At 42.8% G+C, this 576716-nt stretch overlaps 16 protein-coding genes, 3 non-coding genes and 3 pseudogenes across 42 annotated transcripts; 9 read left to right on the forward strand and 13 right to left on the reverse strand.

Moving 5' to 3' along the window:
* Nucleotides 1–550: 550 nt before the first annotated feature.
* On the reverse strand, nt 551–7152 carry LOC102273748 (ecto-ADP-ribosyltransferase 5). 9 transcript variants are annotated; one of them, XM_070383800.1, is made up of 6 exons: nt 6907–7152; nt 6580–6613; nt 5969–6224; nt 4289–5012; nt 3665–3697; nt 551–3579 (listed from the first exon to the last, which is right to left on the reverse strand). In XM_070383800.1, the coding sequence occupies exons 1-6, from the start codon at nt 6980–6982 to the stop codon at nt 3473–3475; spliced, it is 1230 nt and encodes a 409-aa protein (XP_070239901.1). In that variant the 5' UTR covers nt 6983–7152; the 3' UTR covers nt 551–3472. The 9 variants fall into 9 exon arrangements, with proteins under 9 accessions (XP_070239901.1, XP_070239903.1, XP_070239902.1 ...); XM_070383802.1 differs by having other exon boundaries at nt 5969–6128; nt 6907–7150; XM_070383801.1 differs by having other exon boundaries at nt 6799–7150.
* Nucleotides 7153–11585: 4433 nt separating this feature from the next.
* LOC102274037 (ecto-ADP-ribosyltransferase 5) lies at nt 11586–14287 on the reverse strand. The gene is made up of 4 exons (XM_070383167.1): nt 14088–14287; nt 12392–13115; nt 11777–11809; nt 11586–11692 (listed from the first exon to the last, which is right to left on the reverse strand). Exons 1-4 carry the CDS (start codon nt 14151–14153, stop codon nt 11586–11588), a joined length of 930 nt encoding a protein of 309 aa, XP_070239268.1. The 5' UTR covers nt 14154–14287.
* Nucleotides 14288–17310: 3023 nt separating this feature from the next.
* Nucleotides 17311–31163, forward strand: ART1 (ADP-ribosyltransferase 1). Of its 2 annotated transcripts, XM_070383821.1 has the most exons (5): nt 17311–17360; nt 24319–24430; nt 24890–25667; nt 26589–26630; nt 28093–31163. In XM_070383821.1, exons 2-5 carry the CDS (start codon nt 24368–24370, stop codon nt 28188–28190), a joined length of 981 nt encoding a protein of 326 aa, XP_070239922.1. In that variant the 5' UTR covers nt 17311–17360; nt 24319–24367; the 3' UTR covers nt 28191–31163. The 2 variants fall into 2 exon arrangements, with proteins under 2 accessions (XP_070239922.1, XP_070239923.1); XM_070383822.1 differs by lacking the exon at nt 17311–17360 and having other exon boundaries at nt 17367–24430.
* On the reverse strand, nt 29479–34526 carry CHRNA10 (cholinergic receptor nicotinic alpha 10 subunit). The gene is made up of 5 exons (XM_070383825.1): nt 34377–34526; nt 33286–33431; nt 32580–32734; nt 31413–31945; nt 29479–29974 (listed from the first exon to the last, which is right to left on the reverse strand). Exons 1-5 carry the CDS (start codon nt 34456–34458, stop codon nt 29517–29519), a joined length of 1374 nt encoding a protein of 457 aa, XP_070239926.1. The 5' UTR covers nt 34459–34526; the 3' UTR covers nt 29479–29516.
* A 7506-nt stretch (nt 34527–42032) lies between these two features.
* On the reverse strand, nt 42033–128795 carry NUP98 (nucleoporin 98 and 96 precursor). 3 transcript variants are annotated; one of them, XM_070383811.1, is made up of 33 exons: nt 128590–128795; nt 115686–115780; nt 115248–115349; nt 114958–115134; nt 113368–113507; nt 111731–111838; nt 110565–110745; nt 109092–109252; nt 108807–108944; nt 107111–107249; nt 100200–100292; nt 93817–93957; nt 88829–88962; nt 87031–87218; nt 79127–79243; nt 77662–77960; nt 75244–75357; nt 74067–74205; nt 67630–67807; nt 66684–66848; nt 61823–62005; nt 60959–61115; nt 59180–59609; nt 58348–58577; nt 56749–57015; nt 53232–53389; nt 52293–52436; nt 51165–51307; nt 47792–48013; nt 45515–45756; nt 44902–45056; nt 43508–43619; nt 42033–43398 (listed from the first exon to the last, which is right to left on the reverse strand). In XM_070383811.1, the coding sequence occupies exons 2-33, from the start codon at nt 115759–115761 to the stop codon at nt 43181–43183; spliced, it is 5451 nt and encodes a 1816-aa protein (XP_070239912.1). In that variant the 5' UTR covers nt 115762–115780; nt 128590–128795; the 3' UTR covers nt 42033–43180. The 3 variants fall into 3 exon arrangements, with proteins under 3 accessions (XP_070239912.1, XP_070239914.1, XP_005886702.2); XM_070383813.1 differs by having other exon boundaries at nt 107186–107249; nt 128590–128794; XM_005886640.3 differs by having other exon boundaries at nt 107162–107249; nt 128590–128792.
* A 255-nt stretch (nt 128796–129050) lies between these two features.
* PGAP2 (post-GPI attachment to proteins 2) lies at nt 129051–150459 on the forward strand. 10 transcript variants are annotated; one of them, XM_070383818.1, is made up of 8 exons: nt 129051–129177; nt 136677–136697; nt 139605–139779; nt 143777–143945; nt 145965–146073; nt 148401–148495; nt 149115–149223; nt 149441–150459. In XM_070383818.1, the coding sequence occupies exons 1-8, from the start codon at nt 129084–129086 to the stop codon at nt 149569–149571; spliced, it is 903 nt and encodes a 300-aa protein (XP_070239919.1). In that variant the 5' UTR covers nt 129051–129083; the 3' UTR covers nt 149572–150459. The 10 variants fall into 10 exon arrangements, with proteins under 10 accessions (XP_070239919.1, XP_070239918.1, XP_070239916.1 ...); XM_070383817.1 differs by having other exon boundaries at nt 129052–129177; nt 148401–148507; XM_070383815.1 differs by lacking the exon at nt 145965–146073 and adding an exon at nt 148005–148257 and having other exon boundaries at nt 129054–129177.
* Nucleotides 150460–151127: 668 nt separating this feature from the next.
* On the reverse strand, nt 151128–164727 carry RHOG (ras homolog family member G). Its single transcript, XM_070383824.1, has 2 exons — nt 164578–164727; nt 151128–152337 (listed from the first exon to the last, which is right to left on the reverse strand). Exon 2 carries the CDS (start codon nt 152275–152277, stop codon nt 151702–151704), a length of 576 nt encoding a protein of 191 aa, XP_070239925.1. The 5' UTR covers nt 152278–152337; nt 164578–164727; the 3' UTR covers nt 151128–151701.
* A 10804-nt stretch (nt 164728–175531) lies between these two features.
* STIM1 (stromal interaction molecule 1) lies at nt 175532–380476 on the forward strand. Of its 4 annotated transcripts, XM_070383828.1 has the most exons (13): nt 175907–176738; nt 290485–290615; nt 318395–318509; nt 340184–340295; nt 343652–343767; nt 360925–361102; nt 365378–365555; nt 369664–369831; nt 370340–370440; nt 370734–370969; nt 372135–372227; nt 374035–374101; nt 378555–380476. In XM_070383828.1, exons 1-13 carry the CDS (start codon nt 176606–176608, stop codon nt 379069–379071), a joined length of 2145 nt encoding a protein of 714 aa, XP_070239929.1. In that variant the 5' UTR covers nt 175907–176605; the 3' UTR covers nt 379072–380476. The 4 variants fall into 4 exon arrangements, with proteins under 4 accessions (XP_070239927.1, XP_070239929.1, XP_005886709.1 ...); XM_070383826.1 differs by lacking the exon at nt 372135–372227 and having other exon boundaries at nt 175532–176738; nt 374035–374440; XM_005886647.2 differs by lacking the exon at nt 372135–372227 and having other exon boundaries at nt 175916–176738.
* A 1989-nt stretch (nt 380477–382465) lies between these two features.
* On the forward strand, nt 382466–423012 carry RRM1 (ribonucleotide reductase catalytic subunit M1). The gene is made up of 19 exons (XM_005886649.3): nt 382466–382786; nt 390312–390400; nt 394531–394708; nt 395816–395916; nt 397706–397765; nt 398627–398666; nt 398912–399074; nt 403463–403604; nt 405865–405948; nt 407099–407260; nt 407624–407703; nt 410292–410493; nt 413101–413250; nt 413457–413678; nt 415400–415476; nt 418209–418344; nt 419203–419298; nt 420648–420836; nt 422396–423012. The coding sequence occupies exons 1-19, from the start codon at nt 382768–382770 to the stop codon at nt 422579–422581; spliced, it is 2376 nt and encodes a 791-aa protein (XP_005886711.2). The 5' UTR covers nt 382466–382767; the 3' UTR covers nt 422582–423012.
* Nucleotides 407716–410283, forward strand: LOC138990996 (transcriptional enhancer factor TEF-4 pseudogene; annotated as a pseudogene).
* A 4076-nt stretch (nt 423013–427088) lies between the features above and the next one.
* On the reverse strand, nt 427089–428108 carry LOC102274896 (olfactory receptor 52E8). The gene is given in 1 exon segment (XM_005886655.2): nt 427089–428108. A coding segment is annotated over 1 exon segment (1020 nt).
* A 16450-nt stretch (nt 428109–444558) lies between these two features.
* Nucleotides 444559–445563, reverse strand: LOC102275166 (olfactory receptor 52K1). The gene has a single exon (XM_005886656.2). The coding sequence runs from the start codon at nt 445561–445563 to the stop codon at nt 444559–444561; it is 1005 nt and encodes a 334-aa protein (XP_005886718.2).
* Nucleotides 445564–446189: 626 nt separating this feature from the next.
* Nucleotides 446190–446262, reverse strand: TRNAG-CCC (transfer RNA glycine (anticodon CCC)). Its single transcript has one exon. It is a non-coding gene; the product is annotated as a tRNA-Gly (tRNA).
* A 47532-nt stretch (nt 446263–493794) lies between these two features.
* Nucleotides 493795–494379, forward strand: LOC102272895 (RNA polymerase II subunit A C-terminal domain phosphatase SSU72 like protein 3-like). The gene has a single exon (XM_070383168.1). The coding sequence runs from the start codon at nt 493795–493797 to the stop codon at nt 494377–494379; it is 585 nt and encodes a 194-aa protein (XP_070239269.1).
* A 5221-nt stretch (nt 494380–499600) lies between these two features.
* On the forward strand, nt 499601–500185 carry LOC102273178 (RNA polymerase II subunit A C-terminal domain phosphatase SSU72 like protein 3). Its single transcript, XR_001351272.2, has one exon. It is a non-coding gene; the product is annotated as an RNA polymerase II subunit A C-terminal domain phosphatase SSU72 like protein 3 (transcript).
* Nucleotides 500186–506663: 6478 nt separating this feature from the next.
* On the reverse strand, nt 506664–507233 carry LOC102281325 (RNA polymerase II subunit A C-terminal domain phosphatase SSU72 like protein 5). Its single transcript, XR_001352007.1, has one exon. It is a non-coding gene; the product is annotated as an RNA polymerase II subunit A C-terminal domain phosphatase SSU72 like protein 5 (transcript).
* Nucleotides 507234–511808: 4575 nt separating this feature from the next.
* LOC102273223 (olfactory receptor 52B4) lies at nt 511809–521590 on the forward strand. The gene is made up of 2 exons (XM_005911235.2): nt 511809–512729; nt 521510–521590. Exons 1-2 carry the CDS (start codon nt 511809–511811, stop codon nt 521588–521590), a joined length of 1002 nt encoding a protein of 333 aa, XP_005911297.2.
* Nucleotides 521591–543814: 22224 nt separating this feature from the next.
* On the forward strand, nt 543815–544870 carry LOC102272940 (olfactory receptor 52B4-like; annotated as a pseudogene).
* A 10263-nt stretch (nt 544871–555133) lies between these two features.
* Nucleotides 555134–555718, reverse strand: LOC102283854 (RNA polymerase II subunit A C-terminal domain phosphatase SSU72 like protein 3). The gene has a single exon (XM_005911460.2). It carries the CDS (start codon nt 555716–555718, stop codon nt 555134–555136), a length of 585 nt encoding a protein of 194 aa, XP_005911522.2.
* A 5947-nt stretch (nt 555719–561665) lies between these two features.
* Nucleotides 561666–562250, reverse strand: LOC138990945 (RNA polymerase II subunit A C-terminal domain phosphatase SSU72 like protein 3-like). The gene has a single exon (XM_070383169.1). The coding sequence runs from the start codon at nt 562248–562250 to the stop codon at nt 561666–561668; it is 585 nt and encodes a 194-aa protein (XP_070239270.1).
* A 5851-nt stretch (nt 562251–568101) lies between these two features.
* On the reverse strand, nt 568102–568684 carry LOC138990946 (RNA polymerase II subunit A C-terminal domain phosphatase SSU72 like protein 3-like; annotated as a pseudogene).
* A 5209-nt stretch (nt 568685–573893) lies between these two features.
* LOC102284127 (RNA polymerase II subunit A C-terminal domain phosphatase SSU72 like protein 3-like) lies at nt 573894–574478 on the reverse strand. The gene has a single exon (XM_070383171.1). The coding sequence runs from the start codon at nt 574476–574478 to the stop codon at nt 573894–573896; it is 585 nt and encodes a 194-aa protein (XP_070239272.1).
* Nucleotides 574479–576716: the final 2238 nt, after the last annotated feature.

The raw sequence follows: 576716 nt of genomic DNA on the forward strand, positions 1-576716 counted from the left end.
TCCGACTCTTAGCAACCCCATGGACTGCGGCCACCAGCAGCAGTGGAGAAACAGACATAGTGAATAGATTTATAGACCTGGGGAGAGGGGAGGAGAAGGTGAGATGTATGGAAAGAGTAACATGGAAACTTATATTACCGTATGTAAAATAGCCAACGGGAATTTGCTGTATGACTCAGGAAACTCAAACAGGGGCTCGGTATCAACCTAGAGGGGTGGGATGCGGAAGGGGATGGGAGGGAGGTTCAAAACGGGCGGGGATATATGTACACCTATGACTGAATCATGTTGAGGGTAGACAGAAAACAACAAAATTCTGTAAAGCAATTATCCTTCAATAAAGAATACATTAATTTAAAAAAAAACACCCCTCAAAAAAGATCCTGCCAGTCACAACTAAGACCTGGTGTAGCCAAATAAATGAATGAATTAATAAAATTTATTAATAAATTTTAATAAAGTTAATAAAATCAATAAGTTAGTAAAGTTAATAAAATAAAATGAGTTAATAAAATTTTCTTTAAGAAAGTAAAAGATAAAACAAAAAAAATAGGCTGTACAGACAACTGTGTACATCTATATTTAATATTATATACTGGTAGTGCATCAAAAAAGGTCTTAAATGGTACCATTAGCACAAGAGCAGCAGGCAGGGGTAAAAGTGAGAAGAGGGACGTGGAGGAAGAGGAAGCAAAGGGGGACTTGGGCTCTGTGATTCATTCATACACAATAAGCACACATTTCTTGGAAATAAAATGAAATGAAAGCACCAAAGTGGAAACACTCTGTTCCAATCTTCACCCAAACCAGGGACGCCTTCTTGGAGCCACTTCAGGTCCTCAGCATGCCCACCACCAGGGTGTAGGTAGCTTCCATGGGGAAGCACCACCCTCTGGACTCACCCCTATCCAGCCCCTCTACCCTCACAACCTGGAGGTCCCTAAGTGAAATCATCTTAGGGTCCCAGTCCCTAGTGGCTGAGATGGTAAAGAGTCTGCCTGCAGTCTGGGAGACCTGGGTTTGATCCCTGGGTGGAAAAGATCCCATGGAGGAGGAAATGGCAACCCACTGCAGTATTCTTGCTTGGAAAACCTAATGGATGGAGGAGCCTGGCAGGCTACAATCTGTGGCATCGCAAAGAGTTGGAAATGACTGAGCGACTTCAATTTCAGTTACCTGCAGGCATGAGGGAGAGTGGAGGACCCTCTGGATCCAGTAGAAATTTCCACCTCTATGACTCATGACCCCTTCCCTGTCTGGTCCATAAGACATTCCTTCTTGGTATCTCTGAACCACACCACCCTGCTGATTCATCCACCCTGATGCAGCCTGCTCACCTGGCCCACAACCCAGTGCCAGTCCCTCACTTCCTCCAGTTCTCCTGCCTCAGGGTCCCCCGGCATACCACCCCCTGGGGTTGTGTTGAGGGTGGAAATGGACCAGAGCAGACTCACCTTCAGAGAGAACACCCCCTCACTACTCCCACCCCAAGACCTGGGAAACAGACTGACAGCGCTGACCAAGGCGGTGTCTCAACTGCAAAGTGAGGTAGCAGGTACGCAGCAGGCTCTGGGGGAGGCAGGGCCACACTGGCCGCCAAATGAGCCAGCATCCTCAATCGCTCCATCACCCAAGTGCACAACAGCTTCGAGAACCTGGGACCCCCATTCCTGAGACCCCGGAGCAATGCCAGGGTTGGTGGAGTCCCAGGGGTCCTCAGAAACTGGGTTTCTGGACACTAGAGGGGAGGGGCTCAGGCTCCAGCTTCTGGGGAATCTGGACCCTCCTCCCCAGCTCACATGTTACTGTACTGGGAGCAAGAATCAGTGGGGGCTGGGGACCTGCCCCAGGAGGCAGATCTCGATGCCCAACAGGGTCTTCCAGGGGACTGATGCAGGGGGAGGGTCCCTTTTTCTGTTGCTGACTAGAGCAGCCTAGAGAGCTGAGGGCAGGGGTCACTTCATAGGCGCCACTGCTGTTTTTCTTGCCTCAATAAAGTCTCTGCTCTGGAGCACAAATGTCTCCAGTTCAGTTCAGTTCAGTTGCTTAATTATGTCCTACTCTTTGTGACCCCATGAATTGCAGCACGCCAGGCCTCCCTGCCCATCATCAACTCCTAGAGTCTACACAAAACCATGTTCATCGAGTTGGTGATGCCATCCAGCCATCTCATCCTCTGCTGTCCCGTTCTCCTCCTGCCCCCAATCCCTCCCAGCATTAGGGCCTTTTCCAATGAGTCAACTCTTCACATGAGGTGGCCAAAGTATTGGAGTTTCAGCTCAACATCAGTCCTTCCAAAGAACACCCAGGACTGATCTCCTTTAGCATGGACCGGTTGGATCTTCTTGCTGTCCAAGGGACTCTCAAGAGTCTTCTCCAACACCACAATTCAAAAGCATCAATTCTTCGGCGCTCAGCTTTCTTCACAGTCCAACTCTCACATCCATACATGACCCCTGGAAAAACCATAGCCTTGACTAGACGAACCTTTGTTGGCAAAGCAATGCCTCTGTTTTTTAATATGCTATCTAGGTTGGTCATAACTTTCCTTCCAAGGAGTAAATGTCTCTTAATTTTATGGCTGCAATCACCATCTGCAGTGATTTTGGAGCCCCTCAAAAAAAGTCTGACACTGTTTCCCCATCTATTTCCCATGAAGTGATGGGACCGGATACCATGCTCTTAGTTTTCTGAATGTTGAGCTTGAAGCCAACTTTTAACTCTCCTCCTTCACTTTCATTCAGAGTGTGTTAATCTCTGTCTCATGGTGTTTTGAGATTGCCAATCCCGAAAATGAACCCTGGTGGGAGAGGACACACAGAAATGGCTTGCTCTGGGGACCCGATGTCCTGGGCTTAGGCTCCTACTTTGAGCTCCTTCAGAAGTTTGATTGAACTGAGACAGGGGTGTGGGGGTGGGGGCAGGGGTCCTAGTTTGAAAACAACCTCTCTGACTTCTTTCCTTGGATCTGCATTTCTTGCCAGACAAATGGCTGAGGAAGCCATCTGTCCCCCTTCCTGCCTTCTGGGCTGTTGTGAGGAACCTCTAGGTCTATTAAAGCATCTGGGGTTGCAGGCTATGGTGTGTGACAAGGGTCTGCACCTGGACCATGTCTAAAAGTGATCAAGAAGTCATTCATTTGAGTCCCTGAGTCCCATAAAACCAAAGCAGGGCAGAGAGTCCAGTCTCATGAAACGAACCAGTCATGAAATTTGATGTCACCATACTGCAGCACTATTTAATGGAGTAGCCATCAAAGCACTGCCCTTGCTTGTTCCCAGGAGTCCCCACCACAGAGCCGGGCTCCCTCCACCCTACCATGGGCTCAAATCCCCCAATATCCTGGTTGGAGACATGCCTGCTAGGTCTGGGTCTGAAACCACCTTCTTGCTTCTCCAAGCTCTTTGAAGCTTCCCTTCTTCTTTTGGAGGTCACATGTTCCCAGGACTCCTAAGTAGCAGGCACTGAATGTTCAGAGCCCAGCTCCTAAGAGCTGGAACCCCCAAGAGGCCAAGAGCAGGGTCTTCCAGGACAGCAGAGAGAAGGCCCCCTTGGAGAGTGAGTCTCCCTGCCCTCCTACTGCAGAGAGAAGAAAAGGCAGTGAATGGTCAGCAGGGCCATGGGGGAGTCAAAGAGCCGAGGGAGGGACCCGATGGTGACTCACTTGGCACAAACTCACAGCTTGGCCTCTTCTTCTCTGCAAAAGACACCACAGTGAGGCCTCCAGGTAGACAGACCCTCACACTCCAGACTTCCCTTCCCTCCAGGCCCTGGTACAACTATTCCCAATTCAATCCATCTTCCCCTTCTCCCAAATACACTTCTGACTTCCCTTCCTCCTCCTTCTTCCAGTAAGTCTTCCCTTTTTGCCTTTCCATCGCTGCCCCACCCTGGCCCAGTCACTCTGTCCTGCCTCAGCACTGGGGAATAGCACACGTGCGTCCCATCAACCCACTACGCCCACGGCCTCCTGGGATCTGAAGCAGCCCTCCTGCCACTTTCCTCTGCTTATTGCCCTCCTTAACCAGGTTCTTTTGGTCTATTAGACTGTGTAGCAGAAGGAAAATTTTGAGAACATTTGGAGAATCTTCTAAGAATATTCACACATGCAGAAAGCACTTATCTGACTGCCACTGAGCTGGCAGAACCTGAGTCACAAAGAAAAATATCTCCAACTAGCTTCTGGCCCTCAACTTCCTCATTAATGACGTGGGTCTCTTGAAGGCCCTGGGGACTGAAATCAACTGGGGACCTCCTGGCAGTCCTGCTTCCCTCATGCATGGCTCACCACCCAGATAGGCGCAGTTAAAGTGGCTGCACATCTGATCACTGCTGGAGAGAGTCATCAGGCTTTTGTTTCCATCCTTGGAGAAGTTGCTCACCACGAAGACTTCATATGGGGGGATCAGCACCTCACGCTCCTCAGGAAAGACAGACAGGGCCTGGATGGGGGCTCCAGAGCAAGTCCTTAGAGAGAAGAAGGTGGCACTACCAAATCCGCGGGCCACTGCCTCATCCAGTGAGCTGGAGGCAAACTGGCCCAAGCGGATAGAGTCCCCCACACTCTTGGGTACAAAGTGAATCCTGCGCACGCCACGGAACACCTCTTGCCTGGGTTCCCTGCTGCAGCCCCCACCACCCCGCAGCAGCTGCAGGGCCCGGGTCAGGTAGAAATGCAGGGCCTTGAAAGGGAAGTGCTTCATGTAGGACTCCCAGGAGCCACCGCCAGTCCGCACAGCCTGGTTTAGCTCCCGGTACAAAGTGTTGGATGAGTTGGTGTAGACCATGATGGCAATTCCATGCTGGCTTCTGAAGCCAGGAGGCAGAGTGAGCCCTGCACGTTTTTGTTCCCAGGCCTTCTGGGCTGTCTCCCAGGACTCCCGCAACCGAGTATGGTTGGCCATCTCCTTCTCTAACAGAAGCACTGCTTTCTCCTCCATCTCCTCCGAGCAGCCCACATAGGCATCATCAAATGTGTCTGGAGCCAGGCTCAAGTACTGGATGGTAACACCCTGGACATATGGAGGTAAGGAAGAAAGGGGCCACACAGAAAAGTGTATAAGTTCAGGGTACTGGACTAAGGTCCTAGACACAGATTATTTCAGAAACCCAGAATCTCTTTTCTATGCTCAAATATCTGAAGTCTGATATTTGGCAAGACCTCAAGGGTTTAAATAACAGGCAATGAAGTCAGAGAGACATTGGTTCAAATCTTGAATTCACCACCTACTGCCTGTAAGATCTTGGCCAAGTCTCTGGGCTCCAGGTCCTGCACTTATAAAGTCAGTATACTTCCAACCTCACAGGGTTATTGTCAGGACTGCATATAGATCTTAACTAACTAAAAGGGGTCATCTATCATTAGAGAGGTTCCTGCACTTGGTGGAATGTGGCGCTGGGTGACTTCCAAGCACCATTCTGGCTTTAAGACTGTGTGCCCATGACATACAAATATGCCCTCAATCTCCAATGACCTGGCCCCATGCCCAGCCTGACTCTTTCCCTCTCCCACACAGGTATGTAGACACTAGGGCCCTGTCAGCTCTGAGACTCAGTCCTCCTGCTCTAGAAGCCTGCATCCTCCTGGGCTGGGAGTGGGGAGGAGGTCAAGCCCTGGTCTGGGAGGGGCTGCAGGAGGGTAGTACACTTAAGTAACCCTAAGGAGAGTGTGCAGGCTGGGCCCCGGGTGGGAGATGGGAAGTGAGAGGAGGAAGCTGGAGGCTGTCCCGAGGGAGGAGGGTATGAAGGCAAGAGGGTCACAAGAGGAACTGTGGAGTGGAGGTGGGGTTCTGGGACATGGAGTGGGAACTTTGGGCTCCCTGAGGGTGTGGAGGTTACTGAGAGGAAGCGGATTCAGAGGATGACATCCTAGAGAAGCGTCCCTGGGAGGGATCTTTGAGGAGTCAGGTCCCGGGTCCCACCCCCCCAAGTATTCCCTTTGCTGCAGCAGAAGGCTCTCCCCAGTTACCTGCCCAGGGTCATAACGGCGGACACCACTGCCGAGGGTGTAGAAGCTGAGGCAGCTGAGGCTTATCAGCAGAGTGGCTTGTATCATTCTTGCTGGATTCTTGGAGGGTGAGATCCAGATGAAGGTGGGACCAGCGATGGTCTTTCTTGGCTTCAGTGGGCTGGGGGACAGAGACTTGGAGCCTTTTTTCTCTGATGTGAGGGATCCCTGGTCCAGGACTTGGCCCGGCAGTGCACGGGCTGGTCCAAGGGCACGTCTAAGTGAGTGGACTCAGCTTGGATCATATCATCCCCCACTTCCACCCCAGCACAACCATAGCCTGTGTTCCCCGCCTCCTGATTCTTGGGGTTCTCAGAGCCATCTGCCCAGGAATGATAAAGTAGAAGGGTAATAATGGCTCTGCTGGAGTGGGGAGGGGACAGGGGTCAGGGACCCACCTGGAGGCAGCAGAGGCTTATTAGAAGGAAGAGTCAATTCTGATTCCACGATGGAACTGTTTCTTTGACTTGCTTTTTGTTGCTTCAGTTTTTATAATCATACATACAGTCCTGCCTCAGAGAACCCTGCCCCTCTGCCTGACTGTTAAACTAAAATACCTCTGTTCAACTCACAGGAAGAGAAGCTGACCTTTCCACCAGTGAATGGCTGCAAAAAAAGGAGAGATTAACACACTTTTTCTACAGGCTGGGCATTTCCTGCAAGATGTTTTGTAAGACTAACAGCCCTTTTTACTTAACTTCCTCACCACCTCCCCCTCTCTATTCTGCCATTTTACCTTGTTCTTCACCTCCCCCACCCCGCTCTTTTATAAAAGAACCTGGCATACGGACCCCATAAGTAGTTAATTTGAGACATTAGTCTGCCATCTTCTCAGTCAACCGACTTTCCAATAAAGTCATATTCCTTGCCTCAACACTTCATTTCTCAGAGTTATTGACCTGTCAGGCGGCAAGCAGAGCGAGCTTGGACTTGATAACAGGTCGAGAGAGGGAAGGAGAACTGAAGCTTCTGCATGGCAGGGGCTGAAGTCTGCACAGACGCTGCGCTGTGCTGTGAACCGGGAGTCCCGAGGGTCAGCCAAGTCCGAGGCTAACTATAGCATCAAAACAGTAACCTGATACCCATACCTCTCTTCCCCAAAAACAGTCAGCGGGGTGGGGGGAATCGGGCTGAAAGCTGTAACTTTCCTTCCCAGGGACTGCGAGGTCTATCTCCAGGATGCTTTTCTCCCTGCAAACCAGAGCTAGAGGAGGAGAATTGTGAGATGTGGTCTGTCCCTTGGGTGGGCCCTTTCGGCCATGGTTGGAACTCCAAGGCACTAGGCCAAGGGAACCCAGAGGGCTCTGCCTGCTGAGAGGTCACCACTTGTGCACTGTTGTTGTTGTCCTTGAGTCACTAAGTCTTTGTGACCCCGTGCACTGCAGCATGCCAGGCCTCCCAGTCCCTCACTATCTCCCAGAGTTTGCCTAAGTTCATGTTCATTGAATCGGTGATACCATCCAACCATCTCATCCTCTGTTGCCCTCTTTTCCTTCTGCCTTCAATCTTCCCCAGGATCAGGGTCTTTTCCAATGAGTTGGCTGTTCACATCAGGTGGCCAAAGTACTGGAGCGTCAGCTTCAGCATCAGTCTTTCCAATGAGTATTCAGGGTTGATTTCCTTTTGGATTGACTAGTTTGATCTCCTTGCTGTCCAAGGGACTCTGAAGAGTCTTCTCCAACACCACAGTTCAAAAACATCAATTCTTTGGCCATCTGCCTTCTTTACGGTCCAACTCTCACATCCATACATAACTACTGGAAAGACCATAGCTTTAATTATACGGACTTTTGTCGGCAAAGTGATGTCTTTGCTTCTTAATATACTGTCTAGGTTTCTCATGGGCTTTCCTGGTGGCTCAGAAAGTAAAGAATCTGCCCCCACTGTGGAAGAATTTGGGTAGGGTAGATCCCCTGGAGAAAGGAATGGCAACCTACCTCAGTATTCTTACCTGGAAAATTCCATGCACAGAGGAGCCTGGTGAGCTACAGTCTGTGGAGTCGCAAACAGCTGGACATGACCGAGAGACTCACACACACACACACACGCTAGGTTTGTCATAGCTTTCCATCCAAGAATCAATTGTCTTCTAATTTCATGCCTGCAGTCATCATCTGCAGTGATTTTAGACCCAAGAAGAGAAAATCTGTTGCTGCTTCCACCTTTTCCCCTTCTATTTGCCATGAAGTGGTGGGACTGGATGCCATGATATTAGTTTTTTTTAATATTGAGTTTTTAAGGTGACCTTTTCACTCTCCTCTTTCACCCTCATCAAGGGGCTCTATAGTTCCTCTTCACTTTCTGCCATTAACGTGGTATCATCTGCATATCTGAGGTTGTTGGTATTTCTCCTGGTAATCTTGATTCCAGCTTGTAAATCATCCGACCCAGCATTTCACATGATGTACTCTGCACAGAGGTTAAATAAACAGGGTGACAATATACAGCCTTGTTGTACTCCTTTCTCAGTTTTGAACCAGTCAGTTGTTTCATATAGTTTATTCCACTTATTTATTTGTATACAATTTGCATACGGCCAACAGTTGGGTGACATGTTGTCCAACATCTGAATGGCCCCCACCCACCTCCTTTCTGTTTATACCCCTTCCCTCCAGTAAGCTTCCCTTTCCTCCAGATGCAGAGCTCTCTCTCACATCCTCAGGGGCCAGGCTTGTCCCTCTCCAGACCCTCTGTCCCCTGACCTCTCAGACTCAGGCAACCCCATGTTTATAAACATTAGCCTTTCCCCTCACCTCCTTGGGCTTGCCTATAAATACACTAGCTCTGAGTTTTGGATACCTCGCAGGAGGTAATGAGAGAAGGGGCCAGCTGAGGAATCGGTCAGCAGCTCTGGGAGGAGCTTTCTGGTAGCGTGAGCCTCTGGGGGTGGCAGGATTCCTCCTTCAGAGTGGCCAAGGACTTGTGGATGCAGAAGCTAGTATTTAATAGATGTACTTGCTACTTGCTGTGTCTGAGGTGTGCGTAGAAGGTTAGATTCACCCCAGGGCCTTGTCCTGGTCTGGTTCTTTAATTCAGACCCATCTTCTTTCCCCTATCCCCTCAGGTTTGCCAGACAAAGAATTTCCTTCATCTAGAATCCTGCTTCCTGTAACCAAAAAGGAAGACAAGCTGTGTCCAGGGTTGAGAGAGGGAAATGAAAAGAGGGGCATCCCAAGGAGTTCCCTGGTGGCCTAGGGGTTATGATTTAGGCATTCACTTCAGTGGCCCAAGTTTAATCCCTGGTCAGGGAGCTGAGATCCCACAAACCAAAGAGCATAAACAAAAAGGAAGAGAGGCAGTCCAAAAGACCAGACTGCTTGTCAAAGACCACAGAAGATCAAGACAAGTTCTTTTGTTCCCTCCCAATGAGACTGGCCCCCCTAAGCTCTCTAAGATTAGAAATCAGGAGTCACTCTCCCGTTCTCCGTTACTGTGAAAACAGCATCTCACCTACGTATCCTGATGCCTCTCCCCCTAGGGGGTCCTGAGCACTGACAGTTGCTGGAACAGAAGGTACTATACTATACTGTCTGGACAAATAGGCCTGCAGGGACACAACACGGGGCCAGACCTGTTGGCATCAGGGTTTTCTCCTCTCTCCATCCTCTGGCTTTGGGGAATTGCTTCACTTATCCCGAGACCTGGCACCCCAAGAAAGACCCCAAGAGATGGAGTCAAATCTAGTCATCAAACAATGGTCTGGAGTGAAGTGGAAAGTCCTCCAAGATCACATGGCCAGTCAATGCTGGAGTTGGGACCCAGACTATCTAGTTTGGGATTTCTCCTTGCTCCTCAGGTGAGTCTCCATGCTCATCTGAAAGGATCGATGAGATACTCCCTGAGGCCAGGGATGCTGAATGTAGGACCAAACCCAGTGGGAAGGCACTTGTTCCAGCTTGAATCCTTGATTTGTCTCTGGATTCAGGGATTCCCTTTTTCATGGGAAGAGCTCTGGCCCAAAGAACCCTGAGCAGAGGCTAGTATTCCTGAGCCTAGGGGATATATCCAGAAATAGATGGGAGAGCGTCACATTTCTGAGCAGCTGTGTGGGAGAGGCACAACGGTTGTGGGGTTTGACAGTATAAAAGAGAAATCTGCCCTCCTCCTCCCCCGGTGACTGTCACTGGAGACCAACACCAGCTTCCCCACCACAGAGAAAGTCTAGGTAAGGGGCACACGACCCTCCTCCTGGGTACTTGGCAAGAAAAGCTGTTTCTGAAACAGGAAATATGGGCTGTTAGTGATGGAGTCATAGCAATCATTAGGAAAAGTTTCAGGAAACCTTTTCTCTTTGTCTGTTCAGGCTGCTATAACAAAAATACAACAAAGCAGGTAACTTATCAACAACAAACATTAATTTTTAACAGTTCTGGAGGCTGGAGGCTGAAAGTTTGAGATCTGGGTGCCACCCTGGTAAGATGAAGGCTTTTCCAGGTTCATAGCCAGCACCTTCCCCTGGGTCCTCACAGGTTGGAAGCTGCTAGGGAGCTCTGTGGGGTCTTTTATTACAAGAACAAAATTCCAGTCATTAGGGCTCATGAACTAATGAACCAATGATTTCCCCATGACTCACCTTCTAATACCATCACATCAGGCATTAGGGTTCCAGCATTTGAATTTTGGGGAGACACATTCAGACCTTTGCACATTGGATGGAGAACTTTGGGATACTTAGGGAGGTTTGAGGCCATTGGGTAATTTGGGGGTTTTTAGGAAGGGACATTACATTGCCTACAAAGGTCCATCTAGTCGAGGCTATGGTTTTTCCAGTGCTCATGTATGGATGTGAGAGTTGGACTGTGAAGAAAGCTGAGCACCGAAGAATTGATGCTTTTGAACTGTGGTGTTGGAGAAGACTCTTGAGAGTCCCTTGGACTGCAAGGAGATCCAACCAGTCCATTCTAAAGGAGATCAGTCCTGGGTGTTCTTTGGAAGGAATGATGTTGAAGCTGAAACTCCAGTACTTTGGCCACCTCATGTTTAGAGTTGACTCATTGGAAAAGACTCTGATGCTGGGAGGGATTGGGGACAGGAGGAGAAGGGGACAACAGAGGATGAGATGGCTGGATGCCATCACCGACTCGATGGACGTGAGTTTGAGTGAATTCCGGGAGATGGTGATGGACAGGGAGGTCTGACATGCTACAATTCATGGGGTCACAAAGAGTCGGACATGACTGAGCGACTGAACTGAACTGAACTGAACTGAGGAAGGGATTTGGAGCTACATCCCCAGTACGGAATGTTCATCACAGGCCTGGATGAGGGGAAACCAACAAGAGAAGTGCCCTGAGCAGGATGACAGGAACGACAGAAGGGTAGCATCTGAGAGAGGGAAAGGGGTTGCCAGTGCCTCCACTTCCTGGCCTTCCAGGCCCTTCCCAACACTCTGATCCCCACACCAAACATGAAATTTGATGTCATCACAGTGCAGCATCCCCCGACATCCTGGTTGGAGACATAGCTGCTAGGTCTGGGTCTGAAACCACCTTCTTGCTTCTCCAGGCTCTTCAAAGCCTCCCTTCTTCATATGGAGGTCACATGGTCCCAGGACTCCTAAGTGGCGGGTCCTGAACTTTCAGATCCTTGTTTCTAAGAGCCAGAATCCCCAAGAGGCCAAGAGCAGGGTCTGCCAGGAAAGCAGAGAGAAGACCCCCTTGGAGAGTGAGTCTGCCTGCCCTCCTGCTAGAGAAAGAAGAAAAGGCAGTGAATGGTCAGCAGGGCCAGGGGAGTCAAAGCAAGGGAAAGAGGGGCAGGAGGGTGACTCACTTGGCACAGACTCACATCTCGGCCTCTTCCTCCCTGAAACAGACAGCACAGTGAGGCCTCCATGTAGACAAACCCTCACATCCCAAACTTCCCTTCCCACCAAGCCCTGGCAAAGCCACGTCCCATCTCAATCCAGCTTTCCCTTCTCCCAAATATACTTCTGACTACCATTCCTCCTCCTTCTCCCAAGAAATCTTCCCCGTTTGCCGTTCCATCCCTGCCCCACCCTGGCCCCAATCCCTGGGTCCCTTCCTCAGCACTGGGGAATAGCATCCGTGTGTCCTGTCAGCCCCACTACACCCAGAGCCTCCTGAAGCCGCACTCCTGCCACTTTCCTCTGCTTAGCATCCTCCTTAACTAGGTATTTTGGTCTATTAGACTGTATAGCAGAAGAACATTTTGAGGACATTTAAAGAATCATCTGAGAATATTCACACATGCAGTAAACCCCATGGGGCCTTGTCTGAGTGGCTGAACCTGAGACAAAGAAAATAACTTCAGCTAATTTCTGGCCTTCAACTTCCCCATTAGTCACATGGGTCTCCTGAAAGGCCCTAGACATTTAAGTCAACCAGGGGTCTCCTGCCAGTCTTGCTTCCCTCATGCATGGCTCACCATCCAGATAGGCACAGTTAAAGTGGCTGCAGATGTGATTGGTGCTGGAGAGAGTCACCAGGCTGTGGGTTTCGTTCTGGAAGAAATCAGTAACCACGAAGACTTCATGTGGGGGGATCAGCACCTCATGCTGCTCTGGAAAGACAGATAGGTCCTGGATCGGGGCCCCAAAGCAAGTCCTTAGGGAGAAGAAGGTGGTATTACCAAAACTGCGGGCCACTGCCTCATTCAGGGAGCTGGAGGCAAACTGGCCAAAGCGGATAGAGTCCCACAGCCTCTTAGGTTCAAAGCGAATTGTGCGCACGCCTCGGAATACCATCTGCCCGGGTTCCCTGCTGCAGACCCCACTGCCCTGCAGCAGCTGCAGGGCCCGGGTCAGGTAGAAATGCAGGGCCTTGAAGTGGAACTGGTTCATGTAGGACTCCCAGGAGCCACCGCCTGTCTGCACAGCCTCGTTCAGCTTCTGGTGCAAAGTGTTGGATGAGTTGGTATAGAGCACAATGGCGATTCCATGCTCGGTTTTGAAGCCCGTAGGCAGGCTGAGCCCTGGACTTTTTTGCTCCCAGTACTTCCTAGCTGTCTCCCAGGCATCCCACAGCCAGGTATGGTGGACCATCTCCCTCTGTAGCAGATGGACTGCCACCTCCTCCATCTCTTCCAAGCAGCCCACATAGGAATCATCAAAGGTGTCTGGAGCCAGATCCAGGTCCTTGGAGGTAATATCCTGGGCATATGGAGAAAAGAAAGAGAGGAGCCACACAGGAAAACATGTAAATTCAGGGTACTGAACAGAGGTCCTGTGGGCAGTTCAGTTCAGAAACACAGAATCTCATTTCTATGCTCAAATATCTAGAGTGTGAACTTTGTCAAGAGCTCAAAAACTTAAATAATAGGCACTGAAGTCAGACAGATGTGGGTTCAGTTCTGAATTCTCCAGCTACTGACTGTGAGATCTTGGGCAAGTCTCAACTTTTCTGGGCTTCAGTTTCTCCCCCTATACACTGAGGATACTTCCTGACTTCACAGGGTTATTGTCAGGACCGCGTATAGATCCTCTCTATGTACTAAGAGGGTCGTTTATTATTAGAGAGGTTCCTGCACTTCGGATGTGGGGCTGGATGACCTCCAAGCACATTTCTGGCTCTGAGACTTACTGTGCGGATGACATACAAATATACACTCAATCTCCAATGACCTGACCCCATGCCCAGACTGACTCTTTCCCTCTCCCACACAGGTGTGTAGATACCACACCATGTCCCTGTCAGCACTGAGACTCAGTCCTCTCCTGCTCTAGAAGCCTGCATTCTCCAACCTGGGTGGGAGTGGGGAGGAGGTCAAGCCCTAGTCTGGGAGGGGCTGCAGGAGGGTTGTACACAGGTAACCCTAAGGAGAGTGTGCAGGCTGGGCCCCGGGTGGGAGATGGGAAGTGAGAGGAGGAAGCTGGAGGCTGTCCCGAGGGAGGCGGGTATGAAGGCAGGAGGGTCAGAGGAGGACCAGTGGGTGGAGGTGGGGTTCTGGGAGATGGAATGGGAACTTGTGGCTCCCTGCAGGGGTGGAGGTTCCTGAGAAGAGGATTCAGAGGATGGCATCCTAGAGAAGCATCCCTGGGAGGGATCTTTGAGGAGTCAGGCCCTGGGTTTCCCCCACTCCACAAGTGTTCCCTTTGCTGCAGCAGAAGGCTCTCCCCAGTTACCTGCCCATGGCTGCCCAGGGTGTGGAGGCTGAGGCAGCTGAGGGTGATCAGCAGAGCCGCCAGCATTATCCTCAGAGACACTTGGAGAGTGAGATCCAGTTGAGGGTGGGACCAGCAATGGTGGATTCTCAGGTTTGCTGGGATGGTGACAGAGACTTGGAGCCTTTCTTCTCTGTGTGAAGGGTCCCTGGCCCAGGACTTGGCCGGGCAGGGCGTGGGCAGGTCCAAGAGCGCTGAGTGAGTGGGTGTGGTTGGATTATAACATCCCCCACCTCCACCCAGCACAACATTGGTCTCTGTTCACTGCCGCCTGGTTCCTGGAGTGCTTAGAGCCATCTGCACAGGAATGATAAAGGCAGGGGTGGGGGTTGAGGAGGGGAGGTGATTTGGCTCTACTTAGAGTCAGGCGGGGCCTGGAGTCAGAGGCCCAACTGGAGGCGGCCCAGGCCTGTTAGAAGGAAGCTGCTGCTGCTGCTGCTAAGTTGCTTCAGTCGTGTCCGACTCTTCGGCCCCATAGACGGCAGCCCAGCAGGCTTCCCCATCCTTGGGGTTCTCCAGGCAAGAACCCTGGAGTGGGTTGCCATTTCCTTCTCCAATGCATGAAAGTGAAAAGTGAAAGTGAAGTTGCTCAGGCATGTCCAACTCTTCACAGCCCCATGGACTGCAGCCTACCAGGCTCCTCCGTCCATGGGATTTTCTAGGCAAAAGTACTGGAGTGGGGTGCCATTGCCTTCTCCTAGTCAGCTCTAACTCTAGGATGGAACTGTTTCTTTGACTTGCTTTTTGTTGCTTCAGATTTTATAATTATACACGAAATCCTGCCTCAGAGAACCCTGCTTCTCAGCCTGACTATTAAACTAAAGTACCTCTGTTCAGCTCACAGGAAAATAATCTAACTCCCATGCCAGTGAATGGCTGCAAAAAAGAAGAGATTAACATATCTTCTCCATAGGCTAGGCATTTCCTCCGAGATGTTTTGTAAAACTCAGGGCGCTTTTTACTTTACTTCTGCCCAGCCTCTCCCTCTCTGTTTTGCCTTTTTACTTTATTCCTCACCTCGCTTTCTCTGCCGTTAAAAAAAAAAATAACCTGGCAATACAAATCCCTATAAGATAGTTGAGACATTCGTCTGCCATTTTCCTGGTCAGCTGCCTTTCCACATAAAGTCGTATTCCTTGTCTCAGCACTTCCTTTCTCAATTTATTGAGCTGTTGTGTGGCTAGCAGAGCGACCTTGGATTTGGTAGCAGGCCAAAAACAAGAAGGAGCGCTGACAGTTCTGGGTGGCAGGCCCTGGGGTCTGCTCAGGAGCTGCACTATCTCCTGTCCCCTGTGTCCCGCTGATCTACAGTGTCCATGGCTAACTACAGCCCCCCACCCAGGCAGTGACCCGACACCTCCCTTCCCTGACAGCAGACACCCAGTGGGAGCAGGGGCCAGAGCTATAACTCCCCTTGCCTTGGACTGCGAGGCCTTTCTCCAGGACCTTCTTTGTCTCCTAGCAAGACCAAGGCTACACACAGCAAGAGAACTGTGAGAAGTGTTTTTCCCTCAGGCAATCTGTGACTGCCATGGCCCAGCCTCCACACCAGAAGTCTGAGAGGACCAAGAAAGTTATACCTGCTGAGAGTTCACCTCTTGTGTGCTCCTTTATTTGCATACAATTTGCATACGGCCAACTCCTTGGGTCACGTGTACTCCTGCATTTGAGGGGCCCCCACCCTTCCCCTTTCTCTTTAAGCCCCTTCCCTTCAGTAAGCCTTGCCCAGATGCAGAGCTCTCTCTCACATCCTCAGGGGCCAACCTCGGCCCTCCACAGACCCTCAGTCCCCTGACTCTCAGACTCAGGTGACCTATGTTTATAAACACTAGCCTTTCCCCTCACCTCCCTGGGCTTGCCTATAAATACCCTAGCTCTGGGTTTTGGATGCTCCCATCAGTCAGCAGCTCGGGGAAGAGCTTTCTGGCAGCATGAGCTTCTGGGGTGGCAGGATTCCTCTTTCAGAGTGTCCAAGGACCTGGGGGTCCAGAATCCAGGATTTAAGAGATGTGCCTGCCGCCTGCTGTGTCTGAGAAGGGTGAAGAAAGTTAAACACACCCCGGGGACTTGTCCTGCTCTGGCTCATTAATTTAGCCCTATCTTTGTTCCCCCACCCACTTAGGTTGCTAGACAAGTAAAAAATTTCACCTAGAATCCCATTTCCTCCAGAAATTCTTCCTGTAGATCAAAAAGGAAGACAAACTGTGTCCAGGCTTATGGAAGGGTGGGGAGGGAGGTGAAAAGAGGCATATCCCAGGGAGTTCCCTGGTGCCACAGTGGTCAGGATTTCAGGCTTTCACTGCTGTGGCCCAGGTTCAGTCCCTGGTCAGGGAACTGAAATCCCACAAACCATGAAGCATGACCAAACGAAGAAGAAGAGACGTGGTCCCGAAACCGGACTGCTCCTCAGGCAAACACAACAAATCCAGACAAGTTCTTCATCCCCTTCTAATTTAGACTGGCTTCCCCAAAGCACTCCAAGATCAGAAAATCAGGAGTCACTCTGCTGTTCTCCATTACTGTGAAAAAACAGCAACTCATCTACATATCCTGCCTGCCTCTCCCCCTAGAGGGTCCTGAGAATTGGCAATTGCTGGAACAGAAGATACTATACTGTCTGGATAGCTAGGCCTGCAGGGACACAACACGGGACCAGATCTGGTATCAGTTTCCTCCTCTCTCCATTCTCTGGTTTTGTGGAATTGCTTCACTTATCCTGAGACCTGGCACCCCAAAAAAGACCCCAAGAGATGGACTCAAATCTAGTCATTGAACAGTGGTCTAGAGTGAAGTGGAAAGTCCTCCAAGATCACATGACCAAGAGCACTGCAGCTGGGACTCAGACTCTCTACTCAGAAATCTCTCCTTACTCCTCAAGTGAGTCTCCATCACCTGAAAGGATCAATGAGGAGATATTCCCTGAGGCCAGGGATGCTGAATGCAGGAGCAAACCCAATTAGGAGACAGTTGTTCCAGCCTGGATCTTTGATTTCTCTCTGGGTTCAGGGATTCGCTTTTTTCATGGGAAGAGCTCTTGCCCAGAACACCCTGGGCAGAGGCTAGTATTCCTGAGCCTAGAAGAGATGTCCAGAAATAGATGGGAGAGTGTCACATTTCTGAGCAGCTGTGTGGGAAAGGTACAAGGGGTGGTATAAAAGAGAAACCTGCCCTCCTCCTCCCTGGAGGCTGTCACTGGAGACCAACACCAGCTTCCAAGCCCCGGAGAAAGTCTAGGTAAGGGGCATACGACCCTCCTCCTGGGCACTGGGCACAGAAAGCTGTTTCTGAAAGGCAAAATTTGGGGTGTTATTGGCAGAGTTATAGCAATCATTAAGAAAAGGTTCAAGAAACCTTTTATCTTTGTCTGTTCAGACTGCTATAACAAAAATACCACAGACTGGGTATCTTATCAACAACAAATATATATATATATATATATATATATATATATATATATATATATAAAAGTTCTGGAGGCTGAAAGTCTGAGATCAGGGTGCTAGCCTGGTCAGATGACAGCTCTATTCCTGGTCATAGCCAGCACTTCCCCACTGGGCCCTCACAAGTTGAAAAAGCTAGCGAGCTCTGTGGGGTGTCTTTTATAGGAACAGCAATCCCAAATCATGAGGGCTCATGAATTATGAACTAATGATCTCCCAAAGGCCCCACCTTCTAATACCATCACATCAGGCATTAGGATTCCAGCCTATGAATTTTGGGGAGACACAAACATGCAGACCATTGCATATTTGACAAAGAGGTCTGAGATACTAGGGAGGCTGAGGCCATTGGGAAACTTGGGGACTTCTAGGGAGGGATTTGGAGTCCCAGTCCCAGTAGGGCTTCCCAGGTGGTACTGGTGGTAAAAATCCCTCTGCCAATGCAGGAAACCCAGAATCGTGGGTTAAATCCCTGCATTGGGAACATCCCCTGGGGTAGAAAATGGCCACCTGCTCCAGTATTCTTGCCTGGAAAATTTCATGGACAGAGAAGCCTGACAGGCTATAGTCTATGAGGTTGCAAAGAGTTGGACAGGACTGAGCAACTGAGCACAGGCTTAGGTCACAGCTTTAATGCTTTTGGCCCAAAAACCATTTTGAAACTTCTAGGGAGTTCACACAAAACAAGCTTAAAGTAAACTAGAAAATATCCCCATTAGGGGATGTTCATCATGGGCCTGGATGAGGGGAAACCAACAAGAGAGGTGCCCTGAGCAGTATGACAGGAAGGACAGAAGGGCAGCAGCTGGGAGAGGAAAAGGGGTTGCCAGTGCCTCCACTTCCTGACCTCCCAGGCCCTCCCCACCACTCTGGCTCCCACACCATTGCCCCCAAACCGGTCACTAAGCCATCAATCCACCTGCTCTGCGGGGGTCTCCATTATTAGTGACACCCAGAAAGCCTCTCAGACTTTCAACAAACATTCCAGGAGGCCTCATGTGTGCCTGGCCTTGAGCTGAGCCCTGGGGACACAGAGTGGGTCATATCCAGTCCTACCCTCAAGGAACTCACAGGCCAGGAGGGGAGGCAGACTCGGAAGGCAGCACAGTATGACTAGCACAGTGACAGAGGAAAGCGCAGGGGATTCAGGAGGCCAGAGGAGTCAGAGGGCTTCCTGGAGGAGGTGGCCCCTGAGCTACTCCTGGAAGAGTGGGTAGCAGGAGAAGGGCAGCCCCAGCACGTGGAGGGAAGCAGCAGTGCCTCATCTGGGACTTCGTGCTGTGCCATCCATGTGAAGCAAGGGTGGAAGGGCACGAGGCTGAAGAGGCTGGGGAGGGTCAGGTCACAGAAGGCTTCAAATGCCAGCACTCTGTCCTGAGGGTAAGAGGGAAGTTTTGTTTTATATTGCCTTCTTTTTTCTTTCATGTCTGTATTTTGAGATATTTCTCCCAGCAGGTTTGGCACAAAGGGTTCTGAAGCAGGTGAGGAACATCATCAGCTGTGCTTCAGACTCATTGTTCTCCCTGCTCCAGGGGAGTGTGGAGTTGCAGGGGCGACAGTGGAGGCAGGAGACCAGGCAGGAGGCAGGAGCTGACTGGAGCCTTGGTGGGGGAGGTGGTGATGGGGAAAGGGAAGGACCATCGAAGATTAACTCATACTCTGCACAGCACTCCTTGGTAACCAATCTAGTGTTCGATGAGTGAATGGAAAGCCAAGTAATCGTCTTGGGTGACTGAATTAATAACAAGGATGGCAGATTACATGACACTTTTCTGATGGAAAATTCAGAGGAACTACCTTGAGCTGGATGAAACCCAAAGAGAAATTCATCACAAGGATCCCGGGGTATTTCTCGGTACCCAAAGGCCAGAAGTGAAGAGTCTCTGGAAACCCAAGGAAGTGCCTCACTCTGCCTGCACTTTGGCTTCAAGCCACTCTCTTTGCTCCTCAGCCCGCCCTTCTTCTTTCCCCAGGGACCTCATCTCTCCCTGACTTCAGTACACCTGTGATTCTCAAATGTCTCTTGTTGTCCATTCTGCTCCCTCTCAGACATTGGCCCCTGCAGACAAACTGAACTGTCTTAGGACAAACTGAACTATGTGATCATTTATTCAGTACATTTTTTAATTGATCATCTACTATATGTTGAGATGAGCAAGATAAGATTTCAAAGTGTAGTCTGCTTTCCTCTGTATTTCCAACTTACAGCATGGGAACCTGAGTGTGAGCCTTGATTTCCCCATTTCATCTCCTAAATCTCATCAGATACCATGTCCAGTAAATTCTACATAGAGAGGTAGGGTCCACTCTCACTACCAATACCTTAGGCCACATGATTCAGTGTCCTCAGTCTGACTTCATAATTCTCCTTCCCTATTCTAAGCCTCTGAAATCTTTTATTTCTGTGTTTCTGCAGGATAGAGACAGGGCAATGGAGAGGCAGTGAGATATACAGTTGGCTTCATGTTTTTGCTGCATGACCATTTTTCTGTGGGCCACAAAATCTCAGTGGCATGCAAACATTTATTCTCATGCTCCTGGGTCTTCAGGTTGAATGTAGATGGGCTAAAGTGAGCTTGGATGGGCAGCTCTGCCTCAGGCTGCCAGCCTGCCTCAGCTGGGCGCCTCTTTGTTGTGGGCTGAGCCCACATCTGCTCCTCTGGGGTCCAGGCTGGAGGAACAGTTCTGGGCTATGTTCTGATGGTCTCTGACCCAAAAAGAAGGCCTTCTCTCTGGTTTGGGTTCCCTCCAAAGCAGACCTAGAGGCAAGGACTTGGGTGTAGTGATCTTATTTGTAAGGCGGTCTCAGGAAGTACAAATAAAGGAGTGGCAAAGTGAGACAGAGAAGAGAGACAAATGCCCCTGCAAAAAGTGTGTGACCACTGCGGTCAACTATGTCTCTCTGGGGACCCTCTGTGGACTAGGGAATCTGACGTTCCACCCTCACTGGGTGAGAGTTGTTCTGGGAACATTAAATCTCCTGCACTTTGGGGCTTCCCTGAGCAAGTTCCCCAGGTGATGCAGAAAGGCTTGGACACAGGAATATATGGAGCACTAGGTCCATGGGGTCGCTAAAAGTCAGACACAACTGAGCGACTTCACTTTCACTTTTCACTCTCATGCATTGGAGAAGGAAATGGCAACCCACTCCAGTGTTCTTGCCTGGAGAATCCCAGGGACGGGGGAGCCTGGTGGGCTGCCGTCTACGGGGTGGCACAGAGTTGGACACGACTGAAGTGACTTAGTAGTAGTAGTAGTAGTAGGGGTGAGAAGCTGTCAGATGCTTGAGAATTATTCATTGCTCCTGTGTTTCAACCTGAAGGTGAGCTGAGGCGATACCATGAATCAGCAGTGGCAGGTATACTCTTTTATACTGCATCCATCTATTATTAAGAATATCAAATCCCAGGAAGGACTCTGAGTTTCTCACTTAGGTTATGTGTCCAAACGTTAACCAATCGCAATGACCAGGGCATTAGAGTACCGGTTTGGGGGTCTAATGTTCCCCTCATGAGGGTACAGAGTTAGGAAAGTCCCGGTAAACCCATGGACTGGATTTTCCATAAGAAGAGGCTCTATTATAGAAGTTCAGGTTTCTTTGGGGGATTCCAAAAGACCACAAGAGTTCAAGTAGCTTTTTGCTGCTATATACTCTGCCCATTCACATTCTATCCTGGAACTAGGGAGCAGTATTTCATGCTTTAGTCCCCATTGTGATGCCATTTTCAATTCTATCTACTCCGTTTCTCCTCTAGACAGCTCATCATTTAAACCCACTTCTGGTGCAAATGTGTCTTCATCAGGCTCTTTGGCTTCTTGTAACATACATCACATGCTACTTGAAATTCCCCATTCCAGTTCTGTCTCCATCTTAAAAGAGTTTAAAGAAGCAGGGATATGGGTTTTGTTTTTGTTTCGTGATCACAGTTTTATCCTCAGCTCCTGGCACATTACAGGATGCTCAAGAATTTTCTGTTGAGAGGCTTCCTTGGTGACTCAGTGGTAAAGGATCCACCTGCCAATGCAGAAGACATGGGTCTGATCCCTGATCTGGGAAGACCCCGGATCCCTGATCATATGGTGCACAAGGCAACTAAGCCCGTGCACCACAACCACTGAACCTGTGCTCTGGAGGCTGGGCACGGCAACTACTGCAGCCCCAGTGCCCTAGAGCCAGTGCTCCACAGCAAGAAAAGACGCTGCCGTGAGAAGCCTGAAAACCGTAACTAGAGAGTAACCCCTGCTCGCCGCGAGGAGAGAAGAGCCCGTGTAGCAACGAAGACCCAGCACAGCCAAATACAAACTAATTAATTAAATTATTATTTTGTTGAATGAATGAATAAGCGGGTTTTGAGGGAGGGAAGATAAGGAGTTCAGTTTGGAACATGTTAAATTTGATAAAAACCTGCTGTTAACTCCCTTGCCCAGAGAGGCTCACACCTCAATTTAAACTGTGAATTGGCAGTGATAAGATCTTAGATTGGGAAACATAAAATTATACTCACAGAACATTTCCATGTCCTAGGGTCATTGATCTATCAAAACTTAGGTCCCACCAAGAGGGGATTAGGGAGCAGGGATGCTTAACCTAAGCAAGACTAGGGAGGGTGTACATCCACCCTGAGAGTTGTGTAAGGTCTGTGTGAAGGCACACAGATCCATCTTCTGAGAACTTTCAGTTTTCATCAGATCTCCACAGATAAAAAACCACTAACTATATTATGGTTTGGATAAAAGAGGGAAAACAGAAATACCTAAGAATCTGCTGATATGCACCTAGAGTATCTCTGCCAGGATGACAGGAAATGGGAACACTGGTACCTCTGGGGAGAGGGGATGGGGTTGAGGAATCAGAGACAAGGACATTTCACTGCATGCCTTGTGGACTATAAATTATGAAAAATGAAAATGTACTACTTTTTGAAACTTAAAACGTAATAATATTAAAAAATAAAGCTATGGGGGTTCCCTGGCAGTCCAGTGCTTAGGACTCTGCAGTTTCACTGCTGAGGGCCCGGGATTCCATCCCAAGTTGGGGAATTTACCTCTTGGCTCACTAGCAGGATGAATCATAATGTTATTTACTTTTTTTGCCACATTTCACAGCCTGTGTGTTTGTGCGACCCCAAGGACTGCAGCATGCCAGGCTACACCTCAGGTGTACCCCTCCCCCCCAAAATAACATTATGATTCACCCTGCTAGTGAGCCAAGAGGTAAATTAGAAATTAGATACCATTTGTGCCCACCAGTTAAATGGAAATTAAGGGATTCATAATGGCCAGTGTTGGCAAAGACTTGGAGAAAAGGGCACTTTTGTCCACTGTTGGTGGGAGGTGAAGAGGGACATTTTGGATGGCAATTTGGCAGTGGCTATCTAAAGGAACACTATTCAGATCCTTTAAATATCACCTTGATATCTTTCCTTTAAAAACATGCAGACAAGTAGATAAGGATTTATATACGTAACTGATCACTGCGGTATCACGTGCAATATCAAAGACTGAGGAAAAAACACTAAGTGCCCGTCAATAAGGAAATGGTTAAATAAATTGTGGATTAACTCTACTATGAAATTCCATGCTGCCATTATAACGAACAAGGTAGATACGCATGTATGACATGGAAGGAAGTGTATGGTACATTATTTCCTGGGAAAATGTTGCAGAACGTGTATGTGTAAGCATGTTTCCTTTTTCTTTTTGAAAAAAGTGACAGTAAGAAAACCAAAAATAGGCTGCACACAGAAAACTATGTGTGTATATATACTTAAATATTATATTATTGTATGTACATCAAAAAAGGTCGTGAAGGGTCCCATTACCAGGAAAACAGCAGGCCTGGGTAATAGTGCAAAGGGGACATGGAGGGAGAAGAAGAAATGGGGGCCTTGGGCATTGTGATTCATTCATATACAATGAGCATGCATTACTTGGTAATAAACAGAAATAAAGAAGCACCACCAACCTGGAAACTGTTCCAATCTTGACCCAAAGCTGGAACCCCTTCCTGGAGCCCTGCTCTGAGCCTGTCCCTGGGGTCCTGCTGTGGCCTCACCAGCTGACCACTCCTGGATCTGCCCTGTTTCAGCCTCAGGTCCCCATGAGGGGAAGCCCGGACCTCTCACTTTGGAAGTCAAGCTCCTTCAGGACTGACCCCAAGCTTTCCAACATTCCCACCCTGCACCTGCTGCACTAGAAAAAGTGTCTTTCACTCTTTACATCGTGAGAGTTCCTACCTATAGTACCTTTCCTGTTCCCATTCCTGCTGCCCCTAACATTTTTCCCTCTCCAGACTCCAGTCTTTTCTCTCCCACCTCCATTGACTGAAGCCTTATTCTCCTCTTTATCCCGTAAGATCCTAGTCACATGTTCCTCCTCCAGGAAGTTTCCCATGTTCCTTCCAGCAAGAAGGGCTCTCTCTCTCTTCTGAGCCTCCATTTCTATGCTGTGACCCTGTGCCAAGCAGTGTAAGTGACCCAGACCAGGTATCAATTCATGTTTTTTGTTTGTTTGTTTATGTATTTAGGCCACGCTGGTCTTACTTGTGGCACACAGGGTCCTCCACCTTCACTGTGGCACGTGGAATCTTTTTAGTTGCAGCACGTGAACTCTCAGTTGCAGAGGTGGGATCTAGTTCCCTGACCAGGGATCAAACCAGGGCCCCCTACATTGGGAGAGTGGAGTCTTAGCCACTGGACCACCAGGAAGTTCCAATTTGTCCTTATTGAACTGTGCAGATTCTCTTTTTCCAGGTGAGGAAACTGAGGCCCAGAGAGTGATTTGAGCAGGGTCATCTCCAACATGCAGAGCCCTGCCATGATGTCTCTGTTGCTCGTGTCCATGGGCCTCATGGAAGCACTTCAGGTACGGTCATCCTCTGCTGTCCCCATCCCCCAGGTGCTGGCTTCTGAACTCTGCCGGGTGCTTCCTTTGGGGATGGCTCAGTCTAAGAGGATAGCCCTGGAGCCCAGTCTCAGGGCATCCGTTGCTGGTAGTTCCCAATCCCCTTCCCCTCCAGGGCTTCCCTTGTGGCTCAGCTGGTAAACAATCTGCCTACAATGTGGGAGACCTGGGTTTGAAAGATCTCCTGGAGAAGGGAAAGGCTACCCGCTCCAGGATTGTGGCCTGGAGAAGTCCATGGACTGTATACTCCATGGGGTCGCAAAGAGCTGGACACGACTGAGAGACTTTCACTTCACTTCCCCTCCAAGTGTGTTTGGGGCCCTTCATCTCACTCAGCTTAGTGGAGGGGGGAGCTGGATAACAGGGCTCCTGTTCTCCTGGGGCCTAACCTCTCAATCCTTGCTGCTCCCCCTCTCGCAGGCCCAGAGCCACCCCGTCATACGACGAGACCTCCTCTCTCGAGAAATGCCCCTAGACATGGCCCTGGCCTCCTTTGATGACCAGTATGCTGGCTGTGCCACAGCCATGGCAGCGGCTCTCCCGGAACTCAACCGCACAGAGTTCCAGGCCAACAAAGTGTACGCTGATGGCTGGGCACAGGCAAGCAGCCAGTGGCGGGAGCGCCAGGCCTGGGGGCCCGAGTGGGGCGTCAGCCCTACCCGTCTGCTCGCCCCCCTGGGCTTCCGAGAAGAGCACGGGGTGGCCCTCTTGGCTTACACGGCCAACAGCCCCTTGCACAAAGAATTCAATGCGGCCGTGCGTGAGGCGGGTCGCTCCCGGGCTCACTACCTCCAGCACTTCTCCTTCAAGACACTCCACTTCCTGCTGACCGAAGCCCTGCAGCTGCTGAGCAGCGGCCAGCGTCCACCCCAGTGCCACCAGGTGTTCCGAGGGGTGCAGGGCCTGCGCTTCCGGCCGGCCGGGCCTGGGGCCACTGTCAGGCTGGGGGGCTTTGCCTCCGCATCCCTGCAGGATGCTGCGGCCCAGCACTTTGGGGAAGACACCTTCTTTGGCATCTGGACTTGCCTTGGGGCCCCAATCAAGGGCTACTCCTTCTTCCCTGGGGAGGAGGAAGTGCTGATCCCTCCCTTTGAGACCTTCCAGGTGATCAACGCCAGCAGGCCAGCCCAGGGCCCCTCCCGCATCTACCTCCGGGCCGTGGGCAAGCGCAGCACATACAACTGCGAGTACATCAAAGGTGAGCAGGGCACATGTCAGCCAGCAGCTGTGCTCAAGCTGGACTTCCCCGTCCCATTTTCAGGGGACACGTACACAGTCTAAGCCAGAGCTGGGCACTTGCCTGCTGAGAGGGTTTTCTGACCAGTACAGGTGTTTTTGGCCATCTGAGGGCCAAACAGCCTTGATCAGGCTTCTCTCCCAGATGGAAGCTGTTGCCAGAAATGAGTGTGGGCCCCTACCATGTTTTCTGAGAGGAGTGTGTTTTTTGACTGAGCAGAAACCCTGGGCTGTGCGTGTACTGGGTCAAGGTGACAGTGAGGTGGTGAGACAGCATTTGGGTGCCATCCCGCTAAGTTCCAGTTTGGGTTCTGGCAGTTTGGGTTCTTGGGTGCTTTCCTCTCCACCATCACAGGACCAGGCAGAGGAGTAATCGTGAGGATGGGCACAGGTCCTTAGTCACTGAAGGGCTGTGGGCTGCTGGTCCTGGTTGAGGGATGCCAGGCAGGCTGTTGGCTGGATCCACCGAGCACATCTCAAGTGGGAGTAGGTCCACTGTGGCTTCAGATCCCACCGTGGACAGCATCATGAGCGTGCATGTTTGACGGAAGGTGATGAAGACTGGCAAAGAACATAAACTAGCCCCTCCTTGGCTGGGACAAGACAGGGGAGAAGGAGCGGTGGGTGCGGCATAGAGGTAAAGTTACAGGCCAAGGGAGGAGAAGGAGAGCCCAGATCACCCTGGCTTTGAGGGCTGGGGCCTTCCTGGCCCTGCTGCTCGTGGGTCTAGTCAAACCCAGGCAAGGGTGGTCCCACTGTAAGGAAGCAGAATTAGGGGAAAAGGCATCAGTTTCTCTGAGAGCTAGTCAGGGAGGTACTCTGGGGTCCCTTTCTGTCCTGAGATCTATTGAGCCTTTGATTCTTTGCTGTTTCTTTCCTGCAGACAAGCAATGCAAGTCTGAGCGCTGCCGTCTGGGTAACTCAGGTAAGGGCTGCAGGCATCGGCAGGACTCTGTTCGGAGATGAGCTGACTGCTCTGGGTCTGGGCCCCTTTCCTGGGTGAACATCCCCCTTAAATGAAAAACAACCGTCTTTTATTAAAATAAAAATTAGACTTTCTTAAGCAGACACCTGTGGGGGTTGCTAACCTTTCCCACAGGGTGTATATGTGGGATACTTGGGGTGTATACGTGGCGAGCTGACACACCTGCTCCCCTCCACCCGGGCCTGGGGCAGGCCCCTCCTTCACAGGAGGTCACTGATCAGACCCCAGGGAGCTCCAGGCTGCACTGAGGTGACAGTGGGAAGGGCCACTCCACAAAGCTCTCCCCAGGCCTTCTCCTCCTTCCGCGGGGGAGCCCTCTGTCTATAACTGTGCTCAGAACTCCCTCAGACCACCTCCCAAGGTCAAGGTCAGGTCATGGGTGCTGGAGACCTGGGCTTTAACCCAGGCTCTGCCCCAACTCTGTGACCAATTTTTCCTCTCTGAACCTCAGTTTCCCTATCTGTAGCATAAGCATATTGGACTAGATGGTCCCCAGATTCTCTGTGGCCATGAGTCTTCTCTTCTCTTGAACACTTGCTGGCCCAGGGTTTGCCTGAGGCATCACCTCTCCAGCTGGGAACAGGCCATTCTCAGGGAAGAAATCACAGCTGCTCCTCACCCTGGGGTCCTGCCTCCTCCCTCAAGGCTTTTAGAACAGTGGGCAGGAAGGAGCCTCAGCCTCCACTTTGCTCCCACCCTTCTCCATGGCACAATACCACTCAGGGTTCCGGGCACATGAGTCCTCACCGTGACCCGATGGTGCAGATAGTGTCATCACCCCTGTTCCACGGATGAGACAGACACAGAGAGGTGAAGCAACCGGCCCCACACACAGACCTAGCAAGGGAAGGGGCCCAGACAGCCTGGCCCTGGAGCCCAACTCTGAACCACCACACCAGGGGGGCCCCCACCTCACGTTATTCTTACTGCGCAATAATCAACTGGAAGGAGGTGGGACAGGAAATACTGCCCTCATTACATAACAAAGTGAGGCCCAGAGACAGAAGTGACTTGCTCCAGATGACAGAGTCATCTGTGGCAGAGTCAAGACCAGCCAAGTCTCAGCTTCCAACCTGGCTTGAGTTCTGATAATGCCATTTCAGGCACTGGGAAAGTTTAGGATTCCCCCTCCCCAGCCCCGACTCTCCTCCACCAGTGCCTCTCCCACCAGAGTCTGGGCAGAGGAGCAAAGATCAGCTTCACCAGAGCTCACTCAGATCTCTACCCCACTTCATCTCACCCTGCAGTGCTTCAGTGGTGTCAACAGGAGGCTGGGGCATAAACTTAATGACCTCTGGAAAGGGAAGTGGGACTCTCCTTGTCTCTTCATCTCTGTCTACCTTTCTCCCTAAATTCTTCCTCACTTTGTCCCTGAATCTCTCTGCCTCTGTTTTCCCTGCAGCCGTGGGTCAGAGCCCCCTTTCTGCAGTCTGGTCCCTTCTACTGCTGCTCTGGTTCCTTGTTGGCGAAGTCTTTCCAGAGAGTCCAGGCTTCCTCTAATCCGTCAGCTGCTGAATGGCTCTGCCTGTAGCCTCTGCCCAACATGAGGATGTCAGCCACATGTGTGCTCTGAGTGTGGCCACCATCTGGGGTAACTCCATCTGCAGGAAACTCTGGGACCTTCTCTGGCAGCTGCCAGGCCTGAGAGCAGGAAGGAGAAAATGTGGGGACTAAGCCTCTCCCAGGGGTCTAGGAGTCAGACACTGAAGAGAGGTGGGGGGACTGCAGGACAGGTAATCACTCACCTGGAGATAGATTATAGTAGTTCGGAGGCCTGGTGATTGGGGAGAAAGTACTTGGCTGTGGTATTCACTGCTGTTACTCAAATGCCTCCCATGTGCACCTGGACAGCTCCTCTTCGCTCTTCCAGGAAGCCTTCTCTGACCTCTCCTCCTTGCTAGGTTAGGGGCCCTGCCTCTGGTCTCCCATCTGAGGGCAGGGACTGCGTCCAAGGTACGCAGGTGGTACCAGAACACACGTGGAAGTCAGAAAGGAACAAACACCTTGTGAGTGGCTGGTCCCTGTCCTGCCCCTACCTTGGGCACTGTCAAGCTCTCTGGACGTCACTGTGTGATGCTCACACAGTGAGAACGCAGAAGGATTGGACCTAAATCCAGAGAGGAGAGAGCAGGGAAACAGCAGAGAGACCTTTAGGGATCTCAGTCAAATGCTAATCATTTTCTTATCAGCAAAGATGTAATTTCCACTCTGATTCATGGGTCCTCAGGTCCCTAAGAGGCTGGATTCCCAACTTGCAGCACCAAGAGCCTAAGGGTAAGACAGGACACGGAGGAGATGCAAGGCACACATTACTTTATTATGAGCTGGAGCTTTGGGGCCAAGTCCTTATGTGGCCTCCTGCTGTGGAAAGTGGACCAGGAACCCTGAATCCCCAGTCACCTTCTCTGAGCCCCTAGACAGGGTCAGGCTAGACAGAGTCTCTCTAACAGCAGCCACAGGGGAAGGAAGAGAAGACAGGAAATGGGGCAGGGCTGTCATGCCTGCACGCTCCCCACTGAAAGTGCCTAAACTCAGCACGGAAGTTCAGTTCTGTCCCTCCCAAACTGTACTTCGATCTTGACCCTTCTCAGAGTTCCTCCTCTGCAGGAATCAGGGGTGCAGCAAGCTCTGATTTCCCTTAGAGTTTAGAGTCTGGAGGAGACGATGAATATTCTTGGTCCATGAAGTGAGTAGTGCTGAAGAGAGGATGTCCCAGGCTCCTAGGCCCAGTGGAGAGACGCTGGGTGGCCTGAGGGTCGACCACCACCTGGCCTGGCTGATCCAAACCCATCTGGAGGTGCTGTGGCTGCAGCAGACCCCCGGAACTCACAGGGCCTGCACCAGCACCAGAAGGCTCATGACCAGAGCCATGGAGAAGAAGATGCCCAGGAAGAAACGGTCCATGACCCGGGCCAGGCGCTTCCAGTCCTCATGGCGGCGCTGGGCAGCCCGGTGGCTGTGGAAGGCGTTGGCGATGGTGGCCACGTGACGCAGTAGGGCTTCCTGACGGCACAGACACCGGGGCTCACGGCAGGGACCTGCTGGGGGGCCAGTACCTCTGTCAGGAGGCTGGGGACTGGGGGATGACTCAGGTGGTCTAGACTGCCCACAGGGCTCCCCTCGTTCCCGCACACACAGGCCCCGTGCCAGGCGTCCTAGCAGGAGGGCCCGAGCCCAGGCTGGCACTGGGCGGGCACTGGGACCACAGTAATGCAGGTTCATGATAAGGATGGTAAGCGCCGTGGAGAAGGTGACCATGGTCATGGTGGCCATGTAGTACTTTCCTGCAAAAGAGAGAAATGGAACTGAGGCCCAAAACAAGAGCTCAGGGGGCCAGAGCTCCCCAGCTGCCTGAACACAAGGAGGAATGAGCGCATCCCCCATCAGGCTCTCAGGACCCTCGAAGCAAAATGGAAGAAAGTGGGAAGGAGGTAAGGGCCAACATCTCCCCTCCCACATCCCCACATCTGGTTCTCAGAAGCTTCCTGCTCCCTGGTTGATACGCTCCCTGGACTCACCCACAGTCCCCTGAAAGTCACACTCTTAAATAGAACAACCATGCCCTGGGCAAGTTACAATAGAACCTTCCTGGTGGATTCCCAGGTGGCGCTAGTGGTAAAGAACCCCCTGCCAATGCTGGAGACATAAGAGACTCCAGTTCGATCCTAGGTTGGGAAGATTTCCAGGAGGATGGCATGGCAACCCACTCCAGTATTCTTGCCTGGAGAATCCCATGGAGAGAGGAGTCCGGCAGGCTACAGTCACACAGAGTCGGACACGACTGAAGCGACTTAGCACGCATGCACACAGGTCTGTGGTGCTGCTCCCCTGAGTTAATAAATGGGTGTTCTTTGGGAGGAATGATGTAAAGCTGAAACTCCAGTACTTTGGCCACCTCATGCAGAGTTGACTCATTGGAAAAGACTGATGCTGGGAGGGATTGGGGGCAGGAGGAAAAGGGGACGACAGAGGATAAGATGGCTGGATGGCATCACCGACTCAATGGACGTGTTTGAGTGAACTCCGGGAGATGGTGATGGACAGGGAGGCCTGGCATGCTGCAATTCATGGGGTCACAAAGAGTCGGACACGACTGAGCAACTAAACTGAACTCAACTGAAGTGTTCCAGAGAATGTCTGGCATGCAGTGAGTACTTAAAAGGTTTCACCTATTATTCTAATACTGGTAAATGTCGATCATCCTCCAACAAGTCCTTGAATAAAGACCAACTCCTGGACTTCCCAGGTGGCACAAGTGGGTAAGAATCCACCCGCCAGTGCAGAGGACAGGGGGGTTCCATCCCTGGTCCAGGAAGATTCCACAGGCTGCCGAGCAGCTAAGCCCGTGCACCGCAACTACTGAAATCTGCGTGCTCACAGAGGGCGGCCCCCACTCTCCACAACTAGAGAAAGCCCTCATGCGCCAGTGGAGACCCAGCACAGACATAAATAAATACAATTAAAAAACCAAAAGAGACCAACTCCTTCCTCCACCCCTACAAGTGTGGGGAGGGCTGTTTTCCCAGGAAGGGGCCTATCTCTTCCCCCTCCATTTCAGAACAAGGCCGGGCCCCAAGATGCTCAGCGGGGTGCCTCGGTTGACCCAGGCCAGTCCGGCTATGGCCCCTGCACCTGCGGAGGGCCACATGCGCCAGCCCCCGGGGTGGGGGGCAACCTCCCCGCCAGTGTCTCTCTGGCCACCCTGGGGCCCTCGGAGCCCACCGATGAGCGGCACGCTCTCTGCCGGTGGCATGCTCTCGGCCAGGATCAGCTGGAAGACGGTGAGCGCCAGCAGCACAGTGACGCCCAGCGACACCTTCTCGCCCGAGTCCGCGGGCAGGTGGAAGGCGAGCGGCGCCAGCAGCGAGATGAGCACGCAGGGCAGCAGCAGGTTGCACACGTAGGCGGCGGCGCGGCGGCGCAGCAGCAGAGTGAAGGTCACGTCCGGGTAGGGCTCGGAGCAGCAGCCGTAGGTGAGCACGCGCCTCCGGGCTGGCATGCCCAGCACGCGCCACTCCACATTCTCCACGAAGTCCGCCAGGCTGGCGGCGGCGCCGCGCGGCCGAACGTCCAGCTGGTGCCCACCGTGTGTCCACGAGCCGAAGGTCAGGCCGCAGCGCTGCGCGTCGAACGGGAAGGCCGACACGTCCACGCGGCAGGAGCTGCGCGTGATGGCCGGCGCGTCCCAGCGCACGGCGCCGTCGTGCCGCAGGACCACGTTGGTGCTGGCCGAGGCCGGGGCCTGCGCGTCCGCCCTGTGGGCAGGGGTTGGGGGTGGGGGCTCCCTGAGGCGCCGCAGCGTTGGATGTCGGGGCTGACCCTTGGAGGGGGTGCGACTCCAACCCTCTGGGGGACTCAGAGGGCCCTCTGTGTCTTTGGAGGCCTAATGGGGCCAGGGCCTGCAGGGCCCAGAACGAGACAGGTCTAGTCCTAAAGGGGACGCGGGATGCACGGTAACTTTTCTTGGGTGCCATCTGCAAAGTGCCTGGAGCGGCCCTGGGGAAAATGTACGGACTCAAGCCCAGAAGGGTGAAATGTGACATAAAGAGGTACCTGTGCCCCAGAACCCTGGCTGCGAGGGATATAGAACTAGTCCTGAACCACACAGAGGGTTCCTGGGAGACATTCAGCCTGGGTTGGCTTGGGGGTGCTATCAAGGGACTGTGAGGTCCCCCCAGTAGGTCGTTGCCATGAGCTGTGGTGTCAGGAAGCCCTCCTGCACCACACAGCCACCACTGCCGACACGTTCCTGGCCATTTAGAAGGCTCCCAGGGCAAAGCTTACTGGGCACCCTAGAGTCAGGTTTGGTGTGGGGGATGGGGAGATAAGTGCATCCCCAGAGCCAAGGGCATCTCTTGGGTGGAGGGGAGGGACCCAGGCAGGCAGTACTTGTTATAGAGTACGATGTCCGGCCTCCACACGAGACTGCTGGGGATGCGGATGGCATCCAGACCACCATAGGTGTCAGGGTCCCATCGTAGGTAGGCGTCTGTCCACTCCTGTCGGATCCACAGGTACAGGGTCAGCACCTGATTCCGCTCATCCTAATTGGGGGCAGAGAGCAGGCATAGATGTGGACACACGTCTGTGCATGCCCTGCCCTGTGTGTGCACACTCAACTGCAGAGCTCTGGTCAGCACCCCCAGACCTGACTTGCCGACACAGTCCAGTCCCCACACAGTCTTGCTGTGTGACCTTGACAGGCCCTTCTCCCTTGGGCCTGAGTTTCCTCTGCAGTGACATGGGTGGTAATCTCTGCTAGTCAGAAACTTGAGTGTGCAAGTATTGGGCACATTGTGGATACCCAATGGTTAATAGCCAACACGTGGTAGCTGTTATATTAATGTTTCTAGGAAAGAATTGTTTGGAGAGTAATCCTAGTCTCCCATTCCCCATTCCTTTTTTTTTTTTAACCTCACCACGCAGCATGTGGGATGTTAGTTTTCTGACCAGAGACAGAATCCATGCTCTGCTGCAGTGCAAGCTTAGAGTTTTAACCACTGCACCACTAGGGAAGTTCCTCGTCCCCCATTCCTTTCCCATTCCTTCCTCCTCCAACCATTCCAGCACACTCTGTGGTTGTACAGCAACGCACCATATCGATGATCTGGGACAGTGTCACCTCCAGGGTTACATTCAGGGCCTGGTCTGTGTCTGCCACAGGTCTCAGGGCACTTGTGTAGTTGGCAAAGAGGTCTCGGAACAGCTTGTGTGCCAGCCTGCCCTCGGCTCCCAAGCACTCTAGAGGACCAGTAAGAAGGGGTGTCCACGGAGGCCCCGGAGCAGGGGCCTCGGCTCACACCCTCTACTCTCCACAAGACTGAGGCCCTGTCAGTGCCTTTGCTGTCTCACAGCTGTCTAACTCCCTGTTCTGTCTCTAGTTCTTCCCTGCCTGCCTCCGGGACAGATGCAATGAGGCTGTAGTGTGAATAGTTACTGTCTTCTGAAGCAAGGCGGATGGGTTTCTGCTCCACCTGCCCCTTCCTAAGTACCTGGATTCTGCCTGCCCCACCACAGATGCTGGATTAGACCACAGAGTCCCAGGTGCCACATAGCATGGGGGATGTTAGTTCCCGACCAGGGATCCAACCCATGGCCCCTGCATTGGAAGCGCTATCTTAACCACTGGACCACCAGGGAAGCTCCTGAGATATCACGCTTTTAAAGAGACACATTCAGCTAGATCAGTAGCTGCTTGAAAGAAAGTGGAAGTGTTAGTTGCTCAGCTGTGTCCAACTCTTTGTGACCCTGTGAACTTTTTAGCCTGCCAGGCTCCTCTGTCCATGGGATTCTCCAGGCAAGAATACTGGAGTGGGTTGCCATTCCCTTCTCCAGGGCATCTATCTTCCCAACCCAGGGATGGTACCTGGGTCTCCTGCATTGTGGGCAGATTGTTTACTGTCTGAGCCATGGCTCCCCAGGCCTGTTAGATAAAGCTCCAACTCACCCTTCATGATCTGGTCCACCTGGCTTTTCCCGCCCTATCCCTGGGAGCGCCCCCAACTGCTCCCACCCCAGCTAGGCAAGCCCCATCTTGCCCTCTTCAGCTCCCACTCTTCCAAATTCGCCAAATGGAGCTTTTTCCCAGCACAGGAATGAAGAGAGAGCATGTGGAGAGAGATTTGGGGAGGAGGGGAAGAACAGCAATGCCCAGAGAAGCCAGGACTGGTCTACTGAGCTTCATACCTGGAAGGAGTGGGAGCAGGAGCAGAAGGCCCAGGCTGGAGACAGAGAGGCCGAGGCTGAGGTGGTGGCTCCCAGGCCCCATGGCCTTGCCACAGCCAGACGAGGGGCAGATCTCTGGGAGTGAGCCTCCTGGCTTGACCTGTGGCAGTGCCAGGCCCTGCTGGCAAGCGTGGTGTGGACAGTCCCTGGAAGTCAGAAGGAAGACTGGGATCTCTGTTGGGCACAGTTAACCTCCAGGTAGCCCTGCAGCCCTTCCAGCTACCTCACCCTCTATTTGTACCGGCCCTGGAATTTAAGTACTTAGGCCTTGGCATCTACTGTTTCTCCTTCTCTGCTGGTCTTTGCCTCTCCTGGCCTCTGGCCTGTTCTCTGTCCCCTAAACCGTCTACGTCTTGCTCTCCGTCCCTCTGCCTCCCTGATCCTGGTCTTCCTCTTTCCACTTTCTCTCCTTTTCTCCTACCTCTGTTTCAGCTCCCTGGACTTCCTTAAGGCCTTCCCCTCACGACTCTAGGTGAGCCTGGTGCATTCTCAGCAGTACGGGGGGCCGGGACTCTGTCCCTCCAAGGCACAGGACAGCAGGCCCGGCCCCCTTTTCCTTTTATTAGCTTAATTACAGAGTTGGGACACCTGTGTCCATGGGAACAGAGCAACTGAAACTGACACCTCAGGTCACTGGGACCTGAATTATTCAAATTCTGTAAGGTAGCACTCAGGCATAGTTCAGGCCCAACTTGGGGGATTGGAGATTCCAGGGTCAGAATCTGCAGGAGACTGGGGCTTAGAGGTGTGAAGGGACAGGGCCTGTGGATGGCAACTGTCCCTACAGCTCTGTCATCTTTGCTGAGTTCTTTTTTTTAAAAAAATATTTACTTATTTATCTGACTGCACCCAAGTCTTAGTTGAGGCATGCAAGATCTTTCTTAGTTGGGGCATGTCAAATCTAATTTTCTGGCCAGGGATCAAATCTCATGGACAGAGGAGACTGGTGGGCTACAGTCCATGAGGTCACAAAGTCAGGCACCACTGAGTGACTTTAAAAATAACACAGAAGTATGTGTAATATGATTTAAGAAATGAGGATTGAAAAATGAAAGAGCAAGTGGATTATCAAGAATGAGCAGGTAGATTTCTCTCCCCATTCTTTCTAGTTTCTCTTTCTGAGACTCCAAATAAATATATACTTAATTAATTTAATTTTTATTAATTTATTAAAATTAATATATTAGACACAGATGAAGAGGCAATTAATGAATTCAGAGACAGATGAAGAAATTACCAAAATACAACACAGGGAGACAAAAAGAAAATGAGTTTAGGAAACAGGAAAGAATCTGAAAGAATGTGTTAAATATATATTTAATTGGAGTCTCAGAAACTAGAAAGCATGGGGAGACCCAGCACTAAAGAAATGAGAGATGAGAAAGAGAGGAATCAAAATCAGGAAACAAACAGAAAACAAATAAAGTGTTAAAGTCGGCTTCTCTGATAGCTCAATTGGTTAAGAATCTACCTGCAATGCAGGAGACCCCAGTTTGATTCCTGGAAAAGATCCTGGGAGAAGGGATAGGCTACCCACTCTAGTATTTCTGGGCTTCCCTTGTGGCTCTGCTGGTAAAGAATCTTCCTGCAATGCAGGAGACCTGGGTTCGATCCCTGGGTTGGGAAGATCCCCTGGAGAAGGGAAAGGCTGGCTACCCACTCCAGTATTCTGGCCTAGAGAATTCTGTGGGGTCCATGGGGTCACAAAGAGTTGGACACGACTGAGCGACTTTCACTTCACAAACTTAAAGTCAACTTACCAGTATTTACATTAAAGTAAATGGTCTAAATACACTAATTAAAAGGCAGGGGTTGTAACACTATTAAGAGAATGAAAAGACAAGCTAGAGATTGGAAGAAAATATTTACAAATCACATAGTCAACAAAGGACTTGTATCCAGAACCTATAAAAATTTCTCAAAACTGAACAATAAGAGGGTTCAGGATGGGGAACACATGAGAAATAAAGGAATAAAAAATTAAAAAAAAAAAAAAAAAAACCTGAACAATAATAAACCATATCAAATTTTAAAATGAGCAAAAAATTTAAAAACAACACAAGAACACACACAAAAGAAAAAAAACTGGGCAAAGGAATTTGGACATTTAAACGAAGAAAAGATAAGAACTGCCAATAAACACATGAAAAGTGGTGAACATAATTATATATTAGAGACATTCAAATTAAAATATCAGTGAGATACTCCATATTTATTAGAATGGCTAAAATAATATTAACCATGCCAATTGCTGGAGAGGTTGTGAAGCTACTGCAACCTTCATATATGGGTTGTGAGAATGCAAAAATGGCGCAGCCACACTGGAAAATGGTCTGGCAGTTTTTTGGAATGTTATGCATATGCTTAGCCATATGACCCAGGAATCCAATGCCTAGAGAAGTAGCAACTTTTATGGTCACACAAAGTTCATGCATGAATGTTTATAGCAGCTCTATTCATAACTGCCAAACCTATAAACAAAATGTTCTTCAGTGAGTGAGTGGATAAAAAACTGGTAAAGCCAAACAATGGAATATTTAGTATTCATTGCTAAGAAGAAATGAGCTATTAAGCTATGAAAAGACATGGAGGAACCTTAAATGCATGTTAATAAGTCAAAGACGCCAGTTTGAAAGAGCTACATCCTATATGATTCCAAGTATATGACGTTCTGAAAAAGGCAAAACTATGAAGATAGTAGGAAGTTCAGTAGTTGGCAGGAGTTTCAGGAGACTATGGGAGAAGACTCAACAGAAAGCAGAATTTTTAGGGCAGTGAAAAGACTCTCTATACTCTCTGTATGGTAAACACTCTCTATACCATAATGATGGATACATGTCTTTATACATTTGTCTAAACCCATAGAACTGACAACACTAAGCATCATCACATGTAAAGTAAACTATGCACTTTGACTAATGAAGATGTATCAGTGTAGGTTCATCAAACGCAACAAAATGCTACTGGGGGAAACTATGCATGTGCTGGGGCAAGGGGTTTGTGGGAAATCTCTGTGCTTTCCACTCAGTTTTGCTGTGACTCCAAAACTGCTCTAAAAAAACTAAAATCCTAATAAAGTTTTTTTAAAAAAGGGATGAAGTACTGATATATGCTATCAGATGGGGATTCCCTGGTGGCTCAGTGGTAAAGAATCCACCTGCCAGTGAAGGAGACTCAGGTTTGATCCCTGGGTTGGGAAGATCCCCTGGAGAAGGAAATGGCAACCCACTCCAGTTTTCTTTCTCGTCTGGGAAATACCATGGACAGAGGAGCCTGGTGCGCTACAGTCCATAGGGTCACAAAAGAGTTGGACATGACATAGAGACTAAACAACAACAACATAGTACAGATAAACTCTGAAAACACTATACTAAGTGAAAGAAATTGGTAACAAAAAATCAGATACTGTATGACTCCATTTACATTACATTGTATAAAAACAAAACTACAGTGAAGAACAGGTTGCCAGGAATAAGGGATAGGAAGAGGGTCACTGTAAAGAGATAGGAAAAGGGAGATTTTGGGGGTAATGAAACATTTTGTATCCTGATTGTGGGGTGGTTAGTTATACAAATCTGTATGTGTTAAAATTAACAACTGCACACCAAGTGAATTTTCTTATATAATTTAGAAAATAGTTTGTACATAATTAATAAAATCCAGGGTTATTGTACTTGCCAAAGGGGAAAGACAATGAGAGTTCCCTGGGGGTCCAGTGTTTAGGACTCCTTCCTTCCCATGGAAGGGGCACGGGTGATGGCACCCCACTCCAGTGCTCTTGCCTGGAAAACCCCACGGACAGAGGAGCCTGGTAGGCTGTGGTCCATGGGGTCACTAAGGGTCACACATGACTGAGCGACTTCACTTTCACTTTTCACTTTTATGCATTGAAGAAGGAAATGGCAACCCACTCCAGTGTTCTTGCCTGAAGAATCCCAGGGACGGGGGAGCCTGGTGGGCTGCCGTCTATGGGGTCACACAGAGTCGGACACGACTGAAGCGACTCAGCAGCAGCAGCAGCAGGGCCAAAACAAACAAAACAAAAACAAAGGTGGACAATGTGACACAAGAGTGAGTGGTAGATGGTGTAGGGTTGGATGTGGGGTGAAAGATGCATTTTTCTTTCTGTACCATTTTCAGTGGCAGTTATGCAACCATTTGGGGGCACAAGGTTGTCTTACACTCAAATTACACTTAAAAATAACATTTTGCAGCACAATACCTTTAGAGCAAAATAAAGGCTAAATTCAAGAGTGCTTCAAAACACTTGGAAATAGCACCTGCATAAATTGACTGAATCAGTTATAGAAAAATTGGTATGTTTACCTGAAAAAAAAAGTTGAAATATTTCTTATATATAGTGTTTTGGGGTGAAAATGTTAGTTTGAAAAAATAATTATAAAAATTGGTAATTTTTAAAAAGGCATTATGAAGAAAAGAAAACACACCTGAACAATAAGTGATTTAAGCCTATATTTTGAAAATACTGGGCTTTCCTGATAGCTCAGTTGGTAAAGAATCCACCTGCAATGCAGGAACACCTGGTTCGATTCCTGGGTCGGGAAGATCCCCTGGAGAAGGGATAGGCTACCCTATCCAGTATTCTTGGGCTTACCTTGTGGCTCAGCTGTAAAGAATGCGCCTGCAATGTGGGAGACCTGGGTTTGATCCCTGGGTTGGCAAGACACCCTGGAGAAGGAAAAGGCAACCCACTCCAGTATTCTGGCCTGGAGAATTCCATTCCTGTATAGTCCATGGGTTCACAAAGAGTCAGACACGACTAAGCCACTTTCACTTTTGAAAATACTGAATCGTATATAAAAAGATAAGGACTGTACCATAATGAATTTTGGCATGATTATTAGGTGGAAGCTTGATGGAAACTTTATAAAGGATAAATGAGGCTGACAACAACTGAATCAACAATCTTAACATCACTAAAAGTGGGACAGCGAGACAAGTGTCTTCCCAAGTGATGAAAAACAGCACCACTAATGAGAAGGACCATGAGTCTAATCAAGTCTCTAGATCTAACCAGTGGTACGTAGCAAGTAAGGCAGGTAGAGGCACAGTCAGTCTAATCTAGAAGCCCCTGCCCTCTATACTAAAGGACGAACATCTCAGGTACTGCATCAAATAAAGGGCATTTTAAAAAGAGAGAGAATTTATCAACCAAATGTGGGCCCTGTTTAGATCCTGATTCAATCAAATCAACTGTAATAAAATTTTACTTCTGAGACAACTGGGGAAATTTGGAAATGAGGATATTAGTTAATATTCAGGAATTATTCTTGTGTTAGGTATGACAATGGTATTATATTTATAAAAATTTATGGTAGGAATGCTTTTGTATTGATGAAATGATGACCTCCCTTAGAAATCCCATTGGGGTGGGTAGGAATAAGAATTGGGGTAAAGATTAAGATTAAATTAAGACATCATTTTACTTTTGTATGGATGAAAATTTTTACAGTAAGATTTTTAAAAAACCCTTAGGAAAGCAGGAGAAATGAATTTTTAAAGCACAAGTTAATATATTACAATGTAGAACTCTGGCAGAACTCCAGTAAAACCATTAGGTCTGAGAACTGGTTCTTTAAGAGACAACAAATTAAAACTCTGAAATTTTCTAGAAATACAAAGTAACAAAATAAGTCAGAGTAAAGCTCCTAAAAAAGATGTTGGCTCTGATGATGCCTGCATTTAATCTCCAGGCTTCTGTTAACATTATTTTGGCATTATTCCAGCATTGTGCGGAGGAAATACTTATTCTGCACAGTGTATGAGTTTGTGGATTCCACAGCTCTGTTGGGTGTTGAGACAACTAATTCTTTTTATATTTTTGAGAAATTTAAAATTTTAAACATATATTTCAATGTAGTTTGAAATATAGGAGACTGTTCATCTTTAAAAATTTTTTTTATCTGTGCTGGGTCTCTGATGCTGCAGCAAGCTGGGCTACTCTCTAGCTGTGGTGCATGGGCTTTTCACTGTGGTAGCTTGTCTTGTGGAGCACGGGCTCTAGGGCACTCAGGTTTTGGTAGTCACAGCTCTGGGGCTCCAGCACACAGGCTCAATAGTTGGGGCACATACACTTAGTTGCTCTGTGGCATGTGGGATCTTCCCAGATCAGGGAATGAACCTGTGTCTCCTGCACTGGCAGGCAGATTCTTTACCACTGAGTCACCAGGGAAGCACTGTTCATCTTTTATCATGTGCTTTGAACTGCGAGTCTATTCTCTGTGATGCAATATAGCTGCAGTGATAAATATTTGATTTAGAGATTTTTTTTTTTTTAAAGGGAAAAACCTGTCCTGCGGATGGTGACTGCAGCCATGAAATTAAAAGACGCTTGCTCCTTGGAAGGAAAGTTATGACCAACCTAGACAACATTATTAAAAAGTAGACACATTACTTTGCCAACAAAGGTCCATCTAGTCAAGGCTATGGTTTTTCCAGTGGTCATGTATGGATGTGAGAGTTGGACGGTGAAGAAAGCTGAGCGCTGAAGAATTGATGCTTTTGAACTGTGGTGTTGGAGAAGACCCTTGAAGAGTCCCTTGGACTGCAAGGAGATCCAACCGGTCCATCCTAAAGGAGATCAGTCCTGGGTGTTCTTTGGAAGGACTGATGCTAAAGCTGAAACTCCAATACTTTGGCCACCTGATGCAGAGAGCTGATGAGAGAGGAGAAGGGGATGACAGAGGATGAGATGGTTGGATGGCATCACTGACTCAATGGACATGGATTTGGGTGGACTCCAGGAGTTGGTGATGGACAGGGAGGCCTGGCGTGCTGCAGTTCATGGGGTTGCAAAGAGCTGGACATGACTGAGTTACTGAACTGAACTGAAGAGGAAATACTGCCCATATTCACAGTTCTTAACACTTCTAAAGACTAACCACTTTTACAGCATTGACTTTTCACAGAACACCTCTGGTGAGGAAACAGAACAAATTCTTAGAAGGGCAGCAGTGCTCCATGACTCACTTGCACAGGTTCACAGTCAGTGACAGAGGGAGATTCCCAGCTGAGTAACCCTTGTCCTCAGGGGCCCAAATGAAAGGGAAGCCCTGGCTACCAGGAAGATCTGCTCAGCTTTCTCATCTCCTCAGCATCCCAGAAATCTTTGGCCTAATCCTAACTGGAAATTGCTCAATAACAGAACCAACCCACCAACCTACTTACTACTCATCAGCCTCATTTGGTCCCTCTCAAGAACAGCCCTGTTAAACAGCATATCAGGGATCATCATCTCCTTTACACAATGGAAACTGAAAGGTGAAGTGCCAAGGTTTAAAAAACCCCAGAGAAGAAGAGCAAAGAGACTTTGAATACTAAATATATTCCACTGGGCAATTTGAAACCCTGCCCCATCCCCCATTGGGAGTCCAAACACATATAAATAAATAAATGTACAGCAGTCAGGATTCATCAATCTCAACCCCCTCACCCCCAAATTGACTCTTATAAACCTAGCCTTTGATCTAGTCTGCAACTATTCTCTCATTAACCCATGGCCAGTCTCCCCCTTTAGACTGCAAATTAAACAAGGCCGTCATAAAGCTCCTTGGGACAACAAGGCTCAAAAACACAAAAGAAAGCCAATACCAAGTATGCTATAAACATTTCATTTTATTTTTTTAAGAAAGTAGCTTCAGAAAAAGAGGAAAATAATCTAGATCGTTTATATATATATATATATATATATATACTTTTAATAAAAACCTTTACATAATTTTCATGCATAAAGACCCAGGCGTGGCCATGCTGTCCATGATAGCCCGCACACCAGCAGTCTCCGGTGGTTACCTGGGGCTCCCCAGAGCTGGCTACAGTGTAGAGAAGACCCTCTGCCTGTCCCTGCCTCAGTGAGGGCTTTACCTTCTGCAACTGTAGATGGAGGGTGGGAAATGCTTTGGGCTAGAATGGGAGGGAAAGGGAGGGCTACCCGATCTACCATGTTTCATTGAAACTCATCAGGGAAATTCAGGCAGGAGGCCTTGCCAGATGACTGAAAACCAGGCACCAAAATGAGTTCTGGGAGTTTCCCAGAGACCAGGAGTCTGAGACCAAGGGCTCCTGCACAGGGAAGTTGTGGTGTTCACGGGAACATTCAAGGCAGGAAGAACAATCAAGCCTTGAAGCCCCATGGCTCCATAGCAGGCACTCACTCTACCTTAAATGAGTCAGAAAGACCCTGTTCTGCTTCCTCAGTTCAATCCTCTCCTGATTCCAAAAGTCATGCAAATCATCAATCTACTCCAGAGACAGAGTCTCTTCCTTCTGTGGATAGTTCACTTGTTAAGGAAGGTCCTAGGTCAACACATTTGTCCCAGCCCCTGCCCCACTCCTTCTAAAGAGCCTGGGGATGAAAGGGCAGGAGTAGGAGCAGGGTAGCGGTTGGCACTGACAGTCACAAGATTCAGAATGGCTGAAGGAGGAAAAGCATTCCCTGGTTCTTTGGGGAATTCTGCCAAAGGTGCTTTATTGACCATTTCTAAAAAGGAAAAAAAAAAGAATGGCTCTTGAGGATGGTAAAGAGAGACTTGGCTCCTTTTTTGGGGGGTTCCAAAAGCCCTTATGCTACGTTTAGTATTAAGAAAGCCCTGAACAACTGGAGGTTGCTGCTTGGGCAGCAGGAAGGGAGGGGAGATTCCATGGCCAAGCCAGAGAACGGCAAACAGGGCAATCAACTTGATGCAGGAGCCCTCTGTGTGGTGAGTGTGAACAAGCATGTGAGTGTGGTGGGAGGAGCCCAGGGCTCACTGGCTCCCGACAGTCAGTTCCCGCAGGTAGGACTGTGTGAGGCTGCGCAGTTCCTCCAAGGCATAGTCCTCAGGCATGGGGAGCCGGCCAATGTGGGGAGCCAACAGGCGCAAAGGGACTCGCTGAGGGTCTGGCGTTGAGTCGGAGGTTGTATCAGAGGCATGCTGAAGGCTCAGTACCACCCGCAGCAGGTTGGCTACACGTTTGGCCATGTCTGGAGAAAAGAGCAGAGTGAGCACCAAACGAAGGGGTGAGGCAGGGGTATAATAATCACAAAGACAGGCAGTGAGCAGGCAGGCAGGGAGAGAAGGCGAGAGGCTGACCTGACTGAGCCAGGCGGTCCTTGGCATTGTAACACTGGATTTGCTCTATCCTGTTGCACAGTGAGGTCACTTTGGTGTGCAACTGCTCGAGTTCATAACCTGAGCAATCCACCTACAAAGAAGCAGGGAAACCAGTTAGGCCAAAGGAACTCCCATCACTCCAATCCTATCCACAGACTGGCTATGCAACCCTCTGAAATGAGAGTGAGGTGAGGGAGGGGAAAACCCAAGAAGCTGGCCAGCAATGTCATGTTCCCACCGTCTAGCCTAGTTGCTGAAGACAAGACAGGATCTTAGCAATACACAACAGGAAAGCAATACAGTGTATAGGGCCTAGGACTGGGCAAGTTGTGAAATCACCATTCATGAACCATGTAATTAGCAAGCTTCAACATAGCACCAAAAATCTATATAAATCTGGGTCAGAGACATGGTATTGACTTAAGAGCACAACAATGAGACGTGGAGCCCAAACTAGCACTTAACTTAGGTCTTCTGACTCCAACTAAGAATTAGCACTTGATAATTAATGTAGATATCAACAGCAACTGTGATTTTGTTATCAACAGAAATCACTTCCTTTCCTATCACATTACAGTTGTTTAGTTGCTAAGTCGTGCCTGACTTCTCTGACCCCATGGACTGTAGCCCACCAGGCTCCTCTATCCACGGGATTTCCCAGGCAAGAATACTGGAGTGGGTTGCCATTTCCTCCTCTAGGGGATCTTCCCAAACCAGGGATCAAACTCACGTCTCCTGCACTGGTGGGCATACCATGGGCTTCCCTGGTATTACAGCTGTTGGTAATCTTTAAATATTTCAAAATTACAGTGCTAGAGCTTCTTATTTAGGATGTTAATAAAGCACTTATTACATAGCACAAGTTTTTAATACTTTGATAATTCTATCTTAATATAATTGCTTTCTTTTGTAATCCTATATATTTATATCTTAGGCATTTAAAAACATTAGAGATCCATCCATAGGTGTCACCAGAATGCCCCCATAACACTTTCAATTTAAAACATGCCAAATATTATGTGAAAGAATTATCTACACTAAATCTCTGATCTTTACTGGATCTCTCAACCCAAAGCTTCTCACTTAAAACTAGTGGAAAAGAGTCGACAAGGGGAGGGGACTGACTAAGGACAAGTCTTAGGCATGTCCACTACACACTACTTAACAATAAGCCACAAAAAAATGTTTCAAGTTTTGATAGAGCTGTCATAATAGCTACATCAAATCTGTTTCATCAAAACATCTCTCCTGCACTGACAGTGCTATCTCTGTCAGTGAGTTTTTCAAGTTCTTGCTCAAGCCTTTGGCTGTCTCTATGGCTTTATGGGCCAGGGAAAAAGAAAACCAGGCCATGGTTTAAGGAGCTCAGGTACCTGCTGTATATGACGGAGCATTTCAATGACCCTAATGTAGTCCAGGTAAACAAGCCCAGATGTTTCCCAGTCCTGGATTAGGCCACTGCGCTCCAGAGGTGCCAGGTCTTCCAAGAACCCCTTCAGGTAGTCATAGTTCTCATTAATAATGGCATCTGAAGAAACAAAATATTGACCAAAAGTGTACAGAGGAAGGAGATGGCAGAAATCCAAGACAGGATGAAAAGGAAAATTATGTTGGGTCAGACTTGAGAATTACAGTAGATATTTCAAAATTCTCTTAAAGAAACTGTAAAGAATTCCTGGTTTCAGTTTCCCAAATAGCGATCTCTGGTGTTGCTGAATGAAACTCCCTAAACAATGAGCTTAACGCAATTAGTGCCCATCAAGAATATTCCTGGCAGATAGGAATATAACAGATATTGCTGTTGACCTCTGCCCCTCACCCTCACTAAGCATCTTCTGCACAGGGAGCTTTTACAAAGTGTGATCTGATTCAAGTCTGCCATGCTCTGTACTGATCACTGTCCCTGGCCTGACTCATCATGGGCTCAGAGGTTTGAAGAATTGGGGGTGATCCCAGGAGACACAGACCCTGGTCTGAAGCACTCACCAGAAGCTAAGTGCCGGATGACGAGCTTGTGGCACCTGTTCCAGTGTCCTGCTTTAAATAAGTAGAGGGCCTCCAAGTGCTTGTCGGATTCCATGTGTGCTCGCACTGCTTTGGCCTCATGAATCCATTCAGCGGGCACACAAAGCTTCTCGGTCAGGAAAGTCTCCTTAGCCCAAGATTCAGGGGTCTCCAACAGCTGGCAGTGCCGGGTAAGCAGCTCTCGAACAGCCTTCTCCCGCGTGCTATAGGAGGAAACGTCAGCTGGGATAAATCTCATCCTTACTGACGGAGAAGGCTGCCTCAGATGGCTCAAAGTGGCCCCTGAGGCAGTCTCCTAAACTGCAGGTCCTGACCCATAGAGGATCACCTCAAGCTTCACTTAAGGTGACATACCAGCATTAATTTTTAAAATGAAATAGAACAGAAGCACATTGTATTTTCATGGTCAAAACAGTCTGAGGATGAATACTCTTGGGAAGGTTGTCCACTGCCCCCAAAAGGCTTTGTCCTCACTGGCTCATTTCTCTTTTCTAACTATACTGGAATATCGTTGATGTTGCACAATGTTTGCTATACAATGGTGTACAGCAACATATGTTCATTCTTTAATTTTTCTCATATAGGTCATCACAGAATATTGAGCAGAGCTCACTGTACTATAGAGCAGGTCCTTGTTGCTTATCCATCTTATATACAGTACAGAGTGTGTGTGGGTTCATCCCAGCAGGCTCATTTCTTTGTTTCCTTTCTAGAACAGGAGATGAAGGATGAGATAGGGGAATTCTGGACCCACCGAGCAGTCCTCTGCAGTCCATTCTCAACCTCCTCTCTGCCCTTTCTCTCACATGGTCAGTATAAGTAAACAAAGTTGACAGTTTTACAACATAAGGTCCTTTCTAGGTCCTGTTTTTTCCCTTATAGCCATCAGGCTTCCTAATTCATTTTCTCTTTACTCCTAGACTTAGGCTAAACTCACTCTTTCTGCTCTTAAGTCCACTTAAAGAGATTTCTTCTTCTGGCCAAAGGATCTCTCATTTGAATTTCAGATCAAAGCTATTCTCATCTTAGATTCTTTTGTCAACGCCTAGGCTTTTTAAGAATTCCCAGTCTCAGGACATCTGCCTCCTTTTCCTCTCCTCTTTAGGAAGCAGGATCTGCTTTCCCACAGCCAGTCATCAATCATCCCATCAGCCAGCCTTCTACCATGCGAAATTCTCCAAGAGTGTATTTAAATAAACGCAGAGGGAAATTCTGGGGTCATTTTGCCTCCTGGTAAGGAGGAAGAGGAAAGAGAAATTCCTTAAAGGGAAGGTTGTGCTGGATGCTTTATATTTTTACTCTTTTAATTTCATAGTCACCTTTGAACAGAGATTAGCAATATTATGATTTTACAGATTAAAAAACTGAGGCCTAGAGACTATCTTGACTCTAAGTCAAAAATGAGTAAGTTTTACCCTAGGTCAAAGTGAGTACATGCTGAAGCCAGAATTTAGAAAGACCAGACTACAAAACAACTTTCCATGCCCTACGGAATGACAGATAGTACAGTACAATGATTAAGAGCACAGATTCTGGGTATCTTGAATTGAAAGCCTCACTCTGCCATTTACTAGCTATGTGATCTTGAACAAAAGTTATCTAATCTCTGTATGCCTTGAGCTGCTCATCTATAAACAGACAATAAGAATGTCTATCTCATAGGTTCATTATCACCATTAAACAAGTTAATATATTTAAAGTACTTACAACAGAATAGAAAGATATATAAAAACATTATATAAATTATATAACAAAGCATTGTGTTAAGTGTTTTTGTTCTTAGTAATATGCCATGCCGCTACCAATAACAAAAAACCTCCGGCTTTATACAGTTCACAGCAGGGAGTAAAGGTGTTTCTCTGGTTTTCATTCAGGACAGAGAACCAAAACATTATGCATCTGGGCAAGATTGTATTGGTAAATAGGTAAACACAACACTATCAAACTTGAGGAATGGATGGCAAGGGAAGAGAGAAAGCCAGTGGACAGAGACAAAGAAGGGGTACTCCTTGCCAACCTTTACGGATCCACTGAAGCAACACAGCCAGCATTACTTCTGCATAATTCTAAACATACCACATTCAAGGAATTTGTGCCTAAGTTAATGGGATTTTTCCACCCAGGTATATCCTTCCTTTCCACTTATTTCCCATACCGATTTAATAGGTGTTTAGACTGATTCCTTTGTTGCCCTGTAGGGCTAGAGGCACCCAGTGCATCTGATGGCTTCTCACTCACCTTGAGTTGTCAATGTGCAGGAGGACAAAGATGGCCCACTCCCAAAGGCCCTCACTCTCCAGTTGGCCAGCATAACTGACCTGCAGCACACCCTCACACTGCTCTGAGAGATGGGTATAGTTAAGAGCCCGCAGCACCTCCCACAAGTGCCAGCTTAGGCGATAGTCCAAAGGATCCGCAGTTACGCTTCGAGGCTCCAGCAGCTGGTTGAGGTCATAATGTCTGCAAAGGAGAATGTGCTGAGTTACCAAACCCAGTCAGCAGACCACCTGCACTGGATAGGTTAACTCTTTCAGCCACAGCTTAGAAAACAATAAAGGCAAGTACCCTAGAGCAGAAGCATCATAAGCCTTACAGTCTTCCTCCTCTAGGTTTAGCCAGATTACAGATCCTACCAAAAACCAAGGAACTTCCCTTCTCAGGCTCTTCTAACAAGTCTGATGGTATTTCTTTGGTCTATTTTTACCATTCTGGTACAGGAAGTCTTCACAACTTTCACCCTTTCATTATTATAGTGTCTTTTCCTTAACCATTAAAAAAAATTTAAGTTTCCTTAGTATCTTTCACATTGTTCTACTATCTGAAGTTGCTGAAGTGCTACTTCACCTGTTTATCTGAACACCTGACTAGTCTTAATGATGGTTATGTCCTTCCTTTTGCTTTACAGTTGGTATTATTCTTTATACAGAAATCCAAGTACCCAAGGTTTGAAAGTCTCCCTAAGGCTTTTGCTTTTTCTTCTGCAAGGGGCCCAAGGATCTCAATGATTCTGGACCAGTTTGTGTGTGATGTTCTTAACTTCCAAATCCCAGACCGTAAGAACAGTAAGAATGAAGATCCCATACCCACAAGCTTTAAAGATCTAGGCGTTGGTTTACCAACCAGAGTGTTTCCATTTCACCTAAGATCCCAGACATCTCACAAGTACCTACACCTTGCCAAGTAATGAGTAGTTTTTCTTGCCCAGTACTGTCAAACTGAACTTTGTGTGATAATGGAAATGTTCTATAATCTGCTTTGACCAATAAGATAGCCACTAGCCATGTGTGGCTATTAAACACTTGAAATATGGCTAGTGCGAATGAGTAATTAAACTAAGATTAGGATTTTCTATCTCAGTCTGGCTTTGGTTTCTGGCATATTGAGATATATGCTTTTTTTCTTCCTCTTTTTTCTTGTTTGACAGTAAAAGAGGTGACATACAATAACTATACATATTTAGAATATACAGTTTTCGCAAGTTCAAACACATATATACACCTGTGAAACTACCACCAAGATCAAGATAACAAGCTAACCTATCACCTCCAAAAGGTTCCAGAAGCCCCTCTGTGATTCCTCTCTCCTACCTATCCCTACACCTACTCTTCCCACTCAACAACTGATTCCTCTATCATTATAGATTAGTTTGCATTTTACAGTATTATATAAATTGAAATCAAACAGTAGGTATAGTTTGGGGAATTTTTTTTTTTTTTGTCTCTTCAAAACTAAGTAAAAGTACTTTATAATTCGCCATTGCTGCTGTGTGTTATCAACAGTTACTGGTGAGGTAGTCTTCCATTGTAGAGACGTGCCACAATTGGCTTATCCAATCACCTACTGATGGAAATTTGGGCTGTTTCCTGTTTTGAACCTTTACAAATAAAACTGCTATCAACACATACACAGACATATATTTTCATTGCCCTCAGGTAAATACTTAGAGGAGTATAATGACTGAATCACATGTATGTAGGTGTATGTTAAACTTTTTTTTAGCTACCAAACTCTTTCCCCAAGTGCCAGTATTATTTATATTTTCCCCCAGCAGTGTTGAGAATTTCAACTGCTCCACATCCATGATGACATTTGGTAAAGGTCTTTTAAAAATTCTAACCATTCTAACTGATGGGTAGTGGCATCCCACGACAGCTTTAATTTGCATGTCCCTGATGTCTACCAATGTTAAACAACTTTTCATGGGCTTGACATGTAGATCTTCTTTGGTGAAGCATCTTTGAAATATTTTCCCATTTTTAAACTGGATTGTTCTCTTATTATTGAGTTCAAAGAGTTCTTTACATGTTCTGGATAAAAGTTCTTTATCAGATATATGAATTGAAAATATATTTTCCCAATCTGTAGCTTGTCTTTTCAATCTCTTACAGACATTAAAAAAGAATAAGGACAAGTTACAAATAACTTTATGCGAATAAATCTGGTGACTTTGGTGAAACAGAAAAATTCCTTAGGAAAAACAAATGAACAAAACTGACTCAAGAAAAAAACTATTACAACATAAAAAAGAACTATTAGATACCCCCATTAAAGTGGCAGGGTGTGGGGGGCAGCAGCAAAAGATTTCAACAGACATTTCAGGAAGATATGTAGATGGTAAATAAACACATGAAAAAACACTTGCCATCATTAGGTATTAGGGGGAATGCAAATTAAAACACAGTTTTAGTTATGTGTATTTTACAACAAGAGACTATTATTCTAAAATTAGTATAGTTAATTTAAAAGAAAGTATTTAAAGATCTGAAGTGAGATGTGAGCTACTACTGACTAGAGAAAACTGCTCAGTGTTTCTGATGTAAGGTAAAAAGACAGCTCTGAGATAGTTTAAATTATTTGATTAGATATAACAACATGTTAATATATTAGTTTCTTATTAAGCACACAAAAAAAGAGACTCCAGTATATGACCACTAAAATGATGAAGTTTTAAAAGCCAATAATAACAAATTTTGAGGAGGATTTGGAGCAATTATAGATCTTGATGGGACTTTAAGCACAAGTGGTCATAGCAGCTTTATTCTTAGTATATCCTAAGACAAAAAAAATTGTTCACTAACAAATGAATAAAAATTAAATTTCTGATATACATATTAATATGGATAAATCTCAGAATCACCATGTTGGGTAAAAAAAAAAAAAAGGCACAAAAGATAACATACAGAATTATAAAAAATTCTGTAATAGCAAAGTAATCTACAATAATGAAAAGTCAGTAGTTGTCTGGGGTGTGGACTGACTGCAAAGGGACATGAGGGAACTTTTGGAGGGTAATGTAAATGCTATCAGATAGTGATGGTAGTTATATTACATTAAAAAATATGAAACCACACACTTTATTATCAATATATATAAATTGTATCTCATTGAAGTTGATTAAAATAATTTTGTTTTTAAAATTTTTATTAAAATATAATTGATTTAAAATGTAAATTTTTAGATTTCTAATTCTAGTTCCCATGCTCTTTGAACTCCATTAGTTTTATTTTGTGATTAATATAATCTTATGGCAATTTGACCACATATAAAAGGGAAAGAACTCCCTAAGGTTCATGGAACCCTCAAAAGTGATTATAACACATGACTGATTTACCTGTCACTGTAGAGTTTTAGAAGGTGAAAGCAGACATCTTGAAGAGGTCTCTGTGAGTCTTGCTCCTCCTCTACCACATATCCAGAGCCCTCCAGGTATGAGGGAAGTGGACAGCAGGCGTATCTGTCACTATCAGAGGTATTCTGAAGTTAAGAATTTGATAAAACAATACATCAGCTCCAAGTATGTTTCACTAGATGATGATATGTTTCAGTTACTCAGATGTGTATTAAGAATGGTGTGACATCCGCTAAAGGACTGTTTCAAGGATTTTAAACTTCATTACACTCGGGTTTTTTTAGTGTTCTTTTTTCCCTGACAAATAATTCTGGCAAATGATATCAATGACAATACAAATTAACAGTAAGAAAAGAACCAAATAATGGCATTAAAAACATTAAGAATACTTTAACCTCCAAATACACAAGGAATATGAAATATTAATATAATGATATTTAGAGGCAAATTTCAGACGTGCTAATTTGGGGCTATACTAAACACAAGGTCAGGCTGTAGCTCAGGGAATTCCTGAAGGAATAAAACAGCATTAGGAATGAAGAAAAACCCTCTGATGATGGTGCAGGAAAACAGCAGTAAGAAAATAAATTACGGGATTCCCTGACGGTCCAGTGGTTAAGAATCTGTCTTGCAAGGCAGAAGACACTGGTTCGATCCCTGGTCTAGGAAGATCCCACATGGCAAGAGGCAGCTGAGCCCGTGTGTCACAACTATTGAAGCTCACATGCCCTAGAGCCTGTGTTCCTCAAGAGAAGCCACCGCCATGAGAAGCCCACACACTGCAACTAAAGAGTAGCCTTCACTCGCCCAACTAGAGAAAGCCTGAGGGAAGCAACAAAGACCCAGCGTAGCAGAAAATAATACAATCACTTAAAAAAAAAAGAGTAAACTGTGGAAACTCACTGTATTAAGCAAAACATAAGCAGATATTTGAAGAAATTTCCCATCATTTCCTGTGTCCATTTCAATTTTACAGTAATTTCAAAAAAGTAGTTAGAAAAAAGTATTGTGAAATATGATTTGATTGTTTTTTTTTTCCTCTGGAGTACTTTTCTAGTAAAATCAGAACTCCTACCAGAACTTGTGCTTGGTTCTACTGGATACATGTACCTGAAATGCTTCTTCATACATGCTGAGCGCCTTGGAAATGGAAGCTGTTGGTGGAAGCAAATACCAAAGATGGACAGCCAGGGAGCGTTTCCAATCCAACTGGGAGCACACATTGATTTGCTTCTGCTCTGAGAGCTGCCACACCTGCAGGAGGCAAAATCACCACCACAGCTCTACATTATATATTACCTTGTTATTGCCCAGGCTTGCATGCTGCTCACTTATTTAAGTTGCATTTAAAATGATTTAAATAGCAGTGTTAATGGCCCAGATATAAACTACACAGTTCCTTGGTGGCAGGTGACTGGGTGGGCTAAATAGGAGGCACTTAGACAATAAGTGCACTGAGAAGTGATGAGAACCACTCACTGCCCACAGTGGTCAACTTTTTAAGACGTGAATAAATTCTGATCAGTGACTATGTTTTTGGAAATTGATGGCAAGTAAAACAGGTAGGCAGGAAGAAAACTGGCTTAAAGTCATTATGATACATCATACATAAAATGAAAGAGAAGTGGCTATTAAAAAAAGAGAGGCCAAACAACATGAAAAAGTGTCCATATTCAGTAAGTTCCCAAGAAAAGTTGCAGAACTATGTATAATTCTATTTGAATATATACAGGTATAAATGTGCATGCTTTATATGTCAGAATATACTTAAAATATGTCTAGAAAGACAGATAATGAATTATGTTATCACTATTATAGGGGTTATGGCAAATTTTAACATTTTAATTTCTATACAACCAGTATTTTCTTCCCCCACAATGTACATACTGTACCTTTCTAATTTGAAAATATTTCTGCTCAAAGTTAAATACAAGTTGCTTAGTTACAGGTAACAATGCACAACTTAAAAGATAGCTCTTTGCCTTAACTTCAAGTAATCCTGAATCTATGAAAAAATTTACGTGAGTTCACAAGAAAAGAAGAAAATACCGGTTTTCCAGCCAAGAGGGCAAAGATGCGCAGTCTCTCCTCCTGGATGAAGCAGTCAGCCTGGAGTTGATGCCAATCCACCAGCTGCATAGTAAGCAGCTCACGAACTGATTGGCTGCCAACCAACTGGGATAAAAGAAGAGCAAGACGATGATCACCTACAAGAGAAACAGAAGTTCTTTGGTGATACTGAGAATTTACAGACTTGGAAAAATACGTAGGGGCATTATCTTATTTCTTCTGGCCCCCAGAAACACCTCTGACTGCTTTTGGCAGTAGTGCTGAAAGACTGAGTAGAAAATTTTTGACTAGGGTAGAAAATCTTCAAAGTAGCTTAACCTAATTACATACAGACTGTACAGTACACAGAGAATTAGACCATAAACTAAGAGAATAATTCTTTGTTTCATCCCTAACTGACCTCCTTAAAGTCAATGATCCTTTTCCTTATCCTTTTGTTTTTGGATATGGGTCAGTGCTTACATGACTAAAGTACGATGTCCTGCCCGGAAACTAAGGCTCTCATCACAAAGCGTTTCCTTAACACACTAAAGACACTTGGAGGAAAGAAATCATGCATCAGGAACACATCTGGAAATATGTTAATAGGTCAAGCCGTCTCCCTGCTTACCTGTATACAAGTAACCAAAACATGACTGGGCTATGATTCATGCAGTAAATGTTGCAGCCCATTTGACCATGAGCTGCTAGTATTCTAAATGAATCACAATAAAGGAATAAAGGTTATTTCTGTGTATCTACTGGACAAGTTCTGATAAGAAACTGGTATATCATATCTTGACTCAATCATTAAGGTCATTTTTCTTGGCTCTGATAACCAATTTAGCTTCCACCAATCCTTGACTTTTCACATAAGACTTTCCTGAATGACAAGAACATGTGCTTGAACAAATGGAAGGAGTCTAGAAAACTTCAAGTTGATTTTAGTGTATGGTGTGATGTGACGATCTAAATTCATCTTTTACAAGTGAACATTCAACTATTCCAGCATTATCTGTTGAAAAGATTGTCCTTTTCACATTTAAACTATCTTGGCACTTTTTTGTCAAAAATCAACTGACTGTAAGCACAACAGTTTTATATTTGGATTCTCATTTCTGTTCCATTGATGTGAATGTTCATCCTTATGCTGATTCCACATTGCTGTGACTGCTGTCCCCAATCTTAGGGTGAAATCATCCTATCTTTTCAACATTAAGTATGATGTTAGATGCAGTTTTTTTGGTATATTTGCTTTGATACCAGGACAATAATGTTGCCATAGGTGAGGTGAAAAGTGCTCCCTCCTATTTTCTGGAACAGTTGTAGAAAATTGGTATTCTTTCTTTCTTCTTGCAGCAATGTACGGCTTGCAGGGTCTTAGTTCCCTGACCAAGGACTGAACCCGGGCCCTCGGCAGTGGAGTCCTAACCACTGGACTGCCAGGGAATCCCTTCGTATTATTTCTTCTTTTAAAAGCTTAAGTGTATTCACCAGGTAAGACATCTGGGCCTGAGCTTTTCTAAGTGAAAATTGCAAATTACTAATTCAACTTCTTACAGATCTATTTAGATTTTCTACTTTTTCTTGAATTTTGATAATTATACCTTCCTAGGAATTTTCAATTTCATCCAAATTGTTGCATTTGTTGACATAGAATTGCTTATAGTATTTCCTTTTCTGCAGTAGCGATGGTCACTCTTTCATTCCTATTTTTGGCAATGTTATCTTTCCTCTTTTTTTCACTGTCAGTGTAGTTAAAGATTTATAAACTTTCTTGATCTTTTCAAAAAACTAACTTTGGTTTTATCAATTCCTCTACTGTTTCTATTATCATTCCTCTAATGTTTTCATTATCACTGAATTCTGTTCTAATCTTTAATATTTCCTCCTTCTACCTTTGGGTTTAGTTTTCTCTTCTTTTGCTAATTCCTCAACATAGAAGCTTAGATTATAATTTGAGGAGTCTCTTCTTGTTGAGTAGGTACCAAGTAATGCTTCTTACTGACAGTGTTTTAAGTATACTATATTCTTGACTTTGTTTAGTTAGTTCTCTATCAATTATTGAAAGTGGAGGTAGGAAGAGAAGCAAAAGTTTTTAATAAACTAAAACATAGTGCCTTGCCAAAAGCTTAATCTTAGGGTAAGAAAAAAAGGGGAGGAAAAGTAGAGTTTGTGAATGAATAAATCTAAGGACCTGACTTCCGGCAATCCTCTTCCACTCACATCTATGTGTATCTCTTAAATGGTTCATAACCTTTATAACTTTATAGAAGGTCAATCCTGAAGACAAGTTTTCATTGTATAAATGTATGAAGATTACCTAAGGCACAAATTGAAAATAAACCCAGTTGATGGCTCCAATTAGTTGGCTTCAGTAAACAAGGTTTCAGTAAAGTTTGATCAAGGATCTAATTATATACATATTAAACTGAACTATGTCATCCTTTTGGAGAAGGCAATGGCACCCCACTCCAGTACTCTTGCCTGGAAAATCCTATGGATGGAGGAGCCTGGTAGGCTGCAGTCCGTGGGGTCGCTAAGAGTCAGACACGACTGAGCGATTTCACTTTGACTTTTCACTTTCATGCACTGGAGAAGGAAATGGCAACCCACTCCAGTGTTCTTGCCTGGAGAATCCCAGGGATAGGGGAGCCTGGTTGGCTGCTGTCTATGGGGTCGCACAGAGTCGAACACAACTGAAGCGACTTAGCAGCAGGAGCAGCAGCATGTCATCCTTTAATCCTATCAAGATTTTTATCTAGACACTTAGTAACTACTTGCTGAATGCCTCTCACTAATGAATGTGGAACTAAAAATACATACACATATATATATGAGAAGTCCAAAAATTAAACTTCAATATGTTTATTTGAATGAAATAAGTGAATCAGTGCAAAACATATATGTTTAAGAAGTTCAGTAGGGGGACCTAAATGTCAAAAGAAATCTGCTAACATGGCACATTTTATGTATGAAAGAAATTAAGAAGTATTTGACTATAATATCTATATAACATTTGTGATGTATTACATGAAAAAAAATGAAAAAAATGTATATATATAAAAAACAGGATACTATCTTTTAAAATAATACATGCATTGTTGCTCTGTATGCACATATTTGTATATACTTTATATATATTACAAAGTAAACATTTTAAATACAAACTGCACATTGAAATGTTTGCAGTGAATAGTAGTAAAGGATTTAGGTGATTTTGGTTTACTGCTCTGTGCTTATCTGCATTTTCTACTTTTACTGCAAATGCATGTGTGGCATATAAAATTAAAATAACTTTAATTAAAATTTAAGATTTAAGGTTATAAAAGGAAAACCAGAAGGCACAGTCCCTACCTATTTTGGAGAAACCAGAAATCTTGCTGCGAAGTTTATGCTTAATATTCAGGTTAGAAGATAAGGGCAAACCCACAATTAAGAAAAGGGCAAACCCACAATTAAGGGTAGGGACAGTGAATAGGAAGTAGGCAGAAGTGCAAAGGACTGTATGTCCTACCTGACTGCTGGGCCAGGGAGCAGGCCTCACTGATCCTCTTGCCCGTGAGGTAGCTGAAGACAGCCTCCATAGGGTTGTCTTTTCGGGTCAAGGAGACTTCTTCCTCAATTTGAGGTGAGGCAGTACTGGACAGCCAGCGAGAAAAAGCTCTCCTTCGCTCCAGAATCTGAATGTATTCACTGGGCTCATCCAGCTGGCTATCAAGCTCCTTTAGGTGGCCCCACAGAGCTTCGCATAACGTCCACGTTAGGCTCCAGTGCTTCACAACTAAGAAACGGACAGGAAAACAATGCGATGACACAAAGTCATACAGTAACTACAGAGAGGGGATCACTTTAATTGTGGCATTAAAAATTACATCAGTTAATGAATACCCCCAACAATGACTCGAGTTGCTTTCTCTGTCTGCATCTCACTCAGCTGTGTCTTACAAGCTCCAGAGGTGTGTGGTGTAACTGCCTGCTTACTCCATGTTTCCATGGCACTTACAAATGTAACTCTACGCTCCTTTAAACAGACTCCTCTAGCCTAATTATGGCTAATATTGTCTCAAATGATAAAGAAAAATCCTCTGATTTGATCAAATTTTGTTCACAAATGCTTTATTAAGAAAATAGATAGTGCTCTAAGAACTTGTGAAGGATTATTCTCTGCTACAGCCTAACAATTTAGTGAGTTTAAATGATACTGTTCAATGTCCTTAAGAGCAAACCAACTCTATCTACACAATATAACTACGATAGCTACCATTCATTTTACAGATGAGGAAACTGAGGTATGGAACTTTAAGTGACTTGCTCAAAATTACAGGCCAAGATGTAACAGAGCCAGGATTCAAATTCAAGTAATCGGAGTCCAGTTCTTAGTCACTATGCTATACTGCCCATGGTGAGGGAGAACAAAAAGGGAGCACTGTTTACCACTTTATGCTATTCACCAAATACGCACTGGGATGACAACTCACATGTTTGAAGAGATGAGACGACTGAAGCAAACACAAAGAAATGAACATAAGCAAGTTCCAAAATGTGTGGTATAGAACATTCTAAAATAGTGCCCATTTTGCAATAAAAGTGATATGAACTGATGTGTGAAACATGTAATTTTTCTACATGTTAAACTTTTCTAATTTTCCTTGAAATTAAGTGCCCAAATTAGAAAAGCCCTTAATCGAAGTATGGGTTCAGAAAAACACGGTCACAATCGTTATAGAAAGGTAATAGTGAGAGAGGACAGGAAGAGAAGTCATAATCAACAAAGTTGGTGGGAAGAACAAGTGGGACTTGAATTAGACATGGAAGAATGAGTAGGACTTAGATAGGAACTCTATGTTCTCTGGGTGGGGTAAGAGATCTAATTTCATAAATTCACGAGAGGAACTGGCTACAGTTCCTCTGAACAGTGGTGTAAAAGTGATGATAAAAAATGATAGGATTTCTCCCTGTTTGAGATTCTGTTCATCACAACTCAACTACAGATTAAGTCCAAGCTCAGGCATCCATCCACTACACTGGCATGAGGAAATACATCCTGCTATGAACGTATGCTGCTACTCCTGTTCCTGGGACATCAAAGGTTAGAAGCACAGTCCATACTCACTTTGTGGTTCCAATAAATCTCTCGATGCTTCCTTAATCCAATCTGCATAGTCATGAATGACAGCAACTCCCGGATTGGGGACAATAAGAGGACACAGCTCATCCACGTGAACAGTGCTATGTTTTAATTTAAGCTCCAGAGATGTCTGGTATAATTGCAGGTCTTTGTCCAGCTTCTTTTGCCTCAAACTAAGTTTTTCCAAATGAACTTTGAATGGAGACTCAGTTAGGCTACAAGGGCAAATTAACAAATAAGACAGAAAATAAAGACAGGTGGTAGAATGTTCCTACAATAAAATCTTTCTTTTTATCTAATTACAAAATTGGATACAAACATTCTGTGATTTTTAAAAAATTCTGTTTCCTAATATCAAACTATAAAGGATTATCCATCGTTTATACATTTACCTTATTAGGTCAAAGATACACAGAAGGTGCTTTATTGAGAATATACCTTATATATGAAGAAATTACAAATATCTTAAGTGAGAAAATGGAAAAATGACTAATGCAATAAAAAGGATGAAAACTCAAGGAATGCTATAGCAATTAGCTTTGGGTCTGTTATCTTTTCTAACTGAAGTTTAACCATTAGGTAAGAATTAATATACTCTTCATACCTTGATGATACAAATGGAGTTATTAATGGCAAGTTATTAAATAGTTATCATTAGGTAAGTATTACATAATTTTTAATTATGCCAATAAAACTGTGCTAAGGATATATCTAGAAAATCACAAAGTGGAGCCCTGACCTTGTGTCTCCTGGTGATGAAAAGCTTTTGTTCACCTACCACATTGCCTTTCTCAGAAAACAAGGAAATGTGACTCACGATTTAACAGCTACTGGATTAGGCAGGAATCCATATTCCATACAGTCAGCAATCTGATGATTTTCCAGTTCCAGAGAACCACTCAGCTGTTCTCCACTATTAGCAAGCGTCCAGTTGGGGCCCCAACCAACCCGAAATGATCGTCCCATAAATAGGGCCATGTCCATCAGGAGCTTCCCCTTTCCATAGGTGACAGACTTTTTAAGAGGGACTAGGCCTGGTTGTCTGCGGGTACCCACTGTTTTCAACTGAAACTCAGGGGCTGGGCTGGGCACCGTAAACACAGAAGTCAAGGGTGGAGGAACAGACCAAGGGGATGTGGGCGGTATATTCATCAACGATGATGTTCTGGGAGTACGACATTCTTGTAAAGAGGCACTTGGTGAAAGGAAAGTCCCACTTGTAAATTTTGATTGTAGTAACCCACTTACTAAAATAAGGAGGAAAAAAAGACTATTAGAAAATACAGCCTATTGATTCTTAAACAATCACAACCAGCAAGGCTGAAATTATAGTTTTATTAAACTATCAATAATTAAATCAGATATAGATGACTAAGAGCAGGTTATATCAGACTGCAGAAATAACTTTCACATGGGAAATCAAGGCAGGAATTCTATTGATGATGTCAACAACAATAACAACACTATTGCTATTATTTAAAAAATCTATCTAGCACTTATCTGAAGTAGACTCTATATAATCCATTTGTATACACTGTTTCATTTCATCCTTCAATAACTTTAAATAACATTGCAGTCCTCATTTTATAGATGAGAAAACTAGGCTCAGTTAAATGACTTGTCCACATCTACAAAGCTACCAAGTGGCAGTACTGACAGATAAACCCAGGTAAATCTGACACCAATGTTCATGCCCTTATCAAAATGCAAATGTTTCCTCTTTAGTCAATATAAAAAGTTGATAAGATCAAAACTCAAAATTCCTACCACTTCCAGTGCTCAATGCCAGAATTAAGAAACCAAACCCACTGAGATATCTTGTAATTGCATATATGCCTTTCAGAAGGATAGTTTTTGTTACTTTTGCCTGTTTTTCAGTTTTATCTACTTCCTGTTTAAAGCAAGGAATCGTTGATTGAAGTATAAGATTTTCGTGTAGTGTTCATTATGGAAAAGCTTATAAATGTTTAACTGATGCTTCATTAAAGCATTTTTTAAAGGAAAGTTAATAAGAGTACTCAAAAGAATTGAAAAATAAACAGTTTTTAAGGTAACATAAACAAATCCCTTCCTGGTAGGTCCTCTGGCTTTCAAAATGTTTTGAAATTATACCTACTTAACTCTTTTATTGATATCAATACTCTAGCTCCAATCCCACATAATTATAAGTCCACTAGAAGAGATAAGAAAAGCTTTAAAATAAAACAGGAAATTGCTTTCCTGGAAATTTGGCAAATTTCAGGGGAGAGCAGAAATCTGAAAAGTTTCATACATGATAGGAAGCAACATTTGTCCCTAGAAAACAATAAGGATAGTGTTAGAATTGCACAAAAAGTACAGTACAGAACAACTTGTTGATTCTTCTAAGGTCTGATAAAAATTAGGAGAACTGACCTTACTATCTAAGCCACATTCATAAGCAAATAAAAACAAACCCCTAAACAAAACACAAATGTTTTTTTTTCCCATACAACTTTTGCATCTGCACCAGTGATCATAGTTTGGAGTTGTTTGCTACAGAAGTTGACTCAGCTTTGAAGAAATGTGAAAAGCCAGACTTTACAGCTTTCTTGTAAAAGAGCATCTTTTACAGTACCTAATGAACGAGGTTTTGATGAGTGAGTTGCTGAGATGGGGAGCCTGGGAGAACATATTTCTTGAGAAGTATCTGCTTTAGAAGGAAGGTGACTGATGCGCTGATCCAGGACCGTATCTACATCTTCTTCATCAGCAAGCAATGATGCTTTCATGATCTAAAAAAGCAATATCTACAGAATGAATGTGCTCCCCCAAATCCAAAGGCCATAAAAGAAAAACGCAGCTTACAACAACCAATTAAAAAGCTCTGCCTCAGGTCATGTCCAGAGCTAGTACAACATTTGTGTGACTAACTCTGTTATACTGTATGTGCCTGAAGGACAGAAGTTATATAAAACTTCTCTGCTTTGTATATAGTTTCACCAGAGGCTGGCACACAGCAGCAGCTTACATATTTGCTGAATGAATTAATTTTAAAGTTAAATATAAGCCAAAGGCTAAATTCATATAATGACAAGAGGCATAGGCAAGGAGAAATTGAGACAGCTTAAAGAAACTTGTAAGTATAATTAAAAAAAAAACACAAAACACTTCTGTGGAGCACTTTCCAGAGCCTCAAAACCTCTCGGTAAATGAAGTTATTATAGAGAAAAATCAGTGCTCACAGATGTTAAACGCCTTGCCTAAAGTCACACAGTAATAGTTACAAAACTGGGCCTAGAATCTAGGTCTTCTGAATCTCAATATAGCCTTCCTTCCAATGGCAAAATGATGCCTGAACATGGGCCATTTTCCTGTTTTTTTCTCATTCCAGGGACTGTTCAATGCCGTTAAGGGACTAATGAAAGAAAAGGCCTGGTATTAAGAAAGGAAGATGAATACTAGTTTAGATTCTTATAATAAGGGTGGGTTAGGACTTCACCTGTAACACATGTGGATTAATTCCCAGTGAAGATGCAATGTGTGTTGAGGCGGACACAGGTTCCTGATCCTCAGGCACGCTCTCTTCTAACATGGAATCCAGAACTGGCTCCTGGGTGATATCTACCATGTCACTGTCCAGTTCCACAACCCTCCCTAACTGCTCCACCTCTGGGCTCTGGCTCTGTAGACAGCAGAAAGATCAGGGAAGGATCATTAAATGACACCAGATAGACATAGAGTTTCTAGACGATATTTACTTTATTCAAAATATGATATAACAACATTAGATTCTGCCCATTCTATTATAATGTGAGGTAATATATTTGCTAGAGTATTGAAGAACAATTTCCCCAAAACTCCTCTATTATTACTTGGGATCCAAATGCAGATTCATGGAATTACCCTTTCATAATATTATGGTCTGGACCCTGGACCTAAGCCAGCACCCATACTGAAAAAATAGTCAACCTCAGACTATGATTATGCCTTACTTGATTTAGTTAGCAACTATAATTTTCTGATTTATACAGAGTTACCATGACCTCACAGTGCCTTGCAGCCAGAAGCCATGGGGAAGACAGAATAAAAGACACAAATACCAAAGTCTCTAGTACCTTTTCATTTTCTTAAAAGCATTTAGAAATAAATTTCTAGTTATCACAAACATAATTTTGGGCCTGGAATTTATTTTTTGGGAGACTAAATCCTAAGGTTAGCTCCACCTGTGCAGTATCACATGGAATAGTGTATCAGATGAAGAATGTGTTTCCCAAAAGAAAAAAACAAAGTACTACGAGGGACAATTTTAATCTGGGAATAGTTCTTTTAGGTTTAAATATGTTTAAATGTGTCAAGAGTTAGATTTACAATTATTAGGGAGTTTTAAAGATATAGTCATGATTAACAGTCTATGGTTTGAAAAGGTAAACATTCAGAAAGCTGAAACATACTATAAAATTGGCTCAGTGCAAATTCACATTAAATATGTCCTAAACTCACACATGATCTGGTAAAATGTTAACAAATGGCTATGCTAATTTATGAAACATTCTCAAAGCTAAAAGTTGTTCTACCTATTTTTCTTTCATAATATATCATCTGTAGATTACTAACCTTCCACAATTTCTGGTTTGTCTTTCATGAGTGGCCTGTTTCACAGTAGACTTCCAATGGATCCAATTATACAATAAGTGGTTAAAAAAAAGTTTCATGATTTCTTTGAACCAAGAAATGACCATTAGTGTAACTTTTTAAACTTTATTTTCAATGGTATATTATCTATTACTCCCCTGAATTCCTTTAACAAATATCCTTACTAGAAGAATGACTACTGCCATCTATAACTGTAGAAATGTTGAGGTGTTGGATATGTAGTGAATTGTTACTTATGTTGTGAACAATCCCTAAAGACTGCTCTAACAAAACTGGAGGCTAAATGGTTAAAAAAACAAAAGTGATATATATATATATATATATATATATATATTTTAAACCTATTGGGGAGGCTACAGGCAAGCTACTTTGATGCTTTAAAATTCTAAAAAAAAAAAAAAAAATTAAAAGCCCTGGTGGTGATCCTACCATTATAATTACAGGAATTGGAAGAACATTCCAATGCCGCCCCTGGTATGTTCATTTTTAACAAATTCACTTTTAAGAAAAGTTGTAACCCTCCCCATCCTTTGTCAAAATGTCAGGATACTCTTTTCTATTTGGCTCCCATAATACCTTGTCTATACCTATTTTATACAATGTATGTTATAATTTCATGTATATACTATTTTGCCCCACCAGATTGTAAACACCTGAAAGCAGATATAGCCTACTATTTTCTATATCTAACACTAACGACATTGCTAAATTCAGAACATTTAGTTATTTAATGCAGTGCCTGCCACACAGGAGAAAAGGCTAGTAACTATGAAAGGATAAGGAGCAAGTATAGATGAGAGGAAAGGGAGGAGGAGGAGAATTTCAATTTACTATACTATTCAACAAAGGACTAATGGTAACAAAAAGAGGTGCTCATTTAGAACACTTTTAGAAGCAAACTGGTAGGATTTTATCAAAGTCTGGAGACTGAGGGACTCAAGACTATCTTTAAGAATGCTATTGCAATCAAGGTTTTATTTGCTTCATCCTCATGCACTGACTTCAAAACTAATATCATCTAGTAAGTGGATGGGGGAAGTGAATCACTATTAAACTATGAGGACCTGGTAAACTCCTAGAACCCTCATGTGTGAATTTTATGTATATCTAAGTAATTGCAATAAACTACCCCAAAAGACGTTATTTTCTGAGAAATCTTTGGAGATCAGGTGCTTCTTCAGAGCCAGCCCTAGAAAGAAAAGCAGACTAATAAAAAACTGGTGATACAGAAGAAACTGAGTAAGGTAAGAAGAGTGTGGGGGGTGAGGAGTTGAGAAGCCCATTACAAATACTAAGTAAACAGACAGTATCTGTAAAGTGACTTTCTTTAGATATATGGAAGGTGAGGTTTCAGGACTGAAACCTTTAAAGTTTTTAGAAACTTCCACTCTTCAACAGGCTAAATTTAGATAGCTGCCACTTCATTTCTTTTTTTTAAAGTAAATACAAGATAAAACAGAATTTTCTTCTAAATTCTAATCCTTTTTTTTCCCTTTAAACAGTTTCACCTGCTTTTTTAGGAACAAAGCAGGATTTAAGAATGAACTGCAAAGAGGGGACTGAGGAAATTATATAATAGATGGTAGGATACATGTAATCATTAAACAAAACTATGTATCTTCCTAATGCCTTAGGGAACCACCCAACCCTTGCCCCAAGTCAAGAGAAAAACAGCTAGAACAGACCTAAGCAACACAGTATTACAGAAATCAATCTCTTCAGGGAGCCGGGTGATAGTGTGAAGACAGTCATCTTGTTGCTGGGATGAGAAGACTGCTGTTTCCAGTTTATTCAGATGGCTCAGGTTATTTTCCTCATGCCAAGTAAAATGTAGCTTCTGTTGCTAATAACTTAAAAACTGCGCAGCCACTGGCATTTCTCCTAACATCATGCAGGTCACTAGGCATTAGGACAAAAAAGTTCTCCAGAGCTCCCTGTTTCTCCTCTAACACATTAGCCCAAATATCTAAAAAAGTCTACCCACTTCTCCCTTCTCCATCCAAAAGGAGGACCATCCACTTCCTCAATCAAATGAGACTATCTGAAAAAAACACCTATTCACGATATTCTCTTTGCCCATTTTGATCCTTGCTGCTGCTGCTGCTGCTAAGTCGCTTCAGTCGTATCCGACTCTGTGCGACCCCATAGACGGCAGCCAACCGGGCTCCCCCGTCCTTGGGATTTTCCAGGCAAGAGTACTGGAGTGGGGTGCCATTGCCTTCTCCGATTTTGATCCTTACCACCTCCCTTAGTCCTAGAACCTTGTTCTCCTGAAATTTTCTGGTGCTCAGTTTTTAAGACTCTTACCTACTGCAGTGCCATCACAAGATTTTATAGTTATTTACTATTTGTATTCTGGAAATTAAAGAGCCTAAAAATCACTGATGGCCAACACTGTATAAATTTGATCTGTCTACAAGATGAAGCTTTTCTTTTTCAACTGTATCTTTAGGACCCTACATATTACTTTTATTGCGAGAAAAGAAAGTTATCTGATTCTTATCCTAAGAAATACATACACTGTACGATTAAAAACCATGTTGGAAAGGGAGATTATACAAAGCATATGATTCAGACAAAATGAATGTAGGTAACTGGAAAATTGAGTTCATTTACAGCTTTTTAGTTCGGAAGAGATGTATTCTAAATAGAGGGATATTCTAAATGCTATAATTACAAACATAAAAGTCAACATATTTCCCATTTCCCACTGATATCATATTCTCCCCCTCCCCAATACACGCAAACATGAACACATATACACAAAAATCTCAAGAAAGTTGCCTCCCAAGAAATTATTTAATCAATCATAAAAATCGCACATTTCAGCAGCCGTTAAGAATTGTAGCATGGAAAATTTCAAAGATCCTGCTTTTAGCAGCTGAGAGGTAGAGGATGCATTACAAAGAAATTTTGTATCAAATTCTCTTCTTTGAAGGAATATGGCAGCAGAGAAAAAAAAATGTTATAACTTGATTGAATAATAAACAACATCCAAATGAAAGTAAAACTCTTTTATGAGTCAGCAAAGACACTACCTGATATTTAAATTACAAACCTTTCCTTACAAGAACAAAAGGTTTATACTGGCTTAACAATACCAAAAGAGTATGATACAATTGCAATAAATAAAGCAGCCCCTACTCTCCCCAAGCCAAGTAATTCACTTATATTGTAAAGCTTATGTATTTTCATAAAGATTATGTATTGTTAAAATACAAATATTAAGAGATTACCTGAAGTATAAGCAAACAACTTGAGAAAAATGGAGTTAAAAATCCTTGCAGAAAGCTAATTGAACTTTTAAAAAACCATGGAGGTAACAAGATTAAACTGCACTGCACATTAGGTAGTCAACAAAAGTAGGATTTACTTTGCATTAACCCACACAAGCAAAATACTATCTTAAGTTGATCACTGAGCACAGAATTCAGCAAGTCCAAATGAAAAGAGAGGGAGGTGTTTAAGAATGACAATCGGTAGAAGGAATGATCCAAACAGCAAGAGAATTCTTTAAATCTCTGAAGTAAACATCAGATGCCAGTACCACCTCATGCCCTCCCCCTTGTACTTCTCTTAACGTGACTGCCAATACATTTGTACTCTTCAAAGTTCGAGCGGTCATAGAACAGCTTTGTACTAGCTGAATGACTTGCTTTCAACTTCTGTATCATGGACTCCATTCAAATTCATTGTCCCGTCTCTACCTGGGGTGGAGGTGCTGGTTTGCCATTAAGAGCCATCTGGAATGGGGTGGCCTGGCCTGCAGGAGGTAAAGGGGCAGTCTTCAACTTCTTTGTACTAGTTTTGGATGGCCGTTCCTCCTCCTCTTCATCAGAATCCTGAAGACCATACTTAGAAAAATGAGAGACCTAAGGAGGAGAAGAATCCAACAAAATCAATTTCAAAACTCTTATATTCAGAAAGGCGGCAATCTTGCAGAATTAGCTTTAAAAAAATAATAACGGAGAGGGAGATCAAAGTATTTAAAGCACAGTGAAATGTCACCTAACCACATTTTATTGTTTCTCTAAGATTTAGATGGTGTTTGGTAGGTGTTAATTGCTCATATAATCAACTTTACATTAATGCAGAAAAAAATATCCAAAAGAGCCATTACTATTTTTACATATATATACCACCGCCCAGTTGTTCTCAACCTACACAAAGGCCTTCAACAAGCTAAATAATCCAACTGGTCTAGAAGAGAAAGAATCCACTGGACTAAAAGTAAGGAATGGACCAAGTCAACCTCTACACCCCAGAAATCTTTAAAAGAACAATTATTTGGGAAGAACTGATTTATCAAGAGACAAAAATTTTGCCTGATATCCCCAAATTAGAAAAACCACACCAAAGAAGTGCATCTAAGTGGTCATAAGATAGGATGTAGAATTTGAATCATGTGCTCATGAAGTTTATAATAGCTCCGTATTGCTCTGGGGTTTAATGTGATGTCTAATTTGAAGTAAATTACAGTGTATCTTTACATCAATCTTTACATCTTTTTCCTACTCTGTAAAAGCAATTTAAGAAAAGATTTCTTCTAACCCTAACTTTTTTGTCAGTTTATCAGAACTATGTAACTTATATACTATACAGCGTTTATAATTTCTAACTACAGTTTATGAGAACAAGGTTGAGCAACTATACCTTAAACACCCAAGAACCCGTTTCAGGACGGTACTCTTTGAACTGAGCTCCCTGTTTCCTTGAAACTGCTTCCAATCTTCCTTCGTAGTTGATATCAGCAAGTCGATCCGGGCTCTTTATTAAACAACGAGATGTTTTATCTGTTGGCCAAACTCCATCCAATGTAACCTCAGCCTTTCTGTAATGTACAATCAAGTAAAATGTAAATGTTTCATATTTATGACCAGAAAGCCAAGTAACATCTATATATACAGCAAAAAAGGTACCTGTGTTACTTTGGAATTATTCTGCAGATGTTTCATAAACCTGAGTCTTGGCTCCAAAGGTAGTTAGCGTTAAGAGTAAGGAATTACCCCCATATCAACTAGCTAAATATCTGGTTCAAGAGCATCAAACTCCAGTTATTTCAAACTACCATGGCACATCAATTATTTACAATTTAATTTTAATAACTCTTAAGCCATGCATCCTTGACCAAGTCTAGTGCAAAGACCTAAATCTCAGTGAAGGTCTTATACTACTACTGTACTTTGTAAAAACAACAGTAATAATAGCAACTAACTACCATTAACGACAAAAGCTTGCAGAATGAGGTATCAGGAGCATCACAGTATTAACATTAACCATTAAATGAGTGTGAATTGATAATAATAATGGTAATATATTCCTTCTAATAGCAACATCTAAGATAAAGGACTGTGCCCTTATTCATTCAGTATGCCTTGGATCTAGTACAGTGATTACCACATAAAAACAGATGAGTTTTAACATTATTTTCTATTGAGGTAAGAAGGTATAATAAAAGTTAACACTATTCTACTGCTCCTATGAATCTGACACTCTAGATGCCTCAAATCATGTGACTCTCAGTATTTTTCTTTCTGCAGCTGGCTTAAATCACTGAGCATAATGTCCTAAAGGTTCATCCATTCTACAGCATGTCAAAGTTTCCTTCCTTTTTAAAACTAAGTAATATTCCATGGTGTGCATATACATTTTGTTTATTCATGGACACTTGGGTTTCTTCTATCTCTTGACTATTATGAATAGTGCTGCTGTGAATATGGGTATGTACATTTTTCAAGACTCTGTTTTCAATTGCTTTGGATATATACCCAGAAGTGGAAATGCTGGGTCACTCCTAATTTCTGAGGAACCATATACTCTTTCACAACAGCTGCACCACATTTTATATTCTCACCAAAATACACAAAGGTTCCAGTTTCTCCATACTCCTGCAAAAACGTTATTTTTCTTTTAAATTAACCTCCTAATGGGTTATTATCAATGTTGGGCATCTTTTCATATGCTTGTTGGCCATTTGTCTATCATATTGTGAACCCAAATCCTCTGACCATTTTTAACTGCTTTTTTTTTTAATGGTTTTTTAAATAGTTCTTCATATTCTGGATATTAACCCTTACACTAGACATGGTTTGCTGACTTTTCATTCTGTTGATTGGGTTCTTTGATGTATAGAAGTTTTAAATTTTGATGTGAAAGTGAAAGTGAAGTCACTCAGTCGTGTCCGACTCTTTGTGACCCCATGGACTATAGCCTACCACACTCCTCCATCCATGGGATTATCCAGGCAAGAGTACTGGAGTGGATTGCCATTTCCTTCTCCAGAGGATTTTCCCGACCCAGGCATCGAACCCGGGTCTCCCGCATTGTAGGCAGACGCTTTACCATCTGAGCTACCAGGGAAGCCCTAAAAATTCTGATGTAGTCTAGTTTATTTTCACTATTTGCTGCCTATGCATTTAGTATCATACCCAGGAAATTCTTGTCAAATATAGTGTGAAACATATTATACCTTTTTTTTAAAATAGTTTTAAGCCTTATGCTTTAGGTTTTTGATCAATTTTGAATTAATTTTTATTTATAGCATAACGTAAGGGTCCAACTTCATTCTTCTGTTACGTAGATCCAGTTTTCCCAAAACCATTTGTTGAAGAAACTGTTCTTTCCCCATTGCATGGTCTTGACAACTCTGTCAACATTTAACCATCTATGTGAGGTCTCCAGTGTGGGCTCCCTAATATGCAGGGGCTCTCTGTTCTGTTCCATATATATACGTCTGTCTTTATGCCAGTAACACACTGTTTCAGTTACTGTACCTTTGTTTTCAAGTCACAAAGTCTGATTCCCCCAGCTTTGTTGTTTTTTAAGGTTAATTTGACTGTTCATGGTACCCTTGAGATTCTTTATGTTTTAGGATCATTTTTCCTATTTCTGCAAAAGATGCAGCTGGGATTTTGATAGGAATTGCATTAAGTCAGTAGGCTGCTTTGGGTAGCATGGATAACTTAACAATTTTAGGTTCTCCAATCCATGAACATGGGATATCTTTTCATTTATTTGCCTTCTTTAATTTCTCTTAACAATGTTTTGTAGTTTTCAGTGTACAAGTTTTTCGCCTCTTTGGTTAAGTTTATTCCTAAAGTATTTTATTCTTTGTGATGCCATTATAAACAAAAATGTTTTCATAACTACCTTTTCAGATTGTCAATGTACAGAAACTAAACTGATTTTTATTGTGTTGATTTTGCATCTTGCTACCTTGTTAAATTTGTTCATTAGCTATAAGTTTTTTGGTGTGGAATTTTTAGGCTTTCTACATATAAGATCACATCATCTGTAAAGAGAGAAAACATAACATCTTTCTTTCCAATTTGAATATCTTTAATCTTTATCTTGTTTAACTGCTTTGGTTAAGACTTACAGTATTATGTTGAATGCTGGTGGCAAAAGCAAACATTACTGTCTTATTCCTCATCTTACAGGAAAAGCTCTCAGTCTTTAACTACAGAAGATCCCCTGGAGAAGGAAATGGCAATCCACTTTGAGAGAATTCCATGGACAGAGAAGCCTGGTGGGCTACAACCCATGGGCTGGAACACAACTGAGTGACTAACACTTTCTCTTCTTTTTATGATGTTCACTGAGGAAAGAAGAGAAACAAAAGGCAAAGAAGGGAAAGATATACCCAAGTGAATGCAGAGTTCCAGAGAACAGTGATGAGATGAGGACTTCTTCAGTGAACGATGCAAAGAAATAGAGGAAAACAACAGAATGGGAAAGACTAGAGATCTCTTCAAGAAAATTAGAGATACCAAGGGAACATTTCATGCAAGGATGAGCACAATAAAAGAAACAGCAAGGACCTAAAAGAACAGAAGAGATTAAGAAGAGGTGGCAAGAACACAAAGAAGAACTCTACAAAAGATCTTAGTGATTCAGATAACTAAGATGGTGGAGTCATTAACCTAGAGCCAGACATCCTGGAGTGTGAAGTCAAGTGGGTGGCAGGAAGCATTACTACGAACAAAGCTAGTGGAGGTGATGGAATTCTAGCTGAGCTTTTAAAATTCTAAAAGATGATGCTGTTAAAAGTGCTACACTCAATATGTCAGCAAATTTGGAAAACTCAGCAGTGGCCCAGGATTGGAAGATCAGTTTTTATTCCAATCACAAAGATAAGCAATGCCAAAGAATGTTCATACTACCATACAATTGTGCTCATTTTACACGCTAGCAAGGTTATGCTCAAAATTCTTCAAGCTAGGCTTCAGCAGCACGTGATCTGAGAACTTTCAGATGTACAAGCTGGATTTAGAAAAGGCAGAGGATCCAGCGATCAAATTGCCAACATCCACTGAAAAAGCAACAGAGTTCCAGAAAAACATCTACTTCTGCATCACTGACCACGCTAAAGCCTTTGACTGTGTGGATCACTACAAACTGGAAAATTCTTAAGAGATGGGAATACCAGACCACCTTATCTGCCACCTGAGAAACCTATATGCAGATCAAGAAGCAACAGTTAGAACTGGACAGGGACTAACAGATTGGTTCAAACTTGGAAAAAGAGTATGTTAAGGTTGTATACTGTCCCCCTGCTTATTTAACTTATATGTAGAGTAAGTACATCATGAGAAATGCTCTGCTAGATGAATTTCAAGCTGGACTCAAGACTGCTGGGAGAAACATCAACAACCTCCAATATACAGATGATACCACTCTAATGGCAGAAAACAAAGAGGAACTAAAGAGCCTCTTGATGAAGGTGAAAGAGAAGAGTGAAAATGCGGGCTTAAAACTCAACATTCAAAAAACTAAGATCATGGCATCCAGTCCTAGCACTTTATGGCAAACAGATGGGGAAAAAGTGGAAATAGTGGCAGATTTTATTTTGTTTGGCTCCAAAGACACTGTGGACGGTGACTGCAGCCACAAAATTAAAAGACACTTGCTCCTTGGAAGAAAAGCTATGACAAACCTAGGCAGTGTATTAAAAAGCAGAGCCATCACTTTGCTGACAAAGGTCCATATAGTCAAAGCTATGGCTTTTCCAGGAGTCATCATGTATGGATGTGAGAGTTGGACCTAAAGAAGGCTGAGAGCTGAAGAACTGATGCTTTTGAATTGTGGTGTTGGAGAAGTCTCTTGAGATGCTTGGACAGCAAGGAGATCAAACTAATCAATACTAAAGGAAATCAATCCCAAATATTCATTGGAAGGACTGAAGCTCCAATACTTTGGCCACCTGATGTGAAGAGTGGATTCACTGGAAAAATAACCTGATGCTGGAAAAGACTGAAGGCAGGAGGAGAAGGAAGCGACAGAGGATGATAAAGTTGGATGGCATCACCCGACTCAATGTAAAGGACAGGGAAGCCTGACGTGCTACAATGAGGTCGCAAAGAGTAGGACATGACTTAGCGACTGAACAATAATAAATGATGTTCACTGTGGGTTTCTCTAACATGGCTTTTATTATGCTTAGTAGTTTCCTTCTAACTCTATTTTCTATCATGAAAAGTGTTAAATCTTGTCTAGTGCTTTTTCTGCATCATCAACAGTGATGATCATGTGCTTTTCTTCTTTTGTCCTGTCAATGTGATGCATTACATTCATCAATTTTTATATGTTAAGCCATCTGTGCATTTCAGAAACAAATCCTATTTGGTCATGGTGTGTAATTCAGTTGATGCACCACTGAATTCTGTTTGATAGTTATTTTGTTGAGGGTATTTACATTAATATATATTAAACATACTGGTCTGTAGTCTTCTTTTCTTACAGCACCTTTATTTAGCTTTGGACTCAGGGAAATGTTTCCCTCACAGAATTAGTTAGAAATGCTCCCTCCTCTATTCTGGGGAAGAGTTTGAGGAAAACTGGTATAAATTCTTCTTTAAATGTTTGGTAAACTTCACCAGTGAAGCCATCTGGTCCAGGGCTTTGGTAGAGCTGGAGAAGCAGGGGATATTGATTACTAATTCAATTTCCTTATTAGTTCCAGGGTTCTTCAGATCTTCTGTTTCTTCCTGGTTCAATCTCAGTGGGTTGTGAACATAAAGGATTTTAACTATGGCTCTCTGACCTGGCCTGCATTAGAAGCTAGTATCTCACACTAAAAATACAGAAAAAGAGTTAAGCACAATCACAGCAGAAACAAGGGGGAAAAAAATACTATTACGGGACTTTTCTGGTGGCACACTGGAAAAGAATCCACCGGCCAATGCAGGGGACATGAGTTCGATTCCTGGTTCAAGAAGATTCTACATGTCATAGAATAACTAGAGCCCTCACGCCACAACTACTGAGCCCACATGCCACAATTACTGAAGCCTGTGTGCTCCAGGGCTCACAAGCCACAACTACTGAAGTTCACGTGCCTAGAGCCTGTGTTCTGCAACACAGAAGCCACCACAATGAGAAGTCGATGCACTGCAGTGAAGAGCAGCCCTCAGTCACTGCAAGAAAAGAAAGCCTGCGCACAGCAATGAAGACCCAGTGCAACCAAAAATAAAATAATTAAAAAAAGAAGAAAATTACTACTAAAAATATTTTCCAAAAGGTTTTGGAAACAATTGGATCTGATAATATTAGGGAAAGGAGTCAAAAAAGTAAAAGTGTAGCATGTCTTTATCACTTACACTTTTTATTGTTTTGGCTTCGCTGGGTCTCTGCTGCTGCACACAGGTTTTCTCTAGCTGTGGCGAGCGGGAGCTACTCTCTAGTTGCTGTGTGCAGGCCTCTCACTGTGGTCCCTTCTCTTGTTGTGGAGTATGAGCTCTGGATGCACGGGCTTCAGTAATTGTGGCTTGTGGGCTCTAGAGCGCAGGCTCAGTAGTTGTGGCACATGGGCTTAGTTGCCCAGCACCATGAGGGATCTTAGTTTCCGGACCAGGGATCAAACCTGTGTTCCTGCATTAGCATGCAGATTCTTAACCTCTGGACCACCAGGGAAGTCCCATATCACTTATGTTTTTAAGTGAAAGCACAGAAATAATAATCACATACAATAATCACATAGTAAATCTAAGAGACAAGTTGCAGGAAAATGTACATAATATGATATACCTGTGTTAACAGAAAAAAATTGTGATTTAGCTGATTAGTTGTTAAATATGTAAATAAATTCATACCTATTTAGTCCTTCACCCACAGGTGGTTTTTGGTTATCATCTAAGTAGACAATCACTTCTTTCCTTCGGATATGTACAATGTCATCTAAATTTAGATTTGTCAAATTCACATCTCCTTCAAAATAGATCGAACCATAACCTATAAATCAGAGCAAAGAGTTAGAAACTCGTCCTACCCACTTTATACTTCCAGTGAAGGAGCAAGCAGCTTTAAACATTAATCAATATTTTAAATCACCCAGCAATTCCTTGAATGAGTTATTTCATCTGTAATATTAGAAGGTGACATCAAATACACTGTTACCTGGCTTAACATGCATTTTTACAGTACTTATGTTATCCTCAAAGAAGCCTTTTAAAATCTCTTCCCAAGTATCTGTATGCGTGCGTGCATGCGTGTTAAGTTGCTCTAGTGTGTCTGACTCTGTGCGACCCTATGGACTGTAGCCTGCCAGGCTCCTCTGTCCATGGGATTCTCCAGGTAAGAATACTGGAGTGGGTTGCTATGTCCTCCCTCCAGGGAATCTTCCCAACCCAGGGATCAAACCTGCCTCTCTGAGAACTCCTGCACTGCGGGACAGGTTCTTTACCACTAGTACCACCTGGGAAGCCCTAAGTATCTGTATGGCTCCTATATAAGCAACCCTTGGCACCTAGCCTATAGTATGAATTAAAATACTTGAGCTCTTCTTTTAATACAATACAGCAAGATGAGATCTTTCTTCCCCAAGAAAATTTTATCTGTAGTAACTTAATAATATGAAACAACCTAATTATTACCCATCTCATTAATTTTGTCACTTAGTATTTGCTGTTTATAGTATTTTAATTGTAGAAAATTGCAATGAGCCAAATACTTGCCAAAGAGTATTAAAAAGTTTGTCTTTTTGTTACTTGTTAATCAAAGTGTTCATTCAGGCCAAGGTGGTCCAAATGTAGGTAAAAAACAGATTTAGCTATCAAGCACTTCCTTCACTTAAATACAAAGACAAGGTGCAGATTTCTGGCTTATACACTGCGGCTGCTAAGTTGCTTCAGTCGTGTGCGACTCTGCGACCCCATGGACTGCAGCCTACCAGGCTTCTCCATCCATGGGATTTTCCAGGCAAGAGTACTGGAGTGGGTGGCCATTGTCTTCTCTGGTTTATGCACTACTAACTCCTAAATTCAGACTCACCTTTACGACCAATAGTGAAGTCAGAGACAATGCACTCTCCTTTCTCATTGGTAATTTTAGCAAGGTCATCCATGGATGGAATAGTATAGTAGCCAACCTTAGTGAGAATGATGCCTATGACAAAAGAAACCAAAAGTACAGTACTGGTTGTGACTGACATCGGTTAGAGGAATTTTCAGCAATATTCATTTCACTTTTTCATTGTAAAAAAAATTTTAGAGTGGATAATTTAAAAAATTACCTGATACAATCAGTAAATAAATTACTATATAAAAAGAAAATATACAGGAATAAAGCATTTTTCCAAACTGGTTTTCTTTTCTGCTCACCCCTGACCCCAGCTGATTTTTTAAGAAACACCATTCCTAAGAGAAACCAAGTATTTAAAAGAAACCAAGGATTTAAAAAACCTTACTTACATGGTTAGGTAAGTTTGGAGAACATACATATGACAGTATATTACACATTCTTAAAACTCACGGAAATCAAGATGAAAAATCCTGCGTGAGAAAGTCACGCAGACAAATGGAAACTTTAAGTACTAACTAGGTAGATAGCAGAAGAAATCAAAGAAAATACAACATGAGTGTGCTTGCTCTAATCACTCCTGTTCCATTAACAGGCAGAGATCAGGCTAACCTGCTTCTGAGAAAGGCCCATACATGAGTTTAAGGCCCATATAAGATTAAATTAGTCTCCAGCAATGCCCACTCAATATGCTTAAGGTTTAGAGGGTTGTTAGAGTGTTCTTGAGACTGGAATTCTAAATTGGGAGGCAACAAAGAAGGTCAGTGAAAAACTAGAAACAATTTTAAAAAATCTTGACTGAGTATTTAAGATGTAGTATCATAATGAACTCATGTAGGTGTCTAAATACAAACACAGATAACACAGGACTCTTAATGTTAAAGAATAAAGTTGTTTCTTTAGTGTTCCATGTGACCAGAAGATATATACAAAGACAATAAAATAATTAGACATAGAAGTTTACAGACACATTAATATACACTGCAAAATAACCCCAAAAGTTCACTAAGAGAATGGAGAAACTAAATTTGTCGTAATTATATAATGCAATGCTACATGGTAATAAAAAGAACCAAATGCTGATAAATATACATCATGGATAAAATCTCATAAGAAAATGCATCTGCCAATGCAGGGGACACAGGTTTGATCCCTGGTCTGGGAAGATCCCACATGCTTCAGGGCAACTAAGCCTGTGCACCACAGCTACTGTGTGCCACAACTACTGAAGCCAGCATGCCGCAGAGCCTGTGCTCTCCAACAAGAGAAGCACCACAATGAGAAGCCTGTGCAGCCACCACAACCAGAGAGTACCCCGAGCTTGCTGCAACTAGAGAAAGCCCATGTGCAACAAGAAGACCCAGTGCAGCCAAAAATAAGTAAATAATTAAATGTTTTAAAAAACACATTAAAAAAAAAAACAACAGGAAAGGGAATTCCCTGGCAGTCCAGTGGTTAGGACTCTGTGCTGTCACTGCTGAGGGTAGGATTAGATCCCTGCTTGGGGAACTAAGATCCTACAAGTCATGTGTCATGGCCAAAACATAAAAAAAAAAAAAAAAAAAAACTAGGAAGAACTAATCTATGTGACAGAAACCAGACTATGGTTGATTTCTGGAGATGGAAACACAAAGGAACTTTCCAGGGTTAAAGAAATATTCTCTCTTGAGTGTATGTGTTTGTATATATGAGTATACATACACACATATATATGTCTAAATTTTTTGAAATGAACACTTAAGACCTATATACTTCACTACATGTAAACTGTATCTCAGTGAAAAGGGGAAGGGGAAATGTAAAAATATTGTCAAAACCCAAATGAGGTAAGTCAGCAGAGAAAAAAGGAACTTTAAGCATCCCATCAAGATACTTCAATCCAATTTATGCTATGTCACAGACTAGTTGGCATAAACTAGTCAGTTCATTGTTGGGGACAAAAAAGAAAAACACAGAACTGAAGTGATAATAACCAAACAACCATTAACGTTTGAATGCCTACTCTAGTCTGGCATTATGGTCTGTATACTTTAACTCAAATCTCAAAAATCGTGCAAGTAACTACTGCTATAATTTTAATTAAAAAATGAATAGGCAATATATGTGAATTTATGAAGTTAGAAAAGTTATAAGGACAGTCCCTCTTGCTACCAAACTTGGAGTATTTAAAACATAACAGGATAATTAACGAAATGAATTTTGACTACTCCAAAAGTACAAAACGATGTGAATTCCAAATCAACCACAGCATTAGTGACAAATGTTCATATGTTAACTTTCATAAAAATGCAATAAAAAATATTTAGAAGTTCAGATAGCTAACTTCTATTACGATGAAAATATGTGATCAATAAGAGGTCTCAAATGACTGGTAAGAGATCTGAATCTGACCTGCTGGATGTATATGGTAAGTATTATTTTCAATTTCTTCTCGGTCATCCTGCAGTGACTCCTCATGAAAAGAGGTCTCTTCACTGCTTCCTTCCAGTCCATTTCGCAAGGCAGCACGCATGTTTAATGCAACGATAGTATCATCTACACTGTTGCTGCTGTTATGTTTATTTCCAGCACTTTCTGGGGTTTGAGGAATGGGTTTGGCAATAGGGTTAGTATAAAAACGTGACACAAGAGAATCATCTTCTCCATCCTGCTGATGATTCTCATCCACTGGTTTGCTCAGAAAACTGAATCTGAAAAGGGAGAAAGTAAACAAATACTGTTTTAGCCCCTTGTAGTAAAACAGCATCAATCAATCATTACTAGGCCTTCATTAAGTATCTGACACTGTTCTATGTAATTCCATGTATTAAAAATTCACTTAATACTTACGGTAATCCTATAAAATAGGCTGCTATCATTCTCTGTATTTTCTGAGTCAGAAAACTCAAGACACAGAAAAATAACGTGTCAAGGTCACAAAGCTGTAAGTGCTAGAGTTAGCACTGTAACCCATGAAGACTGAATGTAGATTCCCTGCCTTTAACTGATCTATTTTAATGAATGAATGAATCTGAGTGTCAAAATTTTTAAAGAGGGGAGGGAGTCTACTATGTGGGGGTCAAATAATCAGTAGTGAATTTCATAATATAAAACTGAAAAAATTAAATTTAATACTATAATCAATAGAGTATTAGAAAATGCTTCATTATTGAAAAATCAAACTAAATTTCATCCAAAGAGGAAAAAATAGGAGTGCAAAGGCATATATATAAGGATTTTTCACTGAAGCGTTATTTTGAATACAGGAACACCAAAATAATCTAAATATCCTCTAAAAGAGAACTGACTGAATTATCTTACATTCATGATAATGGTTATAGAGTCACTTAAAAAGAGGCAGGTTAGCCATATCATGTTGATAGTAAATGGTTACAGAATACCATTTCATGCATAATCACTATAATATTTAAGAATATACTCAATAAATAAATTTCTAAACCATTAGAAAATATGCTGACTTATTAAGGATTAGTGTATACACTTGTACTTTCTCCTTTATATATTTCTATACTGCTTTGAGGTGGGTGTTGGTTACAGCTGTACATCACTTTAATAACTATCACAAACAAAATCTTATTTAAGAGGGATAAGGGGAGTCACATGCATATTATTAACCTTCTCCAAAACAACATACATGGATACCAAAAAAGTTTTGCAAAACTGAATCAGAAAAAAAATAATTGTAGTGTCTATGGTACTCAAGAGGTAAATACATGACATAACTTCTAGTGCTCACATGCCATTGTACTTCCAACTTCGTAAAATTTGTTGAATGAATAACTACTAAGCTCAGAACCTCTTCTAAATGAGAAGAAGGCTCTCGACCAGAAATAACCCAAAAGAGCATTCAGCTTACCTCTCTCCATTTTCTGGATAATCAGATGGTGAAGCTAGATCTTCTGAATCACGATTAACAGGAGAGAATAGACTGCTATTGTTAAGGTTTTTCAAAACCAACTTCTTAATGCTCTTCCTATAAACAGAGATAAAAAAAAAAGAACTCAGGCATACAAAATTACACTAAAGACTATCTTAAAACCTCAAGTGGGAAAGGGAACAAGATTATTCAACTCATGTGCACCTAAAACTGACCTAACATGTTCAGTTCACCAACTCAGCTCATAAATAAATAACTAGAACATAAGGTCTCAGATATATTACACTCTGGTATTTAGAAGAATAAGCTAATAAAGCACATCAAAATCAAGTAAGAAATATGCTTCAAAATACTCCTTTGCTGAACTCCGTAAGAATCTGTCTAGACACTAGTTTACTCCCCACACTGTCATGCATTTCAATTATTTTTCTACATGCCTTTTTTCTCTTTAAAAAAATTAAAAAAATTTTTTTAGCAGTCAGGATTTATGACTGCTCCTGTATAGAACTTGGCATGTTGTGTTGAAAGACTGTTGTTTGACTCTTTTGCAATCCCATGGACTGTAGCCCACCAGGCTCCTCTGTCCATGGGATTTCCCAGGCAAGAATACAGGAGTGGGTTGCCATTTCCTTCTCCAGGGGATCTTCCTGACCCAGGGAGCAAACGCATGTCTCCTGTTGGCAGGTGGATTCTTTACCACTGAACTGCCAGGGAAGCCACTGAAGGAAGACATGTTTAAATGAGAACGTTTTCTTTAAAAAAAAAAAGACAAGAAAGAGGGGTAAAAACCTCTGCTGTCCAATGATGTAAATGACCATGAATATCTAAAACATTCAAGTTTGTGTACAACAAGTTTTACTTAAAGCAAGAACCTCTATAGTATACCAGCTTTAAGTAGAAAAACATATAAAATGATCTTAATCAACCTCCACTTAAAAAGTCCACTGAATTAACTAATACACTTCATTCCCTCTTTTTAAAGAAAAAAACCAACCATTGGGAATTCCCTGGGGGTCCAGTGATTACACTGTGCTTCCAGTGCATGGATTCAATCTCTGGTTGAGGAACTAGCTCCAGCAATGCTATGTGCTATGGCCAAAAAAAACCCAACAAAAACCCACACACTGTGGTGTCTGTTCCTTACTTATGTATGCTAGGTATACTCCTCATTGTAATGGTGCTATTAAATAAATATTAAGTACGCCAATGAAAGAGGCAATTGACAACAAAAAATTATTACTTTCATGAAAAATAAAACTTGCCCTTCTACTGATGGTAGACTAAGATAATGAGGACTAATTCTCCTAGGGAGGATCAACAGAAAACTCAGAACTCGTTCCAGGTATGAAGAGCCAACAAGATGGTAAAAAATGACAGTACTAGTAATTTAAGGGGACAGTGGCACAGGGAGGTGTCCTGTACTTGGGGTTGCTTTTCTCCTGGAGACTTTTCTGATTCCAAGGGCAAGGCTAAGAGGCTGATAGTGAACTTGACAGTCTTGTGGGACTAGAAAGGCAGAGACTAGAATCTAGAGCCACACAAGGTGTGAAGCTCAGCTTTGACTCATCTCAGTAAGCACCTGTCATTAAAAAAAACTCAAGATCAATATCAGCATCCTTGAACTCATTACTGTCAGTTTTCTTCAAAAAAGATAAATAGCCAATAAGCACATAAGTTATGCAACATCACAAAGGGGATGCAAATTACAAGGATGAGGTACCACTTCACCCCCACCAGGATGACTGTTGTAAGCTGATAGACAAACCAGAAAACAAGTGCTGACAAGGGTACGGAGAAAATGAAAACAATGTGCATTGCTGGAGGTAATGTAAAATGCTGCAGCTGCTGTGGGAAACAGTTTGGCAGGGTTAAGTACAGGGACTTCCCTGGTGGTCCAGTGGTTAAGAATCTGCTTTGCAATGCAAGGGACATGGGTTCAATCACCAGTCGGGGAAGATGCCACATGCCACAGAGCAATTAAGCCTGTGCACCACAACTACTAAAGCCCGAAAACACTAGAGCCTATGGTCTGCAACAAGAGAAGCCACCGCATTAAGAAGCCTGAGTACCACAACTAGAGGGTGGCCCCCATCTCCCCAACTAGAGAAACCCTGCTCACAGCAATGAAGACTCAGTACAGCCAATAAATAAATAAATTATATTAAAAGGGGGGGGGGGTTAAGTACAGAATTAATGTACGACCGAACAATTTCAGTCCTAGGTATATACCCAAAAGAACTGAAACCAGGGACTCTTTACTCGTACATCAACATTCACAGGAGCACTATTCACACAGCTAAAAGGTGGAAACAACCCAAATGTCCATCAATAGATGGAATGGATAAACACAATGTGGGATAATCATATGATGGAATATTGTTCAGCCTTAAAAAAAGAATGAAGTTCTGATACATGCTACAACTTAAGAAAAAAGTAAAGAATCTTTAAAACATTATGCCAAGTAAAATAATCCAAACACAAAAGAATAAATTCTGCATGATTCCCTGCACATGTAGTATCTAAAATAGGCAAATTCTTACAGATAGCAAGTAATATAGAGGTTAAAAGGGACTGGAGGAAGAATAAAATAGAGAATTATTGCATGGCAGAAAGTTCTGGAAATACCAGTGGTGGTAGTTATACAATATTATTAATATACTTAACATCACTGAATTGTACTTGACAGAACACATGTTTTACCATTTAAACCATTTTCATGTATATCTTACCACAGTAAAAATTAATAAGTAAAACAATAAAAAAGATCAGAAAAATCTCCATGTTAAGAATTTATACTCTTGAATAACCCAAGACTCAAAAAACTCTGTGAAAATCAGAAAGCATTTATCATATAATCATTATCTAAATGTTAAGAGTACTTCATATCAAAACTTATAGAGTATAAATACAGCTGAACTATTAATAAAAGGGAAACTTACATCTCTAAAGCATGTATTTGGAAAGGAGCAAAATTAAAAATAAAAAGTGAGCATTGATTTAAACAAAGGACAGAAAACATATACCAATAAAAGGGGGGGATTAAAAATAAAATTAAACATTAGTGAAAATATGATAATTAAAATTAATGAAAAAGGAACACAGACTAGAGAGCATCAGTAATGCCAGAAGGTTAGTTCTTTGAAACAATGGGAAACTGGCAGATCCCTAACCACACTGCTACAATGAGAAGGCACAAACCACCACCATGTCACGGAATGAACAGAGACATTCCTACAGATTCCACTAAAATAAAAAAGACGGTAAGGGTATTTTTAAACAACTTTATGCCAATAAGTTTGCAATTTTAATGAGCTGAAATGAATATTATAAGAACATAACTCATCAAAAGTGACACAAAAAATGAAAAAGCTTAAGTTCTATAACTTTAAAGTCAACAATTAAAATGAAACAGCTTACTGCAAACAGTATCTTCACCAGTATCCAACATTTAATGGGGGAGAGGAGAAGCCTATCTTACACCAAGCCTCCCAGAAAAGAGGAAATGATCCAATTTGTTTGTGAGGTCAGCATAACTTTTATACCAAAACTGGGTAAGAAAACTTTAAGAAAGGAGCACACCCAAGCCAATCTAAATCAGAAACACCGAAGGCAAAAAACAAAACAAAAAAATCCTGGACAAAATTTTACACAGTGAATCCTACAAGCAAGTTACTGAACACTGTCAGGAACTTTGGAAAGGAATTAGGAGCCAACATGAAAGGGTTCCTGTTGGCCAAAGAAAAAACAACCTCATCAGCACAGAAAATAACAGCTGCAACGGATAGAAACGCAACAAACAGGGGTGAGGGAGGTGGGGAGAGTGAAGAAGATGGTTTAATTAAATGCTTCACAAGAAGAACACATGACTAGAAGGCAAGGAACTTAAATATGGAACATAAAAACAGTGCCAGGCAAATGTGAGAGGATGATGGGGGCTAGCTTAGTAAATAATAAACAGAATACCATTCGGTCAGGTCATGTTTCAAACACTGACAAGAAAGCTGGAAAATAAAATTCTGTTTGAAAATAATATGTGTATTTAAAACCATAAACATATCAAAACACTCCCCCTGCCTGACAGTTCTCCCAATCCGTCTTCAGTTTAAACAACACATCCTCAGACAAGCTTTCCTTCACTATTCTCTACTGGTCTCTCTCACAGTGGCAAGCTCTACTTCCTTCTGTAACCTGTCTCACTTGGGATTATTCTTTGTCAGCATCTCTTCCCCCACAGACTGTGACAGAGGAATGTGTCTGGTTCACAGCTGGATCCCCAGAGCCCATCACACTTGCATGTAGTAGTTTGTGATAAATGTCTGCTGAATAAAGGAATGAACAGAGGTATTAAAGAATATTTCTAATTCTGTCATTCAGAATAAAAAATATTAATGGCTTGTTCTACAGAAACTTTTCTCTGACTATGACGTAAAGGCAAGACACGACACCAGTAAGGTTCTCACACTTGTCAAGCTATCAAATTCATCTTGCAGAGCAAACCAAGTTCAGTTCTAGTGCTGGCCATCAGAATTCTCTGCCATCTACATTTTTCACAGAACTAGAACAAAAAATTTCACAATTCATACGGAAACACAAAAGACCCCAAATAGCCAAAGCAGTCTTAAGAAAGAAGAATGGAGCTGGAGGAATCAACCTTCCTGACTACAGATTATACTACAAAGCTACAGTCATCAAGACAATATGGTGCTGGCACAAAAACAGAAACATAGACCAATGGAACAAGATAGAAAGCCCAGAAATAAACCCATGCATCTATGGGTACCTTATTTTTGACAAAGGAGGCAAGAATAAACAATTGGGCAAAGAGAGCCTCTTTAATAAGTAGTACTGGGAAAACTGGACAGCTACATGTAAAATAATGAAATTAGAACACTTCTTAACACCATACACAAAGATAAACTCAAAATGGATTAAAGACCTGAAGTAAGATCAGAAACTATAAAACTCTTAGAGGAAAACATAGGCGGAACACTCAATGACTTAAATCAAAGCAAGATCCTCTATGACCCACCTCCTAGAGTAAATAAAAAATAAAATAAATAAAATAAAGCAAATAGATGGGGAAACAGTGGAAAGAGTGGCAGACTTTATTTTTTTGAGCTCCAAAATCACTGCAGATGGTGACTGCAGCCATGAAATTAAAAGACACTTACTCCTTGGAAGGAAAATTATGACCAAACTAGACAGCATTATTAAAAAGCAGAGACATTACTTTGCCAACAAAGGTCCGTCTAGTCAAGGCTACGGTTTTTCCAGCAGTCATGTATGGATGTGAGAGTTGGACTGTGAAGAAAGCTGAGAACCAAAGAATTGATACTTTTGAACTGTGGTGTTGGAGAAGACTCTTGAGAGTCCCTTGGACTGCAAGGAGATCCAACCAGTCCATTCTGAAGGAGATCAGCCCTGGGATTTCTTTGGAAGGAATGATGCTGAAGCTGAAAATCCAATACTTTGGCCACCTGATGCAAAGAACCGATAACTCATTGGAAAAGACCTTGATTCTGGGAAAGACTGAAGGCGGGAGGAGAAGGGGATGACAGAGGATGAGATGGTTGGATGGTATCACTGACGTGATGGACATGAGTTTGAGAAGGCTCCGGAAGTTGGTGATGGACAGAGTGAGACATGACTGAGCAAATGAACCAAACTGAACTGAAACAGTGAAGACAGTAGTAGATGTGCTTACAGAAGTAACGGAAGGTCAGTTCTTAGAGGCCCTTATATGCCACTATAAGCAACTTGGCTTTTATATGTTGAAGTATGAACCACTACTGAGTTTTGGACAGAAGACTGACGTGGTCTGACTTACACTTTAAAAGAATCACTATTAACTGTATTTCAGAACAGAATGCAAAGAAACAAGGATAAAAGCAGAAAGATTAGTTAGGAGAATATTGTAATATTCAATCAAGAGATGATGGTGCCCTGGATTAAGGTAATTAGTGGCAGTGAATATGGTATGAATTGGTCAGATACTTGATAATTTTTAAGGGTAGAACAAAGATGTGCTAAAGGCTTAGATATTAGGTGTATGATAAAAGTCAATGATGATTCCAAAAACTTTGGCCTGAGCAACTAGAGTGACAAAAATGCAATTAGATGCAACAGGAAAGGCTTTGGGTGGAACAGCTTTGAAGGAGATGATCAGGAGTTTGTTCAATTTTGGACACATTAATTTGGATATAAATGTAAGTGGAGATGTTGAGTATGGCTGGGTATTGGATATAAGACTCCCCAAAGTTTGGGAGATGTCCAGGCTGGAGATAAATGTTTGAGAATTAGACTATAGATATTAAATCACTTTGGAAGTGAATAAAGATAATGAGATCAAGAGTTGAGCCTAGGAATCAGGAAGAAGAGGGAAGAACCAGCAAGGGAGACAGGAGGAGCAACTAGTTAAGTAGGAGTAAAACTAGAAACATGACTGCAGCCGTGAAATTAAAAGACTCTTGCTCCTTGGAAGAAAAGCTATGACAAACCTAGACAGCATATTAAAAAGCAGAGACATTACTTTCCAGACAAAAGTCCGTATAGTCAAAGTTATGGTTTTTCCAATAGTTATGTACAGATGTGAAAGCTGTACCATAAAGAAGGCTGAGCACAGAAAAATTGATGCTTTCGAACCGTGGTGTTGGAAAAGACTTCAGAGAGTCCCCTGGACTGCAAGGAGATCAGTCCTGAATATTCACTGCAGGACTGATACTGAAGCTGAAGCTCCAATACTTTGACCACCTGAAGCAAAAAGCCAACTCATTGGAAAAGACCCTGATGCTGGGAAAGACAAAAGGCAGGAGGAGAAGGATATGACTGAGGAGGAGATGGTTGGATGGCATCATCGACTCAATGGACAGGAGTTTGAGCAAGTTCTGGGAGATGGTAAAGAACAGGGAAGCCTAGTGTGCTGCAGTCCATGGGGTCACAAAGGGTAGGACACGACTGAGCAACTGAACAACAACAACAAAACTAGAGAAGTAAATCAAGGAGACGTGATGGGTGAACCGTGTACGTCTGAAATGTCTGCCTTTCCACTCCAATTCCTTCTATTTGTTTATCATACTTGTAGATTACAAGACCTGGTGATACTGCCCTGAAAGTTGCTGATCTGATGACTGGACTAAATAAGGTGAACCTAAGCCCTTTTTATCTACTCTATACCAAACAATGTGTTAAATGCTGGGGACATAAACAGGAAATAATCCAATGATATTCTAAGAAATGTATAAAATTGAGCTTTCTGTTTCTTCTTAAGTAGCAGTCCACTATACTCTTATGAGGACAAAAAGGAGTGATAATTTTTCATACTCTATTAACACTCATAGACAAAGAACTACAAGAGATGAACTCTCATTTTACCCCCAAAGCCTTAAAAAAAAAAAAAAAGCTTTATGATTAGAAAAGTACTTGGTGTTTGAAAAAAGCCTGTGTGTCTGTGTGTGCATATATGTGTGTACATTACTTCTAGAAAAATAAACTTTGAAATGAAATGCTCTAAAATTACATCTCCAAATGGTAACTATTGTTAATACTTTGGTATGCATTTTTCTTGTTTTTACCCCTGTGTATATATACCAAAACTCTAATAAGGCATGTGTGTATACTTTATAATTTTCAATATTTACCAACTCTTCTATATACTTTCCTGTGTTCTGTTTAATTATTATTATTTAATATCTGTATTATGAGAATTCAAACAAATGTGTGTGTGCGTATGTGTATATATTATACATATATATAAAATACAGAAAGAGAGAGGTTTTTTCTTAACTAGTTTGGCCAATTTGAGTTGTGAAAAAATAGTATATTCTTGAATGGAGAGAGTAGCATGGAAACATATACACTATCATATGTAAAACAGATAAACTCACTTGGGCATGAATGCTCCATTGGCTAAGGATGGTTCATCGTCATCCAGTCCATCAAAAAGATGTGACTTGGCTGTGCCTGTTGTTTGTAAAGCCTTTGGTCGGACTCTGGTGGCAGGGCGGGGTGTCAGTTTATAATGAGTAGGTGTAGTGAGAGCCTTCTGGGCTGCTGGATTTGTTGGTTTCAATCTCTGAAAAACAAAAAAAAATCAAGGATAGCTCTAGTTTAACTCAAGTATGGTACTGGCCCTAAAAACCAGAAGACTAGCTTTCACATCTCATCTCTGCCATTCACCAGCTAGATACCTTTTGGAGTCTCAGCTCCCAGAACACAAGGATTTCTCACCCAACTTTGTATGAATGTGGGCCTGCTAATTAAACTGCCTTTATTTCTCTACAACTGATGTTCATTCATCTCACCAGCCCCATTTCAAATGGGTTTGTCTGACTTGTTTCAAAACATAATTGAGACATTCCATTTGAAGTGCTTCACAAATCAAAATGTCTTAACAGAACATATTAATATACCTTGTGCATTTCTCTTCATCTTACAAAAGAGAAAAGCCTGCAATTGTTTTGCTTTCTAAAACAAAGATGACAATATTTATGTTCATTTTAAGAAAATATAACATCAAAATTCTAAGCTTATTTTATTGTTTTTTATTATTTATTTAATTAAATAAAAATCAAGAAAAACTGAGACACAGCCATAAACAACTTTTATGCAATATAAATCACTGAAAAATATATAGACATTAACTTAAAGAAACCCTGTGCCTCCTAATGCCTCTCTTTATCTCTTGGCAAGCATAAATCTACTGTCTCTATGGATCTGTGTATTCTAGACATTTTTTATAAATGGAATCATTGTCTTTATGTTTCGCTTAACTTAGCATTGTTTTCAAGATTCATTCACACTGTAGCATATATTGTTAGTTCATTCCATTTTATGGCTGAAATGATATTCCATCATACAGATATACAACACTGTGTTTATCCATTCATCAGCTGATGTACTCTATTACTGCATATACTAAAGTAAAGCTGGGTAAATTTAATAATGTACAAGTCTGATCGTCCTCACTAGATAGCAAGCTCTTAGAGAAAATATTCTTGTTTATTTTCATTAGGTACCCTCAGTGCTCAACACAATGACTAGTCAGACATAAATGACTAAATAATAACTGTATACTGAGCAACTTATTTTAATTCTCAACACTGAATAGAATTACTATTGCTATTTTACAGATAAAATTCAGAGAGGCAAAAAGAGATCCCCAACATCTCACAGACTGTAAGTGGTAAAATAAGGATTAAATGGACCAAAGACTACTTTTAACGCTACACCACAGTGAGCAGATCATTTCTAAAGCCTACGAGACTAAGACAATGCTATGTAGAAATCAGGAGAAAAAAATTTTGATTTGCCATTTAAGACATTAAAAAAAAAGAAAGACATTATGATGCTAGAGAAATCAGCCTCCAAGAACCTTAGTTTGCTCAACTGTAAGCGTATAATATCTGATTTATTTCAGGGCTCAGCCTTAAAAAGTTTCAGCCTTCATCTCAGTCTAACACTCATTTTCACCGTCATGCTGCCTTCCAGATACAAAAATAATTTAGCTTTTTTGTACCCCTGGCCTACTGAAAAGCATAAATAACATGTCTTAAAAACTTAATTACAAAACCAACACAAGATTGTAAAGCAATTGTCCTCCAATCAAAATTAAGTTAAAAAAAAAAATACACCTAAGTTTTCCTACTCTGAGAACTAATTTTATTGAAACTTCCTTAAATTTACCTCTTCTTTCTTCTTAGGGTCTGACATGGGATTCCGGAAGAGAGGAGAGTCTCCGAAAGGTGAGTATGTCAGACTATTGATGTGCTGTTGGAGAACAGCCTGCTGGGCAGCGGAAGCGTTTGGATCTGTCAAAGCTTTGTAAAAAAGGAAAGAAAAGGCAAGACACGTCAGTCCAAGGATCCAGTGCCTTAAATCAAGAGAACTCAAGGCTCCCTTCAAAATGTTCAGACTCGCTCAGTAGCATTACTGGTAGAGAGCAGAGGAGCAAACTGTGAAGAAAATTAAACAATCTAAAAGATCAAAGATATGGGGAGCATTTCACAAGAGACAACACACATAAAATTTTACTGAAGTATTCATTATTGCTAATAATCAAAAAAATGTAAACCACAACAACCTTGAAGACATTTTATATCCACTTCATTATCAATGGCTCAGCTGTATAAAAAGGGATACAGTATGACTTTCAGAAACACTGCAAACTGGTTTAATTGGTCTAAAAGAAACAATGACAGTACACAGAGCAAGTACTGTTTTTATATTTTTTAACCTAATAATTTCAATCATGGAAATTTAACCCAAAGACTGAATTAAACTAGAAAGAAAATAAAGAAATGTTTGCAAGTGTTCACTGAACATTATCTGCAATAGTCAAGACTTGGAAACAATCTATGTCCGACATTAACACTTGCAAAAATCATGATTCATCAACATGATGGATTAACTAGATATTAAAAATGGCAATGTGGAAATAAGGTATCTTTGATTCAATAAGTAAAAAATTCCAGAATAAAAAATATTAAGTACACTGAGAACAAAGAGGAAGAAAGGTAGCAAACAAAAGTGAAAATGGCTGTATTTCATCCTTACGAGAGACAGGAACAATGATCTACAATCGTACACAGTAAAAAGAAACCAGCAACAAGTAGTCCCACAACTATGTGCACTGCACCTTGACTGATCAAGGAACTTCTTTGCAAGATAAATATTTCAAAACCAAATACTGATAAAAAATAAAATCACAGTGATTTCACTTTTAGAAATAAAATACTTTTTTCTTTATAAACATTTAAAATAAGGCTAAACCCCAAATATGATAAAGTAATTAATATAAAGGGGGTACCATAAACAAAGATTTTGAAAAATTTAAAACGGGGGAGAAAGACAAGAGTAGCACCAACAACAAACCTAGAACAGAAAATTAAAGTAAAATTAATGAAAACGAGGTAGATCCACCTTAGTCAAATTGAGCTTTCTTAAAACTGCATGTATTCACTCAATACTAAAACACTGTATGTTGATGTATAAAGATAGAGTACAAATTTGCTCAGGAGTGCAAAACCCAGGAGAGATGTCAGTTTGAAGATCATAAATTGTCTGTGCTCAGAAAGTTCCTAAATCTAATTTCAGACTACTGCTGAGAAAAATATATAGGAAGTAGCTTTTGATACACAGGGCTGCACAATAACATGATGTTTTTCTGTGGACTATACGAGACTGAAGAAAGCCTGAATACTTTTATTTATTAAAGAACTCTAATATTCACTAATCAGTTTGTCACCTGACAATCAATTATGTATTAAAATTAAAAAAAAGCCACTGATCAGGACCAGCATTTAATAAGTATAGGTCACCTTTACTGGGCATGCTCAAATAAAAACTTCCTCAACTAATCCAAACATAATTAGGAATGTGTGCAAGGATATCTTTATTTCTGTATGTTTAAATATAAAATCCACTCTATGTTAACTAGATTATTTCAAATACAGAAAAGAGCTGATTGCTGCTGCTAAGTCGCTTCAGTCATGTCCGACTCTGAGCGACCCCAGAGATAGCAGCCCACCAGGCTCCCCAGTCCCTGGGATTCTCCAGGCAAGAACACTGGAGTAGGTTGCCATTTCCTTCTCCAGTGCATGAAAGTGAAAAGTGAAAGTGAAGTCGCTCAGTCGTGTCTGACTCTTTAGCAACCCCGTGGATTGCAGCTCACCAGGCTCCTCCATCCATGGGATTTTCCAGGCAAGAGTACTGGAGTGGGGTAAAGAGCTGATTAGTTAGCAAGAATAAGAGAATAAGCAAACATAAGCATTAGTGAAGCCACATTGATTGGTGTTAATAGTCAGTTCTGGTCATAAAAGTTGAAAACATGCTGAAAAACCACATCATGATCAAATGATTAAAGAGATAGAAGGATTAAAAATCAAGTTTTCTGAGAACAGAAGAAATTGATACTTTAATTGAAAGAAAGGCAATAGGGTTACCACAAAGAAACTGTAGGAGACTGATCTTGCTTGGGTTTAGGAGGTGAAAGTAGAACCCCTCTAGGCTCCTCTGTCCATGGGATTTCCATTTCCCACTCTAAAAGTAGAACCACTGAGTTGAAACTCTAAAAAGGCAGGTTTTGGTTTCTAAACAACCTGAACAATGTACTGGCCTGACATGTAAAGAAGCCACCACAGCTGAGGCTTTTAAGTAAGAGACTCCAACAAGCTCTAAAGCACCTTTCATATCCTGTGATGCAAAAGATATGCATTCTAAATCAATATACCTACATTTAAATGGGCCGTAACACTACTATATGGAACTACAATATCAAATTCATGTCAGGAACTTTTAACTGGCTTTGGGAAATGATGGATTATTAAAAAACCAATCAAAAGCTATCAAAGTAAAAATAGCAGGTTATGATATTTGTGCTACCACTTACTGAAATAAAAACTAAGGAAAAGAAATAAAACTTAAATATCTTTTAATGATAAAACTGACTTTAATTTTTCACACAGAAATTAAGAGTTCTAATTAACCTCTAGTACCTTCACAGACCTAATTAAAATCTATGGTTAAAACAAAGTAAGTTATCTACATAACACATAATGACAAAGAACAGGAAGGTGTAAATGAACAGATGAGAAAACATAACAAATGTCTAAGGAAAGAAGTGGAGACAGTGATAAAGAAAAAGAAAGTAAACTGTATCTTGGATAATAGTCAAAATGGGGACTTTCTGCCTTAATCCCAGAAAGCCTAGTGATTTAAGACTACTACATTTGAGAAAGTGAGACTGTGAAAAAATAATCAATACAAAGTATATATACAAAACAACTACTCTATCCTGTCATCTTCCTAATCAGAGTTTTAATGAAAAATTGCATCTAAGAACAGGATGCTTAAAAGAAGGAACTTTCAGAGAATGAGGAAAACAATAAAAATCCAAAAAGATGATTCAGAAGACAATAAAAAACCTTGTAGAAAGTAGAAACAAGAGTTAAAAAAAAATCAAACATTAGGACAGAAAAGGTCTGTGAATTCTCTGGCAGTCCAGTGGTTAGGACTCGGCACCCTCACTACTGGGGCCCATGTGTGAAACCTGGTTGGGGAACTAAGATGCCACAAGACTCACAGTGTGGCCAAAAAAAAAAAAAGGAAAAGGTATAAGCAAATCACAAAAATTTCAGAAGAGACAATCCTAAACGTTTGTGGGGGTGGGGGAACAAGTTTCAGAAAGGCATGAAACTTACCAATAACGGTTAACGCAAGAAATACAGTCAAAATTCTGAGGGTGAATTACTTTCACACCAGTTTCATAATAAGTGTATGGAACAAATGAAGATGTTTTCAGAACTGTAAGCAGTCAAAGTTTATCTTTCATATAACTTTAACTTGAAGATACATTCCAGAAAATTTAGGAAATAAAGAGAAAAAACCTATATCCAAGACATATCAGTTTCCAGTGAGCAGACGTGAAGGGAATATCCCAGAGCAATGCTGAAGGCCTAGGTAGTAAACAGAGTTCATATTGCTACAGAACAGAGAGATTAAAGAATGAGGTTAAAGAATTCTGGTACCACCCTTAAGAATTTGGACTAATGTAAGGTGATATGGGTGAGTAACGCAAGGAAAAAAAAAAATTAGAAGTTCCAGGAGAAAGAAATAGCTGTATGAGAACAACTTATGTGGCTAAGAAGCAATGTTTTCATAGTTATAATAAAATGCTGTGTTCCTTTACAACTTTTATTCTTTCCCCAAAGAAAAGAAGACAGGAAGTATTAGGAGAAAGTACTTTATTAATACAAAAATATACTTGATCATGGAGACTCAAGAAATACTATCTCCTAGTTGACAGAGTAAGAAAAGTATGTAAGGACATAGCTTAAATTTGCAAAGGCTTCTCAAAATGTGAAACATGAGGATTATACCTCTCCTTCATCCATCTCAGTTACTCCATATCTGCCAGGTGATATCAGTTTCTTATTTTTGGTAAAATATAATTTTCTTTAAAATAAGGTATTTAAGGGACTTCCCTAATGGTCTAGTGGTTAAGACTCTGAGGTTCCAATGCAAGGGATGCATAAGATCCCACATGCTACATCCCTTAGTCAGGGAACTAAGATCCCACATGCTACACTGTGTGGCCAAGAAAATAAAAAAATAAAGAAACAAAAGGAAATGAACAATTAAAAAAAAAAACAAACAAGATCTGTAACTCACAAAGTAAGTTAATTTTAAGTTAGAAATAATAATAAAGTGGCAGGCAGACATCACAAAAACTGGGAAGGGATATTCAAATGAATGAAATATGAAAAACTTTAATAGATAAAACTTCAGGAACTCAGTACACATAGATATACTGGGAGAAGTGAATAAAGAACAGAGGTGGATCAGTGAGTTACATTCTCATCTATCATTAACAAGTTAAATATATGTAGACTTAAGCAAAATACAGCAATATAAACACATCACTTACAGATATGAACTTATTTATACACCAGATCAATTAAAAGCTGCAACAAAAGTGGTTTCTTTGGGGGCGTAAGACTAGAAGTGAGGAAGCGGGCAAAACCAGGATCTACTGTTAAGTCCTTCCACATTACATGATTGTTTAATGACTTGTATGTACGTACAGCTTAAGGAAGGACGGAATAGGGTAGCATGGAAATTCAAGTCAGCAAGTTAAGTATTAGCAAAAACCTTCTAAAGTGACTGACACTTACCTACTGGGGCCTGGGGGGCTCCAAAGCCCAAAGTGGCTGTCGTTGTATTAAATCCAGGGGCCCCAAAGGCTCCTGTACCAAGGGGCCCTCCGAGCTTAGGTTGGTTGTTCCCAAACAAAGATGCCTGTCCAGCACCAAGAGCTATGGAGACAAGAGGAAAGAAAAAGCGCCACAGAGGATCCTTTGAATGTAATGTCAGAGGTCAGTTACTTAAAAATATAATACATTTGGAAACTTCATAATAACCACTCATTTCAACAAAAAAAGCTAATACAGTAAATGCTACCTATATGCCAGGCACTGTTCTGAGATAGATATGTCAGAGGCAAAATACTTAACCTCTCTGTGCTTCAGCTTCCTCAACTATAACATGAGATAATATATAACTTAGGTATTTATCCTAAGATTAAAATAATACACATATATTAAGCATTTAGGAATCTGGTAGAGACTAACATCCATTAAATATTAGCTACTATCATATCATTTAACCTTTACAAATCTGAAATAGGAACTATTATCCCCATTTTCCAGAAGAGAAAATGGAAGGTTTAATAAATTAGTTCAAAGTCACAAATGTAGTAAGTGGTAAAACCAGAGTTCAAACCTCAATGCATCTGACAATCAGCCAGGGCTCTTAACTGCTACTGTATAGTAAAAACAGATTTGTAAAGAATTTTTAAAATTGTCATTCCTCCTTAAATTTCAGCATCTGCAAATCAAAACATTCAACTGAACCAATTAAAGCCTAATGAATCGTGTTTATGAACTGTGTTGTTGGTAATGATTTTAAAGTGTAAAATGGGGAGAATTCAGTTTTTTAATAAGCTATTGGCATAAATTAAAGGTACTTTTCCACTAGCCTGCCACTCTCAAAAAAGTTATAGTTATTGGCAATTTGGAAGATCTGAAGTTCCTTTCAACATATCAATGCTTCCTGACAGAGATATGGTTTACCAGGAAAATCACTTCAAACATATTTACTTGGGATATCAAAAATATCAAATGGAAACAGCTGTGAGATGCAACCAGAAAAAAGGACAGGCAGTTTTACACAGAGAAGCATACAATGTAAATTAATGAGGGTGACTCCAACATGAACAAAACATTCCCTAACTGTTCAACCTCATTAATAATGTTAAGAAGATAACAATACAGCAATGGGATTATTTCATCTTTAAAAACCCAGTTTTGAAACAGGGAATAAGACTTAACCCATTAGAAATTGGTGAAAATCCGAAGAAAAACTAAAAATATATTATTCCTTCAAAGGACACAGCTTACAGCAAACATTTCAGGATTCTTTTTTCCCCCCCAGGTAACAAACACCTCCTTACCCCTAAATAAAAGCTTAGATAAAACCTGAATATATAAAATGGGTAAAAATTTCTGTTCTGGATGGGTGTGTATTTGCATTAGCCCTGAAGGAAGAATCATGAAACAGTCTAAAAATCACTGTATTTCAGTAAAGCCTACAAAATAATAATAATGCATAATTAAAGGACTTACACAAGTTGAGGGATACTCTGATGGGATAATGTCAATTTATGAAATGTGTCATATTCATGATTTGTTGTAGGAATTATAAGGAAGATATACTGGGGGCACCATGGTAACAGTGTTCTTAAAAACTCCAAGTATGCTCAAGGAATAAGTAAAAATATATTCCTTTGAGACCTTCTACTGAATATCAGAATGTAATTATATATATCAGAATGTCAGAACATATTAGCTTTGGGTAGATTATTTTGTATATCTTAGTCTAACAACCTTTACTAAATCCCACATAGCAGGAGAGTGGGTTTGATTCCTGGGTCGGGAAGATCCCCTGGAGAAGGTAATGGCAACCCACTCCACTATTCTTGCCTGGAGAATTCTATGGATAGAGGAGCCTGGTAGGCTACACTCCATGGGTCGCAAAGAGTCGGACACAACTGAACGACTAAAACACACACACCCCCTTAAACTTATCACTACTTCATGGAAAATATTAAACACTAAAACCCCTTAGTAATATTACTAAGCAATTACCAAGAAAATGGCATACTACTGATACCCCTGTGAAACAGTTACTATCCCTGTGAAACAAGAAACTGACCCACCATAATTTAATGAGTGTTCCTTAATCTGAGCACACTGGGAGAAAAAAAAAATTCATGTCAAAGAATACTATAACATTTTATACTGATTGGTCACTTAAATCTAAGTGTACAAAAAATTTATGTATTTGGACATTTAAGGTTTCTACAGCCTACTGGTCATGAAGTACCCAAAGGCCTAAGTTACATGAAAATGTACTTCTGTTGAGGCATGAGTTTGAATCTCTATCACTCAAAGCAAGAAGCTATATAAGAATACCCATTTAGCTAGCTGAGTTCAGTTGCTCAGTCATGTCCAACTCTTTGCAACCCCATGAACTGCAGCACGCCAGGCTTCCCTGTCCATCACCAACTCCTGGTGTTTGCTCAAACTTATGCCCATAAAGTCCGTGATGCCATCCAACCATCTCATGCTCTGTCACCCCCTTCTCCTCCTGCCTTCAATCTTTCTCAGCATCAGGGTCTTTTCCAAGCAGTCAGTTCTTCGCATCAGGTGGCCAAAGTATTGGATTTTCAGCTTCGGCATCAGTCCTTCCAATGAATATTCAGGACTGATTTCCTTTAGGATGGGCTGATTGGATCTCCTTGCGGTCCAAGGGACTCTCAAGAGTCTTCTTCAATACCACAGTTCAAAAGCATCAATTCTTTGGTGCTCACCTTCCTTAACAGTCCAACTCTCACATCCATACATGACCACTGGAAAAACCACAGCTTTGACTAGACAGACCTTTTTCAGCAAAGTAATATCTCTGTTTTTTAATACGCTGTCTAGGTTGGTCATAGCTTTTCTTCCAAGGAGCAAGCGTCTTTTAATTTCATGGCTGCAGTCACCATCTGCAGTGATCTTGGAGCCATCAAAAATAAAGTCTCTCGCTGTTTCCATTGTTTCCCCATCTATTAGCCATGAAGTGATGGGACAGGATGCCACAATCTTAGTTTTTTAAATGTTGAGTTTTAAAGCAACTGTTTCACTCTCCTCTTTCATCAAGAGGCTCTTTAGTTCTTCTTCACTTTCTGCCATAAGGGTGGTGTCATCTGTATATCTGATTGATATTTCTCCTGGTAAGCTTTGATTCCAGCTTGCACTTCATCCAGCCCAGCATTTCGCATGATGTACTCAGCATATAAGTTAAATAAGCAGGGTGACAATATACAACCTTGACGTACTCCTTTCCCAATTTGGAACCAGTCTGTTGTTCCATGTCCAGTTCTAACTGTTGTTTCCTGACCTGTATACAGGCTTCTCGGGAGGCAGGTAAGGTGGTCTGGTATTCCCATCTAAGAATTTTCCACAATTTATTGTGATCCACACAGTCAAAGGCTTAATGTTTCCTTCAAACATGGGAAATGTTGGTAAAGAACATTTCCAACTGCTGATATGATAGCTGATAGCTCAGTTGTTAAAGAATCTGCCTGTAATGCAGGAGACCCCAGTTTGATTCCTGTGTCGGGAAGATCCGCTGGAGAAGGGACAGGCTACCCACTCCAGTATTCTGGCCTGGAGAATTACGTGGACTATATACAGTCCATGGGGTTGCAAAGAGTCAGACACAACTGAGTAACTTTCACTTTCCCTAAAACATAGTCCAAAGCTACAATGTTATTCTAATTGTGATATCATGCAATGCAGAATTCACTAATGAGGCTACGCATACCTAATAGTGTCTAGACACATTCCTCTCAAAGACAAAAGCCTGCTTTAGCAGATGTAACCATCAAAGAATTTCAACAGTGTGTACTCAGTGATCACAACTCTCGTTTCCCTACATCATCTATTGGTGCTGTGATTAGGGGTGTAAAGTTCTTTATTGATTGTATTTGGTTTTTAGTTTCTATGGGCAAGGCATCAATTAGGACTATATAACAGCAATGAAAATAAGATTCACTGTCTGTGAGGCTCAACTGTTCAAGGAAAACCAAATATATTCAAACAAAGAAAAAGACTGAGACATTACATTACTGTGGAACAGAAGACAACAGCATCAAGAAAAGACTTATAGACCACTTTATAATCTTGTACTACAGAATACAGTACTGCAAATCATAGTCTGCAAGACCCAGAAACCAAAGTGGAGAGAATGACAACTTTTGACCACATAAAAATAAAACTGGTACATTAAGATACCATAAACAAAATTAAACAATAAAGACAGAGTGGAAATATCTGGTAACAGACATTGGAGTAGCACCTTACCCAAGCTTAGGTTTACAGTTCATAAATTAAGAGTCAAAACTACCTTGAAAAAGCCCAAACCAAAGCTAACCTTTCCTCTGGGATTAGACAAGAACACTGATGTCAGAAGTTATATTCTGCTTAAGTTTAAGGAACACATTGTACAAAAACCCACAGATTTTCAGTTTTCATTTCTTGCAAAATATATGTTGTGGAATTTGAAGCTCAAAAGCTCAAAAAGTTTTCCATACAACCAAAAAGATTTAATATCCACAATATATAAAACATTATCAACAATAAACAAAGATCAAATATAAATAGAGAACTGAAAGATGCAAACAGCCAGTAAACATACACAAAGGTATCCCTCACTGGTAATCAGCACAGTGCAAATTAGAACCACCTTTCACTATTATTCACACAAAGATGAAGAAAACAAACAACATGGAAAGTGTATGAAAAAGGGAGCATTTTTATAAAATATGAGCAAAAATGCAAACTGGCATTCTTTGTGGAAGGCAAATTAAGATTAGCAAGACTGACCAAAATTCAAAAATGTGTGTATCTTCTGACAATTCCCAATTCAATCCTAGAGTAACACTTCCATACACAAAATTATATAACACAGATCTTCACTACCTCACTGCTAATAAAATCAAATAATTCAAATGACCATCAATAGGAGAAAAGTCAAACAAATTATGGCACATGTAACTACTCATGTGTTGTGTGTGTGTGTGTGTGTGTGTGTGTGTGTGTATGTATACAATGGAACACTTAATACTTATTTTTAAAGAAATGAGTTAGATCTACGTATACCAACCCAAAGAAAAAATATATGCCCAAAATGTCATGGGAAATGAAAAAAAAAAAAAAAAAAACAAACAAAGAATACAGAATAAGGAAGCTGCTTGCAGTTTGAAACATTTTGACCACAGCACATAATATGAAACACACTGAGACCCAACACACACACATATATAAAACTAAAAGTTAAATCAGTATTTAACCTTGCAATATACAATGATTTTTAAATTCTAGTTCATTTTAAAGAATGCTGGTTGCAATCAACTACATTAATATTATATCACCTGATATATCTCAGCCTTTGGTTTAAAAAACACTGGTATAGGACATGGCTTCCTTTCAAGAGTATCACAAAAATTCTCTATATCAAACACATACAGCATACAAACATACATGTGTGTATACACATATATGAAAAGTGTATATAAAGAAGTCTGACAATATACATGCCAAACTTTCAATAGCTGTTACTTCACTACTGAAAAGTGTAGGCTTTTCATGTTACTTCTGTTACTGACTTTTTAAGACCTTATATCTTTTATTTTAAAAAGAAAACAAAGGGAAACAGTTCAGAGAGTACAAAATGAGGTTCTATTAAAAAGGAGATGACAGATAACTGAACAATAGAAGCAGAGACCACAGAAATACATGATTTGCAACTAAGTGACTCACCTATGGTCAGATGAATTGGGGAAGTAGACAAAACTATATGCTTAAATTACCCTGTAAGCACTTACTCATTTTATGACCATCACCCTCTCCAACTGTTTAAAACAGCTGGGCAGGTAGAAGGAACAACGTCTTCAAAAGCATTGAAAAACAATTATCAATGGCAGGAATGGAGACAAAGGCTTGACATTTTAGCTCTATAACACAGTGAGAAGAATGGAAAAGCATGCACAGACCTTGCAAAACCTCAATCTGTATGTTAATTATTTCAGCATGTGCTCTTACTGCTGCATTATTATTAGGGTAATAAAGCTTACTTAACTAACAGTTCAGGGTCTCAGGGACTTGTCATCATACTGACAGGTCTCACATTAAGTACTGAAAATCCCAGGGAGACCAGGACTATCAGAGAACATTTTGTAGAAAAGGAATGAATATTCAGCTTCTAAGATAAATGAGCCAGTGTTTTAAAGCCCGGTAAATAAAGCATATGGGAATGTTTTATAAATCCGTTTGTGAAAATGAAAATCTATAGGCCTCTTATTTTCATACATATGATGAAACGAAGGCTTAAGTTCCAGCAGGTGGAAAGCCAAGTTGTGTCACTTGCTGAGTCTCCTGGTACAATCCCTTACCTGTTCCAAATCCTGCGCCAAGCCCAGTCCCCAGAGTGCCAGGTCCTGGTTTACTTCCAAAAATACTATTCCCACTGGTATTTGTGCCGAATCCTAGGAGGACACAAGAGTGAGCAGACTGTACTTTAACACAATTCTCAATTTCCTGTACAAGGGAATTTAAAACAAAGCAGTCTGACCGTAAGTTTTACATCCTTTCATTTTTTGGCATTTAGAAATCTTAAATGGCAGGCTAATTTAACTTAAAAATTGTTTTTGATAACCATAAATAGACCCCAGTCTTCCTATTTACTTAATTACATTTTAGACTTAATTCAGTATAGGATAATACCCAATATTAAAGCAAAGTGATTGTGCTTGAGCTTGGGGAACATTCCCTTTGTAAGACTCAAAGCCTCCATTGTTCTTTTTAAATTTAGTTAATTTATTTGGCTGCCTCAGGTCTCAGTTGTAGCTTGGCATGTGGGATTCTTAGTTCCCTGACCACAGATCAAACCCACATCCCTGGACCACGAGAAAAGTCCTCTCAAAGCCTCCATTCTCTGCTTCATGCTTAATTAATAGAAGAAGAAAAATAATTCCCTCAAATTTTCACTGAAAAATAAGACAGTCAACCAAGACACTTCACTGAACCTAAAGATTCTCGCTAAGTGAAGATTACCTATAAAAATCTCTACAGCAGGCTCTGTTTTGAACAGATGGACCTTGTATGGATAGTAATGTGTGGCTGTAATCACACATTGAGAAGCTTTAATGGTGTCAAATTCAATCAGCTTATAGGAGCACGCAAGGACTCAGCTAGCTAACAGTTACAAAGAGATAATGAATAGTATCTATGAATAACTTTGAGTTGAATTATTTCATTATCAGAGGTGATGGAGAGCTGAACCAAACCATCCTTTCACTGAGACCCCACTGTTTAAAGAAAATCCTGTGATTCCCTTCTAAAATCCACAGGTCTCCCCACAAAGACATGTACATATCACACCTCTGCTGCTATTATTTCTCTTTTGTTCACATATGTCCACAACTTCTGTGCTCCTTTTGGAGCTAAACATCAACAAAACAGCTAATGAACATACCATTAATTTCTTTTGATAAGAGGGAAAAACTAACCACTGGCCATCAAGATCTGCTTATGAAACATTTGAAGTCTTTTATAAAGGTATCATGGAGGTGAACAAGTTTAAAACACATTAGAATAAAGTGTTTTGGAATATATATCAGTGTCACCAACTAAGAATATTTTACTGTGTCATGCCAGTTTTGAATTTACATCTAAATTAAAAATGCAAAGAAAAAAAGTTTAAACTTTTTTTTAAAGTTTAATTTAATTTAAAACTTTAAAAGTTTTTAAAAAAACTTTTAATTTAAAAGTTTTTTAAAAACGTATTTCTAATGTCATTTAAAAATCCAAGCAAGTAATCTGACATACTTCCAATATATTTAATTCATGCGTTCATTAAATCTTTTCAATTGTCTTAATAGCTATGCCACAAAAATGGAGTACTGCCTGCTCAAGCACAATCAATTTTCTTTAAAGAAAAACAAAACAAAAAAACCAGAATATGTACTGGAGATGTTCTTTGTTTTCCTGAGTTAAAATTTTACCAAAAAAGATCTTCCAGTCCTATAAACAGCAGAAAACAAGATACTTGTGAACTACCTCAAACCCACAGGAGGGAAATAAGTCCCAACTTACACTGTTTATACCACACATTTCCACAGATTCTCACTGACAAAGGTTTATCAACTCAGTTATTTCAAAACAACTTTAAGTTAAAATTAAGAACAATTAATCAACAATCAGTTAATTTACAACAGAAGAGCCAAGAATACACAATGGAGAAAGGACAGTTTCTTCAACCAATGGCACTGGGAAAACTGGACAACCACACATAAGAGAATAAAACTGGACCATTATCTTACACCATAAACAAAATGGATTAAAGACCTGAACACAAGATCTAAAATCATAAAACTCCTAAAAGGAAGCATAGGGGGTAAATTCCTCTATATCTGCCTTGATCATGATTTTTGGATCTGACACTAAAAGCAAAGGCAACAAAAGAAAAATAAATAAGCGGGACTATAACTAAAAAGCTTCTGCACAGCAAAGGAAACTACAACAAAATGAAAAGGCAATCTACTGAATGGGAGAAAATATTTGCACATCATATATATGATAAGTGGCTAAAATTCAAAACTACATAAAGAATTCACACAACTTAATGGCAAAAAATCCAATTAAAAAAATGCAATGAGGACAGGAACAGACGTCTTTCTAAATACTACATACAGATGACCAACAGGTACATGAAAAGATGCTTAACATAGCTAATCACCAGTGAAATGCAAATCAAAGCCAATGACATCACCTCACCATTGTCAAAACGACTACTACCTAAAAAGACAACAAATAATAAGTGCTGGTGAGGAGAAGGAAATGGCAACCCACTCCAGTGTTCTTGCCTGGAGAATCCCAGGGACGGGGGAGCCTGGTGGGCTGCTGTCTATGGGGTCGCACAGAGTCAGACATGACTGAAGCGACTTAGCAGCAGCAGCAGTATTTAACTCTCAACCTCGTCACACTTTAATATACTGACTGAAAGTGGAAGTTCTCTGTGTTGGGATTACTCAAGGACCTTGTTCGTTCTTTGGTATTTTTTTATAGTTTTAAATATTTTTAATAACAACTTTATTGAGATGTAATTCACACACCAAAAAATTAATCCATTTAAAATGTACAGTTTAGTATATTTTTAGTTTTTAGTATATCCACAAAGATGTGCAAAATCACCATGATCGATTTTAGAACATTTTTGTTCTAAATTGGGGGTGGGGGGTGCTATCTGACCCAGTACAGTACTCATTAGCAGCTGCTCTTCATATCCCTTTAACACCCCCACTAACCCCAGGGCAAGCAGCAATCTATGTTGTGTCTCTATGGATTTGCCTATTCTGAACATTTTATATAAATGAAATCATACAATAAAAAAAAATAAGTGCTGGTGAGACTCTGGAGAAAAGGGGGACCCTTCCTACAATGTTGGTGGGAATGTATGGTGCAGCCATGATGGAAAACAGTATAGTATGGAAGGTTCTCAAAAAATTAAAAAATAGAACTACCATACAATTCACCAATTCCACTCCTGGGTATATACCCAAAGAAAACGAAAACACTAATTTGAAAACAAATATGTACCTCAATATTCACAGCAGCATTATTTACTATAGCCAAGATATGGAAGCAACCTAAGTGCATATCAGTGGATGAATGGGTAAAGAAAACATGGTATATATGTGTAACAAAATATTGTTTAGCCACAAAATACAAAGAAAACTTTGCATCTGTGTAAAATGGGGAGACCTTATGGGCATAATGCTATGTGAATTAAGCAAGGCAAAGAAAATCAAATATAAATAAGTGACACAAGACAAAGACAAGTGTTCTCACTTATTTGTGGAATCTTAAAAAACAAAATCACCACCAACAAAAATAAGCTCACCAATACAGAGAACAGATCAGTGGTTGCCAGAGGCAGAGGGTGGGTGACAGGCAAAATTGGTGACGGAGAGTCAAAAGGGGCAAACTTAGAGCTATAAAATAACTCCTGGGATTTTAAGGCATAGCATGCTGACTATAGTTAAAAATACTGCACTGCATATCTGAAAATTGCTAACAGAATAGGTATATATGGTTTTTCCAGTAGTCATGTATGGATGTGAGAGTTGGACTATAAACAAAGCTGAGCGCTGAAGAATTGATGCTTTTGAACTGTGGTGTTGGAGAAGACTCTTGAGAGTCCCTTGGACTACAGGGAGATTAAACCATCCTAAAGGAGCCCTGAATTTCCTAAAGGAAATCAGTCCTAAATATTCATTGAAAGGACTGATGCTGAAGCTGAAACTCCAATACTTTGGCCACCTGATGTGAAGAAGTGACTCACTGGAAAAGACCCTGATGCTGGGAAAGATTGAGGGCAGGAGGAGAAGGGAATGACAGAGGATGAGATGGCTGGATGGCATCACCGACTCGATGCACATGAGTCTGAGTAAACTCTGGGAGTTGGTGATGGACAGGGAGGCCTGGTGCACTGCAGTTCATGGGGGTGCAAAGAGTCGGACACGACTGAGCGACTGAACTGAAGAGAGTAGGAGATCTTAGAATTTTCATCATGAGAAAAAATTTCTATGGATGACAGACGTTACTTAGACTTACTGTGGTAAACATTTCACAATATATACAAATATTTGACTATTACATTAAACATCTGAAATGTAATGTCTATGTATCAATTTTTTTAAAAGCTTAAAAAAAATCAGATGTTTATGTACAAATAACTCAAACCTTACCCATGTAGCATGAATAACCAATAATTTACTCAAAGCTCCAGGAGTTGATGGACAGGGAGGCCTGACATGCTGCGGTTCATGGGGTCGCAAAGAGTTGGACACAACTGAGAGACTGAACTGAATTGAACACTCAAAAGATCAATACTCAAAAGATCTTCAACCTAACTTGCTCACCAGTGCTAACATCCTGCCTGTAATTTCTCTCCTTAAACTATTCCTTTCATTCAGAAACTGACACTGTCATATACTCAGTCTTAAACTAGTCCTTGTTAGGAATAATTACTAAGAAAAGGAACAGATGACTCTAAAGAATGACTTAAGGGTGTGGCAACATCAATTGTAGCAAGTATTCCAACCTTTTAAACTCTGGATTTATCATTACCATAATGAAACACAATCCCATACTGGGTAACATGCAACGAACAATGATATAACAATGCAACAAATCTTTGTGCAACCTTATTCCAATTCCAGATTTGTTATATGACTTATTTCCAAATCAGAAGAATATCTCTGCCCACAACATCAAATTGACAGCTTCCCAAGACAAGAGGAATACAAAGAAAGTCTCACTTAGATCTGGATCCCTCTACGGTGGTAATGGAATGATTAAGTTCACCCAAGAGTAAAACAAAACCTGTCACCCTGCAATCTGTATTTCTTGGGAGTCTTTCCTCTCAGGGCTTATTCATTAATAAACTCTTAGTGGGCACCTACTCTATGCCAGGCACTAGGTCAGCATTAAGGATTAAAAAAAAAAAAAGGACAATTCAGCACATAAGTTAGTGAGGCACATCAAATAAAGATGAGAGTTTTCATTTCCAAATTAAGTAGTCTACACAAATACCTTGTCAGATAGAAAATATATTTAATTCAGAACATCAAGTGTGCTACCAAAAAAACATTCATTTTCAAAGGGAGCAAAATTACCTCTTAAGGGGGAGAAAAAAATTATAGATAAAATAGTTTATGCAGTTGGGGTGGGAAGGAGGTTCAAGAGGGAGGGCTACAACTGATTCAAGTTGTTGTATGGCAGAAACCAACATAATATTGTAAAGCAATTATCATCAATTAAAAATGGTTTATGGTCTTCCAAAGAGCCACAGTACATAAACAAATAACACAGAATATACGAGGTACTAAAATTTCATGAGGTGAGCATGAAAAAGGTCTACAAAGGATCCCTGGGGAAAAAGGTCTACAAAGGATCCCTGGGGAAAAGGGAGTGACAGTGATTTAAAAAGGCTGAAAAACACTGATTTAACCCTTAAGTTATCTTTCTCATCTTATTTCATAGATAAGAAACAAATACACAAAACTGATATCCATGCTAACCAAGTCCACTGTCTCAAGACCATTCTTTCATAGAGTACAGACAAAAAGGTAGAATGTCTATACGTAGAATGATAAGCATTACTAGGAGTGAATGAACAACTTCACTCTTCACACTTCACTTTATAACAATGAAAGGGGTTATAAAAATCAAATCAAGTATTAATACATTAATTTAAGAACTGGTACCTGACAAAGATTTATCTATCCCCTTCACATAGCTCCTTTCTATGAAAACATATACCATTCCAATAGATAGTTAATGCAGCCTCTTTTTCCAATACAAGATCATTTAAAAAACTCACTGAAAAAATTTAACTGCTGACTTAAGGCAAATAACGATATGCTTGTACTCATCTCCCACTAGATATCCAGAGCCTAATGTTATGTCTGGTACATGAAATACTTTAAAGAAGTATTTCAATCACTATTTCCTTTGGTAATGAAATGAACTTTCCGTGACTGATTTAACTCAAAATATGGTGAAACTGTTTGAAAACTTACTTAGATAGTTACAGTTAAAATAATAAAGTTTCTATTAAACAAATTAAAAAATTTCCAGCATATCTCTGAAGAGCAGTTTAAAGTTTGTTTTTCTGTCATTCAATCTTACCTGCTATTGTCCAATTTTTTTTCCCATGAATATGTATTCAAAATAAAACATTTTTGCCAACTATAGGAAAATTACTGAACAATCCCTCAAATCAGAAAGGCTTCAACTTTCAATAAGAATCCTCAAATCTCAAAAAAACAACAAAACACAAAACAATAAAAAGTTTAAAAAGGATCATCAAATCTCATCTGTTCACTACCTTCCTGTGTGAAAGAACTTGGTCTAAAACAATGTGTTATCTCAACCAAATGTGTTTCACTTTTTGTTTCTCAATTATTGATGAGGTAATCCAACGAAAATGTTTTCTTATTTTGAAAATAATCTACCTCCATCAGAGAACCAACATTCTGCAAGATACCTCTACTGCATCCATTAAATATTCCATTTTATCCAAAGCAGGGAGTCAAAGAATATAAGTTAAGGCAATTTATATCTCTTCCAGGCATCTTAACCCAAGTCCTTGAGTTTAAGCTTTTCCCTCTGGTAATCTCCTATCAAGTCAGAGCTTACCTGCAAATTTTAAAATATTCCCAATAATATGAATCAGGAGAATGATGTGTGGTATAGTCAGTGTAACTTTAAGAGAGTCAAACCTGCTTTTTATATGTACCAAAATTGGAAGTGTTTGTATTGGTTCCTAAAGTCAGGGTTGGTTTGTTACCAAAGAGCCCGCCACTGGTTGTACCAAATGAAGGAGCACTGGTTGTGCTGGTTCCAAACGTAGTAAGCTTGTTATTTCCAAACAGGGTCTAAAAAGAACACAACACAGGAAAATTTTAAGTAGTATGTAATACGTACTCTAAACAGTAAATAGATAATCAGGTATACTGGACTGGGTCTGTGGTAAGGGAGAGAAGATGTCATAATTTTTATGAAAAAGGTATGAAGAAGGATGAATAATGGCTCTCAGAAAAATATCTAATCTGAGCAAGATTAACAAACAGAACGCTCCTAGCCTGAGAAGTTAATGATAACACCTCACCAAACGTAGTATTTCAGTGAGACAAAGAAAAAAAAAAAGTAACAAGGCAATCAAATTATTTTTTACCTGGTAACAAAAATGTTATCATGTACTGAATATGCCAGCAGAAAGTTACAGTAAAAAATTTAAACAAGCTAAAACATGGATGAACCTTGAAAACATTATGCTAAGTAAAAGAAATCAGTCACCAAAGATGTGATTCCATTTACAGGAAATACACAGAATAGGTAAATACACACACAGCTGATCTGAACTGACTGGGACGAGAAGTGACTATTAATGGGGATGACATTTCTTTTTAGGGTGACAAATATGTTCTAAAATTGATTATGGTGATAGTCGCACAATCTGTGAATAAGCTAGAAACCAAAGAATTTTAAACTTCAAAAGGGTGAATTGTACGGCAAGTGGATTACACCCCAATAAAGTTGTTAAAAAAAATAAGAACTTTCTGAAGCATTTTTTAAAGATAATTTTCTCAATTTCTCACCTTAAATAAGATATAACAGATTTCAATCTCCATGAAAACCACCACATGATTTGGTGTTTTGTTTTTTTTTTTTAAACTAGAGTCCAAAGCTTGTTGTAATGGACACATAATATAGACACCTAGTTTCTTTAAAAGGTATTTACTATTGTTTTTTAAGTCAAGTGTACTCCTAAATAGTAATGTCTTCCTTAAATGATGTAAAAAGAAAAAAAAATTGTTAAGCCTCCAGCAGCATGAAAACTTTAAGAATAAAATTTTAGTAACTTGATCAACACCAAAAATATATAATTAACAAATATGATACCAACTTATCACCCAAAACAGAAGGTAGAAACAGGATTTTTTTCTTTTTTTTTTTAGAAACAGGAATTTAAAATTATCTGATTTTAAGGGCAAAAGCCTCTCAACTTAGACTCCACAATTTAACCAATGGGAGTGGTTAGTTCAGAAGAAACAAAGAAGTTTCAATAAGAACCTAGTTTCTGAAAATAAACCAATTATAAAGTTACCTATTTTGGGGTACTAAATAGCTTTCGGTTATTATCAGTATCAAGTCATACAATATTACTTCCCCAAAATACTCGAAAGACAGATTTTGCTTTTCTTAAATTCAGCATTCTTTTTTTTTTTTGGTGGGGTTTTTTTTTTGTTTTTTGGCTGTGCCATGTGGTTTATGGGATTTTAGTTCTACAACAAGGGACTGCCTCCCCAGGCAGTGAAACCAAGTCTTAACCACTGGAGCACCAGGAAATTCCCAAAAGACAAATTTTTCTTAGAAATTCCTTTAGCAGCTTTATATACATCTTCAGATTACAGCGAACTGTAAAAACCTACCGAACCAACAGCACCAAATCCAGTACTGGTCTGCCCAAAGAGACTAGCTCCTGTTCCAAATGCTGTCCCAGTGCTGGTGTTTGTAGCTGTCCCAAAAAGACCTCCTGGCTGTGAGGCTTGAGTTACTCCAAATAGACCCTGAAAAAGGTGATCTAGATTACAAGATATCCTAAAATAGTCAGTTGTCTTTAGAATATTAATAATAGTTGCCATTTTTCCAAGTTTATATGACAGATATATAGAAGCCTCATTACTTAGCTCTACAAACAAGACCTGTTTCCTTACCATGGTGTTGGTGCTTGGCTGTCCTAGTGTGCTGGTATTACCAAAGGAAAAACCAGTGGTCTGGGTGGTTGTGGGCTGGGCAAATGGTTTGCTGAAGAGACTGGTAGTTTGATTCTGCTGGCCAAAGAGACCACCAGGATTTGTTCCAAATCCAGTTGTACCTTTCAAGAAAAAATAAATGGGAAGGTTGGGGGGCTGGGCAGAATGCCAAGCCTCACAGTATCTAGTTTCTGCAATAGTTTGCTATTGATTACATACCTAAATTACCCTAAATTCATTTACTACTCAAACTGGATAACCACTTCATTTTTCATCCTCCTTCACCTAATTCCAGATTTGGTTCAGACTAATTCCTACAATAATACTCTGATCTTAAGAACCCAGTCTGGGCTAAGTAATCTTCCTTTGTGAGCTGACAGCTTTTTGTCTCTTTTACAAAGATAACACACTTATCTTTGGGTACTTTAACCTTGTTGGAGTAAGTTTTTCTTCAAAACAGGGGCTGTCTCTTTATAGCAATGTATCCAACATAGGATACAACACAATAGTAGCATTTAATGAATATGTGGCTAATTTAAATCAAAGAACACCAAAACTGAAAAGAATACAAACGCCACTTAAATATGTATTCATTTATATATGTATCTCTATAGAAGAATATCTGCTTGTTTTTAAACAGAAGCAAACTGGTGACTAGAGGTAAAAAAAGGATGTTTGGTGATGTATTTTTTGAATTTTATATCATATATATGTATTACTTTCACAAAAGTAATACTTTTATAAAGTAATTTAGTAACGATCCTAGACTTCCCTCTTTCATATCCCACATCAAATCAATCCATAAATAAATCTCCTCAGCTCTACATTCAAACTTGTTTCAGAATCTGGCATTTTTACCAATCACTACAGCACCCTTCTCTTCAAGTCACCATCACCTTTCATGTGGATAGGGCAACAGCTTTTCTAACTGACTTGTTTCCACCCTTGCCCCCATTCAACATGCTTAATACAGCAGTTTCAGAATGATCCTTTATTCATAATCTTGTGCTTTACCTGAATCCTCTAATGGCTTCCAGACTCAATAATTCAAATCTTGACAATGGCCTACAAAGCCCTATGAAGTTCCTTACATCCTCCAGTACCTCCCCTTGTTCTCTCCTATTTGGCACAATGATTTTTAGACTTCTAGTTTCCTCTGGCTGGAATTCCCCCAGAACTCTGTATAGCTTTATCTTTCATCTTCTTCAGACAGGTCACTGATCAAACTTCACCTATCAGTGAAGCCCGTCTTAACCATATACACTTAATACTATTATTTCTCCCCACCCATACAGACATATCAGATATTTCCTATTCTTCAGGACCCCTGAATCATTTTTCTCCATAGCACTTAGACACAAAAATGACAATTATGTATTACTTTTAGTGGTTCATCTCTCCTCAAAAGGGCCCAATATGATGTCAAGTGCTTACTAGTTCCAAAGGCTGTTTTGTTCTGACCATATGCAAAGCCTGAATTCGTTGTGGAAGAGCTGAAGAGTCCTGTTGCACTGGAGGTGGCTGGAGAAGACCCAAACAAGCCAGTCGTGGTACCTGCTCCCACCTGATTCTGTGGGCCTTTCCGGTTGGCCTGATAATCCTCTAAACGAAGCTCCTAGAGTAAGGGAAAACATTTTCCAAATCTATTCACAGTCAAAAAAATTATTTAGGAGACTAAAGATTCGAATTTAGTATTCAGTTTCTATGTTCAAATAGGAACCATGATTTAAAAAACAGAAAACTATGGAATAGTTAACTTATTATAATTATAGAAAAATATTTTCAGTAGCATATAATGGACATTAAAATCCACACCATAATTACCATGAAAACTACAGGCCAAACAACCAACCACATCTTCATTTAAACTTTCTTTTATAGACAATAATACTTTCATTTAGACAATAATCCTATCTACTTACAGCCCAAATGTGAAGATTAGCTGATTAAAAGATGGAGGATACTGAGAAATTCAGAAAACTTAGGAAAAGTAGCAACAAAGTTTAAGAGTTCTGTCTCACAAGTAAGTGTGTTTCTGTATACTCCAAAGAAGCAAGCACAATTTGGGATGCAGAAGACAATCAGAGATGACAGTTAAAATGTACAACAAACAATTACAAAGCCATAATGAACAGCCTCATGCAAAATGGATAAACTTCACAATCTTGACAGACACACTTAAGAGCACACAAGATTTATATAAAGTTCAAAAATGGGCAAAACATGGGCAGTCAGGATAGTGGTAACCTCTGGGAGGGGAGGACTGTGACTTCTGGCAGGGCCAAAGGGGACATTAGGGATGCTGGTAATGATTTGTGTCTTGATTTGGAGCCTGATTACATGGACGTATTCACTCAGTAAAACGTACTATGCTAAAGAATGCTATCAATCAGAGTAGACTATTAGTAAACTATACTGGTACATACAAGCTGAATATCATCCTTGTCTAAAATAACCGATAAATAATATATTAATTAAAAAAAACTGGTTGATGTTAGTTTTTTACATAAATCCTAAAACATAATCAGAAACATTTAAAAAAGCTGCTCCCTAATAGAATCAAAAGGTTAGGGTGATACTCTGTAATGCATTTTACTGACCTCTAGTGACTTGCTTTCATATTCTTTCATAGCAGTAATACACTGGTGCTTGGTACTGATGTTAGTGCTAACTCCAGCTTTAACCATAGTATCAGTACCAGTTGGAGGCTGCAAAGGAAGATAAAAGTAAATCTGTAAGTCTAAAGCAAATGTTTAAGTTCAAGCTTTATAACCCTACTCTCCCAGACACAATTCTTCAACTATTGAACTCTATAACCAGTCCCCTACGTCTTTTACTGAACAAGACAGTTTTAACAGCACTTGATTAAATACTCTGCATTTCTAATCTCACCTTTTATTAAGGTTATTGCATAAGTCAATCCCAGTAACTGCTATCCAAAATTCAGAGAAAAAAAACAACAAAAAAAACCCCAGAGATTAATCCCATAACCAAGCCATCCACTTATCTACTAAAATATACTTAATAATATATGCATATGGAAAGCTTTATCCAATTTACCCAATATATACGTTTAACCTCTATTTCTGAGTTCTAATTCCTATTCTGCTCTGAAGTGTCTGCTTTATGACTATCGTTGGATTTAAGAAATATGGAAGCCTGGTTTTTCCTCCTATAAGCTTATGAGGCAAAGGTACTAGTAACTAAAGATTCCTACTTATAATGACATTTTCTCAATTACTGTACTTTCCAAGAGACAACAGACAATATTTTTCACTATCACTTACATTTAACTTTAAATTCAAGACTCTAACTTCGGCAATATGAATTCACTACTTTGCCTAAGAAATTCTTTATTTTCTGGAGTAAATTTTAACAAATTTTTCCAATCCCTATTTTTGCCAGAGATTTCCATTAGGCTAACTGCAGTGCCAGCCTATCCTAAGTATCTCCCAAGCAATCACATCAAGTGGTATCTTACATCAAGTGGTAGTCCATAGATTTTCATAAACAAAATCTTTCATTCTCTCTATCCAAATTCTCTCAAAAAAGCTGAAGAAAACACTAAACTCTATTGCCTCAATCTGCCATTTCAGCAACAAAAATTTTATTTCTAATTGGCACATAGAATACTGAGATATACCATATAGCTCCTTAAAGAGTCCTTACTTTCAGTGATTTTTACAGTTTGCCCCATCATTCTTTATTTCTATAAAGAATTTTTGACCATTCAAAGGTCAATTATGAACTCTGTAAATACAAGCTGAACCTTGTACTAGTTTTTTCCCTTTTTGGCCATGGCATGATTTGCAGAATCTCAGTTCCCTGACCAGGGACTGAACCCAGGCCATGATAGTGAAAACCTGGAATCCTAACCACTAAGCCATCAGGGAACTCCTGATACTAGCTACTTTAATCAACCTTATAAATACAAATTTAACTAGTTTGATTATAATTCAAATATAAACTATAATCTAGATTTATGTTTCATGACTTTCCCTGTCTTGTTATTTAGTTGTTAAGTCATACCGGACTCTTTTGGGACCCCACAGACGGTAGCCCGCCAGGCTCCTCTGTCCATGGGATTTACAACTATTACCAGATACTGTTCTTAACACATTTCAGGAAGAGTGAGACTAACCTATGCTTAACTGGAAAGAGAGGAAATTTTATAATTCATCCTGCAAAAAAATATACAGGAGACAAAAATACTCCACAAAGACTGGAAAATACTTACGTTAAACTTAATAGTAGTCCCAGTAGGAGCAGCTGTAAAACTACTTGGCCCAAAGAGAGAGCCAGATGTGCTACCAAAAGGATTAGAGGTGGTGTTTGTAGTTCCAAAAAGTCCCCCACTGCTGGTACTTGTTCCAAAATCTATAAATTAGAAAGAAAAATGGGACGGTAACAGTAAAGAATTTAAGAATCTGTAAGCTATCTTGGAATTGGGCTGTGGCATTAGAGCAGCATTACTTTCAAATCTCTCAAGCAAGTACTTTCAAATGGATATTGTGCGCGCACGTACACACACACACAGAGTTAAGTTCTAGGCTCAAAACTCGGAAGTAAAACAAAATCTGAATCTTTTAGTCAGCTAAGTGTCCATAAAGTCCTTCTTGGGCATACTCACACAACAAACTGAAAGAAACAGTATTCTGTTTTATCAAATATTTTATCTCATTTCTCTTGGTAAGACCATATGCTGAATGAACTTGTCTTCCTGACAATGTCTTATCACAACATTGAAACATACAAATGGTCCAATTAGGGTAATCAAACATATGTTAATACAAAATTTCACCCAGAAAAATAATTTAGAAAAATCAGTAGGCATGTTGATCATTTACAGAAGTAAATCTACTTTTCCCTAAAGCTGAGTTTTAAACAAATTATGTAACAGAGAATGTAACTGCTATCTAAGGAATATATTTTTCTAAATATAAAATATGACTTCTTTGTACCAGAAATAGCAGTAAGCAATACAAAGTTATCTGCCAATACAATAAATCCTAACACCAAGTTAAGAGGAATGTTGATTTCTCACAAGCAGTCAACTATTTCTTTTCTTAAAACATGTCCTAAAACACAGTTTAAAGTAAACAGCCACATCTCTTTTGAATGAGTATTTTAGAACGCATTTTATACCATCATGGTTAAATATTTCAACATTCCCTCAAACAACTTTCCCTTTATAAAATAATGATAGCTGATTAACTTACTCATTCTGCCATACTAGTGGCAGAATGGCATCAACTCACAGGGCACACCTGTGCAACTAGCAACGTTTTTGCCTCAAAGAATTGTGTGAAGTATCCCTGGGACGCATTTAGACTTAAAGAGAAAGAAGCCACCAATTAAACAAATTGGCCATGGCTAAGGAATGGAGACATAACTATGTCACACCCAGTACTTATCATTTCTGCATTAGTCTCTTCAAACCAGAAGTGAAACAAAGGAAGAAGGTGTCCCTGATATGTATTATGGTTGACTACACACATTTTCCTTGAAATTCTTCCTTCTTGATACCTATGAAGTACTCTGACCTGGCCTTTCATCTTATTCTCTGGCCATTCTGTATCAGGTGCCTCTTCCTCTGCATATTCCTTAAACACTAGTCCTCCTCAGACTTCCATTCAGAGAGATGTACATAACCCCTTCCCTTCCAGCCTATTAAACTTTTCAATACATTTTGAAGTTTTCCTCTCCATGTTTTTGCTGTCTGGTGAGAAAAGGGGGGTGGATGAACACAGGGAAAAGGGGAAGACAGAACACATTCAATAAGAAAATCAAACTGTTAGAGGCAGAAGTCCAAAGATTTACTACTTACTCCCAAAGCCCGTTGGCTTATTTTGTGCAAAGGCATTGTTTTGGGATGAGAAGAGGCTGGTTCCTGTGCTTGCAGTTCCAAACAAGCTATTTGATGTTCCTGTTGATGTGCCAAACCCAAAGCCAGTGCTTGTGGAGGTAGCTGGCTGGCTAAATGAATTGGTACCAAATAAGCCTCCTGGAGAGAGAGAGGGGGGGAAAAAAAAAAAAGAGTTACACAGATTGGAGTCACTAAATGAAATCCTATACCAGCTATGAATAAACCAATTGTATTCCAAATAAAATCCTTACCTGGTTTGGTCTGTGAATTTCCAAACAGGCCTCCAGTATTGTTGCTAGAACCAAACGCAGATGTTCCAAATGCCCCTCCACTAGTAGTGCCAAATCCAGTATCTGATGAGGCAAATTCCAGAATCAAAATAAAATCTAAACCAGGTCAATGTTTAAAAAAGTATTTCCTGGTCTGAAAATTAGTAACAAAGTATAACTTTCTGATAAAATAGCCAATTAATAACAGTAAGTACATTCTACTAAGGATCAGAAAACCAAGAAAACTCAGAATGTATTTCTATGTTTTAGAAAATTTTAACAAGATTTTATCCTGGTTATTTTTCAAGTTATTATAAAGATCAAAGTATAAATTAATTCCTACCTAAAACTATTGGAGTGGATTTGTTCTTAAAACAGCTTAAGATTTCTCTCCCTCATTTGTTATTTTTTAAAACTTACTCTGCCCAAATGTTGAAGTTGTGCCAAAGCCACCAGTGCCACCCCCAAAGGGCGTTCCAAATGACTTATTAAACATCTTCAAAATCTTCAGAAAGCTGGAAAGAAGAAAAAATTATCACTTTTTAAAGACCATAAAATGCAGTGGAATTTTTTTCAGAAAATGTATTATTCTACAAATTTAATTAGGCCCATTCAAACTGTAACACAATGTTCACCCTTGTTCAATATCCTAAAATTCTATATGATAAAACAGACTTTGTAAAACTGAGCTAAATTCAATCAGTACCATAATGTGAAAGTAAACCTTGTATCACACCCACAACCATCCCTTTAAAACAATGTTTTTTGACCTTTTTAAAAATTAAGCCCCCCTTTAATAAAGACTTCAGGTCTACTGTGCCCTATTTTGGTATGCCCCATGTAGGAAGTTAGGCAGAATACTCCTTAAAAATTACAATGACATTCTGTTATCCCAAACAGAGAAGCTAAATTTTTTGTCAGGCTTTATTTTCAATAGTTTGCACTGTAAAAAGTTTTTCCCTGTATTTTTTGGTATATAAATGCTGTAGTATTGTTCTTCAAACTATGTACACCCCCTCCTCCCATCTCTAAACCTGAGATTCTGGTATCCTGACATTCTTTTTGAGATTACTTCTTAACACTATTCTCTATGGTTCCCTGCTTACCTATCTTCTCCTACTTTTGGGAATATTATAGAAAACTTTTGGTCAAAACCTCCATTTCACATGAATGAGCCCCCTAAAATATCCAAACTATGTACATAGTCACTTAATGCATTGGTCAAAGTCAAAGTTTTTTCCCCCCTAGATTTGAATGAAAACAAGGTAAAGGTATAGTTTTACAAAAAAGTAAACACTTCCTGCCCCGTCCCGGTCAACAAATTTTCCTTAAATTTAAAATATCTGCTACCACTTACCTGCCAGCAGACAAGAAAATAAGGAGTAAAAGTCAAAGTGAAAGTCACTCAGCCGTGTTCCACTCTGTGAGACCCCATGGACAGTTCATGGAATTCTCCAGGCCAGAATACCAGAGTGGGAAGCCTTTCCCTTCACCAGGGGAACTTCCCAACCCAGGGATCAAACCCAGGTCTCCCACATTGCAGGCTGATTCTTTACCAGCTAAGCCACAAGGGAAGCCTTAAGTAAACTACTTTTAATATTAAAACTCAGAAAATAGACAATCATGCTTGTTTAGATTGTGATAGGTACTATGGCCTTTCTATTATTTACACATAACGAAGCACTTTTTTTCTCCTAGTAAAATCATATGCTTCATTCATATAATAGAATTAAATGTAACATGCTGGGGTGTGCCCACAATGTTCCAGAGTCCCATTAGCACTAACACCCGCAACACTGCGTGCAACACTGGAAAAGACGAAATAAATACAGAAAGCAATGTTCTGCCCCCCTCCATATTTCCCTAGAAAAAAATTTCCAACACTTAGCTCTTTATTCGAACATCCAGGAATTTAATAACTTCTTCAGTTAAACAGAGCTCACTGAAACCAGTAGTTCAAGAGGGCCACATCAGAATTAGATGCAAGTTTTTCTAACTACACCCCCCTATACCCCATTCCAGAAGTCAGAAACCAAAATGTCCAGGATTAGGATGGAGGCATTTGTATTTTGAAAGCCTCCTCAAATGATTCTAATGCATTTCCTTGGAACTGGGGGCTGTATTTCAGGCATTCCATCATTTCTGAGTCAGCAGTAAGATGTAGTTGAATTTTCCTGCCTTTTCAATCTACCAGGTGTCACAAAGTGATGAACTGGATCTTTACCGTTATCAACTGGTGACTCCCCTTTCAGGGGAAATAATTCTTGGAAGTACTAAACAGTTCATTCAGAACTGACAGTTGTGCTGGGGTCAGATGTCTGGACCAACTTATTTTGATTGTTCTCTCTCTTATACTGCAGTCTTGGGTCACAGGCCCTACAGATAGAGGAAATTCACTTTCCTTTATCTGCTGACTAAAATTTTTCATCCATCACCAACAAGGCAAAAACTGAGTTGTAATACCATTATCATGCTAAATCTTCCATTCATTTTCTTATTCAACCCTATAAACAGCAATCTATTCGTGTAAGTCTGACATCCTCCACAGAGTAGACATGTCAGGACTCAAATCCTCATATAGAAGATTTCTGTCAGTTCGGCACTAGTGCCTCTGTGGCACTAGGTTCTCCAGACCAAATCCACAACTTCTAATGATCAAAATTTGATTTCTAATAGTCTTATCCTAACATACAAACCTAGCATCACACATATACTCCACAAAGGAATTTTAAGGAGTAATAAAATATCCTGAGAAATATCTCACAGTTTATAATCTCTTATAGGTTATCTCAACAACCCTAAAAGGGGGGGTTATGCCTCACCACCTGTATTTTACAAATGAGGGAACAGGATCAGGTATTCAACAAGTTTCCCCAAGGTCAAAAAAGGGATAAGCAGTAGCACTCCAGTTTAACCTCCGACTTCCCATGGACACCCTCAATCCTAGGATGGAAGATACTAAGCAACAAGCAAGAACATGTGCAGTATATTAAGAAAATTCATCTGTTCCAGACTCAAGAAAAAGGCCAACACAGTTTAGACTCTTGGAAAAAAAAGCTTCTCACTCAAGCTCAGCCTGTCTTTATGGTTCTGGCAAGGATGAGCTTGGCTTACTCTCAAGTCTGATCATACTGGGATTCTAAGTGTTTTTTAAAAAATTATCCCCATGGAAGCAAACCAAGATTTTACAAACAGCTTCATTATTTTTATCATGATTGCTAGAAATTAAAGAATAGCTAATATATTAAACCCTTTGCACTTCAAATAAACCAATTTCCTGACTCTGCTATGAAATGTCAGTGACTCAATAAAAAATGCCCCCTCACCCCCCGAACCCTTGCTCCTACCAAATAACCTCCTAATTCATTCTTCAAAACCTAGCTGAGGGACTTTCCTGGTGGCCCAGTGGCTAAGACACTGTGCTCCCAATGCAGGGAGTCTAGGTCTGATCCCTGGTCAGGGAACTAGATCCCACATGCTGCCCTCGCACCACAACTAGAGAAGCCTGCACGCCACAATGAAGACCCATTGCAGCCTAGATAAATAAATAAAATAAAAATGTTAAAAAACAACAACAACAACACCACCTAGCTCAAATGTCATCTCTTCTATAAGCTCTTCCTAACTCCTGTTAGTCACTCCTTTGGGATTCCTTAGTACAGAGTATGATTTATTTACACATATCTATCTTGACTCTCTCTACCATTAACCCTATGATAGCACCAATTACACAGATCTCCCTTGAGGACTGAAGGATTTGTTGTCCCAGCTGCTGAGACGTACTACCAAAAGACAGCTTTCAGCTGTCAGTCCTCTTCAGAACTGCCTCTAATGCAAAAAGTTGCCTCACCAAGGGTCAGATCCTCTTCAGAGGACCTTTGTCAGCAAAGTGATATCTCTGCTCTTTAACACGCTCTCAAGGTCTGTCATAGCTCTTCAGGGGACAGACCATATCTAAAAGCCAGACATCTTTGTTCCAGCTTAGGATAACTCTGAAGGGTGATTTCAGCTTCATAGCCTGCATGGATTGGCTGAGGCCTTCATTAAGATACTATCACAACTCAGTTTCTCCCTCAGCCCATTCTACTTCCTTCTCTTCTTTCCCATAAGCGGTGATCCCAAGTGCGCTCTCCAATAAAACTCATGCAGGATTATCTCCAATTCAGAGTCTGCTTCCCAAAGACGCCAACCTCTCAACCTCCCCCAACACAACCTGCAACACACAATGAACTCCAGGATAGGAACAGTACCGTTTGTTTACTACCCCAGAACCCAACAAGCAGTCTGAAACAGTTGTACTCATTTTCTAAATTAATGGCAATCACCACAAATGTGCTTTTAAAACTCAGTCTGAATGATCAAGTTACTTTAGAAGTAATTTCTAACTTAAAAATAAAATTATGCTAGATTAATTCTCACAACAAAACAAAGCTGTGAAAGGAAAGATTTTTGGCAGAATTTTTCATCTAATGAGGTTGCTAAAAGGAAGAGATCACAAAATGGCTGGACACAACCAGCAGACACTTCTTTGGCCTGTGTGTGTGTGTGTGTATATATATATATATATATATGTATGTGTGTGTGTGTATAGTATAGTATACACACACATATGTATTTTAAAATGTTTATGTATATGTATATATTATCTTGAACTAGCTGATAATGTTTAAAGTAGGGATATATTATCACCATCATGTGGCAGTGGATGAGAGGGGAGTTTGGGAGAGAATGGATACCTGTGTATGTATGGCTGTTCACCCTTTGTCCTTCACCTGAAACTATTACAACACTGTTAATCGGCTATACCCAATACACAATGTTTTTGGTGTTAAAAAAAATTAAAATTAAAATATTGCAAAAACAAGAATGGGTTATCTGTGTACCTCTCATATCAGTTTCCCTCATATGATAAACACATAATAAATGTACTTGTCAGTTTATTATGTAATGATGTCATCAACCTTAAATTACTCAACTAAAGTAGTGAATCAGGGCACTCAGCTAAAAATAAGGCATCATCAAAACATTCGAACAAAGTTACCCTAAAAGAATTATTTCAAGTAAAAGATGTTCAACAAAAGAAAGGAAGTTGCAAAAAGATACAACTGGCAGATTCTTTATGTAAAATAGAAAAGATAACACAGTTATTTATGGATACATATATACATAGTAAAAGTAAAAGAAAAAGACTAGTAAAACACATGAAGGTGGTTACCTCTGGAGAGAGGAAGGGGAATAAGACATGGGGCAGAGAATTCAGAGGATCCAAACTTCTCGGTAATGTCTACTTCCTCTATTATCAATAACAAATGATCTAGAGGATGCAGATATTTACATTAACTCTATTTCCATTTAAAAAATCTATTCAAAAAAGAAAAAGAAGTAATCCAAGTGAGTGAAAGGTGTGGAACTTCTAAATTCATTCACATTTAAAGGCAAAGCACACATTCAAATCTTTATCCTTTCAAATATATTAACCTGAGCCAAACTGAAATCCTTCTAGAATAAATACTAGCTAAAGTTTGACTTCTTACTGTGTCCCAAGCACTGTTCTGTTTTTTTTTTTAATGAATTATCTCTTATAAACATCCCCCAAAGTCCAATGAAATAGGTGTTTTTATCCCTATTTTACAAATGGTGAAACTGAGACAAATAACTTGCATTACCCCAAATCACAAAGCTATTATTAACTCCAGAAGCTATGCTCTGAGAGTCTATACAGTCTAGACTGCCTTAAGAAAGAACACTGACAACTAAGGGGAATTGACTTTGCGTTCATTACAAATAGGGAACCTGTGAGACCAAAACTTGGCAGTATTGATCCAGCACCATTAGAAGAAAGAGACACTTCTCTGGCAAATATGGGAGATCTAGTCACCAGGAAGGTAATCTCTCTTGTGGATCAACAATTTATAAGATATTGCCATGATCTCAATGAACTTTCCTACAAAGATGAACCACTTCCTTTAAGGATGAACTGACTTATTTTCATTGCAATTTTTCTCTCTTTGGTATATAAGACATATTTACAAAGAATAAATAAAAATGCAATAGTACTATATGGAAAGAAGCAATGTCCTTAAATTTACTCTGTTCTCTATGTTCAATCTTCTAAGTAATAATTCAGACTGTCAGATACAAGAGGTAGCCTTAATAACAGATAACAGTAGTCCAGTATTCCCCACTGTCCCAACTAAAGCTCAATTAACTGATGTCCAATTTTTGTGAGCTTTGTGAACTCTGGGTTCGACAACAAAACTCAGTTATCTTCCAGAAAAATGATGGACAGACCCTGAAACATGGTAACACCCAGTCAACTGCCAACTTTAAGTGCTATCTGAATGACTAAGCAAGTTTGCTGCTCTCTGACAACAGAAAATTACACAAATGGGAAGTAATTTTTTCTTTCCGCTTCACTGAGTTCCTTTGTATCCAACTCAGTAAAGAGCAAAAACACTATTTGTTAGATGAATGGACTAGTACAGTACTTTAGTTTACAAAGTACTTTTTCATACAGTCTCTCATCTTCACAGAAGTACTAAAAAAGACAGAAATTATCATCCACAGAAAACTGAATTGAATGACTGCTAATTTTTGCCTTGGGTGGGAGAGGAGGGATGGGAGTTGGTAAGAGCTTCAGGTAAAACAGATTGGCTTATTCTTAATCACCTAATAACATATCCCAGCAAAACCACTCACTATTCTCTTGTTTTAGTCTCCTTGTAACTGATCCCCAGATCAAGCCATACCCTTTGCTGCTGTTGTTTTTAGTCACTCAGTCGTGTTGGACTCTTCTGTGACCCCATGGACTGTAGCCCATCAGGCTCCTCTGTCCAGGGGATTTCCCAGGCAAGAATACTGGCGTGGCTTGCCATTTCCTTCTCCATACCTTTTGTTATAACATTTTCTAACAACTATGTCCCCTTCTCTTTCTAAAAATTGCTACTCAAGCCTCACCTGCCTCAACATGACAGTCCCAGATTACACCCTTCAGACTCCTATCAGTATAAAAATACTTCCCCTTCCCCTTCCCAACCCTGATTACATAAACTAATGCCTCCCAGCTGTTTTTAGTTATGCAATATATTTGCTGTCATACCTGCTGCTTGAGTGTGTAAGCTGTTTGCTGCCCTAGTCAAAAGTATTGTGATTTCCCTCAATTTCTCCCATTAGTGTGCAAAACTAATTTAAAATAATCCAGAGTACCTAATAAAGCTCCTTCTTCATAGTGCTGAGTAGCATTTTTCATCCCCTTAACAACTCATTTTACAAACTGAAGTAGTGAAGAGTACATTAGTCTTAGAGACAAATCTGTATTTAAAACTCTCTGCCATTTAGTATGCTTGCAATTAATTCTCTGTGAATCTAAAATTAAGTCAAAATAAAAAGGTAAAGAAGGAATAAAAAACTGCTGCTACTTGCTACTCTGTAATTGTAGTTATGATATTCAACCTCAGATCTCAATTTCTATACCTGAATGGTAGGGCTTATACAGCCTACGCCAAAGGATTATTAGAACAAAGATGCCTCAAACTAGAGCTCCTCAAGAGCAGATTTCAGTCTAGTTTTACAATATTTTAAATTATAAAATCAATCACTCAAACTTTGATTGATCAGTGCCAAGCCAGAACTCCATACATAATATGACTTATTTCCCAATACTGTTGGTGTCACCTACTGACCATTTAAAACAACTGTGAAGCACCACAGCAAAAATTAAAACAATTACCTCCCCAAACAATATACTGAGGGCACTCCGATTATTCATTCACTTCTGCTCATCTCACATTTGCAGCCTCATTTCTAACTACTCACGTTAGTATATAAATTTTATTTATTTATTTACGTTTGGCCATGCTGGGTCTTTGTTGCTGCCCAAGAGTTCTCTCTAGCTGCAGTGTACAGGGGCTACTCTTCTCATTGCAGTGGTTTCTCTTGTTGCAGAGCTGCAGAGCATGGGCTCTACAGTATATGGGCTCAGCGGCTGTGGCTAAGGGCTTAGCTGCTACAAAGCATGTGGAATCTTCCTGAACCAAGGATCGAATCTAGTGTCCCCTGCACTGGCAGGTGGATTCTTAACCACTGGATCACCAGGGAAATCCTCAAGTCTTTTTAATTTACAAAATCATTTGCCTATTTCTTAAGCTTATTCCATCTAGCAAGAAGGTTATGTGTGCAGATACTAGTAATCTTTGTGTAAAAGAAGTACATGGAAGTAGTCTAAACAAAGGTGTGAAGTGATGAGTGATTCTGATACACACTCATGAAGGATGAATTGTTTTCTTCCTGAACAGGCTAATTCAGGCAATTATATTCCCCTTGATCAGAAGTGCCTTTCATAAAACAGAGAGCACAAAAGCTGTTCTGGTGAAGTAAAGAGGGATGGGGACACAACAGAACCTCATCAGTGAACACTTTCAAAGAAACTTATGGCTGTATGAACCAAGTGTGAAAAATCACTGTCTTAGATTAGTGGTTCTCAAGGCTCCTAGAAGTCCCCAAAACCTTCTTCAGGGGGCCCATGAAGTAAAAGCTATTTTTATAATAATCCTAAGACATTATTTGTCTTTTTGAAAAAACTGTGCTGGGATGTCCGTAGTGGTCCAGTGGTTAAGACTCTGTGCTGATAATGCAGGGGGTGCACATTTGATCCCTGGACAGGGAACTAAAATCCCACATGCCCCACAGACAAAAGATTAAAAAATATATATATTAAAAAACAAAAACTGTACTGACCTCTGCATCTAATGGTATATAAAACTGCTAGAACTGAACATAAAACACTGGCCCCAAACTGTAGAGTCACTGGATTCTTCACTGCCACTCACTTACAGCACATAAAACATAAAAACCTATGTTCGCTTGAATGTCCTTGCTGCTAAGTCGCTGCAGTCGTGTCCGACTCTGTGTGACCCCATAGACGGCAGCCCACCAGGCTCCCCCTTCCCTGGGATTCTCGAGGCAAGAACATTGGAGTGGGTTGCCATTTCCTTCTCCTGAATGTCCTTGATAGAGCAGTAAATTATTGACTGTATTAACTCAACATTTCAGGCCACATCTTTTCAATAATGTGTGCAATTATTCTGGGGGATGAAGTGGGAAATACTCAAAAGCACTTCTACATGTTGAACTATAAGGGCTGCCCCAATGAAAAACAGTTGGGTGATTACTTGTGAATACAAAGTGGAACCAACAGATTTTTCTTCATGGAACAACATTTTCATTTCAAAGAATAAATGACAAACTATGTTTACTTAAGATTTGAAGCAAAAACGGGAATCTTGAAAACCTGTGTACACCACTACGAGCTTGTTAGCCTCCCAATTTTTAAAAGACTTATCTGATGAAATGTGTGGCAATATGAACAACCGTAAATCTGTCAACATTTGGAATAGCTCCATGACTCAGTGAATCGATGATTCCCTTGTTGTCGTTTAGTCCCTCAGTCATGTCTGACTCTTTTGCAATTCCATGGACTGTAGCCTGCTAGTCTCCTGTCCCTGAGATTTTCCAGGTAAGGATACTGGAGTGGGTTGCCATTTCCTTCTCCAGGGGACATTGCTGACCCAGGGATTGAAACCGCATCTCCTGCATTGGCAGGCAGAATCTTTACCACTGAGCCACCTGGGAAGCCCAGTGATTCCTAATTCCATCATTCCAATATATGATGTCATAATATCACGCTCGGGTAAACACCCATTCGAAGTGCAAGACAGACCAATGAATTTTAATGTAAACATTGTACACATGTTCAGGTTTGAGTGTAGTGTCAAAGGAGAAATCTACAATTATGTGAAAAGGTTATTAAAGCACTTTTTCCAGGACTTCCCTGACGGTCCAATGGTTAAGACTCCACACTCCCACTGTAGGGGGCACAGGTTTGATCCCTGGTCAGGGAGCTAAGATCCCACATGCCACCCAGTGCAGCCAATAAATAAATAAAATAATAAATCATTCCTCCCTTTTCCAATTACTATGGACCTGTATGAGGCTGGATTTTCGTCACATACTTCAACTAAAATAACATACCAACCATCTGAATGCATAAAATCTGCAAATTCAGTGGTCTTCTGTTAAGCCAGACATTAAAAAGATTTGCAAAAATGCAAAACAATGCCACTTTTATCACAAAATTTTTTAGTAACTTTTCATAAAGTTATTTATATTAGCAAAATAATTTATTATTTAAATCAATAAATCTTTTCAAAATTGGTCTGTTTCCAGTACAGTAAATACTAAGCCACATAAACAAAAGCTGTTTGGAGTCTGCAATGATTCTTAAAAATATAAAGAAGTCCCAAGACCTCAAACTTGAACTGTTAGGGCCCCCTTCTAATCGTCTGACTCCAGTTTCACATCTTCCAACTCACCCTACTACCTCCCAGCTTCACTCTTAGGACCAGATATAGCATCCCATTTAATTGTATCAATTCAAGTACAAGCTCTTTTGGCTTCTTCCACAAAAAATGAAATAAATATTGCTCTATTTACCCAATGACCTATCCCCTTTCAAACAGGACTCTAATTTCTCCTATTCCAGAGAAAGGGAGGCTACCACAGACATGAAAAGAGAAACTAAAGGAAGCAACTCTAGTATTCTTTTTAGCTTCCCATCCCAGATTTTGACAATTTAAGGGTTTTCAAGGATATCTCAACCAAATACAACTTATTAGCTGACTCCACAAACATAGACAAAGTATGATAAAGGTAAGATTTTTTACTGAAATATTGGGAACGTTCTCTGTAGAGCAGCAGTCTCACTGAGGGGCAGTTTTGCCTCCTAAGTAACATTTGACAACGTTTGAAGACATTCTTGATTGTTAAATCTTGGGGAGGGGGTGTTATGAGTATCTAATGGGTAAAATACAATACATAAATGAAAAATACTTAGGTTCAATTCTAAACACACAGAATGTGCCAAATTCTCAAGAAACGTTGTTTATATACTTTGTCTCTAATACCTATTGTTAAATCTCTCAATTTCTTATTCCCTTAAGCTTTGAACAGATTGCATAATTACAGATGTGATATTTACTGGAAATTAAACATCAGTATTACTACCCCTTCCTAAGGTTGCTGCTGCTGCTGCTAAGTCGCTTCAGTCGTGTCCAACTCTGTGCGACCCCACAGACTGCAGCCCACCAGGCTCCCCCATCCCTGGGATTCTCCAGGCAAGAACACTGGAGTGGGTTGCCATTTCCTTCTCCAATGCGTGAAAGTGAAAAGTGAAAGTGAAGTTGCTTAGTGTGTCTGACTCTTAGCGACCCCATGGACAGCAGCCTACCAGGCTCCTCCGTCCATAGGATTTTCCAGGCAAGAGTACTGGAGTGGGGTGCCATTGCCTTCTCCATTCCTAAGGTTACTTGCTACTGTAAAAATATCACAAGGAAGTAACATTTCCAAGCTATGACTTCAGTTCCCTAAAAGTTGTGCTTGTTATTAGCTGTCTAGGAGCAAGTGGACATGAATAGTCAGATATCAAAGTACAACGTAACACACAAACGGTATGGGTCCTCTTATCTGGGCCTGGTATTTCAGGAGTACACAAATACCTAGCCTCTTTATACACTATTTTTAGGCTTAACTCCTCCAATTTGTTTATCCATTCAGACAAGCACACTTACTGAGGGCCTACTATGTGAAAAGCAAACTGAATACAAGACAAAAAATTTTTTACCAGTCTAATAAAAAGACACAGCTGAAATACAAAATGACTGGTGTCATAAACAGAAGTATCAAATAAGTGTTATAGAAGGCTGCAGGGGAAAGAATGCCGGGAGAGGCTTCCCAGAAGAGAAAATGGCACAGAAAACACACCCTGTGTTCACCCCTTAGTATTAAGACTACAGTTTTCTCCTGCTCTTAGATACTACATTTCTCAATTTTTGCTCCGTCATCAAAACAAGAGGAAAGTTGACGAGTCAAAAAATAAATTTACCAAAAGTATTTCCCAGAACCTCCTTCCTGTCCAACTTCTGGTTTGTTTTCTATATATCTAAACTTCTTCAACAAGTTCCAAACACACCATCTGTCTAACAAGTGTTTCTTTCTGAATTTATAAGACTATCACAGGGAATGATCATTGCTCTCTTCTTTCTTCCCTAGCTTCTTCTCCCAAAATAGTTTAATTTTCTCACCTTATTCTGTTTTCAAATTCCGTAAGAGAGGAGTTATGAGTCCCAAGATACAAGAAGTACCAAATGACTGCTGTGTATCTTTCTAAGTTTTGTCTATATTTCCTGTTTTCTATTTCAACTCTACTGTAGCTCACTAACTGGACCCTTTCTTCTGAATCCTCAGCAGCTGACACAAATAAAAATTTCAGACCTAGATCAGGGAACTAGCCACTAATATGTAGCCTTATCAATTCATTCCCAATACATGATACCCCTGATGTTCTTCAACTTTTAAGTTTAGTTCTCATGGTCTAGTCTAGGGTTCCACTAACGAAGCGTTTGCCTTAAGGTGAACTGGGCGGGTAGCAACCAAATCGGAAACGATACTGAAAACTAGGTTTCTGCTTCCAACTACTCAATGTCACAATCTTAACCCCTCCACTTTTCTAAAGGGAATTCTCAGTAATGGGGGGCTAGAACGCCCAGGGAGGGCAGTATAGTAGAAAAATTTCTGGCACTTTCTAGTACTGTTTCTTCTCTGGGCCTCAGCTTCTCCACCTGTGAAACTTGCACGTGATATAGGGTAGGAGAATTGACTTAATTTCCAAGGTCCTTATGGCTAAAATAAGTAATCCAGAAACCTCACCCTGTTTCTCGTCTAACTTTATGTGGGACACGTGGGAGAACAAAAAGTAAGGTTTCACTCCATTAAATGACCTTAATTCTCAGATACAGTTGTAATAAGCTCACAAACTCCCGACCCACTCACCCTCCCCTGGGGTTGCAAATTTCCCCTTGGAGAAGCCAAAGCAAATAAAGCCCAATCCCGCACGATGATCAGTGAAGTGCTGAGGAAACCGTCCCTCAGGGTCTCAAGGCGCTGCCCCCGCCAAGGGCCTGCCCACCTAATCACTGACGGGCAAATGAATGAGTACAACCTGCTAGAGAAACGCTCACTAAAGGGAGGCTTCAACGCGAGACCCCCAGGCCCAGAACCCACAGAGAACGACCCCTCCTCAGAGCTAGAAGGGCCAGGCCTCTGGGCCCGCAGGTTGCGGGCCCCGCCCCCTCCCTCAGGGCAGAAGGTGCGCGCTAGGGCGCGAGGCTCGGGCGCGGAGAGGGCCTGGGACGCCCCGCGCACCCGCCCTCCCAGAGTGGAGGAGGAGCCTGCCGGACTCCGGCCTTCACCACCCCGGCTCCCGACTTACCCCGGTGCGGTGGGGGAGGGGAAGTGTCAGGAGTGAGGGCCTAGGCCGGACCACCACCCGCCGCTCAGAGAGCAGCGCGCGGCCGCCACGAAACCGTCGCCGCCGCCGCCGCCACCACCGACCGCCGCTCCGGGCGCAGCGCGTAGAGGGCCCGACTGCGTCACACGCCGCCCTCCGTCAGAGGCTCGCTGCTAGCGCTCCGCCCTCGCAGTCTGCGCATTGGCAGACGCCGCCGCCACTCTACATCCGCCCTGTTATTCATTGGACCACGGGTCTTTTGAAACCGAACGTGAGGGCTGTCTTTGGGAGACTAGGAGAGGGGAAGAGGCGGGACCGAAGGAATTAGGGGGAGAAAAGGGGAAGGGCGGTAAGGAGGGACATGGAGTGCTGCCCCTCGTCGCTGCGGTTGGCTGGGAGGGGGTAGTGACGTCACATAGGGCCCCTAGAAGTGGGCTGGTGACTGGCTACATCGGGCGGGGGGTGGGATAAGGGTGATGACGCTATGCCGAGGCTCCGCCCTTCTCTGGAGCAGAGACACCGAGACTGCTGAGACTCGGGCCAATCAGAGTGAAGCTCCAGGATGGCATGGTAACTCACTCTTCTACCCTTCCTTTGCCTCAGTCCGCGGGTGGTCATGGGAAAGTTCTCCTGTCGTCCGGCCGTCATTTCCTGCCCAGACCACGTGCGGAGCTGGAGAGCCCGCCTAGGTCTATCTGCGTAGCTCGCCTGCAGCTGCTCCAAGGCCCCCAAACCTGGCCTTCTTGTCTCCTGATACATGCCAGCCCAACTTAACCTCTCCCTCTCTGAATCCATAGCATAGACATTGGGAGTGTTAGTGATGCCCTAAGGGAGTGGCTCAGCTTAGGGTTTGGTACAAATTACAATTCTTGGGACTTTTTTCCCACCTGCACTTTAGGAACCCCTAAAGTTCTAATTGAAATGATCCCGCCTCCCCTGGGATACCTTTGTGATCAGCCTTTCCAGCGAGTTGGGGTGATGCTTGGGCAGGCCTCTGTTACAGCTTTGTTTCTTTGTATTCTGTTACTTACTGTCTTATCTTCAGGGCGGGGCTCTTGGAGGTTAGAGCTTCTTTTTCAAATTGGTGTTCCTTTGCCTTGTATTCCCTGGTGGCTCAGAGGATAAGGCATCGGCCTGCCATGCGGGAGACTAGGGTTTGATCCAGGGGTTTGATCCCTGGGTTGGGAAGATCCCCTGGAGAAGGAAATGGCAACCCACTCCAGTATTCTTGCCTGGAGAATCCCATGGATAGAGGAGCCTGGAGGGCTACAGTCCACGGGTTCGCAAAGAGTCGGACACGACTGAGCGGGTTCACTTTTCCTTTTCCCCCAGGGTCTAGCCTGGGGGAGCAGGAGACAGATTATCTCAAAGGGGTGAGTTGAACATGTTCTAGAAACTAGATCTAGTGACTAAGTGGAAAGTGAAAGTGAAAGTTGCTCAGTCTGACTCTTTGCGACCCCATGGACTATACAATCCATAGAATTCTCCAGGCCAGAATGTTGGAGTGGGTAGCCTTTCCCCTCTCCAAGGGATTTTCCCAACCCAGGGATCGAACCCAGGTCTCCCGCATTGCAGGCGGACTCTAGCAGCTGAGCCACAAGGGAAGCCCGAAGTGACTAAGGGTTCCACACAAAATAGCAGGTACTGTGCTCAGAAAGCAGAACCTATTAGGATAACCACTCCACCGCCCCCTCCTCCTGGGACATTAATACAAGATTGAAATGAGCCAAAACATGGATAAAGCTAAATTGTGGGTTTTCAGTGGTGGCAAGGGATTAGAGATACTTAAAAAGTGGAGTAGTTGTGAAGATAAGATAATGGGTGGGAGAAACCTAGTACATTGTAGTTGTTCAGTAGATGCTTGAAGGAAGAAAAAAGTAAATATATGGATGATCAAATAGTAAAGCTAAATTTCTGACTCCAGACACCTTCCCCTAACTCCTCCATCAAAGTATTACTCCTTTCCCTCCACCCTCCCTTGCCTGTGCTCAGCATCAGAAAGTCATTAAGTCTCCCTGGAGGGTTACAGCAACTTCCTCACTGCCCTCCTGAATCTTTGATTTCTCACTTTCCAATCCTCAAACCCAACTCTGTTTAAGCCTTTTCTTTACTTACTTATTTTGATCACCCTGAGGCCAGGTGCACATTAAATGTTTGATGCAGAAATGAGTGAATTACTTTCTTAAGTAAAAGTATGGGATTTTTGAGTCAGAGAACCCTGCCTTTAAATCTGAGCCCAACCATGTATTAGCTGTATGAACTTGGGGAAATTTCTTAACTCTTCTGAACCTCAGTTTTCTTGTCTGTAAAATGGGGATAATATCAGTACTTGCCTTACAGAGTTGTGAGAATTAAATGAAATAAGGCATATGGTACCAGGTACACTGGTACCCTCAATAAATAGTAGGTATTATTTGTATTCTTTAAAAAGGTTAAGAAACTCCCATTCTAAGACATGGACTCAGACACAGACAAGAAGCTCAGAAATGTGCCTTATATGAGTGAGTATTTCAGTCCAGAGTATTAGCAGGTGTGTAGGAGCTGAGCCTCTTAAGTAGTGTATACTTACTGGAAGACTGGAGGAGGAGACATTGGACAAGAAGTGCTCCAGAAGGAATTTCCTATCACCATGGTGATTTCTAAGTAGAAGAACCTCTTGTTACATACTCTGGTAGGCATGTGGCCCACAGGCTCATCATTCCCAGGGACTTCTGCCCCAGGAAGGACTTCTTTGTGGGCCAAGGCTTCCTGGGTCCACATACTCTTACTCTGCCTAATTCTGATAACACCCCTTTTGATTGTCATCACCTTCCTTCTTCCCCTGTAAAGCCAAGGAGTTTGGTGCATGTTCACCAAAGTTTGCTGAGCCAGGTTTTGTCCTGAGTATCAGGAGCTCAGAGATGTCCCTTGCTCAACACTGCACTAACCAAGAGAGACAAAGCTAAGTAAAATCCATTCTATCCTAGGAGCTCCCAGTCTCTCTTACACACGTCCTGAGAACTCACTCTATGCAGCAATCCAGGGAGAAGACAGACCACTAAGGACTAAAGAATCATAAAAGAGCAAGAGACTTTCTTCCAGTGAGATGATTCTCCATTTCTTATACGGTACATTGGAAAGAGCAGTGGAGTTAGATTCAAACAGATGTAAGTTCAGATCCTAGATCTGCCACTTTTTAGATCTTACACAAATTATTTAATTATCCTATACCCTGGTTTCCTTGTCTATAAAGTGGGCACAATATCAATATGATCATAGAATTTGCAAAAGATTTGGCCCCTGTGTGGCACATAGTAAGCATACAGTAAATACTGATTTCCTTTTTCTTTTCCTATAACTTGATAAGGAAGGGTGATGTTTATAAATGGCATATAACTAGATTTATCAATATATAAATCTTTTGTGAATATCTTTGACTTTTAACTAGAGCATTTAATCAATTGCGTTTAATGAATTTACTGGTATATTTATGATTTTATCTAACATTTTAGACTTTCTCTTTCCTCCAGATGTTCTGTTTCTGTTTCTCTTCTTTTTAAAATATACTTTAAAAAATTCTGTTTCTTTGGTAAGAATAACTGCCATTTACTGAGGCCCAGCTCTTTGCCAGATTTTTAAAATTGAGATATAATTTTCATAATATAGCATTCACCCATTTGAAGTGTACAATTCAGAGGTTTTTATTATATTTGCAAGGTTGTGAAACCACCACCACTATATAATTCCAAAACATCTTAATAATCCCAAAAAGAAACCCCAGACCCATTAGCAGTAATGTCCCAGCTCCCTTTCCTCCCAGCTTCTGGCAATTTACTAATCTACTTTCTGTCTCAATGGATTTACCTATTCTGGACATTTCATGTAAATGGAATCATAAAATACATGGCCTTTGTGTCTGACTTCTTTTCACTTAGCATAATGTTTTCAAGGTTCATCCAAGTTGTAGCATGCACCAGTACTTCATTCCTTTTTATAAGTAGGATAATATTCCATTTTATGAATAAACCATATTTTGTTTATGCATTCATGAGTTGTTTCCACCATAAATAATGATTATTCCACTATAAATAATACTGCTATGGACATTCTTGGACAAGTTTCTTGTGGACATGTGTTTTTAATTCTCTTATGTTTATACCTAGGAGTAAATTTGCTATAGGGTCATATAGTAACTCTATGTTTAACTTAAGGAGCTGCTGAACTATTTTCCAAGTGGCTGTACCATTTTACATTCCTGCCAGTGATGTATGAGGGTTTTAATCTCTCCACATCTTTGCCAATACTTGTAATTTTCTTTTCTCTTCCTTCTTTTTTTTTTTTTTTTTAATTATAGCAATGCTAGAGGGTGTGAAATGGCATCTCACTGTGGGGTTTTCTTAATACATTTCCCTAATGACTAATGATATTGACCATCATTTCATGTGCTTATTGGCTATTTAAATCTCCTTTCTTGCAGTCTTGGATTATTTCATTTTTCTTCCTGCATTGGTTTGGAAATTAAATTATTTTTCTATTATTTTAGTAATAGCCTTAGAAGTTACCACATGCATTTCTAACTTACTAAGGTATGATGCTAATCAATACCTTTTTAGGAAGGGTAGACTTTGCTGAGACAAGGAAAAGGTGAATTCCAGGCCAGATGAACAGGGAGGACAGAGATGTAGGACCGGAAAAGAGCCCAGTGTATCCACGGGTGCAAACTGGGACTTCATCTTAGAAGTGATAGGAGCCAAAAAATGTTCTGCAGAACAATGAAGATGTAATTGCTATCTGAGGCAGAGTGGAGCTAGAGCAAAGATGGGTCAGCATAGGGTGAGTAGTTTAAAGCCATCCAAGAAAGATGTCTCTGCCCTGAAAAAATTTCTAAGAACAAAGAACACTCCTCTTCAACCCAGGAAGACTTTCCTGAGGCTGCCTAGGAGGCAGGGCAGAGTTTGGCCTGATGTGGCCAGATGCTTTCACACTGCCTCTGTCTCTGCCACTTCACTTATCTCCAAGCCATGCTCCCTCTGCCTCCACCCTCTATCACCAGCAGTCATTCTTCAGCTGCCTTTCTTGCAGTTCCTAAATCTCTTCTTGATATATCTAAATTCTACCCATCCTTCAAAATCCAATTCAATTACATCAATCCAGCAAACGTTTTCTGGGCTCCTACTGTATGCCTGTCCCAAACTGAGCTGAGAGATTCAGAAATAAATGAAATAGGTGGAGGTTCTGTCCTTAAATGAGTTCTGAACTATTGCTCATTTGATGATGGAGGAAGGAATATGGAGGGAATAGGCAGGAAGATGGAGGGAATAGGCAGCAAGTTATTTTGCTTAATTGTGGTCAGAGCCCTAAAAAAGGTGCAATGGAAAGCCATGAGAGATTGCCTGTGGAGTGGGCAGATCATGGGGATAGGGAGAGATAAGGAGAAAGTTAAGCAGAGTTCCATGTAAGAGGTGAGTATAGTTAAAATATGTGGTTGCTGGAACAGAGGATGACCAGATTGTGAAAGATGTTCAATACTGCACTAAGGAGTTTGCCCTAGATCCTAAAGGGCATGTGTATGTGCTTGCTAAGTCACTTCAGTGTGTCCAACTCTTTGTGACCCTATAGACTATAGCCCACCAGGCTTCTCTGTCCATGGGATTCTCCGGGAAAGAATACTGGAGTGGGTTGCCATGCCCTCCTCCAGGGGATCTTCCAGACCCAGGGATTGAACTTGCATCTCTTATGTCTCCTGCTTTGGTAGGCAGGTTCTATACTACCAGCACCACCTGGGAAGCCCCCAAAGCAATGAGGATTTACTAATTTGCTGCAGGGGCCAGATGTGATCAGTTCTGTGTCATTAAAAGAGCCAATGTGACTGTAAAGGGGAAGATGATGGAGAGGTAGGAGGGTAGTGAAGGAGATCTCCTACAGGGAGCATTCCTTGACAACTACATCCCACATTCACTTCCCCTGTTCTGCTCCACCGCCCACTCCACCTCTGTACCACCCCATGCTTCTGGAACAACCCTGAAAACAAATTCTCAGACAGCTTGGACTATCTGGTATGCATATGTGCAAAGGGGATTGGAGCGGTGATCATGGCTAAGGTCTTAAAGATGGTGGTGGTGTTTCAGGCACAGGTCTCCTTGGGGTATGTCTAGGTACCAGGCAAACCAACTGGGAGGTCAGGAGACACTGGAAAGCTTCAACAAAAGCAGCAGCTATTTGGACAATGGATAAACGCCAGTTCAGCAAACATCGAGTGCCTCCTGAATAAGGGTGAGACTAGAAGCTTAGATGCTTGTTCAACTTCTTTCTCTGTAAAATGGCTTTCATCAAACTTAGCTCACCAGATTATTAAGAATATCGACTAAGAGAATGCATATGAAATCCCTGGCACATAGTAAGAACTTATCTTTTTCTTCCACTTTTCCGCATATAAATCAAGTAGGAGTCAGTCTTTCAAACTGACAGTGGAGGAAACAGATTCAGAGAGGATCAGTGACTGCTGAGGTCAGACAATTCAGAAAAGGCTCAATCAGGACAAGTTCCTGCTGTAGCTGACACATCTAGCTGTAGTTAACGTGGTATATTAAGTACCTTCCACATACCTGGCATGTATGTTATCTAATTCTTACAACCCTATAATGTGGATATTCCTAAAACCATTTTAGAGATGAGGAAACTGAGACTCCAGACTGTATGATGGGGAATCGTCCAAATCACCAGATAATTAAATGCCAGTTAGAGTGCCTCAAGTTTCAGGCATTAGAGGTAGTCTAGAGGCAGGGAGAAAGGACCCAGCCCCAGGGAATAGAACTTAGAGTCAAAGGAACAGATAAGGGGTTAAGATAGGAAGCAAGGGCCAGGAGCAGGCACGTGTGGGTTGGAGCTAGACAAAGAGGATGACAGGAAGCCCCAAGGAAGAAAACCTAAATTGTTTTCAAAACTAAATAGGAGTGGTTCTTTCACTAAAGTTTTACTAATTGCTCACTTGCCCTGGGACCTTAAAGGACAGTGTTGGGGAGAATTCAAGTCAAGAAAAGTAGTTTTTAATAAGACACCTTCCTTGTAGATTTGAAGCCCCCAGTAGTAAGCAGGATACCTCTGGGTCCCCCACCATTGCTCAGCTCAGGGCCTGCCACAGAGAGGGCCTAGGCTGAGTAAATGAACAAGAGTGAATGCACGCAAAAGGGCTCTGGCAAGTTAATCAAACCTGGGCCTCTGTTTCCCCTTCTACAAAGTGATGATGAGAGCTACCTTGTGGAATTAACAGTATATAGTGATTAAGGGAATGCCCTTAGGTGCTAGACCCAATCCTGGTTCTGACACTTGCTAGCTGTGTGATTAGGTAACTTGGCTTCTGTTTTCCATTGGTGAAATGGAGATATTAATAGTATCTACCACATAGGGCTTTTATGAGGATTAAATGGGATAACACATAAAATGTAGAAGAGTGCCTGGGACACACGAGGTGCTCAAAATGTGTGGATTTAAATGGGAACGATGTGATGGAAACAGTGTCTACCTCAGGCATCCTGCACCTGCTGCATGTGCTCAGACAACCCCACATTTTAACTAGAGGAGGGATTACTGGCCTCTTCATCCTTTTTCCCTATTGAGGTAGAACGGTCTTTATAAAGGTAGCCACAAGTCCCCTTCAGGGATCCGTCAGGATGGGGAAGGAAGCCCGCGTGGAGGCTGGTTTCTGGGGATCAGCCCTGACGGTGAAGAGAGACCCGGGACTGGGCGAAGGAAGGAGATCAGCTCTCTTGTCTTATGACAGATGTGACCAGGCGCCCTCTCCTGATCAAGGGCAGGAATAGCTCTGGCCCAGAGTTTCGGGGGTGGGCCCCACGGGATCTCACTCCTTATTATGTGCTCTTCCCTTTGCTGAAATGCCCCGACTGGGTTCTGGGGAGTAAAGTTTAGGGGAGGGGCACCGAGGCTGGGGCCAAACTGGTTTAGTGTTTTAAAAGGACGAAGCTGGATAGCTGGATAATTCGTCTAGATTGGGGTGGGGGTGGATAGACACCGGGGTCAGGAAATGAGAGAATTCGGGGCCTTCCTGAATTAACTGTATGTTCTTTCAACAGGTAATGGAACGCTGCTGAGAGGTAAGGTGACAAGGTGGCTTATCCAGCGTGGCAAACCCAGTTGTCCGGGGCTCTTCCGGCTGCCCCCACGCAGCCGGAATTAGTGGGGCAGACCAGGGCTGGATCGGCATGGCATGAGGGGACGCCAGATTAAGGGGGACAGCTCTGGGTCCTGGGCCGCAGAAGCAGGGAGGGGCCAGCAGAGCAATTGGGCTCAGTTTCCTTGCCAAGTTCCGCCTCGAGCGCGCCGGCCCCGCCCCCGCCGTTCCCGCTCCGCCCCGCCCCCTGCCGCTCGCCCCCCGGGCCGGGCCTGGGTTTCCCCCCGGTGCTCCCGGCTCCCGGCCTGCGCCGGCGCGGCCTCTTCGCCGCCGCAGCCTGGGTGAGTATGGGGATGGGTATTCGGGGCTGCCTGCAGCCCCACTTGGAGGAGCTCCGTCACGCGGTCTGGCCTCCGCAGGGCCGGGCCCCAGGCTGTGGGGGTCCCGCGACCTGCCCAGGAACCGCTGCTCTCCTCTCCTCGCTGGCTGAGCTGACCCCTTTTCCCTCTGCTCCCCGACACGTGCCCGATGTGCCGGAGTGAGCTCTCCCGGCTTCACTCCGCAGCGACTCCTGGTCCAGATTATACCAGGAGGGAGGTGCGGGGGTGCTTTGCAACCACAGAGATGAGTTTCAAATCCCAGCTCTGCCAGTCATTAGCCTATGACCTTGAGCGAGTGTTAACCTCCTTGAGCCTCACTTTCCTCTTCTGTAAAATGGAAATATACAGGCTATAGTGCCTACCTCGTAGAGTTGTATTGTGAGGATTGAAAGAAACAATGTATATCTAGTTCTGAACAGGGTGCCTAGTACTCATCCAACAAGTGTGGATTTTGGACTGGAGCCTGAAAAGATGTTTGAGGATCTCTGGAAATAAACTAGGGATACTCCTGAGAAAGCAGTTTTCAGTGGAGTGGTACCTGTGTAGAAAGAAGTTAGAGTTGACTGGGGCTGAACAGCTGCCCTTCAGATAGGGAGCTCTCTGTCCTGAGGCCTGGGAGAGTAGAATGACCCAGTTGGTATGGACTTATTAGTAATCCAGATCACACAATCCCATGTTGTATAACTGTGAAAACAGGCCCAGAGTGGTTAGGTGACTTGCCCAAGGTCACACAGCTAAAAGGGAAGTTAGGTATACCTCCAAGAAATGGAACAGACTATTCCTGAAACCTTATCATCCCCTGTCTTAGGCACTGCCTATTCATTCCCTGAGGATCTGCTCTTCAGTTTGGGGGTCCCAGTGATTCCTGAGTGATCCAGAGCAGCTGGCTTCAGGAAGGGATGTTGGAAAGGGGCACTAGTACCATTACAACCACAGAATTTGGATTTGAGCTGGGTGGGGAAGGTCTTTGGGGATGATCCGAACAATGTCAGAATGTGCTTAATTTGGGAGGGCCACCAGAGCCACTTCCACCACTCTCTGGGAAGCGTCTAGCCCCCGGAAGTACTGGAGCTTGAGCAGTTGCGGCAGGCTGCCTGACAGAGCCTGGCAGAGAGGTGGGTGGAGGAAGATGGATGAGAGGCATATCCACCTGGCATTTTCCAGATTCCAGGAGGAGGCTGGCCTCCAGGAGGTCAGAGTTCTTCCTGAGGGCGGGGCCAGGCAGAGCTGGGGCTTGGTCTCCAGGCCAGGCCCTGGAGTCCAGAAGGGCGGGCTCTTTGCGGGCTCTTTGTGTATCTGAGTCAGCCATAGTTTGGCAACAGGATGCCTAAGTTCTGAGGACGGCTTTCCCTCAGGTTCAGCATGTCCTTTTGAGAAAGGACCTTCCTCTCTCTGTGTCTTGGTTTCTCCGTCTTTAAAATGGGAACAGGGCTAACTCATCTATATAGGATTTGTTTTTTTAGCTTTTTTCCTCCTAGGGACAGTTTCCCCTTCTCTTTCCCCTCCTAACCTGACCCTTCTGCCCAGAGCTCTGGCCCAGGGAGGAGGGGGTCAAGGAAGGCCAGAGTGCAGTGTGTGATGTTGAGTGCCATGTCTCCTCACTGCTGGCTCTTCCTTCTATTTGCTGTGTGACCCCAAGCCAGTCCAGTCCCTGAGTCCTGCCAGTCTCTTGGCCTCAGTGTCCTCTTCAGTGCCCTGGGGTTGGGGCTGGACTAGGATTGCTGGTGTATACTTGGCTGGTAGTATAAGGCCTGACCCTAGATATCCTCATCTCATTGGAGGGGGGCAAATCTCAGACCTTACCTAGTTCCTGGAGGAGAGTGGACAGGCCCCTGGGGACTGGGAAGCCTCCAGAAGCTGACCAGGCAGCTCTCTTCAGCAAACAGCAAGCCTAGGCTAGCACCAGGCCTGATGCTGCAAAGCCTTTCAGTCTCAAAACACGTGAGGCAGCGGGTGGGGACAGGCAGGGGGTTGGCATTCTGCTGGCTTCCATGGAGTCCTTGCCACTGTGGACTGCGGTGCAAGCACACAGAGCACACAGAGCCTGGGAAGGGACTGAAGGTGCAGAAGGGTCCTGAGCCGATGGATGAAGCTGAGAGAGCCGATGGGAGGCCCTGAAACATGGAGGCTCCAAGGTCTGGGGGAGGAGATGGGCCATTCTGACCACTGGGAGGTTTTAGGATTGTTCCTGAAACAAGAGAGACTAGTTCAACCAGCTCCTGTCAAGCCAGGCATAGGGATGAGAAGTTTTCCTGACTTACTCAAGCTTCATCTTAGCATAGATTGGGTTCATTCTTTCCTCTGAAATGGAGGGTGAATGTTCTCATGGGAGTCTGAGTCCATCTTCCTCGTCCTGGGCAGTAGCTGTCCAAGCTTAGGGGCTCGGTGGCTTCCTTCTCAGATTCCCCCCACCCCACAGCTAAACTGAGGACTGAGCACAAGGGCTGGCTTCCCCACTGAGTACCAGCCTCACTACCTTGGGCCCTGACAGCACACCACTCCATCCCCAGGTCTGACAAGATGTACCAGGTTCCACTGCCGCTGGACCGGGATGGGACCCTGGTCCGGCTCCGCTTCACCCTGGTGGCCCTGGTCACGGTCTGCTGTCCACTTGTCGCCTTCCTCTTCTGCGTCCTCTGGTCCCTGCTCTTCCACTTCAAGGAGACTACGGCCACACACTGTGGGGTAGGGTTTGTTGGGGGGGGAGGCATTGATACCTTGTATTCAGGCCTAATCAGATCTGTTTTGAATCCTGAATCTCTTGTAAAAGAATTAGCCATCACACATTACTGGGCTGCTGGGGGTGCCTGCAAATGGAGGTCCCAAGGACTAGTCTCCCTCCACCTTTCATGGAGGTCACTGGGGGACAGGGTCCCTAAAGTTGGGTAGCTCCAGAACCCAGAACCCAATCCTTACTTCACAGAGGGGCAGATTCAGCAGCCCCAGGGTTTTCTGGAGGGTAGAGAATAAGACTGGGCTAGAGGGCACTTGGGGCTTCTTAGTGTGGCTCTGTTGTGGGCTGTGCTTGTCTCCATGGGAATGTGATTATGTAAGTGTGTGTGTTAACTGTGAGGGACATGACTATAATGGCTTTGATTGGGGTCTGTGTGTGAGAGAGACTATCTGTGCCTGTCTGACTGGGGACCTGATTATATGTATGTACATGTGTTTTCTGGGGTAGGTCCCATGACCTCTGAGGTTCCCTAGGTGTCCATACACCCTCTTGGATAGGGATATGGGATGTTGGGCTAGAAAGAAAGTTGTGAGTTCTTTCTCTGTAGATTATTGGAATAAATGGGGTAAGACCTCTGCGAACCTTTATTATCTTCCTAGTTCATCCGCTGACTCTGGGTTACTTGAGACTCAGGGACAGCCTCACTTTCCCCATGTCTAAAACAGGGTTGAGAATTCCTGTTCTCCTCCTTCTCAGGGTTAGTGTAGAACTCCAGGTAGAGGAGATGGGAAGATGGTTTGGGAAATATGAAGCGTGAGGAGCAGAAGGAGGAAGAGGAAAAGGAGACTGTCAAGTTGGAAGACAGGGCAGGAGAGAAAGTTAGCCAAGAGTCTCTAAGTGGGAAAGACTACATGAACCCTTGGACCAGCCTCACAGAGAGCTCAGAAGGCCCCCAAATAGCTGAGCTTCCCACCTTCGTATAAAGAGCATCTGCTCGAGAATATGGGGTACAACCACGACTGGGATCTGACTGGCAGGTGTGGGGGCCCACTTTATTTATTTATTATATACAAATAAAGGAAATCAAGAATATCCTTCTTCTTGATTTGTCAGTGGGTGGATATGGGCCTTGAGTTGCAGCCAGTATGGTGAGACTTAGAACTAGGAGCCATCAGAAAGAACAGGACTGGAAGAAAAAGGGATGACCAGTTGATCTGAAGCGGATGATCAGAAAGGATTCATCCAACAGCCTCTCCTGACCTGGTTCTCACTTTAGATAATGCATCCAGTATTCTTTTACCCTGGCCAACTCCTCTTCATCTTGCAAAACCCTTCTCAGGTGTCTTTTCTTTCCGATAGGCTTCTCTAGCCTCCATGGGGCAAGCTTAATCACTCCTTCCTCTGAGTGCTCGTAGAACTGGTGTTCTCTCATACAGTTCTGTCACACTGCATGTGTGTCTCTCTTTCCTACTAGGCTGGGAGCTCCTTGAAGGTGGGCATTGTGTCTGAATCAGAAAGTATTTGTTGAATAAATGGATAGGACACCCACCTTCCACCCCAACACACAGCAGCCCATTGTCCTGGGAAAAGGAAGGCATGATATAATGTAGTCATAGTCCATACAGAAAATTATAATATTTGTATGGCATATGGAGTTAGACGGAATAGGGTGTTTGCTCTGGCCCTTGTAGCAGGCTCCAAGGGATAATGGGATCAATAACCTCAGCATACTTATAACCCATTCTCAGCATACTCCTTGGGGAGCTAAGGCTGGAAGGGTACTTGGCCTCTCTTGGGCAGGACTAGGCCTAGGGACCCCAGGGGTATTTTGTCCCTACTCCTTGGGAGTACTGTGATGGATCCACGTGGAGATTTTCATGTATGATCTGGATTTCTCACCCAGATACTAAAGAAGTATCTTTAGTCTGTAATTAGATGATTTTGCCCCTGCTTGCATGTCCCCAGTGATGGGGGGTGGGGGGCTTCTCTCCTTTCCAGGCAGTCGATTCCAAGGAGACTTAGTAACTAACAATTAGCAAGCTCTTTCTTACAGTGAGCACACCCTCTCTTTCTGGTGGGTATCTGTCCTAGCTCTGGCTCTGCTTTAAGACCTTTGGAGCTGCTTTTTCCACCTGGCTTCCAGACAGCCCTGCAGAGATGGGAAGGCAGTAATGCAGGGGCCCTTGAGTTTTTTCTTCTTAGGTAGCATGGTTCCAAATCCGTCAGGCAATCCTTATAAGACATATGCCCCTGGGCTTGGCCCAGTTAATCACTATTGTCTTGAGGACCTGATCTAGGCATAGCACTTCCTATGGCCTGGGCAGTTCAGCCCAAAACAGGACTGTTCTATTCCTGTTACTGGCTGTTAGACCTCTGTGAACGCAGCCTGTGCTGCCACGAGGTGTTTCTGCACAGGTGCAGGCTGGACACTGATACCGCATGTTCAGCCCCCTCCAGATCTCTTTTGGACCCTGAATCTATTGTTTAAGATTAGCTAGCTCTCTGATGGGCCCAGCAGACATATTCAGTTCTGCTCAAACACAAAGGGGCTAAATCCTATTCTGCTTTCTCCCTTTCCCTTCCCAGAAACCTGCTTACATCCCTGGACCCAACCCTCAGAAAAGTCCCCACCCCCATCTCTGGCAAAGGGATCTGCTGTGGGCTGACCTTGGCCGCTATCACTTCTTACCTTTGCAGAGTGTTCTGGGATTTATGACACGGCCTTGTTGGTCCTGGGAAGGCTGTGTGCCTCAGCAGGCGTGGAGATCTGGGCACTGTGGGCGGGAGGCAGGCCCTAGGGAACTGGGGGTGGGACCCTGAAGTCTTAGAGCAGTCTCAGTCTGGCTAGAGCCCTCAACCCAAGCCCCGGATCCTTCAGCACCCAGTGTGAGTGTTGCTTTGTGCGCCTACCCCCACCCCAATTTCCCGAAACTGAGCTGGACTAGTGTGGACTGGGGTTCCCTTAATGGAGGGAGGTCTGATTCCCATGGGGAGATTTGGTTCTAGGCCTTTTAATCCAAAGCCATCTCCATCTGCCCCCCAGAAGGAAGCCCAGCTTGAAGGGTCATGTAGTCAAGGGGAGTTGGGGAGGGCATTCTCTGTCCAGGGGAAGAAGGGAGCAGAAAAATCCCACCCCCTCGGTCTAGGTCTCTGTTTCCTGGGTCTGGCCCAGCATGGCAGGCTCAAGCTGAGCAGAGAAGAATCCCATGACCCCCAGATTCCTGAAAACCTGGAATTGGGTGACATGGTCTTCTCAGAGAGGAAGAAGATAGAACTCTGGGCCACCGGAGAGACCCTTGTATCTTGGGGGTCAGGGTACTGCTGGCCTGAGGCTTAGATCATTCTGAGCCTGGGGGTGGGATGGCTGATAGCCTGTGGTCCCATTGAATAGGTTCTGGGCCCTCCCATTGTTCCTAGTTGAACTTGGGTGAAGAGCAGGAATGTGGTCAGACAGGGTCAGTAGGAGAGCTTGGGCCACTCTGAGCCAAGGGTCCTTTGTCTGGGTTACTTGGCCTGAAGAAGGCCTTGGCTTGGAGACTTAAGCTGTCAGGTGGCAAGAGGCCTTAGTCCTAATGTTTAATCCTTGCATAGTTCTGGGCCTTGGTCTTCCCTTCTGTGATATGGGACTAATAACCCTTCCATCCTCTGACCCTTTTCCTGAGTGGTTATGAGGGTCATGGGAATGAGGCAGGCCATCAGAACTCCCATGTCCAGGCCACTGGGAACCTTGATTCTCCAGACTCTTCCAGAGGTGAACCTACAAGAGCAGTGTGCCAAGGGGACTCCTATGAGCTGACCGTGCCTCTCTCTGCTGTCCTGGCCCTTTCACCTTGTACCTCCTCTTCCGCATTTTCTTTTTCCTTTATGCCCTTCCTACTCTTTCTACTCTGCCTCTTCCCTGTCCTCTGAGGAGCTAGCTCTAGAAAATGCCCCACTTTCCCAGGCCCAGGTATCCCCACCAGGCCCCAGGTTGTGTCCCTTGCCCTGCCTGAGCACCACTCCCTACAGGATGTTCTCCGCGGCCTCCCAGCCCTTGGACCCCGATGGGACCGTGTTCCAGCTCCGCTTCAAAGCCATGGTCTCATGGGTCATCACTTTCCCTGTGTTCGGCTTCTTCTTCTGCATCATCTGGTCTCTGGTGTTCCACTTTGAGTACACAGTGGCCACTGACTGTGGGGTGAGTGCCAGGCTCCCCAGCGCCTGGGTCAGGGCCAGTTCAAGAGATGGCAATAACGGTAGAATGTCAGAGTCAGAGAGAAGGCAGAGGGTGAGAGGGGAGGGGGATAAAAGGATGGTTGTGGCGGGGGAAGTCAGGGGGTGTGTTTTGAGGAGAGAGAGCCAGGGAAAGTAGAGTCACAGTCCTCCAAGACTAGAAGAGGATTGTAGAGGGTGCAAGGTGGCAGAAGGGGAGGAGGGGGAAAGGAAGAGAGAGGGAATAGGCAGGAGAGATCTCGAGAGGGAGAAGAGGTCTGAAGAAAGACCAGACTGGAAAGGAAGCCAGAACTATGGGCTAAGATGAGGCCAGGAGTGAGGAGAAGTAACGAGTGGCTTTAGCCCTAACAAGAGGTCTGACCTGAGAAGACCCCAGCCCTACCTTGTGTTCTTCTAGCTTGGTTTCTCCTCTGGCAGTCTCAGGCCCCACAGCCTGTATCCTCAGAGCTCTGCCAGATGGAAACCTAAAAGGAGCCCCTGCTTCTAAGAGCAGTCCACCAAGGCTTTTCTGAGGGCCCAGGGGGACGCAGGTTCTGTATCAGAGGCATGGAGTTGAACATGGACTTGCCCTTAGCATCTTATTCCTGCAAGAGACAGACTTAGGCACAGATGTTCCCAGCACTGTGAAATGAGATTCCTTTTTGTGATAAAAGGAGCACAGAGATGGTGGGTTCAGAAGAAGCTCTTCACCCAGCTCCAAAATCAGAGACTTCCTTCCTGGAGTGAGGGTTGGGGTGGGGGAAGGGGAGTAAGGGTCCGGGGTCGGGGGAGGGGAGTGAGGGTCCAGTGTGGGTGGTGTGGGTGGGAATTGTTGCTGTGGGGGTGAAGAAGGATTTTCATGAGTGCCAGGTTGACAACTTTTGATTTTATCCAGGGGACAATGGGGAGCTTTGGAAAGATTTTAAGCAAGAAAGGGACATGATCAGATTTGAGGTTTAGAAGACCATTCTGGCTCCTGCGTGCAGAACAGATTTAAGGGCAGCAGGGCAAGAGCAGGGTGCAGGGGTTTAGTTCATGGTACAGGAGGTTCCGGAGCTGAGATGGGGACTATGAGGTTAGAGAAGAGGGGATGGAGTTCAGAGAGGAGTAGCAGGTAGTTCTGATAGGAATGGGAGCTGTGCACATATAGTGGTTAGTACTCTGCATTGTCATAGGAATTTTTATCCAGTTGGCAAGGGATGGGGAAGAGGATGGGTGGTAGGAAATAAAGAAAAGTCATCCATAAAAGTCAGGGGACTTCTATCCAAGGGCAAAAGAATGAATCTCTAATGGTGAAACATGACATGCTATGATAAGGAAGTTTTTGGACCCTCTCCCTTTACACCATGTGAATTTCTGATCTGTTGCCCTGCCATAGATCCACTGAGTCATGTCCTCCAGGCCAAAGGGTTCCTACTCTTGGGGAAAGGAATTATGCTCCTGTCTCTCAGTACCCTTAGCTCTGGGCTTTTTGGGGAGGGGGATTTGGGTACTGTGTACCTGGGCTCTGATAGCTTCTCTGTTGCTTGTTGCTGGCATAGTTGGTGAGTGGGGAATGTTAATACTTGGGATGGCAGGGGTGAATATGAGTACCTATACCTGATTGTGTGTGTGTGTGTGTGTGTGTGTGTGTGTGTGTGTGTATGAGAGAGAGAGAGAGAGAGAGAGAGAGAGAGTTTGAGTGAGTTGATGAGGGAGGCAGTTCTTACTCTTTGAATGCTGTGCCCACCCCTAACCTGAGAGGAGTTTGCGAGGATGGGACGAGTAGCCACAGGGCCCTAATTCTCTAATCCTCCTGAGGCATTCCCCCAAACTCTGTATCATCTCTGCCCTTTACCTATTTCCCAGCATCAGTCAGGACTCTGGGCCCTTGAGTGCTCTGGGCTCTCCCAGCCAAGCCTTAGATGTTGGTACAGTTCTCCTTAAAGTAGCTGAGGTTGGGGCAGGTGTTTTCAGAATGAATATTCTAGGAAGTGAAGACAACACTCCCACTAACCCTACACAGGGGACCTACCCAGAGAAGCAGGAAAGTCAAGTGAAGAGGCTTGGAGGTCTCAGCAGTGTCCAGTCCAGATATGACTCCCACCTGTCACTCAGAAGCCAGCCTTCCCATGGTCAGTAGCCACATGCTGCTGCTGCTAAGTCGCTTCAGTCGTGTCCGACTCTATGTAACCCTGTAGTTGGCAGCCAACCAGGCTCCCCCGTCCCTGGGATTCTCCAGGCATGAACACTGGAGTGGGTTGCCATTTCCTTCTCCAATGCATGAAAGTGAAAAGTGAAAGTCAAGTCGCTCAGTTGTGTCCTACTCTTCGTGACCCCATGGACTGCAGCCTACCAGGCTCCTCTGCCCATGGGATTTTCCAGGCAAGAGTACTGGAGTGGGGTGCCATTGCCTTCTCTGCAGTAGCCACATAGATCACACATTTTTTGGCAGGCTTTTCAGGAAAGTTTGTCTTCTGAAAGCCATTGCTTATACTCACTGCAGATGCCTTGCCTACATTATATTTAGTATTCACCATCACCCTGCAAGGCAGGTGATATCCCTATTTTGCCAGTGAGGAAAAGCTCAGAGAGGTAAAGTGACTTGCTCAAGGTCACCCAGCTTAGAAAGGCAGAGCTGGGATGCACACCCATTGCCTCCAAGCTGCCTCATCACTGAATATCTGAGACTGATCTTGAGTTTTGGTATCTCAAGTTGTACCTTGAGAGCATCACCCTCTCTGAAAGCTCTGCATTCAGCTGCCTCTGACAGTGCTGGGGGGAATCCATCTCCTTTTCTGTGAAGGCTTGAGAAGGCTCTGGCTGGTCCCACCCCAGGCCCTCCCCGGCCCCGTGAGCTGCTTCCATCTTTGCCTGCCTTCCCAGCCACTCTGAGATCCATTCAGCATCCCCACTGGCAGACAGGAAGGGATCTTCCAGAACTCCATCTCTGAAGACTGGTCCTGCTATCATCACAGCAGGGTCATTCCCTCTCTGGGTTTCTGGGCTCTGGTACTGCTCTGGCTCTTGTTGAAGGTCTAAAAGAGTCCACAGAAAGTGTGGGCAACAGACTGGTAACTTCCATAGTTATGGAGCCCTTTAGAAATGCAGATTTTCCGATTCCAGAGCTTCTGCATTCTCACACAATCTCAGATGAGTTGTATGCATATTAAAGTTTGAGGCATTAGAGTCAAAGAGACTCTTTAGGCATTGGAGTCTAAAAGTCTAAGAGATCTAGAGTCTAGAGTCTAAGAGATCCTCCTCCCATTCAAGGTCTTCCTGTTCCCATCAAAACCACTGTTTACCTACCCTGCATTCTCTCACTCTCATATAAACAACACACCAGTCCTTGCAGTTGTGTGATATTATCTCCTCCTTCCTCAGCTTCAAAGAATGACATTCCATTTCCTTAAGAAATGAGGAATTCCAGGCTTTGAGAAAAATGGATGAGAGATATACATAAGAACAGGGTCATTTTCTTAGACTACACCAGGTTAGAAACACCCACTTTCTTCAACATGATCAGAATGGGGGTATTCTTCTGGCCCAGCTCCCTTGGGATCTCCCAGCACCTTCTATTGCCTTGCTACCCCTGACCAGAAGAACAAGTGAACTGAAAGCAGTCAGGAAAGGCTCGGTTGGGAAGTGAATCCAGCTCTGTCCCAAGGAGGCTTAGATGTTTCCATCCTTGGGACTGAATCTGGGATGCTGGGCTCATGGACCCTCCCACAGTTCCTTATCCAAGTCACAGTCCTGTGCTGTAGGCTCAGAGAACATCTGAACCTGGCTGTAGCTTTCGCAGCCATCTGTAGGGAGATGGAGACTGTCCCACTCTGCACCTGCATGAACCCCAGGTTGGCTGGGGAGTCAGAACCAGGCACAGGAGGGTCTGGGACTTGGAAGGGGAGGTCTCCCTGGAGAGCTGTGAGGCTTTGAAGGAGGACTTCCTGGAGGGAAGGGACTGGAGCAGAACCTTCTGAGTGTCAAGGTGTTTATTGGAAGAGAAAGATCTCAAGGTGGGCGGGGCATCAGGGGGTCAGCGCCCAGATGGGTCACAACTCTCTAGGTGCCCAATTACCTGCCGTCGGTGAGCTCGGCCATCGGCGGAGAGGTGCCCCAGCGCTACGTGTGGCGCTTCTGCATCGGTCTGCACTCGGCGCCCCGCTTCTTGGTGGCCTTCGCCTACTGGAACCACTACCTCAGCTGCACCTCCCCTTGTGCCGGCTACCGCCCGCTTTGCCGCCTCAACTTCGGCCTCAATGTCGTGGAGAACGTCGCGCTGCTAGTGCTCACCTACGTCTCCTCTTCTGAGGACTTCAGTGGGTGTCCAGACAAGGGAAGAAGGAGCGGGGAAGGGTTCGGGGAAGGGATGTCCTTGCCTTCTCCCTGCCCGGGACCTCCCGACGTGGGGCTTTGGGTGCTCCCTGCAGGGCGTGCTCCCATCCCTCCTCTCTCCCTCCAGCCATCCATGAAAATGCTTTCATTGTGTTCATCGCCTCATCCCTCAGTCACATGCTCCTCACCTGCATCCTCTGGCGGCTGACCAAGAAGCACACAGTAAGTCAAGAGGTACGGTCTACCCCTAGTGGGGCTCCAGGCGGCACAGAGGACAGTCAAAGACTCTCGTCCTCAGGATGTGGGTAACGGTGAGGTGGAAACTGGAATTCTGTGGCAAACTGGGGCTAGGGCTGGACTTGGGGACGGGGAGGGTGATGGGTCAGAAACTGGGGTGGTTTGGGTAATATGAGGACCTGGAGAACATTTCTAGAAGAGATGGAGGCTCCATATGGGAGTAGAGGGAGGGGCAGCACCTAGGCTGCAGCAGGTTAAGAGCACTGAGTCCTGGTTTGTGGTCTGTAATCATTCCAGTCTTACCCCCACCACCCCTCCCCCCTCCACTTCTCTTCTCCCCACAGTATCTGGAGGTGTTGGGTTGGTAGATAACTCCAGGTAACTTACTCTGTCCCCCTGAAATGGGAGGGACCCACTGCCTCATTGGCCTCATTACACCCCCAAATGCAGGGCTATGAAATGCCCATCATTTCTGCTGCCCATGCCTGTGTCCCCTTCCATGACTAAGGATGGTTAAGACTCAGCCCAGGAGTTGGGGCCAAGAGGGGAGACTGTCCATACACATCTAACAAGCTGCAGAATGATCACAGACCTCATCCCCTAGGACCGCAAGTCCTACAACTGGAAACAGCGGCTCTTCATCATCAACTTCGTCTCCTTCTTCACGGCTCTGGCTGTCTACTTTCGGCACAACATGTATTGTGAGGCTGGAGGTGAGACCAGGCGAGGATTCCTAGGTGCTCACAGTGGCCCTGGGATGGCTGTGATGCTTCCTGTGTCATGTGTGATAGGGCAATGGTCTTGGGGGCTGCCTGCCATTGTGTTCCAGACTCTGTGTAGTGATGCTGCGGTGGTGGTAGTCTAGCAAGAGGCCGCTGGAGGGTAGAGAAGGAAGCTGATCAGGCCCTGTTCCTTGTGTCCTTGTCACAGTATACACCATCTTTGCCATCCTGGAGTACACGGTCGTCCTGACAAACATGGCGTTCCACATGACAGCGTGGTGGGACTTCGGGAACAAGGAGCTGCTCATTACCTCCCAGCCTGAGGAAAAACGGTTCTAAACCCTTCTCTCCTCCTGCTGGGGAGGAGGCCCACTGCCCAGAAACTAGGAACAAGATACCACTCTGGCCTCCCCTCACCCTCTGTGTCCTCTCTGAGCCCTACTGAAGCTAGGGGAGAGGGGAAGGAGGGAGGAAGGGCCCAGGACAAGGTTTCACCCAGCCCTGCTGGGTTCTTCTTTCCCCCATTCCACGTGTAGGCACAGAGGCCTTTAAGCAGCACCACTTGTACCTGAGAAGCCCCAAGAAGCTGAGCTGGCAGGAGAGCTCCACCATCTGGTGCTAAAAAAAGTCCTGAGGTTCATAACCACCATCCGGTTCTTGGCCTTTACATAGCCACCTCTCGCTGAGGTCAGGGACCACTGAGCAGCGGCTGCTACCAGAAAACCACAGCCATTTCTCCCCATGGGGTCATTCACTTGACTCATGTGCTAATCATCTGCTCTGCACATTCAGGCCTGTGACCACAGGCTCTTGCTAAGGTTGCCCAGGTGTCCTAGTCCTGACTTCACCTCTGATTTGGTGTGTGCCCTTCCCTAGCTGTGCCTCCATATGTCCGTGTGGATGAAGCGGGGGCGCAGCGGGGGAGGGGGGCTGTATGATTTGCGAGGGCTGTGCCATTCTGCTTCTCCCTGTGGAGGTGGTCTGTACCTAAAGGATGACCTCCAGAAAAAGCCCTGACACAACATGTATTTCCCTTCCCTTCTGAAATTGCTGACTTAAGACTCTTCCTCTTTGGCAAAGGTGCCAGGTAGCAGGCTCAGAGGCACAGATTCCTGCCCCGAAACGGGCTCTCTGGTGTTCCCCCCCATTCTCCCTCCTGCCTTAGGCCCTGTGCTCTTTGGGTTGTACATTTTATTTCAAAGGGAAATAAATTTTTTTTGTCAACAATCTGGGCTAGGCTTACCTGTTTGGAGCCTCATCTCTTTGTTTCATGGAACTGAGGTGGGGAATAGGCTCCAGGACAGAGGGAATAGTCTATGACCAGTATGCCCCACCCCGACCAAACACACACTTAGGCCTTGGACTCTCCCACAGTCTAAGCCGATTTTGATGAGGAGGAGTGACTTTTTCTGCAGTGACTCCAGGCTTGGAAGCTCTGATACCTGGGAGAGCCTTCAGTTCAGTTCAGTTCAGTTGCTCAGTCGTGTCCGTTGAGGCAAAGGCCTGAGTGCTAGCCCCAACTCTGTCAGTAAAGATTTGTCCCCCTGGGGGTATAAGAAGACAGTTCTCAGGGCATGACTGTGAGAGCACCTACCTGCAGGCTGATGACTCAGCCTCTCCCTTTCTGAGCCTTAGATAAGGAAGTTTTTCCTCTTGCTTTGCATCCCAGACTACTGCAGAATCTGTGGCTGGGCCCCAGGACAAGACTGGGGCCCCTCCAAGGGAGCCCAGAGCTTTGTTAGGGAAATTGGGGGGTGGGGGGACCACAATGAAGTCTATTGTCCCCTGTCCCCTCTTGTAGGAAACAAAAGGCTCCCAGTCTCTGGGGAGTCCTAGCCCATGCTTGGTCCCTGCCCAACCCCCAATGCCCAGCACACAGGGAGGAGCCAGGGCCATTGGAGACAGGAGGTTTTATTGATGCTGATGGGGGTAGGAGGGGCCCCCAGGAGCCCGGAGGGTGTGGGGGTGGGGCTGAGTCAGTCAGCGGATGCTAAGGCTTAGGCACATGAGGGTAGGTTAGGGCACATTCATCTTCTTAGGATTCTGTGGCTCCTTCTCTGGGGCAGGGAGAGCACATCATGAGGGCGGAGCAATCGAAGAGCAGCGAGGGAGAGGTTAGGGATGGCAGAGCGCTCCTAACCTGAGAGAAGGCACCACAATAGGCAGCAACATCTGGTCAGTAGGGGGAAATGGGGAGGGGGCACCTGGTTGGCTTCTTGGGGAGGGGCCCGTCCTCAGCCTGGGTGAGCTCTCAAGAATACCTGGTGTTCCCAAGCAGAGTAGGGCAGGGCCCAAAGCCCCTCTCCCTGTGGGCCTCCTTCAGAAGAAAAAGGCACTCGGGGAGCCCCCTTGGCAAGGGGTGCCAGAATTAGTCCTTAAGGCACAGCTGGGGGCAGACAAGGCGCCAAGGCACAAAGGCACAACTGGTTGGGGGGGGGGCAGGGGCAGCCTCCAAGCTGAGTGCCAGGGTCACAAGAGGACACAGGACCGCCCACGCTTGACAGGCGTGGGGTTGAGCACAGCCCGGACAGCCTCGGCAAACACTTCCTTGACGCCGTCCTGCTGCAGGGCCGAGCACTCGAGGTAGCGCACAGCGTGGATCTGCTTGGCCAGCGCCTGGCCCTGCTGCGGCGTGATGGGCGCCTGGCCCTGCTCCTTCAGGCGCCGCAGGGTGTCAGGCTGGGCTCTCAGGTCCTTCTTGGTGCCCACCAGGAGGATGGGCACATCAGGGCAGTGGTGGCACACTTCTGGATGCCACTTGTGCCGCACATTCTCATAGGAGGGCGGGCTGGCAATGGAGAAACAGATGACAAACACGTTGGTCTGAGGGTAGGAGAGTGTGCGGAGGCGGTCGTACTCCTCCTGGCCCGCTGTGTCCCACAGGTTCAGGTTCACCGTGCGCCCGTCCACTGCACTCTGGGCGCTGTAATTGTCGAACACTGTGGGGATGTACTCCTTGGGGAAGGCGTTGGTCGTGTAGCAGATGAGCAGGCATGTCTTGCCCACGGCTCCATCGCCCACTACCACACACTTGATGCTCTGCATCGTGGGTGCAGCTGGAGGCTGTGCCTCCTTCCCGTTCTGGGTCCCTCTGGATGCAGTGACCTGTGGACAGACGAGAGGGATACTCTCGGTTAGGGAGTCCTGAGAAGAAAGGATGGGGGCATACAGAGGGGAACCAGCTCCAGTTCTATTAACCTGACACCATCCTGCAATCCCATCAAGACAGACCACAGACAGACAGACATAAAATGGGAGACAGGTCCTGAGACCAAGCAAGGATGCTCAAGAATAAGGAGGCTGGCACTAATGTGTAATATATTATGTGAAGCATGTAAGTTCTGATGGCAGACTAAGGTCAAAATCTAGTTCTGTTATCTCCTAGCTTTATGACCCTGGACAAATTACTTAACCTCTCTATGTCTCATTTTCCTAATCTGTAAAATGGGGATGAAATAATACCTACTTCATTGGGTTGTTGTGAGGATTATATACATTAACATGTGTAAAGCATTTAGTACAGGCTCTGGTCATAATACAGAGAAGGCGATGGTACCCCACTCTAGTACTCTTGCCTGGAAAATCCCATGGATAGAGGAGCCTGGTGGGCTGCAGTCCATGGGGTCACTAGAGTCAGATACGACTGAGCAACTTCACTTTCACTTTTCACTTTCACGCATTGGAGAAGGAAATGGCAACCCACTCCAATGTTCTTGCCTGGAGAATCCCAGGGACGGGGTAGCCTGGTGGGCTGCCATCTATGGGGTCACACAGAGTCGGACACGACTAAAGTGACTTAGCAGCAGCAGCAGCTGGTCATAATAAGCATTCAATAAGTATTAGCTACTTTTGGCCATAGGACTGGAAAAGGTCAGTTTTCATTCCAATCCCAAAGAAAGGCAATGCCAAAGAATGCTCAAACTACTGCACAATTGCACTCATCTCACATGCTAGTTAAGTAATGCTCAAAATTCTCTAAGCCAGGCTTTAGCAATACGTGAACCGTGAACTTTCTGATGTTCAAGCTGGTTTTAGAAAAGGCAGAGGAACCAGAGATCAAATTGCCAACATCTGCTGGATCATGGAAAAAGCAAGAGAGTTCCAGAAAAACATCTATTTCTGCTTTATTGACTGTGCCAAAGCCTTTGACTGTGTAGATCACAATAAACTGTGGAAAATTCTGAAAAAGATGGGAATACCAGACCACCTGATCTGCCTCTTGAGAAATCTGTATGCAGGTCAGGAAGCAACAGTTAGAACTGGACATGGAACAACAGACTGGTTCCAAAGAGGAAAAGGAGGAGTACATCAAGGCTGTATATTGTCACCCTGCTTATTTATCTATGCAGAGTACATCATGAGAAACACTGAACTGGAAGAAACACAAACTGGAATCAAGATTGCCGGGAGAAATATCAATAACCTCAGATATGCAGATGACACCACCCTTATGGCAGAAGGTGAAGAGGAACTCAAAAGCCTCTTGATGAAAGTGAAAGTGGAGAGTGAAAAAGTTGGCTTAAAGCTCAACATTCAGAAAACGAAGATCATGGCATCCAGTCCCACCACTTCATGGGAAATAGATGGGGAAACAGTGGAAACAGTGTCAGACTTTATTTTTTTGGGCTCCAAAATCACTGCAGATGGTGATTGTAGCCATGAAATTAAAAGATGCTTACTCCTTGGAAGGAAAGTTATGACCAACCTAGATAGCATATTCAAAAGCAGAGACATTACTTTGCCAACAAAGGTCCGTCTAGTCAAGGCTTTGGTTTTTCCAGTGGTCATGTATGGATGTGAGAGTTGGACTGTGAAGAAGGCTGAGCACCAAAGAATTGATGCTCTTGAACTGTGGTATTGGAGAAGACTCTTGAGAGTCCCTTGGACTGCAAGGAGATCCAACTAGTCCATTCTGGAGGAGATCAGCCCTGGGATTTCTTTGGAGGGAATGATGCTGAAGCTGAAACTCCAGTACTTTGCCACCTCACGCGAAGAGCTGACTCATTGGAAAAGACTCTGATGCTGGGAGGGATTGGGGGCAGGAGGAGAAGGGGACGCCAGAGGATGAGATGGCTGGATGGCATCACTGACTCGATGGACTTGAGTTTGAGTGAACTCCGTGACTTTGTGATGGACAGGGAGGCCTGGCGTGCTGCGATTCATGGGGTCGCAAAGAGTCGGACACGACTGAGCAACTGAACTGAACTGAACTGATTTTTCCTCCAGGAAGTACTGACACCAAAGGACGGTGCAGATGTGTAGGGATCTACTAGACCCTCTATCAGATATGCACCCCTCCCACTGGTATACTGGAGACCGCTTCTGGCACAGGTTACTCTGAGATGCAGCCATGGGTGGAGCCTCCCATCTCAGGACCCACCAGCCCCAGAGCACTGACACTTCAATTCCAAACATGACATCTTGGCTACTGACTGCAAACCGAAACGTGTTATGAGAAGCCTGTTGAGTAAGGGGCACAATTCTCTAGGCAGCTGCCAATCTCAAACTAGGGTGCCCTGGGAATGGTGAAAAGGAGGGAGAGCTTACACCATCATTCGTGGAAGCAGGGGAACCCTATCTGGACACACAGAGCCAGGCTGGTGACTCAGTGCAGGGGAACACTGGAGATAGAGCCAAGGCTGGGATTTGGTCTGGAATCTGGGTGTGTAATGATGAGCGAGGCAGAGGCCGGGGGTCCCAGACGTCTGCATCTTCTCTCAAGGAGGGTTAAAGCCCAGCCAAGAGGGATGAACAGAAGAATAAGACAAAAATTTGATTTTCCCCTTTAATCTATCCCTTTCCTGAGATCATGGCCTGTGCCTCTGAAGAATCTGAGCGGCTTCTGGACTTTTGGGCAGAGAACAGTGTCATTAAGTACTATCACTGAGAAGATATGCTGGTATCAGACTGGTCAAGGATTCTAATCACAGCTCCACTAACTAGTCAAATATGATTCTCAGGCAACATATTTAAGTTTCCTAAGCCTCAAATTTTCTCATCTGTAAGATGGGGATAGAGCTGGTGAGACTATAAAATAAGCTAACATGTAGAGAGTGTTTGGCATGAGGCATGGCACACAGGAAGTGGCAAATAAGTCAGCTGCTGTAATTATCTGTGGGGTAAGTTTGAGAGGAGTCCCCGTTCCAACCATCACCTGGTCACCTCTGCAGCTCACAGGCCCTTGAGGTGAGGAACTGCTCTTCCGAATTCTGGAACAGAACAGAGCTTCCGGAAACCCTGTGATTATTTATACTGCTGTGGCAAGGGTAGTCCTCTAATTGACTACTTCCTCTCAGCCACGGGGGACTTTTTCTGGCTAGTATGTGACTTCCTTTCCCTGCAGCTCTCTCACAACCAGGTCCCTGCTCCCTGGGAGGGGACAGCTCTGTGTATGACAGTATGACACACCCAGTTCTCTTAGCTATCTCCTGCTCCACCCAAGCGCTATCATCCCTGGCCCATCTTCTCCATTTCACTTTATACACAGCAAAACTGTACCCTGGTCTGCCAACACTTATCCTCCAACCTGTCCTCTCAACTATTGGTCCCAAAGCCTCAAAAATCAAATTTGGAGGGACCAGGGGGAATCTACCACTGGAAAGTAGAAAAGGAATCCTGGTGGTGTGGAACCTGCATAGAATCCAGGGCTTGGTCCCTCCCAGCTCCCCCTCCCAGGCCCCAGCTTCCCCTGGGACCAGCTGGGAGGGAAGTGAGTTCATTCTATGAGGCTGCCTCTCTGGTTTACAGTAAAAATATTTCCATCTTATTTGCATGAATAAATGTGTGTTCAACCTCAGAAGAGCAGATAGAGGCCTCAAGGGTATGGGTCCAGAAAGAAGACAAGGACCCTCTAGGGCACTTGAGGATTTGGGACTGAAAGTCAAGAGAACTCAGCCAAGTCCTAGCCCCAGGGCTGCTTTGCTGCCAACTCACTGCAACCAAGCAAGAGGCACTTACCCTCTCTGGGCCTCAGTTTCCCAATCTGTGAAATGGAGAGAAAAAAGCCTGTGCAAGGATACTAAGTGGATGAGATGAGACACTAAGAAGCCTGGGGGCAGAGGACAAGATGGTGGAGATAGGAAAGGCCCCTGGGAGCACAGGGTCGGGGTGGGAAGGTTGAGTCAGTCAGCAAACGCCTAAGACCTTGGCACCTGAGCTCAAATCAGGGCATGTTCATGTTCTCAGGATTCTGTGGCTTCTTCCTTGGGGGAAGAGACAGCATCTTGGGGAGGCAGTGTTGGTGCCATTCCTCATGTCCACTGGAAAGTTGAGGAGAACCCAGCATCTTGAAGAGCAGATGCTCTCTAGGCCTGTAAATCTTTAGCTGCACACAAAGCAGGGGAGTGGCCATGGCTGTGTGACCAGGAACTCCCCCCCGCAAGCCCAGCACTGGGCTGGCCTAGGCAGGAAGGCAAGGAGGGGACTCTGGCTGACAGTCACAAGGCCAGAGAGACCAGAAGTACAGCTGGCTCCAGGCAGCTTTCTAGGGAGGGGTTATCAACCAGCAATCAGTAAATCAGCCCTCAAAGGAGCGAGGAGGGAGCAGGAAGCTTCCGGGCTGGTGAGGGAACAGGGACTGACACCGGAAAAGAATCACGAGGGAGGTAGTGTCCAGAAACAGGCAGGGCAGAGGCAATACAACATAGGGCCAAGGGCACCAGATCCCTGACTCTGACCTTCTGGGATCACCTGCTGACTCTACCCCTTGATTAAAAGCCCTCCACGGTACAACCCTTTACAGACCACATGGTATTACATTTTTTCATCCTTCTAACAACTCATTGGTACTATTCATACTTGCAGATGAGGAAACAAACCCAGAGCAGTTAAAATAACTCAACATCACACAGCTAGTCAGCACAGGACCCTCCCCCCCTTTTTTTAAACACAGACTCCAATTTTGCAATCCAAAGGCCTATGCTTTCCTCAGTGTGTCACACAGCCTCCAAGTTACCCTTACCAGCTGACTTTGTGACCTTAAGCCTGTAACTCACTTCCCTTCCTGGAACCTTAGTTTCTTCATTTGTATGACAGGCGTGATAAAACTCACCCTCCCTGTCTCAAAGGGCAGCAGGGAAGATCCTGGGCACAGGGATGAACATGCTTTATAAACCTGGACGTGGGCTGCACATAGAAGGTGGCAAAGGCAAAGCCTTTCCTACCGACAGGCTGGAATCATTGAGTATACAGGTGCTTGAGAGGTGGCAGCAGCCCAATTCTCCCCATTCAGGGACAGTTCAGACCCTTATCCTCTCTCCCAGGACAACTCTTTTCTCTGAACACCTATGGCCTGAACTGGGTCAAATAAGTTCCCATAGCTCATTTAAGGAGGGCGCATGCTCAAAAGGTAGGATCTAGCCTGTACCATGCAGGATAAAGAACAGTCAATGCTGTAGGAGGCCAGACAAGGACAATGGCCTGCCTGGGGCTGGGGGATCGACTGTAACTTATTCACTAGGTCACTTAAAAAAAAAAAAAAAAGAACTTTTGTTTAGTATGTAAATAAACATTTGCAGATTAGTATAGTCTTAGCCATATTATAATGACTTGTTCTGGCTTTCTATTCTCAGCTTAATTCAGATCATGCCTGGTCCCTCATCTTGGCTTTCAGAGTTATTCATAATCTGGCAAAGGTTTTGGAGTCAGATAAAGAATCTGCTTGCAACGCAGGAGACACAGGAGACTCGGGTTCGATCCCTGGGTCAAGATCCCCTAGAGAAGTTAATGGCAACTGCTCCAGTATTCTTGCCTGGAGAATCACATGGACAGAGGGGCCTGGCAGGCTGCAGTCCAAGGGGTCACAAAGAGTTGGACACAACTGAGTGACTGAGCACTCTACACATTCCACAGAGCTGGGTTTAAATCCTAGTTCTGCCATGATGAGCTAACCCTAATAGTATCAACCCTATAAGGCTGTTATATAGATGAAGTGCGTTGATACACAATGTGTATGTACTAAGCAGGTACTTTGAAATGGGAGTTCCCTGGTCCAGAGGGGTCTTCACTGTCCTATGTAAACAGGCCAGGATCATTCTGGCCTCTGAACTTTTCCTCCTGTTCTTCTCTCTGCTGCCACTCCTTCTCCCCTCTCAAATCTTACTGACTCAAGACCTGGCTTAAGTCTCATGGTCCCAAGAGACTACTGAATTCTCCTTTCTTTGAACTTCCACAGTATGGCCACCCTTGTAACCCTCCTTTGGCTCTGAGTCACGATCCTTCTGCAGTAGTCACATACAAGTTCCTTAGCTTGTGGATGCCCCCCTGACCAATACTGAAGCTTGACCTCCTCGACTCCCCCACCAAAAAGCTGAGTACAGGCTTCTGATCTGCATGCTTCTGTTTCAGTTACTGAGATCTGCATAAACAGGTCAGAAGCCCAGAACTGGACTGACACCTCCATAGTCCAAATTGCAGTGCTGAATCTTACTGGACAGGAGTAGCAGCCAAAAGCTTTGACTGGGATAGGCAAGAATCTTTCCTCCCAGTACCAGTTTGACCTGGCTCCCGCAGGGAGCACAGTCCAAGGGGCTCATCCTATCTGAGCATAGTCCCCAGAGCCTAGCCTGTACCCAGTGGGGCCTGGTCTTGGGGTGTGGCCCAGGCAGGCCCAGAATGGGGGAGGGAAAGGAAGCAGCATATTGCCTGATTGCCAGATCTCTGTGGCAGTTGTAGCAGGGGAAGTGTCCCAACTGGGAGTGGGGGAGGGGAGGAATAGGCCCTAAGAGCTGGGGGAGTATGAAGGCAGTGGGAACTTACTGGAGCCTTTTAATCTTCCTCCCTGACACGGGAGATCCCCTCCTGCAGTCCTCCCTGAAACTCATCCTAACTATACATCACTCGGGGTATTCTGATCCTAGGCTCTGGCCACATCACCCAGATCCTCTCCACAAGCAGCCTCCACATTCTCTTCCGTAGAACACATCAAGTAGCCATATTCACTGTCCTGGTGAGAATCCAGCATTTCTCCATTTCCACCCTTCAGTCTACCACTCAGCAGCTCAGAAGACTCCAACTGCCTCAAAGGATCCCCTAATTTGTCCTCCAGAGCCAAGCACCACTGCCACCTCCTCCAGGAAAGTTTTTTTGTAAACCACCCAAGTCACCAATGACTTATTCCATCCAAGGTCTGGGTCCTGATTTTCTCACAGGTGCAGTCTATCTCAGTCACGTGGAAGCTTATCTGAATCTCTTGTCACTAGACTGGGAAGGCCTAGAGGGTAAGGTCCTGGCCATGTCTTTCTGGGCTAAGCATGGCATGCAGTGGCTGTCAGTAAATAGCTGAACGAACTCAATCTGTCCTTCATGTCTTTGCACATGGGAGTTCCTCTTTCTGGAATTCTGCTCCCCTTCCACTGTCACCCCACTCCACAGCCTCCCAGTCCTTCAGGGCCCAGCTCCATTCCCCAGCTTCTCAAGGACAGCATCCCTTCTGCCCCACCTCCCCCAGTACTGTTATTTAGGTTCATTGTGCTGAACTAACATGAGCTTCATGAGGAGGGAAATCTGTCCTGCCTACTTCCACAAGCCCAGCAGAGGGCTGAGCAAAAGCTGCAGACTGACTGACACCTCCTCTCTCATCAATTCAGACTTTGATTCTGGGAAGAAGGAAGGGCCTCCAGGCCCAGGAGACACCAGACAAGGGTAACTAATTTCCTCCCCTTGAGTATGATTTAGGGTAACTGAGGGAGTGCCCTGTCCCTCAGCTGGAAGAGTGAGAGGGGTTGGAGCAGGCATAGCTCTAGTCCAGTGGTGATAAGGAAGATGGGTAGGAAAAGTGGTACTGATGAGGCTAAGGACTGGAATATCTGAAGACCAGGGCTGGTCAAAGATGAGGTCAGGGTCATGGTCATGGTCAGTGTTAGAAACAGCTTCAGAAGTTCTGCCAGTCTGTCTGTTTGTTTGAAGGGGGGAGTAGGAGAGGCATGGTACGAAGAGGCTCAAAGGGGCTGCAGCTGGGCTAGCAGGAGGAAGCTGGGGGAGACATGAGGTCAGCATGGGGCTGGGACCAAGCCAAGGGCTGAGTCTTGCTTTTTCTTCCCCTTCTCCCATCAGCAGGGACAGAACCCAAGACAGCCTAGGTTCCCAGCCTTAAAAAAAAAAAAATCACGCTGGAGAATTCTCCACCTCTTTCCATTCTCCACCCTTTAGCCCCCGTGGAGGATCCTGCAGACAGAGTAGGAGATGGAGGGAGTTGAGTCTACCCACTAGGGATTGGGGAGGAGGAGGGTACAAGACAGATATAGCTGGGAGGGGTGTGGGAGGCTGGGGCCCTTTCACTCAGTCCCAGCTCCTCTCCTTCTCCTGGTGTCCGAGCACCTGGGGTGCTCCACATACAGCCAGCCCCAGGGCCAGCGCAGCAGGCTGGGGCAGCTAAGGAGGCTGCCCTCCTCCCCCACCAGGCAGCACAGAGGAAGGCTGAACACTTGCTTCCTCCTCCTTCCTCCTCCCCACTAACAGCAGCTCAGCAGTCCTGGGGCCCCACGGAAGGCCCGTGAAGTGGCACTTCCTTTGCCTCTGCTCATTTCACACGAGGCTGTACAGAAGTGCCATCCTCCCAATCCTGCCTCCCCACCTGAAAATACCCAGAGACCCAGGGCTGCCCAGACACTTCAACACCGCCCCAGACCTGAGGGGGTTTCCACAAGGGAAAAAAACATCAGGGAGGAAACTCCGGCATCTATTTTCCACTGTCAGTGGGGCAGAGCTGGAGCCGGGCATCGGGTACTCCCCCATGTTGCTGTCCCCTGGCAAAGTCCCTGACTCTCTGGCCTCTTCTCTTGTGCTTTGGGGAAAGGGGCCACACACCCAGACAGCTACTTAGACCTGTTCAAGGTGGGGTCCAGAGTTGGGGGCCCCGCTCTGAGGAGCCTCTTGAGGGAAGGAGAGTCAGAGCTATCAGTATTCCGTATGCTCTTTGGAGCTATTGATAGGCAATTCCTTACTTCTGAAGCTGAGCCACAAGACAGAAAGCTGACAAGAGTTAGTTACAGGATTGTGAGCAAATCCAGGACAAGGACCTGGGTTTCCTGACCTCTAGCCTGGGAATGGGCCCACTGCTCTGACCTCATTCAGGATGACCCTACCATAGTTTATCCCTTCAGGAAATGGGCCAAAGGGGCCAGGTTGACATCTGAGCCTGTTTTGCTTCCAGGCCCTCATGCCTAGCCAGTGCTGGGGCATCCGTGATTCAGAACTGACATTACTGGACAGACAGCCACTCTCCCAGCTGAGGAGAGCCTCCTCTAGGCTCGAGCTCCGGGGGAGATGCCCTACCCCCATGACATGAGGACAAAAGAGGAAGCTGGACCCTGGACAGGAAAACCAATCTGTTCTGGGGAGGCGGCCCAGGCTTTGTCTTTGGTTTCCCTCTTCATAGAACCCTATGAGCCTCACCACTCACAGGTATACACTGTGTATGCAGGAGGGGTCTTTAGTCTGGGCCCCCATCTTCTTTTCAGTTGCTCAGCTACCTGCATTCTAATATCTTCCCAACTGTCTCACTACAGCCACAACCTCTCAAATCTTCCTGCTCATGACCCCCTAAAAATTTACACCAGCCACTTCATCTGCCGTAACATCTTGCCAGAAACAACTCTCCGTATCTTAGATTCTCAACCAGGATCTTGACCTGAGTCACTTCTCTTCATGTAAAGACCCTGACCATAGTTTTTTTAGCCAAGACCTCAATGGTAGCCTCCTATAGCAGGTACATATTCCTCACCCCCACCCTCTGCAAAATATTTTCCCACTTAGATTCCTCCCACCTTGGTTATATTTTTCCGGTGGTGGCTTTCATGCAATTAGCTCAAACTTTCAGTGGGGCCAGGTCTTGTCTGGGAGAACCCCTGTTTCATCCATCCTATCTTTACTCTTAGAATTCTGTTGGTTGCTCATTTATCTAAAATAAGTACTGGTTTGGTAGGTGGGAAGTCAGGACTCCTGGGTGGTTTTTTAACTGAGCCCTGATGCTGGGAAATTCCTTGCATATATGTCCTCCCCTGAGCTGGGATTTTTATGCAGGTCCTTGGGACTTCCTGCTGGGGCCAAACCTCTATACCTCCCAGAATGTCAGTAGGACAGACAGGAGTGCGGAGGAAGAAACAATCATGGGAACAGACAACTGTGAGAAGGGAAGGAGACATAATGGGGTACAGGAATGGTCCTTAAACCTAGCTGTGCTTGGGAATCCCACAAAAGTAGCACTTGCTGTCCTCCACTTCTCTTCTAGTGGAGAGAAATGAATAGAGTAGACCTGAGAAGGCAGAGGGAAGCATGATCTCTCAGCATGCATCCCAAAGGCTCTAGAATGGGGACAGCAAGGCTTACAAAGAGCCAGGCCGGATTTCAGTTAGACTCGGAAGAAATTCCCGACAGAGAGGGAACAGGCTCTTAGGTGAGAGGGAGAATATTAAGGATGCCTGAGGAAGAGGGGTAAGCAGAACTCTAGAGAGTTTCCTGGTCACCAAGGCGTTGATGCCGCCCAGGGCACGTGGGAATCTGGCCTGGGCAGCCCTGAAAGCAGCAGGAAAGAGCAGGCAGACACCTTTGCCTCATACCCCTCTTTTTTTCCTGAACTGGAACTAAGACATTTAAGATTGAAGTTAAACCAGCCATAGTCTTCCCTCTTGAACCCTGTACTTTCCTTCCGTCACACCTAGCTGACCTGGTTCCCTTCTCCCCACCAGGCGGTGCTGGAACCAGTGAGCAATGCAGTCAGGGACCTTTAGGCTGTCCCCCAGGCTCCAGGCCTGGCCTCTTGACTAAGCACCTAAGGGTCTGGGAGATTTTGATTTCCCACGGCCTCTCTCACCAGTCCTATTCAATATTGTGTCACTCTACCCTGATACTCCGAATGCTACAGACTGCTTCCTCCTACCTAACCACAACCTCACCCACTGCAGGTTCCCTTCATTCTGCTGGCTTCCCCTGCTCTGGGCCCTCTCAAGGCTGAGAGCAGTTATTTTGTCTCCAAAAGATAAAGATATGTACGTGTAGACACTTGCACGCACATACACATCTACAGAGGTTTTCCAAACCCTTCATCACTTTTATCAAGGGGAGGCTGCAGCCCGCCTCTCTGAATTAGGGTGGTCTGAAAGGTTCCCCAAAGCTGGAGATTCTTTACTGAAACGGAAGGAGAAGACAGGGATCCATCAAAGTGAGGGCAGACGGAAGAATCAAGAGGGTGGATATGTGTGCAGAGCCAGAAGCTGGGCAAAGAAGGCAGCAGGGAGGCCACAGGGAGAGGACAAGGATGGACAGAGAAGCAGGGCAGGGGAGAGGTCAGGGGCCAGGCATGACTGTGTGTTTGGGGGAAAAGCAACTGGAGAGGATGCGAGAAGAGGGTGACAAAGGCTTTGAGAGTAGAGTCTGAAGAAGGAATGGAGGAAGACAGAATGAGAACTTGTAGAGTTCAGGGACTAACAATGGGGGAGAGGGAAGACTAGGAGATGGCTCATCATTTTCCAAGGCGAGAGTCTTTGTGGCCTCCCAGAAGCCCTATTCTCTCCATCTCCTACAAACAGTCCTGCTCTCAGTGAGGCCCTCTCGCTAAGGATGATCAGCACCTCCGAGTAAGAGCCCTTCCACTTCTGTAATAGGGGAAGACCTGGTTCCTTTCCTTCCTCCGTCTACCCCGCCAATGAGCAGTGCCAGGCAACGGCCAGCTAGGCATAGCCGATGTTTGCTCACTACAATACTTGTTTCTCCGTTCCAGGGATGGAGAGGTTATGCTTCAGACAGAGACACACAGAAGCACTGGGGTCGGCCGGGGGTCCCCCACCCTCCTGAGCACAGAGGACCCTTGGGCTGCAGTCTGGACCGGCGTCGATCTTCCAAGGAAGGAGCTCCTTCTCCGCAGCCCAGGGCTTCAGAGGCAATAGACAGCCTCTCCCTCTACCTCACAAGTGTCACAACTGCCAAAGCAGTTCTCTAGCCCAGGGGCCCCTTCCCCTCAACACACTTCAGAACAGCCCTCCCGCAACTCCTGGGGGCACCCCATCTCTGAGTCCCATCTCCCAGCTCTGAGCTCTTCCCCTCAGAGACTTTTCTCTCGGAGCGGGAGCCCCTCCGACCTCAGGAGTCCCTCGCGGCTCCCGGGGGCCGGTACCGCCGCCATCGGTACAGGAACCCCCACCCTCCCGGAGCCGTCGCCGGCTCGCAGTGGCCCGTGCCCGTCCCCGCCCCGCCCGGCCGGCCGCGCCCGCCCAACTTGGAGCGAGCCGAGCACCTCCCGCCGCGGCCTCCCGAAGCCAAACTTCCCGGGCCTGCGCTCGCGTCCAGTCCCGGGCCGGCCGGGCTCCCTTTCCCCGGACCCTCAGCCCGCCGGCCGGTGCCGGGCCTCACCTGGTGCCCTCCCCGCTGCGGGGGAGCCGGGGGCGGCGGCAGCTGCTCGGGGCTTGAGAAGGAAGTGAGAGCGGGAGGCCGGAGGAAGTGGGGGGGGCGGGCCCGCCGGCGGGGCGGGGCGGGGCGCGGGAGCGGGCCGGGCCGGGGCGGGGCCCTACCAGGAAGTCAGCGGGCCGGTCCCCCCCACCCCCGGTCGCCCCCAGCCGGTTGGCCCCCGGTGCTGGGCTCCCTCACCCCAGCCCTTTACCTCTGAGGCCTTTTAGGTCAGGGCGTCTAAGGTCAGTCCTCCCAGCCTCCTTCTTGCCACCCTCACCCCAGCAGAGGCCCTAGCCTAGGCGCTTGGGTTTTGTACCCCTTCATCGTATCTCGCCCCCACCCACCCCTGCGAGAAGATGCTGAGAACGGGCGCCCCTAGGCCTGGTGCCTTCAGTCAAGCCCCGGGATCGAGCGATGGCCCAGGCTGGGATTTGGCTAGAATGGGTCCGGCTGGGACAGTCCCCACCCCTGCCCCGAGCCCCGGGGGAGCGCGGGGTGGCGGTGATTCAGCAGTGGGAAGGCCCCAGACCCCTGGGAAGGGTGCGGAGACTGGGGGAAGGGGAGCTGGCGTCAGCACCCGGGGAAAGACAAGATCAGCAGAGGCGCAGGCGGAGCCGCGGGCCCCAAAAACAGGATGTCGTGTCGTTGTTCCGCACCCGGCGGCTCCGCGCGCCTGGGCTCCGGGGAAGAGGCGGGGCGGGGCCAGGACGTGGGGCTCCCCTCGCCCCCTCTTCTCGCTGGGGCGCGCAACTGCTTGGGACAGAAGGACCGCACCCAGCCCTGAATCCTGCCGGGGCCCTGGGGACGGGCGGGTGGGCGGACTCGTGGGCGCCCTCTGGTGCTTCTGCTCTTAGGTCTTGCGCGTGGAGCTCTGACTTGAGAAAATATTCTTCGTCCAACACAAACTTTCTGAGTGCCTACCACGTGGAGGGCTGCGTGCTAGGTGCTATAGAGGAAAACAGAGACGTTAACGAAAGGCTCCTTGTCTCCAAGAGGCTTTCCAGAGAAAGAGGAAGAACAACTCCTAGAATAAACTGTTCAACTTTTCTGAGCCTCCATTTTATCTTTGGCGATATAGAATGACATCCCCGTCATCCTGTAGTTGTGAAGATGAGAATGGATGTAAAAGGCCTGCTGCCAGTGGCTGGCTCACAGTAAACACTCAACAAATACTTCTTTTTCTCTTTTTAAAAATCATATTAATGTAAGAATGAGTTCCCAAAACACAACGTGCCTGCCCACATCTTGGGGTCTTTGTGCATTCTATTATTTCCGCCTAACTTCTGTATTGACTGCCAGGCGAAATAGACTCAGCCTTTCACAATCTGTCCTTAATGGACCACTGCCTCCAACAAGACACACACACACACACACACACACACCTCTGCCTTGCACTTGGTAGTCTCTCCCAGTGCTGTCTAATCGAAATGTGAGCCACATATGTAACTTAAAATTTTCTAGTGCTGACATTTTTTTAAAAAGTAAAAAGAAGGAATTCCCTGGCAGTTCAGTAGTTAGGACTCCACCCTTCCATTGCAGGGGGCACCTGTTCAGTCCCTGGTCAGGGAATTAAGACCCCATCAGCTGTAAGTCCTTCCCCCAATTTAATTAAAAAGAAACAAGTAAATTTTAATTTTACTAATATATTTTTCTTAGCCCAACATATGCAAAATATTGTCATTCAACTTCAACATGTAATCAGTATAAAATTATTGATTATGAAAATGAATAGGCTATTTTATATTCTTTTTTTGTGCTAAGTCTTTGAAATCTAGTGTATGTTTTACACTCAGAGTACATCTGAATTTTAGCTAGACACATTTCAAATGCTTGATGGTACATGTAGCTAGTGGGTATGGGAACAGAGATGTTAAAACCTCCATCAGATTCAGGCTGGTAAATGACTGAGTGGATGAATTCATTCTCCATGATTTTTCTGCTCAAGCATCCTCAGAACCTCCAGGCAGAATTTGGGTCTCTCTCCTCCCTCCTCTGGAGAAGGCAATGGCAACCCACTCCAGTACTCTTGCCTGGAAAATCCCATGGATGGAGGAGCCTGGTGGGCTGCAGTCCATGGGGTCGCTAAGAGTCGGACACAACTGGGCAACTTCACTTTCACTTTTCACTTTCATGCATTGGAGAAGGAAATGGCAACCCACTCCAGTGTTCTTGCCTGGAGAATCCCAGGGACTGTGGGGCCTGGTGGGCTGCCGTCTACGGGGTCGCAAAGAGCTGGACACGACTGAAGCAACTTAGCAGCAGCAGCAGCAGCAGCCTCCCTCCCCACAACACTTGAGACATACTCCTCTCTGTAGAGGAGAAGAAACCAGGAAAGACAAGGGGAAAATCTGATTTCCTTCCATATTCTAATGGGAGCCCATGGTTGGTGCTTGGCATCTGATGATGAAGGAAGCATTGTGAGTTCCCATTAAAGACAGGGTTTAGTGGAGGACCACATACTAAAATGGCTTTCATGAAGCCATTAAAAATTGTGTCCTAGAACAAAGGTGTTTGAACTGTGTTTCTAAAGTTCTCTTCCCAGAATTTGAGTGTGGGAAAATAGTGGGGCTCTGGCCTTCCTTCCCTTCAACTAGAATTGGTTTGCTTTTGTCTAACTTACATACTAGTGTTCTGAATAAAAGTCTCATTAAAAAAAAAAAGTTTTCTGCAAAAATATTCGAAAGTCAATTTTAGAAGCATAGCGGTAAAGATAGGTGCAGGAGGCCAAAAGCCTGGATTGGCAGCCTGGGATGACTGCATTTCCTAAGGCATTGGTCTTGTTCATGCCTGGTCCTGGTTCAGCTTGCTTAGGTGGGAGAAGCTGACTTGGCCTTGAGAATGTCATGATCTAATGGGATCCAGGACTGCTATATATCAAGCTAATCGCAAACAAGGAAAGGGCCCTGGGCTAGGCTTCAGAAGAACTGAAGCCTAGTCTTGGCTCAGTCAGACTGGCTTGTGAGACTTCAGACATGGTCTTGCCTTACTCTGGGTCCCAGAATCCTCCACTGGGAAGCAAGGAGTTGAACCAAGATGATACCTTTGAGCTGTGACCTTCTATGATACATTCTTCAAAATAATCATTAAGTAATTAAGGTTTATGCATGTAACATATTGCTCATACTTCTTTAATACCATTTAGGTCATCTTGCTTTGTGCTCCAGTTAATTGTATCTGTGTCTAATGTCTGCCTTCTCCACTAAATATACATCCTTTGAGTTTGTGTCTGATTCATCTCAGTGTCCACCCACTGGGCCTGGCACAGACAGGCCTGAGCACACATTTGCCTTCAGTATATTGTGGAACAAAATTGCCTTAATAACCCATAACTAATATGTGTGGACGCGTCAGAGGCCAGGTGAGTTGAGGCTACTTTTATGGCATGGGTTTAGGAAGGGCCAATAAGGCCAAAGGAGAGGGAGACAGGTAGACAGGTGGAGTGTCTGCAAAGGCTTCTTGGAGGAAGAAGATAATGAGACAAAGAGGGTAGGAAGAGGGCACAACCCCAGATGGGCTGTTTCTTTCATTTGCTTTCCCTGAATGGGTGAATCCTTGGTAGACAGTGTACATTTGTGTTCACAAGCAGCTGAGAGAAAAGGTCACTGAACTAGGACATTTAGAAGTGAGACAATATATGAAAGGACTTGGTGAGGTTGGATAGAGGTCAGAGACAGGTTCTGGAGGGAAACGGTCCTGGATTCAAATCCTTGTTGTACCACTTACCTTGTGGCTTTTGACAAGTCACATGACCTCTCTTATTCATTCCTTAAACACATATTTATCGAAAACCTCTGGGCCAGGTATAGTGTCACATGCCAGTGATGCAGTGGTGAAAACAAAAAGACAAGCCCCTATCCTGATGTAACTAGCGAGGAAGATAAATCTTAAACAGGTAATGATTCAAAAGTACAGAGTGCTGTAAGAGTATATGACAGAGCCGTTTAGTTTCATTTTAAAATCGGAATGACAATACTGTGTACTTTGTGGGATTATGAGGATTCAGTGAAATGAGCAAGCCAAGAGTCTAGCAGATTGCCCAGGGTACAATGAATAAACATTACTTAATTTCTCCATTCACTCATGTTGTTTTCAAGTTATTCCCCCTGATAATTTTTCCTTCTTTCTCAAGGTCAAATGCTAAAGCTGATTCAGTTCCCCTAAAAGCGCAAGATGGAGACAGAGAGGAGGAGAAAGGCCCTCACTGGTCTCACCCCTGCCCTGATGTTTTCCAAATGGGTCTTTCCAGCCTGGTCCTCACTGAGTTCCAGCTTCTATAACCCACCAGTGGCACATAGGATCTTCTGCTCAGTCCTAGTCCCAGCCTCTTCAAGCTAACCCTAAATCTGAAAGTCTTAGTTGCTCAGTTGTGTCCAACCCTTTGTGACACCGTGGACTGTAGCCCACCAGGCTCCTCTGTTCATGGGATTCTTCAGCAAGAATACTCGAGTGGGTAGTCATTTCCTTCTCTAAGGGATCTTCCTGACTCAGGGATCGAACTTAGGTCTCCTGCTTTGTAGGCTCATACTTTACAGTCTGAGACAACATATCTGAGCTCTTTTTCTCTGATGTGGCTCCAGGGACTCAATTGTCTTGATTCCCTGGTCTTCCCTTTCTCAACCTGCCTGAGTAGAAATGGGAGTCTCCCCCTCCTCACTCTTCTTATTGCTACCCCCAAAGACAAACACGTCTCATTTCACGAAATGAGAACATGATGGACAGAACAGGAGATAGCAGAAAGAACAAACGGGAAGTGGCAAATGAAACAAATGTCTGGAGTTGCATCCTCTGATCCATTGTATCCTCCGATCCATTGTTCTTGATTCCCTCTAAGGAAATAACTGGATGGGGGGAGGGGGAACTAAGCACATGCCCAATCCCTTCAGGAGTGTCCTTCCTCTCAGATAGGCAGTACAATAGTTGTCCTGTTTGCCTCCAGGACATCTTTGCATCTTTGAGATTCTCCAAACCAGGTGGTACCCAGGTCTTCTGGCGTACTCCCCTCTGGGAAATTCTTTCTTCTTCAGCCCTGGTATTTTCCAGGAGTGGCTCAGCTTGCCCAGAGTCATGCAGCAGAGCCAGGATGTGAATCTAGTCAGTGTGACTCCAGACACCCTCCTCTTCCCTCAGTGCTTGTACACAGCTTGTCTGACTGCTGTAGGCAGTTACTTGTGTAATTCTGTGTTCCTTCACCTGCCCCATATCGATTTCTCTCAAGACATTATCAACAAGTTCTAATTACTCTTCATCTATATATTTCCCCTAAAAACTGAGCTCTTTGGGGGTATGAACTGGGTTGTTACAAACAGGGGCTCAGTAGATGTTAAATGAATGAATGAACATTGGCATTAAGAGTCTAGCAGGGCTTCTGCAAAGGGAGATGATTCTCTTTGTGAAGCTGGCCTGGAAAAAATTGTTAGAAGCCGAGATTTCTGTCCTCATTCCCTACTCAGCCAGACTTTGGGCAGCTTCTTAGTGATAGCTGTACTTGCCATTTTTGGACACCAGGGAGCAGCACTGATAGATAATACAGTCTAAACTCACAGATTGCTAAATTTTTCTGAGCAGATTTCGGACTCTTTAGCACACTTCTTCTGAAGATTCTCACTTTCCAGATGAAAGCTATTGGTAATCAGAAACCCTCTGGTGTAGAGAAAGGACAGCTAAGCTACTATAAAGAACACACATCATTCATTCATTCACTTTTATCAAGTACGAGTTCTGTACTGAGTATGGTCCTAGCCTGAGAGTATACAATGGTAAATGAAATGAAGTCCTTGATGAGCTCAGAAGCTAATGGGGAAGACAGATACTTACTAGATAATCATAATTTAGCTATTTAAGTACCCTAAGGTATAGCAGAAGACAGGAGAGACAAGGTAAGTCAAAGAGGGAGTCAAAGGAAGGAAGGTGACTTTTAAGCTGACTTTATTATTTTTTTGAGCTTTTGGTTCATGCTATACTGTCATCAGTGGTCAAGGCATGGCTGATTTATATTACTTGAACTGAGAATTGAAGGATGGGGAGGAAATCCCAAAGGAGAAAGAGAACATGACACAATTCATCTTAGGTTCAGTTTCTTCATCTGTAGAATAAGTGTAGTCTCTGACTTACCTAGCAGAGGTCTTGTGAGGGAGAGATAAGATAATAGATGTGAAAGCTCTTGCAAATAGTGGAATAGAGGCATAAAAATTGTTAATTAGTTTGATTTAGCCAACATCTGCCGAATGTAGAGTGATGCAAGGGAGATAATCTTGGTATATGGTAAAGGCTTGGTATATAGGTTTTAAGAAAACACTGAGGGGACTTCCCTGATGGTCCAGTGGTTAAGAATCTGCCTTCCAATACAGGGGACTTGTATTTGATCCCCGGCTGGGAAACTAAGCCTGTGTGCTGCAACTACAGAAGCCTTCATACACCTTAACTAGAGAAAATCCACATGTGGCAGCGAAGACCCAGTACAGCCAAAAAACCCAACATTAAAAAAAAAAAAAGACACCAAGATGAAAAAACAAAGCAAAACCAATCTCTTGGTTTCCTCCTGAGACTCACAATGTGGTGAGGGGCTCTTACGGAGGCTACACTTAGATGAGAACACAATGTAAGGTCAATTGAGGTGAGAGTCACAGCTTCTGATCCAGAAAGATCCATGAGGTCTCAGGTTTTTCCTACCTTGCTGTGCTGTGCTTAGTTGCTCAGTCGTGTCCAACTCTTCGCAATCCCATGGACTATAGCCCGCCAGGCTTCTCTGTCTGTGGGGATTCTCCAAGCAAGAATACTGGAGTGGGTTGCCATTCCCTCCTCTAGGAGGTCTTCCCAACCCAGGGATTGAACCCAGGTCTCCTGCATTGCTGGTGGATTCTTTACCAGTTGAGCTACCAGGGAAGTCCTTTCCTACCTTATAGAATATTAAAGCTGAACTGGATCAATAACCGGGTACCTACCCATCCTATAGTTGGGGAGACTGAGATCCAGAGGGAAACTAGCTTTTCTGATGTCACATCATGATCTGGGAGTCAGAGATGAGACAAGAATGTTTCTCCTGTTGTCCAGGCCATGGTTTTTGCTTTCAGACACCATTTATTTTTAATTGTGGTAAAATACACATAATACGAAATTTACATTTTAAGTGTGTTAAGTACATTCATATTGTTTGGCAACCAATTTCCAGAGCTCTTTTCATCTTGCAAAATGGAAACTATATCTTAAACAACAATTCCCTATCGTCCCTTCCCCTCAGCCCTAGTGACCACTATCCTACTTTCTGTGTCTATGAATTTCACTACTCTGCTGCTGCTGCTAAGTCGCTTCAGTCGTGTCCGACTCTGTGTGACCCCAGAGACGGCAGCCCACAAGGCCCCCCCAGTCCCTGGGATTCTCCAGGCAAGAACACTGGAGTGGGTTGCCATTTCCTTCTCCAATGCATGAAAGTGAAAAGTGAAAGTGAAGTCGCTCAGTCGTGTCCGACTCTTCGAGACCCCATGGACTGCAGCCTACCAGGCTCCTCCGCCATGGGATTTTCCAGGCAAGAGTACTGGAGTGGGGTGCCATCTCCTTCTTCATTCACTACTCTAGGAAACTTATATCGCTGGTGGTAAAGAACCTGCCTGCCAATGCAGGAGATGTAAGAGATGCAGGTTCAAGCCCTGGGTCAGGAAAAAAGATCTCCTTGAGGAGGCATGGCAACCCACTCCAGTATTCTTGTCTGGAAAATCCCATGAACAGAGGAACCTGGTGGGCTACAGACCATGAAGTCTCAAAGAGTCAGACACGCCTGAAGCAACTCAGCATGAGGCACGAGGAACATATATATTTAAATATATATATATTTATATATATTAAAATATATAAAAATATATATTATATAAGTGGAATCATATAGTATTTGTCCTTCTGTGACTAGCTTATTTCACTTAGCATAATGTCCTTAAGGTTCATTCATGTTGTAGCATATAGAATTTTCTTCCTTTTTAAAGCTGAATAATAGTCCGTTGCATATATACACATATATATAGTCATCCATTTATGGACATTTACTTGTGTTGCTCCCACCTTTCAGCTATTGTGAATATTACTGCTATGAAAACGAGTGTACAAATATCTCTTTGGGACCCTGCTTTCAATTTCTTTTGGCATATGCCCAGAAGTGGAATTGCTGCAGCATATGGTAATTCTATTTTTAGTTCCCAGACACCATTTTAGCCTCACAGGAAATGCAACAGGCTCCGAGAGTCTCAAGGTCTTGGTGTGAATTGGTAATAGACTCTTGCTTCCTGCCTCCAAGACCCCAGCTCTTTGTACCAAATGGGTTTTGCATCCATACCCCCAGAGAAATTACATGGTAGCTAAGAGAAATGATGCACTTGAATTTAAAAGAGCTGTATTAAGCTTGATTTACTTTCCTCTTTTGTGTTCTTTTACACAAATGAGTGCGCAGGCAGGTGGACTGGGTCAGGGAGAAATTATAAACTTATAGTCTGAGATCAATTTAGGCTACAGTTGCGCTTTATGTGGCCTATAAAGGGTTTCATACCTTTAAAGGGCTGAATCATTTTTTTGTCTTTAAAAATTTTTTTAATTTAATTTTTATATTGGTGTATAACTGACTTACAATGTTGTGTTCATTTCAGGTGTACAGCAAATATACACTTTGTTCAGTTGTACATATACATATATCCGTTCTTTTAGAGATTCTTTTCCCATAAAGGTTATTACAGAATATTTTTTTATAAATTTTAAAAATAATTTAAAAAATTTATTTTTGACTGTGCTGGGTCTTCGTTACTGTGCAGGCTTTTTTCTAGTTGTAGAGAGTGGGGGCTACTCTCTAGTTGCAGTACGCAGGCTTCTCATTGCAGTGGCTTCTCTTGTTGCTGAGCCTGGGCTCTAGGGCGGGCTCAGTAATTGCAATTTTGGGCTCTAGAGCATGTGTATTTGTGACTCAGTCGTGTCTGACTCTTTGTGATCCCATGGACTGTAGCCTGCCAGGCTCCTCTGTCCATGGGCTTCTCCAGGCAGGAATACTGGAGTGAGTTGCCATTTCCTACTCCAGAGAATGTTCCCCACCCAGGGATCCAACTTGAATCTCCTGCATTGACGGGCAGATTCTTTACCATTGAGCCGGTTGTTATAGAATGTTGAATAGAGTTCCCTGTGCTATACAGTAGGTCCTTGTTGATAAAGGGGCTATATCATTTAAAAGTCCAGACTTCCATCTTCTCTTAAAGATGATCCAGCAATACTGAGTCCACCTTCCTGCCTGCCCCCAGGGTGCCCCAGCCCCTACCACTCCCTATTGCTCTCATCTACTTCTGTCAATAAGATTAGCTATTTTCCCACTTTGCTGTTTGAGTTTAAGGCTATGAGTTTATCAGGGGCTTATCTTCTGTTAGGGCCAGTTTTCCAACATACAGTTGTTAATAAATATTTGTACAATCAAATGAATTAACTTATGTCAACCAGCTTTTGTGAGCACTTACTACATATAGGGCCTGTGACTGGATGGCCATTTCCCAGAGATGAATAAAGCACAGGCCCTAACGTCTGAAAAGTCATAATCCAGTGGGGTGGTGGAAGACAGATATGTATATGGTCCAATTCTGGACTTGAGGTGGTTGAGTAGAAGTTTCTGAGGAGAAGATCTTAAACTGTATCTTTCAAAAAATATATATTTATTCATTTATTTGCCTGTGCTGGGTCTTGGATGCAGCACGTGGGATATCCCATCTTTGTCGAAGCATGCAGGATCTTTAAATTGCAGAATGTGGAATCTAGTTCCCTCACCAGGGATTACTCCCCTGCCTTGGGAGTGCAGAGACTCAGCCGCTGGACCACCAGGGAAGTCCCTTGAATTGTATCTGGAAGAATGAGAAGTCAGCCTTGTGAGGGAGTTGATGGGGGGGCCCTGGAGGGGAAGAGAGTGTTTTAGGTAGAAGCCACAGTAGCTACGAGGGCTGGGAGGGGCTGAGATTCCATGTGCTTGAGGAACTTAAGACCAGTGTTACCGAAGTTTAATAAGAGAGTGGGGAGAGTGGTAGTAGATGACGTCGGAGGTGTATTTTTATATTAACAGCCTAACTCTTAAGCCCGGCAGCTGTTGGGCAAATCCGTGTTCCCGATCTTCAGAGGGCTTGCTCAGAACAGGTAGCTGGCTTAGCACGGTCAGGGTAGGGCCGGGGCCTAATCCCTTCTCCTGCCGCCGGTGCCAAGGACAGGGCAGGGCACAGAGCAGGTTTCAGTAAAGATCTGCTGACAGCACACTTGAGAAGAGAACAGGAAGTGCAGGCTCTGTTGAGGGAGGCCCAGACGCTTCTCCCTCTTTATAGGGGCACTCGTTCTCAAGTCGCTACCACCCTCAAGCCACACACAGAGCTGGGAGAATGAGATGCAGGGAGGAACCTACACAGGCCCTACCCGCAGAAACCTCAGAGGGGAGGGGGTAGGGGGACGGGTAGGAAAACGGGCTGAGAGAGTTAAGGGAGGGCATCCTACTTAGCTTGGATGGCGGGGGGAGTGGGGGGAAGCAGGTCAGGAAGGCAGATATGGGGCCCTTTGGCCATTTAGGAATGTGTGGGGCCATTTTACCTATACAGGTTTGGACGCTTCGCTTTGTTTTCTGGCATCATTCCTTCTGAAAACACTAGCAGGCCCCAATGAGTTTCCCCCCGGGGCGGGTCCTCGCTCTAATTCCTCAGCCCTCTGCAAAGGGGCAGGGCCTCCCAGCGAGCTCCGATCCGGGCCGCATAACCTAGCTTTGCCCACCAGGGGCCGCTGCACAGGGGTGACTAAGCGCGCGGGTTCCTAAGCTGCAGAGAGGCGGAAGCCGATTGGCTGCGGGGCGCGGCGAGAGGGGCGGAGCCTGGGATGCCGGCCGGGAGTAGGGGGCTGGGAACGCGCCCCCGGCTGAACCGGGCCGGGTCGTTGTGGCCTCGGGCAGTACCCGGCGGCAGTCGTAGTGTCCAGGCCCTCTGCCCTGCCCGGCTCTAGAGCTGAGGCGAGTGGATCGGCACCGAGGCCCGGAGATCCGGGCTACTGTCATCATCGTCGCCGCCGCCGCAGGCCTGGGTTACCTGAGCGACTTGCGTGTCAGGGCCAGCCAGCCCGTCCGTTTGCGGGCGGTTAGCACGGGAGAGACTCTAGTGGGCCAAAGGGAGGCTTGGGACCCGACCCTTGGCTGGGGAGAGGGATCCTAGAGGAGACTAGCGCTGGCCGGGAGAGCCCTCCGGGGTCTGTGGGCGCCGGACGGCTGCCTACAACAGGTTATTCCGGGATAAGCCCGGCGCTGGGGCGGGCCCGGGCTTCGCTGGGGGCCGGGCGGCGCTGGGCGGGCCTGCGGGAGAGCACGCCCCCGCCCGCCCCGGGCCCGCCCCGCGCCTCCCGCCGCACGCCCGCGAGCCTCTATCCCGGGCCTGGCCCGTGCGCGTCCGCCTGCTGAACCTGGGCACCGCCGGCCGGGGCACGGGACTGGGCGGGATCGCTGACCTCGGCCTTGGAGGCCTGGGATCCCCGAGCCACCCGCTCCCGCGGGGGCCTCGAAGTCGCACGCCCTCCCCGAACCTGCGCTGCTCGCGGATTCCCGGCGGGGCGAAGCCAGGTGCCCCCTTCTTCTCCTCCTTTTTCTCCCTCCCCCACTCCGGTGCCCGCGGGAGGTCCCGCCCGCTCACCCACTCCCCAAGGGGTGTAGCCGGCTGCGGAGCGGACAGCGGCTCCGCGGCCACCTTGTCCAAACTCTCCGGAAGCGGCTCGAGCTGACAGGGCACTCAGGCCGTCGCAGCTCCAGCGGACCCACAGTTGGGCCGGAGACGCCGGCCTTCCTCCCGCTCCCAAACTTGGAGCACTTGACCTTTGGCTGTCGGAGGAGGCAGACGCGCGGGTGGCTGGACAGCTGCGGCACCTCGAGGGCATCTTGCCTGGGGTTCCAGGACCGGGCTCCCGACTTTGCCTCTGAGATCCTGAGGTGTCTCCATCAGGCGCATGTTGACTGAGACCTGGAGTCATGGATGTGTGCGCTCGTCTTGCCCTGTGGCTCCTTTGGGGGCTCCTCCTGCATCACGGCCAGAGCCTCAGCCAAAGCCACAGCGAGAAGGCGACCGGCTCGGGCGCCAATTCTGAGGAGTCCACTGCAGCAGGTAAGGCCTTGCCACGGGCAAGAACTGAGTTGCCCAAGTGGGGAATTTTGAACAGTCGGTTCTACACTTGTGATTGATGGAGGACCCACTCATGACACTGCCAGTTTTTAGGAGTCCAGGGAGTTCTTTCCGTTCAGGAGCTATTGCTGATGTCTTTTGAACAACTTTCTTCATCCCTTCTCAGGATGTCTTTTGTTGGCAGAGAAAGACGGTTTGCTTCTGGCGCACCTTGGCCTTTCAGATCAGCGAGTCAAGACCCTGTCTCAGGACTACTTGTCTGGAATAATGGCCCGGGCAGATGATAAGTCTATTGCTCTTGGCCAGTTTCAGCACTTGGCAGCACAGGGGAGGTTGAGGCTACTTGGACTGGGCAGGGAAAGTCAGGACTGAGCCAGCTTTATTACTCTGTAAGTTAGTGTTGAGGCGTGCCTTGCTGTTCCAGTGAGTGTGGGAACCCTATTTCCTCCCTGCCCTTAGGTAATCTGCTGTCTCCTAGCTGTGCCCATTTGAAATATCAAAGCAGTTCCTTAGATGGAATGCTGTTTATCACTAGGGAGTTAAATGGACTTTTCTTGACATAGGCATGATATAATTCCTGGGACCACTTGTTGACTTACTCTGTTTCTTCTGACTGATGATGGTAGGAGTTCCACAATATTTTTGATCTGTGCTGCTTTTTCCTGTGTACTCATCGAGCCTTGTCAAAAAAGTAGGAGCCCTGGTGCTCTGTTGCAGGAAAAAAAAAAAAGCACCTTTAAAATTCAGTTGTTTTATACAAGGCTTAGAAGGAATCCAGTTTTTTACCCTCATGTCTCTCAGGCTGTCACTGGGATCTGCCCAAAGCAGTGGGCTGCAGAGTAAGGAGAATTTATAGCTGGATTCTTTTCTACGGATGGGCAAGCTCAGGTGAGGGGTAGCCTCAGTGAATACCCATTGATACAAGGAGGAAAAGGAAGTGTCATGGTGGCCAGGAAGTTTCATGGATGGATTCTGGGGCTGGCTTTGGTGGTAGACCCTTTCTTAGGTAATCCCCCTTTAAGTTCCTTGACTGGGCTGGGTGTGATTATAGGTACCTCAAGGGTTAACTTACAAATGAGGCCAGAAGTTGCCTTATGTATAAGCATGGCACCTAGGATGTAGCTTTGAAGATAGGACCTCCTTGCATATTGATCCTGTTTCTCCACACATTGTCTCCTTGGCCCCTGAAACTAACTGAAAGCTTGGTTCTCACTGGGCTGTGAAGGGGAAGACTAGTAGGCCGATGTAGGTCAAACTGTGAAGAAGACTTGAGGAGCATTTCTGCTGTCCCAGTGACATCCCTGTTTGTAACTAATAATATGTTCCTTTTTCACCCTAAAATATGAGTGCCTGATGTAAAATGAATATATATATATATATATTTTTTTTTTTTTTTGGTCAGCGAGGAATAGTTCTATATTTTAGACACGTGCTAAAAGGGATGAAGTTTTGAATTTAGGCACTAGCTAGCTGTCAGGAAGATTTGTGTGTTTGTGTATGCCATAGGTAAGAGGCATTCCTCATCTCTCATAACTACCCCCTGAATGAAGCTTATGGAGACAGCCCTCTACACAATGTATTTTAGAGGCCTGGTTATGTTGATTATACTAAAGCTTCTCTTTTGGTTTTTTTCTTCCTCTCAGTTCAGAAATTACTTTCTGTTGTCACAGTAATATTGAACCCCAGGCAGGAAATCTTAGAGACCCAGGTGCTGGGAATGGCTATGGTTTGTGGTAAACTGGAGGCCCCAGCACTGTTGTCCTGGTAGGTTGTCCCTTTGCGCCTGTCTGGGGCTTTGTCTCCGACTCAGATAGGAACTTGTTTTTGCAGAGAGGTAGTCTGGGCTCGTGGATTCGGTTTGGTGAGGAGGTTTTTACACAGCCTTTCGATTCCCTCTGTATCCTCAGAACTCAGGAGTTTTACTTAGCCTTAAAACAGCCACTTTTCTAAGTCAGAGTCAACATATCTAGTCAATTAGTAGGTTTTCTAAAGTTTGTATGTTACAACCACACAGCTATTTTTCCCCATGAAAGTCTTGCAAATGCTCAATTAGAATGTGGGGCAGGTGGTATTATCCCTGTTTTTATTGTTGAAGAAACTGGGTCCTATGCTCAGTTTTCTAATCTTAGGACCTAGCCTTCTTCCAACTTCGCAGGCCCTGCCCTGTTAAAGGAGCACTAAGCAAGGGCAAGAGAATGTTAGTTTCCTCCTGGTGAGTTAGTGGGCCCTAGTGAAAGATCCAATAAAAGGGCTGTATTTTTCTCCTCTGGAGGGTCTTCTGCAGGGGCCAGAAAATTGCATTTTTTGTCTTGTTGGATGTATATGCCTATCATAAAGGTCTAGCTCTCTAGGGAAGGCAGTGCTCTGCTAGGAGAACTTACTGAGCTGTAGAGAAGCCATTCCTGTCACCTCTGGCTCTTTGGTGCCTGTATACCCAGCTGTGCTAAATTACTTTTTCAGTAAAGATCTGTGCTTGATGGTGGTGCTGCTCTGGGGCTGGCACTTGTGAAACTGGCCTGAAATTGATGCCTGGAACCTCTCTTAGTCTCTGGACCCCGTTGTCTCTAGAAACTCAAAATGTTCCTGCAGAATGTGTGTGAGGGGTCCCACATGAGTCTGGGGTTGTGACTGCCAGTGTTGGTTGAGGGCCTCTACTCAGAAACTGTGGTTTGACTCAGCAGAGCTAGAACAGGGCCTTGGAGGAAAGGCATCTAGGCAGTCTACAGAGTGCAGGTTGGCTTCTCAATCAACTGCTAATGGAGTGGGAGGCCAGAGTCCTGCCTGCCCACCCAGCTAGCTGCTGCTGCCTCCAAGGCTATAAATGGCCTGGCCATCTTGGTGGCTATGCTAATTTTAGCTGAGGGTAGCTCCCGGAACTGGATTAGGGCCAACAGCAGGTGGGTGGGGCTTGGCTGAGACTAATACTGGGAGATGGGCAGAGGGTCACTCTAATCCTAGGGCAGCTAGGACATCATCTGCACCTATACCTCAGCTTTGACAGTCATCCTTAACTAGGTTAATTTATTTAGCAAACATTGGACAGTGCCAGTTCATGTGCTCTTTATTCAGCAAATATTTGAGTGTCTGCTCTGGGCCAGGCTCTGTGTTTGGTGTTGGGAGTTTATTTATTTAAATATTTGTTTGTTTGCTTATTTATTTATCTGACTGCGCTGGGCCTTAGTTGCGGCACACAGCGGGATCTTTGATCTTTGTTGGGGCATGTACCATCTTTAGTTGCTGTATTCGAGCTCTTAGTTGCAGTATGCAAACTCTTAGTTGTGCCATGTAGGATCTAGATCCCTGACCAGGAGTGGAACCCTGGTCTCCTGCATTGGGAGTCTTAGCCACCGGACCACCAGGGAAGTCCCGGTGTTGGGATGAACAAAACGGACATGTTCTCTGGCCTCGTGGAGTTTAGAGTCTAGTGGGAAGATAGAAAATAAATAAATAAATGTAGTATCTTGTGGTAGGTACTGTGGAAGAAAACATGGAGTGCTGTGGCACAGAACGAGAGGAGGAAAGAGAGCTAGCTAAAATAGGAACCTAGTGCCTGGTAAGACATCAATAACATCACTAACATCAACAGTAATAGCAATGGACATTTTTTAGTGCTTACTGTGTGGCAGGCACTATTCCAAATATTTCTTTTAATTCTTAAAACCATTGTGTGTGCTTGGTATTATCTCTGTTTTATAAGTAAGGAAATGAAATCATAAAGAGGTCAAGTAACTTGTCCAAGGTTGTGCAGATAGTAGGGAATAGAGCCAGAGTTTGAACTCTGGCAGTCTGACTCTTCTCCCCACCTCCACCTCAGCCACTGGGTTATACACTCTTTCAAAACTTTGTGATAAAGGCTATAGTAGAGGTATAATATATACATACAGAAGGTGGGAAGCCCAGAGGAGCAAGTGACTAACCCTGCCTGGGAGAACTGGGGGAGGCTTCTCAGTTTCCTCCATAATTTTTCTCAGATCTTGGGGAGATAAAAAGTGGTTGCTTAACTCAAAAGTTTAGAGGTGGAAACATCAGTTAGTTCAACTTATTTTTTACATGTGAGGAAACTGATGTCCAGAGGGGCATCACACAGAAATTCCACAGTGGGTTATTAGTAGAACTAGACAAAGACCTTTGAGTCAGGGACCCAGGCTTAATCAGTTATTCAAACCACAAGTCCAATTGGAAGGAACCTAGGGCTACAAAGAAGTCTAGTTTGGGAGTGGGGGTGGGGATATGTATTTAGAGAATATTAAATACAACATAATACACAAGTTTAATGAAGCAAGCAGGGAAGACAGTGTAGGCTAAGGATTAAAAGAGCTCTGTGTGGGCTGAGCTAGGTTAAGGTGGCTGGGGAGGGCTTCCTGGAAGGAGGGGTTGGGCGGAGGCAAAAGAGAACTTGGTGGGGAGTAGCCTGACTTGGGGATTGCTGGAGGAAAGGGGGTATTGTAGACGTCTGGAGCACCAGTGTGAGCGCACGGGGTCTCTTTGGCGGCTGAACAATAACTGGGCAGAGTTGCTTCATAGTTGGCCAACTACCTCACATGAAAGCCAGTAGACAGGAAGACTGCAGTCACGTGTGATCTGTGGCAGTTCTGATAACTACTATAATTTTGAAGTAATGATGATTGTGTATAATATTTGGAGATGTCTTCACCAATGGTAATGTGGCATGGGAATGTCTGTAATTTCTGTTGGTGACAAAATCATAGGTGGTACTAATAATATTGTGGTTGGTTTTAATATATAATTGAAGGAAATGCTAACTTTCGGTAAGAGAATGCTGAAAATAAGATATAATTTCTTTCCCATTCAAATTCACAAGCCCTCCTGAATTCTTCTCATGGGCGCCTTAGGAATGTGGAGCCTTCATGCTAAGAACTCCTGTTCTCTGACAAGGAGGAGATGAGGTCTTACGGGGAGGGTTTCCTAGGTCTCCAAAGGACTTGTCTTTGAGCCCCAGGGGCCCTTCATTTCCTGTATTTCAAAGCCTTCATTTCCATACTGTATCTCAGGACTGAGATACAGTCCTGAGTGATTTCATGGGCATACTGTGGTATACTACCCTTTGTGAGAAATGATTCTCCAGGATACCCTGTAGCTCTGGCTGTCACACTTTTTGGGAGAGAGAAAGATACCAAACTGGGTCTCCAACAGAGCTTTCTTTATTTGTTACTGCTAATTAAAAAAAAAAAAAATACAATCTATGAAGATATACAACTAAATATAAAGAATAATGCATTGAATACCCATGTGCTACACCACAGTTTAAGAAGTCAACTAATAATAATACAGAGCTTTCTTTATTACCCCTGGATACTACATATAAAGTTCTAATGTAACACATGGCACATTGTACAGATGTTTGCTCTCTTGCAAGTATAAGCTCTTTGTGGAAGAAGGGAGGAGGGGTTGTACTTTGTCTATATCTGTTTTTATTGGGCCCAACCTAAAACCTCTATTAAAATTTGTTAGAAAAGCTGGAATCAGGGCCTGTTTGAATGGATTGCATTTTCTCTCTTCCTTTCAAAGCTTTTCGTATATCTTGGTACCCATTCTGGGCTTTTCCTCAACACTTGGAGGTGTTGCTCACCCAGAGCACTCTGTATTTTCACAGAAGCTCAGATCTGTTTTCCCTTTTCAATGTACTGTTTTATGTTATCCTTAACTTTGGAAGTAGGTAGAGCTGTTTTTATTATTATGCTTGTTTTTTTTTTTTGGCTGCACCACACAGCAGGCAGGATCTTAGTTCCCTGACCAGGAAGTGTACCCATGCTCCCTGCAGTGAAAGCATGGAGTCCTACCACTGGACCATCAGGGAATTCCCATTAAGCCTATTTTAAAGGTGAAGGATTTATAGCTGAGAAAATTGTGTTGTTGGTCACATAGCGAAAAAGTGGCAGGCTCAGAACCCTAACTCTGGGGATCAGTGTATCCAGCCCTTGTTTTTATCAAAACGCTTTATCTGTCAATATATCCTTAACCAGTCTGGCTTGCAGAGCTTAACCTCAATGATCTGGCCATACTGTGCTTAGTCGCTCAGTTGTGTTTGACTCTTTGTGACCTCATGGACTATTGCCTGTCAGGCTCCTCTGTCTGTGGGGATTCTCCAGGCAAGAATACTAGAGTGGGTTGCCATGCCCTCCTCCAGGGGATTGAACCCAGGTTTCCTGCATTGCAGGCAGATTCTTTATCATCTGAGCCACCAGGGAAGCACCAGTCTGGCCATAGCTGTGTTAACAAAGGTGTTTGAATAGTCTAGTCACCTATCACAAAGTGCTGCTCTGGAGGATGGTGGAGTCTATAATCTTATCAATCATGCTGCCCTGTTGGAGTTTTCTGTGTATGTGCCCCGCCTGCTTGATATAAACTCCTCAAGGGTTAGGACAAAAAACTTCTAACAAAAGGCTGCTGCTGCTGCTGCTAAGTCGCTCAGTCATGTCCAATTCTTAGCGACCCCATGGACTGCAGCCCACCAGGCTCCTCCGTCCATGGGATTTTCCAGGTAAGAGTACTCGAGTGGAGTGCCATTGCCTTCTCCGTTAGCAAAAGGCTAGGCGTGTGGTATACTTTACATATTGTAGAGGTTGTAAAACTGAACTGGAGGGGATTTATTGTCTGGTTCTGTTTCTACTGTAGGTTACTAGGCACTTGCTTAGAAATTGAAAAAATTTTCCTTTGAAAGGGTTAGATAAAGTTGAAGAAATAAACTTTACTTCTTTAGAAAGTTCATTGCTTTAGAATTTCTCACTTTTTGGGAATTCCTTGATGGTTCAGTGGTTAGGACTCAGCACTTTCACTGGTGGGGTCTGGGTTCAGTCCCTAGTTCTGATCTCTGGTCAGGGAGCTAAGATCCCTCAAGCTGTGTGGTGAGGCAAAACAAACAAACAAAAAGAATTTCTCATTTTTTGCTTTTGTTAAAAAAGTCATTCAGATCAGTTTGAGTGTAACAGCCTCACTTCACTTGGAAGAAGTTTGTCAAGGATTTTAAAGAAACCAGACTTTTATTGTTGCAGCCCTTACCAAGAGAATGCAGTTAAAAGTAGCTGGAAACTGTCTAATTGCAGAAAGGACTTATGTGTAATGGGGAGAAGAAAGTTGGGAATTGAGTGGGTGGGCCTGGGTAGAAGCCTAGATGAGATGATTAACTTTGGTTGTCAGAAGGATCTAAATTGGCCATGGTCAACAGACATAAATACCTGGATCTAGGGACGCTTCAGAATTCCAGCCCTGTGGGCCTTGTAGACGGAGAAGGCAATGGCACCCCACTCCAGTAACTCTTGCCTGGAAAATCCCATGGATGGAGGAGCCTGGTGGGCTGCAGTCCATGGGGTCGCTAAGAGTCAGACATGACTGAGCGACTTCACTTTCACTTTTCCTTTCATGCATTGGAGAAGGAAATGGCAACCCACTCCAGTGTTCTTGCCTGGAGAATCCCAAGGACAGGAGAGCCTGGTGGGCTGCCATCTCTGGGGTCGCACAGAGTCGGACATGACTGAAGCGACTTAGCAGCAGCAGCAGCAGCACCTCAGGTTTATGAGCCTGAAAAGTCTTGGTCAGAACCTGAGTGTTTTATGGTTGTTGTTGTTCAATCGCTTAAGTCGTGTCCGACTCTTTGCGACCCTGTGGACTGCAGCACATCAGGCTTCCTTGTCCTTCAGTATCTCCCAGAGTTTGCTCAGATTCGTGCGCATTGATGCTATCTAACCATCTCATCCTCTGCTGCCCCCTTCTTCTTTTGCTTTTAGTCTTTTCCAGCATCAGGGTCTTTTCCGATGAGTTGGCTCTTTGCATTAGGTGGCCAGAGTGTTGGAGCTTCAGCTCCTTTTGGTGGCACCTTTCTAATGAAAGTTACTTCTCTGAACCTGCTGCAATTCATATTTTACTTCAGGTGTACCCTCTAGACTTATATGGACTCTGGGTGTGGACAAATTAGACCCTTAACTCAAGGCTTACTCTAGGCCACAGGAACGCTGTTGATAATGTCTGGGTGCTAGTATTTCATTTCCGGCCTATACCCCCTTCCTTTTACCGGTTGTAACCACTTCCCTAGCCCCACCTGCAGACTTGAAATGGCTGACCAGATTGGTCTAGTCCCTACCTGTGTTGATGCATAACAAATTATCCTCAAATGTAGAGGCTTAAAATAGTCAACATTTATTATATTCAGTTTCTGTGGGTTGGGAATCTGGGTGCTGCTTAGCTGGGTGCCTCTGGCTCAAGGTCTCTCATGAGGCAGTAGTCAAGTTGTTGGGCTAGGGCTAAAGGCTCACTGGGGGGGCGAGTATTTGCTTTCAAGCTCATTTATGTTGTTGGTAGGCCTTGGGCCCTTGCCACATGGGCCTTGGCACTGGGCTGCCTCATGATGTGATAGTTAGCTTTCCCTAGGACAAGTAATGTAAGAGGGAGTGCCCTCTGTGGAAGCTGTAGTCTTTTCATCACCTAATCTTGCAATTAATGGGCCACAACTTCTGCCATATTCTATATGTTAGAAGCAAGTCAGTAAGTCTAGCATGAACTCCAGGTGAAAGTGAAAGTGAAAGTTTAGCCACTCAGTCGTTTGGGACTCCTTGTGACCCCATAGACTGCAGCCTACCAGGCTCCTCTGTACATAGGATTTTCCAGGCAAGAGTACTGGAGTGGGTTGCCATTTCCTTCTCCAGAGGATCTTCCCAACCCAGGGATTGAACCCAGGTCTCCCACATTGTAGGCAGACAGTTTACCTGAGCCACCAGGGAAATCCCTTGCTAAAAGAAGCCCTCACTTAAGCTTAAATGCGCCCTTCTACTCCCAAGGGATTATACAGTAGCATGAAGAGGGTAGGGATCCCTGGGGGCCATCATAGAGGATGCCTGTGACATCATTCTAGGGCTGTGATCTTGGGAACAGTGGCTTCTGGGTGCTGAGTCCTCTGAACTTTTCTCTGACTTCCTTTGCCTACTCCTTAGAGTCTTGTGGAGTCTTTCTACTCCCTTTGGTGGTATGTCTGGTTCATGTATGACTTCATTGCTTTGACATGTAGAGTTGACATGGCCCTTCTGTCTGTATTCCTCCCTTGTTTTAAACCCAGTTCTAAACTAGATTTTTATTCTAGGTTCTAGTCATGTGTCCCAACTCCTTGTCTGGTATGTTCATTTCTGGAGTTCATTGTATAGCCACTGACCTTGGAGCTTTCACTGCCCCAGTTTGGCTTTGGAGAGCTAGACATATTAGTGCCATTGAACTGGGACTTACACCTTGACAGCTGGAAAACTTACTCTGACCTTTTGCGTTGTTGGTGTTGGGTGCCAGGACTTCACATCCTAGTATGTCAGAGTTGGCAGGGGTTTTAAGTCCCATTGCTCCTAAACTCTTTAATTGAGATATGACAGGAACAGATTTGCCCAAGGTCTCAGTTGGGTCTATAATCTGATTTTGTCTAATTATCATTCACATGCTGTTCCCACTCTGTGGTGGAGACTCTTTACCCTAATGCAGCCGGTTTGGGTTGTTAGGAGGTCTGAGACCCATACAGAGGAGGAGCAGAAAGCAGTTCACAGTACTGTATAGTGTTCACAGAAATTGCACTGGGCAGATTGGGGCTATGTCAAGTCAGTGCTGCTTCTGAGGAGCTTTCCCTGCCTGGCTAGGGAGCTTTTATGTGAGGCACAGAAAAAGAAGCTCAGTAATGTCTGTGGCATATGGTGACTAATACCTGCATTCTACACTCCATTGGCAATCTCAGTTCAAAGCAAGGAGAGAGCTGTTTGTTGGGATGTACAGAGCAGACTTCCTGAAGGAGGTGGGTCAGAGCGCTGTACTAAGATTGTCATCGTTGTTTGGCTCAGCTTGTCACATTATATATAGATTTGGGGCCTCCACAGGCAGGGTAAATGTATCTAAAGCCCTGTGAAGTGCCAAGGGGGTGCTTTCTGAGCACTGAGAATTTGACAGAAGCCATGCCTCTTTTGGCACAACTTGCTAAGGCAGGTGAGACTTGGATAGGGATAGCTGTGGTCCTGTCGTGTTGATCAGAGCGCAGCAGATTTATGTCAATGAGAGGCCTGCAAGGAAAAACCTGAAATGAGTCAACAGTGCTGTACTTGCGCTTTCTGCTGGGGAGTTTGGACTGGAGATGGTGCAGGCTTTAAAATCCCTCTGCTACTGCTACTGCTGCTAAGTTGCGTCAGTCGTGTCTGACTCTGTGCGACCCCATAGATGGCAGCCCAACAGGCTCCTCTGTCCCTGGGATTCTCCAGGCAAGAATACTGGAGTGGGTTGCCATTTCCTTCTCTAATACATGAAAGTGAAAAGTGAAAGTGAAGTTGCTCAGTCGTTTCCAACTCTTAGCGACCCCATGGACTGTAGCCTACCAGGCTCTTCTGTCCATGGGATTCTCCAGGCAAGAGTACTGGAGTGGGGTGCCATTGCCTTCTCCCTAAAATCCCTCTAGGGGTGGTATTTTCCTTCTGGGCCCAGACCGCTTTGCCCACTTCGTCTTCCTCTGTTCCCCTCTTTACATTTTGGCCTAGTGAGGCTTTTTCCTTTGTCGTGGTCTGCAGAACACACTTTATCCTGCTTCTCTTTTGCCTTTATTTACAGATACCATTTTACTGCCTCCCAGAATGTCCTCCTCTCTCCTGCCTAACCTCTCAGTCCTCTGTGAAGTGTTCCCTGCCATTAATGCTAGCCACAAGTTCCCTCTCATCTCTGGACTCCAGTAGCACTTGCTATCTACAACACTCTGTGCACTTCTCACCCTGCTTATGCCACTTAAAACAAGAGATAGCCTGATGTGGAATCAAGAGCACTGGGCGTGACTTGAGTTCTTACTGACATCACAACCCAAACTTCAGTCTCCTCCCTTGAAAACAGGATTAAAATGTGTATGAAGTGGTTGTATAGCTTTTAAAGCCTTTTTTGTTTGTTTGTTTTTTGCATATTTTCCTCTCTTAGGGTAAGAGCCATGTCTGTTTTTTTTTAACCATAGCACCCATCCTTAGTATCTATCACAGCATGGATCAGAGGGTATGTGCCCAGTAGATATCTGTTGAATAAATGGATGAATAATAATGAGTTGATCTTGGGACCGAATAGTCATCTAGGGAGAGTGCCAGGTAAATTGTTATCAGTTCCTAGGAAAAACTTTGACAAGAGTGCTTTGAGGTAAGGGGTAGAGTTCACGTAGGGGCTTTCTGAGAAGCTCTGTAGTCATTCAGTGTTTTTCTACTGCCTGCTGCTGCTGCTAAGTCGCTTCAGTGGTGTCCAACTCTGTGCGACCCCAGAGACGGCAGCCCACCAGGCTCTGCCGTCCCTGGGGTTCTCCAGGCAAGAACACTGGAGTGGGTTGCCATTGCCTTCTCCAATGCATTAAAGTGAAAAGTGAAAGTGAAGTCGCTCAGTCGTGTCCGACTCTTAGCGACCCCATGGTACTTCATCCCTATTTACTGAGTATCTCCTGAAGCTGCACTTGGAGATAGTTATCAGTCATGCTGACAACTCAGCGGGTGGGTCCACCCTTGACTCTGGCTGGCAGTTTCTATTTGCCGCAGCACTGGCTGCCCTGAGACAGTGGCTGTCGTAGGAGTGGAGCAAGGCTGAGCTCCTGGAGGCCTGATATGAGACCTGAGGCAGGGCTTCCTTGGGCCCTGCTGCTCTCTGTCCTCGGTTCCATGGACGCCGTGGTTTACCACAGAGCAAGCATGAGACAGCTGAATGAACAGAACTACTCTTCTTAGCCTGTCCTGTGGGATGGAGAAGGGAGCCTTCTTTCATACTGGGCTTGTTGTGCAGTAGGGAGGTAGGATAGTCCAGTGAAGATCACTGGTGTTGTAAATGTTGTCTCTGATTCTGAGAACTCCCTGGGCCTCAGAGAACTCCAGCCTGAGCAGACATCACACCAGCTTTCCTTCAAGACACTGGGGAGGGGCCTCTAGGGAGAATTGGTAAAGGAACAAAGGCCTAAGAGAGCCAGCTGTGCTGTCAGCATGGCCCAACCCAGACGAACCTGTCCCTTTCTCCATGAGCCAGGTTTACAGAGCTCCTGGCTGCCTTGTATTGAGTTCTGGCCGAGGTAATGACCAGAAATCTCACTGGCTGGCAGGCCTGAGGCAGGCAGGCAGGCTTCCAAATCTCATATGCCTCTGATTTTCTCCAGTGAGATTCAGTAGCTCTGCTCCTGATTGGCCTCTCTGGGTTATCTCAGGGCTCTCACGAAGCTCTCAGAACTCTCATCACCACTGTGTATGTTAAAACAAGTGTGCTAGTGTTTTCCAAGTTCCCAGAGCCAGCGTCTAGAATGCAGGGACCAGGGGAGCTGGGCGCACTTCAGGTATACACATACACAAGTTAGAAAGCAGCTTGTGTCCGTGTGTGTACCTGGGCACCCAGACATCAGGTCTTATTTCAAGAAACCTTTGCTGACGAGGGCAAAGTTCACTGGAGCTCATATTGCATATCACTAAAGAGATAAGTGTGTAAGACAACTCAGATAACTTCAATGATAAGAATGGCGTGATAGCTACCATTTATTGAGCACCTGTTGTAGGCACTGCGGTAGGTACTTTACATCTGTGCAACAGCCGTTAAAGGTGGGCATTTTTCTCATTGTGTAGATGGGGAAACTAACTCTGAGAATTTAAGTAATTTTCCCAAGATGACCAAGCCAGGATTTGAATTTTAGGTTTATCTGACCCAAAGGCCAGTGCTGTTTCTGTTTTTGTTTAATAACTGTAGAAGGGAAGGAGACACTTATATGAATTTTAGTAGAGATGTGCATTTGGATTAAAAAGTATACAGCTTATCAGACCATTAGTGACATTAGTTTGTTCTGTCACCTAAGTGGTCTGGAATAAACTGGGATTAGAATTTGTAGGAGATGGGAGAGGAAGTGAGAAAGTGTATTGACTTATACATTCTGCATGGGAGCCTCACATTGATGAAAAGTGTAGCTACAGAGTGCTATGTATTCAGTCTCTAGCCTCCAGAAGTAGCATTATGGTTGAGCTCTTGTGGATATAAGCTTTGGGATAGGGTCTGTATATATATATATAGCATTCTTCACCTCTTCAGTTAACGTTTAACACGTGTGTTATACCCTGCCTGGGAAAAGGATTGAGTAAAATAGGGAAGTTAGATGTGTACCATTGTTTTTCTTTATCCTAATAAGAGCTCCTCTTTATTGAGCACATACTCTATACCAGGACTGGGTTAAATACTTTCACATACATTATCTTGTTTAATCCTCACAATGCATCTCCCATTTTATAGCTTATCATGTAAGGCAATCTAGGTTCAGTGTCCTATGGTCCTGTTCGAAAATGGGATCACTTCCACCTGGAGAGGTCAGGGTTGCGTATGGAGGAGGAAGTGGAGGGTCTTCAGGTACTCCAGGTAGAAATAGAAGGTTTCCTCTGGCTGGGAAGCATTCCACCCAGAGGAAGTGTCATGAATAAAGGCATGGAGTGGGACAAAGTGAAGAGCCTTGGGGACATTAGCACAGGTTGGCTGGAGAGAAGCACTTATGATGGAGAGTACTATAAAATAAGGCAAAGAAAAGAAAAAAAAAGACTGAGGAATGATAATGGAGAACCTCAATGTCAGGCTAAAGAGTTCAGACTTGACTTTGTAGGCTTTGCAGGTGTTGAGTAGGGGAGAGACATGACATGAATTTTGCTTTAGGAAGATTAATCTCATGGACTACACACAAGGCATTGATGGGATGAGGTTGGAGGCAGGAAGTCTGCACAGGAGGCTTTGCAGTTGTTCAAGAGCAGGGATCAGGGTCTGCATTGTGGAGGTAGACTCAGTAGGACTTAGAGTTTAAGTGTAGGGAGGGAAGAAAAGAGTCAAAACCATGTTTTGAGTGTGGGGAGAAGGCAATGTCACCCCACTCCAGTACTCTTGCCTGGAAAATCCCATGGACAGAGGAGCCTGGTGGGCTGCAGTCCATGGGGTCGCTAAGAGTTGGACATGACTGAGCGACTTCACTTTCACTTTTCACTTTCATGCATTGGAGAAGGAAATGGCAACCCACTCCAGTGTTCTTGCCTGGAGAATCCCAGGGACGGGGGAGCCTGGTGGGCTGCCATCTATGGGGTCGCACAGAGTTGGACACGACTGAAGCGACGCAGCAGCAGCAGCAGCAGCAATGAGGTCCCTGGTGGTGCCAGTAATAGAAAATGGCAGTCTGAAGGAGGGCCAGTGCTAGGGTGTGATGACTAGGGGGCTGGTTGACTTCATTTGAAGTGATAGGCGAGGGCTACACTTCACTGTACTCTAGGAACCAAAGAATTCTCTTCTCTTTGTGCTTGTTTCACTTCACTCCATTTTTGAATGAGTTTTCTGATGCCCAAAGAAGTCAAGGGATTTGTCTAAGGTCACACAGGAACTACTTGGTGGATTCCAAGTCTGAGAATCCAGATCTCTTGCTTTTACCTGTTAAGCTTCCTAACAAAGCTGGGCCTTTACTGCAGGAAAATCAGAGACTCTTGCAGATAGGAAAACCTGGGTTTAGTTCCAGGCTTTGCCATTTTCCATTTGTGAGACCTTGAACAGGTTGCTTTTTCTCTGAGCCTTAGTTTCCAAATTTGCAGTAAAGAGAGTATTAATCTCTACCTCATACAGACAATGGAAGATAAGGCACTTTGTAAAACCCTCAAGGGCTGTGTAGGATTTTGACTTGGTTTGGAGCCATATGTATAGTGAGTATTTTGGCCCAGTGAGAGCAGACTTTAAATTCGCAGTTTTTTGTGGAAGGTCTTTCATTTTAGGCTTCCTAGGCAACTAACTTACCTTCATTCGGGGGCTTTCAGATCTGGGAACATGCTAAGTTTTCCACAGTCACACATCTCTAATTTTCTAGTGTGAAATGAAGTTGCAGAAGGAACATTAAGTGATTTATACCCTTCCAGGTGTTCTTGGCTTGAGAGAAGGTGATTATTATCACTTTCCCCCAGGCTCTTCTACCAGCCTTCAGTTTCTACCAACCTTCAAGGTCTGTGGGGGCAGAGTGCTAGTTGAATTTAGGCTATGTTTTGAGGGGAAGCTCCTGTTAGACTAGAGTAAGCCCTGGCTTGGGACAGAGGTGCCCGGGTGCAGCTGTTGGTCAAAGCTAGTGCCTGGAGTCCTCTTGTGGTCATCTTTTTGGTTAGCATACATGTTCCTCAGTCCTCTTGAGATGGGGAGGAGGCTGCTTGGGTATCATCAGGTCTGGTCTGTGGTTGTGTCCACTCATTGTCATAAGAGCAGGCCTGAAACTGGCCATCTTGTCTGATGTTTTGTCACACACCCTCTCAAGGTTTTCTGATTAATAAAATACCTATTTACTGTTTTGTAGCTTCTGTCTTAAAGCATTTTTTCCCCACTGTTTTTCTTGAACCTTTTTTTCATTTTCTTCCCTCTTTCTAGATTAGTCCTCTTGAATCTTCATGGCTTTCTTTATGAAAAACCTAGTTTACTAAAAAAAGAACACTAGACTAGGAATTTGCTTGGGCTGTGATACTGTTGATCTTTCTGGGCCTCAGTTTCCCCATGCCTGGTATTTGGGGGAGTAACAGAACCGATCTCACAAGGTCAATGCATGCAGAGTTTATGAGATAATGTGACAAGTGTCTTATACAAATGTGTGTAATTTATTATTATTAGTTTTCCTCTTCTGAATTATCTGATCATGTATCCAGTTCTCTGGTTTTTCCCCTCTTTTTACTACCTTATGTTTCCTAGGTTCTCGCTTTTCCTTATAACCTTGCTTTTTGACTCTTAATGACAATCAGACAAGTATGGCCACCCTTGCACAGTTGTAAGGCAGAGGGCTGAGCCTTAGGGAAAGTGACGTCTGTTGGTTTTTGAGTATAACATCTTGTCATTAACTTGAACAAGACTCTTTATCCCTCTGTGCCTTAGTTTTCACATTTGCCCCCTGTGTACCATGCAGCTTGATTCTTGTGAGCTTTAAGTCATTTTCATTTTGGAGAATCCCCCTTTAAAATACAAGCGTTACTGGATTGAGGGTACCCTTGACGTGAGAATCTGGGGTGGAGGATAGAGCCTTCCAGAGGGCAGTTCTTAGTTTACTAATGCGAGAAAGGTGTCAAGGCCTCAGGCATATTTGATGCTGCCTGTCTTATAGCCCACACCCGGCTTCTCTGCCTGAGCTGAGCTTGTGCCTGTACTTTCAGCCAGAAGTCAGAGCTAGGCGAGGCTTGATTCCCCCAGGAATTCAGTGATAAAAATTAGGGCACTTGAGCAGATCTAATTGGCTGAACTGAGTGAAGGTCAGAGGCTTTCCCTGGGGGCTCCTTTTAATCTCCTGTAGTTATAGACTTTTCAGGTTGGGCTAATTAAAATGTTGGCAGCTGGACTCAATACTTTCCTTGCGTTAGGTCCTGCTCCAGCCTCCTGGAGTACCAAAAGTTGGCATGGGGTTGTCTTTCCTGGGGAACTGAGGAGTGGGTTTCCATGTCTTCATCTAATGAAAGGCATGATAATGTAATAATATTTGTGCAGAATGGGCTCCCACACATTTCATGGTGGAGAGAGATGTAGGCTGAGACCTGGATCCAGGTATGCCTGGATTTGCTGCTCTCCAGACTTCCAAAGTGCTCTTTCAGGTCAACTGTCTGTTCTGTTAGCCCCCAGTGGGCTTTGGTCTGTTAGCTGGCAAGTAATTCCCATTGCACTGGGGTTGTCTTCCCTTTCGTGCATTCCTGTTCTAACCAGAAAAAGGATATGGATAAGTCCTGCCATGTGCCAGGTCAGGGCTGGTGTTTCACACAGCTGTCTCTTGAGATATGGCCATATCTTTTCATAATGCCCATTTTATAGATGAGAAAATACTCATAAAAGGGAAATAATTTGTTTGGTTGTCATTACAGCCTGTAAGCAGCTGAACCAGAATTCAAACCCATGTCTCTCTCAAAGCCTCTAGTTACCTTCCTACTGCTGCTGCTAAGTCGCTTCAGTCGTGTCCAACTCTGTGCGACCCCATAGACGGCAGCCCACCAGGCTCCCCCATCCCTGGGATTCTGCAGGCAGAAGTCAGAGCTAGGCGAGGCCTGATTCCCCCAGGAATTCAGTGATTAAAAATTAGGGCACTTGAGCAGATCTAATTGGCTGAACTGAGTGAAGGTCAGAGGCTTCACTGAAGAAGCCTTTTGAAGACTTTTGAAGAAGCCAACACTGGAGTTGGTTGCCATTTCCTTCTCCAAGACATGAAAGTGAGAAGTGAAAGTGAAGTCGCTCAGTCATGTCCGACTCTTAGCGACTCCATGGACTGCAGCCCACCAGGCTCCTCCATCCATGGGATTTTCCAGGCAAGAGTACTGGAGTGGGGTGCCATTGCCTTCTCCGTACCTTCCTAAGGCAGCACAATTTCATATCCTTTCTTTTAAAAATTAATTAATTAATTAATTAGGCTGCGATGGAGCGTCATTGTGTCATGTGGGATCTTTCCTTGTGGCGCAGGGGCTTAGTTGTGGTGGGCAGGCTTAGTTGCTCCGTGGCTGTGGGATCTCAGTTTCCCAACCAGGGATCAAACCCATGTCCCCAGCATTGCAAGGCAGACTCTTAACCACTAGACTACCAGGGGGGGTCCCTCCTATCTTTCTAAATAGCACATTTCTTGCCTCTGGAAAGTCTTATCCAGTTCCTACAGCCAGAATTATTTTCTTTCCAGAGCACTCTGCCCTTCACTCTATTCTGGCTGATACCCAGTGAGGCATGGATATACTTCTCTCACTTGACTGCTCCCACTCCTGCAAGGTATGGTACTCAGGATGTGTTCACCAAAAGCCCAAAGGAAGTTGTATTGTTGAAGTTTCAGTCATTCTGACAGACTGGTAAAGGGGAGGCTTGGGGCATAGTCTTGGCTCATTCCCACATAAAGTCAGGTCTCTCTCTTCTTGATTTGCCCCAGTGTGCTGTGTTATTCTGGAGACAGTAGGGCCTTCTAGGCAAGATGCTTTTTGGGTTCCCAAGGAGCAGGCCTCTCTAACTTCAGGTCCCTTTCTTTGGTATCTGGCTTTACAGTTTCCTTCTTATAGTCTCCCTGTGATTAATAAAAGTTAGAGCAGTGTTCCCTGGAGTACAGTGGTGTGATCGCCCTTGGCCTGGCTGTGGTTGCTGGAATATTCCTGCTGACTGCGGATACTTGGGTTTGTTTTGCAAAGAGCAGGCTAAGTTATTAACCCTGTATTTGGGTCTTATGGTTTCTGCAGCCTTTGCCTACTGGTCTGCCTCATTTCATAGGATAAAGACTTTCTTAAAGAAGGCAAGCCTGTGAAGGCATTTGGTTGAATTATCTTTCTCTTGACTTGAAACACATTATAAAAGTACTTTTGTGCCTTTTTCTGTGCATGTAGTGTATATGTTTAGTGTTTAACATCAAACGTTTGTTCTTTCAGGAATAAATGGCAAATTAGAACATAACAAAGTATAAACACCTTTAACAGGAAAAAGTAATAAAAATATTAATGATAATCAAAATAAATTCCAAAATAAATAGGCTCAAACACAGCATTCTTTATTCTGTTTAGATACAATGGGAAATTTGAAATAGCATAATCAAACAGAATGATGTAGATAGTGATATGACACCATTTTATTGCTCCAGTATTAAGAACAGATATGAGATGTCCTTAGGCCAAGGGGAGAAGAATGCGTTCTGGGACTAGAGAGAACTGTTCCAGGATTAGGGTTAGTTCCACTACTTATTTGTGTCTAAGGACACAAGTAACTAGTCAATACTTTCTGCGTGTCTGTTTCCATGTTAAATGAAAGCAATACCTACCTTGTTTAATTTTATGAGGATTAAATAAGACCATGTAGGTAAAGTGTTTTGTAAACCCTCAAGTACTGTTGTAGTCATACTCAGTGGGTGCCTGGGTGCGTGCTTAGTCATTTCAGTCGTGTCTGATTCTTTGCAACCCTATGGACTGTAGCCCACCAGGCTCCTCTGTCCATGGGATTCTCTGGGCGAGAATACTGAAGTGGGTTGCCATTCCCTCCTCCGGGGGAATCTTCCTGACCCAGGCATGGAACTTGCTTCTCTTATGTCTCCTGCACTGGGGGCAGATTCTTTACCATTAGCGCCACCTGGGAAGACGTGTACTCAGTGGGTGACTGGAGCCAATTTGCTAGCACTGCCAGAAAGCTTTTGGTTTAAGATACGGCTTCCCAGGTGGCTCAGACGATAAGGAATCTGCCTGCAATGCGAGAGAACTGGGTTCGATCCCTGAGTTGGGAAGATACCCCGGAGGAGGGCATGGCAACCCACTCCAGTATTCTTGCGTGGAGAATCCCCATGGACAGAGGAACCTGGTGGGCTACAGTCCCTGGGGTCCCAAAGAGTCAGACATGACTGAGTGACTAAGCACAGCACATGGCTTAAACCTGTGACATAGGCGGGAAGAAGGGTGCTGAGTTGATGAATAAGTCATTGAATTCTGTTTGGGCAGCACCTAAGAGGAATTCCTGTGAGGTGAGGGAAACGGCCACGTTCATCCCTTCATCCTGTATCTGTTGAGTCCTGCCTGGTGGAGGAGAAAGAAATACAGACGTGTCCCTATTAAATGTCTGGTATGCTAAATACAGAGGATTCTTGGCTTAGGAATGAAAGCACCATAAAAACAGGAGTTTTTGTCTGTTTTATACCCTGCTGTGTTTTTACTCAAGAGTAGTGCTTGGCACATAGTAGGCTGTCAATAAATATTTGTGGAAAGAAAGGCTGAGTTTTGGAATCAGACAGACTGGGTTCATATGTGGGCTGTGCCCTTCACCAGCCCCTTCCCTGAGCAAATTGCTTAATCTCTCTGATGCTGAGTTTCCTCATTTATAATATGGGACTAGGATTAGCTCTCATAGAGGATTTTTGGGGGGATTTTCTTTTTTTTTTAATTTTTATTTTATTTTATTTTATAACTTTACAATAAAAAGTTTTAAAACTTTTGTACAAGTCCTTTTAAGTGCTCAGTGGAAGGTAGTTCCTTTTGATTTCCCTTCCTGGTTTGCAAAGTATAATGGAAGCAGCAAGGATACAGCAGATCTGCTCGGGGAGCCTGGCTAATGACTTCACAGGTTTGACCTGACCGTGTCTTTCTAATGTGTGAGATTAGAGTTTTTGGTATTATTTCCCCACAAATGGAAGTCATTGGGATTGAGCAGCAGTGTTGAAATGAATATGCTTTGCTTCTGTGTTTCCCATGGTCTTGGTGGGAGGGCTGGCTCTTGTCTTTCAAGGCAAGGTAACGTTGCACTTCTGGTTTGTGCAGAGGCTGTTTCCAGAAAGAGTAGTTTACCCTGGAGAGTCTGGACTCACCTGATTTGGATTAGGCTCACCCCCCCCCCCGCTGCGTGCGCATGTGCCGCAAGACACACACACACACACACACACACACACACACCCGCACCCAACCCCGCCCCCCTTCAGTTATTGTTAGTTATAGCCTTTGAAAGGTGCCCTCGGCTTGACTTCTGTTCCGGATCAGTTATAAATTCTCACAGAACTTGGAGCAGAGTGTGTTTGCATGAGTTAATCAGGTATTTACGAGTTGACCTTTGCTAGTAAAAACCTAATTTTCCCTTATGCCTGAGTGACTCCAGTAGGCTGATGGCCTCGTTCTGAGACATTCCTGAAACTGCTGGACGCTGCCGCAGGTTTCCCTGCCCTTATCATACCAGTGGGGTCTATTTGCCCTTCAGCAAGAGTGGTCAGCACCTCTCCCTTTTAGCCTGTGACACTGGACATATCACTGTCCTTTTCTTTTATAAACATTTAGACTTCAGAGCTTTCTCTTCTGGTTTAATTTCTTGGAGGATGAGTAAGCAGGGAGGAATTGTCTGGCCATCAAACAACTGACTTGAAGCCACTTGGCAAGAAGTGGGTGAAGAACATGTTTCCGGACAGGGGTAGTCAGGCATTGGGTAAGTTAGGGCTAGTTTGGGGGTTAAGTGGACCTGCCTTCTAGAATAGAGTTTGTAGGTGCTTTGGCTGTGTCCTCAGTGCCCTCCTTGGGGACCTGAGCATTGCCACAAGGGAGATCTCACATGTGGACTTAAGGAAAGAAGATGGAGGGAAGAAAAGGAACTTTGCTGAGATGTTGCTTTATGCTAGGTGCTTTAGAACAGTTATTTCCTTTAATTTTTACAACAACCTGGTGAAGTTTACAGGTGAAGTCCCTAGAATTTCAGCAGTTTTCCCAAGGTCACAGAGCTGGTGAATGATAATGGTAATAGTTACCATTTGTTGTATGTTAAGATGCCACATACCAAGTTTCTTTTTTTAAGTACTTTATATTTAGCACTCACCACCATCCTATAAAAGGTTATTATTACTTCTGCATTACAAATGAGGAAACTGGGAATTAGAGAACTTTGGTTACTTGATGAAGATCACTCATCTAGCAATAGCGGTACAGGGACTTGAATCCAAAATTCTGTGATTATGGAGAATTCCTGGTGGTCCATTGGTTAGGAGTCTGTGCTCTAGTTGTCAAGGGCCCTGGTTCAGTCCTTGATCAGGGAACTAAGATCCCATAAGTGGTGTGACTGAAAAACAACCCCGTCCCCACCACCAAGAATTCTGTGATTATAAAGCTTGTTCTTTGATATCCATGTCACTGCAGCTAGAAGAGTAGGATTCAAATACAGAGTCACGAGAGCAAGGTTCATGTCTTATTCCATCTCTGCATCCTTATAATCTATGATGCGCCTATCATATTATTAACTGATCATATTATCAGCACTCAGTAAATGTTTGCCATGAAATCCAGCTCTGCTCTCCCCCATTGCCCCCAGTTGCTGACTACATTCTGCCCCAGCATCTTGGCCTGACTGTCTTCTCTCCAGTCTGGCCTTACCTTCCCTGCCCGTTGTGGCCGCCCTGACCTCCCAGCACACAGCGTCTGAACCACCTCTGTTGCTCTCTCACTTCTTCACCCCTCTTTCCCTGGCTCTTGATTTTTGCTGCCACCATTTGTTCTCCACAAATGGAGAACAAATGATTCTCCAGCCCCCTTCAATCCTGTCTGTCCTTTTCTCTGACTAATCCCAGAGACTGGTCCTATCCAAACTATAATCTTCTAAGTCTGTGCCATATCATTTGGTGCCTAATTAACTATACTGTTTCACCTTCTAATTGTTTCATGGACATTAATCTTCTCTCCAGCTAGCTTGTGATAATCACATTATAATGACCCGTCAGATTAATTGGTGCTTCACACTTTTCAAAGCACTTTCTTATTTAAGACTTGGTTTTTTTTTTTTGATTGTCATGTCAGTACCAAACCTGTGAAATTTGATGAAAGGAATTTGTTATTTCCAGATTATAGCAGGAAAAATAAATGCAAAGAAGGCAGATGACTTCCCAAGGTCACATAACTAATTAGGGGCAGAACTGAGACTAGGTCTTTGGTCTGCTGATTTCCAGCTTGGTGTGCTGTGCCTTCCACGTTTCTCCCTGGCATTTCTCCTTCTACCTTCAAGGGCCATCCAAGGAAGAATATCTATGTTTAGGTTTTTAGAAGGCTTGGTTGGTGACCTCGGGAATGGTGGAGTGGGCTAGATAGCGATCTCAGGTACTTCTTGCTAGTGTCAGTACCCTGGGTTGCTACTGCCTAAGAGAGATTCTGTCCCAGAGCTACTAGGATTAATGTTAAACTGGAAAGCATTTATTTATTTTGAGTGGCCAGAGCATTTTCTCATGGACAACCAGGAAATAGTTGGGGTGGGATATGTGATGCTGGCCAGTTTTGTGTCCTGCAATGGCATGAACTTTGGAAGCATGCAGACCAGAGTTTAAAATCTGGCTTTGCCATTGTTTATTAGCCTTGTGACCCCAGGCAAAACATTAATCTGTATGAGCCTTGAAAGTGAAGTCACTCAGTCATGTCTGACTCTTTGCGACCCCATGGACTGTAGCCTACGAGGCTCCTCCATCCATGGGATTTCCCAGGCATGACTACTGGAGTGGGTTGCCATTTCCTTCTCTAGGGGATCAAGCAGATGCTTTTACCATCTGAGCCACGAGGGAAGCTTTGTATGAGCCTTAGGGCTGTTGTGAGAATGTAATTAAAGGCCACATAGTGGTCCTTAAGAAAAGAAGTATTTGTTGGTGGCTTTTATTGTCAATATAACTATAAATATAAAGCCTGAGGAGCCTGGGGAAGATGTGCCCGTGACCCTTGCAGGTTACTCCTCATGGCTTGAGTTCCAGGCTTCAGAGATGATATGCCTGTTCTGCTGTAGCCTTTTGGCTGACAGGGCTGAGCTTGAATGCTGAGCCCAAAGTCTCCAGTGCCTCCTGAGGGCAATAAAAACAGCTTGTGGTTAGCTAGGGGATGGCTTAAGGGTCAGACTTTGGGAGTTAAATCTTTATTGCTTTTCTGAAAGACTTGGGCGTTAGAATGGTTGCTTTGGAAAAGTTGAGAACCTACTTGTTATTGAGAGATTTTTGTTATTTCTGAAACCAGATTTTGTTCCAAAATTGTTTGTTAAATACTTCTCTGTTCTTCTTGAACTCCTGTCCCTACCCCAAAGGAAAGAAACCAAATTCATATTGTTGAGTGATGCCTGTGTCTTTGGTCTCCCTGGCCACCTGGCTTCTAGCTCCTTTCTCAGAGATAGCACAGCTCCAAACTGCTGCTTCGAGAGAGGCCATTCAGCCCCTTGCCCCCTGCTCCACCCATGCCTGATTTGTACTGTAGGAGAAACAGAATAGGTACCCACGGACCTTATTCATAAGCAAGTTTGCTTTCTCTTGGCTTCGCTAATAGCTCAGTTGGTAAAGAATCCGCCTGCAATGCAGGAGACCCTGGTTTGATTCCTGGATCAGGAAGATCTGCTTTCTCCTTGGGGACTTCCGACGGCTTGACACAGGGAATGACTAGAAAATGAGAACAAGGGAACATAACTCATTGCTAAAATGGCAGGTTTGGATGACTGTAGGATGGGAGGCAAGCTTCCTGGAAGGGCAGGAAGGAGCAGTGGGGTATAGAAACAGTGGCTTCTGAGTTTTTCCTTTTAGAATATGATGCCATGAGCCATTTATTTTTTTCTTAAAATTGATGTGAAATTCACATAACATAAAATTAACCATTTGCATACACAATTCAGTGGTATTTAGTGCATTCACAGTGTTTTATAACCGCCGTGTCTATCTGGTTCCAAACCATGTTCATAACCCTGCAGGAAACCCACACCCATGAAGTAGTTGCTCCCGTTCCTCCCTCTCCCCTCCCCTTGCAGCCACCAATCTGTGTTCTGTCTCCATGGATTTACCCCTCTTCTGGACATTTTGTATAAATGCAGTCATATTTCTGACTTTTTGTGTTTGGCTTCTTTTACTGTAGTGTAATATTTTGGAAGTTTATCCATGTTGTAGCATGCAGAATGAAGCAGTGCTTCATCCCTTTCTATGCGTAGCTAATATTCCATTGTATGTATATACCACAATTTATTTACTCATCTGTTACTAGGCATTTGGGCTATTTCCACCTTTTGACTGTTGTAAGTAGTGCTGCTAAGAACATGTGTGTACATGTACCTGTTTGAGTACCTATTTTCAATTCTTTTGGGTATATGCTAGGAGTAGAATTGCTGGGTCATGTGGTAATTCTATGTTTAAGTTTTTGAGGAGCCGCCAAACTATTTTCCACTGTGGCTGAACCACTTTATACCCCCACCAGCAATATACAGGGGTCCAATTTCTCTTCATTCTCACCAACGTTTGTTGTTTCCTGGTTTCTTTTTTTTTTTGATTTTTTATTATCGTCCTAGTGGGTATGAAATGGTATCTCATTATGGTTTTGATTTGTGTTTCCCCAATGACTAATGATTTTGAACATCTTTTCCTATACTTGTATATTTGGTATATCACTTAGGGAGAAATTTTTGTCCGTTTTAAAGATGGGTTTTGTCTTTTTGTTATTGAATTGTGTAATGGTTAACTTTATGTGTGAACTTGATTAGGCTAAGGGATACCTAGATAACTGATAAAACATTATTTCTGGGTGTATCTGTGAGGGTATCTTTGGCATCTGTGAGCATTTGAATCAGTAGACTGATTAAAGAAGATCACCCTTGGGACGTCCCTGGTCATTCAGTGGCTAAGACTCTATGCTCCCAAATGTAGGGGGCATGGGTTTGATCCCTGGTCAGGGAACTAGATCCCACATGCCAAAACTAAGACCTGGCACAGACAAATAAATAAATATATGTTAAAAAAAAGAAAAAGATCACCCTTAGCAGTGCTGATGGGCATAATCTAGTCCATGGAGGGTCTGAATAGAACAAAGAGAGGAGGAAGCTGAGTTTATTCTTGCTATTTGAGCTGATATGTCCATTTTCTCCTGTACACATATGACGGAGCTCCTGGCTTTTGGACTCAGACTGGGGCTTATGCCGTCACTGCTCGCACTCCCTCAACCCCCTCCCATTCTCAGGCCTTTTGACTTGGTCTGAATTATACCACCAGCTTTCTCGTTCTCAAGATTACCGATGGCGGAGCGTGGGAATTTTTGACTTCCATGATTGTGTGAGCCATTTCCCATAATAAATCTCTTATATATGCATCTACATATATGCTTATCCTATTGGTTCTGTTTCTCTGGAGAACTCTAACATAAAATTTGCAGTGTTTTTTATATATTTTGGATACTAGATCTTTTATAAAAACATTATTTTGGGGCAAACCTTCCTTGACCTAAAAATCACTCACTAATAATAGACACAGAAAACAAACATATAATTACCAAAGGGGAAAGATGGGGAGAAAGGTAAATTGGGAATTTGGGGTTAACAGATACATACTACTATACATAAAATAGATAAATAACAAGGATTTACTGTATAGCATAGGGAACTATGTTCGACATCTTTTAATAACCTATTATGGAGAAGAATATGAAAAAGATATATATATATATATCAATTTGCTATATACCTGAAACATTGTAAATCACCACAACTTAAGAAAAAAATTACTCACTGATCTTTCAACATTCGTAGATCTTTCATGTCTTTTCAGCCTATGCTTATGTTTTTCCTTTTGTCTGGAATATCCCTCCCTCCTTCTCTGGTGACTGAAATGATAATTGTTCTTCTAGCTTCAGGTCAAATGTCACCTCCCCTGTGAAGCTCTCCCAGGCCCTTTTGCTTCTTCCAGTAGTTAGATGCCTTCTTCTGTGAAAATTGCTAATAATGTGCACTTTTTCATTGTCTGCTTCAAACCACTAGATTGTATTTTGAGAGTCAGGGATTGTATTCTGATTCCTTTCTGTCCTTATCACCTAGCATATGCCTGGCATATAGTGAAGGTTAATAAATACTGAATGAAATGAGCATTGACTGGAATTTGAGTGTATACTAGGCTTACTTAGCAGAAATGGTGTAGAGGGGATCAATTGGGGCTGCATGAGAATTATTCATTCATATAATACATATTAAGGCATTACTGTGTGCCAGGAACTCTGCTAGGCACTTATAGTCAAATAGGAAGATAGGCAATAAATGAGTAGACATGTAATATAATTTCAGGTAGTAATAACTTCTAGAAAACAAAATAAAGCAGTGCAAAGGCTTACAGTGATGAGGGTACTATTTTAGGTAGAATGGTCATAGAAAGCCTCTAATAACATGGCTCTTTAAGTCAATTCACTGGGGCCTGGACCAAAAATCAGAGGATCTGGGTTCTTCTTTTGTCTCTGTACCTTTGTGACCTAGCACAATTACTTACATTTCAAGGTTGGAGTTTCCTTGTGTATAAAATGTGGGCAGGAATCCCTGTCTTGGGACTAGGGGGAGTATTGTAAAGATTCAGTGATCTAATGGACGTTGAAAGTTAATGGACACTTTAAGTGGTGATAGCCTGATGCTTGGCTCTTCGTTTCTTGAGTCAGGAGAATGAGTGAGTGATGTGGGAGCCAGCCAGGTGTTTTCAGCACCTTGAAGACCAGGGGACTGGCTTACAGTAGAAACTGCTTTGTCACCTTATTCAGAACACTGGGTGATGAAGCCCTCATTCAGGGGCTGAGTTGTTGTTGTTCAGTCGCTCAGTCGTGCCTGACTCTTTGCAGCCCCATGAACTGCAGCACGCCAGGCTTCCCTGTCCTTCAGCATCTTCCAGAGCTTGCTCAAACTCATGTCCACTGAGTTGGTGATGCCATCCAACCATCTTGTTCTCTGTCATCTCCTTCTCCTCCTGCCTTCAATCTTGCACAGTATCGGGGTCTTTCCCAATGAGTCAGTTCTTCGAATCAGCTGGCCAAAGTATTGGAGCTTCAGCCTCAGCATCAGTTTTTCCAATGAATATTCAGGACTTGTTTCCTTTAAGTTGGACTGGTTTGATCTCCTCAAAGTCCAAGGGACTTCTCCAACACCACAATTCTCACCACACTGAGAGTGAAACCCATACTCCAAGTGGGGCTCTATGTAAGTTGGCAAAATGCTGGAGAGGGTGTGGAGAGAATGGAACTCTTCTACATTGTTGGTGAGAATGTACCTTGGTACAGCCTCTGTGGAGAACAGTATGAAGGTTCCTTAAAAAACTAAAAATAGAGCTATTATATGACCTTGCAGTCCCACTCCTGGACAAAAACATGGTCTGAAAGGATACATGCCCCCCCACTATGTTCACTGCAGCACTGTTTACAATGGCCAAGACATGGAAACAACCTAAATGTCCATCAGCAGATGAATGGATAAAGAAGATGTGGTGCATACATACAATGGAGTATCACTCAGCCATTAAAAAGAATGAAATAATGCCATTTGCAACAACATGGATGGACATAGAGATTGTCATACTGAGTGAAGTAAGTCAGACAGAGAGGGAAAAATATTGTATGACATCCCATACCTGTGGAATCAAGAAGAAATGATATAAGTGAACTTATTTACAAAACACAAACAGACTCACAGACTTAGAGAATGAAATTATGGTTGCAGTGGGGTATAGGGGGAAGAGATAGGAAGTTTGGGATCAACAGTACACATTGCTATATTTAAAATGGATAGTATACAAGGACCTACTGTATAGCACATGGAACTCTGCTCAGTGTTATGTGCCAACCTGGATGGGAGGGGAGTTGGGGAAAAGTGGATATGTGTATATGTATGGCTGAGTTCCTTTGCTGTATACCTGAACTATCACAACATTGTTAATGGGCTATACGCCTATACAAAATAAAAAGTCGTTAAAAAAATAAAAAAGAGAATAGCCTAGAAAATTTGAAGACTGGTTAGCTCAGCCCCCAGGAAGAAAAATGTCATTACTCTCCAGTGCCGTGCTTGTGTTCTGTCTTTTTCTTTTACTCTTGCTCTTGCTCTGTCTCATTTTGACCTTATTTCCTGCTATGTCTGAATCCAACAGAAGGGAGTTATAGTGATCAGCGGGTTTCCCAGGTGGCACTAGTGGTAAAGAAGACACCTGTCAATGCAGGAGATGTAAGAGACACAGGTTTGATCCCTGGGTCGGGAAGATCCCCTGGAGGAGAGCACGGCAACCCACTCCAGTATTCTTACCTGGAGAATTCCATGGACAGAGGAGACTGGCGGGCTATAGTCCATAGGGTTGCAAAAAGTCAGACGCAACGGCAAAGACTTAGCATGCATGCACACACAGTGATCAGCAGTCCTCCAGAAACATTTAGATTGAACTGCTTGCTTTGAGTTCAGCTTTTTGCTGTACTGTGGGCCACAGAAGAGACTGAAACATGGTCTCTATTATTGTTTTGGGGGAGTGGACAAATCAGAAAATTTCTTAACTAGTTGGAGAGCAACTGAATATAAAACATAAAAGGAGAGAATAGTGTGGACTGGAGTAATTTAAGAAGACCTTCTGAAGGAGATGGTGCTTGAATAGGCCTTCAGTATAGAATGAATAGATTTAGATTAATGGTTCTTTTTCATGCTTCTTTAATGAAGTGTTCTCCCACCCCCATATCCTGATGTGACTTTTCTTTTGATGTCCCTGAGCTGTTTTTTGGACTTCGTTTGTGCCATTAACACATCTTATTATAAGCATTGGGGTGTATTGCAGCCGTTAAAAAGACAGACTTTGGAGTCAGACTTTGTGGATTTAAATCATGCTCTATTTACTAGCTGTGTGACTTTAGGCAAGTTATTTAACTCTTAAAAGCCTTGATTTTCCCATCTGTAAAGTGGGAATGATACTTACATAAGGTCGTTTTGATGATTAAAAGAGATAATCTCTGCATAGGTCTTGGTGCAGTGTCTGATCCCTTGTAAACATCTATTAAATGTTAGCTGTAATTGTTCTAATTATTTTATTCTAGATCAGCACTGTTCAGTAGAACTTTCTGTAATGATTGGAATGTTCTATATCTTTACTGTCCAATATAGTAACCACCAGCTAAGATGGTAGCCACTGGGCTTCTGCAGGTATGCTGACCATGGAAAGTCCTGACAGTGAGGAAGGCAGAGGAGTGAGTTAAAGTGTTTTAAAAGGTAATTTCGCCCATCTCTAGTTGAGCACAGAATTACCATATGAACCGGCAATTCCACTTATGGGTATATACTCTTGAGAACTGAAAACATGTGTATATAAAAACTTTTACACAAATGTTCATAGTAGCATTATTCATAATAGCTAAAAAGTGGAGACAACCCAGGTGTTCATCAACTAATGAATAAACAAAATGTGATGTATCCATATAATTGAATATTATTCAACTATAAAGTAGAATGACTTACTGATACATGCTACAATGTGGATGAATCCTGAAAACATTATGCTTGGTGAAAAGGTCACATATTATATGATCCATCTAAATGAAATGCCCAAGATAGGTATATATATATCTATATCTGTATGCATTTAGAGAGAGAGAAAGAAACCAGATTAGAGTGGTTGCCATGGGCTAAAGGGTAGGCAAAATGGGGAGTGACTGCTAGTGGATATGGGGTTTCTTTTGAGGGTGATAAAGATGTTCTGAAGTTAGATTGTGATAATGGCTGCATGACTTTTGTGAGTATGCCGAAAACCACTGAATTATGTACTTTAAGTGGATGAATTGTATCTAAATAAAAACAAAGATAATTTGGGTGTACTAAAAACTGTTGGTTTTAACACAGTTGTAAGAAGTTATAATTTATTTTCTTTTCTGATTGAAAGTTTCCCCCCAGGACCTCAGCCCACCAAGGTGAGGACTTAGGGGTCTGTTCCCAGTTTGAGATGTGAGCCTGAACAGGATCTTAGGCATGGGCTCACCAGTGGGTGGGTGGAGGGTACAGCATAGTCCTGCTTTGGTTCAAGGGGACTTTGCCTGCCTTTGGCTGGGATGGGCATGGATGAGTCACCCCCTATAGCGTGAGGGATGTGGGATGTGAAGAATGAGCTGTCATCTCCTTTCTGATGACATCCTGAGTGTCACACAGTGGTAGGCCAAATATAGGTGCCGAACCGTTTGGCCTGAATTCTTTATGGAGAATTCCCTGGGAACCAGCTGAGGACATGGAGAAAGAGAGAATCTCAGCCTGTGGGAAAGGTGAAACCAGGTGAGAAATGCCAGTGATAGATACACTTTTCACCTGTTCACAGATGAGCCGCTGAAAGCTCAAGGGAAGTTGATTTTCTTTTTCTTCACATGGTAAACAGCTATTGGTGGATTACCCTGTGGCTGGTCCATGGGTCTTGTGCTCAAGGAGTTCCCAAACACACCCAGGAGATGAAACAAACAGCTCGGATGTCAAGAAGCATCCAGGGGTTCAGACAGGATTGTGCACAGCCAAAAGAGGGAGAAATGGCTGTGAGGTTGGTGATAAGAGAGGAAGTCTGAATCTAGGGCCCCAGGAGGGTAGCATGTTCTGGGTGGGGACTGCAGGGAGAGTAAAGCAGATACATTCTTGTCCTTACACTTCCTGTCCTGTTTGTTACACTTCCTGCTCATTTTCACGTTACAACAAATAGGCCTTTGTGCTCCTAATCTGTGCTGGGCAAAACTGGAGACACTGGCGTTATGAGAGCTGAGCCCTGTCTCTCAAACTGCTTAATGTGTTGGAGGAGACAGACCTGGAGACAGTTAACTCTAACGGCATGGATCAGGGTGTGTAATAGACAGGGGTGGACTTGGTGTGTAAGGCTGCAGGCTGATTGACTCTGACTTGGGGTTAGGTAGAGAAAGAAAGTGAAAGAAAGTGAAGTCGCTCAGTCGTGTCCGACTCTTTGCGACCCCATAGACTGTAGCCTACCAGGCTTCTCTGTCCATGGGATTTTCCAGGCAATAGTACTGGAGTGGATTGCCATTTCCGTAAGGCTACCCTTAAATATGCCCTGAGACAGGCCTTGGTGGAGAAGCCTCTTACGATCATTGCCAAAAGATGAAGCAGAGATATAGAATGCTTCTCTTTTTTGGGGTGTAGGTTGCTTTGGAGGTCTTTCATTTGCTCTCAGATTTGACAAAAGAATAGAGGATCTGTGTTTGGGAATAGCTCTCTCTCTCCCTGCCACCCCTTCAGGCAGTGCTGAGCTGACTGCAGAAGGCCCTTGTCTGTCCTGCACTTGTTTCATTGCTGTTTTGGAAAGATGAAGCTTGAGATGTGCCAGAGCTATGCCAGTTGCTATGGGGCCGGAAACAGGTGAGGCTTCTAGCCCTGTTGAGTTAAGGAGTAAGGGGTTTGTCGTCTTCAGCCAACTTAAGGCCTGCCTTTGCAATGAAACTGGATAAGTAGTCCACACAGCTTGTTTTTCATTTGGGGCTATTTTCAGCCCTGGAGCCCAGCAAGGTGGAATGATTGAGATGCTTTTGTGGGGTTCAGGCTTTTGCTAGATCCTATTTGCCAGGGTATGGGCCCAGCCATTTCCCAGGAGATCAGCTTTTCTAAACAAGCAGTGCTAAAAGGAAGGAGGCTTTCCTTCCTTCTCAATGGGGAGCATAGGAAATGCGACGGTGGGTGTTCAGTTTAATATTCCAACCCAGGTTCTACATGGAGATGTAGTGTAGTTTGGAACGTTGCCATATGGTGTCTCAAGCTGTTTTGAGGAACTCTTCTGGACCCTTCTTGTATTTTTGTGGTCACTTCGATGGCCTGGCTCTGCTATGGGAGGGGCTCTGTACACGTGTAGGCCTGCTGCTGGCCAGGGACTTGATCTCTTCTGTGTCTGCATGTCTCTAAGGCTAGCTGAGCAGATGGCTTGGCCTTGCTGTATTGGCAAGCGACCCATCAGTGGTCTGTGTCCAGTAATCTTCTCGGGAGTTCCCTGTTTAGTGAGTGCTTACTGGGTCCAGGCAGCTATCGTGGGTACCATGCTAGATGCTGATGTTCCATCAAAGAAGCCTCAGATAAGATCACCGTCTTACTCTTGAGGCTTAACACAGTACTCAACACTTAAATAAATACTTGTGGTTTAATAGATGTTGGGTTTTCTTCTTTTTTTTTTTTTTTTTTTAAATAGGAACTCAGAAGGGGTATGAGAAGGGAGCTAACAGTTGAGTGCCTACTGTATTCAGGTACTGTGTTAAAGTGCATTCAGACGTTTACTTTTTTCCTTAACTTTTTATTTTGTAATGGAGTTTAGCTGATTAACAATGTTGTAATAGTGTCAGGTGAACAGAGAAGGGACTCAGCCATATGTATACATTTCAATTTCCCCCCCAAACTCCCCTCCCATCCAGGCTGCCATATAACACTGAGCAGAGTTCCACGTGCTATACAGTAGGTCCTTGTTGGTTATCCATTTTAAATATTGCAGGTGGGTACATGTCCCTCCCAAACTCCCTAACTACCCTTTCCCTCATCCTTCCCTCTCCCTACTCCCCAGCAACAATGTTTGTTCTCTAAGCACAATTTATTTATTTATTTTTTAACTGAAGTATAATTGCTTTACAGAATTTTGTTGTTTTCTGTCAAATGTCAAGACATTTACTTTTTTAAAAACAATCTTCCGAGATGATTATTGTTGTCAGTATCTTACAGATGAACAAGTGAGGGGTTAAATTACTAGGCTAAGCTAACTTTCCTTAGCCTCATCTAGCCTCTTTCTTGAGGATCTGGCCTCTTATCCTGGCAGATGCCTAATAGCATACGGGTGCCTTGTTTTTAGTATTGTGTCTGTGAGTAGGGCTAGTCTGAGCCTTTTCTAGGTGAACATCCGTATCCTGGGCTGGATGTTGCTGATATAGATAAAGATAATAGAAAGTGTATAATCTTGAGGAATGACCATCTAATGGGAGAGATAGGTAGATAGATATTATAGGGTGGTAGGTGTTAAAGGAGTCATAAAAGTACAGAGGGACCCTTTTACTTTGTGAGGGATGCTGTGAGCAGGGACTTTTACTCTGAGGCCTTCTGTACCTGTTTTTTGTTTGTTTTTACCTATAGCTCCTCATAGAAATCTCCCTTACCACCTGTTCAGTTCAGTTCAGTTCGGTCGCTCAGTTGTGTCCAACTCCTTGTGACCCCATGGACTGCAGCACGCCAGGCCTCCCTGTCCATCACCACCTCCCGGAGTTTACACAAACTCATGTCCATTGAGTTGGTAATGCCATCCAACTGTCTCATCCTCTGTTGTCCCCTTCTCCTCCTGCCCCTAATCCCTCCCAGCCTTAGGGTCTTTTCAAATGAGTCAGTTCTTTGCATCAGGTAGCCAAAGTATTGGAGTTTCAGCTTCAACATCAATCCTTCCAGTGAACACTCAGGACTGATCTCCTTTGGGATGGACTGGTTGGATCTCTTTACAGTCTAAGGGATTCTCAAAAGTCTTCTCCAACACCACAGTTCAAAAGCATCAATTCTTCAGTGCTCAGCTTTCTTTATAGTCCGACTCTCACATCCATACATGACTACTGGAAAAACCATATCTTTGACTAGATGGACCTTTGTTGGCAAAATAATATCTCTGCTTTTTAATATGCTATCTAGGTTGGTCATAACTTTCCTTCCAAGGAGTAAGCGTCTTTTAATTTCATGGCTGCAATCACCATCTGCAGTGATTTTGGAGCCGAAAAAATAAAGTCTGCCACTGTTTCCACTGTTTCTCCATCTATTTGCCAAGAAGTGATGGGACTGGATGCCATGATCTTTGTTTTCTGAATGTTGAGCTTTAAGCCAATTTTTTCACTCTCCTCTTCCACTTTAATTAACAGGCTTAACTTGAGTTTTTCACTTTCTGCCATAAGGGTGGTGTCATCTGCATATCTGAGGTTATTGATATTTCTCCTGGCAATCTTGATTCCAGCTTGTGCTTCATCCAGCCCAGCATTTCTCATTATGTGCTCTGCCTATAAGTTAAATAAGCAGGGTGACAATATACAGCCTTGACGTACTCCTTTTCCTATTTGGAACCAGTCTGTTGTTCCATGTCCTGCATACATGTTGCTTCCTCACATACATACAGATTTCTCAAGACCGCATGTTTTACCAATTTCGCGAGTTTTACCTTGTCGTCAAGACTTCATCCTTGAGACTAGGTGCAGGACTTCATCCTTGAGACTAGGTGCAGGTGCTTTTTTTTTTTTTTTTTTAACCTTGTTGCTTCTCAATATCTGACCTGGGCTGTGTCAGTTAATTGTCTCCAGACCTCAGTTGCATATCTGTAAAGTGAGACTAATGATAGCTGGGTATATTACAGTCTGAAAGCAGGGGCCAGTCCAGGTGGTGATATTTGGAGGTCTGCCTACTTCCCAATTCTGTGATCTTATCCTTCTAGTCCTAATATAGGACTGGGCATCCAGCAGGCTTTAAATTCAGTTTGTCACAGAGACTGCTGAGAGTGTTTTGCTGCTGCTGCTGCTGCTAAGTCACTTCAGTCCTGTCTGACTCTGTGCGACCCCATAGACGGCAGCCCACCAGGCTTCCCCGTCCCTGGGATTCTCCAGGCAAGAACACTGGAGTGGGTTGCCATTTCCTCCTCCAATGCATGAAAGTGAAAAGTGAAAGTGAAGTCTCAATTGTGTCCGACTCTAGCGACCCCATGGACTGCAGCCTACCAGGCTCCTCCGTCCATGGAATTTTCTAGGCAAAAGTACTGGAGTGGGGTGCCATTGCCTTCTCCGAGAGTGTTTTATAGCACCTCAAAAGCCTAAGACTTTTCTCCATCACCCCTGTTAGACCCAGCAGTACTGACAGAAGCTCTTGGTTTCTCTTTGGACTGAGTCAGACTTTCTAGCCTGACAGTTAAGATTTGACTTAGATTTTAAGCTCAAGGGGATACTGTATTTAAATATGTTTTCTCATGTAGTTTCCTTCATTATCATCTTGATCAACATAGGTGATGGTTTCTTTATTATGCTTTCGAAAGTCATGGCTTAGGCACTGGGGATTGGGACCCCACCCTTAGGACTTTCATCTCTCCAGGCTTTGGGTTGGAAGTCTAAAGCTCCATGAAATACTCTGTGCACAATACCCACTTGAGCTCTAAACTTGTATTAATATAATAAAATACTCGACTTTGTTAAGATGTGGGGAGGGGGTCTCAAGGGACCTAGGGGGAGGTTACAGGAACTCTGAGTGATAGTTAAGTCCATCACTAATCAAACAAAAGTTAATGATAATATTGATAATAAAAACAATACTGTTAATATTATGATAAAAAACAAATGTATGTGTTAGATATAATTCTGCATTTACCTTATTCTCACAATAGTCAGTGAAGTAGATATTGTTATTCTCATTTTATAAATGATGAATCTAAGATCATATATCTAGTAATTGGTGTAATTGGGTTGTTGTTTAGTTGCTAAGTCCTGTCTGACTCTTTTGTGATCCCATGGACCGTAGCCTGCCAGGCTACTCTGTCCATGAGATTTCTCAGGCAAGAATACTGGGATGGGTTGCCATTTCCTTCTCCAGGGGATCTTCTCAACTCGGGATTGAACCTGCGTCTCTTGCATTGGCAGGAGGATTCTTTACCACTGAGCCACCAGGGAAGCCTGGTGGAAGTGGGACTCAACCTAAGTAGAAAGTTCATGTTCTAATTCCAAAGTCTATGTTGCTGTTTCCCCAGTGATCTGGAAAAATGCTTATATGCTGTGGGCCAGGCTGCCTCTTTGGGAGGAAAGAGATGTGGTTACAGGCTATCTCTTCCTTAGCGCCTGGGTTATTTATTTTCAATGCCCACTGAGTGGCAGGCACTGTTTAGATACCAGGGGCACTAATTTTATAAATTCATAGTTTTATTCAATAAAAAGGTGGTATAGCATAAAGTTAAGAGCATTGAACTAGATCCAGAATCCTGGCTCCACTTCTTAATAGCTTTGTGACCTTGGACAAGTTATTCAATCTCTTTTAAATGGATTAGTATGCTTAAAGCTCTTCAAACAGTGCCTAGCACAGAGTAAGTGGTCAATATATGTTAGCTGTTATTATTATTTCTAAATTGAGGGCTAATAAACGTATCAAGCTTTTGGAATACAGTGGTAAACACGATAATCTCAGTCCTGTCCTTAAAGAATTTGTAGTCTAGTGAGGAAGACAGATTTTTAAACAAATGCTTAGAAATATGCTGAGTGCTCCGAAGAAGTGTAAGGTGTGGTGGGTTCCTGTACAGAGGGGCCTAATACCAATTGGGGACTCAGGATTCTGAGTCATGAGTAGGGGAACAGCACAAGCTGTGGGGCCTGACTGCCTGCATTCAAATCCTGGCTCTGCCATTCTTTAACTGTGCTACTTTGGGCAAGTTACTTAATTAGCTTGTGCCTTTTATCTGAATAATGAGGAAAACAATAGTATCTATCTCACAAGGTGTTATGAAGATTGGTAAGTGATATTTGCAAAGTGCTTATGGCAGGGCCTGGCATATAAGTACTCTGTGTATATGTTAAATAGATACATTTATGGGCTTTCCCGGAGAAGGCAATGGCACCCCACTCCAGTACTCTTGCCTGGAAAATCCCATGGATGGAGGAGCCTGGTGGGCTGCAGTCCATGGGGTCGCTAAGAGTTGGACATGACTGAGTGACTTCACTTTCACTTTTCACTTTCATGCATTGGAGAAGGAAATGGCAACCCACTCCAGTGTTCCTGCCTGGAGAATCCCAGGGACGGGGGAGCCTGGTGGGCTGCCATCTATGGGGTCGCACAGAGTCGGACACGACTGAAGCAACTTAGCAGCAGCAGCAGCAGCATGGGCTTTCCTGCTGGCTCAGACAGTAAAGAATCTACCTGCAATGAGGGAGACTTGGGTTCCATCCCTGGGTTGGGAGGATCCCCTGGAGAAGAGAACATCTACCCACTCCAGTATTCTGGCCTGGATAATTCCAAGGGATCACAAAGAGTTGGACATGACTGAGACTTTCATACAGGTGGTGCTAGTGGTAAAAATCTGCCTGCCAATATAGGAGATGTAAGATGAGGGTTCCATTCCTGGGTTGGGAAGATCCCCTGGAGGAGGGCATGGCAACCCACTCCAGTATTCTTGCCTGGAGAATCCCAAGGACAGAGAAGCCTGGCGGGCTACAGTTCATGGGGTTACAAAGAGTTGGATATGACTGACGCAACTTAGCACATACATGCACACATACATTTATGCTTTTTATAGCATAAATCTTGGCATTCCTTTCTAAAAACCCCTTTATTAACTTGTCCTACCTTGTAGGTCAAAGTCCAAGTTCTTTACTATGGTATATAATAGGATGGTGATATTTTCCTGGAATAGTCCTTGTTTACAGCTCTTTTTCTGGTTCTCTTTTCTTTCAGAAGTGAACCTGTTTAGATCATAAATTATGTGGCCACCCTATATGAGGCTTTCCATGATCTGACCCCTTCGTATTGCTCTAGTCTCATCTTTTGACATTGCTTTGCTAACACCTTATCAAAGTGTTTCTGTGAGTTACTTGTTATTCCTGAAAGGCGTTCTTTTTTTTTTTTTTCCCTTTTCTTCAGTTCTGAGCCTTTGCATATGCTATTCTCTCCATCTGGAATGATCTATTTCTTTCACCTCCAATTTTCTTGCACTCCACTGCCCTCCTGGTATACCTACTCATTCTTCAAGGTACACTTCAATTATCTTCCCTGTGAAGACTTGGCCTTGCATTCCTGTCTTGGTTGTTGTTTTCTCTTCTGTACCAATACTGTAATTAGTATAGCTCTCCATTATGATTCTAATCACCATTGGGCTGCAGATGTTTACTTTTATTTCCTTCTACCAGATTTTGAGTTGCTAGAGGGCAGGGACCAATTTCTTTATTTATTTAATTTGAAAGAACATTTCAATATTCTTTGTTTCATTTAAAAAATGAAGTTATTGCATACATACAATAAAATGAATGAAATGCTTGATGAATTTGTACATATGTGTATACCCATGTAACTACCGGCCAGATCAAGATACAGATACACTTCTGCAGCTTCAGAGTTTAACATAGAGGCTGGCAAACATTGTCTGTAAAGTAGCAGATAATAAATATTTCAGGCTTGATGGGCCATACGGTTTTTGTTGAAGTGGCAGGTTGTTGGAGGAAAGCAGTCACAGACAACATGCAAATAATCATGCATGGCTGTGTTCCAGTAAAATTTTATCTTCAAAAACAGGTGTTCGGCCGGGTTTGGCCTGAGGGCCACAGTTTGCTTATTTCTTATCTAGCACAAGTACCCATGGATAAAATAGAAACTCAGTAAATGTCTGTTGAATTATAGATAAAGACCTTGATCTCCAAAACCCTTTTCTTGATTTTCCAGTAGTGGACCAGTTTGTATCTCCAGAGTAGGGCTGTGCTTTGAGAGGTATTTCTTGAGGCCGGTAGCCTTTTCACAAGTTGTTCATATTCATCAGGGATTAAAAATGTCATCCCTTCCAGCACAATTTTGGTGGCCTGTGGTCTATGGAAATTGGAGATCCATGAAACAGTAAAGAGTTTATTTGTGTGAATCCCTCATAGTTCCTTGAAGCTGTGAACTATGTCTTATTTGTTTTGCCTTTAGGGCCCAGCTAGCATAAGGTCTTAGACAGGGATGCTTATTAAATATTTGTTTTTAAACTAATGAATGAATTTAAGTTGCTTTCAGTATGTCAGTAGCCTAATGGAAATGGTATGCTTGCATACAATTTAAGCGTCTGCTTTTTGTTTCAGTGGTGCCAGTGCTGCGTGGCAACAGTAGTTTCCTCATGCGTATTGGTACTTTGAGTGGCAGTTGATGGCATCATAGGACATAAACCTGCCCAGTGAGTGAATGACCTTGGACACAAGTACAGAGCCAAAATAAGCAGCTGGCAGCAGGGCTCCGTGCTGGAAGGCCTGCGTGTTTACTTTCACTTTCTTGCTCATTTAGCATCAAGGCCAGGATGGAGAGATGTGTGGTTTCACAATATTGTTATGAAGTTCTGATAATTGTATATGGTTGGTTAAAGTCTGAACCAGCATTTTGAAGAGAAAATAGTGATAATAAATACAGCTGAGAATGTTGAATTATTTCTCAATAAATGTGCTTTGTTTATATAGACAGAGTCATTCAAAACATGAGCTATGAAAGGAAAATGAAGTGTTGATAAAAAGAATGGGTCCTATTACTTCTGAGTCAAGAATAGGCATCTAAACCCTGTCACTAACACTAAACTTTTTCCCCTAATGGTTGGCCTCCATCACAGTATGTTTAACCCATTGTTTTCATTTGGGACTTGTAGTTTAAAGACCTAGATCCAAAGTTCAAGGTAAATTTTCAGTAATCTCTAGGACACTTTCCCATTACCTGCCCTCCCCCCAGCCCCCAAACACACACACACACTAAAGCTGGTCAGGCACACAGAGGTTGCCCACCGAGTGGCCCTTATTTCCCACTGCCTCTCATGTCTTAACAGAATTTATGTGTATTTTGTGAGGATTGGAAGGGATTGGCGTGAAGATTAGGGTGGGGTGGGGGTTGAGGAACTTTACTGTCAAGAAAAAAAGGCAAATTCTCTCCCTAGTGGTCCTAGAAATAATGATCACATGTATGATAAGAGTATAAAGGATTCCAGTCTCTTATTTTCTTTTATCCTCATTGCTATCATTGCTAGTCCTGTTTGCACAAGGGTAAGATGAGGCTCAGAGGGTTCCTTCTCTAAGGTGTCGCACTGCTGTTAAGGCAGCAGAGCCAAGATGTGAAACCAGGCTGTCTTACCCAGGTATCCGTGTTCCTTATAATGCAGGAGTGGTTTTGAAACGGTTTCAAGGGGTCATAGGGTTTCTCAGAGGTGCCTCAGGAATCACCTGAGGGAGAGGTGAGTCATGGAAAGAGCTCTGGACTTTTCTTACATATCACAACTGTAACTCCCCTGCACTCAGCTTATTTTTTAACTTAAAAAAAAAGCATTTTTTATTATGGAAAATTTTGAACGTATCTAAAACTAGAGAGGCAGTATAATGAACCCCAATGTGTCTGTTACTCTCCATATACAATTACATACTCATGGCTTATCTTACCACTCTTGTTTCATTTTATCCTCCCACCCCCTTGGATTATTTTGAAGTAAATTCAAGACATATCATTTCATTCACAAACATTTTCGTGAAAAAATAAGCAAAATATTGGGTTAGCCCAATATCATTGTTATGCTTAAAACTATAATAATAATCACTAATATCATCAACTGGTGTTTAAATTTTTCATGACTCAAAATTAAAAAAAAAAAATTAGTTTATTCATATTAGTATCCAAAGAAGTTCTACACATTGATTGATCTAAATCTTGAGTCTCATCTAATCCATAGCCTTCCCCCTCTTTCTTTTCTTTTCCTTACAACTTTATATTAAAGAAACTGAATCATTTGTCCTGAAGAGTTTCCCAGTTTCTGGATTTTGCTGATTATCTCTCTTGTTGTTATTCAGTCAGTAAGTTGTGTCCGAATCTTTGCAACCTCATGAACTGCAGCACTCCAGGCGTTCCTGTCCTTCACTGTCTTCCAGAGCTTGCTCAAACTTGTGTCCATTGAGTCAGTGATGCCATCCAACCATCATCCTCTGTTGCCCCCTTCTCCTCTTGCCCTTAGTCTTTCCCAGCATCAGGGTGTTTTCCAGTGAGTTGACTGTTTGCATCAGGTGGCCAAAGTATTGGAGCTTCAGCTTCAGCATTAGTCCCTCCAGTGAATATTCAGGGTTGATTTCCTTCAGGATTGACTGGTTTGATCTCCTTGCTGTTCAAGGGACTCCTGAGAGTCTTTTCCAGCATCACAATTTGAAAGCATTAATTCTTTGGTGCTCAGCCTTCTTTATGGCATTTAGCATGTCCCTAAGTCCTCTATACTGCCTATAAATTTAGTATTTAAATCTTAAGGCTTGATCAGATTCAGAATCAATAATTTCCTTCCTTCTTTCTTTCCTTTTTTTGAAAATATGTTTATTTTCAAATATCTGATTTTCTATTTGTAATGTTAAGATTGAGGAAGAGTTCACTTGATCTATTCATTAAAATATTTCCCATCAGCTTTTTGTCAGTGATTTTAGGAGCCATTGATGTTTACCTTACCAGCAGAGACATTACTTTACCAACAAAGGTCCGTCTAGTCAAGGCTATAGTTTTCCAGTGGTCATGTATGGGTGTGAGAGTTGGACTGTGAAGAAAGCTGAGCGCTGAAGAATTGATGCTTTTGAACTGTGGTATTGGAGAAGACTCTTGAGAGTCCCTTGGACTGCAAGGAGAGCCAACCAGTCCATCCTAAAGGAGATCAGTCCTGGGTGTTCATTGGAAGGACTGATACTGAAGCTGAAACTCCAATACTTTGGCCACCTCATGCAGAGTTGACTCATTGGAAAAGACCGTGATGCTGGGAGGGACTTGGGGCAGGAGGAGAAGGGGACGACAGAGGATGAGATGGCTGGATGGCATCACCGACTCGATGGACATAAGTTTGGGTAAACTTCGGGAGTTGGTGATGGACAGGAAGGCCTGGTGTGCTGCGATTCATGGGGTCACAAAGAGTCGGACATGACTGACCCACTGAACTGAACTGATGTTTACTGCCTAGATCCATTACTTCATTAGAGGCCTAATTAGATGTAGCTATTGAAACTTCTAATTGGGTTTGATTTGAATTGCATTTGAAAAATGCATTGTTTGAAACAATGTTTAAACTTTGTTTGAAAATAGTTTGAAGACTATCTGTTTGTAGTTGTTCTCTAAAAGCACCAGTTAGGACATGAACCAGGAACTATGAAATGAGGACAGTGACTGTAACTAATTTGTAAGACTTTTTAAACTTCTTCACTTCCTCATGTGTGTTGTTTGTGTCCTATAGTCTTTCCCAACCCAACAGTTAAACCTTTAACAACAAAAAGGGTCCATACATTTTAACTGTTGAAGATTGAGATAAATGGAGTGAGTTTAAACCCAGACCCTGGCTTGGGGTAGGAAGCCTTAAGGGGCAGAGTCAGAGTTCTACCTTAATGAGCAAAAAGTGAAAGTGAAAGTTGCTCATTCGTGTCCAACTCTTTGCAACCCCATGGACTGTAGACCCCCAGGCTCCTCTGTCTATGGGATTCTCCAGGCAAGAATACTGGAGTGGGTTGCTATTCCCTTCTCCAGGGGATCTTCCAGACCCAGGATTGAACGTGGGTCTCCTGCATTGCAGGCAGATTCTTTACCATCTGAGTCACCAGGAGAAAGAAGCAGTTAAGTTTCTGGGGCCTGTGAAGCCTGAGGAACTTGCAAAATGGCCTTGGGTGCATCTAAGATGAAATACTCCTAGCTGAGAATGGGAAGACTGAACCCTTTATCCTTAGCTCTTTATTCCACAGCACGAGGGGACTCCCTCATCTGTCCAGAGGGCCTGGCTGGCCAGGCCTCAGTTGTGTCACATCTGACATATTTCAGAGCCAGAGTCCTGGTAGCTGTGTTTAGGACTGACTCTTAGGAATTCTAAACTGATAACCTCAGGACAGCCTGAGGGCTCCCTATTTTGGCTCTGTTCTAAGGAAGCCCAAGGGCAAAGAACCTCTTAGCAAAAACTATGGCTGATCCTTAGCTGGCAATACCTTGTCACTCTGGCTAAGAGAAGAGCTTCTGTGAAGCACTTGGTGTTCTCTAGCCTTTGCAGAGGTCACCAGCAGACAAGGCAGGGGAGTAAGGCCTTAATTAGCTAGGGACTGCTGGAGCAAAGCCATTTGGCAGTGTCTTACCTCAGCTCCTCAGTGGGACTGGCTCCTTCCCCTAGTGACAGTGCAAATGTACTCTCCTTTTTTAGTTTTTGATCTCTAAGAGATCACTCTTCTTCTGTGAGCTTCAAGACATTTGTGTGCAGTGTGGTTCAAAGCTGATTAAAAGTCGGATAGGTGGTATGACAAAAATTCCTTCCATCTGTGCAGGGCTTTTAAACCAGTGAAGTACATTTTATTTCATTTGTTCCAGACCAATAGTTCTGTGCTTTGCAGATGAGAAAATTGAAGCCCAGAAAGGAGAAGTAACAAAGATTATAGCTAATTAGATTCTGGATTCCCAGACTAGTGTTCTTTCTACTGATATATGTAGGACAAGGAGAAAGGAGGAGGATGGTAAATGAAATTGAGTGACTTTTATTGATGTGTGTGAGGCACCCTATAAGGTGCTTGGCTTAGTTTTCTCAGAAAGTTTTATGGTGAAAAATGTTACCACTCTGAATCCCAGAGTGGTTAAGTCACAGTTAAGATCATACAGCTAAGAAGGAGTGTGCCTGGATTCAGATCTGTTTGACCTTGAAGTTTGTGTCTATCATTAAACTATATTCCTTGACAGTTGTTTATTCTAAAGGCATTACTGAGCTGCAAATGCAGTGCTGGGTATGAGAGATATAAGGAAGCTTCCGTTTTGCCAATCTCTGCCTTCATGGAACTCAATTTGGTGATGCTCACTGCTCTGATAGAGGGGATGGGGACAAAGGGGTAGATAGAAGGGTGGGGGCAGTGGGCACCGGAGGCCCCCTCATTTTTGGTGGGAGAGGAAGTTGTCAGGGAAGGCTTCCCGGAGAAGTTGGTACCTTAGTCGCGTGATGAAGGACATGAACCCTGGGGTTGGTCTGCCTGGGTCCCATCACTTGCTAGTAATACTTTCGGTAAGTTACTTAACCTCTCTGAGCTTACTTCCTGATCTCTAAGTTGGAGATAATCATATTATCCACCTCAATGGGCTGTTGTGATGATTAAGATGTGATAATCCATGTCAAACATTTAACAGATTGCCTGCCTGCAATGCAGGAGACCTAGGTTCGATCCCTGGGTTGGGAAGATCCCCTGGAGAAGGGAACAGCTACCCTCTCCAGTATTCTGGCCTGGAGAATATAGTCACAAAGAGTCGGACAGGACTGAGCGACTTTCACTTGCACTTTCTGACACACAATAAACTGTCATTAATTGTCAGCCGTTATAATTATCATTGTCTAACGTGTGTTTTTTCCATCATCAACTTGTGGGGACAAATGAAACCAGGCTATCTTAGGACCTCTTATTGTCAATGAAGTGGGCTTTATTTAGGTGATTTCAAAGATTTCTTTCAGGTCTAAAATTCTGTCAAAGTAAAAACTGCCTGGTTTGTTTCCTGGAGGGCAACTGGCAAGTAACTTTGTATCTGGCAACAACCTGACTTAGTTTGTACTCCCTAAAGCCATCTCTGGTTGGCCCCTGTAAGTGCTGTATGCCTGAAAAGACCCCTCTTTTCTCTGCTCTCTCTTCATTGGATAGTCTGGAAGCTGGCCTCCTGTAGAAACTGGTCTTTCCCCCTAGAGCTGATGTCCTTCATCTCTAGACCAGCCAAGGTACCAACTTCTCTGGGAAGCCTTACCTAACAGCTTCCCCTGCCACAATGATTAGGGTCCCCTGAGCTCCCATTACCCTCATCCTTCTCTCTATCCCTGTTTTCCTATTCCCTCCGTCATAGTAGTGAACATCACCAAGTTATAATTTCCATGAAAGCAGAGATTGCTAAAGCTTATGCTTCCTTGTATCCCTTGTACCTAACATTTCACCTGAAGCTCAATAAAGATTTTTTAGAATAAACAACTGTCAAGAAATATAGTGTAATGATGGAAAGACACAGACTTTAAAGTCAAACAGACTTAGATCTGAATCTAGGCTAACCTTCTCACAAATTTTCTGTGATGGAGGAAGTAATGCAGTTTTAGTAGTCCAAGTGGTCTCGGGATTCTCTCCTACTGTAGGATCTTGTCTACTTTGGGTACCAGTGGAATAACAGGACCTTTATATATTTTACAGTGTACTCTTTTAAAATAAGTGTTCTTTAGAGCGTCATTGTCATATGAAAAGACAGTAAGTATTAGTCTCTAAAAGACCTTTGAGGTCAAGTTTGGAAAAGCTGGGAGTCTGTAATATGGTAAGAAAAGATATGCAGAGTTTTGTACATTAAAAAAAAAATTGAAGTGTAAATAATTCTACATTAAAAAAAAGAAACTCAATTTCATTTCCTTTATTTATTTAATTTTTGGTTGTGCTGGATCTTTGTTGCTGCGTGCAGGCTTTCTCTAGTTGTGGAGAGCGGGGGCTACTCTCTAGTTGCAGCGCACAGGCTTCTCACTGTGGGGGCTTCTCTTGTGGAGCACAGGCTCTAGGCGCACAGGCTTCGGTAGTTTAGTTGCTCTTCTGCATGTGAAATCTTCCTGGACCAGGCATTGAACCCATGTCCCCTGCACTGGCAGATGGATTCTTATCCACTGTACCACCAGGGAAGTCCTAATTCTACATGTTTTGATCATGGAATCGCTGCTCTCCCCACCCCCAAATAAAACCAACAACCCATCTTTGATAGTTCATAAAATGCCAGTGTTCCATGAGACACAAGAGGTAAAATGAGCACAAAGTGGCCCCCTAATCTTCTGTTAGTTGGGCTTGAAGAAGTAGAATGGTAAACTGTCCTTTGACTGGCAGAGTACCTCCAGGACTCCCCTTCTTTTCATAGACTGAGGGATTGTTACAGAAAGCTAGAGATCTTGGTTAATCCACAAGTCCCTGGTTAAGTCCCCGACTCAATGGTAGGAGATTTAGCTAGTAAAGCCTCTGTAGTTGGCCTTGCTTACTGCTTCTAGAGGAGGAGATCAGTGCTCTGCTCTGAGGGAATAATATTGAGTTCAGTCAGAGAACTATCTGTTTGCTCTCTTGTTAATTACAGCTGGTTGAGAAGTGGTTTGGGTAAGCAGGGGTTGCATTCAATATTTCAGTCTTATGGAGTTCTGGGTTCCAGTCTCACTTTGCTTTAAGTGCGGTACTTCTCCCTTCTCAACCTTGGTTTCCTTATTTAAAGATGCAGAAGTTGTGTTAGATTGATTACATTCAATAAGTATTTATTAAACATTTACTGCAATCCAGTCATTGTTCTAGGGTGATGGGAATGTAGTGATTGGAAAGCAGACCCTGCCTCAGGAACTTAATCTAGTAGAGATGATTACATTATGTGAGTATGGAAGTGTGTGTTATAGATTAAGATTTTAATAGTTGAGGGAAGGCAGACATTTGTATGAGTCACTGTAGTCTAGCAGGCTTCCTGGAGATGGTGTGACTTAGTCTCCAAAACTGTAAAGTTTTTGTATTACAGAAGTTCAGGGAGGCATTTGGATGTGCACGTGACCTGAGTGCAGGTAGGAGTGAATAAATAGCCAGTGCTCAGGAGAAGGTGATATTCTGTACTACTCTTAGCCGTGGCATCTACCATGGGCACTCTGCTGAGGGGGCTTGTTTCTGGGGCAGTTGAAGATAGCACTGCCAGAGAGAACTTGCAGCTAAGGATTGAGGGACGGGCTGAGCAGAAGCAGATTGTTATTGTGGGTAGGAGGAAAGGATCATAACTGATGAAGTCAGAAGTTAAAAGCATAGGGAACCAGGGAGTTGAAGAGCGTGAAATGGGTTAGGGTAACAATTCATATCTCAGGCTATGAATGACAGAAGACTTGAAACCTAAAAATGTTTACATATAATTTCTTTCCATGTGCCAAGCACTGTTAGCATTTTTAATGCTAAGCTTATTTAATATTTAATTCTTTTTTCATTATTTAATTCTTAGTAGTATGTCTAATCCTTATATTCAATACCAGCTCTAAGAGGGTAGGTACTATAGTTTTCCTATTTTAAAGGTGAGAAAACTGAGACCTGGAGAATTTAAATAATTTGCTCAAACTCATATGGTTGATAAATGATGAAGTTAAGATTCATGCTTGGGTGATATTTTTTCCAGTCTGCTCTTTTAAAAATTATTTAAAATTTTTATTGATTATTTATTTGGCTGCGTCGGTCTTAGTTGTGGCCCATGGGATCTAATCTTTGTTGTGGTCTGTGGGATCTTTAGTTGCAGCATGTGAACTCTCAGCTGCGGCATGTGAACGCTTAGTTGAGGCATGTGGGATGTAGTTTCCTGACCAGGGATCAGACCTGGGCCCCCTGCATTGGGAGCAAGGAGTCATAGTCACTGGACCACCAAGGAAGTCCCCAGAGTCCTTGCTCTTAATTCACCATGTTACACAGTTTTAGGCCATCATATATCATACAGTGAGAAGCCACCATATATTTCTGGCTAGTGAGGCAACTTTTTGTAGGTAATGTCAGTTCAGTTCAGTCACTCAGTCGTGTCCGACTCTTTGTGACCCCATGAATCACAGCACGCCAGGCCTCCCTGTCCATCACCAACTCCCGGAGTTCACTCAAACTCATGTCCATCGAGTTGGTGATGCCATTCAGCCATCTCATCCTCTGTCATCCCCTTCTCCTCCTGCCCCTCAATCTGTCCTTGCATCCGAGTCTTTTCCAATGAGTCAACCCTTTGCATGAGGTGGCCAAAGTACTGGAGTTTCAGCTTTAGCATCAGTCCTTCCAATGAACAACCAGGACTGATCTCCTTTAGGATGGACTGGTTGGATCTCCTTGAAGTCCAAGGGACTCTCAAGAGTCTTCTCCAACACCACAGTTCAAAAGCATCAGTTCTTCGGTGCTCAGCTTTCTTCACAGTCCAACTCTCACATCCATACACGACCACTGGAGAAACCATAGCCTTGACTAGATGGACCTTTGTTGGCCAAGTAATGTCTCAACTTTTGAATATACTATCTAGGTTGGTCATAACTTTCCTTCCAAGGAGTAAGTGTCTTTTAATTTCATGGCTGCAATCACCATCTGCAGTGATTTTGGAGCCCAGAAAAATAAAGTCTGCCACTGTTTCCACTGTTTCCCCATCTATTTCCCAAGAAATGATGGGACCAGATGCCATGATCTTCGTTTTCTGAATGTTGAGCTTTAAGCCAACTTTTTCACTCTCCTCTTTCACTTTCATCAAGAGGCTTTTTAGTTCCTTTTCACTTTTTGCCATAAGGGTGGTATCATTTGCATATCTGAGGTTTTTTATATTTCTTCTGGCAATCTTGATTCCAGCTTGTGGTTCTTCCAGCCCAGCGTTTCTCATTATGTACTCTGCCGCTGCCGCCAAGTCGCTTCAGTCGTGTCTGACTCTGTGCGACCCCACGGACTGCAGCCTACCAGGCTTCTCTGTCCATGGGATTCTCCAGGCAAGAACACTGGAGTGGGTTGCCATTTCCTTCTCCAATGCATGAAAGTGGAAAGTGAAAGTGAAGTCACTCAGTCGTGTCTGACTCTTAGGGACCCCATGGACTGCAGGCTACCAGACTCCTCCATCCATGGGATTTTCCAGGCAAGAGTACTGGAGTGGGGTGCCATTGCCTTCTCCCTATGTACTCTGCATATAAGTTAAATAAGCAGGGTGATAATATACAGCCTTGACGTACTCCTTTTCCTATTTGGAACCAGTCTGTTGTTCCATGTCCAGTTCTAACTGTTGCTTCCTGACCTGCATATCGGTTTCTCAAGAGGCAGGTCAGGTGGTCTGGTATTCCCATCTCTTTCAGAATTTTCCACAGTTTATTGTGATCCACACAGTCAAAGGCTTTGGCATAGTCAATAAAGCAGAAATAGATGTTTTTCTGGAACTCTTTTGCTTTTAGTGCAGGGCAATTTCCTAAGGAAGAATGGAATTGAAGGCAAGAAAACTTGTCGCATTTGTTGTAATAATCATCTCAGTTGCTTTTGAAGGTGTAGAAAGATGGTATTTCACAAATTACTTTCTGAGATGGATCTGGTAGTTCCCAGTGCTACCTCTAATTTCAACCCATTTTAGAAATCATTTTCCAAATAATTTTAATCTGTAGGAATCTCTCCTCTCCCCTGCCTATTCCAGGAAGAGGGGCCCCAGGAATCAGATCAGGAATGCCTCTTCTGGAGTCAAGAGTTCAAGTAGCATCTGGAAGCATTTGCAAGAGGGGAAGTTGAACCTATTAAGACTTCCTGTTGACATCAGAGTTTGCTCTCCTGATAAGGGGTGGGGTGGGGTAGAGAATCCTCTGTTATAATTGATAGTGAACCTGATTGCTCATCTTTTTTTTTTTTTTTAAGATTTTAATTTATTTATTTGGCTCTTCTGGGTCTTCATTGCTGTGCAGGCTTTCTCTAGTTGCAGCGAGTGAGGGCTATCTCTAGTTACGATGCGTGGGCTTCTCATTGCCGTGGCTTCTCTTGTGCACCTTCTCTAGGCACACAGGCTTTGGTAGTTGTAGCTCTCGGACTCTAGAGCACAGTCTCTGTACTTGTGGCGCACGGGTTTAGTTGCTCCAGGACATGTGGGATCTTGCCTGACCAGGGATCAAACCAATGTTGAGCCACCAGGGAAGCCCCCTGATTGCTCATCTTGAGAGACTGGGCAGGTATGCTGAGGTACAGAGATGTGACGTGATCCTTGTCTTTGAGCCATCCACAAATTACTGAGAAGAAAATAGCACATAAGAAAGTACAATTAATATAGTGTCACAAGTGCTGTAATAGAGGGACATAGAAAAACTTACTAAGAGAGAAAGGAAGGAGGGTCTAAATGCTTGGCAAAGAAGGAGTTAGCATAGGCTTCAGAGAGATTCAATCTGGGTCTTTAAGAATGACCAGAATTATGCCAGACAGAGAGGGTCCTGGAATGCATTCTGTGCATTGTAAATATGTAAGTGCATTCATATTCAAGGAATGGGGAGTTGTTCATCATGCTGGACTGCTTGGGAGGAAATCTGAATAGAAGACCTTAAATCCTATTGGAGTTGAGCTTTCCTGTAGATATTTAAGATGGAGAATGTCATGGTCAGAGTGGTGTTTTAAAACATCTCTGACGCCTATGCTTAGGAGGATTAGAATAGATTGATTAAACCAGAGGCAGGGAAACCAGCCAGAAGACTGTTGCAGTAGCAAATGATGAGGTTGGAACCAAGGCAGTGGTCATGGGTGTTGATTTGAATTGTGTGACTAAAGGAAGAAATGTTAGATGTCTGGGTATTGTGTGATCAGTCGCTTCAGTCATGTCTGGCTCTTTGTGACCCAATGGACTGTACCCCATCAGGCTCCTCTGTCCATGGAATTCTCCAGACAAAAATAGTGGGGTGGGTTGCCATGCCCTCCTCCAGGGGATATTCCTGAACCAGGGATTGAACCTGTTTCTCTTATATCTCCTGCATTGGCAGGTGGGTACTTTACCACTAGTGCCACCTGGGAAGCACTGTGATGCTATTAACACATGAAATACAGGCTGGAGAGCTGGTTTAGGGGAGTTAATGAAAAAGCTGGCTTAAAACTCAACATTCAAAAAACTAAGATCATGGCATCCAGTGTCATCACCTCATGGCAAATAGGTGGGGAAACAATGGAAATAGTGACAGACTTTCTTTTCTTGGGCTCCAGAATCACTGCATATGGTGACTGCAGCCATGAAATTAAAAGACACTTTCCTTGGAAGAAAAGCTATGACAAACATAGACAGCATATTAAAAAGTGGAGACATTACTTGCGGACAAAGGTCCATCTAGTCAAAGCTGTGGTTTTCCAGTAGTCATGATGAATGTGAGAGTTGGACCATAAAGAAAGCTGAGTGCCAAAGAATTGATGCTTTTGAACTGTGATGTTGGAGAAGACTCTTGAGAGTCCCTTGGACTATGAGGAGATCAAACCAGTCAATCCTAAAGGAAATCAACCCTGAATATTCATTGGAAGGACTGATGCTGAAGCTGAAACTCCAATACTTTGGCCACCTGATATGAAGAACTGACTCCTTGGAAAAGGCCTTGATGCTGGGAAAGACTGAAGGCAGGAGAAGAAGGGGACAACAGAGGATGAGATGGTTGGATGGCATCACTGACTTGATGGACATGAGTTTGAGCAAGGCTCGGGAGTTGGTGAAGGACAGGGAAGCCTGGTGTGCTGCAGTCCATGGGGTTGCAAAGAGTTGGACACAATTGAGCGACTCAACTGAACCGAACTGAATGTTCATTTTGAGAAGCTCATGGGTGACATTCAGGAGAATTCCCTGGTGGCTCAGATGATAAAGAATCTGCCTGCAGTGCAGGAGACCCATGTTCGATCCCTCAGTCGGGAAGATCTCTGGGTCGGGAAGATCCTCTGGAGAAGGAAATGGCAACCCACTCCAGTATTTTTACCTGGAGAATTCCATGGACAGAGGATCCTGGCAGGCTATAGTCCATGGGGTCACAAAGAGTCAGACAGGACTGAGTGACTATCACTCACTCACTTGGGAAAGATAGGAGTTTTGGAGTTCCTGAGAAGGGTAGGATTGATCGTAGATATAGAAAGGGTAACTTCTAAGTGAGAATGGAAACCAGAGGAACAGATGAAATTGCTTGAGTAAAACCCAAAAAAATGGGAATGAAAGGAGGCTGCGAGTAGGCCTCAGAGGAACTCTAATATGTGTAGCCAGAAAAGTTGGGACAGGCATCTGAGGAGGAGCAGAGAGGTAGGAGAAAGTATCATCTGGGAAGCCAGGAATGAGAAGAATTTGTAGAAGGAGGTGAGTGTTTACTGGAGCTGAGAACAAGTAGGGTGAGCCCTGAAACGGGGTTGCTGGGTCATTGGTAACTGGGTGAGGGCAGTTTCAGTGAAGGAGCAGAGCCAGAAGCTAGATGGCTATGGCTCAGGGAGTGAATGTGAGGTGAGGATCTAGAGGCAGCAAGCACAGACTTCTCTTTTGAGAAATGTAATGGTAAGAGAAAGGAAGAAAGAGGGTAATATTTTGAAGAGGATCCAGGGGAGACAGGCTCAAAGGTTTTGTTTTTTTTCAGAGTTGGGGAGTGGAATGGGGACCTGAGCTGATATAGGTTGCGGGACAAGACATAGAGGAAGGTGGTCAAGTAAAGGTGCTATGGCTCTCTGAATGCTCCATATTATTGTGGGATCCCTAAACTGTGGCGCTTTGCTGAAGCCTGCAGTCACTAGAAGGGTAGACAAGAGAGACCTTGACATTCATAACAATTAATGACAGCACCATGTATTGAGTAACCTCTGTATGCAAGGCGTTTTTCTAGATGCATCTAAACAGTAGATGCAGTTCTAACACTCACCACAACTCCCAGAAATTAAGGATTGTTGCCAGTTTTCAGAGGCAGAAACAGAGAAGTTGAGCATACAATTAGTGGTGGAGCCAAAGTTTCAGCCCAGGTTTGTGAAACTGCAGGATGTGTTTTTTTTACTCCACAGTGCTGTCTTCCATTAATAACTCAATGCTGAGACTCTAAGGACGGCTGGAAGGGAGAGTAGGGATGGATGGGCCGGAGGGACAAAGGTAGGGTTCAGAAAGAAAGTGAAAGTAAAAGTCGCTCAGTCATGTCCAACTCTTTGTGACTCCATGGACTATACAGTCCATGGAATTCTCTAGGCCAGAATACCGGAGTGGGTAGCCTTTCCCTTCTCCAAGGGATCTTCAGTCTTATGGAGTTCCAACCCAGGAATCGAACTGGGGTCTCCTGCATTGCAGGTGGATTCTTTACCAACTGAGCTATCAGGGAAGCCAGGGTTCAGAAGTTGATTCTAACTTGGAGGGAACACGACTTAATCTCTGAATGAAGAAGAAAGATCTTGGTCTGGCCTTGCCCTGCCTTCTTTCTGCTTAGCCAGTGGCTTCAGTGACTGCAGGCTTTCACTCTCTTTTTCTCCATCTTTCTGTAACTTCCTACCAGAGCCTCTGAGGTTCCAGGTGCTGCCTGTTATTGATGGTTTATAGAGAAAAAAAAATATACCACTTCTAAGCCCAAGGGGCTTATCCTTTCCAACAAACTACCTGAGAGGAATTAATGAGCTGTAGGACGGCACTCTCTTTGGCACAGGGCAGTCTTCTTCCTGAAGTACTTCTATTTGAAATGAATAATTTTGGATTGGTGGGAAGATCAAAACAGTGATAATTAGAAGACTTGGTTTCCAGCCTAAGTGATTGCCCAGGTTACCTTGGGCAAGTTGCCTCCTCCACATTTGTTTACTTGACATAAGGTAGGGACTGTTTTACTCAGCCCTGTATCCCGCATACCTGGCATATGGCCTGACTGAAGAGGTGTCCTGAGTGAGTTTATTGTGAAGTAAGTTAATTTGCTCCTTTGTTGAATGAGGGAATTGGACCTTTTAATTTCTAAAAGTCATTCAATTTTAAGTGTATAGTTCTATGAAGATTGATATGCTTTAATTATAAATTAATAAGTACAGTCATTTATTTAGCATTTGCTTTTTGCCCAGGCACCGTGTGAGGTGCTTTACATATTTATTTGATTTAGATGATTTTTTAAATTTAAAACTTCTGTTTGGTCCTTTAGAAATATTATGGACCCTTGGGCAGTAAGCTCATGAGGACGGTATCTGTGCTTGTTTACTGCTCTAACTCTAGTGCTAAGCGCAGTGCTGAGCATGTGATGAGTACTCAGCGAGTATTTGTTGAACAAATGAATGAATGGATGTCATATTATTACAACAGTTCTGTAACATAGCTAATATTAGCCCTGTCTTACAGATAAGAAAATTGAGGTTCACAAGTCACAGAACTAGTAGGTGGCTAAGATGGAGGATGGAGGATTCAAACCCAATTCTGTCTAACTCTAAAGTTGGTGCCTTTACCACTTAACACCACAATGCCTCCACTTATCTTCTATTTTATTTGAAAATTCAAAAGGAAGGAAGGGAATTGAGGGCTTGGGGGTGGGGTTAGAGGTTGGGCACTGAAGTTTTAAGTATTCATGGTAAGAGTTGACAAGTATTTCAAGCACCTTAAGAAAACAAAGGGGCTATAATAGCAGTTACTATTCACTGGGTAATTCATTTATTGAGTAATGAGTAAATGGCAATTAAAAACCACTTAAACAATTTTAATTATCATCTGTTAACTGATGATTATCAAATTTGTGTGTCTAGCTCAGATGTTTTCTCTGAACTTTAGCCTTGCATATCCAATCCCTTAATTGACATTCTGGATGTCTAACTGGCATTTTAATTTAACAGGTTCACACTTAACATTCACTCTTGTCAGCAGATCCTATTGGTTCTACTTTTAAAGTACATCAACAGATACTTTTCAGGGCCTCTGCTCCTACCACCCTGACCCAAGCTACCATTGTCTCTTGCCTGGAGAAATAATAGCCTCTTGATTAGTTTCCTGCTTCTGCCCTTGCCTGCCTACAGTTCAGAGCAGCCAGAGCAATCCTTTCGAACGTAAATCCAGTCATATAGATCAGCATCTTTTAGAGGTTTCCCGTATCTCGTGGAGAACAAGCCAGAGTCCTTAGAGTGACCAGGCTCCAGTTACCTGGCTTATCCCCCTCTCCACCTGCTTGCCCTGCCCCATTGGCTTCTGCACTCTGTTTTGAGCAAGGCAGGTATGCTTGTGCCTCCTTGGCATTTGTTCTCCCCTCTTTCCCCTCTGCGTTGCCTATTATCTCATTTCCTTCAGATTCTTTGGTCAAATGTCATATTCTCAACGAGGCTTTCTTCAGTCATTCTATTAAAAAATAGCAAACCCTCCCCTATAGCACACCTTAATCTCTATTCTCATTAATTTTTCTCTATAGCATTTATCATTTTCTAAACATGTTTGTTTGCCAGGCCCTTTACTTTGCCCCCTGCTCCCTGTCAGTTCCATAAGAACAGTCATTTTTGTTCATTGCTGAATCCTCAGTGACTGGCACATGACATATGCTTAGTAAATACTTGTTAAATGAAATATTCTGGGCCAGGTACACAGGCAGATGCTTTATATATATTTGTTTAATTTTCTTCACAACCCTGCAAAATATTCCCATTTTACAAATGAGGAAGGTTATGTGCCTAGGATTTCATGGCTAGAAAGTTGAAAGCCTAGATCTGTTCCACTTAAAACATTGCCAAATTCAAATAAAATATTTTAGGAGGATGGAGTCTAAATATTATTTCTTTGCTTCTGAATGGAGTGTTTAAACCATAGGCCTAGAAACCAGAAGAAAGGCAAGGACCGAATGCCCAAATTGGGCATTGTTCATTCACTCACGTGGAAGCACACGGATACTTGTGATGCTGCTGCAGTTAGAAGCCTAAAACACCTGGAGAAGAGCCTTTGTGTGAGGTCTTCCTGTGCACTGCTTTGACACACTTTTGGCTTTGTGTATGCAGAAAATCAGAGGAGTTTTATGATAATTTGGAAAATTTTCTCCCCCACTCCCTGGGAAAGACCTTCTTTCCCTATTTTGGAATAGCATTAAGGTTATTTTGGGCTTATTGCTTCATATCACTTTTCTTTCCTGAGGTTTAATGTCATCCAGAGTCAGAGTGCAAACCATCTTCAGGGTATCCTGTAGTGTGACTTTCTTTGTGGTGTTGTGACTGAGAAGGCCTAGATCAGAGCTGTTCCCAAAGTAAGCTGAGACTGTAGTCAGAGCTGTCTCCAGGGTCAAATGTCTCTGGGTTCACATGCCATCCTAAAAGAGGTACATCATTCTTTCAGAAAGGAGGGTGAAGGAGAATGGGACCAGGAGCCAACCCCCCAGCTGACTGGGATATAGTGTATCTCTCTCCTAAGTCTCAGGTACCAGTAACTTTCCTCCCAAATTTTAAAAAATTATGGTAAAATACACATAAGATTTACTATCTTAATCATGAAATGCATAGTTCAGAGGTATTAAATACATTCATAATGTTGTGCGATTACTACCATCACCATCCCTATAAGCTCTTTTCTTCTTGTAAAACAAAAACTTTGTACCCATTTAGACAGTAACTCCCCATTCCTGTTTCTCTCTAGGCCTGCAGCCACCATTCTGCTTCCCGTCTCTGATTTTGACAATGTACTCAGACCTACATATCAGTAACTTTGGAGTGAAACCTAGTGAAGCTCTGGGCTTATAGGAGGCCCAGACAGAGGGAGCAGAAGTGGATTCTTCAGGGTAAAGTTCTTCTTAGTAATATGACAGAAGTAGAAGAAGAGGAGGTAGAGAAACGTCATCCTGTGGTATGATATGAGCAGTGATGTATCCAGAGAACAGTGAAGAGCAAAGTGTGGCTCAGAGTGGCCCCCAGGGTAAAATGAACTGGGAGCAGAGCTGTTCCCAGGAAGTAATGAAAATAGGATGAGAACTTTCCCCAGGGTAGGGTAAGCAAAGAGGGGAAGGGTATGGGGGTGGCAATACCATTACCAGGGTGAGAGAAAGAGAAGAGCATGAAGCAGCAGCTCCAGTAGCAAGGGGAGCAGAGTGAGAGGAAAGGACTTTATGCAGCGTGTTTAGATTAGGGGAGGGAGCAAGCAGATGCCAGGTTGTAGAGAGCTTTGTGTGTCATATTCAGGATTTGAAACTGTTCCTGGGGCAAAGCAGAGCCACTGAAAAGTTTTAAGTAAGAGATAGAGTAAAATTTGCTTCTGGTCAATATGCCCTGTGTTCAGGTCAGGTCAGGAAAGGCTAGAAGAGAGGATGGCAGCCATGGGACTCCAGGCAAGTGTGGGTAGAGCCTGACCTCAGTGAAACCACAGAGGGTTTTCTGGACCTCATCCAAAACTAAGAACTTCAGTGGCTGCACAGCATTGGGAATATACTGGAATATACTATATGCCACTGAACTGTTCACTTAAAAATGGTTACTGTTACAAAACTAAGAACCTCATCCTGCCTCAGTCTTTGTAGGTCTGGGCCTGACATTCTATGACTGATTTTTTTTTTTTTTTTCCTGTAAGGGTTTGTCGTGTTGGTGGTGGTCCTGGGGAGTCCAGGTTGGAACTAGGCATAGCAGGAGGGGTGTGTGTCCAATCCATGATCTCTTTCCCTTTTGATTTATTTTTGGCTGGGCTGTCTTCACTGCTGCTGTGTGGGCTTTTCTCTGGTTGCGGCGACTGGGGGCTGCTCTTCCTCGTGGTGTGAGGTCTTCTTGCAGCTGCTTCTCTTGTTGTGGAGCACAGGCCCTAGGCTCACAGGCTTCAGTAGTTTCAGTGTGTGGGCTCAATAGTCTTGGTTTCTGGGCTCTTAACACTTGTGGCACCAGGCTTAGTTGCTCCTCAGCATGTGGGATCTTCCTGGATCAGGGATTGAACCCACGTCTCCTGTAGTGGCAGGCAGATTCTTTACTGCTGAGCCGCTGAGGAAGCCCCATGTTCTCTTTTTGTCCATCCTTCCTACTGGCTGCCACAGTCATCTTTTTTTTTTTTAACTTTAAAAACAAATTTACTTACCTATTTGACTGCGCTGGGTATTTGTTGTGTCATGCAAAGTCTTCGTTGCAGCCTGTGGGCTCTAGTTCCCTCACCAGAGATCGAACCCAGGCCCCCTGCATTGGGAGCACAGAGTCTTAGCCACCAAACCACTAGAAAAATTCCCATAGTAACAAGTTAATCTAACCCCTGCCTTTCTCTGCTAAGAAATCTCTGTTGCGTTCCCATTCTCTGCATATTATAAAATCCAACCTTTGATGGAATCTGGTTTCATGACATTCCATGATATGACTCCTGTGTATTTTCTTGTAAATATCTTGCTTGTTTTTATTCATGCTTTACTCATTCATCTTGCTTGAATATCTTCCTGCCGTTTCTATCTGGTAAACTCATCCTTCTATACTATTCTCCAGCATTACCACTTTTTTGAACCCTTCTCTGTTCTCCCATCATAGACAGACAGTCCCCTCCAATGTTATTCTTCCGTTAAGTTGTCTATTTCTGTTAATTATCTCACTGCTTTGTCATTGCTTTATATGTGATTGCCACATAGATTGGGAGTTTTTCAAAGACAGGTGCCATACAGGTTTTTTTTCTGTGCTCCTGTGACAGTACTGCCCAGAGACAGCTCTCACTGTTTCTTTCTTTTTTTTTTAAAAGAAGTGTTTATTTGTAGACCATAGAACTTGTTGGCCTTGCCTTGCTACTTAGCCCTAATTTCTCCTTCCCAGGTGATCGCCTGAGTTCTCTTGTGTACTTTCAATGCGTTTATTGAGATGAAAGTCACATAACATAAAATTAATCATTTTAAATTGAGCGATTCAGTGCCATTTGGTGCTTTTACAGTGTTGTATACAACCGCCACCTCTGTCTAGTTCCGAAACAGTTCCATTACTCCACAGTAAAACATCTCACCAGTCAGCAGTTCTCCTCATTTCTCCCTCCCCCTGCAGCCATCAGTCTGCATTTTTGTCTTGATGGGTTTACCTATTTTGGATGTTTATATAGAGTCGTACAATATGTGGCCTTTTACTTTTGGCTTCTTTGCGTGCATGTGCGCTCAGTCAGTCACTCAATCGTGTCTGACTCTTTGTGACCTCATGGATTGTAGCCCACCAGGCTCCTCTGTCCATGAGATTTCCCAGGCAAGAATACTGGAGTGGGTTGCCATTTCCTTTTCCAGGGGATCTTCCTGATCCAGGGACCTAACCACGTCTCTTGCATCACCTGCACTGGCAGGTGGATTCTTTACCACTGCGCCACCTAGGAAGCCCCCTGGCTTCTTTAACTTAGCATAAAATTTTGTAGCTTGGGTCAGCATGTCATTCTTTTTTTTTCTTTTTCAAGTTTTTTGTTATTGTTGTGGTAAAATATATAGCATTCAATTAGCAATTTTAACCATTTTTAAGTGTATAACTCTGTGGCAATAATTACATTCACACTGTTGTGCAACCATCACTATCTATTTGCAAAACTTTTTCATCATCCCAGACAGAAACTCTTTACCCATTAAGCAATAACTCCCCATTTTCCCCTCCTCCTAGATATTGTTAGATCCTAATCTACTTTCTGTCTCCATGAATTTGTCTATTCCAGATATTTCATATAAATGGAATCATACAATTATATCCTTTTGTGTCTGGCTTTATTTCCTTAAGAATAATGTCTATAAGGTTCTTCCATGTTGTAGTATGTACCAGAACAATTTGTTCCTTTATATGGCTGGAAAATGCCCCAACTTGTCTATCCATCCATCTGGTGCTGGACGCTTTGGTTGTTTCCACTTTTTGGCTATTGTGAATAGTGCTGCTGTGGACATGTCTGTACATGTACTTGTATGAGTACCAGTTTTCAACTCTTCTGGCTATATACCTTGGAGTAGAATTTTGGGGTTATATGGTAATATATGTTTAGCTTATAAGAGACTGCCAAAACTGTTTTCCATAGCAACTGCACCATTTCACATTCCTATCAGCAAATATAAGGATTCCATTTCTTTATATCTTTGCCAACACTTGCTATTTTTCGGTTTGTTTGTTTTAATTACAGCTATCTTAGTGAGTGTGAAGTGACATTTTATTGTAGTTTTCATTTGCATTTCTCTAATGCTAATGATGTTGAACATCTTGTCATGTACTTGTTGGCTGTGTATATGTCTTCTTTGGAGCAGTGTCTGTCCAGGTCCTTTATTTGTTTAAAATTAGGTTGTCTGTCTTTTTGTGATTGAATTGTTAGAATTTTTTATATATTCTGGATACTAGACCCTTATCAAATATATGGTTTGTAAATATTCCTTCCCCTTCTGTAGATTGATTTTTCATTTTCTTAATAATGTTCTTTGATGCACAGTCGTTTTTAATTTTTATGGAGTCATATTTATCTATTTTTTCTTTTGTTGCTCATGCTTTTTATATTATATCTAAGAATCCAATGCCACATCTAAGGCAGTGAAGATTATTCCTGTTTTCTTCTAAGAGTTTTATGGATTTAGCTCTTGGGTTGTTGATCCACTTTGAATTAATTTTTGCATATAGTGTAAGCCTAATGTACTTTTAAACTCTGAATGTATGCTGTTGGGGTTTTTCTAGTCAGTAATGATTTTTGGATCTTCAGATTCCAATAGTTACAGAAGTTGTATTAGTTGCTGTTAGCTGAATTGCAGCTTCTCTTATCATAGGTATAACTTAGGAGTCATTTCTTCCTCCTTAGATAAGGTCTGTCTACTGATGTGCATTTGATAGTTGTAGGGCTACTTTGAGAGTTAAGGCTACTGACTTTGTGTTGCCAGTCAGTTGAGTGACACACCCTTATGTGCGGACAGTGGGATGCTGTGCTTTGAGCTTGTCTGTATCTCAGGCTATGTGGAAAGCAGCAGGGTGAGGCCTTACTGAAACAGAGCAAAGTTGGCAGGGGTCAGGGGAACAATGCTGTCAGGTGGCAAGTCTGTACTGAGCCTGGTCAGGTTCCCAGCCTTGTGTATGACTTGCTGAGAACTATGCAAAGCAGTAATGGGGAGTAAAAAGGTATAATTTGGAGACAGAAGCCTTGATTTCAAATTTGATGACTGCAGGTCATCTTCTCTCTGGGCCTAAGTGTCTTCAAGGTGAATGCTGACCTCACAAAGTGGTTTTGTTTTTGGAGATGGCTCAGATGGTAAAGTGTCTGTCTATAAGGTGGGAGACACAGTTTGATCCCTGGGTCGGGAAGGTCCCCTGGAGAAGGAAATGGCAATCCACTCCAGTACTATTGCCTGGAAAATCCCATGGACAGAGGAGCTTGGTAGGTTACAGTCCATGGGGTCGCAAAGAGTCGGACACGACTGAGCGACTTCACTTTCAAAGTTATCAATGGAAACTGTAAAATCCCATGTAATTTTGGGAATGTAATGTGGAATTAAGGAGGAGACTAAGCCTACTGGTAACATTTTTTTTGTTTTTCTTTTTTTAAAAATTCTTTCCCCAACTATTGATTTATAGTAAAGGTTTGAGGTTTATTGACCAAATCGAGGTTTTTCAATATTTTTTTGCAAATAATTTTAAATTTGTTGTGACTCTTTTGCAAGTGACAGAAATACAATTCATGCTGACTTATAAGAGGGACTTAAGACTGAAGTGACTAAAAAGCCATTTACTTTTAGACACAGCAAGATCCAGGGACTTGAATGATGTCATTTGGACCTAATCTCTCTCCTCTTGGCTTTGCTTTTCTTTGTTTTGGTCTTAGGCAGGCTCCACCCATGTAGTGGCAAAGATAGTTGGGTATGTAATCTACCAGCTAAGCAACCACTTTTGGAAAGATAATACCTGTTTCCTGATGGTGCTGGCAGTCCTAGGTGTGATTTTGGCTTGAGTCATTTGCCCACCCTGAAGTATTACTGTGGTTGGAAGAATGCTGGACTTTCATTAGCCAACAGGTATATTATACTCATGGAACCCAGGGATCAGGGTCAGCTCCTCTGGAGTCATGTGGACTGAGAGCAGGGGAGGGATGGTTCCCTCAGGGAAGATCAAGGTACATGTACTTACAGAGGGTTTGGAGGTGGGGAGATAATTAAATCAGCAAAATTCACAGATATCTGCTTCATAATTGAGCCATTAAAGTTTTTTGTTTTTTTTTTTAAAGCATGCTTTTAATGTTTAAAACTCAACAAAGCAGAGCTACTCTGCTTGAAGAAGTCGATCATATCAAGATACCTTAGCGGGAGGAGGGATCTGCAGAGCATAATTTGAAAACTGCTAGACAATTTGTCCAACAAATACTTGTTTGAGATGTGATATTTTCTGAATCCTTTCTTCCTATCTTTCCGGCTTTTTGTAGAAGAGATTGTATTTTCCTTCAAATCTGGTAGAGTATAGACTTCCCTGGTGGTTCAATGGTAAAGAATATGCCTGCCAATGCAGGAGATATGAGTTCCATCCCTGATCCAGGAAGATCCCACGTTCTGTTTGGCAACTAAGCCTATGGGCCAGAACTCTTGAGCCCACACTCTCTAGAGCCTGAGTGCTACAACAAGAGAAGCCCGTGCACTGAAACTAGAGTGTAGCTCGCGCTCGCCACTGCTAGAGAAAGCCCACATACAGCAGTGAAGACCCGGAGCAACCAAAAAAAAAATTAAAATTAAAAAGAAAATCTGAGAGAGTGAGGTTAGTAGCAGAGCCAGTCACTGCTGGGGGTTGAAGATGCCAAGAACCTTGCTTAACCTGGACACCAAACTGTACTTTTTTGTTTTTTTAAGCCATGAGCCTTTCAAATGTGAATAGGGACTCCTAGAAAACAGGAGGAAGTGGCTTCACAATGTATTGGTTAATGTGAGTGATGAAATATATTTCTATCCTCAGCATTTTGCAAGGGCTCAGGGTGCTAGAATGTACGGTGCCATGAGCTGGCTTCTGTGTTGTATACTGAGTGAGGGGGAAAGCAGCCCTCATCCACCAGCCAGGTCATCAGGCAGCCAACAACTGACTTTTTTTAATGTGCTAAAATTCATATAACATAAAATTTGCCACTCTAAAGTGTACAATTCAGTGGTTTTAAACAATTTTGTGCAGCATCTGACTATGTAATTCCAGAACACTTTCATCATCCCTATTAAACAGTCACTCCTTATTCTGTAGTCCCTGGCAACCACTAATCTACTTCCCTTCTCTGTGGATTTGCCTGTTCTAGACATTTCATGTAAATGGAATCACGTCTAGCTTCACTTAATGTAATGTTAGCATATATTTACCTAATTATTTTCTTTTTAGAAGTAGAATTATCCCACAGACCTATCATCAAACGTATAATTGGGATGGACATACTCAACTGTTGGAGTAGCACCCACATCAGATCCTTGACCTGTCAAATAAGAGCTAAGTGGAGAAGGCCAAGTGGAAGCTTTTGAAACTGTTGCTTTCTCCTCTGGCCAAGATGGTGAATCAAAAGCAATATTACATTCTGTGACGGTTGATGGAGATTAGTGCTGCCATTAAGGATCTTAAGAATACAGGGGTGTTGGTCTCTCTTATGTCTACATTTAATTACTTAGTCTGCCCTCTTTGCAAAACTGGATGGATTCTGGAGACCCTCCACTTTAGTAATTTTCATTTAGTATCCTCAATTATGACTGCTGGATAGATACGGTATCTTTGCTAGAGCAGATTAATTTGGTATGTGGGTATTGATTTGGTGAATGTGTTCTTTTCTATCTCAGTTGGAAAAAAGACCAAAAACCATTTGTATTCATGTGGTACAGATATCATTACACCTTCATAGTTTTGCTGGAGGCTATGTAAACCTTTCCAGACTTTTAATTTTCTCACAATATAGTCAAAAGAGACTTGGACCATTTGGCCATCTCATAGAACATCACTTTCATCTGTTACTTTGACAACATCATGCTAATCACACAGCATGCATAAGAGGAGATTAGCACACAGAGGCCTTGGTAAGATACAGGTCCTCCACTGTGGGTAAGTGGGTACTGCCACATTCTTTGCCAAAGTCAGTGTATTTGTTTTTTTTTTTAATTTTATTTTATTTTTAAACTTTACAATATTGTATTAGTTTTGCCAAATATCGAAATGAATCCGCCACAGGTATACATGTGTTCCCCATCCTGAACCCTCCTCCCTCCTCCCTCCTCCCTCCCCATACCCTCCCTCTGGGTCGTCCCAGTGCACCAGCCCCAAGCATCCAGTATCGTGCATCGAACCTGGACTGGCGACTCGTTTCGTACATGATATTATACATGTTTCAATGCCATTCTCCCAAATCTCCCCACCCTCTCCCTCTCCCACAGAGTCCATAAGACTGATCTATACATCAGTGTCTCTTTTGCTGTCTTGTACACAGGGTTAGTGTTACCATCTTTCTAAATTCCATATATATGCATTAGTATACTGTATTGGTGTTTTTCTTTCTGGCTTACTTCACTCTGTATAATAGGTTCCAGTTTCATCCACCTCATTAGAACTGATTCAAATGAATTCTTTTTAATGGCTGAGTAATACTCCATTGTGTATATGTACCACTGCTTTCTTATCCATTTGTCTGCTGATGGACATCTAGGTTGCTTCCATGTCCTGGCTATTATAAACAGTGCTGCGATGAACATTGGGGTACACGTGTCTCTTTCCCTTCTGGTTTCCTCAGTGTGTATGCCCAGCAGTGGAATTGCTGGATCATAAGGCAGTTCTATTTCCAGTTTTTTAAGGAATCTCCACACTGTGCTCCATAGTGGCTGTACTAGTTTGCATTCCCACCAACAGTATAAGAGGGTTCCCTTTTCTCCACACCCTCTCCAGCATTTATTGCTTGTAGACTTTTGGATGGCAGCCATTCTGACTGGCGTGAAATGGTACCTCATAGTGGTTTTGATTTGCATTTCTCTGATAATGAGTGATGTTGAGCATCTTTTCATGTGTTTGTTAGCCATCTATATGTCTTCTTTGGAGAAATGTCTAGTTCTTTGGCCCATTTTTTGATTGGGTCATTTATTTTTCTGGAGTTGAGCTGTAGGAGTTGCTTGTATATTTTTGAGATTAGTTGTTTTTAAATATGTCCACAGATTGTTTAATACTCCTCCCATCAAGAGGTGGAACCTAATTTTTCTCCTTTAACTCAGCTAGACCTAAGTAACTCAATTCTAACAAATAGAATAAAGTGAAAGTGATGGTGTATGAACAACAAAAGAACAACAGAAAGAGTCCAAAATGCAGTACCTGGGTGCAATCTCAAAAACAACAGAATGATCTCTGTTCTTTCCCAAGGCAAGCCATTAAATATCACAGTAATCCAAGTCTGTGCCCCAACCAGTAATGCTGAAGAAGCTGAACGGTTCTATGAAGACCTACAAGACCTTTTAGAACTAGCACCCAAAAAAGATGTCCTTTTCATCACAGGGGACTGGAATGCAAAAGCAGGAAGTCAAGAGATACCTGGAGTAACAGGCAAATTTGGCCTTGGAGAACAAAATGAAGCAGGGCAAAGGCTAACAGAGTTTTGCCAAGAGAACTCACTGGTCATAGCAAAAACCCTCTTCCAACAACACAAGAGAAGACTCTACACATGAATTTCACCAGATGATCAATACTGAAATCAGATTGATTATATTCTTTGCAATCGAAGATGGAGAAGTTCTGTACAGTCAGCAAAAATAAGACCTGGAGCTAACTGTGGCTCAGATCATGAATTGCTGCTGCTGCTAAGTCTGTTCAGTCATGTCTGACTCCGTGCGACCCGATAGATGGCAGCCCACCAGGCTCCCCAGTCCCTGGGATTCTCCAGGCAAGAATACTGGAGTAGGTTGCCATTTCCTTCTCCAATGCATCAAAGTGAAAACTGAAAGTGAAGTTGCTCAGTTATGTCTGACTCTTAGCGACCCCATGGACTGCAGCCTGCTAGGTTCCTCTGTCCATGGGATTTTCCAGGCAAGAGTACTGGAGTCGGATGCCATTGCCTTCTCCTTAGTTTAAAGCAGAGATGCTCAAAGTATGGTCCCCTGATCATGAACTCCTTATTGCCAAATTCAGACTTAAGTTGAAGAAAGTAGGGAAAACCAGTAGCCCATTCAGGTATAACCTAAATCAAATCCCTTACGATTATACAATGGATGTGACAAATAGATTCAAGGGATTAGATCTGATAGAGTGCCTGAAGAACTGTGGATGGAGGTTCTTGACGTTGTACAGGAGGCAGTGATCAAGACCATCCCCAAGAAAAAGAAATACAAAAAGGCAAAATGGTTGTCTGACGAGGCCTTACAAGTAGCTGAGAAAAGAAGAGATGCTAAAGGCAAAGGAGAAAAGGAAAGATATACCCATTTGAATGCAGAGTTCCAAAGAATAGCAAGGAGAGATAAGAAAGCCTTCCTCAGTGATCAATGCAAAGAAATAGAGGAAAACAATAGAATGGGCAGACTAGAGATCTCTTCAAGAAAATTAGAGATACTAAGGGAACATTTCATGCAAAGATGGGCTCAATAAAGGACAGAAATGATATGGGCCTAACAGGAACAGAAGATATTAGGAGGAGGTGGCAAGGATACACAGAAGAACTATACAAAAAAGATTTTAATGATCCAGATAACCATGATGGTGTGATCACTCACCTAGAGCCAGACATCCTGGAATGCGAAGTCAAGTGGCCTTAGGAAGCATCACTATGAACAAAGCTAGTGGAGGTGATGGAATTCCAGTTGAGCTATTTCAAATCCTAAAAGATGATGCTGTAAAAGTGCTGCACTCAATATGCCAGCAAATTTGGAAACTCAGCAGTGGCCACAGGACTGGAAAAGGTCAGTTTTCATTCCAATCCCTAAGAAAGGCAATGCCAAAGAATGTTCAAATTACCGCACAGTTGCACTCATCTCACATGCTAGCAAAGTAATGCTCAAAATTCTCCAAGCCAGGCTTCAGTAGTACGTGAACCGATACATTCAGACGTTCAAGCTGGATTTAGAAAAGGCAGAGGAACCAGAGATCAAATTGCCAACATCCACTGGATCATTGAAAAAGCAAGAGAATACCAGAAAAACATCTTCTTCTGCTTTATTGATTACACCAAAGCCTTTGACTGTGTAGATCATCACAAACTGTGGAAAATTCTGAAATAGATGGGAATACCAGACCACCTGACCTGCTTCCTGAGAAATCTGTATGCAGGTCAAGAAGCAACAGTTAGAACTGGACACAGAACAACAGACTAGTTCCAAATTGGGAAAGAAGTACGTTAAGGCTGTATATTGTCACCCTGCTTATTTAACTTATATGCAGAGTACATCATGCAAAATGCCGGGCTGGATGAAGCACAAGCTGGAATCAAGATTGCCAGAAGAAATATCAATAACCTCAGATATGCAGATGACACCACCCTTATGGCAGAAAGTGAAGAAGAACTGAAGAGCCTCTTGTTGAAAGTTGAAGAGGAGAGTGAAAAAGCTGCCTTAAAACTTAACATTCAAAAAATGAAGATCATGGCATCTGGTCCCATCACTTCATGGCAAATAGATGGGGAAACAGTGGAAGCAGTGAGAGACTTTATTTTTTGGCACTCCAAAATCACTGCAGATGATGACTGTAGCAAAAGACGCTTGCTCCTTGTAAGAAAAGTTATGACCAACCTAGACGGCATATTAAAAAGCAGAGATATTACTTTGCCGACAAAGGTCCATCTATTCACAGCTATGGTTTGTTCCAGTGGTTATGTATGGATGTGAGAGTTGGACCATAAAGGAAGCTGAGCGCTGAAGAATTGATGCTTTTGAACTATGGTGTTGGAGAAGACTCTTGTCAGAGTCTCTTGGACTGCAAGGAGATCCAACCATTCCATCCTAAAGGATTTCCTAAAGGAAATCAGTCCTGAATATTAATTGGAAGGACTGATGCTGAAGCTGAAAATCCAATATTTTGGCCAGTTGATGTGAAGAACTGACTCATTGGAATAGACCCTGATGCTGGGAAAGATTGAAGGCAGGAGAAGAAGGGGATGACAGAGGATGAGATGGTTGGGTGGCAGAGGATGAGATGTTTGGATGGCATCGCTAACTCGATGGACATGAGTTTGAGCAAGCTCCGGGAGTTGGTGATGGACAGGAAAGCCTGGTGTGCTGAGTCCATGGGGTTATAAAGAGTTGGACGTGACTGAACAACTGAACTGCATGGACCTGATGTTGTATGACTTCAATGACTAGGTCATAAAAGGTACTACCGTTTGTTTGTCTCAGTGTCTCTTGGATCACTCACTCTGGTAGAAGCCCACTCATATATTGTGAGCACACTGAAGCAGGCTATGGAACTGCCCACTTGGAGAAGAACTGAGGCTTCCTGACCACACCCAGCACTGACTTGCTAAGAGTGTGTGTGAGCCATCTTTTTTTTTTCTTTTAATTTTTTTTGGAGTATAGTTGATTTGCAATGTTGTGTTAATTTCTGCTGTTCAGCAAAGTGAATCAGTTATACGTATACCCCCCTTCTTTTAAGATTCTTTCCCTATATAGGTCATTATAGAGTATTGAGTAGAGTTCCCTGTGGTATACAGTAGTTCCGTAAATGTTATCTAGTAGTGTGTATATGTCAGTCCTAATCTCCCAATATTTCGCTCACTCCCACTTATCCCCTGGTAAGCATAAGTTTGTTTTCTACATCTGTGATTCTATTTCTGTTTTGTAAATAAGTTTATTTGTACCATTTTTTTTAGATGCCATATATAAACAATATCATATATTGTCTTTCACTTCACTTAGTATGATAATCCCTAGGTCCTTCCACATTGCTGCAAATGGCATTATTTCATTCTTTTTTTATGGCTAATATTCCACCATATATATGTATTGTATATCTTCTTTATCCATTCCTCTGTTGATGAACATTTAGGTTGCTTCCATGTCTTGGCTATTGTAAACAGTGCTGCAGTAAGTTTTGGGGTACATATATCCTTTAGGATTATGGTTTTCTCTGGATATTTGCCCAGGAGTGAGATTGCTGGATTATATGTAGTTCTATTTTTTTTTTAAAGGAACCTCCATACTTTACTTCATAGCAGTTGTACCAATTTACATTCCCACTAACAGTGTAGGAGGATTCCTTTTGCTCCACACCCTCTCCAGCATTTGTTTGTAGACTTTTGATGATGACCATTCTGACCAGTGTGAGGTAATACCTCACTGTAGTTTTGAGTTGCATTTTTCTTATATTTAGTGGTGTTGAGCATCTTTTCATGTGCTTTTTGGCCATCTATATGTCTTCTTTGGAAAAATATTAATTTTGGTTAGCCCATTTTTTGATTGGGTTGTTTTTTTGACAGAGCTGTATGGGCTGTTTGTATATTTTGGAGATTAATCCCTTGTGGGTTGCATCATTTGCAAATATTTTCTCCCATTCTGTGGGTTGTCTTTTCATTTTGTTTATAGTTTCCTTTGCTGTGCAGTAGCTTTTAACTAGGTTCCATTTGTTTATTTTGTTTTTCATAAACAAAATATTTATGTTTATTTTTGTTTTGTATTTCCATTACTGTGGAAGGTGGATCCAAAATGATATTGCTGCTATTTATGTCAAAGAGTGTTGTTCCTATGTTTTCTTCTGAGAGTTTTATAGTGTTCAGCCTTACATTTAGGCCTTTGATTCATTTTGAATTTGTTTTTGTGTATGTTGTTAGAGAGTGTTCTAATTTCTTTCTTTCTTTTTTTAACGTGTAGCTGTCCAGTTTTCCTAGCACCACTTATTGAAGAGACTTTTTCTCCATTGTATATTCTTGCTTCATTTGTAATGGATTAGTTGACCGTAGGTGTGTAGGTTTATCTCTGGGCTTTCTATCTTGTTCCATTGATCTGTATTTCTCTTTTTGTGCCAGTACCATTACTGTTTTGATTACTGTAGCTTTGTAGTATAGTCTGAAGTCAGGGTGTCTGATTCCTCCAACTGTGTTTTTCTTTCTCAGGATTGCTTTGGCTATTTGGGGGTCTTTTGTGCTCCCATATTAATTTTAGAATTTTTTTGTTCTAGTTCTATGAAAAATGCCATTGGTAATTTGATAGGGATTGCATTGAATCTGTAGATTGCTTTGAGTAGTATAGTCATTTTAATAGTATTGATTCTTCCAACTCAAGAATATAGTATATCCTTCCATCTGTTTGTGTCATCTCCAGTTTCTTTCATTAGCTTCTTAGAATTTTGAGAATAGAGGTCTTTTGTCTCCTTAGGTAGGTTTATTCTTAGATATTTTATTCTTTTTGCTGGGATGATAAATGGGATTGTTTCCTTGATTTCTCTTTCTGATCTTTCATTCTTAGTGTATCGGAATGCAAGAGATTTCTGTGTGTTAATTCTGTATCCTGCAACTTTTCTGAATTCATTGATTTGGATTTCTTTTATTTCCTCTTCTTTGATTGCTGTGGTTAGGACATCCAAAACTATGTTGAAAAAAAGAGATGACAGTGGACATCCTTGCCTTGTTCCTGATCTCAGAGGTATTGCTTTCAGTTTTTCACTGCTGAGAATAATGTTAGCTGTGAGTTAAACATATTTGGCATTTTATTATGTTGAGGTAAGTTCCCTCTAGTCCCACTTTCTGGAAAGCTTTGATTATAAATGGGTGTTGAATTTTGTCAAAAGCTTTTTCTGCATCTATTGAGATGATCATATGGTTTTTATTCTTCAGTTTGTTAATGTGGTGGTGTATCATATAGATTGATTTGCGAATATTGAAGAATTGTTACATTCCTGGCTGAATCCTACTTGATCACAGTGGATGATCCTTTTAATGTACAGTTGGATTTGGTTTGTTAGTATATTGTTGAATATTTTTACATCTGTGTTCATCAGTAATATTGACCTGTAATTTTCCTTTGTTTGTGGAGTGAGCCATCTTGGAAGCAGATCCTCCAGCTGCAGTCAAGTCTTTTTTTTTTAATTAAATTAATTAGTTATTATTATTTGGGGGGCTGTGCTGGGACTTTGCTGCTGCATGGGCTTTTCCCTAGTTGCAGCAAGCAGGGACCACTCTTTAGTTGTGGTGCATGGGCTTCTCACTGTGGTAGTTTCTCTTGTGCAGCACGGGCCCTAGGGCATGACCACTTTAGTAGTTGCGACATATGGGCTCAGTAGTTGTGGCTCCCGAGCTCTAAAGCAAAGGCTCAGTAGTTGCTCAATGGCATGTAGGATCTTCCTGGATCAGGGAATGAACCTCTGTCTCTTGCATTGGCAGGCAGATTCTTTACCAATAAGCCACCAGGAAAGTCCCCCAATCAGGCCTTCAGTGGCTATAGTCCTTTATGAATCTTTGTGTGAGACCTGAGCCAGAACCACCCAGTTAAGTCACTCTGTCTGTCCCTGACTCTCAGAAATAGTGTGAGTAATAAATGTTTACTGTTTTAAGCAACTTAATTTTAGGGTATTTGTTATATAACAGGAGACAGTAATACACAGTCCCACAAGCTATGCGTGAGAGTTCTAGTTGACATCCTTTTCAACACCTAGGATTTCCCTATTTTTGTCATTTTAGCCATTCTGGTTAGTGTGTAGTATTCTCATATTGTGGTTTTAATTTGTGTTTCCCCAATGATTAATGAAGTAGAGCATCTTTTCTTTTATGTATATCTATCTACATCTGTGGTGCTTCCCAGGTGGCATAGTGGTAAAGAATCCACCTGCCAGTGCAGGAGACGTGTGTTTGATCTCTGGGTCAGGATGATCCCCTGGAGTAGACAGTGGCAACCCACTCCAGTATTCTTGCCTGGAAAATTCCATGGGCGGAGGAGCCTGGCGGGCTACAGTCCATGGGGTCAGAGAGAGTCAGACATTACTGAGTGCCTGAGCACGCACGTATGCATATACATATGTGTATGTATTTGATGTGTTTTTGATGCTATAGTAAATGGAACTACTAAATTTTAAAGGTCTTTTTCTGAAAATGAAATAAATAATTTTAAGGAAATCTCCTAGCACTCAGCACTTTCCTCTTTGTTGTATCTTTGCTACAATAGCTTCCTTATAGATGATTCTGTGTGTGGAGTGTTGTTTCTTTAATCTCACCTAGAATCCCTTTAAATTAACAGTTATATCAGATGCCTTATCAATGGTTATACTTATTTTCAAAAAAACTTTATGTATAATTTTTAAAATAAAACTTTGTTTTATAAAAGAATTCTTGTACTATAGAGGTTATTTTTTCTTGTGTATTTTTCCTTTAGTGGCTCTTCAAAGGCAGTTCCTTTTGAATTTCACCGTTTAACAGAAGGTAGCAGATATGTTTAATTGGAACATGAAGGAAAACTTATATTTACTGGATAGCAATCTCCCGTGCTCCATAGTTTGTAATTTTGTTTTTAATCTTAAGAAATGTTTGTTCAAATTACATTTGCTTACAAATGAAATTTAAAAAAGATTGCTTTTCACATCCTATTTAATCCCATTTTTCACTGCAGCAAGAAGGAAATAGTGTTTCACCAGTGATCTGTGCCTTGCATTTTTCACAAGTAAGTGGAAAGCCTATATAGAAACTTCTTAACTGAATTCAGTATCTCTAGATTTTAAACATCACAGAATATTTATAGAGGTTTATCTTTAAATTTAATTTTTAAATGTATTTTTAATCATGATAGCTTTATTTCATCTTTATTTAATACAAGGATTGGCAAACTGCACTTGCTTCTATAAATAAAGCCATATTCACTTGTATATTATCTATGACTACTTTTGTACTATAATGGCAGAGTTATTTAGTCACAATAGAATAGAGGAGATATGGCCTGTGAGCCTAATATTTTTACTGTCTGGCCCTTTATAGAAAATGTTTGCTGACCCCTTGATTTAGTGTAGTATATTAAGGCACAGTATACACTAAGGATGTAGTTCATTGTTAATAATAAATGTAAATCCATCTTTTCAGAGATTAAAAAATAATAATTTTGAATCTTTTTGGCAAACTTATTATTTGAACCAATTAGAAGGTGATGGCACCCCACTCCAATACTCTTGCCTGGAGAATCCCATGGAGCCTGGTAGGCTGCAGTCCACGGGGTCGCGAAGAGTCGGGTACGACTGAGCGAATTCACTTTCACTTTTCACTTTCCTACATTGGAGAAGGAAATGGCAACCCACTCCAATGTTCTTGCCTAGAGAATCCCAGGGACGGAGGAGCCTGGTGGGCTTCCGTCTATGGGGTCGCACAGAGTTGGACACGACTGAAGTGACTTAGCAACAGCAGCAGCAGCAGATTGTTTTTACCCTGTAGCTGATAGAGAGCTTAAATTATGACTAGAAAGGTCAGCTCTGTCACTTTCTTGTTATTTATTTTTGTGTGTAATTTTAATATTGTCTTCAACTCATGGGGATTATTTTTTATTTTTGTTTATTTATTTGCAAGAATCCTTTAAAATCATTTATCTGTGTGATGGAGGTTGGTTTAGTGGGGAAAAAATAGAAACCATAATTCATAAGTTTATTTAGTCAGACATGTATTAACTTCCCTATGTCATGGTATCCTGAGAGCACACGAGTGAGTGCAGACAGACACTCTTCTCCCTCAAACACTGTGGAACTCCCACTCTATTCTCAGGACATCTTATATGTAATAAATGCTATAGAAACATTTGACAGACTCAGAGAGGGCATCATTGTTCGTCTGTATACTTAATATTAGTAAAGCATAATTCTTATATTTTAAGGATAAAAACAGGTTAAAATAAGAGTTTTAACGTTTCTTTCTGTACTTTTGTTGGAAAGTCTTGAGCATCCCACTTTGGAGATAACTCTCTTAATATGTATTGTCTGTGTAAATTCTTTCTGAATGTAGGCATAATTCCTGAATATAAATAAAAGGTTGTATGTAGCAACCTTTATAAGATTTTCCATTGAGAAGATAAGATTTTCCATTGAGAAGAATTGAGCTTGAAGTCCAGCAAAGACTATCTTGTGTGAATAATACTATCAGCAGCTATGGTTAGAGAATCCGCAGGCCAAACAAAGCCTCGCTTAGATGCTTCATCTGTTCTTGTCCTGTGTGGATAACCATCTCTCTTCCAGTAAGAGTTTGTATCTAAGTAAATCAAGAATGGGACCGTAGAGTGGAGGTTATAGGTCTGTGTCTTCCTGCCATTCTGTAACCCACCAGAAGCACTGCAGTGAGCAAGAAGCCACCTAACAGGCTTCATTAAGTGGGGATTTACTTTGGGGAGTTGACAAAAAGATGGAGTCACACTACCTTGTTCAAATTCTGGACTCCTTGTTTTATTAGTTGTGTATTCTTAAGCATGCTTATTTTAAACTCTCTGTGTCACAGTTTTCTCTTATGTTATATAGGAGAATGGTATCCAATGTATATGGTTGTTATGAAAAATTAGTTAATCCATATAAAGTGCTTAGGATAGTATCTGCACATATGAAGTGCTCAGTGAATGTTTGTTAGTATTTCACTTTTTGAAGGTTCAGATTTTGTCGGTATACTGAGAATATTTACCTCTTCAAGCAGACTCTTTTGACTAAGTTCATGAGGCTAATATATAAAAACCTCAAGAATGCCTGTGGTATGGTCTGTTGGTATGACCAGTGCGTTTTTACTGTTGGGTGGCAACATGGAACACCAAATCCTCACCATAAAGCTTATGCTGAACATGGACTCTAGATTAGGGGCTTTAGTTAGATGAATCCAGTGTTTTGTGTATAATGCCAAGATAGCTAAAATGAATGTTTATTACCTTTTCCTGTATTTAAGAATTTCTCCACTTAAAACGTTAGACATTTACTTTCAGCCTCTTTTGTAGCTCGCCATGGGGACTTCCCTGGTGGCTTAGACGGTAAAGTGTCTGCCTACAATGTGGGAGACCCAGGTTCGATCCCTGGGTCTGGAAGATCCTTTGGAGAAGGAAATGGCAACCCACTCCAGTGCTCTTGCCTGGAAAATCTAGAGTAGATGGAGGAGCCTGGTAGTCTACAATCCATGGGGTCGCAAAGAGTCGGTCACGACTGAGCGATTAAACTTTCAACTTTCATAGGTTCTTTTGGTCTGATCCGCTCACCATGGACTTTGACTCTGAAGAGCTGGTATGTAGGGAAGCAGGGACTGTGGTGGTGTGGTATGTGTAGCAGGATTGAGATTCTGGAGCAGCAGTGGAGTGGTGTTTCAGGCTGGATCATAGTGGCCAGGGACAGTGGACGTTGGCAGTGGAGGCAGAGGTGTCCTGACCAGACTAGTTCTGCTTCCTGATTTTAGGCATTATTCTTGGCATCCATTCCTGGGTTTTCCACTTCTCCAGCTGAGTGAGCTGTTCTTAAAATGTTTTTATTTTTATTTTTTTTTCCTGCTTAGACTATGCAGAATTAGTTTCAGTTGTTGAATTTACCAGCTAAGTTGTTCCTGCAACTAAGGACTCTGGCTGATACTGATCCAAGTTGATGCATTCATCTCATACCTGATGCATTCATATCATAGTAGGGATGGAAAGCAACTGGAATGTTTGAACTTCATTGGCTCCCTCTCTTTTTTTTTGTTTTTCCTCTCTTTTTCACAGTGTTAGGGTCACTATTCCCAGGGTGTGTGGTTGTGCCTGGTATATAAGAGGTGCTCAGTAAAACTGTGGAATGAATGAGTGTTGGGTTCATTCTGCCAGTGAACCTATTTGTATGTTGGCTGGTATGTGTATTTGTGACTCTGCTTTTTCTCAGCTTCCACAGCTGTCCAAAGCTCCCTGATGAAGTACAGATTTTTTCTTTAGGTGTATTAATACATATGTAACCCTACATAATGGAGAAGGCGATGGCACCCCACTCCAGTACTCTTGCCTAGAAAATCCCATGGACGGAGGGGCCTGGTGGGCTGCAGTCCATGGGGTCGCTAGGAGTCGGACATGACTGAGCAACTTCACTTTATTTTTTCACTTTCATGCATTGGAGAAAGAACTGGCAACCCACTCCAGCGTTCTTGCCTGGAGAATCCCAGGGGCGGGGGAGCCCGGTGGGCTGCCGTCTGTGGGGTCACACAGAGTCGGACACGACTGAAGCGACTTAGCAGCAGCAGCAACCCTATATAACAGTTTCATTTTACTGGCTTGGGAGCTGTTTTGTCTTTTAAACTCATTTGGCTTATCTGTGCTCTGTGCACTTTTTAGTTTAGCCTTGGGATGCATGATTATCTGTGATTGTGTGTTGCATGTATGTATGTGTGTATAGCATACACAAAGTGCTGACAAGGACTTAAATTCTTTCCTGGCATTCTGGAAGCCATCATTTCTTGACTCTTTCTCATGAGATTTTTTGTGGAATAAAGAAAAGACCATATGCCCACAGACAGTTCTGTACATGTGTGTATTTAAATCTAATAACTTGATGACTTTAAGTAGGTAAGTTTCCTACAGATGTCCTGCTTTTCCCCTGATGGTGGTGTGAGATTGGGAAAGGCAAAAAATACAGGTCCCTTAACTCCCCTATCTGTCCTCTCTTTTTTTTCCTCTGTTCCAGGTCTTCTCTTGAAGAAACTGTAAGGGAACTGACAGTTTGCACCCACATTCTGGTTGTTTGTTTATATTCACTGAGCCCCTCCCTGGGGGCCATAGGATGAGGCCCTTCTGACGCTGGACTTGAGAGGTTGAGGTGGCCTGTTCTCGGTTCCTAAGGGTCCTTGCCTGTCTTCCTGGTGGAGTGGCTGAGGCTGGTTGCAGAGGGCAGTATACTGGAGATCGTTCTCTCTGCATCTCTAGAACACAGTGTTGTAGACTTTGTGTTCTCACAAATCAGGGCTGGGACTTTGTGATGAAGATTTGTGAGCAAGCTCATCAAGAGGCAGGATCATCTGGCCCTCCCTTCTTGAGTTTCAGATGTATTCAAAAGAAACAAGCCTAGAGGGTAGTGACTTGTCCAAGGTGATGCAGTCAGGGCTCAAGTGAGCATCTAAATATATTCTCAAGGGCAAACCAAAGTCCTGTGAACACTGAGCCCCATCTTAGGTTTCCTGTAACATAAAGCTAGCAGGGTTAGGGAGGGTGAAGGATTTATTCTGCAGTTTCCTTCCCTGAATCGTATGAATTCAACACCTTAGTTGAAGGTGTTGACCTAAGTCAACACCTTAGTTCTTATTGCTCTAGTTTGCTCCACACTTCACTGCAGAGTGGACCCCATTTTGCAGTCTTTGGTCTGGAACACACCCCAGTCCTAAGTTGCCTGTCTTGGTCCATAGGTTACCAAGTTTATAGACAACAATCCTGTGCCTCTGTAGACATGTGACCAGGCGATTAATAGAGCTCAAGTTCTGGGAGAGTCTCAGCTCTTCCCCTACCTCCCCACTCCCAACAGCCTGCCTGCTTGAATTTCCTCAGTGCTCAGACAGCTCGAGAGAGAATGGAAACAGGGCAATACGCCCATCCCCTTTTAGGAGGTAAGGCAGGCCCAATTCTTTATGAGTAACCTCTGGCCTTATGGGTCTCTGTGCTATATTAGGTTAAGTGAAAGTGCTCAGTACTTAGGAGGAAATAATAGTCTTCTGCCCTAGGTGGGACTGTTTTTTTTTAAGTAAACCTATGTTGAACCCTCACTATATGAAATACACTGAACTAGGTCCTTTGAATGTGTTATTTCAACCTTCTCTACAACCTTGTGAGATAGGCATTATTTTTTTTTCCAAATATTGATCTGTTTATTTGGCTGCATTGGGTCTTAGTTGTGACACGTGGGATCTCTTGTTGCAATGCATGGACTCTCTAGTTGTGGCCTGAGTGCTTAGGAGCTGTGGCGCTAGCTTAGTTGCTCCATGGCATGTGGGATCTTGGTTCCCCAATCAGGGATCAAACCTGCATCCCCTGCATTGCAAGGCAGATTCTTAACCACTAGACCACTAGAGAAGTCCCTATTATTGTTATTTTATAGAAGAGATTACTAAAACTCCTCTATAAAATTGACTAACCTACTGTCACACAGCTAAACAACTTGAATCTAGGCGTTCTGATCTTGTTTTTCTTAAATGACAGTAAAGTTTACAACTTTCTTTAGTAAATTATCCTTGGGGGCACCTGTGTTATTGAATGAGTCCATTTGGCTCAGAGAAATGGGGTGAACCTGAAGGGAGGGGGAGAAGCCCTGTCAGTCTGTGGGCATCAGAGGGAACTCAGTGGTTGGCTATAGCAGGATGGTACCTAGCATAGGCCTGTGTGCCCTTAGTGAACTCAAGTCAGATAGTGGGTGTCCTGTAGGCTAATAAACCATATTCCTTAGTATGGCATTTAAGGCACTCCAAGGCGGGGTTTCTGATTTATAACTCCTACTTTAAAAACATTGTTTATGTTTTAACAATGTTTGCCTGCACGGGCTTTTCTCTACTAGTGGCGACTGAGAGCTACTCTCTAGTTGTGGTGTTCTTGCCTCTCATCGTGGTGGCTTCTCTTGGAGCACGGGCTCTGGGGCGCACAGGCTTCAGCTCTTGTGGCATGTGGCCTCAGTAGTTGTGGCTCCGGGGTTCTAGAGCACAGGCTTGGTAGTTGTGGCACGTGGGCTTAGTTGCTGCTTGGCATGTGGGATCCTCCTGTATCAGGGATCAAATGTGAGCCTCCTGCATTGGCAAGGGGATTCTTTATTTACCACTGAGCTACCAGGGAAGTCCCATAACTCCTACTTTATCTCTTCTTACTGCTTCTTTGAAACAAACTGTACTTTGTCCTGCTGCTGCTGCTGTTGTTGCTGCTGCTGCTAAGCCGCTTTAGTTGTGCCCGACTCTTCATGACCCCATGGACTGCAGCCTACCAGGCTACTCTGTCCATGGGATTACTTTATCCTATTGTTTTTCAAATCTGCTGTCATTTTCCATGTATTTTTGGCTGTATTAAGATACGAGTCAAAAAGTAACCTTTGACAGCTTAGGGCTGTGTAGCCAGTTTTGAATCCCCAGTCCCTCCAGAGTCATTTTGTACTGGAGCGCTCTCATTCCTTCATTCGTGTGTTCAGTCATTCTAACACTGGGCTTTCCCTCTGTGCCAGGTACTGCACTAGGCCCTGGGAATCAGCATAATGAACAAGACAGATGTGGTTCCTGCTCTGCTAGAGCTTACACTGTAGCAGAGAAGGCAAAAATGAAGCCGATAATCACAGTGAAGTCTGATGACTTATGCAGTGGAAAATAAGGGACGTGATGAGAGGGTACACGTTGCAGGAGAACTTAATATTGTTTAGGGTGTTGGAAAAGACCTCAACACTACCCTACTAGTTGACATTTAAATACAGACCTGAAAATTGAGAAAAAATACCTAAGTAATGGGGCTCAGAAAGGCAAATTCTAGGCCACAGGTAGAATATATGCAGAGACTCAGAGGCCAGTGATAGGGATAAGGCCACATCCACGTTGGTTCATTCATTAAGCAACCATTTACAGCTGGTGGCTTATGTCATGCACTGTGCTAGTGTGTGAGGACATATAAAACAATCAGACATGGTCTCTACCTATCCTGGAGACACTCAGGAGTGGTGGCATTACTCCTTGGTAACTAGGGTGCTAAGGTCATCCTAGGTCTTGGACTCAGTCTCCTGGGTCTCATGGGACAAGACTTAACACTTTTAGTGGCACTGCCTGCCCTTGAGTATTTGTCCCACCTGTCGAGCAAAGAGGATGTAGACCTCAGCTGCAAACTTGTAGCATTTGCTTTCATCCCTGGCTTCACACTTGCCAGATCCTTGGTTAATCTGTGTTCATCTACAGATTCGAGGTTGATGGAGGTCGAGAAATTGGCTTTTACCCCTGCAGGAGCATAGAAGAGGCTTTCTGGCTAAGATGGAGTTACAATGGTTGTCAGGGTTCTGTGCCCCTGGTGCCTTGTATTTATTAGTTGACTTGATTGTGTGGTTTCAGGCCCATCCATTGTCTTGAATGCATCTTTGGTAGTGTTTTACACTGATATTCTGAGCTGTGGCTCCGCTTATAGGCAGAAGTCTCAGTGGCTAGTTGCCTTGGATTGTGCGTTGCCTAACTTCAGGGTGTACTGTTTATATAGACTGCGTTGTGAATGGGTCACGCCTCCCTAATTGTGTAGCAGTGCTTTGTTGTGTCTAGATAAGGGGAAGAGAAGTTATTTAAACTCTGACTGTGTGCCTCAAGCTAGTGGTTTATATTATTTACTTCATTTGATAATCTCAGTAATTCTCTGAGGTAAATGCATTGTTCTTCTTGTTTACAGATGAGAAGACTGAAGGTTCGGTGAAGCTAGTGAGTGGTGCCTTGGAATTAGAGCTTGGGTCTGACTGAAGTCCGTGCTTCTTTCCCACTCCCAGCTGTTTCCCAGCATGGTCATAGACTTCAGGTCTTGCGTGTCATCTTATTTCCATGGCTTTCTTGGCCTTGTCTGATTTGACTTATCTGCCTGGCCGCCCTGTGTCAGTAACCTCAGGATCCTTAGCCTGGCTGAGGCTCAGGAATGTGTCCTGCTTCAGAGATGCTCTAGAGTCATTTTTTTCCCATCTAAAATTTATTTTTGTGTTTAGCAGGAGGCAACGATATAACTGTAGCTAGTCATTTTAAAGGATAAGTCAGCTCTGGATTTGTTGGGCTGCTTTTCTCACTCCAGCTCCCATAATGTTCTCAGTAGGACAGAGGCTGGGGATGGCTCACTGAAGATGAGCTGGGGTGAAAAAGACATTAGATCTGAGCTTGGGTGATGAGATGCAATTCCTTCATCCTTTCTGAGTTGCATGGCTGCTAGGGTTGTTTGGCTCTTTGTAAATTAGAATTTAATGTCCCTTTGCCAGGGACCCATGGTTCTTGTTTTCTCTTTTAGGAGAGGACATGCCTCTTCACTTGGGGTGTCTGGAGCTGCTGACCTTAGAGTGGGAAGGGCTTTTCCTTCCTGGAGTTGTCAGGGGTGTGTGTGGTGTGGGAGAAGGCTGTGTCAGGCAGAGTCTGGGGGAAGGCAGGAGGGGAGTGGGGGGTGTGTATTCACTGCCTCACTTGCTTTTCAGTACTCTTTCCTTCCTTCCTTTCTCTTGGCAGCTCTGCAGTCCTGTTTGAGAAGTAGGATCTAAGTAACAGAAGGCCTCTGGACCCACCTAGCTTGTGCTTCAACTCCCCCAGACTGCTTGCAGGTCCTGAATTCTGTTCCCTCTGTCCTTTCCATCCCTAGAAAAGAGGGACGATGTCCGTTGTGTCTTCTCTGCTCCATGTTTACCTCCTCATCGTTTCAAGGCTCAGTGTATCGATATATAAAATATATATTTAATTTTGAATACACTGGGTCTTTGTTGTGGCATGTGGGCTTCTCCAGCTGTTGCACGGCTGTCTGGTTGTGGTGTGCAGGCTTAGTTGCTCCACAGCGTGTGGAATCTTAGGGCCCTGACCAGGGATCAAACCAGCATCCCCTGCATTGAAAGGCAGATTCTTGACCACTGGACCACCAGGGGAGTCCCTTAAGACTCAGTTTAGATGTTACCTCTTCAGTGACTTGCCTGTAAGTGCTTCTCTCTGTGGAGGTAGGCACCCCTACTTTTGTGCCCCCACGGCACTCTGTACAGGCCTCTGTTGTACCATGTTCCTCACTGCTTCCCTGTCCACATCTTGAGCCTCTTTAGAGCAAGCGTCTGAGTTGGTTTCATCTCTCTTTAGCAGGCACAGGGCCAGAGGGAGACTAGAATATCAAGAAATTTGAACTGAACTGCATTGATGCCTGAATTAGATGGTTGTACAACTATCTTGTGTACCTCCATAAACTAAAAAAGGATTCTCTTGCATAATTCACTGTATTGTGTTATCTTCTAAGCCCCATAGTCTTTCAAACATGCACCGCAGTAGCTGATTTCCAGAGAGAACAGTGTCGTGCTCTATAGATGTTATCTTTGTCTGCTTTGCCCTTCACCTTACAGTGTTCTTCTAGGCCCCTGGGCCTGATCCAGGGAATGAATAGGGAGGAAATGCCAGAAATGAGCCACTCTTGGCATCCTGAATCCTTGATTTGCAGGTTTGGTCTTGTGGGGCAGTGCAAGGTGAGAAAATGGAAATGAACCTGTTCCCTGTAATAGTGGCTGAACTGCCCACCATCACTGTTGCTGCAGCAGCCACAGCCCTGAGGCACTCACTCCCCTTACTGTCTTCTGGGTCTGAGACAATCAGTTCTTCTACATTAGCTCACTTGGCTCACCCTGAGATTTCTCACAGGACTGAGAGCCTGAAACAAGTCCTATTACACTTGTTTTTCTACCATCGTCAGGCCACAGACTGAGAGTGTTTATTCCTATCCCTTCATTTTATAGGGGATGAAATTGAAGTTCACAGTGACATGGGAACTAGCTCATGGTCATGTGACTAGTAAGTGTCAGTTGAGGCTAGACACCGGTCATCCAGCTCCCTGCAGAGCGTTCTCTTCCCTGTGCCTCGTTGCCTCTAATATCAGTTTCCTCTTTCTATTTGTAATTCCTGTAGATTGTGAACTTGGTGGGGGTGAGGGAGCCAGGAAACTTGATATCTTTTCCTTCTGTCACTCCCTCCTCCTGCACAGGCTGGGCAGAGAAGACATTCAGGGAAGATGTGGTGAAGTACTGAACAGAAACCTAAATTGGCCCAGGAAGACCTCATGGGCTAAGCCAGAGGAGACTAAAGAAAGAAGATCCCTCCCAGTTTCACTGGAATATCTTTGGTTTTGGTGATGATTCCTGTGGTTTGGCTTTCCTAGTGTTAAACGCACCCTTGGCTGGAGCATGGAAGAGGTGTGGTTTGTAACCCTGGTGTTTTATCTGGTGAAAGCCAGATCTGTAATGAAACTTTTGGGAAAATACCACGTCTCAGCCCGCTGAGGATGCCTTCAGGTTTTCAGGACCCTCCCTTGCTCTCCAGTAGCAATCACAGGACATAGAGATGAGGTGCAGCCTTGCTGGCTCCATTACAAGTAGATAACATTGCTTGAGTGCTTACTGTGATTTAGGAAACTGTTTTAGGTATTTCAAAATTCTTTTAATCCTCACAATCCTCTATGAGAAGTTACTACAATTTTTTCAAGCCTTTCAAATTGACTTTATTGAGATATAGTTTACATAGAGTAAAATGCTCTCATTTTAAGTGTTCAGTTTGAGTTTTGATAAATATATACAGCTCTAAAAATATATATACCTCCCCTGCAATCGAGGTACAGAATGCTTCCATCAGTGGGTACTATTATTGTCTTCATTCTACAAGGAGGAATCTGAGATACAGAGACTTAAAGGATTTGTTCAAGGTCTCATGGCTTGTGATAGAACCAGGATTTGAACCTAGGCTGTTTGACTCCAGAGCCCATGTTCTTAACTGCTGTGCTATTCTGCCTTCCATCTCTTCTTTCGTGGTCCAGCCATTGCCTGCCTTGCCCTGGTGCATTAAGTAATTAAGTGCATTAAGGAGTAAGATGACATAGGCTTAAAGTCTAAGCCCTAAAGGGGTCTGGAGGAGCACAAAGCCCAGAGGTAGGCAGTGGGGAGGGATGAGACAGCTATAAGTACCCTTAGAATCTCAAGACCAGAGTAGGCAGAACTACTATGCCCAGCCTTTGCCTCTCCAGGCCTATGAAGAGTGGGGTGGACTAGCGAGCCTGCTAACAAGGGTATAATATAGTGTCTGAAAAAGGGCCTGGCTCCAAGGCTCACAGAACAAGATATAGAAATATAGATGATAAGACACAGTAGTCTCACGTGCTCTGAGACTGCTGTCTGTGGTAGGCTACAGCGAGAGGCACTGGGCACTGTAAGGGCACCATGGACAGGCCAGAGCATATGTAAAGGAGGTGAGGTGGAGAGGGGCCTTGAAATCTAGTGCTTTGAAGAGTTGAAGGAGCCAGGTTTGGAATTCCTGGAGAAAAAGTAATCATTGTCTTCCTGTCCTTGAAAGGCTGTTCTTTGGAAGAGGAAAAAAAAATCTTATTTTTCTGTGTGGCTTCAGAAGGCATAACCAGAGCCTTTTGGGTGGACCAGTGTAGCATATTTTGGAAAAATTAAAGTGCAGTGAATATGAAATACCTCATCAGCTTGTCATTTGCTTGAAATACAAATAAGGTCAAATGTCTTTCCAATATTAAGATTAATCTCTTGAATGACTGAACTTATCAGGAAATTTAGTATGTTTCTCTTGGGGCTTTTTGTCCCTACTCTTTCTCTTTGTCAAACTATTCAAGAAATCTAAGGGTTCAGGCTTAGTTCCAGATAGAGGACTAGAGAATTGTATTGTTCTGGTTGTGGGCCCCATATTTTAGCTTCTGCTGATGATAACACAGTGTGGCTTTTAAAAACGGACTTTGCACGGAATGTTGTTTCCTTATTTAGTATAGCTGCGGGGACTTGGTTCTGCCTAATGACAGTGGTTCTTTGAGGAAGGATGATAGTTCTCCTTAAGTGTCATTTGGCCTAGGCTCTGCGGTGCTTGACCCCTCCAAGTCATGTCCATATGTACTCATCCACTGGAGAAGGGAGGCCGTTCAGTCTCTGGTTGGCTGGGTCTTGAAGTGTTTCATAGCCAGCCTTCTTCCATGATCATTTGGGTTATGGTATTGAGTTTGGAACACCCATTCGGACGTTCTCTTTCCTCAGGAGTGAGTACTTACTGTAGGCTGTTACTGCCTCTTTCTTCCTTTAACTTGACTTAAAATCTCAGTCAGTCTGAGAAATTCTAATAGTATTGAACCTCAAAGGAAAGGTGGTCAAGGTTTCAGTCTTTGTTCCTGGGGGACTTTGAACCCTGTGTATATTCATTTTCATTTTCCCCAGTTTTGCCTACCAAAGGGTATTGGGGATGGTCTTTGCCAAGTCACAGATCCTGTTGCATCCTTTTCCTTAAAGGTGAAATGTGCCTACTTGCCTTATATTTATTTAGTTAATGGGGGCTAAAAAAGCCCCTCAGGAACAGTGATGTGCCCCAAGATGACTTGATGTTTCTAAGACAGAGAGGGGCTGATAACTTTTAAAATGGCCATTTTCCTCTAACTAAAGTAGTTTGAATTGTTGTTTAATCTGGTCCTTAATACACAAGGAAGATTTTTTTGAAGTACTGTAACTCCTGGTCGTTGGAGTGGGCCACACAGAGATAGCGCTTTGACATTACAGCTGTTAAAAAGAGACTAGCTACCTAGGGCCACTGTGAGGAAATGCTGAATTCCTTAATATGATAAGACCACCATCCAGAATAAGTAAGGTTAGCATTAGAAGATGTAAGAAGGGGCAGCTGGACCATGTCATCTGAGCCTCAATCTTGAAACCGTTTCCTCCATGGAGCGACTCTTACTAAACATCTGTGCTGTTAATACCACCGTACTCGCTTCAGGAAGGTACCTCTTTCCTTTTATGTTTAGGTCCAAGTTGAGTATAGGAACTTTTTTTTTTTACACTATCATGTAACTGGGCCTCCCTGGTGGCTCAGACAGTAAAGCGTCTGCCTGCAATGCAGGAGACCTGGGTTCAATTCCTGGGTTGGGAAGATCCCCTGGAGAAGGAAATGGCAATCCACTCCAGCACTCTTGCCTGGAAAATCCCATGGATGGAGGAACCTGATAGGCTAATGTAACTGAGTCCTACACAAAATTTAGACAACAATTTTTTATAGACTCAGACATGGCAATAGGACTCTAAACATAATTATTGAAACTAGAGAGGCTGGCTTATAAAATGCTGTTTGATATCTGAGGCTCTCAGAAGATCAGTAGTGCCATGACAGTTATCTGGTCATGGGATGGAAGAAAGATGACAAATGGATGTGGGTTAGGATGCATTTCATCTGAAAAGCACTTCTAGCTCTGAGATTCTATGAGTCTTCTAGGCTTTTCCATCCTGCAAATTCTAGAACTGACTTTGGGCAGTGATTTCTGGAAATCTTACGGGCCCAACAGGGGGTCAGTAAAGTGGGTGATATGATACAGTTGAGGCTACCACTGACCTCACTTCCCCGTTTTTCCCCTCAGCTGCTCTCTCCTTAAGCCAGAGAAATGCAGATATGAAATAGAGCCTCTTGTGTTTTGTATGGGGCTTCCCTGGTGGCTCAGTGGTAAAGAATCTGCCTGCAATGCAGGAGCCACAGGAGACACAGGTTTGATCCCTGGATTGGGAAGACCCCCTGAAGTAGGAAATGGCAATCTACTCCAATATTCTTGCTTATAAAGTTCCATGGGCAGAGGAGCCTGGTGGGCTACAGTGAATGGGGCTGCAAAGAGTCAGACACAACTGAGCGACTGAGCCGCTGTGTTATGTATGTTTTACACAGTTAAGAAAACCCACAGCCTTGTATTTTGTCCATGATGTTGCTCTGTCTTCTCATTTGACAACTTAAACAGCTTGTGAAATGGGCAAGAAAGTGCTCATTAAACTCTTTTTCAGTTCGGTTCAGTTGCTCAGTCGTGTCCAACTCTTTGCTATCCCATGGACTGCAGCATGCCAGGCCTCCCTGTCCATCACCAACTCCCGGAGTCTACCCAAGCTCATGTCCGTTGAGTCGGTGATGCCATCCAACCATCTCATCCTCTGTCGTCCCCTTCTCCTCCTGCCCTCAATCTTTCCCAGCATCAGGGTCTTTTCAAATGAGTCAGTTCTTTGCATGAGGTGGCCAAAGTATTGGAGTTTCAGCTTCAACATCAGTCCTTCCAGTGAACACTCATGACTAATCGCCTTTAGGATGGACTGGTTGGATCTCCTTGCACTCCACGGGACTCTCAAGAGTCTTCTCCAACGCCACAGTTCAAAAGCGTCAATTCTTTGGTGCTCAGCTTTCTTTATAGTCCAACTCTCACATCCATACATGACTACTGGAAAAACCATAGCCTTGACTAGACAGACCTTTGTTGGCAAAGTAATGTCTCTGCTTTTTAATATGCTGTCTAGGTTGGTCATAACTTTTCTTCCAAAGAGAAAGCATCTTTTAATTTCATGGCTGCAATCACCATCTGCAGTGATTTTGGAGCCCCCCAAAATAAAGCTACTCTTTCCACTGTTTCCGCATTTATTTGCCATGAAGTGATGGGACCGGATGCCATGATCTTCGTTTTCTGAATGCTGAGTTTTAAGCCAACTTTTTCACTCTCTTTCACTTTTATCAAGAGGCTTTTTAGTTCTTCTTCACTTTCTGCCATAAGGGTGGTGTCATCTGCATATCTGAGGTTATTGATATTTCTCTGGGCAATCTTGATTCCAGCTTGTGCTTCCTCCAGCCCAGCGTTTCTCATGATGTACTCCACATATAAGTTAAATAAGCAGGGTGACAATATACAGCCTTGACGGACTCCTTTCCTGATTTGGAACCAGTGTGTTGTTCCATGTCCACTTCTAACTGTTGCTTCCTGACCTGCATATAGGTTTCTCAAGAGGCAGGTCAGGTGGTCTGGGATTCCCATCTCTTTCAGAATTTTCCACAGTTTCTTGTGATCCACACAGTCAAAGGCTTTGGCATAGTCAATAAAGCAGAAATAGATGTTTTTCTGGAACTCTCTTGCTTTTTCCATGATCCAGCGGATGTTGGCAATTTGATCTCTGGTTCCTCTGCCTTTTCTAAAACCAGCTTCAACATCTGGAAGTTCATGGTTCACGTATTGCTGAAGCCTGGCTTGGAGAATTTTGAGATTACTTTGCTAGCATGTGAGATGAGTGCAATTGTGGGGTAGTTTGAGCATTCATGGCATTGCCTTTCTTTGGGATTGGAATGAAAACTGACCTTTCCCAATCCCTTGGCCACCACTGAGTTTTCCACATTTGCTGGCATATTGAGTGCAGCACTTTCACAGCATCATCTTTTAGGATTTGAAATAGCTCAACTGGAATTCCATCACCTCCACTACCTTTGTTCATAGTGATGCTTCCTAAAGTCCACTTGACTTCACATTCTAGGATGTCTGGCTCTAGGTCAGTGATCACACCATCATGATTATCTGGGTTGTGAAGATCTTTTTTGTAAACTCTTTTTTTAAAACTCTTTTTTAACCTCTTTTAGAGGTGAAGAAATTGAGGTCCAGAGAAGTTAAGCAACTTGCTTGTTTGAATTACATGCTGCTGCTGCTGCTGCTGCTAAGTCGCTTCAGTCGTGTCCGACTCTCTGCAACCCCATAGACGGCAGGCCATCAGGCTCCCCCGTCCCTGGGATTCTCCAGGCAACAACACTGGAGTGGGTTGCCATTTCCTTCTCCAGTGCATGAAAGTGAAAAGTGAAAGTGAAGTCGCTCAGTCATGTCCGACTCTTAGCGACCCCATGGACTGCAGCCTACCAGGCTCCTCCGTCCATGGGACTTTCCAGGCAAGAGTACTGGAGTGGGGTGCCATTGCCTTCTCTGGAATTACATGCTAGACAACTGTTATCCTTAGTACTTTTAATACATATTGTTGAATAAGTGAATGAAGCAGAACTGGAGTCTACATTCTGTTTCCTTGGCCAGTATTTTGCTACTGTGTTATTCTGAGCCCTCTGGGTCCTTTCTGTGAGCAACTTTAGGACTGGCTGGGTTCTGCTGGCCTTTCCTTTGGGATTCCCTCATTCCATAGCTGAATCTGTGTGCACTCGTTGTAGAGCATCATCCCAATTGTGTTCCCTACAAAGTGAGAAGGGAAAAACACTCCACCCACTGTGATTCTTTTTTTGTTACTTGTTTTCTGGGATCTTCATGTTATTGCTGACAAGAGTGACTCATAGACTTCACTATGTTATTTTCTTGGTTAAGGGAACTTTTTTCTTAGCTCTAGAAGAAATTAATTAATACTTATGTGTGATTAAGGCACAGGTGTTCAGCAGCTTTACCCAGAACACAAGAATCCTCTCTTCTAGCTAAGGCCAGACAGATTGCTTTGGTTTGGTAAAATTTTGTAGCCACTGTGTGCTTAGCTATGTGTCAGGTATTATATAGGGGAAGTCCTTGGGGTAAGAGGCTCAGAGTTCAGCTGGAGAGATAAAGCACATCTATAAACAAGAAAATAATGTGAGGCAGTTTTTAATAAAATACAAAAATCAAATTGTATACCTACAAATATTTAAACATGGAAAATAAGTCCTAGGGGCTTAGAAGGTATAGTGTGTAGAAAGAGTGTGTGCTTTAGTATTATGGGCCATTGACAAGTTAACCCTCTGAACTATTAATACTTTTTTCTTTGATATGGGCATAGTAATAGCAGTCTTATAAGGTTGTGAAGATCAAATGATGTTTAATGAGTCTAAAGTACCTGCATAATGTCTGATATATGGTAGTATAAAACCAGTGGTAATTCCCTCCTCCCCTTTTCCAGGAGGCTTCCTAGAGGAGCTAAGCCTGAAAGGTTGATTTGGATTTGGGGGCAGGAAAGAGTGGAAGAAGGGTGATGGGAAAAGGAGTCATGGGAATGGTCAGGTCCCGTGAATCTATCAGTCTGGTGGGGGTGGAGGGCACGTGAAAGAAGCAATGAGGAGTAAAGCTAAAGAAACTGAAGTTTAGGCTTTATTTAAAGGACATGTTGTCATGGGAAGGGAAGGTTTTTTTGTTTTTTGGAGCTCTGTATACTGGTGTGTATATATGTATGGAAAAGCCCTTTTTATAGTCTGCAGTGTAGTATAGTAGCTAGGAGTTTGGGTCTGGAGCCAGATTACCTGTCTCTAAATGCTACCACTTAGTTTGCTTCTCTGTGCCTTAGTTTCTTGATCTGAAAACTGGAGGTGATAATAATGATATCTTGTAAGGTTGTTGTGATGAATGAGATAAAAAGTAAAGAGTGCTAGAATAGTAATTGTCACTTAGTACTACATACATGTTAGCTGCTGTAATTATTGTTGTTTGTTGTTTTTCTGGTTGCTAAGTTGTATCCGACTCTTTGCAACCCCATGAACCGTAGTAGCCGGCCAGTCTCCTCTGTCCATGGGATTTCTCGGGCAAGAATACTGGAGTTGGTTACCATTTCCTTCTCCAGTAATTATTGTAACTATTGTTTAAATGAAAGAAGACTTTTTGAAAATAGTACTCCCTTTGATACACTGATCAACTTTGATAATTAAAAAAAAGGCTGATCTATTAACTGAGGGATTGGCATCTGTACTTTGAAGACCTCTGTTCTAGTTAATGAAGAGTCATCAGTGTGGTGAACCTGCAAAAGTGGTGATAAGCAAGATCTGATTGGGAGGTGCAGTCTGAAGGAGAGAGAGGAGAATTGGCAGTGGGCTTGGAATGTGGAGCTTGGGCTTGGGTTTTAGGGTGTGTCCACATGAAATCATCTAGGATAATAGATTTGTTGCATTTGGAGGCAATTCTTGGTAGAGTTAGGCAGTAGAAGTGTAGGCCTTGGGCAGCCTTGTCAAAGAACTTGAGTTCTGGTGAGGGAAAGGCACAGTACCCACAGTAAACAGTGTTGCCTTAGAAAAAATACGACTGCACATTTTTATGAGTAAGTAAATGTCCGAATAAAATAGGATGATGGAGGACTGTAGGAAACTGGAAGGTGTCCCCAGAGGACATAGTAGGTGGATTGGGCTTGAAGGTTGGTTAGGATATGATTACTGCAGACTTCAGGGAGGTGAGAATGGATATAGAATATGATCAAGTTAGGAGCCAAACTTGGACCCAGTTTCTCTATTCCAGAGCATCGCTCCTTAACTAGCCACTTGTTTCCAGACTGTGTGTGGCGGTCTCATCATGTGAACTGCAAAAGTAGCTCCCATTTTCCGAGAAGTGTGGTCTGTGGTGCTCAGGTGGCACCTTGCTAGCTTCTTTGCAGATTTTCAAGTCCCACAAGGGCCAGGCTGAACTGGCATTCTGTGGGGCTGGAGTGGGATATGGAAAAGGTGTAGTTACTCTCTTCCATTTGGATAGGGCTTCAGGAAAGGATCTGAGGACCTGTTCCTCCCTGCCCCGCCCCATGCTTTTTTCCAGCACTGCCTGTGCTGTGTGCCTAGGCGGGGCCTTGCTGGAACATGGGTTTGGTGATGGGGCAGTAGGGTGGCAGGGACTACCAAATTTGGAGCTTCCCTTGAATGAACTGTGGTTTGGTATGAGTTGTTTGCTTTGCTCTGTGTTTATGAAGCATTAAAAGGACTTTTGTTTTCATCTTTGGCTTGCTCAAGGTTAAATCACTAAAGGTTGCATTTGAATGGAACAATTTTTCATATTGGCTGGCTTTAAGTTTTAAGTCTTAAGACCATTAATGGTGGTATCCACCAGCAGAGCTCTTTGTGAGATAAGGTGGCTCTGGTTTCTGTGGGAGGCTGTATGCAAGGCAGGAAGAAGTGTGTGAGGGCAAGATAGAGAAGCCTCTTGCAGAGTCTCAAGCTTATGCTCAGAGCTTTGGGTCTGTTTGCGTGCAGGGTTGAGCTTGGGCCATTACAGAGTTTGATGAGCTTTACCTGAAGGAGATGCCCCAGAGGGGTAATATAGTTTTTGAAGCATCCAGGGCTATAGCGTATTCCTTTTATCCCAAGGCAACACCTCTACTAGGAATCTAGGCCACGCTGCACGGCTTAGCAGAGTCCTAACCACTGGAAATCCAGGGAATTCCCAACCTAGGACTCTCTAGTTTGCCCTTAGAGACCTCTCCAGTCCTGTCTGTGCAGGACTCAAGCATCCAGCATTCCAGTATCCAGATGTTCCATATTCTCTAAGGCCAAGTCAATGGCCAATCATTCTTCTCTGGGAAGCCTTTCCTTGCCCCTTAAAGGAGAATTTCTCATCTTGCTTCCACAGAAACTTGGTATTTCCCTTGATTGTAGCCCTTTTTTTATATCCTGATTGCCTGCTGTCTCCACTAGAAGGTAAGGTTTTGTTCTTGTTTTTCTGGTAAATCTATTGATTTTTTTTTTTATAAAAAAAGATTATTTACTGCTGAACATAGCTCTTTCCAAAAGGAACCTCAGGCCAACTCAAGTTTCTAAAAAAATTTTCTGAAATAGATGAAAAAATTTATCAAGAACAAACATACCTTTCCTTCATGCTTCCTTTCTGTGTAACTCACATAGTTATATTACTAAGACTTGAAGAACACAAATTATCACTTGTATGTATAAAACTCACATAGGCGTTAGAAGCAAATGAGTTAGTGAAAAGATGGCTTTGTCTACAACAATGGAGCATAAACTAAAACTTAGGCTTTTTGAAGGCAGAAGTTGTTGTTTTGTGTATATGTGTGTGTCTAGCACCTGAGTTGTATACAAGGTAAACATCAATAATGAGGAATAAATCAATGAATGATTTAAGATTTTTTGGTGGATTTTTAGTTCTTTTCCTTATTAAAAGCTCAAGACCTTAACTGCATTGATTTTGTGATTGGGCCTCAGGCTGGGGTTAAATTTGATGTCTCCTGTGCAGACTTAAGAATCATTTGAAATGTTCTCCCCTAATAGGGTGTTTCTCCCTGGCCTTTCCTTTTTGCAGCATTTCTCTCTTTTCTTTAATTGCCATTAAACATCTGCATTCTGAGGATGAACTGATGGAGGAGACTGTTTCCCTGAGGACATGGTGTCTAATAGCAGTCAAGGCTTTGTGGTTGAATAACTCACTGATTGAATCACTGACTTTGAGGCATCAAGGGAGGGAGCGGGTATATGTAAGGAGAGTTCAAGAACTCTATGTGCACGTAGAGTGAGTGGTGGAGGGAATGGAGTGGTAGGAGTGATGGTAAGATGAAAAGAGAGTGTTCAGAGAAATCTAGAGTTTTAAACTCTTCCTCAGTACCATGTTTTGGGTTTTCCTGATCAGAGTCAGAGTAGGTTAGTAGAAAGAGCAGAAGTCAAGAGACTTGACTTTCTTCTGCCACTAGCTCATATCTAGGACAAATTGCTGCTACTCTATTGTTCTCATTTTTATTTGTCAAGTGTAATTGGGAATCTCTGCCCTGCCTAATTCCCTTGACTGTAATGAGGATTGGTGAGATGTTGGATGAGAAAGCTCTGCAGAACAGAGGTGCCATTATCAAAGCAGGAGATAAGTATAATGTCTGTGGTCACCGTTCAAATCTTTTCTCACCAGAGTCTTGTCTCTGGAGGAACCAACTGTTGTAGCCCAGTTCTTGATGTTCAGGTTTCTCTGACCTTTCTGTGCTCTCCAGCCTCTTGATAGTCATTCTTCATTACAGTTGTCCCAGCAAGGCCCTCCATTGCCTCTGGCCTCCCTCTGTCAGAGCCCTAACCGAGGTGCCTTGGCATTGCCTATTTGGAAGTGGCTGTTAAGAGTATAGGCTCTAAATAGGGAACCCTCCTACACTGTTGGTGGGAATGTACATTGGTGCAGCCACTATGAAAACAGTATGGAGGTTCCTAAAAAAACTAAAAATAGAGTTGCCATATGATCCAGCAATCTCACTCCTGGGAATATATCCAGACAAAACTATACTTCAAAAAGATACATGCACCTCTATGTTCATAGCAGCACTATACACAATAGTCAAGACATGAAAACAACCTAATTGTCCATCAAAAGATCAATGGATGAAGAAGATGTGGTGCATATATACAATGGAATATTACCCAGCCATAAAAGGAATGAAATAATGCCATTTACAGCAACATGGATGGGCCTAGAGATTATTATACTAAGTGAAGTCAGTCAGAAAAAGATAAATATCATATGATATCACTTATATGTGGAATATAAAGTAGGATATAAATGAACTTATTTACAAAACAGACTAACTGATGTAGAGAACCATATGTGGTTGCCAAGGGAGGGTTGGGAGAGAGATGGCTTGAAAGTTTGGGGTTAGCAGATACAAACTATTATGTACAGAATGGATGAACAATGAGGTTCTTCTGTATAGCACAGGGAACTAGTATATTCAATATCCTGGGATAAATCATCATTGAAAAGAATATGTAAAAGAATATATGTATAACTGAATCACATTGCTGTAAAGTAGAAATGAACACAACACTGTAAATCAACTATACTCGATAAATTTAAAAAAAGAAGAGTATGAGGTGTAGAGTCAAGCTGCCTGGGTTTGAATCCTTACTTTTACAACTTACTTGCTGTGTGCTCTTAAGCAAGTTACTCAGTCTCTCTGTGCCTTGTTTTCCTATCTGTACATGAGGAAAATAATAGTAATGATGTCGGAATTCCATGGCAGTCCAGTGGTTGAGACTCAGTGCTTTCACCACTGTGGCCAGGTTTAATCCTTCGTAGGGGAATGACGATCCTGCAAGCCATGCAGCATGACCAAAAACAGAAAAACAAAAACAAAACCGTAACCACTTCACTAAGTTCCTGTGTAAATTAAATGCAGCAGTATACGTGGAGAGCTTAGAATAGCACTTGCCATATTAGTAAGCATTCAAAATTGTTATGTGTTGTTACAATAATTACTTAACTCTCAATCTCTGATTGGAATGCCAGTAGGCCAGGAGCATATCCATTTCCTCATTGTATCCCATAGGATTGGAGCAGCAGACATTTGCTAAGAATTTCTGGAAGGAGAGTTTAAGTGTGAATACTGGATTCCCTGGTGGCTAGGCGGTAAACAATCCACCTGCAATGCAGGAGATGTGGGTTGGGTCAGGAAGATCCCCTCGAGTGGGAAATGGCAACACGTTTCAGAATTCCTGCCTGGGAAATCCCATGGACAGGGAAGCCTGGTGGGCTACAGTCCATGGGGTTGCAAAGAGTTGGACACAACTGAGCAACTAAACAACAACAATTTGATTTGCCATATATAATACTAACTTTGTGACTGTGACCAAGAGACTTGTCTTCTCTGAGCCCTAGTTTCCTCATCTGTTAAATGGCAATCATGGTCCTTGTCATGCAGGGCTGATGTGAAGATTGAATATATATGAACTGCTAGGAATTGTATAAATATAATTCCCTCCATACCCATGAGCTGTGTAGAATGGGGGCCCAGGAATCTGCCAATTACTATTGTACCCCTTAGTGGCCTAGTGAGCCGAGGATTGCTCCTGCAGTGATGTTTTCTGGATATTTTGACTTAGGACAGAAGAAAGAACCATTACCTTGGGATTTCCCTTAGTGTTTCCGGCCTTTTCTGTCTGTTTTCCCTGATTGTTCTCCTTTGGATTCTAAGTTCCTAGAATAGCCATAATATTTTTCTACCTCTTAGTTTCCCAAAGTCTTAAGCAACCAGACCACTTTTGTTTTGGCTCCTCTAAGCTTACTCTGTTTGGCCCTTGTCATTCTTCATTAGCTATTAGTATATCCTGCTTATTTTCAGTTTCCTGACACGTTGTATTTTTTTTCAAGGCCAAAATAGCACCCAAATCATCTGAGGCAGAGCCCTTTATCTTGCTCACTCTAACTAGTGAGCATAGTGGCCTGTGAGGTAGAAGACCCGAGTTCCAGTGCTGGCTGTGACACAAGTCTAGCTGTGTGACCTTGGGCAAGGCTCTTTCCCTCTCTGGGGCTCAGATACTTCATCGTTAAAGTGAAGGATTTGAACCAAGTAAGTGGTTTCTAAGGATCTTTGAATTCTATGGTGTGAGTTTGGTCAAGTCATTTTTCTTTTGGGGGGTAGTCTTAGCTTCCTCATCTGTAAAACTAAGTGGGTTAGCCTGAGTAATTTATAGTCAGTTCTAGGCCTTAGTCTTTCCTTTTTTTTTTTCTGCCTGTATTACTTTCTGGAGCATTTCTGTGACAGTTAGCAGCTGTGGACAGGAAACGCTTGAACACTTCTAACTTGGCAAAGATTGCTACTCCCTCTGAACCTCATCCCAGCCCATTTCCTGTGTTTACAGCGTTTGGGTTTTTTGCTTAGTGACAGGCCTGACAGGTCATACTCCAGTTCTGTCTCCATAGCCTGGTGCAGGGTAGACCCAAGTGAGTACTAATTTGGAAGTTGAGAGACAGGATTTCAGTCTCCACTCAGCTGTGTGACCTTAGGCAAATAACCTTGCCTCTTAGGGTTCAATATCTTCATCTGTAAAACCAAAGAATTTAACTAGTGAGTCTTTCTGGCTCTGATATTATAGGGTATGGATATTTGCCTCCTTTTTTTAATTCCCCCTGAAGCACCCTTTGTTTAGCCTGTTTTTTCCACATACTCCACCCTGGAAGGGACCCTGGGGAGCTCCCTTCAGATTTTCCATGTGAGATAAAATAAGAGTAAGAAAGAAAGTCAAACCAGCATCTCAGGCCCAAACTGGCAGCAAAAAGGAGTTGAGGTGGAAGGCTGGTGTGACTGAATTGCCTAACAAACCAGCTGTATGGTGGGTAACCAAGTGGGCACCAATATGTATTTATTCTTATTAAGATTCTGTAGATAGATAATATCCCAGTTCCACCCCTACTTTCACCATTTATGTGACTTGAGTAGATCATGTAGTGTATCTGGGCTTCAGCTTCCTCATCTTTTATTGGGAATGATAAAGGTACCAATTCACAGAATAATAAAAGAGACACCATGTGTAGAAGTCACAGCATAGTTCCTGTCTTGTTCATCCTCCCTTTCTCCCTTAGGTAGTTATAATGTCCTTAATTCTGTTCTTGTGGAAATAGTGGTAGGACTCTCAAGTCCCACTCCAGAGGAGCTAACAGGCCACCTGGGATATAATTCAATTATGAGCAGAAGAAACCTTATGAGGTGGTGCCTGGCCCAGACTGGGCTCAGTGCTCTGACCTGGAGTGGTTCAAGAAGCTTTCCTGGTGGAGATGGACTTTCCCTGGGCCTTGAAGGGCTAGCAAGCCTTAAACATGAATAGCTGGGGGGAGAGTAGGGGTAGCTACCCACCTGTATCCTCTGTCAAGCTGGCATGTTGGATAGGTCAGTTTCACATACATCTCTTCCTTCTCCCTTCAGCTAGGTAGTTATTATTCAAGAGATTTAAGTTTTTAAGAGAAAAAAAATTTTAAGGCAGTAAGAAGACATAACATTTATCTAGACCAAACTAGTTTTACTTCAATCAGTGGGCAAGGTAAAGTTTGCTTGCATAATTTTAAACACTTAGAACATTATGGTTTTTATGCCACATTTTACAGATGAAGAAACAGTGCCTCAAAAGGTTGAACAACTTTTTCAGGTCAATGTTAACAAGTTACAATGACAAGTCAAAGGAGTTCTTCATGATAATTGAGTATAGTCAAAGCTGGGTTAGGAGATATGTATAATTTAGCAGTTCTCAGTTCTGTTTATTCACCCAAGTTTTCAGTAATCTGTAATAGTGCTTAATTTTCTGAGATGGCTATCTTATTCCTGGCTTGCACCCTATATTCACCTCTTGCTTTTAGTAGAAATTTCCAATTCTCTAAATCTCCAGTTCTACTGTTGACTTAAATTCTACCACCTTACCTAAACTTAGAACCCTTAATTCTTTTCCCAAATATTGATCAAGCACGTACTATATGCTATATATACCTAGAGATAGATGCAAATACTGGTTTATGTTTGGATCTTTTAGTGTAGTAATTAGACAGTTAGACAAAAACCACTTGGTAGTAATCAAACGCTTACTATGTGCCATGCTTTATTGGAAGTATACGTTAGATGTAGTAACTCACTTAATTTGCCCAACTTTATGAGGTAGGTACATATTATTTTCTACTTGTTTTAAGATAATGAAATGAGATGACTTCCCTGGTGGTCCAGTGGTTAGGACTCTGTGCTTCCACTGCAGGGTCCTGGGTTTGATCCCTTGTTGGGGAACTCTGTAGGATTTCCACAAGCTGTGCAGTGCAACAACAACAACAAAAAACAACAATGAAAGTGAAATGAGGCATCAAGAGGTTGTCATTGGTCTAAGTGTGATAGAGGGCAGCACAGGGGTTACGAGAACACAAGAGGGGCTCTAGTATAACCCGAGGAGATTCAGTGCAGAGACCTGTTAGAGGAACTGGAAAAAGCCTGAATAGAATCTTGAAACTTGAGTAGGAGTTAGTCAGGTGAAGAATGGGGCAAGGATATTGCAGGCAGAGGGTACATCATGTACAGAGCTGCAATGTGAGTCTGCTTTTTTATTTTATTTATGTAATTGAAAATGGTTTAGTGTGGTGGGAGCGTGGGGTGTGTGTGAGTGAGTGGTGAGGGATAAGGCTAGAGAACTTGGTTAGGGACTGCCTCTTGAGGAGCCTTGTGTGATTTGTTTTTTTATATTCATTATATGAGCCATAGGTTTTCACTGGTTTCCAGTCTTGGAGATTTGAAGCCCTGTAAAGGTCCTTGAGGAGTGTCTTGTGAATCCATGTTATTTCCACAGTCATTTTTCAGTTGGGGGTTACTAAAAGTACAACTATTATTTATGCAGCTTTTTTGAATTACTCATTAAAAAAAAGCTAGGAATCACAGTTGTAGGAACTTGGGAGCATTACAAAGAATTTTTTTAATTAAAATTTTTGTTGAGATAATTATGGATTTATTTGTGATTTTAAGAAATAATATAGGAAGATCACTGGGAAACTTTGTGCAACTTCCCCCACAGTAGCATTTTGATAAACTGTAGTATATCACAACCAGAATATTGACATTAGCACAACCCACTGATCTTGTTCAGATTTCCTCAGTTTTACATGTACTTGTGTGTGTGTATTTGTGTGTACCAAGTTCTAGTCTGACACCATAAGGGTCATTCATATTGTTGTTCTAGTTTTTTTTTTTTTTAACTGCCCACATGGCTTGTGAGATCTTAGTTTCCCAAGTGGGGATGGAACCTGGGCCCTTGGCAGTTAATGCACTGAGTCCTAACCACCGGACCACCAGAGAGTTCCTTCATGTTGTCCTTCTATAATCACACCCTTCCCTCCCATTCCCTTCCATGTCCCTAATCCCTCGACTCTTCATTTCTAAAATTCTGTCCTTTAAAAAATGTTATATAAATAGAATCATGAGTTTGTAACCTTTTGGAATTGGCTCTTTTTGCTCAGCATAATTCCCTGGGACTTCACCCAAGTAGTTATGTGAATCATCCCTTCATTCCTGTTTATTGCTGAGTAGTATGTAAGTACTAGAGTGTAAACGAATGAAGGACATACAGACCTATTCCAGTTTTTGGCTATTACATGTAAAGCTTCTGTGAATATTTGTGTACAGGTTTTTATGGTAACCTGTGAGTGATTTGATTCAAGACTGTGGTCTGGTCAGATCTGAATTTTAGAAAAATTATACTGACTGCTTTGGTAGAGGATGAGTTTAAGGGAAACTATAGCAGAGATGGAGAAATCAGTGAGGAAGCTACTGTAGTAACCCTGGCAAGACTCATCGAGACCTGAGCTCTGTTCTCTATGAGATGGAATGTGCTTTGCCAGAGAGGCCCTTCCTCAGAAATCGCATCAGGCTTGTGCACATGAGGGTGATATCAGGGTCGGGGAGCCTGGACTGTGAGGAGCCTAAGGCACACTCATTCCTCGTAGTCCCTGTTCACAGGAACAGCTCCGCTACCATAGCTGAGAACTGCGTCGGGTGAGGAAGGGCTGTGAACCTGGTTCTTGGCATGATCCTCAGACTGCCAGGGTTTTCAGTAGGTGTTCTTGATTATCTTCTCTCAAGAAAATAGGAAGGGGGGTCAGTTAGCTTCTTGTATTGTCCAAGTGGTGGCTTACATGGGGCAGAAAGATGGTGAGAAGCTCTTTCCTAGTCCCAGTCTCTTTTGGAGCCTAGGAATGTGTTCTCTGGTAAGCCAGCCAGCAGTGGGTCTGGGAGACTTGAGGATGACCTCTTATTGCTATGGAAACTGGAATCCACATTGTTTTTACCCCACGCCATGGTGTGCCTGGCTCCTCAGTGTTTATATCTTCAAGGCATTTATCACTGTGCTCTTGGGGCTGCTGTGATAAGCACTGATTGTTAGGAGCCAGCCCAGCTTCTGAACCCGAGGGTGTAATCCTAGAGGATCCACTAATAGGCTGCACATCTGCCCTGGGCACTGTGCAGAGTCCCTATCTGGGCAGGTCCTTGGAACTTACTCCAGCATTGTTAGAAAACTCTTCCTAGCAGAACACTCTTTTGAGTTGTTTGTAATTATTTTTTTGGCCATCTCAGACCCTGACAAGTACTGGCCAGGACACAGGAATGTTTGGGTCAGGCTCCAGGTCAGAGAATTTGGGGTGGCTTTTGAACAAATGTGTGTTGAATTTCTCTGGGACTGTCATGCTTCTTGGCTCAGATACCTTTAGAATGCAAAGAGTGTAAAGACCTATGCTGTTTAGGACCCCAGAGCTGAGAAAGCAGATCTTCCAAGTCAGTCCACAGCTTTCAGTTGTCACTAGGCCAGGTACTGTGTTGCCCAGCCCTAATCCAGAAACAAGGGACGCCAGAAAAATCAGACTCCTCTTGCTGTAGTTGGGAACATCAGACTCACAGGTAAAAAGCAAAGACCAGAGAAGTGACAAATGAATGACTGATATTTTAATAGGGGTTTACTGTTTGTAAAGAACTTTACTGATTTTTCAGACAAGAAAATTAATCCTTAGAAGTAGTCAGAGTATAAGAAAGTTGAATTCAAAGACCTACGTCTACCACCTCTGTTATTCAGTATATATTTTAATAATTCGGGGTAAGAATGGAGGGCACCCAGGAGTATACACTGGGAGTCAGAACAACAAGAAGGCTCCTGCACCAGAAGCCTCAGTTATTGAGGTCATGGGCTGCTTTGTGGGGACTAACTTTGAGGATTAGCCATCTTACTCTGGAAAGAGGCTTCTTGTTAGATCAAAATTTGAAGAAAAGAATACTGGGAGGAGGAAGATGGTAGAAATGGGACACAAAGGGGTGACTAAGTGCCCTCCTAGTGTCTTTTAAACTTTGTTTCTAAGTCCTAGTAGAGAAGGGGTCTTTGGCTAGTGCTGGGCACTGAAGAAGTTAAGGCAAACCCAGGAAGTTCTGTTTTACTCTTCTTGGGGAGTGGCACAAGCTCAGTTAAGGCTTCTGTGATTGCCCTTAATAGACAAAAAGAACCTGATGGAACCCTCCTGCCCACCCTCCACCCCCTGCTTTGTTGGCCATGGAGAGTAAGAGTTAGTAGTTTTAAGAAGCCCTCTTGCAAAGGCTCATCTTGTCTATCAGCCATAATCTTGCCACATACATGGCATAGATGTTGGTGAGGGCTCTCCCGCAAGTCAGAATGGCTCTCATTAAAAAGATGACAACAAATGCTGGAGAGGGTGTGGAGAAAAGGAAACCCTGCTACACTGTGAGTGGGAATGTAAGTTGGTGCAGTCGCTATGGAGAACAGTATGGTGGTTCTTGAAAAAACTAAAATAGAGTTGTCATGTGACCCAGCAATCCCACTCCTGGGTGTATATCTAGAAAAAAACTAAAATTCAAAAAGATACATGCACCTCTATGTCGATAGCAGCACTTTTAGCAATAGCCAAGGTATGGGAGCAACCTAAATGTCCATTGACAGATGAATGGATAGAGAAGATGTGGTATACATATGCAATGGAATACTGCTCCTGCTAAGTCACTTCAGTCGTGTCCGACTCTGTGCAACCCCATAGACGGCAGCCCACCAGGCGCCCCCGTCCCTGGGATTCTCCAGGCAAGAACACTGGAGTGGCTTGCCATTTCCTTCTCCAATGCATGAAAGTGAAAAGTGAAAGTGAAGTCGCTTAGTCATATCCGACTGTTCACGACCCCATGGACTGCAGCCTACCAGACTCCTCCATCCATGGGATTTTCCAGGCAAGAGTACTGGAGTGGGGTGCCATCGTCTTTTCTGAATGGAATACTACTCAGCCATAAAAAAGAATGAAGTAATGCCATTTGTAGCAACCTGGATGGACTAGAAGTTATCACACTAAGTGAAGTAAGTCAAAAAGAGAAAGACATACCATATGATATCACTTATACATATAAGGTATGACACAAATGAACTTATCTATGAAACGGAAACAGATTCACAGACATAGAGAACAGGCTTGTGTGTGTCAAGGGGAAGGAGGGTGGGGGATGGATAGATTGGGAATTTGGGGTTAGCAGAATCAAACGGTTATATATAGGATGTAGGATAGCTAAACAATGAGGTCCTGTTGTAAAGAACAGGGAACTATGTTCAATATCCTGTGTTAAACCATAAAATTATGTGTGTGTATATATATATATAAACCATAAAATTATATGTGTGTATATATATATATATAACTGAACTATTTAGCTATACAGCAGAAATCAATACAACATTGTAAATCAACTATACTTCAATGAAATAAATTAAAAAAAGAATTTAGTGAATCTTCTAATCTGATTCTGACACTGCTTTGCCAGCCCACCTAGGGCAAAACAAACCCATTTCATGGCCTCAGTTTCCTACTCTCGTTGTAAAGTGAGCAGTGGCCCTTAATGCCAACCAAAGCTCTTCTAACTCTGCCATGTAGAGTTAGAGTTTGATGAGGGATCCCAATATCCGTTACACCTGTTCTTTGCCAGGACCTTTTGCACAACTGGCAAAAAAACCCCCCTTTGACTTGGAGTCTTTTAATAAATCAAATTGTGTGAGACGCTGTGCTCCTCGCTCTTGGGTTGCTTTGCTTGGATAGCCTTTGCTTCTACCCCCGCCGTCTTCTGCCTGTTGTTCAGGCTGTGCCGTCTCCTGTCACTCTGGTCTCTTGACCCTGTACCATATTCTACTTCATGTCTTTGTAACACATGAATTATGCTCATTCTAGTACTTTCTGTGAGCAAGGACTGTATTTGTTCATCTCTGATTTTGCTCCTTCGTGTAGCAAATTCTTTTGGGTATTTGGGTATTTATTCTTCTGGGTATTTATTTGCTTATTCAACAGATGTTTATTGAAGCCCAACTTTTGTACTAGGTGCTAGAAGCTAGGATTCAGCCATGAAGATAGCCATGATTCCTGCTGCAGTGGCGCTTACAGTGTAGTGAAGAAGACAAATATTTAGCAAAGTATCACATAATCATGATTGTGAAAAATGTTAGAAATGAAAAGTACAGAGTACTTTGGGGGATATATAATGTGGGCCTAAACTAGTTTGGGAAAGAAGATGAATCAAAGAAGATTCTTGGAAGACGAAAATGTTTAAGCTGAGACTAGCAGTATGAGTCACAATGTGCACCTTAAGAAAGAGAAGAGTCTTTCATACAAAAGGAATTCTAGGTGGATTTTAACCTGGGCTAGACATTAGCATCACCAAATAAAGAGTATATGAAGCAACTGGACTGGTGCCTCATCCTTGTGCTTACTGATGGGAGTATAAAGTGATATGACTGCTTTGGAAAACAGTTTGTCAGTTACTTAGAAAGGTAAGCATGGCCTTGTTGTATAACCCAGCAGTTCCATCCCTAGTGGAACTTAAGGAAAAGAAAACACCTCATTTTCACTCAAGAAAAATGAAAACAAGCGTCCACACAAAGATTTATACACTAATATTAATAACACTTTATTTGTAACAGCTAGAAATTGGTTAATGGATAAACAAGTTGTATATCCATTCAATGGAATCTTCCTGCTGCTGTTGCTAAGTCGCTTCAGTCGTATCCGACTCTGTGTGACCCATAGACGGCAGCCCACCAGGCTCCACCATCCTTGGGATTCTCCAGGCAAGAATACTGGAGTGGGTTGCCATTTCCTTCTCCAATGCATAAAAGTGAAAGTGAAGTCGGTCAGTTGTGTCCGACTTAGTGACCCCATGGACTGCAGCCTACCAGGCTCCTCCATCCGTGGGATTTTCCAGGCAGGAATACTGGAGTGGGTTGCCATTGCCTGCTCCGTCAGTGGAATCCTAAGCTAGGCTAAGTCGCTTCAGTCGTGTCGGACTCTGTGCAACCCCATAGACGGCAGCCCACCAGGCTCTGCCGTCCCTGGGATTCTCCAGGCAAGAATACTGGAGTGGGTTGCCATTTCCTTCTCCAATGCATAAAAGTGAAAGTGAAGTCGCTCAGTTGTGTCCGACTTAGTGACCCCATGGACTGCAGCCTACCAGGCTCCTCCATTCATGGATTTTCTAGGCAAGAGTACTGGAGTGGGGTGCCATTGCCTTCTCTGCAATGGAATCCTACTCAGCAATAAATTGGAGCAAACTACTGATTCATGTGATAGCAGGGTTGAATCTTAAATCACACTGAACAAAAGAAGCCAAACACAAAAGACTACAGAGTTATTATTATATGTATTTGAAGTTCTAGAGCAGGCAAATGAAAGTCTCAGTCGTGTCCAACTCTTTGCAGCCCCATAGACTGTAGCCAGCCAGGCTCTTCAGTCCATGGAATTTTGCAGGCCAGAGTAACCGTTCCCTTCTCCAGGGGATCTTCCCAGCCCAGGGATTGAACCCAGGTCTCCCTCATTGCAGGCAGATTCTTTACTGTTTGAGCCACCAGGGAGGCCCAGAACAGGCTAAACTAATTTCTAATGATAGAAATCAGATCAGTGATTGTGTGGGGAAGAGGATGAAGGTTGGCACTGAGGAACTGAGTGGGAGCATTTTGTGACAGTGGAAGTGTTCTAGATCTTAAACAGGTTAGTGTTACGTGAGTGCTTATGTTTGTCAAACACATTAAACTGTTTACACTTAAAATTTGGGACATTTTATTGTGTGCAACTGTACCCTGAAAATACCCATGCTCCATTTTAATAAACGTCAAAAAAAAAAAGGTAAAACTTACCTATGATGTTGAAAGTCAGAATAATGATTACCACTATGGGGTCATGGTAGCACTGATTGGAGAGAGGAAAAGGGAGAGAGTCTTCCCAGAGTGTTAGGAATGCTCTATATCTTGATTTTGGTGGAAGTTTAAAGAATATATATATATTATATATAATTATATAAATATAAGTATATAATTATAAACTTATACATAATATATATACAAGTTAATTGATTCTTATATTTTTAAAATTTAGTGATTGATGGGTTTATGGCTGTGTTGGGTCTTTGTTGCTGTTCATGGGATTCCTCTAGCTGAAGCAAGCCGGGGCTGCTCTCTAGTTGCAGTGCCCAGGCTTCTCATTGTGGTGGCTTCTCTTGTTGTGGAACATGGGCTCTACAGCGCTGGCTCAGCAGTTGTGGTGCATAGACTCAGTTGCCCTGTGGCACGTGGGATCTTCCTGGAACAGGGACTGAACTTGTGTCCCTTGCATTGGCGGGTGGATTCTTAACCACTGGACCATAAGGGAAGTCTGGTTCTTAGGTTTATTTATGCACTTTATTTTATGTGTGTTATTTCTATTTATTTTTAAGTATTTATTTATTTGGCTGTGTCAAGTCTTAGTTGTGGTATGTGGGATCTTTCATTGCAGCGCACAGATTTTCTAATTGTGGCACACAGACTTAGCTGCTCTGTGGCATGTAGAATCCTCTCAGACCAGGGATCGAACCTGAGTCCTCCACATTGCAAGGTGGATTCTTAACCAACAGACCACCAAGGAAGTCCCCTATGTGTGTTATTTCTCAATTAAAGAAGAAAAAGAAAAAAACCCTGCCCCCAAACCCATACCTCGGTCTCAACCATAGAGATACTGGGGCCTTCGTGTCAGCAGTTTAAGAGCTCCTTAAGTGATTCTAATATGCCACCAGAGCTGAGAATCCCTGTGCTGTGTAGAAAGGAGAGAAGAAACTTGACCCATCAAAGAAGGGTTACAGGAAGCAGGAGAAGTTGCTGAACATGAGACCAGAAAGGTAATAGGTGACAGATTGTTCTGGGCCTGGCAGGTAGGGAAGTTGAACTTTATCTTAAGAATAATGAAAAGCGTTGAAGGGTGGTAGGAAGTGAGAGGACTTGTGCAGGTGTGCAGCTGGTATGTACTAGCACTGCCTATAGCCAGCATTCCTGTTGACTGCTCATTAAGTGTTTAGAATATCTCTGCTGAGAGTGACATGATGTGTGGAGAATGAGGTTTGAAATAGTTGAGGAATCTTGAACTGGGTTTGGTGACTGAATGAATGTGCAGACTGAGGGAGTGAGATGTTAAGGTTTCTGACACAAACAACTGGTGAAGTAGGAAGTTTGGGGGAAAGGTAACGAGTTGAGGTTTAGACATTATGAGTTGAAGTGCCTCTTGGACATCCATGTGGAGATGTTTAGTAGGTAGTTGGAGTCTGGGTTTCTGTGGGCCAAAAGTGAAACTTGAACCAGAAACATCATTTTGTTTTTTGGGAGTTGGTAATACCTAGTAATTTCTTCAAATGGTGGTTGAAGCTATGAGGAGAGATGATTATTTAGAAGAGAGTGCAGTATGAAAAGAGAGACTAGAACTGAACTCAAATTCTTTGAAACTCCAACGTTTAATAGTCAGGTAGAAAGGAGAATTCTGTACATTAAGAAAGGCAAAGATCCATTTATCTGTACATTCATTCATGCAGCAAATCTATATTGAATACCTAATATGTGCCAGGCACTGTGAGAGTCCCTGAGGATACTGCAGCGTACAAAAAAAGTCCCTGCTTGTGAACCTTACATATATTGGAGGAAGACAGACAATAAGCAAATCAGTGAACAAATGTATCATGTGAGGTGGTAGTAGGTGCTACATTCAGTTCAGTTCAGTCGAGTTTGACTCTTTGCGACCCCATGGACTGCAGCACGCCAGGCCTCCCTGTCCATCACCAACTTGTGGAGCTTGCTCAAGCTCATGTCCATAGAGTCAGTGATGCCATCCAACCATCTCATCCTCTGTCGTTCTCTTCTCCTCCTGCCTTCAATCTTTCCCAGCATTAGGGTCTTTTCCAAGAAATCAGTTCTCATCAGGTGGCCAAAGTATTAGAGTTTCAGCTTCAGAATCAGTCCTTCCAATGAATATTCAGGACTGGTTTCCTTGAGGATTGACTGATTTGATCTTGCAGTCCAAGGGACTCTCAAGAGTCTTCTCCAATACCACAGTTCAAAAGCATCAATTCTTCAGTGCTCAGCTTTCTTTGTAGTCCAACTCTCACATCTATACACGACTACTAGGAAAACCATAGCTTTGAATAGACGGACCTTTGTCGGCAAAGTAATGTCTCTGCTTTTTAATATGCTGTCTAGGTTGGTCATAATTTTCTTCCAAGGAGCATGACTTAATTTCATGGCTGTACTCACCATCTGCAGTGATTTTTGAGCCCCCCTCCAAAAAAAAAAGTCTCTCACATTGACACATCATAATACCCAAAGCTCGTGGTTTACCCTAGGGTTCACTCTTGGTGCTATATAGGTTATTTTTGATGTGTTCTCTCTTGGAGGAGAAATGAGCATGGTCAGAAGCCTTTTGGGTTAACGTTGCTTAGTTAGCTGAAACCAGTGCCAGCTTTGTCCAGAAGGAAAGCTCTTCTCAATTCCTGTCCCCTGCTGAGACGAGCTGGGCCTCTTCTTGGATACGAGGATGTGATGTTCTAACTGGGGCTTTCCAGGTGACTCATGGGTAAAGAATCCGCTTGCCAATGCAGGAGACACAGGAGATGTGGGTTCAATCCCTGGGTTGGGAAGATCCCCTGGAGGAGGAAATGGCAACCCACTCCAGTATTCTTGCCTAGAAAATTCCAGGGACAGAGGAGCCTGGTGGGCTACAGTCCACAGGGTTGCAAAGAGTCAGAGACAACTGAGCAACTGAGCATGATGTTCTACCAGGGATAGGAACATCCCTCAGGTAGGCTGGGTTTTACTCAGCCCAGGAATCTGACTCCTCTTTTCTCTGTGGTTAGGCCTGCTATGTGCTGTATTCCAGGGGAGACCTTTCTTGCTAGTTCCAGGTCCCAAGCCAGTTCGTCTTCGCAGCCTTTACATTTTCATCTAGAGGGTCCCCTGCTCTCCCTTCAGTCCTATCCTCATTCTAGGTTCCAGGCTGTTTTATCTCTGCAACCTCATGGTCTTGATCAAATCTGAACGTCTTCTCAGGGTTCATGGTCTCAGTCATATACTCTTTTGAGCCTTTTCTAAGGGTAAGTGTGGATTCTGATCCCATCAGAGTCACTACAGAGCCTGAGTGAAGGGGGAGAAATTATTTTCAGAGATGAAGCCCCTGTTTGTTTTACGTTTACAATTTAGTCATTTCCAGATTCTCCTCGGGTTCCAGCCAAGCACTGAGGAACAGTCTGATCAGTGTCCTTCTCCTTTCTCTCTCTATGCTTTCTTCCTTGACTGCTGTTTCTCACTTCTTTCCCTCTGAGCTTGTGTCTCACATCAGACAATCCATTGTCCAGCTCAACTACAGTGGCTCTGCTTTGCATGCCTTCAGATATGTGTTCTCTGGGGATGAGTTAGTGTTTATGACGAGAAATGAAAGTGGCTGGGAGAGGGAGAGGCATTAGGTGGATACTGGATATTGGTGGTGGGAATTGGGAGGCTACACTCAAGAATTCTCTTGTCTTTTGGCGGGATATGGTTTGTTATAAATCCATTCATTCATGCATTCATTCATTCAGCCAGCATTTACTGATTTCATACTTGACAAGGTGGTTATTAGGATCGTGCCATACTGGGCCCTGGGGGATAGAGTGAGTCAAATTTAGTCCTTGCCCTTTTCTGGCTGTGGCATGCGAACAACTCAGAGCATGAGAATTAATATAACAGAGTTAGGTACAAAGTGCTTGGAACATAGAGCAGTAAATGATTAGGTCTGTCTAGAGAAAGGAGAGGAGCTTTGGATGTGAGGGAAAGGTCTTTGTCATTTTATCTGCCCATGGTTCACAGAGTGTGGTCTGCAGACCATTGGGGGTCACCAAGGTCTTTGGGGGGGTCCAGAAGGTCAAAGCCATCTTAATAATAATACTAAGATAGTATTTGCTTTTCCCATCCTGTGTACATTTGCACTGTTGGTGCAGAAGAACTTAGTAGGTAAAACTGCTGGCATCTTAACAGGAATCATGACTGTCACAAAATTGTGCCAGTAACCATTGCATCCTCCGCTCCATGCACTGTCAGGTTTTTTAAAGTTTTTAATAGAGAATTAAAAATTTTTTATAATTTATTGAATTGTTTCTGTAGTATTCTGTGTGATAAAACAGGAAGTACACTTTAAGCACTTAATGCTGCATATCGAAGCCTGATGTTTATCTCAAGGAAATGCATTTGTGCAATTGAGCGAAACTACCTCCCTTTTTCAGGGAACACTATTTTTACTTGAAAGAATAACTGACAAATCGCAATTACTGAGAGTTGTGTTTTTGGCAGACATTTTCTTGAAAATGAATGAAGCAAGTGTGCTACTTTAAGAACAACTGGTAGTATTTGTTGCCAATGATAAGCTTCTAGCTTTTAATTGAAAATAAAAGTTTCAGAAAACTTGTATCTGCCACAATAACTTGACAGCTTCCCTAAATTTACAGCCTTTTTTTTTATAGTTGTAATTATTTTGATATTGAATAATGAACTGTGTCAAATTTGGAAACTCTGCTTAACTCATTGAATCACTAGTTTCCAAATGATTAGGATATGTTGTTTCAGAATCATCCATGGATAAAAGATCCATTCAAAATGCAAGATAGACTACAAGGTAGAAGATGGATTTTACTGTGACAAAGTACAAAAAGTTCACCTGTATAGTTTCAGATTTCACATTGTAACCTTTAACAAACTTACTACTTGTTGAAGTTTTGGTGAAGTATCAAAGAAGACTGACCACAATTATCTGAAAAATTATTAAAATACTCCTGCTTTCCAACTGCATATCTATGTTTTGATTGAAGGCAAAACAACACACTGAATGCATAAATAGATATAATAAGGCTGTAATAGCTGTTTCTATCAAGCCAGACATTTATAAAAATGTGTAACAGTCCCACTCTCCTCATGAATTTTTTTTGCAGAAAACAATTATTTTTTCATAAAACATGCTTCTATAATATATATGGGGTTTATATTTTAATTTCTAATATAGTAAATATCAATCAGTTTGGGGAGTTTCAGTTTTTAAGTGTAAAAAGTGGTCCTAAGATAAAAAAAAAGTTAAACTTGGTCTTGTGCTCTTCTCTCTACCTAAAATTCTCTTTTCTGCCTCCAAAAATCCTTAAATGATTGTAGAACTAGTATTTAGTTATTCATTCAAAAAACATTTGTTGAATATTTATCAAGAACCTGGCTTTTTCTTGCTGCTGGATACATGGTCTCAAGCCATTATGGGGAAGATGGGTTAAACAACTATAACACTGTATGTGAAAGAGACTAAAAAAGCAGGCTTAAAACTCATTTAAAAAACTAAGATCATGGCATCCGGTCCTATCACTTCATGGCAAATACATGGAGAAACAATGGAAACAGTGACAGACTTTATTTTCTTGGGCTCTAAAATCACTGTGGATGGTGACTGTAGCTATGGAATTAAAAGACGCTTGCTCCTTGGGAGAAAAGCTCTGACCAACCTAGACAGCATATTAAAAAGCAGAGACATTACTTTGCTGACAAAGGTCCATACAGTCAAAGCTCTCGTTTTTCCAGTAGTCATGTATGGATGTGAGAGATGGACCATAAAGAAAGCTGAGTGCCGAAGAATTGATGCTTTTGAGGTTCAGGATGGGGAACACATGTATACCTATGGCGGATTCATTTTGATATTTGGCAAAACTAATACAATTTGTAAAGTTTAAAAAAAAAAAAAAAATTGATTCTTTTGAACTGTGGTGTTGGAGAAGACTCTTGAGAGTCCCTTGGACTGCAAGGCAATCAAACCAGTCAATCCTGAAGGAAATCAGTCCTCAATATTCATCGGCAGGACTGATGCTGAAACAGAAGCTCCAATACTTTGGCTACCTGATGCAAAGAGCCGACTCCTTAGAAAAGACCCTGATGTTGGGAAAGATTGATGGCAGGAGGAGAAGGGAATGACAAAGGATGAGATGGTTGGATGGCATCACCAACTCAATGGACATGAATTTGAGCAAACTCTGGGAGATGGTGTAGGACAGGGAAGCCTGGCATGCTGCAGTCCATGGGGTCGCAAAGAGTTGACACGACTGAGCGCTGAACAACAACAATACTGTGTGATAAATGTTACCAGTGATAGACATGTAAATACTGGGGGAAGACAGGCTATTGTCAGACACTCACTTGCCAGCTCACCTAGAAACATTCTTTTGAGCAATTTGATTGGACTGTACTTCCTTTATTTGACTCTTTATGGTCCATAGAGGGAAAGTGGCTGAAGTTAGTGAAAGATGGGAACTGTTTACTTGATGCTCTGGCAGGAAAGAAAGAGATAACAAATATATTTAGTGTCAATTTCATGGAAGCCCTATGCTAAGTGCTTTAACAATTGTCAGTCAGTCAGTTCAGTCGCTCAGTCGTGTCTGACTCTTTGTGACCCCATGAATTGCAGCACGCCAGGCCTCCCTGTCCATCACCAACTCCCGGAGTTCACTCAAACTCACATTCATCGAATTGATGATGCCATCCAGCCATCTCATCCTCTGTCGTCCCCTTTTCTTCCTGCCCCCAATCCCTCCCAGCATCAGAGTCTTTTCCAATGAGTCAACTCTTCGCATGAGGTGGCCAAAGTACTGGAGTTTCAGCTTTAGCATCATTCCTTCCAAAGAACACCCAGGGCTGATCTCCTTTAGAATGGACTGGTTGGATCTCCTTGCAGTCCATGAAAAGTCTCAAGAGTCTTCTCGCAACACCTAATTCTAACAAAACCATATGCAGCAGAATTAATTATCCTTATTTTGTAAGTGAGATGTTGGAGGCTGGGAAAAGTTAAACAACTTGTCCAATATCATATGGTTGTAACTGATGAAGCCAGAATTTTGACATATGTATTCTGACTCCAAGGGCAGGGCTCTTGCACTGTAGTAATAATGTGTTGCTAAAAGTGTGGATTTTTTAAGGTAATTTCCAGATGGATCTGTGAAACCTTGCCAGGTTGGAATGTATTAAGAAAGATAGTAAAGATCTCAGGAAGGAGAGACCTCATAGGCAATGCTCCATTGAAGGGATTTTTTGTGAATTTTGTCTGATGATTTTTCTGGACAGGATTCCATGGCAATATAGGGCATCAAGACTTTGTATTCCCTTATCCTCAATTCCTTTAATCTTTCTCTGTGCCAAATTACGCCAGAAGCAAAAGTCACCTGTCTGTCTGATCAGGTTACAAACTAGAGCCTGATGTTTGAAGCCCAAACATGTTGGACCTGTTGTAGGCCAATCAGGCCCAGCCTGGAGACCCCAGTCCCTAGAGCTTGGTAAACTATTTCCATTATTTTTAAAAGCCTAATAGAAGTGCTTTACTTCAGATAATCCTGTGTGTGGATACAGGCTAGTGAAAAGATTAGATTTCTTTGTTTTGGGTCAAAAATCTGTTGATCCAGTGTGCTTCAGTTGTACTACCTAGGGAGCTCTAGAAATGGTGTCAGCAAAGTATGGTCCAAGGGCCAAATCCAGCCCACTGTCTGTTTTTGTAAATAAAGTTTTACTGAAGCACAGTTGAGTTCTCTTACTCATGTTTTGTCTTTGGCTGCTTTTGTGACAGAGTTAGATAGCTGCAACAGAGACTGTATAGCCCATAAATCCTGAATTGTTTACTGTCTGGCCTTTTACCGAAGAAGCTGTTGACTCTTAGCATAACCTCAGTTCTTTCTATTATGGCACTTAGCACTTGGTATTTTAATTGCCTATTTCCCCCACTTTTTTTTTCAAATCTAATATATTACTTTTTGAAGCATTTCATACCCACAGTATAATGGAAAAGACAGGCATGAGCATGTATAATTTAAATATGAGTCAATAAATGCTATAATAAAAGCATGTACAGCAACACTGTGAGGCTCACTCAAGCTGGTCCTGGCAGAGTCCCTTGCTTTTATAACTGAGCTCCTTGAGAGCAAAGATGAGGTCTGCTTCATCTTTTCATCCCCTGGGCTGATTATAGACCCTGACATATAAACAGAACTCAATAAATGTTGTTTGAATGGGCATATCATATGCTGATCAAAAAAGCTATTATAGGCAATTATATATGCCTTTGAGTAGTATAAATACAGGAATAAGGGAAGAAAAATGTTATGTTGGTTATCCTAATCTCAGTGCTGTTTGCTTCATCTCCAAACTAGTCATTACTTACTGCAGTTTGTTTGGGATAAGTAGTGGATAGGAGTCCATGAATAAAGCAATTGTGTTAAGAGCTCTTGTTGGTGAGGAAACTAGAAACAGTGCCTTAATTTTGGGCTATTTTCTACTCTTTTCCCTCAGTATCCACCACACCTTTACCTCACCTTCCATATTCTGCTCCAGCTTGCCAGGACAGATAGAGGAACATAGAGTCTATGGAGGTACTTATTTCTTTTGTATGCATACTATTTATCTTATTTTTTCTTTTCTAAAGCCATTTTTTCAGTGTGGTTCTTACCAGCATTACCATCCGTGGCTTCCAGAAGATACAACTAACTTAAAGCTATCTGGTTACCTTGGTGTAAAGGCAGGCAGGTGAAGTGCTGGCCTAGGAGTCAGCAGACCTGGGCTCTTGTTATGCCTCTATAGTGGCTTTTGACTTGGGATACATCTGTTAACATCTGTGAGCTTCAATATTCAACACATTTTTATTGAGTTACATCTGAGACTTAAAAAATTTTATATTTATACCCCTCCTCATTTTGAAAAGGATTCGAGTGACTAGCAAGTGATAAAGAGGTGACCTGTCTGATCTTGTCTCTGTTTCTGACCAGCAGATAAGTAAATGATTAGATGGATGAGAGCATTTCAGGTCTCTGATCAGGGCTTTCTAGAAGGCTTCGCAGCCACAGCTTCTTCACCTTGTCTTTGCTTCCTCTTCTGTGACTACTTCTATTTGGGAAATCAGGATCTTTCTTCTATCTTCATTGGGGATGATTTGAAGAGTATTTTGCCTAGAAAGTAGTTTTCAAGATCAAGGTCAAAAAAAAAAGAGGAGTTTTACACTCTAGGAATTGGAAGAAATGCCAAAAACTTTAGTTAAAATGTCTTTTTCAAATAGTGAACTTGAAGCCTGAAGAAGGGAAGTGATCTTAGAGTCACATAGTAGAGCTACAACTAGATTCCAGGCTCTTTCTGCTAGGCATTTTCCAGGTTCATGAGAGGATTAGGTGTCATGAAGTGGACTGGGTGGTTTTTTTGCTGTATAACTGTATGGTGGTGGGCAGAGGAGGCTTCACTCCACACCTCCCATGCAGTTGTGTCAGGCATGCTCAGGACCTTAGATGTCTAATAGACAGCTGAAGGCTGGCTCGGAGAAGGCGTACGATGTGAAGGGTTTCCCTGAGTAGCCTGTGACTGGCATTATGTATAGAGGCAGTGACAAAGCGAACAAAGAGGAAAGCTGTGTAGTACTCTGGCATTGGAACAAATGGGCTTTTTTCCTATTTCTAGAGAGATTGTATTAATTTACATTTGTTTGTTGTTTCTTTTGAATATGTATTTCTTTGATTACTAGGGAGACCTTGTCCTGTGTTCATTGACTATTTGTATTTTCTCTCATTTGTATTTTTTTTTTCTTGTTGAGTTATTTATTCATGCTCTTTGTGTAGATCCCAGTGTATTCCTAGTCCTATGCTTGACTTCCCTGCCAAGAAACTATTAGGATAATAAAGCATTGTTCCTAAATGGGGAAGACAGTTAATAAGAAACACTCTTCTCGCTGTTAAGTGGAGTCAGATGTTAGAAGCTAGGGACAATGAGACAGGTGGGTAATAGAGCTGGGCGGCAGCCCCCTGTAACATTGTCTCTTGCTTTTCCTGTACAGAGTTTTGCCGGATCGACAAACCCCTGTGCCACAGTGAGGATGAGAAGCTCAGCTTTGATGCAGTCCGCAGCATCCACAAGCTGATGGATGATGATGCCAATGGTGATGTGGATGTGGAAGAAAGTGATGAGGTGAGCTCCCTCACCCTGCGTGGCTCTCTTCTCTTCCTGTGCGAACAGTCCCTGAAGCTGTCTAGACAGGCTCTTCCCTGGGGAGAGGTGTTCTTGCTACTGGCTTGTTCTCTAGCGTCGCATCCCTACCAGGGAAGGTGATTCTCAGCAGAGCAGCCTCGAGGAGCAGGCCTTACCTCTCTGTCTGTGTCTGGACCGGCCCCCGTCTGCCTGCCAGCTGGAAGCACAACGCTGACCGAGCTGTGCTGTTTGAGAGGGAGAGGGAGCCCTGAGGCTGGTCTGTACAGTTTGCCTGCGTCCTTATTGTACTCCTGCTGGAGGTGGAGGGCACCCATCTGTCCTGACTCTGTGTTCAACCCTGTGCTGGCCTGTGGAGGAGAAGGCAAGGCAGTCAGATCTTGCCCTTTGGAAACTTATACTGTTTGTGAAGAAGAGACAGAGGTTCCTAGAAAGGTCGTTCTGAATTCCAGGTTGCAACTGCTAGAAGTCAGTTGAGTGGTCCAGACAGCAAGAGTGAGAGGAATCTCTGGATGGAAGAGCCCTGTTATTGTTTCACCTTTGGGCATTACTACAGCTCCAGTTCCACAGAGTACAAAGTACAGAGTACAAAGAGCCCAGAGTACAGAGCCCGGAGTACAAAGTCATCATGTGTGAGAAGATTGAAAAATTCCAGTTGTTTTCAGGCTCAACTTGAGCCAGCACTTTGGTGAAGCTGCCAAATTATGCCCAATCTCTAGTAGTGATATGGTGTATATCTTGAGGGAGGAGGTAATTCTGGTCTCTCCTTCCTGCTGGTTAGTCCGGTTTTAAATTTTGAATTCAGTTCTGGATTTCACATTGTCAGAAACATCTTGAAGCAGTGAAAGCCTGTACGGAGGGGTGACATGACTGATGAGGGGTGTGAAAACCATGAAATGGAGAGCATTCAGTACAATTCAGTGTCTATAAGTATCTATTATATATGTGCCAGGCACTGTTCTAGATGTGGCGAATGTGACAGTAAATACCTATAATTACATAGCGATACAGCTGTCCTTATATAATTTACAATCTAATGAAGAAACTTTAACCTGGAAAAGAAGAGATTCAGATAATACAATTCCTATCTTCAAATAAAATAGAAGTAGAGGAATCAGGCTTAAAAGATGATAATGGTTAGCAATGAAATTCTTACTGTATGCCAGGCACAGTGTTAAGCTCTTTGCATAGTTACTCTTTTAACTTTGTTAACAGCCTTATGAAGTTGGTATTATCGTCAAGGACTGGAATTTTGGAAAGGTTAAGCATTTCGTTCAAGGACACGCTGAGTATGAGCACAGATCTGATTTTAAAGCCTATGCTGTTAAGTACTGCTGTATTGTCTCTTATTCTAAGGGCGGAACCAGGAACACTGTGGGGAAAGTAAAATATAGGCATATTCTTCTGGAGTAAAGAATCACCTAACAGTTCTATCTCGTCACAGTAGAGGCTTCCTTGGTAGGTAGATCGTGAACTCCCTGTCACTGAAGATCGGCAAGTGGAACACAAACCTCCACTGATTGGTCTACTGAGGGGATCCTTGATCAGGTTGAACTAGATAATGTCTAATGAGAGGAGAAAAATAGACTTCCTAGAGGAAACGTAGAATTGGGATAGAGTGGAAAGGGATGGGGCAGCCTGAGCAGTAGGAAGGAGCGTGAGCAAAGATGTGGAGGCAGGAAGAAGCATTTTTGGTAGGTTTGGTGGGACAGAGTGACTGTGGTGGAAAACCACAGGACAAAAACCTGAAGAGGAAAGGGGGCCCAGGCAACCAGGCTGAGATACGTATACGATCTGGCAGCTGTAGGTTTTTAAGGGCAACAGCCATGATGACTGTATCTGAGCTTTTGGTCACATCTAGAAGTGTCACTGGCTTTCAAAGGACCCAAATTTTATTTGTCTGTGCTGGGAATAGTGCCATGTTCCTGGTGGTGAGAGAGGCTGAGAGGTTTCCTGACGTCTCTCCAAGGACCTGGCCACCCAACTGGGAGGTGCATGGCATCACAGTCAAGAAGGTGATGTGTTCCAAGATCCACAAATTCCTGGATATCTTTGTCATCTGCTCCTCTTTCTTTTTTCACTTTCTGCTGAATTACTTTGTCAATGAGAGGAGGAAGAAAATGTTCTTTTTAGAGGAATGTACCGCAACAAAAAGCTCATCAGCACAAACTGTTCTAAAATAACACAAAAGCTGTCACCCTGCTCTTCCCTGTGCCAGTGGTGAGCTGTTCTTTTTCAGTGGAGCTTCTGCCTGCCTGGACTTCTTCATCTGCTCTCCCTGCAGTGTCAGGCCTCTGGTGGGCAGAGGGGCCTGCCAGTCTGGGTTTCTCACGATCAGTTACAGGCTACTTTCTTTTTGAAACATATAGTCGTGGTAGCAAAGTCTATGTGTTTAAGATAGTCTCAACATATATGGAGTTCAGGATCTAACTAGACCCATTGGGTAGACAGGTCAGAGCTTGGTACATTGGATTATGGACTCCGAGACAGCAGAGATGAAATCCTGGTTGTGCTAGTGATCAAGGACCTGAGGTTTTTATGACCCATTTAACAGAACTGCTGATTACCCAAGGAGCCTAGTAGCAGTCTGCGAGGATACTGTATTCAGGCCTCATTTATTCAGCCTCATATCAGTAAGTTTTTCAGGTAACTGAACTATAACCCGATTTCTAGATATTTAAAAATTTTAGCCATTCTTGAGGCCAGGTTTCCGTCTTACAGACTATTGTGAACAGTCTTAACTTTCTTTGGATCGTTCAGAGCAGGCCTGCACAGCCTCTTGCACTGTTAGCCTAGTGCCCGCATTCCCGTATGCATTGTTGTGATTTCTTTTTATAGTTTCCTGTCTCTTCTTTGATTCATTCTCATTTCTAATTGTTCTATCTCTGCTATGAGCTATGAAGTTAGACTTATAGTACACTGAGATTCAGCCACCATTTTACAGAAAATATGTAGTCATTTGTGTGGAGGAAGCCAGTTTGGCTTCTCAAGTGCTATCCTTGCTTGCTTTTGTCCTAGGCAACCAAGGATTGAGGGCCCTTCAGATGAGCAAGATGGCATTATTGACACTGGTGTCCTCTTTGTAAAGCTGATAGGGAGTTCTTGCAGGCTGGCAGGGTGGGAATTCATGACCTGTGTTCTACTGAAACCTCTGGTGGAGATACTGCCTTTGGACAAAGGATTTGCAGCCATAGTATGGCATTTCAGCCTGTCCTGACAGTCTGAGGTGTGTAGACAAGAGCCTTCCTAAAAACACTGGCGGCGGCGGGGGCGCGGCGCGACGGTGAGGCGGCGGCTGGAGTGTGTGGCGGCGCGGGCGCTCAGCATGGCTCGCCTGGTGCTTGGAAAAAAAAAAAAAACACTGGCCCCTTGACTGGACCAGACAGTTTGAGGGCAGTTTTATTTTCTTCTGTGGCACCTACATAGAAAATAAAGGACATTTGTTGAGCCATTAAACAATTCTTATTGTCATATGGATGATAAACAAGCATATGAAAAAATACTCAATATTGTTAGCTACTAAGGGAAGTACAAATTAAAACCACAATGAGATATCATTCTACACCTCTTTGAATGGCTTAAATTAAAAAGCGGTCAACACCAAGTACCCTGTGATGAGGAAGAGTCACTTGAACTCTTACAGAGGTTTTTATAAAGCTGAACAACATGATTTAATACGTGTCTCAGCATTTCTACTTCTAGGTATTTACCCCGGAGATAAATGAAAATTTATATTTGTACTAAAACCTCTACACAAATGTTTTAGCAGTTTTACTCATTATCACCAGAAATTGGACACAAATCAGATGTCCTTCAGTATGTAAATGGAGAAAACAAACTTTGGGAAACTACTTAGCAATAGAAGAAGTGAGCTGCTGATGCACACAGCATGGAGGAATCTCAAAGGCATTATGCTGAGGGAAGGAAGCCATCTCAAATAGTTACATACTATTAATATATGATAACATCTAATGACTTTCTGAGAAACTACAGGAATGGAGGCCAGATCAGTGGTTACCTGGGATAAGGGATATGGGGTGGGTTTGATTATGAGGGGACAGCATGAGGGAATTTTTTTGATAATAGAACTGTCCTGTGTCTGGGTTGTGGGGCAGTTATAAGAATTTACATATGTACTAAAACTCATAAGAAGATATTCTGCCCCCCTCCACTACAGTTAATTTAATCATATGTTAATTAAGAAAAGTGTTCCTAGCATAGCAATGACACACAATTCAAGCTCAGTGAATGCTACTTATTGCTGCTGTTCTGTTTTCTCTATATTTCCAGGAAAGCTACCTACATCTGACACTTGTATTTTAACGTTCGTGTGTGGAATGACTGACTAATATCATTGTAGCAAGCATGCTGTTAGTCTGAGATGGGAGTCTTACACAAGGGTGTGATCACACGTTTTGGGGGATGAAGCTGAATAGGTTAGTATGAGCCTCGGAAGCTGTAATGCCACAGGACTGGAAAAGGTCAGTTTTCATTCCAATCCCAAAGAAAGACAATGCCAAAGAATGTTCAAACCACTGCACAATTACACTCATCTCACACACAGGCAAAGTAATGCTGAAAATTCTCCAACCTAGGCTTCAACAGTACGTGAACCAAGAAATTCCAGATGTTCAAGCTGGATTTAGAAAAGGCAGAGGAACCAGAGAGCAAATTGCCAGCATCTGTTGAATCATAGAAAAAGCAAGAGAATTCCAGAAACACATCTACTTCTACTTCATTGACTACGCTAAAGCCTGACTGTGTGGATCATGACAAACTGGATGGGAATACCAGACCACCTTACCTGCCTTCTGAGAAACCTGTATGCAGTTCAAGAAGCAACAGTTAGAACCAGACATGGAACAACAGACTGGTTCCAAATTGGGAAAGGAGTACATCAAGGCTGTATACTGTCACCTTGCTTATTTAACTTATATGCAGAGTACATCATACGAAATACCAGGCTGGATGAAACACAAGCTGAAATCAAGATTGCCAGGAGAAATATCAATACCCTCAGATATGCTGATGACACCACCCTTATGGCAGAAAGTGAAGAGGAACTAAAGAGTCTCTTGATGAAAGTGAAAGAGGAGAGTGAAAAAGCTGGTTTAAAACTCAGCATTCAAAAAAAACACAAAAACTCAGCATTCAGAAAAGTAAGATCATGGCATCCGGTCCCATCACTTCATGGCAAATAGATGGGGAAACAATGGAAACAGTGAGAGACTTTATTTTCTTGGGCTCCAAAATCACTGCAGATGGTGACTGTAGCCATGAAATTAAAAGACTATTGCTCCTTAGAAGAAAAACTATGACCAATCTAGACAGCATATTAAAAAGCAGAGACATTGGTTTGTTGACAGAGGTCCATATAGTCAAAACTATGGTTTGTTCCAGTAGTCATGTATGGATGTGCAAGTTGGACCATAAAGAAAGCTGAGTGCTGAAGAATTGATGCTTTTGAACTGTGGTGTTGAAGAAGACTCGAGAGTCCCTTGGACTGCAGAGAGATCAATCCAGTCAATCCTAAAGGAAATCAGTCCTGAATATTCATTGGGAGGGCTGATAATGAAACTGAAGCTCCAATACTTTGGCCACCTGATTCGAAGAACTGACTCACTGGAAAAGACGCTGATGCAGGGAAAGATTGAAGGTGGGAGAAGGGGATGACAGAGGATGAAATGGTTGGATGGCATTGCCGACTTGATGGACATGAGTTTGAGCAAGCTCTGGGAGTTGGTGAAGGACAGGGAAGCTTGGCGTGCTGCAGTCCATGGGGTCTCAAAGAGTTCGACATGACTGAGTGACTGAACTGAACTGGGAAGTTGCAAAATATACTTAAGCTTCCGTTAGTGCCTGTTGTGTCTGCTATAGAATATAGCATAGGGTTAAGAGCTTGTGCTGCAGAGTCACAGACTTAGGTTTAAATCTGGCTCTCCCTTTACCAGCTGTGGAAACTTTGAGAAGTTATTTAATCTTTTTGAGCATCAGTTTCCTCATTAGAAGTGGAGCGATAATATTAGGCACTTCATGAAGTTATTGTGAAGATTAAATGAAATAATGCACATAAGGACTTCCCTGGTGATCCAGTGGCTAGACTGCACGCTCCCAATGTAGGGGGCCCAGGTTTGATTGCTGGTCAGGGAACTAGGTCCCACATGCTGCACCCAAAGAGCCCTCATGCTGCAAGAAAGATCAAAGATCCTGTGTGCCGCAACTAAGACCTGGCACAGCCAAATAAATAAAGATTAAAAAAGAAATAGTGCATATAAAACACTTAGTGCAATGCCTGGCTTATAGAAGAGTCTCCATGAGTTTTTGTTGTTATCTTCAGAAAGAGCATGCATTTTGATATAGATAGGCCTGTGTTCAAAATTTGGTTTTGAACTTCTTACTAGCTTCTTACTGGCTATGTGACAATAGGCAAATCACTTCTCTTTGAGCCTCAGTTATTCAGCTATTAGTATTTGAGGAGGGCGACTCTCTGCATGGTGGTTGTAAGAAGTTAATGTATGCAAAGCACCAAGCACAAAGGCTGGCATATGATAGGTTCCAAATTCATGTTTTATCCCTCCCTCAGCATGATGATACAGATAGTGAGGGCTAGCCTCTATCACAAGAATACCAAATCAGTTCCCTCATCATCCCAGGGCACCAGTGCATTCAACTCTGGGAGCCACCCCCAGCAGCTTGGCCTACATGCCAAGAGCCAGGCCGCTGCAGGAGATAGTTCATCCAAGTGGCTGGTGTTAAGGGAAATGGGGAATGATAGAGCAGGGACACATGTTTCTAGGGGCACAGTTTCTCTATCAGCTCACTCAGCCTCCTGCCTATGCCTTTATTTTTTGAAAAGGTCTAGGTGAGAACTCGGAGAAGGAAATGGCACCCCATTCCAGTACTCTTGCCTGGAAAATCCCATGGACGGAGGAGCCTGGTAGGCTGCAGTCCATGGGGTTGCTAAGAGTCGGACATGACTGAGCGACTTCACTTTCACTTTTCACTTTCATGCATTGGAGAAGGAAATGGCAACCCACTCCAGTATTCTTGCCTGGAGAATCCCAGGGACGGGGGAGCCTGGTGGGCTGCTGTCTATGGGGTCTCACAGAGTTGGACACGACTGAAGCGACTTAGCAGCATCAAAAGCAGCAGGTGAGAACTTATAATTTCCTCCTACCTATCTGGAAGGGTAGAGGATTTTGAACAAGGCTGTGTTGTGGTAGGGTCATCAGATCTCCTTGACTTCAGCAGGATGAAAGTTGACTTGCTTCTTACCTGTTTTAAATTATTCCATCAAGAGGCATGCTAGGTCCTTGGAGGCTGTGAGAGTTGGGGAAGAATGGACTCTGGCCCCAGGTGGAACCAGGCCTGGGCAAACTAAACCCTAAGAGGGGCAGCTGGCAGTTCCACTTGCAGATAGCCAGAGGATCAGTAGGAATGAACTGGAGGGGCAGTGGTCCATAGGGCCCTGTGTGCTTCTCACACAGAGCCAGTGCTGTGGCCAGCATGCGCTAATTTGGATGAAGATAAATAGCTGCATTATGCTCATAAGTTATCATCATGACTAATAATAATTGTTATTCCCTCCTCAGGCTTGGGACCTCAGTTCTTTGTATCTGGGTAGCTGTGGACTCTTCTCAGTATTCCCTCGCTTCTAGTTTCTCCTCCACCAGCATATGTCCATGCTGTGAGTGATCTTCCAAAGTTTCATTTGAGTTTCCTTTTATTTTTCCATCCAACTTCCTGTGCCTGGCACTCCATCCCTTCAAATCTGGCCTTAGCCTTTTTTTTTTTTTTTTCCTTTGGCTGTACTGCCAACTTGCAGGATCTTAGTTCCCTCACCAGTGATTGAAGCCAGGCCATGGCAATGAAAGCACCAAGTCCTAACCACTGGACCGCCAGGGAATTTCCCAGCATTAGACACATCTCCTACCACTCTGATCTGACACTTGTCTTTTCATAGTCATTCCGTGTTTATTCCAGGTGCCTTTCTTTGCTCAGATAGTTCTCCTTTCTGGGAATTAAGTTCTCACATCCCTTCCTGGTTCTGTCTGTATCAGTCTTAGATTGTCCTCTGGAATACCCCTGGCTCACTTTTCGTTAACCTTTCCTGACTTTCTCACCCCTCTGATCTCTGTCATCTCAGTATTAACTCCTGCAGTGCAGTCTCCATCGCTCATTTAGCACTTTATTAGAATGACTTGCTTTGTACCCTGATAATTTTGATTGTATTATTGCCAAAAAGTTTGCCTTTTTGTACTACTACTGGAATTTCTAGAGCACAGCTCTGAACTGTAGTCTACCTTGTGAAGGGATAATGGTGGAAAAGGAGCACTCATAGAATGTACCAAGTCCTCTGCCGGCTGAGTACATATACAGTTTCATTTACTTCTCAACCACTCTAAGAGCTAGGTTTTATTAACTCTGTATAGAGATGATGAAATGATAAGAGAGTGGCCTACCTTCACTTACTAAACTAAGTTCTGACCTGCCTATCAGTGCTCCTGCAGTCTGACTTTAGCTCACCTGACTAGTCCTTGTTACCCTGCTCTCTCTTACTCTATGCTGCAGCCATCTCAAACATGCTCCTAGTATCGCTATGCCTTTGCTCCGGATAAATCCTCATCTGGGCATCACTCTGTCTCCCAATTTTGCCTGTGAGAATTCTACTTGTCCACCAAGGCCTAGATCAGGATTTTTCAGCTGCAAGCATTATTGACATTTTGGGCCAGATTGTAAGATATTTAGCACCATCCCTACACACTGGCCACTACTAGCAGCCACCATGTTCCCAACCCCACCAAACTGTGATAACTCCAAACTTTTTATCACCAGTTGTCAATTGGCTTCTCAGGTGGTGCAGTGGTAAAGAATCTGCCTGCCAGTGTAGGAGACGAGGGTTCAATCTCTGGGTTGGAAAGATCCCCTGGAGGAGGAAATGGCAACCTGCTCCAGTATTCTTGCCTGGAAATTTTCCATGGGCAGAGAAGCCTGGTGGGCTGCAGTCTATGCAGACGCCACTGAGCAACTGGGCACCTGTCAGTTGTCCTGGGGATAGAATTTCTCCCAGTAGAGAACTACTGGCCCTAGATTTAATGTTTCCTCCAAGAAATCCTATTTGTTCCCCTACATTGGGAAGTAATCCTTCCTCTCCCATGCTCCAGAGTACTGGGCGTGAAGCCCTCATCTGGCATATTGCTCTGCTCCATATTGAAATTAGTTGGATTCATCTGTCTGTCCTTCCAGATTGTGAGTGCCTCCAATAACAGGAACCAGGTCTCATCCATCACTGCTTCTCCCACAGTGCTTGTCGCAGGGTCTTACACACAAAAGTGATGAGTTATGTGTTTTTTAATTTGAAAGCAAAGATCCTATCTTATTGCTGTGTGCTCCTTAAATTGTTTCTCTGGGGCAGAGTGAGAGTATAGAGTTAGCTGGTCAATGATATGGGGGACAGGGTGCTTCTGACTTGTGAGTTCCTGGCCAGGATAGCAGCTAAGTCAATGGTGGGCTGTGTCTAGGAGTTGCTAGGGTCTGGACTCCAGACATGTTTGTGACCCCTTCTTTGCCCTTCAGCTCTGTTCTGTGAATCACATACAGAATCTGAATGGAGGTAAAATCACTATAGTCAAAGCATTAGGAAAGACTTAGAGAAAGACATACAAGAGGCGTATTGTTTAAGAAAGGAAGATACTGAGACTGCTAAAAGGCTGTGTGACTGAGCAAAGAAATGCACAGGCATTGGAGCAAGAAAAATTAGGGTTTTAGGTGTACTTTCACCAATTAATAGTTGGTGACCTTGGAAAGTTCTCTGTAAGCTTACATTTCCTAGCTGTCAAATGGGGATAGTAATCCTTACCTTGTAAGATTATGGCAAAGATGAAATGAACTTGTGTATAAAGAGTCCCCAGCCTGTGGTTTAGTTGCAGCAGTTGTATTACTACTTCTTTTGCTATTCCTACACACCTGTGATGGTGCTGGGTGCTTAGCTCACATCATCTTTACAAGAAACCTCTACTGTGGGGTAGATAGTAATTTTTCCATATAACCAGTAAGGAAACTGAGACTGAAGTAGCTCATAGTAATCCATTTTTTGGGGTTATTGCAACTCAGATCTGCCTCAGGCTGATGAGAGTATTTCAGACTTGTGGTTGTACACCTCTGTGATTTTACTAAAAACCCTTCAGTTGTATACTAAGTTGGTAGTGAATTATAACTCAGTGAAGATGTTAAAAAAGTAAAAGTGTCACTATTTTGGTTGCAGTAGTGGTCACCTCCTACTTGCCTTTCTGTAGCCCAACCCATAAGAATCCCTAGGGCTCTATTAAAAAACACATTGAAAACTCTGTTGACTTCTATCTTTATTTCTCCCTCTCCTTACTTTGACAGATATGCAGAGGTGCTTCCAAGTCCAAATTACCATGGTTTCTGGAAGCAGAGATCCCTGGTTAGCTAGCCGACAGTTAAGTTGCCTCTGTTTCTAGGCAGGTGTAGATGGCTTTGAGGACACCAGACTGAAGAGCCTTTGGGAGAATTCCTTTCCCTCTTCCTCTCGCCCTCTGTCCCTTCATTTCTCTTTTTTGGTAGTTGTTCTAGGGAAGCTAAAGGAGAACCCTAGTAATAATTCCCTCTCACCCACAGACCAGGGACCCGAATCAAATTCTAGCCCCTTATCATATGGAACTCCATAAGGGGAGATGTCAAAGGCAGCTGGCTATTATCCCCAGTTTTATTTTTCCTGGGTCTGCCTCGTGCTCAGGGCCTTCCTCTAATTTCTACTGCTGCTACCATGCTGCCTGTCAGAAGCAGAGTTCTCCCCTGGACCCAGTCCTGAACATGGATTTTCCTTGCTTCCTCTTGGAACAATTTTGACAGCCGGAAGGTTTTTTTTTTTTTTTTTTTAAGTTTACTACATGTAAAGTAGGGCAGAAGAAAATAATTACACACAATTATTCAAATAACCTCAGCATAAGTTTTGATGTATACCTTTCTGTTGCTACAATTCTTCTTCTTTGATCTAAAGGACTGTTACAGTATGGAGGCACCCCATGGGTTTTTTGCCTTCTAGCTCCCTGCCTATCTCCTGGTGCAGTCGCCATCTTATCTCCTGCCTTGTGGAACATGCTGACCCCTGCCCTTAATTTGGACAGAGCACAAACTGAAGTCTGCTTGGGCCCTTTCGACAGAACAGGGATGATGAATAAGTGAATGGTATCGTTCGTCAGGTGAAACCTGCTCTTTTGGCTAGGGAAAGGACCTATCCTCATTTTCCTTGTAAATACCTACTTAATGGACGGCTGTAGCATTCACTTACCAGGGCTGGCTCACAGTCAGCTTCCGGGCTGCAACCCCATTGAGTCCAAACTCTGTGGCCTTGCTCTAACTTTTATGAGGGCTTCATGGTGTTTTTGTGGGTTTCTTAAAATATTTGGAAATTGACTTTTAAAAAGCCTAAACATGAACTTTGGAGTCTGACCTGAGTTCAAATGCAGGCTTGCCAGTGTACTAGCTGTATGACCAAGTAATTTGGAGGCTCACTTGCCTCATCTGTAGAATAGAATAGAGATGGAAATAAGATACCCTTTGCCATTCTTAAGCCCTTAGGCTAATGAGAGAGGCAGTTATGTAAACTGGCAATGACAACATCACATCTTCAGGGCTGTAATGGTGGCGTGCACAGGAGACTGTGGGAATTTCAAGAGGAATAGGGGTGAGGTAATCTAACATGTGCTGGTGTAGCAGAAGACACATTGTCAGCCAGCACTCAGGGAAGGGTAGCTGTTGCTAGACAAGCTGAGCTACACATCCGAGGGAGTAGGCATCGTTTGCAATCTGTCCCAGCTCCTTAGCCAGATACAGGGTGAAGCAGCAGCTCCCCCAGATGGCTTCGCTCATGTTTCCAGGAAAACCCAGACGGTGGTTTGCTTTGATAGATAGGGAAATTCTTTCTCACCAAGCAGACTGTTGTTTTCCTTCCTTCCGTCTTTGTTGGTGAGTCTGCTTTGTCTGTTCTGGATGGCAGTCCTATTAATGGCAGGGGTTAGTTGTAAGGCTTCTCTGTGTGTGTCTATATATGTGTATATGTCTGTCTGTGCCATTGTGTGTGTATACATCATTTTCTGCCTTTCTGTATTTGTATGTGTCTTTTTGTATTTAGGTGTTATCTGTGTGCATATGAAGGCTTCCCTGGTGGTGTGCACAAGAAGTGGAGGAGGGAGGGAACACTGAGCCAAGGAAGGAGCTGAGAGAAGACACATAAACCAGGTCAAAGATGAAGCAAAAGATTAGGAGAGAAAGGTGAGGGTGTAGTACAGTGTGCAGGACCTGGTAAACACAGAGCCAGAAGTATAATCAGGGACCCAAAGATGCTGTTAGTCCAGGCAGGATCTGGGCCCTATAATGTGGTAGTAGAATGCAAGGGTAGTCTACGGCCCAAAATGGTCAAGCCAGAAGAGAGAAAAGTTCTGTTTCAGGTATTAAGTAAGCTTCTGGATCTTCCTGTCTACGGAGGAATTGGCCACTGGCTTCCAAGGTCCTGCTTGTGTTCATACCTGATTGGTGTTTGTGTTGATGCCAGCCTCTCTGTGCATGTCTGTATCGACGCGTGCATCACATTCAGTGTACCTAATTGCATTAGAAACAACTGGTTGCCAGTGCAGTGTCTCATTGACGTGAGGACCCAGGATCGCCACCACCCCCTTTATTTGTTCTTGTGTTCCCCACCCTTTTTTTCTGTCTTCCTTCTCTAGACATATTTACTGTCTGCTCTGTGCTGGATGCTGAGTATGCAAAGACTAATGAGGAAGACGAATTTTCTACCTGCAGAGAGCTCACATATTAGTGAGGCAGAAAGACTGTGTGTTCAATCCTAGTAGGTATTGTGGTGAGAGATGGAGCACTGCATGATCTGTAAACACAGAATAGGGAATTTAACCCATTCTAGGATGCCAGGAAAGATGACTCAGAAGAGATGATGCCTGAGATGAATAGGAGTTAACCTGGGGATGAGAAGGGTATATAGCAAGTGAAGGAATGAGTATGATGTCCTTAGGGATCTGTGACTCAGTGGTTCTTTTACTGTGAGCATAGAAAGTAATGGTGGAGCAGGGAGGGAGAGGCTGAAAATGTGGTTGGAGATGCAGGCATGAGCCAGCCAGATTCTAGCCATACTGAGAAAGTTGGATTTCATCCCAAAGATGATGAGCTTGAAGGATTTTAAACAGAGATGGCTCTAATTCTGACTGAAGGTTTGTCAGGAGCAGGCCTTGCTGAGCAGGTAAAACTGGAACTTGGTCTTTTACAGGAGAGCAGGGTTTACCAATGAAGAAAGGAGGAGGAGCATTCCAGGAAAGAAGAACTTTGTGAGTAAAGGCAGGAGGCAAAAAAAAAAAGGGACACTTCCTTCAAGAAGGAAGGTGTCTAGCGAAGAGTCTCTTCATCTACAAGATAGTGATACTAGTAATATCAATACATCCCTTTGATTGCTGGCATAAGGCTCAAATAAGATAATGGATATAAAGAAGCATCTGTAAACTGTAATGCAGTGTGAACATTTCAGTAGTGGTAGTTATTGCCCAGCTTTGTCCTCTTCTCCCTCAGTGCCCAGCAGCATCAGGCCCTTGCAGGTGTAGGTCAGGTAGGCATGCGCCTCAGCAACATGGCATGACTGGTGAGAACTAGGCCCTTTGTCACCTAGCAGTCCCGCATCTCGAGGAGGAAAGGCTGAGATTAGAAGTTGCTGGAACTCAGAGGCTGAGTGCTGGTTCACCCAGATTACATCATTTCTCACAGTATGAGCCAAGCGACCCAGCTTCAGAATAGTCAAACATTCATGAAGCACCTTCTACATATAGGAAGTGTGAGGGACTGCGCCTTCCATGATCTCATTGTCTCCCCATTGTAACTGTGAGGTCATCTACATTTTTCAGGCTTAAAGTGATGTGGTGAGTAAGTGGTTCCGATGGGATTCGAGTCTGTATCTGTGAGATTTTTTTCCCATGTGTCCCTTCACAAGCCTTCTGATACCTCTGGGTGGTGAGCAAGCTCCCTGGTTAGTTCAGTGGAGAACTGTGAGGTCTCAGGCAGTGTGGGGTTAAGAGGATTGGAGAGGTGTTTCTCTGGGATTGAACCATAGCCCTTTCCTCCACATAGGACAGTAGTTCTTGCCTTCAAGGACTGACTTTCCGCCATATATCTGACTCATCCAGGTGCTTTTCAGCAGGATTAATCCCTGTGTCCTCAGATCCCAGCATAGGACATGACACGTGGTCACTGCTCAGTAAATGCTGGTTGGGCAAATGAATAAACAAATGCCTCTTAATAGAGGCTTCCTGTGTTTACTCCTCCCTTCTGCCTTCTCTTGTGGTACCATAATGCTCTAATATGAGATTTTGTTCTTAAGGATTTCTTTTTTTAATATTGCTCATTGACACATAAGCTTACATTCTAAAAAATGTAAGCTTAATTCTAATTCTGGCTCTTAGAATTAAGAGCCAGAGCGTTCTTAAAAAGGGGACATGAGTTTGCCTTACCCTTTTAAATTCTCTGTTCCCAAGCCTTTTCCTCTACCTACTCACTGCCCAATGGTGATTGGCCATTATAAGGAACACATGGTGAGCCCTAAACTCTTACCAAGTTGGTATAAATTGGTGTTCTATTTTGGAAATGGGGTCCAGGAGGTTTTCCTGCTGTTGAGTGCTTGGCTGGGTTTGTATTTCCCAGGGTCTTGGAAAACCATGCATAGGGGTGGTAGTGCTGTGGGGAGAAAACCGAAAAGGAAATAAAAATTGACTCTTATTCATGGGGATTGTTAAGGGAGAGAAATTTCCTTAGTACTTGAAGCCATAATGGAGGGAGAACTAGGTGCATTTAGTCCAGAGGCATCTCTATGACCCCCTTCCTGGTTTTTATAACATTTGCAAACTAAGACTAGCTTTTACATTTTTTTGAATAGTTGGGGAAAAACACCCATGGAAGAATTTTATGACATGTGACTGCTGCTGCTGCTGAGTCGCTTCAGTCATGTCCGACTCTGTTCGACCCCATAGATGGCAGCCCACCAGGCTCCTCTGTCCCTGGGATTCTCCAGGCAAGAACACTGGAGTGGGTTGCCATTTCCTTCTCCAATGCATGAAAGTGAAAAGTGAAAGTGAAGTCGCTCAGTTGTGTCCGACTCTTCGCGACTCCAGGGACTGCAGCCCACCAGGCTCCTCCGTCCATGGGATTTTCCAGGCAAGAGTACTGGAGTGGGGTGCCATTGCCTTCTCTGATGACATGTGAAATCTATATGAAATTCAGATTTCGGTGTCCATAAGTAAAGATTCATTGGCATAGAACCACTCTTACTCATTTACATCTTGTCCCTGGCTACTTTCACAGAAGAGAAGAGTTGAGTAGTTGTAACTGAGACTGTATGACTCACCAAGTCTAAAATATTTATTGTCTGATCCTTTACAAAAAAGTTTGCCTGGCCCCTGGTTGAATCTACCATTTTAAAAAATCAGCTTTATTGGGATATAATTCACATACTGTACTCATTTAAAATATACAATTTAATGGTTATTTATGGACTTCCCTGGTGGCTCAGATGGTAAAGCATTTGCCTACAATGTGGGAGACCCAGGTTCGATCCCTGGGTTGGGAAGATCCTCTGGAGAAGGAAATGGCAACCCACTCAGTACTCTTGCCTGGAAAATCCCATGGACAGAGGAGTGTTGTAGGCTACAGTCCGTGGGATTGCAAAGAGTCGGAATATATTCACAGATATATGCAACTATCACCAGAGTCCATTTTTGAACATTTTTGTCACCTCAAAGAGAAAACTAGTACACGTTGGCTATTGTCCTCCTGCCTCCTAGTCCCCTAATCTTAATGTATTTTCTGTCTCTGAAGATTTGCTTATTCTAGACATTTCATATTTGAGTCATGTAATATGTGGTTCTTTGTGACTGGCTTATTTCACTTAATATAGTGTTTTCCAGGTTCATCCATGTTGTAGCATATATCAGAATTTCATTCCTTTTTATGGCTAAATAATATTCTATTGTATGGACATGCTACATTTTGCTATTCACTCATCAGTTGATGGACACTTGAGTAGTTTCTACCTTTTGACTATTATGAATAGTTCTGCCATGGTATAGTTTTTTGTGGACAGATTTTTACTTTTATTTTATTTTTTTATTTAAAATTTTAAAAAAGTTTTGTATTATTGTTATTTTGGCCATGCCTTACAACTTCTGGGATCTTAGTTCCCCACACAGGGATAGAACCCAGGCCGTGACAGTGAAAGCACATAGTCCTTACCACTGGACTAGCAGGGGATTCCCAGTGGACAGATGTTTTTATTTCTCTTGAATGTATACTTAGGAGTGGAATTGCTGGGTCTAGGTCATATAGTAATTCTATGTTTACCCTTTGAGGAACTACCAGACTTTTTCCAAAGTGTCACTGAATATTGTTACATTCGTGTCAGCAGTGCATGAGGGTTCTAATTTCTCCATATCCTCACTAACACTTGTTTTTATCTGATTTTTAAAATTATAACTATCATACTGGATGTGAAATAATATCTCATTATGGTTTTGATTTGCGTTCCTTTGGTGATTAATTTTTCCAAACATTTTTTCATATGCTTATTGATATTTGTATATCTTCTTTTGAGAAATTAAAAAAAATTTATTTCATATTGGGCATAGTTGATTAAAAATTTTGTGTTAGTTTCAGGTATACAGCAAACTGAGTTAAACATATACATATGTCTATTGTTTTTCAAATTCTTTTCTTATTTAGGTTATTACATAATATTGAGCAGAGTTTCTTATGCTATACTATAGGTCCTTGTTGGTTATCTGTTTTAAATACAGCAGTGTCTGCATGCCAGTCCCAAACTCCCAATCTATCCCCCACCAAGCCTTCTCACCTGGTAACTGTAAGTTCATTCTCTAAGTCTGTGAGTCTGTTTCTGTTTTGTTAATAACTTCATTTGTATAAATTTTTTTAGATTGTGCATATAAATGTTATCATATGCTATTTGTCTTTCTCTGTATGACTTAACTTCATTCAGTATTGAATATGATAATCTTCAGGTCCATCCATGTTTTATTCATATCCTTTTCCCAGTTTTTAATTGGGCTATTTGTCTTTTTATTATTGAGTTGTAAAAATTCTTTTTACATTCTAGATACAAGTCCCTTATCCCTTATGAGGTACATCATCTGCAAATATTTACCCCGTTCTAAGGTTAACTGTTCACTTTCGTGATAGTGTCTTTTGAGGCACAAAAATTTTAAACTTCAGTGAAGTCCAGTTTAATTTTTTTTTTGTAATTGTGTGTGCTTTTGATGTCATATCTAAGAATCCATTGCCAAATCCAAGATCATGGTTATTTACCCTGATTTTTTCTTCTAAGAATTTTAAAGGCATCTGAAGCTTGCCATGACCCAAACTAGGTTCTAAATATCACCTCATCCAAAATCTGCTCTTTCCCCAACTTCATCATCTCAGTTGAAGGCAACTCCATTGTTTCCATTGCCTGGGCCAAAAAATATTATGAATCATCCATTAATTCCTCTCATGCACTGTATCCATTGATAAATCCAGTGGGTTCTACCTTCAGAATGTGTCCAAAATTTATTCATTTCTCACCACTACTCCCCTGCAGGCACTGAGATGCAACAGCCTCTTAACAAATCACCATGTCTGTAATCTATTCTCAGTGTAGCAGCCAGAGAGCTTTAAAAAAATGTAAACAAGATCATTTCACTCCTCTGCTCAAAACACTGTTATAGCCTTGTTTCTCCTTTAGTGTGAAAGCCAAAGTTAACACAAGAGTCAGCAAGGTCCTATGTGACTTGACTCCCACTTATCATTAGGATCTCCTCCTCTTTATGTATCTCCCTTATTATTATTATTATTATTTTGTTAAGCATGAACTTCCCTGGTGGCTCAGATGGTAAAGCATCTGCCTACAATGTGGGAGACCCTGGTTCGATCCCTGGGTTGGGAAGATCCTCTGGCGAAGGAAATGGCAACCCACTCCAGTACTCTTGCCTGGAAAATCCCACGGACAGAAGAACGTTGTAGGCTACAGTCCATGGGGTCTCAAACAGTTGGACATGACTGAGCGACTTCACTTTCACTTTCTTAGTTTTTTACTCCGGTCACACTCCATGCTGTTTCTCGAACATTCCTCCCCCCTCCCCTTCCCCCAACCCCCCATCTTAGGGCCTTGGTTCTAGCTCTTACCTCTGTCTGGAATAGTCTTCCCCCAGGTATCCTCTTTGATAAGTTCCTCATGTTTCCAAATATTCTGTGTTTTCTCATTCTTCTTATTAGTGAGGTCTTTCTCAGACTATGCTACTTAATAACGAAATCTGCAAGTATACCCCATTTCTGACACCTTGGTCATTGTTATACTTTTTTATATATGTTATACATATATATACACACTTTTTTTATATAACATTATACATTAGACTTTTTTTATTTGTTTGCTTGTTGTAATCCCCTTCTGAATTGTATCATTTAATCCAAAAGGGCAAAGGAACTGTTTTGTTTACTGCTGAGTCCCTGGTACCTAGAACAGTGCCTGGCTCAGTGCTGCTCATTATATATTAATAGTGCCTGCTCAATATATATTAAATGAATGAATGAATCTATTTTAAAAAATCTTTTTTTTAAATGTGGATTCAAATTACTATCTGGCATCCCTTACTTACCTTAAGAATTTCCTTTAAGGCTTTTTATAAGGTATGTCATCTAGCAATGAATTTTTCAGTGTTTGTTTTTCTTTATTATGCCTTTGCTCTTAAAAGATAGTTGTGCTGAATGCAGGGTTCTTGGTTCACAGTTTTTTCTCTCAGCACTTAAAACTTGCAATCCCACTGCCTTCTAGCATTAATTTTTTTTTTAATTTTGTATTGGAGTATAACTGATTAGCAATGTTGTGATCATTGCAGGTGGACAGCAAAAGGACTCAGCCATACACATATATATATCTAGTCTCTCCCAAACTCCCCTCTCATCCAGGCTGCCACATAACATTGAGCAGAACCCCTTGTGCTATACAGTAGGTCCTTGTTGGTTATCCATTTTAAATATAGCAGAGTATACCTGTCCATCCCTAACTCCCTAACTATCCCTTTCCCTTACCCTTCCCCCCTGGGAATCATAAATTTGTTCTCTAAGTCTGTGAATCTGTTTCATAAATAAGTTCATTTGTATTATTTCTTTTTATATTCTGCATATAAGGGATGTAATACAGTATTTCTCCTCTGTCTGATTTACTTCACTCCGTATCACGATCGATAAGTCCATCCATCTTGCTACATATGAATTATTATTTCATTCTTTTTAATGTCTGAGTAATATTCTATTTATATATGTACCACATCTTTTTTATCCATTTCTCTGTCAGTGGACATTTAGGTTGTTAACATGTATTGACTATTGTAAACAGTGCTGCAGTGAACATTGGGGTACATCTATCCTTTTGGACCATGTTTTTTCTATGGATATATGGCATCTATTGTTTTTGATGAGAAGTAGGTTGTTGATTTTATTTAACTTCCTTGATGTGTAATGATTTTTTTTTTTTTCTGCTGCTTTTAAGATTTTCTCTTTGCCTTTGGCTTTTAACATTTTCTATGATGTGTCTGTTTGTGAATCTCTTTGCATTTATCCTATTCTCTTAGAAGTTTGTTGAACTTTCTGGATGACTAGATTAATGCTTTTCAATAAACTTGGGAAATTCTCAGGTGTTATTTTTTTTGTATTGGGTTGGCCAAAAAGTTTGTTTGGTTTTCCTGTGCTATGGAAAAACCCTAATTTTTTCCCCTGCTGCTTTCTCTTCATCCTCTCCTTTTTCTTTTGGCCATGTTCTGTGGCTTTCAGGATCTCATTTTCCTGATCAGGGATTGAACTCAGGTCACAGCAGTGAAAGCTCAGAATCCTAACCACTAGGCCACCAGGGAACTCCCCATCCTCACGTTTTGATCCTTCCATTATGCATGTGAGCAAAGTGGTATTCCACATTCCTCTGAAACTGTTCATTTTTCTCATCCTTTTTTCCCGTCTGTCTTTTTGGATTGTGTAATAGTCTCTTTTAGTCCATCATCAGATTTGCTACTTCTGTCTTTGCTGGTTCAGAGCTGCTGTTGAGCTCTTCTTCTGAAATCTTCATTTTAGTTATTGTATTTTTCAACTCCACAGCACCCCTTTGGTTCTTTTTTGTAATTTCTATCTGTTAATATTCCTTATTTAATGTGACATTGTCATCACACATTCCCTTACTTCTTTACTTATGGTTTCCTTTTGTCTTTGAACATATTTATAGTGGTTACTTTGAAGCCTTTTTCTGTTAAGTTTGAAATTTGGTTGCTCTCACAATTTCTGTTGTGTGCTTTTTTCCTGGTGTATGGGTCACACTTATTTTGCATGCCATATATGTATATGGGGTGGGGGAGAAAGAGAGACATATCTATATATGTATGGGGTCCTCAGGTAGTGCTAGTGGGAAAGAACCTGCCTGCCAATGTAGGAGACATAAGAAATGTGGGTTCAAACCCTGGGTTGATAAGATCCCTTGGAGGAAGGCACAGCAACACACTCCAGTATTCTTGCCTGGAGAATCCCATGGACGGAGGAGCCTGGCGGGCTATGGTCCATGGGGTTGCAAAGAGTCGGGCACAACTGAAGCAACTTAGCATGCACGCATATACACACATATACATACATGCACAATATATATGTTGTTAGTGGATTTTTTGATAGTATACTGTAGCAACTCTGGCTACAACTCCCAACTCCTCTGAGGCTTATTATTTACTTGTTTATTTGTTTGGTGACTAGAAAGATTATTTCAGTGGTCTGTTCCCACCACCTCCTTACAATGTGAAGCCTCTGATGTTGCTTCTCAGAGGGTGCAGCCTTGGATATGCCTGCAGTCACCTTTGCATGGCAGTGGTTTTGGCAGGGCTGTCTTTGACTGTCTTTTCCTGGCCACACTCAGCTGTTAAGTGCTGTTAGTTGTCATTTGATTGTTACTCTATTGCTTTCAACAGTGCCCTGGGGCAGAAGTTTTCTCCACAGACTGATCCAATCATATTAGAGCTCGTTTGAAAGGATAGTTCCTGAGATCAGTGTAGAGATTTGTTCCTAATCCAGGGGGGCTCCTCCCAGCTGTCTCTTTTCCTTGTTCTCATTAGCAAATTCTTTAGCCTACAGTTTAACCTATATCTCTAATGAATCCACTCATCTCCTCTCAATTGCCTTTCACCACAATTTTCACTGTTTTTCAGAGAGCCCTTAGTATTGAACTTCTTCACATTCTATTGCAAATAAAATAATTTCCTTTGGGGGGAGGTTAAAAACTCTCTGTTTAAACCCTGCTTCTCCCACCAGGAAAATCTCTGAGCTCTGGTTCTGGAATTGAAGGTCAGTTGACACCCCCACCTTAGTAGCCGAGCATTTGATGGAAGGGTGGCAGTACCCTTCTTGGCTTACCTCTCCCAGAGTATAATTGCTGTCTTGTAAGCTAGGAAAATGGCAATCAACTCCCCAATATCCTCTGTGGCTCTGCATCCAAGGTGAAGTCCCTGCCCCATAAGTGGGACCTAGGTGGAAGTAACGGAGGAGCCTCGTAGGCTGCAGTCCATTGGGTCGCTAAGAGTCGGACATGACTGAGCAACTTCACTTTCACTTTTCACTTTCATGCATTGGAGAAAGAAATGGCAACTCACTCCAGGGTCCTTGCCTGGAGAATCCCAGGGACGGGGGACCCTGGTGGGCTGCTGTCCATGGGGTCACACAGAGTTGGACACGACTAAAGCGACTTAGCAGCAGCAGCAGCAGCAGCAGGTGGAAGTAGGGAGGCCCACTTCTTGGCTGGATTCACCTAGAACTTAGCTTTAGCAACAGGTAACTGAAGATGGGAGGAGACATGCTGCCATCTGCTTCTCTTAAGCAGATAGCCCTCCAACTGGGAGCCTGGGGAAGAGGGAGCCTTCTGTTCTTGGCTGCATCAGTCTGGAATGGAGTTTCTATCTTACTGATTTGAAAGTGGGGAGGAAGAGAGAAAGCAAGTGTTAATTAAAATACTACAGACTGTCACTCTTCTTCCTGAGTTTTAGTAGATCTTGAGCAAATGTTTCTTCATTTGCTATATGCCCTAGGACCATTTCTAGAGACTTTAAATGATTGCTGTTAAAAAGTAATTTTTGCTACGTTTACTGGAGAGTGGGTCTGTGGAGCTCCTTACACTGTCAAGCCAGAAATCCCCTCTAACTCATCAGTTTTTAAAAACATTCTTACCCATAGCACATTCTGTACCATGCTGTGTATTCATCCTATATAAATATAGCAGTGGTGGTTTAGTTGCTAAGTTGTGTCCAACTCTCATGACCTCATGGACTGTAGCCCCTTAGGCTTCTCTGTTCATGGGATTTCCCAGGCAAGAATACTGGAATGAGTTGTGATTTCCTTCTCCAGGGGATCTTCCTAACCCAGGGATCAAATCCAGGTAATCCTGTATTGCAGGCAGTCTCCTGCATTGCAGGCTGATTTACCCAGTGAGCCACCAGGCAACCCCAAATATAGCAGCTGCTACTGCTGCTGCTGCTAAGTCGCTTCAGTCGTGTCCAACTCTGTGCAACCCCATAGACGGCAGCCCACCAGACTCCCCTATCCCGGGGATTCTCCAGGCAAGAACACTGGAGTGGCTTGCCATTTCCTTCTCCAATGCATGAAAGTGAAAAGTGAAAGTGAAGTCACCCAGTCATGTCCGACTCTTCACGACCCCATGGACTGCAGCCCATCAGGCTCCTTCGTCCATGGGATTTTCCAGGCAAGAGTACTGGAGTGGGGTGCCATCACCTTCTCCAAAATATAGCAGAATTGATCCCAATTAAGAAGATAATCCTTTCTCTCTGGGGAAATATTTTTAGTGATCCATCTTCATCCCCCTCTCATCAGAATCCCCAGGCAGTAGTCCTTGGCTTGTTTAGGGATACTTTGGTCCTGATAGTTTTCAAGACTGGAGATGTTAAATTTATTAGTCTTTACCATTCTGGCCAGGTACTTAGCAAGTTGCAACTTTAGATGCTTCCTCTAAGGTTTGATCTGCATGATATGACCAATGTCATGGCCTGAGGACATCAAAGAGAATTCCATGACAAGGACTAAACTATATTATTGACCTCAGAGAGATTCTATATACCTGCATGTGCTGGGTACTAGATATATGGAAGTAAAAGGAAAGGTGAAGTTGCTGCCTAGAAGATGTTCCTCTGGTTGTGGAAATAGCTGTGTAAACAGATAAGGATATAAAAAGGATAAGTGCATATTATGATGGAGTCACAGAAGAGGAAGAGTTAAGTTAGTTTTACCCATGTACAGAGTTGCTAATGTGTCATTTGAATCTGAAAAGATGATTTGGAATGATTAGGAGAAGGAGAGTGTTTTAGCTAAGGGAATAGTATGTGCAAAGATGTGAGAACTGCCAAGAGCCTGGTACTTTCAGGGAATTTCAAGTATTTCATTATTACTGGGGATGGGAAGAAGTGACAGTTAATATGGCAAATAAGGCAGGGAGGGTCTTGCCAAGGTTGTGAAATTTCTATTTTAAATGGAGTTAAAGCTTTCAAAGTAAGAATCATTGAATAGAATAGAAAGGGCCTTAGAAGGCAGTAGATTACAGTGCCTTGTCTATTGCTGATTGCTTGGTACATGGTCCTGATATATTGAATAACAAGCACTTAGGAACTATCTGTCTTCTACCTCTTCTGTGTCTTCTTTACACATGAGAGATCAGCATCATTGTAATAGTAAGCTCCAGGATTGAATGTTCTTAGTATCCTTATATTCCTCTTATAGTATATTAAATGTATTAATATTTAGTGGAGCTCAGTTCATACATATGAGAGCTTATTTTGTGCCAGGTACTAGTCTAAGTTCTTTATGTGAATTAATCCGTTTATAATACCATTTATAATACTGGCTCCAGAACCAAGCTTGAACCCATCATGTTATATTGAACCCAAGCCAGTATAATCCCCTGGCTCCTAGATGAATACCTTTGTTTTAGATTGGTTAGCAATTTGGAGACTCTTTTCTTTCTTCTATATAGTAGACATAATATGCGTTGACTACCTATTGTAAACTAAGCATTCTTCTGGGTCTTGTAGGGCAAGCTCAAATGAGAGACGCTCATTCAGTTATTGAATAACCCCATACCCTGCTCTGTGCCAGGCTCTATGCCTGGAGATGGGCTTACAGAGCTGAATTACTTATTTATTTAGGTGTTCCAGAGAATTTGCAAGGTGCTGGATAAAGAGATAAATGACAAATAAAATACAGTTTCTATATTGAGTTGCTTAGGGGGAGTAAAAGGGGAGTAATTAAATAGCAATTATGGTCTAATGGGATAAGTACTGTCACAGATGGATGACCCCGAGAATAAGAGAACAAATAGGATAGGGCAATTAACTTGCTTGGGAGAGATCTGGAAAACTTCACAGAAGCAGAGACTTTTTCTTCAGCAGATGGAAGAGGAGATATATATTAAATGGAGCACCTTGTGTAAAAGCTTAGAAGTATAAAGGAGCACGGTTTGTTCAAGGAACCTGAAGTGGCTTGATGTATCTAGAGCAAATGTTGGCAGACTTTTTCTATAAATGGCCAGATAGTCAATATTTTAGGCTTTACTGTCCATATAATCTGTCACAACAACTCAGTTCTGCCTTTGAAGCATGAGAGCAGTACATAAATGAATGACGTGTCTGTATTCCAATAAAACTTTATTTAAAAAAACAAGCAGCAAGATGGATTTGGCCCATGACTGTAGTTTCTCGACCCCTGGCCTGGACTGTAGATGTCTGGTAGGGAGGGGGAATGGCCAGGAAACTGACTGAGAAGTTACTCTATGGGCCAGATTGGAACAGGCCTTGAATGTAAGGCCAAGAAGCTAGGGCTTTGTCCTGGAGGTAATGGGGAGTCATGGGGTTTTAAGTGGGTATGTTGGAATAATTAGATTTATACTTTACAAATCTCATTTTGGTGAGTAGTATGGTAGCTGGGCTGTCAGGAGTAAGACTAGATGTGTAAAGGTGAGTGATAAATAACTGCCTTCTCCCTTACTTTGAGCAATAGCTCCTGGTCTCACTGAGAACAGATACTTCACCCCCAACATGCTCATGTCCCAGCAATCAGTACCAATGGTGTACAGAGCTGTTGTAGCTAAAATGTGGGTCCTTGCTAGATACTCAAGGAGTAAACAAGAGTTGGGAAGCTTCTCAGACCTGAGGTATGTGTGTTGTGGGTTATTAACATTGTATGGAGAAGTGAGAGGGCAGGTGGTGTGGTGTGGTTTGGGAAACATGGAGGGTGAGCAGTGGGGAACAAGGTGAAAAGAGGAAGGAGGAGAATTGCTTCCAGGGAAGAACCCAGGAGGCCTGCCTGATTCCTGCACCCAAAGATGTGCTGCTGCTCTTCCAGCATTACCTCAGTGAATTCTGTTCCCTGATGAAGCTGGATGGACCTATTTTGTTGGGAATTCTGGAGAGATGTCTCCCCTCCTGTCTGCTCTCACCCACACCCCTTCACTACTGCTTCACTTCGGGTGGGGTTGCACACTTTGTGCCACTGCCAGGGAAATCACTTTTCTGAGCTCACAGAACTAAATTTACCTAGTGACAACTGGTCCCTTGGCTCTTCAGAGAGCTGCTGAGCTGCAGCTCTAGCCAGTGCTGCATTCCCCCTGGCGAGGCAGGACTCTCACGGAGCCTCTTAGACCTTCCTGACAGAAGAGCTGCTTGTTCTGAGTCTGAGATAGTAAATCCTTGTTGTGGGAGCTGAGAGTTGCCTCTTTGGTTTTGTTTCTGCCTTTTTGTTGCTTTTAAACTTTGTCTTAAATTAGACTTTAGCTATTAGCTGAATGTGGGACAGTTCAGAGTGATATGGGATAATGCCTGCTTCAAGTATATTGGACCTCAGAGTTCTGGTTCTACACAACATTTTCCAATGCTGTGTTTATAGCTAGGTAACTGGGACTGTCTATCATAGGCTATACAGTTTGGTAGGGGAGATAGACCCATAACAAGACTGAAAAAGGTATACATAGGGGCCGTGGGAGCACAGAAGTATCATCTTTGATCAAGAAGCCCTGATTATCTTCCTCAGTACCACTCCCCTACCTCTAAGCTGCCCCAACTGTGACATCATATTGTTTGATATGGACAGTTAATTTTTTCTTATTTTAAGTAAAATTTAAACAAAAGCATCTTTATAAAATTTTGCATTATAATATTAATTTTAATGAGCAATCTACATAAAAACAATGTGCTTGTTATGCAAGCAGTCTTATGACAAGTCCCTTAGCCACCACCCTCCCTTCCCATCAAACTGCAGCCCTTAAGCCTCTCCTAAATAAAATTCTAGAGTTGTCACTGGAATTCAGTGTTCTTAGAACTTTAGGTTGTTTTTTTAATGAGATTTGGACTTTTTGGGTGAAATTTGATTTTTTAAGTATAGTTTCAATTTATAAAATGCTCTGTGGACTATTAAAAGACATGTGCAAAGGCAGTTTATGACTTCTGCAAACATGACTTATTTAATTCTTACCACACTCAAGTGAGAGGGATAATTAGCCCTCATTTTGAGGGGAAAACAGGCTCAGAGATGCTGAGTTGCTTGCCCCAAAGTCACACAGGAAATGGTCTGTTTCTATAGGTTCTGACTCTTTATACTTACAGTACACTCCTTTCCTTTCCTTAAGGCTTGATGGTTGCAGCCCCACTTCTTTGTTCTCTAAAGAGGTTCCACTCAGCATCTGGCCCTTCCTTTAGGTATAGCTTCCATCAGCCTACGTTCGTCACTTGACCCCCTCTTCTTGCACAGTTCCTCTGTGTCCGCTTGGCATCAGGTGAAGTAACTCAAAAACTGGGGACTAGAATAACCTAAAGTCTCAGTCACTCATTTGTCTGGTTCCTGGGCTGCAAGACTCAGACATCTGGGCCTGCTCAGGCATCGCTAGCTCTCTGTAGTCTCTGCAAATGACCTCTCCAGAATGACAGATTCAGGGTGGCCAGGCTTCTTACATGTTGGCTCAGTGCTCCCAAGGCATGTATCCCAAAAGGGAGTGAGCCAGGTGGAATCTATACTGCCGTTTCTAACCTAGCCTGGGAAGTCATTCGACATCATTGCTGCCACATTCTCTTTTTCAGAAGACGAGTCACTAATGTCAGTCTGTGTTCAAGGGGAGAGTTCAAATTCAACTTTTGTGGGAGGATTGTCAAAGACTTGGGGACATATTTTAAAATCTTCACAGCAAGTAATTTAATCTCTTTAAACTTAATGTTTTGAGGCAAAATTTGGGGGCAAATTGTGTTCTTATTGGGTATTACTGTTCTCATTTGTAAAATAGGTATGATATAATCCATTGGTTGTGAAGATTAAATGAGAAAATAGAAGCTCTTGGAATGTTGCTTAGTGTATAAATAAGCACTCAAAGTTGTTAATTCCTCTTCCTTTTTCCATGATTAAAAAATATGAGGAAGGAATTTCTTATATTTTTTTCTTGAGTGAAACATGTAACAAAGAAGAAAAGGCAGTCTGGTTGGCAAGTAGGACGTATTCCCATGGAAGGACACATAGATGATGTGATACACTTGTACATCTGGCAGATGGGATGTGCTGTGACCTATGACGAGATCTTAGTGGGGTGGCGCCCAGGGGTCTCTTATGACTTGTGTGCTTTTCCCTTGCAGTTCCTGAGGGAAGACCTCAATTACCATGACCCAACAGTGAAACACAGCACCTTCCATGGTGAGGATAAGCTCATCAGCGTGGAGGACCTGTGGAAGGCATGGAAGTCTTCAGAAGGTAATTAATAGCTTGGTTGTCAATGCTAGTTCCTGGAAGGTTTAGAGAAGGGAGAAGATGGGTAGCAATTTGGCTTTAAAAGGATATGAGTAAAAATGCTTAGTAAAGAGCAAACTACTGAAATGATTCTATGTCCAGTCACTGAAAAGAGACTGTATCAAGACTGAATAACACTGAGTAGAGTCACTCTGTTGAGAATGGGGAAAGATGCTCCAAAGAGAGCTGGGTTTGTTCTTTAGTAGAATTCTTATAGAAAACCATCCTATTTCCCTACCCTTCTCTTCACCAGCTCCCCACATCCCCCAGAGGAATCCCCCAGCTTTGGCTGCTTCATCTCCAGAGACAGGGAGCCTGCTGGCTTTTTTTTTTTTTTTTTTTTACTTTACAATATTGTATTAGTTTTGCCATATATCAACATGCATCCGCCACGGGTGTACACGTGTTCCCCATCCTGAACCTCCCTCCCACCTCCCTCCCCATACGATCCCTCTGAGTCATCCCAGTGCACCAGTCCCAAGCTTCCTGTATCCTGCATCGAACCTGGACTGGCGATTCGTTTCTTATATGATATTATACATATTCTAATGCCATTCTCCCAAATCATCCCACCCTCCCTCTCCCACAGAGTCCAAAAGACTGTTCTATACATCTGTGTCTCTTTTGCTGTCTCGCATACAGGATTGTCGTTACCATCTTTATAAATTCCATATATATGCATTAGTATACTGTATTGGTGTTTTTCTTTCTGGCTTACTTCACTCTGTGTAATAGGCTCCAGTTTCATCCACCTCATTAGAACGGATTCAAAGGTATTCTTTTTAATGGCTGAGTAATATTCCGTTGTGTATATGTACCACAGCTTTCTTATCCATTCGTCTGCTGATGGGCATCCAGGTTGCTTCCATGACCTGGCTATTATAAACAGTGCTGCGATGAACAATGGGGTACACCTGTCTCTTTCAATTCTGGTTTCCTCAGTGTGTATGCCCAGCAGTGGGATTGCTGGGTTGTATGGCAGTTCTATTTCCAGTTTTTTAAGGAATTTCCACACTGTTCTCCATAGTGGCTGTACTAGTTTGCATTCCCACCAACAGTGTAAGAGGGTTCCCTTTTCTCCACACCCTCTCCAGCATTTATTGCTTGTAGACTTTTGGATGGCAGCCATTCTGACTGGCGTGAAATGGTACCTCATAGTGGTTTTGATTTGCATTTCTTTGATAATGAGTGATGTTGAACATCTTTTCATGTGTTTGTTAGCCATCTGTATGTCTTCTTTGGAGAAATGTCTATTTAGTTCTTTGGCCCATTTTTTGATTGGGTCGTTTTTCTGGAATTGAGCTGTAGGAGTTGCTTGTATATTTTTGAGATTAGTTGTTTGTCGGTTGCTTCATTTGCTATTATTTTCTCCCATTCTGAAGGCTGTCTTTTCACCTTGCTTATAGTTTCCTTTGTTGTGCAGAAGCTTTTAATTTTAATTAGATCCCATTTGTTTATTTTTGCTTTTATTTCCAATATTCTGGGAGGTGGGTCATAGAGGATCCTGCTGTGATGTATGTCGGAGAGTGTTTTGCCTATGTTCTCCTCTAAGAGTTTTATAGTTTCTGGTCTTATGTTTAGATCTTTAATCCATTTTGAGTTTATTTTTGTGTATGGTGTTAGAAAGTGTTCTAGTTTCATTCTTTTACAAGTGGTTGACCAGTTTTCCCAGCACCACTTGTTAAAGAGATTGTCTTTTCTCCATTGTATATTCTTGCCTCCTTTGTCAAAGATAAGGTGTCCATAGGTGTGTGGGTTTATCTCTGGGCTTTCTATTTTGTTCCATTGATCTCTTTCTGTCTTTGTGCCAGTATGATACTGTCTTGATGACTGTGGCTTTGTAGTAGAGCCTGAAGTCAGGCAGGTTGATTCCTCCAGTTCCATTCTTCTTTCTCAAGATTGCTTTGGCTAGTCGAGGTTTTTTGTATTTCCATACAAATTGTGAAATTATTTGTTCTAGCTCTGTGAAAAATACCATTGGTAGCTTGATAGGGATTTCATTGAATCTATAGATTGCTTTGGGTAGTATACTCATTTTCACTATATTGATTCTTCCAATCCATGAACATGGTATATTTCTCCATCTATTAGTGTCCTCTTTGATTTCTTTCATCAGTGTTTTATAGTTTTCTATATATAGGTCTTTAGTTTCTTTAGGTAGATATCTTCCTAAGTATTTTATTCTTTTCGTTGCAATGGTGAATGGAATTGTTTCCTTAATTTGTCTTTCTATTTTCTCATTATTAGTGTATAGGAATGCAAGGGATTTCTGTGTGTTGATTTTATATCCTGAAACTTTACTATATTCATTGATTAGCTCTAGTAATTTTCTGGTTGAAGTCTTTAGGGTTTTCTATGTAGAGGATCATGTCATCTGCAAACAGTGAGAGTTTTACTTCTTCTTTTCCAATCTGGATTTCTTTTATTTCTTTTTCTGCTCTGATTGCTGTGGCCAAAACTTCCAAAACTACGTTGAATAGTAGTGGTGAGAGAATTCTACTAAGGAACAAACCCAACTCTTTGGATTTAGTACCATCCTATTTCCCTACCCCTCTCTTCACTAGCTCCCCACATCCCCCAGAGGAATCCCACAGCTTTGGCTGCTTCATCTCCAGAGACAGGGAGCCTGCTGGCTTTTTGAAGCAGCCCTTTGCTTCTGAAGATCCCCACTTGGTCCTGGCTCTGCTGAGTCCTAGATGATTCAAAGATTGGGTCAAAGTACAGTTAAGACTCTCTCTTGAGTCTTCTCTTCCAGGTAAAATAGACCTAGTGAGAAGAAAACATTTTTTTTTCCCCATCCTACTCTTCATCTTGGTCTCCTTCTTGTAAATACTTTCATTAATGTCTTTCTTAGGTCATGGCTCCTAGAGTTGGACGCAGACCTGCAGGTATAGTTTGATCAGCACGGAGATGCCCTGTGTGTCTGTTAATGCAGTCTGATTAGCTGCTGGTATCTTCAGCAGTCATATCACTCTGCAGACTCATGTTGAACTTATTAAAGCTTTAGCTCTTTAGATCCTTTTCTTGTGTAAGACTGCTAAACTATGATTGTGTGCTCAGTCTCTCAGTCGTGTCTGACTTTTTGTGACCCCATGGACTGTAGCTCACCAGGCTCCTCTGTCCATGGAATTTTCCAAGCAAGAATACTGGAGTAGGTTGCTATGCCCTCCTCCAGGGGATCTTCCTGACGCAGGAATTGAACTCATGTCTCTTGCATCTCCTTTATTGGCAGGTGGCTTCTTTACTCCTGGGCCACTTGGGAAACCCCACTAAACTAAGAGTACCTTTTCTTGGGGGAGGGGTTGTTTTTCCTAGAGCATTTGCTTCAGAATTCCAAGTGAAAGGGCATGTCTAACTGTGTGAGACTTGACAGGGAAGGGAAAAAAAGTGCATTAGCCTCCTTTCCATTTGTGTCTGTGGCTAATGTCCTTTGATATGAACAAGAATGGAGGCAATCTCTCCCTTGGCTCTCTGAGGGTAGGTCTTGATGCTAAGAAGAATTAAACGTAAGTGACCACCAGAGTCCCTGGTTTTTCAGATGAGGAACCTTAGGCCTAGATTTATAAAGTTATTTGTTCATTGTATTTAGTAAATAGTGGAGCCAGGACTTAGACCTGGGCCTTCTGCTCTCTAGGCCATTGTTTTTCCATACCACCTTGGTTGAAAGCACTGATCTGGCTGTAGAGAAGATTAGTTTTGGTAGGAATGAGGCAGTTTCTATTTTTGTTTAAATTCTTACCTAGGATTATGGAATTTCAGTTCTGGAAGGGATCATCTATATTGTAGATGGAAAACAGTAATTTAAACAGTAAGACCTAGATGCTAATCCTGATTGTAGGATGGACAGGCTGATACTTCCTGTTAACTCTATTTTTAAAAAAATCAGTTTAGAAGAATCATAACTTAGCTATATACATAGCTTACTGGAAATCATTAGAAGTTGAGTTCCTTGGGGTGCTTTTGTTTAATGGCTCCTGAGCAACTCAGGCTGTCTACTGATGAGAGATCAAGCACAGAAATGATCTTTGGAATGATACCAGCACTGCCAGGAAAAATCTTCTAACACTACCATTTAATTTTAGTTTTCTTCTTTTTTTGTAATAACTTGAGGCCATGGCGCCTGGGTTTTAAGAGTGGATGTCATAAGTAAGAACTTAGAATGAAAGATGGCAGGGAGAACATTCCTGGCCTTCTCTGAAAGCCACAGAGAAAAACTGGGAAGGGAAAGTGACCAAGAGAGTGCAGAAACAGAGGGACAAAATCATAATATTAGAAAACAGCTCAAGGCAATTTTCTGGTTAAGGACTTTATTTCTGAACTTAGCAACTAATTGGAACACTTCCAAACATGTTCTAAATGACAGGAAGATGGAAGATGATGGAGTGAGTTTTTAAGAGTTTGTACCCATCACTGATGAGCAGAGAAAAGCATTTCATTGCAGTGATGTTGCTCATAGCTAAGCTAGAAATGATACATACATACAATTTTGGATTTGCTCACCATGTGTCATGCCTGATGGTTTGACAAACTAAAAGTGAAAATCTTATGTACTATTTCTCCAAACAATTTGTTTCATTATTCCAAGTAAAGCTCCTAATTTCTCTAGAGTTACAATTTCCAGGGCTACAAAAAGCATGTGCTATTCTGGCACTGGCTCAAACTTGCTGGCCTGGGTTTTGCTAGATGATGTAGTTATTAGCAGTGGTCATTTCTATTCAGAACATTAGCTGACTAATGTCAGTACCGTCTATGTGATTAGTGTTGTTAACATTTTCTGACTAATGTTGGAGCCAGTCTTTTCTCTGTTATTTAGATTTAAGCCAAAAAGCCCGATAATTTCTACATTAGCCAGCTCTTAACTTTAATAATAAAAAATAACAATAACAACTAAAAAACTGATATTTAACATGTGCTAGGACTGAAGTGACTTAGCAGCAGCAGCAGCAGGCAATGTTCTGAGTGCTTTACGTATATTAGCTCATTTATTTCTTACAAAAAGCTTATGGAGTACACTTATTACAATTGTCTCCATTTACAGATGAGGAAGATGAAGCAGAGAGAGTCATTAAGTGAAATAATGTAATGCAATTTTGTTACTCACTGTCCAGGGTTAGTGCAGACTTCATAAGAAAAGGGTACAGTACCTAACAAGACTACTCTCACTTCAGACACCAAACTATTAATAGCTGTAAGCTTTAGGTATTTCCAGACCACCTGTACTCTGACTAACTGGCTACAAAAGCAGGGGTTCCCACAATCCCCTCAGGTTTAATAATTTACTAAATGACTGTCAGGATTCAGGGAAGTGGTATGCCTATGATTGTAATTTTATTATAAAGGATAAAAATTAGGACCAGCAAAAGAAAGACAGACACCCATATGGCAAGGTCTTATAGGGTCCTGAATGTGGAGCTTCTGTGCCCTCTCCCCATGGAATCAGAACATATCACCCTCCTGGCGCATGAGTCGTAATGCAACCATGAAGCTCAGCTAAGCTTCATTGTCAAGAGTTTTTATTGGGGTCTCCTATAATATAAGCGTGATTGATTGACACACATGACTGAATTCAATCTCCAGGTCCCTGTTCCTCTCCAAAGGTTGGGCTGATGTCACTTGACTCAAAGTCCCAATCCTCTAGTCACATGGTTGATCTTTCTGGTGACCAGCCCCCATCCAGAGTTCTCTTATTAGTATGAACTCAAGTGTGATCCAGGGCCCACCACAAATAACAAAGATACTCCTATCATCAAGGAAAATGACCTTAAGATAAAAAACAACCAAATTCTTTATTATACACAGTTAAGTCATTAAGTAAGGGAGAGCTGAACTAGTAGGGCTGAGGAAGAGTTGAGAACAAGGGCAACTCCAGGGATCCCAGCAGCCAGGACTGGGGAATTGGCCTCTTCTAACTGGTAACTCAAAGCCAAAGATGGAGAAGCTCTATACAGTCAACAAAAACAAGACCAGGAGCTGACTGTGGCTCAGATCATGAACTCCTTATTGCCAAATTCAGACTTAAATGGAAGAAAGTAGAGAAAACCACTAGACCATTCAGGTATGACTTAAATTAAATCCCTTATGATTATACAGTGGAAGTGAGAAATAGATTTAAGGGACTAGATCTGATAGATAGAGTGCCTGATGAACTATGGAATGAGGTTTGTGACATTGTACAGGAGACAGGGATCAAGACCATCCCCATGGCAAAGAAATGCAAAAAAGCAAAATGGCTGTCTGGGGAGGCCTTACAAATAGCTGTGAAAAGAAGAGAAGCGAAAAGCAAAGGAGAAAAGGAAAGATACAAACATCTGAATGCAGAGTTCCAAAGAATAGCAAGAAGAGATAAGAAAGCCTTCCTCAGCGATCAATGCAAAGAAATAGAGGAAAACAACAGAATGGGAAAGACTAGAGATCTCTTCAAGAAAATTAGAGATACCAAGGGAACATTTCATGCAAAGATGGGCTCAATAAAGGACAGAAATGGTATGGACCTAATAGAAGCAGAAGATATTAAGAAGAGCTGGCAAGAATACACAGAATAACTGTACAAAAAAGATCTTCACGACCCAGATAATCACAATGGTGTGATCACTGACCTAGAGCCAGATATCCCGGAATGTGAAGTTAAGTGGGCCTTAGAAAGCATCACTACGAACAAAGCTAGTGGAGGTGATGGAATTCCAGTTGAGCTATTTCAAATCCTGAAAGATGATGCTGTAAAAGTGCTGCACTCAATATGCCAGCATATTTGGAAAACTCAGCAGTGGCCACAGGACTGGAAAAGGTCCGTTTTCATTCCAACCCCAAAGAAAGGCAATGCCAAAGAATGCTCAAACTACTGCACAATTGCACTCATCTCACATGCTAGTAATGTAATGCTCAAAATTCTCCAAGCCAGACTTCAGCAATACGTGAACCGTGAACTTCCTGATGTTCAAGCTGGTTTTGAAGAGGCAGAGGAGCCAGAGACCAAATAGCCAACATCCGCTGTATCATCGAAAACAGATCCAAGGGAGTTCCAGAAAAACATCTATTTCTGCTTTATTGACCATGCCAAAGCCTTTGACTGTGTGGATCACAAGAAACTGTGGAAAATTCTGAAAGAGATGGGAATACCAGACCACCTGACCTGCCTCTTGAGAAATCTGTATGCAGGTCAGGAAGCAACAGTTAGAACTGGACATGGAACAACAGACTGTTTCCAAATAGGAAAAGGAGTACGTCAAGGCTGTATACTGTCACCCTGCTTATTTAACGTATATGCAGAGTACATCATGAGAAACGCAGGGCTGGAAGAAGCACAAGCTGGAATCAAGATTGCGGGGAGAAATCTCAATAACCTCAGATATGCAGATGACACCACCCTTATGGCAGAAATTGAAAAGGAACTAAAAAGCCTCTTGATGAAGGTGAAAGAGGAGACTTAAAAAGTTGGCTTAAAACTCAGCATTCAGAAAACGAAGATCATGGCATTTGGTCCCATCACTTCATGGGAGATAGATGGGGAAAGAGTGGAAACAGTGTCAGACTTTATTTGGGGGGGCTCCAAAATCACTGCAGACGGTGACTGCAGCCATGACATTAAAAGACATTTACTCCTTGGAAGAAAAGTTATGACCAACCTAGATAGCATATTCAAAAGCAGAGACATTACTTTGCCAGCAAAGGTCCATCTAGTCAAGGCTATGGTTTTTCCAGTGGTCATGTATGGATGCGAGAGTTGGACTATGAAGAAAGCTGAGCGCCAAAGAGTTAATGCTTTTGAATTGTGGTGCTGGAGAAGACTCTTGAGAGTCCCTTGGACTGCAAGGAGATCCAACCAGTCCATTCTGAAGGAGATCAGTCCTGGGATTTCTTTGGAAGGAATGATGCTAAAGCTGAAACTCCAGTACTCTGGCCACCTTGTGCGAAGAGTTGACTCATTGGAAAAGACTCTGATGCTGGGAGGGATTGGGGGTAGGAGGAGAAGGGGACGACAGAGGATGAGCTGGCTGGATGGCATCACTGACTCGATGGACGTGAGTCTGGGTGAACTCCGGGAATTGGTGATGGACAGGGAAGCCTGGCGTGCTGCGATTCATGGGGTCGCAAAGAGTCAGACACGATTGAGCGACTGATCTGAACTGAACTGAACTGAACTGGTAACTCTCATATGACTCAGCTATATTCATTTTTCATCTCTAAGTGTCTTTGTTCAAGAGTCAGATATGGTGGAGGGAGAATCAGATTGGCACAGTTTGGATCACAGCCTTACGTATGATAGTGATAGTGAGAGAGTATGTGTGTGTGGGGGAGCGGTGCTGGAGGGTGCGGTAAATCCGAATCCCTTTAAGATCCTTTAGGTAAGGGGAGTGGCAGTTCTTTAATGGAAGAGAAGCTGAGTGAATTTTGTAGGATCTTTGAGAAATAGAATTGTTTGTTTGTTTGAGCCAGTGAAAACAGTAACTATGCCCTTTGTAGTGAGGGGAGGCATTGACCCAAGAGAATTACTTTCTAAAGCGGGGCTTCCATTCTTTAAACAAATTGTGCTGTTTTACTGTTTCTTCTCCCTTTCCTGAACATGAGGTTTAAAAAGATGTTGTCTGTTGAACAAAGCATATTTGGTAATAATTTCTTACCCATTTTTATGGATCAGAAGCACCTTAACTATCAAGTTTGATTCTAAGGAATATGATTCCAGATAAAAGCAAAAGAACTTGGTATTTTAGTATCACTCAGAACTTTGTCTTGAGAGGATGTTTGTTTTCTACTAGGCTTTTGGAAATAAGAAAATAAGCTGACTGTCCTCTTGTTCTATCTGTGCTGTTCATCGTAGGACAGGATTTTTTACAGGAGCTGTAGAGCAATATTGGAGAACCAGAAGGGTTTCAGGAAGAAAACTCAGCAGAACTGGCCTCTCTGTTGACATAACACAGGGGACCAGGTGGCATTGGAATTTAGCATAAACCATTTCAGAAGTCAGATCAATATAAAAGAGCAGACATCCCCTTTTTTGCTTTTACATAAACCCGACGAGATCTATTTATTCTGTTCTTTTAGCTATTTAAAAATTACTTTGCTAAGTGAATCTTCAAATCATTTAGTTAAATTCCTCAACCATTAGTTGTTTGTTGCTACATTTTTGGGGCAAAAAAGATACACTTGGCTTTTTCTTTCTCTTACATTCTTTCAGGTATAAATGCAAAATGACTGTGATAAGTGTTAAAATCATTGCATCAATGCTGGTTGTATTTTGTTATCTAAAAAAAAAATTGAACAAACCACAGTCATTTTCTATTTATATCAATAGCCACTTGAGGGTAAAAATGTCCTACTTGCATCCCCATTTAATAAAGGAAACTGAGCATCTCTCACCTGTTTCTGTTCCCAAGTCCAGAGGATTCTACCTCTTTAATATATTTTATGTGCATTTCCTATGATACTGTTTTCACTCAACTACCTCTTCTAAAGGAGATTTATTGAGTTGTAATTGACAATAAAATATAGTTAAAGTGTACGGTTTTCCAAGTTTTGACACATGTATACAACTGTGAAACCATCACCACAATCAAGATAGTGAATATATTTATCACCCCTACAATTTTTCTCACAGTCCTTTGTGATCTTTCCCTTCCTACCTCTCAGACAACTACTGATCTTCTTTCAGTCACTATAGGCTTGCATTTTATAGAATTTTCCATACATGGAGTCATATAATAGGTATTTAAATATGTACTTCTTTCACTTAGCGTAGTTGTTTTGAGATTCATTCATGTTGTTGCATATATAAATATTTTATTTATTTTTATTGCTTAATAGGATAACAGTCCATTCTCTAAATATACCACAATTTATTTATCCATTCACCTACTGACAGACATTTGAGTTATATCCAGTTTTTGGTTCTTATAAATAAAGCTTCTATGAACATTCACATACAAGTTTTTCTATGGACATATATTTTCTTTTCTCTTAGGTAAGTATCTAGGAGTGAAATGGCTAGATCATTTGGTAGGTATATATTTTTAAAAAACTGTCAGATTGTCTTCAAAGTAGTTGTATCATTATACATTCTCACCAGTAGTGTATGACTTGCAGTTCTTCCACGTCCTTGCTAGCACTTGGTATGATCAGTCTTTCTTTTTTCTTTTTTTTTTTTAATATTTATTTTTTTGGCTGTGCTGGGTCTTAGTTGCGACACATGGGATCTCTAGTTGTAGCGAACTCTTAGTTGTGGCATGTGGGATCTAGTTCTTTGACCAGGGATCGAACCCTGGGCCCCCTACCATAAGAGCTCAGAGTCTTAGCCTCTGGACCACCAGGGAAGTTCCTGGTCAGTCTTTTAAATTTTAGCTATTCTAACAGTATAGTGTTGTTTCATAGTGATTTTATTTTGCATTTTCCTGATGATTATTGATATTGGGCATCTTTTTCATGTGCCATTCACATATCTTCTTTGGTGAATTATCTGTCCAAATTGTATGTCTATATTTTAATTGGCTTGTGGGTTTTTTTTTTTGTTGTTGTTGTTGAAGTTTAAGAGTCCTTTATATATTCTGGATATAAATTCTTTATGGAAAAAAAAAGCCTTTATAAGATGTATGCTTTGTAAAGATTTTCTCCAGTCTATGGTTTGTCTTATCATCCTCTTAACAGTATCTTTTAAAGAGCAGAAAGTTTTACTTTTTTTCTGAACTTCAGTTTATCAGTTAGTTCTTTTATGGATCATGCTTTTGGTGTCATTTGTAAGAAATTTTTGCTTAACCCACACTTGTGCAAGCATTTTCTACTGTATTTCTTTCTAGAAGTTTTATAGTTTTAGGTTTTACATTTAGACTTACGATCTGTTTTGTATTCATTTTTGTATATGGTGTTAAGTATGGATTTTAGTTATTTTTGTGCTTATGGATGTCCCAGTTGTTCTAGAACCATTTGTTGAAAATTCTGTCTTTTCTCCACTGCGTTGCCTTGCACTTTTTGTAAAAAATCAGTTGTCCATTTAACTGTGGGTTTACTTATGGACTCTGTTCTGTCTACTCATCTATTTGTCTTTGTGTCAGTACCATGGTATTTTTGTTACAATAGTCTTATAGTAATTCTTTCAGTCAGATAGTGTTAGCCCTCCAGCTTTGTTTTTCTTCTTCAGAATTGTTTTGGCTGTTTGTCCTCAATTCAGCTTGTCAATTTCTAAAAAAAAAAAAATCCCTATGGGATTTTATCTGTAGATCAGTGTGTAAGAGCTGACATCTTAACAAGATTTAGTTTTCTGACCTATGGACAGAGTATATTGCTACATTTGTTTAGGAGGTACATTTTCTCTCAGCATGTTTTTTAAAATTAATTTATTAATTTATTTGGTTGTGTCGGGTCTTAGTTGTGGCGTATAGGATCTAGTTCCCTGACCAAGAGTTGAATCTGGGCCCCCTATATTGGGAGCTCGGAATCTTAGCCACTAGACCACCAGGGAAGTCCCTCTCAGGATCAGTTTTCAGGATACAAATCTTTCATATCTTTTGTTGGATTTATTTATAAGTATTTCACAGGTTTTGATTGTATTGTGAGTAGTAGTTTTTAAATTGTGGTAAAATATACATCATGTAAATTTTACTATTGTGTGTGTGTATGCTCAGTCACTCAGTCATGTCTGACTCTTTGTGAACCCTTCGACTGTAGCTTCCCAGACTCCTCTGTCCATGAAATTTTCCAGGCAAGAATACTGGAATGGGTTGCCATTTCCTACTCCAGGGGATCTTCCCAACCCAGGGATCAAATCCCTGTCTCTTGTGTCTCCTTCACTGGCAGCAGATTCTCTACCACTGTGCCACTTGACCACCCCAAATTTTACTATTAAGTGATGTTAATTTAATTTTTGATTATTGCTTTATAAGAAAAACATAATTGATTTTATATATTGATCTTGTACTCTGCAATCTTGTTAAACTCACTTACTAGTAGGATACCATCAGATTTTCAAATTAGACAGTTGTGTCTGCTAGTAAAGAAAGTTTAATTTTTTTCTTTTCCAACCTGGATGCCTTTAAGAAATATTTTTCTTTTCTGATTGCCCTGGTTAGTATCTCCAGTACTGTATTGAAGAGAAGCAGTAAGAGCAGGCATCTTCATCTTGTTTCTGATATTAAAGGGAAATCATTTAGTCTTTCACCGTTAAATATAACATTAAATATAATGGTGTGTCCAACTCTTGCGACCCCATGGACTGTAGCCTGCCAGGCTCCTCTGTCCATGGGATTCTCCAGGCAAGAATACTGAAGTGGGTTGCCATTTCCTTTTCCAGGGGATCTTCCCGACCCAAGAATTGAACGTGGGTCTCCTGCATTGCAGGCAGATACTTTACCAACTGAGCTACAAGGGAAGCCCTCAAATATAACATTAGCTATTGCTCTTTGGTTGGTTGGTTGGTTGTTTTTGTTTGTTTTCTATAAAAACCTTTCGTCAGATCAAGGAAGCTACCTTCTGTTCCTAGTTTGCTGAGAACTTTGATCAGGAATGGATGTTGGATTTTCTTTTTAAATTTTCTTTATTTTATTTTTGGCTGTTCTGGGTCTTGGTTGCTGAACAGGCTTTTCTCTAGTTGTGAGTGGGCGCTACTGCCTAGTTATGGTTCGTGGGCGTCTCACTGCGATGGACTCTCTTGTTGAGGAGCACGGCTCTAGGGCTCGAGGGCTTCAGAAGTTGTGGCTCCCAGGCTCTAGAGCACAGGCTCAGTAGCTGTGGCGTATGGGCTTCGTTGCCCCGCAGCATGTGAAATATTCCTGAATCAGGGGTGGAACACTCGTCTCCTACATTGGCAGGCAAATTCTTTACCACTGAGCCACCAAGGAAGTCCTGGATGTTGGATTTTATCCAGTGAGTTTCAGAGTTGATTGCCTGGTTTTTCTGCTTTTGTTTGCTAATATGATAAATTATATTGACTGATTTTTCCATGTTAAACTAGTTGTATTCTTGGGATGAACCCCACTTGGTCATTTTCTAAATATATGGTTGGATTTTACTTGTTAAAATTTTATTATTTTTTTTTTCTATTAAAATGTTTAAATTGAGATATAGTTGATTTACAGTATTTTATTAGTTTCAGGCATACAGCATAGCAATTTTGTATTTTTTTTTTAACAGATTGTCACTATTAAAAGCTAATATTTCATATTTGCTAAAACTTTGTTTCAAACTTGTGGACCTTTGTTAGGGGTTTAGGGATATTGGTTTGTCATTTTCTTTTCTTGTTTTATCAGGATAATGCTGGCCTCATAAAATGAGTTGGGAAGTATTCATCAATTTTCAGAAGACTTCATGCAGAATTGGTGTATTTTTCCTTGAATATTTGGTAGAATTCACCAGTAAAGCAATTTGAGCTTGGTGTTTTCCTTGTGGGAAGGTTTTCTGTTTTCTTTTTTACAGTATCAGTTTCTTTAATTTGTTGTTCAGTAGCTTAGTCATGTCTGACTCTTTGCAACCCCATGGACTGCAGCATATCAGGCTTCCCTGTTCATCACTAACTCCTGGAGTTTGCTCAAACTCATGTCCATTGAATCGATGATACCATCCATCCTTCTCATCCTCTGTTGCACCCTTCTCCTCCTGCCCTCAATCTTTCCCAGCATCAGAGTCTTTTCCAGTGAGTCAGCTCTTTGCATCAGGTGGCCAAAGTATTTAATGTGTTGGAGCTTCAACTTTAGCATCAGTCCTTCCAATGAATATTCAGGACTGATTTCCTTTAGAACTGACTGGTTTGATCTCCTTGCAGTTCAAGGGACTCTCAAGAGTCTTCTCCAGCACCACAGTTTGAAAGTATGCTTCTTTATGGTCCAACTTCCATATCTGTACACAACTACTAGAAAAACCATAGCTTTGGCTACACAGACCTTTGTCGGCAAAGTGATGTCTCTGGTTTTTAATACACTGTCTAGGTTTGTCATAGCTTTTCTTCCAAGGAGCAAGAGCAAGGAGCAAGTCTTTTAATTTCATGGCTGCAGTCACTGCCCACAGTGATTTTGGAGCCCAAGAAAATAAAGTCTGTCACTGTTTCAATTTTTTCCTCATTTATTTGCCAAGAAATGATGGGACCAGATGCCGTGATCTTAGTTTTTTGAATGTTGAGTTTTAAACCAGTTTTTTCACTCTCCTCTTTCACCTTTATCAAGAGGCTATTTAGTTCCTGTTCACTTTCTGCCTTTAGAGTGGTGTCATCTGCATATATGTGGTTATTGATATTTCTCCCGGAAAGCTTGACTCCAGCTTGAGCTTCATCCAGCCTGGCATTTCACATAATGTACTCTCCATATAAGTGAAATAAATAGGGTAACAATATACAGCCTTGACATACTCCTTTCCCAATTTGGAGCCAATCTGTTGATCCATGTCTAGTTCTAACTGTTGCTTCTTGACCTGCATACAGGTTTCTCAAGAGGAAGGTGAGGTGGTCTGGTATTCCCATCTCTTTTAAGAATTTCCCACAGTTTGTTGTGATTGACACAATCAAAGATTTTAGCGTAGTCAATGAAGCACAAAAGTAGATATTTTTCTGGAATTGTCTTGCTTTTTCTATGATCCAATGGATGTTGGCAATTTGATCTCTGGTCCTTCTGCCTTTTCTAAATCCAACTTGTACATCTGGAAGTTCTTGGCTACCTGCCTTTTTATTTCCCCACAAAAATGCTTGAGGGCATTATCTTACATGATTCCATATTTTTTAGAAAAATGTATTTGGCTGCTTTGGGTCTTTGTCATGACACGCAGGAGTTCGTTGTGCCATGTGAGGTGTTTAGTTGTGGTGCACGGATTCTCTAGTTGTGGCACATGGGCTCAGTAGTTGCGGTGTGCAGGCTTAGTTGTTCTGTGGCATGTGGGATCTTACTTCCCCGACCAGGGATGGAACCTGAATGCCCTGCATTCCAAAGCAGGTTGTTAACCATTGGACCACCAGGGAAGTCCCTATATGATTCCATTCCCTAAAGATATGATTCCATATTTTAACTCACAGTGTGGGAGCTGGCCCAGAGCAGGGATGTAGAAGACAGGAGTCTGCCTTTGTGTGATCTTATACAAGTTATTTGACTCATTTAACATTCCAAACTTTAGGTTCTCATAATATTCTGCAGCCATGCTGCTAGTCTTTCTCTAATCTGGTCTCTGCTAGCCAAGTAGCTTCCTATGGGATGGTGTTCACTAGTATGTTCTTTTGAACACTGGCAGAGCTGATTTTTGCCAGGGGCCTAGTGGGTCTATCACATGAGTCCTAGGTGAAAGGGCCAGGTTCTTTTTGCAATAATGGTTTAAGGCTTGGTATTGATTCCATGTTAGAAAACTAACATGATACCTGCCTCATTCTAGGCTCAGATGGCAAACTGCTAGTGAGAGCCAGAAGGAAACCACTTAGAGAAAAATCACAAGTCTAGGCTACACACTGTCTTTAGGGAGGGCCCCTTTGATGAGATTCTGTAGGTGTCTTGGAATGCTGTCTCCTGAGTAGCCAGATAAGAATCTAGGCTTTGTGATGCCTTTTCTGACTCACTCTGGCAGTCACTCCTTCCTCTGTGCTCCCACATCATCCCATACATTGCTTTTACCTAGCACTTGTCACATTGTATTATATTCATTTAATTTCCTGTACGTCTCCTTCTCTAGAAAAGAGTCCTTGATGATGGAGATCATTCAGACTGATCTCTGTATCTTGTAACCAACCAGGGATCTATTAGAGTAGAAGCCAGTGAAAGCTTAGTGAGTGAATGAATGGTGATAATAATAGCTAATTTTTTTTTTTAGCACTTACTGTATGCTAGGAACTTCTCATATTTTCACTACATTCTTATGATGTAGGAACTCTGATTCTCACCATTTTGTAGGTGACAGAATGAGGTTGAAAAAAGTAACTTGTTCATGACCTTACATCTAGTCAGTAGCAGATCTCAAATTCAATCCAAATCACTTGGTTCCAGAGTCCAAATCCTTAACCATGGTGCTAGAGGTGACCAAAAGGTTGACAAAAGACTGACCAAAGGCTAACTGAGTAGCTAAGTAAGTGACTAACAGTTGTGTGAAAGAGAGGCAGAGAAGGTACTGGTAACTCTTCTGCCAGACATAGTTCTGGGCTGTGAGTTTGAAACTACAAAGGTGAGTGGGGGCTCTATCTGGAGGCACCACTGGTCCATCAGGGGAAAAAACATTATGATTTAGGAGCCCATTTCTTACTGCTTATTCTTTCTCTGACAAGAAAAAGGATTGGCCAAGGCCAGAGATCTGTTCTGGTATATCCCTGGAGGTATTGCTTTAACTCATGTGCTAGGGAGTAATACTTACTCTTCCATCTGCTTGAAATGCCCTTCTCTCAAGCATCTACATGGCTCAAAGGCCAGTGGTTTCCAACTGCACAAGACAATCAACTGGGGTCAACAGGAGAATATAATAGTGTGCATTTATATTACATTTATTTTTATCTCATTCTTTGCTGCTGCTACTGCTGCTAAGTCGCTTCAGTCATGTCCGACTCTGTGCGACCCCATAGACGGCAGCCCACCAGGCTCCCTGTCCCTGGGATTCTCCAGGCAAGAATACTGGAGTGGGTTGCCATTTCCTTCTCCAATGCATGAAAGTGAAAAGTGAAAGTGAAGTCGCTCAGTCGTGTCCGACTCTTAGCGACCCCATGGACTGCAGCCTACCAGGCTCCTCTGTCCATGGATTTTCCATGCAAGAGTACTGGAGTGGGGTGCCATTGCCTTCTCCGTCTCATTCTTTAAGTTTTATATATTTTTACAATATACCTAATGTCAGTATTGGAGAAGGACATGACAACCCACTCCAGTGTTCTTGCCTGGAGAATCCCAGGGACGGGGGAGCCTAGTGGGCTTCTGTCTATGGGGTTGCACAGAGTCGGACACGACTGAAGCGACTTAGCAGCAGCAGCAATGTCAGTATATATATCTAATTTATAAATATATATTCATATATGGTAATGTGTGCTTGAATTTTTTTACATGCAGATTATGTCATTAAAAATGTTGGAGACTACAAAGTTAGTCACCTTGTGCATCTCTTTTATGAAGGACTATGTGTTGCTGAAAACTCCAGGGGTTGGCCTTCTCCGATTTTGTGTAATATTGTTTGTCATTTTGCCCAGAGATGTAGTCTTTGATGTCTTTAGGAGCCAAATGGACAGAGGCTTAAGGGGATGAGAGAATCATGACTTTAGAAGACTGTCTCTTGCTTGCATGTCCTCCTGGGATTTGGTCATGTGAATCACTTGGCATCTCTCTCGGTACTAAGCTCTCCTGGCCAAATTCTGTCTCCCCTTACTGACAGACACAGCTCTCTGTACTTGGTGTTGCCTTCTTCCTCACTTTGGGCCAGGGATTCTTCCCATTTTCTCTTTTGGAATGAGAAAACAGAACAAGATTTTTAGCTTTTAGGCACTTGAACCTTAGGAACAAGGTCCTGGCACCCCGCCTTGACTAAATGGTGGGATATCATGCTGGGACACAGGGCTGCTGTCTGACAAGGACACAGCTCACTCTGGCTTACTTTGTTCAGATTGCAGTGATTCCGAGTGGGCAACACCTTACTGGCAAGCCTTACCTAGGTAGGGCATCTGCCGGATAACAGAATAATATATGGACGCATAGCCCAAAAAACGACTGCCTTGAGGTTTGTCCTAATATGTTGGAGTCTTTGTCCTTTTCCACAAAGCTTAGCTCTGTAGAGACTGACTATCCTCATTGGAGGTCTCCTTATAGACCTTCTGCCATGTGTTAAGAGCAGTGGTTCTCAGCCGGGGGCAGTTTTGTTCCCCAGAGTACATTTGGCAGTATCTCGAGACAGTTTTGATTGTTATGATTGGCAGCATACTACTGGCATCTGGTCGGTAGATGCCAGGGTTGTTAAGTGTTGTACAGTGCATAGGGCAGCCCCCTACAACAAAGAATTAACCTGTCCAAAAGGTCAGTGCTGCAGAGACTAAGAAACCCTAGCCTAGACTGACTCCTGCTTGTCTCTACTGCAGCGTAGGGCACAAGCAGAGGAGTTCCTGCCTGCCAAGGGTCTATGCTCAGGCCTGTATCAGGGTGTCTTCCCTGTAGACAAAAGACTCTTGTGGCACTTCTGGCTGTGGACCTTTCAAGCAACAAGACATGAAGTGGCCTTTCTACTCCATACGTCATGCTGGGTGAGGCCGAGCTCCTTTGACAATACAGGCAGGAATGTGTTCCCTGCACTTTGCAGGTTGACACTTGTCTGTCCACCTCACATCTTGTGCCACTCTGCTAGGTCTTCATTACCTAACACTCTGGATGATAGCAAGTGATCATGTTTACAATGTATGTGGAGATATATTCATTTTCAGGAATAAAAGGCCAATCCGTTGTACTTTCCTCAGCACATCTTTAATGCCTGTTCTGTCATCCCTCCTTTCCTAAGCCCTATGATTTGAGCATATCTCTTGGAAATTAATCTCTCTCTTCCCTCCAGTGTATTCTAGTCTGGAAATTAGAAATTCAACCAGGCGATGACTAAGCAGTCTCCACCTAAGCCTCCAGGACCTTGTTTTCTAGGATGCAGTTGAATGCGCTAGATCTGCCTCATTTCCTCTCGCAGAACCTTTCCTGTGCCTCTGTGAATGGTCTAAGCTACCTCCAAAGTCTCTTGGCTTTAGAACTTTTCTCCTGAGCCCCAGCGGTTTTGGGGGGACATAGAGAGATTAGAGTACTTTTGTCTTCCACTGTTTTGTTCTTTCTGAGTGTCTGCTTTATACCATGTGCTGGGCTCCACTGTGGGGGAGGAGAAGGATAAAGGGACAGGGCCCAGACTTGTAACTTCTCTAGTTTAAATAGAGTGGCAGAAGCAACCTAAGATCTGAGGTGTGCCTACCAGAGGAATACCAGTAGCATCACTGACTCAGTAGACATGAGTTTGAACAAACTCTGGGAGACAGTGAAGGACAGGGAAGCCTGGAATGCTGCAGTCCATGGGGTCACAAAGAGTCTGACATGACTGAGTGACTGAACAACAACAATCAGAGGAATGCTGATTTTTGGTCACGCGTTTCAGAAGTTAACCTCCACCTGGGCTGTATATTTGTCTGGGAAGATTGTTGTTGCTGTTTGGTGGCACACATTCAGAACATTTCTGGAACGCCTCATTTAGGATAGTTATTTTTTGAGTAAATTCTTATTGATGCCACTGTATAAAAAACACTATTTTAGAGACAAAGAAGGTGAGCAAAACAGAAAAGGACATGGTCCCTGCCTTCAATTTCTCCTGACCATTAAGGGGAAATTAGAAAGCCTTCTCATGCAGGACAGTTTTGGGGAAAGATATAGATCTTAAAAGAGGATGGTAATAAATCTCACCATTTCATTCTGCTTCAAAACTTTTTTGGCTTCTTGCTGCTCACAGCAGTAGTTTTCAAACTTGAGGAATGTACAAATTCCTTTTAAGGCAAATCATTTATCTTGGGCCTGCAAAGCTGGTTTTATTTAATAGCATTCAAATATGTACAAACATAAAATAAAGTTTAAGTTGCTATATAAAATTTGTGTACAAATATAAACAAACAAAAACACACTGATACTTTAAATAAAAGCACATTTCAAATCCAATAAAATGATATATTTTTGCCAAAACCCGACTGCTCCCACCCAAGGTTCTTTAAGTTCAGTATGGGTGTATTACTGGGTGCTATATGGTGACTCAGTCCTCCCACTATTTTTCTCTATTCAAGCTCCTATGAAACTTTGTTTTATATGATGCATCATGATTTCACTTGACCTTTTCTTGGCTTGAACATATTCCTTGCACATTAAGTCCCCTTCTATTCCTTTATTGTTGATTCTTGACAAAACATGGAGATAAATTTGTTATCTCTGTGGCTAAATACCACACAACTATTAAAATATTTTTAAACTATTATTTTTATAGTTTCCATTTAAAAAAAGTCATAGTCTTATAACATTGAGGAAATGATTAGGTACAGTGGTCCACATATGGTAATGATGTGATTTGCAATATTATGAATGATCATTCAGTAATTGTTTCAGGTAGAATTGACTCCTGTTGTGAGAGAAAATCTTTTCAACCTGATATAAGCAAAAGGGGAAATTTATTTTTTGCACAGAACTGAAAAATATATGAATAGGGCTATCTATAGGTATGATCTCATTCAGAACTTAAGTGATGTCATCTGGATCCATCTCTTGGCTCAGATTTGTATGAAGCTTTCCTGCAGTGTCAGGGAGAATGTGTGTGTGTGTGTGTGTGTGTGTGTATAAATAATCTCTATGTATATTCTTATATAAATTAAAGAATGTTATATACATATGATGTTTATGACATAATGGCCAGGGAAAGTCATGAAGCCAGACTGCTTGAGTTCAATATTTACCAGTTCCTGGCTGGATAATTTTGGGAAAGTTACATAACCTTTTTGTGCCTCAGTTTCTTCATCTGTAAAATAGGGATAAAGTGGTATATATCCTTTACATGGTTGTCGAAAAGATTAGTGAGCTAATATATGTAAAGTACTTAGCACAGTTCCTGTTATAAAGTAAGTGCTATGTAAATGATGGATTCTATTAGTATCATTTTATTATTATTATAAAAATATATAATATAATATGAAGTGAAGTGAAGTGAAGTTGCTCAGTCATGTCCGACTCTTTGTGACCCCACGGACTGTAGCCTGCCAGGCTCCTCTGTCCGTGGGATTTTCCAGGCAAGAATACTGGAGTGGATTGCCATTTCCTTCTCCAGGGGATCTTCCCAACCCAGGGATCGAACCTGGGTCTCTCGCATCATAGGCAGATGCTTTTACCATCTGAGCCACCAGGGAAGTCATGATATAGTAATTCAGGATTATTTTATCCCAGATACACCAGGATAGTACAAGAAAAAAATCCATTCTCTATCAATTCAGTTCAGTTCAGTTGCTCAGTCGTGTCTGACTCTCTGCGACCCCATTGACTGCACCATGCCAGGCTTCCCTGTCCATCACCAGCTCCTGGAGCTTGGTCAAACTCATGTCCATTGAGTTGATGATGCCATCCAACCATCTCATCCTCTGTCGTCCCCTTCTCCTCCAGCCTTCAGTGTTTCCCAGCATCAGGGTCTTTTCCAATGAGTCAGTTCTTCATATCAGGTGGCCAAAGTATTGGAGCTTCAGCTTCAGCATCAGTCCTTCCAGTGAATATTCAGGGTGGATTTCCTTTAGGATTGACTGATTTGATCTCCTTGCAGTCCAAGGGACTCTCAAGAGTCTTCTCTAACACCACAGTTCAAAAGCATCAATTCTTCGGCACTCAGCTTTCCTAATGGTCCAACTCTCACATCCATGCATGATTACTGGAAAAACTATACGTTTTACTAGACAGAACTTTGTCGTCAAAGTAATGTCTCTGCTTTTTAATATGCTGTCTAGATTGGTCATTGGTCATAGCTTTTCTTCCAAGCGTCTTTTAATTTCATGGCTGCAGTCACTGTCAGCAGAGATTTTGGAACCCAAGAAAACAAAAAGTACTGTATGTATTCCTTTCATAGTTAGGATTTTATGGGCGAAAACACATAGATGTGGTGAATGTTAAGGTCACTGTGACTATGACAGTAAGTTGCAAGCATTGCTTGCATTCCGGAATCATGGCTTTACTTATCTCTTCCTGCAGTATACAACTGGACCGTGGATGAGGTGGTGCAGTGGCTGATCACATATGTGGAGCTGCCTCAGTATGAGGAGACCTTCCGGAAGCTGCAGCTCAGTGGCCATGCCATGCCAAGGTCAGGAGGAGAGTGGGTTTTCTCACTTGGGGTATAGGGAATGGGATGGGGTTGGCCTGCCTTCTGGTTACTCTCACGTGTTAAATGAAGTTTCACTCCTTTCAGTGCAGAATTTGTAGACTTCGTTTCTCACATTTACTGTATACTTGCTATAAAGCATAATGGGCACTTCACATCTATTCTCTTATTTAATATTTCTATCAATCCTGGGAAGAGTACTAATGGCTGCCATTTATTGAGTTCTTAGTACATGCCAGGCACTGTACTCGACACTTTATATACAGTATCATTTAATTCTTACATCAGTCCTGTAAGGTAGATATTACTGTGTCTAGGTGATAAGCCTGGCTAAGTAACTTTTCCAAGGCCACATGGCTAGTTAGAGGCAAAACTGTGATTTGAACCTAGATCTGGGTAGACTTCAAAGCCTGTGCTACTTCTCTTTTCTTCTTCTGGCTCCCCCCAGCAGCTGTCTCTTTTATTGCCCATGGCACTGGGGCCCCGGGGCTCCTTTAACTTCCCCTGAATTACCCATACACAGTTTATCTACTCTAAAAAAATGGTGCAGAGATGGGGGCCAACTAGCATTGGCCCCAGCCTCCTCTCTGGAGTGACTGTTCCAACACCTGTTGTGTCCTAACTCTGCCCCTCTTACAGATACAGTATGCTAGGACTTGGGGTGGTGTGGGGAGGGGCTAGAGTACTGCTTGGACTTCTTGTTATGTCAACTAGTGCCGTATGTCATCCACTGATTAATCCATTTACTTATTCATTCAATCAATATTTACTGGGTACCTGTTCTGTGCCAAGCACTTGTGCTGGGTGCTGGGAATAAAGATGGCAACAAGTTGCCCTTCCCCTCAAAGGGCTTACTGTCTGGTAAGTGCTCATTATGTATAACCTGTCATCTTATTATGTAGGTGCATCTGGTTATGAGCTTCAGCAAAGGGAAAAGGGGAAGGTGAAGCTGTTGGAATGTCCACACATTGCAGCCTCTAGCCATAGAGCTACCGGGCAGTGCTGTCCAGGCTTAGCTGAGCTGGCTGGTCCCTCCTCTGCTGCCTGCAGCCTCTTCTTCATGGCTTCTCCCTACTCTAGAGAGAGTAATAATCTTAATGTTTGTACATCCCTTTATAGAGTTTCTTTCCTACCTGTTATTTCAGTTGATGCCCACTATTCTGGGAGGAAGGAATTATTATCCCAACTTTTGGGCAAACAAACTGGATTTCAAATATTTTATGATTTATCAAAGCCAGTAAGTTGCAGAGCTGGGATTTGAACTTAGGTCTGCCTGGTTCTAAATGCCCTGCTTTTTTCACTGCATCTTCCTCTTGCCCCATGTAGTTGAACATAGGCATCCTGGAAATACTCAGTGTAGTTCTATTTAACAACACTTTACCAAGCATACCCTGTGTCATGCTCTCTCCTGGGCCCTGAGGACAAAGAAACACATTAGACCCCACATTTGCCTTGAGGAACTCCGTGTTTAGTGGAAGAGACAGACAATCAAACAGATGATTAACCATGAAGCTCCAGGATTTAGGTTCTTTCTCATGGAAATAGCAGTATTACCTACCTTATGGATTCCTGACCCATTCCATCTTGAAGAATGGCAATGGCTTGGATTAAGCTGGAAAACATAGATGAGGAATCAGTTCTCAGGTACTGAGCTCACTTGGCCATTCTGTGACTAGGATTAGATCTGAGACCAGACCCGGCCAGGCTGGGCGCAGGGGTAGAGGCAGCCGAACTGTGGTGGCTCAGTGACAGTAGGAAGCCTGGAGCCTTCAGAGCAGGGAGTGTGGGGTGGAGTGGGGGTGTTTTTCTAGGCCTATCACTAGGCAGCATGGTATAATGGGATGAATCTAGCAGATTTGGGTTGAATCCTGCCTTTGCCACTTACTTGCTGTGTGACTTTGGGCAAATTACTTATCCCTAAGTCTCAGTTTTCTTATCGTAAAGTGGAGCTGCTAATAAAAAAACTGGGTTCCTAAAGTGTGGGGACTAAATGAGGTATTGTATGTAAAGTGTCAGAATAGTATGAGATACACAGCTGCTTAATAAATGTTAGTTCCTTTCTCATTTCTTGTTGCTTAGAAATTCATAGGTTTCTTTGACAAATAGACTGTAGAAAAGGTGATACTTAACTTTGATCAGTTAGATGAAGGCCAGTACACTTGTTAGAAGTGCTCTAAAGAGAGCCCCAAGAACTCCCAAGTTTGTGAGAAGCATCGGATTTACTTAAGTTTACACAGAAGGAAATTGAGGCCCCAGGGAAGAGATTAAGCAGCTTATGTCAGACAAGTGAATCATTGATGGAGCTGGGGCCAGAAGCTGAATCTCCTGACCATCCCCACCCCTACCCCACCCTCACCCACATCAGGGTATCTCACTGCCTGTTTTATAGATGGGCTTGGTTGCTTCCCAGGACTAGAGAAAGAAGTAACTATGCCTGCATGCCCAGGCAGGAGTGTAAATGACACACTGATGTCAGAAGCTTTTCTTTATCTAGGGAAACAAAGCTATGAATAAGAAAAGAGCACAAACCATAGTATAGTAGATCATCCTCACTTGTGGGACCCAGACCAGTGGTTTTTCAACCTTTCATGTCTTACGCTCCTCTCCCCTCTATACCCACTAAATTCAAGCAGAAGAGAAACAAAGTCCAGTTTTTCCTATACCATTTCCTTGTTTATAGGAAATGGTATATAATCATATACCATTATAATCATACTGTTAATAATAACTTAATAAGAGAGGAATATATATATTCCTCTCATTATTATTAACAGTATGATTGAAGAATATAAAAAATATAGTAATGTGATTGAGAGTCAATTGCTATTACTCAAATACAAGATGACAAGACTAATGCAATGCTGTTTGTCAGCAGATTTATATTTAATGACAGTTAGGATCAGGTAAATTCAGAGGCCCTCAGAATCCCTGGGTCATGTGGTGTAACATTTTGACCTGGGCTGGACAGAAGAATGCGTTTACAGATGGTGGGAGTGTGGAGACAGGTGTTTGGTGGATAATCCCTGGGAGGAGAAGCACAACAGAAAATTTACAGTTGAGTATGGGAATGGTCACAGATAGTTAATCCTTAGAAAATATGATATTCAGGAGATGATGGACATGGGGAGAAAGGTGAACAAATTCTTGGTGAATGTTATGTGCTCTCTTTACTGCTTGTTGAGATCCACTGGTGTTGACTCTGTATACTAGAGTGCAGAGGGGAGCAAGCACTAGGAGCTAGAATTCATGGAAGTGTTCCTGGAGGAGGTGGGTAATCCTACCAGGATCCTTTCTGCTTTGTCGGCAGGGAACTGAGCCCCTCCTGTTTGCCCCCACAGGCTTGCTGTGACCAATACCACCATGACAGGGACTGTGTTGAAGATGACAGACCGGAGCCATCGGCAGAAGCTGCAGCTGAAGGCCCTGGACACGGTGCTCTTTGGGCCTCCTCTCTGTGAGTCGGGGGAGAGGGAAGGCTGCTGATGTGCCATGGACCCCACGGCTGGGTTGAGGTCCTGGGTCTGCCCCAAAGGGATAAAATGAATATTCTACAGAGGTACATCAGAAGGTTAAAGAAGGCATTCTGTAAAAGAGGTGGCATGTGACCTCTGCCTTTAAAGATGGGTAGGGCTTTATTCCATGGAGGAGCCAGGAGAAGGCAGTCTAGGTGGAGAAAACAACCTGAGTGAGAATACAGACACTAAATATGAATGGTATGCTCAGGGATAACAACCTGAAGCAGGCTGAGTGCCGTCTAGCTGTTCCTGCTGTCACTGGACATGCAGAGGCCATGGACTGATTGCTGAACATTTTGTGTCCTTGAACAACCAAACAGGGCTAAGCAGGCTTTCACTGAAGCAACAGAGATATCTTGGACTAGGGCAGGTTGGTCTCTTCAGCCCAGGGTCAGTTGCGGGGATTAGGTGCTTCAGCTCCTGAACATCTGTCAGGTGGGAATGATCAACCTTGCTATCCTTTTTTATTCTAAGTGAACTCAACACAGAGTAGTAAAATTTCTTAGAAAATTTGCCTTGACCAGAAGGCTCTTAGGGCCTACTCTGTGTCCTCTGGGAGCTGTTGGCACCAGCCTGACCCCAGCGGAAGATGCCAGCAGCAGGATACTGTGAAGCCCAACACCAGTCCAGAGAAGCTGCCGGCAGGCAGGGTCAGTGGCAGTGTGACATTTCTCTTGACAAGTACCCAAGCTGATATCTCAATAGAGGTGGATAGGTCCATAATTTTTTGGTTTAAAAAAGCTTTAATAGACTTTATTTTTATTATTTTTTAAGATTTATTTATTTTAGTTTTTGGCCACAGGGCTTGTGGGATCTTAGTTCCCTAACCAGGAATCAAACTCAGGCCCACAGCAGTGAATGCCCAAGTCCTAACCACCAAGACATCCCCTATTTTTATTTTTTAATTTAAAACATTAAAATTTTTTTTTTCTCTTTTAGCCATGCTGCATGGCATGTGGGATCATAGTTCCCTTACCGGGGGTTGAACCCATGCCACTGCAGTGGAAGCACAGAGTCTTAACCACTCTACCACTGGGGAAGTCCCTAGATTTTATTTTTTTGAGTAGATTTAGGTTCACGTCAAAACTGAGTGGAAGGTACAGAGATTTTCCATAGACTTCTGCCCCCATACATGCATAGCCTTCCCCATTAAAAACATCCTCACCACAGTGGTACATTTGTAACAACTGCTGAACCTACACTGACACAGCATTATCACCCAGAGTCCATAGTTTACATTAAGATTCACTCTTGGTATTGTGCGGTCTGTAGGTTTGGACAAATGTATGATGACTTGTGTCCACCTGTGTGGTGTCAGAAAGAATGGTTTTTCACTGCCCTAAAGATCCTCTGTGCTCCACCTGTTTATCCTTCTTTCTTCCTCAACCCCTGGCAATCACTGATTTTTTTTTTTTTTAACCTCTCCATAGTTTTGTCTTCTTCAGAAGGTCTATACCTTTTGTAAGTGTGAAACAGAGCAACATGGGAGAAGACCATTTTCATCTGCTTTGTTGCCTTTTTTGAACCTGTTCTATGTGCTTAGTCACTCAGTCATGTCCGACTCTTTGCAACCTGATGGACTGTAGCCCGCCAGGCCTCTCTGTCTATAAGGATTCTCCAGGCAAGAATACTGGAGTGGGTTACCATGCCCTCCTCCAGGGGATCTTCCCAACCCAGGGATTGAACCCATCTCTCCTGCATTGCAGGCGGATTCTTTATGTGTAAGCCACTAGGGAAGCCTTTTTGGTCATACTACTACTACTACTAAGTTGCTTCAGTCGTGTCCAACTCTGTGCGACCCCATGGACTGCAGCCTACCAGGCTTCTCCGTCCATGGGATTCTCCAGGCAAGAACACTGGAGTGGGTTGCCATTTCCTTGTCTAATGCATGAAAGTGGAAAGTGAAAGTGAAGTCGCTCAGTCGTGTCCAACTCTTAGCGACCCCATGGACTGCAGCCTAACCAGGCTCCTCCATCCATGTGATTTTCCAGGCAACAGTACTGGAGTGGGGTGCCATTGCCTTCTCCTTTTTGGTCCTAGGACACATTTTTTCTTATCATTCATTTATAAGTTTTGAATAAATGACACAATGAAGGCTCTAATTGTGAGGCCCACCCTCTGTACTACCAACATTTTTTTAAATTTTTATTTTATTTTTAAACTTTACAATATTGTATTGGTTCTGCCATATATCGAAATGAATCTGCCACAGGCATACATGTGTTCCCCATCCTGAACCCTCCTCCCTCCTCCCTCCCCATACCATCCCTCTGGGTCGTCCCAGTGCACCAGCCCCAAGCATCCAGTATCGTGCATCGAACCTGGACTGGCGACTCGTTTCATATATGATGTTATACATGTTTCAATGCCATTCTCCCAAATCATCCCACCCTCTCCCTCTCCCACAGAGTCCAAAAGACTGTTCTATACATCAGTGTCTCTTTTGCTGTCTCGTATACAGGGTTATCGTTACCATCTTTCTAAATTCCATTTATATGCGTTAGTATACTGTATTGGTGTTTTTCTTTCTGGCTTACTTCACTCTGTATAATAGGCTCCAGTTTCATCCACCTCATTAGAACTGATTCAAATGTTTTCTTTTTAATGGCTGAGTAATACTCCATTGTGTATATGTACCACAGCTTTCTTATCCATTCGTCTGCTGATGGACATCTAGGTTGCTTCCATGTCCTGGCTATTATAAACAGTGCTGTGATGAACACTGGGGTACATGTGTCTCTTTCCCTTCTGGTTTCCTCAGTGTGTATGCCCAGCAGTGGGATTGCTGGGTCATAAGGCAGTTCTATTTCCAGTTTTTTAAGGAATCTCCACACTGTTCTCCATAGTGGCTGTACTAGTTTGCATTCCCACCAACAGTGTAAGAGGGTTCCCTTTTCACCACATCCTCTCCAGCATTTATTGCTTGTAGACTTTTGGATGGCAGCCATTCTGACTGGCGTGAAATGGTACCTCATAGTGGTTTTGATTTGCGTTTCTCTGATAATGAGTGATGTTGAGCATCTTTTCATGTGTTTGTTAGCCATCTGTATGTCTTCTTTGGAGAAATGTCTATTTAGTTCTTTGGCCCATTTTTTGATTGGGTCATCTGCCAACATTTTTAAAGCACCTACAGTGCACCACTAAGTGACAGTCTCTTCTCTCAGGAAGTTCCATCTAAATGAACATTGGTGTGTCAACAAATTCAGTAAATGGTCAACAGATACAGTGGTATAACAGTCGTGTAAGTCATTCCATAGTTCAGATGGGAGCACAAAATAGGGAGGAGTTTTCAGTTGGAGACCAAGAAGTTTTATGGAAAGGATCACTCTTGAGCTGACTCTTGAAAAATGGGAAGTGGCCTTATTAAACTTTCTTTATTATCAGCCTATCCCCCTCTCTTTGTATACACCAGCAAAAACGTTTATACCAGAAGAATCAAACCCAGCAGTGAAAGCTAGGTTATTTTTTCTGAGGCTCTCCCATGTCACCCTGCAGTTACAGGGAGGCCTTTGGCAGCCTGAAATCTTCTTTAGTCTTCTGAGATACACTAATAGACTGTTAAGACAGCTAGTGCTAGCAGTAAAGAACCCACTCGCCAGAGCAGGAGACGTAAGACATAAGAGATGTGGGTTTGATCCCTGGTTCAGGAAGATCCCCTGGAAAAGGAAATGGCAACCCACTCCAGTATTGTTGCCTGGAGAATCCCATGGAGAGAGGAGCCTGGCAGGCTACAGTCTATAGGGTTGCAAAGAGTCAGACACGACTGAAGCAATGTAGCATACACAGGGTCTGTATCGAAATAGTATTTACTGTATCTGAAAGGGTGTGTTAAAAACAGGTTAAGCAAGAATTGCAAATGGAAAAATCACCTTTTTCTCAAGCACACACAGAACCTTCTCCAGGATAGATCATATCCTGGGCCATAAATCTAGCCTTGGTAAATTTGAAAAAATTTAAATCATTCCAAGCATCTTTTCTGACCATAATGCAGTAAGATTAGATGTCAATTACAGGAGAAAAACTATTAAAAATTCCAACATATGGAGGCTGAACAACATGCTGCTGAACAACCAACAAATCACAGAAGAAATCAAAAAAGAAATCAAAATATGCATAGAAACGAAAATGAAAACACAACAACCCAAAACCTATGGGACACTATAAAAGCAGTGTGAAGGGGAAGGTTCATAGCAATACAGGCTTACCTCAAGAAACAAGAAAAAAGTCAAATAAATAACCTAACTCTACACCTAAAGCAACTAGAAAAGGGAGAAATGAAGGACCCCAGGGTTAGTAGAAGGAAAGAAATCTTAAAAATTAGGGCAGAAATAAATGCAAAAGAAACAAAAGAGACCATAGCAAAAATCAACAAAGCCAAAAGCTGGTTCTTTGAGAAGATAAATAAAATTGACAGACCATTAGCCAGACTCATGAAGAAACAAAGGGAGAAAAATCAAATCAACAAAATTAGAAATGAAAATGGAGAGATCACAACAGACAACACAGAAGTACGAAGGATCATAAGAGACTATTATTAGCAACTATATGCCAATAAAACAGACAACATGGAAGAACTGGACAAATTCTTAGAAAAGTACAACTTTCCAAAACTGAACCAGGAAGAAATAGAAAATCTTAACAGACAGATCAGAAGCAAAGAAATTGAAACTGTAATCAGAAATCTTCCAACAAACAAAAGCCCAGATCCAGACGGCTTCACAGCTGAATTCTACCAAAAAAATTTAGAGAAGAGCTAACACCTATCCTACTCAAACTCTTCCAGAAAATTGCAGAGGAAGGTAAACTTCCAAAATCATTCTATGAGGCCACCATCACCCTAATACCAATACCTGACAAAGATGCCACACAAAAAAGAAAACTACAGGCCAATATCACTGATGAACATAGATGCAAAAATCCTTAACAAAATTCTAGCAAATAGAATCCAACAACATATTAAAAAGATCATACATCATGACCAAATGGGCTTTATCCCAGGGATGCAAGGATTCTTCAATATCTGCAAATCAATCAATGTAATACATCACATTAACAAATTGAAAAGTAAAAACATATGGTTATGTCAATAGATGCAGAGAAAGCCTTTGACAAAATTCAACATCCATTTATGATAAAAACCCTCCAGAAAGCAGGAATAGAAGGAACATACCTCAACATGATAAAAGCTATGTATGACAAACTCACAGCAAACATTATCCTCAGTGGTGAAAAATTGAAAGCATTTCCCCTAAAGTCAGGAACAAGACAAGCATGCCCACTCTTACCACTACTATTCAACATAGTTTTGGAAGTTTTGACCACAGCAATCAGAGCAGAAAAAGAAATAAAAGGAATCCAGATTGGAAAAGAAGAAGCAAAACCCTCACTATTTGCAGATGACATGATCCTCTACATAGAAAACCCTAAAGACTCCACCAGAAAATTACTAGAACTAATAAATGAATACAGTAAAGTTGCAGGATATAAAATCAAAACACAGAAATTCCTTGCATTCCTATACACTAACAATGAGAAAGCAGAAAGAGAAATTAAGGGAAAAATTCCATTCACCATTGCAATGTAAAGAATAAAATACTTAGGAAGATATCTACCTAAAGAAACAAAAGATGTATATATAGAAAACTATAAAACACTGATGAAAGAAATCAAAAAGGACACAAATAGATGGAGAAATATACCGTGTTCATGGATTGGAAGAATCAATATAGTGAAAATGAGTATACTGCCCAAAGCAATCTATAGATTCAATGCAATCCTTATCAAGCTACCAACGTTATTTTTCAGAGAACTAGAACAAATAATTTCACAATTTGTATGGAAATACAAAAAACCTCGACTAGCCAAAGCAATCTTGAGAAAGAAGAATGGAACTGGAGGAATCAACCTGCCTGACTTCAGGCTCTACTACAAAGCCACAGTCATCAAGACACTATGGTACTGGGACAAAGACAGAAATACGGATCAATGGAACAAAATAGAAAGCCCAGAGATAAATCCGCGCACCTATGGACACCTTATCTTTGACAAAGGAGGCAAGAATATACAATGGAGAAAAGACAATCTCTTTAACAAGTGGTGCTGGGAAAACTGGTCAACCACTTGTAAAAGAATGAAACTAGAACACTTTCTAACACCATACACAAAAATAAACTCAAAATGGATTAAAGATCTAAACGTAAAACCAGAAACTATAAAACTCCTAGAGGAGAACATAGGCAAAACACTCTCTGACATACATCACAGCAGGATCCTCTATGACCCACCTCCCAGAATATTGGAAATAAAAGCAAAAATAAACAAATGGGACCTAATTAACCTTAAAAGCTTCTGTACATCAAAGGAAACTATAAGCAAGGTGAAAAGACAGCCTTCAGAATGGGAGAAAATAATAGCTAATGAAGCAACTGACAAACAACTAAACTCAAAAATATACAAGCAACTCCTACAGCTAAATTCCAGAAAAGTAAATGACCCAATCAAAAAATGGGCCAAAGAACTAAATAGACATTTCTCCAAAGAAGACATACAGATGGCTAACAAACACATGAAAAGATGCTCAACGTCACTCATTATCAGAGAAATGCAAATTAAAACCACTATTAGGTACCACTTCACGCCAGTCAGAATGGCTGCCATCCAAAAGTCTACAAGCAATAAATGCTGGAGAGGGTGTGGAGAAAAGGGAACCCTCTTACACTGTTGGTGGGAATGCAAACTAGTACAGCCACTATGGAGAACAGTGTGGAGATTCCTTAAAAAACTGGAAATAGAACTGCCTTATGGCCCAGCAATCCCACTGCTGGGCATACACACCGAGGAAACCAGAATTGAAAGAGACACGTGTACCCCAATGTTCATCGCAGCACTGTTTATAATAGCCAGGTCATGGAAGCAACCTGGATGCCCATCAGCAGACGAATGGATAAGAAAGCTGTGGTACATATACACAATGGAGTATTACTCAGCCATTAAAAAGAAAACATTTGAATCAGTTCTAATGAGGTGGATGAAACTGGAGCCTATTATACAGAGTGAAGTAAGCCAGAAAGAAAAACACCAATACAGTATACTAATGCATATATATGGAATTTAGAAAGATGGTAATGATAACGCTGTATGCGAGACAGCAAAAGAGACACAGATGTATAGAACAGTCTTTTGGACTCTGTGGGAGAGGGAGAGGGTGGGATGATTTGGGAAAATGGCACTGAAACATGTATATTATCACATGTGAAATGAATCGCCAGTCCAGGTTTGATGCATGATACAGGGCGCTCGGGGCTCATGCACTGAGATGACCCAGAGGGATGGTATGGGGAGGGATGTGGGAGAGGGGTTCAGGATGGGGAACACATGTAAACCCATGGCAGATTCATGTCAATGTATGGCAAAACCAGTACAATATTGTAAAGTAATTAGCCTCTAATTAAAATAAATAAATTAAAAAAAAGAGAAAAATCAGCTAGGTCTAGAGAGCATGAGAATCAGAATCCTGGGTACATGGTACTGGGTCCTGGAGGTCAGAGCCAGCAAGGGGAGCCCCAGTGAATTGGGTTAGGCTGATACGAGGACAGGAGTATCTTCTCCTAGACTCTTTTCATTTAGCCTCTAGGTTGCCTGTAACCTAATCTAAAGGAGGTCAGAGGTCAGCAGAAAACTGTTTCTGAGGTAGGCAGAGCAGAGATGCTAGAGTTAAGAAGATATTTCACATCCACTAGGAGAGCTACAATAAAAGTGAAAACAGAGGGAATAACAGAAAGTAAGTGTTGGCAGGGAGATGGAGAAATTAGAACACTTGTATGTTTCTAGTGATAACGAGAAAGCTTCAGCTACTTTAGAAAATAGTCTCATCATTCCTCAAAAAGTTAAACATAGTTACCATATAACTCAGCGATTTCATACCCAGGAATGTACCCCAAAATTGAAAACAGGTACTGAAACAAGTACATGTACATGGCAGCATTATTCACAATAGCTGAGGTGGAAGCAACCCATATATACATTGATGGATGAATGGATAAATAGTTGTAGTATATAAACACAATGAAATATAACTCAACCATAAAAGGAAGTGAAGTTCTGATTACATGCTGCAAGAACATGTATTGTATGATTCCATTTATATGCAATATTCAGAATAGATAAATCCATGGGGATCAAATTAAGATTGGTGGCTGGCAGGGGCTAGAGTGAGTGGGAAATGGGAAGTGGCTGATAATGGGTGTGGGATTTCTTTTGGGATAATGATTAAGGTTCTAAAGTTAATTGTGCTGATGGTTGCACAACCTTGTGAATACACTAAAATCACTGAATTGTTTAATTTAAAAGAATGAATTTTAGAGTATGTGGATTATGTCTCCCATCGTCATCATCATCATTATTACAACTTGATTTTTTATAACCTTTAGACTTCCATTTAGAGAACTTCTTATAAACCTAGGGAAGCACCTTGGTCTCTTTTCATAATTGCCACTCACTGTGTGACCTTGTGTAGATTGTTTTTCTCAGTATATATTTGCTGGTTTGTATCATGAAACAACTGAACTTAAGGATCCTTATGACTCCTTTCAGCTGTGACATTCCATGGTTTTGGGGAGAAACCCTTTGGTTGATAAGGATTCTGTGTAAAAGGTGGGAGGCCTGTTCTTTCCCCCTACTGCCTGTATCCTGTACTTTTAGGACTTCTGTGTTCAGCCATTTTCTTATCACGTGACCTTTGGCAGTTCACTTCTGCTTAGATTTGGCTTCCCTCATCTGTGAAATGGTCTCGGTCATTTAGGCTCTTACTGGCTCTCTCATTTAAGAACTCAGAATTGGTGTTCTCCTGGGAGCTAAGATGAATCCAGCAGCTGTCCTGATGGCAGAGATTGTTTTTTATACTTTCCTGCTGATGCTTCTTAAAGAAAAATTTAGAAAATTATCAGATGGAACCTAAGGAAGATACTAGGAAGCTCTTTGCCAGGAGACTTCTGCAAGAGTGGGCCACGCCTGATGGGTGCCTGCAGAGAATTCCTTGACCTGAGTCCCCTAGGTTCTGTTTTTCCATTTGCACATGGACTAAAACCCCTAGTCAGTGCTCTTCCCTGTCCAGCACCCATGCAGGATTTAGAGTGATGGCCTGTGCTAGCTTGGACCTGGGTTCTGCATCCAGGGTGAGCTGTTATGGTGTGGTCTCAGGCCTCCCCACTGGCTTGCAGTGAACACCCTCTGAGCACCTGGGCTGGCTTCAGTTGCCAGTTGTGGCTACCTTGCCCAGTATTAATGAAGTCCCACTGCCGGTCTGAGGCTTGAGAAATTGCAAATCACAATTTTGTTTACAGTAGCTGTGGGGTCTGCTGAGTGAGTGGATCCATCTGCCCGCAGGAGCCTCAGAGCTTGGGAAGAGGGAAGGAGGATCAGACTGGCTTAGTCTGGAGTCCTGACCATAGAAGACAGCTTGGCCCTCCCTACGTGGGCCACAGAGCAGCACAGGTGTTTCCTGTCTTTTCTGCCAGCAGAGCTGGCTCTGGGCTGGCCCAGCTGGGGCTCTCCTGACAGTGCCGGTGGCCAGATGTCAGGTGTGCTCTGAGACACAGAGGCCCAAAGACAGTGTTCAGTTTGGGGTCTCAGCTGATCTCTCATTATGGCAGCAAATGATTCACTGAGAGAGAAACTGAGGCTAAAATGAGGCGAGTTTTAAACAGCAGAGCCATGACTCAAACCTAGATTTTTAGCTTATATTTCAGCTCTCTTTTCTACTATATTATCCCACCCTCCACTTCTGTTAGAGGAGACAAGATGTAAGAGTCCCAGCTCTGAAATCAAACAGACTGGCTCTATCACTCAGTCATTTGGTGACCTTGGGGACATTCCTAAGGTTCTCTGTGTCCCAGTTTCCCCTACGTGGTAGCTGCTATTGTTAGTGTGTATCACTGTCTTGGACTCAGGGCTGGGTGCCCTTTGTGCTGTTAAAGGTGCAGAAAGAGGCCTGCACAGTAATCATGGGGTTGGGGGGACTTGTGAAGAGGAAAAGACAAAGACTGCACCTTGTCTTCCTTCCACAGTGGCTCGGGTAATAGGGGAAGTCATCAGTGAGCAGGAGGGGCTGCCTGTCTGGCACAGCTTGCTCTGTTCTTACCTGCTTTCTCCTTTTTGTTATGTTCCTTCTCTAGGATGCCTTTCCAGCCTCTTCCTGGGCATGCTCAACCCTTCCCTCTTACTTTCCACTTTCCCTTGGGGATCCACAGCCCTTTGTACCTGCTTTTTTGTTTGTTTGTTATTTCAGATTTCCCTCTCTTTTATTGAAAGTATAATTGATTATACGGGGGATAAGCTACAGGCTTGGGGGAAGTAGGGGAAGAGTCTGGCTCAGCTTAGCTGTGCGGAGAACTGCTCCCTGTGTAGTATCTAGTGCAATCAATCAATTGATTATACTAGTACAATATTGTGTTAGTTTCAGGAGCACAGAAAAGTAATTATATCTGCTTTCTGTATAACAATCTGTTTTCCTGGCTGCTACTCTTTAAACTGGAAACTCCTTGAGGGTAGACACAGCTTTGTTCATCTGTCATTGCCACTCAGCGTAAAACCCAGCAAGAAAGAGATGGAAGTTATACAGAAGGAGGCTGGGCCTCTCCAAAGCTACAGGCTTGGGGGAAGTAGGGGAAGAGTCTGGCTCAGCTTAGCTGTGCGGAGAACTGCTCCCCGTGTAGTATCTGTGCACCAGTGGGGCAGCTAAGGCATTTTTTGGGGGGCTACAATCAGAAGAAAAGAGGGCCCAGAAATAGTTCTTACAGGTTAAACAGACAGCTCAGCATAGAAGGCTATGTAAATGACAAAAGAAATTCCTAGCACCTACTGTGGCAATGAGGAGTGAGTATCTGTATCTGTCAGGCACAGGGGACTGTGGGCAGTAGAGAAGCAGATAGAATACATGGGGAGAGGGGATTCCAGAACGTGATAATTACTGGAGCCTCACATTCTCACCCTGAAAACTGGCACCCTGAAAATTCTATCACTCCGCACTCTGTTCACATGTCAGCATCTCATTTGTTTACACCCTCCTCCCTTGCCTCAAGCCTGATTGTGTTAACAGTTGACCTCATTTTGCTAAAATCTATTTGTAGCACTCAGCCTGGGAATTTTGCCACCCTCTGGCTCCCCAGGCCCTAACCAGCTTCTCTGGGTTAGTTCTGTTCATCTCACTGGCCATGTCTGCTCTCATTGTCCGTGGCTGTGTTCACTGGTGACAGGTGGATTCTGAGAGCTGAGTTCCAGTAGAGGCTGTGAGGACAGCTCGCCAGACTTTTCTTCTTTTCTTTAATTAATTTATTTTAATTGGGGATAATTACTTTACAATATTGTGATTTTTTTTGCCATACATCAACATGAATCAGCTATAGGCATATATGTATCCCCTCCTCCTGAACCCTCCTCCCACCTCCTTCCCCACCCCATCCCTCCAGATTGTCACAGAGCACTGGCTCTGGGTTCTCTGCATCATACATCAAACTCCCACTTTGCCAGACTCTTCTTGTTCCCAGGAGCTGGTATTTGCCTTCTGTATGCACTTTATATTGTACCTCCCCTTTTCTGTTGCTGCTGCTGCTGCTAAGCCGCTTCAGTCATGTCCGACTCTGTGCGACCCCATAGACGGCAGCCCACCAGGCTTCCCCATCCCTGGGGTTCTCCAGGCAAGAACACTGGAGTGGGTTGCCGTATCCTTCTCCAATGCCTGAAAGTGAAAAGTGAAAGTGAAGTCGCTCAATCATGTCCGACTCTTAGCGACCCCATGGACTGCAGCCTACCAGGCTCCTCCGTCCATGGGATTTTCCAGACAAGAGTACTGGGGTGGAGTGCCATTGCCTTCTCCCCCCTTTCCTGCTAGAATCTTGCTTTCTTCTTCCTTTTTGCCTCCTTTCCACCTTTGCTAAGTGCCTGACCAGAGCAGTGTGCTAAGTGTGAGGCTACAGAGATAAATAAGTCTTGTGCCCTGGTCCTGAGGAACCCACAGTGACTGATATGAAAGCTGAAAAGCACACAGGGCAATCCTTGAGAAAATACATGTTTTTAGCTGTCCAGTGAGTGGGTTGGTCAGGGAATCCTAGTCCAGAGGAGAAGGAATGGGCAGGTCTCTGTAAACTGTGGTGGGCTGGGAAGGTGGTAGGAATCGAAGAATGGGACTCGGGTTATGATAGGAAGAAGAACATCATGAATAAGGTACATACTAGATTCTTAGTTTCCCTATTTCTCCTTTTTTCCTGACACAGTAGTTTATAGATTTTTGTATTAGTCAAAGTTCTTCAGATAAACAGAACCAATAGGATATATATATAGATATGTATATGAGGAGATTTATTATGAAAATTGATTCACGCTATCTTGGAGGCCAAGAAGTCCCACAGTCTTCCATATATAAGCTGAAACCCAGGAAAGGTGGGGTTGTAATTCAGTCTGAGTCTGCAGGCTGAGGACCAGGGGAGCTGATGGTGTGAATCCCTGTGAGTCTGAAGATCAAGAGCTGGGAGTGCTGATATAGGTGGGCAGAGGAAAACGGATGTGTAAACTCAAGCTGGAGAGCATATTTGCCCTTCCTCTGCCTTTTGGTTCTGTTCAGACCCTTAGTGCCATGTGAACAATTAGTTGATGCCCAGTCTCATTAATGAAGATGACCTTCTTAACACAGTCTACTGATTCAAATATTAATCTCATATGAAGACAACTCCACAGACACACCCTGGAATAATTCTTTATCATCTATCCAGACACCCCTTAGCCCAATCAAGGTGACACATAAAGTTAACCATTAGGGATTCCCTTAGAACTCAAAATTCTCCAAGCCAGGCTTCAACAGTATGTGAACCGTGAACTTCCACATCCTCAAGCTGGATTTAGAAAAGGCACAGGAACCAAAGATCAAATTGCCAACATTCATTGGATCATCAAAAAAGCAAGAGAGTTCCAGAAAAATATCTACTTTTGCTTTATTGACTATGCCAAAGCCTTTGACTGTGTGGACTACAACAAACTCTGGAAAATTCTTAAAGAGATGGGAATACCAGACCACCTGACTGCTTCTTGAGAAATCTGTATGCAGGTCAGGAAGCAACAGAGGTAGAACTTGACATGGAACAACAGGCTGGTTCCACATTGGGAAATTAGTACGTCAAGGCTTATTTAACTTATATGCAGAGTACATCATGAGAAACGCTAGGCTGGAAGAAGCACAAGCTGGAATCAAGATTGCCGGGAGAAGTATCAGTCACCTCAGATATGCAGATGACACCACCCTTATGGCAGAAAGTGAAGAAGAACTAAAGAGCCTCTTGATGAAAGTGAAAGAGGAGAGTGAAAAAGTTGGCTTAAAACTCAACTTTCAGAAAACTAAGATCATGGCATCTGGTCCCATCACTTCTTGGGAAATAGATGGGGAAAGAGTGGAAGCAGTGAGAGACTTCATTTTGGGGGGCTTCAAAGTCACTGCAGATGGTGACTTCAGCCATGAAATTAAAAGACGCTTGCTCCTTGGAAGAAAAGTTATGACCAATCTAGACAGCATATTAAAAAACAGAGACATTACTTTGCCAACAAAAATCCATCTAGTCAAAGCTATGGTTTTTCCAGTAGTCATATATAGATGTGAGAGTTGGACTATAAAGAAAGCTGAGCGCCAAAAAATTGATGCTTTTGAACTGTGGTGTTGGAGAAGACTCTTGAGAGTCCCTTGGACTGCAAGGAGATCCAACCAATTCATCCTAAAGGAAATCAGTCCTGAATATTCATTGGAAGGACTGATGCTGAAGCTCCAATACTTTGGCCACCTGATGAAGAACTGACTCATTTGTAAAGACCCTGATGTTGGGAAATATCGAAGGCAGGAGGAGAAGGGGACGACAGAGGATGAGATGGTTGGATGACATCACCGACTCAATGGACATGAATTCAAGTAAACTCTGGGAGTTGGCGATGGACAGGGAGGCCTGGCGTGCTGCAGTCCATGGGGTCACAAAGAGTCGGACACGACTGAGTACTGAACTGAACTGAACTAGGACTGTGGACCCCACTGAAGGGAACTGACAATTCTCACATCTATTTCTCTGAACACCTCAAAGTACTTTCATTTACAACTAGGCATTTAATCTTTTAGCAATTCTGTGATAATGCATTTTACAGCTGAGGAAGCTGAGACCGAGATGGGGGAAGTGAATTTCATAACAAATTGGGGCAGAGGCAAGGATAGAACTCAAACTTCCTAATACTTCATGCAAGATGCTTCCTTTGTTGAAATAAAAATTTCTCTACACGAGGCCTTATTTTTAACTTCAAAGGCCTGGCCATTCAGCTTTTGGATCTTCACTCTCTGATGGCAGTGCCACAGTCAGTTCCCAGAGGGTTGAGGGGGAAACTTAGGCCGTGGAATTCCTATGGTTGCACTCGGGCTAGATCAGGGGATATAGGTGTACCCTGGTGAGACATGTTTGCATGTAATAAACAGAAACAATCCCTGCTGCATGAGGATGAGAAAATTTGAATTCCAGCTCTGTCACTTTTCATGGACTCTGACAAGTCAGTGCCTCTACCGAACCTCACTTTTCTGGTCTACAGCCTGGGAATACTCTACTGTATAGATTAGTTGTGAGAATTTGAAATGTTAATGTAAATACCTGATACATATTATGTTTTCTCTATTTCCCCCTTTATTTTTTTTAATTCCTTCTTATGTGGATTAAAGAGAGGGAACTATCACACTTAAGGCTTTTCAGTGAAGATTCAACCCCACAAATATTTATTGAGTGGCTTCTATGTGCTGGTCAGTGCTGGCCTACAGAGAAGTGATCGGTAGGGGCCACAGAGTAAATCAACCAGATTAGGCTCATTTTCTTCCCACCAAACTTGGTAGCCCACAGGCTGTTGATAGGCAGCATGTCTGAGTTTCAGCTATGCATCTGACAAGGCAGAAGGATATAGGGGATAAATGCTTATGTATTTAAGTGGAGTCAAAACTCACTGAAGAGGTCCAGAGGGTACCGATAGGTGGAACAGTATTACCTTAGAAGAGGGGGTGATGGATAGATCCTATCCTTGTCCCTGGTAATTCAATATTTTTATTCATGAGCTGGATGAGAATATGAAGCTGGGAAAAACAGGATCTTGTTTCAAATTGATCTGGACAAGGTAGAATAAGGAACTGAGACATGTGTGTCCACCTCAAGGGCTTTGAAGTGTTGGAGGCAATAGTGGGAGGGAGCTAGTCACATGAAGAATTGTTGGAATGTAGTACCTTAGACTTTGGATAGGAATGTTGGGGATGTTGGAGGTGAGAAAGCCTGGGAATCCAAGATGAAAAGTCCTTAAAAACAGGGGAGACAAAGAGTACCCTAGCCTGTGGTGGAGGCTGGATAGGAGGTAGGTGTGTTGCAGAAAGTAAGACAACTCCCTAAACTGCAGAGATATTGCTTCTTGTGATCTAAGGACAGGGGAGTGGGGACGTGAGCATGGCTGCAAGTTTAGACCTTCCAGGAAGCTGGAGTGTGGCTGTTGGAGGGCCCTCAGTTGCTCTGTGAAGGTGTTAGTCACTCAGTCATGTCCAACTCTTTGTGACCTCTTGGACTGTAGCTCACCAGTCTCCTCTGTCTATGGGAATCTTGGAGTGGGTTGTCATTCCCTTCTGCAGCAGAGCTTCTTGACCCAGGGATCAAACCTGGTCTCCTGCATTGCAGGCAGATTCTTTACCATCTGAGCCACCAAGGAAGCCACCAGTTCCTCTGTATGGTCTGGCATAGACATGTCAAGGACATGGCTACACCCTGGGCCTAGTAATTCCCCTCCCGTGGACGGAAATAACATGTGCTAATCTGTCCTTGATTTCACACCATCCCCATGTCCTATTGCTCAGCCTTTCAATGAGGAGCCATGAATATAACCCTTTTTGTCAAAGTGGGCATCAGCTTCATGAGGTAGAATTTCAGCTACATGTGTCTTTTCCTGCTGTCTGTCTAGATCCTGCCCCAACTTGGTGGCTCCACTGGGTCCTTTTGGGTCCCCCTCAGCCCCTTCCTGGGCAGTGAGATCCTGTCAGTCCCACCACCCCTTCCCCAACACCAGGTGAGCCACCGTGCACAGGAGGCCATTACCTCTTTCCCTTTGTCTGGGGCTTTTCTTAGCCATTGCGGCTCTATTTCTAGTGGAGTACAGTGCAGGTGGGGCATACAATAGCAGCCTCTTTCCCTTCTGGTCTCTCTTTCAATCTTCTGTGCTGTGCCCCAGAGCCTAGGTCTGGCACACTGGGGACCGGTCTCAGGCTCCAGCACTGCCCCTCTTCTGGTCAGCTCAGTTCTTGGGACACGGCGTTTGTTCTTATCTTCTGATGTTATTCCTTGTTTAGCTTTTCGGTGTCGCTCTCTCCAGAGCAAAGCATTGCTTTGAACCCCAGTTGGTGGACAGGGCCCTGGCACTTCACCAATAGCCGCCAGGTGTTCTCTGGAGGTAGACCTGGCCCTCTGTTCCGGGACATCCTGATGCTGCTCCCGTTCTACATGGTTTCTGGTTGAACCACAGCCTAGATAGAAATGCTCTCTGTAGATGAGACTTGCAGACCTCTATATGATCTAGTCTTTGTACCTTGCACCTAGAATAGCCTCATGGTCTGGGAGACCCAGCTCCTGCAGTAACCTCAGTCCCACAGCCAATCCTCAGGCTCCAGTGACTTTGCTTGTACCCTTACCAGCCACCCCTCTTCCGCCTACTGTAGTATCCTAGTGTTTCTTACCCTGTAGGGCAGAAGCCACTGCATCTGGGCACATGGGCCCGCTGCAGCCCAGAATGGCTGGGATGTACTGAGAAGGCACTAGTTCTCTTCACTGCACATTAGGGAAGTGTGATCCAGTGAGCTTCCTATATTGCTCTAAGGCCTCTCATCTTTCCAAACTAGGCCTTGACTTAGCAGAGAAATAAGCAGAGTGTGGTGAGTGTGTGTCTAAGAAGAGAAACCAATTCCTCCTGAGTGGGAAGGCTTTGTGGAGGAGGAGACACGCAGAGTGTGTGAGGCTGAGCAGGCAGTGGGCACCCTGACTCACTGTGCCCTTCCTCTCTGGCAGTGACCCGCCATAACCACCTCAAGGACTTCATGCTGGTGGTGTCTATCGTTATTGGTGTGGGTGGCTGCTGGTTTGCCTATATCCAGAACCGTTACTCCAAGGAGCACATGAAGAAGATGATGAAGGACCTGGAGGGCTTACACCGAGCCGAGCAGAGTCTGCATGACCTTCAGGAAAGGTAAGGCCCTGTCCCTGCCCCCTGACCCTGGTGTTGCCAGCTCTTGGGAGCCTCCAGTTTCCACCTAAGATGCGGGCCGTCTGGCTCCCAAGACCCTGCTGACACGGTGGCCCAGGCTGTGTCATCCTCCCAAACCTGCGTTGGAGCCTAGGTTCCTGCCGTTCCAGTCACACAGGCAAGTATCCCTCCCCGGGACAGAAGCTTATTTCTATCCTTTCTCCCCCAGAGCTTCAGAGGGAGAAGTGTGGAGCTGCTGGAAGGTCTTGAGCTTCCCTGGTTGGATGGCTTGTGTGGGGTCATTCCATCCTCCATCCCACCTCTTGACTGCTTCCCTTTCCATAGAAGTAGACATGATTACTGTCCTTCTCTGTTTCCCAAAGAAACCTCGCAAACCTGTCTTCCTAATACCTTTCATGCTGTCTTATATGGCATCTAAATCTCATGAGTATTCACTTGTTGTATGTGTGCTGTGCTCAGTCTGACTCTTTGTAGCCCATGGACTGTAATCTGCCAGACTCCTCTGCCCATGGAATCTTCCAGGCAAGAATTCTGGAATGGGATGCCATTTGCTACTCCAGGGGATCTTCCCAACCCAGGGATTGAACCCATGCCTCTTGCATCTCCTGTGTTGGCAGGCGGATTCTTTACCACTAACACCACCTGGGAAGCGCCCACTGTTGTATGACTGGGTAAATCCCTTTCCTTTCTGGGATATATTTCCTCATTAGTAATGTAAAGGAGTTGAACTAGGAGCATACCAGGACATTTTAGCTCTGATAGTCTGAGGTTCTGTTTGAATAAAGCATGGCTTAGAAACTATTGTAGAAGATCTAGCTGTGAAGGAAAGGTGACAGTCTGCCAGCCGACCTAAGTACTTCCTGACATCTAGGAACCAGGTCTGTGTGGGGAATTGGAAGGAAGTCACTGCTTCTGGGCCACAGAGCACACACTTAAGAAGGAGCAGTGACTCAGTGCCAGCCTGTAGGAAGAGAGCTGGAAGGACTGGAATGGCACAGAGGCAGGAGATGAGTGGATGTGGAGTCTGAGGAGGTGGCCTTGAAAGATGCGTAGGAAAGATTAACCTGGTGGTTGTGGTTGAGTGTATAGAGTGAGACCAGATCCCTGGTACCTTCGGACTCACACATTAGTAGGATGCAAAAGGCAATAGAGAATCAATGTGGGTATTTGACTTTTTTGCTTTGTTTTGGTTTTAAGAAAAGGAGAGGCCTACTTCAGGAGTGTTTTGTCAGAAAATGATTCCGACAGCCTAGGGACTCCTGTTGGGGAGTCTTTGCAGGAATCCATGTAAAAGGAAGTGAAGTTTGTCTCTTTTCTATTATTTTTAAATGATAGATACTATTTTCTTTGGAAGGATGGGGAAATGGTTTCTTAAGAACTGGATATTGTTAAGTACATTTAAGCATTATTGTTTGTAATCACCACAACCCCCTTAGGTAGGTATTGTTATCCCAATTTTAGAGTGAAGAAATGAAGCCTCGGAGAGGGTGAGTGTCCATAAGTAGTAAATTAGGAATTTCTTTAACCACAGGCTGCTGCCTCAGTAAAGGCACCCCTAGCAGATTCGTTTCCATGGGCTTTTAGGAGGCAAGAGGAGTTTTATCTTTGAGCTGATTCCTGGCTACTTTGCTGGGCCCCTTGTTCCTGGGCCCTTTTCCAACGGGGGGCTAAATGCTGCTATGTGGGCAGTCCCCATTCTTCATTTGTCTGAAAAACATGTACTGTTTTCATTCCAAAGGCAAAGAATCTAGGCAGGAGGCATTCCAAGTTTGGGGATAAAACTAAACTCCCAGCCCTCTCTGCTCCCCAAGGCCTCCAGAGCTAACTGGCCACTGTGGTACTTTGAGAAAAGAATGCACACGCCTCCCAACCCAAGACAGGCTCACACCTGTGCACACACATATCCTCCTCTGACACAGGGGCCCATGTGCCTCTTTGCGCCTCCTTACTTTGGAGGCCTACACTGCCAGTCACCAAAGAGCTTTTTCCAGAGTTCTGATGCTTTAGGTGAGTAAATGTAATGCTATATGTGCATTCCAGTTAAGATTTCACTGGGTTTCAAGATAATTCTTTGAGGCAGGCAGGAATTTTGAGTCCCACTTAAAAAGGAAGAAACAGGCCTGGTCCAGGGAACAGACTTGTCCACAGTCACACAGCTGCGTAGATCCGAGCTGTGGTCAGACTGCCTGCTTTTCTTCTGATGGTAACTGATTGTCGCCTTCAAGATGCTCAGTCTTCTGTGAAGGAGACGGGGTGGGCCCAGGCTCGATTGTACATTTATTAGCTCATTTCTTCACCCAGTAGTATTTATTGATCTTCATCTCTATTACGACCAAAATGGGTCAGTTTTGATTCTACTTTAAAGGAACTCCCTATTGTATGAAGAAGAGAGGCATATCATAGACTTTTCAGAAGAGGCTGCTTTCAGAGAGGATAATATTTCAGTGAAGAATTGAATCCCTAATTTCAAGCAGTTGAGTCATGGGAGAGTACAATAAAGGAGGATATTCAGGGCAGGGAGATTGTGCTGGAAATGGCGCCCCTGACTTGTTTTTAGCTGTGCACATAGCGCCACCTGCTGAGTGCCTTGACGAGGTTCAATTCCTTTTCACTCCAGGGATAAAGTGCGCAGAAGGCTGCAATTTGTCAGCAGAAAGCTTGCAGCTTAGGCATTTTTCCTCTTCCTTCCTTACTTGTCACCACATCTTTTGAGGCTTCAGTCATTGACAGATCTGGACTTGGGATTTTTTTTAGAGGTTCAGTTCTGTTTCTACCTCTTCTGTTACCTGCTTAATTAACTCAGTGGTCAGTGCTTCCCTACTTGTTCTGCAGCCTATCCTCTCTCTTCTGTACCTCAAGTCTAAGCCATATATCACTTGTTTTCTTCCTCTTCCTTTCCCCTCTTATCCTGTAACATAGTGGTTCCTACTCAGGTAGGAAGACCTGACAGTAGCTAAGTCCTTTCCCTCTTCCAGAGGGACCAGCTAATGCTTATTCTTTCTTCTGGGTCTAACCCAGGCCTCACCTTCCCCTACTCCTTTCAGGCAGAGTTGATCACCCCATCCTTTGGGTCTATCCAACACTTTATTTCTCTATTATAGAACTTATCACACTGTGTGCCCTTGTTTACTTGTCTATATTGGACTAAGCCATGAGCACCTCAGTGGCAGGGACAGTCTTCTCATTCATCTCCATATGTCTAGGAGTCACAACAGGGCTTGGCATTTAGTAGACACTTTAAAGTACTAGGTGAAGGAAAAGGTGAATGAATGAAAGAATAAACATAGATATGTAGTGGGAAGAAGGAAGGAAGTTTAGCCGGATGGATGAAGGATTTTGTCAGTAAACAGAGGGAATGTGTGGGTGGGTCCAAGGGCATATTTTCATTATAAGTGATGCCCTCGAGAAGGAATGTGCTTAGGAAGGGAACTTAAGGTCAGGGGCATGAGGGGCTCCCCCAAATCCTGCCCAGCCCCTTTAGCATGAATTTCATGTTTCTGTGCTTTTGGGATTTAGGTACTCAGGAGTCCAAGAGGTACAACTCAATAATTCCCTTCTCATCTTCCTTAAATCCCCCCATGACCATCACCCCCAGCATATTTCACCATCAGGCTTTCCCTGGGTCTTTGGTCCATGTTTCAGGGTATTCTACATTGATTGTACCTTCCAGATACCTTGGTATAAGGGTAGTAACTGTGCAATTTCAACACATAAAGATTAGAATTCTGGTCTCAATTCTGTCTGCCATTTGTTCCCTTTCCTAAGCCTTTGTGTCCATACCTGTCCCAGGCTGATAATTGTACAATATATCATTATCCGCAGGGAGGACAAATGTGGAAGACCTTGTAAACTAGTAGTTGTTATGATCTGAGTATGTGAGACATCTTGTTGTTGTTCAATCAGTAAGTCATGTCTGACTGTTTGCGACCCCATGGACTGCAGCGCTCCAGGCTCTCTTGTCCTTCACTGTCTCCCCAACACCTTAGAAGGAAGGATTCAGATACCCTGGAACCTTGGCTTCACAGCTTTTTTTACTGGCCTTTGTTACTGGCAGCAGAATGATGGTCCAAGTAAGTAGGGTAATGACATGGTTTCTGTTGATCCTGAGCTGCCTCACCAGGGCCAGGCAGGTGGCAGAGTAGGGAGAATATATTCTGAGTGCTGGAGGCTTCATCTTCCTCTTGGATGCCATGCCCTGTGGCTAGTTGGTGGGCACTGCCTTGCCTGGCCTCCTCCAGCTCCCCACATTGTCTCCAGGCTGCACAAAGCCCAGGAGGAGCACCGTACGGTGGAGGTGGAAAAGGTGCACCTGGAGAAGAAGCTTCGCGATGAGATCAACCTTGCCAAGCAGGAAGCCCAGAGGCTGAAGGAGCTGCGGGAGGGAACGGAGAATGAGCGGAGCCGCCAGAAGTATGCCGAGGAGGAGTTGGAGCAGGTAGGAGAGTCTACAGTCCCGAGGGGCTGGGGTCAAAGGGCAGGAGCCAAAGGTCTGGCCAGGAGTCGTGGAAAAGTTGCAAAAATGATCACTGCGGTTGTGAAAGCACAGTGAATAACAGGTGATGTTATTCTGTCCCTTTTTAGTTGAGGTATTTACATATACAGATCGTAAGTATACAGCTGGCACGCTTTACATATGCATGTACTGTGTAACTACCATCCACGTCAAGGTACAGAATCTCGTAAGCACTCTGCTTCCCCTTTCTCCCTGTCAATACTTCACCCAAAAGGTAACTACAGTCGTGACCTCTAAACCAGATTAGTTTCACCTGATTTTTAACATCATGTAAATAGCATTATACAGTATGTGTTCTTTTGTGTTTGGTTTCTTTCATTGAACATTATATCTGTGAGAGGCAACCATGTTATTGCATGTAGTGATAATTAATTTATTTCTGTTGCTGAGTGTTAATCCCTTGTATGGATATACTATAAATTATTTATCCATTCTCCTATTGATAGACATTTGGATTGTTTGCAAGTTTGTTTTCTTTTAAAACTTCTTTGTGGGCATCACTTATTTCTTTTGAATATGTAACAGGGCATTCATATATTTAGTTTTAAGAAATTGGTGATTTTCCTAAATGACTGTACCAATCTGTACTGCTACTAGTGATAGTGTGAGAGTTCTAGTTGAGCTATAGCCTGAGTATTTTTAGGCATTTTCATTTTATACATTATGATGTAGATATAATAGTATCTTGTTGTGATTTTAATTTTCCTATTGACCAATAATATTGAATACCTTTTCATAAATTTATTGATGACTTTATTTGGGAATCTTCTAATTTAAGAAATTGGGATTCAGTTAAAAACATTTCCTAACTTCCATTGTGATTTCTTTTTGACCCATGGTTATTTAATAGTGTGTTGCCTAATTGTCAAACACTTGGGGACTTTTCTGTTTATCTTTCTCATTGATTTCCAGTTTAACTTTGCTGTGTTCAAAGAACATGTGCTTTGACCACAGGTTCCAGTCCTTTCAAATATGTTGAAACTTGGATGATGTAAGCAGACTACAGAAAACAACTAAAAGGCAAAGAGTGTCAGACTGGATAAAAAACAAAACCCAAGTATATGCTGTTTACAACAGACATGCTTTAGAAATAAGGATACAAAATGGTTAAAAGTAAAAAGATGAGAAAAGATACTAATATACAATAAACACTAAGGAAAATAAAGCAAGGGTAGCTATGTTAATGTCAGACAAAATAGACTTAGAGAAAAAAGTATTACTAGAGACAAAAATGGACATTTCATGTAAGATAAATATGTGAATTAAACAGTAATATATAACAACCTTTAATTTGGATGCACCTAATAATATAGTTTAAAATATATGTGTGTGTATATGTGTGTGTGTGTGTGTGTGTATGTGTGTGTGTATAAAGCAAAAGTTAAGAAAAACTAAAAGGATTAATAGACAAATTTCATAATCAAAGTTAGAGATTTTTAGCATCCCCCTCCCAATAATAAGCAGCCAAAAGTATCAGTAAGGATATAAAAATTTAAACATGACTGATCAATTTGACCTCATTGCTGCATGTAGAGCGTTTTACCCCACAGCCACAGAATACACATTCACTGTAGTGTTTACATGTTGCTTCTGCTCCATTCTCTCTCCTTCTGGGTATCCAGTATTTATGTTAGACCTTTTAACTCTATTCCACGTGTCTCTTATGCTTAGTTCTGTTCTTTTTTCCTCCCTCTGTGCTTTGGTTTGGTTATTTTATATTAATCTGTCTTTGAGTTCCCTAATCCTGTATTTTGCCAAGAACATTGTGGTATTTAGCTCATACAGTGGAATCCTACTCTCAGGTAATGTATTTTTCTAGAATGCCCATTTTACTCTTTTATTGATTCTGTTCCCTGTCTAGAATTTTCCCATATTTTTCTTTAACATTTTAGTCATAGCTGTCTTAAAGTCCTTGACGGGTAACTCTTAACATCTGGATCATTTGTGGGACTGCTTGTTTTTCCTCTTGATTATTACTTCTATTTGCCTGTTCTATTCTCATGTCTAGTAATTTAGTACATGGTGGATAGTGTGCATAAAGAATAATAAAGGCCACAGTTGATTTTCATCTTCTGTCAGATATAGGGTTTAGTTAGGTATGCTGGGTAAGGATCTGGTCATCTCAAGCCAATGAGAGACTGAAATGTGTCAGAACTGGGCTGTAGTTTAGTAAGAGTTGGTCCAAGCCTCATTTGTCCCTGTTTCTCAGGCATTCTGCTTCCTGACTTTTTATTGAGATCTGGTGAATTTATTTCTTCCCAGTCCTGAATGACTATGAGATTATTTCTGCCCCTTGGACATTTTTAAGTTAGCTCTTTGGCCTCCTACTCCTCATAACTTTCAAGTTTTGCAGCTCTCTTGAGGAGGGGACTGGCTGTGTGCTTGAGTCAGATCCCTTCTTTCTTGCAATGCCTTGTCTCCTAAGCATTGTGACATTATGGGATATTTTATTCCACTCTTTGGCCTAGCTACCTATTCTCTTGCACAGCTCCAGAGTGCAGTAAATGCTCATGATCCCCGTGTTCCCTGTTTTGTAACTGTTTCTCTCATTACACAGTTTTTGAGCGTGTTTGACCAGCCCTTTCATGTGCCTCCCCAACTGTCATACTTCCATCTACTTGCTCTCTCTTCTCTCTCCATTCTCTCTTTAGCTGATCCCAATCCTTCAACTGTTTTTAATGTAGAACTTGATCCTACATTTCCAGACTCAGTGTATTAGTCGCTAAGGTGTCTGTTCCTTGTTTTAAATCTATAAAGCCAGGAGTGGGCTATTTTGTAGTTTCCTTTTCAAGGAACAAAAACCCAATGAAGCTTGGTCCTCTCATGGGCTCTCAGAGGAATGAAGGTGTTTTGTCCTTAGCTAAGGCCCTCCTGGTCTATATTAGGCTCAGGGGAGGACCCCAGACCTGCTGTGGGATACTTCCCCATGGGCTAAAGTTGGACATTAGACTGCTCTCAATCCCCTTTCTCTGGGATTCTGAACAGTGAAAAGTCAGTGTTCAGATGGGGGAGCTGGGGATTGTTTATACTGGTAGCCTGGATGAGATAGAAGGAATTCAGCATAGATAATGGGTTCTGTATGTACAGTACTTTCCAGACCTTTCATATTTAAGTGCTTTGTGGCCATCTGCTTCATTTTATGCTCCTTGCTTAGAAGTCAGTGAGGAGATGTCTGCTTACACATTGGTCCTTTCTGATCTTGGCCTCTGTTGGCAATACCCATGTTAGGTATAACCTTGCTTGTTGTTTTCTTGCCTTGTAGAGAGTGCCCATTACAGCCTACCCACCCTAATCAATGAGGGAATCACAAAGTCTCTGGGCTAGAGGAGTCTTTGGAGAGGGTTCAGGCCAGTTGCCCCCTGCAGTAGCAATCATTTTGAAGGTCTTTCTGACATGAGCTTTTTCCATACCTCTCAGGATAGGGAGCTCACTGTCTCCTGAGATCATCACTTTGCTTACGGTTTGGGTTTGCCTGGGATAAGACCTTACACCGAGCGAGATCTGCTTTAGGAAGCACATGGTCACACAGCCAGTTGAGTGACAGACCAGGGACCAGGTCAGATTTCCAGACTCCCACCCAAGTGCTTTTCTTGCCACATTGTGAAGGCTTGGGTTCAAGAATAGACCCCAGCTCTCAGAAAGAAGAGGATTCACTGAGATAACCTGTACCTCATGAGAGCAGGGAAAATTGCTGAGATTGGCTGTATGACCAGGAGAAGTGACTAATAGGTGAGAAAAGAATCCTCTAGTCTGGCAGCAATAAATAAATAAATAAATCAAAGAAAGGAAAAAAAGTCTCGATTTGCCTTCTGGTTGACACTTCTAAATATGTTGACCTTGAGTAGGTTACTTTCCTTCTCCTAGCTTGGTTTCTTATATATAAAATACAGAAAATAATCCTTGCCCTTTCTCCCTCTTGTGAGAGTGGTGAAGCTTAGATGAGATGGAAGAAAAGAAGGCTGATGTATCATATGGAGGCATTGGAGAGGGCCTTGGTAATAGTAAGGACTCATATCCTCTTGCCTCACAGGTACGGGAGGCCTTGAGGAAAGCAGAGAAGGAGCTGGAATCGCATAGCTCATGGTATGCTCCAGAGGCCCTTCAGAAGTGGCTGCAGCTGACCCATGAGGTGGAGGTGCAGTACTACAATATCAAGAAGCAAAATGCCGAGAAGCAGCTGCTGGTGGCCAAGGAGGGGGTGAGACCTGCCCTCCTGCTGCACTCTTCTCTCCTCCTTGCCCCACTCCCTTCACTTGCCCTTTTTCCTCCTCTCTGCCTCTCTATATCCCTCTGTTGGACAAAAAGACATCCTGGTGTTGGGTTTTGTTTCTTTTCCTGATGCACAGTTTCTAATAATGTCCTCAAGCTCCTGGAGAAGGGAACGAGGGTGCAGGGCTACTCCGACCTGCCTTTTGGGAAAGGTGCGGTGGAGGCAGGTAGAGGGAAGTCTCTGCTGGCCCCAGACTGACACAGGGACAGACTCCTGGTGTCAGGATCCCTCGGCTCCTCTCATTGCTTCTGTTTTCTTTCTTTCCCTACTCTTTCCTCTTCCGTTGGCTTCCATTTTTCTTTCCCATATTCTCTTCCTTTTTCTCATGCCTCCTAAACTGTGCTAGGAGGAGGGGGAGCCAGCCACAAAATAATGTTTTTAATTTTTCCAACCTATACTCCCTGCTCTTTTTAAGCTGAGGGCCTCATCTTTGCAGGCTGAGAAGATAAAAAAGAAGAGAAACACACTCTTTGGCACCTTCCATGTGGCCCACAGCTCTTCCCTGGATGATGTGGATCACAAAATCTTAACAGCTAAGTAAGTCACACCTGCTGCCCAGCTCTGGCGATGTCCATCCCATCCTCAGAGTTGGAGGGTGTCCAGGGCCTCCAGTCCCGATTCTGTTTCTTCACTGGAAGAGGTACAGCTCTGGTCTCCTGCCTCAGCCCTTAACTACCTCCCACACTGCTCTTAAGTCTATGATTTAAGCGTGCTTCTTACATACACATACTGCCCCCTGCCCCTGCAACTTGTTCCTCTGAGAAGATGACTCCTTTCTCCTGGGGCTTAAGCCCAGCCCATGCCTCCCATTTTCTTTCTTCTCTCTCCAGGCAAGCTCTGAGCGAGGTGACAGCAGCACTGAGGGAGCGCCTGCACCGCTGGCAACAGATTGAGATCCTTTGTGGCTTCCAGATTGTCAATAATCCCGGCATCCATTCCCTGGTGGCTGCCCTCAACATAGACCCCAGCTGGATGGGTAGCACACGCCCCAACCCCGCCCACTTCATCATGACTGACGACGTGGATGACATGGATGAGGAGATTGTGTCGCCCTTGTCCATGCAGTGTAGGTGACCTCTTGGGTAGGGATGAGGGAAGGAGGCTTTGATGTGCAGATTGGGAAGTCTGCTGGTCTCTGCCGTGCTTAAGCCAGATATGGGGCAGAAGCCAAGATGGTTTAACTCATTACCTTGGTTCATAAAGCACAGCCTGCATCAGGTATTCCTTTATGGTTGTCCTGTTAGTGGTTTCCCTTGCTGTATGCTCCATCTGCCCTATGGGTCTATTGTGTTAAGCGTGTCTCCCTCACTCTCTATGTTTTTTTAATCCTTTTATTCTCCTTCCCCCCCTTCCGTTCCTATCTACCTTTATAAAAATAACCTCCTTTAGAGATTCATAACATAAAAATGGCATTCATTTGACTGTTGCTTTTACCTGTTTTAATTTTATATTCCTTATTTTTAATTGCTAAGTAGATAAATGATGTCTCTTTCTGTTTTTTCACTTGAGGCCCCAGGAAGCAATAGTCCCTTACAGTGATAAAGCCCCAAATCCTCCAAGCCAGAAAGACCTTCTTGTCCAGGAGGGATCTCCTGCACAAGCATTTCCGCCTTTCCACCTGAACTTGGCCATCCCTGCCCCCTCCGACCTCTGTCCTGGGTCTTCCCTCTCCCTGTTCTCCCTGCAAGTGTTGAGAGCTGAGTAGAGCAGAGTCGAGGAAGACAGCACTCTGTGGGAATTCTTCAGTGAAGGAAGGGACACACCCCCTAGTGACCCGCTGAATTTTTCTGTGGATCAGAGTCTATAAACAGAACAGACTTTTATGGAAAAGCTCTTGTCCTGGGCCCATATCCCATGCGTGCAGGGGGGATGATGGAAACCTGGGCTGGGTTAGGGGCTCACTTTGAGATAGCCAGATCTTTAATCAGGCTGGATGTTTTTGTAAGTTTCTTCAGCCATAGTTTGCCTCTGGCCAAGCCTCTTCTTTCTGTGGACTGATGCCCTGCAAGGCTTTCATTAAAGGCCCAAGAAGGTTAAGGTCACGAGCAAGTAGAACTTGATTTTGACATATTGCTCTAAAGACTCCTGTGTTCTCCGGGTTGGGAGGGACTTTCATGAGCTCTGAGCCACTCCCCCCTTGCCCCTGGCCCTTCCCTTACCCCATGGGGGCAGGGTGAAGCCCTCGGTGAATCCGATTCTCTTCTCCTTTCGGCCTGGTTGTTGGACCCTAGATGCTGCCTGGCTGATGGGGCGTAGGTTCAGTGACCGCTCTCTCTGCTCAGCATCCGCCGGCTCGGACGATCAGTCCCTCTGGAAATACCCGGGTTTGAGGAGCCCCTTTGGGGCTTTTGTTTTTTCCGACTTTGGGGACTAAACCAGCACTCCCACCCCACGGGCCCCTTCTCCTGCCTGCATCACTCCCCTGCCTGTTCCCTCTGTTCCTTCACTACAGTCCCTACTAACTTCAGGGAAGGGTTCGGGGGGTGAGAAGAATCAGCCTGCTCAGCTGAGGCCTGGAGAGGGAACAGCCGTGGTGATGGGAGGCTTCGGCTTCTCCTTTCAGCCCAGCTCAACTGATGTCCCAGTGGCCCTTCATCTAGCTGGGCTGAGATGGAAAGAAGGAATGAGAGAGCCGCCTCCTCCTTTCTCTTTCTCTGCTTCCCATTCTGTCTCTCTTTGTCCATCCCTATTCCACGTTTCCTCTTCCCCTTAAGCCTCTCTTTGATGTCTTGAAAGCCACCAGCCATTTAGAGGCCCTACCTCGCTAGCTCTCCATTACCATGCAGCTGTGCTCTCTTTCTGGTGGCCCTTCCAAGGCTTCTGCCATCCGTGTAACCTGACCCTTTCTCCCATCTTTAGGGAGAAGGAAGGGAGGCCCATCTATCAGGGCAGAGGAGAAAAAACAAAAGTGTGAATTCCATTTTCAACTGGAGCTGGCAGTGAGCCCAAGAGGGATGCTCCAGCATGTCTCTAAGTTACCTGGTACCCATATACCCCTTCTCTGGGCATGGTGGCCACCATCTTCTAAGAGCCTGATTTGAAGCATTGATCCAAGAGCTGGTTCTTTGTTGTGTAAATGCTTATTAGAGGAAGTTTGGAAAGTAAAAAGAGTAAATATGGGCTTTAAAAGGCACATGTAGTTCCCACCATATTTGAGCAGTTTTTTGTTTGTGAATTTTTAAGTAATTTTTTATGTAGTCAAGATAATGGTAACCACTGTCATTTACAGAGTGCCATGAACTGTGTCAGGTACTTTAAAAATATTATCTTGAAGCCTCATGACAACTCTGTAGGATTTTATAAGTTAGGAATTAAAATGGGGAAGTAAGTTAATCAAGGTCACAGCTAGAAATAGAAAGACCTGGTTTCAAACTCTTGTCCTTTGTATTCTATTACTCAAGGTATTCCTTGTACATGGAAATCTGTATCCTTTTGTTTCCCCTGAGCATTTTAATAGGCCTTTTTCTGTGTTTTAAAAGTCTTCTCAAGCAGCACTTTTTTTTGGCTGCACTGCAAGTCTTATGGGATCTTAGTTTCTCAGGGGTTGAACCTGAGTCCTGGCAGTGAAAGTGTCAAGTCCTAACCACTGGACCACCAGGGAATTCCCATAAGTAGCATTTTTAATAGCTGTATAACCTTCCAGTAACTGGATGTGTTACCATTTTCTCGTCATTCCACCTTTATTTTTGCTTTCATATGATTATTAATAAAGGTGTGATAAACATGTTTATGTATAAATCCTTTTCTGAATTGTGACTATTGTCCCAACTTTGGCTTTCTAAAAAGGCTGGTTCTTTGTGCCCTCCCGGACCTTGTCCCAAACCCCTGTCCTACCCCGTCCTGCCTGTGTCCTCCTGCTAACTGCCTTACCACCTCCCTTCCTAGTAATGTTGGCCCTAGGTCTCCTTCCATTGGAATTGCCATTGAAATTGACCTGGGCACTTCATTTTCAACTGGCCCCTCCTTTAGGATCCCTGGTGGGAGGTTCTTGGGAGGAGGTGCCCCATTCTCCAGACTGGGGACCAAGGACCCAGAGTGGTCTCCAGCAAGCATCTCTCCACGGGCAAACTTGTTTCCCGGCCAGCCCAGAGCAGGTGGCCCTTCCTCACACTCTCTTCTCTCTCCTTGCAGCTCCCAGCCTGCAGAGCAGCGTCCGGCAGCGCCTGACGGAGCCACAACATGGCCTGGGGTCTCAGAGGTTGGTAGAGGGCGAGGCTGGCCACTTCTTGACAAGCCGGGTCTCTCTGCGGCGAATGCGCAGCCTTTCATCTGGACAGTCTTTCAGTTCTGAAGGCCTCGGGACCAGCGCTCCACCTGCCTCTGCTTCTTCTTCCTGCTCCTCTGCCACCACCACTACCACCACCACCACCACCACCACCACCACCACAACCACCACCACCACCTCCATCACCACCGTCCATGTCCACCCTGTCTATTACCACCACAGCACTTCCTATTTCCTCCAGATGGAGCCCTACCCTGACCCACCCCCTTCTGACAGCACCGCTGTGATGCCTTGGCACTCAGAGAGCTTGGGGTATCAGCTGTCTCTCTTCTCTCCCCTTCTTCCTGTCCGTGCCTCTCTGCTGCCTTTACCTTGGCCTTTGCCTGCTGGCTGCTGCTTGGTGGGCTGTGGGGACTGTGGATTGGGGTACCTTCTCCTTGTCCTGTCTTTTCCCAGCCTGGGACTCCTCCTTGAGGTCAGCCTAATGCCCTACACCTTTCTTCCCTTCTCTCCTTGGGGTTTGCTGACTCTAAAAATGAGTAACAGAACCCCTCCCTCACGGTCCTATAGCACTTTGGCCTAAACTTTCACATCCGTTATCTCAGTGGAGTTCTCACTTCTTTTATCCCCTCAGCAAACATTTATGGATACCTACTCTCTGCCAGACTGCTGGGCTTGGGGATTTGTAGATGATAAGATACAATCTCAGCCATCAAGAATCATGGTCTGATCTGGGAGAGGTACATAAATGATTCTGGAACAGTTGATAAGTGCTATGGGGGTGTTGAAGAGGGAATGACTAACAGTGTGAACCTGGGTGGAACGCTTCACAAAAGAGATGACATTTATGCCAACACCCTGTGTGTAGGAAAAGGAGATTGGGTATTCTAGGCAGAGGGAACACATATATAGGCTTGGAAGTTCATGAGAATCTGATCTATGTGTGGTTAGAACATTGGCTATGTGTTGATGGGACAGGGTAGCAAAGGAGGCTAGAATGATGCAGGGCTCTGAAAGGCTAGGAGCTTGGGCCATCACCCTTTAAGATGGAGAACTGCAAAGGGGCTTTTAGAAGGAAGTGAATTGGTCATATTTGCATTTTAGAAATAACATTTTATAGCCTGTATATAGGAAAGAATGGGGAGACTAGAGAACTTGGAAGTCATTGCAGTAGGCCACCAGGGGAGGTAATGAGGTTTGGGGGTAAAAACAAGAGTATTAATTGGTAACTGACTTTGAGGGGTGGAGGAGAAGGAGGCATTTAGGATGATGCCCAGGTTTCTAGCTTGGGTGACAGGAAAACTGTAGTACCCTTCATAAAATTACTCTTCAGAAGGGAGGAGGAAACAGATTTAAGGATTTTGGACAAGCTAGCTTTATGTCAGGCAGGCATAAAAACACTCCTGTTCAGAGAAGGAGTTAAGATTCTGCAGGTTAAGTAATTTTCCCCAGGTCCCAAAGCTAGTTAGGAGCAGAACACAGACTAGGCCTTGGCTCTCCATTCCAGGATGCTCTGTTGGTTATGTTTGTGCTTCCACAAGGTCTCAGTAAGTGAACTGTGTAAGAACGGATGACAGGCTTTCTCCCACAGCCTGGTCTGGCAGCCGCAGGGACTTGCCCTGCTCACACCTCAAGATAACAGGCTACGGTAAGAGATAGTAGCCTTGACCCTGCCTGGACAAGCTTAGAGGACCCTCAGAAAGACCTTCAGGAAGCACCTGTCATCTCTGAAGTTGTGACCACGGTTTAGTCCTGGCCTCTGAGCTGCAGCTTACCCTGTTGCTTCCTTTTGGTCCTGCGTCACTCTGGATACCAGTCTTTCTAGCTCTGCCCCTTGGACCTCTGGATGGTTATCCTTGAAGTCTGTTCCTTTCTCTTTCACAAAAGGACAGCCTTTCCTAGTGTTATCACTCAGCAGAGTTGCTCATTTTCATCCTCATCCTCATTTTCATCCAGAAGCCTAGACAGGGAGACTGCCCTTCCAAGTACAGATGGACAGGATCAAAGTGGTGTGGGGGTACTAGAGGATGCTGTAAATCTCATGCTCAAAGGCCCAGGCTGAGGGCAGTGGGCGGGGGGAAGGGGAGGAGTACCTGCATCCACCTGGCCTGTTCACTACTGAATTTTCTTTCGCACCATGCATCAGAGGATCATCTCTAAAGGCAAACAGGCTCTCTAGTAAGGTTAGTAGCTTGGGATGGGAGCCCAAGGCAGCCCAGCCTTTGGGGAGGGACACCCATGACCTGAATTGTCTCAGAGGTTCAGGGAGGGAAAGTGAGCTTGCTCAGTGGGGCCTTTCCCTCACATGTCCACCCAGGCTTCCTCCTAGGTTCTTTTCTTGCTTTGGAAGTCTCAGCTTTTGTTGATGATGGAGGCATTGAGGGCTGGGAATTATGACCAAATGGGGCAATAGGCCAGGAGGAGTGAGTCTGAGTGTACCCCAACCTCTTGACCTCTCTTCCTTCCTTGGCATTGAAAAGGCAGTCTCCTAGAATCCTCACCTCCTCAGTCTAGAAGGCCCCTTGTCCCAGTGTGACTGCTCCCAGAATTTCCTTGGCACCTTGCTCAGTGGTTCATATCTGTGTAGAAAAGGCAGGGTATGGAGAGGATCATCTTGGGACTTAGAGAAACAAGGACACATTTAGATAGAAGAGGGGTACCATCAGAACTATGAAATCAAATGGGAGACACTTGGTAAAATACTAGAGTAGGTGGCTGGAACAGTGTTTGGATTGGAAGTTGGAACTGAGATTGTTCTCTGCTATTCCATGTCTCCAGGAAGGTACTGGCCCACAGAGTGGCTGCTTGGTTAATTGTTTCCTACTGAGAATTAAACCTATAATAACTATTAGCCAGCCTCCTGCTTTTGCCTGTTTTTGGAGCCCGGTGCCCTCCCTAATTTTTTACCCACAGCCTTCTCCTTTCTAGGTCCTGCTGTGCTGTCCTCTCCCCTCCCACTCATGACCCTTTCCCTTTAGTTTTCTGATGTGGATGTTTAAACATTTCCCTTAGCCCTCTCCTCTGCGTCTGCCATGGGGTCTAGGGCCTCTGGGAAAGTGGAAGGATTAAAGGATTGGCAGGGGACTCCTGTATCTACCTTTTTGTCTGTAAGGTAGGAGGGGTGGCATCCAGAATTAGTTCATGGTCTTCTTAGGAATAGCCAGCCCTTTAAAGGGTCTCAACTATGCTGGACCACCTCTGTGTGCATGTCCAGTGTGCAGTGCCATGTCCGCATAGCTCAGCCTTGCAAAGAAGCCTCTTGTGAGTGGCCCGTGGAAGGGTCTTCCTGCTCGACTGGCCTCATCATCTCCATTCCCACAATTCTTTCTACATTTTCAAGTGCTTTGCCAACATACTTGGGCCTCTAAACAGTCTTGCAAAATAATTGAATCAATGTTATCTTCATTTGGCCAAAACTGAGGACCAGCAAGGTTATATGACTTGTCCAAGGTCACACAGCAAGTATCAGGCAGAGGTGGAAATTGAAATAGACCTTGGGACTTCCAGTGGGCAGCTCTTCTGAACCACTGCTCTTCAAAGGCCAATATCCTGTCTTTCTGCACCTCCATACATTCTCCCTGTCAGCAGAGCTCTGAAAAAGACCCCAGTCTTCCTATTGCCAACCAACTTTGAACTCCAAAACACTTCTCTGTGACCTTCTTTGAATCCTGAGAGAGGGTTGGAAGAGGCAGCATCTTGGCCTTTCAGGGGGGTGAGGGATTATTTGCAAGGCTGTTCTAGTCTTTTTCTCCCTAGTCCGGGTCAGGCCCACTGACTGCATGTTTCCCTGTTCCTCAGGGCCTGGCCCAGACTGGATGTGTCCTTGGGTGGGACAGGAGTTATGTATGTTAGCTTAGGGTTGAGTCCTAAGAAGTCTAACCAGCTCTGGAAGCAGAGGTTTTGCTGAGGAGGATGCGTGTAGCACTGAAGCCTATGGCTGTTTTGGTTTAAGGCCTGGCTAGTCATCAGGGGTGGGGGCCAGACCTGCGAAAGCCCTTAGCCAGAGAGTTAATGGTATAATGACATTTGTTTTTGCTTCTTATTTCTCTTTTCTCTCCATCACTTTTCCCTCTTTTTTTTCTTTCCCTTGGTCCTCTGTATTTCTACCTGCTTCTCCTTTTGCTCCCCATGTCCTCCCCCCCCCCATATTACTCTTTTCTCCTTATCTCTTCTCCAATCTATCCTTATTCCCTATTCCTACATCCTCTCTTGTGCCGTGTCAACTTCCCTCTGTTTCCCATTCTTCCCTCTTTCCCACCTGCTGGGCACCCTATTTGCTCTCTCCCGCCCCTCTCTCATCCCCATTTTCCTACCCTGCTCTTGTCTTCTCCCGTGGTCCCTCTCCTCTTCAACCCCCTTCCCCACCCCCCCACCCCCGTGCCCCATTCCTCTGTGTCTCTTTCTTCCTCTCTGACCTGTCTTGCAGGGATTTGACCCATTCCGATTCGGAGTCCTCCCTCCACATGAGTGACCGCCAGCGTCTGGCCCCCAAACCTCCTCAGATGATCCGTGCTGCAGATGAGGCTCTCAGCGCCATGACCTCCAACGGCAGCCACCGGCTGATTGAGGGGGCCCACCCCGGCTCTCTGGTGGAGAAACTGCCTGACAGCCCTGCCCTGGCCAAGAAAGCACTGCTGGCGCTGAACCACGGGCTGGACAAGGCCCACAGCCTGATGGAGCTGAGTTCCCCGGCCCTACCTAGTGGCTCTCCACATTTGGATTCTTCCCGTTCTCACAGCCCAAGTCCCCCAGACCCAGACACACCATCTCCAGCTGGGGACAGCCGAGCCCTCCAGGCTAGCCGAAATACACGTATCCCCCACCTGGCTGGCAAGAAGGCCGCGGCTGAGGAGGATAATGGCTCCATTGGCGAGGAGACAGACTCCAGCCCAGGCCGGAAGAAGTTTCCCCTCAAAATCTTTAAGAAGCCTCTTAAGAAGTAGACAGGATGGGGGTGGCAGTGGTGGGACAACTTGTCCTTCCCTGGTCTTCTGCCTCCCCTCCCCTCCCTTCCAAGATACCTGGCCCCCAGCACAGGGCCTGGGAGGGGCTGGCTCTGGGGCCTGGGCACTGTACATACCTGCCTCCCACATCCTTGGGTCCTTCAACATTATTTATTAACTGACCACCATGGCCTGCCTCCCTCCCAAACATGGGCTGCTGCTGTCACCCCCTCTCCGCTTCAGTGCATGTCTTGGTTGCTGTGCCCTCGGCTCCCAGCACCACCTCTGGGGTCTGGCTGCTGTGTCTCTGCTGTCCCAGTTTTGAGGTTTGGTTTCTTGTTACTCTGTCTCCTGCTTTCAGGCTTCTCCCTCCCACCACTCCCCAACTTCCCCTAGCAGCTAGCGGGGGAGGATGGGGGAGTAACTTCTGACACCTGTGCCTCAGATCTCTATCCCTGCACCCCCACCCCCACCCCGCCACTGACGATGGTTCTCTTTGCCCCAGACTGGGGCCTAGGACTTAATGTTTGAGGTTTGCTCTCTGCAAGTGTGGTAGGCCAGAGGTAACCTCGGCTTGGAGCTTACTAGGACTCCAGGGGTCCATGGGGGAGTAAAACCAATTCCCAGAGAACAAGTCACTAGAGTTTTGAAGAGAGGCTAGGCTCAGGGATAGATTGGAAGCAACTTCTAGTCTGAGGATGAGTAGGAGCCAGAGATGTGGGCTACAAGGCAGTCACTTTTTCTCTCTTCTCTCACCCACACCTGCTTCTCTTATCCCCACTGCCCTACACTGCAGGGGTAAGAAATGCTGTAAGAAATGCTTCCCAAATGCTCCCCAAGCATCATTACTCCTAAGGCTCAGGACAGTCGGCTCCCCAACCATAGGAGCCTCAGCTATGATAGAGGGCTCTAATGGGGCCCCGAAGCTGTTGGGCAGAGTGTCGTCACATTTGAACCAAAAGACATTTTAAAATTGAAATCTCCTGAACTTCCCAAGTGCCTGCACCACATACTCCCCCTGTCAGACCTGTGTTCATGTTACTGCATAGCCTGGGCTAGAGGCTCAAGGACACAGCCAGTTTAGGGATGGGGGTGGCTGAGGAAGCTGGTGTAGGTCAAGGTGGCTGTGTGACCACTTCTCCCTCACCCTTCCCACCCTCTAGACAACTCTCTCCCTTACCTGTTTTTGCTATGGCTGTAAAGGTATTTTCCCTCTGCCCCACTCCCTGCCATCTTTACTCTGGGATCCTATTTTGGGCCTGGGGTGGGGGCACCTGGGGCTGGTCTTAGGAGGTTCTAGGCTGCAGACTGCCTTGTACCCCCCGGACAACCTCACATGGGTTTTTCTGTGTTATTTCATAAGACTCTTTGAAGTCCAATAAAGCATGTAGGAGATTTTAACCTCTGCTGGCTTTGACTCTCATTGTGTTCTCTGTGCTCTTTGTGGCATAGCAGATAGGATGAAGGGACATTTCTCTTCTGCCAAGGGAAAATGAAACTCTAATACACTTACCCAAAACTCTCTGGTGGGGTTACCAGATGAAATACAGGATACTCAGTTACATTTGAATATTAAACAAATAACTTTTAAAAATGTAATTATGTCCTATGAAATGTTAGGGATAAATTTTTATTAGCTTAACCTGGCAACCCTACCTCTAGGCTATTTGATCCTATCTATCATATAGCTTCACTGATCACCTATGACTTTTAGAATTACAGGCATATCTCATTTTATTGCACTTTGCAAGTATTGCACTTTTTACAAATTGAAGATTAGTGGCAAGGGAGTCTTATGTTTTTCCCAACAGCATTTACTTGCTTCATGTTTCTGTGTCACATTTGGTAATTCTTGCAGTAGTTCAAACCCTCCACCTGGAAAAATATTACCGCTGTTGACGGCTCAGATGGTGGTTAATGTTTTTTAGCAGTAATGTATTTTTTATTAAGCTGTGCATTTTTTTTAGACAATGCTATTGCACACATAAAAGACTACAGTATAGTGTAAACATAACTTTTATATGCACCAGGAAACCAAAAATTTCATGACTTGCTTTATCATGATATTTGCTGTATTGCAGTGGTCTGGAACTGACCATTCGGTGTCATTTCAGGGGGCTCTGAAGAACTCCTGGTGCTTTATGTCTCAGTGCAGAAAGAACTCAGCAAGAGGCAAAGTGATATATAAGAGGTGATTTATTAGAATAGGATGCTTGTGAGGCTTATGAGCAGGCTGGTGAGGGAGGGGGGTGCTGTGCCCCAAGAGCTTACTGTGCTACAGTTTTATAATCAAAGGAAAGGCAGGGAGGAGGAGAACTTTTTTTGTCTTTCTTGAGTAGACATCATTAGCTCCTCCTCCAAGTTGAGCAGGGGAGTGTTTTCCTAAACAGTCAAGCTAGGTCCATAATTTTTTTTTTTTAATGTGTACAGAGACCATGTCCTAGGAATCATTAACTTACTGAGCTCATGGGGCAGGATGTGGGGCTCATGCCATCATTGTTTCATTGTTTGGGGACGTGTCTCATGCTGTGTTGCATGGTTTTCTTGCTAATCAAGTCTGCTTTCTTGAGTAATCATTAACTTATGGGGTCTCCCATAATTATTCTACTTACAATCCCCTAGTGGGATTAACTAATTACCTATTTTGTCCCTTTACTCTGTCCCTATGAGAACCAAATCACCAATATCTTTGAGGTATTGCTATGCCTCACAGGAACCTTGGGATCACCTTGATGGCAATAAGGAACCAATGAAAGATTTTACAGTGGAGATGCCACATGAGATTTCATAAAAATTAGTTTGCCTAGCCCAAAGCTGAAGGTTCTACACCAGACTTGTGAGTCATGTCTCACCTATGCTTACTCCCCACGTTCGGTCACCAAGTCCTGTCCATTCTACCTCCCCAAGGCCTTACGGCTGACCCTATCTCTGCCACCACCCACTTGATAATTCTAAAAGCAAACGGATCATAGCCTTGCCCCACTCAAACTCTGCCAAAGCTCGCTCCGATTTCTATCAGGATAAAATACAAAGGCCCTTCCTTGGCATAGCAAGGCTCTCTCCCTAACCGGACTCAGGCCCACCTAAGAAGGGCCCTGGGGCTCCCAGCTTCCGTCTACGTATCTCCGGCTAGAGCCCACCTCAGACGACAGTCTTGGGTTATCATAATTTAACAACCGTCAAGACACGAAAAAGTGGATGGATGGAGTTTTGCTATTTCCAATACTCTCGAGGGGCGGGGCAAGACCCGGCGGGCTGAGCCCAGAATTCCGCTGTGCCCACATCCAACATGGCGGCGGGATATCTCCGTTCCCGCCAGGGGCTTTCACTGCCAACGCTGCCGTAGGAGAGGCGCCATCTCCTCGGCCCTGCCCACACTTAACATGGTGGCTGTGGGGCCAGGCCGATTCTGCTACGCTAGCCTTGCCCACCGGCCGCGGCGCTGGCTGCGTCACGTGACGTCACTGGAGCTTGGTCGCGCTGCTTTTGCGTCGCGGCTGGCGGGAGCGGGAAGCGGATTCGGATTGCCTTCCTCTGCTCTGTGGAGGAAAGTGCTCTCTGGTCCTAATTCCAGGCCCTGCACCCGAGCAAACCTTCGAGCCTGACCCTCCGTGCTCGGCCACCTTCTCGATCGCACCGGAGCCTCAGAGCTGCAGTCTCGTGTCGCATCCCTCAGCGCCTCAGTTACTAGCTGCGATGCATGTGATCAAGCGAGGTGAGAGGCCGGGGAGGGGCTGGCGGGTGAGGGACGCGGGCCGCCGCCGCCCTGCAGTTAGCCGCTCCCGCCGGCTTCTGCCGCTTCCCGCGCTACCGGCAGCGGTTTCCCGCCCTGTCAGCCGCTCGGCCTCCTGCCCTTTCGTCAGTCTGTCCCAAACCCCGTTCTGAGCTTCAATCTGCGCCCCTCGGCTCTGTCATCCAGCCGCGTATCTAAAAAGTAGTAACACCTTTCCCTTAGCGAGTTGTAACTGTGTGCGCCCAGCACTTTGCAGGCGGTACTTTATTCCTCTCCGCGAGCCCCTGAGGTAGGGATTATTAGCTCCGTTTCGGGCAGAGAGAGGCTTCCGAACTGCATTGTCACCCAGTTAGATGCTGGTGATACCGGACTTCGAACCCGTAGCCAGCAACAGTTTTATTGTTGTTGGTCACAACAATAAAAAAAAGATGGTCGCCTGTCCTAACCTAGGCCCCGGGGAAGCTAGGTAATCAGGGGCTCTGCATTCTACACGGGCACCTACCAGCTTCCTGATCTCTTTTTGTGGGGTTAAAAAGTCAGTCTCAGACACAGACATCTCCACAGAGTTGTCGCTCCGTGTTTCCATTGTTGGAAGAATAGCCCCAGAGGAGTTTGGGATCGGGACTAGTTGGCTTTACCTTTGATAGGAAGAGATAGGGAATTAGAGTAGGGTGGCCAAGACATCTTCTGACAGGGTGGGGACCGGGAAGAGGCAGGAACTTGTGTTCTTCCTCGACACATTTTCCGTTAGACTTGCTGAGGACTTCGTTTGTGTCAGTCCTTTGCTTGATTCTGTGAAATTAATTTTAAGAGGAGACAGACTTGCCTCAGGAAAAGGTTTATAATCAGGTTCGAAAAACAAGGGCAAAGCATACTTTTAACAGAGAACCATGTGGGACAGATAGGAACAAGTTTTGAGTCTACTCAGTATGCCTCTGTTAAAGCATTAAAGTTATTTCAAAATTGTAGGCACTTAGTAAATACTGGTTGACTGACTGTTTTGTCCACTAGGTTGTGAGTGTCTCAAAGATGGGGACTTTATGCCCAAATTTATTACTGAACCTGCCCGTGAATAGAGGCTCCAGAAGTGGGTGAGATAATTAGGTTGGTGCAGAAGTAATTGCGGTTTTACATTTTTGAACTTTGCTGTTTGGTATTGGAATAATTCTTAAATAAATGTGGTTATGTTATATATCATTTTAATGCATATTTCTCACTTTGTGCTTTTTTTGCTGAAGATTATTTGCTATTTATTTTTATATTTATTTTAGACTATAGAAATGATGTTAGACAAAAAGTAAATTTGAGCGATTTTTTTGAGTTCAAAATGGGTTGTAAAGCAGCAAAGACAGCTTGCAACATCAACAGCGCATTTGGCCCAGATCAGATCAGATCAGATCAGTCGCTCAGTCGTGTTCGACTCTTTGTGACCCCATGAACCGCAGCACGCCAGGCCTCCCTGTCCATCACCAACTCCCAGAGTTCACTCAGACTCATGTCCATCGAGTCAGTGATGCCATCCAGCCATGTCATCCTCTGTTGTCCCCTTCTCCTCTTGCCCCCAATCCCTCCCAGCATCAGAGTCTTTTCCAATGAGTCAACTCTTCCATGAGGTGGCCAAAGTACTGGAGTTTCAGCATTAGTATCATTCCTTCCAAAGAAATCCCAGGGCTGATCTCCTTCAGAATGGACTGGTTGGATCTCCTTGCAGTCCAAGGGACTCTCAAGAGTCTTCTCCAACACCACAGTTCAAAAGCATCAACTCTTTGGCGCTCAGCTTTCTTCACAGTCCAACTGTCACATCCATACATGACCATAGGAAAAACCATAGCCTTGACTAGACGGACCTTTGTTGGCAAAGTAATGTCTCTGCTTTTGAATATGCTATCTAGGTTGGTCATAACTTTCCTTCCAAGGAGTAAGCGTCTTTTCATTTCATGGCTGCAGTCACCATCTGCAGTGATTTTGGAGCCCAGAAAAATAAAGTCTAACACTGTTTCCACTGTTTCCCCATCTATTTCCCATGAAGTGATGGGACCGGATGCCATGATCTTCGTTTTCTGAATGTTGAGCTTTAAGCCAACTTTTTCACTCTCCACTTTCACATTCATCAAGAGGCTTTTGAGTTCCTCTTCACTTTCTGCCATAAGGGTGGTGTCATCTGCATATCTGAGGTTATTGAGATTTCTCCCGGCAATCTTGATTCCAGCTTGTGCTTCTTCCAGTCCAGCGTTTCTCATGATGTACTCTGCATATAAGTTAAATAAGCAGGGTGACAATATACAGCCTTGACGGACTCCTTTTCCTATTTGGAACCAGTCTGTTGTTCCATGTCCAGTTCTAACTGTTGCTTCCTGACCTGCATATAGATTTCTCAAGAGGCAGATCAGGTAGTCTGGTATTCCCATCTCTTTCAAAATTTTCCACAGTTTATTGTGATCCACACAGTCAAAGGCTTTGGCATAGTCAATAAAGCAAAAATAGATGTTTTTCTGGAACATCTTGCTTTTCTTGCTTTTTCCATGATCCAGCAGATGTTGGCAATTTGATCTCTGGTTCCTCTGCCTTTTCTAAAACCAGCTTGAACATCAGGAAGTTCACGGTTCACACATTGCTGAAGCCTGGCTTGGAGAATTTTAAGCATTACTTTGGCCCAGGAACTGCTAATGAATGTACAGTGCAGTGGTGGTTAAAGAAGTTTTGCAAAGAGAGCCTTGAAGATGAGTGTAGTGGCCAGCCATTGAAAGTTGATGACAATTGAGAGCCATCATCGAAGCTGATCCTCTTAGACAACCACTCAAGAAGTTGCTGAAGAACTCAAAGTCGACCATTCTGTGGTCCTTTGGCATTTGAAGCAAATTGAAAAAGTGTAAAAACTTGATAAATGGATGCCTCATGAGCTGACTGAAAATTAAAAAAAAATAATTTGAAGTGTCATCTTCTCTTATTTTATGCAACAATGACAGTTTCTCGATTGAACTGTGAAATGTGATGAAAAGTGGATTTTATATGGCAACTGGTGATGACCAGCTCAGTGGTTGAACAGAGAAGAAGCTCCAAAGCCAAACTTGCGCCAGAAAATGGTCATGGTCACTATTGGGTGATCTGCTACTGCTCTGGTGCACTATAGCTTTCTGAATCTTGGTGAAACCATTACATCTGAGAAGTATGCTCAGCAAATCGATGAGATGCACCGAAAACTGCAACGCCTACAGCTGGCATTGGGCAACAGAGTGGGCCCAATTCTTCTGCACTACAATGCCCGACTGCACGTCACACAACCAACACTTCAGAAGTTGAATGAATTGGGCTACGAAGCTTTGCCTCATCCACCATTACCTGACCTCTTGCCAACTGACTACCACTTCTTAAAACATCTCCACAACTGTTTTCAGGCAAAACGCTTCCACAACCTGAGGAGGCAGAAAATACTTTCCAAGAGTTCGTCGAATCCTGAAGCACAGATTTTTATACTACAGGAATAAAGGAACTTATTTCTAATTAGCAAAAATGTGTTGATTGTAATGGTTCCTATTTTGATTAATAAAGATGTTTGAGCCTAGTTATAATGATTTAAAATTTACAGTCTGAAACTTCAATTACTTTTGTACCAAACTAATACTTTAAAATATAGAATATGATGAGTGTTGTAAGTAGGAATGTAGTTGATTTGATTGTAACTAGGTCATTTACAGCCTAGAGATAGAGTTATGGCCCTTCTTGTCATTAGTATCTTTGAAACATCATTCTCTCCATTTCTGTAGTCTCCCATTTTAGCTGTCGAGACCAAAGACCGAAACACATAATGCACTTTTGTTGGTTGATTCCTGTGAGAGGGGACGATTCAGTTTTTTTAGACCTTTAGAAAAAGATATGGAAGGATGAGAAGCTCTTAAGATACATCTGTAACAGATGAATCAAAAACTTGTGGTCATAAATCTCTGGAGTGGGTAACACCTCTGTGTTACATTTTTAACCTTTTGGGTCCACTTTCAAGTACTGTCGTTTAAAAAGTACTACCTACAACAAAAGGCAGGTCTTATTTTGTTTCTAATTCCCTCAGAGAACATAATTTGATCCAGATGGTTTGCTGCTAGACTGCAAGTAACATTCAGCAAGGCTTGTTCATATACAAAGTTGTACTTAGGTTAATTTTATTTTTCATCTTTAATTTGTTTAGGGTATTTTCTCCTCCCCTTATTTTTGGGATGATAGTATAGAAGCAGACTAACACATGCAATTTTTGCCAATCGTAGTATAATTATTCAGTAGGGCAACTGCAGTAAACTTAAAATACTTACTGAATGTAGTAATGTCTTGCCAAGCACCATGAGGTAAATAGCAGAGGGAGAAGGCATCTCCATCTTCCATGATCTTAGGGGTGTTAGGGATATAGGAATAATCTATATGAAAAGTATTAGATAACAGAAGGGAATAGTAGATGAATTTTTCTTATTTGTTGTCTTGTTATTCTTGGTGGGACAGCATCGTATTGCTCAAGGAGGTTAAGATTAAAAGTTGAGAACCATTGGAATAAATGCAATGCAGCTGAGTTGTAAAATGTGCTTTGAAATTCAGTATAGTGTTTTCAAAACTTTGGGTTTTGTAACCCACAGTAAAAATTATTTTCCATTATGACTGAGTAAACACATGTATATGTAAGTATTTATGTAAAACTGAAACAAAGTTTTCAAAATAATACTTTCTAAAGCATCTATTTGCACTCTGATAATCTCTTCTATTCCAGATCCTCTCTCTCCCGCACCACCCTTCCTCTCCCTTCTTCCTTCCCATCCTTTCTCATTCCCTTAACAGCCCACTGTATAATTTTACAGATCTGTGTGGCTACTGTGCTCGGCACTGAGGTTATTGTGAGTAGGCAGAAATAGTTTGGCTTTCAAAGATCTTACAATCAATTGAGAAAAATAGACAAAAACATTAACATAAGGTGATCAGTATTCTAATATGTAAAATACAGGCTAAGCAGCCCATTCATTCAATTATTCAGAAAGTATTTACAGTCGTTCCCCTGTATCCATGGGGCATTTGGTTCTAGGACCTGTTGTGGATAGCAAAATCCGTGTATGCTCAAGTCTCATGGTCACCCCTCAGTCTCTGTGGATTCTTCATGTGCAAATTCCAGTTCAGCATCCAGGGCTTCAGCCAACCACAGATCATATACTGTTTATGGATGTGGAACCCGTGGATTCAGAGGACTGACTATATTCAGCATCTCTTTTATGCCGAGAACTGTGTTAGGTACTATGGATTCAGCAGTGAACAAAACAAGCTAAATTCTTTTCTGACTGGAGTTTACATTCTGTTGTGAGTGACTGACAGTAGTTAAATGTATACAAGAAACAAGTAAGAATGAGTTAATTCCAGATAGTGGTTTGTGAGATGGTGGTGGTAAAACAGGGTAATGTGATAAAGATGAATGAAAAGGTAACCTTGGATTGGATCCTCAGGTAGGGAGGTGACATTTCAGCTGAGCTCTGAATAATACTAAGAGCCAGCTGTGTGAAGATATGTGAGCTGAACTTTGTAGGTAGAGGGAATAGAAAGTTCATATCTTGCAGAAGAGGCATATACTTGGTCTTACAGTATTAGCAAAGTCTTCCTGAAGAGAGGAATTTAAAAAGACAGCTTATACCCAAGAGGAAATCAGACAATTAGTGTTCAAGAGGATTTCACAGGAGGAAGAGGGCAATGTGAGTTACAGTGTTTGGGGCAGGTTTCACGGATATGGTGAGAGTTGGAGAGTGAGTAGGAGTTAGATGTATGGAAAGGTGGAAGAAGGACTTTTGGGCAGAGTAAGGTATAATCAGTTATATGGATGTGGGAATGGGAGGCCTTATTAGAATGTAGGATCCTTATTAGGATCCTTTTACAAGGATCAGCAGAAGAGATGTGGGGCCAAATTAAGGAGGGCCTTGTTTGAGAGAAGAGGATAATGTAAGCAGGGATTAGTGAAATGATGAAATCAGTTTATGGGTTGAAAAAAAATGACCAAGTGAAATGATAGGCTAGAGAACAGTGGATCACTGATCCTTTAGCCCTTTAGTATGCCTCCTCTTCCCAGTGTGAATTTAGAGAGTTGGTTTTGTACTTTTTGTCAGTTTCCTGATTAATTTGACAGCTGCAAATTTTCAGCTGCCTTGTGGTCACCTATCTGCCTAACCAGTTAGTATAGCATTAAGGGCTCAGTCCTGGTGTGTGCCAACTAAATTACTTTATTTCAGAGTTAAACAATGCATATGTGAGTCTGGTTAGAAAAGGAGATCACAGTGGTAATCAGAAAGAGAAGAGCTGTCTTAGTTAATGTATTAGTGTTTAAGAAAAACTAACTTCTTTTATTGATGATGGGTTACTAGCAGTTTCTTATTGTTCATTATTCTTTATCAAACGTTTGAGAAAGTCCTTGGGCCAGCCGGACTTTTTGTTAGGAAGAAGGAAGAGCTGTAGGATATAAGTCCAAACCATGAAAGGACTAACTATATAAGGTCCATATGTATGTGCTTCCATATCCCCAAAATAAAAAATAACAGGTTGCCTCTGGAAGATTGTTTTGAGTTACAAGTAGAAAGAAGTACTTCTTTACATGGTATGAAGTAAATTCAAATCATTAATTACTCTAGGAGAGTACAAAAGCCATATTTATCATGAAGGTGTTAGGATGGAGACAGGTTTATAAATCATTTAGCATTCAATAGTTATTTGAGTACCTGCTATGTGCTAGGCCTTGAGCTTTGGTCTGGGCACTGGGAAATAAATACATTGATAAATAAATCACAACAAAATCTTTTTCCTTTTGGAAATTATATTCTAGTGAAAGAGTCATACAATAAACAAATACACAGGTAAAATGTAGAGCATGTCAGATGATCAGAAGTGCTCTGGAGAAAAATAAAGTATAGAAGAAGGGTAAGAGGGGCAAGGTTGTGTTTGGGGCATTGGAATTTAAAATAGAGTGATTGGGGAAAACCTTATTGAGAAGTTGACATTGAGCAAAGATCTAATAGAGGTATATATAGTAAGCAGTCAAGGTTGCCAGGGTCAGGTGGGACAGTAGGAGGTGACCTGGAGGAGGGGCTCACAGGACAGGTTGTGTAGGATTCTGTGGACTATTGTAATGATTTTGACTTTGATTCTGAAACAGATGATAAACCACTCTTGGCAGTAGAGTAATGACATGGTTTTGACTTAAGTTTTAAAGAATAATTATGCCTGTCATTTGGGACAAGGGTTGGGGGTACAGATCATTTGGGAAATTTATTGCAAGAATCCATCTGATATGTAATGTAAGGGAAGACTCAATATAAAGTCTCTCCTTTTTGAAGATGAAAAAATAATCTCTCAATGAATCTCTTGGGGGTCTGAGTCATTTGTCTACAAAAGAGCATTTCGTTTTGATCAGTTGAAAAAGTTTACATGCTGATTATGTTTGATTCTTTGGTATTGCTAACTTAGTAAGTGCTAATACGAATTGTATGGTTTGATTCTTTAGATGGCCGCCAAGAGCGAGTTATGTTCGACAAAATTACATCCCGAATCCAGAAGCTTTGTTATGGGCTCAATATGGACTTTGTTGATCCTGTAAGTAAATAGGATTTATATCTTGTGTTGCTTGTTTCATGTGATTCCATTTACTTGTCTCTTACTTCTTCCCCTTCACTCTCTTGCTATATATACATATTTTGGTGTGGTATTCTCTTACAGCCTTGGATGTAAAATGTGAATTTATTGTTTAAAACTTTTTTTTATTATGGGAATTCCCTGGTGATCCAGTAATTAGGACTCTGGGCTTTCACTGCTGTGGCCCGGGTTCAGTCCCTAAGCCATGTGGCATGGCAAAAAAAACAAAACAAAAAGACAACAAGCAACAAAAAACTCACTTTTTCCCCTAAATTTTTGTTTATGCTGTGAATTCTGACTTCTCAGAGAACTATAAAGCTGAGGAAAGAGGAAAACTTGACATTAACATTTCACTTAGGGGCTTCCTTGAGTAAATTATTTTATTCATAAGTGCAAAAATCTGTAGTAAAACTTGTTTGAAATTGTGGTCATTTGGGTAGAAATTGGTTTGAAATTTGCTTTTTTTGTTATCCATATGGAAAGGATACGTTAAAGTAATATAGAGTTCACAGCCAACCTTTAAATTCAGGAGAGCCATAAGCAAGTTGCTCTGCTTTTCTCCTCAGCTTCTGTAACTCCTCTACTCTAGACCTGCAGCATCCCTTATCTAGACTGCTGTCCATAGTGGTCTCCAAACTGTCCTCCAGGTCTTCCTCACCTTGCCATCTTCCAATCCATATTCCACATGACTTTCAAAATGATCTTACTAAATAGAGTCTCTAATAATCTTTTTCTTAAAACTCATATTGCCCCATCCTTGTTTAGATATTTTATCTATATTACTATCCTGAATAGTCATTGGAGGGAGTGATGCTGACGCTGAAGCTCCAATACTTTGACCACTTGATTTGAAGAGCTGACTCATTGGAAAAGACCCTGATTCTGGGAAAGATTGAGGGCAGGAGGAGATGGGGGTAACAAATGATGAGATTGTTGGATGGCGTCACTGACTCAATGAACATGAGTTTGAGCAAACTCTGGGAGATGGTGAAGGGCAGGGAAGTCTGGCATGCTGCAGTTCATGGGGTCGTAAAGAGTCGGATATGACTTAGTGACTGAACAACAACATCTGTATTACTGTAGCACTTGCACTGGCCTCATAGCATTAACCACCTAGTATAGAATTTAACTATATGTTCCTAGCCTCCCCCAGAATTGTTGAGGAGGCCTGTATCTTGTTCTTGCGATATCCACAATGCTTAACACATACATAATTAGAAGCTTGATAAATATTGAATTGACCAAATGGTCGAAAGAAAATAATTTTATACAGCTTTAAGATATATTTATTATCATTTCCCTTTTACATTTAAATACTACATTTCCCTTTTACATTTAGTATATTAGAGTTGGAACAAACCTGAGAGATCATCTTATCTCCCTTGTTTTATAGATAAGAAAGGTTCAAAGAGAAGGGGGATGACTAGTACAAGTGAGTGAGAGTATAGGAAGAAGAATATTGGTATCTTGACTCCTAGGTGTTCTGTTGCCAGTTGCATACATTTCAGAGCGCAAGGGTGCTGGAGCCAACATGAGCATTCTAGGGTAGATGAACAAATCTCCATGCTTATATGGAGTGGTTATTAGCACATGGATGTTGTTTTATTCTGAGTTCTGATTACTTGCCTTGTAGCACCAGAAAGTGTTTAGAAGACTTCATTACTCTTTTACTGAACATGACTATCTGCTGAGAAGAAAATGATCAGGAGAAACTTGAGTTTAGGTCTAACATGTAATTGGGATAAATTTTAAACTAGTAATTACACTTTTTTTTTTTGAGAGAGGCATGCTTTGGTCAACTGGGAAATGACATTCATTTTCTGTTGGATTTAGTTCAGTTCAGTTGCTCAGTTGTGTCCGACTCTTTGCGACCCCATGAATCACAGCACGCCAGGCCTCCCTGTCCATCACCAACTCCCGGAGTTCACACAAACTCATATCCATCGAGTCGGTGATGCCATTCAGCCATCTCATCCTCTGTCGTCCCCTTCTCCTCCTGCCCTCAATCCCTCCCAATATCAGAGTCTTTTCCAATGAGTTAACTCTTCGCATGAGGTGGCCAAAGTACTGGACTTTCAGCTTTAGCATCATTCTTTCCAAAGAACACCCAGGACTGATCTCCTTCAGAATGGACTGGTTGGATCTCCTTGCAGTCCAAGGGACTCTCAAGAGTCTCCTCCAACACCACAGTTCAAAAGCATCAATTCTTCGGCGCTCAGCTTTCTTCACAGTCCAACTGTCACATCCATACATGACCACTAGAAAAACCATAGCCTTGACTAGATGGACCTTTGTTGGCAAAGTAATGTCTCTGCTTTTGAATATGCTATCTAGGTTGGTCATAACTTTCCTTCCAAGGAGTAAGCGTCTTTTAATTTCATGGCTGCAGTCACCATCTGCAGTGATTTTGGAGCCCAGAAAAATAAAGTCTGACACTGTTTCCACTGTTTCCCCATCTATTTTCCATGAAGTGATGGGACCGTATGCCATGATCTTTGTTTTCTGAATGTTGAGCTGTAAGCCAACTTTTTCACTCTCCTCTTTCACTTTCATCAAGAGGCTTTTTAGTTCCTCTTCACTTTCTGCCATAAGGGTGGTGTCATCTGCATATCTGAGGTTATTGATATTTCTCCCGGCAGTCTTGATTCCAGCTTGTGCTTCTTCCAGCCCAGTGTTTCTAATGATGTACTCTGCATAGAAGTTAAATAAGCAGGGTGACAATATACAGCTTTGATGTACTCCTTTTCCTATTTGGATTGATCTTTTTTTTTCCTTTGCGGCCACACAGCTTGGGCAACCTTAGTTTCCATCAGGGATTGAACTCCTGCAGTGGAAGCTCGGAGTCCCAACCACTGGACATTCAGGGATTCCCTAATCTGTTTTTTTCTTTTTTTTTGAGATTCAGTAAATACATACACATATACAGCTTAGATTGGTGTGCTACAGTCCATGGGGTTGCAAAGAGTTGGACATAACTGGGCAACTGAACAGCAGCAACATACAACTTAGAATTTGTCTTTCTTGACTTGGGCATTGTGTATTTTAAAAAGGGGTGCCTCTTACAGTATGGTCTTGAAAACAGTGAAATGTAGTGAGGTTGAATGGGATATGGAGCCAGAAGACTTAGACATTAAAAACCTTGGGCAAGTCCCCGTAACCTGGTTCCTCATGTAAAGTGGGGATAATTATAATACCCATCTCACAGGTAATTGTGAAATGTCAGAGAAGATTATGAAAGTTGAGATATTTTGTGAAGTGTTAAAGAAGTGAAGTGAAGTGAAAGGCATTCAGTTGTGTCCGACTCTTTGCGACACCACGGATTGTAGCCCGCCAGCCTCCTCTGTCCATGGAATTCTCCAGTCAAGAATACTGGAATCGGTTGCCATGCCTTTCTCCGGGGGATCTTCCTGACCCAGGGATGGAACCAGCATTGCAGGCAGATTCTTTACCGTCTGAGCTACCAGGGAAGCCATTCACACCAGGGACGTGTTAAAGGGTAGCCATTAAATTATCTAACTGCTCAGCCCCAATTCTAGCTTACACTTTGATCTCCTTTCACTAGACTGATTAAAGTTTGATTTGTTTGCTTTCCTGTACTTGTCCTTAGGAATAATTGGGGGAAAATAGGTAAGTATATGGCCTGAACCATGATTATATACAGAAAATTTGAATGAAAGATGGGAAAATACTTATAGAAAAATTGGTCTGTTTTCAGCTGTTTGCCTATGTGTCTGTTAATCTTTGTAAAGCTCTACTTAGACTTTAAAACTAATTTTCTTCTTTTCTTCACTCCTTCCTCCCTTGCCCACTCCCTGCCTCTCTCCCCCCTCTCTCTCCCTTACCCCTCTCCCTCTTTCCTTCCTTCTTTCTTTGGACGCTTCATTATATATGTAGTATGCATTTTCTAGCAGCTCTATTCACTTATGAAGTCTCATTACTAAATTTTCCACAGTGTACAATTCTGAAAGATGATTTTTCATAAAAGGAAATTATCTTTTATTTTGATATAAATTTGATTGTTTTCATTGCTGTTTTAAGGAAGATGTTGATTTTTGGAAAAGCACAAGTAATTCTTAGCTTTGCTTTTATAGGCTCAGATCACTATGAAGGTAATCCAAGGCTTATACAGTGGGGTCACTACTGTGGAACTGGATACTTTGGCTGCTGAGACAGCTGCAACCTTGACTACTAAGCACCCTGACTATGCCATCCTGGCAGCAAGGATTGCCGTCTCTAACTTGCACAAAGAAACCAAGAAAGTATTCAGTGGTGAGTCTAGAAGAAAAAGAAAGACTTTAGTATTCTCAGAAAATGTATAGGCATACTAGAATGAAACCTTGAGTATCAAAAGAAAAGTTATATCTTGTTTAAAAAAGCGAAGTGTGCAAGTTGATGGCAGAGGGAGACTAGAACTTCCTGTTTCTCCATGCTGCTCATCTGCTGCATGGAAGGGTCAGTGAAAACTTTTCTTTATCTTTTTGTTCTCTCTCTATTTTTTTTTTTTTTTTGAAGCTCCTCTTTACATGCTTGGTGGTGGTATGGTTGGAAAAAAAAATTATTGATAATTCCTAGGTTAAACAAAATGTTACAGTCAGTCTTTTGTCACCATTAGTCATCACTCCCATTTTACAGCTCAGAATGTGGGCAAAAGACAGTTAAATAATTTGTTAAGTATATAAAAAGTGATATGTAAGAAGTCAGCTGGTAGACTGAGAGTAGAAATCTTTTGGCTCTCAATTCCAGATCTTTTATGTGGGACTTTAAACATTATATCTCCCTCTTCAGTAGATTTATAAGAGTAAAGATATCAGATCTTCCAAAATTGATCTATGGATTCAAGTCAGTGTCAGAATGCCAGCTTTGTATGTGTCTGTATTATATGTAAACTCAGGGGACCAAATATCTGCTATGATGTCTGAAAGAGAGAGAGCTTTTTACTCAATGTGCATTTATAGAAGTAAAATCCTTGAGATGATAGATTTTGAATTTTAAGTTGAGTTTCTGTTTTGTTAGGATAAAAGAAAACTTGAGATTATAATTTATTCTTTTATTTATTTTCACCTAATAAATCCTTAATGGGGTAAGATGTTAGAATCATCTGGCAGTCTTTTTCAAAGAGCATATGCTATACTATAAGAGCATATGCTCACTCCAACTCTGGAAAGTTATTTCTTTAAGGGTTTCCTTATTTTACTTATGTAAATTTCCGTGTATATTTATATAACATGTATTTGTCCATTGAGCACTGTCTTTGCTAGGTACTAAGGTGAGTTGGGATGAAAAACAGTTGAGAACCACTTTTAAATTGTTAACCTGAGTATTGAACTTGCTGTTAAGTGATTTTGATATTTTAATTTTCTGTTGTTTTGTTTTTAGATGTAATGGAAGACCTCTTCAACTATATAAACCCACACAATGGCAAACACTCTCCCATGGTGGCCAAGTCAACATTGGATATTGTTTTGGCAAATAAAGATGTATGTAGAATGCTTTTCTGGTGAAAAAGCTTTTATAGGTTTTTTTTTTTAAGGCAATGAACACATTTTAAAAAATTTAAACACTATGATAAGTGATAGAGGTAAAAAGTAATTCTCCTTCTCTGAATCCTAGTTTTCTTGTCTAGAAAGAATAGCACTTTATGGACAATAAATTACTATGAAAAGACCAAAGACCCTGAGGAGGAGCAAAAAAAAAAAAAAAAAGTATTTTTCCAGAATTGTTCTATAACACATGGTGTATGTACATTTATTTTGCCTTTTAGTGGTAATGTACTGTGCATACTATTCTTTCTAATATTTTTTCACTTACAGGTGTATCTTAGAGATAGTTCTTTATTAGCATTTATGAATTTACCTTGTTCTTTTTAACACCTGCATAGCATTCTATCCTATAGCCATATCATCACTATATATATATATGTAAGAATTGATCTAGTGATGAATATTTGTTTCCATTTATCACTGCAGTCGCTATTCTCATATGGTAGTGAGTTGCTTATAGATGAGTATATTGGTGAGGTAAATCCCTTCAGTGGAATTGCTGAGCCAAAAAGTATGTGCGTTCAAAATTTTGGTAGACATTGCCAAACTGACTTCCAAAAAGGTTGCTCAGATAAAATTTTGGAAGATCTTCTTGCTCAGCAACTTAAAAATTATCCATTTGTGTTTCAATTCCTTTCTTAACTACATTTCAGAGGACAGAGGGAAAGATGGGTAGATCCAGCCAGGCCCTTTGCACACGGAATTTATTTACCATGCATATCTGCACAGATTAGAAATCAGTTTTAACTGAAGGTAATAGAGTGATTCGTTGGCTGTCTGTAAATATGTATCACATGTTAAAGAGACTGAGAGAAAACTGAGTGAGTTGTTTGTGTTCATGTGTATTATCTTGAAGATAGGTGAGAAACAAAAATTAATGACATCAAAAACTTGTATCTAAAATATAAATTTTGATAATCAAGTATCTCAGTTCTCCATAAATCATGCAAAGCCCCTACCTGCCTTTGGCAACAAAGATGCCCTTAAAAGTTTAAGAGAAAGTGAGGAGTTTTGTATAGATTTTTCTAGTCCTCAGACATGGATCCTTATATGGCAACACTGATAGTATTTTGAAAAATTGGCTCTATTTTCCTCTATCCAAAATGATTATTAGTACCTAATTGCTTTCTTTCCTTTAAATGGCTTTATAGCCTACAAAAGCTCTGTAACAATGGCCAGTTCTGCTTTAAAACATCACTGTCACAGCAATATTTTGTTTAAAACCTGTTAAAGGACTATGGATTTGATTAGCCTTAGAATTAATGTAATTGTTTATCATATATTGTTATGTACAGTTTAAAATGGAAAATAAAGATATGTATTAGTATTTATATGGCTCCAATACTTTTGGATTAATAGCTAATCTAAAAACATGTTTTAGGATGATAATATAGTCCCTTTTATGCTCATATTCTTTCCCTTTTTAGAGATACTGTAAGCACAATAGGGAAAGTCACATTTATGTTTTTACTTATGTACAACTTATATGTTTTCTTCTAGTCTTTTAATGTATGTGTTTTTAAGCCTAGTTAGGATACTCAATTTATATAATTTTTTTCCTTAATATTAGGTATGGATTTCTATTCTACAACAATAATACTTAGTGTTATCTCTTGTATCCTGTATCAATTTTAGTTCTGAAATCAGGGCTGAAAGGTAACAAATTTTGTGAAAATAAGTCTAATTATCTTAATTATGGGTTTTTGTTTTTTTAAACCTTCACCAGCGCCTGAATTCTGCAATTATCTATGACCGAGATTTCTCTTATAATTACTTTGGCTTTAAGGTAAATAATGGGTTTCAAATAAGTGGGAATTCCTTCTTCAGTTAGGAAATGCAGTTTTTTGTTTATGTTTTAGTGATATAATTATAAAGGTAGTAATTTGTTGGGAGTTGGGATGGTCCTGAGGGATTAGTGTGGTTAGGGTAGTGGTGATTGTTTGAATTAAAGAAAGATAGCTTATTCATTTGCAGTTTTCAAATTTTCCAAATACTATTTCTGGATACCTGTGGAGTTATGCAAGTAATTTGTCAGAATGATTCAATATTATTCTGTATATGCAACAACTATTTATTGAATTCCTACTATGTGCTAAGTGATTTTCTAGGTACTTTTTTGTTGATAAACTGTTATATAGTGATTGAGAATGTGGATGCTGATGTCAGACCACCTAGGTTCAAATCACTGCTTCATTTCTTATTAGCAAGGTACTTAATCCCTTTGTCCTTCAGTTTTCTCATCTTTAGAATGGGGATAATAATAAAATTTCAATATCAAATGCTCTTGAAGTTTAAGTGAGTGTGTGTTTGTTGCTTTGATCAGTACCTAGGCTGTTTTAAGGATTTTATAAATGTTAATGATATGAACCATTATAATATAGTGAATACCACAACTTCTGCTATTAACATTATACATATTAATGTAGAGTTAGCTTTTTCCAGAAATTTTCAGGCATTCTTTTCCGAAAAAATAGTCAATTGATAATGTTCTAAGCTAAAGCTAGTAAATATAAATACGATATTCTTGTCATTTAAGATTATTTTAAAAACTGAGTAGATTTAAACAGTTGCATATTGTGAATGATATGTCTACTATGTCTTTAAAAACTATGCTCTGGAAGTTTTTCGGTTGTTTTGCTTTTTCTAGACACTGGAGCGATCCTATTTGTTGAAGATCAATGGGAAGGGTGAGACATGAATGTGTTTGTGTGTTATATTTTCTGTTCATTGTATTGAAAATAGAACTTTAAGCTATTTGCCTTAACATTTCTATTTAAACTCTAAGTAACACTTTAAACTTTAGGTTTAGTTTATGAATAATCTTGCTGCTTATTGGTATAAAATTTTTTAAATTTCTTTTGTTGTTCCTTTTTTTAGACTCAAGTACATATCTCAGCCTAGTTTTCATGTGAAAAATTTATCTTGTTTTTAGTGGCTGAAAGACCACAACACATGTTGATGAGGGTATCTGTGGGGATTCACAAAGAAGATATTGATGCTGCTATTGAAACCTACAACCTTCTTTCTGAGAAGTGGTTTACCCATGCCTCTCCCACTCTCTTCAATGCTGGTACCAACCGCCCACAACTTTCTAGGTATATGTCACCTATAGTCACTTTTAACATCCTAAAATGCTTTTGACTAGGGAAATAAACCTTGACCTGAAGAAACTAGACAGTTCATCACATAAAAATTAATTTGATAAACATTTAATCATTAAATGAGATTTACTTTCTGAAAAACTCTCTTATTGCATTGTGGTAAACAAATTGATGAGAGACAAACGCCAGTAGTGAAATTTTAAGCTTGTTTCTGGTGATGGTTGTACAACTCTGTAAATATACTAAAACCCATCAGTTGTACACTTTAAATGGAGAATTGTATGGTATGTGAATTATATCTCAATAAAGTATTTTCTGATAATAATTAGAGGATTCTAGTAGTAGTCTGTATGAGAGTAGGTATTTTGGGTTAGGGAAGTGAAAGTAGAGATTGAGAGAAGTAGACTGATTTAAGAGATTTAGGAGGTAAAATTGACAGAATTGATGATTTGAATGAGTCATTCAAAGAGTGGTTCCTGAGTTTATGGGTAAATAACAAGATTTATTATGGTGTCATTTTCTGAGAAAGGAAACACTGGAACAGAGTCCAGTAATGTATTAAAAAAAAAAAAAACAGCTAATACACCCTAAGCAAGTTGGGTTATCCCAGGAATTGAAGAATATGCTAACATCAAAAAGTGTATTAATGTAATTCATTGCCCTAACATTTTATATCATTTAATACTTTCATAAAAAAATAGCAAAATAGATGTAGAAAATAACTTCCTTTCTTTGGTAAAAGATATCCACTAAAAACTTAGATCTGTTGGACCTCTGTTTTTAGCATTGTAGTGGAGGCCTGAGCCAGCATTGTAATTGTAAGATAAGAAAAAAAATGGTTGGAAATGAGGGAATGAAACTAAAGATTCCTCAAGAGCATCTATAGACAAGTTATTAGAAGTAAAAGGATTTCAGCAGAATGTGTGTGTGTGTACGTTAATTGCTCAGTTGTGTCCGACTCTTTGCAATCCCATGGACTATAGCCTGCCAGGCTCGTCTGTCCATGGAATTCTCCAGGCAAGAATACTGGATTGGGTAGCCATTCCCTTCTCCAGGGAATCTTCCTGACCCAGGGATCAAACCTGGGTCTCCTGCATTGCAGGCAGATTCTTTACCATCTGAGACACCAGGGAAGCCCTTCAGTAGAATATCTGGATATAAATTCAACATAAATTAATTAATTGAATTTTTGTACTTTAGCTGTTAGAAGATTTAAGGAGCTTCCCATGACTCAGTGATAAAGAATTCGCCTGCCAATGCAGAGGACATGGGTTCAATCCCTGTGTTGGGAAGATCTCTTAAAGAAGGATGTGGCAACCCATTCTAGTGTTCTTGCCTGTGATATCCCATGGACAGAGGAGCCTGGTGGGCTACAGCCCATGGGGTTGCAAAAGAGTTGGACACAGCAAATAAAAAACGAAACCAAAAAAAGAAGATTTAAATTTTAAAATGTGTAATAGTGGAAGGTACTCAGGAATAAATCTAATGAAAGGTGTGCAAAGCTTTTAAGGAAAAAATTCTAAAACGTAATTGAAGGACGTTATATAACAAATCGAGAGTGATCATATTTTCATAAATGGATTTAATGTTATAACAATGTCAGTTTTTCCCAAGTTAATCTACAGATTCAGTGTAATTCCAGTCAGAATTTCAACATGCTGATTCTGAAATAAATATGGAGGAGCAAATGGCTAAGAATAATCTAGTGCTGGTCAAATACACCAAATCCTAATCCCTGAAATTTATAAATGTTACCTTATAAGGAAAAACAGTTTTTCAGGTATGACTAAGATCTTTTTTTTTTTTTAATCACAAATAATACTTTTAATTATTTAGCTTCTTAGAGTATCCACAAAACAGAAACTGACAAATCCATATTATTATTTAGTCAGATAGTTGTTTCTGACTCTTTTGCAAATCCATGGACTGTGGCCCGCCAAGCTTCTCTGTCCATGGTATTTTCCAGGCAAGAATATTGGAGTGGGTTGTCATTTTCCCCCTCCAAGAAAGATCTTGACATAGGGAGATTATCCCAAATTATTCAGGTGGGCCCTGAATCTAATAAAAAATATCCTTATAAGACAGAGGCTAAGGGAAATATAAGACATACAGAGAAAAGAAGGCAGTATGTAGATAGAGACAGAAATTGGAGTGAGGTAGCTATAAGCAGAGGAGCCCAGAAGCTGGCTCGTCTAGGAATGTTCTCCACTAGAGCCTCTGGAGGAATGTTCTTGATTTTGGCCCAGTGAAACTGATGCTGAGCTTCTTACCTCCTAAACTGTGAGAGAATTAATTTCTATTTTAAGCCACCAAGTTAGTGGCATTTGTTAGGGTAGCCACAAGAAATTAATATAAATAGCAAGATAGTTTTGAAGAAAAAGTCCTGCTATATTCAGGACTACTATAAATCTATGTTTATCTATCCTAGAGTAAACACCCTACTTTGTGGATTGTATGAGAACTTGATGAATAACAGATGTCATTGCATTTCATTGGGAAAACAGTACTAGGAAAATTGGTTATCCTATAGGGAAATGTATAATTAGATTTCCTTTCTTCATGTCATATACAGAAATAAATTCAAGAAAAAAATATAAATATGAAAGTAAAATCTTTTAGAAGAACATGTAGAAAAAATAAATATTTTCCTCCCCAGCTTTTTAATATGAATTTCAAACATTTAGAAAAATTTGAAGAAAAGGAGTGAACTCCACTCATACACCCACTTATGCCTAGATTTTAAAAAGTACTGATATTTTGCATATACATGTATTTTTTATTTTTGTCTTTAAAATTAAAAATATTTTTGGCTAAGTCATTTGACAGCGAGTTGCAGACGTCATAACTATCAACTTACATCTTGATAGAATATATATGACCTCCGAGGAGTGAAAGGTTTCTTAAAATAGATATAATAAGCAAACAACATAAAGGACAAATTGACTACATTAAAATTTTAAACTTCAGCAAACCAAATACAGTGAAAAAGATTTCAGATGGTGAGAGGAAACTTGCAATGTACGTTAACTGTTGAAAGATTATAAGAAAAAGACACAAAACCAAATAGAAACATGGGCTAATTTGTAGAAGAAACTGATTGGCTGTTAAACACGTGAGATGATGTTAAACTTTGCTTTTAATTAAGAAAGTGAAAATTAACATCATAATGAGATATTTCATACCCAACAGATTGATACAAGTTAAAAGGCTGATGAACTAAGTATTGGTAAGCATGTGGGCAGGCTCATGCATTGATTGATATAGTATACTTACTCATTCACTTTGGAGACTCTTTAGTAAAGTGGAACACATACATATCTTTTGACTCAGAAATTCCTTTCCTAGGTTTACACCCCATAGACAATCCTTAGATATAAACACAAGGAGATATGTTTAAAAACTTCCACAGGAGCATTGTTTAGAATAGCAAACAAGTTGGAAATAATCTAAATGTCCACCAGCAGGCAAATGGACAAATATATTGGTATATTCATACAATGGAATACCTTACAGCAATGAAAATAAACTAGTCCTATATCAGTAGGAATGACTCTCTAAAACAATACTGAGTTAAATAAAAGCGGGTTGCAGAACAATAGTATGAAACCAGAAATTTTTTAAAAATGTGGAACATATGTAAATGCTAAAGGAACGTAGAAAGCATGGAAACAGCATATATTATATATATATATATTATATTAGGTTATATTTGTAGTATCAAATTTCTTGAGGCAGATGGTAAGTACAAAGTATATGTTATAAATTCTCTGTTATTTGTGAATGTCTGAATATTCAGTAGAAAAAGTCAAAAGATAAAGTCTATTTGTTTGGATGAATATTAAAGTTGGTAAAAGGAATCATTGGTAGAATAAGGGTCCTGGAGTAGGAGGATGAGATTCAAATCACAGGTAGAAGGATTGTCTTTAAAAAGACTGTAAGGGAGCTAAATTTTGATGGACATATCAAATTTGGTTCATTATTGGATTGGTGGGGTTTTTTTTCATAAATGTTTAAATTTCTTGGCTTGAAAAGATGTTAAGTATGCTTAGGAATTTATATCAGAAAATGTTATAATGACACATTTGTAATCCGGTGAATAGGTAAGCTAATATTTACCTATCCCTAAGACTTTCATGTAGGCTCATCATCTAGAGTAGATGGCAAGATGATTTTAAAACAATGTATGCTGATATGTTTCATTGTGTCATATCCAGGTTTTGGTTCTTTTTCCTTCTAAAAACATCTAAAAAAATTTTTTTTTCCTTCTAAAAAAAAATTTGTAAGTTTTAGATCATTTATTTGCCTTATTCTCTTTGAATTACATAGTTGTTTTTTGACTCTCCTTCATTTCCTTGCTGAATTGTGACTTTTTCCCCCTATAGCTGTTTCCTTCTGAGTATGAAAGATGATAGCATTGAAGGCATTTATGACACTCTAAAGCAGTGTGCATTGATTTCCAAGTCCGCTGGTGGAATTGGTGTTGCTGTGAGTTGTATTCGAGCTACTGGCAGCTACATTGCTGGGGTAAGCTTCTGTTGTGTGACTAAAAATATGTGGCTGGAGGGACTCAAGTCCATAAACAACCAGGGTTGTGGTTGAGAAGGCATTTGCGGGAGTGTGGGAGACCTGGATCTCTGTTAATTACTAGCTGGCTGTGCAACTTACAATGAGTGAGTTCACTACTTCTATCTTATTAGAGGTTGGTTAGTTGGGCTCTAGGGTCCTTTTTCCCACTCCAGTATTCTTGCCTGGAAAATCCCATGGACGGAGGAGCCTGGTAGGCTGTAGTCCATGGGGTCGCTAAGAGTCGGGCACGACTGAGCGACTTCACTTTCACTTTTCACTTTCATGCATTGGAGAAGGAAATGACAACCCACTCCATTATTCTTGCCTGGAGAATCCCAGGGACAGAGGAGCCTAGCGGGCTGCCGTCTGTGGGGTTGCACAGAGTCGAACACGACTGAAGCGACTTAGCAGCAGCAGCAGGGTCCTTTTTAGCTCAGATTTTGGAATTCTGATTTACTTTAGCAATAATAATATTAATAGCTTTTATTATTCATTGCTTCAGTTCAGTTCAGTCGCTGAGTTGTGTCCGACTCTTTGTGACCCCATGAATTGCAGCACGCCAGGCCTCACTGTCCATCACCAACTCCCAGAGTTCACTCAAACTCACGTCCATTGAGTCGGTGATGCCATTCAGCCATCTCATCCTCTGTCGTCCCCTTCTCCTCCTGCCCCCAATCCCTCCCAGCATCAAAGTCTTTTCTAATGAGTCAACTCTTCGCATGAGGTGGCCAAAGTACGGAGTTTCAGCTTTAACATCATTCCTTCCACAGAACACCAGGGACTGATCTTTAGAATGGACTGGTTGGATCTCCTTGCAGTCCAAGGGACTCTCAAGAGTCTTCTCCAACACCACAGTTCAAAAGCATCAATTCTTCGGATTCATTGCTTACTATATGCTAAATGTTATAAAAATTTTATGTGAATTACTACAACCTTATGAGATAGATAGATATTACAAACACAGTAAACTTTACTCCTTACAGTGACTTTGTGAGTATAGCCACTGTTGTTTTCATTTTACAAGTGAGGAAGCTGAAGCTTACAAAGTTAAATTACTTCCAGAGATTAGTCATTTAATATGTGATAGAGCCAGGGTTCAAGCTTAATCATTAATACTTTATGAGGGAAATTTCAGCTCTTTTAGTTCACTATTCACTGGGAGTCAAGATCATGGTTTTGGGTGGAATCTTAAAAATAATGCAAATGAATGCGTATGCATGACAGAAACAGACTCACAGATAAAGAAGACAAACTTATGGTTACCAAATGGTCAGGGAAGCAGGGAGTGACAAATTAGGGATATGGCATTAACTGATATATAAACTACTATATATAAAATATTTAAGCAAGGATATACTGTATAGAATAGAGAATTATACCCATTGTATTATAATAACGTATAATGGAGTATAATATGCTGAAATCACATTCAGTATAAAATACTGAATCACTATGCTGTATACCTGAAACTAATAACAATATTGTAAATCAACCATACTTCAATTTAAAAAACAAAAGAAAAAAGGTAATGATTTTGAGTAAGACCTGGATTTAAATCCTGTCTCTACTAATTACTAGTAGTGTGGCCTAATAGAAGTTATTTTACTTCTCTGAGTTGTTTCCTCCTCTATAAGGTGAAGAAAATGTCTCGCCCTATAGAAAGAGAGTCCAGAAGAAAACCATTCTGTTATGTGGTGTTCATTACCTTTCTGCTTAAAGGCTTGCCTTGGGTTAGAATGATTATTTTAAAAAATTGATAGGTATCTCATCTTCATTCTAGAATGTATTTATTGGAGAATCTCCATTTGCCTTATTGTCTTGATTTATCCACTGCATATAATTCTTACTATAAATCGCCTTGAATTCTTTTGGGAAAAATATACTGTAGTAGGGTTTTTACTCTACCCAAAGTATTTCATTATATGATGACCTTTTGAAAGTATGGGGGTTTAAATTCAACTATGCTGATTTTGGATTCGTTTGACTTATAGTTATTTCTCATCGTAAGCTAGAGATGCCATGAAATAATGTTGTACATATTTGTAATTTATTCCACAGTTTTATGTTGGGCATTATGTTTTCAAAGCAGAGGTAGAGATGGGGAGCAGATGACACTAGACTGGGAGAGAGTAATTTGCCTGCTGTTGAGCCATCTTCTTCTTTTCCTTGCTGACCCCCTCTTGTTCCTCTGGATGACTTTATCCTGTTTCTTTTTCAGACTAATGGCAATTCCAATGGTCTTGTACCGATGCTGAGAGTATATAACAACACAGCTCGATATGTGGATCAAGGTGGAAACAAGGTATGCTTTGTGAGTGAAAGCCCTAGAAATCAGAACTGAAAATCTCATATAAGCTATAATAAGATAGCTCACTATGTATGTTTCTAACAACTCTGTTTTTTTCCACTTTTATGATCAATTTAATGTGTGTATACTTTTTACTTAAAGTATAGACACTTGAAGTATACATATACAATATATATTATACATATATAATTTGATGATTATATTCTTGTGTAATCACACCAGTCAAGCCATAGAACACAGACACCAGTGTGTCTCCTTGTGTACCTTTGTATTAATCATCCATCACTCCTACACATACATACGTTATCCTTGGCTCCAGGCAGCCAGTGATCTAGTCAGCTTTCTTACAAGACAGTTTATTTGCAAAGAATTTCTAAAGTGGTGACTCATATTGATACCTTGGAGGGAGGGCATGGCGACCCACTCCAGAATTCTTGGCTGGAGAATCCCCATAGACATAGGAGCCTGGCAGGCTATAGTCCATGGGCTCGCAAACAGTTGGACACGTCTGAGCAATTAAGCACATATTGATACCTAATCTTGAAAAGGGGTTGTAATATTTTTTCTAGGTTTTTATTAAAAAAAAAAAGAGACAAAAAGCAAAACTTGGCCTGTTTTATAGAGGGAAAAATAGAGAGTACTGGGCCATTTTTCCAATGTTATCAGCAGGATACTTTGCAGCCATCTAGCCTATCTAATGGAATCTGTGAGGACCTTGATAAGACATACCACCTTTTTGTGATCTTTAATAAAAAGCACAACTTATTGTCAAAGTTAAAGCAATTTTTGGGGCTTTACATACACGTCACAGAGTGTAAAGTGAGCTGCATGACAGCTGAAGAGGAAGCTTCATCTCTAGTTCACTGTGTCACTTTGGATAAATTATTTAGTCTTTCTTGTTCTACATTTTCTTTGTGTTAATTGTTCTTTTTTTACACCTAGGATTGTATTGTATACTATAAAATATAAAGTAGTAGTATTTTTCTACTACTTTATATTTTATAGTACTTTTATTTGTATTATCTCATGTAATTCATTAATTGTAGTGAAGATCCAAGAAGATATTATTGAAGTGCTTTGGAAAATATGAAGTTCCTTTATTTCATTCTGATTCTGAAAAGAATAATGATTTATTTACCTTTAGCGACCTGGGGCATTTGCTATTTACCTGGAACCTTGGCATTTAGACATCTTTGAGTTCCTTGATTTAAAGAAGAACACAGGAAAGGAAGAGCAGCGTGCCAGGGACCTTTTCTTTGCCCTTTGGATTCCAGATCTCTTCATGAAGCGAGTGGAGACTAATCAGGTGAGAGATAGTTACTTGTTAGTAATAACAACTTGGTTCATATGAGTTTTCTCCTCAATCATCTTAAATCATGCTTAGGAAGAATCTACCTATATGTTATGCAACAGCAAGGCATGCTGAGCAAGAGATGGCTTTCTTGCCTTCTTGGATTTTTATTTTCTAAAGCAGATGCTCTAAATGCTTTAGGAGTCACGAACAAATAGGCAGAACTAGATGTTTGGACTTGAGCCTAAATATTATTTCTGAAGCAGAATTTTAAGACAGTCTATGGAGGCCACCCTCTCCCTTGTAGTATTCCTAATGGACCATGTGTGATTGGTTATTTGAAGTTTCTTATGGTTGGTATTCTTCTTCCCTTGGCAGGACTGGTCTTTGATGTGTCCAAATGAATGTCCTGGTCTGGATGAGGTCTGGGGAGAAGAATTTGAGAAGCTATATGAAAGGTATGGAAAAAATACAAAAGTAATAATGTTTTAACCTTGTTTCTTTTATTTATAGGATGTAAATTTCAAAACTATGTCAATTATTAGCCTAGTTTCTAGGATTCTTCAGAAGCATCTAGAAGAGAATGTGACTAGTAATTTTGTTTTAGTGTGTTTTCTTCCTGAATCTTCACCAAAATTTTGGTTTGTCTTTATTAAAACTTTGGAGGGACTTCCCTGGCTGTCCAGTGGTTAAGACTCCACTCTACCACTGCAGAGGCCACAGATTTGATCCCCGATTGGGGAACTAAGATCCAGCATGCTGCGTGGCATGGCCAAAAAAATTACTCATGACAAACTTCCCTCCAGCCCCATGGCCAGGATGCCCAGGTAGGGGAACACCCCCAATGGCAGTGGCTGGACAGAAAGTATGGAAGGAAGCGAGGAGGGCAGTGAGGGGGTGGGGGGCGATGAGGGCCCTGACAGATACAGAGGGTGTCTGGAGTACAGACATTGAGCAGAGCTTCCAGGAGGCCACGGCCTCTTACCTATCCTGTGGCCAGTGGAAAATCTTATTCAATGGAGTCAGGTTGTATGGTTGTGATAAACTGATTGCCTGCAACATCAAACTGAGAACATGGAAGACCTAAACTCGCAAACAGTCTCTAGTCATGTCCAGGCTTTGGTCCAGGGGAGGTCTGGGGAAATCCAGCTGATGCTCAAGGCACTGAATGTGGACCAGGTTTCCAAGGACAAGGCTTTCCAGACAATGACTTCTGTGTCCTTTGCCCAGCTCATCTCAGCACCTTCCCTGCAGGCCAGACTGGATCCCACCAGTCCTCAGGCCCCAGAACCTTTCCATTTTAGGTCGGGGCTTCTGGGCCCTCCTGGAATGTTCCAGATGTGAAGCCATTCTCAAAACACTGTTCTTGTCACTGAATCCTCCATCTACTGCTCTGCCAGGGTATGAGCTTCCCAAGCCCTCTCATCCTTTGCTTTGCTCCCACCTGCCACATCACCCCCAGCCTGGTAGGCTTGGGCTCTGGGCACTGCTCGGTCACAGCACCTGTTTGTACACATCAGCCTGCGCTGCCCCAACCCTGGAGTGCCCTGCCTCGAGAATGTGGACATCTGACAGATTTATGACAAATTCCCTGAAAAAAGAGGGGCTGTAGGAGCTGTGTGACCGTGGGGCCAGCCATACTTTCTTCCTGGTCAGGTTCTGGGTGGACCTGACCTAGGGCCCAAGTGGTGAGGAGGTGGGGCCGCCAGCGGCAGCAGTGGCTTCTGTGGAGAGAGCAGCCAGTATGAGAGCCTGGACCACGTGACCCTTGCCTGTTCCTTTAAGGTCTGCTCCTTTGGCAAGCAGGTGGTGGAAAAGGTGTAGACAGAACATGCCCTGATGGAGGATGGGAGGTTTGTGTACCACATGTTGCACTCACCCACGTGCAAGCACCTGGTGAATTTTCTCACAAGCTGCGGCAGCTGCTGGAGCGCCATGCGATGAACAGCATCCTGGAGAACTTTACCATCCTCCGGGTGGTGACACAGAGACACCTAGGAACTGCTGCTCTGCACTGCCTACATCTTCGAGGTCTTTACCAGTGAACAGGGTGCCCAGCACCACATTTACTGCCTGGTTAGGGACTGAAGGGGGACCCCAGGAGTGGCTCATCCCCAGAATACCCTCCTCTCAGGAAGGACCTACAGCTTTCCTCTTACTTGGGGAGGGGCTGCTCCTTAAAAACTGTGTTGTGAGTTGAACGTGCTGGGACTGTGAGGAAAGGATGGATCCTGACATTGGAACCTCACAGAGGTCTCTGAAAGCACAGATCACTCCAGAGTATTAGACACAGGGAACAGAAGTATGACAACCCTTGGGACACCACTGGTTCTGTCTCTAACAGGCACCCTCCCCCTTTTCTGTTTTGGATGTTTTGGAGGGCCCCCAGCAGCAGCAGTTACACATTGGCTTGTCCCTCTCTGTTGTTAAGCGCCCTCCCTCTTGCCAGTCTGCCTTTCCTTACCACCCGCATCCCAGTACCCTGATAATCGAATGTTGAAAGTTAACCCTTTCTGTGCAGGAGCAGACCAGGTGGGCCCTGGAAATATTTCTTTTTTAATATAACAAAAGATAATTATTAAGAAACAGAACAAAAATCTTTGGGACATGTAAATAGGTGTTCAAGTTAAATCATATTTTAATAGATCCTCTAAACAATTAATGCAGAGTTATTAATTTGCTTTGTTATAAAGTACATTTGATAAAGCAAGTTATGCTTTTGTATTATACACAGGAATTGAGAGCAACTGGGGTGCACGTGTCAGAAGTTCATTAAGTAATAGCACCAGAGTACTGCTGTAGCACAATGGCACTATTTAACTACTTCAGTCTTTGTTCCTTTTTATTAAGGAAGGTATTATTGATTTAGTGAGTCTGGCTTTAGCCATAGTAAAATGTGTATCATATTCCTAATTTTTTTCCCTTAGCAAAACTTAGTAAAAATTTAAGAGTTTTCAATATTTTATATTTTGGTGCTTCTCTTCATGTTGTCTGCAATAAAGATTTTCTTAGGGAATATTAAAATAATACTAGCTTTGCCTTCCAGGTATGAGAAAGAAGGTCGTGTCCGCAAAGTTATAAAAGCTCAGCAGCTTTGGTATGCCATCATTGAGTCTCAGACAGAGACAGGTACCCCGTATATGCTCTACAAAGATTCCTGTAATCGGAAGAGCAACCAGCAGAACTTGGGAACCATCAAATGCAGCAACCTGTGCACAGAAATAGTAGAGTATACCAGCAAAGATGAGGTAGGTAGAAAAACTTCTGCCTCAGGTACTGAGAGAAGAATCTTAGGAGTTTGTGAATTGTTTGTGAATCTCTCACTTGATTTCCCTTGAGTTGAGTGAAGGGAGTATTCATAGCTTGCTGTAAGCAGAAGGGCACTGAAATAGATTATAAAGGAAGGAAGAGGTATGACGTGTGCCCTTAAAAATCTTCTAGTCTTAGCCATATAGAAAAGACTGTAGACTTTTTCTTACACACACATTGTTGTAATAATCTTTTCATGAGAAAAATAGCAATACATAATTATTTAGGTTAGAGTTAGGACAAACACAGTAACGTGTTAGAGTGTGTATTCAGTTTAAAATATGTAAGCATGAGAGTCCTTTCAGTGAATGTGAGACAAAATTCTCATCTCAAATCTTTAAGGCCATTCATAGAAGAGGCAAGGCTGGAAATGGGATATAGATTTGGTTATTTTAAAAAGAAGTTTATGAAAAAGCTTTCTATTTGGGAAGAACCACCAGTATGACAGATTAGAGACAGGGATAGGTTTTGCGCAGGGAGTGGAAAGTAAGTTTATTGTGATGGAGCAGATATATTAAAGGAGGGATGGCTGTGGTTGAGGGAAGAGAGAAAGTACGTGAAAGCTGGCATATTTCAGACATAGGAAAGCCCTTGTAGATTTTTGAAAGGAAAATAGCATTGCTAGGATGGGAAGGATAGCTCTTGATTCTGGTTATAGAATGGCTTGGTGTGAGAAGCAGTTGGAAGTTACTTTATAGAGATTGTTGCGTTAGTCAGATGACAGACTGTGTGGATATTGGATGTAAGCTATGAAAATGAGGAGGAAGGAACAGATCCTGAATTCTAGGACCTAAAAACATGACAGATGAAAAGTCAAAGAAAATGGTAAGTGAGCTGAACATACTGCTGAGCTTGCAGTTTGATTTAACAAAGTTTACTGACCACCAGGCATATGTAAGACACCGGACTAGGTGCTCTGAGATACAAATGAATGTGGCTCAATCCCTGCCCTCTAGAAACTTACAATTCAGTTGGAGGAAATTGGCATATATTTATATTGTTATATAGTTAGACTGTATTACAGAGAATAAAATGACCTTTTTAAAAACAAAAATCAGATCATACCATTCTCTGCACAATATTTATCTTTGACTTTCCAACCCATCCAGAGTTTGTTCATTTTTTAAAAATGGAGATATAAGTCACATACCATAAATTTCACCCTTCTAAAGGATACAGTTCTGTGATTTTTTATTAGTATATTCATAAAGTTGTACAACTATCACTGATAACTAATTCTAGAACATTGTCACCACCCCAGAAAGAAACCTTGTACCTGTTAGCATTCACTGTCTGTTCCCCTCTTCACCCATCCCCTGGCAACACTGATCTATTTTATGTCTCTGGATTTGTCTATTGTGGGCATTCCGTATGAATGGAATCATGTAATATTGGGCCTTTTGTGTCAGTTATCCATGCTGTAGTATGTATCATTACCTCATTTCTGTCCTTATAATGCCCTGTGAGATGGTACACAATTGAGTATCCCACCTCATCTGTTCTTATTTTTCCCCTTGCTCACTGTGCTCCATCCCTTCTAATTTCATTGCCATTTCTCATACTCCTGCTGCAGGAGTTTTGAGTGGTAAAATGCTCTTTTCCCCAGAGAGCCATGTGACTTGCTTTCTAACTTCTTCAGTTCTTTCTTCATATGTCACATTCTCAGTGGTGTCTCCCTTGATGACTATTTAAAAATGGCACTCCTTCCACGCTTAGCCCCAATTTCCTGCCTTATTTTTCTCCCTTGCATTTATCAGGCTTATGTGATTCGAGCTATGTTTTAAAAATGGGTACTTTGTCACCATGTGTAGAATTGATTAGGTATGAAGGGCATGAAGGAGTCTAGGTGAGAGGAGTTGAGAGTTTGGATTGGGAGAGTCATAATCAAAATGGTGAAGGAAGTATATTCATTCAGTATTATTTAGCATTTGCTATATGCCAGGTGTGGTGGTGCTAGTCCTGAAAATGTAAGGATAAAAAAGATATGATCCCTAACCTGAAAATGCTCACCACTTAGTATAGTAAGAATCACCTAAAGAGCTTTTTTAAAATTCAAACTTGGATCCTTTGTTATGGGCTGTTGGAGTCTCAGTGAGGATGAGGTAGACATGGGTAATTTGGAACAGCTTTTTACAGTGATAGAAATGTTCTGTATTGGGTGGCTACTGAGCATTTGAAATTTAACTAGTGCAATTGAGAAACAATTTTAAATTTCATGTAGTTTTTATTTAGTGGCTGTTGTATTAGACAGTGCACATCTACTGACATACATAAAAAATTATAGCACAGTGACATACGTCTGGTAAAGAGCCTTGTACTATGGAGTGTATGGTTCTTCCCCCATCTTAAGCTGTCTCACTGGTGCATGTAACTGTTCACACATGGGAATAGGTCCTGGGGTTTAGAAATGAACAGGTGAATGGTGAAGAGGAAGCAGTCAAAGATAGAAACTAAAACTTTAATGTCAACAAGTGTTAGAGGTGTACAGGGTAGTGTCATTGAAATAAAAATCATGTGATTCTTGACCCTTTTTCTTCAAATTCTAGGTTGCAGTCTGTAACTTGGCTTCCCTGGCCCTGAATATGTATGTCACATCAGAACACACATATGACTTTACAAAGTTGGCTGAAGTCACCAAAGTCATTGTCCGAAACTTGAATAAAATTATTGATATTAACTACTACCCTGTCCCAGAGGTATGAATAGATTTCTCTGCTTATTGGTGATAATTGAAATCCAAGGTGGAAGGAGTTGATCATAGTCTTCTAGTCATCATGTTATCATTGGAATGATTGGAATGGTGTGAGAAAACTGAGATAGAGAGTGTGTCATTTGGTACAGAATGTTGGTTTTACTGATCATTAATGTCATCTCTTTCTTTTCTAAATCTATTGGCACAAAGGCTAGCTTGTCGAATAAACTCCATCGCCCCATTGGAATTGGGGTACAAGGTCTGGCAGATGCTTTTATTCTGATGAGGTACCCTTTTGAGAGTCCAGAGGCCCAATTATTGAATAAGCAGATCTTTGAAACCATTTATTATGGAGCCTTGGAAGCCAGCTGTGACCTGGCCAAGGAGTATGGCCCATATGAAACCTATGAGGGCTCTCCAGTCAGCAAAGGAGTAAGTATATGGATGAAATTTCTCTTTGCCTATGGGTTCCTGTAGTAGGCTTAATGGTAGCCCTCAAAAAGATGTTCACATCCTAATGTCTGGAACCTCTGACTATTAAATTATTTGGTGTAAAAAGGATCTTTGCAGATGTAATTGAGGAGATTATCCTGGATTATCCAGGTGGGCCCTAAATACAGTCACAGTTGTCCTTACAAGAGACACAGAGAAGAAGGAGCAACACAACCATAGAGGCAGAGGTTGGAGAGCTGTAGCCACAGCCCAGGAGAATTGAAGCCACTAGAAGCTGGGAGAGGCAAAGAACCGAATCTCCCCTAGACTCTGGGGATGGAGGGGGCCTTCCCAACATATTGAATTTGGGCTTCCAGCCTCCAAGACTGCAAGAGAATAAATTTTGTTATTTTAAGCCACTAAAGTTGTAATCTGTTACACCAGACATCTGAAGCTCATATAGTCCTTTTGTTCTCTGGAGTAAAAAGTATATTCTATTTAAATCTCTTTTATTTAAAACTAATTATTGCTAAAAGACATAGGAAGACTGCTGAGTTAGTTTTATTTTTCTTTTTGGATGGGTGGGGAAAGGGAGTGGTACCTTGCATGGCTTGCAGGATCTTAGTTCCCTGAGCAGGGATCCTGAGCCCACAGTAGTGAAAACACTGAATCTTAACTACTAGATCACCAGGGAACTCCCAGGTATTAGTTTTCTATACCTAAACTTAGCAGATTAAAACAACGTACATTCAGTATCAATTTCCATGGGTAAGGAGTGCAGACTTGGGTTAGCTTAATCTCTGGGTCTCTCAAAGTCAAGATGTCAGTAGAAGCTGTGATCTCATCTCAGGCACAGTTCTCCAACCCCTCCTGGTTGTTCATTTCCTTGCAGTTCTAGAGCTCATGGCATCTTGATGCTTCAAAGCCAGTAGGAGGGAGAGTCCCTCATTTCAAGAGCCCAGTCCAGTCACCAATTTGGGCATTTTCATTTGTCAGGTCAGGGCCACCCAGGATAATCTCCCTTTTTGCTAAAAAATTAAACTGATTCTCAACCTTAATTGCATCTGCAGAAACCCTTCACATTTGTCACAATTGTGTGAGTGACATCCATCGTGTTTCCAGGTCCTGTGTATACTGAAGAGGAGGAGAGTTTGAGGGCCTATACCCCAGGAGGTGGGAATCTGAGTGCTGTCCTAGCATTCTGCCATCACACTGCCTTTATCCCCAGTAGGATGATTCTCTTCCCTGTAAAATAAGATGTTAGATTTAGTTCTCACAGTTCCTATTGATATTTAGGAACTCTACATTGTTTGAAAATAGGTGTTAATTAGCTAAGTAGATAATATTTAGAGATAGGATAGATCAAGGCTGTAAAGAAAGATGAAGGTAGAGGGTAGAGTAATTCTTTTATTGTACAAAAAGAGAATACATTTCAGCAACATGCTTTCATTTGTTAAAATTTCCTGGTTTGTAGAGATGATATGGGTCTTCTGAGAGGACTCAGCAGGGATAAGGGGAAGAGGTAAGCCTTAGTCAGCCTGCTTTGAATCAATATGACTACATAGCAGTTTGTCTAGGAAAATCTCTGGGCCTTATACTCCTTACATGACAGCATTTGTTGGGATATGGGGACATGGCAGTTAGTCATTTGCTTGGTTTTTATCATAGTTTCAGATGGTCATTGAATGATTTATCATCAATTTGGGTTGTTTGTTCCTTAGATCCTTCAGTATGATATGTGGAATGTTACTCCTACAGACCTGTGGGACTGGAACCTTCTCAAGGAGAAGATTGCAAAGTAAGTAGAGATGTAAAGTAGCTTTGGGTTCAGGTTTTCATCCTGGCTCTTTCAAACTTAGGTATGTTATTTTATCTTCTGAAATTCATCTTTTTCTCTTTTAAATGGGACTAAAAGGACCTATCTATAGAACTGTTATTGTGAAAATACTTCCTAGGACAATATATGTACAGTAGTCTGCAATGAAAACATTTTAGTACCTGGTAGGTATTATTAGTTGATGTTGTTTTAGGGCTTAACTAGCAAGAACGGGTAATTCTTTTTCTCATTAAGCATTCATATTTCCAAGTGTGTTTGCTTTTTAAATGTTTTCCACTTTTATTTATTGCTTAATTACATTGGGCCCATAAATGGCTTTCACTGAATTGATTATCATAGGACTACATTAGGGAATTTAAAGAGCTTTTGGAGGGTTTAATATATTAAACTGTTGGAGAGAAAAATGTAAAAATTGAGTCTGTAGGCCTTTTCAAGTAATAAACATAAGAAATTTGAGTGCAGGCAGAATGTTTTTCTGAGTCAATAATGAAACAGGTTGCTTTTGCTTTCTATCATGACTGTCTGACACGTCCAGGTTGATGAATATACATAGTGTTTAATGTTTGCAGAAGGAAGCAGTAGCTTTAAATGCTCTTTAAATATAGCTGTTTACCTTCAGATTGTTTCATTGCTCAAATAATATATGTTAGACAATTTAGAAAAACATACAAGTGAAAAGGGAGTAAAATGAAAATTACCCCAATACCACCTGTTTGTATTTTTTTGTCTGTCATCCTCAGACTTTCTTCTGGTTTTGTATATATATGTGTATTTACATGCAAATTCAATTTTTTAAAAAATGCCCCTGAACTCTATTTTTACTTTGTTTTTTTCTCAAAATACTGTAGTTTAAATGTCTTTTATGTATAACTTTTTAAAGTTTCAAAATTAAAATAAAAATTTCAACATAAATACACATTCATTGTTAATAAAGTTCAAGTACAGAAACAAAATAGAAAGTAAAAGCCCTTTTTTATACCTCTTCTACCAACCACTTGTCCTACAAAACAAACAAAAAAACAACTTATTTCTTTTCTCAGAGATCACCAACATGAATGGTGTATATTTTTCTAGACCTTTTTCAGTTCATTTGCAGATGTGATCAAACTTGACATATTCTGAGACTTTTTATTTAGTGATTTATTTTGGAGATCTTTCTCTTTTAGTACATGCAAATCTATTTAATGTTTTTAGTGATTACAGATGATTCCATAGTTTGGATGTATGTGACTTTTCAAAACATTTTCTTATCTGTGGACAAGAAACCACTGTCCACTTTACTGAGGGAGTAGACATGGAGCTAGTTGGTGGTTTACTTGATGCCTCACAACTAGAAAGTGACATGAAAGTGAAAGTGAATTAGCTCAGTCGTGTCCGACTCTTTGCGACCCCTGTGGACTGTAGCCTACCAGGCTCCTCCGTCCATGGAATTTTCCAGGCGAGAGTACTGGAGTGTGTTGCCATTTCCTTCTCCAGGGATATTCCTGACCCAGGGATTGAACCCTGGTCTCCCACATTGCAGGCAGACGCTTTACCATCTGAGCCACCAGGGAAGCCCTGGTGAAAGTGACGTAGAGAAGTTGAAATTTCAGTTGTATACACTCCATTAGGATATGAGGCTTGGTGCTAAGTACTGTATGAATCTAGAGGTATGGAATGCAGCAAAGGCAAGCTCTTTGTGCTCGAGAAACTAAGTAAGGTGAGACATGTACACAAATAAAATATACGTAAAGGTACAGGTCATAAAAAATATTTGCAATGCACATACTTGTATTTGACATTTTTACTTAGTGTTGTCTGCCTGATCAGGAAAGATGTTTTAGCATAGGTATCTCTTCAGCTAAGGTTTTTATTATTACTATTTTATTACTACTATTATTGTTTATTTTGGCTGTGCTGGTTCTTCATTGAGGCACGTGGGCTGAGTTGCCCTGAGGCATGTAGGATCTTAGTTTCTCAACCAGAGATCAAACCCACATCTCCTGCATTGGAAGACAGATTCTTAACCACTGGACCACCAGGGAATTCCCTAGGCTGAGCTTTGAAAGATGTGCTTAGCACAGTTTGAAGATTTTCAGAGCTCAGATACTACATTTTTAAGCATTCTCTTTGGCACTGAACGGAGTCAAGAGGTTAGCATTCTTCTAGGAACTTTAATTAACGAGGTGATAGAGGAAGTCAGGAATATTATACTTTGAGCGTCATTTTCTCTATTCATTATCTTATTCAGTATAATGAAGAGTTGTGGTGATAGACGTTTGGGTCTTACCACCTTTCACATCATTAAGTTTCCTTAAAGAGCCTAGCACAGTGATCACATAGTCTCTTAGAAAAGAGTGAGGGTTAAATGAGTGTACCTGTAACAGGTGGGGACTCTCCAACAGCCATTTGAGTGTTTCCTTGGGCAAGATGGTGTATCAAGTGCTGTGATTCTTAAGTGGCATAAGTCATGGCATGATAAAGGTTGTCAGCAGTAAAAGTTGTGCTAATTCTGTTTAGGAATCAATCATTCATTTAGGAAAAGGGCATACTGTAGAGTTGCATCCCTCTAGGGGTTAAATGCAAATGTCAGCATGTGAGTGTGGTGCATGTATGGTATTTACAGCAACTGCTTTACTACGTTGATTAAAGTAGCTGTCTTCCTGACAGATAGTAGCATAAGGACCAGCACCTAATAATCTCCTTTTCTTCAGGTATGGTGTAAGAAACAGTTTACTTATTGCCCCGATGCCTACTGCTTCAACTGCTCAGATATTGGGAAATAATGAGTCAATTGAACCTTATACCAGTAACATCTACACTCGCAGAGTCTTGTCAGGAGAATTTCAGGTGAGAAGATTACAACCAGACGTACTGGAAAGTCTTTTAGAAGCCTGATGTTAGGAGTAAATGCTACTCATATTTAAGATGCCCCTCTATCTTAGAATGGGGGCAAAGTTTTGATAAAGTGAGCTGTCATCTCTAATGTTATTTATGTTATTTCAGCATATAATAGACATTTTATAAATATCTATCAGAAGAATGAAGGATTGAGGGTTGAGTATGAAAGCAGTTTGTTGATATTAGAGTTCATGTAATGTGTAACCATTCTTTAATCATGTAGTATATGTCATATACTACGCTTTACTACGTGTGCTAAACTATAACACATATACTATAGCCTCAAATGCTTAAGTTGATGATACTCCAGATGTATAGAAGTATCTTTTAAGATAGTGGTTCTCAGCCTTGGTTACAAACTAGGAATTTGTGATTGGAAGGACCACTTTATTTTTTTTTTTTTTAGGGTTCCCAAGTAATTCTTGTGTGCAGGTTGAGAACCACTAATTTAACAGATATTTATTTGTGAATTTACAGATATTCTGAAGTAAATTTCTGTAAGGTTTGGGTTGGGTACATTTATAATTTTCTCAAGTATTTATTGTGTCCATACTTAAAACAAGAAAAGAATCATTCTACATACCCAGCTTAGGCAGTTAGCTCCTTTCACTTTTGCAGTACTGTATGTTATGTTTTGAATAACAGGTATCAGGATTTTAGAGGAATATTTCATGTGATGGGATATGTCACTCAGTTTCATAAAAAATAGAATTTACCAAGCAATCTAATGTTAAACTCCAAGTGTGTAATCCTCTTCAGGCCCTGTTGTTGTTTATTCTTTCACATTTTTCCTCCTTTTCCTTTCAGATTGTAAATCCTCACTTACTGAAAGATCTTACTGAGCGGGGCTTGTGGAATGAAGAGATGAAAAATCAGATTATTGCATGCAATGGGTCCATCCAGGTACAGAATGACCAAAAAAAACAAAGTGTGCTCTTCAGGAGCTAAGTTGAACATTGGTACCTTCTCGATTATCCCAGGCAATACAGAGAAAGAATGGCTGTTCACTCTGGTCATATATCCAGGCCTTACCCTCTTGTTTGTGCAGCACTATAAAACAATGGTTCCCAACTTCTCTGCATGTTAGAATACATTAAAGAGCTATTAAAGCTGAAGCTTAGATTGTTTCCATACCAATTAAATGTCTGGGAATGAGAGTTCAGGCATCAGCATTTTTTAAAGACTCTCTAGATAATTCCAAAGTGCATCAGAGTTTGGAGACCAGTGATGTAAAGCCTGAAATTAGAGTCAAACTTAATTAAAAAGTTTGATGGAGATTGAAGACTGATAGTTCAAAAGTCAGAGCCACAAATAGTGTTTAACAATAAAATATGTGCAATTGAGAATCAAGAAGCATTTATTTGTAGATAGAGGCCACTTATTAGATATTGGTCTGCTCAGCAACACAGATAAAGATTCCTGTAACATTTCTGTATTTGCTGATAGAAACTGTAGCATTAGCCAGTCTATGTTTTGATGCACGCTAACCCTAGACCTAAGAAATAAGAAAGCCTTATTTCTATTGACTTCGAGTGGAGTTTGTGGAGTCCTACCATATTTAAAAGGTTTTTGTGTCATTGCTTCCTTGGGTCATGTTTCTGTGAGTTACAGCCCTGAATTTTTATATTTTCTGCAAAACTCAAGGGTCTTTTATTGCTTAGCTTTGATCTGGCCTTCCTTTATTGCTGCTGCTAAGTCACGTCAGTCGTGTCCGACTCTGTGCGACCCCATAGACGGCAGCCTACCAGGCTCCGCCGTCCCTGGGATTCTCCAGGCAAGAACACTGGAGTGGGTTGCCATTTCCTTCTCCAGTGCATGAAAGTGAAAAGTGAAAGTGAAGTCTCTCAGTCATGTCCGACTTAGCGACCCCATGGACTGAAGCCTAGCAGGCTCCTCCATCCATGGGATTTTCCAGGCAAGAGTACTGGAGTGGGCTGCCATTGCCTTCTCCACCTTTCTTTATTAAGTGCCTCTAAAACAGTGAATGTTTTGGCCATTAACCAATTAAAAATGAATCTTACATAACTACCACCAGATTGATATTTTGTTGGTTAGATGGGGTTTTATTAGACTTTATAAGCTGGAAGTGAGTAGTCTTAGGAAACTTGATAAGGATCATACTGTATTAAATGGAATGGCTAGGATCAGATCTGACTGGAAGTAGAATCACAGCCAGACCCTGGGGCATCATTCTATTAATTATACTGCTTTCTTCAACCAGAGTACAATAGCATCTGCTTTACCTTCTTCAGAGCATACCAGAAATTCCTGATGACCTGAAGCAGCTTTATAAGACTGTGTGGGAAATCTCTCAGAAAACCGTGCTCAAGATGGCCGCTGAGAGAGGCGCTTTCATTGATCAAAGCCAGTCTTTGAACATACATATTGCTGAGCCTAACTATGGCAAACTCACTAGTATGCACTTCTACGGCTGGAAACAGGTTGGTGGAGGAAGTCAACCAACTTAGAATACTTTAGAATTGGAACAGAGTTTTATTTTCTAGCTACCTATTAAATATTGCCACCTGGAAGTTCTTTCACTTTAAGTCCAATATGTTAAAACTAACATGTGGATTTATACTAGATTAAGCTCTCACTTTGAATTTTCTTATTTTGGGTGGGATTATTTTATTCGAAGCTTGTAGGCTCATAGGCGTTACCTATGATCCTTCCTTTACTTCCCATGTAGTCATTCACCGTGTGCTGTTGGTTGTTCGTTTGTACTGTTTCTTGAATGCCTTTCTTTCTATTCCATCGCCGCCACCACCTTTATTCTTAAGTTCTTACCTGATCTCTTTGCTTCTGGTATCTTTACTCTAGGCCAGCTTGTGTCCTGCTACCATTCCTAAAATAAAACTATACATCAACCACCTATTCAAAAATACCCATTGTTTCCCAGCTTTAAAACAGAATAAAAGCCAATCATTTAGCTAGTCACTGCCAACTGTAAAGACCTGTGAGTCTATGATGTGTTCTTTTTTTAAAAAAAAGAGTATTTATTTTTATTTATTTGACTTGCATCAGTCCTTAGTTGTGACACAGGTTCTTTTTTGTTGGGGCACGCAGACCGCAGACCCTCTAGTTGTGGTGCTTGGACTCTGGAGCGTGCGGGCTCAGTAGTTGTGGTGCAGGCTTAGTTGCTCTGCAGCATGTAGGATCTTAGTTCCTGAACCAGGGGTCAAACCCACGTCTCCTGCATTGTGAGGCAGAGTCTTAACCCTGAACCATCAGGGAAGTCCCTATAATGTATTCTTATTCCCTAACAATGTTCTAGGTATTTATATAGAATTATAATTTTATCCTTTTATTTAACAAACTTTTATTGAACTTGTACTGTGTTCCAGGACTAGGGGTACTGAATAGAAGGTGATGGTTCTTAACCATGAAATAGTTGTCATCTGTACTTATACAGAGAAATGGTCTAGACCTCTAAATAGTTATAATCTAAAGCAGACATGTTTTCTTAGGAACTCTTGGAAGTCGTGCACGTAAACAAACAAAAAAAGACTAGAGAACAAAAATATTTGACATTTTGAAAATGATAAGCTTGTTTTAGTGGTGAAAAGGGTAGCGGGTACTGTCTGTCTCCTTCTCTCTCTCTCAGTGTTTTTGAGAGGGCTTCCTGTGCTGTGTGTGTGTTCTGCCTGGTCACTCAGTTGTGTCCGACTCTTTGTGACCTCATGGACTGCAGCCCAGCAGGCTCCTTTGTCCATGGAATTCTCCAGGCAAGAATACTGGAGTGGGTAGCCTTTCCCTTCTCCAGGGGATCTCCCCAACCTGGGGATCGAACCAGGTCTCCCGCATTGCAAGCGGATTCTTTACCAGCTGAGCCACCAGGGAAGCCCAAATAAAAAAACAGCTGGGGCTTCCTAGAGGAGATATAATTCCAGATTTAGAAAGCAGTTTGACCTGGTCTATGAAAATGTATTTTAAACATTGGTCTTGAATGTTTAATGTTCTCACAGCTTCTCCTAATTAGTTGTACTTACTTCCCTTTCAGGGTTTGAAGACTGGGATGTATTATTTAAGGACAAGACCAGCCGCTAATCCAATCCAGTTCACTCTAAATAAAGAAAAGCTGAAAGATAAGGAAAAGGTATCGAAAGAAGAAGAGAAGGAGAGGAACACAGCAGCCATGGTGTGCTCTTTGGAGAACAGAGATGAATGTCTGATGTGTGGGTCCTGAGGAAGGGCTTAGAAGAGACCAGCACTTCCTCAGTAGCCAAACTACTTCTTGAGCTTAGATAGGTGCAGTAGGTTTGCTTGAAGTGGTAAGGCTTTGCTGGACCTTTTTGCAGCAAAAAGATCAACTGGTTTAAAGTACTGTTTCTGTATAAGTGTGAAAGTAATGATTTTTTTTAATTGATATATTGGGAATCAAACTAGATGTTTTAGAAATGCAAAAGAAGTCATTTTGCAAATAGGGAGTGATTAAGTAGGGTTTTTATCACCCATCTGGCACCCCTTTTCTGGTGACTTCCATTTTGGTAAGGAAAGTTTGGTGTGTGCATAGAAACAAAATGAGTCATAACCTGTGAGAAGTGCTGATGGGGCCTTTATTGGGTGTGGTCTAAATAGGTCATTCTGAAATAAAGATAATAAACATTTCTAAATGACTGTGTGAGACTAATTTTGTCACTTATTTTCTTTCAAAGGTCAAATTTGTAAAAGCATTTTTTGTTCTTTGAGAGTTCAGGGAAGAAATTTTAAGACAAATTACTTAGACACCGTATAGAATTCTGATTTTAATATGTGCCTTTTTCCTCTTTTTAAAAAACTGTGGTAAAATAAACATAACTAAATGTTACCATTTTACCCATTTTAAAGTATACAATTTAGTGACATTAAGTACATATACAAAGTACAGCCATCACCACTATTTCCAGAACTTTTTCATCGTCCCAAACAGAAAGTTTATATATAAAACAATGAATTCCTGATCCCCTTCTCCTGTCATTGCCTGGTAACTTCTATTCTACTTTCTATCTCTAAATTTGCTTATTCTAGGTATCTCAAGTAGAAGGGATCTTAATATGTGTCCTTTTCTCTCTGGCTTATTTCACTTAGCATAATGTTTTCAAGGTTCATTTATGTATCACATGTCAGAATTTCATATCTTTTTAAGGATGAGTAATACCTCATTGTGTATATATATATGTATATACACACACATATATATATATACCCCATTTTGTTTATCCATTCATCCCTTAATGGACATTTGGGTTGTTTCCACCTTTTGCCTATTGTGAATAATGCTGCTGTTAACACTGATGCACAAGTAGTCTGTTTGAATTCCTGCTTTCAGTTCTTTTGGGTATGTACTAGAAGTTCAGTGCTTGGAATATCTGGTAATCTTCTGTCTAACTGTACTAATGACTTTTGACAGTTTGATTATAATGTGTCTTGGTGTGGGTCCCTGAATTTATCCTAACTAGGGTTTATTGAGCTGCTTGGTATAGTAGATTCACATCTTTTGTTAAATTGGGGAAGTTTTCAGCCATTATTACTTCAGATAATGATTTTGCTGCTTTCCCTCTTTTCCTTCTGGGATGTCTATGTTGCATTTGTCAGTCCACATTATTAGTGTCTCAACGGGTCCTTTAGGCTTTGTTCACTTTTCTTCATCCTATTTTTTCCTCTAATCTTAGTTGTCTTATGTTCCAGTTCATTTATTCTTTCTTCTTCCTCAACTTTGCTGTTGAGCCCCTCTAGTGAAATTTTCATTTCACTTATTGCTCTTTCCAGCTCTAGAATGTCTGGTTCCTTTTATTTCTATGTCTTTGTTGATAGTCTGATTTTGTTACTACAAAATCTTTGTTACTACATTGTTTGCCTTTAGCTCTTTGGTTATGTTTAAGACAGTTGTTTTAATGTCTGTCTAGAAAGTCTGATGGCTGAGTTTCTCTGGAGCGGTTTTTGTCAGTTTATCTTGTACCTTTGAATGTTTTCTTGTTTCTTTATAATGCTTGTGATATTTGTTGTTGAAACATTCTGAGACATTTCCAAAATGTTTTTGCAGTGAAGTCTGCTCTTCAGAGTATGTTCAGTTAATGTTCTGATAGCTTTCCTAGGTCTTTGCAGATTGGCTCTGTGCTAGGACACTCTCATACTTCTCCAGGCTTGCTCTGAGCCTAAGCAATGTGATGGTTGATTTTATGTGTCAACTGGCTAGGCCATAGTATCTAGATATTTGATCAAACACTAAATAGATCTATGAAGGTATTTCTTTAGATGAAATTAGCATTTAAATTTATTGACTTTGAGTAAATCAGATCATCCTCCAAAATGTGGGTAGCCTCATCCAATCAGTTAAAGTCCTTAAGAGGAAGAAGACTGTGGTCCTCTGAGAAAGAAGGACTTCTGCCTCCAGACTGCCATTGGACTGATCTACAATATCTGCTCTTCTCTGGGTCCCCATCCTGGTGGCTTACTCTGCCAATTTTGGATTTCCCAGTTCCATAGTTTTATATATGTGTATATATAGAGAAGGGGGAGAGATAATGGTTGACCATTGAACAGCATGAGTTTTAAGTGCATGAGCCCACTTATATTTGGATTTCTTCAGTAAATATGACAGTTCTGTACAATCTGTGTTTGGTTGAATCTGGATGTGGAACCATGGATGTATCATGGGACTTGAACATCCATGGATTTTCATATCCTTGGTATGTCCTAGAACAAATCCTTGCATTGTTCAAGGGTTAAGGGAATATATAGATAAGATAGTATATGTGTGTGTATATATATACACACACACCTTATTTTCTCTGGAGAATGAGAGCCCTGACTAATAAAGTTTTTGGTACTGAAAATGGTTCTATTGGAATGAAGATGAATTTCCTGAATTGGTTATCTAATTTGATGAGATTTAAGCATGACTTCTCAGTAGTGAAGAGAGCTCTGATAGCCCATGGGGTGATGTGGCAATAGAGATGCAGAATACCATCACTGGATATTCCTAATCAAATACAAGGGGCAAGGGTCTGGGTTACCGTGTATGTGTTCTGCTTCAGGGATATATCAGCTCTCCAGCCCAGTATCGTAATTAATAGTTCATCTTGATCACTTTTCCTTTCCACGGTACATCACACTGCTCCATTACATTGAGGTACAGGTTGGACCTAGTGAGCGAAAAGAAGCAGCTACTATAGACTTACCAGTACGACGTTTGTGTATCAGAGTAATAAGTCTGACAAAAATTAAGGCACCTCTATCAGTGAAATTTCTAGGGGTCACTGATATGAGGCATGTTGAGGTATTCTTTCCATGGTAAGGGATAAATTGTTCTGACTCCTCTTACAATCAAAAGAGGCATAAAGCCTAGTGGTCCTCTATGGACTTTGGAGACAAAATGGTAACATACTCCTCATTTGGGTGTGTTATTTTGACCCATTTACTGTATGACCCTAAAAGCTGCTAGTTTTGAGTGGGGCCCAGAACAAAGAAGGCTCTGCAACATGTCCAACCTGTCATGCAACCTACTCAAATATCAGTAACCATCCTCTTTCGATCCCTTGAGAGAGACAGCTTTTGGCTGCTACTTGCTGTGCCTCAAGACTGCTTAACTAAAGACCATCAAGTTCCTATGCAGCCTGAACTGCTATCATGAACTGGGTATTATCTGCCCACAAAACCTAAAGTTGGCATGTGTAGTAGCATTACATAGCATCATCAAATGGAAGTTGTATATACAAGCCTGGCCTCAAGCAGGCCCTGGATGCACAAGTAATCTACTGAAGAAGTGGCCCAAATGCCCATCACTCCTGCTTCTCTCCCAGCCTGCACCATGGCCTCATGGGACATTCCATATAATCAGTTGACAGAGGAAGAGAAAACTTGGGTGGTTTACAGCTGGTTCTGCACAGTACAGGACACCTTTTTTGGGGACATCCCTAAAGGACACTCCATTCCATAGATGACAGTTATGGAGATCTTTCAAGTAGGGGTGACTTAGATAAATCACACTGGGTACTATGGGAAGAGTGTCCTGACCAATGGGTTTGGGTCAAGGTCAAGTACAGATAAGGCCTAGTCTGGCCTTTGGATGAAATTGGGTCCCAAGAGAAGACCTGGTTTGGTGGTCTCTGACTGCTGGGCCCCTTGGCTGGACTTGAACTCTTTAGGCTAGACTGGACACCTGGGATAGGTCTGACCTGTGTGCCCGTGTCAGATGGGGATATCAGGCAGAGCCTCACCTGTGTTTGGAACTGCCTGAACTCTGGAATCCAGCCTGTGTGCTTGCATTAGACTGGACCTAGGCATCAAGACTGACCTGGATATTTGGTCAGACTGGGCTTCATGTCAAGTCTTATGCCATATTTGGGACTGATTGGGCACCAGGGAAGGGTCTGTCCAGTATTGTTTCAAACTGTGTGTTCAGGGCAAATGATTATCTGCATGACTTTATAGAACTTCCAGTGGAGCTCCATATATCCAAGTATTTACTGGGGACTTTCTCAGGAGTCAGGGAGAAGAGGACAGAGAAATGAAACTAACAGCGATAAATAGGGAAAAACAATTTTATTATTAGATTGAAAACAGCATTCTAAGGATTCAAAAAGGAATAGTTTACCAACAGTGAACCCGCTGTTGAGCCTGTAATCTCAGGAAATTCCAGCCCGTCCCTCAGTACTGCCTGTTTATCTCTTGTTCCCAGAGGTCACAGCCCCAGTCTCCCATATTGAGGAAGTTCACCCTGGCAGTTTCCCTTTCACTCTAGTATTTTGCAGCCTCTCTGGCTTCTCCCTAACTTCCCGGGCTACTTCCTTTCCACAGAGCATCTTTTCTATATGTTGCCGGATCTCTCTGGTCCTCACCCCGTAAATGACTGGATTCAAGGTTCCTGGGAGCAGCAAATAGATGGCACTGAGGAGGTTCTGGACATCCTGAGACACAGTCTTGGCTACTCGGAACACGATGGAAGTGGAGAGACCAGAGAGGTAGATGGTGAGGATGACCAGTAAGTGGGAGCCGCACGTGTGCAAGGCCTTGGCTCGGGCTCCCCCGGAAGATATCCGGAAGGCAGCATAGATGATGCGGGTGTAGGAGGTCCCCAGCAGGGCTAGATCAAAGCTCACAGTGGCCAACCGCATGGCCAGCCCCAAATGGTTGTTGAAGGTCAAGTCTCCACAAGCTATACTCAGCAGTGCAATGTACTCGCAGGTGAAATGTCAGATCACTGCTGTCCGGCAAAATCGAGCTCGTGAGGTTAGCACCACCAAGGGCACTGCCACTCCCAAGCTCCGTGTCAGGGTGAAAAAGGCCAGCACACCCAGCAAATGGGAGGTCATCAGATCACTGTAGCGGAGTGGGTGGCAGATGGCCACATAGCGGTCTAGGGCCATGGCCAGCAGGAGGTTGTAGTCCAGAAGGAGAGTGAAGTAGATGAAGAACATCTGGGCCAGGCAGCCATGCAGTGATATGGGATTAGCATAATGCACAAAGCCTTCCAGCATTTTGGGCATCACCGTTGTAGCAGCACAGATGTTAACAGCCAGGAGCAGGGCAATGAGCACGTACATGGGCTGGTGCAGGCTCTGCTGGGCTGCCACTGTGTGGATGACCAGGGCGTTGGCAGAGATGATGGTCACATAGAGGAAAGTAAGAGGCAGGACCAGGAAGGGCCTCCACTCTGACAGTCCAGGAAAGCCCACCAGGAAGAAGTTGGTGTAGGAAATGTTGGGGGTGCTGGTATTTCCATCCTCACTCATTGGCTTTGGCCCTGGGCTGGCCCCAGAAGTGGGGATCAGAGACTGTTAGAACAAAATGGTCAGTGAAGAAAGCCGATTTCTATTGCTATTTTGAGGCCTGAGGGGTTTGTGATGAAGATCCACCTCTTCATGTATCTATGGCCATATCTATGGCCACTCTTTGGGGCAACAGACAGGTATTGTGTCAGACGTAATGGGAGCTACAAAGATGAAAAAGACATTCTTTGTCTTCAGGGAGCTCTTAGATTATGTACATGAGGTATAAACTTACAAGATACTGTTTATCAGGACTTCCCTGGTGGTCCAGTGGCTAAGACTCTGAGCTTCCAATGCAGGGGGCCCAGGTTTGACTCCTGGTCTGGGAACTAGATACTCTTTCTGTGATATTCCTGATATTCGATTGCTGAGTAAAAAGGCTCAGAGGAAAGTAGGTATGGTGTAGGAGAGAAGAAAAAGGAGTGATGGCCCAGAGGCACTAAAAAGGATGAAGAAGATCCTTGATTAGGAGGAAGAAAAGTATATGAAGAATCTTTGGTCTAGGAAACCTGGGAAGGACCAAGTAGGGGTTTTGGGGAGTGAGGAAAATACCAGGCTCATCTATCCATGGGATTCTCTAGGCAAGAGTACTGGAGCGGGTGGCCATGCCCTTCTCCAGGGGACCTTCCCAACCCAGGGAAGGTCCCCTGGATTGGCAAGCAGGTTCTTGACCACTAGCACCGCCTGGGGAGCCCCCACATTGGGTCTAAGAAACCTGGGAAGGACCATGTAGGGGTTTATTGGAGTGAAGCACCGGTGAGGAATGACGGTCTCCCTTTTGTGCCTGGGGTACACTCTATGTCAAGGATAGAGGAAGCTGCTGAGCAGAACTTCTGTCTTCTTGGACACAAAGCATGGGCCACAGAGACTTGTCTCTTCCTAAGACCCTCTCGACTGGCTGAGGGGCCTCTTTCCTGGGCTTGCCCCCAGTGGATAATGCTTGCTTTCCTTTCAGAATGTGCGTTCTGGGGGAGCAGGGGTAACAGCATCCTTCTGTTGTGTTCTCTGGTGCTCCAAGCACGGAGCCACCACAGGCACAGGGGAGGTGCTGGAACATTGCTTGTTGAGTAGGTGAATGAGGAAAAGGGAGAAGGTGGTAAGAAGCTAGTCAGCTGGGCTCTGAAGAGCAGCAGTTTCAACGCTTTGGCCTGGTTTTTGTATAATTAGGATATTTAAAGATGTGTAATTCTGTACTGGGCCCACATCTTACCCAGATTCTTAGGGAATCTTAGGGAGCACCATTTGGTGGTGGTAGGTGTGATGATAAGAGGAATTAACACTGAGGTAACTGTTTACCTTATTTCAGGTAGCGTTCTAAATGCTTTCATTTATTAATTTTTCAATCTTCTTAATTTTACTGAAAAAGAAAGTGAGGCACAGAGAGGTTAACTCTAGTTCTACAGCTGTTAAATGGCAGACCTGGCTTTGAAGTCAGACTCCGGAGTGCATGCTCTTAACAACATCAGGATGATCAGCTTGTCCTGCTGTGCCTGAGGTGTTCCTGGCATTAGAGCTGAACGTGTGGGGTCCCAGGAAAGTTTTCAGGCAAACCAGGCAGTTGATCATTTTACTATTATCACTGGTAACCTTGAAGATTAGAGAAGCCTCATAAATTGTAGGGCTTCCCTGGTGGCTCAGTGGTAAAGAATCCACCTACCAATGCAGGAAACACAAGAGACTTGGGTTTGATCCCTGTGTCAGGAAGATCCCCTGGAGTAGGAAATGACAACCCACTCCAGTATTCTTCCCTGGGAAATCCCATGGACAGAGGAGCCTGGCGGGTACAGTCCATGGCGTCACGAGTCAGACATGACTTAGTGACTAAGCAACAATAACAACATAACTTGTAGAGCAGCCAGGAAGAAACATTCTTCCTTCTTAGAGGTTTGAATGTAGTGTCTCTGAAAATCAGTATTTATACTGGTGTTACTATAGCCACCCTCTGTATACTCAGAAGAGTACAGAGAAACATCCCGAAGTTCACAGGGAGCCCTCTATATAGGAATTGGATTTGGAATTCCAGGGCCCACCCTGGAATGTGTTTCTGGAACACTTAGAGCATTGTTTTAGACAGAATAACTCAGATTTGGGGAAGTGGACTTCTGTTGTGGTTGGGCCAGACAACCCTTGTGAGGAGGAGGTAAAAATCCTTAGGGGAGTTCTGTTGAAGATGGTCCAGTGGGGTGGAATTGAGAATCTGTGAGCGAAGGAGGTGAGAGGTGACCTGTGATAGAATAAAGGGGTGAGGAGGAAAATGCAACCTGGAGGAGCAGAGGCCAAGAAGATGTTCAGGGACCCGTGCTCCTTCTTCCCAAATGCCCCAGGGTGGTCCCTTGAGGGGGAGAAAAAGCTGGCATGGGCTGCCCACAACCCTTTCACAAGGGTGGTCTATCTCCATCATGTGAACTGTACTTTGCTCTTCTGTTTTTATCTTAAGATTGCTTAAGTAAACTAGTAAAAGAGCTTCTTTGACACTGGGCCCTAAAGCATCCAGGAGAAGAAAGATGGAATAACAATCTCCTCAAGGAGGGGCAGAAGGGATGGAAAAGATGGAAAGATGAGGAGATCAGTTTACTGTCTAATGAAGGTCTTAAAGGAGATAAAGAGATGTTTCTAGAGACAGATCAATCAGACTTAAGAACCAACTGGAAGTGGAGAGAGACAGAGGAATCAAAAATCATAAGGTTTCTTTTTGTTTTTTCAGCTATGATGACTACATTGAAGCTGCTAAAACCTGAGGAAAGAGCAACAGGGTTGGGGTGTTGGGAGGTACAGTCAATAAACACATTTGGATGTTGTGAAAACTCACAAATGAAGAGATGTCCAGTCATCAACAACTGGAAATGAGAGTGGAGTGCTCAGATGAAGGATTGAAACTAGAGATGGGGATGATAATTTTATTAAGGGCATGAGATAGAATCCTGAGGGACAGACAGAATAACTGGTGTCAGTGAAGGAGACATAAAGAGTAGAGAGATGGAGTGAGAGCCAGGAGCAAACGGGATTCTGGAAACCAGAGGACGAAAGGTTCTGCTGCTTTGGAGGCTTCACGGTAAAGAATAGCTCAGTCAATAAAGAATCTGCCTGCAATGCAAGAGACCACATTGACTCCTGGGTTGGGAAGATCTGCTGGAGAAGGGATAAGCTACCCACTCCGGCATTCTTGGGCTTCCCTTGTGGTTCAGCTGGTAAAGAACCTGCCTGCGGTGCGGGAGACCTGACTTCGATCCCTGGGTTGGGAAGATACCCTGGAGAAGGGAAAGGCTACCCACTCCAGTATTCAGGCCTGGAGAATTCCATGGACTGTATAGTCCATGGGGTTGCAAACAGTCGGACACGACTGTGGGCTTCCCTCATAGCTCAGTTGGTAAAAATCTGTTTGCAATGTAGGAATTTGCTTGGGGTACACGAGACTGGGGTTCGATTCCTGGGTCTGGAAGATCCCCTGGAGAAGGAAATGGCAACCCACTCCAGTATTCCTGCCTGGAAAATCCCATGGCCAGAGGAGCCTGGCAGGCTATAGTCCATGGGGCTGCAAGAGTCAGACATGACTTAGGGACTAAACCACCACACAGAGGCAAAAGATCAACACAGCTAAGTCACCCTGTGAAGCTTATTGTTCTGAGTAGTAGGGGAGGGAACAGGTAAGAGGGCTGAGATGAAGAGGCCAGACATCGTGTGCTTTCTGCAGAAAGAAGCACGGCTCCTCCACTGTGAGAATCAACACTGCAGACAAGAGCTCCTTGAACTCCCCCCTCCTCACACTTGGGCTACTGCGCTCATCTTTCTCTCTTCCTCTGTTCCCAGTAAGATTCCCAGTAAAAGAGAAGTCTCTCTTTTCTCTCCCCACTCCCTCTTTTTTTCCTGCACCATGCAGCATGTGGGATCTTAGTTCCCCTATCAAGGATTGAACCCAAGCCCTCTGCAGTGTAAGCATGGAATCTTAACCACTGACCCTCCAGGGAAGTCCCTCTCCTCTCTTTCGTCCTGAGGATATCTTCCACTTCTCCTCTTTGTATCCCTTGAATATGGAGTTCAAGTCTGTCTGGTGAAAATAAACTCTTCCATAACTTCATTCAGTCCTCAAGCTTTCAATCTTTCTCCTCACCCCTGAAGCCAAGGCCCTGGACATGCCTTTATCATGCAATAATCGCTGAATTGCTGATCAGGCTCCCCACTAGACTGAAGATATTGCTGGTGGGGCAACCGTGTCTTACTCCTCTCTCCTCTCTGTCCCAGTGCCCGGCATAGAGCCCACTGCAGAGTACCTGCTCAGTAAGTGTTGTGTTGCAAGAATACATAATGCACCAAGGAATTTTAATAAACATTCTCATGTACTACTAACTTAGAGTAGCTCTTTGAGGTTGAATGAATAAATGAGTGAATGAATGAAAAACAAACCCTATCAAGGCTCAGAGATTCCAAGTGATTTGCTTCGTCTCACCTAGCAAGAAGAGCCAGGCCTCAAATCTAGGTCTTCTTGGACTCGTCTGTCTGTACCACACTTCTTCCTTCGCATCCACACATGAGATAGCACTGGACAGGCTCCAAGCAGTCCTAGCCTCAGCAACAATACTATGAGTTAAAATTTATTGAGTACTTACTGCATACCGGGCATGGTTCCAAAGGCTTTTCCATTTGGTATCTGTAATATTCAAAGCAACACTAAGAGATGAATACTATTTATTAACCCAGTTTACAGTCATTAATACTGAGGCTCAAAGACAATAACTAATTTTATTAAAGTATCATAGATGTTAAATGATAGCTGGGATGTGATGTAGGTTTGCCAGTGGTGAGGTTCAATGCCAATCTCAGGCTTACCTGCCTCAAACTCCCCATAAGTCCCTTGTCTTCTCATGCCCAGCCTCACTGTGGCAGCCTGTAGAATGCTCCTGTTGGGTGGTGGCCTGCTATGGCTTTGGTATCACCTCTGAAAAGGTAAGGCCTGAGGTCTGTGCCCAACTCCAAGAGACTGCGCTATGAGGCTGAGGGGAGGGATGGATAAGTAGACCTGTGTCTCCAGGGGATTCCCAGTGGAGGATGAGATTCCTAGTGGGTAAGTGTTTCCAGGGACTCAAAGGAGAAATCAATGAGAAACCCAGGAAAATTGAAGGAGGAGAGAGGGAGAGAGGCTGTGTGGAGATGATGGTGTACTAACATTTTTATTTCTATGGCTCCAGCTTTTTCTCACAGAGTGGTCACATCTGCAGAGGGGTTCCCCCACTTTACAGATGAGCCATTAGAGACTCAGAGAGAGCAAGTCAGGGTTCAGGGAGGCTTCCATCCCAGGGGACTAACAGACTGGGGATGACTGACTGGGATGACCTGGGGCTCCACTGAGGGGAAGGAGCTCCTGCAATTTGGGGGTCAGCCAAAGGCAGGAAGGGGCATTTGGGTGACAGTGAAAAGTGTGGTGTGTGTGCATGTACACATGTGCTTGTGCATGAGTGCTGAGCATGTATGCACACGCTGAGATTGATGAGGCATTAACTTTCCCAGAATGGGTGACTGAGGGGCTTGAGTGGGAGATGACTTTGGTGTGGGTTGTACTGTGAGCAGCCAGGACTCACAGAGGCAGGGGTGGCTCCTCCAGGGAGGCATCACCAGTTTGTCCTCTGGAATTTGAAAGCGGTAGCAATGGAAAACTTTTTCTACATTCTTTGGAGTAACTGTCTTTCATGATTTCATTTTATCTTTGTTGTTGGCTTACAAGCTGTGCCTCTTCGTTTGCCTTAGGTTTTACACTATGGTAATAGCCTACTTTTAAATGGTATTGTGCCACTTCAATGAAGAGTATGAGATCCTTGCAGCAAGATTCTTTCACTGCCTCTCTTCCACTGTTTGTGTTATTGTTGTCATTTGCTTTATTTATACATAAGTTATAAACCTCACAATACATTTACGTATATTTTGGGCTTTACACAGTTCATTGAGTTCTAAAAAGATTTAGAAAAATAAGAAAAAATTAATATTTGTTTGAAAAATTCATTAATGTTGTATGTGACTATAGTTTATTGCTAGCATCCAGTATATAAATGTACCATAACCTATTTACATACTCCATCACTGAGGGACATTTATACTGTTTCTGGTTTTTCCTAATTAGGGATAAATTGAAAGTGAAAGTGAAGTCGCTCAGTCGTGTCCGACTCTTTGTGACCCCATGGACTGTAGCCTACAAGGCTCCTCCGACCATGGGATTTTCCAGGCAATAGTACTGGAGTGGATTGTCATTTCCCTCTCCAGGGGATCTTCCCAACCCAGGGATCGAACCCAGACGCTTTACCGTCTGAGCCACCGGGGAAGTCAAGGCCAATATTAAAAGCTTTGTATAAGTATTCTGATGCTCATGTCCCTGAAGAGGTTTCCTGGATCAAAGAGTATGCATAAATATCTTTTATTTTACTCAGTTCAGTTCAGTCGCTCAGTCGTGACTGACTCTTTGCAACCCCATGAACCTCGCAGCACGCCAGGCCTGCCTGTCCATCACCAACTCCCGGAGTCCACACAAACCCATGTCCATCGAGTCAGTGATGCCATCCAACCATCTCATCCTCTGTCGTCCCCTTCTCTTCCTGCCCTCAATCTTTCCCAGCATCAGGGTCTTTTCAAATGAGTCAGCTCTTCGCATCAAGTGACCATAGTATTGGAGTTTCAGCTTCAACATCAGTCCTTCCAATGAACACCCAGGACTGATCTCCTTTAGGATGGACTTGTTGGATCTCCTTGCAGTCCAAGGGACTCTCAAGAGTCTTCTCCAACACCACAGCTCAAAAGCATCAATTCTTTGGTGCTCAGCTTTCTTAATGGTCCAACTCTCACATCCATTCATGACCACTGGAGAAACCATAGCCTTGACTAGACGGACCTTTGTTGGCAAAATAATGTCTCTGCTTTTTAATATGCTATCTAGGTTGGTCATAACTTTCCTTCCAAGGAGTAAGCGTCTTTTAATTTCATGGCTGCAATCACCATCTCCAGTGATTTTGGAGCCCAAAAAAATAAAGTCAGTCACTGTTTCCCCATCTATTTGCCATGAGGTGATGGGACCAGATGCCATGATCTTCGTTTTCTGAATGTTGAACTTTAAGCCAACTTTTTCACTCTCCTCTTTTACTTTCATCAAGAGGCTCTTTAGTTCTTTTTCACTTTCTGCCATAAGGGTGGTGTCATCTGCATATCTGAGGTTATTGATACTTGTCTCAGCAATCTTGATTCCAGCTTGTGCTTCTTCCAGCCCAACGTTTCTCATGATGTACTCTGCATAGAAGTTAAATAAGCAGGGTGACAATATACACCCTTGATGTACTCCTTTTCCTATTTGGAACCAGTCTGTTGTTCCATGTCCAGTTCTAACTGTTGCTTCCTGACCTGCATATAGATTTCTCAAGAGGCAGGTCAGGTGGTCTGGTATTCCCATCTCTTTCAGAATTTTCCACAGTTTATTGTGATCCACACAGTCAAAGGCTTTGGCATAGTCAATAAAGCAGAAATAGATGTTTTTCTGGAACTCTCTTGCTTTTTCCATGATCCAGCGGATGTTGGCAATTTGATCTCTGGTTCCTCTGCCTTTTCTAAAACCAGCTTGAACATTAGGAAGTTCACGGTTCACGTATTGCTGAAGCCTGGCTTGGAGAATTTTGAGTATTACTTTACTAGCATGTGGAATGAGTGCAATTGTGTGGTAGTTTGAGCATTCTTTGGCATTGCCTTTCTTTGGGATTGGAATGAAAACGGACCTTTTCCAGTCCTGTGGCCACTGCTGAGTTTTCCAAATTTGCTGGCATATTGAGTGCAGCACTTTCACAGCGTCATTTTTCAGGATTTGAAATAGCTCAACTGGAATTCCATCACCTCCACTAGCTTTGTTGGTAGTGATGCTTCCTAAGGCCCACTTGACTTCACATTCAAGGATGTCTGGCTCTAGGTGAGTGATCACACCATCATGATTATCTGGGTCGTGAAGATCTTTTTTGTACAGTTATTCTGTGTATTCTTGCCAGCTCTTCTTAATATCTTCTGCTTCTATTAGGTCTCTACCATTTCTGTCCTTTATTGAGCCCATCTTTGCATGAAATGTTCCCTTGGTATCTCTAATTTTCTTGAAGAGATCTCTAGTCTTTCCTGTTCTATTGTTTTCCTCTATTTCTTTGCATTGATCGCTGAGGAAGGCTTTCTTATCTCTCCTTGCTCTTCTTTGGAACTCTGCATTCAAATGGGTATATCTTTCCTTTTCTCCTTTGCTTTTCGTTTCTTTTCTTTTCACAGCTATTTGTAAGGCCTCCCCAGACAGCCATTTTGCTTTTTTGCATTTCTTTTTCTTGGGGATGGTCTTGATTCCTGTCTCCTGTACAGTGTCACGAACCTCCATCCATAGTTCATCAGGCACTCTATCAGATCTAGTCCCTTAAATCTATTTCTCACTTCCACTGTATAATCATAAGGGATTTAATTTAAGTCATACCTGAATGGTCTAGTGGTTTTCTCCACTTTCTTCAATTTCAATCTGGATTTGGCAATAAGGAGTTCATGATCCAAGCCACAGTCAGTTCCCAGTCTTGTTTTTGCTGATTGTATAGAGCTTCTCCATCTTTGGCTGCAAAGAATATTATCTGTCTGATTTTGGTGTTGACTGTCTGGTGATGTCCATGTGTAGAGTCTTCTCTTGTGCTGTTGGAAGAGGGTGTTTGCTATGACCAGTGCATTCTCTTGGCAGAACTCTATTAGCCTTTGCCCTGCTTTATTCTGTACTCCAAGGCCAAATTTGCCTGTTACTCCAGGTGTTTCTTGACTTCCTACTTTTGCATTCCAGTCCTCTATAATGAAAAGGACATCTTTTTTGGGTGTTAGCTCTAGAAGGTCTTGTAGGTCTTCATAGAACTGTTCAACTTTAGCTTCTTCAACGTTACTGGTTGAGGCATAGACTTGGATTACCATGATATTGAATAGTTTCCCTTGGAAACAAACAGAGATCATTCTGTCATTTTTGAGATTGCATCCAAGTACTGCATTTAGCAAACTGTCTTCCAAAGTAGTTGTACCAATCTATTAATATAACCTCAGTTGTAGTGCATGAGTTTCCACTGCCATCTGTGGAGAAATTGTCTTAATACATACATAAATCTATTGTGTCTATACAATAGATATTACGAGGTTGTACAGTGCATAGCCTGAACATCTGAATATGAGAGGCCGGAGATAAATACCTTTTGTCTTTTCCCTGGGAGCCAGTATAGACATAAAACCAATACCCCAAATCCTACATCCATAAGGACATTCTAAGTTCGACCAAGAGATCTGAGCTCTGAAGTATCACCGCTTTTTAAAAATCTTATTCATGAGATGATGGTCTTGACAGCTATTTTGTACCATTTTGTGCAATTTAATCATGCCACTAGCCCCAGTCACAGTTGATAAACCATAAATCAAATATTGACCAAGCTAGTGCAATCAGAAAACTTTCTCCCAGAATGAAGAAAAGAGATTCAATTTTTGTATTATGTAGGTGGTTATGTATAGGGCACCCAAAAATCCAGTCTTCAGAGAGAGAGAGAGAGATTGTAGAAAAAAATAAATCATAATCTTAGGGGATAGATGAGCAAAGGAAAAGAGAGAATCTTAGTCATTTTCCTAGTTATTGGTTCCTTCCAGAAACTTCTTCAGGTCAAGTTGCACTCCAATCGTTTGGTTCCTTATACAGCGCTTTCTCTTTAGAATTCCCCAATTTGTGTCAGTACTGGTTTGCCTTGGTATGTACGTGTTTGCAACAACTTAAGTGTGAAATCCATAAGGACAGTAAGTTTTGTTGGTTTTGTCCACTACTATGCTTTTTAGCCTTTAAAATAATTTTGCACCTAGAACTCTCTCAATAAGTAGCTGTTGAATTGAAGAGCAACAAAAATAAACATCTCCACAAGTTTCATAGAATTGTCCCTTATTACAGGGGGAGGATGTTCTTGTTAGATTACAACAGGAATAAGAAAAAAAAAAAGGATTCAATGAACTCTAAGATAAAACAATTAACTTCTTTAAAGTCTAAGCTGAGCAGTAAGGGCTTCACTGATGTGGCATTTGGGCTAAATGTTGAAAGATGTCATAAAAATAAACAGTAGTGGGACTTCCCTGGTGGTCCAGTGGTTAGGAATCTACCTGCCAGTGGAGGGGACATGGGTTCGATCTCTGCTCTGGGAAGATTCCACAAACCATGGGGCAACTAAGCCCATGAGCGATAATTACTGAGTCCACACTCTAGAGCACGTGATCTGCAACAAGAACGATCACTGCTATGAGAAGACTGCACACAGAAACTAGAGAGTAGCCCCCTGCTAGCTGCAACTAGGGAAAGCCCACATGCAGCAACAAAGGCCCAGTGAAGACAAAAATAAAATTAAGATAAAATAAAAGAAAAAAATAAACAGTAGTGATTCAGGTTGGGGAAAATCTGCAATTTAGGAAAGATTTAGATGAAGGAAGATTTTTCTAATCTGAAAATTATAAAGAGGAAACAGAACATGAGGATTCCCAGAGACGCAAAGAAAGATAATGAATGTATGCTGGCTGCTTAAAGAATTACCTTATAATTGACAGTTTATGTGGGAGTCTCACTATGGGTGAGACTAGAGAGAATTGGGTAGTAGATCACATCACTAAGTCTTATAATCATACTTAGGAAGTTATCAATATTCACACAAAAGCAACTGGGACCCATGAAAATCATGTCACTCTTCATAGTAACTCTTGACCTCTCCAAATTGTGCTGTTTGTATCCTGAACACTTGACCTCTTGCCTGCTTTTGAATGACAGATAAGTAAGTAGTTTATATTTAAATTTTTCAATCCATTATTTTTCTCACGGTATATTGCTTTGTTGATTTCTTTCTCTATACTACTTTTTAAAAAAATTAAAAAACACATAAAAACCCAGTACTCACTCTGACTTCAGAGGCCTGTATTCATACCAGCTCTGCTGTGCTGCACCTAACTGGCTAGTCCTACCTTGTACTGTTCTTTCCCATTAGGAGAAGGGACTAAATGCACTGGAAATAGTTGGAATATATAATAGTAAATGATTAGTTTTTTAGATGGAGGCTGTAGAGGTACTTCATTTTCTAAGACATAGGACACATGGCTTACTTTTATCCTTCTTCTGTGGAAGATTCCAAGTCTAGCTGTGGATTTGAAATAGTTCTCAATCTACAACAATGATCTTGCTCCCAATCTAACACAGCCGGGTGTGACTTCAGTGCCTTTGAAAATGATGAAGCACACGGTATACAACTACCATGCCACGTTCAGCCAAATTATCACTGTCCTTTTGCAATATCTCTGTGGAAACTCTAATTTAGCTTAAGAAATTAAGTTTCTTTAACTGAAATATTGTTGCTTTTTGCATTTAAAAAACCCTGTAAACACATCTGTGGGTGTTTAGTCGCCAAGTCATGTCCGACTCTTGCCACCCCATGGACTGCAGCCCGCCAGTCTCCTCTGTCCATGGGATTTTCCAGGGAAGAATACTGGAGTGGGTTGCCATTTCCTTCTCCAGGGGATCTTCCAGACTCAGGACCTGAACCCCAAACTCCTGCATGGCAAGTGGATTCCAGCATTGCAAACAAATTTGTTACGGACTGAGCTACGAGGGGAAGCCCAATATACATTTAGTTTCTGTTTTAAATTCATGCGCTAGAGTGAGGCATTTCATTCTGCCTTAAATCATAAATGACTAACATTTGAATTCTGAAATAGTGTGGACAAATACCTTTTCATATGCTTATTTTCTGAAGTGACTGTCTTTTATCTATCTATGTTACCTTCTGATAAACTAAATTATCTGTCTTTTTCTTACTGATTTGTAGTTATTCTTTATATTTTCTGGATACTAGTTCTTTGTTGGATAAAGTATTATAAGTATCTTCCCCAAATCTGTGGCTTGCTTTTTCACTTGCTTATGGCATCCATCTTTTGATTGAGACTGTGTCTAGTACATTGGATACCTTTGTACAATTTATAAAAATGCTCCCTTTCTGATGGCTTGGTAAGTGTAATGTGGGCTGAATTTCAACTTTCACTTGCTTCTGTCAGATGTCTTTGTGCAGATCACCTATATAATGCATTACGTAACAGTGGCAGCTCTGCTTTTGATTATCCAAAATTCTAAATTTTAATGTAGTCAAATTTACCACTTCTTTCCTTTATGTAGTCAAGTTTGTATTACTTTTTTCTTTCTTTTATAAAAAGTTGGTACTTGTGTCCTACTTAGAAAGACTTCCATTACTCCAATGTTGTGATGATATATTTCTTTATCTTATAAAACTTTATGGTTTGGATTTTTAACATTTAGATGTACCTTTTGTTTAATGTTTCCAATAAATAATTAAGTGTCATGTAGGAAATGGCAACCTGCTCTAGTATTCTTGCCTGGGAAATCCGTGGAGAGTCGCTAAGTTGTGTCCGACTCTTTGCAACCTGATGGATCGAAGCACACCAAGCTTCCCTGTTCTTCACTATCTCCTGAAATTTGCTCAAACTCATGTCCATTGAGTCAGTGATGCCATCCAACCATCTCATCCTCTATCACCCTCTTCTCCTCCTGCCCTCAATCTTTCCCAGCACCAGGGTCTTTTCCAATGAGTTGGCTCTTCACGTCAGGTGGCCAAAGTATTGGAACTTCAACTTCAGCATAAGTCCTTCCAATGCATTCTTGCCTGGAGAATTCCATGGACAGAGGAGCCTGGCGGGCTACAGTCCATGAGGTCACAAGGAGTCGGACATGACTGAGTGATTAACACACAGGTAGATGTTAGGCAATTTGATACCGTAAAGATGGAACCGAGAGAGAGATAAAATGCCGAGGGACTGCTTTGGTGAAAGAAAGTGAAAGTGAAGTCGCTCAGTCATGTCCAACTCTTTGTGACTCCGTGGACTGTAGCCTACCAGGCTCCTCAGTCCATGGTATTTTCCAGGCAAGAATACTGGAGTGGGTTGCCATTTCTTTCTCCAGGGGATCTTCCCAACCCAGGGATCAAACCCAGGTCTCCTGCATTGTAGGCAGACGCTTTACCGTCTGAGCCACCAGGGACTGCTTTGGTATGTGTCTTCTAATTCTGTGAAAACTTCCTCTTGCCTTTAGAAGAGTAAAGTCTCAAGGAGAGCTCAGAGAGGGCTTTCTGTGCTAATATTTTCTTTTGTATGTCTGCTTTTGTTCTTTGTTCATCACGCTGACCAAGCAGCTCAACCTTCAGGCATAGCTAGGTTTCAAACCGACGTCTCATGGACTCTAACACCCTTGCTCTTTGTCATGTTGAACAATGTCTTGAGGTGCTAGCAGTGAACATGAAGGCAAGGCCTTGAGGGACTCGATGGAGAGGATTAGGACATGTTCTGTCATATTTTGAGGTCATACTGGACGGTTTGGACAGTCATGGGACAGAGCAGTATCTGACCCAGAAAGGAGTAGCCTCCTTGGACCAGAGAGAATTGTGACCCTCTGCCTCCCTTATATTTTCCCTAGGGCTATGATAGCTCACTGAATTTAATCAAGAAATATTTATTGGGCTTCTTTGCAAGCTTGAATGTTTCTGGCAGAGAAGGAGAGTGGTGGAGCAGGACAGTGCTAGTAGCTGGTATATCCTTAGACCAAGAGTGTCCTGAGGGTGAGGCTATTTCCTCCTGCAGGATAAAGAGCTCAGTTCCTTCGTCTATGTCGAAAGACCACAGCTCCCCCACCAACCCGGGTGCTGCCCTCGTTATGCTTCTTTCTTTGCACACTTAAGCTTGAGAAGGATGACTTCTGTGCTGCTGTACTCTCCTGTTTCCAAGGACACTGTGAACACACCAACACGCTTGCCTATTCTTATCATGTGTTCACCACTCCAAGTTCTTCCTAAGAAAAATCAAGACATATGCCACTCCCCACCCCCTTATGGCTGCTATACTCATGACACGTTGTTACTCTGAAACAGAACTGGTGGAAAACTTGGGATATAGGTTGGACTGGTGAAGATGAGAGCAGGTTAGGCCTCCTTTCACTCTTGCTACGTAGGGGCTTCCATCTTCTTTCCAGCCTGCCTGTCTTTCACTGGCCTTTTCTGGAGGGCATTGGGCTCTGTTAGGGGCCTCTTGCTATGTGCTGGGAAACCACCTGTCTCCCAGTCTTTCCAAGGCTCATGATATGGGTAGCCATATCTTGACATAATTAAAAAAAGTAGTTCCCTAATGTTGCTTAAAATGATTGTTTTCCTAATTTTGCATCCCCTTCCTTCTTCATCATTGTTATCCATAACTTTAAGATCCTTTCCCCATTTTCATAAAGGACATTGGCTCAGGCTAACTTTCCTCCTCAACCCTGGCCATTCTCCTGGACTATGGTATGGATCATTCATGAAAATGATCTATCCAGCATCTTTAAGGGTTGTTTGCCTTCTTCAACATCAGTGACATGTTCTCTCTCCAGTCCAGGCTGTGAATACGTGAGCATACCCTAGATCATCAACCATAAATGCACCACCTCTGAAGTCTTCTATTTTAGTAGCTCTCTTTCAAACTGCCTTATTCCTTCCCCTTAACATAACAGTCCCTACTTTTATATCTCATGATGACCTCTAGGCCTGTCATCTTTCTTCCATTGTTCAGGATCCTCCTGTCTCCCCTGCCCTTCACAAGTTGGATGGCAGGCAGCTCAATGGCTCTCTCTCCAGTACTCCTGTCCTGATGTACCCTGCTGAGAGCTGGGTGAAAGCTGTTCCCAGACTGCTAAGTGTTTCTAGAGAAACAGCACAGCTGTGCACTTCTGTGCACATCTTTACTCCTTCTCTCTGTATCCAAAGAAGAGGGTTCCTTTTCTCAAGACCCAACTGTCCCTCCTTTAAAGGATCATCCTTTAATTTTCTCTCAACTAGTTCTCCTCTCCCTATGAGGCAGATAATATTATTATCTCCATTTTGCAGACAAGGAAACAAATTCAGAGAGAATTCCAAGATTGTCGCATGGTCCTCCCAAACTGTAAGTGGCTAAGCCAAGAATCAAACCCAGGTCTTTTCCTCTCTCAGTGTCACACTTTTTTTTCTGCTTTGCAAAGTTTACCCACATCCTCTTGACCACCTTCCCTTCTACCTACTGCTGTCTATTCCCCTCCATAAACTTCTGTCTTGATGCACTCAGAATCATGGGAGTTCATTTCTGTCCCCACCATTCTGAGGCATTAACATCAATTGACTAAGGCCTATGCCTCCTCTAAAAGGTAAAGTCCATGAGAGCAAGAACCACATTATGCTCATCATAGTATCTCCAGGAACCAAGGAAGGGAACTGCCCTTGTTAAAGTACTCATCAACTTCCACAATATTACTTAGTCAAATCCTCATTCTCCTTGACCCATTAGAGGACTGAAACCTGCCAACCACTCCAACCTTCTTAAAACAGTCTCCTCCCTTGGCTTTGGTGAGGCCATTCTGTCCTTGTTTTCCTCCTGCCTCTGATTCCTACACACAAATTCAACCTTTAGAAATCCCTTCCATCTCTCTACCTCTCTTCATCCCTGTGTCTGTACTCAGGTCCAGGCTACCATTGTCTCTAGTGTTAAGCCTCCAGGCTTGTCTCCCTCTAATCCACACTCTTCTGTGACTGCAGAGTGACAATTGTGAATCACAAGTGTGGTTTTGCCACTTCCCTGCTTCAGAGTCTTCAGTGGCTGCCTGGAGTAAAAACTCAAACTCCTTATCATGACAGATAAGGCCTTTTATCATCTGGCCTCTATTTATCTGCCTGCCAACCCACCCTCACTTCCCACCAGACCCCCGTGCTCACTCTGTGGGGGCTGCTGTGGAGTTTCTGATCTCTATGCTCTGATTTCTATGCTCATGGTGAGCCTCTGTGGCTCACCATGCTGTTCCTCTGGTCTAGAGTGCCTTTTTTCTTTCCATCTCCTTCCTCTCCAGTGAACACCTTACCTTATCCTTCAAACACAAGCCAGATTCATCTTCTCTGTGAAGTGTTCCATGTCAGTGATTGCCCTTCCTATATATTTCCACAGAATTTTGTTCATAAAGCTATTATTGACCATTACATGCCTTTACAGCATGCTAGATTGGGACCTCTTTCAGGGGAGAAAACAATTTTTTTCTTTCAAGTGTGTGGCTAACATGATGTATGTGTACTAGATGTCTGGTGAATGAATGAATGAATGAATGAAAACTACATGCAGAAAGAAGGGGAGAAAATTGAGAAACCAGTGACAGAAGCTTATTTTGAAGTTGGTTACTGTGGAACACTGGATGAATAGCCAGTTTTCAGAATATGCCTAGAAGATTCTCAAAGATGACTGTAGACAGCCAAAACCTACATACAGCAGGGATGGGTCACTTGCACATTTACCTACGTGATAGTGAGAGTGATTAGGGCCTACAAGTCATGGCGAGTCAGGCAGGAAGCTCCCTATGTGAGGGCAGGGGCTGGAGCTTCTCACTGGAGACCTGGTGTTGTGCCTGTTGGAAGGCAGTTGCCAGATGCTGCCTGATTTCCTTGGTCCTGGCCCCATAGATGATGGGATTGAGCAGACATGGAAGCAGCAGGTAGAAGGCACTGAGCAGGTTGTGCACATCCTGGGAGGCAGTGCGGGCCACACGGTAGACGATGGATGAGGACATGGTGGACGCGTAGACGGTGAAGATGACCAGCAGGTGGGAGCCGCAGGTGTTCAGGGCTTTTGAACGTGCTCTGCCTGATGAAATTCGAAAGGCTGCATGGATGATGCGGGAGTAGGAGGCTCCTAGCAGCAGCATGTCCAGGACTCTGTTGAAGATGCGGACAGTGAGCCCCACAGTCTTGTTTAGGGAGATATCCCCACAGGAAAGCTTCATCAGGGCCATGTGCTCACAGGCAAAGTGGTGGATCACATCTGAGCGGCAGAAACGAACCCTGGAGGCCAGCGCCACCACTGGAGCCACAATGCAAGTGCTCCTGGCAGCTGCCGCCCCCACCAGGCCAGCCAGCAACTGACCTGTCACTATCTCTGGGTAGCGGAGAGGGTAGCAGATGGCGACATAGCGGTCCAGGGCCATAACCAGGAGGATGTTGCAGTCAAAGACAATGAGGAAGTAGATGCAGAACATCTGGACCAGGCAGCGAGCTAGGGAGATGCGGCTGAATCGGGAGGAGAAGCTGAGCAGCATGGCAGGCACTACAGTGGTGGCGGCACAGATGTTGACAGCCAGGAGCAGAGCTATGAGCAGGTACATGGGCTGGTGTAGGCTCCTCTGGGCCACCACCGTGTGGATGACCAGGGCATTGGCAGAGACGATCACCAGGTAGATGCTGAGGAAGGGCAGCACCAGGAGAGCTCGGGACTCCTTCAGCCCCGGGAAGCCCAGCAGGACGAAGCTGGTATAGGACAGGTTGGAGCTGCCGTTGGTCCATGATGACATCTTCCCTGGGGAGTGGGATGGCTCTGGGGAGAAAAGAGGGGCAGGAGGCCTGGTTTCTGCACCCACTAGGGCTTGCCCCAGCTTTCCTAGGTTTTGATCTTCATGAATCTCCAATATCCCTAGAGAAAAAATGACAGACTAAAGCTCATTATTTAATGAGATATGCATCTGTGGATAAATCTTTGCATTTCAAATAAATTCTTCAAGGTAGATTTTAGATGTAGAATTATTGGTATCATATAATATGAACATTTATGAAGGTGCAAGTAGATTTCCAAGAAAGTTGTCAGTCTTGTCATTGGTGCTAGTACTAAATTGCCTTGAGTAAAAAAATTAATCCTTTGATGGTGAAAATACTATCTCATGTTAACTTGCATGCTGCCTTTTAGTTGTGGCATGTGGGATTCCGTTCCCACATGTGAATTTTCTACTCCTATCTTTTGCCCATGCACTACTAGGGAGTGTTTCTCTTAACAGTTTAAAACCATTGTTTCCCCTTTTATCCGTTGAAACAGATTTTCCAAATCTTGTTAGTATTGTTTTAAAAATATTTGTTTGTTTATTTAGGTTGTGCTGGGTCTCAGTTGCTGCACATGGTGTCTTTAGTTGCGGCCTGTGGGATTGAGTTCCCTGACCAGGGGTTGAACCTGGGCCATCTGCATTGGGAGTGTAGAGTCTTAGCCACTGGACCACCAGGGAAGTCCCTTGTTAGTATTTTTATCTTATTTATGATATTAAGACTAAGAGTTTTAAATTTATAAAATTAAATCTCTAGACACCTCTTCGTGAGTTCTTTTCTTGGTTTATTAGAATGATTCTCATTCAAAGATCAAAAAGATAGTATACTGTATTTTGTTCTTCTTTAAAGCACGGCTTAATTTTTTTAATTAAGTTTTGATACACATGAAATTCACTTTGCTATGTGACATTAAGTCATGATCTAACTTGATATTTTTCTCCCAGGGAGCTAAATAATTGTTCTTGTGTCATTTCCTACACTGCTTTGTGTCACAATCTTTATCCTGGATTAAGTTCTGACATGTGAAGTGGTTGTTTTATAGGTAGTGATAGTCTGTTTGTTCTTGTGCCAATGCCATGCTATTTTTTATTTTTAAAATGTATTTATTAATTTAAAAATTGTACCATGCTATTTAAAAAATAAAGCTCTATCGAGATATAATTCACATATGCACATTGACATGTACAAGTCAATGGTTTTTAGTAAATTCACAGAGTTGTGCAACTATTACCACAATCAACATTGTCATCAGCCCAAATAGAAACCTGGTACCCCTATTTTTCTCCAACCCCCTCAGCCCTATGTAACCCAATCACTAATCTACTTTCTGAGTCAGTGAATGTGCCTACTTTGAACAATTGATATTAATGGAATCATACAACATGTGCTCTTTTATGGCTGTTTTTTCTCACTTAGTATAATGTTTTTAAGGTTCATCCATGCTATAGCATGTATCAGTATGCAATTCTTTTTAAATGGCTGAATAATATTCCATAGTATGGCTATATCACATTTTATTGATCCACTCATCAGCTGATAGACATTTGGGCTGTCTCCACATTTAGGGTATTATGAATTCTCTGAACACTCATGTACAAGCTTTGGTGTAAACATATGTTTTCATTTCTCTTGGAAATACCTAGGAGTGGAATTGTGGAACCACCGCAACTGAGGAACTACCAGATTGTTTTCGAAGGCAGCTGCACCATTTTAAATTCACACCAACAATGGATGAGCATTCCATTTTCTCCATATCCTCGCTAATACTTATTACCTCTCTTTATTATTCTGGCTATCCTAGTGGTTTTGACTTGTGTTTTTCTTTTCCTTTTTGTTTTGGCTTTGTGGTGCAGCATGTGAGACCTTAGTTGCCTGACCAGCCCCTCTTGCTTTTAAAGCACAGAGTCTTAATCACTGGACGAAGGAAAATCCCTGGTTTGTGTTTTTCTGAGGGTTGACGGTGTTAAGAATCTTTTCATGTGCATATTGGCCATTTGTATTTTTTTAAGAAGTGTCTATTCAAATTCTTTGTCCATTTTTAACTTAGTTATCTTTTATTACTAAGTTGTAAGAGTACTGTATTTTATTGATTACCATAACTTCATCATTTATTTTAATTTCTAATAAAACTTATCTTTACAAGTACTTTTGTTAAACTTTTTTTGTTATTTTCGTTTCATTCTCCCAACCTTTATAATCATTTTGCCAATTTCTAAAATAATCTCATTGTGCATTTTAAAAATTGGAATTTCATTAAATCTATGAATTAATCTGCAGAGGACTAATCTTGACAATATTCAGTCTTTCCATCTAGTATCAAGTATGGTGTTCTAAGTCTTCAAGTCTTGATTTATGTCTCTCAGCAGTTTTCTGTTATTTGTGTAAGTCTGTGACGGCAGGAATTCTGTTCACTTCACTCACATTTATATTCCAGGAACCTAATACCAAACCTGACATATAGGAGACAGTAAGTGTTGGTTGAATAATGAATGGGTCTCCCATAGTTTATTGTTAAAATCCTAGGTATTTTGCAATTTGTTATCATTGAGAAAATAATAATTTTCTATTATATTTTTTGAATTGGCAACAAGCTTATATAGAAGTTTACAATTTTGTCCATTTATCTTATATACTGCTACTTAAAAACTTCTCTTATTAGTTAAAAACATTTCAGTTGATTTTATTGGGTATTTAAGGGAGAACTGGGCTTCCCAGGTGGTGCTAGTGGTAAGGAATTGGACTGCCAATTCAGGAAACACAAGAGACGCGGATTCCATCTCTGGGTCAGGAAGATCCTCTGGAGAAGAAATGGCAACCCACTCCAGTATTATTGCCTGGGACAGAGGAGCCTCGTGGGCAAGAGTCCATGGGGTCACAAAGAGTCAGGCACGACTGAACTGGACACACACACAAGGGAGAATTATTTTTTTCTTTTAAAAAAATAATAATTGGACTTTCATTTCTGGTTTTACATCTCATTTCAGAAACCAGAACTTCTAGAATAACATTAAAAAGTAATCATAAGAAAAGGTGTATTTATTTTCCCTCAATTTTATTAAAGATTCTGTTTCTATGTTAAATATGATGTTGCTTATTGGTTTGAGATAGGTATTATTTTCATATTAATGAAGTATCTTCTTGCTGCTAGTTTTAATAATGAAAAAATTTGAGTCTGTATTTAATGTTTTCAAATGCTTTTTTGGCATCGATAATAATGGGCCAATGCTTTTAAAATTTGACCCATTGACAAGTAGATAAAATACATAGTGATTATATTTTTAAATACTACTGAAATTAATTTGCTAGCATTTTATTTAGAATAGATCTACAGGGTTTTTTTTTTTTTTGGAACTATCTTTATCTCTTTATGAGGTTTTGTTATCATAGTTATGCCAGCTTCATGATGAAATGATTCAGTTTCTTTTTAAAATTCTATTTCTAGAATATTTCACTTTCATGCATTGGAGAAGGAAATGGCAACCCACTCCAGTGTTCTTGCCTGGAGAATCCCAGGGACGGGGGAGCCTGGTGGGCTGCCGTCTATGGGGTCACACAGAGTCAGACACGACTGAAGTGACTTAGCATAGCATAGCATAAGTAAACTTGGAAAATTACATTCTTCTGGTGACTTGCCCATCTCACAAAGAATTTATAATTCATTAGCATAGACTCCTACAGGGTGATTTGCATTTCAGTAGGGTGATTAAATACCCTAACCCAAAGAATGAACATGTAAACCGGTGATATTTTGAGTCACACTCATGTAGCTCATGTTGTCATTCAGTCACTCAGTCATGTCCGACTCTTTGCAAACCCATGGACTGCAGCATGCCAGGCTCCCCTGGCCTTCACCATCTCCAAAGCTCTTGTAGCTCATCTCAAATCACACTGTGGAGTAAGAACTGTCATCCTCTAGGGCGTGTATGAAAACAAATACAGAGACTCACTGAAATACTCAGTGACACACACTGGGATGCCTGAGCATACCCTCTTCTGGAGATACGGTTCCACACAGACTGAATCTCATAACAGAGGCTCCTATTCTCACTGCTGATTGCACTCACTGCTGGGCAACTGCCTCATTAACATCAAAACGCAGAAGGTGAGATTAGAGCCTCAGAAATGAAGGTCATCAGAGAGGGAAGATTTTCTATTTGCATCCAAGGGACTTAAAAGGAAGATGGGAACTGCCAACCTCCCAGTGCCTGGGGGCAGCAAGCTCTAACTATCCAGTCCTGGGCAGATGGCCCCTCCTCCCATCCCCTTTCCAGGCCTCTGTGACCTAAACGAACATTGAGAATCATGAATTCACAGCCACACACCGTGGAAGCCTGTAGGGCTCATCTTGTGTATCGTTCACCTCCTTCCCTGATGCGAGCGCCCTCAGCCTGCACAGCTGCTCATCCAGATGCTTCCTACTGTATCTCAGGCCGTGGGTCCGTGAGTGGGTGTTTCACCCAGTTGTCAGGCTTGAAAGCTCTCTTTGGGTAGTATCAGCCCCTTGGTCCCAGCTGTGTCCTAACTCTGAGGGACAGTTTTCTTCTTGAGGTTGCTTTGATAGGAAGGAGCAGAAGAAAAACTAACACATTTTTCAGGCCCTACCATGGTCTGTTTCCTCTTTTGTGCTCACATACAGTTTCCATCTCATTTAGTAGCCACAGTGTCTAGTAGGCAGTTTATACAACTGACAGATATATGAAGCCATCCTTTTTTTTTTTATTCAACATATTTTGGGATGTTCACCATGTGCCGGGCACTCTGTTAGGCCCGGGGGCTTCATGGGTGTATCAGATGTGGTTTCAGTGCCCAAGAAGCTTGGAGTCCAATAGGGGGAGAAGCAGAGAGCTGTGGAGCCCAGGGAGATGTCTAACTCAGCCTCTGGGGCAGGGAAAGCTCCCCAGAAGAGAGGCCATCTAACCTGAGAGTTGGAATTTGGTGGGGGCGGGCAGTGGGGTGCAAATAGCCTAATGACATCAAGCCCAGAATTGGTGGGGGTGGGATTAGAATGCCAAAGCCCAGGTGCCTCTCACAGTCACCACACCTCAAGGGAGACACCTGGGCTTGGTGAGAGTCCTGTGGAAGAAAATGATAAGAAAAAAGAAGATGGCAGAGTGGAAATGAGAGGATGAATTAAACTCCGGCTGATTTTCCACTATTGAGACTCAGTTTCAAAAAGGAAGTCTCCAGATTAGGTTTAGAAAAAGGTTCCCTTTGGGGACTTCCCTGACGGCCCAGTGGTTAAGAATCTGCCTTCCAATGCAGAAGACGCCAGGTTTGATCTCTGGGGGGGATATGCTGCAGGGCAAATAAGCCCACGCGCACTGCAACTGCTGATCCCCCAGGCCCGACTACAGAGCCCATGAGCTCTGGAGCCCACATGCCATATCTAGAGGGAAACCTGCATGCCGCAATGAAGATCCCGCATGCTGTAACTAAGACCCCACGCAGCCCAAAATAGATTAATAAATTAAAAAGAAAGCAACTGATTTTCTAGGGGGATAAGAAAAAGAAAAGGATTTCTTTCTGAGAAGGCCTGGAGCTGCGGAGGGGGGGACGTTGGTGTGGACGGGGGCTAGTTGTGTGATTGTCCAGAGACAGGCGATGACAGCCAGGGATGTGAGGCCCAGCTGTCCTCCTTCCTTGTGCCAGCCCTGCTTGTCTCCACTCCTGCCACCCTCTCCCTGGTCAGAGCCTCCAGTGAAGACCCCACAGCCTCCCTGGGCTGCCCCCAGAGGTGATACTCACCCAGCACAGTCAGGCAGAAGCGGAGAGAAGCAGTGGGGCTCCCACAGTGCAACTCTATGTACCCCTACTTGTCTCCCCGGGAGCCTAGGCTCCAGCTCAGCCAATGGGCAGTACCCTCTGACTACTCCCTGGTGTCCGAGGGCCTCCATGGGGCCGGCCAGCTTGGAGCCTGGTCTCCTGACATCCAGGCCAGGCCCTTCCTATTGATCTGGGCTACCCATGGCCCCTGCTTTGGAGCTAAGAGGTGTAACTCACCACAAACAGGGGGAATTCTGTCCTCACACCCCAAACTCAGGCTGCAGCCTGCCCCAGGGTGGCTCTGCCAAAGCAGGTCAGGGAGTGGATACAGGATGCTGGTCAGTCTGGCAAGCAGGCTCTACACGTCAGCGATGGGGAGTCAAGAGTCCGAAGTGCAACTTGTATTGAATACCTATTATGTGCTCATAGTAGGCTTTGTTTTTTTTGCTGGCAAATAATTTAATTTTTTTTACCTGTTGGATGTTTTTATTTTATTTTTTTAAAATTTAAATTTATTTATTTTAATTGGAGGCTAATTACTTTACAGTATTGTATTGGTTTTGCCATACATCAACAAGAATCCGCCACGGGTGTACACGTGTAAGGATAGGTGGTACTTAGATGATGTTTCTGGGATAAAGGTAGGAACTGGTAGCAAGGGAAGAGGTTGTAAGAGGGCCTGCTAAAGTAAGGAGATTACACGGCATTTAGAAGGGGACCATGTAGAGTTAGAGACTTGAGGGCACCTATCCAAGTTCACTCAGCAGACCTGTGGCAATGCTGGGCTGGGTCATCTGACCCAGATATGGCTCTTTCCACCTCGCCTCATCTCTGGTCACTGCTCTGGCCCAGTCAGGGAAGGCTTCATGGAGGAGGGGACATTTGAACCAGATCTGGAAGGTCTGGAAGCAGCCACAGAGGCAGAGAGGAGGAGGCAATGGTGATGACGGTGGGCATGGTTGATCCCAAAGCCTCAGACATGGTGGCGAGGGCCGGAACCGATCAAGGAGGTGTGGTCTGGAGCCCAGGAGCATCTCCCCTGACCTGGGCTTGTTTCACCACTGTAGGGTGGAGCTGGCAGCAGGGCACTCAGAGGTGGCCAGAGGGTGGGGGGCAGTCAGGGCTGGGGGGCTTTCAGAGCAATGGGGGCCCTCTAAATCCTGCTCATCCCCAGGCCCAAGGGGGAGGTTTGCCAAAAGGAGGGGTTCCTCACACTACTGAGTGGACCTCCTCTGCCTCTCCAACTTGGGATCTCTTGTCCCCTGACCGGGCTCCCCCATTTGTCCATGAGTCTCCTGAGGGGCAGGGCCCAGGCCTGAGGCAGGAGCCCAGGCAAGTCTGTCTCCCTCAGGACTGGCAGCTCCTGCAGGGCGCAGAGCTGGGCCAGTATACACACTGTGGCCAGCGCGGCCTTGTCTGAGCTGTTTGCTCGCTGTTTTCGAGCCTTCGTGTTAGTGTCCGAGGGCTGCCATACAAACTGCTGCTAACTGGAAACTGCCTTAAAACAGCGGAAGCCTGTCCCCTCTGGTTCTGGAGGGCAGAGGTCTTAAGATTAGGAGTGGGCAGGGCCGTGCTTCTGGTGTTTCCTTGGCTTGTTTTCCCAGCTCTGCCTTCGTCTTCACAGGGTCTTGTCTGTTTTCATAAGGACGTTCGATCAGGGCCCACCTGGATAATCTGGGATGATCTCATATGAAGATCCCTAATCCAATCACATCTGCAAAGACCCTTTTCCCAAGTAATGTCACATTCATAGGTTCCAAGGGTTAGGGCTTAGGCCTTTTTGGGGGCCACCATTCAACCTATGACAGCCTCCGTATGTGGGGTTCAAAAGAACGAGAGAGGAACATTGAGGGTGGCCTTGGCCTGGGCAGGCTCTGGGTGCAGAGGGGTGCAGCAAGGGAGGGGTGTGTGTGACACCCAGGATCGGGGAGTCAGGGTGCCCTCAGGGAGCCTTTCTGGTCTGGAGCAGCTACTCAGAAAGGTGAGAACTCAGCCCTGTGTGTGGAGCAGGGCTAAGCCACAAAGGCTTCCTGGACGAGATGAGCTTCCAGCCTTGGCTTAGAAAAGAGACAAGCTGGGGTGGGGTGGGGGAGGAGGGTGAGCAGTTCAGGCTGAGGAGGTACCCCCTCTTAGGTCTGAACTTTCCGGGGCAGGCTTGGGGTCCCCCTCAGGCTGGGACACCCTCCTGTGGGGACATTGAGTGACAGTGTGTGGTGTTGCATCTGCAGAGCACGGGGTGGGGGGTGTCCAAGGGAACGAGGGCACCTCTGGGGCCCTGTGCATCGTCACCAGGATGCCACACCAGGGGCAGCACAACGTGACCTCCCCTGACCCCACTGCTCCCCCCGCTCCTGTGCCCTGCCGGTTCCTCCTCCCCATCTGCTTTCTCAGGAAGTCCACCTCACAGCCCGGGTCAGTTACAGGACATTGCCCTGCTTGTCCCGCTCCCTCACTCCCCTTCATCTGTTCCGTCCCAAGTCTGGCCAATTCCACCCGCAGTCTCCTCGCTGCTCTGACTCCTGAAGCCTATTCACAGGTCTCCTCTAAGCTTCATGCTTGACCTAGCTCCTCCATCCCCTCCAGTCCCACGCCAGCCCTGCTGCCAGAAGGATCAGTCGAGAAAGCAGACCTGGCCTTGTCACCCTGGCCAAGGTTCTCTGCGGAGACTCGGGACTGCCAGCCTGGTAAAGTCCAGGCTTCCTCGTTGGCTTTCGCAGCACTCACCCTCACCCCTCCTGGAGGGGCCGGTGCCCTCCAGCAAGGACAATCTGCTTGCCCCTTGTCGCCCACCCCTCTGCTGGGCCTGCCCTCCCTTTCCTAAGCGTCATTAGGGCTGCCATCTAGTCTGGGCTTGCTCTAGGCCCCCAGGTGCCACCTGCTGCAGGAAGCCCTCCCTGACTGCGCTTGCCCTAGTTGCTTTGAGTTTCTGCAGTGTGAGGAGTCACAAGCCTGGGACTTACACTGAGTCCCATTGTGAAGGCCAGTCTGACCTGGGACCCCCAGTAGCCTCCCACCTCCCACCCAGGACTCTGCAGCATGTGTGCACTGTCTCTCCTCCCTCCCACCTTCTTGGGGGCCCCCATGGCACCCCAGCCCTAAACTCTCCTCTCCAGATTTCTCTTTTAGTGGAGGGGGTCAGGGTTCCCCATACCTCTCCCATGAGACTTGGAGCCCCATCACCCTGGCCTGTGAAAGCCTGCTGGTGGCTCCAGTGGGCTCCTTTTGAATGGTGGGAGCATCCTGCACATAGCATACTTGGGGAGGCGTCTGTCTAGGCTGCATCGCCCACTCTGGGCAGGGCTCCTCAAAACTTCTAACCTGTGTCTTTCTCCCCTACCCCAACCGTGACACCAGCACATGGGCGCCTGGGCCCTTGGCGTGCGGGCACCAATGGGAGAAGGAGGCAGTGTGGAGAAGCAAGTCCAGAAGCTTGAGATTTGACACAGGTGCCAGCAGTGCCCTTGAGCTTGGTTCCCAGTCCATGGAAGGTGGGCGCTAGACTGGGTGACCTCTCATGGCCTTTTCCCTCCTAGATCGAACTTCTGATGTTCCTAATAAGCTTCAAGTGATTATCGTCTAGAAAGCTTTTTAAAAAAATTATTTTATTGAAGTATAGTTGATTTACAGTGTTGTAATTTCTGATTACAATAAAGTGATTCAGAGATATGCATACACACATCTATATATTCATTTATTTTCTAATTGAAAAATTTTATTTTATTTTATTGAAATCTGTTTTATACTGGAGCATAGTTGATTAACAATGTTGTATCATTTCAGGTGTGCACCAAAGTGATTCAGTTATACATATACATGTGTCTCCTCTTGTTCACTGACTCAAAGGACATGAGTTTGAGCAAACTCCAGGAGATAGTGAAGGACAGGGACGCCTGGCATGCTGCAGTCCATGGGGCTGCAGAGTCAGACACGACTCAGCGGCTGAACAATAACTTTTTTGAATTCTTTTCCCATTTCAGTTATTATGGAATATTGAGCAGCTTTCCCCTGTGCTATAAGCACGTCCTTATTGGCTATCCATTTTATTAAAACATTTTTTTATTTGTTTATTTTTGGCTGTACTGGGTCTTCATGGCTGTGCAGACTTTTCTCTAGTTGTGGTAAGGGAGGGCTACGCTCTAGTGTGGTGCACAGGCTTCTCACTGCGGTGGCTTCTCTTGTTGTAGGGCATGGGCTCTAGGGCAGCTGGGCTCAGCTGTTGAGGCACGTGGGCTAAGTTGTGGCTCAGGGCTTAGCTGCTCTGCGGCATTCAGGATCTTCCTGGATTAGGGATCAAACCTGTGTCTGACTTACTTCACTTAGTATGATAATGTGATAATCTCCAGGTTGATCCATGTTGCTGCAAATTGCATTATTTAATTCTTTTAAATTAATGGCTAAATAATATTCCATTGTATATACATACCACATCTTTATCCATTCCTCTGTCAATGGGCATTTAGGCTGCTTCCATGTCTTGGCTACTGTAAACAGTGCTGCCCTGAACATTGGCTACATGTATCCTTTTGAGCAATGTTTTTCTCCAGAGATATGCCCAGGAGTGGGATTGCTGGATCATGGTAGCTCTCTCTATTTTTAGTTTTTTGAAGAACCTCCATAGCTTTTTCTGTAATGGCTGCACCAGTTTACATTCTCAATGACAATGTAGGAGGGTTCTCCTTTCTCCACACCCTCTCCAGCATTTGTTGTTTGTGGACTTTTAAGTGATGGCCATTCTGACCCGTATGAGCTGGTACTTCATTGTAGTTTTGATTTGCATTTCTTTAATAATTAGCGATATCGAGCATCTTTTTGTGTACCTGTTGGAAAAATGTCTGTGTGCCTTTGGAGAGATGTTTATTTAGGTTTTCTGCTCATTTTTCGATTGGGCTGTATTTTTGTTATCAAGTTGTATGAGCTGTTTGTATATTTTGGAATTAAGCCCTTGTTGGTGGCATCATTCATAAATATTTTCTCCCAGTTCAAGATCGTCGTTTTGTCTGGTTTATGGTTTCTCTTTCTGTACAGAAGTTTGTAAGTTTGATTAGGTCCCATTTGTTTATTTTTGTTTTTATTTCTCTTGCCTGGGAGACTGACCAAAGAAAACATTGGTATAATCTATGTCATAGAATGTTTTGCCTATGTTCTCTTCTAGAGTTTTATGGTATTGTGTCTTATCTTTAAAGCTTTAAGCCATTTTGAATTTATTTTTGCATATGGTGAGAGGATGTGTTCTAACTTCATTGATTTAAATGTGGCTGTCCAGCCTTCCCAGCAACACTTGCTGAAGAGATTGTCTTTTCTCCATTTTATTGATACACTCTCATGTCCTTTGTAGATTAATTGACCATAGGTATGAGGCTTTATTTCCATGCTCTCTATTCTCTTCATTGATCTATACATCTGATGTGCCAATACTACTGTGCTGCTTTGATGAGTGTAGCTTTGTAATATTTCCTGAAATCTGGGAGGATTATGCCTCCTGCTTTGTTCTTATTTCTCAGAATTGGGAAAGCTTTTTAAAAAACACTTTATTGAGGTATGATTGACATACTAAAAGCTGTACATGTTTAATGTGTTCAACCAGATGAATCTGCAGATAAGTACAATTGACCCATGGATCACACAGGTTTGAACTGCACAGGTCTGCTTATATGTGGATTTTCTTCAATAGTAAATACAACAGTGTTTCACAGTTGGTTGAATTCATGGGTAAAGAGGGTTGACTCTTAAGTTTTATGTGGATTTTTAACTGTGTAGACGGTGTGTGTCTCTAAGCCCTGTGTTGCTCAAGAGTTGATTGTATAATATATACCCATGACACCATCATCTTAATCTATGTCATAAACATCATTGGCTCCAAAAGTTTCCTCCTGTCTATTATCTATTATTATTACTTTTTGTGATGTAAGCTGACACCTAACGTAAGACCTACCCTCTTTCATGTTCCTCAATTGGTTTGATTTCCCCATCACACCTGGGAGGCAGGGGGCACCACTTTACAGACAGAGGAGCTGAGGCTTGGAGCCAGCAGTCTTGCAGCTGCTTGGTAACAGAACAGGGCCTGGAGCCGGTCCCTTGGCTTCTCCTGGCTCCTGAGCCCTCTCTGGTTGCTGGGGAGCTGGAGGGTCCCTTTGTACTGGGATGTTGGAGTAGGTTCTTCTCTTCACATGTGGTGGATGAGGACCAGGACTAGACCAGTTTCCCTCCTCTTGTTCTTTTGGCCTGATGGCCCCCCAGTCTTGCTGTGTCCAGTCTTGAAGATGGCTCTCTGTCCCTTCAGGAAGACCCCTGGCCTGTCCACCTTTAGCTCTTCCTCTTGGGAAGGGGCTGGGGAAACCTTCCACAGTGGGCCTTGGCCCAGGACAGAGGCCTTCCTTTCCCAATGGGGCAGCTTTCAAGTCTTCTCCTCTGCAGGAAGTAGGCTGGTCTCTGCACTCTGGGGTCCACCCTGCCTTGGCTAAAGAGAGGGGCTTGAATAGCAGTCTTGAAGCACAGGGTAGGGGGCAGAGAAAGGGGTAGGGGCAGTCCTAGCCAGGGTGGTTACCTGTACCAGGCACACTCTTGTCAGCAGACCTGCCTGTGGGTTCATCTTTGAGCCCAAAGGAAGAATGCCTGGGCCTGAGGGGGACAGGGCACCAGCTGTCTGATTCTGAAGGGTGAGATGATTTGTCTAAGCATGGGCTCTGACTTTGGCTTCTGTTATCAGTTGTGGCTAGAGGGCTTCAGCCTCCTCTAGGTTCTCTCTGGCTGGTGGGGCTGAAGGAAAGGAGCTCATTCAACTCATATCTGCCCTGGCCAGGCCCCACATCTGGGGTATTACATGTCGTATCTCATTTAAAATAATTCCTTGTCAGGAGGTAATCATTAAACCCGTTTTACAGATGAAGAATCTGAGTCTCAGGGAGGTTGCTGTTGATGAAGGCTCAGCTTTAGTAAGTGGCAGAGTTGAGGCTTGAAGTCAAGTCTTGTTCTGGTCCCCAGCCCCATGAGAAACTTTCCTGGGTCCAGGCTGCTGGTAGCCCACACCTCTTGCAGGAAAGGGAAATGGGAAGGGGGTACTCAATAGGCTGTCAGTCCATAAGGGCTGGTCTTGGATTGAATAAATGCATGCCCAAATCTCTGGGCCTTCCTTGATGGCTCAGTGGTAAAGAATCCACCTGCTAATGCAAGAGACGTGGGTTTGATTCCTGGGTTGGGAAGATCCCCTGGAGAAGGAAATGGCAACCCACTCCAGTATTCTTGCCTGGGAAATCCCATGGATCGAGGAGCCTGGTGGGCTACAGTTCATGGGGTTGCAGAGTTGCACACAACTTAGGGACTGACTCAGCAGCAGCAACAACATGCCTGAATCTCAGTACTTGCTCTGCTGTTTGATTTGTAGGAGAAGGGGGTCCTTACTGAGAATCCACTAGCCTGACAGCCTGGAGGCCTGCGTGCTGGGTCCACCTGGCCAGGACCTACACAGTATGGGCCTCATATACCTAAGGAAAGAGTAGGAACTCTCCATTCTGAGAGTCCTTTGCACCAAACACCCCAGTCCTAAGACACCAGGCTGCAGACCCTAAGACCTCGGGCTATGGCAGTGGGAAATCTGGCAAGTGGCCTGATATGGCGCCTGTGTGTGTGGTGTGTGTGAGGGCAGGTGAGGGGCCGCCTGGGGTTGGTGGTCCAGAAGATCAGAGGCCACAGGGCCCTGTTGGACACATGGGCACCCCCTGCCCTTATTTCTGTGAAAAAGTTGAAGTGTTGGCTGCTTAGTCATGTCTGACTCTTTTGCAACCCTATGGCCTATAGTAGTCCAGGCTCCTCTGTCCATGGGATTCTCCAGGCAAGAATACTGGCGTGGGTAGCCATTTCCTTCTCCAGGCGATTTTCCCGACCCAGGGATCGAACGCAGGTCTCCTACATTGCCGGCAGATTCATTACCATCTAAGCCAACTGGCCTGCCCATAAACAAGTTATTTTGCGCTGAGGGTCCTTTGGTCTCCGACAGAAGCTTTTCGAACAGCCAGGCCTTCCCTCCTTCCATGTCTGGGCCGGGTGCCTCACCCAGGATCTGTGGATTGACAGCTCTCTGTCCGCAGGGCTGACATACCTCCGCACCATGAGGCCTCCTGCACTTCCCAGTGCAGCCACAAGGTGGCATCCAAGTGCCACATCAGGCAGAGGCTGCCTGCCTTCAGGCCTGTGCTGCAGGGTCTGCATCTGGGGAAGGAACATTCTGTGCCTGGTCAGGCTAGAGATGCCTCATCCTTGGACATTCTTGGTGCACACACCCGCCCCACCCCAGAGTGTGAGCCTGAACAGTCAGAACACACTGAGGTCAAGACCCCGGGACAGGAGACCTGGCTCTGCGTGGTCCTGACAAGTTGCTTGCTCTCTCTTTGAGCCTCAGTATGCTCTACTGAAAAATGGGCATAATAATATCACCAAGCCTATCTCCATCCACTCATTTATTCAACATATATTTATTGAGCACCCCGCAGGCTAGGTGCAGTGTGCAGCTGTATACAAGCAAAGTCTCACAAGGATGTTGTGAGGATCAAATGAGGTATTGTCTGTAACTTATTTAGCATACTTACTAACAGAGCACGGACTCTATAAATATTGGCTAAGACTTTCTCTCTAATCCTCAAAACCCCTATGTGGTTAGCCCTCACAGTTTATAGAGAAGGAAACAGGTAAAGGTCATGAAGCCAGTAAGCGGCAGAGCTGGGACCTGAACTTGGGCTGGCACCTAGCTCTCACGATAACCCTTCAGAAAAGGTGTATCATTTAACAAACGATAAAGCTGGGCTTGGAGACGCCAAGTGACATCTCAGACCGACTTCTGACCTCCTCCCCTCCCAGTACACTTGTTTCCTGGTCTCATCCAGCTTGGGGAGGGCAGGGAGAGCCTCTAACACTGCAACTCCAGTGGGACAGAGCCTGGCACGGATCAAGGGGGTAAAAACTTTTTTGCATTGCTGGCTCCAAATCCTGTGTTTACCCACCCTTTCTTTCTTTCTTCTTTCTTTTTTACTTGCAGCATGCAGGATCTAGTTCCCTGTCCAGGGACTGAATCAGGCCCCCTGCATTTGGAGTATTGAGTCTCAGCCACTGGGCCACCAAGGAAGTCCCAAAGCCTGTGCTTTTTTCATTCCACCAAGTAATCAGTCATTTAACGAATGTTTACCCTGGACCAAGACTGTGATGGGCAGTTTATAGATGTTCTGTTTAACCTCACAATATCATGAAATAGATATGACATTCTCGACTTACAGATGAAGAAACAAAGTCTCAGAGAAATTAAATAATGCGTATGTTCGCACAGCTAGGTAAGTTGCAGAGACTGGAGCCCAAGTTAGTCTCACTTCAAAGCTGAAATGCTCATACAGGGAGAACTTACATGAAGTGTGCGAGCTTACTATCTCTGAGTCTCAGTTTACTTATCTATGAAATAGGGATGATATTAATAATTCCCACCTCAAGGGCTTATCTGAAGGGTGCATAGACTGATGCCTAGAAGACATTTAGCTCAGAAATAGTAAATGTTTGTTTGTTGCTGTCATCATCTTTACATCAGCCTTCCTGCCTCCCTCCTGAGGCCGTGTGAGAAATGATGGGCAAACGGAGGTAGGGCCTCTGGACTGCCTCAGGGGATGGGGGGCCCATGGTCCTGTTTACCACCAGACGTGTTCCCCCATCATGGATGTGGTGCTCAGCTCTGGGGGTGCCCAGATCCCATCCTCAGGTATGGACAGGGCTGCTGCCCCACCAAGTGTCCTGGGATGGCGGGGGGAGTGGAGGACGAGCTAGGGCAACCCTCCCCAGGCTGAGGCACCAGGAAGCCAGAAGGCGCCTCTGGCAACCAGACTAGAAGGGAGGGTTACACCAGCCCTGGTGTGATGGCCATGGATCAGTGGCGCACCTGGGCCTGGGCATCCTGGAGAAACCCAGGCACCAACAAGGACCTCGGGCCCCCAGGGCTGGGAAAGTTTGGGCCACCGTGGAGAAAGTTTTGGCCGCGTGGGAGAAAGTTGAGGCGCCTCAAACTTTTCTTGCTCTGAGCTAATGGCTCTGAGTCCCTGAGGCTGACTCAGTTATTTGCCACAATTAGACCATAATGAGCTGGACCTCGGTGCCCTGTGAGGCTGCCCTGGAGACCAGGGCTCAGCAGGACACCTGGGGCCCAATTACAGTGGCCTGAGCCTGACGCTGGGTCTGGCAGTGGCCCGAGCCCCAAGGGGCTCCCCTGGCCTCCGGGTGCACACTCTGCTTGTCTGGCCAAACTTTTAATGAGTGGAAGTGGCTACCTGTCTCACTGAACTCTTCTCCCAGGGCCTGCCACCTGGGCCCTGCTCAGTCCCTCCTTAAAGAGCCAGAGTGATTTCTGGAATATGGCTTACTGCAGTTCACAGTGATCAATCACCAGCTGGGCCGGGTGGGGTCTGGGTGCTCACCCACGGGGTGACCCTGGGCAAGACCCAGTCCTCTCTAGCCCTTAGTTCTCAGGGGTCGTAATCACAGGGTTGGTGTGAGACACAGCTGAGATAATGCAACCTGTAAACTGCTGGTTACTTGTGAATGGTCACTATTGCCCTTAATTTGACTGAGACCCTGACTCTGACCCCTAGTCCTAGCTGAATTAAGCCAGCTCTGACCTGAGTGTTCACAGAGGCAGCACTGGGGCTCCTCCCTGCTCTGCTGACCCCCAGCCTGCCCTCTGCTCCTGGCTGGGCACACCAAACTCCTGTGCTGTTTCTAGGTTTCTCTTGGCCCGACCACCCTTTCTTGCTCTCCTCCCTGCCTTCTAAGAAGCACCATCATGCGTGTAAGAGCCTTGGTATTATTAAGTATGACCCTTACTCCACAGATGGTGAAACCAAGGCCTGGGGGGAGCAGGCCCCGAACCAGGGGTTCCTTCTTTTTGGGGCTTCGTAACAATAAACCTCTGTGCACGTGTAGGGCTTTTAGTATTTTTGTCCTTCTCGGCAACCATGAGGGTATGTAGGCAGGCATTCATCTGTTCGCTTGGTTATTGTGGCTTAGCTTACAGGCTCCAAAGCCAGACATACTGGGTTCAAACCTGTGTGCACGTCCACCAGACACATCTCTGGATCCATTTCCTCAAATAGCAAACCAACAGTGCTTGCTTCAAATGGCTGTTGTATTAAATGAGCTAGAATCTGTGCAAAAATATTTGGAATGGGGCCTAGTGCTCAGTGGTTCTCAATTAATATTGGCTATATTTCTTGTTATAATTCAATAATTAATTCAGCAAACACTAACTGGGCTTCTACTGTGTGCTGAGCTTGGTGGGCTAGGTCCTGGGGATATGGCTGTGAAGGAGACTGAACTTTGGGGCTCAATTCTGTGAAATAAAACCATAATTTCAAGACGAGGAGGTGTGGCAGGCTGAGGTGGGTGGATAAGCCAGGAACACAGCAGAGGGGTCCTGTCTGGAGGTGGAGGCAGGCACAACAGTCAGGGGAGGCTTCCACCCATGTGGCTGCAAATGGCATTATTTCTCCTTCATCCATTCTTCCACTGACGGGCATTTAGGTTCTTGGCTATTGTGAAAAGTGCTGCTGTGAACACTGGGGCCAAGTGTCTTTTTGAATTACAGTTTTGTCTGGCTATATGCCCAGGAGTGAGATTGCTGGATCACATGGTACCTCTATTTTTAGCTTTTTTGAGGAACCTCCATACTGTTCTCCATAGCGGCTGTACCAACTTACATCCCCCCCCAACAGCGCAGGAGGGCTCCTTTTTCTCCACACCCGCTCCAGCTTTTGTTATTTGTAGGTTTCTATTTTTTTATTTTTTAAACTTTTATTTTATTTTAAATTTTGGCTGGGTCTTCGTTGTGGTGTGTGGACTCTGCTGCGACGCGGGGGTGTCTCCTGTCGCAGAGCGCAGGCTCCAGAGGGCTCAGTCGTTGTGGCTTGCCAGCTCTCGAGCACGTAGGCGTAGTCACCCCATGGCACGTGGGATCTTCATTCCCTGACCAGGGTTTGAACTTGCATCCCCTGCACTGGAAGGCAGGTTCTTAACCACTGGACCACCAGGGAAACCCTATGTAGACTTTTAAATCATGGCCATTCTAACTGGTGTGAGGTGGTACCTCATTGTAATTTTGATTGCATTTCTCTAATAATTAGCCATGATGGATGGTGCTCTCTTTTTACTGAAGAGAAAATTGATAGTTTAAGTCAGTTGTGTAAGATCCCAGTCAGTAAATGGTCATGCAGGGGTCCAATCCAGTGTTGTCTAACTCCAAGTCTTGTTCCCTTTTCTCTCCCATGAGGGAGCTTGTGGTGGTGGCTGTGACAGGCAGGATGGGGGAGGTGGCCCTAGATAGAGAAGAGGTGCTGTTATAGGCGATTCTGGCTTTGCTGATGAGGGCCCAGATCCAGGGCTTCCCGTCAACCTCGGGTCGAGAGGCAGAGTATATAGTGGTTACCAGCATAGACCCTGCCCCCAGCCTGCCTGGGTTCTAACCCACTCATTACCAGTGTGACCTAGAGAAGGTCACTTAATCTTTCTGTGCCTCAGTTTCCTCCTCTGTAAAATAGGAATAAACATAATAGCAAATGCTTGCAGTAATTCTGTTTTTTTCTAAGTATTTTACATCTATGACTTATTTAATCATCATGATCTTATGCCTTTTTTCCCCATGGTGGGGACAACATTTGGGTAGTTGTAAGGTATAAATTAATGCATACAAAGCACTTAGAGCACTGCTTGGTACATAGGAAGTGCTCAGTAAATGTTAGTTATTATTAGTATCCAGCATTACAGTGTGGCCAGAAGGCTCCAGTCAGGATCTCTAAAAGCAATGAAGCACATGAGGATAACAATAATAATAGTTAGGATACACCGTGCCCTCACAGCTCCATAGCACTTCTCAGTGTCAGTTTAGGAAGGTCCACATCTGCTTATCAGAGTCTCTATTGGAAACGAAGGAGGCAAGTGTGTTCACAGTGTATTTCACAGAACACATTTCCACAGGATGTTAATAAGAGTGTCTTAAAAAAAAAAAAAAAGGCTTCCCTTTCAACTTAGTTTGGAAAACACTGAATTAAACCAAGGCAAACAGTTTTTCTTCTCTGAGAGATCCTAACTCACTAAAATGTATTGAAAACCTCCCACTAAAGCAGAGGGAGATATCCAGTGTTTCTCCAGATTATTGAGCCATGGGAGTCCCTGTTCTGAGGAGCGTCTATGTAGATTCTGAGGCCTGGAAGACACGTGAAAACACTGGAGTAAAGAGCCTGGGTTTGAGCTGCTCCCTGGCTTTATGCCTTAGGGTCAAGTCATGTAATCCGGGCCTCAGTGTTCCTATCTGTGAAATGGAAATAATGGTACACATCTGACAGGTCCCAGCAGCGTTGCTAAGAAGACTAAATGAGGTAAGTGGTGTAACAATGCACACAGCCTAACTCCTGGCTAGTGGTAAGTGGGCAATATGCGCCTTATCCATATGGCAATCCTATGACCCCCATCCAAATAAGCAGAGTTCAGAGGTTAGCAGGTAGCCCCCCCTGAGACCCTTCAATTTCGTGAGTCTGCTACAGCGCCTACACAGTCCGGCTGAGGGCGCCATAGACTTGCCCTTTTAGGGTCATGGTTTTGGTGGGGCTGGGGAGGGTGTCCTGGGGTTCCCAGCCCGGTCCTCGGTGGCAGCAGCACCGCGGGGCGGTGTGGGAGGGCTCCCAGTGTACAGCTGCGGGGCCGCGGTGGACGCGCGTGGGAAAAGGCAGGGGAAGCGCTGCCGCAGGCGTCTGCGTTGCTAGGAGACGGCCTCTGCGCCCAGCAACTCGGCGCAGCTAGGTTGCCACCGCCGAGCCTTTCTGCCGCCGCGCTCCTGCGGGGCTCGTTAGCTCTGCCAGTCCGGCCGCCGCCACCCCTGCCCCGGGGAGCCCGGTCACCTCGCAAACAGTGGGCTCGCCGCGCGCTGATGAGGCCCCGGGGAGGCTGGCGGGGTCTTGAGCAGCCGGGCCGGCGGCGTGCTAGTGAGCTTTAGGCCTCGGGGACCCGCCGCAGGGACCCGGGGCGCTCGAGGCAGGTGCGCCGCCCGCCTGCGGCCGCGCAGGGGCGCCTGAGTCCACGGAATGACTCGGGAGGGGCGGCCGTCAGGAGCGGAGCCCCGCGCTACCGCCCAGACCCAGCCGGGCCCTGGCAGGAGCACCAAGGGGGCTTGGGGCTAACCTTCCAACTTTGAGGGGAGGGCAGAAGCCAGTAGGGTAGGACCTAGGGCACAGGGTTGCCTGCCAGATGAAGCACCAATCCTGATGCTTGCTCTCTCGGCTATTTGAGTTGCAATTTAAAAATCTTTAAATTATTATTATTTCTTTTAAATATTTTAAACGGTAAGACCCGGGTTTGATCCCCAGGTCGGGAAGGTCCTCTGGAGAAGGAAATGGCAACCCACTCCAGTGCTCTCGCCTAGAAAATTCCATGGATGGAGGAGCCTGGTAGGCTACAGCCCTGCTGCTGCTGCTAAGTTGCTTCAGTCGTGTCCGACTCTGTGCGACCCCATGGACTGCAGCCTACCAGGCTTCTCCGTCCATGGGATTCTCCAGGTAAGAACACTGGAGTGGGTTGCCATTTCCTTCTCCAGGGCTACAGTCCAAGGGGTCGCAAAGAGTCGGACATGACTGAGCGACTTCACTCACTCAATATTTTAAAAAGAAATTTTAAATAATAATATTGTAATATTTCTTTACCATGTTGTGTTAGTTTCTGCTGTACAACGAAGTGAATTAACTATATGTATACATATATCCCTCCCTCTTGGACACCCTCCTCCCTCACAATCCCACCCATCCAGGTCATCAGAAAGTGTCCAGCTGAGCCTCCTCTGCTTTATAGCAGGATCCCACTAGCTAAGAGCAACTCTGAGGGCTTGAGGCCACTGTCTGAGGCTGGTGGCACTAAAGAAGGTCTTGGCTTTAAGATTTGTGGATGCCTCACTTGAATTTTCCCACCTTATTACCTGGCAGTAGTTTATTTTTCTCAACGACTATTTTTTTCTATGGAAAAGACTCTGATGCTGGGAGGGATTGGGGGCAGGAGGAGAAGGGGACGACAGAGGATGAGATGGCTGGATGGCATCACTGACTCAATGGACGTGAGTCTCAGTGAACTCCGGGAGTTGGTGATGGACAGGGAGGCCTGGCGTGCTGCGATTCATGGGGTCGCAAGGAGTCAGACACAACTGAGGGACTGATCTGATCTGAACCTTAAACCCAGTTAATCTCCACCTCTTACCAAAGGGAAAATAACAAAATCAATCTAGGATGTCTAAGCCTCATCTTAAAGCCTGTACTTTTACTTGTTAGCCTTTATCGGTGAAAATATCCTGGGTCTCAGGATGTGCACAGCTCCCCAAGTAGCCTGACTGTCTTGGGGAGCACAGTCTGTGGCCACAGGGCCTGCGTGGACTCTCAGGAACATGTGCCCACCACTTACTAGACCAGGGCTCTGCTTGTGATCCTCTGTTTGGCCTCAGGCATTCAGAGTGGGGGCCTAGTGCTGCCTGTCTCCCTTTTTGCTGCATGCATCCTTGTCCCATTGGTCCAGAAAGCTATAACACTATCCCTCTGCAAATAGCTCATCTTTCCTAATACCCACTTCATGCTGTGCTGCCTCTGGACTGTGCTGCCTGCTGTCTGTATTGGCACCTCCTGGTGTATATTTGCAGATGGCTTCCTAACAATAGTAGCCTGCATACCATGCACTACTCCACTCTTCCTTCCCACCCCAGCGCCACCCCCAGACTGCTGCTCTTGGTCAGGGTCATGTTTGACTGGGGTGGGATAGGGAAGCTTTGGCTGCTATGTAGAAGAGGTCAAGAAGTCCAGTCCTGGCTAACAGTGAAATCTGGTCAAGAAGTTACCTCTTTGGGGACTTCCCTGGTGGTCCAGTGGCAAAGACTCTGTGCTCCCAGTGCAGGGGACCCTGGTTTGATCCCTAGTCAGGGAACTAGATCCCATATACTGCAACTAAGAGTTTTCGCGCACAACTGAAAAAAGATCCCACATGCTGCAACTAAGACCTGGTGCAGCCAAATAAATAAGTAAATAAATGCTAAAAAAAAAGGAGTTACCGCTCTAACTCTTTAACATCTCGTGTTTTATAAAATTATTTTTATTTTCCTTTCAAATGTGCAGGCCAACATTAAGGTGTGAGTTCATGGATCGCAAAGGAAATTTACCTCCTTTTTAAGGACCCACATCATCATCTAAGATTGAAGTTGGCTGCTTGAGGACCTCTTCTGAGATTATGATGAGGGTGGTAACTCTGAAGGAGGGAGTTCTCAGGAAAGGCCTGGCTTTGGGGGCCGGCTAGCCGTTTGGGAATTAGGGAGTGGATGTGGTGTATTAGAATGGATGGCGGTGCTGTTGTGGCTCCCAGGCAGAATTTGCATGGGGCAGGGGAGGCAGCTCTCTAGGCCCTCTGTTGCCCTCTGCACGTGGCCTAGCCTCTAAGGTTACAACCGACATCGTACCTTTTGACTCAGTTGTGATGAAAGTCACTTGACCGCTTTGGGTGGCAATTATGGCCACTCTGTTCCTGAAGGTACAAAGCTGGCACTGGAGGCAGGTTCTGTCTGGAGTCTGGGGAGACCCACCCCAGTGGTACTGTTCTGACAACTCCTCCCCACCCGCACAAACAAAACCCCTGCATGGAGCCTGGTGTACTTTTAGCTCTGCCCAGAATGATCCTGTCTTTATTTTTTTTGAATATCAGTTTTATGGGTAATGATTAAACTCTCTCTTTTTTCAAATTTTTATTTAGTTAGTTAATATCATTTATTTTTGGCTGTGCTGGGTCTTCGTTGCTGTGTGGGCTTTTCTCCAGTTTGGGTGAGCAGGGGCTGCCCTTCGTTGCGGTGCACGTACTTCTCATTGCGGTGGCTTCTCTTGTTGGAGCATGGGCTCTAGGGAATGCGGGCTTCAGTAGCTGCGGCTTCCAGGCTCTAGAGTGCAGGCTCAGTAGCTGCGGTGGGTGAGCTTGGTTGCTCTGCAGCGTGTGGGATCTTCCCAGACCAGGGATCAAACCTGTGTCTCCTGCATTGACACTTGGATCCTTTACCACTGAGCCACCAGGGAAGACCTTGATCCTCTCTTTAGCCTGTATTGGTTCCCAAGGGCTTCGGCAGGCCTAATGCTTGGTCAGGACCCACATCTTGGCAGGAACTGAGGAGAGACACTTCTTTTCTGCTCAGAGGGAAGAGGGCCCTCTCCTGGGTCTGCAGGGCTGTACCTCCACCTGTGCTAGGAGGAAAAATGCACCAGCCAGGAGTCAGATATGCTTGGTCTCCCACTCACCAGGGCCTTGGACAAGTCAGTTCTTCATCCTTACCCACATCTTGGGCAGAATAGTCCTTCAGGGATCTTTCATCTCATGAGTCTCCTTCCATATTCAGGTGTAGATTGTATAGTGTACTTCACAGCAGAACCTGCATGAGGAGGGCTCGGAGAAGAAGGGCTAAGTAAGACCTGGGTATGGGATTGAACAGTTAGTGATTCTTGGCTGACAGAGAACCTTCAGGTTCTTTCAAGATTTATATAAGTGACAGCTGGGGGGGTTGGCAAGCTCTGTGTCCGCCCCCCCCCGCCCCATTCTTATCTGGCACCAAACTCTTTATCACAAGACTCACATCTAATTGTGACCATGAAGGTATAAACCTGGGTAGAAATACAAAGACAGAGACCTGCTTTGTCATGGGCAAGGCTGGGGTGTCATTAGTATTCAGGATCTGGGGAAAGAGATTGCAGGGTGGGTGGAGGGTTCACGCTCCAGTCCTCTGCCTGGTGGGGGGGGCTCCCCATGTGGGGGGACCGGCAGTAGGGTGTCAGGAAGAGCTCGAACTGGGGAAGGGCAGGCTGGATATTCAGCCTCTGTACCATGTACGGCAGTACCAGTTACTACTATTAGATACTGTTTGGAAATGGCTGGAGCCCCTAGGTCCCAGAGAACCCCCAGCCACCTCGGGCCCCATCATTGGTCAACCTGGGGCCTGCTGGCTCACACACGGTCAGCACTGCTGTCCCTTGGCTGACCCTGTCTCTGTGTGTCCACTGACTGGGGTGTGCACCTGGACCTTGATGGGAAGACCTCTTCCCCAGGGATGGTGCTGGAGTTCCCAGATGCACTCGTGGGCCCCGAGGCTGTGGCTGCGGGGTGGTGCCAGAGTCACTCTCATTTGGCAGTTTGTGGGAACTCCTGCCTCCGCTGTGAACTGTATCTGTTGTTAAGTTTGTTTGTTTTTGCTTTTGTAAAAGGTGCTATATCTTCTGTCCTTGGAGAATTCCTATTCTTGGAGTATAGTTGGTTTACAATGTTGTACTGTATAACAAAATGAATCTGTCATATATATATATATACACACACACACACACACACACACACATATATATATATATTTCACTCTTTTTTGGATTATTTTCCTATATATTTCAGCAAGGTGGGAGACCTGGGTTTGATCCCTGGGTTGGGAAGATCCCCTGGAGGAGAGAATGGCTACCCATTCCAGTATTCTGGCCTGGAAAATTCCATGGACTGTATGGTCCATAGGGTCGCAAAGAGTTGGATGTGACTAAGTGGCTTTCGTAGGTCATTAAAGAGTATTGAGTAGAGTTCCCTGTGCTATGCAGTAGGTCCTTATTAGCTACCTATTTTGTATGCAGGGGTGTGTATGTGTCAGTCCTAGTCTCCCAAGTTATCGCTCCCCCGATTACCCTCTGGTCGGAGAAGGCAATGGCACCCCACTCCAGTACTCTTGCCTGGAAAATCCTATGGATCGAGGAGCCTGGAAGGCTGCAGTCCATGGGGTTGATGAGGGTTGGACACGACTGAGCGACTTCACTTTCACTTTTCACTTTCATGCACTGGAGAAGGAAATGGCAACCCATTCCAGTGTTCTTGCCTAGAGAATCCCAGGGATGGAGGAGCCTGGTGGGCTGCCGTCTGTAGGGTCGCACAGAGTTGGACACAACTGAAGCGACTTAGCAGCAGTAGCAGCAGCAACCATGTTTGTTTCCTACATGTGACTCTATTTCTGTTTTGTAGATAAGTTCATTTGTACCCTTTTTTTTTTTTTTTTAATTCCACATATGAGTGATATCGTATGAGGTTTTATCTTTCTCTGTTTGACTTACTTCACTCAGTATGATAATCTTCAGGTCGATCCATGTTGCTGCAAATGTCATTATTTCATTTTTTTCCCTAATTTTTGGCCACACTGCAAAGTATGCAGGATCTTTCCCAACCAGAAATGGAACCCATACTCCTTACATTGGAAGTGTAGTTTTCCAACCACTGGAACACCAGGGAAGTCCCAATTTCATTCTTTTTTATTTGGAAGAGATGATGCTAAAGCTGAAACTCCAATACTTTGGCCACCTCATTCGAAGAGTTGACTCATTGGAAAAGACTCTGATGCTGGGAGGGATTGGGGGCAGGAGGAGAAGGGGACGACAGGGGATGAGATGGCTGAATGGCATCACTGACTTGATGGACGTGAGTCTGAGTGACCTCCGGGAGTTGGTGATGGACAGGGAGGCCTGGCGTGCTGCAATTCATGGGGTTGCAAAGAGTCAGACACGACTGAGCGACTGAACTGAACTGAATTGAATATCCCATTGTATATATGTACAATCACATCTTTATCCATTCCTTTGTTGAGGGACATTTAGGTTGCTTCCACATGTTGGCCATTGTAAAGTGCTGCATCCAATACATGCATTGGAATGCATGCATCTTTTTGATTTATGGTTTTCTCTGGATATATGCCCAGAAGTGGGATTGCAGGACCAGGTGTGTGTATGTGCTAAGTCGCTTCAGGTGTGTCTGACTCTTTTCAACCACATGGACTGTGGCTACCCAGGCTCCTCTCCATGAAGTTCTCCAGGCAAGAATACTGGAGTGGGTTGCCATGCCCTCCTCCAGGGGATCTTCCTGACCCAGAGTCTTCCATGATTCCTTCATTGCAGGCAGATTCTTTACTGTCTGAGCCACCAGGGAAGCCCTGCAGGATCATATGGTATTTCTATTTTTAGTTTTTTAAGGAAACTCCACACTGTTCTTCATAGTGGCTGTACAATTTTACATTCCCACCAACAATGTAGGAGGGTTCCCCTTTCTCCACACTCTCTCCAGCATTTATTGTTTGTAGACTTTTTGGTGATGGCCATTCTGACTGGTGTGATACCTCATTGTGGTTTGATTTGCATCTGTATGATCAGTAGTGATGTCTCCCATCTTTCCATGCACCGTTAAGTCTTTTAACAATCACTGATAGATAAGGGTGGGGACAGCAGGGTGAGGAACTCTGTTCTGAGTGTCTGGTCTCTCCACTGTGGGGACAGAGTGGCAAAACCTGGCAGGTCCTCAGCTGTAGTAAAGGGGTTGTGAGTGCCAAGTCCAGCCCACTGGGGTTCCCATAGGCTCTGGCATCTCCTCTCCCGGGCAGGGCCATCTGTTTGGCAAAGCACATCCCAGTTGCCTGGGTTCCCTGCTTGCTGTCCCTGGCACAAGCCCCAGGCTGCAGTCCTGGCAGCCTAGTCCTGCTGGGAGCTGGTGCCTCCTGGAGGCGGTGGGCCATTTCTTCCTCTGCCCTCTGCGGGTGGAGCAGTTGGCAGGCTGAGTCCCTGCTTCTCTTGGCCAGTTCCTGCCACAGCTAATATAATCCCCATGGCCCGCTCCTGGCAATGAGCCCTCTGGGGCAGAGCTGCACGTGGGGTATCTTTATGAGGGAAGCCTGCTTCCATCACTGGCAGGGACCCATTTTTCTGGAATCTTTCCTGGGTGGTCCCATTCCCTGTAGTATTTCCCTGGGGGCCTCCAGAGCACCTCTCTTGCTAGTCCAGCACCTGGTCACTTTCCTGGATTTTTCCCCTTAAACTCTCCTGGTGTTGGCAGGGTGCTTTAACTGTTCACAAAGCACTTTCTTTTTTTTTTTTTTTTAAACATTTATTTATCTATATCTTTGGCATATGGGATCTTCCTCACTTCAGGTGGAATCTTTTGTTGTGGGGCGTGGGCTCTCTGGTTGTTTTGTGTAGGCTCCAGAGAACATAAGCTTTGGTAGTTGCCACGCTTGGGTTTAGTTGCCCCACACCACGTGGGATCTTAGATCCTAGACCAGAGATCGAACCTGAGTCCCCTGCCGTGCAAGGTGAATTCTTAACCACAGGGCCACCAGGGAAGTGCCTCACAAAGCACTTTTGTAGTTTATCTCATCAGATGCTCAGTTCAGTTCAGTTCAGTTCATTTCAGTCACTCAGTCATGTAGGACTCTTTGTGACCCCATGGACTGCAGCATGCCAGCCTTCCCTGTCCATCACCAACTCTCGGAGTTTAATCAAACTCATGTCCATTGAGTCAGTGATGCCATCCAACCATCTCAATCCTCTGTCATCCCCTTCTCCTGCTCTCAATCTTTCCCATTATCAGGGTCTTTTCAAATAAATCAGTTATTTGCATCAGCTGGCCAAAGGATTGGAGTTTCAGCTTCAGCATCAGTCCTTCCAATGCATATTCAGGACTGATTTCCTTTAGGATGGACTCGTGGGATCTCCTTGCTGTCCAAGGGATCCTCAAGAGTCTTCTCCAATACCACAGTTCAAAAGCATCAATTCTTCAGCACTCAGCTTTATGGTCCAACTCTCACATCCATACATGACTATTGGAAAAACCATAGCTTTGATGTGACAGATCTTTGTTGGCAAAGTAATGTCTCTGCTTTTTATATGCTGTCTAGGTTGGTCATAACTTTTCTTTCAAGGAGCAAGCGTCTTTTAATTTCATGGCTGCAGTCACCATCTGCAGTGATTTTGGAGCCCCCCAAATAAAGTCTGTTACTGTTTCCACTCTTTCCCCATCTATTTACCCTGGAGTGATGGGCCTGGATGCCATGATCTTCGTTTTCTGAATATTGAGTTTTAAGCCAGCTTTTTCACTCTCCTTTTTCACTTGCATCAAGAGGTGCTTTAGTTCTTTGCTTTTTGCCGTAAGGGTGGTGTCATCTGCACATCTGAGGTGATTGATATTTCTCCCAGTGATATTCATTACAGCTTGTGCTTCATACAGCCCGGCATTTCACACGATGTATTCTGCATATAAGTTAAATAAGCACTCTGACAGTACACAGCCTGGACGTACTCCTTTCCTGATTTGGAACCAGTCTGTTGTTCCATATCCAGTTCTAACTGTATACAGATTTCTTGACCTGCATGAAGATTTCTCAGGAGGCAGGTGAGGTGGTCTGATATTCCCATCTCTTGAAGAATTTTCCACAGGTTTTTGTGCTCCACTCGGTCAAAGGCTTTGGCATTGTCAATAAAGCAGAAATAGATGTTTTTCTGGAACTCTTTTGTTCTTCGATGATCCAACGAATGTTGGCCATTTGATCTCTGGTTCCTCTGCCTTTTCTAAATCCAGCTTGAACATCTGAAAGTTCATGGTTCACATACTGTTGAAGCCTGGCTTGGAAAATTTTGAACATTATTTTACTAGCATGTGAGATGATTGCAATTGTGCAGTAGTTTGAGAATTCTTTGGCATTGCCTTTCTTTGGGATTGGAATGAAAACGGACCTTTTCCAGTCCTGTGGCCACTGCTGAGTTTTCCAAATTTGCTGGCATATTGAGTGCAGCACTTTCACAGCATCATCTTTCAGGATTTGAAACAGCTCAACTGGAATTCCATCACCTCCACTAGCTTTGTTCATGGTGAGGCTTCCTAAGGCCCACTTGACTTCACATTCCAGGATGTCTGGCTCTAGTTGAGTGTTCACACCATCGTGATTATCTGGGTCATGAAGATCTTTTTTGTACAGTTCTTCTGTGTATTCTTGCCACCTCTTCTTAATATCTTCTGCTTCTGTTAGGTCCATACCATTTCCATCCTTTATCAAGCCCATCTTTGCATGAAATGTTCCCTTAATATCTCTAGTTTTCTTGAAGAGATCTGTAGTCTTTCCCATTCTATTTTTCCCTCTATTTCTTTGCACTGATATGTGAGGAAAGCTTTCTTATCTCTCCTTGCTATTCTTTGGAACTCTGCATTCAAATGGGTATGTCTTTCCTTTTCTTCTTTGCCTTTTCACTTCTCAGATGATCAGAAGCCCCTCAAAGAGGAAGTGATGCTGTAAGATCGAAGGCTCAGGTTTCCTGACTGATTTGTTCTGACTCTGCCTTTAGGCCCTCGGCCAGGGCTTCGTGGGAGCCCGTGTCCTGAGGGTCTTGATGGGGCACATGTGTGGCTGTCTATTAAGGGTGTCCATGGGGCCTCTTCTTTCGGAGAAGGTATCAGAGGGGTGAGAAGAAGCTGCAGCTGCTGTGGGGCCCACTGGGTGGATATGAAACTGACAGGGAAATTCTCTTACAAGAGCAGCAGCTTGGCAGTTGATCTATAGGGTCCGTGAGAAAGTGCAGTCAGGCTGGCCTCCTGGATCTTAGGCCTCATGGGACATTCGGGGCTGGGAGTGGCTGGGAAGCTGCCAGATGAGGGGCACTCATAGACACAGGTGAAGGTGGTGCCGGGGTGGGCTAGCTGACCCAACAGTTGGTTCTGCACCACATTCTTAGTGCCAAAATTTGGGGAAATGCTGTTTCCCCAAACTAAAGGAGGCAAACTGAAGTTTGCAGGACTTGGTGAACTAGCTAATCCTTCTTGGGTGGTTTGTTAGCAGGCTGCTGCCAAGACCGTTTCAACCAGATTCTGTGATGATTCAGCGATGACCTTGGCTCCCTAACCTGACCCTCCCATCCTTCAGTGGGTCTGCCTGGCCCCAGGGCTGACGGGGGCTTTGTGGTGTGGGGGTTCTTCCTCTGGTGTGCCCTGAGGATTTGGGCCATCCTCTACCAGGCCTCCCACAGCGGGACTGAATTCCATCAGGGCTGCCCTAGTGGCTCAGAAGGTAAAGAATCTGCCTGCAATGCAGGAGACCTGGGTTCAATTCTTGGGCTGGGAAGATGCCCTGGAGAAGGGAATGGCTAGCCATTCCAGTATTCTTGCCTGGAGGATCCCATGGACAGAGGAGCCTGGTAGGCTAAAGTCCATGGGGTCAAAAAGAGTTGGACATGACTGAGTGACTAACACTAACACTTCTACCAGGCCTCCCACGGTGGGACTGGTTCCAGCAGATCAATTTGTGGACTCCGGGGCTTACTTCCTCCCATCCACCCTGCTCCGCCACTGCATCAGGACCTGAGAAGAACTTCTCCTCCACCAGAAGAGGAGAGTGGTGTATTTGTCGCCTGAGGTTAGCTGCTGAGAGGCCAATGGGTGTGGCTGAGGCAGGTGCTGCCATCCAGGCTGAGAGGAAGATGCCAAGGTCCAGAGGACCCTTATGAAGGTGGTGGGGGGCAGTGTGGAATTGACAACTCAAGGAGGGAGCTGGGACCCTAAGGATGCAACTGTTCACTGGGAGAAGCTTCCTTTCCTTGGGGGTGGTGGGTCCAAGGGGGACCCTTGGTGCTCTCCTTGGGCAGAACTCAGGCCCCAGTCCTCACTGAGGTCACCCTGAAAAGCCACAGTCCAGGTGCAGTCCTGCAGCCGCTGCAGGCAGCTCTCAGCTCCTACTCGTCCTGTTCCCCTCGTCTCTACTCCCCTCTCCCCCTACCGGTGTAGGTGTGTGTGTGTGTGTGTGTGCTTGCTCAGGTTTGGGGTGGGTCCCTATCCCATTGCTATGGGAGACACGAGGCACTTTGGTTCATGGTGGTTTACACTGAAACCCAAAACCTCTAGCAAATGGTTAGATCTTTAAATAAGACTTGTTTGGTGGGTGAATGAGATGACAGGGAGGTTTGGGACCCACCTGGGGATGAGGCCACCCTGCAGTGGTCCTGGCGCAGTGGAATCTTGGCTGATGCTGGCTCTAAGTTCTCACTTACACGAAGGTGAAACCTGGGAAAGCTGATGATTCCTCTGACACCAGCTATGTGCCTATTGATGCTGCGAGTGTGTGTGTGTGTGTGTTAGTCACTCAGTTGTGTCTGACTCTTTGTGACCTCATGGACTGTAGACCGCTAAGCTCCTCTGTCCATGGGATCATCCAGGTCAGAATAGTGGAGTGGATAGCCATGCCCTTCTCCAGTGGATCTTCCCGACCCAGGGATCGAACCCAGGTCTCCCACATTGCCGGCAGACTCTTCAGAATCTAAGCCACCAGGGAAGCCCATTGGAGCTACAAAGAGGAAGATAATTAAAACTCTCTGCCTTCCATAGTCCTGAAGTCTGTGCATTGCCCTGGCCTGTGTTCCTAAACAGAGGAGCAAAAAGTCCTGTCCCAGGTCCATGATTCAGGGGCTCCTAGAGGTGTGCGAGTTTGTGGGGTAGGAGATTTGCTGCTTATACAAACATCTGGACGAGCTGTGGTCCCACCTTGTCACCCTTCCCCCCACATCTAGGCAGGCACTGCAGAGTTGAGTGGGTTGGTGGTGCTGGCCAGCGGTCAGCGTCTGTGCTGTGAGCATGGGGCAGGTGTTAAAGAAGGAGATGGATGTGATCAGCTGCCCCAGAGTTGGGGGTCCTTCAGGTTTACCAGAGCTGTCTGGTGGTCAAAAACCCTCCCTGCTGTGTGTTTTGTTTCCTGAGATCATACTCTTCTTTTTCCTTACGCATTGTATTTATTATTATTATTTGGCCATGCTGGGTCTTAGCTGCAGCACTCAGGATCTTTGTGGCCATGGGCAGGATCTTTAGTTGCGGCATACGAGATCCAGTTCCCCAAGCAGGAATTGAACCCAGGCACCCTGCATTGGGAGTGTGGAGTCTTAACCACTGGACCACCAAGGAAGTCCATATCCTCTGATTTTTCCTTCCAGTGTTGATACCCACAGTCTGAATCCAGGGCTGCTCCCACCACTGCCAGCCTGGAGACAGAGAAGGCAGGGGCTCCCCTCCCAGTAGCTCCATGGGCATTCCTTTGTCTCCCAAGAGTGGGAAAGTGAGATGGAGGAGGACTGTTGTTTTTGAAATGTCACAGTTAATCACATATGGTCTGTGCCCCTTCTAAGGGGTTTCTGGAAGCCACCTTCCCCCCATCTGCCCAGGTCTTACCCCTGAGTTTGAGCTCCTCTAGGCGGGCTTCTGTGTCCTTGTGTCATGGCTCCATCCTTCTCTAAGCACTTCCCTACTTTAAGGCATAGCAAGCTATTCCAGGGTCATCTTGTACTTTCTCTGCCCAAGCTCTTTAAAAAGGAATTTTTCTAAATAATGCTGTTGCTTGTTAGTAGAAAATTAATGTTTACATATGTGTATGTGATCTATTAATATATTTAAACTCTATATATTCTGGAGAAGGAAATGGCAACCCACTCCAGTATTCTTGCTTGGAAAATTCCATGGATGGAGGAGCCTGGTAGGCTATAGTCCATGGGGTTGCAAAGAGTCACACACAACTGAGCGACTTCACTCTCTCTCTCTATCTGTATACACAAATATATAGTTAAATATACACACACAAACACAGTTACCCACATTGATCAATCATCTTATCTATTTTTCTGTGTATCTTCTCTCTATCCATCTTAACAAGAGGAGTCCATACCTCCAGGTCCAATCAAACAACTAAGATTCATTTTAACCTCCTCTCTTCCCACTTATGTCTTTTCTTTCTCTAACAGTGAAAAATCAGACTCCAGTTATCTACAATATATTTCCATGTTTGCTTAATCCTAGAATATACAGGCGGAGAAGGCAATGGCACCCCACTCCAATACTCTTGCCTGGAAAATCCCATGGATGGAGGAGCCTGGTGGGCTACAGTACATGGGGTCGCTGAGGGTCAGACACGACTGAGCGACTTCACTTTCACTCTTCGCTTTCATGCATTGGAGAAGGAAATGGCAACCCACTCCGGTGTTCTTGCCTTGAGAATCCCGGGGACAGGGAAGCCTTGTTGGGCTGCTGTCTATGGGGTTGCACAGAGTCAGACACGACTGAAGCAACTTAACAGCAGCAGCAGCAGCAGAATATACAGGATGTAGTTTCAGACTTGCTTACTCATTGTGCTGTTGAAACAAAATCTACTACCTAGAACCCAGTATTTGTTAGAACCTGGAGGTTTCAAGGCAAAATGTTGGTTCAAAACTTACTTTTTCGTCCCTTTTATTGTAAATAAAGTTAGGTTCACTTGTCCCCATTTGTATTCTACATTAGGGTTTCTCCGTTTTCTCTTTGATTTTTATTCATTGAAAATTAGAGTATGTGAAATATTTGCATAAACTCTAAGAACATAAAACCATACATTCTACTAACTGTCACCCTTCCACCTTTCTTACCCTGTGTTACCATCTTATTCTTTTCACCCATTTCTACCCACTCCCTGGATAAGATCAATCTCAGTAGTTTCTGGGTTACCTCCCCCCTTTTTTTTTACACTTGTGCAGATTGCAAATACATTTTCTTTTTTTCTCCCTTCTATCTTTCATAAAAAGTGAGCACACCATAATATTTTTCTACTTCTGTATGTTTTTCAAAACCAAGCATACTTTCACATATTAGTTTTTAAAAATTTATTCGTGTATTTATTCATTTTTTGGCTGTGCTGGGTCTTTATTGCTGTGTGTGGGCTTTCTTTAGTTGCAGTGCATCTGGGTTTCTCATTGAGGTGGCTTCTTTTGCTGTGGTGCACAGGCTTAGCTACCCCGAGGCATGCAGAATCTTCCCAGACCAGGGATTGAACCCGTGTCCCCTGGCAGGTGGATTCTTAATCACTGGGCCACCAGGGAAGCCCCACATATCACTTTGATAGTGGCCAATGAATATATAACATGAAATAAAAAAGAGCTAGGAGGCCTGCTAAGCATTTATTCAAGAAATTAAATTTTATGAATGTGTAAATCAATATGAGTACTGAGCCAGGAATCTTTCATGCACCATTTCAGATCCTCCTGGCTCATCCACTTCTTTTTCCACCTTCTTTGACAGTGGCTGCTGAGGCTGGCACCTCTGTCCAGCTTCACACAGCCTGGTAGTGCCTCTCCAGCCTGTGCTGTGAGCCTTTGAGTTCCACCTGGGGGCCTCTTTATTGAGGCTGTTGCTGGACTGCCCTTACAGTTCAGTTCAGTTCAGTTACTCAGTCATGTTCGACTCTTTGAGACTCCATGGACTGCAGCACGCCATGCCTCCCTGTCCATCACCAACTTCTGGAGTTTACTAAAATCCATGTCCATTGAGTTGGTGATGCCATCCAGCCATCTCATCCTCTGTCCATCCACTTCTTCTCCTGCCTTCAATCTTTCCCAGAATCAGGGTCTTTTCCAATGAGTCAGTTCTTCACATCAGGTGGCCAAAGTATTGGACTTTCAGTTTCAGCATCAGTCCTTCCAATGAATGTTCAGGACTGACTTCCTTTAGGATGGACTGGTTGGATCTCCTTGCACTCTCAAGAGTCTTCTTCAACACCACAGTTCAAAAACATCAATTCTTCAGCTCTCAGCTTTCTTTATAGGCTAACTCTCACATCCATACATGACTATTGAAAAAACCATAGCTTTGAGTTGATGGACCTTTGTTGGCAAAGTAATGTCTCTGCTTTTTGGTATGCTGTCTAAGTTGGTCATAACTTTTCTTCCAAGGAGTAAGCATCTTTTAATTTCATGGCTGTAGTCATCAACTGCAGTGATTTTGGAGCCCAAAGAAATAAAGTCTGTCACTGTTTCCACTGTTTCCCATCTATTTGCCACCAAGTGATGGGACCAGATACCATGATCCTAGTTTTCTGAATGTTGAGTTTTAAGCCAACTGTCTCACTCTCCTCTTTCACTTTCTTCAAAAGGCTCTTTAGTTCTTCTTCACTTTCTGCCATAAGGATGGTGTCATCTGCATATCTGAGGTTATACAAGGACTGCCTTTGGTGCTTGTATATAAACAACCTGCAATGCAAAACTTTCATGCCCCATGCAGTAAACCTCTGAGCAGTGAGGGATGAAGCCTGTGGGTGCACTCTTCACTGTTTCACCCGTGGATGGTCTGGAGATGCAATTTAGAAAGATTATGTAACCCTCACCCTTGCTTACTCTAACAGCTACAACTGCCTCCCTGCTCTCTCTCTCTCTCTTTAGAAGTCTTTATTGATTTTGTTACAACATTGCTTATGTTTTATGTTTTGTTTTTTGGCCAGGAGATAAATGGGATCTTAGCTTCTTGACCAGGGATCAAACCTGTGTTCCTGGTATTAGAGGGGGAGGTCTTAACCACTGGACCACCAGGGAAGTCCCCTCCTTGCTGGTTTTTGAATAATTCAGAGATGATTTCTCCCCAAGACAGTTGGTATGACTGGTCTTTCTTCCTGAAACTATGTTCCCCAGGACCGACTTGGCTCTCTCTCTTCCCTCTAGTCTTACCTTAAATCTCATATTCTCAGGATATTGACTCTGACCCTTATTTATTTATTTATTTTTTAAATTTTATTTTATTTTTTAACTTTACAATATTGTATTGGTTTTGCCATATATCAAAATGAATCCGCCACAGATATACATGTGTTCCCCATTCTGAACCCTCTTCCCTCCTCCCTCCCCGTACCATCCCTCTGGGTCGTCCCAGTGCACCAGCCCCAAGCATCCAGTACTGTGCATTGAACCTGGACTGGTGACTCGTTTCATATAAGATATTATACATGTTTAAATACCATTCTCCCAAATCATACCACCCTCTCCCTCTTCCACAGAGTCCAAAAGACTGTTCTATACATCAGTGTCTCTTTTGCTGTCTCGTATACAGGGTTATTGTTACCATCTTTCTAAATTCCATATATACGCGTTAGTATACTGTATTGGTATTTTTCTTTCTGGCTTACTTCACTCTGTATAATAGGCTCCAGTTTCATCCACCTCGTTAGAACTGATTCAAATGTATTCTTTTTAATGGCTGAGTAATACTCCATTGTGTATATATACCACTGCTTTCTTATCCATTCATCTGCTGATGGACATCTAGGTTGCTTCCATGTCCTGGCTATTATAAACAGTGCTGCGATGAACATTGGGGTACATGTGTCTCTTTCCCTTCTGGTTTCCTCAGTGTGTATGCCCAGCAGTGGGATTGCTGGATCATAAGGCAGTTCTATTTCTAGTTTTTTAAGGAATCTCCACACTGTTCTCCATAGTGGCTGTACTAGTTTGCATTCCTATAAACAGTATAAGAGGGTTCCCTTTTCTCCACACCCTCTCCAGCATTTATTGCTTGTAGACTTTTGGATTGCAGCCATTCTGACTGTTGTGAAATGGTACCTCATAATGGTTTTGATTTGCATTTCTCTGATAATGAGTGATGTTGAGCATCTTTTCATGTGTTTGTTAGCCATCTGTATGTCTTCTTTGGAGAAATGTCTATTTAGTTCTTTGGCCCATTTTTTAAAAATAAGTTAGCTTTTAAAAATTATATGTTTACATGTCTATTTAAAAGAAAAAAATGGAATAGAAGGGTACAAAATGTAAAGCAAAAATCCTTTTCTCTTCAAATACCACTTCTTGGGCATTTTGCTAAAAACAATTTAAGAAAATTTTCAGAAATTTTCTACATTATTTCTATTGTTTGTTATAAACAAACATTTATCAGAGGTGCTCTATGCTTTAAATTTTTTCTTTCCTTTCTCCCTCCCACCTTCCCTCTCTTACTTCTTCCTTCTTACCTTCCTCACTTTCACAAGAAGACTCTTATTTTATGACTTCAAAAATTTTTGAACACAGAATTAGGTAGATTTGAAGCAACCGACAAACAACTAATCTCAAAATGGGCCATTGGCCCATTTTTTGATCGGGTCACTTATTTTTCTGGAATTGAGCTGTAGGAGTTGCTTGTATATTTTTGAGATTAGTTGTTTGTCAGTTGCTTCATTTGCTATTATTTTCTCCCATTCTGAAGGCTGTCTTTTCACCTTGCTTATAGTTTTCCTTTGTTGTGCAGAAGGTTTTAAGTTTAATTAGGTCCCATTTGTTTATTTTTGCTTTTATTTCCAATATTCTGGGAGGTGTGTCATAGAGGATCCTGCTGTGATGTATGTCAGAGAGTGTTTTGCCTATGTTCTCCTCTAGGAGTTTTATAGTTTCTGGTCTTACGTTTAGATCTTTAATCCATTTTGAGTTTATTTTTGTGTATGGTGTTAGAAAGTGTTCTAGTTTCATTCTTTTAAAGTGGTTGACCAGTTTTCCCACTACCACTTGTTAAAGAGATTGCCTTTAATCCATTGTATATTCTTGCCTCCTTTGTCAAAGATAAGGTGTCCATAGGTGCATGGATTTATCTCTGGGCTTTCTATTTTGTTCCATTGATCTATATTTCTGTCTTTGTGCCAGTACCATACTGTCTTGATGACTGTGGCTTTGTAGTAGAGCCTGAAGTCAGGCAGGTTGATTCCTCCAGTTCCATTCTTCTTTCTCAAGATTGCTTTGGCTATTCGAGGTTTTTTGTATTTCCATACAAATTGTGAAATTATTTGTTCTAGCTCTGTGACGAATACCACTGGTAGCTTGACAGGGATTGCACTGAATCTATAAATTGCTTTGGGTAGTATACTCATTTTCACTATATTGATTCTTCCAATCCATGAACATGGTATATTTCTCCATCTATTAGTGTCCTCTTTGATTTCTTTCACCAGTGTTTTATAGTTTTCTATTTATAGGTCTTAAGTTTCTTTAGGTAGATATATTCCTAAGTATTTTATTCGTTTGCAATGGTGAATGGAATTGTTTCCTTAATTTCTCTTTCTATTTTATCATTATTAGTGTATAGGAATGCAAGGGATTTCTGTGTATTGATTTTATATCCTGCAACTTTACTATAATCATTGATTAGTTCTAGTAATTTTCTGGTGGTCTTTAGGGTTTTCTATGTAGAGGATCATGTCATCTGCAAACAGTGAGAGTTTTACTTCTTCTTTTCCAGTTTGGATTCCTTTTATTTCTTTTTCTGCTCTGATTGCTGTGGCCAAAACTTCCAAAACTATGTTGAATAGTAATGGTGAAAGTGGGCACCCTTGTCTTGTTCCTGACTTTAGGAGAAATGCTTTCAATTTTTCACCATTGAGGATAATGTTTGCTGTGGGTTTGTCATATATAGCTTTTATTATGTTGAGGTATGTTCCTTCTATTCCTGCTCTCTGGAGAGTTTTTATCATAAATGGATGTTGAATTTTGTCAAAGGATTTCTCTGCATCTATTGAGATAATCATATGGTTTTTATTTTTGAATTTGTTAATGTGATGACCCTTATTTAATACCCCCAATCCTCTTACCCTCTATTCTATTTCCATAGCTCTTATTATCTTCGAACACTTGACACAAGTTGCTTATTTTTGTTTTATTGTTTATTCCCCTCTCAACATGATAAGCATCACAAAGGCAGGATTTTTTTTTCCCAAAATGCCCCGTTTCCACTGATAACCTCCAAAATGCTTAGAATAGTGTTTTGATCACAGCATGGGCTAAATTAATTTTTGTCAAGTGAATCACATTTGTAAAGTGATTAGAATAGTTGCTGGTGGAAATCAAATAGTTTCTTAAACAAATTCAATGTATACTGTAAGAAAACTGTGTGCTTCAAAGCTCAGTCTCTTGAGCTCTCTGCAGGCATGCCTATGTAAGTCACTGTCATAGAAGCTCAATAAATATCACTTAGGAACTGTATCCATCTCATGTGGTGAAACAACCTCCTGTTCTTTGAAAGATCATCTCGGTGGCACAAATTTCGGTTCAGTGAAGGGCTCCTTTCATTTCCCCCTCAGGGCCTCTCACTGATAACTTCTGCAGCCCCATGATGCCAGCTGCACCCCACCCACCCCCTCCGCCCACCCCCGCCCACCAATAGAATTGACCAATTGCCAAGAAGTCCTCTAGTCTCAGAATGGAGGTGGTGGTGGGGTGTGATCTTCAAAAAATTGTTCATGAGAGCACCCTGAAGAGGGGGAAAATTGGAAAGAACAGACAGAGAACACATTTTCTGGACTCGCTGGTCCCAGGGCCTTGGCTGTGATGGTCATGCCTCACCAAAGCACAGGTCCCATTGCATGTGGAGCCTTTGCCAGTATCTGCAGTGCTCACATTCACTTCAGGGGCCCCAGAGGGAGACCAACACACAGCCCCCATATTTATTCCTTTTAAGCTTCTCCCTTTCAAGGCACCAACTGGATGCTGAAAACTGATGAGCCCCAAACACTTTAATACATCCTTGGTTAAAAATTCAATTCAAGATGGAGAATACAAAATAAAATAATATTTTATGAAAAGCATGAAAAGGAGAGATAGTAACATAAGCAGATTTGAAATTCAGTCCTCTGGGAAAACTTATCCTTTTTTTGTGACAGAGAGTTACAGATTATTTAAAAAGTCATAAAAACAGCTATGGGCTTCCCTGGTGGCTCACTGATAACGAATCTGCTTGTAATGCAGGTGCCATAGGAGACTCATATTCAACCCCTGGATTGGGATGATCCCATGAAGGAGGGCATGACAACCCACTCCAGTATTCTTGCCTGGAGAATCCCATGGACAGAGGAGCCTGGCAGACTCCTGGTAGTCCAGTGGGTTGAAAAGAGTCGGACACAACTGTGCTACTGAGCCTGCAGGCACAAAAACAACTATAACATTATTGAGGTGGGAGTGGGACAAAGTTCCATTTATATTAGATACATGCATATTCTCTCCCTTGTCATCATAAAATTGATTCCCAGATTAATCCTTTTGCAAGAAGTTTTCTTGTAATAAATTTTTATTAAATTAAAAAATGCATTCATTGTGAAATGTAACCCTTCATACTAGGATTCAAAGATTATATGGATGCTTATAGTAGGAAACTGCATTTATGAAAATTACATATTAGAGAAAATAAACTATAGAGAAAGGATCTTGCTCACTTATACTGAGCTTCACTGGTGGCTCAGTGGTAAAGAATCTGCCTGCCGATGCAAGAGATACAGGTTCGATCCCTGGGTCGGCAAGATCCCCTGGAGAAGGAAATGGCAACCCACTCCAGTATTCTTGCCTGGAAAATCCCATGGACAGAGGAGCCTGTTGGGCTACAGTCCAATGGGCCTGCAAAGGAGTCAGGCATGACTTAGCAACTTAACAACAACAACATATACATCCTTATTTATTTATTTATTTAACATTCTCTTTCTTTATGGGTGATTACAAGATATTGAGTATATTTTCCTGTGCTATATAGTAGGTCCTTATTGATTATTTGTTTTATATATAGCACTGTGTATATTTTAACCCCAAACTTCTCATTTATTCCTTCCCCCGCCTTGTAATCATGTTTGTTTTCTATGTCTGTGAATCTATGTCAGTTTTTTCAAACAAATTTATTTGTATTCCTTTTTTAGATCCCATATATAAGCAGTATTACATGATATTTGTCTTCGACTTACTTCACTTAGTATCATAATCTCTAGGTCCATTCATGTTGTTACAAATGGCATTATTTCACCTTTTTATGTCTGAGTAATATTCCATGGTATATATGTCCCGTCTTCTTTATCCACTCCTCTGTTGATGGACATTTAGGTTGCTTCCACATCTTGACTATTGTAAACAGTACTGCAATAAACACTGGGGTGCATGTATCCTTTCAGATTACGGTTTTCTCTGGATATATGCACAGGAGTGGGCTGGCTGGGTCATGTGGTAGCTCTATTCTTAGTTTCTTTAGGAATCTCCATACTGTTCTCCATAGTGGCTGTACCTATTTACATTCCTGCCAACAGTGTAGGAGGGTTCCCTTTCCTCCACACTCTTTCCAGCATTTACTGTTTGTAGACTTTTTGAGGATGGTCATTCTGACTGATGTAAGGTGATACCTCATTGTAGTTTTGATTTGCATTTCTCTAATAATCAGCAATATTGAGCATCTTTTCATGTGCTTTGGGGTCACCTGTATGTCTTCTTTGGAGAAATGTTTATTTAGACCTTTTGCCCATTGTTTGATTTATTTTTTTTCATATTGAGCTGTATGAGCTGTTTTTATGTTTTAGAGGTTAATCCCTTGTGGGTAACTTCATTTGCAAATATTTTCTCCCATTGTTTTATTTCTCCCATTTTTGTTTTATTTATGGTTTTCTTTGCTGTGAAGAAGGTTTTGAGCTTAGTTAGGTCCCATTTATTTATTTTTGCTTTCATTTTCATTACTCTAGGCGATGGATTCAAAAAAATATTGCTGCGATTTATATCACAGAGTCTTCTGCCTATGTTTATCCCTGGAATAAGTTCTACTTGATCATAGTGTATGATCTTTTTATTTATTTATTTATTTCAGTGGAAACAGTGGCAGACTTTATTTTTTTGGGCTCCCAAATCACTGCAGATGGTGACTGCAGCCATGAAATTAAAAAATGCTTACTCCTTGGAAGAAAAGTTATGACTAACCTAGACAGAATTTTAAAAAGTAGAGACATTACTTTGCCAACAAAGGTCCGTCTAGCCAAGGCTTTGGTTTTCCCAGTAGTTATGTATGGATGTGAGAGTTGGACTATAAAGAAAGCTGAGCGCCAAAGAATTTATGCTTTTTTTTTTTTTTTTTGTTCATCACAGCACTGTTTATAATAGCCAGGACATGGAAGCAACCTAGATGTCCATCAGCAGATGAATGGATAAGAAAGCTATGGTACATATACACAATGGAGTATTACTCAGCCATTAAAAAGAATACATTTGAATCAGTTCTAATGAGGTGGATGAAACTGGAGCCTATTATACAGAGTGAAGTAAGCCAGAAGGAAAAACATAAATACAGCATACTAACGCATATATATGGAATTTAGAAAGATGGTAACGATAACCTGGTGTACGAGACAGCAATGGAGCATAATTACTTTTATTTCATTTTTTAAAATATAAATTTATTTATTTTAATTGGAGGCTAATTACTTTACAATAATGTATTGGTTTTCCATACATCAACATGAATCCGTCATGGGTGTACATGTGTTCCCTATCCTGAACCCCCCTCCCACCTCCCTCCCCGTACCATCCCTCTGGGTCATCCCAGTGCACCAGCCCCGAGCATCCTGTATCCTGCATTGAACCTGGACTGGTGATTCGTTTCATATATGATATTATACATGTTTCAATGCCATTCTCCCAAATCATCCCACCCTCTCCCTCTCCCACAGAGTCCAAAAGCTGTTCTATACATCTGTGTCTCCTTTGCTGTCTTGCATACAGGGTTATCATTACCATCTTTCTAAATTCCATATATATGCATTAGTATGCTGTATTGGTGTTTTTCTTTCTGGCTTCTTTCATTCTGTGTAATAGGCTCCAGTTTCATCCACCTCATTAGAACTGATTCAAATGTATTTTTTTAATGGCTGAGTAATACTCCATTGTGTATATGTACCACAGCTTTCTTATCCATTCATCTGCTGATGGACACCTAGGTTGCTTCCATGTCCTGGCTATTATAAACAGTGCTGCGATGAATATTGGGGTACACGTGTCTCTTTCAATTCTGGTTTCTTCAGTGTGTATGCCCAGCAGAGGGATTGCTGGGTCATATGGTAGTTCTATTTCCAGTTTTTTAAGGCATCTCCACACTGTTCTCCATAGTGGCTGTACTAGTTTGCATTCCCACCAACAGTGTAAGAGGGTTCCCTTTTTGTATGATCTTTTAATGTTTTGCTTGCTTGCTTGATTTTGATAGTATTTTGTTGAGGATTTTTGCATTTATGTTCATCAGTGATATTGGCCTGTAATTTTATTTGTTTTTATGATATCTTTGTCTGGATTTGGTATCGGGATGATGGTGTCCTCGTAGACTGAGTTTGGAAGTGTTTCTTCCTCTGCAATTTTTTGGAATAGTTTAAGAAGAATAGGTGCTAACTCTTATTTAAATGTTTGATAGAATTTGCCTGTGAATCCTTCTGGTCCTGGACTTCTGTTTGTTGGGAATTTTAAAATTGCAGACTCAATTGTAGTACTTATAATCGGTCTCTTCACATATTCTATTTCTTCCTGGTTCAGTCTTGGGAGATTGTACCTTTTTTTTTTTTTTTTTTTTTTTTTTTTTTAAATTTTATTTTATTTTTAAATAAATAAATTGTACCTTTTAAAGAATGTGTCCATTTCTTCTAGGTTGTCCATTTTATTGGCATATAGTGGTTTGTAGTAGTCTCTTTTGGTTCTTTGTATTTCTGTGATGTAGATTGTAACTTCCTCATTTTTATTTTCCACTCTTATTGATTTGAGCCCTCTCCCCCTTTTTTTCCTTGATGGATCTGGCTAAAGATTTATCAGTTTTATTTATTTTCTCAAAGAACCATCTTTAAGTTTATTGATTTTTTCTATTGTTTGTTTTAAATTTCTATTTCATGTATTTTGCTTCTGATTTTTACGATTTCTTTCCTTCTGATAACTGTAGGCTTTATTTGCTATTATTCTCTACTTGAAGTAGATGTATGATTAGGTTATTTGTTTGAGATTTTTCTATAGCCATTTTAAATAGAAATAGAAAAATAATCCTAAAATTCATATGGAACCTGAAAAGACCCTGAATAGCCAAACAATACTGCATGAGAAGAACACAACTGGAGACATAACACTTCCTGATTTCAAAATATATAGAAAGCTACAGTATGGCACTGGCAGGTACTCATCTTTAACAAGGGTGCTAAGAACACACAATGGGGAAAGGATAATCTCTCTTCAATAGTTTTGGGAAGACTGGATATCAACATCCAAAAACATAAAATTGGACCCTTATCTTGAGTCAACTATTAACTGTGAAAAGTCAAACAACTGCACTACAAAACTTTCTGTAAGAAATTCAAAGAATTCACATGAACACATGTAGCTTTAAAAAATTTCAGTTCACTGATGTCCCAAAGTACATGAGGCATAAACTGTGGTCTGTGTTCTTGAAGTAATTTGGACATAAACTATTCAGCCACAGAAATACTAATACAAGAGAGTGTCTACTGACTTCACATAAAAAAGTGTCTGGAGAATATGGGTTTTTTTGTAGGAGTAATTACAGAAAGATATAAGGATTTTGAGGGCAATGTACTTTTTACAGAATAGACTTTGAAAAATTGAAAAAAAAAAGTAATAATAAAGACACTTATAACATTCAAAACTTACTGGCTATAGGGGGAAAAAAAGCTTTAAAAATTCGAAGTCTGGTTGATGTACAATATTGTGTAAGTTTTCAGGTGTACAGCAAAGTGATGCAGTTGTATACATACATATACATGTTTCCAGATTATTTTCTGTTTTGGGTTATTTCAAGTTATTGAATATAGTTCCCTGTGGCATACACTCGGAGAAGGCAATGGCACCCCACTCCAGTACTCTTGCCCAGAAAATCCCATGGACGGAGGAACCTGGTAGGCTGAAGTCCATGGGGTCGAGAAGAGTCGGACACGACTGAGTGACTTCACTTTCACTTTTCACTTTCATGCACTGGAGAAGGAAATGGCAACCCATTCCAGTGTTCTTGGCTGGGGAATCCCAAAGATGGCGGAGCCTGGTGGGCTGCCATCTCTGGGGTCGCACAGAGTCGGACACGACTGAAGCGACTTAGCAGCAGCAGCAGCAGGGGCATATATTAAGTTTTTGTTGCTTATCTATTTTCTGTATAGTAGTTTGTATCTGTTAATCCCATACTCCTAATTTATACTCCCCCCTCTTTTCCCTTTGGGAAACATAGATTCAGGTAGAGGAAACCCAAGCCTTCTCATGCCCAAAGACGTTGTTTTCTCAGGTGGCCGCTTATCATTCAGATCTGAGGGACCATGAACAGTAGTAACATATAATGGCTACTGTTCCTCATTCTTTTACTTCAAGACTGTCTTCCAGCCAGATCTGGGCTTATTTCTGAGGTTAAAATCTGAACTATGGCCTAGAACCCACTTTAGTGTCTCAAGGATCTTTTCAGGGATAAGAGTGTTTGGAACTCAGGAAGCTGAGGAGAAAGCTGACAGAAAAAAATAATTCTGAATACTTGTGGTCAATTTAGATTAATTCCTTGTACGAAATGACAGTGTTTAATGTGGAAGGAAAAATTAGAAAAAAAAATTAAATGTTGGTATGCTGGTGCATCCATTGGTATATCTATGTTGTTTCAGAAATTCTGCATTTGGGGCCTCAAACAAGTAGGGAAATGTTTTTATTGCATGAAAACAATGATTTTCTTGTATTTCTACTCACTGCAATATTCCAGCTCTATACTGGATGACATCCTAACATGTGAGCTTTTCTTTCAACTCTCTGACTGTCCTTCAACTTAGGAGGTTGAACAAGAAATTATGGTTAAAGTTGAAAACCTGGGCTTTCCAAGGTTTGAAGTGGATTTTTCGGAGCTCCAAAGGAAGATATATATGATGAATTCCTGTGTAGTTTCTCAAAGTTCAATTCAGTTCAGTCACTCAGTCATGTCCGACTCTTTGAGACCCCATGAACTGCAGCACGCGAGGCCTCCCTGTCCATCACCAACTCCCGGAGTCCACCCAAACCTATGTTCATTGAGTTGGTGATGCCATCCAACCATCTCATCCTCTGTCCACTTTTCCCCCTGCCCTCAATCTTTCCCAGCATCAGGTTCTTTTCAAATGAGTCAGCTCTTCACGTGAGGTGGCCAAAGTACTGGAGTTTCAGCTTCAGCATCAGTCCTTCCAATGAATATTCAGGACTGATTTCCTTTAGGATGGACTGGTTGGATCTCCTTGCAGTCCAAGGGATTCTCAAGAGTTTTCTCCAACACCACAGTTCAAAAGCATCAATTCTTCAGCATTCAGCTTTCTTTATAGTTCAACTCTCACATCCATACATGACTATTGAAAAAACCATAGCTTTGAGTAGATGGACCTTTGTTGGCAAAGTAATGTCTCTGCTTTTTGATATGCTGTCTAGGTTGGTCATAGCTTTTCTTCCAAGGAGTAGGTGTCTTTTAATTTCATGGCTGCAGTCACCATCTGCAGTGATTTTGGAGCCCAAGGAAATAAAGGCTCTCACTGTTTCCATTGTTTCCCCATCTATTTGCCATGGAGTGATGGAACTGGATGCCATGATCATAGTTTTCTGAATACTGAGTTTTTAAGCCAGCTTTTTCCCTCTCCTCTTTCACCTTCCTCAAGAGGCTCTTTAATTCCTCTTTGCTTTCTGCCATAAGGGTGGTGTCATCAGCATATCTGAGGGTATTGATATTTCTCCAGGCAACCTTGATTCCATCTTGTGTTTCATCCAGTTTGGCATTTCACATGATGTACTTTTCACAGAAGCTAAATAAGCAGGGTGACACTATACAGGCTTGACATACTCCTTTCCCAAATTGGAACCAGTCTGTTGTTCCATGTCTGGCTCTAACTGTTGCTTCTTGACCTGCATAGAGGTTTCTCAGGAGGCAGTAACAGTGTCTGGTATTCCCATCTCTTTAGGAATTTTCCACAGTTTGTTGTGATCCACACAGTCAAAGGCTTTATTTGTAGTTAATGAAGCAGAAGTAGATGTTTTAATACTTAATGATTCAACTATTATTATTTAGTTTTGTTAGATGGTTTGTTCTCCTTTATTTCTGCATTCTCTTGCTTCATTGATTAAGCTTATCTTTTAGCTAATTTTTTCTTTCACAGACAAAGGCAGGCAGAGGACATAGTGGGGAAAGACCATAGGGTCCTGTTCTGTTTCACTTTGAGCCCAAGATCTTGCTCTACAAGGTTTGTTAGACGCCTTCAGGTTTGTGTCACTACTCCAATACAATTTCATGCTGTATGTAGCTTCTGACTACCTTTTCATTTATGCCTGGTGTTTCTTTGACAAGATTTTTCTCTTTTGAATGTCCTGCTTCCCTTGTATTCTTGATGCCCTGTTTTGAACAAATTCTCACAGCTTCCAAGTTCCAATCGAGGCTCAGAAACCCCTGCTTTGGGTCAGTTGTTCTCACACCTTGGTGTACATTGTGATCATCTGACGGGCTTTGTACATCCCAGATCTCTGGGCTTCACTCCCAGATTTTCCGATTTGGTGGCCTGGGGTCCAAAGTTACCTTACCCATCATTCTGGGTCAATGTTAATGTCCTGGCTTTGGGATTCATACTTGGAGAAGATCAAGTGTGTTCACTGAGGTAGGACTCCTTCAATGTGACAATCACTACAATTGACAGAGGCACAGAGACAAAAATCTGTGAGTTTCTAAATGGGTGTTACTCCTGAACCATTTTGAAGGAATAAGACTGTCTCTCCTTATTGTTTGGTGTATGGTTCATAATTTTTAAGTCTATATCCTTGCTAGGTAAACTCTGTAAATTGACAAAAGAAATGGAAATGAAAATTACTATATTTCATTATAGAGTGTTTGGACAGAGCTGTACTTGAAAACTGGAGAAGGCAATGGCACCCCACTCCAGTACTTTTGCCTGGAAAATCCCATGGACGGAGGAGCCTGGTTGGCTGCAGTCCATGGGGTCACTAGAGTCGGACACGATTGAGCGACTTCCCTTTCACTTTTCACTTTCATGCATTGGAGAATGAAATGGCAACCCACTCCAGTGTTCTTGCCTGGAGAATCCCAGGGATGGGGGAGCCTGGTGGGCTGCCGTCCATGGGGTCGCACAGAGTCGGACATGACTGAAGCGACTTAGCAGCAGCAGCAGCAGCAGTACTTGAAAACATGGGAAAGCCATGGAGGTGGCTTGAGTCCCTGGAGAAGCATCATGAATTGAAGAAAATCAAATGCAGGATGTGTGTGTTCTTGAAACTCCTGCCACACTAACAGGAGGGATGTTTTCCAAACAGTTGCTTTGTACACTGGTGAATCTTGTTATTTGTGGCCAAAATTATGTGTTTTTGCTGTAATTTAACAAAATTACAATTCTAGATTATCAACTGAGGGAAATAAATGTGAAAAACTATTGCAATTCTATGTATAATGAATTAACTGTAAGTTTGAAAACTTCAAACATACTTTCCACATGCATGTTCTCAGGTCACTAGAGAGATGGATGACAAACTTGAAAGTAGTCTGGATAAGTCTAATATGCTTAGTAGCCTCTTGCAAATGTGACCCAGAGGACAAAGCGGAGACTATAAAACACTCCCACATGGGAGGAGGCCAGGGTGGAGAGCAGATATTCAGGTGATTGAATTGCCAATCTCAGCCTCATACACACAGGCACATACAGGGTTAACTGTACCTGGCAAAGGCCTCCAGGGTGGCAAGGGAGCAGGATGGACACCTACTGGCAGTTGAATTGGGTGATTGGATCACTGGGTTGTCCTGGTCACCCCATTGGGTCCACTGTCTAAATCCAATCACTCAAGAGTTAAGCCAATCACCAAATCAAGAGGTCTCCACCCACCTTGGGCCCATGCCTCCATATAAAGGCCTTCTCTCTTCTCTGATTCAAATGCTCATTTCAAAACTGGACCCAGCTGGTCATCTCTCTGGCCTTCAGAGTCCCCCTCAGACCCTGAAGTCCTTCTGTCCAGCTAGAGTCCCAAGAGGCTGCAGCCATGCCCTCCTCCCCACTTAGGGTGGCCGTGGTGTGCATGAGCAATGTCAACAGGAGCATGGAAGCCCACCGCGTCCTCAGCAAGAATGGGTTCCATGTCAGGTCTTTTGGAGCCGGATCCCACGTGAGGCTCCCAGGAGGGGCACACAGGCCACGTGTGCTCTACGACTTCTCCACGTCCTACAAGAAGATGCACAGCGACCTCTCCTCTAAAGACCAAAAGCGCTACAAAAGGAATGGAGTCTTACACATCCTGAAAAGAAATGAGAGAATCAAGCCTGGCCCAGAAAGGTTTCAAGAGTGCCCAGATCCCTTTGACGTCATCTTCACCTGTGGGCAGAGGGCCTATAACCGGGTGGTAGCCGACCTGTGTGCCAGGGATCAGGAGACCTGGCAGCCTGTGCCAGTCGTCAACGTGGACATAGACGACACCCTGGAGGCAGCCAGCCTTGGAGCCTCGATCATCTGTGAGCTCTGCCAGGGTCTCCAGCAGGCAGATGACACGCAAAGTCATCTGGCCGAGCTGCTCCAGGCAGCGAAGGAGAAAACAGGAAGGAGCTTTCTGCACACGGTCTGCTTCTACTGAGGAAGCATCTTGGCTGGTTTCAGCTCCTTTGTCGGTAAGAACCTGTGCCTGGACTCTTGAGCTGCTGGGTATTTTCTGGGAGAGGCTTCTTCAAAGCCATTTCTGCTAAAGGCCATCTATGTATGATCTGTTGTCAGGTACACCCCACCCAGTGAAAGAGGTGGAGGAGGAGAGCATCACATGGCACGGGGAACATGGAACACCGGTAGACATGCGAACCCTTCCAATGTGGGGAACAACAGTGTGGAACTGGACCTGGAAGGAAGAACTCAGTGCTCACAGGGTTCTGCAAGGAGGTTAATCTCGAGGACTCTCTTTACTGGATGGACTATCAAGTCTGATCACAGAGCCTGGGACAAGCAATGAAGTGAAGGATATTCTGAGAAAAAGGAACAGTGTCTATTTTATTGATCTATATGGATACTAATTTCCTTTTGTTCTTTCGGCATGGTGTGTTGATACGACGGGTTGTTTTTTCTTAAGTGGGATGGGAATACACTGAGTGGAAATTATATTGAATTGGAAATATTTTTGCTTTTAGATTGTATGTCTTTGATGAATGACTGCTTTATTAGAAACTCAGGGTAGATCATATGTAGCTTTTTTGGGGAAAATCCAAGCATGATTTGTTTAATCAAATCACACATTTATGAAATAAGATTATAAATCGGTGTAGTCTGTGGTCACACATATTACTAAAATCCAAGCCCTATCTGTTGAACTATGTAGCTTATTTAAATAAAACAAAATGAAATAAATCAAAATAATACTCTTTAATTTAATAAAATGTATCCTCTATGACCCTTTTCCCAGAATATTGGAAATAAAAGCAAAAATCAACAAATGGGACATAATTAAACTTAAAAGCTTCTGCACAACAAAGGAAACTCTAAGCAAGGTGCAAAGACAGACTTCAGAATGGGAGAAAATAATAGCAAATAAAGCAACTGACAAACAACTAATCTCAAAAATATACAAGCAACTCCTGCAGCTCAATTCCAGAAAAATCAATGACCCAATCAAAAAATGGGCCAAGGAACTAAATAGACGTTTCTCCAAAGAAGACATACAGATGGCTAACAAACACATGAAAAGATGCTCAACATCACTCCTTATCAGAGAAATGCAAATCAAAACCACAATGAGGTACCATTTCACGCCAGTCAGAATGGCTGCGATCCAAAAGTCTACAAGCAATAAATGCTGGAGAGGGTGTGGAGAAAAGGGAACCCTCTTACACCATTGGTGGGAATGCAAACTAGTCCAGCCACTATGGAGCACAGTGTGGAGATTCCTTAAAAAAACTGGAAATAGAACTGCCTTATGGCCCAGCAATCCCACTGCTGGGCATACACACTGAGGAAACCAAAATTGAAAGAGGCATGTGTACCCCAATGTTCATCCCAACACTGTTTATAATAGCCAGGTTATGGAAGCAACCTAGATGTCCATCAGCAGATGAATGGATAAGAAAGCAGTGGTACATGTACACAATGGAGTATTACTCAGCCATTAAAAAGAATACATTTGAATCAGTTCTAATGAGGTGGATGAAACTGGAGCCTATTATACAGAGTGAAGTAAGCCAGAAAGGAAAACATCAATACAGTATACTAATGCATATATATGGAATTTAGAAAGATGGTAATGATAACCCTGTATGAAAGATAGCAAAAGAGACACAGACGTATAGAACAGTCTTTTGGACTCTGTGAGAGAGGGAGAGGGTGGGATGATTTGGGAAAATGGCATTGAAACACGTATAATATCATATGAAATGAATCACCAGTCCAGGTTCGATGCATGATACTGGATGCTTGGGGCTGGTGCACTGGGACGACCCAGAGGGATGGTATGGGGAGGGAGGTGGGAGGGGGGTTCAGGATGGGGAACATGTATATATCTGTGGCAGATTCATGTTGATGTATGGCAAAACCAATACAAAATTGTAAAGTAATTAACCTGCAATTAAAATAAATAAATTTTTATAAAAAGAAAAAAAAAGAAAAAGAAAAGGTGTCTTCTCATTTGTGGTAGTGGATAGATCTTACCAACTGGGTGTCTTGATTTCCTTTTTTCAAAGCCTATAAATCCCATGTAGAAAAGCATTCTTTTCTCTTGAGAATTTACTTCTTGCTTCAAACATTCATTGTTTTGTGTTTTGTGCTCCTCTGAAAATGGATCCTCATTGCTCGGCAGTGAAACATTCTTGGTTCTGAGCAGCTGTGCCACAGGGTCCTGTGTGACTCACAGGAGAAAATAAAGGAGAGGTAGTTGGGATGATGAAGTCGTTTACTCATTATCAGAAATTAAGTATGGACTTTATTATCCGTGTAGGTGGCATGGAGTGCCATGGATCTGGAGGGATCAGGGAGTACAGGACATCCTGAGGACAGGAGTGCACTGACGAGTAGGAAGGTGGCTCTGCATAGGGGGAGAAGCTGTGGGACCAGAGGGAGGTTTTGGAGTTGAAAAGACAAGACTTGATGAAGAGAAGAGAGAAGGATGGATATAGAAGCACTCTCAATTTCTGTCTTTCCCCACACGTGAGCAGGTGCATCTATATCTAAAGGGGGCAGTGGTAGGGAGGTGACGTTTTCTTTCCTGGTAGAGTCAGTGGTATTCAAGATCAATCTCTCATCTGATGGGGGACAGTCACGGTCAGGAATGGAGAGGGAGTAGGAGTCGGCTGAGATGATCTTTTCCAATGATGGGACCACAAAATTGAAGTAGGGAGATCTAGGAGCCCTTTGAAAGAAAGAGAAATGATTTTTCCAGGTGAACTTATTTTGCCAGAAAATCCACATGCAGAAAAAGCTGTTGGTTGAATTCCTGTCTGTAGGGATATGCAGGAGGCAAATATGAGACAGTGCAACTGGTTCAAAAACTGTAGATGTTACACAGAAGTGACTATAGTAATGCCACTTAACATAGTATAGTAAGTATCCATGGAAAAATAAGGGGAATGGAACTGGATGAAATGGATGCTGAAGCACAGTTTGTCTAAGAGCTATTAGAGTTGAAAAAAATAAAAATTGGAAGGTGGGTGGTTGAAGGTTGGTGAATATTCTGCTTTGGATTTTGATGTAGTGGCACAGATCTGGGTGGATGTATGGAAGCTCCTGTCACAGGGGAGTGTGCAGAAAAGGCAGTTGGGGAAGAAGTGACAATACCAAATTTTGTTGGTGTTGAATGTGTGATGTGTACACTTGTAGGGTTTGTTAAGTATTTGTCCTGTTTATTGTTTGTTATTTATTGATCTTACGGCCAGAATTGACAGAATATGGGCTTCCTCATAGTGGTAAGTCCAGAAAGACAGAAGATAACTTTGAGAAGAAATTTTGTCTACAGGATTGATTAAAAAAAAGAAAGAAAGAAAAGAGGTAGTAATCATAAAAAAGATGTTGACATCATTCAAAAGAGAACTGACTCTAAAGGAAATCAATCTTCATATAAATGAAAACATATTCAAGGTTATCTCAAGGTGAAAAAACAGGGACAGTGTCCAATTAAATAGTGCTCAGAACTGGCAGAAAGTGAAGGGAAACCTGCCCTGTAAGGTCTCCTCTACCAGCACTGCAGACATCAGGAAGTCTTATGGAGTGACACAGGAGCACTGCTCTAGCACTAAGAGCTGGCATGCTGAGAGCTGGCATCCTGAACAAGAACCCCCCTTCCCCACCCTGAGTCTCAGAGAGAAATTCAGGAGCACACGAAGCAGATCAGAAGCAGAGGTTTTCGCCACTGTGTGACCCTAGAGACATCTTATGAAGAGAAAGGACCATGATGAAATAACTTCCTCCTGTAGTATCATGAATGTAGTTCGGGCTCTGAGATCTTTCTTCTCTCTCTCTCTCTCTCTCTCTCTCTGTTTTTCCAGGCAGGATGAGTTAGGTCTCAGGAAGTGACTATTAAAAAACATTTTCACATCATATTTGAGAGATGACTACCTTTTCAGGTATGCCTGGCCTTTTCTCTAATCTGGCTTTTCTCTTCAGAATATTCAACCCCCCAACTAGAGGCAATGCTTCTCAGGGACTTCAGGGGTCCAGTCAAGTTTCTGAAATCTCTGTTACTAATCAACTTGCTCCGAATCTTTAGTGCACGTCCCTGCAATCCAATTCAGTGGTCTGGGAGTCCAATTCCCAGGTTAAACAAGCTCCTCTTCAGTTCATGCTGATGCTCTGGGGGTCACACTTTGAGTAGACTTGGGCTGTTTACTGACATAGGACTCTTTGCACTCGGAGAATCACTACAATGGACAGAACATTCAGTTTGTGGCTCTATGAAGAGATCTTTGCCCTCGCCATTTTGAAGTGACAACGTTAAGTCTCCTTAGTGGTCAATGTCCCAACCCCAAGTTTAATATCTGTACAGTTGCTTCATCAGCTATGCAAATGGAGAAAAGCAATGAAAAGGCTCCTATTTTGAGTATGGAGCGCTCAGACTGAGCTGCTTTTGGAGACAAGACAAGGGAGGAGGATCAGGTCGGTTTGCTCCAGAATTCTGATGAATTGAAGAAAAGAGAAAGGAGAAAATGCGGTGTTCTTGCAACTTGTGAAACCCTATCAAATGCCAGTCATATTTTCCAGAGATTGCTTTTGACACTGGTGCATGCTTTTCTTGACTGATAGGAAGAACCATGAATGCCTTCCTAGGATTTAGCACAACTGCTCTACTGGAGTATCAACTCTAACATGAAAATCTGGGGAACAACCACTGTGATTCTTGCATCATTGGATTAGGAGGCTCAGGAATTTCAAAGACCTTTTCCACATACACGTCTTCAGCTCTTTGGAAGGCTGGTGAGAAGCCAGTGAGTAGTCTAATTGTTTGGCCTGATACCAATTCTAGCCCCATAAACACAGGCACAGATGGAGTTAACTGGAGATGGAAAAATGCTCAGGAAGGGGTGGGGGATTGGGTGGGCACCCATTGAGGTTGGGTGATTGTGTCACTGGGATTATTCTGAAAACAGCACTAGGTTCTCTGCTCCCAGCCCACTGTTCAAATCCAATCAGTCAAGAGTTAAGCCAATCATCAATCAGGATTTCTCCTCCCACTGAGGACAAGTGCCTCCATATAAATGCCTTCTTTCTTCTTTGAGTCTAACACTCCTTGGAAGAGCTGGACCCAGTCAGTCATCCCCTGGCCTTCAGAGTTCCCTTAGCCCCTGAAGTCCAGTCCAGGCCTCTGGCTGGAGTCCCAAGTGGCCGCCACCATGCCCTCGTATCCGCTCAGTGTGGCTGTGGTCTGCATGAGCAACATGAACAGGAGCATGGAGGCCCACCGCATCCTCAGGAGGAAAGGATTCCGAGTCAGGTCCTTCGGAGCTGGGTCTCGAGTCAGGCTCCCAGGAAGGGCACGCAACCTCCCCGTGGTTTACGATTTCTCCACCACCTATGAGGAGATGCGCAAGGACCTTGTGCGCAAAGACCGACAACGCTATAACAGCAACGGCATCTTACACATCTTGGGAAGAAACGAGAGAATCAAGCCTCGCCCGGAAAGATTTCAAGAGTGCCGAGATCGCTTTGACGTCATCTTCACCTGTGAGGAGAGCGTCTACGACAAGGTGGTGGAGGAGCTGTGGGTCCGAGAGCAGGAGACCTTCCAGCCTGTGCACGTGATCAACGTGGACATGGCCGACAACGCGGAGGACGCCACGCTTGGGTCTTTGATCATCTGTGAGCTCTGCGAACGCCTCCAGCAGGCAGACAACCTGGAGGACTCTGTGGTCGAGGTGCTCCTGGCAGCCGAGCGGAAAACTGGCAAGAGCTTTCTGCACACGGTCTGCTTCTACTGAGGATCTTGTCTGCTTGCAGCTCCTCTTGGTAAGCACTTGTGTCTGGACATTGGGCTAGGTGGTATTTTCTGTCAGAAGCGGCTTCCAAGGCCTTTCTGCTAAAAGCCATCTACATGACTTTTTCCAGGTACACTTCAACCTGGGAAGGAAGTGGAGAAGGAAATCTTTTTCTGCCAGAGTAACATGAATGCCCTGGAGGCATCCAAACCCTTCCACTGTGGGGGTTGATGGTATGGATTCTTGATATGGAAGGAACACTTCAGGGCTCACAGGGGTCTTCGAGGAAGGTAACCCAGAGACATCAAGAGACCAAGATTTACAATGGACAAGTGATGTGCTGAAGGACATTCAGGGAAGAACAAACAAACCCCACACCATTTCCATTCCATCACTGGTTTTTACTTCATTTTAATGCAATTTCCTTTTGTCATTTTTGTCTTGTGCATCAGTATAAATGAATATTTCTTTTTAGTGAGATGATTATATTTAATGTTTGAACTTTAAAAATCTAATTTTAGATTGTATATATTTTGGTAAATGCAAGTTTCATAGAAACTCAGGTTTGATAATAGTAGGCATTGATTGCTGAAATATGAGCACGATCTGTTCAATTCAATATTAATGAAATGAAATAAAAGCTTCTAGTTCATAGAAAATGGATCTCCTAATTTTTGGTAGGGGTTGGATCTTGCAAAAGGAACATCTTGGTTTCTTACTGTTCAAGCTGAATGAATTCCACAGAGTAAAGCACTCTTTCCTCAAGCGGATTTTCTTCATGCATAAAAGTTTCATTGATTATTGAACTCCTCTAAACGTGGATTCTATGTGTAGGGAAGTGAATCATCTTGGGTCTGACCAGCAATGACACCTAGGCATGTGTAACTTACAGCAGAAATTAAAGGAAGGGGGAGTTGGCCTGGTTGAATGAGGTATCTTGCTATGTCAGAAGATTGATGTGGACTTTATTTACAGAGCAAAGGTAGGATGGAGCAAGGGTGTACCTGGAGGCTTGGGATGAGCTAGTAGAGGATTTCCCGAGGAGGAGTGTGGATTGAGCAGTAAGGTGGACGCTCTGGACAGGGGGACAAGCTGTGGGATCATAGGAAGATGGTGGAGTTGAAGGATGGAACATGCTGAGGAGGAGAGAGAGAAGGAAGAATTTAGAAGCAATGTCAATTTTCTGTCTTTCCACACTGGTGACAGGGTGTACTTATCCACATGGGGCAGTGCTGGCAGTAGGGAGGTGAGGGTTTCTTTCTGGGTAGATTCAATGAGCTTCAAGGTCAGTCTTTCATCTGATGTTGAGGCAGGTAGGGCAAGAATGGGAAAGGGATCCGATAGTGTGTTGAGATGATCATCTCCAGTGATGGGAACACAAAATGGAAATAGGGAATGTTGGGGACCCTTTATAAGAGAGAGAAATGATCTGTCCAGGAGATCTTACTTTTGTCAGAACATTCACTGGAAGGAATTAAGAAAATATTTTTGGTTGATTTCCTGTCTATAGGGGTATGGAGGAGGCAAATATGATAAAGCATGTAAAAGTGCGGCTGGTGTTCCGAAGGAGTGACTCCAGTGATGAAACTCAACATAGAAAGTGTCCATGGAAAAGTTAAAGGGAATGGGACTGGATGAAATGGATGGTGGGACATGGTTTGTCTAAGAGTCCTTAGAGCTGCAAAAATAACAAAGATTGGAGGGTTGACAGTTGAAATTTGATGCCTGTCCTGCTTCAGATTTAGATGTAGTGCAGAGATCTGGATGGGTCTTGGGAAGTTGCTGTCTTGGGGGAGTTTGTAGACAAAAGCAGTTGGGCAAATGTAACAACACTGAATATCTTTGGTATTGAATGAGTGATCTTTGTGCTGGTTGGGTTTGCTATGAATGGGACCTGTGTCTAGTCACTTCACATAAAGAATTGTCAGGAGAATAGGAATCCTCTCATTGACATATGGACGAAGACCCCCAGGATGCCACCCTTGGGTCTTATCATCTGTGAGCTCTGCGAATACCTCCAGCAGGTAGACCACCTGGAAGACCCTCTGGTTGAGGTGCTCCTGGCAGCCCAGTGGAAAACAGGCAAGAGCTTTCTGCACACGATCTGCTTCTACTGAAAATCTTGTCTGGCTTCAGCTTCTTAGTCAGTAAGAACCTGTGCCTTGGACATTGGGCTAGGCGGTATTTGCTGTGCAAGGATCTCATAGCCCTTTTTGCTAAAAGCCATCCTTATGTTTTTTTCAGGTGTACCCCACCCAAGCATGGAAATGCAGGAGAAAAGCGTTATATGGATAATGGAACTTGAATCACCAGGAGCCATCAAAAACCTTCCAGAGTGAGGGATGATGCTGTGGGGATTTGACTTGGAGGGAACAGTTCAGTGCTCACATGGCTCTGCAAGGAAGTGAACCTGAAGGACTCTGCTTTTCAGATCAACTACTGAAGGCTTATAATGGAGTGCTGGACGTGCTTGTTCAGTATAATCAGGAGAGAAACTTGTCTATTTCATCATTTTAAAACAATACCCTTTTTGCTCTTTCGTAGTTTTATATAAATATATAAATTTTTATTTAGATGTCATTCTAGTGAATTGTTTTTACTTAGAAATATATTTATATTTAGATTGTATGTCTTTTTTTCCCCAATACAATATTGTAAACTAAAAAAAAATTGTATGTCTTTTACTAATGCCAATCTTAAGAGAAACAGCATAGATTATGTGTGGCATTTACTAAGATCCCATCATGATTTTTTCAATTAAATAGCTCATGACATTAAGTAAAATGAAATAAAACCCTCTGAATTATAGAAAAAGTGTCGTTTGTGGCAGTGCAGGGATCTTACAAAGTGAGCCCTCTGATTTCTTATTGTTCAATCCATGTGAATTCCATGGAGAAAAAGTTTTCTTTCCTAAGTTCTTTCTTCATGCTAGTTGAGTTCCTATCCGGTGGGCAAGGGATGGCAAAAATGACAGAGGAGTAAAATGCTGCAGGTACTGCAGTGGAGAGATAACAGTGATTAATTACAAAATATAAAGTGTATATGAAATAGATAACTAATAAGGACCTTTTCTGGGCTTCCCAGGTGGTGCTAGTGGTTAAGAACCCAGTTGCCAATGCAGGAGACATAAGAGATTCAGGATTGATCCTTGGGTCTGAAAGTCCTGGAAGACTTTCAGTCTGAAAGATCCTGAAAGTCCCTGGAAGCGGGCATGGCAACCCACTCCAGTATTCTTGCCTGGAGAATCCCATGGACAGAGGAGCCTAGTGGGCTACAGTCCATGGGGTTGCAAAGAGTCCGATATGACTGAGCGATGGGGCATGCACATGCTCAAGGACCTTGTCTATAGCACAAGGAACTCTCCTCCACTCTGCAGTGACCTATATAGATATATATGGATAAAAAAGGTTGAAAAGAGGGGATATATATGAGTGTGTATAACTGATTCACTTTCTTGTACAGTAGAAACTAAAATAACATTCTAAATCAACTATGGGCCAATATATATATTTTTTAATTTACTTAAAAACATCCAATATGTCTGTGAATAAATTAAAACAAATGGGATGGGAGATAAAGTAGATTGTGGAACGTGGTTTGTCTAAGTCGCCTTAAACGTCATAAAAATATAAAAATGTTTGGGGAGTTAGAACTTTAAGGTTGGTGAATTTAGTGTTTCACATTTTGATCTAGTGGTAGATTTCTTGTGGAACTATAGAAGCTGGTGTCTCTTGTAGAGTTAGAAAAATGCAGATGAGGAAGTTGTCAAAACCCTGAACATTGTGGGCATTGAGTGGGTGAACTTTTGGTTGCTGGAGTTTCTGTGAATGAAAACAGAAAGTGAGTAAAAGTTTTCTGGGAGGCTGCCTGGGCTCATGTTTCCTCCTGAAACCTGCAGCACCTGGGGCTTCCTTGTGTGGAGAGTTGGTAACAGATTAGAGAGGGTGATGAGAATGCAGAGATAATTTACATGGAGTGGTGGGTGTTACTACAGAATTTGGCCAGGACTATGAACTGCTGGTTGGATAAGGGCATAGCAGCCCACTCCACTGTTCTTGCCTGGAGAATCCCATGGACAGAGGAGCCTGGCAGGCTACAGTCCATAGCGTTGCACAGAGTCAGACATGACTGAAGTGACATAGCATGCACACATGAACTGCTGGCAGCATTCCAAAGGTATTTTCCAAGCTTCCTCAAGGTAATTGCAGTTCCAGGATGCTGAGTCCTGATCTTCATCATTGGATGGTCCTTTTACCAGCCTCTTAGGATGCTCCTCACTATGGCAAGGTATTTTCAGCTTCAGATGCACCAAAGTCGGCCACAGATTGGACCAGAGTGCTGCTAAGTTCTCTGCAGGTCTCCTGGCACTCCATTAAAAAAACAAAACAAAACAAAACAAAAGAAAAAACCTGGAACTGGGGGGCTGGGACTAGAACTGCTGCTGCTGTCACTTCAGTCGTGTCTGACTCTATGCGACCCCATAGATGGCAACCAACCTGGCTCCTCTATCCCTGGGATTCTCCAGGCAAGAACACTGGAGTGGGTTGCCATTTCCTTCTCCAATGCATGAAAGTGAAAAGTGAAAGTGAAGTTGCTCAGTCGAGACCCTATGGACTGCAGCCCACTAGGCTCTTCCATCCATGGGATTTTCCAGGCAAGAGTACTGGAGTGGGGTGCCATTGTTGTTAAATACGGTGAAAGAGTAGTTTCCAGGTGGTATTAACATCATTGGTGTTGGTGGTTTTTCTAAAGGGAGGAGAAATTTGTCATTTTTAATGCTAACTAACAATAATATGTTTCCAAGTGTGAGGAATGGAAAAATAAAGACTTAGATGTGCTACTGGACATACAGTGGTTTCTTGACTAGACAAACATAATTCCAGTTAAGACACATAGGCAAATTAAATATTCATACAGTTGTTGTAGGTGAAATGGCAGCATTTGAATGCAAATTGTTGAAAGACATGAATGTACATGTAATTAGATATGTTAAGTATGCCAGTGATAGCTTTGGGACTCTGACGGGGCATGTGGACATGGCTGTGGGTATGTCAGAGCAAGTTGGATTTCATGATCTGGGTGATATTTGCCTTATAAGAATTTGTTAGGCTGTGCATTTGTTTTGTTTTATGTATTTGTGTGTGTATTTACAATAACAATTAAAAAAAATCCTCAAATGACAGAAATACTTTATATTTCAAGAGCCAACAGCCTAACAATATAAGTGTCAGTAGCTTCATTCATAATCAATTTATTTAAAATCCCTCATTTCCCAAATCCCTACCCCTACCCGTTGTTTCTTGATTTTGTATCCCCTTTCTGACTGTTGTTCCTGCTTCACTTCACTCTAAATCCACAAGGCAGAGGATATAATACTCCCACATTATTCCACTGGCCAAAGAAAGTCATGAGGCGATCACAGGTGCAAGGGAGTGGGCAACAGACTGCACCTCATGAAGGAGGAATTGGCTTGTGTGGACAGTGGAGGGGTTGGTAGGGAAGGATTATTGGTACGCATTTGTGCAGATAGTCAGCCTTATTGGAAACACTATCCGACTGAAAATGTCTGAAAGCTTGACAATATAGTCTGAAGGCATCGTGTGAGGACTAAGTTACTCTCAAATATTGCTGGGAGTCATGAATAATAGTATAGCCTGTACAAAGTGAATCTTTCCACATAAGACAAAACTACAAATGCATTAACCCCTGGACCAAGGTACCCCCACTTGCAAAAATAGACCCTAGATCTTTCAACAGAGTTATCCAATGGAGAAGAGGAGAAAATACAGAAAAATAGACCTTTTTTAAAAAATATATTTTTAATTGGAGGATAATTGCTTTACAATGTTTTGTTGGTTTCTGCCATAAGACATTGTGAATCAGCCATGCTGCTGCTGCTGCTGCTAAGTCGCTTCAGTTGTGTCTGACTCTGTGCGAATCCATAGATGGCACCCCACTAGGCTCTCCCGTCCCTGGGATTCTCCAGGCAAGAACACTGGAGTGGGTTGCCATTTCCTTCTCCAATGCATGAAAGTGAAAAGTGAAAGTGAAGTCACTGAGTCTTGTCCGACTCAGCGACCCCATGGACTGCGGCCCACCAGGCTTGTTTGTTTTGTATTGCTGGAATATCCAACACATCACTTGTCTGGCATTCTGTGATCAGCCTTGGCTTGTCCATCGGGAAAAGGGAGTCCTCATGTTAAATTCCTTGCAGAGCCATGGGAGCTTCCAGATTAAGTACCCACACCATCATCTATCCAATTGAAAGCATTCAGGTGTCTGCTGGTAGTCCATAACTCCTGTGCCATGCAATGATGTTCTCTTCCACTTCCTTCCCTGGGTGGGGTATACCTGAAAAAAATCATGCAGATGGTTTTGAGTTAAAAGGGCTTTGAAGACTCTTCTCATAGAAAATACCAGTTAGCCCAAAAGTCCGGGCACAAGTTCTTACCAACAAAGGAACTGAATCCAGCCAAGATCTTCAGTAGAAGCAGATAGTGTGCAGAAAGCTCTTGCCTGTTTTCTTCTTCACTGCCTGGAACAGCTTAGGCAGACTGCTTTGCATATCATCCTCCTGCTGGAGACCCTGGCAGAGCTCACAGATGATCAGAGCTCCAAGTGTGGCTGCCTCCAGGGTGTCCTCTATTTCCACGTTGATCACATACACAGGCTGCCAGGTCTTCTGTTCTCTAGCACACAGATCTTTCACCACCACTTTATACACTCTCTCAGTACAGGTGAAGATGGCATCGAAGGGATCTCTGTCAGGGCCAGATTTGATTCTCTCATTTCTCCCCAAGATCTGTAACACCCCATTGCTCTTGTGGTGCATTCTGTTTTTGCAGAGAAGGTCCTTGCACATCTGCTCATATGTAGTGGAGAAATCATATACCACAGGGAGGTTGGGTGCCAGTCCTGGCAGTGTCACATGGGATCCCACTCCAAAAGACCTAACGTTGAATCCTTTCTTCTTGAGGATGCTGTGGGCTTCCATGCTCCTGTTCATGTTGCTCATACAGACCACAGCCACCCTGAGTGTGGAGGATGACATTATGTTGGCCACTTGGAACTCCAGGCTGATGGGTGGGCTTAGAGTCTCTTAAGGGCAGAACCCAGGGAGAAGTCAGCCTAGGTCAGACTAATCTAGTGTCAAAGAACAGATTGTCACCTACCCCAGGTGGGAGGGGACCTTTTGATTGATAATTGGGTTAACTCTTGAGTAATTGGATTTGAATAGTGGGCTCTGACCAGAGGCTCAATCCAGGCATCAGAACAATCTGGTGATTATCACCCCAAAATCTAATTTTCCAAAAGAGTGTGGCTACCCCATGGGTGTGTTTTGAAATCTCCACTTAGCCCTTGGGTTCAATTGTGGGTGGGACTACTATTGATATTAGGCAGAATACCTAGACTACTCCCAAGCTTGTCACCAGCTCCCTCCAATGACCTGAGAACATGCATGTGAAAAACATGATTGAAATGTCCAAGCTTACACTTAATTTAATTATACATAAAACTACAAGCGTTGTTTTTCTTTCTTTCCTATAATTGGTACTCTAGAATTGTAACTGTTGATCATGAGAGGATACAGATAGTTTTACCCGTAAGTAGTAAAATGATTCACCAGTGTAAAAAGTGATTCTTAGAAAACATCCCTCCTGATAGTGTGTGCAGGAGTTACAACATTACACATCCTTTCTTGAATTCCTGATAATTCTCCAAGAATTGGAATAGCCTCCACTGGCTTTCCCATGTCTTCAGGGAGAGCTCTGTCTGACCACTCTATACTGAAATATAGCAATTTTTTGTTCCATTTCTTTGGTTACTTTGCACCATTGACCTAGCAAAGAATCAAATCAGAGATCAGATCAGATCAGTCGCTCAGTCGTGTCTGACTCTTTGCGACCCCATGAATCACAGCACACCAGGCCTCCCTGTCCATCACCAACTCCCGGAGTTCACTGAGACTCACGTCCATCGAGTCAGTGATGCCATCCAGCCATCTCATCCTCTGTCGTCCCCTTCTCCTCCTGCCCCCAATCCCTCCCAGCATCAGAATATAGACTTTAAAATTATAAATGAAACACGAAACAGTAAGGAGGGACAGTCCCATCCCTTCAAAATGGTGCAGGAAAAACATCCACTTAGAAAGCCAAAGATTTTATATCTCTGTGTCTCCATCAACATAGTGATTGTCACACTGCAGTCTCAGTAACCACATTCAGCCTTGTCAAAGTGTGAATCCCAAACCCAGAGCATTAACATCAACCTGGATTATGTGAAAAAGGCAACTTTGGACTCCACACCACAAAATGAGAAATTCTGGGAGTGGAGCCCAGAGATTTGTGACATACAAAGCCCTTTGGATGGTGTGATGTCCACCAAAGACTTACTCATGGCAGAGGTTTCTGAAACTTGACTGGACATTGACAGTCCCTGGGATGTCACTTGACTGGACTCTCCTTCTTCGGGAAGGAAAGTAAGTATGTGACAATTTGATGTGATATGTAAATCTGATAAAAAAATAATAATCATCACTCTGAAGAAGAATTTGTGGACAATTGGTGAATTTTGACTATGTTCTATATTTTGGATTATAGTGTTGTATCAATGTGAAATATTGTGACTTGGTCATTGCACTGCTGTATATGTAAGAGATTATCCTTAAGAAGTTACAGCTAAATATAGGGTCATGACACTGCATATTTTGCTAAATGGCACAACAAAAAAATCAGACTAAGAATGAGAGAGAGACAGGGCCAGGAGCAGAGGGGGCGGGGGTTTGGGGAGGAGGCAAGGAGGTAGGGAAATGTGGCCAAATACTAATAGTGGCTGAATCTAAATGAAAGTTTTACTGGAATTTATAATTTATTAATGTAGCTTTTATATGTTTTAATAATTTTGACCATAAATAAGGCTGATCACTGAAGGACTGATGCTTTCAAACTGTGGTGCTGGAGAAGACTCTAGAGAGTCCCTTGGACAGCAAGGAGGTCAAAGCAGTCAATCCTGAAGGAAATCAACTGTGAATATTCACTGGAAGGCCTGGTGCTGAAGCTGAAGCTCCAATACTTTGGCCACCTGATGCGAAGATCCAACACATTGGAAAAGACCTGATGCTGGGAAAGATTGAGGGCAGGAGAAGGGGGCAGTAGAGGACAAGATGGTTGGATGGCACATCAACTCAATGGACATGAGTTTGAGCAAATTCTGGGAGATAGGGAAGGACAGGAAAGCCTGGCGTGCTGTAGTCCATGGGATCGCAGAATCACACAAGATTGAGCAACTGACAACAAAAATAATTAATTAATGTAGCTTTTATGTGTTTTAATAATATCTAAAAACCACTTAATAAAATATGTATATTTTATCAAATATTTCTGTAAGTTAAGTAGGCGTGGAGTCTTCTTGTATAAGCTCAATCCACCATGTTAAATTGAAATCTATGAATTTATAATCCTATACATGCACATACACAGTAGTCTCTTCTTTACAAATATAAACATAATTACTTACTTGGGATAATTTAATAAAGATAAAACAGAATATGTTGAAGGTTGAGATATATTACCAGAAGAAAAGATACAGGAAAATGTGGTAACTGAGTCTTCATTATAGATTTGAAGGCAGCCAAAAAAGAGGAAGGTGAAGATTATTTCTTCATTATAGCCTAACACTTAAGTACATAAAAGATGTGAAAATTTTAATAAGGCCATTAAATTATCTCACATTAGCAATTAAAATTCATTATTTCAGTTTCTAGAATAGAAAATGATATGAAAGTAAGGTACAGATTTCATATTAATTTTGTCAAAATTACAAAGAAAAACTCTTAGGAATAAGTGATCTTAAAATAACCTGAATATTTGATAGTCTTTTTGTGCTGATTAAGATAGGATTAATATTTACTAATTCTCATTAAAATAGAAACAGGAATAGTTAAAGTAATTGTTACCAAAAGGAGTATATGGTGTGTGGGGTCTGACTGCTTGCTGCTCAAAAGCCAGTAAACAGGCCAGGTTGATGGAAAGGAAAGTTGCTTTATTTCAGATGTCTGCAACTGGGGGAGAGGGGTGGCAGATATCTGTCCAAAGGCCAGCTCCCCCCACTGACAAGCAGGGGGTGAGAGAATTCATAGACAGGCAGGCGCAGGGGATGGGGGTGTGGGGGTGTGGCGCTACATGCAAAAACAGCATAGTCACAATGGTCTGACCAGCATCTTCTTGAATGTTTTAGGTACAGTTAATCTTCAGTTCTGGGGTCCATTAGTTTCAATTCGTTTGAGGTCAATTCTCAGAATTGTGGAAGCTCATGTCCTAGGTACAGTCTGCTCATCATGTAGGTAATTTCTCCACCTCGGGTTTTAGTATCTCTAAGAGAGCTCACAGGATATGGCTCAGATTATCTACAGCCCTTGAGAAAGAACTGAAGGTCCTTGACTATGCTTGATGACTACATTATTATTAGTCTCCTTAGACAGTTTTCCTTTGTTTTAGCATTTCTCTGATTAAATGTATTCTTTGATTAAGGTTTCCCTCAGGCAAAAGGCAGGCAGAGGACATGGGGAGGGGCAAGGACCATATGATCCTGCTCCATTTCATAATGACATAAATATCTCATTTATTGAAAATAATGTATGTACACACCCAATTCAAGGATGAAAAGTTGTGGAGGAGGGGTTGGTTTTGACAAATACAGAGAACCATAATACCTTTACTCATGTGGATACAATGGAAAGGGTGTTGTTAGAAATACAGCTTTAAAACTGGGTTCCTTGGAGCAACAGCCTTCCCCGGAGTCTTCAGGCAAATGCATAAAAATCTCTGCTCCCTGATGCCCAGCTCTCAGAGTCCTCCTTGATTCATCACATTGTATTCTATGAAGACTGCGTTTGAAGCGCGTAAGTAAGTTATTTACTGATATTGTATAAACTTTAGGAAAGGGAAGAAAATTACAGCATCAAGACTAAACTGTTTAGGGGAACCAAAGCAGACATTTGAAAATATTAAGACCTTTGTCTGGTGTTAAGTAAGCAGAGTGATATCTAATGTTCTCCAATTTTAAAACTCATAATAATTAACTCCTCCCAGGATAGCATCCAAGCTCCTTAACTTGTAATCATAGCCAAAATACTTTTGCTTCTATCTTTTTACCATTGCATGTAGATGTGATTGATCACACAACCATACAGGGTTGCAAACTGTTTAAAATATTTAATGCTTTTAAAAATATTTAAATGCATTAAATATTTCTATGACAGAAGCTTATCCTTAAACTCCCAAAAGACTTCATGTCATTCCCCACCTAACTGACCTCTATCCAATGACATCCCATAGCCAAATAGACCGAATTATTCATTCCATCTGGTTCCCATAGTATTTTTTCTTGGTACTACTATTATCTTTCTTTACCATATAATTTTCTTTAACTATATAAACATTCATTATCTCTGTGAGATTATTACTTCATTTTACAGATAATATCTTGTTCATCTTCCCATCCTATATTGTTCCTGGCTCACTCACTGTGGAAAAGAATCAGATAGATGCCATGAGCTCTGAGCACAGTCTGAAATTTTGATTGTGTCTGTTAACAGGGGGTGAGGTCCTAGTCATCTGCTCCAGGTATGACTGTCTTTAACCATACTGGTGTTAGCCACACAGTCTTCTACTTTGTGGGCATCCCTGGCCTTGAGGACCAGCACATGTGGATCTCCATCCCCTTCTTCATTTCCTATGTCATCGCCCTGCTTGGGAACAGCCTGTTCATCTTCATTATCCTCACCAAGCGCAGCCTCCACGAACCTATGTACCTCTTCCTCTGCATGCTGTCGGGAGCAGACCTTGTCCTCTCCACATGCACAATCCCTCAGGCTTTGGCCATCTTCTGGTTCAATGCGAGGGAGATCTCCCTGGATCGCTGCATCACTCAACTCTTCTTCATCCATTCCACCTTCATCTCAGAGTCAGGCATCTTGCTGGTGATGGCATTTGACCGCTACATTGCCATATGCTACCCACTGAGATACACCACTATTCTTACACATACACTGATAGGGAAAATCGGTGTGACCATCTTTTTGAGAAGTAACGGTACAATGTTCCCAATAATATTTCTACTGAAAAGGCTAACTTTTTGTAAAAGTAACATTTTTCCAACCACTGTTTGTGAGCACATCGCCGTGGCCAAATTTTCCTGTGATGACATACGAGTAAACTTCTGGTATGGATTTTTTGTCCTGTTGTCAACAGTGACCTTAGATGTTGTGCTAATATTTGTATCATATATGCTTATTCTCTGTGCTGTCTTCCGCATCCCTTCTCGAGATGCTCGCCACGAAACTCTCAATACATGTGGCTCCCATGTCTGTGTCATCATACTCTTTTATGGACCTGGGATCTTCTCAGCTTTCACTCCTCGATTTGCACGTCATATCTTACCCCATGTCCATGTCTTACTGGCCAATGTTTGCATTCTGGCTCCTACTATGCTGAATCCCATCATTTATGGGATCAAAACTAAACAGATCCAGGACCAGGTATCTCAGGTTTTGTGTCAAAAAAAGATATGACTTTGGAAATGGAAGCAAAATTACTCTTTTCTCAACATTTCTCACTCAGAGTCTGAAAAATAAACCAGCTCGCCTTCTTAATTCATTCTTACTCTAGATAGGTATTTGGAAAAAGACAAATTATGGATAATCGCTAGATTATACTTCCCTGTCCTGGTTTGTTGCATGCCTTGACATAATGATGCAGTTCTTATTCCTCTTATCTATTTTGGGGCATGGCTGTGTATATTCTTCCCTTTGTCTGCTCTATCACAAAGTTTTCATTTTCACAGGCTCACTTCTACCCACATTCATTCTGTTACTTGTTCTATCAGAAGGAAGGGAGGGAGGAAGCCAGGTTTGGAGGAGGGAGGGAGAAAGGACAGAGAAGGAAGGGAGGAAGGAAAGGAATGTTTCAGAGGGAGGGATGGAGGGAAACTAGCACGCAAAAACCTCTGGCATCCATATATTTGCCCATTGCTTTTCCTCTGTATCCCTTCTTTTCCTCCTCTTGCTCCTCCTCCTCTTTCTTGTCTCCTTTTCCTCCTCCTCTGTTCCTTCTCCTTCTTCTTTCACTGTTTCCATCACAGAAAAACATCTGAAAGAGCTCTCTATATATTCAGGTTTCGATACTTTTCTATTTTTTTAATCTCATACCAATCATTTTCCCTTCATGTTGCACGTATGTTACAGTGACCTCTACCCTGCCGAATTCAATGGTCAATATTCATTCTACATGACACATGAGAAATATTTCACATAGCCAAACAGCTCTCATTCTTGAAAATTCTCCCTCATCCCACATCAGACAATATATTAGAAATAAAAGCTGTATAAAGTTACTTATTTCTTATCAAATGGAGATAATAACTGTTAATATCTTACAAAAGATTGGTATATATTTTCTATGGTGTATTTGTGTGCAGGTAAATAATTTTTTTTTTTAATTTGGACTATATTCCACTTACTATTCCAGAATGTACCTTTCTCACTTAGCAAAGTAATGTAGACATATGCCCATGCTAAAACTGTACATCTCTAGTCATTAGCAATTGCAGCCACCAAGGATGGTGAGCCGATGAGCCCTGAGAAAACTCAGGATATGAAAACACAGGGTAGTGTCTGCAGATAACTGAGCTGCATATCAAAGGAATGATTTCAGTGAGCCCAGACTCTTGCATCTTCCCATACATAGACAAGCACTAAATTCCTTAACTTGGTATATCTGGGTTTTTTAAATTAACAATAATCTTTTGTCATTCAGACCACCTGCCCTTGGTTGCAAAACTTCTATATAACCTGGCTTCCTCCTACCTTGTCTCCTCAGAGCAGTTCTCTCAGGGTTATTTGACACACTGCCTCCTCAGGCTTGAAGTCCTAAAAATTCCTGCCAAATAAATATAACTCTCAAAAAAATTATTTAAAAACCAACTGTAAAAAAAAAAAAGCCAACCAACTGTACACATCTGTAGGCATTTTTATCATCTTTCCATTGTTTTTATACAAAGATGTACTATAATTTAACCGGTAGTCTTGTCAAAAAGCATTTTAAAAAGCCATACTCTTTTCAAAAAGCATTTCTCATATGTAATTTTTTATTTACTCTTCATTTCCAATCAAGAGCAGGCTCAGCATTCTCTAAATATTACTTCCTAAGTATCCATTATATCATCTGAGATAGATAAATGATCATAGATAATGAAATGCATAAAGAAGTTACACATACTGCATTTGCCACTGTGGTTCCCCTTTTTTCCTTTGATTTTTACACTTATTTTTACATGTCTAACTCAATGAAACTATGAGCCATGCCGTGTATGGCCACCCAAGTTGGACAAGTCATGGTGGAGAGTTCTGATGAAACAGTGGAGAACGGAATGGCAAACAACTTCAGTATTATTGCCTTGAGAACCTCATGTGCTAAGTCACTTCAGTCGTGTCCGACTCTGTGTGACCCCATAGATGGAAGCCCACCAGGCTCCCCCGTCCCTGGGATTCTCCAGGCAAGAACACTGGAGTGGGTTGCCATTTCCTTCTCCAGTGCGTGAAAGTGAAAATTGAAAGGGAAGTCGCTCAGTCGCGTCTGACTCTTGGCGCAGCCTACCAGGCTCCTCAGTCCATGGGATTTTCCAGGCAAGAGTACTGGAGTGGGGTGCCATTGCCTTCTCTGTAAGAACCTCATGAACAGTATGAAAAAGCAAAAAGATATGATGGACAGGGAAGCCTGGTGTGCTGCAGTTCATGGGCTCACAAAGAGTCAGACATGACTGAATGACTAAACTGAACTTACATATCCAAAACTATATTTCATATAGACTACAAACATAATTTATGTGAAATATATTTGTATTTTACATACATGTATTTATAATTATTTATAATATAGTTTTAACATAATTTCAGCTGGTTATAAAATAAACCAGTTCATGGAAGAACCATAATTCACCTAGCCATTTGACTATTATTAACATGCAGGATATTTCAAATTTTTCAGTTGTCTGAGAAAGTAATGCCTGTTAAAACATTTCCTCATTTTTCCTATCCATTATTTTTAGTTTACACATGCTTCCTTAAGTGGTTGAAATATGACTCTTTTCCTTTGATTTTTCTTTTCCCGCTGTTTTCCTAGTGTGCCTCGGAAGTGTTTAAAAAACAAACAAAATTAACATTATTTTAATATTTGGTTTCTACTTAATTTAGCATTTGAATAATTATGGTCAGTGTTTTTAAAATGTCTGCTGATTTTAAAAGACAAAATAACAAAGAACACTTTCAGTTCAGTTCAGTTCAGTTGCTCAGTTGTGTCTGACTCTTTGCAACCCCATGAACAGCAGCATGCCAGGCCTCCCTCTCCATCACCTACTCCTGGAGTCTATTCAAACCCATGTCCATCGAGATGCCATCCAACCATCTCATCCTCTGTCATCCCCTTCTCCTCCTGCCCCCAATCCCTCCCAGCATCAGGGTCTTTTCAGATGAGTCAGCTCTTTGCATTAGGTGGCCAAAGTATTGGAGTTTCAGCTTCAACATCAGTCCTTCCAATGAACACCCAGGACTGATCACCTTTAGGATGGACTGGTTGGATCTGCTTGCAGTCCAAGGACTCTCAACAGTCTTCTCCAACACCGCAGTTCAAAAGCATCAATTTTTAGGCGCTCACCATTCTTACAGTCCAACTCTCACATCCATACATGACTACTGGAAAAACCATAGCCGTGAACTAGATGGACCTTTGTTGGCAAAGTAATGTCTCTGCTTTTCAATATGCTGTCTAGGTTGGTCATAACTTTCCTTCCAAGAAGTAAGCATCTTTTAATTTCATGGCTGCAATCACCAACCGCAGTGATTTTGGAGCCCAAAAAGATAAAGTCTGACACTGTTTCCACTGTTTCCCCATCTATTTCCCATGAAGTGATGGAAACAGATGCCATGATCTTCGTTTTCTCAATGTTGAGCTTTAAGCCACCTTTTTCACTCTCCACTTTCACTTCCATCAAGAGGCTTTTTAGTTCCTCTTCACGTTTTGCCATAAGGGTGGTGTCATCTGCAGATCTGAGGTTATTGATATTTCTCCTGGCAATCTTGATTCCAGCTTGTGCTTCTTCCAGCTCAGCATTTCTCATGATGCACTCTGCATAGAAATTAAATAAGCAGGGTGACAATATACAGCCTTGATGTACTCCTTTTCTTATTTCAAACCAGTCTGTTGATCCATGTCCAGTTCTAACTGTTGCTTCCTGACCTGCATACAGGTTTTTTAAGAGGCGGGTCAGTTGGTCTGGTATTCCCACGTTTTTCAAAATTTCCCACAGGTTATTGTGATCCACACAATCAACGGCTTTGGCATAGTCAATAAAGCAGAAATAGATGTTTTTCTGGAACTCTCTTGCTTTTTCCATGATCCAGCAGATGTTGGCAATTTGATCTCTGGTTCCTCTGCCTTGTCTAATACAAGCTTGAACATCTAGAAGTTCATAGTTCACATATTGCTGAAGCCTGGCTTGAAGAATTTTGAGCATTACTTTACTAGCGTGTGAGAAGAGTGCAATTGTGCGGTAGTTTGAGCATTCTTTGGCATGGCCTTTCTTTGGGATTGGAATGAAAACGGACATTTTCCAGTCCTGTGGCCACTGCTGAGTTTTCCAAATTTGCTGGCATATTGAATGCAGCACTTTCACAGCATCATCTTCCAGGATTTGAAATCGCTCCACTGGAATTCCATCACCTCCACTAGCTCTGTTTGTACTGATGCTTCCTAAGGCCCACTTGACTTCACATTTCAGGATGTCTGGCTCTAGGTGAGTGATCACACCACTGTGATTATCTTGGTCGTGAAGATCTTTTTTGTACAGTTCTTCTGTGTATTCTTGCCACCTCTTCTTAATGTCTTCTGCTTTTGTTAGGTCCCTATCATTTTTTCCTTTATTGAGCCCATCTTTGCATGAAATGTTCCCTTGGTATCTCTAATTTTCTTGAAGAGATCTCTAGTCTTTCCCATTCTATTTTTTCCCTCTATTTCTTTGTACTGATCACTGAGGAAGGCTTTCTTATCTCTCCTTGCTACTCTTTGGAACTCTGCATTTAAATGGGTATATCTTTCCTTTTCTCCTTTGCTTTTCACTTCCCTTCTTTTCACAGCTATTTGTAAGGCTTCCTCAGACAGCCATTTTGCTTGTTTGCATCTCTTTTTCTTGGGGATGGTCTTGATACCTGTCTCCTGTACAATGTCATGAACCTCCATCCATAGTTCATCAGGCACTCTGTCTGTGATCACCAATTATACCCACTAAACAAAATAGTTAATAACTACAGAATATTTCATCATTTAAGCATATTTTCACATATGATTTTTGTGAATACTCTATGCCTTACTTTTTTATTCAATGTCATATAGCAAGTGTGTTACTTTGACATCAAGGACATTATATAAATGTTAGTTCAGTTCATTTTCTCAGTCACATCTGGCTCTGTAACCCCATGGACTGCAGCACACCAGGCCTCCCTGTCCATCACTAACTCCCAGAGCTTGTTCAAACTCATGTGCATTGATTCAGTGATGCCATCCAACCATCTCATCCTCCTTTGTCCCTGTCTCATCCTGCCTTCTATCTTTCCCAGCATTAGGATCTTTTCCAAGGAGTCAGATCTTCACATCAGGTGGCCAAAGGATTGGAGTTTCAGCTTCAGCATCAGCCCTTCCAGTGAATATTCAGGATTGATTTCCTTTAGGATGGACTGGTTGGATCTCCTTGCAGTCCAAGGGACTCTCAAGAGTCTTCTCGAACATCATAGTTCAAAAGCACCACTTCTTTCGTGCTCAGTTTTCTTTATAGTCCAACTCTCACATCCATACATGACTAGTGGAAAAACCATAGCTTTGACGAGACAGACCTTTGTTGACAAAGTAATGTTTCTACTTTTTAATATGCTGTCTAGGTTGGTCATAACTTTTCTTCCAAAGAGCAAGCATCTTTTAATTTCATGGCTGCAGTCACCATCTGCAGTGATTTTGGAGCCCAAAGAATTTTTGAATGTTTTAAATGTTGAATGTTAAGGTTTATATGAATCTTTGTATAATATACTGCTACATGGCATACTGTGTTCTAGTAAACTAGTGGATTCTTTTTGAATATTTACATCTGTGTAACTGACAGTATAAATAAAATTGTTATGAAATTAAGCATTAATAAACATCTGCTATATTTTGTGTCCTTAATGTACACTGTAAAAACAGATTCTGAAAATTTTTACTGCATATATGAGCAACTGGAACGCAGTCAGGTTGAATATGTTTTTTATGCACAAAAAATTTTAAATATACATCTTATAAATTGTAAGATAATCCATCATTTCCAAAAATTGAATAAAACCCAATAGCAATATACAAAGGTAAGATACCATTTTCAACTAAATTATATATTTATTGGCTTTAAATGTTGAAAAATATTTGTACAATGTTTGGAGTTAAGCTTTATTTGAGGCAAAATGAGAACTGCAACCCAAGAGGCAGGTTTCCAGATAGTTCTGAGAAACTCCTCCAAGGAAGCGAGTGGAGGAGCCAGGGTATATAGAAGTTTTGCAACTAAGGGTAGGTAGTCAGGAACCTCAAAGATTACTGTTGATTAAAAAAACAAAACAAAACAAAACGGGTACCTCGAGATAAGGAATTTAGTTCTTTTCTATGTAAGGGAAGACACAAAAGTCTGGCCTCACTGAAATCATTCCCTTGATATGCACCTCAGCTGTGTGAGGGGCTTCCCAGGTGGTGCTAGTGGTCAAGAACCTGCCTGCCAATGCAGAAGACGTAAGAGACCAGGTTTGATTCTTGGGACGGGAAGATCTCCTGGAGGAGGGCACAGCAGCCTACTACAGTATTCTTGCCTGGAGAATCCCATGGACCGAGGAGCCTGGTGGGCTATGGCCCATAGGATCACAAAGAGTTGCACACAACTGAAGTGACTTAGCAGTTAAGATACTCAGTTCCATCATCCTACCAAAACACACCCAGGTTCCCCTTCCTAGTCAACTATTTCCACTAACCCTGGGAGCCTTTTATCTGTTTTCTATGCTTCAGTTCAGTTCAGTCGCTCAGTCATGTCTGACTCTTTGCGACCCCATGAATCACAGCACACCAGGCCTCCCTGCCCATCACCAACTCCCGGAGTTCACTCAGACTCACATCCATCGAGTCAGTGCTGCCATCCAGCCATCTCATCCTCTGTCATCCCCTTCTCCTCCTGCACCCAATCCCTCCCAGCATCAGAGTCTTTTCCAATGAGTCAACTCTTCGAATGAGGTGGCCAAAGTACTGGAGTTTCAGCTTTAGCATCATTCCTTCCAAAGAAATCCCAGGGCTGATCTCCTTCAGAATGGACTTGTTAGATCTCCTTGCAATCCAAGGGACTCTCAAGAGTCTTCTCCAACACCACAGTTCAAAAGAATCATTTCTTCAGTGCTCAGCTTTCTTCACAGCACAACTCTCACATCCATACATGACTACTGGAAAAACCATAGCCGTGACTAGATGGACCTTTGTTGGCAAAGTGTCTCTGCTTTTCAATATGCTATCTAGGTTGGTCATAACTTTTCTTCCAAGGAGTAAGCGTCTTTTAATTTCATGGCTGCAATCACCATCCGCAGTGATTTTGGAGCCCCAAAAGATAAAGTCTGACAGTGTTTCCAGTGTTTCCCCATCTATTTCCCATGAAGTGATGGGACCAGATGCCATGATCTTAGTTTGCTGAATGTTGAGCTTTAAGCCACCTTTTTCACTCTCCTCTTTCACTTTCATCAAGAGGCTCTTTAGTTCCTCTTCACTTTCTGCCATAAGGGTGGTGTCATCTGCATATCTGAGGTTATTGATATTTCTCCCAGAAATCTTGATTCCAGCTTGTGTTTCTTCCAGTCCAGCGTTTCTCATGATGTACTTTGCATAGAAGTTAAATAAGCAGGGTGACAATATACAGCCTCGACGTACTCTGTTTCCTATTTGGAACCAATCTGTTGTTCCATGTCCAGTTCTAACTATTGCTTCCTGACCTGCATATAGGTTTCTCAAGAGGCAGATCAGGTGGTCTGGTATTCCCATCTCTTTCAGAATTTTCCACAGTTTATTGTGATCCACATAGTCAATGGCTTTGGGAAAGCAGAAATAGATGTTTTTCTGGAACTCTCTTGCTTTTTCTATGATCCAGCAGTTTGCCTTTTCCAAAATGCCCCACAAATGTAATCATATAGTTTTTAACTGAGCTATTTGTTTTAGTTGTTGAATCATAATGGTTATTAATGTATTCTAGATACTAGACCTTTAGCAGATAGGTAATTTGAAAATATTTTCTCCTACTCAAGGGACTGTCTCTTCACTTTCTTGTTAATGTGCTTTTAAGTAGAAAAGTTTTCACTTTTAATAAGGTTGAATTTACCTTATTTTATGTTGTGTTGTTTGTACTCTGGTATCATGCCTAATCTTTTTACTTTTCTTCCCATTGCTTTTGTTTACTAAAAGGATACTGTCTACACATAATGACCTGCCTCAAGGAACCGTGCCCCTCTGCCTGAACACCATCCCTTCCTGGGGGCTGACCATTCCAGGAGACAGTTGCAAGGAAAATGGCCTTTTTTCTTTACTTCCTCAGCTCCTCCCCTGCTCTGTTTTATAAAAGAACCTGGCATCCAGACCCCAAATAAAATGATTATTTTGAGATATTAGTCTGCCATTTTCTCAGTCTTGTGGCTTTCTGAATAAAGTTGTTATTCCTTGCCTCAACAAATTTCTTAGATTTACTGGCTTGTCATGCAGCAAGCAGAGTGAGCTAGGACTCGATAACAGATTTATAACTGCTTTCTTGTAAGATTTTTATAGGTTTAACTCTTATATTTATGTTTTTGATCCATTTTGACCAAACTTTTATATATAGTGAAAAGTAGGGTTTTCTTTTCTTTTGTCTGTGGCTATCTAGTTTTCCCAGCACGGTTCATGAAAAGGGGCTATTGTTTCCTCCATTGAATTGACTTGCCACAATTATTTGTCTTTTTTCCCCCTCAGGATTGCTATGGATAGTCAGCATCCTTTTTTTCCTGATATTATCTTTCTTTAAACTTATTTTTTAAATTGGTTAATAACTGTTTCACGATGTTGTGTCTTTTGTTTTTTATTTGTTTTATACAAATTCTAGGGCCTTTTTCTGTTTCCATGGAAAATGTGACTGGAATATTTTAATGCATTGAAAAGAAACTGTGGATGGCATTATGTAGTATGGACATTTTAACTATATCAGTTCTTCTGGTCCATGAACAAGCTTTCCGTTTGTTTGTCTCCTTCAACTTATTTTACCACAGTTTTGGAGTTTTCAGTGTAGAAATATTCACATCCTTGGAGAGATCTATTCCTAAGTATTTTACTGTTTTTCTATTGCAAGCATGATTGTTTTATTTCTTTTTCAAATAGTTCATTGTTAGTGTATAAAAATGCAACTGTCTTTTTTAAGTTGGCTTTGTATCCTTCAACTTTACTAAATTCATTGATAAGTTCTAATAGTTTTTTAGTGAAGCCTTTAGGATTTTCTATATAAAAACTATATAGAAAATGCAAAATTCTAAAACTCCTAAAGGACAACAGAAGAGAAAATCCAGATGACGTTGGATTTGGATGGCTCAGATGGTAAAGCATCTGCCTAAAATGCAGGAGAGCCAGGTTTGATCCCTGGGTTGGGAAGATCCTCTGGAGAAGGAAATGGCAACCCACTCCAGTACTCGTGCCTGGAAAATCCCATGGACGGAGAAGCGTTGTAGGCTACAGTCCATGGGGTCACAAAGAGTCAGACACGACTGAGTGACTTCACTTTCACTTTCTTTTGGGATAAAATGATATCATAATCAATGCAGAACTGCAAATTAAAACAGCAATGAGATGCCATTGCACACCTAATGAGATGGAGAAAATCCAAAATGTTGACAGCAGCAAATTCCAGCATGGATGTATAGTAACAGGAATTCTCATTCATTGCTGGTGGGAATTCAAAATGGTACAGCCACTTAGGAAGACAAGCAGCTTCTTACAAAACTAAACATACTCTTACCATATAGTCCAGCAGTTGCACATCTTTATATTTGCCCACATGAACTAAAAACGTATATCCACAAAAAACTGGTGCATGGTCATTTATAGCAGCTTTAGTTATAACTGCTAAAACCTGGAAGCAATCAAGGTGTCGTTCACTGAGTGAATGGAAAATCCACTTTTAAAAATGAAATAAACAAAACATATTCGGGTTGGAAAGGGACAATTAAACAACTTTTTCAGTTCAGTCGCTCAGTCATGTCCAACTCTTTGCTACCCCAATGACTGTAGCATGCCAGGCCTCCCTGTCCATCACCAACTCCCAGAGTTTACTCGAACTCATGTCCATTGAGTCGGTGATGCCATCCAAACATCTCATCCTCTGTCATCCCCTTCTCCTCCTGCCTCCAATCTTTCCCAGCATTGGGGTCTTTTCAAATGAGTCAGTTCTTCGTGTCAGGTGGCCAAAGTATTGGAGTTTTAGCTTCAGCATCAGTCTTTCCAATGAATATTAAGGATTAATGTCTTTTAGGATGGACTAGTTGGATCTCCCTGCAGTCCAAGGGACTCTCAAGAGTCTTTTCCAACACCACAGTTCAAAAACATCACTTCAGTGGTGCTCACTATTAATAAGCCACTATTTGTTAATAGATTATTAACAGATGAAATGATTGAGTATATAGAAAATGCTAACAATTCATACAACACTGAAACAGATTTAGCAAGGTTTTAGGATAAAAGTTTAAAAAACAAACTATATTTTTAAATACTAGTAGCAAATAGTTTAAAGCAAAATTATAAACCATTTCATTTATTATAGGATGAAAAGTAAATATGATTTGCAACAGAAACTCTACAAGCCAGAAGAAAATGGCATGATATATTTAAAGTGAAGAAAGGGAAGAACTACAACCAAGAATACTCTACCCGGCAAGACTTGCATTTAGGTTTGGTGGAGAAATTAAAATCTTTCCAGACAAGCAAATGTTAAGAGAATTCAGCACCACCCAACCAGCTTTACAACAAGTACTAAAGGAACTTCTCTAGGCAGGAAACACAAGAGAAAGAAAAGACCTACACAAAATAAACCCAGAGCAGTTAAGAAAATGTTAGTGGGATTATACAGATTGATAATAACCATAATTGTAAATGGATTAAATGCACCAACCAAAAGGTGTATTGGCTGGTCAGATGAAAACATGTGCAAGTATGCACTTCCTCATACCACATCACTCTATTTCACCCCCCAAACCTTATGTAATTATTTTATACTGTTAGATTAATCATGTTTCCATTATGGCTTGCAATTGTAATTATCTTCTATTTTTTTGTTTTTGTCTGGCTATTTGCCGGGGTCCAGCCCCGGCTGATCCAGGGTATTCGAAGGGGAGACGGCTTCGGTGAGGATCAGGATACAATAGCTTCAATTAGACATTAATTAGAGATGTAAAGAGTAATAGAATGAGGATAGCTCAGTAGGAAAATTCAGTGGACAAAAGAGGCTGAGTAGCTTGGTTTACGTGGGAGACCAATACAACTTCAAGACAAGAAGCTTGCACCACTTATGTAGGCTGCAGGCGTCCTTCCATTCTCCCGAAGGAGAGGAGACATTGAGGCCTCTCCGGTTGGATCTTAGAAGCCCAGGCATAATTAGTAAGTATGGCAGGTTCCGCACTCCAGATGGAGACTCAGCCAGAGTGAGAGAGAGAGCGACATGGGGAGACCAGTATTTCGAGAAACTGATCCCAATTCTTTATTTTCCAGAGTCTGTTTTTATACACTGAGATGTTATACAAAAGTCACGTGGGGACAGCAGTCCTGACTTTTATTAAAGTCAGGTGCTTCACACAAATGTATACAGAGGTCTTAGGGGTGTTACATCATCTTCTGGCTAGGGGGGCCTGCTGACAATTTACGACCTTCTCCTTGTGACAGCGGTCAGTCAACACTTATTTCTCCAGGGGTGATTATTCTTAAAACAGACGTCACTCAAATAAAGTTACATTCCTATAGGGTGAGGGTGTAGTGGGTTTTAGTTAAGGAAAGAATTTACTTGGCCTAAGGTCTAACGTGATTTATATCAAAGGTTAATACTTATTTCTTCTATATATTCATTAATGTGTATAAGGGCAGGGGATGTGGAGACTTAGCAGTAAACATTGGCTCAACAAATGAAAAACCCTTCACCAATACAATTTCTAATCAGCCCACTATACTTATACTAATAATTTTCTAACTTCTCTAAAGAACCTGTTTTTAGAAGGTTTAAAGCATCTCATGCCTCTCACAGTTGGGAGGCTGTGAGCAATCACATGTGGCCAGACAAGCCTGTCAGGCAGGCTAGAGAACCTTCAGAGGAGTTTGTAGTTGAAACATTCCTATCACACCCAGGAATTATTATTAATTGGAGCTCTAACTTAACTTCTTCTCCAAAAGAGGTGGTGGGGGACAGCCCCTCTTAAAGTCAGAGGTGTAGGTGAGAGCACAAAGTAGCAAAGTAGGCAGGCTCTGGTTATGGGGGTAGATGCTTGAGAATTTCCAGGGGGACTCCTGAGGCTCGATCCCACCTTTGCGTGTGTCGAACCTCCTTCCTCATCACCTTTGCCATGGGCGGAGTGCCTCACGCCTGCCCCCAACAGCTATTGATTGTGAAAACTGATAAACATCTTTACTATTGTGATTATGCAACTATTATTCACTTAATATCATTGTATCATAATTGGTCAACAGAAAATAATACAATTCTATTTCACTAAAACTACCATTTAATAGAAAAACTTGTAATCACTTTTTAAAGTCCAGATGCATATCAGGATTATCTTGAAATATTTTGAAAAATACAAATGTCTAGGTACTGCTGCTCTTCTACAAAACACCAGATGTGTTTCTAATAACCAAGCATGTTTAAAAACAAGTGGACTATATAATGATCTTTTACTTTTATCTAGTTTGTTTCACTTTTTCTATTTCATATTCAGTGCTCCCATTTCATTTAGTTTGTTTTTCAATTTCTCTGTCTCTTTTTGATGTTGTTGTTCTTTCTCAAGCCTTTATCAAGGGTAGTAGGAAAGCTTTTACATACATACATATATCCATATATATAGCATGTATAATATATATAGTTTAGAAAATTTATGAATTTTGCCTAGGTAAAAAAATTTATGACATTTTGATCCCACTTGTTTGACTTAGTGTGTATAGAATGTTAGATTTCTAATTTATATTCTTTCAAAGCTTTATAGGTCCATGTATTTTGACATCTAGCTTTACTGTTAACATTCGAAAATTTATTATCTTAGTGATTAAAAAAAACTTGCATAAGGCTTGAAAATTCTAATTTTGAGAATATAAAGAAATACTTTGCTGTTAAAAAAACAGGAAATTAACAAATGATACAGTATTATTAACTGAAGTACAGATTTTGTTCAAATTTCACAAAATTTTATGATACTGTCCATTATTTGTTTTCATACCTTATTCTAGGCGCATATTGTATTTAATTGCACTGAGCAGCTTCAGCTGCATGAACAAATTCTGTCAAATTCTCTTTTCCTTTTTATTCTATTACAAATAATTTTTAATTTTCCTTGTTATGGCCTCTTAGATACACCCATCATTTAAAAGCAGACATTTAATTTCTAAATACAAAGGATTTTATTTAAAGTATCTTTAATATTAATTTCTTATTTTGATTCTAATTTCTCATTTAAATGTTTTCTTCATTGCAATCACCCTTGGTGCTTTTTTCAGTCTGACTTATTGAGGCTTTCGATGGCTAAGTAGAATATCTCTTGGTAAATGTCACATTGCACTTGAAAATATGTGGGTTATTTTCAAATATCTTTTAATATTGATTTCTAGCATAATTTCACAGTGATAAGAGAACAGACTTTGTATGATTTCAATACCTTTAAACCATGAAAATTTTCACCTTGCTTTATGTCCATAGATATATTCCAGGTTCTCCTAGTTTACAGTCTATAGGGACTTGAATAGAATTTGTATGCTACTGTGAAAAATGTGGGTGAAAATTGTATAAATTTCAACTATATTGAATTGGTTCACAGTGCCTTTCAGGACTACTATATCCGTTTCCTTCTCTGTATATTCATTCTATTAATTTTTAAGAGTTTGATATTGAAACTCCAACTAAAATCTTAATTTAACCTACTTAAAAAAATAATTACAATATAGGAATATATTCTTTGCAGCCAAAGATGGAGAAGCTCTATACAGTCAGCAAAAGCAAGGCTGGGAGCTGACTATAGCTCAGATCATGAACTTCTTCTTGCCAAATTCAGACTTAAATTGAAGAAAGTAGGGAAAACCACTAGACCATTCAGGTATGACCTAAATCAAATCCCTTATGATTATACAGTGGAAGTGAGAAATAGATTTAAGGGACTAGATCTGATAGATAGAGTGCCTGATGAACTATGGAATGAGGTTCGTGACATTGTACAGGAGACAGGGATCAAGACCATTCCCATGGAAAAGAAATGCAAACAAGCAAAATGGCTGTCTGGGGAGGTCTTACAAATAGCTGTGAAAAGAAGAGATGCAAAAAGCAAAGGAGAAAAGGAAAGATATAAGCATCTGAATGCAGAGTTCTGAAGAATAGCAAGGAGAGATAAGAAAGCCTTCTTCAGTGATCAATGCAAAGAAATAGAGGAAAATAACAGAATGGGAAAGACTACAGATCTCTTCAAGAAAATCAAAGATACCAAGGGAACATTTCAGACAAAGATGGGCTCAATAAAGGACAGAAATGGTATGGACCTAACAGAAGCAGAAGATATAAAGAAGAGGTGGCAAGAATACATAGAACTGTACAAAAAAGATCTTCATGACCCAGATAATCACGATGGTCTGATCATTCACTTAGAGCCAGACATCCTGGAATGTGAAGTCAAGTGGGCCTTAGGAAGCATCACTATGAACAGAGCTAGTGGAGGTGATGGAATTCCAGTGGAGCTATTTCAAATCCTGAAAGATGATGCTGTGAAAGTGCTGCACTCAATATGCCAGCAAATTTGGAAAACTCAGCAGTGGCCACAGGACTGGAAAAGGTCAGTTTCATTCCAATCCCAAAGAAAGGCAATGCCAAAGAATGCTCAAACTACCACACAATTGCACTCGTCTCACATGCTAGTACAGTAGTGCTCAAAATTCTCCAAGCCAGGCTTCAGCAATACGTGAACCGTGAACTTTCAGATGTTCAAGCTTGTTTTAGAAAAGGCAGAGGAGTCAGAGATCAAATTGTCAACATCCACTGGATCATAGAAAAAGCAAGAGAGTTCCAGAAAAACATCAACTTCTGCTTTATTGACTATGCCAAAGCCTTTGACTGTGTGGATCACAATAAACTGTGGAAAATTCTGAAAGAGATGGGAATACCAGACCACCTGACCTGCCTCTTAAAAAACCTGTATGCAGGTCAGGGAGCAACAGTTAGAACTGGACATGGAACAACAGACTGCTTCCAAATAGGAAAAGGAGTACCTCAGGGCTGTATATTATCACCCTGCTTATTTAACTTCTATGCAGAGTACATCATGAGAAACTGCTGGGCTGGAAGAAGCACAAGCTGGAATCAAGATTTCTGGGAGAAATATCAATAACCTCAGATATGCAGATGACACCAGCCTTATGGCAGGCAGATAGTGAAGAGGAACTAAAGAGCCTCTTGATGAAAGTGAAAGAGGAGAGTGAAAAAGTTGGCTTAAAGCTCAACATTCAGCAAACTAAGATCATGGCATCTGGTCCCATCACTTCATGGCAAATAGATGGGGAAACAGTGGAAACAGTGTCAGACTTTATTTTGGGGGGCTCCAAAATCACTGTAGATGGTGATTGCAGCCATGAAATTAAAAGATGTTTATTCCTTGGAAGGAGAGTTATGACCAACCTAGATAGCATATTCAAAAGTAGAGACACTACTTTGCCAACAAATGTTCGTCTAGTCAAGGCTATGGTTTTTCCAGTGGTCATGTATGGATGTGAGAGTTGGACTGTGAAGAAAGCTGAGTGCCGAAGAATTGATGCTTCTGAACTGTGGTGTTGGAGAAGACTCTTTTTTTTTTTAAATATAAATTTATTTAATTGCATGCTAATTTCTTTACAATATTGTATTGATTTTGCCATACATGAACATAAATCCACCACAGGTATATAGGTGTTCTCCATCCTGGACCCCTGTACCACCTCCCTCCTCTACCTTCCCTCTGGGTCATCCCAGTGCACTAGCCCCAAGCATCCTGTATCATGCATCTAACCTGGACTGGTGATTCGTTTCATATATTATATTATACATGTTTCAATGCCATTCTTTCAAATCATCCCACCTTCTCCCTCTCCCACAGAGTCCAAAAGACTGTTCTATACATCTGTGTCTCTTTTGCTGTTTTTCATACAGGGTTATCGTTACCATCTTTCTAAATTCCATATATATGCATTAGTATACTGTATTGGTGTTTTTCTTTCTGGCCTACTTTGTATAATAGGCTCCAGTTTCATCCACCTCATTAGAACTGATTCAAATGTATTCTTTTTAATGGCTGAGTAATACTCCATTGTGTATGCGTACCAGAGCTTTCTTATCCATTCATCTGCTGATGGACATCTAGGTTGCTTCCATGTCCTGGCTATTATAAACAGTACTGTGATGAACATTGGGGTACACGTGTCTCTTTCAATTCTGGTTTCCTCACTGCATATGGATTGCTGGGTCATAAGGCAGTTCTATTTCCAGTTTTTTAAGGAATCTCCACACTGTTCTCCATAGTGGCTGTACTAGTTTGCATTCCCACCAACAGTGTGAGAGGGTTCCCTTTTCTCTACACCCTCTCCATTATTTATTGCTTGTAGACTTTTGGATGGCAGCCATTCTGACTGGCGTGAAATGGTACCTCATTGTGGTTTTGATTTGCATTTCTCTGATAATGAGTGATGTTGAGCATCTTTTCATGTGTTTGTTAGCCATCTGTATGTCTTCTTTGGAGAAATGTCTGTTTAGTTCTTTGGCCAATTTTTTGATTGGATTGTTTATTTTTCTAAGAAGACTCTTGAGAGTCCCTTGGATTGCAAGGAGATCTAACCAGTCCATTCTAAAGGAGATCAGTCCTGGGTGTTCTTTGGAAGGACTGATGCTAAAGCTGAAACTCCAATACTTTGGCCACCTCATGCGAAGGGTTGAGTCATTGGAAAAGACTCTGATGCTGGGAAGGATTGAGGGCAGGAGGAGAAGTGGGCAACAGAGGATGAGATGGTTGGATGGTACCACTGACACAATGGACACGAGTTTGAGCAAAGTCTGGGAAACAGTGAAGGATAGGGAAGCCTGTAATGGTGTGGTCCATGAGGCCACAAAGAGTTGGACATGACTTAGTGACTGAACATCAACAACAATCTTAAATTCAAGTCCATTTTAATAACTCTGCATCCCCCTCTCCCTCTCATACACATTCATTTATTATTTGACATTATATTTTACATCTTTTTGTTTTATTTATTCCCTAATAACTTATTTGGATATACATAATTTTACTCATTTTGCCTTTTGTGGGAATTTTCTTCCCAGGATTTGGAACAGTGAACCTGAAAGAACAACACTCGGACAGTCTCTGCAAGGACTGACAACTTTATTTCTGCAGTCCAGCTTTTTATAGGAGTAAGGAACAAAGAGCCTAGAGCATACGGTCAGCAGAGCACGTACAAGGCTAAGATATAATCAGTAAAAGATACTTCAAGGACCAGCGTGTTCTTAACGACCCATGTGTTTATCCCATGACCCATTTTCTCAAGCAACATCTTTAATGTTTAATCGTTAATTCTTAGCCCCGAGCATAGCCAAAGGCAGGAAATGTTTTTCAGCTATCAGTACACAATGCCTGGGTACTTCTGGCCCTTCGCCATTTCCCCCGAGGACCTTCTCCTTCAAGGCTATTTTGCACTGCGCCTCCCAACACCTCCCCCCCCGCCTCCGCTCCCTCTTTGGTTGCACTGGGTCTTTGTTGCTGCTCATGGACTTTCCTAGTTGTGGAGAGCAGGGGCTACTCTTCATTTTAGTATTAGGGCTTCAGGTTGTCATGGCTTCTCTTGTAGAGCATGCACTCTAGGGCATGGGGGCTTCAGTAGTGGCTCACAGGCTTAGTTGCCCTGTGACATGTGGTATCTTCCCAGACCAGAGATCCACTCTGTGTCCCTGCATTGGTGGGCAGATTCACAACCGCTGGACCACCAGGCAAGTCTTTCCTTTTCTTTTTTTAACCTTCCTGTTAGCTTTATAAATTGTTGATAAACTACCTTACCTCTGTGTTTCATGTACCATTGAGATTTTTCCTTTGTAATTTTCACATTTCTAATTGCAATATTTTCTTTTCTACTTAAAGAAGTCCTTTTAACTTTTATTATAAAGCTGGTTTCATGGTGCTGAACTCCTTTAGTTTTTGCTTGTTTGTAAAACACTTTATCTCATCTTCAAATCTGAAAGTAGCCTTGTGAGGTACAGTATTTTGGTTTTTTCCATTCATTACTTTGAATATTATTATGCCACACTCTCTTCTGACTTGCAAAGGTTCTGCTGAAGAGTCACCGGATGGTTTCATGGGAGTTCCTTTGTATGTAGTTATGAATAGTTGCCTTTATCTTGCTGCTTTTAAGACTCTCTCTTTATTTTAAATTTTTTCCATTTTAATTAAAATGTGGTTGGATGTGGATGTCTTTGGGTGCATCTTGTTTGGGACTCTGTGCTTCAGGGACCTGGATGTTTGTTTCCTTCCCTAGGTTAGAAAAGTTTTCAGCTACTATATCTTCAGATAAGTTCTTTCCCCTCATTATCCCTCTTCTGCTCCTGAGACTCCTATAATGCAAATTTTAGTGTACTTGAGATTATCCCACAGGTCATTTAAAACTTTTCCATTGTATTTAATGCATTTTTTTCTTCATCTGAAGTGCTTTCCACTACTGTCTTCCAGTTCACTGATTATTTCCTATGTATCATCTAATCTACTGTTTATTCTTCTCATATATTTTTAATTTCAGTTATTATATTCCTCAGCTCTATTTGCTTCTTCTTTATATGTTCTCTTTGTTAAACTTCTCACTGTGTTCATCCATTCTTTTTCCTTTGAGCATCTTTAGATCATTACTTTGAACTCTTGATTATGTAAATTTCTTATCTCCACTTGGCTTATTCTTCTTCTGGAGATTTTCTTGTTCCTTTGTCAGTAACATTCTTCTCTCTTCTCCTTTTGCCTAATTTGTTTTGTTTATTTCTATATAGTAGGTAGGTCAGCTGTGTTTCTTGATATTGGAGAAGTAGCATTATGAAGATGTCCTAATGGACCTAGCAGCACACTACCCTCCAGTCACCAGAGCTATTAATATGTGTTCTGTGCATGTCCTGCATGTGAACTGCTTGGGCCCTTTTGTTGTGGCAGGGTTAAATATTGTGGGTATGTTCATAGGCAGGTCTGGCTCCCAGCATGATTGGCTTCTAGGCCCTGCCTCATGTGATGGCTGCCAGCCCATTGGAATGTGGAACAAAGTTCTGTTGTTGCTGGCTGCAGGGCCTGAGGGGTCCTGGGGTTGGAGCTGGCTCACTGGTGGGCAGGGTCATATTTCATGGCCGTTGGCAGCATGGGCTGGCTGTGGGGAGTTGAAAGGGGTGCCATCTTGCTGGTGCATGGGGCTGGGTCCTAGGGTTGCTGGTGTGGGGACCAGGGAGGCCCAAAGCTTGTGCCAGCTTACTGGTGGGCAGGTATGCCCTCGATGATAATAGACTAGAGTGAGGACTCTAAAATGATATTTGCCAGAAGCAGTGTCCTCATAGTAGAATGAGCTCCCCAAAATGACTGCCATCAGCATCGATGTCCCCAGGAAAATTCCCAGTTGCCTTCTGCTTCTCCAGGAGGTTCTCCAAGATCAGCAAGTGGGACTGATTAAGGCTGTTTTCACATTACTGCCTCTGTGCTTGAGATTTTACACACAAGCTTTAAGAGCAAAGTTTCTGTTTTTTACAGCCCTCTGGCTTTCCTGTATGTGAGCCCTGCTGGCCTTCAGGCCAGACAGTCTAAGGACTTATCTTCCCAATGCAGGACCCCCAGGCTAGGAAGCCCAATGCAGGATTCAAACAACTTTCTCCTTGGGGAGAACTTCTGCAATTGTTATTATCCTCTCCTTTTAGGCCACCTACCTGGTGTTGTGATCTTGACTATGCATTTCTGCCACTCCTATTGGTCTTTTTACAATTAGTTGTGGAAAAATATTTTCTAGTGGTCTTCAGGTCTTTCCCATCAATATTTTCTCAGTAAATAGTTGTAATTTTGATGTGGTCATGGAGGAGGTGGTGAGCTCAGGGTCTTCCTATTCCATCATCTTGGCCACCAAACAGCACAAATTTAATTCAAGTCTGTTTAAATTACAAAGAAATGCTTTTGTGTAATGTGTTTATTTTTTTTTTTAATTAATTTTATTTTATTTTTAAACCTTACATAATTGTATTAGTTTTGCAAATATCAAAATGAATCCACCACAGGTATACATGTGTTCCCCATCCTGAACCCTCCTCCCTCCTCCTCCCCATACCATCCCTCTGGGTCGTCCCAGTGCACCAGCCCCAAGCATCCAGCATCGTGCATTGAACCTGGACTGGCATCTCGTTTCATACATGACATTTCACATGTTTCAATATTCTCCCAAATCTTCCCACCCTCTCCCTCTCCCACAGAGTCCATAAGACTGTTCTATACATCAGTGTCTCTTTTGTTGTCTCAGATACAGGGTTATCGTTACCATCTTTCTAAATCCCATATATATGCGTTAGTATACTGTATTGGTGTTTTTCCTTCTGGCTTACTTCACTCTGTATAATAGGCTCCAGTTTCATCCACCTCATTAGAACTGATTCAAATGTATTCTTTTTAATGGCTGAGTAATACTCCATTGTGTATATGTACCACAGCTTTCTTATCCATTCATCTGCTGATGGACATCTAGGTTGCTTCCATGTCCTGGCTATTATAAACAGTGCTGCGATGAACAATGGGGTACACGTGTCTCTTTCCTTCTGGTTTCCTCAGTGTGTCCCAGCAGTGGGATTGCTGGATCATAAGGCAGTTCTATTTCCAGTTTTTAAGGAATCTCCACACTGTTCTCCATAGTGGCTGTACTAGTTTGCATTCCCACCAACAGTGTAAGAGGGTTCCCTTTTCTCCACACCCTCTCCAGCATTTATTATTTGTAGACTTTTGGATAGCAGCCATTCTGACTGGTGTGAAATGGTACCTCATAGTGGTTTTGATTTGCATTTCTCTGATAATGAGTGATGTTGAGCATCTTTTTCATGTGTTTGTTAGCCATCTGTATGTCTTCTTTGGAGAAATGTCTATTTAGATCTTTTGGCCCATTTTTTGATTGGGTCATTTATTTTTCTGGAGTTGAGCTGTAGGAGTTGCTTGTATATTTTTGAGATTAGTTGTTTGTCGGTTGCTTCATTTGCTATTATTTTCTCCCATTCTGAAGGCTGTCTTTTCACCTTGCTAATAGTTTCCTTTGATGTGCAGAAGCTTTTAAGTTTAATTAGGTCCCATTTGTTTATTTTTGCTTTATTTCCAATATTCTGGGAGGTGGGTCATAGAGGATCCTGCTGTGATGTATGTCAGAGAGTGTTTTGCCTATGTTCTCCTCTAGGAGTTTTATAGTTTCTGGTCTTACATTGAGATCTTTAATCCATTTTGAGTTTATTTTTGTATATGGTGTTAGAAAGTGTTCTAGTTTCATTCTTTTACAAGTGGTTGACCAGATTTCCCAGCACCACTTGTTAAAGAGATTGTCTTTAATCCATTGTATATTCTTGCCTCCTTTGTCAAAGATAAGGTGTCCATATGTGCGTGGATTTATCTCTGGGCTTTCTATTTTGTTCCATTGATCTATATTTCTGTCTTTGTGCCAGTACCATACTGTCTTGATGACTGTGGCTTTGTAGTAGAGCCTGAAGTCAGGCAGGTTGATTCCTCCAGTTCCATTTTTCTTTCTCAAGATCGCTTTGGCTATTCGAGGTTTTTTGTATTTCCATACAAATTGTGAAATTATTTGTTCTAGCCTGTGAAGAATACTGTTGGTAGCTTGATAGGGATTGCATTGAATCTATAAATTGCTTTGGGTAGTATACTCATTTTCACTATATTGATTCTTCCAATCCATGAACATGGTATATTTCTCCATCTATTAGTGTCCTCTTTGATTTCTTTCACCAGTGTTTTATAGTTTTCTATATATAGGTCTTTAGTTTCTTTAGGTAGATATATTCCTAAGTATTTTATTCTTTTCGTTGCAATGGTGAATGGAATTGTTTCTTAATTTCTCTTTCTGTTTTCTCATTATTAGTGTATAGGAATGCAAGGGATTTCTGTGTGTTGATTTTATATCCCGCAACTTTACTATAATCATTGATTAGTTCTAGTAATTTTCTGGTGGAGTCTTTAGGTTTTTCTATGTAGAGGATCATGTCATCTGCAAATAGTGAGAGTTTTACTTCTTCTTTTCCAATTTGGATTCCTGTTATTTCTTTTTCTGCTCTGATTGCTGTGGCCAAAACTTCCAAAACTATGTTGAATAGTAATGGTGAGAGGGGCACCCTTGTCTTGTTCCTGACTTTAGAGGAAATGCTTTCAATTTTTCACCATTGAGGATAATGTTTGCTGTGGGTTTGTCATATATAGCTTTTATTATGTTGAGGTATGTTCCTTCTATTCCTGCTTTCTGGAGAGTTTTATCATAAACGGATGTTGAATTTTGTCAAAGGCTTTCTCTGCATCTATTGAGATAATCATATGGTTTTTATTTTTCAATTTGTTAATGTGGTGTATTACATTGATTGATTTTATGATATTGAAGAATCCTTGCATCCCTGGGATAAAGCCCACTTGGTCATGGTGTATGATCTTTTAATGTGTTGTTGGATTCTGATTGCTAGAATTTTGTTTAGGATTTTTGCATCTATGTTCATCAGTGATATTGGCCTGTAGTTTTTTTTTTGTGGGATCTTTGTCAGGTTTTGGTATTAGGTGATGGTGGCCTCATAGAATGAGTTTGGAAGTTTACCTTCCTCTGCAATTTTCTGGAAGAGTTTGAGCAGGATAGGTGTTAGCTCTTCTCTAAATTTTTGGTAGAATTCAGCTGTGAAGCCATCTGGACCTGGGCTTTGTTTGCTGGAAGATTTTTGATTACAGTTTCAATTTCCGGCTTGTGATGGGTCTGTTAAGGTTTTCTATTTCTTCCTGGTCGAGTTTTGGAAAGTTGTACTTTTCTAAGAATTTGTCCATTTCTTCCTCGTTGTCCATTTTATTGGCATATAATTGTTGATAATAGTCTCTTATGATCCTTTGTATTTCTATGTTGTCTGTTGTGATCTCTCCATTTTCATTTCTAATTTTATTGATTTGATTTTTCTCCCTTTGTTTCTTGATGAGTCTGGCTAATGGTTTGTCAATTTTATTTATCCTTTCAAAGAACCAGCTTTTGGCTTTGTTGATTTTTTGCTATGGTCTCTTTTGTTTCTTTTTGCATTTATTTCTGCTCTAATTTTTAAGATTTCTTTCCTTCTACTAACCCTGGGGTTCTTCATTTCTTCCTTTCTAGTTGCTTTAGGTGTAGAGTTAGGTTATTTATTTGACTTTTTCTTGTTTTTGAGGTGTGCCTGTATTGCTATGAACTTTCCCCTTAGGACTGCTTTTACTGTGTCCCACAGGTTTTGGGTTGTTGTGTTTTCATTTTCATTCGTTTCTATGCAAATTTTGATTTCTTTTTTGATTTCTTCTGTGATTTGTTGGTTATTCAGCAGCGTGTTGTTCAGCCTCCATATGTTGGAATTTTTAATAGTTTTTCTCCTGTAATTGAGATCTAATCTTACTGCATTGTGGTCAGAAAAGATGCTTGGAATGATTTCTATTTTTTTGAATTTACTAAGGCTAGCTTTATGGCCCAGGATGTGATCTATCCTGGAGAAGGTTCCATGTGCGCTTGAGAAAAAGGTGTAATTCATTGTTTTGGGATGAAATGTCCTATAGATATCAATTAGGTCTAACTGGTCTATTGTATCGTTTAAAGTTTGTGTTTCCTTGTTAATTTTCTGTTTAGTTGATCTATCCATAGGTGTGAGTGGGGTATTAAAGTCTCCCACTATTATTGTGTTATTGTTAATTTCTCCTTTCATACTTGTTAGCATTTGTCTTACATATCATGTGTGCTGCTGTGTTGGGTGCATATATATTTATAATTGTTATATCTTCTTCTTGGATTGATCCTTTGATCATTATGTAGTGACCTTCTTCGTCTCTTTTCACAGCCTTTGTTTTAAAGTCTATTTTATCTGATATGAGTATTGCTACTCCTGCTTTCTTTTGGTCCCTATTTGCATGGAAAATCTTTTTCCAGCCCTTCACTTTCAGTCTGTATGTGTCCCCTGTTTTGAGGTGGGTCTCCTGTAGACAACATATAGGGGTCTTGTTTTTGTATCCATTCAGCCAGTCTTTGTCTTTTTGTTTGGGGCATTCAACCCATTTACGTTTAAGGTAATTACTGATAAGTATGATCCTGTTGCCATTTACTTTATTGTTTGGGGTTTGAATTTATACACCATTTTTGTGTTTCCTGTCTAGAGAATATCCTTTAGTATTTGTTGGAGAGCTGGTTTGGTGGTGCAGAATTCTCTCAGCTTTTGCTTGTCTGAGAAGCTTTTGATTTCTCCTTCATACTTGAATGAAATCCTTGCTGGGTACAATAATCTGGGCTGTAGGTTATTTTCTTTCATCATTTTAAGTATGTCTTGCCATTCCCTCCTGGCTTGAAGAGTTTCTATTGAAAGATCAGCTGTTATCCTTATGGGAATTCCCTTGTGTGTTATTTGTTGTTTTTCCCTTGCTTTTTTAATATTTGTTCTTTGTGTTTGATCTTTGTTAATTTGATTAATATGTGTCTTGGGGTGTTTCACTTTGGTTTTATCCTGTTTGGGATTCTCTGGGTTTCTTGGACTTGGGTGATTATTTCCTTCCCCAGTTTAGGGAAGTTTTCAACTATTATCTCCTCAAGTATTTTCTCATGGTCTTTCTTTTTGTCTTCTTCTTCTGGAACCCCTATGATTCAATGTTGTAGCGTTTAATATTGTCCTGGAGGTCTCTGAGATTGTCCTCATTTCTTTTAATTCGTTTTCTTTTGTTCTCTCTGATTCATTTATTTCTACCATTCTATCTTCTAATTCACTAATCCTATCTTCTGCCTCTGTTATTCTACTTTTGTTGCCTCCAGAGTGTTTTTAATTTCATTTATTGCATTATTCATTATATATTGACTCTTTTTTATTTCTTCTAGGTCCTTGTTAAACCTTTCTTGCATCTTCTCAATCTTTGTCTCCAAGCTATTTATCTGTGATTCCATTTTAATTTCAAGATTTTGGATCAATTTCACTATCATTATTCGAATTCTTTATCAGGTAGATTCCCTATCTCTTCCTCTTTTGTTTGGTTTGGTGGGCATTTATCTTGTTCCTTTATCTGCTGGCTATTCCTCTGTCTCTTCATCTTGTTTAAATTGCTGAGTTTGGGGTGTCCTTTCTGTATTCTGGGAGTTTGTGGAGCTCTCTTTATTGTGGCTTTTCCTCGCTGTGTGTGGGGTTTGTACAGGTGGCTTGTCAAGGTTTCCTGGTTAGGGAAGCTTGTGTCGGTGTTCTGATGGGTGGAGTTGTATTTCTTCTCTTTGTTCAGTCGCGCTGTGGGGAGGGAGGGAGGGATGCTGCAAACAAATAACACTGGCGTGCGCTCGCAGTGCCTCAGCCACACTGGGTCTGCCCCCGCTCACGGCGCGTGTAGCCTCTCTGCCCACACTGCTCGGGCTCTAGGTTGTTCCGCCGGGAACAATCCGAGGCTGGCCCTGGGTTGCATGTACCTCCCAGGTCCAAGCCGCTCAGGTTCAGGCACTCGGGTAGTCCTTAGAGGCGCAGACTCAGTTGGGCCTGAGTTTTGTGCTCTTCCCAGGTCCGAGCAGCTCAAGTGATGAGGTGTTTGGCGAGCGCCAATGCTGCGACTTATCGCCTCCCTGCCACTCGGTTATCTGGGCGTAAAACCGGCGCACCTTCTCAGGCAGATGTTAACCGTCCAGACCCCCAAGAAGTTTTAGTTAGCAAAGAAGCCTGCTTACAGTTTTATAGATAATGTCTCTCTGGGGCTGCGATTGCCCCCTTCCGGCTCTGGCTGCCTGTCACCGGAGGGGGAAGGTCTGCAGCCGGCTATCTCTGTTCAATTCTTTGTTCCGTGCGCGGGCCTGGCGGTGTCTTAGGTTAGGGCTGGCTTTTCGATATCCCACAGTCTGGTTTGCTAGCCCAAATTATTTCGCTCAGATAGTGCTCAGGTATTCAGGCCAGATTCTTACTCTAGCGATGCAGCCCAGCTGCTCCCTGCCCAGCCCCCGCTTGCTAATGGCGCGTGCAGCGTCTGCGCTGCTTCTCCGCTGGGGAGTTACCGTAGGACTGCAATCTTCGAGTTTTAATTGTTTATTTATTTTTACTTCCTGTTATGTTGCCCTCTGTGCTTCCAAAGCTCGGCACAGATTCGCAGTGAGAAGGTTTCCTGGTGTTTGGAAACTTCTCTCTTGTTAAGACTCCCTTCCCGGGACGGAACTCCGTCCCTCCCTCTTTGTCTCTTTTTTTGTCTTTTATATTTTTTCCTACCTCCTTTCAAGAGTTGGATTGCTTTTCTGGGTGCCTGATGTCCTCTGCCGCATTCAGAAGTTGTTTTGTGGAATTTACTCGACGTTTAAATGCTCTTTTGATGAATTTGTGGGGAGAAAGTGTTCTCCCGTCCTACTCCTTTGCCATCTTGGCTCCTCCCCCTGTGTAATGTGTTTAGATAGCATATTCAAAAGCAGACACATTACTTTGCCAACAAAGGTCCATCTAGTCAAGGCTATGGTTTTTCCAGTGGTCATGTATGGATGTGAGAGTTGGACTGTGAAGATAGCTGAGTGCCGAAGAACTGATGCTTTTGAACTGTGGTGTTGGAGAAGACTCTTGAGAGTCCCTTGGACTTCAAGGAGATCCAATCAGTCCATTCTAAAGGAGATCAGTCCTGGGTGTTCTTTGGAAGGACTGATGTTAAAGCTGAAACTCCAATACTTCAGCCACCTCATGCGAAGAGCTGACTCATTGGAAAAGACTCTGATGCTGGGAGGGATTGGGGGCAGGAGGAGAAGGGGATGACAGAGGATGAGATGGCTGGATGGCATCACTGACTCGATGGATGTGAGTTTGAGTGAACTCTGGGAGATAGTGATGGACAGGGAGGCCTGGCATTCTGCAATTCATGGGGTCGCAAAGAGTCGGACAGGACAGAGTGACTGAACTGAACTGAATGTGTTTTTAAAATAATTAATATGTAAATCTTTAAATTGTTCTGATTGAAAACAGGATTGATATTTATTAATTGCCATAAAATAGAAACAGGAATATTTGCAGTGGTAATACTAATAATTGATTTATTAGAAATAAGTATGTGAGCACATCTGATCAAGGGATGTATAGAGAAAAATAGTGGAAAACGAAGGCTTAAAGAGACCTAAAGACATGATCCACATATGTGGGATAAAGAGATGTTGTTGAAAAGGCAACCTGAAATCTGGTCTCCCTAGGGTGATAGCTGCCCCCGAGGCTTTCAGGCAAATGCATAAAAGCTCAGTTCGTGGCACCCACCACTCTGAGAACCCTGTTGGGACTTAACCCATTCTAACCCATGTGAATTCCACTGAAGCAGGTAACATTTATTATTGCTGTGGAGTGATATTTCAGGCAATAAGATCATTACAAAACTAGATGTTATGCAGCCTAAAGAAAGTGGTTGAAAATATTAGGACCATTGTCTAGAGTAAAGGAAAGAGATTTAGAGAGACAAGAGCAGTTGTGTGCCAGATCCACTTGTACCTGCCCCTTTGCCCATTCCATGCAACTCCACACTCAGTGATATCACCTTGTACCATGAAATACACCTTAGGGGATTACATACACAGAAATTGGCAAGCACTGCAATCAGGATTATTTATTTATTTACTTATTTATCTACATACTAGGTATATATATATGTGCATTTGAGCTGGGTTACCAGCACACCACTGAACCACTGCCATACATATGAGCTGTCCCAGCAGAATGGAATCTGCTCTCTGGGAAAGGAGAGTGTAGAGAAGTGGGAACCATCATTAGCTCTCACTGTGCCAAGGATCCCTAAGACCTTCCAGAGGAGGTTCTATGTTGGCCCCAGATCCTCACTGGTGTAAATATCTGAGACATTAAAGAGGGTTATTCACAGCCACCCCGAACTGATCCTTCAGCACACCTACCTGATATTTGTCATTTGTTCGCTTTGTTAAACACTTTGAGAAGCTACACTTGGCCTTGATATGCTGAGGTCTAGAACTTCACAAAGGAAAAATACAATTCCCAGACCACAGAAACTTTAAAATCAATAGGAGAAACATGGTCAGGTAATCAATTTTTCTCCTATTCTTGAGATACGAGTTTTGATGATTAGATCCCTTGTGAAATCAGAGGAAATAAATGACATATGGGGAGAAGACTTTCACAAGCACATGGCTGACATAGTGGGCAGATGGTGAACAGTATCCTGAATGGGGTCAGCTCTCTTGGGAACACAGCAGGGAGAAGCAAGTAAATTCTCTATGATACTGATGCTCTCTGGATCCAGCCTGGGGGAACCGGCATGAGGCCGGTTTGGAGAAGTTGCTTTAGATTTGATTCAGTAAACAAATAGCTATCATGTACTCACAATGTACTCATAGACCATACCACAAACATTGAGCTCCTCAACATCTCTCCTCTGGCTCCTAGAAGAAAAATTCCTCTTTACTCCCAAATATCCAGTGTCCATCATCATCTCTAAGCTGGTCCTCCTTGGCTCCTCTTTATAATGACAACATTTATGTTGCTTCATTTTTATAACCTTTTCTTGCTACAAGCTTCTCAGCATATGGCACATATATTATCCCCCCGCCCCCAATGGCATTTTCATGTCTATTTTGGTGTCTTCCATCTCCTTCAGGAGGATGGCCTTCCTCAGGGAACAATCTATTCTCAAAATGGCTGTTCGGTCACAGACTGACCTGGCTTTGGTAGCTGCCCACAGCAGGAACATCTTCACACACCTCTACTGGGTTTCTGTTCCATGATTGTATTTTTAGGACAACTTTAGTCATTACTTAGAAGGTACAGGAATAAAAATAGGAGAAGGTTTTCCCAATCTGTTAAATAAATTCAGAGGTGAGAAGTGTCAATCCTGGAAGGGCAAAGAACACTCTTTGTGACTTACTGTGTGCTGGATCTTCAGTTATGCCCTGTTAAAAATTCAGAATGGGAGAAAATAATAGCAAATGAAGCAACAGACAAATAACTAATCTCAAAAATATACAAGCAACTCCTACAGCTCAATTCCAGAAAAATCAATGACCCAATCAAAAAATGGGCCAAAGAACTAAATAGACATTTCTCTAAAGAAGACATACAGATGGCTAACAAACACATGAAAAGATGCTCAACATCACTCATTATCAGAGAAATGCAAATCAAAACCACTGTGAGGTATCATTTCACGCTAGTCAGAATGGCTGCAACCCCAAAATCTACGAGCAATAAATGCTGGAGAGGATGTGGAGAAAAGGGAACCCTCTTACACTGTTGGTGGGAATGCAAACTAGTACAGCCACTATGAAGAACAGTGTGGAAATTCCTTAAAAAACTGGAAATAGAACTGCCTTATGATCCAGCAATCCCACTGCTGGGCATACACACTGAGGAAATCAGAATTGAAAGAGAATCCTGTACCCCAATGTTCATCGCAGCACTGTTTATAATAGCCAGGACATGGAAGCAACCTACGTGTCCATCAGAAGATGAATGGATAAGAAAGCTGTGGTACATATACACAATGGAGTATTACTCAGCCATTAAAAAGAATACATTTGAATCAGTTCTAATGAGGTGGATGAAACCGGAGCCTATTATACAGAGTGAAATAAGCCAGAAAGAAAAACACCAATGCAGTATACTAATGCATATATATGGAATTTAGAAAGATGGTAACAATAAGCCTGTATACGAGACAGCAAAAGAGACACGGATGTATAGAATAGTCTTTTGGACTCTGTGGGAGAGGGAGAGGGTGGGATGATTTGGAAGAATGGCATTGAAATATGTATAATATCATATATGGAATGAGTCGCCAGTCCAGGTTCGATGCACGATACTGGATGCTTGGGGCTGGTGCACTGGGACGACCCAGAGGGATGGTTCAGGGAGGGAGGAGGGAGGAGGGTTCAGGATGGGGAACACATGTATACCTGTGGCAGATTCATTTTGATATATGGCAAAACCAATACAATATTGTCAAGTTAAATAAAATAAAATTAAAAATAAAATAAAATAAAATATTAAAAAACATGCAGATCTTGAAAGTTGTTGATCAATATACTTCATTATTTCATGGATTCCTGAATTTGCAACTCCCTGAGTTTTGCACCAAGCTCCTCTCTTGAGAATGCAGATGGACATGGGAATCAACTTCAATCATAGTGAGAGAGGGCATGGAAAGGGTAGGCCCTTGAGTTTGGCCTTCATAGTATAAAAACACTCCTTTTACAAATAGCAATTTTGGATATTGATTCACAGGGGAAAGAGACCTCTGTCCACTAAACCACCTGTGTTTCTTCTAGAAACTGAAACAATTGAACCTTTCTTTCTTCCTCTCCAAGAGCTCTTAGAATTTGGGCCCACTGCTCCTCCTTCCATGTGACCTCACAACCCCTCTTTCTTATGTAGTACAATAGATAACGGGACTATATTATGAACTCCTCAGCCTTCAGCTGGCCTGGATACATGGTGCACAAGTCTTTTAGGTCTTTACCAGAATTTTTTCACTGTTGCCTAGAAAGAAATTGACAAGGGACACATTAAATATTGATGAGGTTTCAAAACTCATATTATACTATCCTATTCCTTATTCTGTAGTCAAAACAATAGGACATAGCTACCTGCTCAGGGAAAGCCTTTGTTCTGCTCCTCCCCTGATTCCCTACCCATAGTCACAAAAGTATTTTCAAAGGTAAGTTTAAAAATAACTCATTCTTAAAACCAACACAAATACAGAGTAAATTATTCTTTCCATTTTGTTTGTGTATTGGCTTAATTTTGGACAACAAGATGTTAATCATTACCATACTCATTTAATTTTCTCTACTGCTTTATGGGTCTATCTTGCTCCTGAAATTAAGGCTTCATGCAGATAGCAAGTCATACCTTACTTATCTTTATTTATATATATATCCAAAATTCCTGACATCATCAGAATGGAATGGGATGAAGTAGGAACCAAAATCAAGTGACAATACAAAAGAAAAGTTTGCATATATTTTGGGTTTTCCTCTGTCTACATGAATAGGCATGAGATTCTGGGAGAACTTCCCAAATATGAGGACCTTAAACCACAGTGGTGCTAGCCACACAGTCTTCTGCTTGCTGGGCATCCCTGGCCTTGAAGACCACTACATGTGGATTCCCATCCCCTTTGTTATTTCCTATGCCAGTGCCTTGCTTGGAAACAGCCTGTTCCTCTTCATTATCCTCACTGAGCGCAGCCTTCATGAATCCATGTACCTCTTCCTCTGCATGCTGTCTGGAGCAGACCTTGTCCTCTCTGCGTGCAGAGTCCCTCAGGCCTTGGTGATCCTCTGGTTCCATGCTGGAGAGCTCTCCCTGAATCGCTGCATTTGTCAGGTATTCTTCCTCACTTCCACTTTCATTTACAAGTCTGGGATCTTGCTGGTGATGGCATTTGACCCCTACACTGCCATGCACTACCTCCTGTGATACACCACTGTTCTTACACATACATTGATAGGGAAAATTCATATATCCATCTTCCTAAGAAGTTATTGTACAGTTTTACTGTAATACTTCTTCTGAAAAGACTGACTTTTTATAAAAGTAACATCCTCCCAAACACTGCTTGTAAACATTGTCCTGGCAAAAATTTCCTGTAACGATATCCAACAAAACGCTGGAGAAGGAAATGGCTATCCACTCCAGTATTCTGGCCTGGAGAATTCCACGGACTGTATAGTCCATGGGGTCACGAAGAGTTGAACACATCTGAGCGACTTTAACATAGAACATATGGTTTGATGTTTTGTCCTAATGTCGACCTTGGTCTTAGATGTTATGCTAATCTTTGTTTCATACATGCCTATTCTCCATGCTGTCCTCCACATCCCTTCCCAAGATGCTCCTCACAAAGCTCTCAACACGTGTGGCTCCCATATCTGTGTCATCATCCTCTTTTATGGACCTGGGATCTTCTCAGTTCTCACTCAGTGGTTTGGATACCACATTCCATTCCATATTTACATTCTTCTGGCCAATATCTATATTCTCATTCCACCTACATTAAATCCCATGGTTTACGGGATTAAGACCAAGCAGATTTGGGAGCTGGTAGTTCATTTACCGTTTCCAAAGCAGATATGACTATAATAATGGAAACTACCTTTGTGCTTTCCTCAATAATGCTCTTAATGCTTTAGGTTAGTTTTTGTATCAAGACGTAGAAGGGTATAGTGGAAATACTAATCAAATAACTCTGTGTCTTGTTGTCATAGAGCAATTTTATCAGGGATGGGTTTGTAAATGTTTCTTGCAATGTCTTTAATAACTTATTAGATATCAGTGCCTTTGGGGTCTTAGTTCACTTTCTTATACATAGAATTCATAACTAGATTAGTTCACCTCCCTACTCCTAGGCTGGAGGTTAGAATGTAATGCCCTGGAAACAGTGACCTTTCCTGGGTAATTGTTAAACTCTTATTTACTAGGGTATTCTATGCTTTGAATGGCTACACTTGTTTTATTCCTCTCATTCAGACATTTTCCTGGCATTTGCCCCCATGTTGTAGCTTTCATCATACTTTTGCTTTGTAGACAATTATAAAATTCATATATATCTTAAAATTCATATGTATTCACCATTAACATAATGTGACCATAAATAATGAGCATATGTGTCAGTAAATCTTTATCCTTTCAAAACATTAAACATAGCAAATGTTTACTAATTCTTTCATTTTATTTATATTATCAACTGTTTGGAAGAAAGTATTCAACACGAGAGCAAATACAGTACAAACATGTAAGAGTACACTGAGCAAGCATACATGAAAAACACACTGATATATGTAGAGGTGTAGCCAACGTGGCAGAGTCAGGAGACCCTAAGCTCACCTGCTTCCATGGGCAATCCCAAATTGCAACTATTTACAGAACAGCTATCAATGAAAATGACCCTAAGAACAGCAGAAAAGCATCTCCACAACTAAAGATGTAATGAAAGAACCACAACAAGATGCATAGTGGTGTCCTGTGTCTCCTGCATTGCAGGCGGATTCTTTACCATTGAGCAACCAGAAAAGCCCAGAAGGAGAGGGTAGGACAAATTGAAAGAGTAGCGTTGACATATATGCACCACCATTTGTAAAATAGATAGCTAGTGGGATGCTGCTGTATAACACAGGGAGGTCAGCGTGGTGCTCTGTGATAACCTAGAGGAGTGGAACACGGAGGAGGTGGGAGGGAGACTTAAGAGGGAAAGGATATAGGTATAGTTATGGCTGATTCACATTGTATGATAGAAACCAATAAAACATTGTAACCAATTATCTTCCAATTAAAAAGTATATATTTTAAAAAAGGTCTTTCTATTTTTCTGTATTTTCTCTCTCTTCTCCAGTTGGATAACTCTGTTGAAAGATCTAGGGTCTATTTTTGCAAGTGGGGGGCACCTTGGTCCAGGGGTAATGCATTTGTAGTTTTGTCTTATGTGGAAAGATTCACTTTGTACAGGCTATACTATTATTCATGACTCCCAGCAATATTTGAGAGTAACTTAGTCCTCACACGATGCCTTCAGACTATATTGTCAAGCTTTCAGACATTTTCAATCAGATAGTGTTTCCAAATAAGGCTGACTATCTGCACAGATGAATACCAAGAATCCTTCCCTACCAACCCCTCCACTGTCCACACAAGCCAATTCGTCCTCCATGAGGTGCAGTCTGTTCCCCACTCCCTTGTACCTGTGAACGCCTCATGTCTTTCTTTGGCCAGTGGAATAATGTGGAAGTATTATATCCTCTGCCTTGTGGATTTAGAGTGAAGTGAAGCAGGAACAACAGTCAGAGGGGGATATAAATCAAGAAACAACTGAAATGAAGGATTTTAAATAAATTAATTATGAATTAAGCTACTGACACATATATTGTTAGGCTGTTGGCTCTTGGACTGTAAAGTCCAATATCATCCAGATCAAGAAATACAACTTGCTCTGACATACCCACAGCCATGTCCATGTGCCCTGTCAAAGAGTCCCAAAGCTATCACTGGCATAATTAGATATGTTATATCTAATTACATGTACATTCATGTCTTTCAACAATTTGCATTCAAATGCTGCCATTTCACCTACAACAACTGTCTGAATATTTCATTTGCCTCTGTGTCTTAACTGAAATTATATTTGTCTAGTCAAGAAAAAACCACTGTATGCCCAGTAGCGCATCTAATTCTTTATTTTTCCATTCCTCACACTTAGAAACATATTATTGTTAGTTATCATTAAAAATGACAAATTTCCCCTTCCTTTAGCAAAACCACCAACACCAGTGGTGTTAATACCACCTGGAAATGATTTCCTCACTGTATTTAACAACACCTATTCTAGTCCCAGCCCCCCAACTCCGGGTTTGTTTTTTTTTTTATGGAGTGCCAGAAGTTCCACAGAGAATGTACCAGCACTCTGGTCCAAACTGTGGCTGGTTTTCATGGATCTGAAGCTTAAAAGACCTTGCCATTGTAAGGAGCATCCTTAGAGGCTGGTAAAAGGACCATCCATTGACAGAGATCAGGACTCAGCATCCTGGGACTTCAGTCACCTTGAGGAAGTCTGGAAAATACCTTTGGAATGCTGCCGGCAGTTCATGAGTGCGTGCATGCTACATCACTTCAGTCACGTTTGACTCTGTGGGACACCATGAACTGTAGCTTGCCAGGCTCCTCTGTCCATGGGATTCTCCAGGCAAGAACAGTGGAGTGGGTTGCTATGCCCTTATCCAGCCAGAAGTTCATAGTCCTGGCCAAATTCTGTAGGTAATATCCACCGCTCCACATAAATGATCTCTGTGTTCCCATCATCCTCTCTAATCTGTCGCCAACTCTCCAAACAAGGAAGACCCAGGTGCTGCAGGTTTCAGGAGGAAACATGAGCCCAAGCAGCCTTCCAGCAAACTTTTACTCACCTTCTGTTCTCATTCACAAAAACTCCAGCAACCAAAAGTTCACCCACTCAATGCCCACAGTGTTCAGGATTTTGACAATTTCCTCATCTGCATTTTTCTAACTCTACAAGAGACACCAGCTTCTATAGTTCCACAAGAAATCTACCACTAGATCAAAATGTGAAACACTAAATTCACCAACCTTAAAGTTCTAACTCCCCAAACATTTTTATATTTTTATGACCTTTATGGTGACTTAGACAAATCACGTTCCACAATCTACTTTATTTCCCATCCCATTTGTTTTAATTTATTCACAGACACATTGTATGTTTTTAAGTAAATTAAAAAAATATTTTTTGGTCTATAGTTGATTTAGAATGTTATTTTAGTTTCTACTGTGCAAGAAAGTGAATCAGATATACACACACTCATACATATCCCCTCTTTTCAACCTTTTTTTATCCATATGTATCTATATAGGTCATGACAGAGTGGAGGAGTTCCTTGTGCTATACACAAGGTCCTTGAGCACATGCATGCTCCGTTGCTCAGTAATATTGGACTCTTTGCAACCCCATGGACTGTAGCCCACTAGGCTCTTCTGTCCATGGGATTTTCCAGGCAAGAATACTGGAGTGGGTTGCCATGCCCGCTTCGGGGATCTTCCCGAGCCAAGGATCAAACCTGAATCTCTTATGTCTCCTGCATTGGCAACTGGGTTCTTTACCACTAGTACCACCTGGGAAGCCCAGAAAAGGTCCTTATTGGTTTTCTATTTTATATACACTTTATATTTTGTAATTAATCACTGTTATCTCTCCATTGCAGTACCTGCAGCATTTTACTCGTCTGTCATTTTTGACATCCCTTGCCCAAACAGATAGGAACTCAACTAGCATGAAGAAAGAACTTCTTAGGAAACAAAGCTTTTTCTCCATGGAATTCACATGGATTGAACAATAAGAAACCAGAGGGCTCACTTTGTAAGATCCCTGCACTACCACAAACAAGACGACACTTTTTCTATAATTCAGAGGGTTTCAATTTACTTTACCTAATGCCATGAGCTATTTAATTGAAAAAATCATGCCGGGATTTTAGTAAATGTTGCCCATAATCTACACTGTTTCTCTTAAGATTGGCATTAATAAAATACATACAATCTAAATATAAATATACCAGAATGACATCTCAATAAAAATTTATGTAGTTATATAAAACTACAAAAGAGCAAAAAGGATATTGTTTTAAAATGATGAAATAAACAAGTTTCTTTCCTGATTATACTGAACAAAACACGTCCACCATTCCATTATAAGCCTTCATTAGTTGATCTGAAAAGCAGAGTCATTCAGGTTCACTTCCTTGCAGAGCCATGTGAGCACTGAACTGTTCCCTCCAAGTCAAGTCTCCACACCATCATCCCTCACATTGGAAGGTTTTTGATGGCTCCCAGTGACTCAAGTTCTATTATCCATATAATGCTTTTCCCCTGCATTTCCATGCTTGGGTGGGGTGCACCTGAAAAAAAATCATAAGGATGGCTTTTAGCGAAAAGGGCTATGAGATCCTTGCACAGCAAATACCGCCTAGCCCAATGTCCAGGTGCAGGTTCTTACTGACTAAGAAGCTGAAGCCAGATAAGATCTTCAGTAGAAGCAGACCGTGTGCAGAAAGCTCTTGCCTGTTTTCCACTGGGCTGCCAGGAGCACCTCAACCAGAGGGTCTTCCAGGTGGTCTACCTGCTGGAGGCATTCGCAGAGCTGACAGATGATAAGACCCAAGGATGGCATCTTCGGGTCGTTGTCCATATGTCAATGAGAGGGTTCCTATTCTCTTGACAATTCTTTATGTGAAGTCACTAGAACAGGTCCCATTCATAGCAAACCCAACCAGCACAAAGATCACTCATACAATACCAAAGATATTCAGTGTTGTTACATTTGCCCAACTGCTTTTGTCTACACCCTCCCCCAAGACAGCAACTTCCCAAGATCTATCCAGGTCTCTGCAGTACATCTAAATCTGAAGCAGGACACTCATCAACCTTCAACTGTCAACCCTCAAATCTTTGTTATTTTTGCAGCTCCCAGGACTCTTAGACAAGCCATGTCCCACCATCCATTTCATCCAGTCCCATTCCCTTTAACTTTTCCATGGACACTTTCTATGTTGAGTTTCATCACTGGAGTCACTCCTTGAACACCAGCCGCACTTTTACATGCTTTATCATATTTGCCTCCTCCATACCTCTACAGACAGGAAACCAACCAAAAATATTTTCTCAATTCCTTCCAGTGAATGTTCTGACAAAAGTAAGATCTCCTGGACAGATCATTTCTCTCTCTCATAAAAGGTCCCCAACATTCCCTATTTCCATTTTGTGTTCCCATCATTGGAGATGATCATCTCAACACACTATCGGATCCCTTTCCCATTCCTGCCCTGACTGCCTCAACATTAGATGAAATACTGACCTTGAAGCTCATTGAATCTACCCAGAAAGAAACCCTCACCTCCCTACCGCCAACACTGCCCCATGTAGATAACTGCACCCAGTCACGGTGTGGAAAGACAGAAAATTGACATTGCACAAGTGGTGCTGGGAAAGCTGGTCAACCACTTGTAAAAGAATGAAACTAGAACACTTTCTAACACCATACACAAAAATAAACTCAAAATGGATTATAGATCTCAACGTAAGACCAGAAACTATAAAACTCCTTGAGGAGAACATAGGCAACACACTCTCCGACATATATCACAGCAGGATCCTCTATGACCCACCTCCCAGAATATTGGAAATAAAAGCAAAAATAAACAAATGGGACCTAATTAAACTTAAAAGCTTCTGCACAACAAAGGAAACTATTAGCAAGGTGAAAAGGCAGCCTTCACAATGGGAGAAAATAATAACAAATGAAGCAACTGACAAACAACTAATCTCAAAAATATATAAGCAACTCCTACAGCTCAACTCCAGAAAAATAAATGACCCAATCAAAAAATGGGCCAAAGAACTAAATAGACATTTCTCCAAAGAAGACATACAGATGGCTAACAAACACATGAAAAGATGCTCAACATCACTCATCATCAGAGAAATGCAAATCAAAACCACTATGAGGTACCATTTCACGCCAGTCAGAATGGCTGCTATCCAAAAGTCTACAAGCAATAGATGCTGGAGAGGGTGTGGAGAAAAGGGAACCCTCTTACACTGTTGGTGGGAATGCAAACTAGTACAGCCACTATGGAGAACAGTGTGGAGATTCCTTAAAAAACTGGAAATAGAACTGCCTTATGATCCAGCAGTCCCACTGCTGGGCATACACACTGAGGAAACCAGAAGGGAAAGGGACACGTGTACCCCAATGTTCATCGCAGCACTGTTTATAATAGCCAGGACATGGAAGCAACCTAGATGTCCATCAGCAGATGAATGGATAAGAAAGCAGTGGTACATATACACAATGGAGTATTACTCAGCCATTAAAAAGAATACATTTGAATCAGTTCTAATGAGATGGATGAAACTGGAACCTATTATACAGAGTGAAGTAAGCCAGAAAGAAAAACACCAATACAGTATATTAACGCATATATGTATGAAATTTAGAAAGATGGTAACAATAACCCTGTGTACGAGACAGCAAAAGAGACATGGATGTATAGAACAGTCTTTTGGACTCTGTGGGAGAGGGAGAGGGTGGGGAGATTTGGGAGAATAGCATTGAAACATGTATAATATCATGTATGAAACGAGTTGCCAGTCCAGGTTCGATGCACGGTACTGGATGCTTGGGGCTGGTGCACTGGGAGGACCCAGAGGGAGGGTAGGGGAGGGAGGAGGGAGGAGGGTTCAGGATGGGCAGCGCGGGTATACCTGTGGCGGATTCATTTCGATATTTGGCAAAACTAATACAATATTGTAAAGTTTAAAAATAAAATAAAATAAAAATAAATAAATAAATAGTAACTCCATGTCCGATACATGGTTTGCAAATATTTTCTTCCATTGTGTAGTTTGCCTCTTTCTGTTGACTGTAGCTTTTGCTGTGCAAAAGTCTGATACAGTCCTACTTGGTTATTTTTTGCTAGTGCTTGAAAGTTATATCCAAAAACCCATTGCCAAAACCAATGCCAAGATTTATTTTCCCTGTGTTTTCTGTGTGTTTTTAATTCATTTTGAGTTAGATTTAGGAGTGGTATATGTCCAATTTCATTCCTTTGTATGTGACTATCATGCATATTCTGGTGTGTTGGATGGAATGTTTTGTGTATGTTTGTAAGGTCCATTGGTCTACAGTATTATTCAGGTTCACTCTTTCCTTATTAATTTTTTGTCTGAATGAGCTATCCAATATTGAAATGGGATATTGCAGTTGCATACTATTATTTTGTTGCTCTCTATAAAAAAAAAAAAAGGAAAATTGACATTGCTTCTAAATTCTTCCCTCTCTCTCTCCTCTTCAGCATGTTCCATACTTTCAACTCCACCATCTTGCTATGATCCCACAGCTTCTTCCCCTGTCCAGAGCATCCACCTTACTGCTCAATCCACACTCCTCCTTGGGAAATCCTCTACTACCTTATCCCATGCCTCCAGATACACCCTTGCACATCCTGCCTTTGGTCTGTAAATAAAGTCCACATCAATCTTCTGACATAGCAAGATACCTCATTCAACCAGGCCAACTCCCTTTTCCTTTATTTTTTCCTGTAAGTTACACAAGCCTAGGTGTCACTGCTGGTCAGACCTAAGATGATTCAATTCCCTATAGATAGAATCCACATTTTAGTTAAGTTCAGTTCAGTCACTCAGTCGTGTCCGACCCTTTGTGACCCCTGAATCGTAGCACGCCAGGCTTCCCTGTCCATCACCAACTCCCAGAGTTCACTCAGACTCACGTCCATCGAGTCAGTGATGCCATCCAGCCATCTCATCCTCTGTCGTCCCCTTCTCCTCCTTCCCCCAATCCCTCCTAGCATCAGAGTCTTTTCCAATGAGTCAACTCTTCGCATGAGGTGGCCAAAGTACTGGAGTTTCAGCTTTAGAATCATTCCTTCCAAAGAAATCCCAGGGCTGATCTTCAGAATGGACTGGTTGGATCTCCTTGCAGTCCAAGGGACTCTCAAGAGTCTTCTCCAACACCACAGTTCAAAAGCAAGTTTTCGGCTCTCAGCCTTCTTCACAGTCCAATTCTCACATCCATACATGACCACTGGAAAAACCATAGCCTTGACTAGATGGAACTTTGTTGGCAAAGTAATGTCTCTGCTTTTCAATATGCTATCTAGGTTGGTCATAACTTTCCTTCCAAGGAGTAAGTGTCTTTTGATTTCATGGCTGCAATCACCATCTGCAGTGATTTTGGAGCCCCCAAAATAAAGTCTGACACTGTTTATTCTGTTTTGCCATCTGTTTCCCATAAAGTGATGGGACCAGATGCCATGATCTTCGTTTTCTGAATGTTGAGCTTTAAGCCAACTTTTTCACTTTCCACTTTCACTTTAATCAAGAGGCTTTTTAGTTCCTCTTCACTTTCTGCCATAAGGGTGGTGTCATCTGCATATCTGAGGTTATTGATATTTCTCCCGGCAATCTTGATTCCAGCTTGTGCTTCTTCCAGCCCAGAGTTTCTCATGATGTACTCTGCATAGAAGTTACTAAGCAGGGTGATAATATACAGCCTTGACATACTCCTTTTCCTATTTGGAACCAGTCTGTTGTTTCATGTCCAGTTCTAACTGTTGCTTTCTGACCTGCATATTGGTTTCTCAAGAGGCAGGTCAGGTGGTCTGGTATTCCCAGCTCTTTCAGAATTTTCCACAGTTTATTGTGATGCATACAATCAAAGGCTTTGGCATAGTCAATTAAGCAGAAATAGATGCTTTTCTGGAACTCTCTTGCTTTTTCCATGATCCAGCAGATGTTTGCAATTTGATCTCTGGTTCCTTTGCCTCTTCTAAAACCAGCTTGAACATTTGGAAGTTCACAGTTTACGTATTGCTGAAGCCTGGCTTGGAGTATTTTGAGCATCACTTTACCAGCATGTGAGAATCCACATTTAGAGGAGTTCAATGATGATAAAGCTGAAACTCCAGTACTTTGGCCACCTCATGTGAAGAGTTGACTCATTGGAAAAGACTCTGATGCTAGGAGGGATTGGGGGCAGGAGGAGAAGGGGACAACAGAGGATGAGATGGCTGGATGGCATCACTGACTTGATGGACGTGAGTCTGAGTGAACTCCGGGAGTTGGTGATGGACAGGGAGTCCTGGCGTGCTGCGATTCATGGGGTCGCAAAGAGTGAGACAGGACTGAGTGACTGATCTGATCTAATCTGATCTGAATACTCCTCTACTGAACCTCAATGAACTTTTTTTTTTAAATTTTATTTTACTTTTAAACTTTACGTAATTGTATTAGTTTTGCCAAATATCAAAATGAATCCGCCACAGGTATACATGTGTTCCCCATCCTGAACCCTCCTCCCTCCTCCCTCCCCATACCATCCCTCTGGGTCGTCCCAGTGCACTAGCCCCAAGCATCCAGTATCGTGCATCGAACCTGGACTGGCATCTAGTTTCATACATGATATTTTACATGTTTCAATGCCATTCTCCCAAATCTTCCCACCCTCTCAATGAACTTTTTATGCATGAAGAAAATCCACTTGAGGTAAGAACGATTTACCTTGTGGAATTTATTCAGCTTGAACAGTAATAAACCAAGGTGTTCCTGTTGTAAGATCCAACCCCTACCAAAAATTAGGAGATCCATTTTCTATAAACTAGAAGCTTTTATTTCATTTCATGAATATTGAATTGAACAGATCATGCTCACATTTAGCAATCAATGCCTACTATTATTAAACCTGAGTTTCTATGAAAGTAGCAGTTGCCAAAATACATACAGTCGAAAAATAGATTTCTAAAGTTCAAACATTAAATATAATCATATCTCACTAAAAAGAAAAATTCATTTATACTGATGCACAATACCAAAACGACAAAAGGAAATTGTATTAAAATGATGAAGTAAAAAGAAATGATGGAATGGAAATGGTGTGGGGTTTGTTTGTTCTTCTTCCCTGAATGTCCTTCAGCACATCACTGGTCCATTGTAAACCTTGGTCTCTTGATGTGGATAATGGAGTCCTCTAGGTTAACTTCCTCGCAGAGCCCTGTGAGCCCTGAAGTGTTCCTTCCAGGTCAAGAATCCATACCATCAACCCCCACCGTGGAAGGGTTTGGATGCCTCCAGGGCGTTCATGTTATTTTGGCAGAATAGATTTCCTTCTCCACTTCCTTCCTAGGCTGGAGTGTACCTGGAAAAAGTCATGTAGATGGCTTTTAGCAGAAAGGCCTTGGAAGCCGCTTCTGACAGAAAATAACCACCTAGTCCAATGTCCAGACACAAGTACTTACCAAGAGGAGCTGCAAGCAGACAAGATCCTCAGTAGAAGCAGACCGTGTGCAGAAAGCTCTTGCCAGTTTTGCGCTCGGCTGCCAGGAGCACCTGGACCAGAGAGTCCTCCAGGTTGTCTGCCTGCTGGAGGCGTTCACAGAGCTCACAGATGATGAAAGACCCAAGCGTGGCGTCCTCCAAGTTGTCGGCCATGTCCACGTTGATCACGTGCACAGGCTGGAAGGTCTCCTGCTCTCGGACCCACAGCTCCTCCACCACCTTGTTGTAGACGCTCTCCGCACAGGTGAAGATGACGTCAAAGTGATCTCGGCACTCTTGAAATCTTTCCGGGCGAGGCTTGATTCTCTCGTTTCTTCCCAAGATGTGTAAGATGCCGTTGCTATTATAGCGTTGTCGGTCTTTGCGCACAAGGTCCTTGCGCATCTCCTCATAGGTGGTGGAGAAATTGTAAACCACGGGGAGGTTGCGTGCCCTTCCTGGGAGCCTGACTCGAGACCCAGCTCCGAAGGACCTGACTCGGAATCCTTTCCTCCTGAGGATGCGGTGGGCCTCCATGCTCCTGTTCATGTTGCTCATGCAGACCACAGCCACACTGAGCGGATACGAGGGCATGGTGGCGGCCACTTGGGACTCCAGCCAGACGCCTGGACTTCAGGGGCTGAGGGAACTCTGAAGGCCAGGGGATGACCGACTGGGTCCAGCTCTTCCAAGGAGTGTTAGAGTCAAAGAAGAAAGAGGGCGTTTATATGGAGGCACTTGTCCTCAGTGGGAGGAGAAATCTTGATTGATGATTGGCTTAATTCTTGACTGATTGGATTTGAATGGTGGGCTGGGAGCAGAGAACCCAGTGCTGTTTTCTGAACAATCCCAGTGATGCAATCACCCAACCTCAATGCCACTATGTGCCCACCTAACCCCCACCCCCCTCCTGAGCATTTTGCCATCTCCAGTTAACCCTATCTGTGCCTGTGTGTATGGGGCTAGAATTGGTATCAGGCAAAACAACTAGACACTCACTGGCTTCTCACCAGCCTTCCAAAGAGCTGAAGACATGCATGTGGAAAAGGTCTTTGAGATTCCTGAGCCTTCTAATACAATGATGCAAAGAATGACAAAGAATGACAGGGGTTGTTCCCCGGATTTTCATTTTAGAGTTCATACTCCAGCAGAGCAGTTGTGAACTGTGAACTTCCAGATGTTCAAGCCGGTTTTAGAAAAGGCAGAGGAACCAGAAATCAAATTGCCAACATCTGCTGGATCATAGAAAAAGCAAGAGAGTTCCAGAAAAACATATACTTCTGCTTTATTGACTATGCCAAAGCCTTTGATGGACATAAGTTTGAGTGAACTCTGGGAAATGGTGATGGACAGGGAGGACTGGGGTGCTGTAATTCATGGGGTCGCAAAGAGTCGGACATGACTGAGTGACTGAACTGAACTGAGAGCAGTGTGCTAAATCCTAGGAAGGCATTCATGGGTCTTCTTATCAGTCAAGAAAAGCACGCACCAGTGTCAAAAGCAACCTCTGGAAAATATGACTGCCATTTGATAGGGTTTCACAAGTTGGAAGAACACCACATTTTTTTTCCTTTCTCTTTTCTTCAATTCTTCAGAATTCTGGAGTGAACTGAACAGATCCTCCTCCCTTATCGTGTCTCCAAAAGCAGCTCAGTCTGAACACTCCATACTCAAAATAGAAGCCTTTTCATTGCTTTTTTCCATTTGCATAGCTGGTGAAACAACCGTACAGATATTAAACTTGAGGTTGGGACATTGACCACTAAGGAGACTTAATGCTGTCTTCCTAGAGCCACAGACTGAGTGTTCAGTCCATTGCAGTGATTCTCCGAGTGCAAAGAGTCCTATGTCAGTAAACAGCCCAAGTCTACTCAAAGTGTGACCCCCAGAGCATCAGCATGAACTGAAGGGGAGCTTGTTTAACCTGGGAATTGGACTCCCAGACCACTGAATTGGATTGCAGGGATGTGCACTAAAGATTGGGAGCAAGTTGATTAGTAACAGAGATTTCAGAAACTTGACTGAACCTCGGAAGTCGCTGAGAAGCACTGCCTCTAGATGGGAGGTTGAATATTCTGAAGAGAAAAGCCAGATTAGAGAAAAGGCCAGGCACACCTGAAAAGGTAGTCAGCTCTCAAATATGATGTGACAATGTTTTTTAATAGTCACTGCCTGAGACCTGAGAGAGAGAGAGAGAGAGAGAGAGAGAGAAGAAAGATCTCTGAGCCCAAACTACAATCATGATACTACAGGAGGAAGTTATTTCATCATGATCCTTTCTCTTCATAGGATGGCTCTAGGGTCACACAGTGGGGAAACCCTCTACTTCTGATCTGCTTTGTGCGCTCCTGAATTTCTCTCTGAGACTCAGGGTGGGGATGGGGGGTTCTTGTTCAGCATGCCAGCACTGTGGCAGCCAACAGTTGAGCTCTTAGTGCTAGAGCAGTGCTCTGTCTGCAGTGCTGGTAGAGGAGAACTTACAGGGCAGGGTTTCCTTCACTTTCTGCCAAATCTGAGCCCTATTTAACTGCACACCATCCCTGTTTTTCACCTTGAGATAACCTTGAATATGTTTTCATTTATATGAAGATTGATTTCCTTTAGAGTCAGTTCTCTTTTGAATGATGTCAACATCTTTTTTAATGATTGCTACCTCTTTTCTTTCTTTTTTTAAAAAAATCAATCCTGTAGACAAAATCTCTTCTCCTCCAAGTTATCTTCTGACTTTCTGGACTTACCACTCTGAGGAAGCCCATATTCTTTCAATTCTGGATGTAAAATCAATAGATACAGGTCAAATACTTAACAAACCCTACAAGTGCACACATCACCCATTCAACACCAACAATATTTGGTATTATCACTTCTTCCCCAACTACCTTTTTCTGCACACTCCCTGCGAGGGCAGCTTCCATACTTCCACCCAGATCTCTGCCACTACATCAAAATCCAAAGCAGGATATTCACCAACCTTCAACCACCCACCTTCCAATCTTTTGTTTCTCTTTTTCAACTCTAATAGCTCTTAGACAAACTATGCTTCAGCATCCATTTCATCCAGTTCCGTTCCCCTTATTTTTCCATGGATACTTACTATGTTAAGAGGCATTACTGTAGTCACTTCTGTGTAACATCTACAGTTTTTGAACCAGTTGCACTGTCTCATATTTGACTCCTGCATATCCCCACAGACAGGAATTCAACCAACAGCTTTTTCTGCATGTGGATTTTCTGGCAAAATAAGTTCACCTGGAAAAATCATTTCTCTTTCTTTCAAAGGGCTCCTAGATCTCCCTACTTCAATTTTGTGGTCCCATCATTGGAAAAGATCATCTCAGCTGACTCCTACTCCTTCTCCATTCCTGACCGTGACTGTCCACCCTCAGATGAGAGACTGATCTTGAATACCACTGACTCTACCAGGAAAGAAAACCGTCATCTCCCTACCACTGCCCTCTTCAGATATAGACGCATCTTCTCACATGTGGGGAAAGACAGAAATTGAGAGTGCTTCTATATCCATCCCTCTCTCTTCTCTTCATCAAGTCTTGTCTTTTCAACTCAAATACCTCCCTCTGGTCCCACAGCTTCTCCCCCTATGCAGAGCCACCTCCCTACTCCTCAGTGCATTCCTGTCCTCAGGATGTCCTGTACTCCCTGATCCCTCCAGACCCATGGAACTCCATGCCACCTACACAGATAAAAAAGTCCACACTTACTTTCTGATAGTGAGTAAACTACTTCACCATACCAGCTACCTCTCCTTTGTTTTCTCCTGGAAGTCACATAGGACTTGGTGGCACAGCTGGTCAGAACCAAGAATGTTTCACTGCCGAGCAATGCAGATCCATTTTCGGAGGAGCACAAAACAAAAAAACAACGAATGTTTGAAGTGAGAAGTAAATTCTCAAGAGAAAAGAATGCTTTTCTACATGGGATTTATAGGCTTTGAAAAAAAGGAGATCAAGATACCCAGTTGGTAAGATCCATCCCCTACTACAAATGAGAAGACACCTTTTCTTAAATTAAAGAGTTTTATTTTGATTTATTTCATTTTGTTTATTTAAATGAGCTACATAGTTCAACAGATAGGGCTTCGATTTTAGTAATAAATGCAACCATGGGTTACAGTGATTTCTAATTTTCTTTCATAAATAAGCTATTTGATTAAACAAATCATGCTTGGATTTTCCCCTAAAAAAGCCACACATGATCTACCCTGAGTTTCTAATAAAGTAGGCATTCATCAAAGACAAACACTCTAAAAGCAAAAATATTTCCAATTCAATATAATTTCCATTCAATGTATTCCCATCCCACTTAAGAAAAAACAACCCGTCGTATTGACACCATGCCAAAAGGACAAAAGGAAATCAGTATCCATATAGATCAATAAAATAGAAACTGTTCCTTTTTCTCAGAATATCCTTCAATGCATTGCTTGTCCTGGGCTCTGTGATCAGCTTTGATTGTCCATCCAGAAGAGAGTCCTCGAGATTAACCTCCTTGCAGAACCCTGTGAACACTGAGTCCTTCCTTCCAGGTCCAGTTCCACACCATCGTTCCCCACATTGGAAGGGTTGGCATGTCATGTTGGCATGAGAGGGTTCCTATTCTCTTGACAATTCTTTATGTGAAGTCACTAGAACAGGTCCCATTCATAGCAAACCCAACCAGCACAAAGATCACTCATTCAATATCAAAGATATTCAGTGTTGTTACATTTGTCCAACTGCTTTTGTCTACACCTTCCCCCAAGACAGCAACTTCCCAAGATCCATCCAGATCTCTGCAGTACATCTAAACCTGAAGCAGGACACTCATCAACCTTCAACTGTCAACCTCAAATCTTTGTTATTTTTTTTCAGCTCTAAGGACTCTTAGACAAACCATGTCCCACCATCCATTTCATCCAGTCCCATTCCCTTTAACTTTTCCATGGACACTTTCTATGTTGAGTTTCCTCACTGGAGTCACTCCTTCGGAACACCAGCCGCACTTTTACATGCTTTATCATATTTGCCTCCTCCATACCCCTACAGACAGGAAATCAACCAAAAATATTTTCTTAATTCCTTCCAGTGAATGTTCTGACAAAAGTAAGATCTCCTGGACAGATCATTTCTCTCTCTTATAAAGGGTCCCCAACATTCCCTATTTCCATTTTGTGTTCCCATCATTGGAGATGATCATCTCAACACACTATCGGATCCCTTTCCCATTCCTGCCGTACTTACCTCAACATCAGATGAAAGACTGACCTTGAAGCTCATTGAATCTACCCAGAAAGAAACCCTCACCTCCCTACTGCCAGCACTGCCCCATGTGGATAAGTACACCCTGTCACCAGTGTGGAAAGACAGAAAACTGACATTGCTTCTAAATTCTTCCCTCTCTCTCCTCTTCAGCATGTTCCATCCTTCAACTCCACCATCTTCCTATGATCCACAGCTTGTCCCCCTGTCCAGAGCATCCACTTTACTGCTCAATCCACACTCCTCGGGAAATCCTCTACTAGCTCATCCCTTGCCTCCAGGTACACCCTTGCTCCATCCTACCTTTGCTCTGTAAATAAAGTCCACATCAGTCTTCTGACATAGCAAGATACCTCATTCAACCAGGCCAACTCCCCCTTCCTTTAATTTCTGCTGTAAGTTACACATGCCTAGGTGTCATTGCTGGTCAGACCCAAGATGATTCACTTCCCTACACATAGAATCCACGTTTAGAGGAGTTCAATAATCAATGAAACTTTTATGCATGAAGAAAATCCGCTTGAGGAAAGAGTGCTTTACTCTGTGGAATTCATTCAGCTTGAACAGTAAGAAACCAAGGTGTTCCCTTTGCAAGATTCAACCCCTACCAAAAATTAGGAGATCCATTTTCTATAAACTAGAAGCTTTTATTTCATTTCATTAATATTGAATTGAACAGATTGTGCTCACATTTTAGCAATCAGTGCCTGAGTTTCTATGAAACTTGCATTTACAAAATATATACAATCTAAAATTAGATTTTTAAAGTTCAAACATTAAATATAATCATATCTCCTAAAAAGAAAAATTCATTTATACTGATGCATGATACCAAAACGACAAAAGGAAACTGTATTAAAATGATGAAGTAAAAACAAATGATGGAATGGAAATGGTGTTGGATTTGTCTGTCTTCTTCCCTGAATGTCCTTCAACACATCACTGGTCCATTGTAAATCTTGGTCTCTTGATGTGGATAATGGAGTCCTCTAGGTTAACTTCCTCGCAGAGCCCTGTGAGACCTGAAGTGTTCCTTCCATATCAAGAATCCATACCATCGTCCCCCACCATGGAAAGGTTTGATGCCTCCAGGGTGTTCATGTTATTTTGGCAGAAAAAGATTTCCTTCTCCACTTCCTTCCCAGGCTGGAGTGTACCTGGAAAAAGTCATGTAGATGGCTTTTAGCAGAAAGGCCTTGGAAGCCGCTTCTGACAGAAAATAACCACCTAGTCCAATGTCCAGACACAAGTGCTTACCAAGAGGAGCTGAAAAGCAGACAAGATCCTCAGTAGAAGCAGACCGTGTGCAAAAAGCTCTGGCCAGTTTTGCGCTCGGCTGCCAGGAGCACCTGGACCAGAGAGTCCTCCAGGTTGTCTGCCTGCTGGAGGCGTTCGCAGAGCTCACAGATGATGAAAGACCCAAGCGTGGCGTCCTCCGCGTTGTCAGCCATGTCCACGTTGATCACGTGCACAGGCTGGAAGGTCTCCTGCTCTCGGACCCACAGCTCCTCCACCACCCTGTCGTAGACACTCTCCGCACAGGTGAAGATGACGTCAAAGCGATCTCGGCACTCTTGAAATCTTTCCGGGCGAGGCTTGATTCTCTCGTTTCTTCCCAGGATGTGTAAGATGCCGTTGCTATTATAGCGTTGTCGGTCTTTGCGCACAAGGTCCTTGCGCATCTCCTCATAGGTGGTGGAGAAATTGTAAACCACGGGGAGGTTGCGTGCCCTTCCTGGGAGCCTGACTCGAGACCCAGCTCCGAAGGACCTGACTCGGAATCCTTTCCTCCTGAGGATGCGGTGGGCCTCCATGCTCCTGTTCATGTTGCTCATGCAGACCACAGCCACACTGAGCGGATACGAGGGCATGGTGGCGGCCACTTGGGACTCTAGCCAGACGCCTGGACTTCAGGGGCTGAGGGAACTCTGAAGGCCAGGGGATGACCGACTGGGTCCAGCTCTTCCAAGGAGTGTTAGAGTCAAAGAAGAAAGAGGGCGTTTATATGGAGGCACTTGTCCTCAGTGGGAGGAGAAATCTTGATTGATGATTGGCTTAACTCTTGACTGATTGGATTTGAATGGTGGGCTGGGAGCAGAGAACCCAGTGCTGTTTTCAGAATAATCCCAGTGATGCAATCACCCAACCTCAATGCCACTATGGTGCCCACACAACCCCCACCCCTTCCTGAGCATTTTTCCATCTCCAGTTAACTCCATCTGTGCCTGTGTGTATGGGGCTAGAATTGGTATCAGGCCAAACAACTAGACTACTCACTGGCTTCTCACCAGCCTTCCAAAGAGCTGAAGACATGCATGTGGAAAAGGTCTTTGAGATTCCTGAGCCTCTAATAATGATGCAATGATGACAAAGAATCACAGTGGTTGTTCCCCAGATTTTCATTTTAGAGTTGATACTCCAGCAGAGCAGTTGTGAACTAAATGTTCCTTTTAGGAAGACATTCACCAGAAATCAAATTCTATCAGTCAAAATAGAAAAAGCAAGAGAGTCAGAAAAACATAACCTCTTGAAAATATTACTTGATGGACATAAGTTTGGGTTTCTGGGAAATGGTGATGGAAGGGAGGACTGGGGTGCTTTTCTCCTTTCTCTTTCTTCAATGACTGAGTGACTGAACTGAACTGAGGAGCAACCGAAATCCTGAAGGCTCCTCCCTCTTCTTATCAGTCAAAAAAAGCACGACCAGCTCAGAAAATATGACACTGCCATACTCAAAAGAACACCCATTTTTTCCTTTTCTTTTCTTCAATTTGCAGAATTCTGGCTGAACTGAACAGATCCTCCTACAGATATTAAAAAAGCAGCTCAGGACACTTGATACCAAAAAGAAGCCTTTTCATTGCTTTTTCCATTTGCATAGCTGTCAACTGTACAGATAAAAACTTGAGGTTGGGACATTGACCACTAAGAGACTCTGCTCTTCCTAGAGCCACAGACTGAATGTTCAGTCCATTGCAGTGATTCTCTGAGTGCAAAGAGTCCTATGTCAGTAAACAGCCCAAGTCTACTCAAAGTGTGACCCCCAGAGCATCAGCATGAACTGAAGGGGAGCTTGTTTAACCTGGGAATTGGACTCCCAGACCACTGAATTGGATTGCAGGGATGTGCACTAAAGATTGGGAGCAAGTTGATTAGTAACAGAGATTTCAGAAACTTGACTGAACCTCGGAAGTCCCTGAGAAGCACTGCCTCTAGATGGGAGGTTGAATATTCTGAAGAGAAAAGCCAGATTAGAGAAAAGGCCAGGCACACCTGAAAAGGTAGTCAGCTCTCAAATATGATGTGAAAATGTTTTTTAACAGTCACTGCCTGAGACCTGAGAGAGAGAGAGAGAGAGAGAGAGAGAAAGAGAGAAGAAAGATCTCTGAGCCCAAACTACAATCATGATACTACAGGAGGAAGTTATTTCATCATGGTCCTTTCTCTTCATAGGATGGCTCTAGGGTCACACAGTGGGGGAAACCCTCTACTTCTGATCTGCTTTGTGTGCTCCTGAATTTCTCTCTGAGACTCAGGGTGGGGATGGGGGGTTCTTGTTCAGCATGCCAGCACTGTGGCAGCCAACAGTTGAGCTCTTAGTGCTAGAGCAGTGCTCTGTCTGCAGTGCTGATGTCTGCAGTGCTGATAGAGAAGACCTTACAGGGCAGGGTTTCTTTCACTTTCTGCCAAATCTGAGCCCTATTTAACTGGACACCATCCCTGTTTTTCACCTTGAGATAACCTTGAATACGTTTTCATTTATATGAAGATTGATTTCCTTTAGAGTCAGTTCTCTTTTGAATGATGTCAACATCTTTTTTAATGATTACTACCTCTTTTCTTTCTTTTTTTTAAAAAATCAATCCTGTAGACAAAATCTCTTCTCCTCCAAAGTATCTTCTGACTTTCTGGACTTACCACTCTGAGGAAGCCCATATTCTGTCAATTTTGGATGTAAAATCAATAGATACAGGTCAAATACTTAACAAACCCTACAAGTGCACACATCACCCATTCAACACCAACAAAATTTGGTATTATCACTTCTTCCCCAACTACCTTTTCTCCACACTCCCTGTGACAGCAGTTTCCATACTTCCACCCAGATCTCTGCCACTACATCAAAATCCAAAGCAGGATATTCACCAACCTTCAACCACCCACCTTCCAATCTTTTGTTTCTCTTTTTCAACTCTAATAGCTCTTAGACAAACTATGCTTCAGCATGGATTTCATCCAGTTCCGTTCCCTTTATTTTCCATGGATACCTACTATGTTAAGAGGCATTACTGTAGTCACTTCTGTGTAACATCTACAGTTTTTTGAACCAGTTGCACTGTCTCATATTTGCCTCCTGCATATCCCTACAGACAGGAATTCAACCAACAGCTTTTTCTGCATGTGGATTTTCTGGCAAAATAAGTTCACCTGGACAAATCATTTCTCTTTCTTTCAAAGGGCTCCTAGATCTCCCTACTTCAATTTTGTGGTCCCATCATTGGAAAAGATCATCTCAGCTGACTCCTACTCCTTCTCCATTCCTGACCGTGACTGTCCACCCTCAGATGAGAGACTGATCTTGAATACCACTGACTCTACCAGGAAAGAAAACCGTCATCTCCCTACCACTGCCCTCTTCAGATATAGATGCACCTGCTCACATGTGGGGAAAGACAGAAATTGAGAGTGCTTCTATATCCATCCCTCTCTCTTCTCTTCATCAAGTCTTGTCTTTTCAACTCAAATACCTCCCTCTGGTCCCACAGCTTCTCCCCCTATGCAGAGCCACCTCCCTACTCCTCAGTGCATTCCTGTCCTCAGGATGTCCTGTACTCCCTGATCCCTCCAGACCCATGGAACTCCATGCCACCTACACAGATAAAAAAGTCCACACTTACTTTCTGATAGTGAGTAAACTACTTCACCATACCAGCTACCTCTCCTTTGTTTTCTCCTGGAAGTCACATAGGACTTGGTGGCACAGCTGGTCAGAACCAAGAATGTTTCACTGCCGAGCAATGCAGATCCATTTTCGGAGGAACACAAAACAAAAAAAAACAACAAATGTTTGAAGTGAGAAGTAAATTCTCAAGAGAAAAGAATGCTTTTCTACATGGGATTTATAGGCTTTGAAAAAAAGAGATCAAGATACCCAGTTGGTAAGATCCATCCCCTACTACAAATGAGAAGACACCTTTTCTTAAATTAAAGAGTTTTATTTTGATTTATTTCATTTTGTTTATTTAAATGAGCTACATAGTTCAACAGATAGGGCTTCGATTTTAGTAATAAATGCAACCATGGGTTACAGTGATTTCTAATTTTCTTTCATAAATAAGCTATTTGATTAAACAAATCATGCTTGGATTTTCCCTTAAAAAAGCCACACATGATCTACCCTGAGTTTCTAATAAAGTAGGCATTCATCAAAGACAAACACTCTAAAAGCAAAAATATTTCCAATTCAATATAATTTCCATTCAATGTATTCCCATCCCACTTAAGAAAAAACAACCCGTCATTATTGACACCATGCCAAAAGGACAAAAGGAAATCAGTATCCATATAGATCAATAAAATAGAAACTGTTCCTTTTTCTCAGAATATCCTTCAATGCATTGCTTGTCCTGGGCTCTGTGATCAGCTTTGATTGTCCATCCAGAAGAGAGTCCTCGAGATTAACCTCCTTGCAGAACCCTGTGAACACTGAGTCCTTCCTTCCAGGTCCAGTTCCACACCATCGTTCCCCACATTGGAAGGGTTGGCATGTCATGTTGGCATGAGAGGGTTCCTATTCTCTTGACAATTCTTTATGTGAAGTCACTAGAACAGGTCCCATTCATAGCAAACCCAACCAGCACAAAGATCACTCATTCAATATCAAAGATATTCAGTGTTGTTACATTTGTCCAACTGCTTTTGTCTACACCTTCCCCCAAGACAGCAACTTCCCAAGATCCATCCAGATCTCTGCAGTACATCTAAACCTGAAGCAGGACACTCATCAACCTTCAACTGTCAACCCTCAAATCTTTGTTATTTTTTCAGCTCTAAGGACTCTTAGACAAACCATGTCCCACCATCCATTTCATCCAGTCCCATTCCCTTTAACTTTTCCATGGACACTTTCTATGTTGAGTTTCCTCACTGGAGTCACTCCTTCGGAACACCAGCCGCACTTTTACATGCTTTATCATATTTGCCTCCTCCATACCCCTACAGACAGGAAATCAACCAAAAATATTTTCTTAATTCCTTCCAGTGAATGTTCTGACAAAAGTAAGATCTCCTGGACAGATCATTTCTCTCTCTTATAAAGGGTCCCCAACATTCCCTATTTCCATTTTGTGTTCCCATCATTGGAGATGATCATCTCAACACACTATCGGATCCCTTTCCCATTCCTGCCGTACTTACCTCAACATCAGATGAAAGACTGACCTTGAAGCTCATTGAATCTACCCAGAAAGAAACCCTCACCTCCCTACTGCCAGCACTGCCCCATGTGGATAAGTACACCCTGTCACCAGTGTGGAAAGACAGAAAACTGACATTGCTTCTAAATTCTTCCCTCTCTCTCCTCTTCAGCATGTTCCATCCTTCAACTCCACCATCTTCCTATGATCCCACAGCTTGTCCCCCTGTCCAGAGCATCCACTTTACTGCTCAATCCACACTCCTCGGGAAATCCTCTACTAGCTCATCCCTTGCCTCCAGGTACACCCTTGCTCCATCCTACCTTTGCTCTGTAAATAAAGTCCACATCAGTCTTCTGACATAGCAAGATACCTCATTCAACCAGGCCAACTCCCCCTTCCTTTAATTTCTGCTGTAAGTTACACATGCCTAGGTGTCATTGCTGGTCAGACCCAAGATGATTCACTTCCCTACACATAGAATCCACGTTTAGAGGAGTTCAATAATCAATGAAACTTTTATGCATGAAGAAAATCCGCTTGAGGAAAGAGTGCTTTACTCTGTGGAATTCATTCAGCTTGAACAGTAAGAAACCAAGGTGTTCCCTTTGCAAGATCCAACCCCTACCAAAAATTAGGAGATCCATTTTCTATAAACTAGAAGCTTTTATTTCATTTCATTAATATTGAATTGAACAGATTGTGCTCACATTTTAGCAATCAGTGCCTGAGTTTCTATGAAACTTGCATTTACCAAAATATATACAATCTAAAATTAGATTTTTAAAGTTCAAACATTAAATATAATCATATCTCCTAAAAAGAAAAATTCATTTATACTGATGCATGATACCAAAACGACAAAAGGAAACTGTATTAAAATGATGAAGTAAAAACAAATGATGGAATGGAAATGGTGTTGGATTTGTCTGTCTTCTTCCCTGAATGTCCTTCAACACATCACTGGTCCATTGTAAATCTTGGTCTCTTGATGTGGATAATGGAGTCCTCTAGGTTAACTTCCTCGCAGAGCCCTGTGAGACCTGAAGTGTTCCTTCCATATCAAGAATCCATACCATCGTCCCCACCATGGAAAGGTTTGATGCCTCCAGGGTGTTCATGTTATTTTGGCAGAAAAAGATTTCCTTCTCCACTTCCTTCCCAGGCTGGAGTGTACCTGGAAAAAGTCATGTAGATGGCTTTTAGCAGAAAGGCCTTGGAAGCCGCTTCTGACAGAAAATAACCACCTAGTCCAATGTCCAGACACAAGTGCTTACCAAGAGGAGCTGAAAAGCAGACAAGATCCTCAGTAGAAGCAGACCGTGTGCAAAAAGCTCTGGCCAGTTTTGCGCTCGGCTGCCAGGAGCACCTGGACCAGAGAGTCCTCCAGGTTGTCTGCCTGCTGGAGGCGTTCGCAGAGCTCACAGATGATGAAAGACCCAAGCGTGGCGTCCTCCGCGTTGTCAGCCATGTCCACGTTGATCACGTGCACAGGCTGGAAGGTCTCCTGCTCTCGGACCCACAGCTCCTCCACCACCCTGTCGTAGACACTCTCCGCACAGGTGAAGATGACGTCAAAGCGATCTCGGCACTCTTGAAATCTTTCCGGGCGAGGCTTGATTCTCTCGTTTCTTCCCAAGATATGTAAGATGCCGTTGCTATTATAGCGTTGTCGGTCTTTGCGCACAAGGTCCTTGCGCATCTCCTCATAGGTGGTGGAGAAATTGTAAACCACGGGAGGTTGCATGCCCTTCCTGGGAGCCTGACTCGAGACCCAGCTCCGAAGGACCTGACTCGAATCCTTTCCTCCTGAGGATGCGGTGGGCCTCCATGCTCCTGTTCATGTTGCTCATGCAGACCACAGCCACACTGAGCGGATACGAGGGCATGGTGGCGGCCACTTGGGACTCCAGCCAGATGCCTGGACTTCAGGGGCTGAGGGAACTCTGAAGGCCAGGGGATGACCGACTGGGTCCAGCTCTTCCAAGGAGTGTTAGAGTCAAAGAAGAAAGAGGGCGTTTATATGGAGGCACTTGTCCTCAGTGGGAGGAGAAATCTTGATTGATGATTGGCTTAACTCTTGACTGATTGGATTTGAATGGTGGGCTGGGAGCAGAGAACCCAGTGCTGTTTTCAGAATAATCCCAGTGATGCAATCACCCAACCTCAGTGGGTGCCCACACAACCCCCACCCCTTCCTGAGCATTTTTCCATCTCCAGTTAACTCCATCTGTGCCTGTGTGTATGGGGCTAGAATTGGTATCAGGCCAAACAACTAGACTACTCACTGGCTTCTCACCAGCCTTCCAAAGAGCTGAAGACATGCATGTGGAAAAGGTCTTTGAAATTCCTGAGCCTCCTAATCCAATGATGCACAGAATCACAGTGGTTGTTCCCCAGATTTTCATGTTAGAGTTGATACTCCAGTAGAGCAGTTGTGCTAAATCCTAGGAAGACATTCATGGTTCTTTCTATCAGTCAAAAAGGCATGCACCGATGTCAGTAGCAACCTCTGGAAAATATTACTGCCATTTGATAGGGTTTCACAAGTTGCAAGAACACCGCATTTTCTCCTTTCTCTTTTCTTCAATTCATCAGAATTCTGGAGCGAACCGACCTGATCCTCCTCCCTTATCTTGTCTCTAAAAGCAGCTCAGTCTGAACACTCCATACTCAAAATAGAAGCCTTTTCATTGCTTTTCTCTATTTGCATAGCTGATGAAGCAACTGTACAGATATTAAACTTGGGGTCGGGACATTGACCACTAAGGAGACTTAATGCTGTCACTTCAAAATGGCGAGGGCAGAGATCTCTTCATAGAGCCACAGACTGAATGTTCTGTCCATTGCAGTGATTCTCTGAGTGCAAAGAGTCCTATGTCAGTAAACAGCCCAAGTCTACTCAAAGTGTGACCCCCAGAGCATCAGCATGAACTGAAGGGGAGCTTGTTTAACCTGGGAATTGGACTCCCAGACCACTGAATTGGATTGCAGGGATGTGCACTAAAGATTGGGAGCAAGTTGATTAGTAACAGAGATTTCAGAAACTTGACTGAACCTCGGAAGTCCCTGAGAAGCACTGCCTCTAGATGGGAGGTTGAATATTCTGAAGAGAAAAGCCAGATTAGAGAAAAGGCCAGGCATACCTGAAAAGGTAGTCAGCTCTCAAATATGATGTGAAAATGTTTTTTAACAGTCACTGCCTGAGACCTAACTCATCCTGCCAGGAAAAGCAGAGAGAGAGAGAGAGAGAGAGAGAGAGAGAGAGAGAGAAGAAAGATCTCAGAGTCCAAACTACATTCATGATACTACAGGAGGAAGTAATTTCATCATGGTTCTTTCTCTTCATAGGATGGCTCTAGGGTCACACAGTGGGGAAAACCTCTACTTCTGATCTGCTTTGTGTGCTCCTGAATTTCTCTCTGAGACTCAGGGTGGGGATGGGGGGTTCTTGTTCAGCATGCCAGCACTGTGGCAGCCAACAGTTGAGCTCTTAGTGCTAGAGCAGTGCTCCTGTGTCACTCCATAAGCCTTCCTGATGTCTGCAGTGCTGATAGAGGAGACCTTACAGGGCAGGGTTTCTTTCACTTTCTGCCAATTCTGAGCACTATTTAATTGGACACCGTCCCTGTTTTTTCACCTTGAGATAACCTTGAATATGTTTTCATTTATATGAAGATTGATTTCCTTTAGAGTCAGTTCTCTTTTGAATGATGTCAACATCTTTTTTATGATTACTACCTCTTTTCTTTCTTTTTTTTTTTTTTTAAATCAGTCCTGTAGACACAATCTCTTCTCAAAGTTATCTTCTGTCTTTCTGGACTTACCACTCTGAGGAAGCCCATATTCTGTTAATTTTGGATGTAAAATCAATAGATACAGGTCAAATACTTAACAAACTCTACAAGTGCACACATCACCCATTCAACACCAACAAAATCTGGTATTGTCACTTCTTCCCCAGCTGCCTTTTTCTCCACACTCCCCTGTGACAGCAGTTTCCATACTTCCACCCAGATCTCTGCCACTACATCAAAATCCAAAGCAGGATATTCACCAACCTTCAACCACCCACCTTCTAATCTTTTATTTTTTTTCAACTCTAATAGCTCTTAGACAAACTATGCTTCAGCATGGATTTCATCCAGTTCCATTCCCTTTATTTTTCCATGGATACCTACTATGTTAAGTGGCATTACTATAATCGCTCCTGTGTAACATCTACAGCACTTTGAACCAGTTGCACTCTCTCATATTTGCCTCCTGCATATCCCTACAGACAGGAATTCAACCAACAGCTTTTTCTGCATGTGGATTTTCTGGCAAAATAAGTTCACCTGGAAAAATCATTTCTCTTTCTTTCAAAGGGCTCCTAGATCTCCCTACTTCAATTTTGTGGTCCTATCATTGGAAAAGATGATCTCAGCCGACTCCTACTCCTTCTCCATTCCTGACCGTGACTGTCCCCCATCAGATGAGAGACTGATCTTGAATACCACTGACTCTACCAGGAAAGAAAACCGTCATCTCCCTACCACTGCCCTCTTCAGATATAGATGCACCTGCTCACATGTGGGGAAAGACAGAAATTGAGAGTGCTTCTATATCCATCCCTCTCTCTGTTCTCTTCATCAAGTCTTTTCAACTCCAGCACCTGCCTCTGGTCCCACAGCTTCTCCCCCTATGCAGAGCCATCTCCCTACTTCTCAGTGCACTCCTGTCCTCAGGATGTCCTGTACTCCCTGATCCCTCCAGACCCATGGCACTCCATGTCACCTACATGGATAACAAAGTCCACACTTACTTTCTGATAGTGAGTAAACTACTTCACCATCCCAACTACCTCTCCTTTATTTTCTCCTGTGAGTCACACAAGACTTGGCACCTCTGGTCAGGACCAAGAATGTTTCACTGCCGAGCAATGAGGATCCGTTTTCAGAGGAACACAAAACGCAAAACAACAAATGTTTGAAGCAAGAAGTAAATTCTCAAGAGAAAAGAATGCTTTTCTACATGGGATTTCTAGGCTTTGAAAAAAAGAAATCAAGACACCCAGTTGGTAAGATCCATCCCCTAGCACAAATGAGAAGACACCTTTTCTCTTTTTTCTTTTTATATAAATTTATTTATTTTAATTGCAGGTTAATTACTTTACAATTTTGTATTGGTTTTGCCATACATCAACATGAATCCACCATAGGCATACACATGTTCCTCATCCTGAACCCCCCCTTCCACCTCCCTCCCCATACCATCCCTTTGCGTCGTCCCAGTGCACCAGGCCCAAGCATCTGTATCCTGCATTGAAGCTGGACTGGTGATTCATTTCATATATGATATTATACATGTTTCAATGCCATTCTCCCAAATCATCCCACCCTCTCCCTCTCCCACAGAGTCCAAAAGACTGTTCTATACATCAGTGTCTCTTTTGCTGTCTCGTACACAGGGTTATCGTTACCATCTTTCTAAATTCCATATATATGTGTTAGTATACTGTATTGGTGTTTTTCTTTCTGGCTTACTTCACTCTGTATAATAGGCTCCAGTTTCATCCACCTCATTAGAACTGATTCAAATGTATTCTTTTTAATGGCTGCATAATACTCCATTGTGTATATGTACCACTGCTTTCTTATCCATTCATCTGCTGATGGACATCTAGGTTGCTTCCATGTCCTGGCTATTATAAACAGTGCTACGATGAACATTGGGGTACACATGTCTCTTTCAATTCTGGTTTCCTCACTGTGTATGCCCAGCAGTGGGATTGCTGGGCCATAAGGCAGTTCTATTTCCAGTTTTTTAAGGAATCTCCACACTGTTCTCCATAGTGGCTGTACTAGTTTGCATTCCCACCAACAGTGTAAGAGGGTTCCCTTTTCTCCACACCCTCTCCAGCATTTATTGCTTGTAGACTTTTGGATAGCAGCCATTCTGACTGGCGTGAAATGGTACCTCATAGTGGTTTTGCTTTGCATTTCTCTGATAATGAGTGATGTTGAGCATCTTTTCATGTGTTTGTTAGCCATCTGTATGTCTTCTTTGTAGAAATGTCTATTTAGTTCCTTGGCCCATTTTTTGATTGGGTCATTTATTTTTCTGGAATTGAGCTGCAGGAGTTGCTTGTATATTTTTGAGATTAGTTGTTTATTAGTTGCTTCATTTGCTATTATTTTCTCCCATTCTGAAGGCTGTCTTTTCACCTTGCTTAGAGTTTCCTTTGTTGTGCAAAAGCTTTTAAGTTTAATTAGGTCCCATTTGTTTATTTTCGCTTTTTTCCAATATTCTGGGAAGTGAGTCATAGAGGATACCTTTTCTTAAAGAGTATTATTTTGATTTATTTCATTTTGTTTTATTTAAATAAGGTACATAGTTCAACAGATAGGGCTTGGATTTTAGTAATAAATGCGACCATGGAATACACCAATTTATAATTTTATTTCATAAATACATTATTGGATTAAACAAATCATGCTTGGATTTTCCCCCCAAAAAACTACACCTGATCTACCCTGAGTTTCTAATAAAGCAGGCATTCATCAAAGACATACAATCTAAAAGCAAAAATATTTCAAATTCAATATAATTTCCACTCAATGTTATTCCCATCCCACTTAAGAAAAAACAACCCATTGTATCGATACACCACAACGAAAGGACAAAAGGAAATTAGTATCCATATAGATCAATAAAATAGACACTGTTCCTTTTTCTCAGAATATCCTTCAATGCATTGCTTGTCCCTGGCTCTGTGATCAGCCTTGATAGTCCATCCAGAAAAGAGGGTCCTCGAGATTAACATCCTTGCAGAACCTTGTGAGCACTGAGTTCTTCCTTTCAGGTCCAGTTCCACACTGTTGTTCCCCACATTGGAAGGGTTCGCATGTCTACCAGTGTTCCATGTTCCCGTGCCGTGTGATGCTCTCCTCCTCCACCTCCTTCACTGGGTGGGGTGTACCTGACAATAGATCATACATAGATGGCCTTTAGCAGAAACGGCTTTGAAGAAGCCTCTCCCAGAAAATACCCAGCAACTCAAGAGTCCAGGCACGGGTTCTTACCGACAAAGGAGCTGAAACCAGCCAAGATGCTTCCTCAGTAGAAGCAGACCGTGTGCAGAAAGCTCCTTCCTGTTTTCTCCTTTGTTGCCTGGAGCAGCTCAGCCAGACGACTTTGCGTGTCATCTGCCTGCTGGAGACCCTGGCAGAGCTCACAGATGATCGAGGCTCCAAGGCTGGCTGCCTCCAGGGTGTTGTCTATGTCCACATTGACGACCGGCACAGGCTGCCACATCTCCTGATCCCTGGCACACAGGTTGGCCACCACCCGGTTATAGGCCCTCTGCCCACAGGTGAAGATGATGTCAAAGGGATCTGGGCACTCTTGAAACCTTTCTGGGCCAGGCTTGATTCTCTCATTTCTTTTCAGGATGTGTAAGACTCCATTCCTTTTGTAAAGCTTTTGGTCTTTAGAGAAGAGGTAGCTGTGCATCTTCTTATAGGATGTGGAGAAGTTGTAGCGCACTGGTGGGTTGCGTGCCCCTCCTGGGAGCCTCACGTGGGATCCGGCTCCAAAAGACCTGACATGGAACCCATTCTTGCTGAGGACGCGGTGGGCTTCCATGCTCCTGTTGACATTGCTCATGCAGACCACAGCCACCCTGAGTGGGGAGGAGGGCATGGTGGCAGCCTCTTGGGACTCCAGCTGGACAGGAGGACTTCAGGGTCTGAGGGGGACTCTGAAGGCCAGGGAGATGACCGGCTGGGTCCACTTTTGTAATGAGCATTTGAATCAGAGAAGAGAGAAGGCCTTCATATGGAGGCATGGGCCCAAGGTGGGTGGAGACCTCTTGATTTGGTGATTGCCTTAACTCTTGAGTGATTGGATTGAGATAGTGGACCAAGTGGGGTGACCAGAACAACCCAGTGATCCAATCACCCAATTCGACTGCCAGGAGGTGCCCATCCGGCTTCCTTGCCACCCCAGAGTCCTTTGCCAGGTACAGTTAACCCTGTATGTGCCTGTGTATATGAGGCTAAGTTTTGTAATTCAATTACCTGAACGTCTGCTCTCCACCCTGGTCTGGCTCCCTGGTTGGAGTGTTTTGTAATCTCCACTTCATCCTCTGGGCCATATTTGGAAGAGGCTACTGTGCATATAAGACAATGTGTCCAGGCTACTTCCAAGCTTGTCATCATTCTCTCTACTGAACCAAGAACATGCATATGAAAAGTGTGTTTGAAGTTTTCAAACTTGCAGTAAATTCATTATATGTATAATTGCAAGAGTTGTTTCATATTTATTTCCTACAATTGATAAAATAGGATTGTAATTTTGTTAAATTATGGGGGAAGCACATAATTTTGCCCATAAATAATAACAAGATTCACCAGTGTACAAAGCAACTGTTTGGAAAACACCCCTCCTGTTAGTGTTGCAGGAGTTTCAAAACACCCACATCCTCCATTTGATTTTCTTGAGTTCATAATGTTCCTTCAGGGACTGGAGCCACCTCCACAGCTTTCCCATGTTTTCTAGTACAGCTCTCTCTGAACACTCTATGCTGAAATATAGTAATTTTAAATTCCGTTTGTCAGTTTGCAGAGGTGACCTACCAAGGTTATAGACCTAAAAATTATGAACTGTACACCAAACAGTAAGGAGACACAGTCTTGTCTCTTCAAAATCGTTCAGAAGAAGCATCCATTTAGAAACTCACAGATTTTTTGTCTCTGTGCCTCTGTGAATTGTAGTGATTGTCACATTGAAGGAATCCTACCTCAGTGAACAGACTTGATCTTCTCCAAGTAGGAGTCCCAAAGCCAGGACATTAACATTGATCCAGAATGTGGGGTAAGGTAACTTTGGACCTCAGGCCACCAAATTGGAAAATCTGAGAGTGGATCCCAGAGATCTGGGATGTACAAAGCCCTTCAGATGAGAACAGCTGACTCAAAGCAGGGGTTTCTGAGCCTCGATTGATACTTGGGAGCTGTGAGAATTTGTTCAAAACAGGGCATCAAGAATACAAGGGAAGCAGGACATTCAAAAGATAAAGATATTGTCAAAGAAACACCATGCATAAATGAAAAGGTAGTCAGAAGCTACATACAGCATGAAATTTTATTAGAGTAGTGATCCAAACCTGAAGGTGTCTAACAAACCTTGTATAGCAAGATCTTGGGGTCAAAGTGAAACAGAACAGGACCCTATGGTCTTTCCCCACTATGTGCTCTGCCTGCTTTTGTCTCTGAAAAAAATTAGCTAAACGATAAGCTTAATCATGAAGCGAGAGAATGCAGAAATAAAGGAGAACAGTCCATCTAACAAGACTAAATAATAATAGTTTAATCATTAAGTATCAAAATATCTACTTCTGCTTCATTGACTACAGTACAGTAAAGCATTTGACTGTGTGGATCACAACAAACTGTGGAAAATTCTTCAAGAGATGGGAATACCAGACACTGTTACTGCTTCCTGAAAAACCTGTATGCAGGTCAAGAAGCAACAGTTAGAACCAGACTGGCTCCAAATTGGGAAAGGAGTATGTCAAGGCTGTATATTTTCACCCTGCTTGTTTACCTTCTATGAAGAGTACATCATGTGAAATGCCAAGCTGGATGAAACACATGCTGGAATCAAGATTGCAGGGAGAACTATCAATAACCTCAGATATGCTGATGACACCATCCTTTTGGCAGAAAGCAAAGGGGAATTGAAGAGCCTCTTGATGAAGGTGAAAGAGGAGAGTGAGAAAGCTGGCTTACTATTCAGCATTCAAAAAACTATGATTATGGCATCTGGTTCCAGCACTCCATGGCAAATAGATGGGGAAACAATGGAAACAGTAAGAGTCTTTATTTTCTTGGGCTCCAAAATCACTGCAGATGGTGACTGCAGCTATGAAATTAAAAG

The sequence above is a fragment of the Bos mutus genome, chromosome 15 (assembly GCF_027580195.1).
Source record: "Bos mutus isolate GX-2022 chromosome 15, NWIPB_WYAK_1.1, whole genome shotgun sequence".
Classification (NCBI taxonomy): Eukaryota; Metazoa; Chordata; class Mammalia; order Artiodactyla; family Bovidae; genus Bos; species Bos mutus.

Excerpts from the sequence above, each read along its gene's own strand:
- LOC102273748 (XM_070383800.1), bottom strand. The coding sequence starts at position 6,982 with ATGCAGAAGCTTCAGTTCTCCTTCCCTCTCTCGACCTGTTATCAAGTC. Across the intron at positions 5,013-5,968 it reads GCCGTTATGACCCTGGGCAG|GGTGTTACCATCCAGTACTT; the intron begins GTAACTGGGGAG and ends CCATATGTCCAG. Across the intron at positions 3,698-4,288 it reads TAACTGCGCCTATCTGGGTG|AGAAGAAGAGGCCAAGCTGT; the intron begins GTGAGCCATGCA and ends TGTCTTTTGCAG.
- LOC102274037 (XM_070383167.1), bottom strand. The coding sequence starts at position 14,153 with ATGCTGGCGGCTCTGCTGATCACCCTCAGCTGCCTCAGCCTCCACACC. Across the intron at positions 13,116-14,087 it reads CCCTGGGCAGCCATGGGCAG|GATATTACCTCCAAGGACCT; the intron begins GTAACTGGGGAG and ends CCATATGCCCAG. Across the intron at positions 11,693-11,776 it reads GAGATGTGAGTCTGTGCCAA|CAGGAGGGCAGGCAGACTCA; the intron begins GTGAGTCACCCT and ends TTCTTTCTCTAG.
- ART1 (XM_070383821.1), top strand. The coding sequence starts at position 24,368 with ATGCAGAGCCCTGCCATGATGTCTCTGTTGCTCGTGTCCATGGGCCTC. Across the intron at positions 24,431-24,889 it reads GCCTCATGGAAGCACTTCAG|GCCCAGAGCCACCCCGTCAT; the intron begins GTACGGTCATCC and ends CCCCTCTCGCAG. Across the intron at positions 26,631-28,092 it reads CTGCCGTCTGGGTAACTCAG|CCGTGGGTCAGAGCCCCCTT; the intron begins GTAAGGGCTGCA and ends TTTTCCCTGCAG.
- CHRNA10 (XM_070383825.1), bottom strand. The coding sequence starts at position 34,458 with ATGGGGCCTGGGAGCCACCACCTCAGCCTCGGCCTCTCTGTCTCCAGC. Across the intron at positions 32,735-33,285 it reads TGTCCCAGATCATCGATATG|GATGAGCGGAATCAGGTGCT; the intron begins GTGCGTTGCTGT and ends GCCCCCAATTAG. Across the intron at positions 31,946-32,579 it reads GACATCGTACTCTATAACAA|GGCGGACGCGCAGGCCCCGG; the intron begins GTACTGCCTGCC and ends CCCTGCCCACAG.
- NUP98 (XM_070383811.1), bottom strand. The coding sequence starts at position 115,761 with ATGTTTAATAAGTCATTTGGAACGCCCTTTGGGGGTGGCACTGGTGGC. Across the intron at positions 62,006-66,683 it reads AACCAGCACCTCCACCCCAG|AGCCAGAGCCCAGAGGTGGA; the intron begins GTAGAGACGGGA and ends TGCTGTCTACAG. Across the intron at positions 57,016-58,347 it reads AGATTTATTGGAACCACAAA|TTGTGAAGCACTGGAGCCTA; the intron begins GTGAGTATGGAC and ends TCCGTTTCTTAG.
- PGAP2 (XM_070383814.1), top strand. The coding sequence starts at position 129,084 with ATGACGCTATGCCGAGGCTCCGCCCTTCTCTGGAGCAGAGACACCGAG. Across the intron at positions 129,178-136,676 it reads TGAAGCTCCAGGATGGCATG|GTAATGGAACGCTGCTGAGA; the intron begins GTAACTCACTCT and ends TTCTTTCAACAG. Across the intron at positions 148,508-149,114 it reads AGCACACAGTAAGTCAAGAG|GACCGCAAGTCCTACAACTG; the intron begins GTACGGTCTACC and ends CTCATCCCCTAG.
- RHOG (XM_070383824.1), bottom strand. The coding sequence starts at position 152,277 with ATGCAGAGCATCAAGTGTGTGGTAGTGGGCGATGGAGCCGTGGGCAAG.
- STIM1 (XM_070383826.1), top strand. The coding sequence starts at position 176,606 with ATGGATGTGTGCGCTCGTCTTGCCCTGTGGCTCCTTTGGGGGCTCCTC. Across the intron at positions 290,616-318,394 it reads ATGTGGAAGAAAGTGATGAG|TTCCTGAGGGAAGACCTCAA; the intron begins GTGAGCTCCCTC and ends TTTCCCTTGCAG. Across the intron at positions 374,441-378,554 it reads TGGCACTCAGAGAGCTTGGG|GGATTTGACCCATTCCGATT; the intron begins GTATCAGCTGTC and ends CCTGTCTTGCAG.
- RRM1 (XM_005886649.3), top strand. Across the intron at positions 399,075-403,462 it reads AACCGCCCACAACTTTCTAG|CTGTTTCCTTCTGAGTATGA; the intron begins GTATATGTCACC and ends TTCCCCCTATAG. Across the intron at positions 419,299-420,647 it reads CATGCAATGGGTCCATCCAG|AGCATACCAGAAATTCCTGA; the intron begins GTACAGAATGAC and ends TACCTTCTTCAG.
- LOC102275166 (XM_005886656.2), bottom strand. The coding sequence starts at position 445,563 with ATGTCATCATGGACCAACGGCAGCTCCAACCTGTCCTATACCAGCTTC.
- LOC102272895 (XM_070383168.1), top strand. The coding sequence starts at position 493,795 with ATGCCCTCCTCCCCACTTAGGGTGGCCGTGGTGTGCATGAGCAATGTC.
- LOC102273223 (XM_005911235.2), top strand. The coding sequence starts at position 511,809 with ATGACTGTCTTTAACCATACTGGTGTTAGCCACACAGTCTTCTACTTT. Across the intron at positions 512,730-521,509 it reads TCCAGGACCAGGTATCTCAG|TTCTTCTGGTCCATGAACAA; the intron begins GTTTTGTGTCAA and ends TAACTATATCAG.
- LOC102283854 (XM_005911460.2), bottom strand. The coding sequence starts at position 555,718 with ATGCCCTCGTATCCGCTCAGTGTGGCTGTGGTCTGCATGAGCAACATG.
- LOC138990945 (XM_070383169.1), bottom strand. The coding sequence starts at position 562,250 with ATGCCCTCGTATCCGCTCAGTGTGGCTGTGGTCTGCATGAGCAACATG.
- LOC102284127 (XM_070383171.1), bottom strand. The coding sequence starts at position 574,478 with ATGCCCTCCTCCCCACTCAGGGTGGCTGTGGTCTGCATGAGCAATGTC.